This window comes from Dendrobates tinctorius, unplaced genomic scaffold, assembly GCF_039654945.1.
Source record: "Dendrobates tinctorius isolate UK_male_01 unplaced genomic scaffold, ASM3965494v1 ptg000073l, whole genome shotgun sequence".
In the NCBI taxonomy this organism is placed as follows: domain Eukaryota; kingdom Metazoa; phylum Chordata; class Amphibia; order Anura; family Dendrobatidae; genus Dendrobates; species Dendrobates tinctorius.
This window is the reverse complement of record NW_027361741.1, coordinates 37,475,461-37,890,883: the sequence shown is the minus strand read 5'-3', so window position 1 is coordinate 37,890,883 and position 415,423 is coordinate 37,475,461. Positions and strand designations below refer to the sequence as shown.

At 45.4% G+C, this 415,423-nt stretch overlaps 4 protein-coding genes across 10 annotated transcripts; 1 reads left to right on the top strand and 3 right to left on the bottom strand.

The window, feature by feature from the left end:
- Window positions 1-9,599: 9,599 nt before the first annotated feature.
- LOC141096266 (serotransferrin-1-like) lies at window positions 9,600-197,079 on the bottom strand. Of its 4 annotated transcripts, XM_073582799.1 has the most exons (18): window positions 196,809-197,079; window positions 149,086-149,166; window positions 124,662-124,819; window positions 124,245-124,344; window positions 105,977-106,153; window positions 104,119-104,281; window positions 102,486-102,550; window positions 98,180-98,337; window positions 45,570-45,756; window positions 42,238-42,386; window positions 33,895-33,985; window positions 30,782-30,841; window positions 21,560-21,742; window positions 19,729-19,879; window positions 15,527-15,609; window positions 12,452-12,636; window positions 10,120-10,309; window positions 9,600-9,876 (listed from the first exon to the last, which is right to left on the bottom strand). In XM_073582799.1, the coding sequence occupies exons 3-18, from the start codon at window positions 124,674-124,676 to the stop codon at window positions 9,830-9,832; spliced, it is 2,004 nt and encodes a 667-aa protein (XP_073438900.1). In that variant the 5' UTR covers window positions 124,677-124,819; window positions 149,086-149,166; window positions 196,809-197,079; the 3' UTR covers window positions 9,600-9,829. The 4 variants fall into 4 exon arrangements, with proteins under 4 accessions (XP_073438900.1, XP_073438901.1, XP_073438899.1 ...); XM_073582800.1 differs by lacking the exons at window positions 124,662-124,819; window positions 196,809-197,079 and adding an exon at window positions 151,441-151,776; XM_073582798.1 differs by lacking the exons at window positions 149,086-149,166; window positions 196,809-197,079 and adding an exon at window positions 145,050-145,254.
- Window positions 197,080-197,181: 102 nt separating this feature from the next.
- Window positions 197,182-237,071, top strand: PISD (phosphatidylserine decarboxylase). 4 transcript variants are annotated; one of them, XM_073582805.1, is made up of 8 exons: window positions 197,182-197,324; window positions 197,446-197,504; window positions 197,579-197,754; window positions 223,086-223,322; window positions 233,115-233,247; window positions 233,533-233,667; window positions 234,572-234,732; window positions 236,273-237,071. In XM_073582805.1, exons 1-8 carry the CDS (start codon window positions 197,275-197,277, stop codon window positions 236,495-236,497), a joined length of 1,176 nt encoding a protein of 391 aa, XP_073438906.1. In that variant the 5' UTR covers window positions 197,182-197,274; the 3' UTR covers window positions 236,498-237,071. The 4 variants fall into 4 exon arrangements, with proteins under 4 accessions (XP_073438906.1, XP_073438907.1, XP_073438905.1 ...); XM_073582806.1 differs by lacking the exons at window positions 197,182-197,324; window positions 197,446-197,504 and adding an exon at window positions 219,941-220,106 and having other exon boundaries at window positions 197,619-197,754; XM_073582804.1 differs by lacking the exons at window positions 197,182-197,324; window positions 197,446-197,504; window positions 197,579-197,754 and adding exons at window positions 218,679-218,981; window positions 219,941-220,106.
- On the bottom strand, window positions 237,070-380,663 carry SFI1 (SFI1 centrin binding protein). Its single transcript, XM_073582807.1, has 32 exons — window positions 380,507-380,663; window positions 380,286-380,425; window positions 371,509-371,580; window positions 356,946-357,056; window positions 355,568-355,662; window positions 348,564-348,681; window positions 348,372-348,474; window positions 331,678-331,834; window positions 330,365-330,526; window positions 329,884-329,954; window positions 329,712-329,804; window positions 294,261-294,358; window positions 293,471-293,537; window positions 293,243-293,373; window positions 287,461-287,542; window positions 286,154-286,332; window positions 279,277-279,352; window positions 278,218-278,313; window positions 277,949-278,025; window positions 269,139-269,241; window positions 268,966-269,062; window positions 268,264-268,424; window positions 267,638-267,712; window positions 267,439-267,513; window positions 267,194-267,370; window positions 252,082-252,299; window positions 251,890-252,000; window positions 251,623-251,800; window positions 251,373-251,463; window positions 251,067-251,196; window positions 240,949-241,060; window positions 237,070-237,211 (listed from the first exon to the last, which is right to left on the bottom strand). Exons 1-32 carry the CDS (start codon window positions 380,633-380,635, stop codon window positions 237,083-237,085), a joined length of 3,714 nt encoding a protein of 1,237 aa, XP_073438908.1. The 5' UTR covers window positions 380,636-380,663; the 3' UTR covers window positions 237,070-237,082.
- On the bottom strand, window positions 309,323-319,168 carry LOC141096265 (uncharacterized). The gene is made up of 2 exons (XM_073582797.1): window positions 310,036-319,168; window positions 309,323-309,964 (listed from the first exon to the last, which is right to left on the bottom strand). Exon 1 carries the CDS (start codon window positions 312,937-312,939, stop codon window positions 311,935-311,937), a length of 1,005 nt encoding a protein of 334 aa, XP_073438898.1. The 5' UTR covers window positions 312,940-319,168; the 3' UTR covers window positions 309,323-309,964; window positions 310,036-311,934.
- Window positions 380,664-415,423: the final 34,760 nt, after the last annotated feature.

Below are 415,423 nucleotides of genomic sequence, written 5' to 3'. Positions count from 1 at the left end.
CCAGAAGAAAGCATACAATGTCCAGCTGTATAGAAAGGGAATGGCACTCGCCAGTCTTAAAAATCCAAACTTTATTACGACATGAAAGTCTTCAGCAGGGGAGCAATGTGAACAAAGAACGGAAGACACTTCATCGTGATCATCGCACAATCAAGAAGTATGTAACTGATTCCCAGCACACACGTGTGCGTGCTGATAAGGAAAAATTGAGGACTCTATCCAACAGGCAATTGCGTCAGGTTAAAAGAGCAGCTGCAAAAATGCCTTGTCATAGCAGCAGACAAGTTTTTGAAGCTGCTGGTGCCTCCAACGTCCCCCGAACAACAAGATGCAGGGTCCTTCAGAGGTTTGCAGCTGTGCGTAAGCCATCCTGTCGACCACCTCTATCCACTGCACACAAGCAGAAACCGCTCCAGTGGGCCAAACGATACATGAAGACTGACTTCCAAACTGTTTTGTTCACCGATGAGTGCCGTGCAACGCTCGATGGTCCAGATGGATGGTGTGGAGGATGGCTGGTTAATGGACACCCCATGAAAACACGGCTAAGGCGCCAGCAAGGAGGAGGTGGAGTAATGTTTTGGGCTGGAATCATGGGGAGAGAGATTGTCGGCCCCTTTAGGATCCCTGAAGGGGTAAAGATGAACTCCATAATCTATGTGGAGTTTCTAAAACAGCACTTACTGCCATGGTTCAAGAGGAAGAACCATGCTTTCCGCAGCAAGATCATTTTCCAGGTCACCACCTGACAGCACCCTGGAGGATGTCCTTCTCATCCGTAGTGGGACAGGAAACCACGAGAGTTTAAAAGGATCCTCCCCCTACCATCCCTCAGTGTTTTTCCTGTCCCACTGCGGATAGGAACGACGAGAGGAATATCCGACCGTTCCATGCAGATGGTCAGGGTCTGGGGGCCCAGCCTTTTCCCTTCCTACCTGGAGAGATCTGCAGCTGACACCCGACAGAGGGTCCCTCAGCTATTCCGTCGTAGCGCTGCTCCCGGATGTAGAGTCACTTCCTCCTGACAGGGGCTCTCGACTCTGGATGCCACCACCGCCTCTGGGAGCCCACTGACCCCACAAGCGGCTCACCGACAGTGGCCACGCCTTGCCCCGGAGAACTCGGGAGTCGCCATGCCCGGAGTCAGAGGCATGCAGCAACAGGCGCGCGACATAGACCGAGGGCGCCACAGCAGTCGCCCCCATCCAGACGCGCAGGCCAGTGCGCGCATCACAGAAGGGGCGTGTTATTTCCGGCAGGAGCAGGGCGCGTGTTGCGGGCCGGGGGGGCGCGTCATCAGCGGGGACGCGTTACTTCCGGTCGCGTCATTGGCCCGGGGACGCGTCACTTCCGGTCGTGTCGCCGAAAAAGCCCGCTGACAGTGACCGCCCAGTACCACAAACCGCAGCGGCATAGGCCCACCAGGGAAGTGGGCAGGTGTCCGTAGGAACGGATCAACAGCGCAGCAAGGTGGTACGCAGGCTCTGCTCCGGGGGGCCAGGGAGGAGACCCGTCACCACTTACAGGTCTGTGTCTCCACAGTGGCCAACAGACAGCGGCGATCTCCACCATTACCAATGGAGGACCAGGCTAAGACGGAGACGTGAGCAGAGAGCCAGGGTCATGTGAGTAACCTCTGAAGAGGTCACTGCAGAGCCCATAATGATAGACCCCACAGAACCCGTATTTTATATGTTCTAGGGGGGAGCCTCCACCTCTGAGAGAAAGGACCCTAAGCGGAAGGATAAGAAGTGTCCGGTTTGCTCTAAGAAACTAAAGGACACGTGGCAAAAGACCCTCTGTGGCGCATGTGCAAAGCGTATAGTGGGGGAGGAGCAGGCTACTTTCATGTCTAACATGAGCACGATAATCAGGAAGTACAGGCCTCGGTATCCGGTCTAGCCACTTCTCAGACCCCGCAGGCGAATCCCCAGTTATCCAGGAAGAGACAGAGGGAATCGGATACATCGTCTGAAGACATTCTGTCCGAGTCAGACGCAGAGGAGGAGATCAGAGAGCACCCGGAAAGGGGAAGGAAATATCTGTTTTCGTCTGGGGATACAGACGAACTATTGGGGGCGGTACGGCAAACTATGCAGATCGAGGAACCCCCTCCTTCCCTCTCAATTCAGGACGAAATGTTTGGAGGGTTGCGCTCCCAGATTTCAATGGTCTTCCCAGTAAATACCCACATACGGGCAATGATACTGGAGGAATGGGAGGCAGAAAAAAGGTTAACTATCCCTAGAGACTTTAGGTTGCGTCTGCTGTTTGACCCGGAAGAGGTCAAAGTCTGGGAGGAGGTCCCCAAGATAGACATCCCCGTAGCAAAGGTGTCAAAGAAGACGGCAATTCCGTTCGAGGATTCTTCAAGTTTGAAGGAACCCCAAAATCGGAAGGCAGATGGGCTCTTAAAAAGGGCCTGGGAAAGCTCAGCAGTGGTCATAAAAACGAATATAGCTGCAACATCAGTAGCACGCTCCATGCATCTATGGATAGTGTCATGATCTGAAGTGGATCTGACAGTTTTAAAAGCACAGTGAACTTTTTTTCCTTTTGGCAAGTTGCCAAAGTGACTTGACTGTCCCCGGTGGTGGTTAGTGGTATCGCACCTTAGGTTTCAGTTTAAAGTTCACTGTAATTTTGAGTCAGGTGTGGGGCTCTATAAATGAGTCTCAGGGTGTGCAATCACTGCTGGTGATATTGATTCATTGATTCTGAGTTTGTGAGAGCCTGGTGGCAGGATGGAGCTGAGGAGGAGTCCTGCGCAGCTTAGCCAGGGGGGATGTGTGTCAGCTATGGTGTCTGGACGAAGGGCTGGCATGGCGTGGTGGGGTCGCAGTGATGGTGTCAGCAGGAAGTGTCTGCATGGACTGGTGGAGTGGCGACTATGGAGAGTGGCACTCACCATGTGGAACTTGGCTGCTGAGCTGGACTCAAGCATGCTTGACTTCGTGGCAGAAGCTGAACTCATCTTTGGGACTCTGTTACTAATCAGCAGCAACTGGTGGTGGACTCTGCTCCAAGGCTGCACTATGGTGAAGGATCCTGTTATGGTGATGGATCCGGGTGGAGGAGAAGACGCACGCAGGTGGAGGGCTCTGTTGCAGGAGCATAAGCACAGAGCATAAGGCTAAGTGGTGTCCCCCTGTATTGTCTCTTTCCCTCATGTGTGTTATTAGTGCAGTGGTGTGATTAGTTTCCGCACCGACCTACTCCCTAGTGAGGGTTTAGGGTCAGGGCGAGCAAGGGTTTAAGGTTCGCGTGCGGCGTCAGGTGCAGAGCCTGTATAGGGAACGTAAGGAGTGCAGGGACACTGGCACAGGGGAGCTCAGGAGGTCTCCACTCCCCTATTCCCTATCGCAGGGCCCACCATTGTTAATGTTTCCCAGGTTCCCCCTTATTATTTAAATTCGCCGTACTGGAGGCGGGGTTTCCAGAATGTATTTATAACGTGTAATACCTAAATTCGCCAGGTGGAGGCGGCGTATCCATCTACACGTATTATTATTTAAATTCGCCCCACTGGAGGCGCTGTATCCTGGGTCACGTGTGTTATGGGTTCACCTTGCGGTAACCGCTGCGTCCAGACACACGTGACCGTGACAGATAGATGACCTGGAGGAGCATCTGTCTGATAGAACCCTGAGGGAAACCATTCTGAAGTCCCTCCCTTTACTTAAGTTAGCTACAGGGTTTTTGGCCGACGCCTCGGCAGAATCGGATAGGTTCACGGCCAGGAGCCAGGCCTTGTCCAACACAGCCAGAAGGGCTATCTGGCTTAAAAGTTGGGGGGGCGACATGCAATCAAAAAATAAACTGTGCTCAATTCCCTTCTCTGGGGGCAGGGTCTTCGGGTCCGTGCTCGATGACATCCTGGAAAAAGCATCAGATGAAAAAAAGGGGTTCCCTGATGAGAAGCGTAAGAGATACCAGCCCTTTCGTAGACCCCGTTACAACCAAAGAACGGACTACAGGGGGAAGGGCAAGTCGGGTCGATGGAGCTACCCCAAAGGAGGCGAGGGTAGAAATAGGAACAGAGAACATATTTTCCGGCCCTGGGTCCAGCTCCCGAAAAAAATGACGCCACCAGAGTAGGGGGGCGATTTCTCAAGTTTGCGGGAGAATGGCAGAAAATTACCGCCAGCCCCTGGGTACTACAGGTCATTTCTCAGGGGTACAAGATAGAATTCAACTCCCTGCCCCCGAACGGTTTTTAGTCACCAATTCGCATCTCATTTCCGCTTCCCCCATGTGGTTGGACATTCAGGATCTCCTACTCATGGGAGCAATTACTCCGGTTCCCACCCAGGAAGAAAGCAGAGGACACTACTCAAGCCTCTTCGCAATAAAAAAAACCCTCGGGGGAAAACAGAACCATAATAAACCTCAAACCCCTAAACAAATGGGTAACATACAGACGCTTCAAAATGGTATCAATAAGATCTACGATTCCACTCCTGGGGAAGGGGGCAGTAATGTGCACGTTAGATCTAGAAAAACGCGTATTATCATGTCCCTATCCACCCGGATCACCAAAAGTACCTCAGATTCGCGGTCGAAAGGGACGGCACAATTTACCATTATCAGTTTCCCTGCGTACCCTTCGGCCTTGCGTCAGCCCCGAGAGTCTTCACAAAGATAATGACAGAGGTAGTAGCCTACTTAAGGGACCGGAACATCTTGGTGGTCCCGTATCTAGACGACTTCCTAATTATAGCCGATTCGGAAGCCCAGCTCAGGACCGACTGTCAGTCCTTGATCTCCACGCTGCAGAGTTTAGGATGGATCGTAAATTGGTCAAAGTCAGATCTTGTACCCAAGCCCAAAATAAAATTCTTGGGGGTCATGCTAGACTCAGAAAGAAGAATGTCTTATCTACCAACCGAAAAGCAGACCATGATGCCGAAGAAGATCCGGCAATTCTCAAAGAATCAGGTATCGATCAGGGACGCAATGAGAGTCCTGGGGCTGATGACTTCATGCATTTCCTGTGTCAGATGGAGTCAGTTCCACTCCCGCGACCTGCAACACACAGTCCTAGCGTCCTGGGACAGAAGCCAGAGCTCACTGGACAGCAAGATACTGTTGACCCCCCGAGCCAGAAGATCGCTATTGTGGTGGACCATTCCAAGAAACCTAAAGAGGGGTGTCTCATGGGTTCAGTCTCCGGAGGTTGTAGTAACAACGGACGCGAGTCTGTTCGGCTGGGGCGGACATGTCGCAGGGAGGTACTACCAGGGGCGATGTAGTCCGGAGAACAGCAACAGGTCCTCCAACGTCAGAGAATTACATGCAGTCTGGAAAGTACTGCTCGTCGCCGGGTCTCACGTGAAGAACAAACACGTCAAAATTATGTCAGACAATACTACAGCAGTGGCCTTTCTCCGACACCAGGGCGGACCAAGACACCCAACACTTCAGTGCTTAGCGGATCAGATTTTCAAATGGGCAGAAAAGGAGGTCCTCTCAATCTCGGCCGTGCATTTGGAGGGCTCCCGGAACCAGATCGCAGACTTCCTCAGCAGGAAAAGGATAACTGCGACAGATTGGGAGCTCAACGAAGAAGTGTTCAGCAGCCTGTGCGATCGTTGGGGACAACCGACAATAGACCTGTTCGCCGACAAATGGAATGCAAAGCTCAGGACCTTCTACTCCCTGAACCCCCTGGGAGATCCGGCGGGAATAGATGCCCTATCACAATCCTGGAGCAGGAGCCTGTTGTACGCCTTCCCGCCCCTAGCCCTCATTTCACGGGTCCTCAGAAAAATCTGCGAGGACAGAGCCAGGGTCATACTGGTGGTTCCCTACTGGCCAAGAAGAAGTTGGTTTCCCCAACTCAGGAAATTAGCGGACGAGGAACCATTCTCCTGCCAAGAAGAGAAGACCTCCTACATCAGGGCCCGGTCCTACATCAAAGACCGGAGGCTTTCCAGTTGTCAGCCTGGATCCTAAACGGCAGGTCCTAAGAGCAAGGGGTCTATCGGACGAAGTCATTTCTACCTTACTAGCCAGTAGGAAACCCGTGACCGCTGCGATATATAACAAGATCTGGAAGAAGTTCTGCAGCTTTTGTGGAGAGGCGACAGTCGGAACTGACCAGCCCAACATCCCGAAGATACTTGATTTCTTGCAGGAAGGGTTCAGAAAGGGCCTTAGGCCCAGCACTCTGAGAGTGCAGATAGAGCTGTGTCATAGAACACGCTGTTGTGAGTTCATTTTCCCCTCCGTCACTGAGGCCTGGTGAACTCCCTATTCTAGTGAAGGAAGGTAGTAAGCCTGATTATCAGACACCTGGGACTAATGAAGACGATTGGCTGAGTGGAGTCACTGACTGGATTTAAGGCAGCCTACGCCCTTTCTGCCCTGCGGGTGATTTCTCTGTGGACTCTTGGACACCAGTCTGATTCCTGCTCTCCTAAAGCTAAGTTTTCTGTTTTGCCTTTTTGCATCTAAGATTTGTTTTTGTTTTTCTTGCTTTTTGGATTCTGCCACTCCCTGCTGGAGTGTGCAGTGTTCCGTGAGCTCTGTCTTCTGAAGGTACCTGAGTGCTGATTTAGTTTTTGAAGCTTAGTTGCTTCAGGGCCATTTTTATATCAGCTTGTTGGCTTTTGTCTCTGATAGGGTTTTGGCAGATTGCAGACAGCAGCCTTCCTATCCGTTCCTATCTAGGTAGTTTTTGGGCCCCGTCTTTGCTCAGCCTGTCTTTCTGTCTGTGTAAGTGTTTTCATCTTGCTTCACCGTCATTATATGTGGGGGGCTGCCTATTGCTTTGGGGTCTGCTCTGGGGCAGTTAGATTTCCCCTTTCCTTCTTTAGGCCTATGTATCTCTCCGGCTGTGATCGAGGGGTCTAGGTCATCGTAGGAACCCCCCACGGCTACAGCTAGTTGTGTTGATAGGTTCAGGGGTCTGCAGTCTGATAGTTGCCAACTTCTCTGGTTTTCAGGACTTAGCTAGCATTTCTGTTTTTGCCTCCTACGGGGACTCAATCATAACAACACGCTCAAGGCTGTTATCATCACACCCATGGGTAGCACGGTTCTCGAGAGTGGTGAAAAGGCTTAAACCCCTAATTAGGAAGAGCATACCACCCTGGGACCTTAACCTAGTCCTCAATACGCTATGCAAACAGCCATATCAGATAGGGGCAGAGATAAATATCGGTAATCTCTCTCAAAACAGCCTTTCTAGTGGCAGTCACCTCAGCCAAAAGGTTAGGAGAACTGCAGGCCTTATCAACCCAAGATCCCTATTTACAGGTGTTTAGTGACCGTTTAGTTCTAAGACTCGACCCGGCTTTCCTGCCCAAAGTTATCTCAAACTCTAACATGAACCAGGAAGTAGTACTCCCTTCCTTTTTCCAGTCTCCCAAGAATAGCAGGGAAAAGACCTACCATAATTTGGACGTAAGGGAAACTGGACTCAGGTACCTGGACGCAACCAGACCATGGAGGCAGGATAGCAACCTCTTCGTCCAATACAGAGGCCCCAACAAGGGGAAGAAGGTGTCAAAATCAACAATAGCAAGGTGGATTAGATCCACTATTAGCATAGCATACAGATCACAGGGTCAGATTCCCCCGGGGAACCTTAGAGCCCACTCAACCAGGGCCATGGCCGCTTCATGGGCAGAAAGGGGGGAAGCCTCGGCAGAACAGATCTGCAGGGCAGCGTCTTGGACCAGTCTTAGTACTTTCTCCAAGCGCCCTAGGACCAATATACTTTGGTACTACTCCAGGGTGCTGTCAGGTGGTGACCTGGAAAACGGTAATTAGACCTACCGGTAATTGTGTTTCCAGGAATCCATCCTGACAGCACTGTTAGATCCCTCCCGATAATACTTTCCATACAACTGTGATGTAACATGTGTATTAAGAATGTTGTTTAAATAAAGTCTATATTTGGATCCATCCAGAGGTGTTACTTTGTGAAATCACTGAGGGATGGTAGGGGGAGGATCCTTTTAAAGTCTCGTGGTTTCCTGTCCCACTATGGATGAGAAGGACGTCCTCCAGGGTGCTGTCAGGATGGATTCCTGGAAACACAATCACCGGTAGGTCTAATTACCGTTTTCATGCATGATAATGCACCGTCTCATGCTGCAAATAACACATCTGCATCTCTGGCTGCTATGGGCATAAAAGAGGACAAACTTATGGTGTGGCCACCATCTTCCCCTGACCTCAACCCCATTGAGAACCTCTGGAGCATCATCAAAAGGAGTGTCTATGATGGCGGGAGGCAGTTCACATCTAAGCAACAGCTCTGGGAGGGTATTCTGTCCACATGCAAAACAATTGAAGCACAAACCATCCAAAAACTGACAAATTCAATGGACGAGAGAGTTCAGAAGCTTCTTTCCAACAAGGGGTCCTATGTGCAAATGTAACATCACCTAGAATAAAGTTTTGACTTGAAAACGGTTTGATTTCATTTCGTAATAAGCTGATAATGCTTATAATTTCACAATTGACCATTTTTTGTTCAAAATAAAAAGGTTGAAAACTCTGCTGTGCATTATAATTTGGAACATGCATTTTGAGTGTTTCTTATTTTTAAAAATATACTGTTTTCATAGGCAGTTTGTTCAAAAACATTGCAATTATACTAGAATATTAGATGACTGGAAAATAACAATGACTGCAATTCATATAGGTAATTTAGAGAAAATATTTTTTGCATAATAATTTGGAACACCGTGTAATATAATATACTGCAATAGCCTTAAGTGTGATATTTTGCCCATACAAGCCTCCATAATGCCATCTGTACTACAGAATTTTTAGCTACATAATAGAAGTAGACATGGAAGATTAGAAAATGGTACATTCAAAATTAATATACATGTATTTAGTAAGCAATTCTATAAAAACCTGTTGCAGAAAAGCCTGTGAGGTGCACTTTAGGCAAGGGCTATGTGGCGACTTTAGCCACATCGAAAAAATTGCGACACCTACACACAGCTGTGAGAAGCAAGCCACAAAAAAATTAGACCTGGTTGGATTTGTTTTAAGACTTCCTTGACTTAATATTGTAGCCCATTCACTTGTATAATGCTGCAATGTAGCAGCAGCATAGAGCGAACTTCGGCCATATGAAAGCTGTTGCGGCCAAAGTAGTCATGAATTCCTACCCTTACACTTGCATGTTTTCACGCTCCTTATAAGTTGCAGCATAATAAGGTGGTGTGATCACACTACATTTCTAACTACAATGGACCAATGGGGGAAAAAACAGTCAATGCGACAATCCTTTATAGTACATATAGTGCAGATGCCCAATGCTGGTACATGGATATATATAAAATGCAAGACATGAAAAAGAGCAGATGGTTCATCCAACTGAGACTCTCTGGATGCCTTGTAATTTAGCGGAAAATTCAAAAAGCCCTACTGTTCAACAGACGGCACATTTTTATGTATTTGATAGAACAGAGCAAACTGAGCCGGCGCAAGGCTTAGCTGGTAGTGTAGCTGACATACGAGAAGTCACCCACATCAATCACACGGCGGGGTGTAATTGCCGTTCACGAGGGTGCATCAAGCATGGTCCAGAGATGGCTGTCGGCCTGCTTGGTGCCGAATGGTATACAAGGTCAGACAAGTTTAAAGCTTTATTTTAGAGGTAAGTGGGGCCACAGGTATAAAAAGGTTGAAGGGAAAGTAAAAGGAGACACAATGTGAATGCAGCTGGTTTAGATTAGGAAAATCTTATGACAGGTTGCATCTTAAACCTATCTAGTTTAAGATTGTGCTGTCTATAAACTGGCCAACTTTAGTCTTTTTTTTTGTCTTTTTTTTTTCTGTAAATGTGTATACGATATAGAAGTTACTTCTTCTCTGTGCAGATGTCAGAAGTGCAGAAATCTAAGATGCCTAAAAGAAAAATAAATTAATAAATACTGTAGATAGTAAGATGAAATATTTGCAGATTTAATTTGTAATATAAAAAACAAATAAAAGAGTAACGAAGAAAGATGAATAAAGGCACTGAGTAGTATACTTCTGATGAACAAAAACATACTAAAATTTATACTCTGCTGGCTATTCTAATTAAAGTTTATGAAATGTTGTAAACTAAATCTGAGAATAGATTTACATAAATAGAATATTTAATACCTGCATGTGTACATTCAAATACAGAGTCTGCAAGCTGCGTGAAGCTGTCTCCTAGTATGTCTTGAAGTCCATAGTGCCCAGTTGGGAGAAGGCAAGCCGTTGAATCTTTGAATAGTAGATCACCCTCTCCATATTTCTGCACTGATCTGAAGAGATGAAACATGGAGTCTTTGCTTGATCCTAAATGTTCCTAAGAATGAGATTAAACATATATCAACACTAAAATTCCCAATAGTGAGCAAATGGAAACTTGCACTATTTCAGACATTGGTTGAAGGCCTCCTTCACAAGTCCATGTTTCCAGTACATCCATTTTTTTCACGGTTACCACCCACACCCATCATAACCTATGGTGCAATGCACATGTCCGTTTTTTTCCAGCAGCACGAATGACAAGGGCCAATACAAGTCTATGGGTCCATGAAAAACCCGTACAGCACACGGATGGCATCTGTGTGTACTCCCGTGGCTGTACGTGTTTAGCATTGCAAAGTATAGGAGAAGCTTTGTAATATAGTTCCTTTATGCATACTGGAAAAACACTAATGGTAAAAACAGACATGGCTGACACACTGATCCAAAACACTGATGACACCGGTACCGTTTAAGGAAACCTTAAATTTTTGTGTCTGCTAGAACAGTACTCCTAGCACTTAGAGTAAAGACCAAATACAGTGCTGAGAAAAGCTAAGTACATTCTTTGAAGTTTATGGTTCTACATATATGGACATAAAATAAAAAAACTTTGTCTTCAGATGAACAATAACACAAACCAATTATACTGTGTCGTTATTCAACAAAAATTAAACCAAAATGCAGAAGCAGTGGATGAGAAATTAAGTGAAGCCCATAAATCAGTAGGCTGTGGAATCATTTTTATCAGAAATAACTTAAGTCATTTGTTTTCTATATGACGTTGTAAATCTCATCATTCTGGACAAATTTATCACACTTTTTTGTGTGTGCTTTGGGATCCTTGTCTAATAACATAGCTCCTTTCAAAGTTTTAGCTTTTTAATGCATTGCTTCACATTTGACACTAGAATACACTGGTATATTGAGAGTTCATGGCTGACTCAATAGCTACAAGGTGCACAGGTCCTGTGACTGCAAAACAAACCCAAATCATCACCACTGGACCACCATTCTTGACAGCTGGTATGAGCTCTTTGTCTTGCTATGCTGTGTTTTGGCTTTTGCCAAATGTGGCCAGGCCTCTCCACTTTGGTCTCATCTGTTCAAAGGACATTGTTCCCGATTTCTTGTGTTTTATTCAGATGCAACTTTACAAACTTTGTGTTCGCATGTTCTTTTTCTTTTTATAAAGAGGCTTTCTTCTGGAAACCCTTCCAAACAAGCCATACTTGTTCAGTCTTTTTCTAATTGTATTGTCATGAACTTGACCATTTATTATACTGAGGCCTTTAGAGTTTGAGCTGCAGCTCTTGGGTCTTTTTCAATTTCTCTTATCATTGCACAGTCTAATCTTGGGGTAAATTTGCTGGGACGTCACTGTAGAATCTTGAACTCCAAATGTTTGCAAATGGCCTTAAGATTGGGGTGGTCTGAAGCTAACACTGATTTAATCCTAATCTAATTGCTTTTCTAATATACTTTAAAAATTCCCTACCATTCTCTCTCTACTCTAACTGCTTTATTTTTACCAACTTCCTGTTTCAGGACATATCCTTTGAGAATCCCCAGTGCATGCTGAGGTACTCAAATGAGACGTCATCAACCTCTATCCCCATCCTGAAACAGTGTCATCAGTGACATCTATTTCAGGAGCAAGGCTAGGCCATGCTGTACTGAGCATGCATCGGTTGTCAATTCTGACGTATACACTGTAGGATCTTGTCACTGCAATATTCTACTTTTTTTTTTCCTTAAATGACAGTGTAATATGTTAGTTAATGCAAAGTTGCATTTACCTAATTTTATTATCTTCTAAGGACAGATGTTTTTATAGATTTATTATGTACTTATATGTAAAACTATAGGATTTAAAGAGGGTGTACTTAGTTCTTGTTATGACTCTACCTGTTCAGTCAAATATTTTTTCCCTAGCATTCCCTCCAGCAAAGAATGAACTTCAGCTCGACTAAACAGGCGCACACTATTTCTCTGGTAGGAAGGAGATAAGTGCCTACACCATACTTCTGTTGAAGCTCATCCGATGGTGATGTGGTGAGCTAGTGGTCCTCACAGACATGATTGAATTTATTAGCTCTTTAACATTTGCATAATCTGCCTACAACATACTCCTGTTCGGCTTTAATTAGCTGCTTTTACCGCTCCAGTTCTTTGCTTCATCTTGAGCCACCGTACTTACCTGTGATTTCATTAAGAACTCATAAATCTTAGCAGTGATTATAGGACGTGTCATCACTATACTTGGTGGGATCACGCCCAGATTGCAGCGTTTGAATTCTGTTAATGGAACCTTTTCACCATTTGGACACAAAAGTTCAAATTCTGAGAGAGTTAAATCATGAGCCCAACCAGAGCGCCGAAGATCTGTGAAGAAACATCGAGTACATAAGCAATCACAAATAACAACAAGCCATAGTTTCTACCAATGCCTCTAGCTACTGACCTTTGCTGCACATTCAAGAAATTTGTGAGATGCCTAAGCCAAATACAGTCATATGTAAAAGTTTGGGCACCCCTATTAATGTTAACCTTTTTTCTTTATAACAATTTTGTTTTTTGCAACAGCTATTTCAGTTTCATATATCTAATAACTGATGGACTCCGTTATATTTCTGGATTCAAATGAGGTTTATTGTACTAACAGAAAATGTGCAATCTTCATTTAAACAAAATTTGTCCGGTGCAAAAGTATGGGCACCCTTATCATTTTCTTGATTTGAACACTCCTAACTACTTTTTACTGACTTCCTGAAGCACTAAATTGGTTTTGTAACCTCTTTGAGCTTTGAACTTCATAGCCAGGTGTATCAAATCATGAGAAAAGGTATTTAAGGTGGCCACTTGCAAGTAGTTCTCCTATTTGATTCTCCTATGAAGAGTGGCATCATGGGCTCCTCAAAACAACTCTCAAATGATCTGAAAACAAAGATTATTCAACATAGCTTTTCAGGGGAAGGATACAAAAAGTTGTCTCAGAGATTTAACCTGTCAGTTTCCACTGTGAGGAACATAGTAAGGAAATGGAAGAACACAGGTACAGTTCTTGTTAAGCCCAGAAGTGGCAGGCCAAGAAAAATATCAGAAAGGCAGAGAAGAATGGTGAGAACAGTCAAGGACAATCCACAGACCACCTCCAAAGACCTGCAGCATCATCTTGCTGCAGATGGTGTCACTGTGCATCGGTCAACAATACAGCGCACTTTGCACAAGGAGAAGCTGTATGGGAGACTGATGCGAAAGAAGCCGTTTCTGCAAGCACGCCACAAACAGAGTCGCCTAAGGTATGCAAAAGCACATTTGGACAAGCCAGTTACATTTTGGAAGAAGGTTCTGTGGACTGATGAAACAAAGATTGAGTTGTTTGGTCATACAAAAAGGCGTTATGCATGGAGGCTAAAAAACACAGCATTCCAAGAAAAACACTTGCTACCCACATTAAAATTTGGTGGAGGTTCCATCATGCTTTGGGGCTGTGTGGCCAATGCCGGCATCGGGAATCTTGTTAAAGTTGAGGGTCGCATGGATTCAACTCAGTATCAGCAGATTCTTGACAATAATGTGCAAGAATCAGTGACGAAGTTGAAGTTACGCAGGGGATGGATATTTCAGCAAGACAATGATCCAAAACACCGCTCCAAATCTACTCAGGCATTCATGTAGAGGAACAATTACAATGTTCTGGAATGGCCATCCCAGTCCCCACACCTGAACATCATTGAACATCTGTGGGATGATTTGAAGCGGGCTGTCCATGCTCGGCGACCATCAAACTTAACTGAACTGGAATTGTTTTGTAAACGGGAATGGTCACAAATACCTTCATCCAGGATCCAGGAATCATTAATAGCTACAGGAAGCGACTAGAGGCTGTTATTTTTGCAAAAGGAGGATCTACAAAATAGTAATGTCACTTTTATGTTGAGGTGCCCATACTTTTGCACCGGACAAATTTTGTTTAAATGCAGATTGCACATTTTCTGTTAGTACAATAAACCTCATTTGAATCCAGAAATATAACTGAGTCCATCAGTTATTAGATATATGAAACTGAAATAGCTGTTGCAAAAACCAAAATTGTTATAAAGAAAAAAGGTTAATATTAATAGGGGTGCCCAAACTTTTACATATGACTGTAATACTGTACTGATACTAATAAATATATAGATTTTTTTTCTCAAATAAAATGCAAAGTATTAAAAGTAAAATAGAAGCTACAAGTACATTTTCATCCCGTGCCCCACCCAACCCAGACACTTGATGGATTTTAATATGACAGGGACGTGCGAAAGGAGCTTTAACACATAACAATTCTTCTTGTTATTAGTTATAAAACCCTACCTTGCTATTAAAGGGAATCGGTCCAAGTTTTTACTATTTAATCTGAGAGCCGTGTAATGTAGACAGAACCTCCCTGCCCTTTGCATTCAAAGACTGTGTGCCAGTGTACCTAGAAGAATTGATGCTGTTTTGAAGAAAAAGTGGTCACACCAACTGTATATGTGGTTTAGATTTCAATTTTGTTGATTCACTTTGCACTTGGTTCATTAAAAATAAACTATTAACATTTCTATTTGAGAAAGCTTTCCTACGTTGCAGCACAGTATTGTATATCCGATTGAAGTTGGGATTCATAGATTGTTAGAGTAAAAGGCCACTAAATGTTGCTGTTGAGCAACAGTGAGAAAAGCTACAGAGGAGAGTTATCAAGGAGATTAAAAAAAAAGAAACGAAAAGTTGGAGGGAGAACCTGAGTGAGAGTCACAGAGAAGTCCACTCCAGAAACTCATCATGAGGCTCTCAATTGTAAGAGAGGTAGAGCCAATTGCGTGTGATGGTTGTAGTCTGCACATTGTGTTTTTCATTATTCGTGTACCAAGGACAGGTGCCCCTACACCTCTGAGAAGTCTAACCTTCGGTGTTTCCAGGCTTGTCAACAGTTTGCTTAGTCGCTAAATATATAAATGAGATAAGAGCCTGAGTATGTCTAGGAATCCCATGGATCTTCTTGTCCAGTAGGCCTTCCCAAGGATTTTTAGTCAAGCCGTCACAGGTAACAGATAAAACAAGAGTTTAGATCCCATATCTAGAGCTAACAATGTACCTTACGGCATAGCTAACAACTATGGTGCATATTACCCAGAGCTTAACAATCTCGCAAAAATGGGGGGGAGGGGGCGGAAAACTAATTTATCTTGTTTTAGATACTCTGTACAGAAGAAAACAGTTACATGATAAACTCGTAATAGTTTCTTACGTTCTATGTTATCCAACAGTGATTGATGCTCCAAAAATGCAACATCTCCATAACTGCGTCCACCTCTGTCTCCAACCAAACACCTAAAATTTGAACAGGAACATTTACAATCATGTTCAGTTTATCTTATCTATAGATATCGACTAGCTGAAAATATGTGTAAATAGTGTACAGTGTGTCTCCCTGGAGTAAATGCTCCCTGTGTATGATTCTGATATGCAATACTTGCACACAATCACTATAAATAGGCAGGAAAAGTATAGTTCTACTGCATTAAGCAATGATGAAGACTCTCCTGAACTCTTACGTTAGAAGTAGACCCAATCCAGTGGCTAGTCTGTGGTCGGTTGGGCATTTGTCTCCTCTGATTGTTTTCCAATACCAAAGAGTGCATGCGAGATGTAATGAGCACAATTTCAGCACAATTTCTCCTAAAAAAAAGTACAATGCTGTGCACCAAAGTTGTTATGGGTCTCTATTAACAGTGTGCACATTTTTTGTTCCAAAATATTGTTTTCTGGACACCACAGGCAGCACTGAACAGCTGGTGCTTTCTGGTAAAACATGCGTCCCATTTATTATGGGAAAATGCCTTCTTCCAGGCTTCATGCAGCTGTAAAGGAGGAGTATACGATATAGAAGACAGTGGTGCACAGTCTAGGACAGCTTAGGGGTCCTGCTGGCTCACGGCATCTGCTCTACAATAGCTGATGCTTTTTTATCTGACTGGATGCAGCTCTACAGTATGAATAAAGGTTGGGACAGGGAGAAAGGGAGAGGGGATGTGCAGGCAGTCTTGGACTGTTGGACAGAGCAGAGAGAACAGGAGCTCATGTCGCTGAATATCTGCAACATTTAGATATCCACCACCTTCCACACGTGAGAAAGTCAGCTATTCTGCACAAAGGTGAATGTATGCAGCACGCATACTTAACCACCATTTTCTTTATTCTCTATGGGACTGGTAAAGAACTTTCAGTACATTGTTTAGCGATCTCTCACAGTGCCAAATAGAGTTAATGGAGCAACGGTCGAGCAAGTGCACTATGGCTTAATAAATGGAGGACAGTAGTCTCCTGCTTTAGCAATTGTTAGTTGTTGGTCCTGCTCCACTTATCTTGAAACTTACACATATTCTGTGGATATATTTATTTTATTTTAGTCGCTTATATTATAACACTAAATAGGTATTCCCATGTATAAGATCCTCTCAGAATATGTACTAGGTGTAATAATAATATTAGCAAATACCGTCAATTAAAAGTGTAGTATAGTTCTTCTGATTTGCTATGTCGCTTTCCCCATGTACAGGGCATTGCAGTAGCTTGGGTAACAATGGTTACAAGCACTTATAAAGTGACAGTTAGTTGTTAGTAGTCATAATCAGGGCCAGAGTAGGCTGGGGCCCTGAGCAGGCAGGGGGGCCTACTCGCCATCGGGGACACTGGTACACTATGGGGGCCTGTGCCAGTGCCAGCGCCCGTGACTGGGCCCCCCCTGCCTGCTCAGGGTCCGGGCACTTGCAATAGTAACCTCTCCCTGCTCCACCGCTGTGGCGTCTTCTGACTGGGACGTTCAGGTCAGAGGGTGCGATGACGTCACGTCTGTGCACCCTCTGCCTGATCAGTCACATTGCAGAGATCTGGAAGACGCCGACGCTGAGGAGTCCGGAGCAGAGCAGCAGCCAGCGAAGAGAGGTGAGTATTTCATTTTTATTTATTTTTTCTATGTTTGGAGCATTATATATGGGGCCCATCATACACTGGAGCATCAAATATGGAGTATCCTGCAGCATTATATATGGGTCTCATCATACACTGGAGCACATACATGGGGTCTATTATATATGGAGCATTATACACTGGAGCATCATATACTGGGCCCATTATATATGGAGCATTATATGGGCACATCATACACTGGAGCATCATATACGGGGCCCATTATACAGTATATGGAGCATTATATGAGCCTCATCATGGAGCATCATATGGGGTGTTAGGAGTCGGATTTCTGCGTTTACTCCGCAAGGATCCAGACCCTCACATTCTGCAGTCTCCTGCTGTTTATCTACTGCAGAGGAGATTGCAGAGGAGATTGCCTTGCAGCAAATCTCTCCTGAGGCTAAGTCCTTCTGTCCTCCTACTAAGCATGCTCATGGGACGATCTCCCATTGGAGATCGGGAGTCATGTGCTCAGGTCCCGCTCCAGAACTCATTGGTCCATCTCAGAGATCTGGAGGCTTGCGGAAGGTCCCGGCTGCTATAAAAGACGCGCATGGCAGAACAGCTAGTATAGACTTACTTGCTGCTGTGTGTATGAGGACGGATGTATGATTCTGGTGAATGACTCATTATAAACCCCTTCCCTCTGATATTACGTATGTGCTTAGGGACTGAGTTTAGAATCAGCGCCAGCGCTCCTCTGCTGCAACATCCACAGCTGCTAGTGTCCGACATTGCGCTTGCGTCATAACTTTGTCGTTTGGCGGCAGTGTCCACGCCACGCTGCAGTAGCAGCTCTCCTTAGCGTCCACAGCTGCGACGCCGCACACACGGTAGGTCTAGACGGACGTAGTGCCGCCATCTTGGGCTACTCATGTGACCTGATACCGTTTGTGTATTTATACTGAGTACTGTGACTTCAACAGGCTCAGTCTTTGTATTTGTGTTTATTTGGCATCTCTGTGACTTAACAGTGATTGCTCTGCACACCTGGGTGACGTTTAACCCTGTGCGCATTACCGCCATATTGCTCCTGCCACCACTTAGCAGCGGTTATATCACCTACCGCACTTTATTATTATTTTTATTTAGTGCGTTCCGCTGTTCCTAACATTGGGCACATTATATATGGAGCATCTTAAGGGGCCCATAATATATGGCACATTATATGGGGCCCATTATACACTGCTCAAAAAATAAAGGGAACACTAAACAATACAAAGTATTGTTTAGTGTTCCCTTTATTTTTTTGAGCAGTATATATAAATTTATATATTTACAATAGATATCACTCATGTAATATAAGTAAGAAGTAAGTCAAATCTTTGGCATTGTACTATACCTATCGTTTTCTGCCGTATCTGTGCATCATTAATTGTGGTATGTGTTAAAGGAGCCCTCTGAGACTCTTTCGCCCGGGACTCATGAAAACCTGGAGCTGGCCCAGGTCATAATCATGGATAACTAAGGCTGGTTTCACATTAGCATTTTTTTTTTGCACAGTGCGTCCATGCACATGCGTCATGCGTACCTATGTTTAGCATGGGGGGCGCATGGTCTTGCATTTGCACGCGTTCGCATGCGTTTTCGTACGCATGCGTTTTTTCAAGGTGTGCACCTAGGCGCGCCGGACGCAACCTGTTGCATTTTTTGGTCCACCGAAAGTCTTAAAAAAAACGCATGCGCATGGAATGCGACAAAATAACGCATTAGTCTATGGGAACGCAGACGTGCGCATGGACATGTGTTTGTCTGCGTTTTAGTGCGCATGCGCTTTTGGCGTAAAAATGTGTAGACACTGGTTTTCACACCTAGAGAACGAATGCGCATAAAAAACAACGCATGATGCGTTTTTTGCATGCGTTTCTATTGCTCACGAAGCGCTGCGTAAAAAAACGCTAATGTGAAAGTAGCCTAAGCTACTTCAATGCCCTGCACATGGAGTTATCGGGATAACTATACTACATTTCTAATTGGAGATATTTGGTAATATTGTTATTATTACACCTACTACAGATTGGGATAGGATCTTGGAGATCGGAATACCCCTTTAATGTCTACAACGCTTTATCAACATCATCATATAGAAAACCCTTTAAAACATCTTGGCATAAATAAATCTAGGGATTCATGATGCTAATGGATCCTAGTGACTTCCCCATCCCTGTCGATGCCGGAGAATATTTTACGCTGCATGGTCTCATTCTCTTGGGGAGAAGTATTTTATAAAGCTTTATGGAATTTGTTTGGCACCAGTGTGAACAGAAGAAGAATGAGCTGGGTAGAAAGGCAAAATGAGCAATTGTAAGTACACATTGCTGAATAATATGATGACTGCAATATATTAAGAGGATAAAAACTTTGACGGGAGTAGTGCTTCTTTAAGAAAATAAAACTATGGTACAGAGGTGCATAAATTATTTGTCTCTTGGAAGTCATTTTAGGTACATACGGTACATTATATGTATCAAGACTCACCTTAGGGCCCCCATATTGCCATAATAACGTTCATCGTGATTGGCTGCACATCTTCCATAGACGCGGTCACCCTCCTCCCATCCCACACACACCTTGCATAGACCATGGTCTCCACCAGGCATGCACCCCTTCCAGAAAAATTTTTCATAAGCTATAGATAAACAAAAAAATCAAACAAATAAAAACAATGATTTGAAGAAAAAAAATACTTTCAAGTACATAATTAAACTAGTTTTTACTATTTTAAAACAACGGGAAAGATTACTATGATTGAAGTTTAGGCACAGTAAAATCCTTTATTCCATCAATGCCTGCGGTTTCATCATATACAGTTCGTATATGGTGACATTTCACAGCCCAAAGTGTAAACCGCGTCATTTCTACTCTGCATTGTCTTATCAGAAGCAGGTAAAGGTATAACGTAATGCATCATTACTGGCTGGGATGGTAGGATGTGACATCACATATATCTGCTGCAGATGCCATGGAGCCGTTCTTTGTAGATGGTTCACGCCTGATCATCTCTTACATTACAAGTCAGAAGATTTTAACAATGCGGTTTTATAAACTGGGATATCCATCTATCACTAGTATCCACAAATAGTCATATTTCTATGGCTAAATCAGGTAATCCCTCATCTCTACAAAAGATTATCAAAAACAGGGCACAGCACCCTATCAGCAGATCCTCCGTTTTTCTAAGACTATAAAACATAGTATTAAGTATTCATAAAAACATTATTTACATTGCTGTATAAAGGGTCATATAATTAGATAACATTGTGCAGTGTTTGCTAGTGTTGTTTATTCTGCTATATGGGCAAAGTGTTATACGCCCTGTGGTTAAGCTTGCCTGGGAAACTGATTTAAAACATTCACTCTGCATGCACTAGAGGTGCCCCCCCCCAATATGTTTCACCACATATGCAGAGTCTTCAGGGGGACAGGACTCTATCATGAATCAATTCCTTTTCCAGACAAGTTTACCTCTCTAGCATCTATAGATCTCAATAAGAAGAGTGCAGTAAACCTCCTGATGAAAGTGGTTGAGTTTTCTGCATAGAACTTTGCATAGTTTCATAGGTTCAAAAAAGCCCTAGGTCCATCAAATTCAACCTTTCTCCACCAATTATACATTTTTTTTTTTTTTACTAAATTATCTATAACCCACAATGTTATGTGTATTGAGGAAAGCATCTAGCTCTTTTTTTAAAAGCTGTTATTGTGTCTGCCATTACTATTTCTTGGGTGTCCCACATTCTGACTGCTCTAACTGTAAAGAACCCTTTCCTACATAGCTGCCGAAATAACTTGTCTCGATGGATAGATCGCAGTGATGGGAGCTGCTCTGCTACGTACAAAACCCCGAGACAGAAGGAGGTCATCTTCAAATGATTTAGCACCGGGTTCCGAGTTAAACTTGAGGAGCACTCCGGGAGAGAGGCGGCTGGGTTTCCCGACCACTCCACGGTATGCGGGCCATGGAGCGTTACTTGTCGGAGGCTCCCTTGCTGGGATGGGCTCCTCGGCACCACGGTATCGTCACGTTTAGGGGGGATTCTGACCTAGAGGCGTTCAGTCATAATCCCACAGATGGTAGCTTCCCCATATTGGCTCCTCAGCCAAAGACACGCACCAAATATCTGAACCTGCAGTTCCTCTCGTCCTGAGCAGGATTGCTATTATGACAACACATCATCATTAGGGTAAAACTGACCTGTCTCACAATGGTCTAACTTTCCAGATTACATTTTTTTTGCTTTGTCAAAATGGCACTAAATAAAGACACATATACATGTACCCAATTTATGACACTTTAATGTTCTACTACCTGAATTAATGTCACAATCCCACGTTTCATTTACAGGTGCCCGAACAGTGTATCTTGAGAGCAGGAGCCACCCTGCTGGACTGTACAAGCTGCCATGGCAGGAGCGACGACCTCCCAGATCAAGAAGGGTCACAGCTTTCATACTTTTTTTACTGACAGCCACTGTGTAGAGAGGAGGGAACCCTAAAGAGATATTTACAATGTGAGTTGCCAAGTTTGAAAATCTGTAGTTAACTGTAAGATTCCCTGCCTGCTAGAAACTATTGCATCCAAGTTACAAAGTTTAGAATAGTTATAATCAGCTGCCATCCATTTATAGAATCCATTATAATCCATAATACCCATCATACCTGTAGGATCAATATTTTTTCTTTTACGGCCTTATGGCTGTGCCAGGTTTATCTTTTCTACCACATTAAATAGGTCAGCATTATGCAATGTTCTGCCTGGTTAAAAGCAACAAAACCTCTTTTAAACAGAAGTAACGCAAATGTGAACAAAGCCTAACACTTAAGAAAACTTTATAATTAAGGACACAATTATAACCAATTGTTAACAGACACTATAGTTTCTTTAAGAAAAAAAAGGAAGTAACGGCACACCGTGAAAAAATGAATAAAATCCAAAAAACTTTATTTGGGCATGAAAGCCGTGATTAAAGCATGTTGAACCTGACGCGTTTCAGGTGCAAAAAGGCACCCTTAATCATAGGACATACAACTAAAATGACAAACAGAGTATATATAAAAAGATGTAGAACCAATCAGAAATGTTATCTCATTAGTGACATATGCACCTGGTGTGAAAGTTAAATACTGCAATAAAACAAACAATAATATTAATAAATATAGAAAAGATCAGTTATTGAGTTCATTCCTTTAGGATGTTTGGTGTCTTATTTGGATATCCAAAAAGCTTCCCTTGTGGTAAGTTTTGCTTATTTCCACCCCGTATGGGATTGTGAATTTTTTCGAAGGCAAAAAATGCAAAGTGTGTAGTATCCCCCTGATGAACATTTACAAAATGCTTAGAAGCACCAGAATAAGCTGCATTTTTATTTCCATTGTTGGCTAAATGTCCAGCTATTTGCTTTTTTATCTTTCATATAGTGCACCCAATATATAGTATGTTACACGCCAGACAATAAATGCAATATACTACGTATTGTGTATCGCAATTCATGAAGGATTTAGTAGTGTGACAATAACCAGAGAAAGATCTAATTGTTTTGGTTTTATCCATTGCATAAATGCATACATTGCACCGATTACCGGCACACTTGTAAAAGCCAGTTGTAGATAACCAAGATTTGGGGCTTGAATGTTGAGAAAATAAGCTAGGAGAAAGTGCATTATCTAAACTAAATCCTCTTCTTGCTACATATCTGCAGCCATTGCTAATAATATGGCGTAGCTTATCATCTTGATTTCTTGATTAATGACAGATATTTTTGCACATTTTTTTTATTAAATGGAATTGGGGACTATATGGGGTGCAAAATGTAACTACAGAATATAAATTGGTAGAAATCATAGGTTTATCTGGAGTAATAAATCTGGGTTGTTTGGAAACCTTATTAAAAGCTAGCCTGATGTCATGACGACTATAACCCCTGTAAGGTAGCGCTCACTGAGTGCGTTGGGGAACACTCACTTGGCAGTGGATTCACGGCACACAGGAACACTTTCCGTTTAAACAGTCTATGTGGTTTATTATACAGCATAAACCATATAAGGCAACACAAGGCTAACAGTCTTGTATCCGACAGATGAATTCTTAATGTCTATAGTAGAGCTTCGCTCTCTCAGTTCTGTGGCCATACAGGCTGTGCCACGTCCAGAAAACAGGCTCTATAGCCTCAACACAGTTATTTTCCCCTGTTCAGGGTTACCTATTAGGAGCTCCTGCTTCAGACGCCGACTCTTGGTTAGTCCTTTTCTCTCAGGGAAGCGGCCGCACTGGGATCACCGTTCCGGACAGTGCCTTATTCACTAGGCCACCTCACGGTTCCAGACCCACAGCCGGACAGTGGCTACCCTAAAAGCAGGCCGTCACAGACTCTGCTCACACACGTGGCCTGTCCGGGTGCTGTTCAGGGATCCGACCCTTACTCCCAGGGTCTCCCAACACACCGGCCTCACCAGGCCCAAAGTCTCCATGTGCTCTTCAGGGAGGTAGCACACCTTCCAACACATAGGCTTTCCAGGACCTTCCACATGAACCAATCAGGTCCATGCACTCCCCTATGTGACCAGACCTCAGGCACATTATATGGTACATAACCACACCCGCAGGTGAGGTATGGATCACATGGTTATGACCTCATTGCAGGCCCTTTTAACAAACCCAGCCATACACACACAGGCTTTACTTTGGGCATTTCAGACACACGCCCCTGGGTGGGTTTGTAGGTGACTGGTCCCACCGATCTCACCAAGTCACCTGGAAGCAGCCCATTGTAAAACAGAAGAAACCATCAGCAGTATATCTGCTGATTAACATATATTCCAGCTTCCATCACAGGGGACCCACCCCTGTGATACATATCGGCCATTTATAATCCTGCTGATCACCATTTTCCCTATTACAATGAAGGAACGCCTGCATGCATGTCCCATACAGCGCCCCCTAGCTGTCACAGGGGTCACTGCATCACACCCCTATCATATCAACATTTAGTAACAATTTGGCTTTCTTGCGAAAAAATGTCCTGGTCAGAACATAATTGTTTCACCCTGCTAAACTCACAAAGGGTAATAGCTTTAATAGTATGTTTGGGGTGGGACGAAGAAGATAGAAGTAAAGAATTACTGGAGTTGTTTTTTCCATGTACAGAGGTGTGTATTTTATGCGCGATGGAATTACCTTTGAGGAGAATATCCAAGAAAGGTACATGTTCACCAAAGCCACTAATGGTAAATGATAAATTTAAATTATTAGAGTTCAAATATACAAAAAATTCAGCCAAATGAGATCGAGAACTTTGCCAAATAAAGATCAGATCGTCCACATATCTGCCGTACCGTAAAATGTGGTCGGAAAATGGATTGGAATCTGCTAAAAGAAATAGTTCCTCCCACCACGCCATATAAAGTATAGCGAGGGAGGGAGAGAACTTCGAGCGCATCGGGGCACTGAGAATTTGCAAAAAAAAAAATCGTGGTTACTTACCGATAACGGTATTTGTCTGATCCCATGACGGCACCACGGAGAGAGAGGGATCCGCCCTCAGGGACAGAAAACCTACAGATGAAAAAGGCGGTACCTCTCTCCCACATCAGTTGGTTTACAGAGCATTACACAGAACTTTCAGCTGCAACTCAAATGGTTATAAAAAATCCAAAATTAATCAAATTACTCAACTTAAGCTTAATAGAGGCACCGTGTGGCTAAGTATTAAAGCTAACTAACTCATTCTAATGTGCACACCTGTGTGTGTGAAAGGGAGGGGATGTACGGGTGCCGTCATGGGATCAGAGAAATACCGTTATCGGTAAGTAACTACGATTTTCTCTTTCCCCCATGATGGCACCACGGAGAGAATTACAAAGATTGCACATCTAGGGAGGGACCACCGCCTCCAGAACCCTTTTCCCAAAGGTGAGATCTGAAGAGGAGGTCAAGTCTAGACGGTAATGTCTGAAAAATGTAGAGGGGGAAGACCAAGTGGCAGCTCTACATATCTGGTCTATTGAAGCGTCAGCTTTCTCCGCCCAGGATGATGCCACTGCCCTGGTTGAATGGGCCATTACGTCCTCCGGGATGGCCGCCCCGCAGGAGGAGTAGGATAGGGTGATGGCCTCTCTTATCCACCTCGCCAGTGTGGCCTTCGATGCTTTTTGACCCTTTTGAGGACCCAGAAAACAGACAAACAGAGACCTATCCTTCCTAAACTACCTCGTGGTTGTCAAATATTGGACCAGGCATCTTTTTACGTCTAAAGTGTGTAATACCTCTTCTCTTTTGTTTCTGGGATTGGTACAGAAGGAGGGTAGGGAGATTTCCTGGGTCCTATAAAACTGAGAAGACACCTTGGGGAGATATGCTGGGTCGGTTCTAAGAATTACCCTATCATCCAGAACTTGCGTGAAGGGTGAGTGGGCAGACAAGGCTTGTATATCACTAATGCGGCGGGCAGAAGTTAATGCTACGAGGAGGGATGTTTTAAGGGACAATATTTTTAAGGGAACCTCCGCTAGGGGTTCAAAGGGAGATTTGGTTAGTGCATTTAGCACTAGGTTTAGATCCCGAGGGGGGGGGGTGCGTAGGGGGATCGGCCTAGATCTACTTGAGGCTCTAATGAATCTCATAAGCCATCTATTTTTGGATAGGTCATAGTTATACAAAGCTCCCAAGGCCGCTACCTGTACTTTTAAGGTGCTGGTAGCTAACCCTTGTTCCAACCCCCTCTGTAAGAATTCCAGAATCTTGTCTACAGGGATTTCGCCCTTTGGGTTGGAGCCTGACACTGACATGAATTTCTTCCACACTTTGCCATATGCTTTAGTGGTTACTGGCTTTCTGCTTTGTGGTAGCGTGGTTACCAAGTTTGACAAGAAGCCCTTGTTACTTTGGAGCTCCCTCTCAAAAGCCAAGCTGTCATGTGTAGGTTTTTTATGTGGGGATGATACACCAGTCCCTGGGATAGTAGGTATGGAGTTTCTGGTAGAACCCAGGGATCTGTTACGTTCATCCTTCTCAGCCAGGAGAACCATTTTCTCCGTGGCCAGAAGGGCGCTATTGCCACTACCTTCGCCTTGTCTCCCCGTATTTTCCTCAGTACTAAGGGGATGAGAGATATTGGGGGGAAGGCGTAGGCCACATGATAATCCCAGGGTATCGTGAAAGCGTCTAGAGCTACTGGGCCCCCCCGGGGATCGATTGAGCAGAAGGTTTCCAACTTCCGATTCTGGCTGTTCGCAAATAAGTCTATTTCTGGCCGGCCCCAGAGTATCACAATCTGGTTGAAGACTAACTGGTTTAGTTCCCACTCCCCCTGCTTTAGACGTGTCCTGCTTAAAAAATCCGCCGTTCGATTTTCTGAACCCTTTATGTGAAGGGCTGTCAGGGATTCTAGATTGTGTTCTGCCAGGTGGAAGATGGACTTTGTTACCTCCATCAGTGGATGAGATCTGATGTCCCCCTGGTGGTTTAGATATGCTACCACTACCTAGTTGTCTGAAAAAACCCTCGTGTGATGGGAACGAAGAGAATCTAGAAAATGAATGAGAGCTAGTTTTACTGCCAGCAGCTCCTTCATATTTGAGGAAGCGGACTCTCTTCCCTGGTCCCAGGGCCCTTGTACCACCTGGTTGTCTAGATGTGCACCCCACCCCCAGGGGCTTGCGTCCGTAGTTAGGATCTTTGTCGCAGGTAATGCCCAAGGAACCCCCTTGGCTAGGTTGGCCAGAACTGTCCACCATGTTAAGGAATGTATTGTCTCTGGTGAGATGTTTAATTGCATGTCTAAATTCCCGTGTAGGGAAACGTCTGCGTCTAATATTTCCCACTGTAAGTTTCGAGTGTGGCTCTGTGCCCACTGAACTGCTAGCATGCAGGCTGTCATCGACCCCACTAGTGACATAGCCTTTCTCAGGGTAGTGTTTGGGGAGGCTATCATTTGTGACGCCATTTGTGTCATTTTTTGCACCTTCGCCTGTGGAAGATAACATTTCTGTTCGATTGAGTCCAGTGTTATCCCCAAGTACTCTTGCACCTGACTTGGTACGAGCCTGGACTTGGGCAAGTTCAGCATCCACCCTAGACTTAGTAGAGACCTCATGACCATGTCCAATTGTTGTTTGCAGTGGTGAAAGGTGACCCCCTATTATTAAGAGATCGTCCAGGTATGGGACTATCAGAATGTTTTGCTCTCTTATGTGGGCCATTAGCTCCGACATTACCTTTGTAAATACCCTTGGAGCAATGGTTAGCCCGAAGGGAAGGGCTCTGAACTGATAATGTTTTATCTCCCCCTGGATTGTCACCGCCACCCTGAGGTATTTCCTGTGGTTTCTGTGAATAGGCACATGGTAATATGCGTCTCTTAAGTCTAATACGGCCATGAAGCAAGCTGCAGGAAGCATTTTTATACAAGATTTTATTGTCTCCATTTTGAAGTGCTGAATTTCTAGGAATTTGTTCAGCCTTTTTAGATTTATGATCGCCCTGTACGATCTGTCTGACTTCTTGCGAAGGAAGAGAGGGGAGTAGAAGCCTTTGCCCCTGTCTTGGTAGGGGACTTCTTGTAACACGTTTTTCTCTCGTAGATTCGTTATTTCTTGTTGTAGAGCTAGCTGCTCGTGTGATGTCCTTTGGGGAGTTATCACAAAAGAATCGTTTGGGAGGGTGATGAATTTTAACCTCAGACCTTGTTTTATTATATCTAGTATCCATGAACTCGCGGATATTTTTTCCCAGGCCTGGAGAAAGTAGGATAATCTTCCTCCGACCCGGGGAGTACCTTCATTGTGGCTTCTTGTTGTCGGGGGGTTTGTTAAACATAAAGCCTTTATTCTTGTTCCTTCTATCCTCTCATCCTTCTTTGTTCCCTTTTGGGGGCTTCCGCCGCATAAACCTTCTGTTCCGAAAAGGTTGTTTGTATGACTGGCTGGGGAACCCGGGAAAGGATTTCTTCTTGTCCCCGGCCTTGTCTAAGATGTCGTCCAGTGTTGGGCCAAATAAGAATTCCCCCTCGCACGGGATTGCGCACAACTTGGCTTTTGTCTGCAAATCACCCGGCCAGCATTTCAGCCATAAGGCGCGTCTTGCGGCATTTGAAAAGGCCGCTGTCCTGGCTGCCAGTATGGTTGAGTCTACCGACGCATCCGCCAGAAACGCTGCTGCTCCCTTCATTACCGAAACTGATCTCTGTATCGTTTCTCTTGGCACTTTCCCCTTTATCTGAGAATCTAAATGGTCCAGCCAGACCATCATGGCACGTGCTGTACATGTGGCTGCTATGGCTGGCTTTAGCCCCCCTCCTGCTGCTTCCCAAGCGTTTTTAAGAAAGTTTCAGCTTTCTTATCCATTGGGTCCTTCCGGGTGCCCATGTCTTCGAAGGGCAGGGCAAATTTTTTAGAAGCTTTAGCAACCGTTACATCTAATTTAGGTGCTTTGCTCCATAAGGAGCAGGCCAGGTCGTCAAAGGGGTATTTTCTCTTTGGTGTTAGGAGGACTTTTTTGTCCGGCTTTTTCCACTCTCACTTGATGAGGGAGTGGATTTTCTCATTAATCGGGAAAGCCCTCCGTTTTTTTTGCTCTAGCCCTCCGAACATTATATCTTGGGCCGTTTTCTTAGGGCGTTCGTCTACCAGTCCCATAGTTGTCCTCACAGCTTTCACTAGGGCGTCTGTTTCCTCAATGGGAAAGCAGCTGCGTCCCCCTTCTGAGGATGATGAAGAGGACTGGGAGGATGATGAATCACTTGAGTCAGATAGTTCACTTCCCGACTCACTGACGCTCGACTCTGGGGACCTATGCCTGGACCGGCGGTTTTTCTTTGAGGTTCTAGCACCCTTAAGGGTGTCTTCGACCTGGGTTTTTATTAACGTTTTGAGGTCTAAAGCAAACCTCGGGGATTCCTCCTGTATTGTTTGTTCTATGCAAGCCGCACAGAGCTTTTTCTCCCACGCAGGGGGTAGCTCCTCCGTGCATATAGCACATACCATGTTTTTAGATTTGGTAGTGCATTTACGCCCCTGAAAAGAAAAATTAATAGTCGCAAATTAGCGAGCGGGCATTCACGGAGATCACTCACCCTCCTGTGGAACGAACGATACCGTCTCAGGCGTAGAGATTATCTCCACTGCTGAGTCCACTTCTGGCTGTGCCGCCATGGTGGAGCTTTGGCTGCGCCATGATCCTGCATGACCGCTGCTGGGAAGAGTCGCGTAAGCGCTGGCGCGATTCCTGCGTTTGCTGTGGTCCCTGCTTCTGGGACCGCCGCCGTGTCTTCTTCTCCCTCTGTGGTTTCCCACTCATGGTGACCGCTTCCTTCTCTTTCAGCGTGCTTTTTAAAGCCTCATTTTTTTTTCCAAAATTTTTTTTTTTTTTTTTTTAATTTCGCGCTGCCGCCCCCTTCCCAGGGATCCCTGCGCCACGCCGGAAGTCCCGCGTGTGCGCCCCCGCGATACCACCCAGCGGTGCACCGCACCTCCCTTATTTAAGCGAGTTGTAATGGCGCGTGCGCGCCCGTCCTACCGGCGTATTGCGCGCTCGGCGCCGGTCTCTTGCGCCCTCACGGCGCTGTACTCGTGGCTGGTGGCGGCCGCCGCCGCCCTTGTCTGCACTGCCGCCCTGCCTGCTTCGCGGCTCCTAGAGGCCACGCCGCCTCCCTGCTCCAAGGTATGGCAGGCTCTGACCTGTGCATGCTACCTTGTGGTTCGGCAGCGCTCTCCTGTAGTGACCGCCGTCACTATACTGCAGGAGGTAGCCCGTCTGTTTTTTTTTTTCCCCCTTTTTTGGGATCGGCAGACTTCGAGGTTTCTTCACTGCCTCTCCCCACTCACCATCAAGGCCCACCAACCGCGGTGGTGGTGCTTCGGGGGGGAGCCTGTTCGAGGCCTCGACCCAGCCGAGGCAGGGAGCCCCGCTGCCTATCACCGGTCTGGATCGGTCCCCAGAATCCTGCGACGTCTTGTCAGGTACGTGCTGTAGGTTCCCCGTCAGGAACAGGAACCCAACTGATGTGGGAGAGAGGTACCGCCTTTTTCATCTGTAGGTTTCCTGTCCCTGAGGGCGGATCCCTCTCTCTCCGTGGTGCCGTCATGGGGGAAAGAGAAAAACAAAAAATAAGAGATTAGTGCACAAGAAAATGAAATGAAAAAACCCAGCAAGTAACCTAATTTAAATAATATGTGCAAAAATTTTGCACCATCAAAAACTCTCCAAATGCTCATCGTGGGAACGTAGCCTAAGGCCGGGGTCACACTTGCGAGAAACTCGCACGAGTCTCGCGTCTCAATACCCGGCACTGCCGCCGGCACTCGGACTGGATCGCTCAGCTGCATAGAAATACATGCAGCCGACGCCGGTCCCGAGTGCCGACGGCAGTGCCGGATATTGAGACGCAAGACTCGTGCGAGTTTCTCTCAAGTGTGACCCCGGCCTAAAGGTGACCAGCTCAGTCTAGGTGTGCTTGCTACATAGGATCTAACATGTGTTGAGGTCTAATAGTATATTTTGATCAATATTTATCATATTATCATTACTATTTCATACCTCTCTCTATCAGACCCTGCAGTAGCTCTTTAGGATCTCCAAGACAGTCAGAATGATCACCTATGGGAATACAACAAAAAGATTGTTTCAGATGGTGGATTTTTTAAAGGGATTACTTTAGATAGAAGCTTGGTTCCTAAAACTCTTCTCTTTAGGGTTGATTCACAGATTCACAAATGCAGTTTTTGATCCCGGAAAGTGAAACTGAGTAAAAAATGTGAGAGTTCATACTAAAGAAAAAAAAAGTATAACTATCAATTGTATTCAGTCATTCTTTTGTTTGAAAAGCTATGAGAAAAACACAATACAGCATGCACACAAAATCACATAGGAGGAGCTTAACAAAGGTGGTGAAAATTGGCATGCATTCCATTCGTCAGATTTATTATACCTTTTGAATATTTTTTTCTTCTTGTTGCTCCTTACTAGTGATTTTTAAAAACTGAGTAGAAAATGAGGCATGGCTCAGAGAAAAGCGAATGTGGATTAAAATTTTGTACAAAAATGGCGATATAAAGTAACGAACAAACAGCTGTCTGAGGAGAAGAAAGGTATTTAACAGTTTCAATACAAAGGTGGGTAGGGAATGGTAGGGAATTTTTAATGCAAGCACATTAGAAATTTCATCATATAGATAGGGATTTAGATAAAAAATTTCTTTGACCTTCGGACCACCCCTTTAACCCCTTTACGACCAGAGGTATTTCTGTTTTTGAGTTTTTGTTTTTTGCTCCCCTTATTCCCAAAGCCATAACTTTTTTATTTTTTGGTCAATATGGCCATGTGAGGGCTTGTTTTTTGTGGGACAAGTTGTATTTTTGAACAATACCATTGGTTTTAATATATCATGTTCTGTAAAACGGGAAAAAAAATCCAAGTGCGGTAAAATTGCAAAAAAAAGTGCAATTCCATCAGTTTTGTTTTGTTTTTTACCATGTTCACTAATTGCTCTGACCTGCCATTATGATTCTCCAGGTCATTACGACTTTATAAACACCAAACTCGTATAAGTTCTTTTTTATTTAAGTGGTGGAAAAAAAAAATCCCAAATTTTGTTTAAAAAATGGCGCCATTTTCTGAGACCTGTAGAGACTCCATTTTTCATGATCTCGGGTTGGGTGAGGGCTTATTTTTTTGCACGCCAAGTTGACGTTCTTATTGATACCATATTGGGCTAGATACGATCTTTTGATCACCCGTTATTGCATTTTATTGCAATGTAGCAGCGACCAAAAAAACGTAATTCTGAAGTTTTGAATTTTTTTCTCATTACGCGGTTTAGCGATCAGGTTAATTCTTTTTTCATTCTGATAGATCAGGCGATTCTGAACGCGGCAATATACATGTATATTTGATTTTTTAAATTTTTTTTATTGTTTCATTTTGAATGGGTTGAAAGGGGGGTGATTTGAACTTTTACATTTTTCATAGTTTTTTATATTTTTAAAAACTTTTTTTTTACTTTTTGCATTCTTCAATATTCTTCATGGGAGACTAGAAGCTGCAATACTTTGATCGCCTCTGCTGCACACAGGCGATGATCAAATCGCGTGTGTGTAGCAGAATTGCTCACTTGCTATGAGCGCCGACCACGGGGCAGTGCTCATAGCAATCCAGCAATGACAACCATAGAGGTCTGCTTCACATTATCATGTGGGATCACCGAAGGGCGGGATTTACAACGCGCTTCCGGTAAGCACGAGTTAAATGCCACTGTCAGAAATTGACAGCAGCACCTTACTAGATAACAGCCGCGGGTGGATCGCGATTCCATCCGTGGCTGTTGCAGGCACATGGGGCACAGAGGGAGTACAACTTCAGCATACTATTATGCCCAATGTCGGAAAGGGGAAATGGACTAGGATTTCACAATATTGTGCAACATTGTTTACTATGAAAATGGCTTATAAGTTGGAGTGAGCGAACCCGAATTGGAAAATTCGGGGTTTGTATGAAAGTTTGGGGTTCATACCGGATTTCTAGTGTCTGGTTCAGGACCCCAAATACTGACTACTTACTGTATATCCAGTTTCCTGTTCAAGTCCGGAAGTCTAACAAAGCTTGTTGAAAGGCTGCAACGCAGCCAATCAACAAGCTTCAAGGCTGTAGGCACTTCCGACTTTATCACAATCATGTCAAGTAATGGCATGGCTGTGACTGGCAGGCGAAGCACGTGAACCGGCCTGACATTAGAAAAAAAAATGACATGCAGTCCCTTTCATTCTTAAAACCAGACGAGCTGTGAGCTGGTATTTTTAGACTAGGAAGGGGCAATATCTGTGCAGCTTCCCAGCTTATTAATATCAACCTGCAGCTGTCTGATTTGCCTTAGCTGGTTATTGTATATAGGGGGATGCTAAAAAAACTGTGTGGTTCCCCCTATTTTTAATAACCAACTAAAGCAAAGCAGACTTAAAACAGCAGCCCTCAGCTGCACCAGAAATGACGCATCCGTTAGATGAACCAATTCTGACTCTTAGCCTTGGCTCTTCCTGATTGCCCTAGTGCGGTGGAAATCAGTGTAATTGTTTATAGGGCTGATGTCAGCTTTGTAATGGATAGGCGTCTATCAAACGCCCCATTTCTAGCCCAGTAGGTTTAAAAAGAAAATATACACACAAAGTAAAAAAAAATGTATTTGAATAAAGACTCTCCTACACATTCCCTAGGTTACCCATTTATTAATTTTAAAAAATTATCGGCAGATCCAATGACAATCACATCAGTAACAACCATGAACTATGACCGCGAGAACGAGACTCCAGAGGTTATGGTCATTTCTCACAGGTGATGATGTTGCGCCCTTGAGAAATTACTGCAAGTAACCTCTACAATCTCATTGTAGAGGTCACATCAGCGCTGTGAGGCAGGACTGTTCTGGTACCCAAACCAAACTTTTTTATAAAGTTTGGCTGAACCTGAAGGACCATTATGAGAAGATTTTCAAACATTATAGATTATACAGTATGTTATTAACATTTTTGCAGCATAATGTTACCTTCTAAAGCTTTTTAAAGTACAGTATATACTATGTGAACAATATTATAGTAAGGTAAAGGTAACACTGACCTTCATAGAATATAGGTGTGTAGTATATAATGCATTAACCTCACCCCAGTATTCCACTACAGCTGGTTGTAGTCCACACCTTCCAGCAATGTATGCATGAGTGGCATCTAATGTAACGGCATCTGCCTCATTACTCTAATAAAAAAAAAAAAACAACACAGAATAAACATTTTTATTTAGAGGATCTGCCCCAAGATACAACTATACAAAAAAAAAGAACACAAAACAAACATTACATAGATCTCTTAGACCTGATGAGACTGGGGGATGAATTTACAATTGTTTTTTTTAAATTCGTTTATTGAACCATAGACAGGGTATACAGTAAGCAAACTGACAACGATGAAAATACCATATAACACATATACATTCCACAGAGCATTAATGTCAAACAGTGTATGTATACCAGTTGTGTATAGAATAAAACATACTGTCAATTGCCTTATAATAGTCTGTGTGTTATTATTCAAATAATAAAGCCTGCCAAACCTCTAAACCATTACTACTACTACTACAAAACAACTATTTGCAGCCTATGTCTATATAATTAGCTCTTTATGATGCGATATCTCCGTCCTACAGCGTGAGATGAGAGGAATTCCACCCCTCCCATATCTTCTCAAATTTACTCGGGCACCCTCTGTTTTGGTACAGCGTACGCTCGTATGGTGTAATCGAATTCACCAATTCTATCCAGGCCCTAAGGGAGGGATCCGAACCCCCCATCCGCCGCAGTGCTAGCATCTTCCGTGCCATGAACAATGTCTCCCGTAAGAAAATCCCCGTATAATGTCCCCATGTCTCATCATCCCACACCCCAAACAGACAAACCAATGACTTAAGGGGAACAGGAATCTGTACCAGGGAGGTTAATAATGACGTCACCTCTTTCCAATAATGTGCTATAATTGGACATTGCCAAATCATGTGAATAAAATCTGCATCTGATGTATGACATCTCAGACACTCCGAAGATTGGAAACGGCCCATCTTATAAAGTCGAGTCGGAGTCAAATATGATTGGTTTATAATATAAAGTTGTATCATTCTATTGTTGATTGACGGAGACACCTTAGTTGGTGACTCTAGGATTTCCTCCCACTCCTCTCCCCGTGTATTAGGGATGAGTCTTTCCCATTTCCCCCTAACCAAGCATATGGCAGATTCCGTCCCCACCACCTAGCATGTGTGTATACAGAGAGGAGATGAGACCCTGGGGACCTTGTGACTTAAGAATGCCTATCAAGGGTAGAGACTAAATAGCATTATTCATACCGACATATCTCATTTGCGATTGAAAGGCTGATCTTAATTGCAAATATCAGAAGAATTGCGACCTCGGGACATCAAACCTAGCTTGTAATTGTTCAAAAGATAATAGTGTACCACATTCATATATATCCCCTATCGTAGAGACATTGCACTGAGGCCAGAATTCAGCAGATGGGTGGGCAAGCAGTGTCGGAAAATAACTATTATTCCATAAGGGCATTTCAGCTATGATATCACTAAATCCAACCACCCTATTAATCTGTGTTCACACTAATCTTGCCAGACGAAGCATGGGTAGCAGACGTGGGACTTTTACTTTCTCCAATTCCAAAAACCCGAGTGGGCAATCAGCATGTGCGGCATGAAGCAGATGGCTCTCAGAGTTAGGAAGATGATTACCAGTCATCCACTTATTTATAGCTCTGGCCTGTCCCGCCAGATAATACAGAAAAAAATCCGGTAGTGCTACCCCCCCCCCCTTTTTTTGGCCTTTGTAGATAGCTTGAGCTTTGGCCTGGTTTTCCCCCATATAAAAGACGTAATCTGGGAATTTAAATTAGAGAAGAAAGACTTAGGTACCACCACAGCACTATGTTGGAGAAAATAGCTGATCTTAGGGAGTAGTATCATTTTAATTAAATTAATGCGCCCAGCTACAGACAGTGGGAGTTTGCTCCAGATCGCAAATTTGACTTTAACCATCTCTAGTAATGGATATATATTAAGTTGCAGATCAAGAGTGCCGGATTGAGAAATATGAACACCCAGATATTTAAAATGTGGTACAATAGGCAGCAAGGAGAGAGTCCCAAGTCGGGGCATGAGAAAGAGGCATCAGAGCAGACTTCTCCCAATTTATATACAGGCCGGAGTATCTACTGAATTCGTTTATAGTGGCAATCACCCCCGTCAGCGTCTCCTCCGCCCTATCCATAAATATTACCATGTCATCAGCATACAGGCCTATGGTATCCACCCGATCTGCTATCTCTATACCCATAATATTAGGGGAAGTTCTCATGCGAATTGCCAAAGCCTCTATTGCAAGAGCAAAGAGGGCCGGGGAGAGGGGACACCCCTGACGAGTCCCCCTGTGCAGAGAAAAGGACTCGGAAGTGGAACCATTTACAATGACACGGGCCTTAGGTTTCATATACAATGTATTAACCCATTTTAAAAACCTATCCCCAAAACCATATTTCTGCAAGCATGCGTGGAGGAAAGGCAACTCAGGGGAGTCAAAGGCCTTGGCTGCATCCAACGACGCCAATACCCACCTATTGTCCGGCATCAGGGAACTATATTGGACCACCGATTGAACCCGTCTAATATTAATGGACGTACTTTTACCAGGCATAAAGCCAGTCTGGTTAGGATGTATAAGATCCAAAATAATTGAATTTAGCCTAGTAGCCAAAATCTTAGTAAAAAATTTGTAATCCACATTTACTAAAGATATGGGGCGATAAGATCCACAGTCCAGAGGGTTTTTCCCTTCTTTCTTAAGCACTATTATATTAGCTTCATAGAAGGACTCCGGCATGACCCCCCCCCCCCAGATCCCCCGGAACACCGACAACAAAAGTGGCTCCAAAATCTCCCGGTATTTCCTGTACAGCTCAATAGGAAACCCATCCGGCCCAGGGACTTTCCCAGAGGCCATATCCCTCATGGCATCTTGTATCTCTTCCAAAGTGAACTCAGCATCCATAAAGGCCCGCTGAGAAGCACTCAATGTGGGAAACGTTATATCTGATAGTCTAGACACCCCTGGATACCAATATTATTTTTCGAACTGTACTGTACAGTGAGCTATAATAATCATGGAATCATCCCATTATTTCTTCCATCGAGGGCACCAATGTACCATCTGAGCTGCGGATCTGTAATATTGTGTTAGTTGTATTATGCTGCCGCACCAGATAGGCCAGAAATTTACTAGACTGGTTTCCTAGTTCAAAGTAGGACTGGCGAGTAAAAAATAATTTAAGTTTGGACTTGGAGTCTATATGTTGAGTATATAATCTTTGGACAGTCAACCACTCCACTCTATTCCCACTAGTTTGATTGGATATGTAAGCGGCCTCTGAATCTTTCAATCGTTGCTCTATTTCGTCATCCTCCCCCGACGTCACCCGTTTGATGTAGGAGATCGTAAAAGATAGGCAGCCCCTCAAGTACGCCTTAAGGGTGTCCCAAAATAAATTAACATTCCAGGGTCCGGGGTGGGAGGACACGAAGACATGTAATTGGTCAGTTGTTCTGTCAGGTGACTTGATCAATTTCAGCCAGAAAGGGTTTAATTTCCATGTTATCCTACCACCTGGCGGGCCATGCCTGAGTTTAAGAATGATTGGGCAATGATCTGAAATCCCTCAACCTCCATGTTCAATACTATCCACCCACATTGCCAGACCACTAGATCCAAAAATGTAATCTATACGGGATAAGGAACACCTAGTGGAGGAATGGCAAGTATACTCTCTTGTCTCTGGGTGACGCGTTCTCCATAGGTCTAACCATCCACTACCTTCTATAAACTGTGATAATTAGGATGTAGCTACTGTCGGGGTCCCACCCTGTGTTCCATCAACCAGTCTCAATCTGTCGAGGCGATTATTCATCACCAAATTAAAGTCCCCCATACAAATGACATCTGCGTCTGGGTAATTGAAAGCAAAACTAAGTGCTTTCTGGAAAATTGACGTACTCGCTGGAGGGGGATTCTAAACACACAGAATAACATATTTCCTAGAGTTTATCAGTGCATATACAAATATGAAACGTTCTTCAGAGTCTCTCCGGGCCTCCCATCTAACGTCCTTGTGAATTAGTAATGAGACCCCCCTGGAGTAGCTGGTGTGAAATGCGTGTATAGACCACTGAACCTACGGTTTTTGTACACTCCGAGCTGTATCTCTGGTCAAGTGTGTCTCGACCAGAGCCACAATGTGAGGATGATAGTGCCTGATCTGTGAAAATACTTTAACCTTTCTTTGGGGGGTCTTGATACCCCTCACATTCCATGTCATGCATATTAATTCAGAACCCATCTCCACTTATCTGGGCATGTTGCGGATCAGCGCCTAAGTAGAACTCAGAGACATCACATGAATAGCAAGACTTCCATTGGCTGAAACTTCTGCCTAAGTAACACTTAAAGCTAAAACTAAAGCTTTTGAAAAAAAGAAAACAAAATATAAATCTAGCAACATAGGAGCAAAGTCCCGCGCCCCTATCAAAAAACAAACAAGGGGATACCATCACTGAACGCAGTGTCCGGTATTGTAGATATCTGGGTGCCCGCCAGGAGAGCTCCGATTAGGCCTGCAATGAAAGGATCCAGATGAAAGTAGACACTCTAGGATTCCTTTGCAGGAGATCCTCTATGGGACCGCAGCCACTCGGTAGCCTCCGCTGGATCTGTGAAAAACACGGAGGAACCCCCGTGGACAACCCGAAGCCGAGCCGGATAGATCATGGAGTATACAATGTTCCTTTCCCTGAGCCGCTTCTTGATGTCGATGAATTGCGCACGTTGCTTCTGGAGTTCCATGGAGAAATCCGGGAAGATTGAGATCACGGCGTTGTTGAACTTGATAGGACTCTTTTGTCGTGCGAGGCGTAGAATGGTGTCTCTATCTTTACAGTTGAGGAGACATGCCAGGAAGGGTCTAGGTGGGGCTCCCGGAGGCAAAGGCTTGGTGGGAACCCTGTGGGCTCTCTCAACGGCGAACACCGAGGAGAATTCATCTCCCAGAGAGGTCTTAAGCCAGCCTTCTAAGAATTGCTCAGGGTGCTGACCTTCAGAGCGTTCAGGCAGACCAATGACACGGATGTTATTCCGCCGCATTCTGTTTTCTAGGTCGTCTGCTTTTTGCCTCCAGGCGTTCATAGATCCCGCTACCTTGGTTAACTTAGCCTCCATTGGCGTAATGGTGTCTTCCACCTGGGACACCCTTGTCTCCACCTCTGTGATATGCCCCCTCATGGCCTGCATATCATGACAGAGTCTCCCCACCTCAGTGTAGACATCCTCTATTTTCTCCATCAGAGATGTCCTAGTGAGGGAGATAAACGGGCATCTGAACAGCTCATGCAGGCTAAGGGTAATTTCTTCCTGTTCGATCTCCTCTCCACCCCCTGAGGGACGATTTTTATGCTGAGATTGTGAGGGGGCATTTCGTAGAGTACGTGCACTCTCAGAAGGGTCGGGTCTGACAAACTCCTTCAATTTTTCTGTTGCCGTCGATCCTTTAGATCAGTTCATGATTAAGAACCGTGAAATTCCCCTGGTATAGCTGGAGTTATACAGTCCAGAAATCTTCCCGTTGCAGTTACATATACACAGTAGGGACCACACTCATTAATTACAGCCTGGGAGCAGAGTTTGTGTAAATGAAGACAGAATGTCACCAAGGCTCCTATGGCAGGGGGGAGTGGGAGGGACATCCACCCCCAGAGACAGCAGCAATGGGAGGGGGAGCAGGTTCCCCACTGTAATGGCACTAGGAGGCCAGCGGTTCAGCTTAGAGAGAGGGAATTATGCAGGGCCCGTCTTTCAGGGCACTCACCGCACTCCTCTCAGATCTTGCAGGATATAGGTCGCTGTCCCTGCAACGCTGTAAACTGGACGCCGCGCTCCCTCTGATAGAGCGCGCATCCAAGATGGCCGCCGCTCCCCACGGGCCCCGCCGTCCACCCCCGTCTTCCAAGGCTCCCGCTCACCGGAGCCGTCCTGTGCCTCTCCTCAGAGCTCCTGGGGGGTCCCGACACCAGCGGGCACCATGCGCTGCCAAGTCCTGAGCTTAATACAGGCGGTAAGTGCAGGATATGTGGAGGATAAGTAGGAGCTCCCGCAGCATGCGTCCTTCCCTCACCACTACATAGCCACACCCCCATGAATTTACAATTGTATCTAGTTTGTATTGCAAAAATCTGGTGACAGGTCCCCTTCAATGCTTTTATAGTGCTTAAAAAAATAAAATGAAAGTCTATGTACCATCTGTAAAAAGAAAAGGTTTTAATTGTTTTTTTTTTGTAGGTGTTCCATCTCAGTATGCTATCGCCTAACTTGCTGACTGCTCAGGGTCCAACCACTTGGACCTCCCAAGAAAACTGATGTAGGGATTCTGAAATGCCCCACTACAACGGAGCAGAGGCCAGCTACATCAGGCAGCCCCAAAAACAATGAATGGAAAACAAAAAGTATTTTCAAAAGGAAGACTGCACATCAAAAATGAGAATTATTATGAAAAAAGTGAACAAATAGAACACAGTGATTAGAAACAATTAAAAAAAACAAAGGTGTGTATAATAACATATCTCAGCCCAAGATAATATGCAAGAATAGGCTACATCCTCAAACCAAAATAATGAGCACAGATATGAAGTTGGAACATACAAAAATAAAAAACAATAATAATAATAGTGCAATACAATTAACAAAAATGAATAATGTTTGTTTAATAAATAGAATGTTTCAGAGCTTAAATGGGATGAGAGGATAACAGTAAAAAACGATAGAGGGGTGTAGCAGCAACAATGATATTAGTCAAAATAGAAAAAAAATGCATGATAGAAAAATATATGCTTGGCTAAATTTGCTTTTTTATTTTCGAATTAACAGTACTAACTACTAACACCGATGTAAATATTTTCCATGATATTACGTGTTCACAGTATGTGGACATTCTTCAAGGAACCTTTCACGTTGAACAATGCTATCAACCTGGATATACAGGTATATGGTTATTAGTCAGTCCATTATACTGTATGGAGGACTAAGTGGGGACCATTATACTGTATGGAGGACTATGTGGGGCTCATTATACTATATGGAAGGCTATGTGGGGTCCATTATACTGTATTGAGGAATATGTGGGACCATTATACTGTATGGAGGACTATGTGGATCCGATTATACTGTATGGAGGACTATGTGGGGCCTACTATACTGTATGGAAAGCTATTTGATGTCCATTATACTATATGGAGACTATGTTGTGCCATTATTATGTATGAAGGTCTATATGGGGTCCATTATACTGTATGGAGAACTATGTGGGGCTCACACTGTATGAAATGCAAAGTGGGGTCTATTATTCTATATGGAGGACTATGTGTGGTCCATTATACTGTATGGAGGACTATATGGCCCTCACACTGTATGAAATGCAAAATGGGGTCCATTATACTGTATTCAGAACTATGTGGGGTCCATTATACTGTATGGAAGGTAATGTGGGGCCCATTATATTATATGGAAGTCAATGTGGCATCCATAATACTTTTGGATGACTATCCATTATACTATATAGAAGGTTATGTGGGGGCCATTTTAATATTTAGAGTTCTGTGTGAGGGCAATTCTAATATTTGGAGGGCTATGTGACTGCCATTATGCTATATGTAGAGCTACGTGGGAGTTTTTATACTTTAGGGAGGGGGCATTATATTGTTTGGAGGGCTATGTGGGAGTCATTATACTGTTTGCAGGGCTATGTGGGGGCTATTATACTATTTGGAGGGCAATTTGGAGGCCATTATACTGTATGCAAGCAATTATGCAGTGTGAAAGTTTGTGTTTAAAGCTATGTGGGGGCCATTTTGCTGTTCTGAGGGCCAGTGGGGGCCATTATACTGTGTGGATAGTTTTGTTGAGGCCATCATACTGCGTGGAAACCAATATACTGTATGGAAGGTTGTGGGGGGGGGGGTCACAGTTTGGACATCATACTATTTGGGGTCACTAACCATAATTTGTCGAGCGGTAGAGGGGTGGTACAGTAAGGCTATCATACTGTGCATGAGTAGGGTACTCTGGAGGAATTCACTGTGGGGTTATCATACTATGTTTGGGGGTCACCTTTGTTGGTATTATACTTTATAAGGGCAATTAAATGGAAATCTAGGAGCTTCAATGGGAGGAAAATTACTTTGTAAGGGCTACAAAGTTGTGAGTTGTGCTCTCCTGTTACCCCATCAAATATATATTCTTTTTTTTTTGGGGGGGGGGGGTGGCGCCCAATAAGAACTTTTGCTATGGGGCCCCATGATTTCTATGTATGCCCCTGCCTGGAGGGAGGGACACTTTGTGTATTTAGTATGTATACCTTAATCATTTCAATACATCCAGATAGAGATGTTGCTTGGACACAAACCAAAGGGTCCGATCTTACGCTAAGTGCCCAGTCTTCACACTTCCTCAGCTCAGCTGAACTAATACAACACCAACGGATAACACTGTGATCCAGAGAGATACCTGACATAGAGATGTGTACAGTTAAGGGCCTGCATGGAAAGTATTTCCAAAATTCATTTTAACCAATTTTTGGTTTCTTTAAACTGGTCTAATTAATGCAATGTACAGTTGTGTGAAAAAGTGTTTGCCCCTTCCTCATTTTCTTTTCTTTTGCATGTTTGTCATACCTAAATGTTTCAGCTCATCAAATAAATTTAAATATTAGACAAAGACAACACAAGTAATCACAAAATGCAGTTTTTAAATGAGGGTCTTTATTATTAAGGGAAAAATAAATCCAAACTTACAGGGCCCTGTGTGAAAAAGTGATTGCCCCATAAGCCTAATAATTGGTTGGGCCAATTTTAGCAGCAATAACTGCAATCAAGCATTTGTGATAACTGGCAATGTGTCTTTTACAACGCTCTGGAGGAACTTTGGCCCACTCATATTTGCAGAATTGTTGTAATTCAGCCACATTGAAGGATTTCCGTGCATGAACCGCCTTTTTAATGTCATGCCACAGCATCTCAACTGGATTAAGATCAGGACTTTTACTAGGCCACTCTAAAGTCTGAACTTAATTTTGTTTTTCTTAAGCCATTCGGAGGTGGACTTGCTGGTGTGTTTTGGATCATTGTCCTGGTGCATAACCCAGGTGCGCTTCAGCTTGAACAAATGGCCAGGATTTTTTGGTAGACAGCAGAATTCATTGTTTCATTTACCACAGCAAGTCTTCCAGGTCCTGAAGCAGCAAAACAACCCCAGACCATCACACTACTTCCACTATATTTTACTGTTGGTATGATGTTCCTTTTCTGAAATGTTGTGTTACTTCTACAGCAGATGTAATGGGATATATAACTTCCAACAAGTTAAACTTTTGTCTCGTCAGTCCACAGAGTATTCTCCCAAAAGTCTTGGGGATCATCAAGATGCTTTCTGGAAAATCTGAGATGAGCCTTTATGTTCTTATTGCTCAGCAGTGGTTTTTGTCTTAGAACTCTGCCATGCAGGACATTTTTGCCCAGTCTCTTTCTTATAGTGGAGTCATGATCACAGACCTTAACTGAGGCAAGTGAGGTCTGCAGTTCTTTGGATGTTGTTGTGGGGTCTTTTGTGACCTATTGGATGAGTTGTTGCTGCACTCTTGGGGTAATTTTGCCATTTCTGTGAAGGTTCAGCACAGTTTGATGTTTTTGCCTTTGTGGATAATGGCTTTCACTGTGATTAGCTGGAGTCCTAAAGCTTTAGAAATGGTTTTATAACCTTTTCCAGACTGATAAATCTTAATTACTTTGTTTCTTATTATTTCCAGAATTTCTTTGGAACGTGGCTTGATGTCTAGCTTTTGAGGTCCTTTGGTCTACTTCACTTTGTCAGGCGGGTCCTTTTTAAGTGATTTTATTAAATGATAACAGGTGTAGTAGCAATCAGTCCTGAGTGTTGCTAGGAAATTTGAACTCAGCTTCCCAAAGATGTGATAAACCACAGATGAATTATACTTCAAGGGGGAAGGGTAATCAATTGTTCATGCTGGGCCCTGTTTAATATTCAAATATGTCTGGTGATCTGAAACATTTAAGTGTGAGAAACATGCAAAAGAATGGCAAATCGGGAAGAGGGTAGACACTTTTTCACACAACTGTATTTTATTATCACAATGTCTAGTTAAATATCTTTATGGTGATAAAAACTTTTGGGCCACAAATTCACTTGCAACCATCCTAGTGCAGACCGTCTGACCATGGTCAGTGCATATGCCTACGCTACACAGCCAAGATTACCGTTAACTGCTACAGGATGGTGGGGAAGGAAACAGTAGGTTGGTGGGTTGCAGCAATTCCGGTGTTGGTTGAGGCGATATCACCGGTAGTGGTGAGAGAGAAGGAGGTAGCGGGGTCATTGCAGGCTGTAGGCTTTCTTGAAGAGGTGGGTTTTCAGGTTCTGTCTGAAGGATCCAAATGTGGTTGACAGTCGGACTTGTTGGGGCAAAGAATTCCAGAGAATAGGGGCTATTCGGAGAAGTCTTGGAGGCGGTTGGGTGAGGAGTAAATAAGTGTGGAGGAGAGGAGGAGGTCTTGGGAGGACCGGAGATTATGTGAGGGAAGGTATCGGGAGACTAGTTCAGAGACATATGGGGGAGACAGGTTATAGATGGCCTTGTAGGTCAGTATTAGTAATTTGAACTGGATACGCTGAGGTAATGGGAGCCAGTGAAGAGATTTGCAGAGGGGAGAAGCGGAGGAGTAGCGAGAAGAGAGATGAATTAGTCGGGCGGCAGAGTTAAGGATGGACTGGATAGGTGCGAGGGTGTTAGCAGGGACACCACAGAAAAGGATGTTGCAGTAGTTGAGGCGGGAGATGAGGGCATGCACAAGTATTTTAGTAGATTGAGGGTTGAGGAAAGGACGGATTCTGGAAATATTTTTGTGCTGGAGGCGACAGGAGGTAGAAAGAGCTTGGATGTGCGGTTTGAAGGACAGGGCAAAGTCAAAGGTTACTCCGACGCAGCGGACTTCCGGTACTGGGGAAAGTGTGATGTCATTAATTGTTATAGCTAGGTCGGGTAAGGAAGATCTGTGAGATGGAGAAAAAATGATGAGTTCAAATTTGTCCACATTGAGCTTGAGGAAGCGAGAGGAGAAGAAGGAGGATATGTCTGATAGACACTCTGGGATTCTGGACAGCAGAGAGGTGATGTCTGGGCCAGAGAGGTAGATCTGAGTGTCATCAGCATAAAGGTGGTAGTTGAATCTGTGGGACTTTATGAGTTGCCCCAGACCAAGTGTATAGATTAAGAGTAGGGGTCCTAAAACAGAGCCTTGGGGGACTCCAACAGAGAGAGGATGGGATGAGGAGGTGGTGTGGGAGTGGGAGACGCTGAATGTGCGATTGGAAAGGTATGAGGAGATCCAGGATAGGGCAAGGCCTTTGATGCCGAAGGAGGAGAGGATCTGTAGTAGGAGGCAGTGGTCAACTGTGTCGAATGCAGAGGACAGGTCTAGAAGCAGGAGTATAGAGTATTGTCCAATTGATTTGGCTGTAAGTAGGTCGTTAGTAATTTTGGTCAGGGCTGTGTCAGTGGAGTGAGCACCTTTTGGTTTGGCATATCTAACTAATAGCAAATCTAAAGATATTTTCATCTTTACTATGACTGAAAAGGTTTAGTGGATTAGTGGGTACTTGTCCCTTAAATCTTACCTTCATGTCCCAGTTCCTTAAGGAGTGCCACATAGTCCAGGCCCAATATGTCTGTCATATCTGCATCATCTGTTAAAACCTGCAGCCTTTGTGTAGTGTCATGAAATAGAAGATTTTGCCCCCCAAAGCTGTCTGATGTAAAGAGAGACATACGGCTCTTGTGTTTCCCACTTTTACCAAAAAAATTCTGTGAGGAGAAAAAAATTTGATTAGCACACTTAAATTGATTCTAGAAATATTTTTATTCCACTTACATATATAATGTAAAGGCCAAATTTATACTGCAGCCATGTCTAGAGGATGCATGCAATCAGTGATTTTGAAAGTTTGAGAACAGAGTGAACTAGTTTCAATAAACTTGTGAACTGGAGGCCATTGCCCATGAGGAATGCATTGGCTAACATTCCTTAGCAACATTGCTAGAAGCTGGTGTCTAGATATGCATCATGTTTGCCACAGGTCATAACAGCCAAAGGTGGTCTACTAAGTACTGAAGACATTTGTCATAAGAGAGCTAAAGAACTCTGAGGCTGCAGAAGTCATTAAAGTGGCATTTTGTGTTGGAGTTGGAGAAACTAATTGTTATGTTAGTTATTCTGAGGTATTTATCCCCTTTCCGACAAGTGCCGTAATAATACCCACATGTCGGAATCCTTCTGCTGAGATTGCACCTTTCCGGGCACATGACAGCTGATCTATACAGCTGACATATGCACGCAACTGTTAACTAATTAAATGCCGCTGTCAATCTCTGACAGCGGCATTTAACTCGCGCTTACAGGAAGCGCATCACTGGCTCCACCCATCAGTGACCCATCACATGATCGTGGGTCACCAATGGGTTGGCATGACAACCAGAGGTCTGCAGAAGACATCTGTGGTTGTCATTACCAGATGGCCATGAGCGCTGCCCCGTGGTTAGCGCTCATAGCAAGTGTGAATTTCTGCTACACACAGGCGATCTTATCATCTCCTGTGTGTATCAGAGGTAATCAAAGTACTGCAGCTTTTAGTCTTCCATGGAGACTATAGAAGCATGCAAAAAGTAAAAAAAAAGTTTATAAAAATCACTCCCTCAAGATGGCTGGACCATCATTGTAAATACACACCTGTACTTTGTATCTCCCTCACCTCATTGTAGATTGTAAGCTCTCACGAGCAGGGTCCGTCTTATTTTGCTTTAATTATTGCATTGTTAACGTTGTTACTTATGACTTGTGTTTTGAAACTGTTAAACTGTAAAGCGCTGCAGAATATGTTGGCGCTATATAAATAAAGATTATTATTATTAAAAAAATATAAAAGTTCAAATCACCCCCCTTTCGCCCCATTCAAAATAAAACAATTTAAAAAAAAACAAATTTAGGCTGTGTGCCCACGTTTCGTTTTTTTAAGTGTGTTTGATGCATTTTTGGGGGTCAAACCGCATCAAAAACGCTTAAAAGAAGCATCACATTCATTTTAATACATTTTGGCCTTTTTGTGCCAATGGATGCGTTTTTTACCGCGTTTTTTTAGCGGTAAAAAATGCAGCATGTTCATTAATTTCCGCTTAGGTCCGCGTTATTGGCTATTTCCTAAAACACATCAAAAACAAGCGTTTTTTGTGCAAAAAAAGCGCAAAAATCGCAGAAAAAAACGCATTTTCTGGGAAGGAGACACGTTTCCTGAGCGTTTAAAAATGCTACTGTGGGTACATAGCCTTACACATATTTTATATTGCAGAGTTCAGAATCGCCAGATCTATCAATATAAAAAAAATTAACCCAATCGCTAAACAGCTTAACAAGAAAAAAGTTCAAAACGCCAGAATTACGTATTTTTGTTTGCTGCTACATTAAAATAAAATGCAATAATGGGCGATCATAACATTGTATCTACACCAAAATGGTATCAATAAAAACGTCAGCTCATCGTGCAAAAAATAAACCCCCACACATCCCCAGATCACAAAAAATTGAGAGGCTACAGGTCTTGGAAAATTGTAACTTTTTTTCTTACATATTTGGCTTATTTTTCACCACTTAAATAAAAAAGAACCTAGACATGTTTGGTGTCTGTGAACTTGTATTGACCTAGAGAATCATGCTGGCAGGTCTGTTTTAGCATTTAATGAACATGGTAAAAAAAAAAAAAAAAACAACTGTGGAGTAGCACTTTTTTGCAATTCTTTTCCCCATTTTCCAGTACACGATATGTTAAAACGAATGCTGTGGTTCAAAAGTAAGACTTGTCCCACAAAAAACAAGCCCTCGCATGGCCAAATTGACAAGAAAATAAAAAAGTTATGACTCTGGGAAGAAGGGGAGCAAAAATGAAAACACAAAAACAGAAAATGACCCTGGGGTTAAGGGGTTAACCGGATAAAGATAATATATATTAAATTTACAACATGTGGTCACAGCGGGTGTATGAAGCTGGCTCATAAACTGAACCTACACCATATCAGACAGATGCCTGACAACAGTATTTAAATTGCACGTTCAATAGTATGCGCGTGCACCATTCGCTCCCTGCAATGCGATCATGGGTAACTGCCACCTTGGTCTTTCTGTGAAGCACGGTCTGTGACTTACTTCAAAGGAAATTTGCAGGTTTTTTAGTATATAGAAAAAGTAAGCAAAAGATCACAGGTGCAAGCCCTCTAAGGTGTCTAAAAAAATAAAGTAAAAATAAACTAATATATGAAAGTTTAAATCACCTCCCTTTTACCATTTAAAAAATAGAGAAATATAAAATAAAAATATTTGGTATCATCGCGTCTGTAAAAGTATAATCTATCAAGATGTACAATTATTTTAACCATATGTCAAAAAGAAATAGAGTTGAAATGCATATAATTTCAGTCATTGCTCTACCAACAAAAAAATACAATAAAAAAATATTAAAACATTATGTACGCTAAAGTTGTATCAATAAAAATGTGAGCTCAATGAGTAAAAACAAGCTTTAACACAACTCCATTTGCAGAAAAATACAAAAGCTACAGGTCTCAGAAAATTTCAACACAAGTCAAATTATTTTTGACTATTAAAATTGAAAACAAAAGTACCAGTTTGGTATCATAATACTTGTACTGACCTGAAGAATCATGCTGCCAGGTAATTTTTTCAAGATATCGAATGCAAAAAAAAAAAAAAAAAAAAAGAGAGGTAGGTACATAAATAGTTAAATTGCTTTTCTTTGACCATTTTATCATTCTTGTAATTTTTTTTTTTACTATTTTCAGTTCATTTTATAGCAAGTTGAATGGTGTGGTTAAAAACTACAACTCATCCCTGAAAAAAACTAGTCAGTAAAAATTTTTATTTCAAGCATGTAATGCTCGTTCAAATTCACCTGTGGCAAGTAACAAGTGTGAGCAACATGAAAATCACACCTGAAATAAGATAAAAAGTTGACTCGATCTTTGCATTGTGTCTATGCGTGTCATACTAAGCATGGAGAACAGGAAGAGAACTGACTTGACAACTAAAACTGTTGAATAATATCAACAATCTCAATGTTGTGCAATGTAATCAAGAGGTTTACAACCAATGGCACTGTAGTTGATCTCCCTGGATGTGGACGGCAGAGAGAAATTGAAAGGTTGCAATGCAGGACAGTCCACATGGTGCATAAGCGGCCCAATCAAGATCCAAAAGAAATTCAAGATGTCTTGTCGGTTCAGGGAGCATCAGTGTCAGCGAGAACTATCTATTGACATTTGAGAGAAATGAAACACTATGGCAGTAGACCCAGGAGGAGTTTACTGCTGACATAAAAAAGCTGGACTGCAGTTCTCTAAAAAGTACATGAGTAAGCCAAAATCCTTCTGGGAAAGGGTCTTGTGAACAGATGAGACCAAGATAGAACTTTTTGGTAAAGCACATCATTCTAGTGTTTACAGAAATTGGAATGAGGCCTACAAAGAGAAGAACACCGTACCTACATTCAAATATAGGTGGAGGTTCAAATATATTTTGGGGTTGCTTTGCTGCATCAGGCACTGGGTGCCTTGACTGTGTTCAAGGCATTAAGAAATCTGGATTTTGGGTCACAATGCAGTGTCCAATGTCAGAAAGCTGCGTTTGAGTCCTTGACCATGGGTCTTCAAGCAGGACAATGACCCCAAACATACTTCAAGAAGCATCCAGAAATGGGTGGAAACAAAGCTCTGGAGAGTTCTGAAGTGGCCAGCAATGAGTCTGGATCTGATATTGAACACTGGTGGAGAGATCTTAAAATTGCTGTTGGGAGAAGGAACCCTTCAAATATGAGAGACCTGGAGCAGTTTGCAAAAGAAGAATGGTCCAAAATTCAGTGTAAGAAGCTTGTTCATGGTTGCAGTTCTGTATTCCAAAAGGTGTGGAGCCAAATATTGAGTTGAGGGTGCTAACAATTTTGTCCTGCCCATTTTTGTGAGAAAATATGTTAAATTTTCCTTTTTTTCTCTTTTTTTTGTGTTGTTCCAGTACACACAAAGCAATAATAATTTTTACATGGCATTTGGGTGAAATTTCAGGATGATCCTAGAATGTCCTCTAACCTTTTCAGGTGAACTTAATGTGACCTTCTCTAAACTATTGAATACACATACATGTCCAAATATTCAATGTATCACTACTTTTTGAACAACTTTCTGTTCTCTAACAAGAAACCTGATGGCAAAATTCACCACAGGTGTTTGATTCAGGAATCACCCCATACATTTTGGAGTTCAATTAGAATTGATATACCCGTATTTTTCGCTTTATAAGACGCTCGGGATTATAAGATGCACCACAAATTTTGAGGAGAAAAATATGAAAAAAAATATTTTTAATAAAATGGTGGTGCTTCTTATAATCCTTGCATCTTATTGCTTACCGTTGGTGGCTGCGGTGTAGCGGGGTCCCAGGCTCGCTGCTGGAGGAGGCAGGAGTGGAGTGATGCTGCAGGCCGCATTCAGGGATGAGGGGGGGCTCCAATGTGTGCCGTTGCTGTGGGGGTTTTGTGCTGCTGCAGGGTCTTGTGCTGCTGCCGGGTTTCTCCGGGTGTCCGGCAGTTGCTGGCCGGTGCTGCGTGTCCGGCGCTACCCGGGGCTCTGCTGACATTGTGCGACAGGCCAGAGCCCCGGCATTTCCGTGGTTTGCCTGTGTGTGCGGTGGTTCCGGTAAAAAATGGCCGCTGGCGCTTGCGCAGATGGGATCTCGGGACCCAGCTCTAGGTCATTTTTTACTGGAACCACCGCACACACAGGGGAATCATGGAAATGCCGGGGCTCTGGCCTGTCGCACAATGTCGGCAGAGCCCCAGGCAGCAACGGACACACCCGCAGCACCGCTGGGCACCGGAGACACCCGCAGCACCGGCCAGCAACCGCCGGACACCCCCCAGTTCATGGCCTATGGTAAGGCATGTATGCTTTGTAAGACGCACCCCCATTTTCCCCCCAAGTTTTGGGGAAAATAGTGCATCTTACAAAGCGAAAAATACGGTATAAACGGTCTTCCTCATCATGTTGGTCACATTTTGACATCATGAGACCAAAACGACAACTAACAATGATCAACAGTACGTCGTCATTGCAAGGCTTCAGGCAAGATGCTTTCAGATGGAAATGACCACTGAGCTTAGCGTGATATCAGCAGGTTGCAACAGAGATACAGAGAGACTGTGAGACTGGAAGAGTCACAGAAAGACAGAAGTGGATATCCTTTGGCCACATTTTACACTTATAACCTCTTCATTATGATCAATACCCTTCGTAACCGGATAATGAATGCCACACAGATCCAGGCACATTTAAGGGAGGTGAGAGGCACCCAAGTGTCACAACAGACCATTTTAAACCGCTTACATCAGCGTGGTCTGCGTGCTAGAGGACCTGCAAGGGTGCCTGATCACAGTACAAGGCATAGGCGTCATTAACGCTAGAGCAGGGACCATAGGGCGTCAGTGGAGTTCACTGATGAAAGTTGATTTATGTTGAGCAGAAATGATGGCCGCTAACTATGATGGAGACATTAAGGAGAGTGCTATGCATCAGCCACTGTTGTCACCAGATGAGCCTTTGGTGGTGATTGTGCTACAGTGTGGGCAGATGTCTGGTCAATACAGAACTGCCTCACACATTTGTGAATGGCACAGCAGCAAGTCCACAATACTTGAATAACATCATTATTCCAGTAATTGTGTTTCTGCTTAAACAACACAGGCCTAATTTCATCTTCATGTACGACAATGCCCCAACTCATTGGGGTCACATCATTAGGGAACGGCTGCTGGAGACTTGGGTACCTCAAATGGAGTGGCCAGCAGTTTCTCAACTCCTGAATCCCATAGAAAACCTATGCTGTAATTGATGCTCAAGACCACATGACAAGTTATTCAGACATTGACATTTTTTGAAGGGTATACCCACCACTGTTGCTGGCTTTTGTTTCAATAAACTGTTTCAGATGAGGAAATCACCATTGCATGCTTCTACTTAAATGCCCTCCTTTTATAACATATCACTATGAACTTTTTACGTTTTCCATAAATTTTACCCAAAAGCCAAATATCAATGACTTTTTGTGAGTAGAGTATGTGTATTGTAACATTTCAGACTGTCTGTGGACGAGGATTACTCACGTTGCCGGTCTTGGAGGTAAAATACTGGCACACTCAGGGTTAAAATGAGACCATTTGGTTTATTTGCTCCATAAACCTCACAGCAACAAAACATGGTTTCCAGCCTTCACAGCAGTCGAAAGCAACATAAACAGTCCTTAGCTGGGCTTTTTTCCCTCAGGCCCTGTGCACACACAGGCCACGGCAATGTCCAGCCCGGAGGCTCCCTCTTGAGCCATACATACAGGAAGGCTTCTCCTTCTTCCGCACAGAGTCCACTCTGTAGTGTCCCACCTGGACACATGGAAGTCTGTCCACACTCTGACAGACTCCCTTACACTCACTGCCCATGTGATAAACACAGCCTCCATTATGTGGGTTGTAACCACACCCACAGGTGAGGTATGGATCACATGGGCTGGTCACATGGGCATGACCTCCCGGCAGGTCCTGAAACTCCTGCAGGTCCTGAAGGAAAACAGGGGTACACTCAACACCCTCACCCAGAGGTGAGGCAATATGGGTAGCCAGACCCTCCCATCTCTCATAGCTACCTGCAACCCGGACCCAGTGTACTAAATGACATCTTTAGTGCTCATGTACACTAGAGACTTAATACTCCGGATTGCATCGCAGGGAGCATCCATCCATGTGACATATACCTTCCATTAACCACGCGACCACCCGTCAAACCACAGTATATACATACAGTTGTGCTCAAAAATTAACATACCCTGGCAGAATTGTTGCTTTCTTGGGCTTTTTCCAGAGAATATAAATTATAACACCAAAACTTTTTCTCCACTCATGGTTAGTGATTGGGTGAAGCCATTTATTGTCAAACTCAAACTAGTGTTTTCTCTTTTTAAATCATAATGGCAATCCAAAACATCCAAATGACCCTGATCAAAAGTTTACATACCCCATTTCTTAATACCGTGTATTGCCCACTCTAACATCAATGACAGCTTGAAGTCTTTTTTGGTAGTTGTGGATCAAGTTCATCATTTTCTGAGATGGTAAAGTTGCCCACTCTTCTTGGAAAAAACCTCCAGTTCTTGTAAATTCCTGGGCTGTCTAACATGGCCTTTTTTGGCATAATGGCAAAACAAAAGATACGGTAAAGCAGAGTCCTTATATCTGCGGGATTCGCCTGCTCAGAACACCTGGAGCTACCGTCTGGAGACTTTCCTATCCAAACACACAAAGGAGTAAGAAAACATGTAGCTAGACATTTACCTTCTCAACCACACCCTTGAGGTGTAGATATGGTAAGTAGTCATTCTGCCCATCTCTAACATCTACTCACAAAAACCCAAACCCTTATAATGGCTGGTTAACCCTCAGCACATAGCATGCTGGAGAGAAACTTATGGGCTTCCTCATCACGGAAGATAGATCTTCGTTACACATATCTCCGGTCACATACAGCGTCACACCCTGTCACATACATACACCAAGGTTATTATATACATATAATATTATAATGTACATACAGTCATGGTTGAAAGTGTTGGCACCCTTGAACTTGTTCCAGAAAATGAAGTGTTTCTCCCTGAAAATTATTGCAATTACACGTGTTTATTTCCTTTGTGTGTATTGGAATAACACAAAAAAAACAGAGAAAAAAAGCAAATTGGACATAATTTCTCACAATACCCCCAAAATGGGCTGGACAAAATTGTTGACACCCTCAGCTTAATAATTAGTTGCATACCCTTTGGACTAAATAACTGCAATCAATTTCTTCCTTTAATCATCAATAAGCTTCTTATACCTCTCAACTGGAATTTCAGACCACACTTCTTTTGCAAACTGATCCAGGTCACACATATTTGAAGGGTGCCTTCTCCTAACAGTAATTTCAAGATCTCTCCACAGGTGTTCAATGGACTTTAGATCCAGTCTCATTGCTTCAGAACTTCAGAACTCCCCAGCTCTTTTTTCCATCCATTTCTGGGTGCTTCTTTAAGTATGTTTGGGATAATTGTTCTGCTGAAAGATTTATGACCTAGGATGCAAACCCAGCTTTCTGACACTGGGTACTACATTGCGAACCAAAGCCCTTTGGTAATTTTCAGATTTCATGATGCCTTGCACACAATCAATATGAACATAAGGATGAGTGACCTCATGGAGATCAACATCCAACACTGCGGAGACACCATCACATGTTTCTCAACGCAGTGATCTAGAGCAATGCCCCCATCCCTTATGGGAAATATGCAAAAGCATGTAAATCAACAGCCGCGGAGACACCATCACATGTTTCTCAACGCAAGCAATGACTAGCCAGGTCTTTCCCCGGGAAGGAACAACCACGGGAAGGGCAGTCTCCAATGAAGGAAACCACCTATGCCAAAACATGGTATCCATCCACAGACAGCTGTTTCGGGGTATTGCCCCTCATCAGTGTGGAGTAGGAAACTGGCTAGTAGGAGCAATGCCTAGTGAAAGGCTATGAACATAAGGATGAGTGACCTCATGGAGATCAACATCCAACACTGCGGAGACACCATCACATGTTTCTCAACGCAGTGATCTAGAGCAATGCCCCCATCCCTTATGGGAAATATGCAAAAGCATGTAAATCAACAGCCGCGGAGACACCATCACATGTTTCTCAACGCAAGCAATGACTAGCCAGGTCTTTCCCCGGGAAGGAACAACCACGGGAAGGGCAGTCTCCAATGAAGGAAACCACCTATGCCAAAACATGGTATCCATCCACAGACAGCTGTTTCGGGGTATTGCCCCTCATCAGTGTGGAGTAGGAAACTGGCTAGTAGGAGCAATGCCTAGTGAAAGGCTATGAACATAAGGATGAGTGACCTCATGGAGATCAACATCCAACACTGCGGAGACACCATCACATGTTTCTCAATGCAGTGATCTAGAGCAATGCCCCCATCCCTTATGGGAAATATGCAAAAGCATGTAAATCAACAGCCGCGGAGACACCATCACATGTTTCTCAACGCAAGCAATGACTAGCCAGGTCTTTCCCCGGGAAGGAACAACCACGGGAAGGGCAGTCTCCAATGAAGGAAACCACCTATGCCAAAACATGGTATCCATCCACAGACAGCTGTTTCGGGGTATTGCCCCTCATCAGTGTGGAGTAGGAAACTGGCTAGTAGGAGCAATGCCTAGTGAAAGGCTATGAACATAAGGATGAGTGACCTCATGGAGATCAACATCCAACACTGCGGAGACACCATCACATGTTTCTCAACGCAGTGATCTAGAGCAATGCCCCCATCCCTTATGGGAAATATGCAAAAGCATGTAAATCAACAGCCGCGGAGACACCATCACATGTTTCTCAACGCAAGCAATGACTAGCCAGGTCTTTCCCCGGGAAGGAACAACCACGGGAAGGGCAGTCTCCAATGAAGGAAACCACCTATGCCAAAACATGGTATCCATCCACAGACAGCTGTTTCGGGGTATTGGCTAGTAGGAGCAATGCCTAGTGAAAGGCTATGAACATAAGGATGAGTGACCTCCTACTAGCCAGTTTCCTACTCCACACTGATGAGGGGCAATACCCCGAAACAGCTGTCTGTGGATGGATACCATGTTTTGGCATAGGTGGTTTCCTTCATTGGAGACTGCCCTTCCCGTGGTTGTTCCTTCCCGGGGAAAGACCTGGCTAGTCATTGCTTGCGTTGAGAAACATGTGATGGTGTCTCCGCGGCTGTTGATTTACATGCTTTTGCATATTTCCCATAAGGGATGGGGGCATTGCTCTAGATCACTGCGTTGAGAAACATGTGATGGTGTCTCCGCAGTGTTGGATGTTGATCTCCATGAGGTCACTCATCCTTATGTTCATAGCCTTTCACTAGGCATTGCTCCTACTAGCCAGTTTCCTACTCCACACTGATGAGGGGCAATACCCCGAAACAGCTGTCTGTGGATGGATACCATGTTTTGGCATAGGTGGTTTCCTTCATTGGAGACTGCCCTTCCCGTGGTTGTTCCTTCCCGGGGAAAGACCTGGCTAGTCATTGCTTGCGTTGAGAAACATGTGATGGTGTCTCCGCGGCTGTTGATTTACATGCTTTTGCATATTTCCCATAAGGGATGGGGGCATTGCTCTAGATCACTGCGTTGAGAAACATGTGATGGTGTCTCCGCAGTGTTGGATGTTGATCTCCATGAGGTCACTCATCCTTATGTTCATAGCCTTTCACTAGGCATTGCTCCTACTAGCCAGTTTCCTACTCCACACTGATGAGGGGCAATACCCCGAAACAGCTGTCTGTGGATGGATACCATGTTTTGGCATAGGTGGTTTCCTTCATTGGAGACTTCCCTTCCCGTGGTTGTTCCTTCCCGGGGAAAGACCTGGCTAGTCATTGCTTGCGTTGAGAAACATGTGATGGTGTCTCCGCGGCTGTTGATTTACATGCTTTTGCATATTTCCCATAAGGGATGGGGGCATTGCTCTAGATCACTGCGTTGAGAAACATGTGATGGTGTCTCCGCAGTGTTGGATGTTGATCTCCATGAGGTCACTCATCCTTATGTTCATAGCCTTTCACTAGGCATTGCTCCTACTAGCCAGTTTCCTACTCCACACTGATGAGGGGCAATACCCCGAAACAGCTGTCTGTGGATGGATACCATGTTTTGGCATAGGTGGTTTCCTTCATTGGAGACTGCCCTTCCCGTGGTTGTTCCTTCCCGGGGAAAGACCTGGCTAGTCATTGCTTGCGTTGAGAAACATGTGATGGTGTCTCCGCGGCTGTTGATTTACATGCTTTTGCATATTTCCCATAAGGGATGGGGGCATTGCTCTAGATCACTGCGTTGAGAAACATGTGATGGTGTCTCCGCAGTGTTGGATGTTGATCTCCATGAGGTCACTCATCCTTATGTTCATAGCCTTTCACTAGGCATTGCTCCTACTAGCCAGTTTCCTACTCCACACTGATGAGGGGCAATACCCCGAAACAGCTGTCTGTGGATGGATACCATGTTTTGGCATAGGTGGTTTCCTTCATTGGAGACTGCCCTTCCCGTGGTTGTTCCTTCCCGGGGAAAGACCTGGCTAGTCATTGCTTGCGTTGAGAAACATGTGATGGTGTCTCCGCGGCTGTTGATTTACATGCTTTTGCATATTTCCCATAAGGGATGGGGGCATTGCTCTAGATCACTGCGTTGAGAAACATGTGATGGTGTCTCCGCAGTGTTGGATGTTGATCTCCATGAGGTCACTCATCCTTATGTTCATAGCCTTTCACTAGGCATTGCTCCTACTAGCCAGTTTCCTACTCCACACTGATGAGGGGCAATACCCCGAAACAGCTGTCTGTGGATGGATACCATGTTTTGGCATAGGTGGTTTCCTTCATTGGAGACTGCCCTTCCCGTGGTTGTTCCTTCCCGGGGAAAGACCTGGCTAGTCATTGCTTGCGTTGAGAAACATGTGATGGTGTCTCCGCGGCTGTTGCACACAATCAAGGCACACAGTGCCAGAAGCAGAAAAATAACACCAAAACATCTTTGAGCCTCCACCATATTTGACTGTTGGTACTGTGTTCTATTCTTTGTAGGCCTCATTCTGTTTTCGGTGAACAGTAGAATGATGTGCTTTATCAAACAGTTCTATCTTAGTCTCATTTGTCCATAAGACACTTTCCCGGAAGGATTTTTACTTACTTATTTACATTTTATAAAACTTGAGTCTAGCTTTTTTTATGCCTCTGTGTCAGCAGTGAGGTCCTCCTGAGTATCCTGCCATAGCGTTTCATTTTATTCAAATGTCGATGGATAGGTCGCATTGAGACTTATGCACCCTGAGCCTGCAGAACAGCTTGAATTTCTTGATCTTGATTGGGGCTGCTTGTTCACCTTCAAGACTATCCTGTGCTGCAGCCTTTCATCAATTTTCTTCTGCCTTCCACGGCCAGGAAGATTAGGTACAGTGCCATTAGTTGTAAATTTCTTGATTATGTTGTGCACCGTGGACAAAGGTATATCAAGATCTTTGATGATCAACATGGACTTGGAACCTTGAAATTGTTGATGTTTTTAAACAATTTTGGTTCTCAAGTCCTCAAACAGTTCTCTACACCGTTTTCTGTTTCCCATGCTTAGTGTGGTACACATAGAAGCACAACGCAAAAATGTTGTCAACTTCTCCTTTTTTATCTGGTTTCAGGTGTGATTTTCATATTGCCCACGCTTGAAATAAAGTTGTTTCTGCAATTTTGGAAAGGTGGCAATAATTTTCTCTGTCTCATTGTTGTGGTTTTGTGTGAAATTATGTCCAATTTGCCTTGTTGCTGTTTTTTTTGTGTGTTCTAATACATACAAAAGAAATAAACATGTGTATATCAAAACATGTGTAATTACAATAATTGTTCTGGAACAATTTCAAGGGTGCCAATACTTTTGGCCATGACTGTTGTGACAAAGTCACTGGCAAACTGCTGGAGGGGAGATGTGTTTCACGGAGGCCACTAGCTTCAGTAATTTGCATCCAGAAGTTTTCCTTCAGCACATTATGTGTTGAGCGGAGTTAATCGACCATTTTAAGGGCTGTTTTTTTGTGAACAACCATAGAGCGGGTGGAAGGTTGTCCACCTTATCTCCACCCCAGGGTGTGATCTGGGGCTTAAACAGTCGGCCTCCAGAGGCATTCAGGGTTTGGTAGGCCTGGAGAGTGGAGCTTCTGATCTATGTCTCCTGTTAAGTAAAGCTAAACCTCTGGATGCTGATTTTCTCTTGAGCAGACGAATCCCTGCAAATGTATGGACTGTGATATACAATTTTGTTTTGTTTTCCTGTTTTGCCATAAGAGCTGTGTTTCTTTCTACTTCACAGTGTTTTAAGCCGCATGTACAGTTGTGGCCAAAAGTATTGACACCCCTACAACTCTGTCAGATAATACTCAGTTTCTTCCTGAAAATGATTGCAAACACAAATTCTTTGGTATTATTATCTTCATTTAATTTGTCTTAAATGAAAAAACACAAAAAGAATTGTCCTAAAGCCAAATTGGATATAATTCCACACCAAACATAAAAAAGAGGGTGGACAAAAGTATTGGCACTGTTCGAAAAATCATGTGATGCTTCTCTAATTTGTGTAATTAACAGCACCTGTAACTTACCTGTGGCACCTAACAGGTGTTGGCAATAACTAAATCACACTTGCAGCCAGTTGACATGGATTAAAGTTGACTCATCCTCTGTCCTGTGTCCTTGTGTGTACCACATTGAGCATGGAGAAAAGAAAGAAGACCAAAGAACTGTCTGAGGACTTGAGAAACCAAATTGTGAGGAAGCATGAGCAATCTCAAGGCTACAAGTCCATCTCCAAAGACCTGAATGTTCCTGTGTCTACCGTGCACAGTGTCATCAAGAAGTTTAAAGCCCATGGCACTGTGGCTAACCTCCCTAGATGTGGACGGAAAATAAAAATTGACAAGAGATTTCAATGCAAGATTGTGCGAATGTTGGATAAAGAACCTCGACTAACATCCAAACAAGTTCAAGCTGCCCTGCAGTCCGAGGGTACAACAGTGTCAACCCGTACTATCCGTCGGCGTCTGAATGAAAAGGGACTGTATGGTAGGAGACCCAGGAAGACCCCACTTCTTACCCCGAGACATAAAAAAGCCAGGCTGGAGTTTGCCAAAACTTACCTGAAAAAGCCTAAAACATTTTGGAAGAATGTTCTCTGGTCAGATGAGATAAAAGTAGAGCTTTTTGGGCAAAGGCATCACCATAGAGTTTACAGGAGAAAAAAAGAGGCATTCAAAAAAAAGAACACGGTCCCTACAGTCAAACATGGCGGAGGTTCCCTGATGTTTTGGGGTTGCTTTGCTGCCTCTGGCACTGAACTGCTTGACCGTGTGCATGGCATTATGAAGTCAGAAGACTACCAACAAATTTTGCAGCATAATGTAGGGCCCAGTGTGAGAAAGCTGGGTCTCCCTCAGAGGTCATGGGTCTTCCAGCAGGACAATGACCCAAAACACACTTGAAAAAGCACTAGAAAATGGTTTGAGAGAAAGCACTGGAGACTTCTAAGGTGGCCAGCAATGAGTCCAGACCAGACCTGAATCCCATAGAACACCTGTGGAGAGATCTAAAAATGGCAGTTTGGAGAAGGCACCCTTCAAATATCAGGGACCTGGAGCAGTTTGCCAAAGAAGAATGGGCTAAAATTCCAGCAGAGCATTGTAAGAAACTCATTGATGGTTACTGGAAGCTGTTGGTCCCAGTTATTTTGACTAAAGGTTAGGCTGAGGGTGCCAATACTTTTGTCTGGCCCATTTTTGGAGTTTTGTGTGAAATGATCAATGTTTTGCTTTTTGCTTCATTCTCTTTTGTGTTTTTTCATTTAAGACAAATTAAATGAAGATAATAATACCAAAGAATTTGTGCTTACAATCATTTTCAGGAAGAAACTGAGTATTATCTGACAGAATTGCAGGTGTGTCAATACTTTTAGCCACAACTGTACATAATAAACCCGTGAAGGACTTAAAGACACAGCGTCCTTGTGCCTACCTCTGTATACAACTGTATGTACTAGGTAAAGGCAGCCATAAGTCAGGACACGACAACAGACAGCATAGTGGAGCTTATCAAGCACCTGGTCCAGGTCCAACAACAACAGCAGCATCAACAGTAGCAGCAGCAAGTAAGTCAACAGCAACAGCTGGTGTAACAAGAAACAAATAAACTATTGGTGCAGCAGCTCCAACAGCAGCAGTGACAGCAACAGGAGGTGCTTAAGTGGCAGATGGAACTCCTAACAGAGGTAATTCTTGGGAGGCTAGCAGTCCCTTCCCCAACTCCAGGTGATGACTCGTACTCCCAGAAAAAAGTAAAAGGAGCCATGCAAAAGGTGACCCCAAGGGATGATGTGGAGGCATTTTTGACAGTTTTGTCAAAAATGTCAAACATGTCGCAGAGCAGGAGAAGCTGCCCCCCAGAGCACTGGGGAGAGGTGCTGACCCCCTAGCTAACTAGTGAGCCCCAAAAAGCTTATTATAACCTGACATTACAGGATGCACAGAAGTATGCCATACAAAAAACTGAAAATTTGGCACACATGGGAGTAACTATGTCTGTCAGAGCACAAAGCATTCACTATTGGGCACATTATGGTGACAAACCCCCTCACTCTCAAATGTTTGACTTCCTGTACTTGTACAGAAATGGTTGCAGCCGGAGTCCTCCACTCCAGCCCAGATGATCAAGCAGGTTGTCATGGACAGATTTATTCACTCCCTCCCTTGGCCGATGCAGACCTGGGTTGCCCAAGGAATACGGACGACCTGGTTGGCTTCATAGAAAGGTATCAAGTGGTTAAGAGATCCCTAAGGAAGCCAGGGGTGGTGAATCCCCATATTGGGGTACGCAGCGGGAGCATGAGTCCTGAAAGAGGGGTGGTAGAGTCACCACTGGGGAAGTCCGAGATCCCAAGGGGTAGTTGAGAGATTGCCAAGGGCCATTGGTAAATACATGCACTGCTGGAGATGTCACAGTCTGTGACACATAGCCACCCATTGTCCTATGTCCTCCGAGCAGATGGACTGCAGTCTAGGGACTGCTCATACTTTGCTTATGCCGCCTGCAGTGTGGACTATCAGCCCAGTGAGTTGCTGCAGTCATGTTCCGTGACAATAATTGGTGTACTGGTGTCGGGACTCTTGGATGTTTGGTGACCCTAGTTAGAGCCACACTCACCCACCAGTTAATCCCAGCGAAACACGTGCTTGTCCACTGTATCCAAGGGGACACCAAGGACTACCCTGTTGCCAGAGCGACTATAAAAACAAACCGTGGCACTGATTCCCATGAGGTCGGGGTAGTCAAAGACTTGCTACATTCAGTGATAATCAGGTGGGATGAATCCCCCCATTGCAGTCAGAGCAGGTTGCGTTCCCCCTGTGTGTCCTTACTGGCAACGAGGATGAGATAGTGACCCATAACAATGAGATTCCTGAGTTGTGGGTTTCTGGGGGGAATATTGGAACTGCTTAAATGGAGGAAATTACATTAAAATGGGCACGGGACAATGTGACTATGATAAATGGGGTTACCCAAGAGTCGGGGGCCGACACCAGGATTCCTTATTTCGCTGTTAATGAGAATTTGCTTTATTGGGTCACTAAACAAAGAGGGGAAGTATTAGAGTCCTGGGACCCTATAGGTGTAGGGTACTAGACCTGGCCCAATCTCATATCTTGGGGGGCTTCTGGGCATAGACAAAACCCAAGAGCGGGTCCTTCAAAGGTTCTACTGTCCTGGGTGCAGCTGGGAGATTGTTAATTATTGTTGATCCTGTCCTACCTGTCAGTTAACTGCTCCTGTTTCCCACTTCCGAAATCCCCTAGTTTTGTTACCCATTATAGAGGTCCCATTTTACAGGATTGCCATGGACCTCATAGAGCCCCTAGTTAAATCTGCTAGAGGCCACCAATACATCTTGGTGATAATGGACTATGAAACACGGTACCCGGAGGTGGTAACACTGAAGAACTCCTCAGCCAGGAGTATAGGCCAAGAGCTAGTCCATATTTTCTCCTGGACCGGCGTGCCAAGGGAGATTCTGAGACACCAAGGAATGCTGTTCATGTCCAAGGTAATGAGAGAATTATGTATGGCTCTCGAGATTGCCCAACTGTCACGATCCCGCTGCTGACACCGGTATGTCATGGACGGAGGGATGCAATGCACTGCCGACACGGCTATCACAGGCACGGGGGCTTATCTTAGTTATCCCACCGCTGGCACCATGTGATAAAAAACCAGCAAGCTAGGCTTGCCCTAACAATTTATCGCAGGGGGGTTATTTTGGTTGTCCCACCACTGCCCACAATACTTCACGAAACTTTTCAGTTCCACTTTGGAACTTGCAGCTCTCCGGCGCCCCCCTTACCCTCAGGTCAGTCAGGGAACTACACCTGGGATAATTGGTCACCGGCCGGCTGCTTCAATGAGGTCTGGACACCCAGCACGCTGCAGAGAGGGAATTATAAAATGCTCTGGCCGCAGCCACCCAATTAGCTTATAAAATCCCTTCCCTCACTCTCAGCAGTATTCAGGGCCCAGATCACACTTTGCTGCCACCAGCTCCAGAGTTTCTCTGATTAAGTTATAAGCTTAATAGAGGGGTTGGAAGCCAACCCAATTCAGTAGCAATTATCTTAAAGGCATGTGTTCGTTTTAGCATGAAGACAGACTAATAAAGTTAGAATTTATTCCCCAAAAGGGGGCAGTGATTACACAGATAAAAGATGTTACAAGGTTGAGACATTAGGTATGTACAATACAAATATACAATAAATGGAATGGGGCGTGGCATGGCCGGCGAGGAGTGAGGACGTGTCCTGGAGAGCTCCCGCTCCGGCACCAGGAACCAACACAATAGGGGACTTACCCTGATGTCCAGCACCCCAATGTCCACAAGGAGAAGCCAGGGGAGTGTGCCTACAGGCTCCGCCGCACTCGAGAAAGCTCCCCACAACATTTCCCGCTACTTCGCGGGAACGGGGAAGCAGAAGGCTGCAGGTGCAGGCGCCATGTTGGAAGCGGCGTGCAGAGGACAATCAGCCCTGCCGTCGGCGGGGAGTAAGGTACCGAAGGTGGGTGTTATGAATGAGTCACCGTAGGAGGCAAAAGCAGAAATACAAGCTAAGTCCAGAAAACCAGAGAAGTTGGCAACTATCAGATTGCAGACCCCTGAACCTATCAACACAACTAGCAGTAGCCGTGGGGGGTTCCTACGATGCCCTAGACCCCTCGATCACAGCCGGAGAATTACATAGGCCTAAAGAAAGAAAGGGGAAATCTAAACTGCCCCAGAGCAGACCCCAAAGCAATAGGCAGCCCCCAACATATAATGACGGTGAAGCAAGATGAAAATACTAACACAGACAGAAAGATAGATTGAGCAAAGACGGGGCCCAAAACTACCTAGATAGGAAAGGACAGGAAGGCTGCTGTCTGCAATCTGCCAAAACCCTATCAAAGACATAAGCCAACAAGCTGATATGAAAAAGGCCCTGAAGCAGCTAGGCTTCAAAAACTAAATCAGCACTCAGGTATTTTCAGAAGACAGAGCTAAATGAATTCAGCACACCCCAGCAGGAAATGGCAGAATTCCAGAAAAACAAAGCAAAACAAAGTCAAAGCACCAAAGCAAAAGGCCGAGCAGCAAACTTAGCTTTAGAGGAGCAGGAATTCACAACAGTGGGGGGAGCAGAGCGGTGGGAGAGAAGACATTGGGGGGACCTCCCGGGATCCAGTGGGGCAACTTTGATGAAGGTGAAAGGAGCGGGGCAGTCTTTTAATAGCGGTAACAGTGCTGAGCCCCTGGAAACACGCGCCTTACAGGAAGACCCCGCAGACAGGCCGAAGAGACCTCACACTGCTGTATCTAATGTAGGCCTGGGGGAGGCCACCCTGACACACTCGGCGCCATCCTCCCAGGGGAATGATACTAATTCTCCTGACAGCAACCTTACCACCACAGGAGACAATATAATCCAGGAGGGGGCAGACCCCAAGCTGAGAGGGCAGCTTAATCAATCCGTCATAATAAATGCCTATCAAGATGACTTACCGTCTGGTACCCCTCCCCCACCTACTCCTCAAATAATCACGTCCATAACATCACAATGTGGGCCTGAGGCCCCTCTCCCGGCAGGACAACCTGTAGCACCCATGGGAGTTGACTTCACGCTACTGTATAATAAGATAAAAGACATCCCGACGAAACACGACATGGAACAATATATTGCTCGCTTGGAATCTTCTTACAAAGCGGAACTTTCTATACTTAAGGACAACATCCAACAATGCGGAAAGAAGGTTGAATCTCATGATCAGCTCCTGACTTCCCTGAATGACAGAGTAGAGGCTCAAGAAGCTGCCGTGGCTGCCCAGGCTAGACAGCTGCAGACCCTGGCAGAGATGCTGGACGATTCTGAAAACAGGGGACGCAGGAATAACATAAGAGTACGGGGATTGCCTGAAACTATCCCTCCTCAGGAGTTAAAAACCACCTTGAGAGGCATCTTCAATTCGGTATTGGATAGACCCCAAGATACCCCACTGGAGTTAGATCGTGCTCTTAGGGCTCTGGGCCCGCGCCCTATTGATCAAGACCCACCGAGAGACGTGATCTATCGGGTCTATAAGTACCAACTTAAAGACGCAGCCATGGGAGCGGCCAGGAGAGTAGGACCCATTAAGCGCTTGGATACCCGTATACAGCTCCTACCAGATCTATCCAGATGGACTTTGCAGAGACGTAGAGCCCTTCGCCCACTCTTGGAGGAGCTGTGACAAAAAGATCTTCCCTATACCTGTGGGTTTCCATTCTGCCTCTGCCTCTGGGTTCAGAAGAGGGGCAGAGTACATCGCCTGAGCCACCCCAGTGGAATCCCAGCATTTTCAGGCGCCCTGGATCTACATGAGGTGGACGTCCCCGACTGGCCACCCCTACCGTCCTCTTACAGAATGGACGACCCTCGTGGAGGACAACATCCTCAACAACAGCGCCGACCCGGAGGGCGGCCCAATAGACGTGGGCGGGCACATCCGGGAGAAGGAGAAAATGACTGATGGCAGAGTTTTGTGATCTAGGGGAGATTTTCCGCATGGGTGGATGGGGGTTGGAGTCGAGGGATCAGCTTTATTTGCAATGAGGAACGGAGGGTTCAATCAGATGATGTGATCGGTCAAATTTCTTTTCCTTTCCTCTTCTTTCCTCTCCCCCCTCCCCTTGCCTCCTCCCGCTCACTCTTAGATAGCTGTGTCTTCGTAATGAATACTTCCAGATACCTAGATGATTCGCCGACTTATGGGGCTCCATTTAACGGAAGGCATGATTTTCAGAAGTTTATGGTGATCTAGATTTAATGGTCGTGAATCGTGATGTCTTTAACATGTTCGGTTTTAACGGTACTGAAGCTGAATATGAGGCGTGATATGCCGACGACTCATGGGTTTGTTAGAAATGGTTTATATAACCTTAAGGGGTTGGATTCCTTGTTTCAGGGGCAAGTGAAGGTTATTTCATTATAAGGTTGGGGACCGGGGGAGACGGGTCTCCATTTCTCTTCTTGCCGCACATTTACCCCCCTTGGAGGTGCTGTCCTGCCATTGAGGCGTACAGCAATTAGTACATACCTCCACCCGGTTTCACGTTGTCTGTGGGTGTTTGCTTCATCACACCCGCTTTGTTAATTATTGTTACCTTCTGCTTTTTCACTTCCTAACTCTTTGTTTATTCTCTGTATCTAACCTATCCCCATCCCACTAACCTTCCCCCTCCCCTACAGAGGGCGCTGGACCCCGGATCGGACCCATCCTTGTGGAGAAGGCTTGATTTTGTGACGTTTTAGGTAAGAGCTACGTCGGAGAGTGGACCCTCTGGATCGCGGATCCGGAGCCCCTGGGCCGAGCACTCCAGGTGAAGACCGACCCCTATACAGGGATCGTTTGGGGCAGGACCACAGGGGACGGAAGCGCGACAGCCGGAACCAAGAGGGACGGCTCCACGGACAAATAAGGACTAGGGAGGAGGTTGGCTTAGATACTGGCCCGGGACTGACGGACAGAGGAATGAGACACAGGGCAAGGCTGTGAGACAGAGCGTGGACAAGAGGAACTACAGAGGCATGTAACACAGGGCACGGCAGGGAGGCAGAGCATGGACAAGAGGAACTACAGAGGCATCAAACTCATATATTAAATCCCTAAAACGATACTTTATTGTTTAAAAACCACAAATGTGGTACACACCAGAAAAAATGTGACAGAAAATGAAAAAATAAAAAAATAAGTGTTCAAAAATTAGCCCACACTAGGGTAACCCCTATGAGTCCCTATTTGTTTACTGAGCTGTACCCTGCCTGGCTGCGGAGGTTGGCACCCTATGAGTTTGATTTGAGAACCCTTTAAGGATTATATTTCAGATTGAACTACAGAGGCATGTAACACAGGGCACGGCAGGGAGGCAGGGCATGGACAAGGGGAACTACAGAGGACTGTAACACAGGGCACGGCAGGGAGACAGAGCATGGACTAGAGGAACTACAGAGGACTGTAGCGGCCAGAGGGTGCAGGAGACTACACGATCATCAGGCGTCCTCCTGAAGTATCCTAGCACCCGGAAGTGCGTCCCCCTGTCCTGCCCCTCAGCGCCGCCCACCGCTGGAGGGAGAGAGCGGGAGGGGGCGCGCGTGCGACAGGGAGCGGGTACCAGGATCTGCAGTGAGGAGGAACTCAGGACGGGCGCGCGCCTGGACGGGGGCGCGTAGGTAAGGAGACGCTGCGGCGTGCGTTACTGCTGGAGGGGCATCGGCGGGCATAGCCGCCGATGTCACAGATTTATTCAATCCCAGACTGCAAACGCGATGCCTGGTGGGACTGCCACACAGAAGATTATATTGGGCTCCTTAAATGTGAGGGGCTTTAATACACCACAGAAACGGTCGCATATCCTATATGGTATGCACAAGAAAAAAGTTAATGTATTGATATTACAAGAGACACATTTTAAGATTGGACATGTTCCTAATATACCCGATCGCTATTACACGTCTTGGTTCCACAGCGCCAACCCGGACTCACGGTCCCGAGGTGTTTCCATTTCACTCCACAAATCCCTCCAACATACTATACTGGACACACTGGTTGATACGGAAGGGAGGTATGTGATCTTGAAGATCCAGATTTTTTCAACAACATATACTATAGCTGGTTGGTATGCTCCCGGCCGGGATCAAATTCGAGCTGTTAGGTCTTTTTTGAAAACTGTGGCCGATTTCGCTGAAGGGGTTGTTATACTAGGGGGAGACTTCAATTTGACTCTTAATCCGAAGTTGGACTCGACGGCGGCAAGGTCTTACCTCTCTCTTCGACAGATGGCCTCTTTAAAAAGAGACCTTCATGACTTACACCTCACCGATGTTTGGAGGCTCCTTAACCCCAGAACAAAGGATTATACGCTCTTCTCCGCGCCACATAACTCATATGGCAGAATAGATTTCTTTCTTCTTAGTCACTGCGCGTTGGCTTGGAATCCGAAACCATCTATTGGAAGTTTCCTATAGTCGGATCATGCCCCAATTTTTCTGGACATTAGCCCCCCTGATTCGGAAACGCGACAGTGGACGTGGAGACTGAACAATAATCTTTTAAAAGACCCCACGTGTGGCTGACGTTAAAACTACCATAGTGACATTTTTACAAGATCACGCACATGATGACACCGCTATGCTTATCAAATGGGAAACTCTTAAATGTGTCCTTAGAGGGGTACTTATTAACATGGTTCACGTTTGAAACAATTGAAAAACAAGGAAATTAGGGATCTTACAGAAAAAATATTAACTCTGGAGACGAACCATAAGAATGACTTACAAGCAGAGACGCAGACGGACCTGATCAAATGTAGGGACGACCTGAAATCCCTGTTAAATGAGAAGTCCCATATTCATAGAAATCGTTTTAAAAGTCTTTTATATGGCCAAGCTAATAAATATGGACGTATGCTAGCTAGATTTTTACATCCACGTTGTCAGACCACATACATACCATCCCTTCAGAAGCATCGTGGTCAGGTAACGTCGAACCCAACCGAAATCCTAGACTTAATGAGGCGCTATTACCATGCATTGTACAATATTAAGGGAGGTGACCCCTCTCAGCTGCCTCTAGACCCCCAACCACAAATTGAGTTGTACATACATGATACCGCACTCCCGACATTGACTACAGATCTAACAGAACCACTAGAAACTGATTTCACAACGGAGGAGATTGATGAGGTCATTCGGAACACTCCAGCTGGTAAGAGCCCGGGACCGGACGGTTTTTCCCCTCATTTCTACAAGACATTTCGAGCGCAACTTAACCCCATTATGACACAGGTCTTTAACTCCATCGCAGGCGATGCCCGATTTGTCCCACAATCCTTTGAAGCCTTTATCACAGTGATACCGAAATTGGGAAGGGATCCTATGGTAGTAACTAATTATCGCCCAATATCACTCATTAATGTAGATGTGAAACTCTATGCAAAAATTTTGGCTAACCGATTAGCTCCCCTTCTGCCTTTGGTTGTGCACTCGGATCAGGTGGGGTTTGTATGGGGGAGGGAGGCGAGGGACGGGATAAATAAGACCCTCATTCTGACTGCACATGCCAAATCAAAACATAAACCGATGGCGCTGCTGTCAATCGACGCGGAGAAAGCCTTTGACCGGGTACACTGGGGATTATGTTCTCGGCCCTACGGCAAAAGGCCTGGGGAGCTGCTTCCTACAAAAGATTGCGGCTCTATACTCCAGCCCCTCGGCGAGAGTTAGGGTCAATGGCGCATTGTCAGATCCTATAGCTATCGGGAACAGCACACGACAGGGATTGCCCTCTATCGCCCCTTTTATACATGGTGATCATGGAACATTTGGCGGTAGCAATTAGGGGGAATCACAGTGTACACGGCCTATGGGTGGATCAAGTTCATTATAAAGTCTCTCTTTATGCGGATGACCTCCTACTGTATGTAACTCAACCACACATTTCCCTTCCGTCGCTGATGGTGGAATTCAAAAAATATGGTGCAGTCAGTAATTTTAAAATTAATTTTCAGAAAACCGAAGCCCTTAATATATCCTTGGGACCAGAAGAACTACGAGAATAACAGAGAATTTCCCTTTTCGGTGGAAAAGTGGAGCTATCCAATATTTGGGCGTTCAAATTCCTATCGACATGACTGACCTTTACAAACTTAACTATTTGCCCCTTCTGGAGTCGACCCTGAAGCGTTTGAGGGAATACGGACGAAAGAATATTACATGGTGTGGTAGGATGAACTATTTTAAGATGGATGTCCTTCCCAGGTTTTTGTATTTGTTTCAGGTGGTCCCGATTATACCGCCGAGGGCATTCTTCCAGACCATCAGATCCGCATTGATTCGATTTGTTTGGCAGACTTCTAGGCCCCGTTTAAAATATACCAGTCTGACTACGCCGAAATCCAAGGAGGGCGCAGGCCTCCCTGACTTAGAACTTTACCACAGGGCCTCCATACTAGCGCGCCTATTTGACTGGCAGTATGGTTACTGCTCTAAACAATGGGTTCAACTGGAACAGACATCCTTTGACATTCCCTTGTGACACCTTCCTTGGATCCGATGCTATGATCTTACTACAGGCGGTTCTGAGGGATCCACGGGCTTTTTGGCACAAGAGATATTATGACTCTGGAAGCGTGTAAAAATTAAGAAGAAATTGATTAGTGTCCTGAATCCGTTGACATCAATTTTTGGCAACCCGGACTTTCATCCGGGTCGCCTCAGGGATCGTTTTTTGGGCTGGCACATTAGCTCTGACTTACGTCTGGGACAGGTACTGGTGGGAGGAGATATTCCATCTTTGGAGACTCTACAAGAACAGTCTCCCAGTGGGGGGCTCTCCTGGATGGAATATAATCAGCTGAAGTCCTTTGTCCAGAGACATATAGGGGGCCGCCCTTCTCCCCCCATGACAAGAATGGAAAATTTATTGCAGCAACAGGATCCTCCTTCTCATCTGATTTCTCTCCTATATAAGGAGTTTCATATTAAGGACTCAGAGGAGATTCCGAGTTACATTCGGGCATGGGAGGATGAGATGGGCTGTAGATTCTCGGTAGAGGATCTTAACAAAGCTTACCTATTCACACACAAAATGTCCCCGGCCGGGGGCGCACAGGAGAAAAATTTTAAAATACTAACCAGATGGTATCTGTCCCCCGTTAGATTGAAGTCTATTTTTCCGTCTGTGGAGGACACTTGTTGGTGGTGTGGAACCGAGAGAGGCACACTATACCACATATGGTGGCCGTGCTCCGCTATACAACCCTTTTGGAAGAAGGTGTTCTCGGCTTATCAAAAAATTACTGGAGATGTTGTTCTCCCTTCCCCACAAGTTGCCATCCTCTCGATTCTCCCGGGCTCCATATCAGCCCAGAAACGGAGCCTTCTCAGGTTTTGTGTCACTGCAGCACGTATGGTAATCCCACGCTATTGGCGAGTGGCATCAACGCCAACAATGGCGGAGTGGGTGTGACGGCCAGGAAGGTACGTCCAAGAGTGGACCCTCTGGGTCGCGGCGCTGGAGCTCCCGGGGGCGAGCGCGCCAGGTGGTGCCGACCCCTATACAGGGGCCGTTAGGGGCAGACCCTCAGAAGACAGATGCCGCGACTGCTAGAACCAAGAGGGGCGGCTCAAAGGACTGAGTGAGAGGTACAGGACTGAGGATAGAATGCAGAATGGAGTAAGAAGTGCAGGTCAAAGTATGGGACGGAGACATGGAGTACAGGACTGGGCACTGGAGTACAGGACTGGGCACTGGAGTACAGGACGGAGATACGGAGTACAGGACTGGGCACTGGAGTACAGGACTGGGCACTGGAGTACAGGATGGAGATATGGAGTACAGGACTGGGCACTGGAGTACAGGACTGGGCACTGGAGTACAGGACGGAGATACGGAGTACAGGACAGGGCAACGGAGTACAGGACGGAGATACGGAGTACAGGACAGAGACACGGAGTACAGGACTGGGCACTGGAATACAGGACTGGACACTGGCGTACAGGACGGAGATACGGAGTACAGGACGGAGACAGGGAGGAAAGGACTACAGAGCAGAGCACGGAGTGCAGGACAGCAAACGAGCACCGGACTGAAGCAAGGCAAGGAATAGGAGGAAGTTACAGGAAGAACTCCTGCAACCTGGCCAGAGCACCGCAGGCAAGGCACACGATAATCAGGCGTCTCCACCATGTTGGAGACGCCTGATATACCCCAAGCTGTGACCTGATAGGAGGACAGAACCTTAGGGCGGGGGGCGCTGCAGAGTTAAGAACCCTGCATGGCGCGCGCCCACGGCCTAAGGCGCCTGCGCGTGAGGACCACACTCCGGGGGGGACGAGCGTAGGGAGGAGACCAGCACAGCGCGGCGAGATGGGGGCAGGTGAGTACAGGCGGCGGCGGGCCCCACCGCTGCAGGCACGGCGGCGGCCACCGCCGCCGACGTGACAGTGGGTGTCGGAATTTGGAGGAGCTGATGGCTGAGATGGAGGGGGACAGCACCCGCCTAATTCGCATCTGGCGTCCCTGGATCTTGTTTAAAGAAACTGCTGGGCTGTCTCAATTGGTTGAGGAGGCTTCTTAGGGGCCGGTTCGGGAGTTTGGTGCCCGTCTTCCCTCCCCCCCCTCCCTTCCCTTCCCCTTTCTCCTCCTTTATTACTCCTAAATGTTCCATTCTAATTTCTTTTTTGTGTTCTTTCCCCTTTCTCTCTCATATTAACCTTTCTTTCTCTATGATATACCCTGCTGATACATGTGTAATGCACTATGAATGATTACCTTTGTTAAGATACCTACCCATCTATGTTGCTAAGAAATCGGATACTGGGGGACGAAGGTTTACTCTCCAGTCTGTTCCATGTTATATAAGCACAATGTCTGACGTAGCCTATATGGCTGGGTTAACCAATACTTAGTGACAACTACCCGGTTAGAACTGCTCAGTGACGATGTGTTTGTGTCTGCTCAATCTATGTCCCAATGGAAGCTACGAGACTTTATCTTAGCAGTCGTGCCGGATTGATTTATTAGTGATTGTTTATACTGTGATATCGCTCAGATGGGTGTATAACTTTCATCATCTTGTATGCTTTCTTTGCCCACTTGATCTTTCAATAAAAGTAGATTCAACATAAAATAAATGGAATTAACATAGAGATCAACACTTACAGTTGCTTAATGGTCTTTAGGCTAACCATGTGGGGAGGTGGGGCCACATGTCGCCCTGCATCTGGGGTCCTTTGGGCATCAAACCTCCAGCTCGAATGACCAATTTTAGGGAGGGAATACCTTATAGCTTTGGGTTTGTGACATCACGAAAGGGGCCATCTGGTATGTTCCTCCCCTGCTCTAGGAGTTACAATTCTGACTACAAAACTTATAATGACTATATGTCGCAGAGGGTACCTCGTATAAACACGCACATGGTATCATTCTCTTTAGCCTGTCGAAGACAATAGTTAAAGACTAAACATGCAGTAATTATGTCACACCATTTAGGAGAATTCCAGTTCTCGGTTTCTGTGGGTGCTGGAACCATGAAAATTATGGGCCAGAATGCTGGTTTCATGTCCTCTGCGGATATGTGATTTTTATATCTCTGTCGTGTATCGTTTTTACGATCCAGTCTCTTTAATATTACCCATACTTATATCCAGCAGCATGGTGCTTCAAACAAAGACATTCTTTCCCCTTAGCTTAATTAACATTCCTTAGCTGGAGAGGAGAGAGATGCTGGCACAGGAAATGCCTGGTGTCCTGTTACAGATGCAGCCACAGAGCGTGTGTGTGGGGGGGAAAGAATTAGGGGGTTGTAGCTACGTGACAGGCAGAAGTCTCAGAGAATGGAAGATTCTGGAAGGTTCCAGAAGTCATATCTTACTTATCATTACACTTCCCCCTTTTAGAGTGCGCTATGGAGGCATAACCTGTCGGTAATCCGCCATGCGCATCTCAGCGGGTTCGCCCCGGCGGGACAACCCATCTGCATTTCCATGCTCGCTGCCCTTTTTGTGTTGTACGGTAAAGTCGTACTGCTGGAGGACAAGGCTCCAGCGTAGCAACCTTCCGTTGGTTCCAGACACAGAGGGTTGTGGTCGGTTACCACCGTGAAGGTGCGCCAGTACAGGTAGGGCTGCGAACGCTGCAGTGCCCACACCATGGCCAGGCACTCCTTCTCGATGGTGGTACAATACGGGGTGCTCCTGTTTCCCCGAGTCGACCTGGCTGAGCACCGCACCGAGGCCAAACTCGCTGGTGTCGGTATGTACCAGGAACGGGCGGCTATTGTCTACTGCTTTCAGCACTGGAGAGCTGCACAGGGCTGTTTTCATAGCTCGGAAGGCCGCCTCACAGTCATCTGTCCAGTTGACTGTTTGGGGCAGATTCCGCTTGGTGAGGTCCGTCAGGGGTTTTTCAAGGGCACTATAGTCCTGTACGAACCACCTACAGTTGTGGCCAAAAGTATTGACACCCCTGCAATTCTGTCAGATAATACACCGTTTCTTCTTGAAAATGATTGCAAACACAAATTCTTTGGTATTATTATCTTCATTTAATTTGTCTTAAATGAAAAAGCACAAAAAGAATTGTCCTAAAGCCAAATTGGATATAATTCCACACCAAACATAAAAAAGAGGGTGGACAAAAGTATTGGCACTGTTCGAAAAATCATGTGATGCTTCTCTAATTTGTGTAATTAACAGCACCTGTAACTTACCTGTGGCACCTAACAGGTATTGGTAATAACTAAATCACACTTGCAGCCAGTTGACATGGATTAAAGTTGACTCAACCTCTGTCCTGTGTCCTTGTGTGTACCACATTGAGCATGGAGAAAAGAAAGAAGACCAAAGAACTGTCTGAGGACAAATTGTGAGGAAGCATGAGCAATCTCAAGGCTACAAGTCCATCTCCAAAGACCTGAATGTTCCTGTGTCTACTGTGCGCAGTGTCATCAAGAAGTTTAAAGCCCATGGCACTGTGGCTAACCTCCCTAGATGTGGACGGAAAATAAAAATTGACAAGAGATTTCAACGCAAGATTGTGCGGATGTTGGATAAAGAACCTCAACTAACATCCAAACAAGTTCAAGCTGCCCTGCAGTCCGAGGGTACAACAGTGTCAACCCGTACTATCTGTCGGCGTCTGAATGAATAGGGACTGTATGGTAGGAGATCCAGGAAGACCCCACTTCTTACCCCGAGACATAAAAAAGCCAGGCTGGAGTTTGCCAAAACTTACCTGAAAAAGCCTAAAATGTTTTGGAAGAATGTTATCTGGTCAGATGAGACAAAAGTAGAGCTTTTTGGGCAAAGGCATCAACATAGAGTTTACAGGAGAAAAAAAGAGGCATTCAAAGAAAAGAACACGGTCCCTACAGTCAAACATGGCGGAGGTTCCCTGATGTTTTGGGGTTGATTTGCTGCCTCTGGCACTGGACTGCTTGACCGTGTGCATGGCATTATGCAGTCTGACGACTACCAACAAATTTTGCAGCATAATGTAGGGCGCAGTGTGAGAAAGCTGGGTCTCCCTCAGAGGTCATGGATCTTCCAGCAGGACAATGACCCAAAACACACTTCAAAAAGCACTAGAAAATGGTTTGAGAGATAGCACTGGAGACTTCTAAGGTGGCCAGCAATGAGTCCAGACCTGAATCCCATAGAACACCTGTGGAGAGATTTAAAAAATGGCAGTTTGGAGAAGGCACCCTTCAAATATCAGGGACCTGGAGCAGTTTGCCAAAGAAGAATGGTCTAAAATTCCAGCAGAGCAATGTAAGAAACTCATTGATGGTTACCGGAAGCGGTTGGTCGCAGTTATTTTGGCTAAAGGTTATGCAACCAAGTATTAGGCTGAGGGTGCCAATACTTTTGTCTGGCCCATTTTTGGAGTTTTGAGTGAAATGATCAATGTTTTGCTTTTTGCTTCTTTCTCTTTTGTGTTTTTTCATTTAAGACACATTAAATGAAGATAATAATACCAAAGAATTTGTGTTTGCAATCATTTTCAGGAAGAAACTGAGTATTATCTGACAGAATTGTAGGGGTGTCAATACTTTTGGCCACAACTGTATAGTAGCCTGCAGTGCCTAAGAAGGACATCACCTGTTTCTTGGTCCTGGGGGTGGGCCAGAACATGATTGCGTCCACTTTCTCTGGCTCCAAACTCATAGAACCCCACCTACCCAGTGCCCCAGGTAGTGGACCTCCTCATGCCCATCTGGCACTTTCCCGGCTTGATGGTCAGGCCTGCCTGGTGAAGACGCTTGAGCACCTCCTGGAGGTGCTGAAGGTGTTCCTCCCAGGTGGAACTGAAGATGGCAATGTCATCCAGGTACGCCACAGCATACTCCTCCAGTCCCCGGAGCAGGCGGTTGACCATCCGCTGGAAAGTGGCAGGGGCATTTTAAGTACAGTCCAAAGGGGGTGATAAAGACGGATCTCTCCTGCGCCTCAGGGGAATCTGCCAGTATCCCCGACTCAGATCCATGATGGACATGTATTTTGCTTTCGCCAACTGCTCAAGCAGATCCTCGATGAGCGGCATTGGGTGTGCATCAGAGGTTGTGATTGCATTGAGCCCCCTGTAGTCCACGCAGAACCGGTTGGTCCGATCCTTTTTAGGCACGAGGACTACAGGCGAGGTCCACGCGCTTTTTGACCATTGAATCACCCCCAGCTGTAACATCTCATTGATCTCTTGGCACATGATCTGTTGCACCTCCTCAGAGATCCGATAAGGTGTTCGCCGTAGTGGGGCATGATTCCTGGTTTCCACCTCATGAATCGCTAACTCCTTCCTCCCAGGTCAGTTGGTGAACACGGCACGGAAGGGTTCCAGGGTGTCCAACAACTGCGACCACTGGGGTACAGTTAAGGAGGCACTTACCTCCATGTCCTCAATCTTACTTATCATTACACCAACTCAAGACATCTATGTACCAACTATAGGCGGATGACTTCGTGAAAAGGTTCAGACCTTGAAATCCATGTTTAAGAAGGTTGTAGAGAAGGATGACCGGGACTGTGACTGCCTACTACTGTACCTACTGTTCTCCATTAGAGAAGTCACACAGGCCTCTACAGGGTTCTCGTCGTTCGATCTGCTATACGAACGGCACCCTCGGGGACTTCTGGACATTGCCAAGGAGACATGGGAAGCGGAGGTAACACCCCACCGAAGCATCACCGAAAATGTGGTGCAGATGCAGGACAGGTTCTTGAGGGTGATGCCGATTGGAAGAGAGCCTCAAGAGGCCCAGGCAAAGGTCTACAAATCGGTTGGCGAGACTGAGACAGTTTAGCCCTGGAGACCGGGTGTTGGCGTTGATCCCCAATGGTGGAAAGTAAGTTACTGCCAAGTTGGAAGGGCCATACAAAGTAATCCAAAAGTTGAGTAACGTCAACTACAAGGTCCACTATCCAGGGAGAAGCAAGTCGTATACTTTCAGTATACCAGGGGTATACGGGTGCTTTCAGTATACCAGGGTGCTGTTCGGACTGCAGGAAGCCCCAGCTACCCCAGCTACCTTCCTGAGGGCAATGGACCGGATCTTAGCCTCTCACAAAAGTATACCACAGCTTATCTGGACGACATTGTGATCTTCAGCTTGCATTGGGGAAGTCACCTGTAAAAGGTCCAGGGTTTACCAAATAGCCAAAAAAGTGCACCATGAGGAAAGAAGAGACAAAATACTTGGGCTACATTGTCAAGGGAGACAAAATAAAGCTGCAAATAGATAATAGATAAGGTGGAGGCAATCCAAAAGTGTCCGCAATCGGGCTCCAGAAAGCAGGTTAGGAGTTTCTGGGAATCGGCGATTTATCCCTAATTTCGACATGCTAGCCACCCTGCTGAATGATCTTCTCAAGGATACAAAGACGTCGATGGCAAACGATCCTCTGAAGCAGAGATGGCATTCCATGAGTTGAAGCTTGCCCTATGCAAACAGCCGATCTTGGTCGCACCTGACTTCACTAAGGAGTCCAGGGTCCAGGCGAACGCCTCAGAGCTGTGTTGTCCCAGGAAATAGATGGTGAAGATCATCCGGTTCCTTTACCAGAGTAGGAAACTCTTCTCCTGTGAAAAGAACTATGCCATCATAGAGAAAGATTGCTTACCCATCAAGTGGGCAATTGAGACCCTGAGATATTACCTATTAGGATGGAAGTTCAGGCTAGTGTCAGATCATGCGCCCTTGAGATGGATTAGTGAAAAGAAGGGGAAGAATACACGGGTGACTAGGTGGTTTCTAGCACTCCAGCACTTGAGTTTTCCTGTGGAGCACAGGCCCGGAAAGCTACATGGTAATGCAGATGCCCTGTCCAGACTTCCCTGTTTAGCGAGTGAAGGTGCCAAAGCCCCAGGTGTTGTGAGCTCATTTTCGGGTTTGCCTCTGGCTTCTGGTGAGGGTTATGGAGCTGGCTGTGCTGACAGAAGAGTAGTGAGTTCTCTATCTGGACTCCCTCTGTTGGTGAAGGGAGGTAATGACGCTGATCTAAATGGCAGAGACCGGCCACCTGAGGAGGAGGACTGCGATTGGACATCAGGAGTTTCTGATTGGATTTAAGGCAGCCGACTCCCTAGTTTCTTGCTGGTGATTTTTCCTGACTGTGGCTCCTGGTTTCCAGTTTGGTTCCTGCCTTCCTAAAGCTAAGTTTTCTCTGCTATTGTTCATATGAGTTTTTGTCTGGTTTACTTAGTTTTTGTGTTCAGCCAGCCCTGGCTGGGACTGGGCTGAATCCCCATTTTGTCTCTGATCAGTTGATCTCTTTTGCTCTGTCTTCAGAATATACCTGAGTGCTGATATAGTGATTTGAAGTCTAGCGACTTCAGGGACTTTTTCTATCAGACGTGTTGGACATTCTTTTTGGCAGGGTTTTTTGCGTGATTGCAGACAGCAGCTTTTCTTTCCTGTCCTTTCTAATTAGCGAGGGCCCCATCGTTTGCTCAGCCTATCTTTCTACCTGTGTCTGTGTTTTCATCTTGTTTCACCGACAATACATGTTGGGGGCTGTCTATTGCTTTGGGGTCTGCTCTGGGGCAGTTTCCCTTTCTTTCTTTAGGCTTATTTAGTTCTCCGGCCGTGACGAGGCGTCTAGGACCACCGTAGGCACGCTCCACGGCTACTGCTAGTTGTTGTGGATAGGATCAGGGGTCTGCAATCCGCTAGTTACCAACCTCTCCGGTTTTCTGGGCTTATCTTGCTTTTTGTATTTTCCTCCTCGGTGACTCATTCATAACAGAATCACCAGCCATACCGCAGATTCTAGGGTACTCAATAGCAGGAGAGAATTGTAAAAAAAAAAAAAAAAAAAAAAAGTGTCAGATTTTTTTTTTTTATATGTATATTTTCTCCTCTTTTTCTCTGGGGCCGTAGGAGGATTTTTTTTTTCTCTTTTTTTTTCTTTTTCTCCTTGATGGAGATTAAGCAATTGTCTGACCGTGTGGAGCAGCTCGCTGCTGAAGTGCGGGGAATTTCCGCCTATCTCACTCATTCACATGCTGTTGAACCAAGGATCCCTGCTCCTGATGTGTTTTCTGGGGATCGGTCTAAAATTTGAATTTTAAGAATAATTGTAAATTATTTCTTGCCTTGAAGCCTAACTCACCGGGGAGCTCTGCGCAGCAGGTTAAAATAGTCATCTCCTTGCTGCGCGGCGATCCCCAGGATTGGCGTTTTCTTTGACACCTGAAGATCCTGTTTTGACTAATGTGGATGCATTTTTTCAAGACTTGGGGTTGTTATATGATGAACCTAATGCTATTGATCAAGCTGAGAGAGCCCTATTGGCATTGAACCAGGGTCAGGATCCTGCAGAGTTGTTCTGTCAAAAATTCCAAAAGTGGGTGGTCCTTACTACATGAAATGATAGTGAATTGGCAGCTCTCTTTCGGAAGGGTTTGTCTGAGACTTTAAAAGATACTATGGTGGGATTTCCTGTTCCCTCTGGTCTTGACGATTCTATGTCATTAGCCATTCAAGTTGATCGGCGTTTAAGTGAACGCAAGACTACACGGGAGGCGCTGCCACATTTTGAACAAATGTCTGAACCTATGCAATGTGATGGAGTTTTGTCTAGGGCGCAACGTCAGGAGTTAGAAGGCGTAATAAGCTGTGTTTTTTCTGTGGAGAGGCCTCTCATGTTATTTCTGACTGCCCTAAACGAGAGAAACGTTTTGCACACACATTTGCTGTGGGTGGTGTACAACCTAAGTTTCTTTTGGCAATTACTCTGATCTGCTCCTTATCCACATTTTCCGCGAAGGCTTTTGTGGATTCAGGAGCGGCCTTGAATCTATTGGACTTGGATTTTGCTAAACATTGTGGTTTTCCTATGACACCTCTGTGGATGCCTATTCCTTTGAGGGGTATTGATGCTACTCCTTTGGCGAAGAATAAACCTCAGTTTTGGACCCAGGTGATAATGCGGGTCGCCCCAGACCACCAAGAAAATTGCAGATTTTTGGTGTTGCATAATTTACATGATACCATTGTTCTGGGTTTTCCCTGGTAGCAAATCCATAATCCGGTTTTGGATTGGAAATCTGTGTCTGTGGTGAGTTGGGGTTGTCGGTGTGCTCTTGGCGACACTCCTGTTTTCTCCACCTCTCCCCAGTCGCATGATGTTCCTGACTATTTGGCTGATTTTTATGATGTATTTAGTGAGAGCAAGTCTGCGTCTTTGCCTCCTCATAGGAGTTATGACTGCAATTGAGTTGAGACCTGGGTGTAAATTTCCCAAGGGTCGACTTTTCAATTTATCTGTACCCGAACACGAGGCTATGCGATCTTATATTAAGGAGTCGTTGGAGAAGGGTCATATTAGACAATCCTCTTCGCCCTTAGGTGCTGGGTTTTTTTTCGTGGCCAAGAAAGATGGTTCATTAAGGCCTTGTATTGACTATCGTTCCCTCAACAAAATTACGGTTGAATTTCAGTATCCGTTACCCCTGATTTCTGATTTATTCTCCAGAGTTAAAGGTGCTTGCTGGTTTACTAAGCTTGACTTCAGGGGGGCGTATAATCTTATTCGCATCAAGCATGGGGATGAATGGAAGACGGCGTTTAATACTCCAGAGGGACATTTTGAGTACCTGGTGATGCCTTTTGGGCTCACTAATGCCCCTTCTGTCTTCCAATCCTTCATGAATGATATTTTCCGGGACTTTATGGATAAGTTTTTGATCATCTATCTGGATGATATTTTGATCTTTTCCAGGGATTGGGATTCTCATGTGGAACATGTTCGGACTGTGTTCCGGATTTTGAGGGAGAATTCCTTGTATGTTAAGGGATCGAAGTGCCTTTTTGGTGTACAGAGGATTTCATTTTTAGGATTTATTTTGTCTCCGTCAACTATTGAAATGGACCCGGCCAAGGTACAGGTCATTTATGATTGGGTTCAACCCACTTCTTTGAAGGCTCTCCAGAAGTTTTTGGGTTTTGCTAATTTTTATTGTAAATTTATAGCTAATTTTTCTGGTATTGCTAAACCACTGACTGATTTAACTAAGAAGGGTGCTGATGTCCTGAATTGGTCTTCAGAGGCTGTTTCGGCCTTTCAGGAGCTGAAGCGGAGGTTCACTTCTGCTCCGGTTTTGCGGCAACCTGATGTCTCACTTCCTTTTCAGGTGAAGGTAGACGCTTCAGAGATTGGTGCAGGAGCTGTTTGTCCCAAAAAGATCTGGTGACGTCTAAAATGAATCCCTGTGCCTTCTTTTCCCGAAAGTTCTCCCCATCTGAACGCAACAATGATGTGAGGAATCGGGAAGTGTTAGCCATGAAATGGGCATTTGAGGAGTGGAGACATTGGTTGGAGGGAGCTAGACATCAAGTTGTGGTCCTCACTGACCACAAGAATTTGATTTACCTTGAGTCGGCCAAACGCTTGAATCCTAGACAGGCTAGGTGGGCCTTGTTTTTTACGCGTTTTGATTTTGTGGTCTCCTTTCTTCCAGGTACTAAGAATGTTAAGGCAGATGCCCTTTCTAGGAGTTTCTTTGCTGATTCTCCTATTGCGACCAAGCCTACTACCATCCTAGGTGAGGGGGTAGTTCTTTCTGCCATCTCGCCCGATTTGAGACGTGCTATGGAAGAATTCCAGGAGGACAAACCTGAGCTTTGTCCTATGGGAAAATTGTATGTTCCTGACCAGTGGAGGAAGAGAGTGATGTCTGAAGTTCATTGCTCCGCATTGGCTGGTCATCCAGGTATTTTTGGTACCAGAGATTTGGGGAGTCGGTCTTTTTGGTGGCCCGCCTTATCTCGTGATGTCAGGAATTTTGTGCAGTCCTGTGGGACTTGTTCCCGGGCTAAATCCTGTTCTCGCTATAGTGGGTTGTTGATGCCCTTGCCGGTGCCTAAGAGGCCATGGACCCATATTTCAATGGATTTTATTTCTGATATTCCTGTTTTTCAGAGAATGACTGTTATCTGGGTGATTTGTGATAGATTCTCTAAGATGGTCCATCTTGTACCACTCCCAAAGTTGCCATCTTCCTCAGAATTGGTACTCTTATTTTTACAACAGGTGGTTCGGTTGCATGGGATTCCTGAGAACATTGTATCGGACAGAGGAGTTCAGTTTGTTTCCAGATTCTGGAAAGCCTTTTGTTCCAAGCTGGGAATTCAGTTGTCCTTCTCCTCTGCGTTTCACCCTCAGACCAATGGGCAGACGGAGAGAACAAACCAGACTTTGGAGTCCTATTTGAGATGTTTTATATCTGCTGATCAGGATAATTGGGTTTCATTTTTGCCCTTGGCCGAATTCGCTTTAAATAATAGAGTTAGTTCTGCCACCTTGATGTTGCCCTTTTTCTGTAACTTTGGGTTTCATCCTCGATTTTCTTCAGGGCAAGTGGAATCTTCAGCCTGCCCAGGTGTTGACATTGTGGTAGAGAGAATGCAGTAGATTTGGGACCAAGTAGTGGATAAGTTGTCTCTCTCCCAGGAAAAGGACCAGCGGTTTTCTAACCGGCATAGGACCATTGGTCCCCGGTTTAAAGTGGGTGATATGGTTTGGTTGTCATCAAAGAATATCTCTATGAAGGTGGCTTCTCCAAAGTTCAAGCCAAGATTTATTGGACCTTACAAGATTTTGGAGATTCTTAATCCGGTTTCTTTTCGATTGGCTCTTCCTGTTACGTTTAAGATCCATAACGTGTTTCATAAGTCGCTGTTGAAGAGAAATGTTGAGCCAGTAGTTCCTATGGCTGCACCTCCTAACCCTGTGTTGGTTGAAGGTAATGTGGAATATGAGGTAGAGAAAATACTGGATTCTCGTCTGGCTAGACGGAGACTCCAGTAATTGGTCAAGTGGAAGGGTTATGGCCAGGAGGACAATTCTTGGGTCTCTGCCTCGGATATTCATGCCGATAGATTGGTTCGTGCTTTTCATCGGGTCCATCCTGATCGGCCCGGTGGCGTGGATGAGGGTTCGGTGACCCCTCCTCAAAGGAGGGTACTGTTGTGAGCTCATTTTCGGGATTGCCTCTGGCTTCTGGTGAGGGTTATGGAGCTGGCTGTGCTGACAGAGTAGTAAGTTCTCTATCTGGACTCCCTCTGTTGGTGAAGGGAGGTAATGAAGCTGATCTAAATGGCAGAGACCGGCCACCTGAGGAGGAGGACTGCGATTGGACATCAGGAGTTTCTGATTGGATTTAAGGCAGCCGACTCCCTAGTTTCTTGCTGGTGATTTTTCCTGACTGTGGCTCCTGATTTTCAGTTTGGTTCCTGCCTTCCTAAAGCTAAGTTGTCTCTGCTATTGTTCATATGAGTTTTTGTCTGGTTTACTTTGTTTTTGTGTTCAGCCAGCCCTGGCTGGGACTGGTCTGAATCCCCACTTTGTCTCTGATCAGTTGATCTCTTTTGCTCTGTCTTCAGAATATACCTGAGTGCTGATATAGTGATTTGAAGTCTAGCGACTTCAGGGCCTTTTCTATCAGACGTGTTGGACATTCTTTTTGGCAGGGTTTTTTGCGTGATTGCAGACAGCAGCTTTTCTTTCCTGTCCTTTCTAATTAGCGAGGGCCCCATCGTTTGCTCAGCCTATCTTTCTACCTGTGTCTGTGTTTTCATCTTGTTTCACCAACAATACATGTTGGGGGCTGTCTATTGCTTTGGGGTCTGCTCTGGGGCAGTTTCCCTTTCTTTCTTTAGGCTTATTTAGTTCTCCGGCCGTGACGAGGCGTCTAGGACCACCGTAGGCACGCTCCACGGCTACTGCTAGTTGTTGTGGATAGGATCAGGGGTCTGCAATCCGCTAGTTACCAACCTCTCCGGTTTTCAGGGCTTAGCTTGCTTTTTGTTTTTTCCTCATCGGTGACTCATTCATAACACCCAGGCTTTTGGTGGGGGGAGGGGGTATATGTGACAAAGTCACTGGCAAAGTGCTGGAGGGGATATGTGTTTCACGGAGGCTATTAGATTCAGTGATTTGAACACAGAAGTTTCCTCCAGCACATTATGTGTGGAGAAGGGTTACTCAGCCATTTTACGGGATGGGTTTTGTGGACAGACAACTTTAGAAAGGGAGGGAGGTTGTCCACATTTATCTCCACCCCAGGGTGTGATCTGGGGCTTAAATAGTCAGCCTCCATAGGTATTTAGTGTTTGGTAGGCCTGGAGAGTGAAGCTCCAGGTCTTTGTGTTCTGTTATGGAAAGATGAACCTTAGGTTGCTCATTTTCATCTTAGAGGCTGAATCTCCGCAGATGTATGGACTGTCATATACCATTTTGTTTTGTTTTAATGTTTTGTCAAAAGAGCCGTGATTATTTTTAAGTCACCATAGTTTATGCTGCATGTACATAATAAACCCGTGAAGGACTTAAAGAGACTTCCTTCTTGTGCATACCTCTGTGTACAGCTGAGCGAGCCGATCTACCACACTGTATATACACTAGGATTATTCAACCTCATTGCAAATTAGGTTTATTAGCAAAATTTACAAACTTTCTACTGCTTGAAATAAATCTTACAAGGGCAATGTATATAAAGTACACTGCTTCAAAAAAAATAAAGAGAACACATACACAACACAAAGTAACTCCAAGTCAATCACACTTCTGTGAAATCAACTTATCCAGTTATGAAGCATTGATTGTGAATCAGTTTCTCCTGATGTTGTGCAAATGGAAGTCAATAGGTAGAAATTATTGGCAATTAGCAAGACAACCCCTATGAAGGAGTAGTTCTGCAGGTGGTGACCACTAGAGTTGAGCGACTTTGGTCGGATCGGGTTTCGTGAAACCCGAATGAAACAAAATTTGAGTCGGATGAAACTGGTCCGACTAGGTCAAAAAAAAGTCGGAGTTTTGTCCGAAACCCAACCCCAATGCAAGTCAATGGGGAATAAAAGTCAGCATTGAGTGGATGAATGTCATCCGCTCAATGCCGACTTTTAGTTCCCATTGACTTGCATTGGGGTTGGGTTTCGGACGAAACTTCAACTTTTTTTTTGCCCTAGTCAGACCAGTTTCATCCAACTCAAATTTTGTTACAATCGGGTTTCACGAAACCGATCCGACCAAAGTCGCTCAACTCTAGTGACCACCTTTAACGGCGGTAGTTAAGGGTACTTAAACCACAGCGCAGTGAATTCACGGCGCTGTAGAAAAAGTGTATATCGCCCCCCAGAGTTGGATTTCCTCCGGGGTCTCAGCTGCCTGGGATAGCCGAGACCCCAGAGAACATGATTCGGGTCGGATTTTACCGACCCCGGTTTTGCAATCGCCGTTATTAACCGTATAACGGCAACCGCAAAAAAAAAGTCTGATGTGTCATTTAATTTCTCTCTCCTCTGATGTGATCGCAAAAACCGTGATAAACCATATCACAGTGATCAAAATTAAAAAATAGTAAATAAACCCCCCTTTATTACGCCCTTAGTAAGGGAAAAATAATGAAATAAAGAAAATATATTTATTTTCATTTTTCTATTAGGGTTGGAATTAGGGTTAGGGTTGGGATTAGGATTAGGGCTGGAATTAGGATTAGGGCTGGAATTAGGATTAGGGCTGGAATTAGGATTAGGGCTGGAATTAGGATTAGGGTTGGAATTAGGGTTAGGATTGTAATTAGTGTTAGGGTTGGAATTAGGGTTGGAATTAGGGTTAGGGATGGAATTAGGGATAGGGGTGTGTTGGGGTTAAGTTTGTGGTTAGGGTTACGGTTAGGGTTGGGATTAGGGTTAGGGTTGTGGTTAGGGTTGGCATTAGGGTTAGGAGTGTGTTGGTGTTAGGGTTGTGGTTAAGGCTATGGTTAGGGTTGGGATTAGGGTTAGGGGTGTGTTGGGGTTAGGATTGTGGTTAGGGTTGGGATTAGGGTTATGAGTGTGTTAGGGTTAGGTTTGTAGTTAGCGATATGGTTAGGGTTGGGATTAGGATTATGGGTGTGTTGGGGTTAGGATTGAGGGATTTCCACTATTTAGGCACATCAGGGGGTCTCCAAACGCGACATGGTGCCATCATTGATTCCAGTCAATTTTGTGTTCAAAAAGTCAAACGGTGCTCCCTCCCTTCTGAGCTCCGATGTTTGCCCAAACAGTGGTTTACCCCAATATATGGGGTATCGGCGTACTCAAGACAAATTGCACAACAACTTTTGTGGTCCAATTTCTCCTGTTACCCTTGTGAAAGTAAAAATTTTGGGGTGAAAACATCATTTTTGAGGAAAAAATAAGATTCAGCGCTACTTCCCTTCCAAGCTCTGCCATGCGCCCAAACAGTAGTTCCCCCCCACATATGGGGTATCAACGTACTCAGGACAAACTGCACAACAACTTTTGTGGTCCAATTTCTCCTGTCACCCTTGTGAAAATAAAAAATAGCAGGCTGAAAAATAATTTTTGAGGAAAAAAATGATTTTTTATTTTCACGGCTCTACGTTATAAACTTCTGTGAAGCACTTGGGGGTTCAAAGTGCTCACCACACATCTAGATAAGCTCCTTGGGGGGTCTAGTTTCCAAAATGGGGTCACTTGTAAGGGGTTTCTACTGTTTATGCACAACAGGGGCTCTGCAAACGCAACATGATGTTCGCAGACCATTCCATCAAAGTCTGCATTCCAAAACGGCGCTCCTTCCCTTCCGAGCTCAGCCATGCGCCCAAACAGTTGTCCCCCCACATATGGGGTATCAGCGTACTCAGGACAAACTGCACAACAACTTTTGAGGTCCAATTTCTCCTGTTACCCTTGTGAAAATAAAAAATAGCGGGCTAAAAAATAATTTTTGAGGAAAAAAAATGATTTTTTATTTTCACGGCTCTGCGTTATAAACTTCTGGGAAGCACTTGGGGGTTCAAAGTGCTCACCACACATCTAGATAAGTTCCTTAAGGAGTCTAATTTCCAAAATGGTGTCACTTGTGGGAGGTTTTCACTGTTTAGGCACATCAGGGGCTCTCCAAACGTGACATGGCGTCTGATCTCAATTGCAGCCAATTCTGCATTGAAAAAGTCAAACGACGCTCCTTCTCTTCTGAGCTCTGCCATGTGCCCAAACAGTGGTTTCCCCCCACAAATGGGGTATTGGCGTACTCAGGAGAAATTGCACAACAAATTGTGTGGTTCATTTTCTCTTTTTACACTTGTGAAAATAAAAAAAAATTGGTTCTGAAATAAAATGTTTGTAAAAAAAAGTTAACTGTTAATTTTTTCCTTCCACATTGCTTCAGTTCCTGTGAAGCACGTAAAGGGTTAATAAACTTCTTGAATGCGGTTTTGAGCAACTTGAGGGGTGCATCTTTTAGAATGGTGTCACTTTTGGGTATTTTCTGTCATATTGACCCCTCAAAGTGACTTTCCAAAATTGTGCTGACGTAAAGTAGACATGTGTGAAATGTTATTTATTAACTATTTTGTGTGACATCTCTCTCTGATTTAAGGGCATAAAAATTAAAAGTTTGAAAATTGCGAAATTTTAAATTTTTTTGCCATATTTCCATTTTTTTCATAAATAAATGCAGGTCATATAGAAGAAATTTTACCATTAACATGAAGTAAAATATGTCGCAAAAAAACCAGTCTCAGAATCAGCGGGATCCATTAAAGCGTTCCAGAGTTATAACCTCATAAAGTGACAGTGGTCAGAATTGTAAAAATTGGCCTGGTCATTAAGCTGCAAATTGGTTCTGTCACTAAGTGGCTATGAAGGAGTAGTTCTGCAGGTGGTGACCACAGACCATTTCTCTATTCTCATCCTCTTTGGCTTTTGTTTTGGTCACTGTTGCATTTTGTGATTGCTCTTATGTCTAGAGGTACAGTACAGTAGCATGAGGCAGTGCGTACAACTCAGAAGTTGCTCAGGTAGTGCAGCTCATTCAGGATGGCACATCAATGCAAGCTGTTGCGAGAAGGGTAGCTGTGTCCAGAGTATGGAGCAGATACCAGGAGACACGCCAGTACACCAGGAGACATGAAAGGGACTGCAGGAGGGCAACAGGCCATCAGCAGTATCCTTTGTGCAAGGAGGAACAGGAGGAGCAGTGCCAGAGCCCTGCAAAATGACCTCCAGCAGGCCACTAACATTCATGTATTTGCTCAAACTGTCAGAAACAGACTTCATGTGGGTGGTATGAGAGCCCAACGTCCACAAGTGAGTGTTGTGCTTATAGCCCAACACCACGCAGGGTGTTTGGCATTTGCCAGAGAACCCCAAGATTGGCAGATTCGACATTTTCATTTTTAATTATTACACATAACTTAATTTATGGTCATCTATGGTTTGATTTCTTTTGGGAACCATTATTGGTGTCTTTGGCAGTGTGGAAAAGATCCATCCTCCATTTTATCATCTCTCTGTATACTTCCTTGGATCTGTAGCAGCCGGTTAATTGATCCCACAACCCTGCCAGGTGAGCACATCACTGCACCTACTGTTCTCCATCCTCTATCCAGATAAGACCCTATTTTGTGCTATTGATTTCCAGCTTTTTTTTTTGATAATAATGAAAAATGACATAGGGAGAAAGTATAGAACACATGAAGACAGAGAGGGGTGCAAAATGCCATGGAAAGTCATGGCACTAGATGAAATCTATCAGTAATTAGAAAACAATCTTGCCACTTATTGAAAAATAATATCAGCTGGTTCAGCTGATGGCCTATAAAAAGGTGCCTTATTACAAAGGTGCACAGAAGAAACATCTCATGATGTGTAAAAGCAGTGAGTTTTCTCAAGACCTTCGCAAACCTTATTGTTGCAAAACATACTGAGGGAATTGGTTACAGAAAACAGTTCTAAACTACTGAAGGTTCCAGTGAATACTGTTAGGGCCATAATCTGGAATAACATAATTTCACTATAATCCAGCCATGATCAGGTGCTTCCCACAAGATTTCAGACAGAAGGGTGAAAAGAATTATCAGAAGAGTTGTCCAAGAGCCAAGGACTACCTGTAGAGGGCTACAGAAAGACCTGTAATAAGCAAGTAAAATTGATTGAAAGACAACTATAAGTAGGGTACTCAACCTTCATGGCATATGTACACACTCACCTCCACTCACTCCATTGCTGAACAAAAAGCATGTTCAAGCGTGTTTAAAGTTTTCTCAACTAAATTTAGTGAGACATGTGAAATATTCGGGGAATACAGTCTGGTCAGATGAGACCAAAGCAGAACTCTTTAGATGAGATGCTATTATACACATCAAGTTTAAAGGCCAAAAGGCACTGTATATCACCCCCAAAACACCATACCAACAGTTAAGTTTGGAGGTGGGAACATCATGGCGTGGGGCTGTTTTTCAGCATACAGCACTGGCAAACTTAATATAACTGAAGGAAGGATGAATGGACAAATGTACCAAGACATTCTTGATAAAAATCTGCAGCCATATACCAGGATGATGAAGATGAAACAAAGGTGGACATTTCAGAAGAAAATGATCCCAAACACAGAGCCAAGGAAGCTCTCAATTGGTTTCATAGAAAGAAAATAAAGCTGTTAGAATGGCCCAGCCTATCACCTGACCTGAATTCAATAGAAAATGTATAGAAGGAACTAAAGCTCAGAGTTCATAGAAGTAACCCACAGAACCTTCAGGATTGAAGAATGGGCCAAAATCACACCTGAGCAATGCATGCAACTTGTTTCTCCATACAGGAGGCATGTTGAAGCTGTCATCACCAACAAAAGCTTTTGTGTGAAGTAATAAATAAGTTTCAGTAAGCCTGTTCAATAGTTTTTCCCTGTGTCATTTCTCATTATTACACATAATTTATGGACATCTATTGTTTGATTTCTTTGCCTGTGTGGATTGGATGGGTTGTTACCGACATCTGGTGAGAAAGGGAACTACCATTACAGACACTGTATAAAAAGCACAATTATAATACCAATATTTCACATTATCTATCTATCTATCTATCTGTCTATCTATCTATATACAGTTGTGGCCAAAAGTATTGACACCCCTGCAATTTTGTCAGATAATACACAGTTTCTTCCTGAAAATGATTGCAATCACATATTCTTTGGTATTATTATCTTCATTTAATTTGTCTTAAATGAAAAAACACAAAAGAGAATGAAGCAAAAAGCAAAACATTGATCATTTCACACAAAACTCCAAAAATGGGCCACACAAAAGTATTGGCACCCTCAGCCTAATACTTGGTTGCACAACCTTTAGCCAAAATAACTGCGACCAACCGCTTCCGTTAACCATCAATGAGTTTCTTACAATGCTCTGCTGGAAATTTAGACCATTCATCTTTGGCAAACTGATCCAGGTCCCTGATATCAGAAGGGTGCCTTCTCCAAACTGCCATTTTTAGATCTCTCCACAGGTGTTCTATGGGATTCAGGTCTGGACTCATTGCTGACCACCTTAGAAGTCTCCAGTGCTTTCTCTCAAACCATTTTCTAGTGCTTTTTGAAGTGTGTTTTGGGTCATTGTCCTGCTGGAAGACCCATGACCTCTGAGGGAGACCCAGCTTTCTCACACTGGGCCCTACATTATGCTGCAAAATTTGTTGGTAGTCTTCTGACTTCATAATGCCATGCACACGGTCAAGCAGTTCAGTGCCAGAGGCAGCAAAGCAACCCCAAAACATCAGGGAACCTCCGCCATGTTTGACTGTAGGGACCGTGTTCTTTTCTTTGAATGCCTCTTTTTTTCTCCTGTAAACTCTATGGTGATGCCTTTGCCCAAAAAGCTCTACTTTTGTCTCATCTGACCAGAGAACATTCTTCCAAAACGTTTTAGGCTTTTTCATGTAAGTTTTGGCAAACTCCAGCCTGGCTTTTTTATGTCTCGGGGTAAGAAGTGGGGTCTTCCTGGGTCTCCTACCATACAGTCCCTTTTCATTCAGACGCCGACGGATAGTACGGGTTGACACTGTTGTACCCTCGGACTGCAGGGCAGCTTGAACTTGTTTGGATGTTAGTCGAGGTTCTTTATCCAACATCCGCACAATCTTGCATTGAAATCTCTTGTCAATTTTTATTTTCCGCCCACATCTAGGGAGGTTAGCCACAGTGCCATGGGCTTTAAACTTCTTGATGACACTGCGCACGGTAGACACAGGAACATTCAGGTCTTTGGAGATAGACTTGTAGCCTTGAGATTGTTCATGCTTCCTCACAATTTGGTTTCTCAAGTCCTCAGACAGTTCTTTGGTCTTCTTTCTTTTCTCCATGCTCAATGTGGTACACACAAGGACACAGGACAGAGGATGAGTCAACTTTAATCCATGTCAACTGGCTGCAAGTGTGATTTAGTTATTGCCAACACCTGTTAGGTGCCACAGGTAAGTTACAGGTGCTGTTAATTACACCAATTAGAGAAGCATCACATGATTTTTCGAACAGTGCCAATACTTTTGTCCACCCTCTTTTTTATGTTTGGTGTGGAATTATATCCAATTTGGCTTTAGGACAATTCTTTTTGTGTTTTTTCATTTAAGACAAATTAAATGAAGATAATAATAACAAAGAATTTGTGTTTGCAATAATTTTCAGGAAGAAACTGAGTATTATCTGACAAAATTGCAGGGGTGTCAATACTTTTGGCCACAACTGTGTGTATATATATATATATATATATATATATATAAATGAGTGTATGTGTGTGTGTGTGTATATATATGTGTGTGTATCAGCCACGCCCACGCCACATAGCCCCACCCAAACACTAAGCATCTTTCATTTCACCAGAGCTGTTTAAAAGAAGCTGAGCTGTGATTGATTGCTATGAGCAACAGTTTTTCCACTCCACAACACCTCAGCAGACACTGACCGGGTGGGAGAAATTTACCATCCCCGGGAACATAAGCTCCCTGCCTGTGTTGCCCATAGCAACCAATCATTATGCATCTTACATTTCACCAGAGCTGTTTAAAAGATGAAAGCTGAGCTGTGATTGGTTGCTATAAGCAACAGCCCTTAGCAACCAATCACTAGGCATCTTTCACACAGGATAGAATTAGATACACGGCTCAGCAGACAGTATCATACAGGATAGGATTAGATACACGGCTCAGCAGACAGTATCACACAGTACAGGATTAGATACACGGCCCAGCAGACTGTATCACACAGGACAGGATTAGATACACGGCTCAGCAGACAGTAACACACAGGATAGCATTAGATACACGGCTCAGCAGACAGTATCACACAGGATAGGATTATATACACAGGTCAACAGACAGTAAGGCCGGAGTAACCCTAGAGAGGAATACGGACGAGTGCTATGCGAGAAAAAAATCGTGTAGCACTCGGACCAATGTTAACCTATGGGGCAGCTCCCATCATGCGTTTTTTTCTCGTCCGTAATATACGAGCGGGTGAAATCGCAGCATGCTGCGATTTGCACCGTATTACGCCCAAGACATATATTTTACGCCAATGCAAGTCTAAGAGTGCGAGAAAAAAACGGATTACACACGGACCATACGTGTGATTTGCAAGAAATACACACCAGCGTCCTTTAGAAAAGCCGGCAATTCAGGTCCCAATACTGTAAAATCACACTGACAGGTTAATAAAGAATAGATAGAATATATGTATACACATAGTATAGGTATATATATATATGCTATTGACACATATATATACTGCTCAAAAAAATAAAGGGAACACTCAAATAACACATCCTAGATCTGAATGAATGAAATATTCTCATTGAATACTTTGTTCTGTACAAAGTTGAATGTGCTGACAACAAAATCACACAAAAATCATCAATGGAAATCAAATTTATTAACCAATGGAGGCCTGGATTTGAAGTCACACACAAAATTAAAGTGGAATGTAATGTCCTTAAAACAAATCAAATTGAGGCTCAGTATTGTGTGGGGCCTCCACGTGCCTGTACAGTGGGGAAAAAAAGTATTTAGTCAGTCAGCAATAGTGCAAGTTCCACCACTTAAAAAGATGAGAGGCGTCTGTAATTTACATCATAGGTAGACCTCAACTATGGGAGACAAACTGAGAAAAAAAAATCCAGAAAATCACATTGTCTGTTTTTTTTTTTCATTTTATTTGCATATTATGGTGGAAAATAAGTATTTGGTCAGAAACAAAATTTCATCTCAATACTTTGTGATATATCCTTTGTTGGCAATGACAGAGGTCAAACGTTTTCTGTAAGTCTTCACAAGGTTGCCACACACTGTTGTTGGTATGTTGGCCCATTCCTCCATGCAGATCTCCTCTAGAGCAGTGATGTTTTTGGCTTTTTGCTTGGCAACACGGACTTTCAACTCCCTCCAAAGGTTTTCTATAGGGTTGAGATCTGGAGACTGGCTAGGCCACTCTAGGACCTTGAAATGCTTCTTACGAAGCCACTCCTTCGTTGCCCTGGCGGTGTGCTTTGGATCATTGTCATGTTGAAAGACCCAGCCACGTTTCATCTTCAATGCCCTTGCTGATGGAAGGAGGTTTGCACTCAAAATCTCACGATACATGGCCCCATTCATTCTTTCATGTACCCGGATCAGTCGTCCTGGCCCCATTGCAGAGAAACAGCCCCAAAGCATGATGTTTCCACCAACATGCTTTACAGTAGGTATGGTGTTTGATGGATGCAACTCAGTATTCTTTTTCCTCCAAACACGACAAGTTGTGTTTTTACCAAACAGTTCCAGTTTGGTTTCATCAGACCATAGGACATTCTCCCAAAACTCCTCTGGATCATCCAAATGCTCTCTAGCAAACTTCAGACGGGCCCGGACATGTACAGGCTTAAGCAGTGGGACACGTCTGGCACTGCAGGATCTGAGTCCATGGTGGGGTAGTGTGTTACTTATGGTAGGCCTTGTTACATTGGTCCCAGCTCTCTGCAGTTCATTCACTAGGTCCCCCCGCGTGGTTCTGGGATTTTTGCTCACCGTTCTTGTGATCATTCTGACCCCACGGGGTGGGATTTTGCGTGGAGCACCAGATCGAGGGAGATTATCAGTGGTCTTATATGTCTTCCATTTTCTAATTATTGCTCCCACAGTTGATTTCTTCACTCCAAGCTGGTTGGCTATTGCAGATTCAGTCTTCCCAGCCTGCTGCAGGGCTACAATTTTGTTTCTGGTGTCCTTTGACAGCTCTTTGGTCTTCACCATAGTGGAGTTTGGAGTCAGACTGTTTGGGGGTGTGCACAGGTGTCTTTTTATACTGATAACAAGTTTAAACAGGTGCCATTACTACAGGTAATGAGTGGAGGAAAGAGGAGACTCTTAAAGAAGAAGTTACAGGTCTGTGAGAGCCAGAAATCTTGATTGCTTGTTTCTGACCAAATACTTATTTTCCACCATAATATGCAAATAAAATGAAAAAAAAACAGACAATGTGATTTTCTGGATTTTTTTTTCTCAGTTTGTCTCCCATAGTTGAGGTCTACCTATGATGTAAATTACAGACGCCTCTCATCTTTTTAAGTGGTGGAACTTGCACTATTGCTGACTGACTAAATACTTTTTTTCCCCACTGTATGACCTCCCTACTGTACAATGCCTGGGCATGCTCCTGATGAGGTGGCAGATGGTCTCCTCTCAGACCTGGACTAAAGCATCTGCCAACTCCTGGACAGTCTGTGGTGCAATGTGACGTTGGTGGATGGAGTGAGACATGATGTCCCAGATGTGCTCAATCGGATTCAGGTCTGGGGAACGGGCGGGCCAGTCCATAGCTTCAATGCCTTCATCTTGCAGGAACTGCTGACACACTCCAGCCACATGAGGTCTGGCATTGTCCTGCATTAGGAGGAACCCAGGGCCAACTGCACCAGGATATGGTCTCACAAGGGGTCTGAGGATCTCATCTCGGTACCTAATGGCAGTCAGGCTACCTCTGGCGAGCACATGGAGGGATGTGCAGCCCTCCAAAGAAATGCCACCCCACACCATTACTGACCCACTGCCAAACCGGTCATGCTGAAAGATGCTGCAGGCAGCAGATCGCTCTCCACAGCATCTCCAGACTCTGTCACGTCTGTCACATGTGCTTAGTGTGAACCTGCTTTCATCTGTGAACAGCACAGGGCGCCAGTGGCGAATTTGCCAATTCTGGTATTCTGTGGCAAATGCCAAGCATCCTGCACGGTGTTGGGCTGTCAGCAGAACCCTCATCTGTAGACGTCGGGCCCTCAGACCATCCTCATGGAATCGGTTTCTGGAGGTCATTTTGCAGGGCTCTGGCAGTGCTCCTCCTGTTCCTCCTTGCACAAAGGTGGAGGATAGTGGTCCCGCTGCTGGGTTGTTGCCCTCCTACGGCCCCCTCCACGTCTCCTGGTGTACTGGCCTGTCTCCTGGTAGCGCCTCCTGCCTTTAGACACGACACTGACAGACACAGCAAACCTTCTTGCCACAGCTCGCATTGATGTGCCATCCTGGATGAGCTGCACTACCTGAGCCACTTCTGTGTGTTGTAGAGTCCGTCTCATGCTACCACGAGTGTGAAGGCACAGCCAACATTCAAAAGTGACCAAAACATCAGCCAGAAAGCATTGGTACTGAGATGTGGTCAGTGGTCCCCACCTGCAGAACCACTCCTTTATTGAGTATGTCTTGATAATTGCCAATAAATTCCATCTGTTGTCTATTCCATTCGCACAACAGCATGTGAATTTGATTGTCAATCAGTGTTGCCTCCTAAGTGGACAGTTTTATTTTCACAGAAGTTTGATTAACTTGGAGTTATATTCTGTTGTTTAAGTGTTCCTTTTATTTTTTTGAGCAGTGTGTGTGTATATATATATATATATATAGTAGAATCGTTTAAATTTCAGTTGACACATGGTTTACATATAGTAAACCATTTCATTTCATTTAGATTTATATATGTATTTGACTAATCATTAGATTAGTGTATGTGTGTAAAATTTTGGACATGTAGGTGTTAAATTAACGAGTACATTCGTTGAAAAATATTGCGTGGGCTCCCGTGCAATCTTCTCCGCCAGAGAAGGAAAGCCAGTGACAGAGGGCAGATATTAATAGCCTATGGAGGGACCATGGTTATTGCCCCCCCATGGCTACAAACATCTGCCCCCAGCCACCCCAGAAAAGGCGCATCTGTAAGATGCACCTTTCCTGGCACTTAGGGTCCCGTTTCACTTAGCAACGCACCAGCGATCCCGACAACGATACGACCTGGTAGGGATCGCTGGTGCATCGCTAAATGATTGCTAGTAAGCTGCCAAACAGGCAGATATCTTCAGTGACGCAGTAACGATCCAGCGATCAAACACAGTGATGCATGCTGGCCAGTGGGACGCAGACGACGAAAAAATGGCCCAGGACATTCCTGCACGATCAGCGATTTCCAGCAGGTGGGCCGGTCGCTGCTGCGTCACATGTAGCGAGATCGCAGGCGAGACCGCTGTTGTGTCACAAAATCGGTGACGCATTAGCGATCTCGCTATGTGAGACAGGGGTTTTAGCCTCTCTATTCCCACTGCTTTTAGCGGTGACATATGGGTTAATAAGGGGCTAATATCATCATGCAATTGAAAGGTGACATTAAGCCGGGTTAATAATGTAGAGTTATCAATAAGACACCTATCTATTATTAATCCAATAGTATTAAAGGGTAAAAAAATACACACAGACATTAATTAGAAAATATTTTAATGAAATAATGACACACAGTTTTTGACCAAGTTTATCACACAGCCAATCCAACTGAAGCCATCGTTCTCCTGTAATAAATAATTTTTTTATTTTTTTTTTAAAAAGCAGCAATATTCATACCTCTCCGCCGTTCAGTCACGTCCCCCTGCTGCAATCCATCTGAAGGGGTTAAATAGTTTACAAGCGGGAGCGGTGCTAATGCTACCGGCCCGGCAGTAAACTACGGAGGAATTAAGGAAAACCTGTCTGCGCAGGTGCCCTGGATGACAGAAGATGAACTGATTAGCGTGGGAAAGTTTCTTTGCATTGTACAGTCCATATGAGGATCTGGCTTTCTGTATCATGGCCCAGCACTCATCCTAGGCAGGTGCAGGTGCTGCTGTACTCTTTGCGCTTGTTAGATTTTGCATTTCAGCCAGAGCTCACACCTATGCTTGTACTTCATGGTATTTCGGATACCTACTGTGTTTTCTTTAAACTGCATAAGATTATACCCACACAATTTTTATGTGGCTTTTGAAGTTGATTAGTGTTCAAATCCACATGAAAAAAAAGACTTAATTTTTTTATGACTCAATAGTACACATGAAAATAAGGAATTTAATTATGTTATATTAGATAAATCTGCTTCTTTCTCTGCCTGAACTGATCTTTTATTTTCAAAATTTTTAAATTCACAGTTAAAATCTGTCTTTGGAGAATGCAGACTTTTCCATTACTGAGAGAGGAGATGACTCATAAAATTTATGGGGAACTGTAACAGACATCTGTAACTGCCTCTAGCTCCTCCTTCCCTCATAGAATTTTGAAAGCAGCAACTGTCATTTCCTACCCAGGTAATGGGAAAGTCTGTCTTCACTGAAAACAGATTTTACCCATGATTACCCAAATCGCATACTTGCAGTCACGCACCCGCTGCTCTCAGTGCCGGCACAGGAGAGTCCTCAAAGCCCGCAGTGCTCACGATGTGAGCAGCCTATCGCCGTATAACCCCTTTAAGAATGCCATTAGCCTAACAGACTGCGAACTGATGTTTTTTTTACATGACAGACAATGCTATCAAAGGGTAAGTTTACATGTAGTATGTGTCTAGCTTTCTACTCTTAACAACATGGTTAATGACATAAACAGTGGGTAGAAAGTTAGGATGATGAAGGACGTGAGGCTAGAATAATAAAAAAAAAAAATAGTGATTAAAAAAAATTTCTTTAATTATAAACTACATTTTAAAACTAGTTCTGCTTTTAGTATGAATAGGAAATTTTCAATTTTATACTTTCAATTTTATACTGTACATGTGCAAATAGTCAACTTAACATATTGTGGATGTTTACCTGGATTACAGTAAGAAATCTTTTAGTTATTCTTTTCATGTGACCTCTGGTGACAATTGCTTTGCTAGGGCCCTGACCCAAATTGCAGGTCCTATAGGATTTTAGACTAGCCGTGGATCCATCTGGACACAAGAGCACAAACTGATCCATTTCTGCATCTGAAAAAAAAAATGTAAAAAGATAAATGTTGAGATTACCATATGTGATAGTTCATGGAAAGATATATGTTTTTGATATACCAGGATCACATCTTGCATTAGTTTAATGCCACATCTTATAATTGCATAATATATTTTACTGGGGTTCCATGTTTATAATTAACATAGACATATAAGTGACAACTGTTATCTACAGTGGCATGGAAAAGTTTGGGCACCCCTGGTCAAAATTACTGTTATTATGAAAAGATCTCTAAAAGTCCTAAAGCTAAAGATGACACATTTCTTTTGCATATTAGGCAAAAAAAATTATATATATATATATATATATATATATATATATATATATAGATAGATATATATATATATACAGTATATATATACTGTATATATATTGAGGTAGCACTGTCATTCAAGTAGGGGATACTCGCTCAGCAGCCACAAAATCAGATCCGGCACAAGTTTTCCATAAAATCATAACAGTCCATGCGGTTTATTCAGCCTCATAAACCATCACAGCAACAGAAAACAGCATATAATCAGCATAGCGTCCATTACAGAGTTTCCCTCTGTTATCCTGTAGTCATATAAGTTATGCACTGTTCAATGCGCAGGCTTCCTAGCCCCAAGTTATCTCACCTTGTCAGGGTTTCCTCATGCTGCTTCACCATGCTGCACACGTTCATTCCCTCCAGGGAACTAACAGGCACACGTCGCCATTACTCACAGCCACTTCCCAGGCTGTTAGCCAGGAAGCCCCATCTCAGTGGGACCTTCCACACTGGACCAACCGGGTCCCAGCATTCACCACATGTGACCTACCCTGGCCACCTTATACGGTCCGTAGTCACGCCCACCGGGTCACATGGCTATGACCTCATCACAGGTCCTTGAACCATTCACACTCTTATCACAACTTTCTCGAACACACCCCCTGGGTGGGTTTGTAGGTTACTGGGACCACCTGTCTCCCCAGTTACCTGGAGACTTCTCCCTGACACATTGAAACAACACCTCAGCAATATCATTGCTGACCGACACACACACACATAAGTCTCCTTCTCAAGGCCACCCACCTTGAGATACATAACGGTCCTTCAGGATTCTGCCACTCATCCTTTCTCTTGGGACATCCACACAGCGCCCCCTAGTGGACACAGTGGTCACTACACCACAATATATATATATATATATATATATATATATATATACACTCACTGGCCACTTTATTAGGTACACCTGTCCAACTGTGTGTTAAGACTTAATTTCTAATCAGCCAATCACATGGCAGCAACTCAGTGCATTTAGGCATGTAGACATGGTCAAGACAATCTCCTGCAGTTCAAACCGAGCATCAGTATGGGGAAGAAAGGTGATTTGAGTGCCTTTGAACGTGGCATGATTGTTGGTGCCAGAAGGGCTGGTCTGAGTATTTCAGAAACTGCTGATCTACTGGGATTTTCACGCACAACCATCTCTAGGGTTTACAGAGAATGGTCCGAAAAAGAAAAAAAATCCAGTGAGCGGCAGTTCTGTGGCCGGAAATGCCTTGTTGATGCCAGAGGTCAGAGGAGAATGGGCATACTGGTTCGAGCTGATAGAAAGGCAACAGTGACTCAAATTGCCACCCGTTACAACCAAGGTAGGCAGAAGAGCATCTCTGAACGCACAGTGCGTCGAACTTTGAGGCAGATGGGCTACAGCAGCAGAAGACCACACTGGGTACCACTCCTCTCAGCTAAGAACAGGCATCTGATGGCTACTTTCAGCAGGATAATGCGCCATGTCATAAAGCTCGAATCATCTCAGATTGGTTTCTTGAACATGACAATGAGTTCACTGTACTCAAATGGCCTCCTCAGTCACCAGATCTCAATCCAATAGAGCATCTTTGGGATGTGGTGGAACGGGAGATTCGCATCAGGGATGTGCAGCCGACAAATCTGCGCCAACTGTGTGATGCCATCATGTCAATATGGTCCAAAATCTCTGAGAAATGCTTCCAGCACCTTGTTGAATCTCTGCCACGAAGAATTGAGGCAGTTCTGAAGGCAAAAGGGGGTCCTACCCGTTACTAGCATGGTGTACCTAATAAAGTGGCCAGTGAGTGTATATATATAATATATATATATATATATATGGGGAAATAAGTATTTGATACCTTGCTGATTTTGTAAGTTTGCCCAGTGACAAAGAAACGAACAGTCTATAATTTTAAGGGTAGGTTAATTTTAACATTGAGTGATAGAGTATCAAAAATAAAATCCAGAAAATCACATTGTATAAATTATATAAATTTATTTGCATTTTGCAGTGAGAAATAAGCATTTGATCACTCTGGCAAACAAGACTTATTACTTGGTGGCAAAACACATAGATTAAAATGGTACTGTACAACGCAGCAGATTCTACTGCGGACCCGCAGGGCCAGAAACGCTGCGGATCCGCAGCAAAATCCGCAGCGTGTGCACACACCCTTAGGGTGTGTGCACACTTTGCGGATTCTGCTGTGGATCTGCAGCGGAATTGGCCCTGCGGATACGCAGCAGAAATTGTACAGTACCCTTTTAGTCTATGGGAAATGAAATCCGCAGTGCACGCGGTGCAGAATTTTCCGTGCGGATTTGCTGCAGTTTCAAATCCGCAGCATGTCAATTCTTTGTGCGGATTCCGCTGTGGTTTGGCACCTGCTCCATTGCAGGTGTCAAACCGCAGGGGAAACCCGCAGGCTAAACTGCAGAAAATCTGCAAAAGACCTGCGGCTTTACCTACGGATTTAGACAAATCTGCGCGGAAAATTCCGCAGCAGAATCTGCAACGTTTGTACACAGCCTTAAGGGGAATCTGGCACCTATTTTTAGCCCTATTAGCTGCCGGCACCGCCATCAGGGGCTTCTCTACAGCATTCTGATACAAATACAAAGGAAATGTCATAATTAACTTTAAGCCATTTAGAGATCATTTCATCTTCAATTTGCTTTACTGTTCAAAATAACAGTAATTTTGACGAGGCATGCCCAAACTTTTACATGCCACTGCAAGTATTACTCAACTGTCCTGGCTCCAGTGCCAGGCTTTGCTTCCTACTTCCGCAATGGCCGACTCCATATGTGATATTGTACATTGGGTTTATTATGGTAACTAAGAAAGAATGTCTGATGTCATCTTCCAAAGAGTTTAAACGCTGGCTCAGGTAGCTACATACCTTTTAAGTATTCAGGTAGCAATTGCATGCGCTAGCACATGTTTTCAAGGTTTTTAGCTGCACTCCTCATTTGGTTCTGCTATAGTCAGATGCTCAACTGCTCCTGATTATCATGCACGGGTGCAGCTCTGCTACTACAAGGTACCTGATTGTCTATTCAGCTCTTCTGTTCTTTATTGCTATCCAGACTCCCAGCTCTGCTACTAAAGGTGCCTGATTGTCTATTCAGCACTGCTGTTTCTGAGTGGTGTATGCACACCCAGCTCTTCTACTTCAAGTGCCTGATTTTTTATTTAGCTCTGCTGTTACTGAGTGCTACCCACTCATCCAGCTCTGCTACAACATGGTGCCTCATTGTCTTCTCCCTCTGCTTGAAACAAAGAACTGTCGCACACTGAAGTTTGCTGCATCAAGGTACTGAATCTGCCTGCCTACTAATCTTTTCTAATTGAAGGTGCTACTCACACACTCGAACCTGCTACATTATGGGACCTGTCTGCTTATTCATCTTTAAAGATTTTACACGCAGTATACACAAATACACTCATTTCAGCTGCATCAAGCACCCCAACAGTCTCATACAGAGACAATGGTTCTTTTTAGTTCAGTACAAGCTATCAGGTGTTCTCACTGGGGTTGACATTCCACTGTGAACTAGCACTCACAATTGCTGTGACTCCAGCAGTGGTCTTTCTGCCTACACTACACGCGGACACAACACACAGCCATTGTCAGTCCAGCCTCTGGTTGTGTGAACATCTCCCCTTCTGAATGCTTTGATAAGCTCCTTTTCATCAGCTGTCCATGGCTTCCTGTTTCATTGACCATGATGTTCACACATACAGTATGCAGCATAGACCAGCCATGATAGAGAACAGAAGTATCAAGATGTTGCACAATAAATAGACTTGATTGTGTAATTGTATTATGGCCTAGAACTTACCAGTTGCACTAAGTATAGTCAGATGATCCATGAATGCTACGTCTCCTGCACCACTCTTTAGACATCTATAGAGAGGAGAAATAATTGAGAAACACTAAGTAAAAACTGAAATGAGTGCTGAGATATTGCTGCTCTGACTTTGCAAATATAGGAGTTTTCTGACATTTAGTACCCATTCCTGTAGGACAGATACAAAATTAAGCATTTTGAAGAACAGATGTGTATCGAACGCTCCTTCTATTGTAGCTTTCAGGCAAAAGTCGAATGATGAAGGCTGATTTGTGTCCTTTTTCTGCTGATGCCCCATATATTAATCAGATAGTTATATTCTTCTACCGCACTTCCCTGATGTATGGGACGTCATAGGATGTAATGTACAACCGTGTAGTGCAATACACTGGTGGCTGTTTGACATTTTGGGACTTTTTTTCTTTAATTTGAAGTCTAGGAGAACCCCTTGATCTTTTGCCATGTTGATGCTGTCATTCAGAGTTCTTCTTGGAGCCTGTATGTTTGTCATTAAAATAGTGCTGACCTTGATGGAATCTCAATGAACTCCATTTTAAATTGGAGTGATACATTAGGTGGAAGGGATATCTGTCACATGCTGAATCTGGCACAAATGAAATCTATAAATTAATGTGCCATACAGGACACCATTCATTGTAAGACCAGCCCTGGTGACAGTGATATGGCCGTTAGTTTGCTATCAACTTTCGGTAGTAATGATCTGTCTATAGTGCCAGTTCATCAATACTATGACTGCCATAATGCTCAGCGAATTATTAAATAGACTAGAGATTTGTGCTGCTGATCTTTGCTTAGCTCACAGAACATTGCCTGGATTGTGGGACTGTGTATGGAGAAGTTTGCTGTCTTTGATTGTAAAACAAGAGTCATTTTATTCACTGGCAGCAAACAAACATTTTGAAAATTATAACACAAAAGAAGTTTCATAACAAGCTTTAAGACAATTTTCTGCAAGGGAAAAAAAGTGCAAATATTCGTACTTCCCCGACACATTTCTAAAAGTGACAGGACTTATGGCGGGATGGTAGGCTTCCAGCAGTCTAACTGATTTACTATGATATAGGACAGAAATTAGAGTCAACTACATATAATAAAAATCTAAGCTCTAAGCAGAATAGATTTAATTTTTTCCCACATCTTACACCAGATTGTACAGTATGTAAGTCTGGAATATGAAACATTAATATTAGTAAGCTCTTATCAAAGTCTAATAGCTGCAGAATGCTAATTTATACAGGTTCTAAGTTTTAAAAATCAGTTTTAAATTGCTAATTTTGCTTTGACAATTGAAAATGTTTTATACAAACCTCTCTTCTTTTGGTTTTTTTTCTGACCATTTCAAAATAATTATTATTGTAGCCAACACACAGATTCATAATTGTCCCAACACGACAAATTAGCATCTGTCTACAGTAGAGGTGGTAACTTGCACCACTGGGTATACCCTAAATGTGCTCAAGAATGGGGTTCTGAAATGACCTCTTAGAAAAGTGGTGGCAGCATATGCATGCCATTGCTCTATTAATTGGAATTTCTTCATTTGAATACTGATATAGAATTAGATTCTACAATATCTGTAAAATATTTACTTAATAATACATACCTGAAAGCGCCCTCAGAGTTCGAAAATGGCTCACTGCTGCTTGTTTCACAGAAGTGATTTTTTTCTCGAACATAAGATTTTGGTCCTTGGCATAATTCACACAGATTTGGAGAAAAGACTCCAATTCCAGGAATGCAACTTGCGTTGAAGTATGTGCTGACAACTAAAATTAGATATGCAAATATTATCCATGTAATAAAACCAAAAGATATACAGTGGGGCAAAAAAGTATTTAGTCAGTCAGCAATAGTGCAAGTTCCACCACTTAAAAAGATGAGAGGCGTCTGTAATTTACATCATAGGTAGACCTCAACTATGGGAGACAAACTGAGAAAAATAAATCCAGAAAATCACATTGTCTGTTTTTTTTTTCATTTTATTTGCATATTATGGTGGAAAATAAGTATTTGGTCAGAAACAAAATTTCATCTCAATACTTTGTGATATATCCTTTGTTGGCAATGACAGAGGTCAAACGTTTTCTGTAAGTCTTCACAAGGTTGCCACACACTGTTGTTGGTATGTTGGCCCATTCCTCCATGCAGATCTCCTCTAGAGCAGTGATGTTTTTGGCTTTTCGCTTGGCAACACGGACTTTCAACTCCCTCCAAAGGTTTTCTATAGGGTTGAGATCTGGAGACTGGCTAGGCCACTCCAGGACCTTGAAATGCTTCTTACGAAGCCACTCCTTTGTTGCCCTGGCGGTGTGCTTTGGATCATTGTCATGTTGAAAGACCCAGCCACGTTTCATATTCAATGCCCTTGCTGATGGCAGGAGGTTTGTACTCAAAATCTCACGATACATGGCCCCATTCATTCTTTCATGTACCCGGATCAGTCGTCCTGGCCCCTTTGCAGAGAAACAGCCCCAAAGCATGTTTCCACCACCATGCTTTACAGTAGGTATGGTGTTTGATGGATGCAACTCAGTATTCTTTTTCCTCCAAACATGACAAGTTGTGTTTCTACCAAACAGTTCCAGTTTGGTTTCATCAGACCATAGGACATTCTCCCAAAACTCCTCTGGATCATCCAAATGCTCTCTAGCAAACTTCAGACGGGCCCGGACATGTACAGGCTTAAGCAGTGGGACACGTCTGGCACTGCAGGATCTGAGTCCATGTTGGCGTAGTGTGTTACTTATGGTAGGCCTTGTTACATTGGTCCCAGCTCTCTGCAGTTCATTCACTAGGTCCTCCCGCGTGGTTCTGGGATTTTTGCTCACCGTTCTTGTGATCATTCTGACCCCACGGGGTGGGATTTTGCGTGGAGCACCAGATCGAGGGAGATTCAGTGGTCTTGTATGTCTTCCATTTTCTAATTATTGCTCCCACAGTTGATTTCTTCACTCCAAGCTGGTTGGCTATTGCAGATTCAGTCTTCCCAGCCTGGTGCAGGGCTACAATTTTGTTTCTGGTGTCCTTTGACAGCTCTTTGGTCTTCACCATAGTGGAGTTTGGAGTCAGACTGTTTGAGGGTGTGCACAGGTGTCTTTTTATACTGATAACAAGTTTAAACAGGTGCCATTACTACAGGTAATGAGTGGAGGAAAGAGGAGACTCTTAAAGAAGAAGTTACAGGTCTGTGAGAGCCAGAAATCTTGATTGCTTGTTTCTGACCAAATACTTATTTTCCACCATAATATGCAAATAAAATGAAAAAAAAACAGACAATGTGATTTTCTGGATTTTTTTTTCTCAGTTTGTCTCCCATAGTTGAGGTCTACCTATGATGTAAATTACAGACACCTCCTCTCATCTTTTTAAGTGGTGGAACTTGCACTATTGCTGACTGACTAAATACTTTTTTGCCCCACTGTATATTCGGAGACAGACAATTCAATTAATTGTATTCTTACCTTTATTCAAAGGTTGTTCTTCATCCCAATACAATAGGTTCTTAGAAAGAAGGAATCCTAATGGTATATTCCATCCAGTTGTCCACTTGGCTCCGTTGTGGCAAGAGCGGGTCCCTCTTAGGTTACGAATATTTAGAGTACCATGGCGAGCAACAGCTACAGCAAACACACAGCTCCCTAGACAGGAAAAAATAACTGTTGGATCTGCACTTTCCAGAGCTGTTGAATCTCTTTTTCCCCATGTCTTTTATTTCTACATTATGTTATTTCAAATCTATAAGTTTTGTTATATTTATATGTCAAATAATGCTGATATTTTGACTGCATGTTTTACCCAAAGTTTGTTAAAGAGGTCGTCCACTACTTTTTTCATTGTTGACCTATCCTTAGGATTGGTAACCAATGTCTGATTGGTCAGGGTCCAACACCTGGCACCCCCGTCAATCAGATGTTCTTGGTGTCGTCAGCGGCCACTGCTGGCTGGAACGGATCGACTGTGGGGCTACTTCGTCTTCTGATAGTGGCGACGGCAGGGTACTACAGATCCGCCGCCTATTGAAATCAATACTATGGACCGCAACATTTTGTATCTTTAAAGGCACATGAAGTTGAACTGTTATGTAGGCATGTCTAGAAAGGGAAAACCTTAGGTCTAGAATAGGTCTGGTAGTAACTAATTTAAGATGCAGATTTTAACTGACACTATTGACTCAAGTAAGGGGAAAAAAAAAGGAAAGCGGCATCTCCTGGGACCTGCAAGGAATAGACAAGACAGGTACAGCTAGAATAAAACCGTTTATTCCACTGTGTTTCAAGTACGGTCCAGCCTCTACATTAGGTGTATACAAGCCATAGATCACAATCAGCCTGTACACAAGCAGGTGGTGCAGGGCAAGCGTCAGCACCTGGCGCACCCTGGCGAGTGCCGGGGCCCTGAGTAGGTGGGGTGGCCCACTCACCGTTGGGGACACCAGCGCACTATGGGGGTCTGGTGCCAGCACCTGCAAGTGGGCCCCCTGCCTGCTAGGGTGCCGATACTTGCAGTACTTACCTCTTCCCGTTCCTCCGCTGCGGTGTCTTCCACATCTGCTGTGATGTTTTGAGTAAGAGGGCGCCATAACTTCACTAATGAGCGCTCTCTGCTCTGAGTAGTTACACAGATCAGAGACCCGGAAGACGGCGATGCTGAGTAGTTCTAAGCAGAGCAGCGCACAGCAAGCAGAGGTGAGTATTTTATTTTTTTTATCTTTTTTCATGTTTGGGGCATTGTATGGGGCCCAGCATATAGTGCAGCATAATAGGGGGCCCATTATGTATGGAGCAATATATTGGCCCCATCATATACTGGAGCATCCTATGGGGCCCATTATATATGGAGCAATATATTGTCAGGATCCTGACAGCGCCGGTGTGCAGCCTCCGCTGAGCAGGGACTCACCCGCACTGTAGGGGGCCCGGGGTCAGGTACAGCTGGAAAGTATAGATGCACTGGACCTGTGGACGCTGAAGTTAGCAAGCAGTCACAGGACCTACGGTCATGTGACTGCAAGGGGGCGGGGCTTAGCGTCCTGCTTTCAGAGATGGCAGGACACTATACAAAAACTCAGAGTCAGGCAAAACGGAGGTCATACACAGTACGGGCAAGCGAGGTACAGGAGGGATATACAGATGGGAGGTCAGACAAAGCCAAAGGTCATACACAGTACGGGCAAGCGCGGTACAGGAGGGATATTCAGGAGGGAGGTCAGACAAAGCCAAGGGTCATACACAGCACAGGCAAAGCAGGTACAGAGTCAGCAAACCAGAGACGCAAACTGTAACAGAGCAGTGTCAGAATACCAGGCAGACGGACAATGATTGGCGTGACGCACGGACAGAGCAGGGTCGGGCACACTCAGATAGGAGACTAAGCGACAGGGGACGGCTCTCCCCTGAAGCTATAAAAACGCTCCCCAGATCCACAGAGAGGCTCTCAGAGTTAACTCCTTCACCTACCCAAAACACACCATGACAGTACCCCTCCTTCAACGGCAGGCCTCCGGACCACCAGGTCTCTCAGGATACAGAGCATGGTAAGCTCTAACCAGGCGATCAGCGTGCACGAACCTGGCTTGTACCCACGATCGGTCCTCCGGACCGTACCCCTTCCAATGTACAAGATATTGCAAGGAACCGCGTACCGAGACTGTACAATGTTTTGCACTTCGAACTCCATATGACCGTCTACCAACACTGGAGTTGGTATGCAACCAGGATCCTCTACCACCGAGCCTACTGGTTTGAGTAGAGACCTATGGAACACATTATGAAGTTTCAAGGATGCAGGGAGAAGTAAACGATATGCCACTGGGTTGATTACCTCGGTTATTACATAAGGGCCAATGAATTTAGGTCTGTTGTGAGTTCATTTTCCCCTTCACTACTGAGGCCTGAGGAACTCCCTCTTCTGGTAAAGAAAGGTAGTGAGCCTGATTATCAAACACCTGAGTCTGATGATGATGACTGGCTGAGTGGAGTCACTGACTGGATATAAGGCTGCCGACGCCCTTCTGCCCTGCGGGTGATTTCTCTGTGGGATCCTTGGAGACCAGTCTGAATTCCTGCTCCTCTAAAGCTAAGTTTTCTGCTCGGCTTTTTGCATTTGTGCTTAGACTTTGTTTTGCTTTCTAGGGCATCGTAGGAACCCCCCACGGCTACTGCTAGTTGAGTTGATAGGTTCAGGGTTCTGCAATCTGATAGTTGCCAACTTCTCTGGTTTTCTGGACGTAGCTTCTATTTTTGTGTCTGCCTCCTAAGGTGACTCAATCATAACAGAATCACCCGCCATACCGCAGATCCTAGGGTACTGAATAGCAGGAAAGAATTGTGTAAAAAAAAAAAAAAAAAGAAAAAGGTGTGTATATTTTTTCCTCTATATCTCTGAGGCCGTAGGGGGAATTTTTTTTTTTTTCTCTCAATGGAGATAAAGCAATTGTCTGATCGTGTGGAGCAGCTCGCTGCGGAAGTGCGGGGAATTTCCGCCTACCTTGCTCATTCACATGCTGCTGAACCAAAGATTCCTACACCTGATGTATTTTTTGGGGATCGGTCTAAATTTTTGAATTTCAAAAATAATTGTAAATTATTTTTTGCCTTGAAGCCTAACTCGTCAGGGAGCTCCGCGCAGCAGGTTAAAATTGTCATCTCTTTGCTGCGTGGCGATCCCCAGGATTGGGCGTTTTCTTTGAAACCAGATGATCCTATTCTGACTAATGTGAACGCATTTTTTCAGGCCTTGGGGTTGTTGTATGACGAACCTAATGCCATTGATCAGGCTGAAAAGACCCTGCTGGCATTGAACCAGGGTCGTGATTCTGCAGAATTGTACTGTCAAAAATTCCGAAAGTGGGCAGTACTTACTACCTGGAATGATAATGCCTTGGCTGCTCTCTTTCGGAAGGGGTTGTCAAAAGCCGTAAAAGATACTATGGTGGGATTTCCTGTTCCCTCTGGTCTTGACGATTCTATGTCATTAGCCATTCAGGTTGATCGGCGTTTGCGCGAACGCAAAGCTGCACGAGAGGTGTTGCCACCTGTTGAACAAATGTCTGAACCTATGCAATGTGATAGAGTTTTGTCCAGAGAGCAGCGTCAGGAGTTCAGAAGGCGTAATAAGTTGTGTTTTTTCTGTGGAGATGCCTCGCATATTATTTCTGTCTGTCCTAAACGAGAGAAACGCTTTGCACACACGTTTTCTGTTGGTGGTGTTCAACCTAAGTTTCTTCTGGCTATTACTCTGATCTGCTCCCTGTCCACATTTTCCGCCAAGGCTTTTGTGGATTTGGGAGCAGCCCTAAACCTAATGGACTTGGATTTTGCTAAACGTTGTGGATTTCCGATGACACCTCTGCAGACGCCTATCCCTTTGAGGGGGATTGATGCTACTCCTTTGGCTAAAAATAAACCTCAGTTTTGGACCCAGGTGGTAATGCGGGTCGCCCCAGACCATCAAGAAAATTGCAGATTTTTGGTGTTGCATAATCTGCATGATACTATTGTTCTGGGGTTTCCCTGGTTACAAATTCATAATCCAGTTTTGGATTGGAAATCTGTGTCTGTGGTGAGTTGGGGTTGTCGGTGTGCCTTTAGTGAGGCTCCGGTGTTTTCCACCTCTCCTCAGTCGCATGATGTTCCTGATTATTTGGCGGACTTTTATGATGTATTTAGTGAGAATGAGTCTGCGTCTCTGCCTCCTCATAGGAGTTATGACTGTGCAATTGAACTGAGCCCGGGGTGTAAATTTCCCAAGGGTCGGCTCTTCAATTTATCTGTACCCGAGCACGAGGCTATGCGATCCTATATTAAGGAGGCGTTGGAGAAGGGTCATATTAGACCATCCTCGTCACCCTTAGGTGCCGGGTTTTTTTTTGTAGCCAAAAAGGATGGATCATTAAGACCTTGTATTGATTATCGTGCCCTCAACAAAATTACTGTTAAATATCAGTATCTGTTACCCCTGATTTCTGATCTATTCTCCAGAGTTAAAGGTGCTTGCTGGTTTACCAAGCTTGACCTCAGGGGGCGTATAATCTTATTCGCATTAAGCATGGGGATGAATGGAAGATGGCGTTTAATACTCCGGAGGAACATTTTGAGTACCTGGTGATGCCTTTTGGGCTCACTAATGCCCCTTCTGTCTTCCAGTGCTTCATGAAAGATATTTTCCGAGATTTTGTCGATAAATTTTTGATTATCTATCTGGATGATATTTTGATCTTCTCCAAGGATTGGGATTCTCATGTGGAACATATTCGGACTGTGTTCCGGATCTTGAGGGAGAATTCCCTGTATGTCAAAGAATCTAAATGCCTTTTTGGAGTACAGAGGATTTCTTTTTTGTGATTTATTTTGTCCCCGTCAACTATTGAAATGGACCCGGCCAAGGTACAGGCCATTTACGATTGGGTTCAGCCCACTTCTTTGAAGGCCCTCCAGAAGTTTTTGGGTTTTGCTAATTTTTATCGGAAATTTATAGCAAAATTTTCTAGTATTGCCAAGCCATTGACTGATTTGACTAAGAAGGGTGCTGATGTGTTAAATTGGTCTCCGGAGGCTGTTTCTTCCTTTCAGGAGCTAAAGCGAAGATTCACCTCCGCCCCGGTTTTGCGGCAACCTGATGTCTCACTTCCGTTCCAGGTAGAGGTGGATGCTTCTGAGATTGGTGCAGGAGCTGTTTTGTCCCAAAAGGATCCTGTAACATCTAAAATGAATCCCTGTGCTTTCTTTTCCCGAAAGTTCTCTCCATCTGAACGTAACTATGATGTGGGGAATCGGGAACTGTTGGCCATGAAATGAGCATTTGAGGAGTGGAGACATTGGTTGGAGGGAGCTAAGCATCAAGTCGTGGTCCTCACTGACCACAAGAATTTGATTTACCTAGAGTCGGCTAAGCGCTTGAACCCTAGACAGGCTAGGTGGGCCTTGTTTTTTACACGTTTTGATTTTGTGGTTTCTTTTCTTCCTGGAACTAAGAATGTCAAGGCAGACGCCCTCTCTAGGAGCTTCTTTGCTGATTCTCCTGTGGTGACCAAGCCTGCTACCATCTTAGGCGAAGGGGTAGTTCTTTCTGCCTTCTCGCCCGATTTGAGACGTGCTCTGGAAGGGTTCCAGGAGGACAAACCTGAGCGTTGTCCCAGTGGAAAGTTGTATGTTCCTGACCAGTGGAAGAAGAGAGTGATGTCTGAAGTTCATTGCTCTGCTTTGGCTGGTCATCCAGGTATTTTTGGTACTAGAGATCTGGTGAGTCGGTCTTTTTGGTGGCCCTCCTTGTCTCGTGATGTCAGGAATTTTGTGCAGTCCTGTGGGACGTGCTCCCGGTCTAAATCGTGTTCTCGCTCTAGTGGGTTGTTGATGTCTTTGCCTGTCCCCAAGAGGCCATGGACCCATATTTCGATGGATTTCATCTCTGATATGCCTGTCTCTCAAAGGATGACTGTTATTTGGGTGATTTGTGATAGGTTCTCTAAGATGGTTCATCTTGTACCACTTCCTAAGTTGGCGTCTTCCTCTGAGTTGGTGCCCCTGTTTTTACAACAGGTGGTTCGCTTGCACGGGATTCCTGAGAACATTGTATCTGACAGAGGAGTCCAGTTTGTGTCTAGATTTTGGAGAACTTTCTGTTCCAAGCTGGGAATTCAGTTGTCCTTCTCCTCTGCTTTTCACCCTCAGACCAATGGGCAGACAGAGAGAACAAACCAGACCTTGGAGTCATATTTGAGATGTTTTATTTCTGCTGATCAGGATGATTGGGTTTCATTTTTGCCCTTGGCCGAATTTGCTTTAAATAATAGAGCTAGTTCTGCCACTTTGATGTCACCTTTTTTTTGTAACTTTGGGTTTCATCCTCAATTTTCTTCAGGGCAGGTGGAGCCCTCTGCCTGCACAGTTGTTGACACTGTGGTGGAGAGAATGCACCAGATCTGGGACCAAGTGGTGGGTAAGTTATCTCTCTCCCAGGAAAAGGCCCAGCGGTTTTCCAACCGACATAGGACCATTGGTCCCCAGTTTAAGGTTGGTGATATGGTGTGGTTATCATCAAAAAATATTGCTATGAAGGTGGCTTCTCCTAAGTTTAAGCCTAGATTTATTGGACCTTACAAGATTTTGGAGATTATTAATCCGGTCTCTTTTCGTTTGGCTCTTCCTGTCACATTTAAAATCCATAATGTGTTCCATAAATCTTTGTTGAAGAGGTTTGTTGAACCTGTTGTTCCGGGGGTGGCACCTCCAGACCCTGTATTGGTTGAAGGTAACATGGAATATGAGGTAGAGAAAGTACTGGATTCCCGTCTGGCTAGACGGAGACTCCAGTATTTGGTTAAGTGGAAGGGTTATGGTCAGGAGGATAATTCCTGGGTCTCTGCCTCTGATATTCATGCCAAAAGATTGGTGCGTGCCTTTCATCGGGCTCACCCTGATGGCGTGGTTGAGGGTTCGGTGACCCCTCCTCAAGGGGGAGGTACTGTTGTGAGTTCATTTTCCCCTTCACTACTGAGGCCCGAGGAACTCCCTCTTCTGGTAAAGAAAGGTAGTGAGCCTGATTATCAAACACCTGAGTCTGATGATGATGACTGGCTGAGTGGAGTCACTGACTGGATATAAGGCTGCCGACGCCCTTCTGCCCTGCGGGTGATTTCTCTGTGGGATCCTTGGAGACCAGTCTGAATTCCTGCTCCTCTAAAGCTAAGTTTTCTGCTCGGCTTTTTGCATTTGTGCTTAGACTTTGTTTTGCTTTGTTTTTCTGGATTTCTGCCATTCCCTGCTGGGGTGTGCTGAATTCCTTTAGCTCTGTCTTCTGAAAATACCTGATTGCTGATTCAGTTTTTGAAGCCTAGCTGCTTCAGGGTCTTTTTCATATCAGCTTGTTGGCTTATGTCTTTGATAGGGTTTTGGCAGATTGCAGACAGCAACCTTCCTTTCCTGTACTGTTTAGCTAGCTTGGGCCCCATCGTTTGCTCAGCCTATCTTTCTATCTGTGTGAGTGTTTTTTCATCTTGCTTCACCGTCATTATATGTTGGGGGCTGCCTTTTACTTTGGGGTCTGCTCTGGGGCAGTTTAGATTTCCTTTTCTGTCTTTAGGCTATTTAGCGCTCCGGCTGTGATCGAGGGGTCTAGGGCATCGTAGGAACCCCCCACGGCTACTGCTAGTTGTGTTGATAGGTTAAGGGGTCTGCAATCTGATAGTTGCCAATTTCTCTGGTTTTCTGGACGTAGCTTCTATTTTTGTGTCTGCCTCCTACGGTGACTCAATCATAACATAGGTCCCAGCTTGGCGGAAGGTAATTTTAAGGTTATGTTTCACGTAGAAAGCCATACCTTATCCCCACACTGTAGTGTCAGACCCGGATCCCTCTTATTGTCAGCAAAACGTTTATATTTCTCTTGTGCTCTGGAAATGTTCGTCCGAACCTTAGGCCATAAATCACTTATCCTGCTGACTGAGTCTTCCGCCCCTGGACAGCTTGAATCCAGCCGTGAGAACTCACCAAAGTGAGGGTTCAATCCATAATTAATAAAAAATGGTGACCTACCCTTGGATTGGTTTATTTGACTGTTAAAGGCGAACTCCGCCAATGGTAAGGCCTCGCACCAGTTGTCCTGTAACGTGGAAGTTAAACACTGGAGGATCTGTTCCAATGACTGATTGGTGCGTTCTGTCTGTCCATTGCTCTCTGGGTGGTAAGCTGAGGAGAAAGACAGAGATATCCCCAACTTCCCACAGAAAGCCTGCCAAAACTTAGCCACAAATTGTGTCCCTCTGTCCGAGACAATGTTAGTAGGTACCCCAGGGAGGCGAACAATTTGAGAAAGGAAGTGTCGAGATAGAACTTCTGCAGACGGTAATTTAGTCATGGGTACAAAATGTGCCATCTTAGAGAATCTATCCACAATTACCCAAATTACCGTATTACCCCGAGAAGGAGGGAGGTTAGTGATGAAGTCCATGGACAAATGAGTCCAAGGCCTTCTTGGAATTGGAAAAGGCACCAATTCCCTGGCCGGCCAGCAATGAGAGCTCTTTGAACGTGCGAAAACCCCACACGCAGCGACATGTTTCTTAATCTCCCCTGACATACATTGCCACCAGAAGACTCTTTTAATCGCCTCACCTGTGGCAGCAATACCTGGATGAGCGCCCAGTTTATAGTCATGAAACTCTCACAGGAGATCAGAATGCAAGTGTTGCGGGACAAACAATTTTTTAGCGGGTTTGGACCTTGGAGCTAAAGATTGAGCCTCCATAATCTCCTGCTCGAGTTCCAATGACAGTGCAGGTAAAACTACCCCAGGTTGAAGAATGGATGACGGAGGATCAGGGGCAGACAATGGTTCAAAACTGCGTGATAATGCGTCTGCTTTCACATTTTTAGATCCTGGACGGAACGTAATCGAGAATTGAAATCGGGAAAAAAAGTGACCAACGGGCCTGTCTGGGGGTCAATCTTTTAGCAGTTTTGATATATTCCAGATTTTTGTGATCAGTGATGACCGTAATCGGATGTTCTGCCCCTTCCAAAAAATGTCTCCATTCTTCAAATGCCAGCTTAAGTGCCAGAAGCTCTCTATTCCCAACATCGTAGTTTCTCTCTGCTGGAGAAAATTTTTGGAAAAATAAGCACAAGGTCTAAGGTTAGTCAGGGTAGCTGGCCCTGGAGACAACACAAGAGGCGTCAACCTCCACAACAAATGGCAAGGACGGATCTGGTTGCACAAGTATTGGAGCAGACATAAAACAATATTTTAAAACCAGAAAGGACTGTTTCGCCGAGGGGGACCAATTTTTGATATCAGCCCCTTTGCATGTGAGATCGGTGAGAAGTTTCACAATCTGTGAGAAGCCCTTGATAAATCTACGGTAAGGCTGTGTGCACACGCTGCGGATTTTGCTGCGGTTCCGCAGCGGTTTTGGCCGCTGCGGACCCGCAGCAGTTTTTGCTGCGGTGTACAGTACAATGATTCCCTATGGGAATCAAAAACCGCAGTGCAGACGGTGCGGAATTTTCCGCGCGGATTATCTGCGGTTTTCAATCCGCAGAAAGAATTGACATGTCAATTCTTTCTGCGGATTCTCCTGCGGTTTGCCATCTCCTCCATTGAGGAGATGAAAAACCGCAGGGCAAAACCGCAGAGCAATCCGCAGGTAAAACCGCAGGTCTTTTGACCTGCGGTTTCACCTGCGGATTGTACAAAATCCGCGCGGATGAATCCGCACCTTTTCCGCAGCGTGTGCACACAGCCTAATAGTTTGCGAATCCTTTCATGTCCTGAGGTTGGACCCACTCCACAATGGCTTGCACTTTCTTGGGATACATCCGAAACCCCTGTGGCGAGATTATGAGTCCCAAGAACGTTAGCTCATGGACGAAAAAAGTACATTTTTCAGGTTTAACTAATAATTGGTTTTCCCTGAGTCTTTGAAGTACCGTTTTGACATGGAACAAATGAGACTCTTTGTCAGTCGAGTAAATCAGAATATCATCCAAGTAAATAAGATAATCCTTTAATCGTCCCACCATGGGGACTCAGAATGACAACGAAGCGGCCGATGAGGTCCGCAAACACCACATTAATGAAATTTTGAAAGACCGCTGGTGCATTAGTGAGGCCAAACTGCATCACTAAATTTTCAAACAATCCCTCTGATGTGAGAAAGGCAGTTTTCCATTCGCCCCCTTCTTTAATTCTTATCAAATTATAAGCCCCTCTGAGATCCAATTTGGAGAACCATTTTGCCCCCGAAAGTTGGTTACACAAATCTGGAATCAGGGGTAAGGGGTACTTCTTCCTGACAATAATCTTGTTGAGTTCTCTGAAGTCGAGGCAGGGGCGCAGGCCACCATCTTTCTTTTTAACAAAGAAAAACCCTGCTTCTACCGGAGAAACTGAGGGTCTCATTTGCCCTTTTTGGAGACTTTCTGTTATGTATTCCTTCATTGCCAGACGCTCAGGTCCTGACAAATTAAATAAATGGGCTTTAGGCAATTTGGCCCCAGGGATTAAGTCTATAGTGTAGTCAAATGACCTATGTGGGGGTAATGCCTCGGCCTCGCTTTCGGAGAACACGCCCTCGAAGTCCTTGAGGTACTCCGGAATATCCTCTGTTATGAATGGGTCACCAAGGAGAAAAAAGCAAAACAAGCTAAGCCACAGAAAACCAGAGTGGTTGGTAACTATGCATATTGCAGATCCCTGATCTTACCACACAACTAGCAGTAGCCGTGGAGCGTGCCAACGATGAACCTAGACGCCTCGTCACGGCCGGAGAACTACATAAGCCTAAAGCAAGAAAAAGGAAAACTAACTGCCCCAGAGCAGACTCCAAAGGAATAGATAGCCCCCACACATGTATTGACGGTGAAACAAGATGAAGGCACAAACACAGGCAGGAAAATAGGCTGAGCAAATGATGGTGCCCAAACTAACTAGACAGGAAAGGAAAGGGAAGACACTGTCTGCAACCTGCAAAAAACCCTACAAAAATAATGTCCAACACATCTGATAGCAAAATTAACCCTGAAGTCACTAGACCTGTCCCACTATATCAGCATTCTGAAATATTCTGAGACAGAGCAAAAAGAGACCGAACTAGTAAGGGACAAAAAGCCAATTGTCAAAATACTGATAAATAAGAGTGGAAATTCAGCTCAGCCCCCAGCCGGGGCTGGCAGACCACACAAAAAACTGAATAGACCAACAAAATCAAGTGTGAACATTAGCAGAAAAACTTAGCTTTAGATGACTGGAACAGAGCTGAAAACCAAGAGCTGACAAGCCAGAAGGAATCACCAGCAACTGAATAGGGCGTCAGCTGTCTTAAATCCAATCTGAGAATCCTGAGATCCAATCATCATCCTCATTCTCAGGTGGCAGATATCCACTGATCAAACCAGCCGCACCACCTCCCGTCACCACCAGAGGGAGTCCAGAAGGGGAACTCACAACTGGTGAACCAGAGAATGAACTCACAACAATCCTCCAGGCAAACAGAAGACTCACAGGTAGGTTTTGCAGGTGTAACACAGAACACAGGTTTATAGGCACAGTCAATACATTTAGGACCCCACTTAACAATTTCTCTTTTCTCCCAATCAATAACTGGCTTGTGCCGTTGAAGCCACGGCATGCCCAATACCAGCCCTTCGGGCAGGTTGTCCATGACAAAACATTTCATCTCCTCAACATGGGAGGAACCAACATGCAAAATAAAACTGTTAGTAACATGTAATGAATCCCCCGAACGGGTGAGAGGGGAAGAGTCAATGGCCATGATTTTAAGAGGGGTCTCCAACCCGCTAAAAATTGTTTGTCCCGCAACACTTGCGTTCTGATCTCCTGCGAGACTTTCATGACTCTAAACTGGGCGCTCATCCAGGTATTGCTGCCACAGGTGAGGCGATTAAAAGAGTCTTCTGGTTGCCATGTATGTCAGGGGAGATTAAGAAACATGTCGCTGCATGTGGGGTTTGCGCACGTTCAAAGAGCTCTCATTGCCGGCCGGCCAGGGAACTGGTGCCTTTACCAATTCCAAGAAGGCCTTGGACTCATTTGTCCATGGACTTCATCACTAACCTCCCTCCTTCTCGGGGTAATACGGTAATTTGGGTAATTGTGGATAGATTCTCTAAGATGGCACATTTTGTACCCATGACTAAATTACCGTCTGCAGAAGTTCTATCTCGACACTTCCTTTCTCAAATTGTTCGCCTCCATGGGGTACCTACTAACATTGTCTAGGACAGGGGGACACAATTTGTGGCTAAGTTTTGGCAGGCTTTCTGTAGGAAGTTGGGGATATCTCTGTCTTTCTCCTCAGCTTACCACCCAGCGAGCAATGGACAGACGGAACGCACCAATCAGTCATTGGAACAGATCCTCCGGAGTTTAACTTCTACGTTACAGGACGACTGGGGCAAGGCCTTACCATTGGCGGGGTTCGCCTTTAACAGTTGATTAAACCAGTCCACGGGTAGGTCACAATTTTTTATTAATTATGGATTGAACCCTCACTTTGGTGAGTTCTCACGGCTGGATTCAAGCTGTCCAGGGGCGGAAGACTAAATCAGCAGGATAAGTGACAGGGGACGGCTCTCCCCTGAAGCTATAAAAACCCTCCCCAGATCCACAGAAAGGCTCTCAGAGTTAACTCCTTCACCACCTACCCAAAACACACCATGACATATATGGGGCACATTATGTATGGAGCATTATATGGGGCTCATTATTTTTGGAGCATTAGATGGGGCCCATCATATACTGGAGCAATATATGGGGCCCATTATGTTTTGAGCATTATAAGAGGTCCATTATATATGGAAAAATATATGGGGCCCATCATATACTGTATGGAGCAATATATGGGGCTCATTATTTTGAATGGAACAATATATGGGGTCCATTATTCTGTATGGAGCAATATATGGGGTCCATTATACTGTATGAAGCAAGATATGGGGTCCATTATTCTGTATGGAGCAATATATGGGGCTCATTATACTGTAGGGAACATTATATGGGGTCCATCATTCTGAATGGAGCATTATATTGGGTTCATTATTCTGTATGGAGCAATATATGAGACTCATTCTGTAGGGAGCTATATATGAGGTCCATTATTCTGTATGGAGCAATGTATGGGGCCCATTATACTGTATAGAGCAATATATGGGGCCCATTATTTTGTATGGAACATTATATGGGGTTCATTATACTTTGTGGACAATTATATGGGGTTTATTATTCTGTATGGAGCAATATATGGGACTCATTAATCTGTATAGAGCACTATGTGGTGCCCATAATACTGTATGGAGCAATATATAGGGTTCATAATACTATATGGAGCACTATGTGATGCTCATAATACTATATGGAGCATTATATGGGGCTCATTATACTATATGGAGCACTATGTGGTTCCCATAATACTGTATGGAGCAATATATGGGGCCCATAATACTGTATGGAGGACTATACTGTCCTGTTTCCGAGCTATTGTAGAATTTACAATATATATCACTCCTGTAATATAAGAAGTGAGTGAAATATTTGTTATTGTACTATACTTATATTTCTCTGCCGTATCTGTTCATCATGAATTGTGGTATGTGTTAAAGGAGCCCACTGAGACTCCTTCACCCAGGGCCCACGAAAACCTGGAGCCGGCCTGAGGTGGTGACCTCACAATACATATAAAATTTGATTGGTCACTCAATTATTACAAATTGAATTAGCAAATAAAATCTGTATATTGTTCACAGAATTCAAACATTTCAAATACAATGGATTAACTGTTACCCTACCAATGACACAAAAATTAAAGAGAAAACAAATATATAAACATTTCTTACACTCCTCAGTATTTTTATTTCAGTACATTTTTTATAATTTATTTATTTTCTCTTTAATTTGTGTGTAATTGGTGGGGTAACAGTTAATCTATCGTATTTGAAATGTCAGAATTCTGTGAAGAATATACAGATTTTATTTGCTAATTCAATTTGTAATAATTGAGTGACCAATCAAATTTCATATGTACTGTGATGTCACCACCTGCCTGTATAAAGGCTGATGGTTATCTATGGCCTGTATACACCCGATGAAGAGGCCGGACCGTCCTTGAAACGCATAGTGGTGTGGGAGGAACGGCCCCCGTCAAGTGTCCGGGCCGGACCCAGAGGAGCCGTCATCTGGGTTCCGGGGGAAACTGTTCCAGGGGGACAGGATTCGAGGACGGACTGTTGTGACTGACAGGTGGGCTGGGGGAGGGACCGGTATAAAGTAGGCGGGGAATCCCCCAGACGATGAGTCAGCAGACCGAGACAGGGAGAGCAGGAGAGCGTGGGAGCGTCTGCCAGCTAGAGCGGCTGACCAGCGCCAGGGAGGACGCCGACTGAAGACTCCAGGGGACGGTATCCAGAGAGCCGTCCAAGACTTGTTGCCCCTGTCCAGACTGCGGCCACTGCAGCCCCAGCACAGCTCGCGGCCGCTGTCGCCACCCCTCTGCCCACGGCTGCGGCCTACCCACGGTTGCCCGCGGCCGCTTCCCCTGAGCCCGTGACTGCAGCCTGTTCCCTGCCACCCGCGGCCGCCCTGGTTTCACCAGTGGCCGCGGCCAGCACCGCGCCGTCGGCGGCCACGACTGTCACGCTCCGGTCCGCAGCAGGAGCTGGGCCCCTCTTGATCGCGGACTCTCCGTCGCAGCCGTTAGCTGCGCAGATGGCCTGTCACACGCCTCTATACACCGATGCCGCCTGGCCATGTCCGGGCGCTGCGGCCCATCCGTCCAAGGACTCCGCCGGGGCCTGTGGGGCTCCCGTGTCCTCAGCGCGCCGGAGAGCGCGAAGACTGCGTCACCACCTCAGCAACTGGGCCCAGCAACTCTTTTGCCGAAAGACCACCAGCCCGAACGGCGAGTGACTTAAGGACCCGTAGTCGGCCAAACCACGGCCCTATAGTGACCGGCCATTGCCGGGAGTAGTCGTGTGCTGCGTTATTGTCTTTGCTTGTTTAGAGCCCCTGCGTGGGCAACCTGTGTTACCCCTGTTTCAGTGATCAGGCCGTGACTGAGGAAAGTCCCCTCAAGTCCCATAAACGTATTCTTAAAAAGGCACCGTAGTTGTCTCGTGACTCGACACTGCATCCTGCGCACCTGCTGGTACTACAGTGGAATAAAAGGTTTTATCATACCTGGACCTGGCCCCTTTTTACTTTTTTTCACTCATCCAGCTCCGTGCTTTCAGCAGTGGGAGCCTACTGCTTTTGGAGCAGCATTCGGGGGAGTTCGGACGTTCATTCCAGTGTTGTGCATGGTGAGCACCACTCACATTATTCTAATTCGCTTGGTTGATTGTTAGTTCAAAACAACATGTGTTTTCAGCATCGAGTACAAAGTCACTTTTCTTTTTTGGCAGCAGAAAATGCATAATATAAATTTATACATTATCAACTCTGTCATTTGGTATGATATCTATTTCTAAATAACTCCAGTCTTTCAAAAGCATTTTTTTTTTAGATATTTTCAGGTACGTTTAACTTATTGTCGGTCAGTGTCTCTGCTCTCCTGCTAAGTCTACGGAAGTGCGTGTCTGCACAGGAATCACCCACACCCAGGGTCCAGGGCCAGCTCCAGGTTTTTGTGGGCCCCGGGCGAAAGAGTCTCAGTCTCAGTGGACCCTTTTAACACATACCATGATTAATGATGCACAGATACCGCATTGAAATATAGGTGTACAACAACGGGCCCAGCCTGCCCCCTCATCCTTCACAGGCATGCACACACAATACATTCACATGATTACGTGCTGCACCTCATGGCTCACTAATGTTATGTACTGTAATGTGATGTGTTTGTCATGTCCCGTATACTGTATAGGCATAGGGATAGATTAGGATATAGAATAGGACCGTAGGGGGAATAGAATAGTGGGGGCATCATAGAGATAGGGAATAGCTTATATTAGGAGTGTTAGTTAGGTACAGTTAGCATAGGGGTTTGTCAGTAGGGAGGAGTTAAAATAGAGAAGGGCAGAGCATAGGGATATAGTCAGGACACTTTCTGATTAGCGGGCAGAAGCCCAGGCAGCCTTGCCCAGGGCAAGGTTTAAGGAGTAGTGAAAGAGACAGTTTTTCCGCTGTGGGGATAGACCTGCTACGGCAGGAAGGGGCCCCAGACTGAGAATTGTAAAGTCGGGCACCAGCTGAGAAGGACCATCCCAAGGAAGATCCGGGGTCTACGACCGGGGCAGGAATAGCTGAGATGGCATTCTTGGCACCTTTCCCTATTGGAACCGGATGAGGGGCTGGCAGGGAGCTGGTGACTCTGAAGTCACGGATGAGACAGAGGTAAGGCAGGGATAATTGATTTAGAGATGATCTGCAAAGAGTAGTGGACCAAAATTTCTCCTGACATGTAAGCAAACCTCATCATCAACTGCAAAAAAAGTCTGACTGCTGTGCTTGCCAACAAGGGTTTTGCCACCAAGTATTAAGTCTTGTTTGCCAGAGTGATCAAATACTTGCTTCTCACTGCAAAATGCAAATACATTTTTGATATTCTATCTCTCAATGTTAAAATTAATCTACCCTTAAAATTACAGACTGTTCATGTCTCTCTCAGTGGGCAAACTTACAAAATTAACAAGGGATCAGATACTTATTTCCCCAACTGTATTTGAAGACAAATTCACACAAAAAAAATCTATTTATATAATTGCCTTGTAATGTTTTAATTTCCTGTTCTGTCCAGATGTCACCGTATCCCAGAATTCCAAGCGGCGGAAGTTCACCGACTGCCGTATTGGGACACACACACACTCTGTATGAACATCACACACACTCACACTCACAGTTCATTTCAAAAATTGTCTGTATCTGACCACGTACGGAGCATACCATATCTCCTGGGCAGGGGAGGAAGCAAAAGACAATACTGACATTACAGCAGGGGATCACAGAGGATTCATTTTGTGAGGTAAAATATTTCACTGACTGTTTTAAACAATATTTTACCTCACAAAATGTATCCTCTGCGATATCCTGCTGTAATGTCAGTATTGTCCTTTGCTTCCTCCCCTGCCCAAGAGCTATAGTATGTTCTGTTCACGGTGAGACACAGGGGTGAGAGGAACAGAGCACACGGGGGAGACAGCTCAAATGGGACAGCACATAAGCGGAGAACACAGCACAGGAAAGAGAGAGACAGCAGACAAGGGGGATAGCACATGGGGTAGACAGGTCAAAGAATAGAGCACAGATGGGAGAAGTCAGCACATGGGGAAAGAGAGAGTGGATAGGTGGGTGAGCACATGGGGGGGGATTCTCAACGCTGCAGAGCCTGCCCCCATCGTGACATTACTGCCCTCCCGTAGCGATAGCATCGGGCCTCCATCTAGTAAACAGACATAAATATATACAGTCATCCACACTGACATACATAGATATACATATCATACATGCATACACACTGACATACATAGATATACACATCATACATGCATACACATCATACATGCACATACACATACATACAGACACATTTTAAATATTTTTTAATATGGGGAAGCAGGAAATAAGCTTCGCTCACTTACCCCTGGCTTGTCTCCCGTCCAGCTCCTCTGGCATGTGGCTGGGCATGGCGTGCTGCTTGATTGCTGTAACTTAAACAGACATGGCTGCGCGCAGTGCACTGTGTGGCTGTGTCTGCTAGTAATGATGTGGCTGAGCCTTTAATTCTGCTTGTGTGTCAGCCCGGCCACGTCATTACTAGCAGACACAGCCGCACAGTGCACTACGCGCAGACATGTCTGTTGAAGTGATGGCTCAAACACCACCGGCAGCCCTGCAAAGCACAGCTGCTGCGGGAGCGGCCCGGGCCCTAATGGCAAGTGGGCCCCCCTTTTACCAGGACCCCAGCACTTGCCCGAGTGCGCCAGATGCTGACGCCGGCCCTGCCATGGTCTGTCTGCAAGTCGGAAGCTTGCTCAAGCCCATACCTCAGTCTGGATGATTTTTTCACAGTGGTGACTATACTGCAAAGTTATTTCTGTTACTAGTACATATATATACTGAATGAAATATTTTTTGGATAAATTACGAAGAAAAACAACTTATGACATTTTCTGTTTTGTATGATCTAATTCTAAATAACTCCAGTCTTTCAAAAAAATTTTTTTATATATTTTCAGTTAATATTAAGTTATCAAATACACATCTCTGTGATCAACTGGATACCTTCAGTATGTTCTTCCTTTGCAACCACTTCAAGGTCAAAAAGGCTGACTGCAGTATAAACATCACCCGAATCTAGGGACACCGCATCTGCCTTATTTCCCTAGAAGAAAAAACATGACCATATAAGAGACCATCGAGATTAAAAAAAATAATCATGGTTGGGAACATTTAGACAAACAATCTGTAAAGGTTCTATAAAAAGCAGCACATGAACCAAAATTACAAAAAATATGTGTTTATGATCATTTAGCCATTGTTTCAAATTGTGGATGTTACAGTACACACAGTGGCAAATATTGCCTCAGCTCTACTAAAGGATATTCTGGGTACTGTGTACAAACTAACATAGCACTATAGCCTGTTTGCTTCAATTTTAGTTGAGGGTTTGAATGTACTATGAGGTTAGAATCCTCTCACCCTAATTTTGGTCATGCAGTCCTGGGTATTGTGAGCTCGGACACAGGCTACTCGAGAGAATGGGTCACTTGAAGACAACAAATTTTGAAGAGTCCGGGCCAGATAAGAACATTTTCTTTGTTCAGCATCAGATAGTGTACACCAGCGAAACTTCTTCCCTTGAAAATGAAAAGTTTTGAAGCAAAAGAACAGAAAATCAATAAAATATATTATGCCTAGAAACTGAAGCTTGTGTTGGAGCAGGAGCAACGGCATCATAAGGTTACTTTTTTTTCCTTATGTAGTTCCATGACAAAAAAATGCTACTCGGGCAACTCCTTTAGGGTAGCAATCACACAAATTTTTTTATGTGATTTCTGGAATCAAAGCCACGAGTGGATCTCAAAAGAGGGAATACTATATTAAAGGAAAGACATGCTTCACTTTTTTATCTCCTTCTGTATGTTGTAAAAAAAATGCCTCAAAAATGTTTTGATTTCAGTCTAAGGCTTCTTTTACACTTACCGTGTTTTTGCGGGCCGTTGTTGGGGCCCCAATAGATTTCTATGGGGCCACAAAATCGGCCTGCAAAAATTCCACGGTGCGTATTTGTGGCCGTGAAAAAAGATGGAGCCTTCTCAATCTTTTTCATGGCGTATGGACACAGCCCCCAATGAAAATCAATGGGGCCGCAAAAACAAAAGGAAGTTTGTTTTTGCGGTGCACCGTCACTTACGGTTTTGCGGAACGCGTTTTTTTTTCCAATACTATTTCCATAGTATTGGAAAAATGAAAAACGGCGATCCGCAAGTTTTTTGTAGTCCGTTATTGCGGCAGACCGCCTTTTTTGCGGCGATACAACCTGCAAAAACGGGCCGCAATAACGGGCCGCAAAAAAAACCGTAAGTGTAAAAGTAGCCTAAATCACGATTCATTTAAATCAGCAGAACATTTATTTACCAACCTCTCTCTTTTTTTTTTTTTACACCTGTTACACTTGTTCAAGCTACTGTATAAAGACTACTCATTCTAACCACCGGTCCCATGTCATACATGTACAGACTGGATGAGTAGAGTAGCGGCTGCTCTTATACGCAGCTCTCCATTCCGGCTCATATAGGAGATACAGTTGAGAAAAAAAGTATTTAGTCAGCCACCAATTGTGCAAGTTCTCCAACTTAAAAAGATTAAAGCGGCCTGTAATTGACATTATAGGTAGACCACAACTATGAGAGTCAAAATGACAAAAAAAAAATCCAGAAAATCACCTTGTCTGATTTGGCAAGATATATTTTGCAAATTATGGTGGAAAATAAGTATTTGGTCACCTAAAACCATGCAAGACTACTGGCTTTCACCTTCCTGCAACTTCTTCTTTAAGAGGCTCCTCTGTCCTCCACTCATTACCTGTAGTAATGGCACCTGTTTGAACTTGTTTTCAGTATAAAAGACAACCAGGGCCGGATTATAGGAGGGGCAGGCGGGGCTTCAGCCCCGGGGCCCCCACCACAAGAGCTTCTAAGGGGGCCCCCACCACTGGGCAGCGACCGCCAACGCAGCGCGAGGATAAATATTAGACGCCGTCAGTGAATAGCAGGAACGGAGCGGCCGGCAAGGGTCCGTCCTGCTTCCTGCCCGGAGGCCGCGCTTCCTGTTTTCACACGTCATCATTCAGCGGCCGCTGCTGTGTGAGGGAGGAAGCGCTGGCGATGCTGCGGAGGACAGGTGAGAGGAGAGAGGTGGTGTCTTGTGTGTGTATGTATGTGTGTATCAGTGTATGTATGTATGTATGTATGTATGTCTGTGTCTGTGTATATCTGTGTGTATGATGGAGCAGGCAGAGGCAGTGATGGGACATGGGAGTGATGGTCTAGAAGGCAGTGATGGGGTGAAGGAGCAGGCAATGATGGGGGTGATGGAGCAGGCAGTGATGGGGCCGGGTGATGGAGCAGGCAGTGATGGGGTGATGGAGCAGGCAGTGATGGGGTGATGGAGCAGACAATGATGGGGGTGATGGAGAAGGCAGTGATGGGGTGATGGAGCAGGCAATGATGGGGGTGATGGAGCAGGCAGTGATGGGGTGATGGAGCAGACAATGATGGGGGTGATGGAGAAGGCAGTGATGGGGTGATGGAGCAGGCAATGAGGGGAGTGATGGGGGTGATGGAGCAGGCAATGATGGGGTGATGGAGCAGACAATTATGGGAGTGATGGAGCAGGCAGTGATGGGGTGATGGAGCAGACAATGATGGGAGTTATGGGGTGATGGAGCAGGCAATGATGGGAGTGATGGGGGAAGGCAATGATGGGGTGATGGAGAACGCAGTGATGGGGTGATGGAGAAGGCAATGATGGGAGTGATGGGGTGATGGAGCAGGCAATTATGGGGTGATGGAGCAGACAATGATGGGGTGATGGAGCAGACAATGATGGGGGTGATGGAGCAGGCAATGATGGGGTGATGGAGCAGGCAATGATGGGGTGATGGAGCAGGCAATGATGGGCGTGGAGGAGCAGCAATGATGGGAGTGATGGGGGAAGGCAGTGATGGGGTGATGGAGAACGCAGTGATGGGGTGATGGAGAAGGCAATGATGGGAGTGATGGCGTGATGGAGCAGGCAATGATGGGGGTGATGGAGCAGACAATGATGGGAGGGATGGGGTGATGGAGCTGGCAATGATGGGAGTGATGGGGAGAAAGCAGTGATGGGGTGATGGAGAAGGCAGTGATGGGGAGAAGACAATGATGGGGTGATGGTCGAGAGGGCAATGATGGGGTGGTGGGTGAGAATGCAATGATGGTGGTGGTGGAAATGTGGCAGACCAAGAGGATAAGATTAGATTGTACATCTAAGTGCTACAGTTCGCGCTCTACTGTTATGGCTAAAATGTTAATGATATGGGGGCCCCCACCAGATTTTCTGCCCAGGGGCCCCCACCAACCTTAATCCAGCCCTGAAGACAACTATCCACAACTTCAAATAGTCACTCTCCAAACTCCACTATGGTGAAGACCAAAGAGCTGTCGAAGGACACCAGAAATAAAATTGTAGCCCTGCACCAGGCTGGGAAGAATGAATCTGCAATAGGCAAGCAGCTTGGTGTGATGAAATCAACTGTGGGAGCAATAATAAGAAAATGGAAGACATACAAGACCTCTGATAAACTCCCTCGATCTGGGACTCCATGCAAGATCTCACCCCATGGGTCAAAATGATCACAAGAACAGTGAGCAAAAACCCCAGAACCATACGGGGTGAACAACCTGCATAGAGCTGGGACCACCGTAACAAACAGCTACCATCAGTAACCACTATGCCACCAGGGACTCAGATCCTGCAGTGAAAGACGTGTCTCCCTGCTTAAGCCAGTACATGTCCGGGCCCGTCTGAAGTTTGCTAGAGAGCATTTGGATTATCCAGAAGAGTATTGTGAGAATGTCATTTGGTCTTATGAAACCAAAGTAGAACTGTTTGGTAGAAACAAAACACGTTGTGTTTAGAGGAGACAGAATGCTGAGTTGTATCCAAAGAATACCATACTTACTGTGAAGCATGGGGACAGCAACATCATGCTCTGGGGCTGTTTCTCTGCAAAGGGATCAGGACAACTGATCTGTGTACATGAAAGAATGAATGGGGCCATTTATCATAAGATTGTGAGTGCAAACTTCCTTCCATCAACAAGGGCATTGAAGATGAAACGTGGATGGGTCTTTCAACATGATAATTATCCCAAGCACACCACCAGGGCAACAAAGGAGTGGCTTCCCAAGAAGGATATGAAGGTCCTGGAGTGGTCTAGCCAAGTCTCCAGATCTCACCCTCCTAGAAAACCTTTGGAGGGATTTGAAAATCCGTGTAGCCCAGCGACAGGCCAAAAATATCGCTGCTCTAGAGATCTGCATGGAGGAATGGGCCAACATACCACCAACAGTGTGTGCCAACCTTGTGAAGACTTACAGAAAACGTTTGACCTCTGTCTTTGCCAACAAAGGACATATAACAAAATATTGAGATGAACTTTTGTTAATAACCAAATACTTATTTTCCACCATAATTTAAAAAATAAATCTTACCAAATCAGACAAGGTGATTTTCTGAATTTGTTTTCTCATTTTGACTCTCATAGTTGTGGTCTACCTATAATGTCAATTACAGGCCTCTCTCATCTTTTTAAGTGGGAGAACTTGCACAATTGGTGGCTGAGTAAATACTTTCCCCACTCTAGTTGGATTACTGTAAAGTAGAGATAGGCAAAGTACGGCCTACGGGCAACATGCGGATCTCTGATAGTTCCCATGGACCGCACCATTCCCGTACCTGTCGCCCGCTTCCCAATTTCGCCACTATCCACATCCTCAGGATGCAAACAGCATTGAATACATTGGTGGAGGATGGAACCGCCGGCTCCTTCTTCCACCGATCAGTATGTGAGACAGCAATGACATCATTACATTGCGTCTGATGCAAAGAGACTCAGTGCACCAGAACGCCGGTTGTACAGGAGCAAGGTGAGTGTGTTGTTTTTTTCATACTGTATGTGTATGGGATGTTTTCTTGAATATAGCAGGCTAAGATGATGGTTCATACTGTATTTAGGGGACTATGTGATGGCTTATCCTTTATAGGAGGTTTTGTGGGGCTCATACTGTATATAGGGGGATATGGGCTATGTTGTGGCTCATACTGTATTTAGGAGGTTATGTAGGGGCTCATATTGTATACTGTATATAGGAGGTTATGTGGGGGCTCACACTTTATGTGGGGGCTCATACTGTATATAGTAGGCTATGTAGGGGCTCATACTATATATTGAAGGCTATGTACTGTAAATTAGGGGCAATGTGGGTGCTGTGAAGAGGAGCATACTGTATATAGAAGGCTATGTGGTGGCTTACACTGTATATAGGAGGCTATGTGAGCCTTATATTGTATATAGGTGGCTATATGAGGACTTATATACAGTATATGGGGGCTGTTTGCAGGCTCATACGGTATACAAGGCAATGTCAGCATCTCTCATGTGGTCCCTTGGGAAAATTAATTGCCCTCCCCTGTTATAAGGGATATCCATATGCTCTAATAGGATATAAGTAAAGTGATTCTCTATGTTAGATAACCCATATAAAAATTAATGTAATTATAAAGAACTAGCTGAAGAGCCCGGCGCTGCCTGGGCAAAGTAACTAACTGTGGTTAGTTATAGCAAATTATAATTATCCTCCATTCCATAGTCCCGTGCCCATATACCCATCATACATATCCATGATCCCATAGGCCCGTGCCCATATACCCATCATACATATCCTCCATCCCATAGTCGAGTGCCCATATACCCATCACACATCCTCCATCCCATAGTCCCATGCCCATATACCCATCACACATCCTCCATCCCATAGTCCCATGCCCATATACCCATCATACATATTCGCCATCCCATAGTCGAATGCCCATATACCCATCACACATCCTTCATCTCATAGTCCCATGCCCATATACCCATCATACATATCCTCCATCCCATAGTCCCGTGCCCATATACCCATCATACATATCCGCCATCCCATAGTCCCGTGCCCATATACCCGTCATACATATCCTCCATCCCATAGTCCAGTGCCCATATACCCATCACACATCCTCCATCCCATAGTCCCGTGCCCATATACCCATCATACATATCCTCCATCCCATAGTCCAGTGCCCATATATCCATCACACATCCTCCATCCCATAGTCAACCATTATGACATCATAATGAGCGGCGGGGCTTGCAACCTATGATGACATCAGCGTCGCCATGGCAACCATTATGACATCATAATGAGGGGCGGGGCTTGATACACACACTTTTTCCCCATTATGTAGATAGGGGCAAAATTGTTTGGTGAATTGGAACGCGCGGGGTTAAAATTTTGCCTCACAACATAGCCTAGGAAGCGCTCGGGGTCCTGACGTGTGACTGTGCCAAATTTTGTGGCTGTAGCTGCGACAGTGCGGATGCCAATCCCGGACATACACACATACATACATACATACATACATACATACACACACTTGAACTTTATATATTAGATTTGTCAGATGATTTCTGCCTAATATTCAATAACAGTGCTGGGTAGGGGACTTATAGCATACCTGTTGTTTCAATCATTTTTCAGAATATGCTGTTGTGTGTGTATATACATGAGAATAGAAAAAATGGGTTAGTGGGAACCACAATAAAATAGATAAAATAAATAGATAAAATAGGGGTAGTCTGTGTAAAAAAGGCAATATGGAGGGAAAAAAGTTACACAGAAAAAAAAGTGCACACCCAAAAATAGATAATATAATGAAGAAAAAAATTCTATATATAACAAATTAGTGGTGTTGTAGGGCAGCATGGTCATGACATAGACAGAAACAGCCCATAGAAAGGAAACGTGGGGCTTTTATTTACAGCTAAAATGCAGCTAATAATAAAGCAACTGAAAAACAACAAACACTTGCCAGACTAGGTACTAACTAATACACCATACCTCTGACAAACGCTACCATGGACGTGTGCGGGGCTTGGCTATCCAGCAACTCAGTGTTTATCACATTTATGCGCCATGCATATCCTCACAAATACACCATATAAGTCCAGAGGCTTTGTCCCTCTGAAGCTTGTCCTTCAGCGTTTTCTGTGTCTGTAATATGATGACTTCTTTTAGCTTAGCTGGCCAAGCCTTCAATACTACCTTTACTGGAGCAGGAGTGGGAGTGATCCTAGTCTTCACTCCATTAAAAACTGGTCCGGAACTAACATTAATACAACGACTCAGCACCTAAGCTGCTGCATCAACTCGTACTACACAACTTTTAATATCTCGCCCAGCTTAACTTTCTGGGAGAGATATACACTCCGCCCAGTATCCTTCCTGTCGGTCACTTATATGTCCGCCCACCCTCTTCTCCAGACTTGAGGTCTGGGCATTTTGGGCCATCGTACAATGAATTCTTGATAATGCATTGGCATTCCCCTGTGATTTCTCTGGTCTAGGTTCTATGAAGAAATTCAAATTCTGCAGCGAGAGACACCACATTGTCACCCTAGTGTTTTTTTTTCCTTAATGTCACGAGGCAGTAGTGGGAAAACAGGAGACATGGAACCTGGGCCCCTGAACTGCCCCTCAGGCTAAGAAGGTGCCCTAACTTTCCTTAACTTGGGGGTACACTTGATGGTAGTGAGGCCCAAGTCCCCGACCTGTCTCTATCTCCTGTTTAGCCCTGAGCTAAAAAAAACCCCAACCCCCTCCCCAGGAGGTGAGACGGGAAAAACGTGTACTGCACCAAATAACAAACAAGGAAACATACGACAGACACCTAAGGTTAAAATAAACTAAAAAACAAGACTTAGCTTCTCTCTGCTGCTAATGCTCCGAGCAGCAGAGTAAAGCACCAGAACAACGGGATAGCTGGAGCTCTGCTATGAATGGGTCACCGAGGAGGATAGCAGGCCCAGGCTAAGCCACAGAAAACCAGAGAGGTTGGTAACTAAGCGGATTGCAGACCCCTGATCCTGTCAACACAACTAGCAGTAGCCGTGGAGCGTACCTATGATGATCCTAGATGCCTCGGCACAGCCGGAGAGCCAACTAAGCCTAAAGCAAGAAAGGTGAAATCTAAACTGCCCCGGAGCAGACCCCAAAGCAATAGATAGCGCCCAAACATACATTGTCGGTGAGACAAGATGAAAACACAAACGCAGGCAGAAAAATAGACTGAGCAAACGATTGGGCCCACACTGACTATACAGGACAGGAAAGGAAAGACACTGTCTACATTAACGTAAAAAACCCTGCAAAAAGTCCAACACGTCTGATGCACAAAAAACACTGAAGTCACACAACTTCGCCCGCACTATATCAGCACTCTGGTATATTCTGAAAGCAAAGCAAAAAGAGACCAATATAACGGGGGACAAAACAAACTGGCACATGCAGTAACCTATGGGCGGTGATTCAGCAAAGCCCCAGCCAGAGCTGGCTGACCCGCACAAAGCAGAGATAAACAAAACCAGATCAAATGCAAACAGAATAGCAAATGAACCACTTAGCTGAACATGCAGGGAAAGCGCAGGAGACATCAGACCTCAGGAGGCACAGGAAGAAAATCACCAGCAGGGATAGAGGGAGTCAGCTGTCTTAAATCCCAATCAGAAACCCCAGATCTCCAATCGTCTTCCTCATTATCAGGTGGCAAGCCTCTGTCAATCAGATCAGCTCCACTACCTCCAGTAACCACCAGAGGGAGCCCAGAAAGAGAACTCGCAACCGCTCTGTCAATCTGACCAGCTCCACCACCTTCAGCAATCACCAGAGGGAAGCCAGAGAGAGAATTCACAACAGAGCTCCACTGCAACACAGCCTGCTCCTGAGTCCAGCTTGGTTGGTCTCCAAATGAATAATATCACCAACAGTGAGTGCAGCAACTGATGACCCTTTATAGGAAGGAGAGAGTGGTCACACATGCTGACTGATTAAACATGAAGTAACACCATCAGCCACCGGGGGGGAAACCCAGCAGCAAACTCACTAAACTTGTAGTAACACCAGTGGCCACCGGGGGCAAAAACTCATATTAACCCCCGAGGGCCAGAAAGGAAAAAGGTTTATATAAGAGAGTCCAGACTCTGACACAGATCCAAAAATGGATTGTGACACTTATTATGTTTTATCTACATCAGTGGGGCATGATCTGACACAAGCTTAAATCTCCAATCCAAGAAGTAATACTTCAAAGATTCTAGTTCCCACTTTACATCTAAGCATTCACGCTCTATGATGGCATTATTTTTTTCCGCATGAGCCAACTTCCTTCTCAAATACAGAACTGGGTGTTCTTCTCCATTTATAGTTTGAGACAAGATGGCTCCCAAACCTGTTTCCTAGGCGTCTGTCTGAACCAAGAACTCCTTTTAAAATTCGGTGTAATTAACACGGGTGCTCACACAGCGCTGACATAAGACACTGAAAGGCTTGTTCCGCTTCGGTAGACCATGACACCATTACGGATTTCCCTCCTCTTTTCAGGTCAGTCAACACTGCTGCCCTTGAGGCAAAATTTGGTATGAAGCTGACGATCCCTAAAAAAGCTTGTACTTGTTTCTTAGTTACTGGCCTAGGCCAATTCTGTATGGCCTCAAATTTATTAATTTGAGGTTTGATCAAGCCATTGCCAATAGCAAATCCAAAGGTACTTGACCTCCTCTAGTCCTAAGGCACATTTTTCCAGATTTATTGTGAGACCTGCCCCACTGATCACATTTAGTATGGCACTTCAAACAGATGGCTTCCCCAGTCGGCACTGAAGACAACCACATAATCTAGGTAGGCTGCTGCGTAACTATTATGTGGCCTCAAAATTAAATCCATCAATCTCTGAAAGGTTGCAGGAGCTTTAGGTAGACCAAATGGCATATTCTTGTATTGGTACAAACCCTCTGGGGTGGAAAAAGCCATTTTTTCCTTGGACCTAATAACCCTTGGTAAGATCCAGAGTCGTTATGTATCTGGCATTACCAAGTTTATCACTTAATTAATCTATCCTGGGCAATGGATATGCATCAAATTTAGAGATTTCATTTAATTTACGAAAATCATTGAAAAATCTCCAGGTACTGTTTGTTTGGGAATCATCACAACCAGAATAGACCACTCACTTCGGCACTCTTCAGTCACTCCCAGCTCCAACATACAATTGACTTCAGTCATGATTGCTTTTCAGCATGCCTCTTTTATACTATAGGGCTTAAGGTTTATTTTCTTATCCTTTTCAGTAACTATCATATTTGTTATTATTAGATGGTTTTCCCAGGCAGGTCAGAGAACTTTTCTTTGTTCCTCTAGAGGAATTGTTGGGCTTCCTGTCGTTGGGCCATCAAAAAGGTATCCCCTAATTTCACCGCTGGAACTGGTTTTGATGACATACTACGCTTAAGACTTACATCGCCCAATGATTCCCTGTCTTTCCATGTAGATTCACAAGATATACAGTAGCTGGTACGGTTTACGCCTTCGCGGTTGATGTACCTTATAATCTATTTCTCACATCTTCTCTACTACCTCATAAGGACCCTGCCACTTCGCCGAAAACTTGCTTTCAACTGTCGGCACTAAGACCAAGACTCTATCTCCTGAGTTGAAGTTCCTGATTTTGGATGCTCTGTTATACACTTGTCTCTGGCCTCTTGGGTCCACTGCATATGCTCTCTGACAATAGGTAAAACATTTTCGATTTGGTCCTGCATCTGCACTACATGTTCAATAATACTTTTTTATGGGGTGGCCTCAGCTTCCCCTGTTTCTTTCACTATGCCCAACAGACCTCTTGGGTGCCTCCCATACACTAACTTGTAAGACGAGAAACCTGTAGAAGTCTGCAGTACTACTCTCACAGAGAAAATTAAATATGGCAAAAGATAATCCAAATAGCGTCCATCTTTTTCCACTACCCTTTTTAACATGCGCTTAACGTCTTATTGAACCTCTCGACTAGGCCATCCATTTGTGGATCCTTCATTACCTTTGACATGAAGTGTTTGTCTTGGACTGTAAGGATTTCCTTTGAAATCCCCATCCGAGAGAACATAAAAAAATAAATCACGGGCGAAAGTTTTGGAAGCGGTATTTCTTAGGGGAACCATTTCAGGATGGCGTGTGGCATAATCTACTACGACAAGGATATACTGGTGCCCCCGAGCTGATTTTACAATTGTTCCCACCAGATCCATCCCAATCCTCTCAAAGGGTATTTCAATGATGGGGAAGGGTACTAGCGGACTGCGAAAATGGGTCACGGATGCAGTTACAGTATTTGTCATATGGGGCAGGACAATAATCCTCAATCTCCCTGTATATCCCTATCCATAAAAACCTACAGAGAATCCTCTCCTAGGTCTCTTTGGTCCCCAAGTGTTCCCCTAGAACATGACTATGAGCCATCTCAAGAACCCTGCACTGATAGGCCTTAAGCACCAGTAATTGCGTAACGATTTCCAGGTCTTTCTTGATCACTATATACAAGCGCTCATTATTTGTAGCAAAGTGGGGAAACCATTGGTCAGCTCCTGGATATTGGGAAATGCCACTGACGACGACATTCTTCCTTGCATAACTAAGGGTGTCATCCTTCAATTGAGCCGTCCCAAACTTATCTAGTAGTGTTTCCTCTACCTCCAGTAGCACTGGGGAGTCAGCGAGAAATTTGTTTTCTCCAGTGAAGATCTGCAATGGAGATTTCTCACCCTCCTTCCTTGGGCTGGTACTCAGACTACCTTCCACTTCCGTACCTTTCCCCCACAACTTCCAGAAAAAGTGAAAACTGAGGCCCCAAATTAGGTTATGCATAAGCGCTTTTACCATACCCACTTTGTAGTTCACTATCCCATAAGATGTCTCTACTTTTATGAGGGCCACAGGATACATTCTGCTGTCACCATGGATACACATCATACTTTTGAATCTGTCGGGTATATGACCCCCAGGTATGAGGCTGTCATGTACTAGTGTCACGAGACTACCTGAGTCTAGTAGAGAGGTGATAAGGACAACCATTCAGTCTGATTTTACAAACTTGTGGCTCAGTGTCTAGTCCATTTGCAGCCACAAGGGAGGGAGCTGCAAACAGGGACTGGTGTGGGCTGGGCCTAATGGGCACTGCAAAAGCATGGGAATTAGAGATATCTATAATGAATACAAAAGGGACATACTGTATATGCAAATAATAATATAATATCTGGTATAGACCCAATGCATGTTGCAACCAGGTAAACTCCTGGTATTGAACATTTATTTTTTACCGGTTTTACAGGGTATTTATATACATACACAATGGTGTAAAAAGTGTTTGCCCTCTTCCTGATATTTCCTACATTTTTTTTTTTTAATTCAAGTTTTTTATTTTTGTATTTACAAAGTACAAGAACATACAATACAAATAGTACAGGGGGTAAAATATAGTGATTTCCTATTCTTTTGCATGTTTGTCACAGTTGAATGTTTCAGATTACCAAACAAATTTAAATACAGTGGGGGAAAAAGGTATTTAGTCAGCCACCAATTGTGCAAGTTCTCCCACTTAAAAAGATGAGAGGTCTGTAATTGACATCATAGGTAGACCACAACTATGAGAGTCAAAATGAGTAAACAAATTCAGAAAATCACCTTGTCTAATTTGGCAAGATTTATTTTGCAAATTATGGTGGAAAATAAGTATTTGGTCATTATCAAAAATTCATGTCAATATTTTGTTATACTGTATATCGTTTGTTGGCAATGACAGAGGTCAAACTTTTTTTGCAAGCCTTCAAAAGATTGGCACACACTGTTGGTGGTATGTTGGCCCCTTCCTCCATGCAGCTCTCCTCTAGAGCAGTGATGTTTTGAGCCTGTTGCTGGACAACACAGACTTTCAAATCCCTCCAAAGGTTTTCTATGGGGTTGAGATCTGGAGACTGGCTAGGCCACCCCAGAACCTTCTAACGAACCACTCCTTCGTTTCCCTGGCGGTGTGCTTGGGATCATTATCATGCTGAAAAACTCATCCACGTTTCATCTTAAATGCCCTTGCTGATAGATGGAGGTTTGCACTCAAAATCTCACAATACATTGCCCCATTCATTCTTTCATGTATACGGATCAGTCGTCCTGGTCCCTTTGCAAAGAAACAGCCCCAAAGCATGATGTTGCCACCCCCATGCTTCTCAGTAGATATGGTGACATTCTCCAATTACTCTTCTGGAGAATCCAAATGCTCTCTAGCAGACTTCAGACGGGACCTGAAATGTACTGGCTTAAGCAGGGGGACACGACTGGCAATGCAGGATCTGAGTCGTTGGCGGCGTAGTGTGTTACTTATGGTACATTTGTTACAGTGGTCCCAGTTCTATGCAGGTCATTCACTAGGTCCACCCGTGTGGTTCTGGGATTTTTGCTCACCGTTCTTGTGATCATTTTGACCCCACAGGGTGAGATCTTGCGTGGAGACCCAGATCAAGGGAGATTATCAGTGGTCTTGTATGTCTTCCATTTTCTTATTATTGCTCCCACAGTTGATTTCATCACACCAAGCGGCTTGCATATTGCAGATTCATTCTTCCCAGCCTGGTGTGGGGGCTACAATTTTGCTTCTCGTGTCCTTTGACAGCTCTTTGGTCTTCACCATAGTGGAGTTTGGAGTGTGACTGTTTGAGGTTGTGGACAGGTGTCTTTTATACTGATAAGTTCAAACAGGTGCCGTTACTACAGGTAATGAGTGGAGGACAGAGGAGCCTCTTAAAGAAGAAGTTACAGGTATGTGAGAGCCAGAAATCTTGCATGTTTTTAGGTGACCAAATACTTATTTTCTACCACAGTTTGCAAAATAAATCTTACCAAATCAGACAAGGTGATTTTTTGGACTTTTCTCATTTCGACTCTCATATTACTATTATTATTATTTATTTATATAGCACCATTAATTCCATGGTTCTGTACATGAGAAGGGGTTACATACAAAGTTATAGATATTGTTTACAGTAAACAAATTTACAATGACAGACTGGTACAGAAGGGAGAGGACCCATTCCTTGCGGACTTGCATTCTACGGGATGATGGGGAAGAGACAGAAGATCGGGGGTGCAGCAACTCTGGTGGTAGTGAGGCAGCAGCTCAGGTGGTGGTGAGGCGGCAGAATAGTTATTGCAGGCTTTGAGCTTTCCTGAAGAGATGGGTTTTCAGGTTCCGTCTGAAGGATCCGAGGGTGGTGAATAATCGGACGCGTTGAGGCGTGGAATTCCAGAGGATGGGGGATATTCAGGAGAAATCTTGGAGGCAGTTGTGTGAGGATTGAATAAGTTTGGAGAGTAGGAGGTCTTGGGTCTATCATACTTGTGGTCTACCTATGATGTCAATTACAGACCTCTCTCATCTTTTTAAGTGGGAGAACTTGCACAATTGGTGGATGACTAAATACTTTTTTTCCCAGTGTGTATGGTTTCTGAGACTCGTAACTTTGTGTGCTTGTTTTTTTCTCCGCTAAGCTGATGTTTATATTGATACCATTTTGAGCTACATATGACATATTGATCCTTTTTATTGTTTTTTTAGTGCGTTGACCGAGAAACTTTAATTCTGGAGTTTATATTTTTACTTCAAGACATTTAACATATGTTTTAAATAATTTTATATTTTCACAAACCGGTCTTTTTAGGACACGACAATACCACTTTTTTTTTATTATTTCTTTATTTTTAATTAATTATTGGGATAAAATGCAGATAATTCAAAGTGTTACATTTTTTAATTTTAATATTTTTATTAAACTTTTTTTATTTTTACTTTATTTTTTTAATCTGTGTTTTAATTATGTGTCTTCAACTATGCAAGCTTATATCTGGTAACCAGCTCTTTCAATCTCTGCTCTGAATCAACTCCTGTGTTTCTCCACTCCATTCAATGTCAGCAAGCAGTTAATCCTGAATGCTTTATATGTGTCTTCAACTATGCAAGCTTATATCTGGTAACCAGCTCTTTCAATCTCTGCTCTGAAACAACTCCTGTGTTTCTCCACTCCATTCAATGTCAGCAAGCAGTTAATCCTGAAGGCTTTATATGTGTAAATATGCAAGCTTATATCTGGTATATAGTTATTTCAACTTACTCTGCTTGTCCCCTTATGTTGTGAGGTCAAGAAACTTTTCAAAGTGCTTTATGATCCATGTAGTGCTGGACATCTGTTTATCTGACCATAACATTTATTGGGTCCTGCTGTCTCAATTTAGTTTGATTAAAGAGAAGAGAGAGAGCAAAAAAAAAAAAATCGAAGCCTTAGCCTCCTATATATTCAGACATAGCTTGGGGGAGCATTTATGCAGGGGGCACTTACGCACATGTAATCGAAGTACATGTATCAAAGTACGAGGCAGTTATAACATGGCAATTAGACAGGGCAGGAGACAGGTAAGACATTTACATACGTCTACTCCCTATACATTTGGAGTGCAACAAATATATACCAAATGCATTTGTGTAATTTATATCCTGGCCGCTGCATTCACACACATCCACCGCCCTGGCATTAACTATCTACACTCCATCCATATCGGCCCCTCACTCCTTTCCTCTCCTATGTATAGCACTCATGCTCTTTTCACATTGTTAAATTGCACAGATCCAGTCAGTCCCACCATTCAACATAAGAGACGCTCTCACACATCACTTAACTATCTGCTCACTCTTTCTATCCTCCTTCTCCTAGTTGCAGGAGACATTGCTCCCAACCCTGGTCCCCCATGTTACAGAAAGTCAAACCCCCCAACTGCTACACTCAGAAACCACTCTAATCTTATTAATATTCCCTGCATACCATCTGTCTCTCTTAATTGTGCACTTTGGAATTCTCGCTCAGTGTGTAACAAGCTCTCCTTCATTCATTACTTTTTCCTTTCTAATTCTCTTAACCTCCTGGCTCTTACTGAAACCTGGATCCAGCAGACACTACCGCTGCTGCTGCTCTTTCATACGGGGGACTACACTTCTCTCATACCCCAAGATCAGACAATAGAGCAGGTGGAGGCGTTGGTCTGCTCCTATCACCAAAAGGTACCTTTCAGGTTATCCCTCAACTACCCTCACTAGTCTTCCCTTCTTTTGAGGTCCATGCCGTCAGACTCTACACCCCCTTCTCCATGCGAGTGGTGGTGGTGTATCGTCCTCCCGGCCGTTGTCAACAGTTCCCGGATCATTTTGCCACTTGGCTTCCACAATTTCTCTCCTGTGACATCCCTACCCTCATCATGGGAGATTTCAACATCCCCATTGCTCTTCCCCTCTCCCCATCTGCTACTCACCTTTCATCTCTAACCTCTTCGTTTGGCCTTTCGCAGCTTACTAATTCTCCAACGCATGAAGACGGAAACTCCCTCGACTTGGTCTTCTCTAGGCTTTGTGCAGTGGATGATTTTGCAAACTCCCCTCTCCCGCGCTCTGATCACAAACTTCTTTCATTCTCTATCAAGAACTGCCAGGCTGCTCAGGTCACCCCCACTGTCCATACTTATAGAAACATACAGGCCATTAACACCCAGAAACTTATGAAGAACTTGCAGTCTTCATTGGCCCCTATCTCCTCCCTCTCCTGTCCTGATTCTGCATTGAAGCATTACAATGAAACACTTCAAAGTGCCCTGGATGAATTTGCACTCCCTATAAATAGAACACCACAACACAGACGGCGACAACCCTGGCACACCCTGCAAACATGTTTTCTGCAGCGGTGCTCCAGGTGCGCCGAATGTCTGTGGAGAAAATCCAATCTACACAAAGATTTCATCCATTATAAGTTTATGCTTAGAACATACAACACTGCCCTTCACCTCTCCAAACAAACCTATTTCAACACCCTCATCACCTCACTGTCCAATAACCCTAAACGTCTCTTTGACACTTTTCATTCTCTACTCAACCCAAGAGTACAGGCCCCAACCACGGAGCTCCGAGCTGATGATCTGGCCAATTACTTCAAAGAAAAAACTGACCAGATCCGACAGGAAATTATCTCCCAATCACCTCATACCATGCACTGTCCTCCCTCCCCCACTGCATCTAGCTCACTCTCTGATTTTGAACCAGTCACAGAAGAAGTAAGCAGGCTCCTTGCATCTTCTCGCCCAACCAGTTGCACCAGTGACCCATTTCCGTCACATCTCCTCCAGTCCCTTTCCCCTGCTGTCACCCCTCACCTAACTAAAATATTTAACCTCTCTCTTCTGGTATCTTTCCCTCCTCATTTAAGCATGCCATCATACATCCACTACTTAAAAAACCATCCCTCGACCAAAACTGTGCCGCTAAATATAGACCTGTCGCTAATCTTCCCTTCATCTCTAAACTCCTGGAATGCCTGGTCCACTCCCATCTTATCCGCTATCTCTTTGATAACTCTCTTCTCGACCCTTTCCAATCTGCTTTCCGCTCTTTGCACTCTACTGAAACTGCCCTCACTAAAGTCTCTAATGATCTACTAACAGCTAAATCAAATGGTCATTACTCCATGCTAATTCTCTTGGATCTCTCTGCAGCATTCGACATTGTGGATCATCAGCGCCTTCTCACTATGCTCCGTTCCATTGGCCTCAAGGACACCGTTCTCTCCTGGTTCTCCTCCTAGCTCTCTGACCTCTCCTTTACTGTATCTTTTGCCGCTTCCTCCTCCTCTCTCCTTCCCCTTACTGTTGGGGTTCCTTAAGGATCAGTCCTAGGCCCCCTCCTCTTCTCTTTGTACACTGCCTCTATTGGTCAAACAATCAGTAGATTTGGTTTCCAGTACCATCTCTATGCTGACGACACCCAATTATACGCTTCTTCTCCTGACTTCACGCCAGCATTTCTAGAAAACACCGGCAATTGTCTAAACGCTGTGTCTAACATCATGTCTTCACTATATCTGAAACTGAACCTGTCAAAGACTGAACTCCTGGTGTTTCCACCCGCTACTAATGTACCTATACCCGACATTGCCATTTCCGTGTATGGTTCCACTATTACTCCCCAGCAACATGCCCGCTGTCTTGGGGTCATACTTTACTCCGAGCTTTCCTTTGCCCCCACATTCGAACACTGGCTCGCTCTTGTCATCTGCACCTCAAAAACATTTCTAGAATTCGACCTTTTCTTACTTTTGACTCCGCAAAAACTCTTACTGTTTCTCTTATTCATTCTCGTCTCGACTATTGTAACTCTCTTCTAATCGGTCTCCCTCTTACCAAACTCTCCCCTCTCCAATCTGTCTTGAATGCTGCAGCCAGGATCATATTCCTCACCAATTGTTACACCGATGCCTCTACCTTGTGCCAGTCATTACACTGGCTACCCATCCACTCCAGAATTCAGTATAAACTTATTACCCTCACCCACAAAGCCCTCCATGGCTCAGCACCACCCTACATCTCATCCCTTGTTTCAGTATACCACCCTACCCACGCCCTCCGTTCTGCTGATGACCTGAGGTTAGCATCCTCAATAATCAGAACCTCCCACTCCCGTTTCCAAGACTTTACACGTGCTGCGCCAATTCTTTGGAATGCACTTCCCAGTTCAATACGATTAGTCCCCAATCCCCACAATTTTAAGCGTGCCCTGAAAACGTATTTATTCAGACTGGCCTACCGCCTCAACACATTAACCTAATCTATCCCTGGGTGGCACAGTAAAAAGTTTTACCATAACCAGGTTCCCCGCATCATGTTCCCACATGCTTTATGCATCCATTAGCCCTTTGTGTCTGTACTGTTACACACTTAACATTATGGCTGGTCCAAACAATCAGGGCAATTGTTACCACCCACATTTCGTGTCTACCTCTTTCCTCATAGACTGTAAGCTTGCGAGCAGGGCCCTCATTCCTCTTGGTATTTGTTATAATCTATGTGATTATTGTTGTGCTGTAATGTCTACTGTCTGTACAAATCCCCTCTGAACCTCTGAAATGTAAAGTGCTGCGGAATATGTCAGCGCTATAGAAATAAAATTTATTATTATTATTTTATTAATCTTTCTTGTGGACTTGAACCTTAGAATATTTAATTACTTATACTGTATAAGGCAATATTATATTACAGTATTGAATTATATAGGGAAACTATGGTTCTCCTTTGGAGCTCAGCCCGTAGCTGAGCTTTTTTACAGGATCAAGATGGCAGTTACAGTGGCCTGTAAACAGGCCCCTGATCTGCAATCTTGTGGAGTCGATGGAAACCGGTGACCAGTGCTGACATAATTAAAACGCTGCTGTCAGAAATTGACAGTAGCATTTAAGCGGCTAAACTACAGCTATTGGAGCTCGTTCCAGCCTCTTTAGTTAGAGGCAGAGGACAGCTATGTGATGCACCTGGCATCTGTTTGGTATGAAGCAGGCTCAGCTCATGGGCCTGCTGCATACATTCCTTATTGAACTATGATGAAAATGTATGTCATAGGTCATCAAGGGTTTAAAGGGAACCTGCCAGGAGCTTTAAGATCATCTAATAACACAGCTGGGTAGGATAGCATAACACAAGTACAAACATTTATTGGAAACAAATGGATATTCCATCGCTGGGAAAATAAACTTTGAATCTTTATGTGAATGAGACTGCAAATGCTGGATGTAGCAGTTTAGAGGTTATAGCAGCGCAAAAAAGAGATGCCAATGAAACACATTGGTGTGGTGTATGGGGTCATAATGAAGATAATCTATGCATCAGCCCACTCTTGGTAGACTTGCAGCCCCATTCGCATAAAAGGTTACAAATATTATTTTCTTATCAATTCAGTTGTGGCCAGGATGGTATTTTTGAACTTGTCTTTTACTATCTTACCCAGCCACGTAATTGGTTTACTGATCTTAAAGCTACTGACAGGTTTACTTTAAATGTTGAAATTGAGACATGAGTTCCTTCAGATTTGAGATGTTGAATAGCACTTGGTGTAAAGCTGATATATCCATGAAAATAAAATACATCATGACAGAACTCCACCAAAGAACTTCACAGTAAGTTATTTGGCTCCACCAAGTGTGGCGGTATCTCTGCTATAATGATTATTGAACAGTGTCTCCGATATATATTAGTACAATACAATGGTATTTATGGGTATAGTCTCAGATAGTATTATTTATATGTACAGTATAGCAGTAATATTTCCGTGGACACTGAACCAGGGTCTTGCAAATCTTTTACTCAACTCTAGTGTCCAATATATAGTAGTAATGCTGAAAATGAACAAAATTTTAGAATAGAATGTGGTTCCTAACAAAATCATTTTCTAGAGTGGGATTAGTGTTCCTAATGTGACACTAAACCTAGGAGCTTTAGGTTACACCTTTGAACAGACATATGAATCCATCCATGTAAGCACTGCAGAACCAGAATTCAAAAAGTATAACATTACGGAACACATTTCTATCAGTTTATCAATTTGCTTCAGTGATAGATGAGATGACTGCTGTCAAGTACAATCTAAATCTTTCGTTTTGGATGATAATAGTCAAATGTCTTTGTTCAACTAGTGAATTAGTGAAATGTATGTTAAAGAACAGCATGTGGCACTCAAAACCACATACGGCGGAAATAGTATTTTTATTACTGTCTCGTAGCTGCTCTGGGCATATGTACAGCATTATATGTTCATTATTAAGACTGTTCTGCTTATATGTTCTGACTGTATGTATGAGGTCTTATTATTGCACCGCTTTGCTTTCTTTTAACAGAAGCAGAGAAAAAGTGAGTAGTAAAGTGAATGTGTTTACTGAAGCCAGCTTCCGGCCTGTGTCGTGCCTGTTTCTGTAATCCAGTGCAGTTCGGCAGTTTGCAGACACTTGTACACACTTGTCAAGTAATGTGCTAATTTCTTACCCACCTGAAGCCATGTAGTGAAGCATGGCAGAGAGGAAAAACACACGCAGAAAATCTATCGGATGCATGTTTGTGGAGATATCTGCTCACGTGCTGCTCTGCTGATGAGAGGTACTGGAAGTCCATCACAGGATAAGGGAGGGGAATGAAAGAGGGAGATAGAGACAAGGCTGCACATGGAACACATTAATAACATATGTATTACCCTATGGCCATTTCTAGCCTGATGTCCTACAGCCAACATAACAGTGTAATATTCCAGGGGAAATCAGGGTCATTTAGTACATATTTTTTTCTTCTCACAAAGCTTAATGGTCAGAGTCCCCTTTCCCATTATGCCACTGGTTCCCAAGCTATCGCAAACACCATGAACCCTTCATCCTTGGCTGTTTGATCATGTAATATGACCCAGGACCTATATGAGAGGTGCCACCAAGGGCAAACACAATATTTTTGAAGCAAGGTTTCTAAATGTATTGATTCTACAAATGAGGCAACAAAGCTATTTCTGTGGAATTGCAGATTTTTAGGGATTATCTTTACTCCTGGAGGTCTTTAGCGTTTTATGCATGGGATTTTCTTTTCACTATGTCATAGAGAAAAATGTATAAATGTATAAATGATTCATAGTGGCAGCTAGTGTTACTTTTTTGTGATTGTGGAGCTGGCAGTGACCGTACCAGGGTATATATATTCCGTGCATTGGAATCGGAGGTGTATATACCATTCACTTACTTTGAGTTTCCCAATGACTGCTTCCTAGTGGAAGCAGCCATGGCCTCTCTATCACTTGTCACTCAATTGCTTCATTGTCCTGAGGATTGGAAGCAGTCGAGTAACAAAGTGTGATAATAGCAGTGTGATCTGCACGACCCCCCACGGCTGTTATCTTTGACACACCAGGTATGACTATAAAGCCTGTGGATATATCCACCTAACCCTTGAAGTTGTTATAGACTGTGATGCAGACTGGCATTTCTTTATCTGAGGTAGTACTGAGTTCTCTGTCACTTTTTTGTCTGTATGCAAAGTAAGTGTTAGGACTGGAGTAGTACGGAAGGACTGGAGCAGGATGGAACAGGAACACCGGAGGCAGGACTGGAGTAGGACAGCAGAGTACAGCAGGGGACACGGATAGCAGGCCTGAGAAGCTGCTGCAGGGAGCACACGAGAACGGGACTGTGAGACTGCAGAGAGCACACGAAGAAGCGAGGCCCAGTCTGCTAGGAAACACAACGATCAGGCGCCTCCATCAGGGGGAAGCGGCCTGATATGCCCCTGTCTGGTCTGCCATTGGTCAGGAGGTGCTTCCGGGTCAGGGCATAGCCGGAGCACAAGAAGCAGAAGGGAGGCGCGGTAGCGGCCTATGGCGCATGCGCATTGCATGCAAAGACGCTGTCGGCCGCGCGCCTGTCAGAGGTGACCGCCGTGGCTGTTGGGCTGGGAGGGGCTGCGGCGTGGGAGCAATAGCCGGGTGAGTATGCAGAGATGGCGTGGTTGCAGAGGCCGGGTGAGTATGTCGGAACGGCGTGACAGTAAGCATGTCCTTGCAGTCATTATGTTTGATTACAAAGAGGTTTCCACTCCAAACACTGCTTGATTCCCCTCTCCCCATTCACTGTTTTACTAGCTTCTGTAATACACTTCATTTGCTTTGGGAAAACGTTCCACAACAACAATGTGGTATATAGATACTTGTCACTGCTGTAACATCAAGCTTGACCCAATGCAAAAACTCCAATAAGGCCCATAAATATCAAAGGGTCCTTAAGGCTATGGGCCCACGTAGCATTTTAAAACGCACACTAAAAACCGGACTCCTTGCCAGGAATCGCGATTCTGTTTGCGATTTTGCCGCGATTTTCTCAAGCACCCTCCAAGCGATTTGAAGCATCGCTTGGAAAGTGATTGACAGGTCGGTCACACTCATCAAACATAGTGTTTGACAAGTGTGAGCAGCTTTTTACTATTGAGGCCGCCTATGCGGCATCAATAGTAAAAGATAAAATGTTAAAAATGATAAAAAAATAAAAAATCGGGGTATATTTACCTTCCGACTTCCCGCGCTGCCATCCCGGGCCACAGGGTTCCCACTAATACCTTGCGAGACCTGTGATGACATTGGTCTTGCGTTACTATAGCGATCTCGCGAGATCGCTAGAGTCACGCGAGACTACGTCATCACAGGACCTTGCCGCAAGGCATTACTGGGAACGCTTAGGCCGGGAATGCAGCGCGGGACATCGGAAGGTAAATATACCCCGATTTTTTATTTTTTATTCTTTTTTTTACAGGGGTTTGGTACCCATGGCCTGGAGGACAGTCTCCTCTCCTCCACACCGTGGGTACCAACCGCACATGAGATGCTTTACTTCCCGCAAGGTGGGCATAGCCACATGCGGGAAGTAAGCGATTCTCATGCATTCCTATGGGTGCGGAATCGCGGCAATTCTTTGCGATTCCGCACAAAAGAATGACCATGCTGCGATTTTTTTCCGCGATGCGTTTCCGTCGCGGAAAAAAGCGCAGCATTAGCACAGCATGTGCGGAATGCCATAGAAATGCATGGGGGGCGTTTTGTACACGATTTTTAAACGTTTTCGCGCCGAAAATCGCAGCAAAAACGCTTAAAAATCGCATCATGGGCACATAGCCTAAATGTTTCAGTCTTAGATAAATCCAAGGCATATTTGGGCCCTCTAGACCACTGTGCCTGGGAGCAACTGCAACTCCTGAACCCACTATAATTCTGCCACTGGAGCTTGGACAAGAGAACACTGGTTTAATAGCCATCAGTATATAACTATCCCTTATTCATTAACCCCTTAACACAACATCATATACAAAATATAAATAGGGGGTTTCCACTTTACTAGTAGAACAAAAGCACTGGAAAAGTAACATGGCAGCTAAAAACTTATTCAGCACAATCTGTACTACCAAATCCAAATGCCCCTCTTTTTGCTGAACCCCACAGTGTGCTTAAACTTCTATTAGCGTCCATATTTACGGCATTACTGTAGCAATAAAAAAAAACTTAATTTGCAAGGTGCAATCACTACAAAAGCACAAGATGGGCACAATGAATGGGCACTAAACTGGCATAATTGCGATTTTCACTTTGCAGCATCCGATACATGCTTTTTCCTGTAGAATACTCATGAAACCAAAGTAGTTTCTGCATTTATAGATGAATTTATTGAGGGGTGTAATTTCCAAAATGTGGTCACTTTTGGGGATTTTCTACTGTTTTGACACTTTAAGGGCTCTGTAAATGGCACTCACAATTTTTTTTAAAACAACATATGCGTTTTAGAAGTCAGATAGTGCTCTTTCTCCTCCGAGCCCTGAACTTGAGGGCAAAGAGTAGTTTTTGACCACATACAGAGTATCAATGCTTTCAGGAGAAATTGCATAGCAAATTGTGCGATCCGGTTTTACCCATTACCCCTTGTGAAAGTGAAAAATGTTCAGCTACTATAACATTTAGTAAGAAAAATATATATTTTTAATTATACAGACCAATGTTATAAAATTCAGTGAGGCACATGTGAGTGTAAAATACTTAATACATCCCTAGATAAACTCCTTGATTGGTATAGTTTCCAAAATGGGGCCACTTATAAGTGATTTTCCATAATTGCACTCCAAAAGTCCAATAGCATGCCTTCCCTTCTAAGCACCACCAAAAGACCAAAATGTGGTATCTAGCCACTCATGTGGGTATCACTGTTTTCAGAAGAAATTGCATATCAAGTTTTGTGTCCACGTTCTCCTATTACCTCTTTTGACAATGAAAAACTTGAGGGTAAAGTAACATTTAGTGGAGAAAAACTAAATTTTAAACTTTCACTTCTCAAATGTATTAATTTCTGAGAAGCAACTGTGAGTCAAAATGCTCACCACACACCTAGATGATTTTTTTTAGAAATTTATCTTAAAAAATGTGGTCACTTGTTGGAGGTTGTCGTATTTCAAAGATTTTGCATCCCCCCTTCTCCCCATACAGTCAATAAGAAAAATTCTGCCCAGTTACAAACCATTTGCTAGCTCCTTTTGAAGCTTCCATGTTTGACACCTCTCGGTATTTTTCCACGAGACCTCCCTGTGGTTCTGAGTTCCTGCAATAAGAGTAGGCAGATGTCATCTCCTTTGTGTAGAGACAGTATGTGGACATAGCGTTGGTAGTTATTTTACTGACATTATACTGTAGCTTCCCTTACAATTTTATATACTTCCTTCACACTTAGTAAAAGAGATGTTCATAGTTCAGTGTTTTACTTTATTGGAAATACAACACTGGTTTCTTACATTCCCCCCAAAAAACAAACAATTCATTCTGACTAGAATGATGCACCATAACAATGCAGTAATTCGTCGAGATGACAAAAGCCGCAGATGATATTACATTATAATTCCACCAAAGTGGCAGTTGATCAACTAATGGCTAAGTACACAAGCAAACGCAAAACCAATTGGTGGCCAATGGTTTTATTTTATAACATTATTGATGTATCTGCCTACAATACATTTGTTTTATGGCATTAAATAAACCCTGACTGGAACAACAATAACCTGTATAAACAAAGACTCTTTCTGGAAAAATTCTGAAAGACACTTGTTATGCCATCTAATTTAGGAAGAAAAGTAAACCCTTAAGTGTAAAGCCCATGTGAATTAATTCTATGCAGAATGTAAGAATGCCTCAATATAGTAATAACTGAATCTGTACAACCTTTTTTTCTAAAGAAAATAAAGCAAACTAAAGTTAAAATTTTCATTTATCATTTGTTTTTGAAGAACCATGTTCACATACAGTTAAAGAACGCTAATCTAACAAATCCAAAATCTGTTAATCAAAACTAACAGACTATTGACTCGAATAGTACAAGTGTATAGCCAATATGAACAGAACAGCAGGGTTAAATCCTATCCAGCAGGCTTACTGGAACAGAGGATGTGATGACACAGCGTTTATTCTTAATTATGCCAGATGTATTGTTCAGTATGTCATTGGACATGCGTCATTGTTCATAGGAGCCCTTACGTTGACCCATATTCTATGTTAATCTGTGGAATGCCTGCTGATCACATATTGCATCACCCCCCTGCTGCTTGCTAGTCTACAGACCTTGAAGGACAATAATGCAGGTTAATTGAACAATCAAAAAATGAGGGATTACCTCCCCACACCTTCCCCCAATCCTCTGGTAGAGTGCCTTGAATGAGAGCTGTGGAATATAAAAAATGGAGGCTTCCTCTAACTACAAGGAGAGACTTTACAGGATAAGCCCATGGCTTCATCTGGTGGAATACAGATCTGCTCCACTGCCCATTACGGAACTCACAAAGATATTTGGAGAACCTCAGTTGGGACTGTACTATATGTTGTTGCTAGCTGTAGCTGAACACATGTGCCACTGTCGTGATATCCGTTGTCTGAAAGAGAATAGACTGTGACTGCAAACTATGCTGGCAGGAGATACAAAAGCCAATCAATAGTTGAGAGACAGTGGGTATCACCTAGTACTGGGGCAGTGAAACTACCGATCCTAGGTTGGTATGTTGTGGACTGGAGGCATCTCATTGTGGCCATCTACCTGGACTTGCTGTAAGATTGTGGACTGAAGAAATAAAACTAAATGCATCGTTAACCTGCTCAAGTGATTAATACAACTTACAGCCTTAGAGGAAACAGGGAGAAGATGAAGTTATATTCTCACTGCAGCCGCTTGCTTCTAGTCATCTGGGTGGCTCAGGGAGCCACAGTGCCTTGTGAAAGTATTTGGCCTCCTGGAACTTTTCAACCTTTTCCCACATATCATGCTTCAAACATAAAGATACCAAATGTAAATTTTTGGTGAAGAATCAACAAGTGGGACACAATTGTGAAGTTGAACAATATTTATTGGTTATTTTAAATTTTTGTGGGGGGCATGGCGTGGCTGAGCTTGAGACAAGACATGTTTACCAGGTGCTCCTGCTGAAGCTAAAGGATTATAAAGAGGGAAGTGACCCCTTGGCTATAAATTGAGCACCAATAGTGTCCAGAACCCATCCTGCTCCTCCAGAAGCTTAAAATTGTACAAGAGGGAAAAGCGGCTGCCCGGATTTGAGAGCTGGCCAAGTCCCAGGTGCCAGTGAAAAGAGAACAGACGCTATCTTCATACAGTGAGCTGCTGTGGAGGAAAGACATCCAGCATCACAGAGGTACCGTTTGAGGAGACTGTTGGACACTTTCCCTCCCCATCCCTGTTGAGTGGCCGCACTTCCCCCTCACTAGTTGTCTGAGAGGCCCGGGCACCAGAGACTCTGCAGCCTGACTGTGTCTCCTCGCACCCCTCCCCCACCTCCTCACATGTGCTGACAGCCGCTGGCCAGCACTCATTACATACCTCTGCTGGGGAGCTTGGTGAATTCATCTCCTGCTCCTGACTTCCCTGGCTGCAGGCCTGCCTGTCACCAGGATCTGAAGCTACCCGAGGGAGACCCGGGGACATTGGTGACATTCTGGACTCTTTTTCCGGCCCCTGGCCGGCGCCATATTGCAGGGAGAGGCAACGCTGGGGGCTGAAGCTGGGAGCACAGCACAAACCGGCCCTGTGAGATAAAATTGCACCCAGAGTTGTGGCTGAGGAGGGGGGGAGACGGGAGGGAGGGGAAGGAGGGAGAGAAAATATACAATAAAAATATAATCCACTGAAAACATCAAAAAACAGGGTCTGGGTCTGAAGGAGGAGAAAGGAGGAGGAGAAGAAGGAAAGAGAGGAGGGGAGAGAAACAGCCATAAAGGCGAAGGAGACTGGGGAAGAAAGGGGACATTATATGTCCTGAAGAGTTAACCCTCAGGTTTTTTTTCCCTCTGAGTGTTTTTTTTCTCAAGCTAGAGGTCCCAGAATAGCAGAAATAAAGATTCAGGACACTCTCTTTAGAATCAGACTCATTGCTGAGATAATAGTGACACCAAGTGGTCACTTTGAAGATCAGCATCCATCTATCTCAAAATAAAGGACGAACCTAACTACTTGCGCATCCCTTAAAAATGTGACTACCTTCATGAAAATCTATACGGGGGGAATGTGAATGACGCTAAAATAGCTACCCGATATCGCTGAATTTCAACGTCTAAAGATGGTCAAGATTGGTAGATCCACACCAGTTTCTTCTGGATCTAAAGTTTCTCTAACTCAAGTAGATATGAATAAATTCCTTAATAAAAAACAAACTAAATCCACCGCGACTAAATCCAAGCCTCTAGTGCCCATGGATCAGCACTCTCAAGGCGACTCTGAATCAGATATAGTAAGCAATATGGAGAACAATGGTAGCATGGGAGACCAACCTGTCTCTAGATCCTTCATAAAGAGGATACTTATTAAATTTCTTGAACCGTTGGTCAAAGACTTATCCGTCATTAAGCAAGAAATCTCACAAATAGGCCACAGGGTGGATACGCTCGAGTCATCCAATTCTACCATAATCCAGCAAACCAATGAGGCTATAGCTTGCTCACAGAGCCAAGGAGAACATATCAACAAAATATATTCTATCCTTGAGGATCATGAGAATAGAGAAAGAAGGAATAACTTGCGGATAAAGGGCATCCCTGAATCAGTAGCGGCTGAAGCGCTGTCCGCAACCTTGATTGAAATATTTTCTAAACTTCTGTCTCAAGATGACCCCTCACAATTTGAGATAGTAAGGGCACATAGGTCATTAAAACCAAGACCCAAAATGGGAGACCCTCCACGGGATGTAATTTGCCGTTTTTTGTATTATCGTACTAAGGATTTAATAATAAGGCGTTCAAGGGAAGCAGAAAATATAACATTTGAGGATTCCCCAATCTTGATCTTTCAGGACCTAGCAGCATCGACATTAAATAAGAGACGTCTTCTAAAACCCTTTACTGAGGCTTTGCGCCATAACCAATACCGCTGGTTGTACCCATTTGGCATCGCAATAACTTCCAAGGACAAACGCATCCAGGCCAGGAACTCGGCGGAAATCCAAGAGGCGTGCAAAAAGCTGGGGATAGTTCTGGAAAAGTATCCGGATATATAGGTATACCATCCAGTTCCTTCACTGCATCCTCTGTCCCGGCTCGAGCCTTGGAATCTGGTCCAATCAGCAAAGTCCACTCGAAACCGGCGTAAAGCAGCAAAGCCAAAATCTATCCGGATGAAGAAAACTGACGAGCTGATGGCCTAAGACAAGGACATGTCCATGACATGGGAACTGCCTGTCGGATATGGCCGATCAGCAACGATAGAGTCATCTGGAGGCTGCTTAGTTTGACTTTATTGTATACCTGTGCTTTCTTTTTGTGTTCTAATTTTCGTTTCAGGTAGAAAGGTCAAACTGCGGCATCAATCGATATCTATGGCGGATTTCATGGACCTCATGTGTGAGTAGAGCACTACTCAGAACAGTTTATTGTTGCTTCCTTTCTCGGGGGAGCCTGCTCGATCCACTTTGATATATCTTGACTGTGAGTGAGGGGGCAGGCATTGCTCCAAGAGATAGGAAAGAGATGATTATATATGAGGCCTGTGATACTGGCGTCATCATAATCACTGTTAATTGTCTCAAATCAACATGGTTTATGTTACTGTTATTTGCACTGGCATTGACCAGTACACTACCCCAGTTAAAGTAAATTTAATACCACTATACTCCAATTACCCCTTGTTATTGTCCTCCCCTGGTTGGTCCTGTGAGGTCACACTGCAGAACAAAGGTCCGCACACTCACTTCAATTTATATGGAAGCTAATCAAAGTACACTAAAATTAGCAAGCTTTAACACGCATGGCTTAAATTCACCTATCCCAACAGCACAGACACTGAATTGGTTGAAAAAAGAAAATTTTAATATTCTTCTTTTACAAGAAACGCACTTTCAAATTGAGAAACTTCCCTCTTTTGATAATTCATATTACAACCCGTGGTACCACGCCACTTCCCCCCAGAAGAGTTCTAGAGGGGTGTCAATTGCATTTGACAAGAATACTTCTTTTTTACTATCTGACTCACTGGCTGATCCAGAGGAGAGATATATTTTTATAAAAGGCCTACTGGCAGGAACCTTGGTCACTATTGGCAACTTATACGCCCCCAACAAAAAACAAATCAAATGGATTACATCCAAACTAAATCAATTCCGCTCCTTCTTAGAGGGCATACCACTTCTTGGAGGGGACCTTAATATACCTCTAGACCCAATCTTGGCTTCGTCCACAAAAAAATGTCAGATTTCATACCAAAACATTATCAGGATAAAGAAATCCCTGCATAGTCTTTCATTAATAGATGTGTGGCGACATATGCACCCTAATGACCTTGACTACACTTTTTTCTCCCATCCCCATAATTCCTACCACAGAATCGATTATATTTTCCTACCAAGATCTTTGTTGCCGAACCTATTTAAAGCAGAAATTCTTCCCTCAGTACACTCTGACCACTCGATAGTTGCAGTATGGTTTTCAACTTCAAAACCCCATTCCGGGTATCGCTCATGGAGGCTAAATGATTCAATTCTAACCTCAGACACTAACAAACAACGAATCAGAAACATTCTAACAGACTATTTTAAGAATAATGTTTCTCCAGAGGTGAGCTTTCCAATGATATGGGAGGCTCACAAAGCAGTGGTCAGAGGGGAACTAATTTCTATAGCTTCTCACCTCAACAAACAGTGCAAAAAGGCAATACAAGATCTTTATGAAGAGATAGTTAATTTAGAAAAACAACATAAAAGAACCTTACTGCGTCAGAATCTGGAGGCACTGACAGCCAAGCGCTTACAACTAAAGGATCTGCTAAATAAGCAGTCCGCAAAGCAGTACATTAGTTGGAGAAATCGTATGTATGTACATGGCGATAAGGCCTCTAGACTTATGATGTCATTAATCAAAGTTAGACAAGCTAAGACTTTTATTCACTCCCTGAAAACCTCCAGTGGCAGTAAAACATCTGACATTGGCCAAATTTCACAGGAATTCTTAAAATATTATTCAAGCCTTTACAATTTGAAACCTGATGAATCTGACGCGGACAGGTTACAAAAACAAGCAGAAATCCAGTCCTTTTTAGCTAGCCTTAATCTCCCCAAACTTACATCAGAACAATAAAAATTCCTCACTAGGCCCTTCACCCGGGGGGAGGTCCGATCTACTCTTTCGAACAGTCCCTCAGGGAAGGCCCCCGGCCCCGATGGATTTCCTGCTATCTATTATAAAACCTTTTCTGAGGCCCTAGAACCTCACTTACTTAATCTTTGTAATGAAATACTCCAAGGTAACTCCTTCCCTCCCCAATCCCTGGAAGCTCATATTTCTCTAATCTACAAGGAAGGCAAGGACCCAGAACTTTGTAGTAACTACAGACCCATTTCCTTACTGAATGTGGATCTAAAAATCTATGCTAGTATGCTCGTGAGGCGCATTGCGGAGTATTTACCTAAACTGATCTCCCCAGATCAGACCGGCTTCATTAGAGGTAGAGAGGGCAAGGAAAATGCATGGAGAGCTCTATATTTGATGCAATATTCTGATTTCCATAAGATACCCTTGGTGCTACTAGGAACAGACACCGAAAAAAGCATTCGACAGAGTGGATTTGACCTTCTTGCAAGAAATGCTCCTTAGCTTTAATTTTCCCCCTCTGCTGGTAGCGGCAATATTGCAAATGTATTCTCACCCCACAGCAAGAATTAAACTTAATAACTCCCTTACCAACTCATTTGAGATTCATAATGGAACAAGGCAGGGATGCCCTCTCTCGCCGTTATTATTCATAATGGTGATGCAGCCACTTATCAAAGCTATAAATTTGTGCAAAGACATAGAGGGCGTGTCCATACGGGGTTTAACGCATAAAACCATGGCCTTTGCTGACGATTGATTAGTCACTATGACTTGTCCCCACAGAGGCATACCAGCCCTTATGCGGATTCTGGACAGATACGGCTCTTTGTCTAATTTCAAAATTAACCCATCTAAATCCGAAGCACTGGGCATACATATACCTGCTAGCACTATAAATGATTTTAAGTCACAATTCCCCTTCCACTGGCCGGGCAATTATATAAAGTATCTAGGTATCAAAATGAGTCCGTCCTTTAAAGACTTATTCAATTTAAATTATAAACCGCTTCTTAGTTTAGTTGCAGACCAGACTAAAAGATGGAGGGCCCCATACTTATCTTAGATGGGCAGAAAAAACCTGATCAAGAGCATCCTCATGCCTAAATTAATCTATCTATTTCAGATGCTGCCTATAGATTTACTCAGGTTGTTCCTAGCCCAGATCAATTGTTCTATCTTTAAGTATATTTGGAATAAACATAGGCCGAGACTTAACTCACATACACTCTCATTGCCCAGAGGGAAAGGTGGCTTGGGAGCCCTTAATATCCGCACTTACTATTTGGCTGCTGTCCTATCAAGGACTGTCGAATGGGTCAGGAAGACTGGAGAGAAACCCTTGCTCAATATTGAAGAGCAGATGGCTCCGACTCAATTGCGCTCTGTTATCCTCTCTCCTGCAGCGACACCTAAAATTACCTTCCCGAATCTCCTTACTAGGGCGGCGATTAAATGCTGGAAGCCAGTGGCATTTTATTTAGCGCCGACCCCCTCGCCGCTTGCTAAGGTTTCGGATGTCATGGCAGTGGGATTGGTGAAACCTACATAAACAGATAAATCACCTCTATTGGATCAGTTATATAAAGAGGGGACTATTATACCCTTTCAAGATATGAAAGCACTACCCACAATGTCTAATTATACCTTCTTACATTATGAATCTTTAAGGAAGTCGCTACGCAAAGCCATGATAAAGGGCGACATTACACGACCTTTAATGACTTTTCAAACACAGTGCTCCCAAACAAAAACCCCGAAAAAAGTGCTCTCCGCCCTCTATAATATGTTGCTTGTACAGCAAGTTTCTCAAAAAAGAGTCTTTGTGCAGAGATGGGAAAGAGAGTTAGGTCACTCTTTTTCTGACTCCCAAACTAACCTAATATATAAATTTTCATATGGCCCTTCACACTGTGTGAGAGCTCAAGAAAATAGCTATAAAATATTGACTCACTGGTATACAACACTCCTCATGTTGCACAAATGGCTTCCCACCTTCTCAGACTTGTGTTGGAGATGCGAGAAGGACAGAGGGTCATATCTACATATCTGGTGGTCCTGTCACACCATACAAAGATTTTGGAACACGGTATCCCAGGTTTTGAATGAGGTAGTACGTACCCATATAAAATTCACACCGGAAGATGTTTTCCTCAATCTTCCAAATTGTTCCAAATAATAAAGCCATATCTAAACTGGCCTCCTTCATACTTTCAGCTTGCAAGCTCCTCCTACCTACATTTTGGCATACGTCTAATATTCCAAGCTTGAGCCAGTTATTAGCTAAAATTGATACAGGAAAGATGTATATCTTTGTACCGTGTTAGCCAGTGGATAGAAAAATATTCAGGATTGAGAGTCCTCAGTAGTTGATACCTTTTAATGGCTAACTGAAAAGATGGTAATACATTGCAAGCTTTCGAGACTACTCAGGTCTCTTCATCAGGCTAGACTAATACAAAATCTGAAGTCACATATTTATGCACAATACAGCCTAGAAAAAATGCAATAGATAAGACAAGTGACGTGAAGCAGAACTATCAATATGGGAGAGGGAGAAACATAAATATAAACATTGGACCAGTTCATAGATAAGGAGTCTGGATGTTTTATGGTCCTCTGATTGGGGTCTAGTTCTGTGTTACCCCGCAAGGTTTTAAAAGGAAAATCCTTAATTGATGTAAAAAGACATAAATCCATGCGACACATTCATTCCAGCACTGAGAGTGTCAAAGTTCGTCATAAATTTGTACTCCCAAACTCGTCTCTCTCTCTGCGGGGCAACACAGAACTAGACCCCAATCAGAGGACCATAAAACATCCAGACTCCTTATCTATGAACTGGTCCAATGTTTATATTTATGTTTCTCCCTCTCCCATATTGATAGTTCTGCTTCACGTCACTTGTCTTATCTATTGCATTTTTTCTAGGCTGTATTGTGCATAAATATGTGACTTCAGATTTTGTATTAGTCTAGCCTGATGAAGAGACCTGAGTAGTCTCGAAAGCTTGCAATGTATTACCATCTTTTCAGTTAGCCATTAAAAGGTATCAACTACTGAGGACTCTCAATCCTGAATATTTTTCTAGCTAAAATTGACCAACTGTATCATTCTGAAGAATTGGTAGCACTTTCTACACATAGCTTTTCTGCCTTCTCGCATGTCTGGACTCCTTGGGTGTCGTACAGAAAATCAGAAAAATTCATTTCTATGATTACGCCTGACCCTACATCTTGAATCTTAGACTTGAGCAGCGTGTCTACGGACCTCCCACCAACCTTCCCCACCCCTCGACTCCCTACCATCCCCCCCATCTGTTCTATTGGTACACTCCTGTGGGTTTTTTTTCACCCCTTTCTTTAGGCCCTGATTTGGTTCCTACTAAGTCAATTGTTTCATCAGAAGGTTTATTATTGAACATCAGGGCACCTGTTCTGTTCCAAATGTATGTTTATGTGTTAATAACAAGTAAGAATTTATTGTTCTTCATGGTAACGATGTTCTGACGGCGAAGTGGGTGTTTACATCCTCGAAGATTGGGTCAATCTTCAGCTTTTTCTTTACCATTCTTGAGAACGGCACGGTCCTCTGAACACTGTATTGTTTACTTGTGCTGTATTACGCCTGCATTGTTGGGTTTACTGCATTGCTGTCATGTTACCAATAATTTTCAATAAATAAAACATTGAAAACAAAACAAATTTTAAATTTTTGTGGAAATTCAAAAACTGAAAAGTGGGGCGTGCAATATTATTCTGCCCCTTTACTTTCAATGCAACAAACTCACTCCAGAAGTTCATTATGGATCTCTGAATGATCAAATGTTGTCCTAAATGATGATAAATATATTCCACCTGTGTGTAATCAAGTCTCTGTATAAATTCACCTGCTCTGTGATAATCTCAGGGATCTGCTTGAAGCACAGAGAGCATCATGAAGACCAAGGAACACAACTGGCAGGTCCGTGATACTGTTGTGGAGAAATTTAAAGCCGGATTTGAATACAAAATGATTTCCAAAAGTTTAAACTTCCCAAGGAGCACTGTGCAAGCGATCATATTAAAATGGAAGGAGTATCAAACCACTGCAAATCTACCAAGACCCGGCTGTCCCTCTAAACTTTCATCTCAAACAAGGAGAAGACGGATCAGAGATGCAGCCAAGAGGCCCATGATCACGCTGCATAAACTGCAGAGATCTACAGCTGAGGTGGGACAGTCTGTCCATAGGACAACAATCAAGTCGTACACTGCACAAATCTGGCCTTTATAGAAGTGTGGCAAGAAGAAAGCCATTTCTCAAAGATATCCATAAAAAGTGTTGTTTAAAGTTTGCAATAAGCCACCTGGGAGACACACCAAACATGTGGAAAAAGGTGCTCTGGTCAGAAGAAACCAAAATCGAACTTTTTGGCAACAATGCCAAACGATATGTTTGGCGTAAAGGCAACACAGCTCATCACCCTGAACACACCATCCCCTCTGTCAAACGTAATGATGGCAGCATCATGGTTTGGGCCTGCTTTTCTTCAGCAGGGACAGGGAAGATGGTTAAAATTGATGGGAAGATGGATGGAGCCAAATACAGGTCCATTCTTGAAGAAAACCCGTTGGAGTCTGCAAAAGACCTGAGACTGGGACGGAGATTTGTCTTCCAACAAAACAATGATCCCAAACACAAAGCAAAATCTACAATAGAATGGTTCACAAATAAACATATCCAGGTGTTAGAATGGCCAAGTCAAAGTCCAGACCTGAATCCAATCGAGAATCTGTGGAAAGAGCTGTAAACTACTGTTCACAAACGATCTCCATCAAACCTCACTGAGCTCGAGCTGTTTACCAAGGAAGAATGGGCAGGAATTTCAGTCTCTCGATGTACAAAACTGATAGAGACATACCCCAAGCGACTTGCAGCTGTAATCGCAGCAAAAGGTGGCGCAACAAAGTATTAAGTTAAAGGGGCCAAATAATATTGCACGCCCCACTTTTCAGTTTTTGAATTTCCACAAAAATTTAAAATCTAATATATAAAGCTCAAGTGTGTTTATGTACAGTGGGGCAAAAAAGTATTTAGTCAGTCAGCAATAGTGCAAGTTCCACCACTTAAAAAGATGAGAGGCGTCTGTAATTTACATCATAGGTAGACCTCAACTATGGGAGACAAACTGAGAAAAAAAAATCCAGAAAATCACATTGTCTGTTTTTTTTTCCTTTTATTTGCATATTATGGTGGAAAATAAGTATTTGGTCAGAAACAAGCAATCAAGATTTCTGGCTCTCACAGACCTGTAACTTCTTCTTTAAGAGTCTCCTCTTTCCTCCACTCATTACCTGTAGTAATGGCACCTGTTTAAACTTGTTATCAGTATAAAAAGACACCTGTGCACACCCTCAAACAGTCTGACTCCAAACTCCACTATGGTGAAGACCAAAGAGCTGTCAAAGGACACCAGAAACAAAATTGTAGCCCTGCACCAGGCTGGGAAGACTGAATCTGCAATAGCCAACCAGCTTGGAGTGAAGAAATCAACTGTGGGAGCAATAATTAGAAAATGGAAGACATACAAGACCACTGATAATCTCCCTCGATCTGGTGCTCCACGCAAAATCCCACCCCGTGGGGTCAGAATGATCACAAGAACGGTGAGCAAAAATCCCAGAACCACGCGGGAGGACCTAGTGAATGAACTGCAGAGAGCTGGGACCAATGTAACAAGGCCTACCATAAGTAACACACTACGCCACCATGGACTCAGATCCTGCAGTGCCAGACGTGTCCCACTGCTTAAGCCTGTACATGTCCGGGCCCGTCTGAAGTTTGCTAGAGAGCATTTGGATGATCCAGAGGAGTTTTGGGAGAATGTCCTATGGTCTGATGAAACCAAACTGGAACTGTTTGGTAGAAACACAACTTGTCGTGTTTGGAGGAAAAAGAATACTGAGTTGCATCCATCAAACACCATACCTACTGTAAAGCATGGTGGTGGAAACATCATGCTTTGGGGCTGTTTCTCTGCAAAGGGGCCAGGACGACTGATCCGGGTACATGAAAGAATGAATGGGGCCATGTATCGTGAGATTTTGAGTGCAAACCTCCTTCCATCAGCAAGGGCATTGATGATGAAACGTGGCTGGGTCTTTCAACATGACAATGATCCAAAGCACACCGCCAGGGCAACGAAGGAGTGGCTTCGTAAGAAGCATTTCAAGGTCCTGGAGTGGCCTAGCCAGTCTCCAGATCTCAACCCTATAGAAAACCTTTGGAGGGAGTTGAAAGTCCGTGTTGCCAAGCGAAAAGCCAAAAACATCACTGCTCTAGAGGAGATCTGCATGGAGGAATGGGCCAACATACCAACAACAGTGTGTGGCAACCTTGTGAAGACTTACAGAAAACGTTTGACCTCTGTCATTGCCAACAAAGGATATATCACAAAGTATTGAGATGAAATTTTGTTTCTGACCAAATACTTATTTTCCACCATAATATGCAAATAAAATGAAAAAAAACAGACAATGTGATTTTCTGGATTTTTTTTTCTCAGTTTGTCTCCCATAGTTGAGGTCTACCTATGATGTAAATTACAGACGCCTCTCATCTTTTTAAGTGGTGGAACTTGCACTATTGCTGACTGACTAAATACTTTTTTGCCCCACTGTATGTATGTATGTGTGTATGTCCGGGATTGGCATCCGCACTGTCACAGCTACAGCCACAAAATTTGGTACAGTCACACGTCTGGACCCCGAGAGTGTCCTAGGCTATGTTGTGAGGCGAAATTTTAACCCCGCGCGTTCCAATTCACCAAACAATTTTGCCCCTATCTACATAATGGGGAAAAAGTGTGTGTGTGTCAAGCCCCGCCCCTCATTATGATGTCATAATGGTTGCCATGGCGACGCTGATGTCATCATAGGTTGCAAGCCCCGCCGCTCATTATGATGTCATAATGGTTGACTATGGGATGGAGGATGTATGATGGGTATATGGGCACTGGACTATGGGATGGAGGATATGTATGACGGGTATATGGGCACGGGACTATGGGATGGAGGACTTGTGATGGGTATATGGGCACTGGACTATGGGATGGAGGATATGTATGATGGGTATATGGGCACGGGACTATGGGATGGCGGATATGTATGATGGATATATGGGCACGGGACTATGGGATGGAGGATATGTATGATGGGTATATGGGCATGGGACTATGAGATGAAGGATGTGTGATGGATATATGGGCACTCGACTATGGGATGGCGAATTTGTATGATGGGTATATGGGCATTGGACTATGGGATGATGTGTGATGGGTATATGGGCATGGGACTATGGGATGGAGGATGTGTGATGGGTATATGGGCACTCGACTATGGGATGGAGGCTATGTATGATGGGTATGTGGGCACGGGCCTATGGGATTGTGCATATGTATGATGGGTATATGAGCACGGGACTATGGGATGGAGGATAATTATAATTTGCTATAACTAACCACAGTTAGTTACTATGCCCGGGCAGCGCCGGGCTCTTCAGCTAGCAACCAATAAATTTTGTTCAACTTCACAATTGTGTCCCACTTGTTGTTGATTCTTCATCAAAAATTTACATTTGGTATCTTTATGTTTGAAGCATGATATGAGGGGAAAGGTTGAAAAGTTCCAGGGGGCCGGATACTTTCACGAGGCACTGTATTACAGTCTTCACTCACTACACCATAAGCACCGTAATCACTCCCCAGGACTTTGATTGACAGCTTGATATGCACACAACTGTGATGCTGAGTCACTTTACACGGACAAGTCATGAGTTGGCGAAGTAAAGGAGTCAAAAGTCATAAGCCAGAAGGGAACGTAATAAACATAGGGGTGAGACAAAGGCATAGTAAGGTCATAATTTGGGGTCAGGATTCCAAGAAGGACAAAGGGACTAGGCAAATGGATGGACAAAGGCAAATCCAACGTCAGGCAACAAAGAGCAGACTATAAAGACTCAGAGCAAACACACACCACTTGAGTTAAGCTACAGCTACGCTGGCCAGACTCAAGGAAGGAGACAAGACCTCCTCATCACAACAGCAGAACATTATAAGGCAGTGGCAGCAGCAGAATGTTGCGAGACAGTGGCAGAACATCAGGAGGAAACTGCAGAATGTCAGTGGGAGTGTGAGCACCTGCAACAAATGCTTCAGTTCCAACTCCAGCTCCAGGCCCCAGCCAGTCCTCTGCTCAGCTGAAGCAACTGTGGAGGACTTTCCCCTGCTGGACAAAGGAGGGGATTTGGACACTTTCTTGCAGTCATTTGAAAATAATTGCCATTAATATCATCTGCTTGAGGACCAGTGAGTCTGGTTCTTAACCGCTTGCCTCAGGGGTAGGGCCCTGGAAATCTTTGGGTACCTCACTAGCGAGACCACCCTGAGCTATGAGGACATCAAGCAGCCTCTGGTGTGGCAGTACAACTTGACTCCTGAGACGTCCCGGAAAAGCTCTGGAGTATGCAGCGGGGTCCTGCCGACAGCTGGACTGATCACATGCGGGCCCTACTGAGAGCAGCTGACCAGTGGACCACGGGATTGGGGCTCATCAACATCCAGCAGCTGAAGGAGCTCATTGAATCTGAGCAGTTTTTGTAGAACTGCCCAGAGGACCTCCAGCAGTACCTCCATGACCGTAAGCCAAATGAAATCTCTGCAGAAGCGACAACTGCCTATGGGTATTTTAATAGGACTCCAGAGGACAAGAAGACTGCCAGTTGAAGAGGGAGTAAGATGAACATGGTGCATACTGTCCCTGCCCCCAAGCGGGCACCTTCCAATGATTCCCTTTCCACGTTGGTGGTGGAAGTCTGACTAGGTCAACTCTGCAAATAGCCGGGACTTTTCAAAGCCATGTGTCCCCAGCCCCAGAAGGGCCCCTCCTTGTACCATAAACTGTCCACTGTTTTGTGTGTGGGTGGGGGTGGTGGAAGGTCCCTTGACAACCTTCAGACTGTCATCATAAATCAAGCCATGGCCATGGGACTATGAGACACCTGTGCTGAGATGATTCTTGTGTGGCCTGAGCTGGTGCCAACATAGGATTTGGTATCCGTGAAAAACCCTTATTGTCTCTGGGATTGGAGGAGTTGAACCGGGGCTGCCTGTCACCAAGGTGTATTTGGACTGGGGCGCCGGGATAGGAGTGTGAGAGGTGGGGGTAACCTTGAGTATCACTGCGAGTGTTTTGCTTGCAACAGACCTCGGGTGGCTGGTGTCCCAGTATGTGGCCATTGAACCTTCAATGTCTGATCCTCCAGACAACTACATAATGTTCACCCCTGTTCATGTAAATGTGATTAACATGCCTACTGATGGGGATGTGGGGGTGGGTGATGTACTCTGATCTCCTCCTCCCGAGGTGAGATGGACAATCAAGCAAGCTGTAGTAAAGCCTTAGAATGTGGCAAGCCGGCACGCTGGAACCAGTTGTCCTGTGAGGTTGTCACGAAAGGGACAGCAGGGGTAGACAGCTGCGTAGGGGAAGCATGCAATTGAGGGTGGGGCTCTCCCAGGAGAGGAAGTGCTCCCAGGTAAGGCCTCATTGCAGGGTTCCTGCACGACTGGGATGTTACAGAGCCAGGTTAATCAGTCTGGACCGGTGACTTGCTCACAAGAAGAGTAAAAGAGGGCACTAGCCGCAGTTGTAGCGTCCGTGCAGTGAGAGCGCCAGGCCCCACGGGCCCCTTGGGGGTCCGACGGCTGACATCCTTCCTACCAAGTGGCTGCCAGGTCAGACGGAAGCCAGGACACAAATTCAGGGGAAATGACAGAAGATGTGGCAGTCTCGTCTATTCTGGCAACGTCCAGTCAGGGGTTTCAGGCGGCATTGGAAACTGATGACAGCCTGAAAGCTCTCAAGTAGCAGGCAGCACAGCCTCCCTCGGACTCAGACCTCGAGTGGGTGGTCTGGGACCAAGAACGACTGTACCGGGTAATGGCCTAGCAGGGTTCACCGGAGGTGTGGCCCAGGGACCAACAGTTGGTGGTATCCTATCCGTTCAGGGCGGAGTTGTGGATTGCGCATGAGATTCCAATGGCTGGACATCTAGGGATCGCGAAGGCAAAGGCCAGGCTAGCCCAGCATTTCTACTGGCCAAGGACGGTGGGCCAATGTGGCTGCCTACTGCCGTTTGTGCAACACCTGTCAGAGAGTGGGGAAGGTGGGGTGGTGCCCCAAAGCCCCACTGGTAACTCTGCCCATTATTGAAGAGCCTGTCAGGAGTGTGGTTGTGGATTTGGTTGGCCCGATGGACACTCTTGGCAGCTCCGGGAAACACTTCGTACTGACTGTAGTAGACTATGCCACCTGGTAGCCCTAGCCTTGTCGTCCAGTCGGGCCAAAAAGGTGGCCACCGACTTACTGGAGATTTTCTCCCGAGTGGATTTTCCCCAGGAAATGCTCAGCGACTGCGGGACCCAGTCCATGTCACAGCTGATGGATTCCCTCTGTAAGCAGATCCCGATACATCTGGTGACCAACCTGTACCACCCACAGATTAACGGCCTGTGTGAACTGTGTGAACTTTTCAATGACATCCTGAAGTAAATGCATAAGATGTTGATCGATTCCCACAGGTGCAGCTGGGAGCGGTATTTCCCATACCGCAGGTTTGCCTACCGGGAGGTTCCACAGACCTCACCATGTTTTCCCCCTTTAAGCTCCTGTACAGGCGACATGGTGGAGGTCCCTGGCTCTGGTGAGAGAGGTCTGGGAAGGAGATTAAGTCACCCCAGGAATGTCAGTCATTGAATATATTGTGTGCTTCCATGACAAGATGCAGGCCTTGGTGCACCTGGTGCACGATATTATGAAGCGAACCCAGGCCGAGCAGAAGGCATGGTACAACCAGAATGCTTGTAAGAGGGACCTACCTGGTTGGTCAAAAGGTGTGGGTACTGGTCCCCGTACCCCAGGACAAGCTTCAGGCAGCCTGAGAGGGCCTGTATCTTATGCACCAGCAGCTCAGCTGTGGTCACCCTGGACCACACCTAGAAAAGGCAGAAGGCCTTCCATGTGAACATGATGAAGACACATAATGAGGGAGGCTTGCGCCCTCTCCGTATGCAACCTGGCAGAAGAAGGAAAGGTGAAGACCCTCCTGAATATGGTCGACCAGGCTAGGATGGGACCATCGAGGATGTGCAAGTTTGTCACTAGCTCTTGTCAGACCAACGGTCCCAGCTGTGGGCAACTCTACACCCCTTCTGTGATTTGTTCAGCAATGAGCCTGGAAGGACAGAGTTTGCTGTTATGAATGGGTCACCGAGGAGGATAGCAGGCCCAGGCTAAGCCACAGAAAACCAGAGAGGCTGGTAACTAAGTGGATGCAGACCCCTGATCCTGTCCACACAACTAGCAGTAGTCGTGGAGCGTACCGACGATGATCCTAGATGCCTGGGCACAGCCGGAGAGCTAACTAAACCTAAAGCAAGAAAGGGGAAATCTAAACTGCCCCGGAGCAGACCCCAAAGGAATAGATAGCCCTCAAACATATACTGTCGGTGAGACAAGATGAAAACACAAACGCAGGCAGGAAAATAGACTGAGCAAACGATGGGGCCCACACTGACTAGACAGGACAGGAAAGACACTGTCTGCAATCACACAAAAAACCCTGCAAAAAGTCCAACATGTCTGATGCACAAAAACACTGAAGTTGCACGACTTCGCCCCCACTATATCAGCACTCTGGTATATTCTGAAAGCAAACCAAAAAGAGACCAATATAAAAGGGGACAAAACAAACTGGCGCATGCAGTAACATATGGGCGGTGATTCAGTACAGCCCCAGCCGGAGCTAGCTGACCCGCACAAAGCAGAGATAAACAAAACCAGATCAAATGCAAACAGAATAGCAAGTGAACCACTTAGCTGAACATGCAGGGAAAGAGCAGGAGACATCAGACTTCAGGAGGCACAGGAAAAAAATCACCAGCAGGGATAGAGGGAGTCAGCTGTCTTAAATCCCAATCAGAAACCCCAGATCTCCAATCGTCTTCCTCATTATCAGGTCGCAAGCCTCTGTCAATCAGATCAGCTCCACTACTTCCAGTAACCACCAGAGGGAGCACAGAAAGAGAACTCTCAATCTGACCAGCTCCACTATCTTCAGTAATTGTCAGGATCCTGTCAGTGCCGGCGTGCAGCCTCCGCTGAGCAGGGACTCACCCGCACTGTAGGGGTACCGGGGTCAGGTACAGCCAGAAAGTACCAATACACAGGACCTGTGGACGCTGAAGTTAGCAAGCAGACACAGGACCTACGATCATGTGACTAAGGGGGCAGGGCTTAGCGTCCTGCTTAGTGAGATGGCAAGACACCATACAGGATTACTCAGAGTCAGGCAAAACGGGGTTCATACACAGAGATAGCAGTAACGTACCAGGAATGAGACAGAACGGATAGTCAGGGCCAAGCAGAAGTCAAAACCAAACGGACATAGAAGGTACCAAGCAGAATCCAAAACAATATCCAGAGCACAGACCGAGTCATACATAGATAATCAAGCAACCAGAACATAGCACAAACACACTCAGGGGACACCACACTATGCCAAGGGCAAGAGTATAACTGACAGGGATGGGAGCGTCCTGAGGCTATAAGAAGCCTCTCCGAGAACCAGGGAGAGGCCACAATCATAGCCCCAGTTGTGCAGGTAAGCCTACACTGGGATCACAACCTTTAACCCCAGAAATGCCAGTCATCACCACTGGTTCCAGACATTAACCCCACGTGTGCGAGTCAAACCCGCACTGAGATCATGACAGTACCCCCCTCTCAACGGGGGGCCTCTGGACCCCCAGGCTTGCCTGGGTACTTTGCATGGAAAGCCCGCACCAGGCGATCAGCATGAATCAACCGGGCCGGTATCCAGGACCTGTCTTCCGGTCCATACCCCTTCCAATGAACCAGGTACGGTACCGACCGCCGTTCCAACCTGGAATCTACGATATGACCAACCTCGTACTCCACCTGCCCCTCGACCAAAACAGGAGGAGCAGCAGACTCGGAGTCTCCCCGAACTGCTTCAAAAGGTTTCAGTAGAGATTTGTGGAAGACGTTAGGGATCTTAAAAGAGGGTGGAAGGCACAGCCTATACGCCACTGGATTGATTTTTTCCACAATCTTGTATGGGCCAATGAATTTGGGCCCCAACTTGGCTGAAGGAGCCTTCAACTTAATGTTTCGCGTGGAGAGCCAAACCTTGTCTCCAACCTGAAACATGGGCCCTGGTGTTCGTTTCCTCTCCGCGAAAAACTTATACCTGCCCTGAGACCTAGATATACTCTGCTGAACTTCTGCCCATGTATTCTGTAATCGCTGAACAGAGCCCTCAGCCCCGGGACACCCCGAGTCCAGACGAGAAAACTCACCAAAATGAGGACTGAACCCATAATTGATCAAAAAAGGAGTCATACCCGTGGATTGACTCACCCGACTATTGAAGACAAATTTAGCCAACGGCAGTGCATCGCACTAGTCATTCTGTCTAGCAAAGGTTAGACACCTGAGGATCTGTTCCAGGGACTGGTTAGTGCGCTCCGTCTGACCATTGCTCTCAGGATGGTATGCAGACGAAAAGGACAGAGACATCCCTAATTTTTTGCAGAAAGCATGCCAAAACTTAGCCACAAACTGCACACCACGATCAGACACCACATTCAGGGGTACCCCATGGAACCGGATCACAAGCTGCACAAACAACCTGGACAACATCTCAGCTGACGGTAGTGCGGACAGGGGTACAAAATGAGCCTGCTTAGAAAACCTGTCCACCACTACCCATACCATTGTATTACCCTTAGATGGAGGGAGATTGGTAACAAAATCCATGGATAAGTGTGTCCATGGTCTTTCGGGCACTGCCAAGGGCATCAGCTCCCCTGCCGGCCGGCTATGAGAGCTTTTAGAACGAGCGCAGACCCCACAACCAGCAATTAATTTTTTTATGTCCGAACCAAGGGTAGGCCACCAAAAGATCCTAGCCAGACGTGTGGCTGAAATACCAGGGTGAGCACTCAGCTTGGATTCATGGAACTCCTGCAAGAGTTTCAGGCAAAGTTGCTATGGGACAAACAACTTCCCCTCCGGCTTGGCCACCGGGGCCCGCGACTGGGCCCCCTGAATCTCCCGTTCCAGTTCAGATGAGACCTCTGCTATCACAACCCCAGGGTGAAGAATGGAGGACGGTGGCTCAGGGGGCGACACCGGCTGAAAACTGCGCGATAAGGCGTCAGCCTTGACATTCTTAGACCCTGGACGAAATGTAATCGTAAACTGAAAACAGGAAAAAAAAGTGACCAACGGGCCTGTCTGGGTGTTAGTCTTTTAGCAGACTCAATGTATGACAAATTTTTGTGATCCGTGATCACCGTAACTGGGTGACTGGCCCTCCTCCAAAAAGTGCCTCCATTCTTCAAAAGCCAATTTGACCGCAAGAAGCTCTCTATTGCCTACGTCGTAATTTCTTTCCGCAGCAGAGAACTTCTTGGAAAAAAAAGCACATGGCCTGAGGTTGGTTAGAGTGGCAGGCCCTTGGGACAACACTGCCCCCACCCCCACCTCAGAGGCGTCCACTTCCACGACGAATGGTTTGGACACATCAGGCTGTACTAACACAGGAGCAGACATAAAGCTTCTTTTCAGGGTCGCAAAGGCCTCTTTTGCGAGCGAGGACCAGTTTCTCACATCCGCACCTTTACAAGTAAGATCTGTGAGTGGTTTGACCACCTGTGAAAACCCCCGAATAAATTTGCGGTAATAATTGGCGAACCCCAAGAAGCGCTGAAGACCCTTAAGGTCTCGGGGTTGCACCCAATCCGCAATGGCCTGCACCTTCTTGGGGTCCAGGCGAAAACCCTCACAGGACACAATTAATCCCAAAAAAGACAATTCTTGAACAAAAAACACACATTTCTCCAATTTGGCATACGGATGATTTTCCCTCAGTCTTTGGAGAACGGTTCGTACATGATTCAGATGAGATTGACTGTCGTGTGAGTATATCAAAATATCGTCTAAGTAAATGACAACAAAACGGAGATCCGAGAATACCACGTTGATGAAATTCTGAAATATGGCTGGGGCATTGGTAAGACCAAACGGCATGACTAACTTTTCAAACAGTCCCTCGGTCGTGAGGAACGCGGTTTTCCATTCATCCCCCTCCCGGACCCTTATCAAATTATATGCCCCCTGAAGATCCAGTTTGGAGAACCATTTTGCCCCTGAAAGTTGGTTACACAAATCGGGAATCAACGGAAGGGGGTACGTATTTCGTACAGTAATCTTGTTCAGCTCACGAAAATCGAGGCAGGGACGTAAACCACCATCTTTTTTCTTAACAAAAAAAACCCCCTGCCGCCACAGGTGAGACTGAGGGACGTATGTGTCCTTTGCGAAGACTCTCAGCAATGTAATCTTTCATGGCCAAGCGCTCAGGGCCAGATAAATTAAACAGACGGGCTTTAGGCAATTTAGCCCCCGGGACTAACTCGATAGCGCAGTCAAAGGGTCTATGTGGTGGCAACGTCTCGGCCTCGCTTTCAGAGAACACATAGAATCATAGAATCGTAGAGTTGGAAGGGACCTCCTGGGCCATCTGGTCCAACCCCCTGCTCAAAGCAGGATTCGCTAAGTCATCCCAGTCAGATGTCTGTCCAGCCTCTGTTTGAAGACTTCCATTGAAGGAGAACTCACCACTTCTCGTGGCAGCTTGTTCCACTCATTGATCACTCTAACTGTCAAAAAGTTTTTTCTAATATCTAATCTGTGTCTCCTCCCATTCAGTTTCATCCCATTGCTTCTAGTCTTTCCTTGTGCAAATGAGAATAAAGTTGATCCTTCTACAATGTGACAGCCCTTTAGATATTTGTAGACAGCTATTAAGTTTCCTCTCAGTCTTCTCTTTTGCAAACTAAACATTCCCAAATCCTGCAACCTTTCCTCATAAGACAGGGTTTGCAGACCGGTCACCATTCTGGTCGCTCTTTTCTGAACTTGCTCCAGTTTGTTGATGTCTTTTTTAAAATGTGGTGCCCAAAACTGGACACAATATTCCAGATGAGGTCTGACCAAAGAGGAGTAGAGGGAAATAATGACTTCACGTGATCTAGACTGTATGCTTCTGTTAATACATCCTAGAATTGCATTTGCCTTTTTTGCTGCTGCATCACACTGTTGACTCATATTCAGTCTGTGATCTATTAGTATACCCAAGTCTTTTTCACATGTGCTGTTGCTTAGCCCTATTCCTCCCATTCTGTATATGCTTTTTTCATTTTTATTGCCCAGATGTAGTACTTTGCATTTTTCCCTGTTAAAAACCATTCTGTTAGTTGCTGCCCACTTCTCCAGTTTATTTATATCTTTTTGAATCCTCTCTCTCTTCTCTAGTATTAGCTATCCCTCCTAGCTTTGTGTCATCAGCAAATTTAATCAGTTTACCCGCAATTCCTTCATCTAAATCATTGATAAAGATGTTGAACAATACAGGGCCCAGGACAGAGCCCTGTGGTACCCCACTTGAGACATTCTTCCAACTGGATGTGCAGCCATTTACGACCACTCTTTGGGTCCGATCACTAAGCCAGTTATGAATCCACCTAACAGTTGCCTTGTCCATTCCATACTTAGTCATTTTTTCAATAAGGATTGTATGAGATACTTTGTCAGATGCTTTGCTGAAGTCAAGATATACTATATCTACAGCATTTCCTTGATCCACCCAATCAGTGATTCCGTCATAGAAGGAAATTAAGTTAGTCTGACATGACTTATTAGTTACAAACCCATGCTGACTCTGTTTAATCACTTCATTCTTATCCAGGTACTGACATACATGTTGTTTAATAATTTGTTCAAAGATCTTTCCTGGTATAGAAGTCAGACTCACCGGCCTATAGTTGCCTGGGTCCACCTTCTTCCCCTTTTTGAAGATAGGAACAACATTTGCTCTTCTCCAGTCTTCTGGGACTTCTCCTGTTCTCCAAGAATTTTCAAAGATTATGGAGAGGGGTTCAAAAATTTCTTCTGCTATCTCCTTCAGTACTCTGGGGTGTAATTCATCTGGACCTGGAGACTTGAATTCATTTAGGTTAGCTAAGTGTTTCCTCGATATCCTTCTGTTTATAGATATCCTGGATTCTTCTATACCCTTAATAGGACAGTGAAGAATAGTTGATGTTACGTTTCCTTTCTGAGAGAAAACAGATGCAAAATAGGAATTTAAAAGTTCGGCCTTCTCAACATCCTGTCTTACCATTTCATCATTTTCATCCTGTAAAAATCCTATAGCATATTTGACTTTTCTTTTACTTTTGACATATCCCCAAAAACCTTTATTATTGCTTTTGACATCTCTTGCAAGCCTCAATTCATTTTCAGCTTTAGATAATCTGATTTGTGCCCTGCAGGTTCTGCAGACAGCATTATATTCATCTTTAGATATGCCTCCCTCTTTCCATTTTATCAACATTTTTTTCTTCCTTTTTAGCATGTGCTTAAGTTCTGTGTTCATCCATCCTGGTTTCCTTAAATGCTTCCTATTCTTCCCTCTTTTCGGAATTGTTAACAATTGTGCTTTGAGAATTTCATTTTTCAAGATTTCCCATCCTTCCTGGACATTTTTGTCTTTAAGGATATCCAGCCATTGGATCCCTCCAATTCTCTTTCTGAATCCCTTAAAATCTGCCTTTCTGAAATCTAACCTTGACGTCTGAGTCTTCACAGGTCTTCCTCCACTAGTTATCCAAAATTCTAAAATAGCATGGTCGCTACCTCCTAGGGTCCCAGCCACTTTTACCTCCTCAACCATTTCCTCCCTGTTTATAAGGATTAGATCCAAGGTAGCAGTTCCCCTTGTTTTCTCCCCTACCTTTTGGAAGATAATGTTGTCAGCAAGAGAGGATAAGAATTTCCTTGACCTGTTAGTTTTGCCTGAGAGAGATTCCCAACAAATGTCTGGATAGTTGAAATCTCCCATGACAACTATGTCATATTTTTTGGAGAACTTGGCCATTTGATGCATAAAGAGTTCATCCATATCTTCAGCTTGCACAGGCGGCCTGTAGTAAATGCCTACAATGGTGTCCTTTCCATTGTTCTGTCCTTGTATTCTTACCCAAACAGTTTCCACAGAACTCCCAGTCTCTGAAGCTTCAATCTCTGTGCAGATATACGCGTTTCTAACATACAATGCAACACCTCCTCCTCGTTTATCAAGTCTGTTTCTTGCAAATAAGTTGTATCCTTCTAGTCTTGTATTCCAATCATGTGTATCGTCCCACCAAGTTTCAGTGATTCCAATGACATCATATTTCTTTTCCTGTGTTAGTAGTTCCAATTCTCCTTGTTTGTTGCCCATGCTTTGTGCATTAGTATAGAAACATTTTAGTTTGTGATTGGTTTCTCTTTCTCCAATTTTTTTATTAATTAGATTCTTTTGTCTTTGTTATTCCTTTCCACTTCTAATAGCAGAGTTCTCAATAGCATTTGTCAGGTGTATGGCTTTTTTTGGTCTTTTGCTTCCCTTCCCACGTTGTTCTAGTTTAAAGCTCTCCTTACAAGTGTAGCAAGGCGACTTCCAAATACTTGTTTTCCAGTCTTCGTAAGGTGCACCCCATCTCTAGCAAGCAGTCCATCGTAAAGGTAATTCACTCCGTGATCCATGAATCCAAATCGTTGCTGACGGCACCATCGACGTAGCCAGTTGTTCACCTGCAGAATCTTATTCCACCTCCTTGTTCCATGGCCATCCACTGGGAGGATGGAAGAGAAGACCACCTGCGCTCCCAGTTCTTTCACTTTCTTGCCTAAGTCTTCAAAGTCTCTGCAGATGGTTTCCAGGTCGTTTCTTGCGGTGTCATTTGTCCCCACATGTAGTAGCAGGAATGGGTAGTCATCTGTAGGTCTGAAGAATCCTGATATCCTGTCAGACACATCTTTAATTTTTGCACCTGGAAGACAGCACATTTCTCTTGAAGTTATATCCGGTCTGCAGATAGCGGCCTCTGTTCCTCTCAACAGGGAATCCCCCATGACCACCACTCTCCGTTTCTTCTTCACAACATTTTTCTTTCTCCATCCAGGAGGACTCTGAAGGCGTACAAGGTTGCTGTTTGTGGGCAAAGTCTTATCCTGATGTATTTCTTTATCGTTTTCCTGCGTGAGAGCCTGGTACTGGTTCCTGAGCAGTATGGGTGCTTGCTGACTGCCTCCTGATCCTCCTGCTTCTCTGGGTCACATGCTTCCATTCCTCTGTTTGTTCAGGTGCACTTCGAATTTCTTCTCTTTCTGTAACATGAAGAGATAATTCTGCTCTGTCCAAGAACTCTTCACCTTCCTTAATGATCTTCAACGTAGCTAACCTCTCTTCGAGATTTTGCAACTTTTCCTCCAACAGGGACACAAGCTTGCATTTGTGGCATGTGAAGTTTGGCTTTTCCACTGGTAAGTCTGTGAACATGTAGCAAGAAATGCAGCTCACCAAATGGCTCCTGGCCTCTTCCATCTTGAGATTTCTTAAAAACGATGAAAGATGAGCCAAAATTGGGAATATGCACTGGGAATATGCAAATGATCTCCTCAAGACTCTTCTCCTTCGAATTCTTTCAGGTACTCCGGAATACCTTCCAGCTCGACAGATGACACAGATACAGATTTAACAGGTTCAACCAATAGTGCAGACTTATCACATAACATTGAATCATTAAACCCCCACTGAACAATCTCCCCCGTTTTCCAGTTAATGACTGGGTTATGGCGTTGTAACCAGGGCATGCCCAACACCAATCCTGCTGGTAGATTGTCCAGAACCAAACAACTAAGGTTTTCCACATAGGTAGCACCCACTTTGAGTGAAAACAAGTCAGACATAAAGAGAATTCCCTCTTTAGTGAGGGGGGAGGAGTCAATGGCCACCACTTCGATCAGAACCTTAAGTCTAACTGTCCCTATCTTACAGCGTGTGACCAATTGGGAGTCAATGAGATTGATGGATGATCCGCAGTCCACGAAAGCTGTAGAGGGAAAACAACAATCGTCCACTAACAGTTCCACATGAAGCAACACCTTAGAAAACGAGGAAAAGGGTACCTGAGGGTCTGAGTAGTCTCCCCGCTGACTACCCAGACCTAGTCGTTTCCCGTTGACCGGGTTGAGGATGGACAATCAGGACACTCCCTTTTCCAATGTCCCATTTTACCACAGTAGAAGCATAACTGCTTTTCTCTCCGGCGTTGTCTCTCCTTTTCCTTCAGGGAGAGAGCCCCTACGTCCATGGGTACAGAAACAGTCTCTTTTCCACTAGGGAACAATGGAGTCTCCGCCTGCATCACCCCCCTGGCCCGCAGCCTGCGGTCCATCCGGGCGGCCTGGGTCATGGCATCCTCGAGAGAGTTAGGTGGGGGATGTAATGCCAAGGCATCCTGTAACCGCTCGGACAAGCCTCTGCGAAAGAGTCCTCGGAGTGCGTCGTCGTCCCAAGAGACCTCTGCGGCCCAGCGGCAGAATTCTGCGCAAAACCACTGAGCCGAGTGTTTCCCCTAACAGACACTCATCACCATGTCCTCTGCCAATCGCACTCGGTCCGGCTCATCATATATGTGCCCGAGGGCCTCAAAAAACGCATTCACAGACACTCTCTCAGGGGCAGTGGGAGGAAGGGAGAAAGCCCAAGCTTGTGGGGACCCTCTTAACAGAGACATAATGACCCCAAACTTCTGACTTTCGTCTCCAGAGGAACGTGGCCTCAAACTAAAGAAGAGTTTGCACCCCCATGAAGACCCTGATTCCTTTTTGTTCCCAGAAAATAAATCAGGCAGTTTAACAGGTGGTTCTGGGGACACCAAAACAACATCACTCGCCCCAGCCCCCAGAGACCCAGCAGCTAAAGCCCGCTGCACTCTCTCAGAAACCTGCTGCTGAGAACGAGCCAGAGCTTGCTGCTCCAGAGATAAACCCTGAAACATCTGACTCAGTTTTTTCATTTGCTCAGCAAGAGATTGTATGGGATCCATATTTCTCAGCAGAGAAAAAAAAACACAAAAAAACCCCAAAAACTTAATGGTCAGTTATAATGTCAGGATCCTGTCAGCGCCGGCGTGCAGCCACCGCTGAGCAGGGACTAACCCGCACTGTAGGGGTACCGGGGTCAGGTACAGCCAGAAAGTACCGATACACAGGACCTGTGGATGCTGAAGTTAGCAAGCAGACACAGGACCTACGATCATGTGACTAAGGGGGCGGGGCTTAGGGTCCTGCTTAGTGAGATGGCAAGACACCATACAGGATTACTCAGAGTCTGGCAAAACGGGGTTCATACACAGAGATAGCAGTAACGTACCAGGGATGAGACAGAACGGATAGTCAGGGTCAAGCAGAAGTCAAAACCAAATGGACATAGAAGGTACCAAGCAGAATCCAAAACAATATCCAGAGCACAGAACGAGTCATACACAGATAATCAAGCAACCAGAACACAGCACAAACACACTCAGGGGTCACCACACTATGCCAAGGGCAAGAGTATAACTGACAGAGATGGGAGCGTCCTGAGGCTATAAGAAGCCTCTCCCAGAACCAGGGAGAGGCCACAATCATAGCCCCAGGTGTGCAGGTAAGCCTGCACCGGGATCACAACCTTTAACCCCAGAAATGCCAGTCATCAGCACTGGTTCCAGACATTAACCCAACGTGTGCGAGTCAAACCCGCACTGAGATCATGACAGTAATCACCAGAGGGAAGCCAGAGAGAGAATTCACAACAGTACCCCCCCTTGAGGAGGGATCACCGAACCCTCATCCACGCCACCAGGCTGGTCAGAATGGGCCCGGTGAAAAGCACGAACCAACCTTTCGGCATGAATGTCAGAAGCAGAGACCCAAGAATTATCCTCCTGGCCATAACCCTTCCATTTGACCAGGTACTGGAGTCTCCGTCTAGCCAAACGAGAATCCAATATTTTCTCTACCTCATACTCCAAATTACCTTTAACCAATACAGGGTCAGGAGGCGCCGCCATGGGAACTACTGGCTCTACAAACCTCTTCAACAAGGATTTATGGAACATGTTATGAATCTTAAAAGTAACTGTAAGAGCCAAACGGAAAGAAACGGGATTAAGGATTTCCAAAATCTTATAAGGTCCAATGAATCTTGGCTTGAATTTTGGAGACGCAACCTTCATAGGAATATTCTTTGAAGACAACCAAACCATATCACCCACTTTAAAACGGGGACCAATGGTCCTATGCCGGTTGGAAAACTGTTGGGCCTTTTCCTAAGAGTGGGACAACTTATCCACCACTTGATCCCAAATCTGCTGCATTCTCTCTACCACAGAATCCACACTTGGGCAGACCGAAGATTCCACCTGCCCTGAAGAAAATCGAGGATGAATCCCAAAGTTACAGAAAAAGGGCGACATCAAAGTGGCAGAACTAGCCCTATTGTTTAGCACAAATTCAGCCAAGGGCAAAAATGAGATCCAGTCATCCTGATCAGCAGATATGAAACATCTCAAATAGGATACCAAAGTCTGATTTGTTCTCTCAGTCTGCCCATTGGTCTTAGGATGAAATGCAGAGGAGAAAGATAACTGAATTCCCAGTTTGGAACAAAAAGCTCTCCAAAATCTGGAAACAAACTGCACTCCTCTGTCCGACACAATGTTCTCAGGAATCCCGTGCAACCGAACCACCTATTGTAAAAACAAGGGCACCAACTCAGAAGAAGATGGCAACTTTGGGAGAGGTACAAGATGGACCATCTTAGAAAATCTATCACAGATCACCCAGATAACAGTCATTCTCTGAGAGACAGGAAGATCAGAAATAAAATCCATTGAGATATGAGTCCATGGCCTCCTGGACACCGGCAGGGGCATCAACAACCCACTAGAACGAGAACAGGGCTTGGACCGAGAATAATTCCCACAGGACTGCACAAAATTCCTGACATCACGAGATAAGGCAGACGACCAAAAAGACCGACTCACCAAATCTCTGGTACTAAAAATACCTGAATGACCAGCCAACGCGGAGCAATGAATTTCAGACATTACTCTTTTCCTCCACGGGTCAGGGACATACAATTTTCCCATAGGGCAACGTTCAGGTTTGTCCTTCTGAAATTCCTCTAGGGCACGTCTCAAATCGGGTGAGATGACGGAAAGAACTACACCCTCATTTAGAATGGTAGTAGGCTCGGTCACATCAAGAGAATCCGCAAAGAAACTTCTAGAAAGGGTGTCCGCCTTAACTTTCTTAGTGCCCGGAAGAAAAGAGACCACAAAATTAAAATGTGTGAAAAACAAGGCCCACCTAGCCTGTCTAGGATTCAAGCGTTTGGCTGATTCAAGATAAATCAAATTCTTGTGATCGGTGAGGACCACAACTTGATGTCTAGCTCCCTCCAACCAATGTCTCCACTCTTCAAATGCCCATTTCATGGCCAACAATTCCTGATTCCCCACGTCATAGTTACATTTAGATAGGGAGAATTTTCGAGAAAAGAAGGCACTTCATCTTAGAAGTCACCGGATCTCTTTGAGACAAAACGGCTCCTGCACAAATCTCAGAAGTATCTACCTCCACCTGAAATAGGAGTGAGGTATCAGGTTGCCGTAGAACCGGAGCAGAAGTGACTCTCCGCTTAAGCTCCTGAAATGCCAAAACTGCCTCTGGAGACCAATTCACCACATCAGCACCCTTTTTGGTCAATTCAGTCAGTGGTTTAACAATACCAGAAAAATTACTTATAAATTTACGGTAGAAATGAGCAAAACCCAAAAACTTCTGGAGAGCCTTCAAAGAAGTGGGCTGAACCCAATCATAAAAGGCCTGTATCTTGGCTGGGTCCATCTCAATAGCAGACGGGGACAAAATGAATCCCAAAAATGAAATCCTCTGTACACCAAAGAGGCACTTCGATCCCTTAACATACAGAGAATTTTCCCTCAAAATCCGGAACACAGTCCGGACATGTTTCACACGAGAATCCCAATCACTGGAAAAGATCAAAATATCATCCAGATAAATGATCAAAAACTTATCCACAAAGTCCCGGAAAATATTGTTCATAAAAGACTGGAAGACAGAAGGGGCATTAGTGAGCCCAAAAGGCATCACCAGGTACTCAAAATGTCCCTCCGGAGTATTAAACGCTGTCTTCCATTCATCCCCGTGCTTGATGCGAATAAGATTATACGCCCCCCTGAAGTCAAGCTTGGTAAACCAAAAGGCACTTTTAACTCTGGAAAATAAATCAGAAATCAGGGGTAACGGGTACTGATATTTAACAGTGATTTTGTTAAGGGAACGATAGTCAATACATGGCCTTAATGAACCATCTTTCTTGGCCACAAAAAAACCCAAAAAAACAGCACCTAAAGGTGAAGAGGATGGTCTAATATGACCCTTCTCCAACGACTCCTTGATATAAGATCGTATAGCATCATGTTCGGGTACCTTGTGTTTGTTTGCTCAGTCCCCTGCTGTATTAGCCTGTTGCTAGCCGCCAGTTCACACCTGAGTGCTGATATAGTGGGGGCGAAGTTTGTGCAAACCTCAGTATTTTTGTACATCAGTCGTGTTGGAATTGATAGGGTTTTTGCGTGATTGCAGACAGTGCCTTTTCTGTCCTGTCCTATCTAGTCAGTGTGGGCCCCATCATTTGCTCAGTCTATTTTCTGTCTGTGTTTGTGCTTCATCTAGTCTCACTGACAATATATGTTTGGGGGCTGTCTATTCCTTTGGGGATCTGCTCCGAGGCACTTAAGATTTCAGCTTTCTGTCTTTAGGCTTAGTTAGTCCTCCGGCTGTGATGAAGCGTCTAGGGCAACATAGGAACGCTCCACGGCTACTGCTAGTTGTGTTGTTAAGATCAGGGGTCTGCAATCCGCTGAGCGACCAACCTCTCTGGTGTTCTGGTGGCATAGCCTATTGCGCTCTCCTCCTCGGTGACCCACTCATAACACCCAAGGCTTGAAAAAATGCATCCACATTAGCCAGAATAGGATCTCCGGGTATCAAAGAAAAGGCCCAATCCTAGGGATCGCCGTGTAGCAGGGAGATGACAATTTTAACCTGCTGCACAGAGCTCCCCGATGAGTTAAGTTTCAAAGCAAAAAATAATTTACAATTATTCTTAAAATTCAAAAATTTAGACCGATCCCCAGAAAACACATCAGGAGTAGGGATTTTTGGTTCAACAGCAGATGATTGAGCGAGATAGGCAGAAATTCCCCGTACTTTAGCAGCGAGCTGCTCAACACGATCAGACAATTGCTTAGTCTCCATTTAGACAAAAAATATCCTCCTACAGCCCCAGAAAAAAAAAAGAGGAACAAATATATGAAAAAAAAATTCTGACACTTTTTTTTTTTTTTAATTCTTTCCTTCTTTAGAGTACCCTAGAGTCTACAGTTAGGCTGGTGATTCTGTTATGAATGGGTCACCGAGGAGGATAGCAGGCCCAGGCTAAGCCACAGAAAACCAGAGAGGTTGGTATCTAAGCGGATGCAGACCCCTGATCCTGTCCACACAACTAGCAGTAGCCGTGGAGCGTACCTACGATGATCCTAGACGCCTCGGCACAGCCAGTGAGCTAACTAAGCCTAAAGCAAGAAAGGGGAAATCTAAACTGCCTCGGAGCAGACCCCAAAGGAATAGATAGCCCCCAAACATATACTGTCGGTGAGACATGATGAAAACACAAACGCAGGCAGAAAAATAGACTGAGCAAACGATGGGTCCAGTGTCAGGCAGCTGCTACAAAGGCAAATAAAATAATGGGATGCATTAAAAGAGGCATAGATGCTCATGAGGAGAACATAATTTTACCTCTATATAAGTCACTAGTGCGACCACACTTAGAATACTGTGTACAGTTCTGGTCTCCGGTGTATAAGAAAGACATAGCTGAACTGGAGCGGGTGCAGAGAAGAGCGACCAAGGTTATTAGGGAACTAGGGGGTCTGCAATACCAAGATAGGTTATTACACTTGGGGTTATTTAGTTTGGAGAATCGAAGGCTTAAGGGTGATCTTATTACAATGTATAAATATATGCGGGGACAATACCAAGACCTTTCTAATGATCTTTTTACTCTTAGACCTGTGACGGGGACAAGGGGGCATCCTCTACGTCTGGAGGAAAGAAGGTTTAAGCATACTCACAAACGGGGATTCTTTACTGTAAGAGCAGTGAGACTATGGAACTCTCTGCCATATGATGTTGTAATGAGTGATTCCCTACTAAAATTTAAGAAGGGACTGGATGCCTTTCTTGAAAAGTATAATATTACAGGGTATATACACTAGTTTCCTTAATATTGCGTTGATCCAGGGAGCTAGTCTGATTGCCGTATGTGGAGTCGGGAAGGAATTTTTTTCCCCAATGAGAAGCTTACTGTTTGCCACATGGGTTTTTTTTGCCTTCCTCTGGATCAACATGTTAGGGCAAGTTAGGATAGGATATGGGTTGAACTATATGGACTTAAAGTCTCCCTTCAACCTTAATAACTATGTTACTATGTTACACTGACAAGACAGGACAGGAAAGGAAAGACACTGTCTGCAATCACGCAAAAAAACCTGCAAAAAGTCCAACATGTCTGATGCACAAAAACACTGAAGTCGCATGACTTCGCCCCAACTATATCAGCACTATGGTATATTCTGAAAGCAAAGCAAAAAGAGACCAATATAAAAGGGGACAAAACAAACTGGCACATGCAGTAACATATGGGCGGTGATTCAGCACAGCCCCAGCCGGAGCTAGCTGACCCGCACAAAGCAGAGAAAAACAAAACCAGATCAAATGCAAACAGAATAGCAAATGAACCACTTAGCTGAACATGCAGGGAAAGAGCAGGAGACATCAGACCTCAGGAGGCACAGGAAGAAAATCACCAGCAGGGATAGAGGGAGTCAGCTGTACCTAAACATGTGAAGGCTATGTTGGTGATCTGGGCCTCGGCGGTTTGGAAAAGTATTCTGCATCGGTGGTTGAACCCTGTTGCTCCACCAAAATCTCTAATTTTATCAAAGATTCTTTTCCTATTTAAAATGGATTGGTTAGATACATTAACAAACAAGGAAAAGTTAACGGGGAAATTTTTCAATACTTGGTCATTGTTCATCTCAACACTTGATATAGAGATTAAGAACAGGCTCAAAGCTCAATTTTGGAAATACACAGTGGTATTTGTTACGGTGCATTAGTGGACACACTCCAATTCCATAATTGATCTTGGGCAAACAGTAATGTACACAGGGAAGGGGAGGTGGGGGGGTTGGAGGGAGCGAGTTGGGAGGGATGGGAAAGTTGGGAGGGATGAAAGTATTATAAAAAGGCTAAGGATATTAACAGAGATTTGTTTTGATATATGGAAATATTTAATGATGATTACATATGTCATGTGCATTATAATTCTGTATTTTTCTGTTGAAATGCAATAAAAATAGTTTGAAAAAAAAAGAATTTGTATCCTATTCGGTATGGGATTATAAAACCCCAGTCTGTTGTGCAGCTGTAACAGGACACCTAGCTCAGCAAGGAGTCAAGCCTCAAAAGGTAAGGGAGAAAACAAGGGGAACTGCTACCTTGGATCTAATCCTTATAAACAGGGAGGAAATGGTTGAGGAGGTAAAAGTGGCTGGGACCCTAGGAGGTAGCGACCATGCTATTTTAGAATTTTGGATAACTAGAGGCGGAAGACCTGTGAAGACTCAGACGTCAAGGTTAGATTTCAGAAAGGCAGATTTTAAGGGATTCAGAAAGAGAATTGGAGGGATCCAATGGCTGGATATCCTTAAAGACAAAAATGTCCAGGAAGGATGGGAAATCTTGAAAAATGAAATACTCAAAGCACAGTTGTTAACAATTCCGAAAAGAGGGAAGAATAGGAAGCATTTAAGGAAACCAGGATGGATGAACACAGAACTTAAGCACATGCTAAAAAGGAAGAAAAAAATGTTTATAAAATGGAAAGAGGGAGGCATATCTAAAGAAGAATATAATGCTGTCTGCAGAACCTGCAGGGCACAAATCAGATTAACTTAAGCTGAAAATGAACTGAGGCTTGCAAGAGATGTCAAAAGCAATAATAAAGGATTTTGGGGATATGTCAAAAGTAAAAGAAAAGTCAAAGATGCCTTAGGATTTTTACAGGATGAAAATGATGAAATGGTAAGACAGGATGTTGAGAAGGCTGAACTTTTAAATTCCTATTTTGCATCTGTTTTCTCTCAGAAAGGAAATGCAACATCAACTGTTATTCACTGTCCTATTAAGGGAATAGAAGAATCCAGGATATCTATAAACAGAAAGATAGTGAGGAAACACTTAGCTAACCTAAATGAATTCAAGTCTCCAGGTCCAGATGAATTACACCCCAGAGTACCGAAGGAGATAGCAGAAGAAATTTTTGAACCCCTCTCCATAATCTTTGAAAATTCTTGGAGAACAGGAGAAGTGCCAGAAGACTGGAGAAGAGCAAATGTTGTTCCTATCTTCAAAAAGGGGAAGAAGGTGGACCCAGGCAACTATAGGCCGGTGAGTCTGACTTCTATACCAGGAAAGATCTTTGAACAAATTATTAAACAACATGTATGTCAATACCTGGATAAGAATGAAGTGATTAAACAGAGTCAGCATGGGTTTGTAACTAATAAGTCATGTCAGACTAACTTAATTTCCTTCTATGACGGTATCACTGATTGGGTGGATCAAGGAAATGCTGTAGATATAGTATATCTTGACTTCAGCAAAGCATTTGACAAAGTCTCTCATACAATCCTTATTGAAAAAATGACTAAGTATGGAATGGACAAGGCAACTGTTAGGTGGATTCATAACTGGCTTAGTGATCGGACCCAAAGAGTGGTCGTAAATGGCTGCACATCCAGTTGGAAGAATGTCTCAAGTGGGGTACCACAGGGCTCTGTCCTGGGCCCTGTATTGTTCAACATCTTTATCAACGATTTAGATGAAGGAATTGAGGGTAAACTGATTAAATTTGCTGATGACACAAAGCTAGGAGGGATAGCTAATACTAGAGAAGAGAGAGAGAGGATTCAAAAAGATATAAATAAACTGGAGAAGTGGGCAGCAACTAACAGAATGGTTTTTAACAGGGAGAAATGCAAAGTACTACATCTGGGCAATAAAAATGAAAAAAGCATATATAGAATGGGAGGAATAGGGCTAAGTGACAGCACATGTGAAAAAGACTTGGGTATACTAATAGATCACAGACTGAATATGAGTCAACAGTGTGATGCAGCAGCAAAAAAGGCAAATGCAATTCTAGGATGTATTAACGGAAGCATACAGTCTAGATCACGTGAAGTCATTATTTCCCTCTACTCCTCTTTGGTCAGACCTCATCTGGAATATTGTGTCCAGTTTTGGGCACCACATTTTAAAAAAGACATCAACAAACTGGAGCAAGTTCAGAAAAGAGCGACCAGAATGGTGACCGGTCTGCAAACCCTGTCTTATGAGGAAAGGTTGCAGGATTTGGGAATGTTTAGTTTGCAAAAGAGAAGACTGAGAGGAGACTTAATAGCTGTCTACAAATATCTAAAGGGCTGTCACATTGTAGAAGGATCAACTTTATTCTCATTTGCACAAGGAAAGACTAGAAGCAATGGGATGAAACTGAATGGGAGGAGACACAGATTAGATATTAGAAAAAACTTTTTGACAGTTAGAGTGATCAATGAGTGGAACAGGCTGCCACGAGAAGTGGTGAGTTCTCCTTCAATGGAAGTCTTCAAACAGAGGCTGGACAGACATCTGACTGGGATGATTTAGCGAATCCTGCTTTGAGCAGGGGGTTGGACCAGATGGCCCAGGAGGTCCCTTCCAACTCTACGATTCTATGATTCTATACCATGCTGGGGGGGGCTATATACCATGCTGGGCTGTATCATACCATGCTGGGGGGGCTATATGCCATGCTGGAGTGGTCTATATACCATGCTGGGCTGTACTATACCATGATGGGGGGGCTATATACGATGCTGGGCTGTATTATATCATGCTGGGGGGGCTATATACCAAGCTGGGCTGTATTATACCATGCTGGGGGGCTATATACCATGCTGGGCTGTATTATACTATGCTGGGGGAGGCTATATACCATGCTGGGCTGTATTATACCATGCTGGGCTGTATTATACCATGCTGGGGGGGCTATACCATGCTGGGGGGGCTATATACCATGCTGGGCTGTATTATACCATGCTGGGGGGGCTATATACCATGCTGGGCCATATTATTATACCATGCTGGGGGGGCTATATACCATGCTGGGCTGTATTACACCATGCTGGGGGGGCTATATACCATGCTGGGCTGTATTATACCATGCTGGGGGGGCTATATACCATGCTGGGCTGTATTATACCATGCTGGGGGGCTATATACCATGCTGGGCTGTATTATATCATGCTGGGGGGGCTATATACCATGCTGGGCTGTATTATACCATGCTGGGGGGGCTATATACCATGCTGGGCCATATTATACCATGCTGGGGGGGCTATATACCATGCTGGGCTGTATTATACCATGCTGGGGGAGGCTATATACCATGCTGGGCTGTATTATACCATGCTGGGCTGTATTATACCATGCTGGGGGGGCTATATACCATGCTGGGCTGTATTATACCATGCTGGGGGGGGCTATATACCATGCTGGGCTGTATTATACCATGCTGGGGGGCTATATACCATACTGGGCTGTATTATACCATGCTGGGGGGCTATATACCATGCTTGGCTGTATTAAACCATGCTGGGGGGGCTATATACCATGCTGGGCTGTATTATACCATGCTGGGGGGCTATATACTATGCTGGGCTGTATTATACCATGCTGGGGGAGGGCTATATACCATGCTGGGCTGTATTATACCATGCTGGGTGGGACTGTATACCATGCTGGACTGTATTATACCATGCTGGGCTGTATTATACCATTCTGGGGGGCTATATACCATGCTGGGCTGTAATATACCATGGTGGGCTATATACCATTGTGGGCTGTATACCATGGTGGGCTGGGCTATATACCATGTGGTGCTGGGCTATATACTATGCGGATGTGTTATATACCTTGGGGGGTACATTTTACATTATATTCTATAAGGGGAGCCTGTGTTATATAATATGGGGGGGCTACATTATATTCTATGGGGAGGTGGGCTGTATTATATTCTATTTGGGGCTACATTATATTCTATAGGGGGGCTGTATTATATTTATTATATTCTATGGGGGCTGCATTATACTATATGAGGAGGGCTACATTGTATTCTATGGAGGGGCTGTATTATACTATATAAGGGGCTGAATTATATCCTATGAGGGGGTTGCCATATATTCTATGGAGGGGCTGCTTTATACTATATGGGGGGAATCCATTATATTCTATGGGGGGGTTACATTATCATTATGTTCTATACAGATATTATATCCAGCCCTGCATAGCCTCAATATTAGATAACAACAAATAACAAATAACTTTGTTGCCCTAAGAAGGGTTGGGGGGCCCAAAAATTTCTTGTACAGGGGCCCACTACAGTCTGTGTCCGCCCCTGCCTGAAGTGCATACAGTGCCGTACTGGCAGACAACACTAACCAGCCTAGACTCAGGACTAGAAAGCGCACTCTAATGGTACAGAAGTGCGCACGGCGCCGCTCTGACAGGCGCTGCAGTGAATGCGGTACAGTGGTACCTTAAAGCTTGGCGCACGCACACTGGCGCTAGCATGTGTGAGGAGCAGGGAAAACTGCGGCGCTAGGCAGTGTCACAACTCTGCGCTGACTGCAAACTCTAACCCTACCAACATGCGTATCAAAGGGAAGGGGTTTCATAATAAGTCAGTCAGCGTTTCACAAGCATCCATCAACACACACACCTCTACAAATACTGTGTATACTAGCACATGGCCGAGTGGCCATGCGAACCTTTTATAGCAGCGTCCTTCTGGGACCTTCCTGATAGTCCAATCCGAGGTGGAGAAGGACCTGAGCATGTGACCTCCGATCTCCAATGAGATCGTCCCACGGGCATGCTCAGTAGACCGAAAGGAGGACTTAGTCCCTGGAGTAGCTCGCTGCTTACCAGCATGCGTTGCTATAGCTGGACCAGAGGTGGCAGCAGCAACCAAACCCACAGTGCTAGTCTGAGCAGAGCGCCGGAATCGACGAGTCTGCTGAGCAGCCTCCTCTGCGACCGGAGAGGAATGGGAGGCCGCCGAAGGCAAGGCTCGGGATTCCTGCTGTGCAGCGACAGGAACTCGACGCCTAACATTACCTCCCCTCCTAGGGCCCCCTCCTCTCTGAGCCTCGCTACACTCAAATGCCGCAACGAGAAGAGGAGCGCGGATGTTCTCCACTGGCTCCCAGGTCCGAGCCTCTGGACCATGACCCTTCCAGTCCACCAAATAAAACTTTTTTCCACGTACCAGCCTACATCCCATAATGGCATTAACCTCAAACTCGTCCGAGGACAGGTCTGATGTCCCAGCAGATGACTCGGAGAACCAGGACATGTGGACAGGCTTAAGGAGGGACACGTGGAAGGTGTCAGTGATAGCTAAGTGTGGTGGAAGGGTCAGACAGCAGACCACAGGGTTGATCTGCTCAAGGACTTTGAAGGGTGTGAATTTAGTGGACTCAACCCGCAGCCTGTTACGGGCGGAGAACCACACTAAGTCTCCAGGAGCAAAAGTCGGAGCGAGGCGCCGGTGTGTGTCGGCGGAGACCCTCATTCTCTCCTAGGAGGCCCGGATGGCATCCTGAGTGCAATCCCAAATGCCACGTGCCTCCACTGCCTAGTCTGCCACCCTGGAATCGGTGGACGACACAGGCATAGGGACAGGGACGCGTGGATGCTGGCCATAATTGAGGAATGGGGTCTGACCAGTGGAATCGGCCACAGCGTTGTTTAAAGCAAACTCCGCCCACAGTAGCAAGGATGCCCAGTCATCCTGCCTGGCTGTGACAAAATGTTGTAGGTATGTGACCAGAGGCTGGTTGTCTCTCTACCAACCTGTTCGTCTCGGGATGATAGGCCGAGAGATTTAGCTCAATACTGAGCAGATTACAAAGCTCTCTTCAGAACCGAGACGCAAACTAGGGACCCCGGTCACAGACTATCTTGTCTGGCATGCCATGCAAGTGAAAGACATGCTTAACGAACAATGTCGCCAAGCCCCGTACAGAAGGTAACCGCGAGAGTGGCACCAGGTGCACCATCTTGGAGAAATGGTCGGTGACAACCCAGATAACTGTGCTGCCACTGGACTTGGGTAGACCCACCACGAAGTCCATGCCGACCATTTCCCAGGGCCTGTCTGCCACCGACAGGGGGTAAAGTAACCCAGTGGGCCTTTGCCGAGAAGACCTGTTCTGGGTGCAGGAGACACATGCCCGAATGTAGTCTCCAACGTCCCGGGCCATATGCAGCCACCAATATGTCCTCGCCAGTAGCTCAGAGGTCCGCCGCTTCGTCCCAAAGTGTTCACCCACCCTGGAAGAGTGAGCCCAAGAGAGGACCTCCGGTCGTAGACGGGCAGGGACAGATGTATTGCCCGGAGGTACTGACTCAAGGGCGACCGGAGCCACGGTCCTCAGGCTCTTGGACGGGACGATCAGCCTCCTCCTCCTCCTCCAATGACACCAGGGAGCGGGAGAGAGCATCGGCCTGGACGTTGTTCTCACTGGAGAGAAAATGGAGGGTTAAATGGAACTGGGAGAAGAACAAAGACCATCTGGCCTGGCGAGAATTTAGCCGCTGGGCTATCTGCAAATACACCAAGTTCTTGTGGTCGGTGAACACCTTGAAAGGATGGCGAGCCCCCTCCAGGAGGTGTCTCCACTCTCAGAAGGCCAACTTCATCACTAGCAACTCCCTGTTCCTGATGGAATAATTCCTCTCCGCCGGTGTGAAGGTCTTAGAGAAAAAGAAGCATGGGTGCTTCTGACCTTGCGTGTCCTTCTGGAACAGGACCGCTCCAGCACTGACGGAAGAGGCATCTACCTCCAAAATGAAGGGTTTATCTACATCGGGATGATGTAGAATGGGAGCGCTAGCGAAGTGGGAATAGTGGGACTAGACAGGTTCTGACCACAACTTGGGATTTGCACCCTTCTTGGTGAGGGCCACCAAAGTCGAGAAGTGGGGGATGAATTGGCGATAATAATTTATGAACCCCATAAAGCGCTGCACTGCTTTGAGAAAATGGGGCTCCTGCCAATCCATCACCGCCTGTAGTTTGGCAGGATCCATGGCCAATCCCTGGGTGGAGATGATATAGCCCAGGAAAGGCAAGCACTCCTGCTCAAACACACACTTCTCCAACTTGGCGTACAGGTAGTTCACCCGTAGGAGGTCGAAAACTTTGCAAACATCCCTCCGGTGGGAGTCAATATCTGGAGAGTAGATGAGGATATCATCCAGATAGACTACTACTGAGGTGGTGAGCATACCCCGGAAGATGTCGTTCACAAAGTCTTGGAAGATGGCTGGAGCATTACAGAGCCCAAAGCGCATCACCAGGTATTCATAGTGCCCGTCCCTGGTGTTAAAAGCCATCTTCCATTCGTCCCCCTCACGGATGCTAATCAGGTTGTAAGCCCCCCGCAGATCAAGTTTAGTAAACACCCTCGCTCCCCGTAGCCTATCAAACAGTTCCGATATCAGGGGTAGAGGATACTTATTCTTAACGGTGATAGCGTTAAGACCCCTGTAATCGATGCAGGGACGTAGTTCTCCATTATTCTTCTGGACGAAGAAGAATCCCGCCCCCGCTGGTGACACCGACTTCCTAATGAATCCCCTTGCCAGATTCTCCCTGATATACTGAGACATGGCCTCTGTCTCCGGGAGAGATAGGGGATAGATTCGACCCCGGGGAGGCTCAGCACCAGGCAAGAGGTCAATAGGACAGTCGTAGGGGCGATGAGGTGGAAGGGTCTCCGCCGCCTTTTGGAGAACACATCTGCATACTGTCGATAGTATTTGGGGAGAGAGGAGAGATCTGCGGGGACTTCAGTGGAGGCAAACTGAACGCACTCCCTCTGACACCTACCGTCACAGGATTTACTCCACCCAAGAATTCTCCCCGAGGACCACTCTATATGGGGAGAGTGATGATGCAACCAGGGGACCCCTAAGAGGACCTGGTTCGATACCCTCGGGCATGACAAGGAGAGATAGCGTCTCCTGATGGGAAGGAGACAGCGAGAGTATCAGCCGGGTGGTCTGGTGGATGATCTGAGAGGGTAGTGTCGCTCCATTTACCACTCTGATGGTAACTGGCTGAGGTAGTAAAACCAGAGGAATTGCGTGCCATTGGGCGAAGGCAGATGACATGAAATTGCCCTCCGCCCCAGAGTCCATGCAAACCTCCACCGTCAGAGTGGAAGAGCCAAAGTAAAGCGTCCCCTCAAAGGACAGCTTGGAGGAAAACGTTGCTGTATCTAGTAGGCCTCCTCCAACAGCCACTAGAGGCGAGCGTTTTCCTGGCCGCTGTGGGCACCTGTTGGCAGGGTGACCAGACTGCCGGCAAATGTGACAGACCAAGGGTGCTCGCGCAGACCGGGACCTGGATCCCGCACAAGAATTCCCCATGGCCTCTTGGAGCTCGGACGCCCGATTGGGAGGTTCCGGAGGTTTAGCAAAACTGGGTGCCAACCTAAACCTACACTGGGACCGCTCCAACCTTTTCTGTGGCGGGAATCTCCCTGGTGGCCAGGGCGTCCTTTACATGGTCAGCCAGACCTCTCCAGAACAAGGGTCTTATCTGACCACTCCAGTTCTGAAGCCAGCGTCCGGAACTGGATGGCATAATAGCTGACCAGAGACGAGCCCTGCGATAATGCCAGCAGCTGGAGCGCGGTATCATGGTGTTAGGCGTCAGGTTTCTGCATCTGCTCTGCAGGAATCCAGAGCCTCACATTCTGCGGTCTCCTGCTGTCTATCTACCGCAGAGGAGATTGCTTTGCAGCAGATCGCTCCAGAGACTAAGTCCTTCTGTTCTCCTACTGGGTATGCTCATTGCTCCAGATCTCATTGGTCCATTTCGGAGATCTGGAAGCTTCCGGCTATAAAAAGCGCGCATGACCGGTTGGCCATGCGCTAGTGTAGTCTCTAGTTCCTACTGTGTGAATGATGATGGAGGTATGAACCTGTGAATGACTCATTAAGATCCCCTCCCTCTGATATTATGAATGTGTACAGGGACTTAGATTAGAGCCAGCGCGTGGCAAGCCTCAAGCCACTACACCATCATCCACAGTGCTAGCATCCGACATTGTGCCTGCTTCTTTGCTTTGTCAACTAACGGCAGTGTCCTACACCACGCTGCAGTTGCAGCCCTCCTTGGCGTCCGCAGTAGCAACGCCGCACGGTAGGTCTAGACGGACGCTGCTCCTCTGCCTTGGTTCCCGCTCCTGTGACCAGATACCATGTGTGCATTTACCTGAGGCCTGTGACACTTACAGGCTCAGCTTTTTGTATGTTTGTTACAGAGCCTCTGTGAGTTAACAGAGTCCGCTTTGCGCACTTCGGGTGAAGTTGAACCTGTGCGCATTATACCGCCATATAGCACGTCTGCCATTACTCAGAAGCAGTTATAACACCTTCTGCACGGTGGAACGCACTTTATTATTTTATTTAGTGTGTTCCGCCGTTCCTAACACATGGGTGACACGCGGTCCCAAAAAGACCTGCTTCAGAGTGCCCAAGAACTGCGAGGCACGCTGCATCACATGATCACCACGCTCCCACAGCAGTGTGGACCACTCCAAAGCCCTGCCCGACAAGAGGGAAATAACAAATCCCACATTAGCCCGCTCGGAGGGGAATCGTACCGCCAGCAGCTCCAGCTGTATGCTACACTGGCTCACGAAACCCCTACAAGAAGCACTATCGCCCGAGAATGTCTCAGCAATGGGAGGCGGGACAAAGTCGGGGCAGGGATGGCACGGACACAAGGGAGACAGCCTCTGTGGCTACCTGAACAGCGACTGCAGTAACATCCACAGCTGAGGCTGAGTGCTCGAGAGCTGCCAACCTGCCCTCCAGCTCCTGAATGTACCGCTGCAGTCGCTGTTCGTCCGCCATTACTAGCCAGACCTTGGTGCTATTATAATGTTAGGGTTGCGGATCGCACTAAATATAAAACATAAGTGCGATCGCAACCCGGGGTCCACCGTGCAGAGATGGAAAACTGCTGCTCAGTAATGATGGAGTACTAACAAAACACCGGCGGGTTAACCGCTGACCCGGTGTGTACGGTAGCGAACTCTGTTGCTTCACAGAGCTGCTGTAACAAATGCCGGAACCTGTTAATGTCACAGGACTCGGCGGGGTGAGCGCTAGTGTACAGTCTCAGGACTCAGCCCTAAAGACGCTGGGTTAGAGTCCTTTTAGACCACTAGCAGTTGGCGCCGCAACTGCAGTGCCAGGTAGAAGCTAAACTAACAGAAACCGCACTGAAGTGCATACAGTGCCGTACTGGCGGACACCACTAACCAGCCTAGACTCAGGACTGGAAAGCGCACTCTAATGGTACAGAAGTGCGCACGGCGCTGCTCTGGCAGGTGCTGCAGTAAATACGGTACAGTGGTGCCTTAAAGCTTGACGCACACTGGTGCTAGCATGTGTGAGGAGCAGGGAGCACTGTGGCGCTAGGCAGTGTCACAACTCAGCACTGACTGTAAACTCTAACCCTACCAACATGCCTATCAAAGGGAAGGGGTTTCATAATAAGTCAGTCAGCATTTCACAAGCATTAATCAACACACACACATCTACCAAATACTGTGTATACTAGCACATGGCCAAGCGGACATGCGAACCTTTAATAGCAGCGTCCTTCCAGGACCTTCCTGATGGTCCAATCCGAGCTGGAGCAGGACCTGAGCATGTGACCTTCGATCTCCAATGAGAGATCGTCCCACAGGCATGCTCAGTAGACCGAAAGGAGGACTTAGTCCCTGGAGTAGCTCTCTGTTGACCAGCATGCGTTGCTATAGCTGGACCAGAGGTGGCAGCAGCAACCAAACCCACAGTGCTAGTCTGAGCAGAGCGCTGGGATCGAAGAGTCTGCTGAGCAGCCTCCTTTGTGGCTGGAGAGGAATGGGAGACCGCCAAAGGCAAGGCTTGGGATTCCTGCTGTGCAGCGACAGGAACCCGACGCCTAACAGTTATGGTGGACGATTGGGCTGAGGATAGGTGGCAAGGAATGTCCTCCTGGCCACCACAAGACATTCTTGAGGTGTAGGATCTTGCTGTGATGACCAGAGAGGGTATGGTGTGAATCAGACCACACTCTTTTCTCAGTATCTAGGTGGGAAGACAGAGTGAGTGGTTACACTCTATTGCCAGTTGTCATAAGTGGAATCTGAAATAAAAAAGGAAAATATTAATAAAACCCAACAAAGCCCTCAGGTTCAAATGGGTATGGGAGCAAACCCATGTCTGCCTCCTAACACTAAGCTAAAACTGATTAGTCAAAAGGATTGATGTTCCAGCTCCATAAAATTTCTTATTTTATTCTGATACAGGAAAGATGTATATCTTTGCACCGTGTTAGCCAGTAGATAGAAAAATATTCAGGATTGAGAGTCCTCAGTAGGTATCAACTACTGAGGACTCTCAATCCTGAATATTTTTTTATTTTATTCTGAATATTTTAAAACATAGTGAGAAGGCAGAAAAAATCCTCCATAATAAAGGAATGCGTATGGGAGCGCTGGTAATACAGCAATGTGTTTCAATCACAGGTGGATCTTTATCATAGCTATGCTATGATAAAGACCCACCTGTGATTGAAACGTGTTGCTCTATTACCAGCGCTCCTGTGCGCATTCCTTTACTATGGAGGATTTCTTCGGCCTTTTCACTATGTTTTAAAATATTCAGAATAAAGTAAGAAGTTTTATGGAGCTGGAACATCAATCCTTTTAATTTTTCTATTGTCTTCACGTTTGGTCTGAGCGGAGTTCCGAGCACCTGTGGCAGATGGTGAGCTGGCTTGGGCTCTAGCCCATTGTTTTTACATTTATTAAAACTGATTAGCTTTGTGTCAGTTGATGGGTGTACTGAGGAGGCTCTATCTTTTTCTCCTTGTGGCAGCAACATACTCTCATTGTCCCCTGAGAACCCAATGAAGTGATAGAGAAAAAAACAACAATAAAACAAAATTAAAAATACACATATGATATTTGGTTGTGCAGAATTATGTTTTTTGGTTGCCACAACATTGCAATAAGAGGCTATCAAAACATTGCATTTACTACAAAGTTGTATCAACAAATTTTTTTTATTGTTAGCCAATAACACATTGTTTTCAAGGTTTTGACTGGAGCTACTGGTTGGATAGAGTTTAGATCACATCTGCAGCTGGACAGTGTCATTTTTCACCCAGTGAGAGTCATTCATGAAGTACAGGCGACTCACAACGTTCACCTTAGGCCTGTTTCACACTTCAGTTGTTTGTGTCAGTTAAAATCCGCCAAAATGGCGGAAAGCGGATCCGTTGCAAAACTGATGTGAACGGATGCCACTGGACCGTTTTTTTTAACGGATCCGATGAATGAAGAATTTTAAAGGAAACGTAGCCCGGGAGGGGGGAGAGAGAGAGAGAATTTTTTCCGTCCGCCAGAAATGATTTCAGGGTTAAATTTCCGGCTGTCTTCCTTCGTCCGGGCATGCGCACTCTAAAATGCGGATCCTGCAGGAAAAAAAACGTTGCATGGTCCGTCCGGGCATGTTGGCGGACGCAAACATTTTGGCGGATCCGCAAAAAAACGGATCCAACGGATGGCCATCTGTCAAGATCCGCCGGTAATGCAACTCAATGGGGACAAAAACGGATCCGCCAAAAAAATGGCGGGTCCGTTTTTTTTTTTAAAACGGCGGATTTTGACTGATGGTCAAAAACGGAAGTGTGAAACAGGCCTAAAGGATATGGCTCATCGTGCCAACTAGCACAAGAAGGATCGATCATGACCAGACGGTATAGGTGAACAGTGGAATGAACTGTATCTACTGTGGTAGATCGGCTCACTCAGCTGTACACGGAGGTAGACACAAGAACACTGTCTCTTTAAGGCCGGGGTCAAACTTGCGAGAAACTTAGACGAGTCTTGCACGTCAATACCCGGCACTCAGATCGGAGCGTTCAGCTGCACGTTTCTTGCAAGTCTGACCCCGGCCTAAGAATGTCCTTAGTTTATTAAGGCCCCGTAACACACAGCGATATTGCCAGTGAGATCGCTGATTTTGTGACGCCACAGAGATCTCGCCAGCGACATTGCTGTGTGACATGGATCAGTGACCGGCCCCCCTGCCGGGTATCACTGATCGCGCTTGAACGTCCTGGGCCGTTTTTTGTTCGTTGGTCTCCCGCTGGCCAGCGCGCATCGCTGCGTGTGGCAGCGAGAGATCAGCGACGCTGGTTTCCAATGTAAACAGCGGGTATCTAAGAGCCGCGCGGCTCTTGGTTACCCGCTGTTTACTTTGGAAACCAGCTTGCTCGCTGGTCCTGATCGCTGGAGGGGCTGTCTATGTGACAACTCACCAGCGATCATCCTATGTCCCAGCGATCCCATCCATGTTGGATCGTTGGTGGGATCGCTGGGACATCGTTATGTGTAACGGGGCCTTTAGGTGCAGCAGAAACCAAGGTGAAGGTAGAAAAAAACAAAAAATCCGCTCAAAAAACGCTTAAAAGAAGCTTCCCATTCATTTTAGTGCATTTTGCACTTTTTGTGCATATTGATGCGCTTTTTTCCACGAAAAAAACGCTTCGTGGTAAAAAAAACCGCAGCATGCTAATTAACTTCGCGGAAAATTCCGCATTTCTACCTATTTTCTATGTGTCTGGGGACGCACGGCAAAAAAACATGCGTTTTCTGGGAAGGAGTCCGGTTTTTATTCAGAAATTTTCTGCATACGTGTGCACATAGCCTAAGGGTGTGTGCACATGCTGCGGATTCTGCTGCGGAGCCGCAGCGGATTTGGCCCTGCGGATCTGCAGCAGAATCTGCTGCGTTGTACAGTACCATTATAACCCATGGAAAATGGAAACCGCAGTGCACACGGTGTGGAAGTTTCCACGCGATTTTTGCTGCGGTTTCCAATCCGCAGAAACAATTGACATGTCACTTCTTTTCTGCGGATTCCGCTGCGGTTTACAATCTCCTCCATTGTAGAGGTGATAAACCGCAGGGGAAAACCACAGCCTAATCCGCAGATAAACTGCAAGTCTTCTGACCTGCGGATTTTGCAAAATCCGTGCGGATCAATCCACACCAGAATCCGCAACGTGTGCACACAGTCTTAAATTGTTACATGTCTCCAAAAAATGGAGATGCAAACTTTTTTTTGTTATAAACTTCTGAATTTAAAAAAAAAAGTGAGTTTGGTATCGCCGTAATCGCACTTCCCTGTAGAATCATACTGCCGGGTCAAGTGTAGAAAGGGAACGGACAAAATAAAAGCAAAACTCAAAAAACAAAAGCGGAATTACATTTCTCACCTCATTACATCCTACGGTGAAACGAATGGGGTCATTCAAGAGGTAACATCGCCCTGCAGCCAAAAATATCCTCACGTGGCTATAGTGGTGGAAAACTAAAAAAAAAAAAAAGTTATGGCTTTTGAAAGCATATTATGAAAAAGCAAAAGTGAAAAAACAAATCATTGCCCTGGCGTGAAGGGGTTAATATAGAAACTGCCCTGAGCCAGCACGTTATGTAATGTGCACACAGCAGTCAGAGCGATGAAGACACACACGTAGAAGATGGTTTATCCCCCCCCACCAGGGTGCCGATAGCGCCACCTCCTGACATAACCACATGCTGACTTTGGTCTCCGGTAATATGGCGCGTCTGCTCTGCTTTTGTCCTGGTTTTTGAGAACGGAAGTAACTTAAGGCACGTGATTGGCTGCCAGCTTAGTGACGTTTTCTGCCTTAGCCCCGCCCCCTTAGTGTATGAACAAAGATGGCGCTGTGCATATGGAGGGCGTGCGGCTGTCAGCACAGACTCAATAGGTGCGTTGCATTAATATAGCAGCGGAGGGCAGGTGGAGGGTCCGCCCGTGGGAGCAGAAGGACCATCAACCATAAAGAGGCCTGTGGTTATTGTGTCTGTAATGTTTGCCTTTGCTTTCAGCTTCCTGAAGGCAGGACGCCTTACTCAGAGCAGTGTTCCCAGGAGGAGCCTCCACTCCAGTGAGTACTCCCAGCACTGTGCGCGCCTCAGTGTCTCCATGGTGTCCTCATCTCATGTGTTCTGCATTGTGTAGATGGGAGAAGACTCCATGCTGCGTCGGCTGCGGTGGGCGCCAGGGTCAGACCGCTGTACTTGTTGCTGGGGACAGGCGGAGGCTACGCTGGCTACAGGCAGTACGAGGGTTACAAGGACCGGCAGCTGCAGAACCTCGGCCTAGAGGTTCCCCCCAAAGTCGCATACACCTGGGAGGTGAGTACCGGTAACGGCTTATTACTGTGCCATCACATGATGGTGGTGGTCTCTGTGGGCAGGGAAATAAGGTGATGTACACACTGCTTTTTTTTTTTTCTTGTTCTTCACTTAAGTTGCACTTTGTTTATGGCTTTTTTTTCTTATTCTGTATCCCAGCATGGTCAGTGTGGCCTTCTGCATTGTTTTTGTTTTCTCCCATAGACCTCCATGGTTTTTATTGGTAAAAAAAAAAAAATGCACCTATTAATAATTGCTTTTGACATTACTGGAGATGGGAAGACCCCTGGATGTTTGGGTTCGGACGAACAGCTTAAAAACAAGTTTGGGTACCAGAACAGTGCCCGGACCATGTTCACTTGAATGGGGGGCCCAAACATCCAGTGGTTGCCATGTGCATGACAGCACGGCAAACACTGCTTCTGATCGGCGGTAAAATCATTACCGCCAAACAGACAGCCTCTGTTCCCACGCTGTCAGATGACAGCGTAAGCCCGCAGCTGTGATCGGAGGTAAAACCTCCGGTTACTGGTGTCAGCTGATGAGACTACTGCTCTCATCATCCTATGCCTGCTGCTGCTAATGACAAAGAGCGCAGGAGGTGGATGAGAGTACTCATCTGCGCTCTAAATAAATAATTAAACAAGGAAAAAAAACAGCGTGGGCCCCTCCTGTGTTTTTTGATAACCAGCTGGGGGTTACAAGCCTCAGCTGTCAGCATTAGCAAGGAGCGTTATCAAGTATAGGGGGTCCCCATTCTGATTTTTATTTTTTTTAATTAAAAAAAAAACGACTTGGGTTCCCGTACATTTTTGACAACCAACCATGCTAAAGCATTCAGCTGGTATTCTCAGGCTGGTAAGGGGCCATTGATATTGCCTCCCCCAGTCTAAAAATAGCATCCCAGAAAAAGCCAATTATGGCGCTTTGTCTGACTCTTCCCAGTTACCCTTGGGCGGTGGCATGTGGGTTGATGTCACCTTTGTATTTCTGGCGACATCAAGCCCTTGGATTAGTAATGGAGAGGCTTCTATAAAATACCTATCCATTACTAATTTAGTTGTATGGTAAATAAACACACAGCCAGAATAAAGTATTTTACTTGAAGTAAAACAAAACCACACTTTTTTTTTTATTTAAAAATAACACTCATTTATAATCGCCTAATGCCCATTCCACTGAATCCCGCTTCTCCTGTAATAAAACAAAAAATAAAAAACAACAATATCCCTCACCTGTCCGTCGTTCTGTCCTACACCGTAATCTATGTCTGGGGAATAATAGTTTTCTTATTCAAAATCTTATTTTATAATGCACAACAAAAACAAACACATCAACAGGTTCAAACTAACACACCATAGGGAATAGTAACTACTGAAAAGAGAATTGTGTAGATTAATAATATTCAACCTGAATGGTGCCAAGATGTAACCATCCAGGCTGAGAACCACTGGTGAATGTGCTGCTGCGAGTGCAGTATCGGTGACTAGCGATGACCTCATCAAGGTTACCACTGGTCATTGAGGCTGCGTTCCCAGCCGGGCCCCTGAACTGGGGGGAGCTCGGAGAGATCACCGCTAACACAGGGAGAAAGTCTCTCGGTGCATCGCTGAGCTCAGAGTGTTCACTGTGAAAAAATTCTTTACATTTAAATAAATAATTTTAATGACTTGGGTTCCCTTGTTTTTTTGATAACCAGCCAGGCAAAACACACATTTGGGGGCTTCAACCCTCAGCTGGCAGCGTTAGCAAAGCTTGCTAATAACCAGCCAAGCTAAAGCAGACGGCTCTGGGCTGGTATTCTCAGGCTGGTACAGGGCCGTTGATATTGCTGCCCCCCCAGCCTAAAAACGGCCGCCTAGAAAAGGCTCATCTATTAGATGAACCAATCTTGGTACTTTCCCGACTCTTCCCACTTGCCCTGTAGTGGTGGCAAGTGGGGTTCATATTTGTGGGGATGATGTTACCCTTGTATTGTCCGGTGACACAGATTAGTGATGGAGAGGTGTCTACAAGACACCTTTCCGTTACTAATACTATAGTTATATTGTAAAGAAACACATAGCAAGAATAAAGTCCTTTAATTGAAGGAATGACAGACTCCTTTAATGTTTCTAATTTAAACCTTATCCACATCATCGCCCATTCCTTTTAAGCCATGATCTCCTGGAATTTGACAAAAATAAAAAGCAATCATATCCCTCATCTGTCCGTCGTTCTGTCCCACACCGTAATCCATGTCGGGGAGAATAAACCGTTTTCAACCTGGACGTTGCCAAGATACAACCATCCAGGCTGAGAACTGCTGGGAAAATGAGCTGCTCTGAGCGCAGCATCAGTGACCAGCAGTGATGTCATCGAAGTTACCACAGGTCACTGAGGCTGCGTTCCCTGCTGGGCCCCTGAACTGCAGTGGCTACCTCTGTGAGATCCCTGCTAGCAGTGTGAAAAAGTCTAAGGGTGTGTGCAGATGCTGCGGAATCCGCTGCGGATTAATCCGCACGGATTTTGCAAAAACCGCAGATAAACCGCAGGTCAAAAGACCTGCGGATTATCTGCGGTTTGGTCCTGCGGATTCACCATCTCCACAATGGTGGACATAGGAACCCGCTGCGGATTGTCACTTCTTTCTGCGGTTTCAAAACCGCAGCAAATCCGCGCGGATCTTTCTGCAACGTCTACACAGCGGTTTTTTTTTTTTACCATTCATTTGAATGGTACTGTACACCGCAGCTAAAACTGCTGCGGGTCCGCAGCGGCCAAAACCGCTACGTGTGCACATACCCTAACAGTTCACCGCAGTTCACTGTGAGAAATTTCTCCTGGAGAACTGCAGTGAATTCACCCCTCTGCACTGTGAGGCTTTTTCTCACTGTGCTAGCAGGGATTTAGCAGCAGCTCATTCATCGGTGGTTCTCAGCCTGGATGCTCGTATCTTGGCACCATCCATGTTGAATAGATGTGCCTTTTCTGGGCTGCTGCAGGCTGCTATTTTTAGGTTGGGAGGGCCAATATCCATGGTCCCTAACCAGCCTGAGAGTACCAGGGCACCCCCAGCTATGTGCTTCAGCTTGGTTGCTTGTCAAAAATGGGGTGGGGGACCGCACATTTTTAATTTTTTTTTTTTTTTTTTATTTATTTATTTAAATAATTAAAAATAGGAATGGAGACCCTTCTATTCTTGATAACCAGCCTTGCTGAGTGTTACAGCCCCCAAGCTGTGAGTTTTGCCTGGTTAGTTATCAAAAATACAGGGGGACCCACTTCAGGTTTTTTTGTTTTTTTCTTCAATTATTTAAAGCGCAGGCAGTGGCTGATGAATACTCCCATCATCCTCTCACTGTGATTAGTGGCAGCAGGCATAGGCTGATGGAAACATTAGTCCCATCAGCCCTCACCAGTGACCGGAAGTAAATATTATACCTCCAATTGCAGCTGTCATTTGACAGCGTGGAAACTGCGGCTGTCTGACCGGCGGTAATGATTTTGCCGCGCTGTTATGCACATGACAGTGCAACAAACACCCGGTGTTCACGGGGCCGAACCCAAACGGTAACACAGACCTCCTGGTGAAGTCCATGTTGAGTGTCGGTGCCCGAACAGTAGGTGTTCGGTACGGACGCCGAACTTTACTGTTTGGGTTCACTCATCTCTAGACATTACCACTCAGCTGATTCTAAGAGAAATCTATAAATTACATGCATGTCCTGTAATGTTAAAAGCGCACCTGACTAAAACCGGTACCAAAAAAATCCACAGGAATGTAACACAACACACCAGAGAATAAGGGTAAGTTCACACTAGGCGTTTTTTTCAGGGTTTTTTGTTGCGTTTTTGATGTTTGTGTTTTGGTTTTTTTTTTTGTTTTTTTTTTTTTGCTGCGGTTTTGCAAGCTAGATTTATCTCTTGTGCATATTGATAAAGTTTAGTTTTGAACAAAAAAAATAGTCCTATTTCACAGAATCGGGTTTTTACACAAAAAAACACAGCAAAACCTGATGTCTGCATTTTTTTTTCACCACCCATTCATGTCAAGGGATGAAAAACGCTGAACGAAGTCCAAAAAACTATGCAAAGCACAAAATACTGATAACAAAAAACCCAATGTGTGTGCATGAGATTTCTGAAAGCCTCATAGACTTCGTTGGTACTGTAAAAAGTAGCTGAAAATTTAAATAAAGCGCTGCAGGCGTTCTCCAGGCGTTTATTAATGAACTCTCCTTAGAATAGGTCAGTAATATCAGATGGTGGTGGCCCGACAAGATAATTAGCTGATGTACGGTGCCTGGTAGCGCCTGCTACTCATAAGAGTTATGTTGTTCAGCTTCATTCAATGTTTACATTTGGCCACCACCAAAGCTTATGATTGAGCCTGGTGTTGCATCCCTGCATGTTTTGTGGCTGTCAAACAGGCATGAGACATGCAGCCGCGGGATTTCTAACATATTCGAGCATGCTGAAGACACTCTGTTAGCACCTGAGCATGCTCCGATAACACCTTGTAACAGCACGATCGCTCATCACTACTCATCAATTTATATCCAGAGAACCTGTTTAAAGCAACTCTCCAGTCCCCATACAGGGTGTACCGTAGACGGCCAATGTTTGCTTGCACATATTTGGTGCCCTCCTTTTAGCCTTTGCAGTCAACTACTTTAATCACAACTTTCTTATCAAGTCTTGGTCTCCTCATGCTTCACCTTGCCATTTGTGTGTTTTCTGCATGTGCCTGCTCTAGGAATTTGCTGTTTATTGCATTTTGTTGCCTTTTGTTTTGAAGAATTTACCCTCTTTCTTGATGTGGATTTGATGCAGCATGTTTTAAACTTTTTTTCTTTTTTTTTTTTTGAGAAAAATGATGAGATTCTGCACTTATATGTAAAATTGCAATTGCTCCTCATAGAAGCTTAGGGGAGATGGGGATGCACCATAACGCAAACATTTCCGCAGTATGTTTAAACGCATAGTAGGCATGGGTTTTTATGAAATGATATCCACAGTGCTAATAGATTATGTGAATTATCCACACATAAAATACCGCAATTGTGATCCTTGTGAGCATGGCCTTACGTAGTCACTTTCAAAGCATTGTGTCAGAGGGCAGCCTGTTCATCTGGTTGTCGTCTTGCTGGCAGGAAAATGGATCTCCAGGACCGAACAAAGGCAGCAGCTTTCAAAAGGATAACACGGTGGGCTGCACGGTGGCTCAGTGGATAGCACTGCAACCTTGCAGCGATGGAGTTCTGGGTTCCAATCCCACCAAGGACAACATCTGCATGGAGTGTGTATATTCTCCCCGTGTTTGCGTGGGTTTCCTTCGGGTTCTCCGGTTTCCTCCCACATTCCAAAGACATACGGATAGGGAATTTAGATTGAGCCCAATCGGGGACAGCGATGATAATGTGTGCAAACTGTTAAGCGCTGCAGAAGATTATTATTATAACACTGGTTACTTGTACCATACAGGGTGTATAATAGAAATTTTTAATTGGGTAAGGGGTTGCTTCAAACATTAAAGCCCCCGTTACACACTGCGATATCGCTGTAAAGTCACCGATTTTGTGACGTTGCAGCAATATTGCTAGCGATATCGCTGCATGTGATACTTACCTCCGACCGCCTCCCCCGCTGGTTATCGCTGATCGCACGAGAAGCTCCTGGATCATTCCTCGTCGTCAGCTTCCTGCTGGGCTTCCTGTGGCGCCGACGAGCGACGCATGGAGCCGGGCGGGAGGACGCAGGATCGCCTGGTGTGACAGGTAAGTAGCGATCCCCATCCCCAGCGATGTCGCTGGTGAGATCTGCCTGTGTGGCAGCTCACTAGCGACCACCTAGCGATGCACCAGCGATCCTGACCCGCGTCATATCGCTGGTCGGGATCGCTGGTGAGTCGCTAGGTGTAACGGTACCCTAAGGGCGGAGTCTTATAGGCGATCAGTGTTGATCTGCAGGGGTGTAACAGCATATTTTGCATCCCATTTCTTTTTATACTGTAACAGATTGGTTGCACTTCCTGTATTTTAAACAATGTAAATCTTTTATTAGGTAACAAGTACAAAAACCTACAGAAGACAAAGCATTCTAATTGTGCCAGAACCGGTTTCCTGTGCCAAAATTTGGCACTGAAATAAAACAATATGACCGGCATGATAACTAATAAATAGTGATGAGCGATCGTGCTCAGATAAGGTTTTATCTGAGCGTGCATGTGTTGTGGCTGTTGAACAGCCACTGGACATGCAGTCGCGGGAACTCCAACATATTATTGGAGCACGCTGAAGACACTCTGTTAGCCCCCGCAGATGATCAGATAACACCTTATCCGAGCATGTTTGCTCATTGCTACTAATAAAGCCATGTAAATGTGGTGGCTATCTGAGATGGATATAAATGGACACCACCCCTAAAGTGATGTCAGTATTCGGTGAAGGTGCATTGTACATGTACATACCATAAATATTGCAGTATCTAAAGAATGTATAAAAGAGGATAAACAATAACGATGTACAATAAAGTACCATTTGCAGCGTCACCAGGTATATTGGCTCATAGAAAAAGCATATGGGAATGAGGTTCCCCCAAAAAAGTGCACAAAAAATCATCAAAATAATAGTATAAATAACTTTTTTAGCTCATCATGTAAAAAATGTTTAAAATGGCTGTAAAAACCAGTTGTGTTCACAAACTTAAGAATTTTTTTATTAATCAATGTGTAATTATTTTTCTGAAGAATCCTGTTGCCTATTATGTTACACTGCACAATGAATGCTGTAAGGTGAAAATAAAATATAATAGTGGATATGCCCCCCCAAGACTATTCCGCCGGATTCTGCCTGAACAAGCGCTACAAAACTTCTGCAAAAAAATCTGTGCACATGTTCTGCCTGTATGTCACTTGAAGCAGTTGAAAGGCGTGACATTCGTTCTTCAGTGGCTTCATTTGGAAGCACAAAGGCCAAAGCAAATACACAAGTGGTGCTGAAAAGACACTTCAGGAAAATGATTGCCAGTGTTTTCACCTTGGGATAACTCAGTGGGTCAGTCTTAAGGGCACTGTGGGAACAGTATGTTAAAGGGACTCTTATCAACAGGATTGTGCACAATAACCTACAGACAGTGTCAGGTCAGCGCCGTTATAATGATTAAAATATTTTGGTTAATGAAATCCTTCTTGTGGTTGTTTAATCTGTATTTGTAGTTTTCAGTTAATGATATGCTCGTGCTTCGGGGCGGGCCTGTGGGGGTCTTCATGTGGTGCTCTGATTACATATACATCTGTATGTCTTATGACAGGTTACTGATTCTCTCAGTGACCTGCCCCCTATTTTGCATACTGCATGGAATATTGTGTGGTTAGGAAAAAAAAAAAATTACATTAAGCAAAATTACGCCTTCCCAATAGTGTGTATCTCATATGTATCGCATTATGCATATAGTATGGTAAAAGGAAAAAAGTAACTTCCTCAAAATGGTGCTGGCGGCGTATGCGCCGCAGCACCTATCACGTTCCAGTAGATGCTACTGTGCCAGCGGTGCCATTTTCGCTGCAGCCATTTTTTTTTTTTCCAGCAAAATGGCGCATGCGCAGTAGCATTTTAAAAACTATACTTTGAATCACTGCACCCCTACAAACTTTGAAATCATCTAGGGGTGCAGTGATCATATTGACACTACATGTATGCAGGTAGGGCAGACATTCAGGAGAGCATGATAATCATTAGTGGGGGATGAAGTTGTCTCACTATCTGTGCAGTGTCCTTAATGTATCCTTTTCTTGTTGCAAATTTTTGACAGGGGAACCCCTGTTACATCAATCCCTGCTCCCTAGAGGCCTGGGAAGGCCTCAGGGAAATCTAAAAGATGCCCCATGTGCAGCATAAATTTGCCTGAAGCTTATGGAAAGCAGTTATGCGAAGGCTGCATCACTAAGATCATTAGAGATTAACAACCAACATTCCTATCAGAGATAATGTCCATGATTTGAGAGGAGTTTCAGGCCTCTATCTCCAGCCTCGCTCCTCCACAGACTTCCCCCAACTAGGGCCACGGGCTAAGAGACCAAAATGGGAGATGGACTTAATTTCAGCGGAGGAGCTACGATCCGTAAGATCGCCCCCCTTCGTGCGGTCAGAAATGCTATGCAGGTAGAGGAAGCTCTAAAGCCGCAGTCAATCCAGATTGAAATGTTTGGAGGTCTGAGATCCCCCAAAGCATAGGGTGGTTAATGTGAATAACCATATCCGTGCAATGATTCTGGAAGAATGGGAAGATGTGGGGAAAAAAGGCTGGTCATACCTCGTGATTTCAGGATTCATTTACCGTTCGAGCCTGAGGACATGAAAATTTGTGAAGAAATGCCCAAGATTGCTGTACAAGTTGCTAAAGTGGCTAAGAAGACATCAATTCCGTTTGAAGACTCTTCAAGCCTCAGGGAGCCAATAGACAGTAAGGCTGACTGCCTTCTTAAAAGATCCTGGGAGGCATCAGCGGCGATAATGAAAACTAACATGGCCGCTACCTCAGTGGCCAGATCCATGGGTTTGTGGATCGGGCAGCTTTAGGAGCACTAAAGCAACAAGACATCTAGGGAGGACATCTTAGCTTCGCTCCCGTTAATGAAATTAGCCATAGTTTTTATGGTGGATGCATTCGCAAAATCAGAGTTGCAGCTAGGAATAATTGCTTATCTAATGCAGCCTGTCGAGCCATTTGAAAGAAGACCTAGTTAGAGGATAACAATCCAAAAACAAACTTTGTTCCATTCCCTTTTCCGGGTTGACAGTATTTGGTCCAGTTTTAGATGAGATAGAGAAGGCCTCAGATGAAAAAGATAGAGACTGGAAATTTCAAATTTCAGCCCTTTCAGAGATCTTGTTCTTCCCAGAGACAGGACTATAAGGGGAAACAGGAAGTTGGGTAGGTGGAGCTACCCCAAAGGGCTTAGAGCTCCCCTTTTTGGCTCAAGTTCAGGCCCAAGGAGACCGACGCCAATCACGTAGGAAGGCGGCTCTGGCAGTTTGCAGGAAATTGGCAAGACATTTCCCAGGTCCAGTAGACATTAAAGACCATTTCAGAGGGGTTTATAAAAAATAATTTACACGGCTGGCGCCCCAAAAATTTGTAATAAATCCTCACCCTCTAACAGCCAGTTCACCTATGTGGTCAGACATAAAAGAACTAGTAAAATCAGGAGTAATAGTACCGGTTCCCCAGATAGAGGAAGGCCGCGGTCACTACTCTGGCCTCTTCATCAGAAAACTCTCATGTGAATCCCGCACTATAATAAGCTTAAAGCCATTAAATTACTGGGTAAAATACAAAACATTCAGGATGGAGTCTATAAAAACAACAATCCTTCTAATAAACAAGAATGCAGTTATGTGCACATTAGACCTAAAAAGCGCATATTATCATGTACCAATACACCCCTTCTGTCAGAAATTCCTAGTTTGCAGCAGAATTTCAAAACCAGAACTGACATTTACAATTTCAGTGTTTTCCATTTGGTCTGGTCTCAGCCCCCTTTGGGTCTTTATGAAATTAGGCTACGATCTCTCAGATAATCATCTTAGGATGGGCATAGTTATAGTCCCCTACCTAGACGACTTCTTGCTGGTGGCCAACTCAGTAGAAGAACTTGAGTCCATGCAAATATTACGATTTAAATACCAAAAAAGCTAGGCTCTATTTTGAATCTAGAGAAGTCGGACTTGGTGCCAGAAACCATGAAGATATTCCTGGGAGTTCTGTTAGACTCCCAGTTGAGAACTTCTTTTTTTACTGGCAGGAAGATGGAGAACAATAAGGAACAGAATTCAGCTGTTTTTAAGAAGCTTGATCTTCGTTCTGGTTGGCAATGAAGATTCTAGGCATTTTAATATCTCGCATCCTCGTTGTCCGCTGGAGCCAATTTCTTTTGCGGGATCTTCAAAGGGCTATTCTATCTTCCTGGGACAGGCGGCAAATAACCCTTGACCGGGAAATGTACTTATCCCTGGCGGTAAGAAAATCTCTGGTCTGGTGGATCATCCCCAAAAACCTCCAATTGGGCATGCCATGGATTTCTTTTCCCTGTGTGACATTTACCATGGATGCAAGCATGGAGTGATGGGGAGCCCATCTGGGGGAAAATTTTTCCAGGGGGTTTGGCTTCCAGAGATCCAGACCCAGTCTTCAAATTACAGGGAGCTTTACGCGGTATGACTGATCCGACCATTGCGGGAAGACCGACACACAAAGATCATGTGGGAAAAACATAACAGCTATATCTTTTTTACGCCACCAGGGAGGCCTAAGACATCGTTCTCTTAAGGAGTTGGCCTCTAGAATCTTTGCTTGGACAGGACAGTTTTTTCAATCTCCCCATTTCATGTGGAAGGATTTACTTCCTGAACCCGATGGACAACCCCGACTGAATCGATGCCTTAAATCAAGTTTAGAGCAGGACTTAGGGTTGATCAAATAGCTTCGGATAACTGCTTATCCGACTAGTTGTAGCGCTTCCCGAATAGCTGCATCGGTAACCCGGATACCTGGAGCACTCCCAATAATCAGCTGTTCGGCTGTGTGATAGTCACAACACATGCATGGGGAGAGGCTGTTTGTTTGGGCTCTCCAGGCATGTGTTATGACTGTCACACAGCTGCGGCGCCAAACAGCTGATTATTGGGAGCGCTTCAGGTATCCATCCGGGTTACCGATGCAGCTATTCGGGAAGCGCTATAACTATTCGGATAAGCAGTTATCTGAAGCTATTCAACCCTAGCAGAACTGTATCATATACCTTTGCTCCAGTGGCCTTAGGCTGGTTTTACACTTGCGTTTTTTTTTCCCCTATACTTTAACATGGGTGCGAATACATATGCGCACGCGTCTTTTTTGCAGTGTGCGCTAGGGCGCACAAAAATGCATCCTGTTGCATTTTTTTGTGCGTCCGAGTTGCCCCCAAAAAACGCATGTGCACGCAATGCGTTTTTTTTTACAGCAAAACACCCATTAAAGTCTATGGGTGCGCATACGTAAAAAAAGCATGCGTCTTAAAAAAAAAAAATGCAAAAAAACGCACAAACGCATGATGCGGTTTTTTTTTCATGCGTTTGTGTGCGCACAAAACACGCAGCAAAAAAACACAAGTGTGAAAATAGCCTCAATCCCGAGGGTTCTAAGGAAGATTCAGGAAGATCAGGCAGAGGTGCTCCTGATAGTTCCCTTTTGGTCAAAAAGAAGTTGATTCCCTCTATTAAAAATCATGGCCCTAGAGGAACCAGTCCAAGAAAGCAGAAAGCCAGTTACTTTGACAATTTATTAAAAAAAAAGATTGTTTGGACTGGAGTATGGCAGTTCCTACGTAGACACCTCCCAAATGGATGTCTCTAAAATACTAGATTTTCTATAGGCCAGGTTTAATAAGAGTCTACGGCCAAACACAATAAAAAGGTCCAAATATCATCTTTGAGCATTTTCTTTGACCATCCCCTAGCCTCCCACCCGTGGGTGGCCAGATTTACTAGGGCAATACACAGGCTAACGCCCACTATAAGAAGATTAAATGGAACGTGTCACCAGGTTCTGTAAAGCTGTAAATAAATCCCCGATCCAATCTGCAAGAGAAGAAAAATGTTTTATTATACTCACCCGAGGGGTGGTCCGGTCCGATGGATATTGCAGGTCCTGGTCCAGCGCCTCCCATCTTCTTGCGATACCGCCCTCCTGCCTGATTCATGGCTCCCTGGCATTGCGCTCCTGTGCAGGCGTACTTATCTGCCCTGTTGAGGGCAGAGAAGTACTACAGTGCACAGGCGCTGGGCCTCTCTAACCTTTCCTGGCGTCTGCGCACTGCAGTGCTTTCTTCTACCCTCAATAGGGCAGAGAAGTACGCCTGCGTAGAAGCGTGATGCCGGGGAGCCATGAAGCAAGCAAGAGCGTGGTATCGCAAGAAGATGGGAGGCATCGGATCGGGCCACCTCCCTTCCCCGGATGACTATACTAAAACTTATTTTTCTTCTCTTGCAGGTCGGATCGGGGGCTTATCCTACAGCATTATAGAATTCTTTAGATAATCCCTGAAAGACGGTGGCCGTAACTCGTATCTGCCAAACCTGATAACAGGTTCGCTTTAATGCCCCTGTGGGACTTATATTTAGTCTTTAATTCCCTATGTAAACTCCCCTATGTTGCCTGCAGAGGACATAAGCATTTGAAAACAGACGTTTGAAACAGCATTTTTATTAGCCATCACCTCCGCCTAAATAGTAGGGAAGATAAAAGCCTCATCGGTCCAGGATCCGCATCTTCAGATCCTGTAGGAATAATCCTTAGATTCGATACAGCTTTTTTCCCCAAAGTAGTCTGCCCAGAACATAAATGAGGAAGTAGCCTTACCCTCCTTTTATAAACACCCTAGGAACCAAAAAGAGCACCTCTTCCATTTCTTGTAAGACAGGCTGTCATTAGATGCATAGGGGCAACACTGGATTGGAGACAGGATACCAACCTATTCGTTCAATACGGGGGGCAGGAATGGGGGGGAAGCTTCCAAACCCACTATAGTAAGGTGGATCAAGTCTACAATATCTATAAAGTACAGGTCAGAGAAGATTCCCCCTCCGATGAACCTAAAAGCCCACTCAACTAGAGCAATCTCCACCTCCTGGGCTGAAAGAGCAGGTGCCTTGGCAGAACAAATTTGCAGGGAAGCGACTTGGGCTAGCATGAATACTTTTTGTAAACATTATAGATTGACTGTATTGTCTGACCAACAAACTGCTTTTGGAAGGAAGGATCTCCAGGCAGAAGTCCCACCCTAGAATGTAGTACTTTAGCATTCTCCATGATGCTCTCAGGAGGGACATCCTGGCAAATGGGGATTAGGCAGAATGAACAAAGAACAGCAATTCAGGATTTTTTTTTTTTTTTGTTGCCGTTCCACGTTTGGCAAAATTGATAAGGTAGTTTTATTGTTTGGGTCAGTACGATTACAGTGATACCCCATTTATATAGGTTTTTTTTTTTTTTTAATGTTTTGGTGCTGTTACACAAACTATTTTATAGAATAAATTATTTTTACATCGCTTTATTCTGAGAGCTATAACTTTTTTTTTTTATTTTTGCGCTTATGGAGCTGTATGGTGGCTTGTTCTATGCAGGACAAGATGATATTTCCAGCGGTACAATGTTTATTTGTATTTGTCTTTTTGACTGGCTTTTATTATACTTTTTGTAAGGGGTTATGATAGTGGGACCGTTTCATAGGTCGGCTCGTTCCAGACGTGGTGATAACAAATGTGTACTTTTATTGTTTTTCATAAAAATATTTACTTATGGATAATAAATATATATATATATATATATATATATATATATATATATATATATATATACTTTTTTTTTTTTTTTTTTTTTACAATTTTTTTTTTTTTTTTTTTTTAACTTTTGCAGGAGCATCCCTATGCTATGCAAACTGTCAGCGCTGCACTGACAGACAAAGTTGCTTCATCATGATCAAGCAACTTTGCTAGCTGTGGTGACATGACGACATCCGGCCCTTGCGATGACGTCATGGGGTCTCCAATCTACAGGCAGAGGGGCTGTCTTCCCTCTGCCTGCTCATGAAACCCTGCAGTCAAGTTCGATTGCAGCATTTAGGGAGTTAAAGTGCCACGAGTGGAGCAGGACCGCTCCTGGCAGTGAGTGCCGAGTGTTGGCTGTCAGCGCAAAATCACCGGGATGTATGCATATATCCCAGGTCAATAAGTACCAGGTCACAGAGACGTATGGCTACGTCTCAGGTGGTAAAGAGGTTAATTATAAATGTTTTATATTAATTGTATCACTTAATATTAATTGGTATGAGCCCCCTATATGCAGTGTGAGCCTCTACACAGTCCCCCCTATATACAGTGTGAGTCCTCACAGCCTCCCAGTATTCAAGCATACATCCCATATACATTTATTTTTAGAGCACCGTTGATTCCATAAGGGGTTACGTACAAAATGCAAATTTAAATTACAGTGAACAAACTAACAATGACAGCCTGGTAGCGAAAATAAGTCTACTGAAAAAAAAAAACCAAAAACGTACACCCATTCCCCTGGTGCTCTGCTCCTGTCTTGTTTCCATTGACTCTCTGCACAGCCGGCGTGATGTAGTGACGTCATTGCTGTCATCTGCTGTCTCAGTCGCACACGCTGATAGGCTTCCCCCAATGTATTCACTGCTATGTGCATCCTAAGGATGCAGAAAGAGTTGATATCGGGAATCAGGCAGCAGTGTGCAAGGAGCTGCTTGTGGGCCACTGTGTTCAGTCCTTCAGCTGTCTGTCAGGCACTGTGGCTGCATTTTAGGGTAAAGTGCTTAAAAAATTATAATTGAAAAACTCCATTAAAAAAAAGCCCAAAAAAATGGTTTTCACACTCAAAACATTGCACAGTTCGACAGTCTCTTTGGATGCACAGTGGGCATGTTATGAAATCACATTTATTTTGTTTGAACTGATTAATGCAGCAGATTTTCTACACAAACATTTTGCATGAAAAAACGCGTATCTGAAAATCCAAAGTGTATTTCCAAATACCATTATGGGGAATCTGTCGCCTTAAAAAACAAAAAACTAATTTTCTTCCTTTTATCGTCTGTTTATACCCTATTTAGCACCACACCTATATACAGTTCGGTCCATATATGTTTGGACAGAGACAACATTTTTCTAATTTTGGTTCTAGACATTACCACAATGAATTTTAAACAAAACAATTCAGATGCAGTTGAAGTTCAGACTTTCAGCTTTCAATTGAGGGTATCCACATTAAAATTGGATGAAGGGTTTAGGCGTTTCAGCTCCTTAACATGTGCCACCCTATTTTTAAAGGGACCAAAAGTAATTGGACAGATTAAATAATTGTAAATAAAATGTTCATTTCTAGTACTTGGTTGAAAACCCTTTGTTGGCAATGACTGCCTGAAGTCTTGAACTCATGGACATCACCAGACGATGTGTTTCCTCCTTTGTGATGCTCTGACAGGCCTTCACTGCGGTGGTTTTCAGTTGCTGTTTGTGGGCCTTTCTGTCTGAAGTTTAGTCTTTAACAAGTGAAATGCATGCTCAATTGGGTTGAGATCAGGTGACTGACTTGGCCATTCAAGAATATTCCACTTCTTTGCTTTAATAAACTCCTGGGTTGCTTTGGCTTTATGTTTTGGGTCATTGTCCATCTGTAGTATGAAACGACGACCAGTCAGTTTGGCTGGATCTGAGCACACAGTATGGCTCTGAATACCTCAGAATTCATTCGGCTGCCTCTGTCCTGTGTCACATCATCCATAAACACTAGTGACCCAGTGCCACTGGCAGCCATGCATGCCCAAGCCATCACACTGCATCCGCCGTGTTTTACAGATGATGTGGTATGCTTTGGATCATGAGCTGTACCACGCCTTCGCCATACTTTTATCTTTCCATCATTCTGGTAGAGGTTGATCTTGGTTTCATCTGTCCAAAGAATGTTCTTCCAGAACTGTGCTGGCTTTTTTAGCTGTGTTTTTTTAGCAAAGTCCAGTCTAGCCTTTTTATTCTTGATGATTGAGTGGCTTGCACTGTGCAGTGAACCCTCTGTATTTACTTTCATACAGTCTTCTCTTTATGGTAGATTTGGATATTGATACGCCTACCTCCTGGAGAGTGTTGTTCACTTGGTTGCAGGGTGGATAAAAATCAATGTTGTTTTTTTTTAAAAAAGCCAAAAAATCGGATTTTTTTTTATTTAAATCGGATTTTGTTCAATAAACTGCTTTTTGAGGAAAATATTTTACCATCCAAAGGTTCTTCCATCATGAGATAAAGCCAAGTTGTTTAACTCAGTAGAATAAAGGCTGTATATGTGTAACATTCACAATGCCATGCTCTTCCAGAGGTTTCTGTAGGATTAGTGGGCAGTTTCTCTCCTATATTATCACAGACGCTCGCTTTACTTACGCAGTTCTCAAAACTGAATTTGACTCCGCAGAGGTCCCAGCCTCTTCTTCATGGCAAAAATGTTACAACATGAACAGAGTTGAGAAAAAGACCTTAATCCTATTGTTCTACAAACCTATGAATGCAGAATCAACCCCTTCAGTGCCAAGTCCAAGAAGTTAGACAATATGTTTCTGATTGTTTGGAGTGGAATAGATCTGCACAACACAAGAAGAATGTGAATCTAAGTGTGAGGAGGAGGAAGGGCAAGCAGACAAGAAAATGAAAGTGAAACTTTGAGCACAATACTGCAGCATAGCCACAGACAGACAAGTCTGGATCTGTTTGTGTGTACGATCTGAGGTTTATTATATTCTTTCCTTATAATGGCAGCAGGCCGTAAAAGAGACCCAGTTTGGGAATATTTTAATGAAGCTCCTTCGCCTATCGGTAAGGCAGGCATGCGTGCAAAATGCAAACGATGCAACAAAGAGATGCAAGGCCTGGTGGCGCGAATGAGGCAACATCATGAGAAGTGCGGTGATGAAGATGACCAAAGAAACACTTCTGAACAGGCAGGATCTTCAGGTTGGTAAACATTTTTATTGAATCCTATTTCTAAAGACTGAACTGTCATGTGTGAGAAAAATTATATTTCTTATTATTACTGCATGTTACTGTCATTTGGTACAGTTATGAAGAAAAACAAATATTCCTTTTGGGGCAGGGGCAGTGATGTGTTGTGTACAATAAGCAGAAATTGTATAAACAATAAAATAACAGCATTGACTTTTTTTGTTTAGGGGAATTCATGGATTCTGGAAACTATCCACCTCCAAGATCACCATCATCCTGTTCTACAGTTTCATAGTTATCCATCCAGGATAGTGCTTCATTAGCAGCAGCAGCAGCATCATCATCAGACACCCACAGCCACATATCACCATCACCCAAAAGGAAGAAAAAACCTTTACCTCCTGGAACCACCATAGATAGGTTTGTGATAAGAACTAGCAGATTAGAAAAAGAGTTGATTGATGAAAAAATTGCCCAGTTTATTTATGCAACGAACTCTTCTTTCCATCTGACTGAGAACCCACATTTCATTAATATGGTTCAGTCACTGAGACCAGGATACAGTCCACCCAGCAGAGCTGATGTTGCAGGGAAACTGCTGGATCAAGTGTATGACAGAGAAATGGAGCAATGTGCAACAGCTCAGGAGGGTAAAATTGTTAACCTAAGTATTGATGGGTGGAGTAATGTCCACAATGATCCTATTGTATGTGCTTGTATAACAACAGAAGAAGGTAAAGTCTTCCTTGCACAAACAACTGATACGTGAGGAAATGCACACACAGCAGAATACTTACAAGAAGTGGCAGTAAAAGCTATAACGACATGTGGACAAAAATTCAAATGTCTAGTACGCGGTTTGGTCACTGACAATGCTGCAAACGTATCCAAGATGAGAAGAGATTTAGAAGAGCAGGGAGGGAATACAAAGCTGCTAATAACATATGGTTGCAGTGCTCATTTGCTGCACCTCTTAGCCAAAGACTTAAGTGTTCCAGAAATAAAGGCTAATGTTGTTGAAATTGCTAAATACTTCCGTAATAATCATTTTGCTGCAGCAGCTCTGAAAAGGATGGGTGGAACCAAGCTAACGCTCCCACAAGATGTTAGATGGAACTCTGTGGTGGACTGTTTTGAGCAGTATATCTATCAAAAACTGGCCTATTCTGATGACACTTTGTGAAGAAAATCGAGATAAAATAGATGGCACTGTCACGGCCAAAATCCTCAACATTGGGCTTAAGAGAAATGTTGAACATATGCTGAGCTTCCTGAAACCCATCTCTAAAGCTTTAAACAAAATACAGAAAAATAGCTGTTTTATTGCGGATGCTGTTGAAATTTGGAAGGAACTGAGTGAACACTTAAAAACAGAACTACACATGGACAGAATTAAATTACAAGCAGTAAACAAACGAATGGGACAAGCACTGACTCCAGCTCATTTTTTGGCAAATATTGTCAATATCCAATATCAGGGTCAAAACCTAAGTGCTGAGGAAAAGGAGTTAGCTATGACATGGGTATCCAGCTATCATCCATCTTTAATGCCAACTATAATAAACTTCAGAGCTAAGGGGGAACCATTCAAGAAATAGATGTTTGCTGAAGATATTTTAAGGAAGGTCACACCAGTAAACTGGTGGAAGTCACTTAAGCGCTTGGATTTAGAGACTGTTCAAGTAATGATTTCATTTTTAACAGCAGTAGCTTCTTCTGCAGGCGTTGAAAGAATATTCTCTTCCTTTGGACTCATTCATTCTAAATTGAGAAATCGGTTGGGACCCAATAAAGCAGGAAAGCTTGTTTTTCTTTTCCAGATTATGAATAGCAACAAAGAAGAAGAAGATGAGGACAAGTGAGCTACAGAGGACAGCAGGGACAGTAGTATTTAAGTTTTTCATGTGTCGGCTGGGCTGACAGTCTAAGTTTCTTAAAATATATATATATATTTTGTTTAGTTAACAAACATGGATGTTTGTTTAAGCAAATAACTTATGCTGTAATGTTATTATTGTTTCAGTTGAATAAATCTATTTAAATTGTTATTAAGGTCAGGATTATTTTTCTCCTTCCTAAGTACAACAGAACAGTGGTGTCCAAATATGAATGATTAACCCATTAAACTGGGGAGAAAAAAGTGATATAAAAAGTGATTCTAAAAATCTTCATCTACTTGCATGTTAAAGTAGCAAGAACTAGTTTAGGTAGAAACTTTGATTTAAATCACTGATTTAAATCAAGCCTTACTGACTAGTGATTTAAATCGTGATTTAAATCAGTTAGATTTAAATCAGTTAAATTTAAATCAAATCCACCCTGCTTGGTTGGCTGTTGTGAAGGGGTTTCTCTTCACCATGGAGATTATTCTGCGATCATCCACCGCTGTTGTCTTCCGTGGGCGAGACTTTCATTGTGTACAGTTACTGATTTAGGATTTCATGATGGTTGGCTAAAAGTACAATGATGCATCACTCTGCAGCCATGTGCGCCGGGGCATTCGCTGGTATTGTGCCTGGATCTAAGTAGTGGAAAATCTAAGATGTTGGGAGTTCATTGTGCATATTGTACCATTAGTGACCGCTGTTGACGCCAATTCTTTAAATGTGATTTTGAGATCAGTTGTTCAGTGCATGATGTGGTGGGTAGATATCAGGTTATTCATAAGGGTCTAGATGTCTATAAATGATTTGATATTCATCGCCTATCAACTTCTGCTGCAGATTTTCACCTTGTTTTTGAGGCCGCAAAGTGAATCTTCTCAATGTGATATCCTAGGTAGAGGGTCTAAGAATCTCTTCTTGACTATACATATTAAGACCCCCATACGTATTACATAAGTCAGCCAAACATTCGCTGTCAATACTGGGGCTTTCTGCTGCCTGACGATTCTGCTCTCACCATAGACAACATGGATGTCGTTTCTGCGTATGGGGCAGTTGGGAGAGATGGCAGTCAGCCACCTGTAGTTTGCATTCACATGATGCTGTTTTTCAACAGTGTACCTTTTGTAAGTATATTGGCTTAAATTACATGCATTTTCAAGGTATGCTTGTAGATTTCATTTATTGTATTTATGAAAGGCATGGAGGAAACTTTTTCAGATACCTTGTCTTTGCTCGCAAAGAAGTGCATTAATGAAATCTAATATGGTAAATGTAGAATTTCTTTGTGTGAAATATGTTCTTAAAGAGAATCTGTCAATAGGATCGACCCTCATAATCTGTCTATTTGAGCATGTATGTCATAGAAAGATGACTTATTTAAGAGAATATTTGCTTAAAGGGAATCTGTCACCTCATCTTTCCCCTATGAGATGCGGCCACCTCCATCAGGGGCTTATCTACAGCATTCTGTAATGCTGTAGATAAGCCCCCGATGTAACCTGAAAGATAAGAAAAACAAGTTATATTATACTCACCCGGGGGGGGGGCGGTCCGGTCCGATGGGTGTCCTGGTCCGGTGCCTCCCATCTTCTAGCGATGACGTCCTCTTCCTTGCTTCCTATTGCGCTTTTGCGCAGGTGTAATTCTCTGCCCTGTTGAGGGCAGAGCAAAGTACTGCAGTGCGCAGGCTTCGGGAAATGTCAGAGAGGTCCTGCGCCCTGCAGTACTTTACTCTTGCCCTCAACAGGGCAGAGAATTACGCCTGCGCAGAAGCAAGGAAGAGGACGTCATCGCTAGAAGATGGGAGGCGCCGGACCTGGACCTGCGACACCCATCTGACCAGACTTCCCCCAGGGTGAGTATAATCTAACTCGTTGCCCCTGATGGCGGTGGCCGCATCTCATAGGGGAAAAATGAGGTGACAGATTCCCTTTAAAATGTAAGAGAGCTGGTGACATTTATTGGCCGGACACTGATCTTCCTCAGGAGGGCAAGGTACATAAAAGGGGGTGTTGCCATTGTGAGAAATGTAGTGATTGACAGTCTTTCCTGATCCACGTATCTCACATTCTTATTGACCCCTTTTATTTAAAATAAACTCTGGAGACAGATTCACAGATTTTATTCTACTTTCTAAGACTGCTTAGGAGAGTTGCTCATACTAGTAGATTCCCTTTAACAACCAGCCTGTCCTACAGTAAGTGGTTTGTGGTGGAACAAAAACCTAGGATACCTATTTCCAGTATTACACAGGTGAATTTAAGGGAAAATTTAGAGAGCCCCTTTTAAGTCTTTTAAATAAGACGTTTATTTGTAATGTGATTCATGGTTAGGAATCCTTCTACACATAAAATAGGAGTGGAATAAGTTCTTTTTATTAGCTTGCCCTTTGACCTATGCTTGTTCGCAGTGTGATGTGTGCAGCACTCGTCCTGTAGAGCAGACACTGTAAAGGGGAGAGCGGAACTCCCATCTAAGGAGGAGCGAAAGGTAGAAACCTGCTTATTGCAGAGTATTAATCTGTCGTCACATCCTGCTCCAGAATAGGAGGATGAAAGACCGGCGGCCTGAGCCCTGATGATGTGCCTGTCACAGAGGGGCCAGCGTGCTCCGATCTTGCACCCAAGGAGATGGTGAGATGCCGGAAACCTCTAGTAAATCCTCTACCCTCCAGATGTAACCTGCGCAAAGTGAAGCTTCATGTTCGCAGGACGCGAGCAGCCAGTGCCACTAACCCTACTAGGGAAGAACAAGCTGACACATCAGAATCAGCAAAATTGGACAATAGCTCCTCATCCAGACGGGCGCGCTTCAGGTACCCTCCGTTTGTGGGTCAGTTGAAATGGGGAAGGACAAGTTGAAGAATGGCTAAGCTTTTGTTTGGCCTAATTAGGCAAAAGCTCCTTATGTATTCAGTGGAGTGAGGGGGAGGGAGAGAATGATGCTACTGTGTGGCCAGTCGGCCAGAAAAGCTGCTGGCTCAGCATTGTGCACTGTGAATGAGAGACCAGGACTGAGGAATGTGTCTCTGGAAAGGATGGATGGGCAAAGAGGCAGCAAGGCAGGGATTGGTCCATGGTTGTCTGCAGTGAAAGGGGGGAGTGAGAGGCGGCCTTGGTTACTGGGTACCTCATCTTCGAGTTGCCGGCAATGTATAACATCTTGGGCTGAGCCTCTGTACGCTCTGGTGACTCTGAGAAGGTTTGTTACTTTTTTCTTATTGTCGAACCTCTACAAAGAACTCCAAAACCAGGACTTGCTGTCCTTTTGTTTTTCACTTGCAAATATTAAGGTTGTTTTCAGAGGGTTGTGATTTGTAGACTTCTTGCCTTTTTAGCTTCTCTGTGACTGGAGTGGTATTGGTATGGTCTGGAAAGAGCAGCGGAAATGTGCTTGGCATGGGGATAATAAAAAGCCATGAATAATTAAATGAGTCGTCTGTATCAAGAGAACAATGCTTAGAAACACTAACATGGTAAAAGGCCCACAGCACATGCAAGGGTTTAACTCCAATTGCTCCTACAATTTAGTGTTTATTCTTAAGCAGCTGGAGAATTATTCTCCCTTTTGCTTGTTTGGTTTCTCCTGATTAGGCCTGATCTGCAGATGTTGCAGTTCTCTTTTCAGTGCTGGTTATACATGGTATCTGTTAATCTGATCTATATATTGGGCATTGTGAAATCTGCTGATAGCCAAGACTGTTGGGTTCATACTGGGTAGAAGCCATCCCTAGACCGTTGCACTATCTTCTGACACTTGTATCTGATCTCACAGGTTGCAGTTCCCTCAGCTGGCGCTCAGACGGAGGTTGGGGCAGCTGACCTGCATGTCTAGGTCGGCACTGAAATTACGTTCCTGGCCTCTCACAATCCTTTATTACCTCTTACCGTTTGCTGCACTTAGGCCCTTGGCAAGAGTTGGATGGCGACCTACCAGCAGGGTAAGTGTCCTGCCCATTGCCATTTCCGCACTTCTTTTTTTTTTTTCTCCATCATAAGTTATGTAGTTTTAAATATAGCCTATTCGTTCTATGATATAAAGTCATATTACAGTAACATATTGCGTCTGTGTGACAGTAGTACTGGGATTTCTGAACGCAATAAAGCACGTTTATGACTACAGTGATGACTTAATTCTCAGCATAAATGGGAAATTTGCATGATATGATTTAAACAGTATTCATATTGGCCATATTTTAGTCCCCAATCCCCACAATTTTAAGCGTGTCCTGAAAACGCATTTATTCAGACTGGCCTATCGCCTCAACACATTAACCTAACCTATCCCTGTGTGGCAGAGCCAAAAGTTTTACCATAACCAGGTTCCCAGCATCATGTTCCCACATGCTTTATGCATCCATTAGCCCTCTGTGTCTGTACTGTTACACACTTAACATTATGGCTGGTCCATACAATCAGGGCAACTGTTACCACCCACCTTTCGTGTCTACCTCTTTCCTCATAGACTGTAAGCTTGCGAGCAGGGCCCTCACTCCTCTTGGTATTTGTTATAATCTACTGTATGTGATTATTGTTATGCTGTAATGTCTATTGTCTGTACAAATCCCCTCTGAAATGTAAAGTGCTGTGGAATATGTCGGCGCTATAAAAATAAATTTTATTATTATTTTAGCTGCCATTTATGGTTTCAGTATGTTGTCCCTAGCTCAATGACTGAGTTCACTAATATAACTGGATTTAGTGTAGGAGATGGGCAGTGCTGAGAACAGCAGATTGGGGCTGAATTTCCAGTGTTCTTTGTCTAGTCATCAGGAGTAAATGCCAGCTCCATGTTTGTTGGTGTGGGGCTGCTCATTTGGTTGATGGTTTGCAGTTTTGAGACAGACAAAATAGTTATGGCAGGTGAATGCAGTGAGCTATACAAATTTCTCTTGAATTTTTTTTTTTTTATTTTTTTTTTAGAATTTTGTTTTTCCAAATCTGTATGGAGAAATATATATATATATATATATATATATATATATATATATATATATATATATATATATATATATATATATAATAAAAAAAAAAATTTGATTCACACAGATCCTGAGTGGAAATAATGGGGTTAATCTTCTTGATAACTGCAATAATCTGTGGCACATTATCCCAGTTGATTGTTACCTTTGGATGTTCTGGAGGAGGGTGAGGCTTTGGCTGGGATTATTTGGTTCTCCGATTTGCTCTTCTCATGCACAGCAATCAGCTGAGGTGTCATGAGATGTGACATGAGAACTAATGACAGCCCATTCTGGCCTGCTTACAAAAAAAAAAAAAAAAAGAAAAAGTGCGCGTGCGTATAACAATTATACAAGTCTGGAAGGGGTTCGTAATGGCCAGGGACTGCAGAGTTTTCATGTTCTGAGCATTAATTGTGTATGGAAGGATTAAAGGCCTAAAGCTGGTCATGCATTCGCTTGGCCATGATTATTCCTAACAACCATTCTTTCCTATACACATGTATGCCTTGCCGAGCGTGCATGTGTATTCAGTGGGGAGAGAGAAGTAAGCTGCTGCCAGACAATTGTCTAGAAGTTTCTCCATTGAAAACAAAACAACCAAGTGTTAAAATCCAATTTGCCTCACTTCCTCTGGAGGCTCTCATGTACTTTAATGGTCACTTTGATGGACTGATGGGTCTCGGTCTCATAATCTGTCTCATAGGTAATTTTGTAACTTGAACAAAAGGTGTTTTTTTTTTTTTTTTTTTTTTTTTTTGTTTGTTTTGGTTTTTTTTTAACAATCTCGCAAAATATACTTTTTTTTTCAAATGTTTTCCGTTCTTTAGCTCGAGAGGTCTATACAAATTACAGTATGTATCACTTGTTCATGTGGAAGGTACTCTAATGTAACTTTCTCAATTGCTCAAGTTAAAACCTTACAGTATGTAAGTACACCATGAAACACTAACATGTAATTCTGTTTGATAGCCAACTCACATAAAGCTATGACATCTTGTACTGCTCCCGTGTATAATAGTGTGTATATGGTACTTTATTAAATGTATAGGCCCTGCTCACAGATTTACTGTTTTTATTTTTTTTCCCTCAATTACAGTTATAACAATGAATTTTCCTTAAATGTATGAATTTGTGTACTCATTATATTCCTAAGGCCAGGGTCACACTGCGTTTTAGGCAGTCCATTAACGTCGCCATTGAGCCCCATTGTCGGGCGCATTGCGACGCATGGTGTAAAGCCGTCCGTGATGTGCCGTCATTCGCTGACGGAGCCTCGGACGCGGCCTGCAGCGTTTGAGGCTCCGTCACCGCTAGCACAGATGATTCACCTGCGCTAGCGGGTATAGCATAACGCGATCGCATTATGCTATACCATTAGCAGCCCGTCAACGCTATGCATTGAACGGGCTGCTTAAACGTAATGTGAACCTAGCCTAAGAGTCTGTTTAGCTGCCTGTAGATAAGGGTGTTTTCCCATTGCGTTTAGTACCCGCTTGGTTACCCTGTTGGAGCATACATCCAACCTCCCTGCAAAACTGTTTTTTGGTGCTGACAGGGCCATAGGCTATAATAGTGATGGTAGAGCTTTCTGCCTTGCATCATTTTCAATCGTATACACCTACTGGAGGCGGACACTATGGTGTAGTAGGAGTACATGCTCGAAAATGATGCACGGCAAAGTGCACATTCGCTCTGATGGCACCATTATAGCCTATGGCCCTTTCGGGACATATGCATCCCAGTTTGCTGGGTGGTTTGGACGTATACCCCCAATCCCTCCTAAACACAATGTGAAAGCAACCTAAGGCTCCCTATTCATTCAATAGACATAATGGATAACCACGTCTCTGAAGCTCCAACTGCACTCTGTATTGATTCATTAGAATTAATGCACTTTCTATCCAATCCATAGCAGGCCTATTGTTAATTGTAAAACATTTTATTTTCCTTCTACAGGTTGCCATCTACAAATCTGTGCCAACCAGATTGCTCTCACGTGCTTGGGGTCGTCTGAATCAGGTGGAATTGCCAACATGGCTGAGGAAACCGGTTTACAGTCTGTATATATGGACTTTTGGTGTGAACATGAAAGAGGCAGCAGTGGAAGATTTGCATCATTACCGAAATCTCAGCGAATTCTTTCGTAGGAAACTAAAGCCACAGGCACGACCTGTATGTGACTCCCATAGTGTGGTACGTGGAAGATTATTTGCTAAGCCTAGAATACACTGATGATTGCAGAACATGACACTAGGAAAGTGTAGTCAGCTTATTTTGAGGACTGATAGTATCCATGCACTTAAGATAACTGTTGGTTTTCCTCCCCAACTACAAGCTAGGTTTCCATGTGTTATCATTGTGAAGTGACAAATAAGCCAGTTGCATAGCTCTACTGGGAGCAAAGAATCTATTCGTTGATATCTGAAATGTCTGATTCTCCAATTCCAGAAAAGGAAGGAACACGCAGTAGTTGACTGGTCCTACACAAATTGTGGGCGCTGGTTTAACCTTCATTTAATCGGCACTTTAAAAGGGCTGCAGCATTGTAGAAAAAATCTAAACTCATTTGGCGTTGATCAGAGACTTCTGATTTTGGAAACCTGACAACACAGTTTAAAGCAAAGTCACTCCTATATAATTTGTTTCTGGTCTTAAAGGGATTCTACAAGAAGTGTATCAAGGTGGCTGCTGTCACTTTATTTCAGGCTGCATCTTGTCATATGGATGAACCAATGCCGATATGACCAGTGATCCTCTGGGTTCTGCTGTAAACTCTCATTCTGAAAACACTTGTGCATTCTAACAGTTTACAGAGCACAGACTTGCTGAGAAGAGCAGCTTTCCTCTCCCCCCAACCCCTCCTGTTCCATGTCCTATTGTAGACCTGTCAGCTTGAGTGACTAGATAAGGTTTTTCTCATTCATGATGCTGCTCCTTAGCCTGGCAGGAACTTGCACCACAATATAGTAATTCAGAGACATATAGCACTAGCAGCATTCCTTAAAGGGGTTGTCCGGTCCAATTTAATAAGTAAGCAGTCACTCTTCGCCAGTTTCCAAGCTGGGACGGTATTTGAGTTATACATATTCTTGGCCAGTGGGCGCAGGTTCACTCCACACACTTGTATAGAGCCGAGGCAACGCACCATATAATGACGAGGCCGGCCACTGGACGTGACCCACTAGTGTATGGAGAGCGAGTCTGCGCTCACTGGCCTGGAGTTTTTGTAACTCGAACATGCCCCCTCCGTTCCTGGATCTGAAACCGGTGAATCCCCGCAGTGAGCTCACACACTTGATTTAGACTGGACAACCCGATTAAGGCTGCAACCCATCTTTATGCAAGCATAGGACAGGTTACAGCTTGAAATATGCAAAGCAGTTTATCGTGGAGATTCCCTTTATTGGTAATGATTAGTTAGTGAACATGGTTGTTTTGGGCAGCAACGCCATTAATAAAAATTCTTTTGTATAGCATGGATGGTGTGTGTGTGTATAATAGAGGGATTTTTGGTACTCGACGTAAATCTTTCTTGGAGCTTTTATTGGGGGACACGGGTAACCATGGGGTGTGTGCTGCTGTCGCAAGGAGGCTGACACTAGGCAAAAAAAAAAAAAATAGCTCCTCAGCAGTATACACACATCGACTGGCACAAAGCTTGTCACTTAGTGTAAAAACAGTAGGAGAGGCACCCAAAACTCAACATATGTACCAACCCAACAACGACACATGGGCCCAAAAGAGGTACATTGAGGGGGCAGCACCCTCCCTAACTGTTTGTACCTCTTTTGGGCCTATATGTCGTTGTTGGGTTGGTACATATGTTGAGTTTTGGGTGCCTCTCCTACTGTTTTTACACTAAGTGACAAGCTTTGTGCCAGTCGATGTGTGTATACTGCTGAGGAGCTATTTTTCTTTTTTTTTTGCCTAGTGTCAGCCTCCTTGCGACAGCAGCACACACCACATGGTTACCCGTGTCCCCCAATAAAAGCTCCAAGAAAGATTTTACAGTGAGTACCAAAAATCCCTCTCTTTATCGCTTCATTGGGGGACACAGGTAAGACAGACTTAGGTCAGTCGGTGCGTAATCGCCGCCTGCAGCACCATCCTACCCAGGGGTGTGAACCCTGTAAAACCTTGCAAAGGTGGCAAAGATGACCAGGTCGCGGCCATACAAACTTGTAAAGCTGAGGCCTGGTGACGAACTGCCCAGAAAGCTCCCACGACCCGGGTGAAGTGAACCTATACCCCCAGAGGAGGCTGTTTGTCCTAAACGTGTTATGCCTCCAATATTGCTGAACTAATCTAATGGGCAATAGTGGAAGCCCCTTACAACGACCTTCAGAGATGACAAATAGGGCACCAGAGTGGTGAAAGGAAGTAGACCTTGAAAGGTAGACTCGGATAGCTCTGACCAGATTCAACTTGTGTCGGGACTTCTCCAAGTGATGGACCGGAGAGGGACATGGAGAAGGAAGAACAATTTCTTCATTAATGTGAAATAAAGAGACCACCTTAGGCAAGAAGGAAGGAACGGGTTTGAGAATCACCTTGTCCACATGCAGAATCGGAAACGAAGAACGGCAGGATAATGCTGCTAACTCACTCTCCTGATGGATGTAAAGGCAACCTTTCATGACAGGAGAAAAAACGGAATGTCTTGAAAGGGCTCAAAAGGAGCACGTTGGAGTGCACCAGGAACAAGATTAAGATCCCATGGATCTATCTGAGGACGATAAGGAGGTGCCAGGTGGGCGACTGCTTGAAGAAGTCTTTACCTGGGAACGAGAAGCCAGATTTCATTGGAAAAGAATTGACAGAGCTGAAAATTGACCCTTAAGGGTACAGAGAGACCAGAGTCAAGACCCACTTGTAGAAAACCCAGGATGGAAGGAAGGGAAAAAGACATAGGGACCAAATTGTTGTCCTCACTCCTCCAAAAGAAGGCTTTCCAGTATCTGTGGTAAATATACGAAGATGTTGGTTTTCTTGCCCTAATCATGTTCTGAAAGACCTGATTGGGGGGGGGGGGGGGAAACCAGGCTCCCTCAGGACTGCGGCCTTAACAACCATGCCGTTAAACTCTGACACTGTGAACTCTGGAACAGGGGGGGACCTTGTGAGAGAAGTTCTGCATGGTCTGGAAGCCTCCAGGGAGCATCCATGAGCATGTTCACCAGCTCAGAGTACCCCATGCCCTTCTTGGACAGTCTGGCGCTACCAGGATTATGGGAATCCCCTCCGCCTTTATCTTTTTCATGACTCTCGCAATCAAGGGAAGAGTCGGAAAAAGATAAGGCAGCTGGAATTGAGACCATGGGATTACTAGAGCATCGAAGCTGATGGCTAGCAGATCACAGGACCTAGCTATGAACTGAGGAACCTTGTAGTTCATCCAAGACGCCATCAGGCCGACGTCAGGTATACCCAATCTGTCATATTTGATTGAAAATGGCAGAGTTGAGAGACCACACGCCTGATGCGAGATTCTGACAACTCAGAAAATCGGCTGCCCAATTTTCCATGCCCCGGAATGTGCACGGCTGATATGGTGGGAACGTGACTCTCCGACCATCGCAGAATCATTGTTACCTCTGCCATAACCTTTTTGCTGCGAGTCCCGCCTTGATGGTTTATGTAAGCCATGGCAGTGGCGTTGTACGACTGTATGTGGACCGGCTGGCCTGCGAGAATAGTCTGCCAGTAGCGAAGGGCAAAGAAAATTGCTGTAATCTCCAAGAGATTGATGGGAAGAGCGGCTTCTTGGGAGTTCCAGTGACCCTGCGCTGTGTGACAAAGAATAACTGCTCCCCAACCGAGGAGACTGGCGTCGGTGGTGATAACCTGCCACCGTAGAGGGAGAAAGGTCTTTCCGCTCAGGACTGAGGCGAATAGTGTCCACCAAGTCAGGGACTGCCTCACCTTGAGAGGTAGAAGACTGGGCCGGTCCAGGGAGGCAGTTCTCTTGTCCTAAGTGGGCCAGCTGAAGGGGAATGGGTATGGAACTGGGCAAAAGGCACATCTTCCATGGCAGCAATCATCTTCCCCCAGAACTCTCATGCAGGACCGACCGTAGGGGGGGAGAGGAACTGGTTGTTTTAGAGCACGGATCCCCTGGTTGAGGGAGGAAAACTTTTCCCTTGAAAGGAAGACACGGGCTTGGACCGTATCAAACCTCATGCCCAGAAACACCAGGTGCTGTGCAGGGGTCAGGGAGGACTTCTCCCTATTGACTATCCAGCCGAGACGAGCCAGAGTATCCAAGGAAATCTGAAGACTCTGGTTGCGGGACGGCCCCTTGATCAGAAGATCGTCCAAGTAAAGGTACTGTCACACTTAGCGATGCACCAGCGATCCCGACCACGATATGACGCGTGGTCGCTAGTGAGCTGCCACACAGGCAGATCTCACCAGCGACATCGCAGGGGTTGGGGGTCGCTACTTACCTGTCTCACTAGGCGATCCTTACATCCTCCCGCCCGGCTCCACGCTTGTCTCTCCACAGGAAGCTGACGACGAGAAACTGTCCTGGACGTTGTCGCGCGATCAGCGATAATCAGTGGGGGAGCGGGTCGTAGGTAAGTATCACACACAGCGATATCGCTAGCAATATCGCTATGACGTCACAAGTTATAGTGATATTTCTAGCGATATCACTAAGTGTGACAGGACCTTAAGGGATTATGAGAATTCCCTTGCAACGAAGGGTGGCCATGACCTTCCTGAATACTCTGGGGCAGAGGCCAGGCCGAAGGGAAGAGCTGTGAACTGATAGTGGTTTTCCTGGATCGCAAACCGTAGGAATTTCTGATGGTGAACACAAACCGGGATGTGAAGTTAAGTATCCTGAATGTCTACAGAGCAAAGAAATACCCCCGGTTCCATAGAGGCGATTACCGAAAGTAGTGACTCCATCCTGAAATGACAGATCCAAATACATCATAACACACTGCGGGGCGGGATCTGGGGCCTCTGCAACACGCAGGCGCAATAGCCTGATGTCGGTTCTCTGGCACCGTGCACTGCGCATGCCGGAGAACTCTTGTCACAGCGGATGTGCCGACATTCAAAACAGGAGGGGGCAGCGACGCACAGGGGCATCATGATGGACTGATGGTGGGCGGTGCCCAGACACAAGACAAGGAAGGGGCATGATGGGCGGCTGATACAGGGGGACACACCATACCTATGGGACACATTACAGGTATGAGGAGCGATTTATAAAAGTCGATATTTCAGCGCTACTAGGTCAGAAACAGAAGAGCCACCTTCACAGAATGCAGGGGGGTGTGACAGGTTCCCTTTAAGAGACACACTGTCCGGCAAAGACCAGACTGTCTTGGAAGACAGGTGGACCCATTAGTTTCTCACATTAGGGGACTCTGTCAATCTACCAACGAGGTCTGTGCTAAAGGGATAAAGAATGTCTCTAGCTTCTTCCTTCCTGGGAAGTGCTTCTCGGGGTGTTACCAGTGTTTAGACATAATCGCTTCAAATTCCCTGTGACTGGGAAAAGTCCAGGAAGGACGTTTTTACCCGTTTGAAGGTAACTGAATGCTCCTGAGCAGGTGCTAGGTTAATAGTTTGTGCTAGGTTAATAGTTTGTGTAATTGCCAAGATGAGGCTGTTGACCATATCCTGCATTTTTGAGACCTGGTCCATATCAGACTCAGCCTGGGAATCCACATCTGACCCAAAAGCCACCACCGAGGAGGGGGCATGGGGAGAGGAATGCATCCTGGAGGATGCAGAGGGACCCGGAGAACTGGAGGAGGAACTGGAAAGAGCCCACTTCCTTGACTTTATACCTGATCTGTCCCTGCGAAGGTCCTGATCAGTTGCATTCGAATCACTGTGAGAGGCGTTTGGAGCACTGGTGGCGGTAGACTAGTGAGGATGTCGCACCTGGACCAGGGACTGGGATACTTTAGTCAGGGCAGAGTCCGACTGTGACTTGGCAACAGCTCACAATGAAGTGAAGGGTGTGCTCCCATCCCGGATGAGAGTGGGCTCATGTGGGGAAGACATGGTAGAATGGCTGCAGTACTGGCAGACGGAAGAACGCTGACCTGAAGACCACTTTCTTTTGCAGAGGGCACAGTAAGCTTAGAGGGGCAGAGAGAAGCCTCTCTAGGGTTGGACATAAGTTGACCCTTGGTAATACTGCTGAGAAGGGCAATATATGTGGACAGAAGAAGAGAGGGCTGAGTCTACCCGATGTCAGGGACGATCAGCAGATGACGGTGTGGCTGCTGTGTCCCCCTGTGGCAGAGGTCCGCAGGTTAGAAGAGGTCTGAAGTCAAGGGCGCAGGAAGGATGCAGATAAAAGCAGTACCTCAGGTAGGATTACAATCTGATGAGGCACAAGTTCAAATATAGCATCACAGCAAGTGTGATACACTGCGGTGGGTGAGACTGAATGCCGGCCGGTGAGAAACTGAAAGTACCCCTCCTATTGGCTGAGTCGCGGGGGGCATGTACAGGCAGCGACAGGGAGCTCCTTGATAGGAGCATAAGCGTTCTAACGGTGACATCACTGAGACTCTGTTCCTAGCCAGGATGAACTGCGGTGACCTCGCTGAGATCCCCGCTAGTACCGTGAGAGTCGCACAGTGCAGAGGCGAGTTCACCGCAGTGAAATTCTCCCGGTGAACTCGCCTCTGCACCGTGCGACTTTCTTATGGTACTAGCTGGGATCTCACCAGAGCCTCAGTGAAGTCACCGCTAGTCAAGAGTCTGTGCTTCCAGCTGTTCATTCACCAGTGGTTTTCAGCCTGGACTGTCTCATCTTGTCACTGTCCAGGTTGAAAACTATCCCTCAGACATGGATTACAGCGTGGGACAGAACGACTGACAGGTATGGTATATTGTTTTTTTTTATTTTTTGGTTTATTACAGGAGAACAAGTGCTTTGAGGTCATAAGTATGGTTTAATTGAGATTATTAAAGGAGTCTGTGTCATTCTTTCAATTATAGGACTTTTATTCTGGCTTTATTTACTATACAACTATAGGATTAGTAATGGATAGGTGTCTTATTGACACATCTCTATTACTAAGCCATTGGCTTGATGTTCGCTGACACTACAAAGGTGACATCAACCCTACAAATATTAACCCCACAAATATTAACCCCACTTGCCACCGCTACAGGGCAAGTGGGGAAGAGCCGGGCAAAGCGCCAAAATTGGCACATCTAATAGATGTGCCTTTTCTGGGCAGCTGTGGGCTGCTGTTTTTAGGCTGGGGGGGCTATATCAATGGCCCCCACCCAGCTGTGAGCTTTAGCAAGGCTGGTTGTAAAAAAAAAATGGGGAGGGGGGGGGCACGCCGTTCTGTAAAGTTTAATTAAAAGAAAAAACTTGGGGACCCCTCTATTCTTGATAACTAACCTTGCTGAAGCTGACAGTTGCAGCCCCCAGCTTTGAGTTCTGCCTGGTTGGTTCAAGAAAATAGGGGGAATCCACACCGAGTTTTTCATTAATTTATTTTGTTATATTGCAGGCGGCGGCTGAGTAATACCCCAATTATCCGCTCCTGCTGTCACTGTCATTAGCGGCAGCAGGTGTCGGATGATGGGAGTAGTAGTCCCAAAAGCCCCCACCTGCTGTCACCGTTCTGACTTTAATATAACTCCTCATTCTCTTCTGCTCGCGCCGATCGCCGGCAGAGCAGGAGAGAATGATGAGAGTCTTCAGCACGCGCCGCCGGGAACAGCGGTTTTTCCCAAGCGGCCGTCCATGTGGTACTGATGCGGCACACGGACGGCATCCGTTTGCGGTATGTGTTTACATGGACCCATTGACTTTTATTGGTCCGTGTGATCCGTGCGGTGGCACTAAAAGGACGTGTGGGTCAATTGGACACACGGTCCGTGAAAAAAGATATGTGCCTTAGGCCTCTTTCACACATCTGTGTCTCCAGTACGTGTGGTGACAGTTTTCCTATATACCGGAGACACTGACACACGTAGACCTTCAGATGAATGGGTCTGTGCACATGACAGTGTTTCCACGGACCGTGTGTCTGTTTTTTTTACACTCAGCACGGACGACAAAACGTCCCGCACCCGTAGAACACACGATGTCCAGCGTGTGACACGCATCGGGGAAGAAGCACTGACGGCAGGTGCTGAAGACTCTTTTGTCATTCTCCCCTGCTCGATTGGCGCGAGCAGAGGAGAATGATGAGTTATATTAAAGTCAGAACGATGACAGCAGGTGAGTGCTTTTGGGACTCATACTCCCATCATCTAACACCTGCTGCAGTGACAGCAGGAGCGGATGATCAGGGTATTCCTCAGCCGGCGCCTGTGATATAACGAAATAAACGAATGAAAAACCCGGTCTGGGTCCCCCTTATTTTCTCGAACCAACCAGGCAAAACTAACAGCTGGGGGCTGCAACCCTAAGCTGTCAGCTTCAGCAAAGTTGGTTATCAGGATGTGGATGGATGACTTCACAGCCGATCAGAAGCGCTACGCCGGTGTTTCCCACGCTGTCTCACAGCTTGGGAAACACCGGCTTTTAATATTGCAATTTCGGCGATCGTGAACCGACCATTGAAATTTTTGCTTATCTCCACTGCTGAGGAGCTATTTTTCCTTTTTTTTGCTTAGTCTGTCTCCTAGCGACAGCAGCACACACCCCATGGATACCTGTGTCCCCCCCAATGAAGCGATGTTGTACACACACAATTATAGATTTTACTGTAAGTCTGAAGACTCTTTGCATTAGTAAAAGGCCTGGAATTTTGGGGTCTTGTTTTATTTGTCCTTAGGTTGCTGACATACATTGGATCCTAATGATCTGACATGTATGGCATACCTGATCCTTTGTTTTGTTGTGAGATAACACACAGTAGTGTCTCTCCCTACCCTGTTAAACAGGCATGCTCAAATGTTTCTTCAACAAATGGCTTAATAAAGGCTGATATGGTCAAAACCCCTTGCATTTTAAAGGGAATCTGTCAGCAGGTTCTTACTATATGAGAGCAGCATGATCTTAGGGTGGAAACCCTGATTCCAGTAATGTCATAAAACACTGATTTTATTGAACCTATCAGATGATCACTACATGACTAGTTGTCTAGTGTAATGTCGTCCTGATCTGTATAACTCCACCATCACTGATGGGCAGGTTTCTGCTTCGGCCTCTTTGACAGGTCAATGTTGTGTGCCAAAACCAGCACTAACAAAAGAAAATGCTCCATGTGTGAATCGATATAACAATCTCATTGAGAAGATGTGAGTAGTGCTCACCCCAGGTGGTTTGTGCTAACCATGCTCAACACCGGAGTCAGCATGAAATCTGGCCCAAACTGACCGCAGGCTCACGATGCTCCGTGAGCTAAACTGTATGAAGGAAAGAAAAAGGAGCTGTATCATCCGGGGGGCTGCAAGGAGGAGATGAGCTAGATCCAAGTAAAACAATTGCTTTATTCAACTATGTGTTTCAGGGACTGCCCATCCCCTTCATAAGGTACAATCTTGAAAAGGACAGATCTTTCCTGAAGCAAACTACTTTGAACGATGCCTCAGTGTATTCAGAAAGTTGCTAATCAGTGGTGTGAATGGCATTATACAGAGCTCAGCATTCAGAGAAATGTTCTGCAGCAGATGAGGGTTTTTATCAAAACTGCACCAAGAAGACCTGTAACGTACATCGCAGGAATCCGGGTCTCTGTCCTTACATCATACCACTCTCAGATGGGGAAAAGCAAAAACTTTGTGACAAATTCCCTATAACATTGGTAGAGAGAAATAAAGATTATTACTATTATTTGGTACCCTGGAGATTTTTATAGGCAGGCTCAGTTTAGTGTGCATGTTTATGGAGAGCCAGCTTTAGAAGTGACAACTTAGTCTTACAGACTGGCAAGCGCCCCATTATGGTTGTGCTCTGTAATTATACCTACCTTTTTTTGGTGAGGCAAATTTAAATAAATTTGAGTAAAATTTATTTAAATCTTATTTGATCCTTTTCAGATCAGCCCATCTGATGGAAAAATTCTGCACTTTGGTCGAGTGAAAAACTGTGAAGTGGAGCAGGTTAAGGGGGTAACCTATTCACTGGAATCCTTCTTAGGACCCCAGACCTGGACGGAGAATCTATCCATGAGTAAGAGCAGCATGGGTACTACCAAGAATAGTGGTTGGGAAAACTATGCAGTCCAATTGCATTTTTTTATGGACCGTAAAATGTAATAAAGCTTAAGTCAAATTAGTTTTTGGATTCATTACATGCATGCTTCACCTGCAGGATTTCTCTCTAGATTAAATGCATATGCCGTGTAATCTGATAATGTTTAAACTATGGTAAATTGCAAAGATCATAGGTGTACAATAGAAATATACTCATCTCATACGAAAGATTATTTTTGCTAATGGGAAATATTTCCTCTAGCGTCATTCCAGGACCAGCTAGTAACAAAGGAAGGCAATGAGTTGTACCACTGTGTCATTTACCTGGCTCCTGGTGACTATCACTGCTTTCACTCACCAACAGACTGGAATGTGTATCACAGACGGCATTTTCCAGGTACCCTACTCTTTCTAAGTGGTCTTATGATGTTTAGCCAAGTGTACATTTGAGACGTGCAATGTTCCAACAAATTACTGAATGACACATGTATATATTTTTCTGCACACCACCCCGAGGTCTAAGATCTAGCTCCATAGTGAACCCACGGAGCATTTTACTACCATATTTAGCTGTTCAGTTTTCATGCTGTGTGCCTAGCATCTAAATCCGTTAAAAAAAAAAAAAAAAAAAATTTGAAGACTTCAGTACCTCAAACTGATCTGGGGCCAAATCATGGGCAAGTTTATATTGATATTAGTAATGACTATTTTAGACCACGATCACAACAGTCAATGATTGTGTGGTTGGAAAACCTAATAAATTTCATAACAATTGAGCTATTTCAGCAATGCAATATAAGGGTGGTTTCACATTAGCACTTTTTAAGCGCACGCACGGCCGGGGGTAGCTCCGCCCCCGAGCCGGCTCTCTGCCCGGCGTGCCCGCCCCTTGCTTGTAGCGCCGCCTCCTAGCGCACAGCGGCGCCTGCGATCGGCGCACCCTATCTTTAGCATAGGGTGCGCAGATCGTGCGCAGGCCGTGCTCTAGCTGCGCTTTGACCTGCGCTGCGCACTTTTGACGGTGCACCGTGCGTGCCAAAATCAAACTTTAAGGATTTTGGCATGCACGGCGCACCGTCAAAAGCGCGCAGCGCAGCTAGCGCACGATCTGCGCACCCTATGCTAAAGATAGGGTGCGCCGATCGCAGGCGCCGCTGTCCGCTAGGAGGCGGCGCTACAAGCAAGGGGCGGGCACGCCGGGCAGAGAGCCGGCTCGGGGGCGGAGCTACCCCCGGCCGTGCGTGCACTTAAAAAGCGCTAATGTGAAACCAGCCTAAGTAACTAACTCATTGATTCCATAGGATCCCTCATGTCTGTGAACCCTGGAGTTGCTCGATGGATAAAAGAGTTATTCTGCTACAATGAACGTGTAGTCCTCACAGGAGGATGGAAACATGGATTCTTCTCACTCACTGCCGTCGGTGCTACCAATGTTGGCTCTATACGCATATACTTTGACAGGGTAAGTGAATTCTGTTCACTAAAAGAATTGCATTTCTAATCAAAGTAAATGAATACATTTAAGAAACTAAAAGTGGGCACAGTCAGTATTTTCTCCAAGGTCCATCCTCAAAATTTCTTGGATGTATTTTAGGATACTCGAAAACTTCCCTATCTAAACCTATAGTCGTGATCAACATTTTGAGACTGACACAAATTTTGGTTTTCTTCTTCAGTGTTCATAGATCGTGTAGTCAGATGTTTCTATGGTTACTGAAGTACAATTATAAGAATTTCATAAGTTTTTACACTTCTACTGACAGATGCATCAAGTTTATGCAAAGACTCAATATTTACAGTATTGACTTATTTTATTTTTCAAGACTTCTGCAATTTTGCCTGGCAGCTGGATATCCTCTTCTGGGCCAAAACATGAAAACCAAAAATTTAAAGGGAATCTGTCACTGGAAGTTGCTGCCGGTAATGACAGTGACAGTAGGAGCGGATAATTGGGGTATTCCTCAGCCGCCACCTGCGATATAACAAAATAAATTAATGAAAAACTTGTCGTGGGTTGCTCCTATTTTCTTGACTCAACCAGGCAAAACTCACAGCTGGGGGCACAGAAGTATTTAGCTGTGTTCCAGGACATAGTGTACCGGCGCAGTAATGATTTTTGGCTTTGCCCGCAGTTGCGCAAAGCATACTGTGCGTGCACGAACGGGGGCCACGGATGGCGTGGAGAAAAAAGAAGAAACTGCCCATCGGACAGGACCCAGGCCACTTACAGAGGCCTGCAACTTCCGGTGACAGATTCCCTTTAAGTCTCAACTTCTGGTCACTACTGTAGATTGCTTATAAATTTACATAGGTCTAGGCAGAATTTTTTTTTGTAACATCTTTTGTTTACACTTTCCCTCTTTATTTCTCTTATCTACGGTTGTGTTTATTAACTAATGTAAAGTGGGCAGATGCAGGTCTTTTTCTTCTATCTATAAATTGGAATACAATTTGATATATCAGTTTGGTATTAAATGGTGTGTGAATTGATCTGATACCAGTGAGGAAAACAAGAATTAGTTGTATCCTCACGTGCCTAAAACAGACTTTTGACCCATTGGTTTTCGTTTGCTGTGCATTTAGCTAGCGAAAAACATCATTTCTGATAGATGTTTTTTTCTTCTTTGATTTCAAGGCTGTCATTTTAGATAACTGTATATATAGTATGTGGCCTAGTTTTGGAGCCTATTAAAGGGATGCAGATATATCATTCTTCATGAGACTTTCCTAACTAGAGCACTTGATAGATTTTCTCATTTTGTTACTAACACTGCAGCTCAAATTTTTATTAAACATTTGATGTCAGTTTGTGCCTTTGGGTTAAACCAACAGCAGAACTTTGTCTAAATGGGCCTTTTCACGCCCCAAAAATCTTTCGTGTATGGCCACCTTATAGAAACGTCTACAACTATGGGTTCTGTAGGTCAAGAACTGACATGTACCTAATCTGTACAAATGTCATTTATTGGAATTTAAATTGACTTACTTTTCTTTGATATTAGGATTTACAGACTAACAGCCCACGTTACAGCAAAGGATCTCATAATGATATGAGTTATGTAACGAACAATAACCAGGACGGTATTGCAATGAGAAAAGGCGAACAGCTAGGAGAATTCAACCTTGGGTCTACCATCGTACTCATTTTTGAAGCACCAAAGGATTTTAGATTTAACCTGAAGGCTGGACAGAAAATCCACTTTGGAGAGGCAGTGGGCTCTCTATAGGAAGATGGGCTTCTTTGCTTCCTGAGGAAAGGCCAGAGGCTGTTCAAAGGTGCTGGTGTCAGAGAGGCTCACTTCCAGGTCTCTCAGCAAGTTGGAATCATGTGAACGTGTCAGCCCGACGGCAGTCATTAAGATTCAGACCATCCGCTATGCCTACTGCCTCCCACACCAGACTATTCCTACTCACTTCACACTTATTTTCCACTCCTTCCCCCATGTCCATGATGTATGGTTTCATGGAATTGAGCTGGAGAAATGATCACCCAGCAGTGAGGAATTTAATTGGTGGTTGCAGAAATCATGTTTTCCTGAATGAAACCCCCATTGATACACTGCTGCCCTCAGGGAAGCGCTAACAAGTTCAGGAAGGTCTAGCTTCCCTGTGAGAGGATGGTACCTGGTGGAATGGTGTAGGGTAATAGAGAGTGCTGGCCCATTGGTCAGTGCAGGAGTGTCAGTTCTGCCAAAGGGAGCTGGAGCTTATTACTTTTATATTTCTAAACAAAGGGGATGATCTTGCTAATACATTAACTCATTTAATAGCATACATTTTGAAATAAAACAATTGCAAATACTATGACTTATTCATTTATTTACATCTTCAGGAGATAAATCCATGGATGCAGCAATCTCCTGAATACGACTGACATAGGCTTGAACGTTCACCTTCTCCACACTCAGCTTCTGTTCACGATTTTTTATCTGTTCTTCCAGCTGTAAAAGAGTTTCATATTCACAATGGTTGAAAAAAATTCAGAGAAAATTGAATGAAACCATGTTCTTTGATCCCTGACTTGGATCCTAAAAACAGACATGTATTTCAACTTGTTTTAAAGTCTACAAGGAAACCTCCCCCCAAAAAAGGCACCAGACAATCGTATACATGAAAAACGTGTCTAAATAGGCCTAAAAGTGATCATTCTCTCCGAACAAGAAATTTTTACCTAACCCTTTTTATTCGTCAATTTTTATTTGGCTAAAGCTACAGCGTCACAGGACATTAGGATCTAGTGAATGTTGGTGTATTTGAAAATATTCCAGATGCTTGATTCTGTTACAGCTGTGATTGTGCTGTAAAACAGCCAAAGACACTTGCGATTTGTAAGTCATATGATAGCAAGTCAGATAAGTAAGGGTCACACATTTTGCCATGTAGCCACAGCCAGTAGGTGTTTGAGACACTAAAGTCTGAGATGGTGCCAATCCGGTGCTAAGGATTCTTCTTGCAAATAGTGGTAAATGTGGTACGGTTGAACGAACCCTTGGGGGTTGCTGATGGTATTAGAACTAACAGAATTAGTAAATTGTATGCGTGACCTGGAATAATGGTTAACACCATTAAAAGAAACTCAAAGTAAAACAGAATCATTACATAATGAGGAAGCCTTTTACAAAAGAGCTAAACAAAACTTCCACAAGAGAAAAGTGATAGTTGCCTTTGCAAGTTTTTTTTTTTTTTTAACCCTTGTGACAATTTAAGGCAAGCACCAAATCAGCAAAATAGTGCTGTTAAACCGATACTGTCAAGTTGGGGTGTGAAATCCTGCTATCTATATTTGCATGTGGCGCTTCCAAAGACAAGTCCAGCAATATCTTTTACATGGCCAGTCGGTTCCTAAATTACTTATAAATCAGTGACTAACTAGGCTCAAGAACTGTGTCATGTAAGAAGGGAGAGCGAGCTCACCAGATCTGCTGTTAGGAGAATCGCAGTGGATACATCGCACAGAGTCGCAGCTGCAGAAGCCACAGGAATAAGAAGAATCCTCCAGCGATGAAGGGAGGCAAGTATGAAAACTTTATTTATTGGCATGTTAAGATTACAGCAACTTCATATCACACTAGGCTCTTTAGCCAAAACACGTAGGTTATGTGTGATATGAGGTTGCTGTAATCTCTTTAACGTGCTAATAAATGTGAAGTTTTAATACTTGACTCGCTTCAATCGATGGAGGATTCTTTTTCCAAGAACTCTTTGTAGATCTGAAGCTTCGTTCACCCCAGCTCTACTCTCTGCCCAGCATTGCTTCCTGCTGGTTGATAGCTCTTGGGCCTGAAGACTGGCTTTGTACATGTATTGCTGGAATTGCCTTAGAAAGAGCTACATGTGCATATAAATAATTTTCAGGGTGAAATCTTGATGACAAACTCACTTTAACATTGAAAACAAATGTAATGAAGGGAGTTTGTCAGCCTGATGTAACATGAGATAAGCACATTGCCTTATCCAGGATATGGCCCCTATAAAATCCTCAACTATAAGCCAGATTCACGCAATCATATACAAAAAATTGTTTCATCTAGAAAAAATTTTTTTTTTACCATTTACAGCAGGAGTGAATTAAAAAGGACTTAACAGTTTCCTATATTAAAGGCCTGCATGCTACCTGTAAATCTCATGCTGTACAGTGGCTTGGGTATGGAGTTTTTTTTTATATATATATTTTGCACACTCAGACATGAATAGGCGAAACTAGACCACCCCCCCCCCCCCAAGGAACTTATCTAGGTACATGTAAAATCAGTGGGTGGAACCGTGCACTGGGCTTCTTGGTGTGCTTTCACACTGCGTTCTGGCACCCAGTCATTGGTCCCGTCAGGGCTAATGTCCAAACCCACTGCAAAACGGGATTTGGGGGTATGCACTATAATGGTGCCAACTAGTGATGAGTGAGTATACTCGTTGCTCGGGTGTCCTCTGAGTATTTTGCCGTGTTTGGAGATTTAGTTTTCATCGCCTCAGCTGCATGACTTATGGCTGCTGGACAGCCTGAATACATGTGGGGATTCCCTAACAAACAGGCATTCCTACATGTATTCAGGCTGTCCAGCAGCCACAAATCATGCAGCTTTTCGATGACAAACAATCTCCGAGCACGCCAAAATACTCGGAGGCCACCCGAGCAACGAGAATACTAGTGCCAACCTAGTGAACGTGTGCTCTGTCGTGCATAGTTTTTGGGCGTTTACGCCTACTGGAGGCGGACACTCAGACGTAGTAGACTGCGTTTGGGGTTTCCATCTACAGTCGGTGTATACGCAAAAGAATTATTCACGACCGCGCACATGTTTGCTTTGTCGGTGCATACTCCTGCATCCCGTTTTGAGTGCATCCCGTTTTGAGGGAGGAGGAGAGATTTCGGGTGTAAGTCCCAACAGGACAAAAATGAGTGCCAGAACGCTGTGGGAAAGCACCCTAAGCCACAACAGAGTGCACCGATAATGAGCTTAAACTTCAGTTTCTGAAAAACGAAAACAGCAATTGGGATTCTAAGGATGAATTTTTGGGAGGCTCTATTACCTACAAGGCTATGTGCGTAATTTAGACTGTCACTTAGCTGGCAAACTCCCTTTCAATGTATAAGTGTTTTTTTTTTTTTTTTTTACTAATTTTATTGTTGAGTGTTTACAGCTTCACATTTCCTAGAATTTTTTTCCACTGTTTTCTAAGCAGCTCAGCTTGTAAAAGGTCTGGAAAGAAGTGCTCACAAAACCCTCAAAAGAATTGTCCTATTTATTTCTATGAAAAAAAGTTGTTCATAATTTCAAACTAGTGTCTTTTAAACACTTCAGGCTTTCAAAATTAGCTTGTCCATTCTTCTGATGTTTTCCACTAAGAAGAAGCTCTATACTTTACAATAGAAGTCAATGGGAAGGCATATTTTTGAGCATTTTCACGCTTTGGGGACTTTTTTTCTTCTCTTACTTAAATGCATTTATTTTTGGTTCAAAATGGGTACTGTTTGCCATCTACAGCACTTTATGCTGCCCTGGCTATTGTTGGTTGCAAAATGGGTTAAATGAGAATCAATCAGTGAGCTCATTCTGACTTCCAATGGGAGAGATTCTGTCTCATTTTTAGCTGATTTATAACTGCAGACCACATCAGAGTTGTATGTGGAGGAAAACAGAGCCTCAAATACATGCATTGGAGTAAAAAAAAAAAAAGGGTCCGATATACACCAATAAGATGCTAAAAAAATATTACAATAAGCAGAAAAATCAAGGTAATTCCTGAAGCATCTTGAGCTTGGAAAACTGTCTTTTTTGAGGGCTGTAAAAAGACGAAATGTGAACATATCCTAACGGTCTTATGCCAGAAATGTGCCAATGTTCAAGTTGTCAGTACTTCACTTTTTACAAATGCAACATTACCTAAAAATAAGTCTTTCCCCCTTGCCAACCAGAGAAAAGACTACAACACAAACATAACATGTGGATAAACCCCGAATAGTCTACAGAAGGTATGTGCCACTTGATCTTTGCACTGTAATGGACCTTTCCTTATAGAATGATGCTGAGTTATCGGCTAGAATAGTGAACTTTCGCTTTTTTTTTTTTTTTTTTTTATATCTTGCGACCTTGGTATAACTGGGCTGGGACTGTGCTACAGAGCATTAAAGTAAAACCTTTAAACGATCATATGATAATAGAAACATTTTGGATTCTACCTGTTGCAGTTCTTGCTTGACTTCCTGGGCTGTCATTTGTTCATCTGAATCCACAATAAGGCCTACAACATCCAACCATCCTCTTAACACCAAAGCATGCTTGTGCCAGGTTCTTAAGAATAAAAAAAATAAAAATTAAAGAATGGTAAAATAAAAAAATATATATATTGGTCACCCTTTACCCCCAAGGGTGGTTTGCACATTAATGCCCGGGCCAATTTTTACAAGTCTGACTCTGTCCCTTTACGAGGTAATAACTCTGGAACGCTTCAACGGATCTTGGCGATTGAGAATATTTTTTCGGGACACCTTGTACTTCACGGTGGCGGTTAAAATTTTTCGATGTAACGTGCGTTTGTGTGAAAAACGGAAATTTGGCAAAAATTTTGCAATTTTAAAACTTTGAATTTTTATGTCCTTAAATCAGAGAAATATGTGACACAAAATAGTTCACAAATAAGAATCAATATAGATATGTACACCGGCGCTCCTTCTGGTATAAACTAAAGCTGCAGGTGCTTAGACAGCCTCTGTGCTAATGGCTGGCAGAAAAACCAAAATGACATTAAAGCACCACGCTGAAGCTACTGTGTAAACCAGAATGCCCAATTTAAATATCAAAAGAACAATGGATAAAAAGGTCAGAGTTATAACATGCAGCTGAGTAAAGGAAAACATTCGCCTACCTTGAAGTAAATATGTGATCCAGCATGGAAATAGCTCTTATGTGGATAAAAAACCAATGCAAGGTCAGCTTCTGGGTTGCTAACCCACAAGGTATTCCCCAGGAGTGACTGCAGCAGGAGGATCCTACACGCTGGAACAGGGAGATGTGATCCGGCTAGTGCACAAGTACTAGCGTGGAATCACAGCGGCATGTGAGATCGCAAAGGTGCAACCAAGGTAGAGGGAGAGTGGGATGATAAATAGCAGAAAGAGGGGGATGGGGGAAGCTGCAGCTAGAGTTGTCACAGCACAGGCGGCGCCCAGACACGGGACAGGCATGATGGACGGCGGGGAGGCGGCTGATACAGGGGGACACACCCTACTTATGGGATGCATTACATGTATGAGGACCTATTTATAAAAGTCAATATTTCAGCGTTACTAGGGGTCAGAAACAGAAGAGCCACCTTCACAGAATGCAGCCTTAGTGCTGCTGAAGGTGGCTCTTTTACTTAACACCCTGGGGGGGGGGGGTGACAGGTTCCCTTTAAATGCCCGCTGTCAGTTTAACAGCGGCATTTAAGTACTTAATAGGCGTTGGCGGATCGCGAGTCTGTTTGCGCCTATTGCGGGCACATGTCAGCTGTTAAAAACTGATGTCATGTCGAGGCTTTAAGGGTGGGCTAACTGCCGAAGCCCACCTCAATGCCAGCTTAAGTACTATTCTGGCAGCTGGCAGTAAGGGGTTAAGAAACAACAGTTTATAGTCTACATTATGACCTCCGAGACACTACATACATGTGCATCAATGGCAGTAGCAAAAAGCAATTGTTCAGAAGTGTTTTTTCAGACGACTTTCATTTATAATCCGTGTCAGATACTTTTCGAAGAAGATTCCAGCAATAGTCAGCCAGCATGGACGTACTCCACTTTCCCTGGTAACTTTTCTCCATCATAGCAATGTTTTGGTGAAATCTTTCACCGTGTTCATTGCTAACGGCACCAAGATTGGCTGGAAAAAAGTCTAAGTGAGAATGTAGAAAATGCATTTTTAGTGACATTGCAATTCATCAAATGATATGCTGTGAGCATGTTGTCCACGAGTTGTTCAAAGTTTGGTGCCCTGCTGTTGCCAAGAAAGTTGAAGGTCACATCTTTAAAGGCTCTCCATGCCACTTGTTCAGCACCTTGCAAAAGACCATCAAAGCTACTCTCATTCATTATATCTCTGATCCATGGGCCAACAAAAATACCTTTAATCTTTGCATCACTTATTTTTGGAAATTTCTGTCGCAATAAGAAAAGGTTTCCGATTCTTTGTTCATTGCTTTGAAAAAATTCTTCATAAGCCCAAGTTTAATATGCAAAGGAGGGTGAAATATCTTTGCTGGATCAACGAGAGGATTATGTTTAACATTCTTCTGTCCAGCAACCAGGTTTTTGCGGAGTGGCCAGTCCTTTCTGAAACCACCATGGTTACTTACCGGTAGCCGGTTTTTCCGGAACCCATGACCGCACACCTGAGAGGGGGATCCCCCCCACCAGGACAGGAACCTACTGAGACATAAGGGGCGGCACCTCTCCCCCGCTTCAGTTAGGTTACAGAGCATTGAGAGGACTTCCCGGTTAGTTACATGTTTAATCCAACACCACATCACTCAAAAGCACCCTATTAACGTGCACACCCATACTGTGAAAAGGGGGGGAATATACGGGTGCTGTCATGGGTTCCGAAAAAAACGGCTACCGGTAAGTAACCATGGTGGTTTTCCCTTCACACATGACAGCACACCTGAGAGATTTTTGGAGACTACGAAACACCTTAGGGAGGGACCACCGCTTGCAGCACCCTTCTACCAAAGGTTAAGTCAGCAGAAGAGGATAGATTTAATCTATAGTGCTTAAAGAAGGTTGAGGGTGAGAGGCCCAGGTAGCGGCCTTACAAATCTGTTCAATCGATACCTCTGCCTTCTCAGCCCAGGAGGTCGCCATGGCTCTGGTGGAATGAGCCTTGATGCCGTCAGGAATCGGGATACCACTAATGGCCTCCCTAATCCATCTAGCAATAGTCCCTTTCGAAACCCCATAGCCTTTCCTGGGACCCTGAAAAGCTACGAATAGGAACTGAGACCTCCTCCATTGGCTAGTGACAGATATGTATTCTAATAGAGCTCTCTTAACATCCAAACTATGGAATTTCCCCCCCCCCCCAATTTTTTGGATTCTCGCAGAAGGACGGGAGGACAATCTCCTGACCCCGATGGAAATCTGATGCTACCTTAGGCAGATAACCGGGGTCTGTTCTTAACACCACCCTATCTTGAAAGACCTGTGTATAAGGTGGATTTACTGAGAGCCTGTAAGTCGCTTATTCTGCGGGCCGATGTAAGGGCCACTAAAATCGTCTTTAGGGGTAGCTGGTGTAGCGGCTCATACGGTTCCTTTGTAAGGGCCTCTAGTACTAAGTTTAAATCCCATAGGGCTATTCTGGGTGTTGGGATAGGCCTAGCTCTATGGCAGGATTTAATGAATCTGGCTACCCATCTATTTGATGCCAAGTTGCAGTTGTAGAGCACCCCCAGCGCAGACACCTGAACTTTAAGCGTGTTCACCACTAACCCCAGCTGCAACCCCGATTGCAAAAACTCCAGGATGGCACTAATCGGGGGTTCTTTTTCTAATGGCTTACCTAGGAACTTATTCCATGTTCTGCCGTAGATGTTAGTCGTCACCGGTTTTCTACTCTTTAACAGGGTGGCCACCAAACCTGGGAGAACCCTCTATCCATTAAAAGCGACCTTTCAAATTCCACGCCGTCAGATGGAATCCTTTGACCGTGGAATATTGGGCCTTGAGCCAGTAGGTCCGGGACTTCTGGCAGAACCCATTGATCGGAGAGGGACATTCTTTGTAGTAGAGAAAACCAAGGCCTTTTTGGCCAAAATGGGGCTATTAGTATCACCCTGGCTTGATCGTTTCTGATCTTCCTGACCACTGTTGGGATCAGAGCCACTGGAGGGAACGCATAAGCTAGCCTGAAGTTCCACTGAATGTGCAATGAGTCCACTGCCCATGGCTTTTCCCTTGGGTCTAGAGAGCAAAACCTGTTTGCCTGTTGGCAAAGAGGTCTATTACTGGTTTCCCCCAAAGCTGCATTATTTTTTGAAAAATGGACCGATTTAGCGCCCATTCTCCTTGCCTCAGGGTATTGCGACTCAGAAAATCTGCCTCTGTTTTCTGCCCCTTTTATGTGTAAGGCTGTCAAGGAGTGTAGGTGTTGCTCTGCACTGCTCAGAATGTCGCTCGCCGCTTTCATTAGGGAGTGTGATCTTGTCCCTCCTTGGTGGTTGATGTACACCAGTTACCTTGTTGTCCGACATGATGCGTACACTGCGACCCTTGAGTAGCGGAATGAAGTGACTTAGGGCCTTGCTCACTGCCCACAGTTCTCTTAGGTTGGAAGATGCCTCCATTTCTTGAGGTGTCCAGGAGCCCTTGCCTACGAGGCCCATTAGGTGTGCCCCCCACCCCGAGGAGCTTGCATCTGTTACATCTGTCGCCTGTCTGTCCCAAGGTATTCCTGAGGTCAGATTTGTACCATCCAGCCACCAGTTGAGCGAGTCTCTGGTTTTTAAAGGAAAGCTCCAGCTTTCCTTCCAAATGCCCTCTTAGTGATCTTTGTGCTGATAATATCTCCCCCTGGAGTTGTCGGGTGTGAAATTGAGCCCACCTGACCGCCGGAATACAGGAGGTTAGGGTACCTAGAAGGGACATCGCCCTTCTCAATGTCATACATGGTTGATTTCGCGCCGCCAAGGCCAGATTCTGTACCTTCTCCATCTTGGACTCTGGGAGCAGACACGCCTGCCTTTCTGAGTCTAGTGTAAATCCCAGGAAGGCCTGTTTTTTAAGGGGTTGTAATCTCGATTTTTTGAAATTGATTATCCACCCTAACTCTTGCAAGGTGTCGGTCACCCGGCTCAACTGTGCCGTGCAGTGGTCCTCTGAGCTGCCCACTATAAGGAAATCGTCCAAGTATGGTATTATGACCGAATCGTGAATCCGGAGAAAGGCTGTCACCTCCGCTATGACCTTGGTGAAAACTCTCGGGGCTATGGATATGCCAAATGGAAGAGCTCTGAATTGGAATTGCAGCAGTACGCCTTGGATATAAAGCGCTACCCTCAAGTATTTTTGGTAATCCGGATGGATAGGAATGTGTTAAAATGCATCCTTTAAATCGACTACGGCCATAAAACAATCTTGATGTAGTAGCTTTATGGCCGCAGCCACTGACTCCATCTTGAAGGTCTGGTTTCTTATCCACCGATTGAGCTGTCTGAGATTTATAATCGTCCTGAATGATTGATCCGGTTTCTTTATCAGAAAAAGGGGTGAATAGAACCCCCTTCCTTCCTGTGTGTTTGGGACCTCGTGAAGTACCCGCTTGTCTATCAGGCTCAGGATCTCCGCTTCTAAGGCCAACTGTTCTTTGGTCACCTTCCTGATGGGTGTAATGACAACCACGAGTTTTGGCTGGTAAATAAAGGTGATTCTCAGGCCTTCTATTAAGATGCCCAGGATCCAGGTATTGGAGATGATCTTTTCCCAGGCTTGGAAAAAGAGTGCCAATCTTCCCCCCCACTGAAATACTGGCGTCATTGGGGTGATTTCTTTGAGGTGGAGGTGCCTCCACCAAACATAAATCCCAACTCTTTTTTCCTTTTATCCTCCCATCTCCTTCTGTCGGCCGGAGGACGCCCCCTATTGAATCTTCCCCTCCGAAAGGGCTGTCTTCTCTGTTCCGCCGGGAACCTGGGGAAGCCTTTTTTCCTATTGCTTGCCTTCTCCAGGATATCGTCCAAGTTCTTGCCGACCATCGCAGGGGAGAGAGCACAATTTAGCTTTAGACTGTAGGTCACCCGGGCAGCCCTTAAGCCATAAAGCGCGTCTGGCAGCATTTGATAGTCCCGCTGCCCTAGCTGTCAACCTCATAGAGTCCGCCGAGGTATCTGCCAAAAAAGCTGCTGCACCGTGCAAGAGATACATATCTGCTAATATCTTCTCTCTTGGGACCTTTGATGCTAGCTTCTCTTCTAACTGCTGCAGCCAGATCATGAGGGAGCGTGCCGTGCAGGAGCCTGCTATAGCCGGCTTCAGTCCTCCTGCTGTCGCTTCCCACGCGTGCCTCAAATATGAGTCCGCCTTTTTGTCCAGCGGGTCTCTGAGAACCCCTGAGTCTTCCAAGGGCAGGGCCGATTTTTTTGAAGACTTGGATACTGCTGCATCTATTTTTGGGACTTTGTCCCAAATCTCTGCATCCTTGTGCTCAAAAGGGGTATCGTCTCTTAGAGGTGGACGGAAGGGCCCCAGATTTTTCGGGTTTCCTCCACTCTCTCTCAATGAGCGCCTGGATCTTCTCGTTCACTGGAAAGGTCCGTTTTTTCCTCTCTTGAAGCCACCCAAACATGACATCCTCTAGGGTTTTAGCCACCCTCTCTTCCTGTAGGCCCATTGTGGTTCTAATGGCCTTTAGGAGAGCATCTGTGTCTTCTACCGGGAAACATGGCTTACCCCCTGTGTCACTGTCTGAGGACGCCTGTTCCGCCTGAGACGAGGCTGATGAGGAATCTGAGGGAGAACTAGGGGGATTCTTCCTGCTTTTCTTCCCTTTTTTCAATAGGGTCTTAATTGAACCCTCCATTTCTGACCTGAGGGAGGATATCAAATTGGCTGCAAAACTAGGCGCTTCCTCCGCCATGGTCCGCTGAATGCAAGGGGCGCAGAGATCTTTCTGCCAGTCTCTTGATAGGGGAGTTTTACATATAGCACAGTCCCTATCATTCCTCTTGCTTCCTGCTTTTTTGGGCTTTACCGGGTAAAGCATACAACAGAGAAACCCTATTAACATAAATGCTAGCATTCACGGAGATCACTCACTACCCGTAATCAAGGGTACCGGACTCGGAGGCTGCGTCGGAGCACGTAACCTGTGCTCTCTGGACCTTGAAGATTCTCCCGATCTGCGGCTGGGGCGGCTGCTGCTTGAGCGGCTTCCATGTTTGCCTGAGGGTTGTGAGGGAGGCAGAAACAGCGATCTCTCCTGCTCTGACTCCATTTTCCACCATCTGCCCTGCCGCTGATCCTTAATTATATGCAGCCTCTGCCGGTGGTGTCTCCTCCCCTCCCCCCTGCGACCGCCGGCCGACCGCTTCAGAAAAGCCAGCCGGCGTCGCACTCGGCGCCATGACACAGTCGCCCTGTGCTGACGTCAGCCGGCGCACCCATAATCCATAGCGCCACTGATGTCAGCGGCCGGAAGAAGCCTGCGTCTCTCCCCGAGATGCGGCGCTCGCAAGGAGAGGGCGGCGCGGTGGGGGCTCCCCGGAACCACCGGGATCCCACCCGCGCCTACACAAACCAGGAGCCCAGAGGAACACCGGGGACTGTGCTTCCAGGACCCGACGGCTGGCGCTACAGGTAAGTTACCTGCTCTTCTCGCGCCGGGACGGGCCTGGATCCCTTTCTTTTTCTCATCTTTTCCTTCGCCCATGACAGGCACCGCCACAGTGGGATTCCTTCCAGGACAGGAACCCAACTGAAGCGGGGGAGAGGTGCCGCCCCTTATGTCTCAGTAGGTTCCTGTCCTGGCGGGGCGGATCCCTCTCAGGTGTGCTGTCATGGGTGAAGGGAAAATAGTGTATTTCTCGTGCACGACTGTCTCACTCACAAATAAAACAACAATACTTGGTATATCCAAGCTGCAGTCCAAGAAGCGTGCGACAACTTTTAGATCACCACATATGTTCCAGTTATAATTTCTATAATTAATGTGGGTCAACAGTAAGTCCATATTCTCATACATTTCTTTCATGTGTACAGCATGTCTAATAGGTATAGAAGTATAGATATTTCCGTTGTGTAGTAAAACAGCCTTCAGACTTAAAACTGACGAGTCGCCATTCCATCGGGTCATGTTCGCATCCAAGAGCGCCAAACAACTCCAAGATGTCATTGCAAAAGGTTAAACTGTTGACATGGTTGAATAATTAAGTTCTTCTTGACGACTGTGAAAAACAAACTCTTGTTCCTGGTAATAAGAGATTCTGTTCTTGTAGCCTTGATACCAATAATTCTGCCTGCCTCTTTGACAATTTCAAATCTCTGACCAAGTCACTCAGATTAGCTTGACTGAACAGATGTGGACTAGATGTAGAAGGCTCAAAGTCTGAGTTTCATTTTCCACTGACATTGTTAGTTCATCTTCGTCGTCCTCCATTGTCCATACTTTGTGCGGCGAATATACTGTTTCAGAAAAAGTTCATATGAGTTTTTAGAATTATAACAGAATATTATAATGTTTAGTATCATTTCTCAAAAACCTTACATGATAGGAAAAATCTGAAGTCATTTCTGAAATGAACATGAAAAAAATCTATCAGGAACACTCAAAATTGTCCAAGGGACAAAACCTTTGTAACCAAGTGAAAGAGAGGGTCCGGCACTGCTCCTTAACCCCAAAGCAGTTCCGTGACTGCACTCTAAATCACACACCTGGACCGTACGCCATAATACCATCAGAACGGGTGCTCAATCCAATGAAGAACATGAAATCAGATTATGTAGAAAAGATAAGAAAGGATGGCACTCACCGTTCTATTGTGAAAATTCTTTATTGGTTAAAAGGCATTGGCTGTACATTCCTCCCGAGCCAATGCCTTTTAACCAATAAAGAATTTTCACAATAGAACGGTGAGTGCCATCCTTTCTTATCTTTTCTACAAAATCTTTGTAACACAGTGTTATCGGTATAATGCAGGAATTTGTGGATGGCTTCAAAACTTGTCCAGACCATGACCATTCGGAACAGCGGAGTGTTGTTTAAAACTTCAACACTCCAATATTGCCAAAGTTCTGGCTTCCTCTGGATCCCCATGTGAAGGACCAGGCCCCAAAACTGCATCATTTCAACTGCGTCTACAGGAGACCAGTTAAAAAATGATGAACCAGGGTTTTGTGCCAAAAATTGATGAGCATACAAATTAGTTTGGCCCACCATGAGGTTAACAAATTCCTCAGAAAGACTTTGAAAAAGTATAGTGTATAAGATTTACAGAAACTTTTCCCACAAAAATATTTAGCAGAATGATTGGCTACTCCAGCTCTATACATCATGACTGCAGGTCAGATGCCATTTTCAACTTTAAAGCTTTCCCTTTAAACTTGAAAAGTGGCACTTAGAGAGGTCACACAACTGACTGGCACTTTTGTCCATACAATGGCTGCTGGTGGAGGAGCATGTGAGGCGGACCTATCCATCAGCCTCCTTCAATTATAAAAAGTGTTGTGAGTGTAATACAGGAGCAGAACTGCTTCCAAAATCAGATGTGAAACCCTGACAAAGATGTATGGTTTAGGTTTCATATACACATTTTATAGGCACTACGTGATAGCCAGTCAAAGCATCATCAAACAAGTCATAGCAATTGTCAGTGAGGTTCCACAAGCATAGTTCTTTAACAATCTCAAATAGTCAGCCATGCTGTACTAGTTTCAGGCTAGGTGGTCACTGTTGGAACTCCTCCACCAATCTCACAAAGAAGCGTTTCTGTAAATGCTGAGAGTCTCACCATTGGAACCTCAACAACCATACAATTGATCACCTAATCCTAGAGCAGCTGTATTAGGGATCACTCACACCAGCGTATGCATATGCACAATTTTTTTTCACTGACAATCTGCCAGTAAAAAAATAGCAGCATGCTGCCATTTTACTTTCAAATCGTATGTCACTCAACCATTTAAGTCCATGGGTGCACAGAAAACATCAGATTGCACACGGATGACCCCAGAGTGCAGTCCAATTTCCACGTACTCGCAAAATGGAGAAATGTTGTTCATCATCTCCTCACAGGGTGAGAGAATCGGATCTCACTATGCTGACACTGGGCTCAAGCTCTGATGAAAGTGTGATAAAGTGTAATTTGCATAATCGGCCTGATTCTTTCAGCTGAGAGAATTTATGCCGTCTGACCGTAGTCTTATAATGAAAATGACTAAGAGCATGCACTTTTGTTTCATATACTTAAGCGTCTGACTTCACGTGTTCTCTAAAAACGTGCACTAAGGCCGTGTAAACCCTATATTTCAGAAGTATACATGGGGAACATTCATAGATGTACGGTATATCCTCATTCTGTCATCCTGTACCACTGTGTATAGCCGTACCATGGCAAGAGTCAGGCATTGTCCACAATGACAAAAATAAAACCATATACTGACATACTTCTTCATGGTGACCCAGTATATAGGAAAGTGCAATCTAAAAGGAATGAACAGCTGCCCTAAAAATAAGAAGCCAACATGCCATATCTTAGATGCACTTAGTGAAAGGGTGCTGTCCTTTAAGTGTTACATAATGCATCCATGTGAGCACGGTAATGATAACAAACCTTAGTTCTTGCTTCTCGTGCTGGTACTGCTGAAGAATATACTGAATTTCAGAAAGTTCCTGTTGTAGGGAGGTTGTCTTTGTTACTTGTGTTCTCAGTATATCTCTGTTCTCTTGCAGATCTGCATTTTCTAAAATAGCATTATGTCATTGAAGTCATATAAGCTTGTCATACCTTATCCATGCTAAATAATACATTTTTTAAAGAAAATTTTAGAATTATGCAATTTATTGGCCATTAATATTTATGAAACCATACGATTTTACGAATAAGTTAGCATTGAGCTAATCCTACATCTGATTTTACCTATAGAGGGAGGGTTTAGTACTCTTGTGCCATGTAAAAAGTCATTTGGTGACAGCAGACGGCTGGAATAATCTGTAAACATCGGCGTTTTCTGTTGAGGAAAGGAAGCAAAAAAAAAAAAAAAAAAAAAAAAAAAAAAAAATCGATATCTTACCCATGTGAAATTTCTAGTAAATCAGGAGGCCAAAGCTATACTGTGAACACTAAAGACTACAATATATGACATTGAATCACTTAAGCATCTACTCACAGTGTCTGCCTGCTCCCCAACCACTGGCATAAACCAAGGAGATGGTATTAATGGTTTCTCTGGTGGTGCCTGGTGTGAACTAGTGACTTGAGCGGCTGCAGGAGGTTTCATTCCCAATTCAGGTGAACCATCCATACACGGGGAGTGTTTCTCGCTATTATTTCTTGTGCTGGAATCACTAAAAAAAGGTAAATGATTTGTAGAAAGATTTTCTATTTAATTGTTTAAGTTCTGCATCAGAATATAAGTCACTTAGTAACTTCTCACACTGTGTTTCCTGCTTCAACAATCGCTGATCCAAGGAGACCCTCTCTTTCCAAGGATTGCAATAAGAAATCTGGAGTCCGAGGCTTCAGACGGTCTTTCCGTAAACCAGGTCTAGAAGCAGAATATACATTTAGCAGCTAAATTATACATAACAAATAAGAGAATGACTTCAGCTATTCATATCTTTCTTACATTGTGCTCAGGGTGGGTTCACCACCAGAAAGGGGTATAGTGCCAACTTTAGTAACAAGATCAACTTGTGTGCAGTGAAGGTCTTCCTGGGATCGCATGTCAGTAGTTGGGAATTGAAAAGTCACTTTTTTCTGTGGGGGAATTTGTGGATTCTTGAAAACTTTCTCCTTCCAGATCATTGCACAGCGACGTACTGCCATATTCTGAATGTGCACCTCCTATATCAAAAAACAAATAACATGATATTAATATAGATATTAAAATATTATGGATCCAGTGATATTTTCCGCAGTAGTAGGATGTCTAAGGGGATATATATAGACAACTTCTGAACATTAAAGTAGCCCCATTGTGATTTTTTTATTCTTTGACAAGTCCCCCAGTACACAGAATAGTGATCTAAGTTATTATCACATTATTTCTTGCTTTATATCCATCTCTAAATTGATGATATTCTTCTCTTCATTTAGGTCATATCATCACATGGTGAGTCTCCTTAGGAAGTATATGGTTTTATGTTCTCTAAAGAGGGACCCCAATCTGAGAATAGCCAGAACATCATTTAAGCTGGAACTCCATGGATGGGACCATATAAGTTCTCCATTGGAGGTACAGGAACTCCCATCACAGTTACTGTTGATGATTACACAGCTCTAGTCACACAATTTAATGAAGCCGATGACAGATCAGCGTCCCCAACTGTAGACTCATAATATATAACCTTATTTAGGAGAATATAGAGGGAAAGATATAGTACCGGCTCTAGCTGTCCACGTGATGTTATGCTAATGCATCTTGAGAGCGCATAGAGGTATTAAATGCAGACTTGAAATGTGGAAATCATGACAGTGTGTAAAGGAGCCTCTGAACCTCAGGTCATGTACATTATATTTATTAGGCTAAGTGCAGACGTACTTTTTGGCCCTGCGGATTTTTCCGCGCAGAATTGAAGAAATCCGCAGGTCAAATGACCTGCATTTTTCCTGCGGATTTCTTCCTTTATAATCCCGTTCTTCCAAGAGCCATTAAACTTTTATTTTTTTCGCCGTAATAGCTATATGAAGTCTTGTTTTTGACAGAACAATTTATACTTTAGAAAAACACCACATATGTTATTATGCGAATTACGGTAAAATGGGAAAAAAAAATTTCCACGTGCTATAAAATTGAGGAACAATTAATTTTTTGGGTTTTGTTATGTCGTTCATTTAACAGGTTAACAGTAATAGGTGGAGCTCGACTCCACCTTCATCTGTTAGTAGCAAATGATGGCTGAATAACACAGCCATTATCGGCTTTGAGTAGTGTGGGCTCATCCCCTGAGCCTGCTTCATATACCCACTCCCGACAAGCAGTCATCATTAACGACTTAAAGACAATATCATTATTCCATGAATTTATTAAAGAGAACCTATCAAATCAGTATAAAGTAAAATGAAACAAAAACATGCAACATTTCTTAAATATATATATATATATATATATACACATATATATATATATATATATATATATATATATATATATATATATATTTTTTTTTAGGAAAACTTAAGCAGTTGTGTCTAGTTTAATGATGAAAGCTCTGGCCCATTTAGAAAGGGAGACTGAACTAGTGTTCTCCACTGTTTCACTACTCTGACACTGGTGTGAGACTTCCTGCTTTGGAGGGGAGACGGACCACTGGGGGGAGTCAGGAAGTATGCAGCATGTAAACATGGGGGATTTGATCTGTTGCCTTAGTTCATTTTAGATGCAGTTATATAGGAAAAAATGTAAGATGAATTCCTGTACATTATGGAACGGGAGGAGGAGGCTGGAAAGTAAGTCTCACATGCAGTGGCACAATCATGTTCATTTCATCATCTGTTTTTTTTTAAACTCGTTTTATTGAAGACTGTACAACATAATGAGGTTACATCATAGAATAAAATAACAAATATTTCTCATTGCCCATTGACACTGTCCGGCAAATTTAACCTTGCCCTTAACATACCATCAGTCTAATATATTAACCAGAAGCATAAGACACCAAACATTACATACTTTAATCATGATAGTCCCCTCCTCATCATCTGGGGACTATTGTAAAGGTACTGTCACACTTAGCGATGTACCAGCGATCCCGACCAGCGATATGACGCGGTCAGGATCGCTGGTACATCGCTAAGTGGTCGCTAGTGAGCTGCCACATAGGCAGATCTCACCAGCGACATCGCTGGGGACGGACGGGGGTCACTACTTACCTGTCACACCAGGCGATCCTGCGTCCTCCCGCCCGGCTCCACGCGTCGCTCGTCTCTCCACAGGAAGCGCCGCAGGAAGCTGAAGACGAGAAACAGTTCAGCCTGTTCTCGCGCGATCAGCGATAACCAGCGGGGGAGCCGGTCGTAGGTAAGTATCAGACACAGCGATATCGCTAGCAATATCGCTATAACGTCACAAGTTATAGCGATATTGCTAGCGATATCTCTTAGTGTGACATGCCCTTAAGTCAAGAGGAATTAAACCAAAGCTTCCATACCTTATCAAATTTTTGAGGACAATGTCTATTTTTATATACCACCCTATCATAGGAATGTGCAGTATTTATCATATTGACCCAGTGTGAAATTCGTGGGGATCTTCTATCCATCTAATTCTATCTCATGGTGATAGCCTTGTTAGATAAAAACAATGTTTCCCTCAGAACAGTGCGAGGATAGTGTGGACAGGTCTCCTCAAAGATTCCTAATAAACACACCTTAGGGCGGCGTGGTACAGGGGATTGTATGATCTGAATGAGGATAGCTATGTCATCTTTCTAAAAGTCTGCAAAAGTTGGGCGATACCACATCAGGTGTGTAAAATCTGCCATCTCTTTCCCACACCTATGGCAATTTGCAGTGGAAGATCTACCCATTTTACATAACCTGCTAGTTGTCAGGTAGCATTTATGGATTATATACATTTGGATTAGCTTGTTGTTAATTGCCGGTGAAACATATTGTGGTGCGGTGAAGGCCTCGCTCCAATCCTCATTTTATAGGGAGGGTATTACCACTCGCCATTTGGCCTAAACCAATAAAGAGGAGCATTTCCTGCTTAGTAACCGGGTGTATAAAAAGGAAATCAGGGATAATGAGGATATTAAATTATTTCCAATGTTTGGGAATTGGGTATTTAGCAGGGCTGTGGAGCCGGTAAGCCAAACCTGCGACTCCGACTCCCACATATATTGCTTATATTTAAGTGAAAAATGTATTGTAGTACAATATGAACATCAGACATTTAATCATTTTTATGATCCAATAATCAAGATATTTAGATAGAACATAATATATATTTATTGGAATACAATTTTAGAACACAAAAAACTGTAATAAATTGTAAATATGTAATACACTATGTAATATCGATTACATATATACAGTACAGACCAAAAGTTTGAACACACCTTCTTAAAGAGTTTTCTTTATTTTCATGACTATGAAAATTGTAGATTCACTCTGAAGGCATCAAAACTATGAATTAGCACATGTGGAATTATATAATTAACAAAAAAGTGTGAAACAACTGAAAATATGTCTTATATTCTAGGTTCTTCAAAGTAGCCACCTTTTGCTTTGACTTCTGCTTTGCACACTCTTGGCATTCTCTTGATGAGCTTCAAGAGGTCTGTACTGTATGTGTGTGGGTATATATAAATATATACAGTGGGGAAAAAAAGTATTTAGTCAGTCAGCAATAGTGCAAGTTCCACCACTTAAAAAGATGAGAGGCGTCTGTAATTTACATCATAGGTAGACCTCAACTATGGGAGACAAACTGAGAAAAAAAAATCCAGAAAATCACATTGTCTGGTTTTTTTTCATTTTATTTGCATATTATGGTGGAAAATAAGTATTTGGTCAGAAACAAAATTTCATCTCAATACTTTGTGATATATCCTTTGTTGGCAATCACAGAGGTCAAACGTTTTCTGTAAGTCTTCACAAGGTTGCCACACACTGTTGTTGGTATGTTGGCCCATTCCTCCATGCAGATCTCCTCTAGAGCAGTGATGTTTTTGGCTTTTCGCTTGGCAACACGGACTTTCAACTCCCTCCAAAGGTTTTCTATAGGGTTGAGATCTGGAGACTGGCTAGGCCACTCCAGGACCTTGAAATGCTTCTTACGAAGCCACTCCTTCGTTGCCCTGGCGGTGTGCTTTGGATCATTGTCATGTTGAAAGACCCAGCCACGTTTCATCTTCAATGCCCTTGCTGATGGAAGGAGGTTTGCACTCAAAATCTCACGATACATGGCCCCATTCATTCTTTCATGTACCCGGATCAGTCGTCCTGGCCCCTTTGCAGAGAAACAGCCCCAAAGCATGATGTTTCCACCGCCATGTTTTACAGTAGGTATGGTGTTTGATGGATGCAACTCAGTATTCTTTTTCCTCCAAACACGACAAGTTGTGTTTCTACCAAACAGTTCCAGTTTGGTTTCATCAGACCATAGGACATTCTCCCAAAACTCCTCTGGATCATCCAAATGCTCTCTAGCAAACTTCAGACGGGCCCGGACATGTACAGGCTTAAGCAGTGGGACACGTCTGGCACTGCAGGATCTGAGTCCATGGTGGCGTAGTGTGTTACTTATGGTAGGCCTTGTTACATTGGTCCCAGCTCTCTGCAGTTCATTCACTAGGTCCCCCCGCGTGGTTCTGGGATTTTTGCTCATCGTTCTTGTGATCATTCTGACCCCACGGGGTGGGATTTTGCGTGGAGCACCAGATCGAGGGAGATTATCAGTGGTCTTGTATGTCTTCCATTTTCTAATTATTGCTCCCACAGTTGATTTCTTCACTCCAAGCTGGTTGGCTATTGCAGATTCAGTCTTCCCAGCCTGGTGCAGGGCTACAATTTTGTTTCTGGTGTCCTTTGACAGCTCTTTGGTCTTCACCATAGTGGAGTTTGGAGTCAGACTGTTTGAGGGTGTGCACAGGTGTCTTTTTATACTGATAACAAGTTTAAACAGGTGCCATTACTACAGGTAATGAGTGGAGGAAAGAGGAGACTCTTAAAGAAGAAGTTACAGGTCTGTGAGAGCCAGAAATCTTGATTGCTTGTTTCTGACCAAATACTTATTTTCCACCATAATATGCAAATAAAATAAAAAAAAAACAGACAATGTGATTTTCTGGATTTTTTTTTCTCAGTTTGTCTCCCATAGTTGAGGTCTACCTATGATGTAAATTACAGACGCCTCTCATCTTTTTAAGTGGTGGAGCTTGCACTATTGCTGAGTGACTAAATACTTTTTTTCCCCACTGTATATATATACAGTGGGGCAAAAAAGTATTTAGTCAGTCAGCAATAGTGCAAGTTCCACCACTTAAAAAGATGAGAGGCGTCTGTAATTTACATCATAGGTAAACCTCAACTATGGGAGACAAACTGAGAAAAAAAAAATCCAGAAAATCACATTATCTGTTTTTTTTTCCATTTTATTTGCATATTATGGTGGAAAATAAGTATTTGGTCAGAAACAAAATTTCATCTCAATACTTTGTGATATATCCTTTGTTGGCAATGACAGAGGTCAAACGTTTTCTGTAAGTCTTCACAAGGTTGCCACACACTGTTGTTGGTATGTTGGCCCATTCCTCCATGCAGATCTCCTCTAGAGCAGTGATGTTTTTGGCTTTTAGCTTGGCAACACGGACTTTCAACTCCCTCCAAAGGTTTTCTATAGGGTTGAGATCTGGAGACTGGCTAGGCCACTCCAGGACCTTGAAATGCTTCTTACGAAGCCACTCCTTCGTTGCCCTGGCGGTGTGCTTTGGATCATTGTCATGTTGAAAGACCCAGCCATGTTTCATCTTCAATGCCCTTGCTGATGGAAGGAGGTTTTCACTCAAAATCTCACGATACATGGCCCCATTCATTCTTTCATGTACCCGGATCAGTCGTCCTGGCCCCTTTGCAGAGAAACAGCCCCAAAGCATGATGTTTCCACCACCATGCTTTACAGTAGGTATGGTGTTTGATGGATGCAACTCAGTATTCTTTTTCCTCCAAACACGACAAGTTGTGTTTCTACCAAACAGTTCCAGTTTGGTTTCATCAGACCATAGGACATTCTCCCAAAACTCCTCTGGATCATCCAAATGCTCTCTAGCAAACTTCAGACGGGCCCGGACATGTACAGGCTTAAGCAGTGGGACACGTCTGGCACTGCAGGATCTGAGTCCATGGTGGCGTAGTGTGTTACTTATGGTAGGCCTTGTTACATTGGTCCCAGCTCTCTGCAGTTCATTCACTAGGTCCCCCTGCGTGGTTCTGGGATTTTTGCTCACCGTTCTTGTGATCATTCTGACCCCACGGGGTGGGATTTTGCGTGGAGCACCAGATCGAGGGAGATTATCAGTGGTCTTGTATGTCTTCCATTTTCTAATTATTGCTCCCACAGTTGATTTCTTCACTCCAAGCTGGTTGGCTATTGCAGATTCAGTCTTCCCAGCCTGGTGCAGGGCTACAATTTTGTTTCTGGTGTCCTTTGACAGCTCTTTGGTCTTCACCATAGTGGAGTTTGGAGTCAGACTGTTTGAGGGTGTGCACAGGTGTCTTTTTATACTGATAACAAGTTTAAACAGGTGCCATTACTACAGGTAATGAGTGGAGGACAGAGGAGACTCTTAAAGAAGAAGTTACAGGTCTGTGAGAGCCAGAAATCTTGATTGCTTGTTTCTGACCAAATACTTATTTTCCACCATAATATGCAAATAAAATGAAAAAAAAACAGACAATGTGATTTTCTGGATTTTTTTTTCTCAGTTTGTCTCCCATAGTTGAGGTCTACCTATGATGTAAATTACAGACGCCTCTCATCTTTTTAAGTGGTGGAACTTGCACTATTGCTGACTGACTAAATACTTTTTTGCCCCACTGTATATATATATATATTTCTTTTGTGGGGAATAGATAGCTCAGCTGGGATCTTTGCTTTGGCACAAGCGTGTGGCTATGAAGTCACTTCAGCAGACTAGCAATTTCCACATGGATATGGACACGGCATATTTATTGTGCACACTTGTTACTCAATGTTACACATGCCAAACATGAAATAAAACATCTAAGGCCGTCTGGCCACTAACTAACAGTAGCAGGCTAACTACAAAATAAACCTATATAACAGCAAACAAGTCCATGTAATCTTACTGTGTCATATCCCAGCTCAGCAGATGAGATATAATCAGGAGGAGCTGGGATCTCTCAGTCTATCAGCTGGACCGGTCAGGAGACCAAAACCTGGATTGAATAAATGGAGGGGAACTACCAGTCCTTTCCATGCTGATCACTAAGGAAACCAGGACTGGATTACAGTGAAATAAACTGGCTTCATCATCAGTACAGGGAGACATATGAAATGAAACGGGGAGAAATATACCTGTTTTCTAGTACCTCTCCCCTTGGCACCTCACACACCCCCCTCCTCTGTTCGAGCCCGTGGGGTCGGACACGACGAGTCACCAAGCAGTGCATTCTAGACAACGCATCTGCATTTCTGTGCGCTGTGCCCGCCCTGTGCTCAACGGAAAATTTAAACCCTTGTAATGCTAAGAACTAGCGTGTCACCCGCGCATTGCCTTCTTTTGCCCGGGACATCCACGTTAGGGGCGAATGGTCCGTCACTAGTCTAAACTGGCGACCTAGTAAATAATAGCGCAAGGTGCACAGGGCCCATTTCACAGCCAGGGCTTCCCGCTCAACTACACTGTAGTTCTTTTCTGCTCTCGTAAGCTTTCTGCTTAGATAGGCCACTGGGTGTTCTTCGCCATTTACTTCTTGAGACAAAACCGCGCCGAGGCCCACCCCAGAGGCGTCCGTTTGGACAATAAACTCCCGTTTAAAGTCTGGCGCAACCAACACTGGTTGGTCACAGAGGACTGTTTTCAATCGCTGAAAGGCCTCCTCTGCTTCTGCATTCCACTTTATTGTGACAGATTTCGACCCCTTAGTAAGATCTGTGAGAGGAGCTGCGATGGTCGCAAAATGTTTGATGAACCGCCTATAATAACCAACGATCCCTAAAAAAGCTCCAACCTGTTTTTTGGTTACCGGTCGTGGCCAATTTTGAATAGCGTCCACTTTATTGGCTTGAGGCTTCACGACGCCTCTCCCTATGCTATATCCCAGATAGCGAGCCTCTTCCAATCCCAACGTACATTTCTTAGGATTGGCAGTCAACCCAGCTGTTTTTAGGGAGTCTAAGACGGCTTGTACTTTTGACAAATGCGTGTCCCAGTCATCGCTAAAGATAATGATGTCGTCCAAGTACGCGGATGCATACTGGCCATGGGGTTTTAGGACAATATCCATTAGACGTTGGAAGGTGGCTGCGGCACCATGCAACCCAAATGGCATATCCCGGTACTGGAATAATCCCTGGGGAGTAACAAAGGCAGTTTTCTCTTTGGCTGATTCCGTGAGGGGAATCTGCCAATAACCTTTTGTTAAGTCAATAGTGGATATGTACCTGGCCGAACCCAGTCTCTCTATCAGTTCATCGACTCTTGGCATCGGGTAGGCATCGAATTTCGATACTTCATTTACTTTCCGAAAATCGTTACAAAATCGGATTGTCCCATCGGGTTTGGGCACCAGTACAATAGGGCTAGCCCAATCACTCCGGGACTCCTCAATGACCCCGAGCTCTAACATCTTCTTCATTTCCCGGGCAATGGCTTGTCTCCGAGCCTCTGGAATTCGATATGGTTTTAGCCGTACCCGCGCCTGTGGATCAGTAACAATGTCATGTTTAATTAGGTGAGTCCGGCCAGGAAGTTCCGAGAAAATATCTGCGTTCCTCTGTATTAACTCCCTGGTCTCTCGTTTTTGGCTTTCGGATAGCGTGTCTGCAATACCCACTTCTGGCGGAGCTACCTGGGGGTCCTTCACCTTTGAAGGTGGTGCCCCTCGAGGCCCATCCTCAAGGGCAGCTCCTGCCACCAGACACTCCCTGTCCCGCCAGGCCTTAAGCAAGTTTATGTGATATATTTGTTCGGGCTTTCTCTTGTCTGGTTGGTGTATCTTATAATTTACTTCACCTATTCGTTCCAGCACTTCGTATGGTCCCTGCCATTTCGCAAGAAATTTATTCTCTACGGTAGGCACCAATACCAACACCCTGTCTCCGGGTTGAAAGACTCGTGTTTTTGCCGCTCGGTTGTATACCGTGCTTTGGGCATGTTGTGCGCGCTCTAAACACTCTTTAACTATTGGCATAACTGCTGCAATTCGGTCCTGCATAAGTGTTATGTGTTCAATTACACTGCGATAAGGAGTCACCTCTTGTTCCCAAGTCTCCTTGGCAATATCTAACAGGCCTCTAGGACATCGCCCATAAACCAACTCAAAAGGTGAAAAGCCTGTGGAGGATTGGGGTACCTCACGTATAGCGAACTGGAGGTATGGTAGTAGGGCATCCCAATCTCTCCCGTCCTTATCCACCACCCTTTTCAACATTCCCTTTAAGGTTTTGTTAAAGCGCTCCACCAAACCGTCAGTCTGAGGGTGATATACTGAGGTACGCAAATGGGAGATTTTTAGTAGTTTACATAAATCCTTAAGTATACGAGACATAAAGGGGGTCCCTTGATCCTTAAGTATCTCTTTCGGAATGCCGGTGCGGGAAAACATATTAACCAGCTCTTTTGAAATTGATTTCGCATTGGCATTCCGCAAGGGCACTGCTTCGGGATAACGCGTGGCGTAATCCAATACTACCAAAATGTACTGATGACCCCTGGCAGATTTAACTAATGGACCGACTATATCAATTCCTATCCTCTCGAAGGGCACCTCTATTATTGGTAAGGGCACTAAGAGGCTTCTAAAATGTGACATAGGTGCGGTCAATTGACACGTAGGACATGACCGACAGTACTGGGTCACGTCTCCCACTAGACCCGGCCAAAAGAAACGTTGCAGAATACGGTGTTTTGTCTTTTCTACCGCCAGGTGTCCTCCCAAGGGATGTTTATGTGCCAACTCCAAAACTACCTGGCGAAAGGACTTAGGTACCACTAGTTGTTCTACCACCACCCCTCGCACCTTGTCTATGTGATACAACATATCCTGCTGCACCGCCACGTGTGGGAACTCGTTTTGAGCCCCTGGGTACAATGGTCTTCCATCGGAGACCTTTATGTTTTCCCACGCCCTTGCTAGAGTAGGATCCTGGTGCTGAGCGGTCCCGAACTTACCACGGGCCACCTCAAGATCAGGCATTTCTAAAACATCCTCTAGCTGGTCTGCCTCGCCTGCATACACAGCCAGAGGAGAGTCCACAGATTCTAGTACTTCCTCTGAGATGGGTTCTCCGTCGTCTTGCTGCAATGGTTCAGGGGCTAGCTCCGGAGTACCGTCTTCAACTAGAGGGTTCATGCCACTTTTGAAGTTCCACAAGTCCCAAAATAAGGGAAAGTCTCTCCCCAGGATTACACTGTGTCCCATAGACTTTATGACTGCCGCCTGATGTCTTTTGGTCCCTACTGGCGTGGCAAGAGTAACCCAGGCAGTGGGGTAGTTCTTAGTATCCCCATGGATGCAACTAATGCCCACGGTTAAGTTCGTTAGGGCGCTAGAGTCCACCAAACTGGCATGTACCAAAGTTACTTGACTGCCGGAATCCAAGACAGCATTCACACTATAACCGTCAACCTCGACGTGGCACACGTGTTGTTCATTTCCCGTGAGGGTCTCCGCCACACAGACTGACTGCACATATAACGAAAGACGCCTCGTAGCTTTACAGTCCATTGGCTCTGTAGTCATTGGGCAGTTAGCTGCTACATGGCCAAGCCCGCGACATCGCCAACATTGTATAGGCCCTTGTCTCCTCGATGGAGATCCCAGACGAGGTCTGCTGGCTTGATGTGAGCCTGTACCACCTCCATAGTCCTTTGTAGGTCTGCTACCCTTCATTGTGACGTTCTCTTCTTTTGAAGATGAAGTAGGTTTCGCAGGACTCTCCAGCGATTTCTTGGGGAGCCAGTGGGGTGCTAACCTCCCTTGGAGTAGGCTTTCAGAAGCATTGTAGCGTTCGACCATATTCACCAACTGGTCAGCGGTAGTTGAGTCACCCTGTCCAACCCACCTCTGGATCTTAGCGGGTAAGGACCGCAGGTACTTGTCTAGAACAACACGCTCCACCATCTGCGCGGACGTCAAAGCCTCTGGTTGTAGCCATTTTTTTACTAGATGGATGAGATCATGCATTTGTGAGCGGGCTGGCTGATGCTCCACAAAATTCCATAAATGCACCCTCTGTGCGCGTACATACTTGTTTACTCCCAGCCTTGCTAGGATTTCGCCTTTGAGTTTGATATAGTCCATAGCATCCGCTCCACTCAGATCGTAATAGGCCTTTTGTGGATCTCCGCTTAGAAATGGAGCAACTACCTCAGCCCATCTGTCCAGTGGTAAGTGCTCACGTTCTGCAATACGTTCAAACACGGTGAGGTATGCTTCCACATCATCGTCTGCGGTCATTTTAAGCAAAGTCTTCTGTACGGCTTTCTGCACACTAGCAGCGCTTTGTGCACGGTCTCCCTCATCTCGGGGTTGCCGAACCAAGGCCTGTTTTATAGCCTCCAACTGCTCTTGCTGCATCTGGTGTTGCTGCTCCAGAGCCTTCTGGAAGCAAGTATTAGTCTGCTGTTGCTGCACATTTGCTTGCAATAACTGCTTCACTAGTTCCTCCATATTACTGGACTCTTGGCTCTTCAAAAGCGCAGAAGCTTTCAGCCAGGACATACACAGCGTTTTCTCTGCAGTCACAGTCCAGCAGCCACAAGTGCCCGCATTCGAAACACCATTTGTGGGGAATAGATAGCTCAGCTGGGATCTTTGCTTTGGCACAAGCGTGTGGCTATGAAGTCACTTCAGCAGACTAGCAATTTCCACATGGATATGGACACGGCATATTTATTGTGCACACTTGTTACTCAATGTTACACATGCCAAACATGAAATAAAACATCTAAGGCCGTCTGGCCACTAACTAACAGTAGCAGGCTAACTACAAAATAAACCTATATAACAGCAAACAAGTCCATGTAATCTTACTGTGGAAGCTCCAAGCTCAGCAGATGAGATAGACTGAGAGATCCCAGCTCCTCCTGATTATATCAGCTGGACCGGTCAGGAGACCAAAACCTGGATTGAATAAGGAGGAGAGGGAACTACCAGTCCTTTCCATGCTGATCACTAGGGAAACCAGGACTGGATTACAGTGAAATAAACTGGCTTCATCATCAGTACAGGGAGACATATGAAATGAAACGGGGAGAAATATACCTGTTTTCTAGTACCTCTCCCCTTGGCACCTCACACAATATATATATATATATATATATATATATATATATATATATATATATATATACACATACATACATACACTATGACTTCTCAGCTAAGAAAAAGCCTAGATCCTCAGGCTACATTCACACCATGGGCGTAGCCAGGATCAAACCTAGGGGGGGGGGCAGAACCTCATACTGCACACCTCAGCTGCTGCAGAACCTCGTACTGCACACCCCTACACTAGAAAATAAAGCCTGCAACTTAAGATGTGGTGATGAATGCAGTCTATTTATTGCAACTATCAATTGATGTTGATGTGTTACTGAAGACGAGCAATGCCTGTCCTGGGCATCCTTATATAGGACATTTCATAAGTTTCCCAAATTCCTATGAAAAAATATTCAGCACATTCTGCATTGAATTACTGTACCCAATTTATTAAATATTTTAGGAGTCGGAGTCGGTCCATTTTAGACCGACTCCACCAAAATGAGCACTGACTCAGACTCCATGACTCCGACTCCATAGCCCTGGTGTTTAAGACATTCCTTAGTTGAAAATACCTAAAGAAAGCCTGTCTGGAGACTTCTCCTTCCAAAGTGTTGACTCCTAAGTTCAACCAAAACGGAGCATCTTGGGAATGTAGCAATTCGGGATGAGCACTGTTGTGTCATAAGGGGGACTCAGCTACTGTGTCCTTGAATTGAAAAATCTTTTGGTGGCTCTCCTCACTTGAACCGCAAGACTGTAAGTTGGCAAGAAGGAGCGCAAAGTATTGCTTTGGTGCCTCCAAGACCCCTCACAGACTCTGAAAACTCAAAAAGTTTGCAAGGTGGTGTTCAGAATTAGGCAAATGATTATCTGCTGTCCAGTGTGGTAGAAAGTCGGCCAGCTAAGTAGTATAAGAAGAAGCCTGGAAATGCCGCAACTACCTCATCCCTGGACCTGTGAAGAGTGGTCCATTTCTGTTTGTGTCAGTTTGAGCCCCATACGAAGGGTGCTAAATGGGAGTTGATCATGGCAAAGACCTTTTGTGCAACTTTGGAGGCTGAGTGGTCCAGAACATATAGGAATTTAGGAAAGACTCATTTTCATTGATTCTCCCGGTTAACTGACAGAGCGAAGACCCCCCACATACTAAATTTTCTCGTACAGGTATGAAAAAAGAGGAGATCTATTTAAATCACAGAGATGCGTGTGATTTCTTCTATGTGTATACCTAGATATTAAAAGTGGGATAATATACATAGCCTGCAGAATTCATTCCCTACTTTCCATCCCACAGTGCTTAGGCTAGTTTCACACTAGCGTTCGGCAGGGCTGCAGATGGCAGCCTTCTTCCTCCGTTAAGCTCCTCCCACTGCTGTACCTCTTCCTTTAGCTTCGCCTACGTCTGCATGCGTACTGCGTACCCTATCTTTAACATTGGGCACGCAGGCCATGCGGATGTATGCTGATGCCTCAGCATGTGTCGTTTTGATGCTGCGCTGAACTGCGTCGAACGCAACATGTTGCATTGTTGCGGTCGGCGCAGCGTCAAAACGACGCATTCGTAGGCATCCGCATGGCCTGTGTACCCAATGTTAAAGATAGGGTACGCAGGACGCATACAGACGTAGGCAAAGCTAAAGGAAGAGGTACAGCAATGGGCGGGGCTTAACAGAGGAAGAAGGCTGCCCATCCGCAGCCCTGCCAAACGCTAGTGTGAAACTAGTCTTAGAGGTAACAACATGGATTTCAGCCAGTTTATCTTTGGACTGGAGAACCGGACAAAATCAAATCAGATCCATTACCAAAAGGTAGTGTAACTCTTGGTCTGGCCATAAACAAGATAAAATAATCTGCATATAACCCCAAGTGATCCTTACGAGAACCCACTTTAATCCCTTGGAACCATGCAGTCTGACAGATCCTGACAGCAAGTGGTTCCATGGTAATGACAAACAAAAGGGGTGACAGAGGGTGTCCCTGTCTGGTCCCTCTCCCCAAGGGAAATAACAAGGACATAAAACCATTAATCAGGACCTTGGCTTTCGGAGATCGATACAAGACTGCAATCCATCTTCTGGAGTATGGTCCAAACCCAAAATTGTAAAAGAGCCTTCTCAAGAAAGGCCTACTCAACTGAATCAAATACCTTTGCACCATCCACAGATGCCAAGGTCCAATCTTTCTGTCCTTTACAACCCAATTGTCATTTCATGATCTTTGTCTTCTGCTTCAATGATGTCCTGTACATACTTCCACACAAGTAATGGCCTCCCCTATCTAAACAGTTAACACCTCATGCCTCTTTTACCTATTCAACCTTTCATCTGTCCTCCATTACTAGAGTTGATGTGTATCACACAGTGACACATTTTGCAATTTTGGTAAGGTAACAGATTTGTGTCTCAGTAACAAAACTGCATTTTAAGTGAAGACGGGAGTACCTACATCACTACTTAATACCATGCAATATAATGGCAAACAGGCTGCTGTAAATAAAATGCCTAGTAGAGGGGAATGGAATTATGGGATTTGTATTTACCATATTACCATTGGTAATTCCACCTGTAGCCAGCATCAAAACAATATTGCACAAAGCTGATAATGGAAATTAAGTACTTGTGAGCTATTTTGGCATCATTAGGTGAGCATGAAAACAAAAAAGTTTTGGTACCATGTTAGCCAATTGAAAAGAGATTGTACTCAGTGAGAGAAACTGGGTGAGAATTCAGACACATACACGGACTTTGTAGTCGATGCAAGGACACCATGATATTTCTACCAACCTTCAGCTTATTCTGGGTAGACTGCTGAGATCTGAAATGCTTCATTTCTGACATGAAATGCAAAATTCTAGTGACTCCTTCTCTCAGGAGGTCAGTGCGATATACTTCAACTGCCATGGCTAGTCGCTGTTTTTTTCTCCGACACTCATGAAGATATGCCAGCCAGTAGTCAAACGCCTAAAAAAATAATGCTATTAGTCTATTATAAGCATGGTTTATTTATTTCTGTTTGAAGACAAAAATACCTTTCCCTGTAGGTTGAAAGACCAGTGCCATAGAGCTTGTACAGTCTGCTTATCCTGCTGCCTTTTCTCCAACAGCTATAATATAAATGTAAAGTATCAGGCATGTTTCCAAGTACAGCACACATAATGCTGACAAGAGCATGAAAAGCAACCCATGTGCTGCAAGAAAATGTAAGATCGGTAAATTTATGCACTTTACCATCTGGTGCCATTTCCTCCAGTGATACAGGCATAGCCGGTGATGAGAAAAGACCATCTGCTGCCTCTGAAGAAGCTGTGTGGGCAAAATAATATAATCTATGAAAGTATTTTTTGCAAGCTTTGGAACATCAATGCATCCATGTCAATAATATTGAAAATGTAAAATTACAATAGTACAGATGTCCAGTAAACCATAATGTTATGTTCTTATCGGTAGTCCTTAATGAAAAGTAATATTTTATAATAAATCTTCCCAATAAAAGATAGGTCATTTTTCACAGCCACTTAAAGCAAAATTTTGAATAATTATAGTGTCTTTATTTAAAAAAAAGGCAGCTAAAAACAAAAGGATAATATGAAATGTACACCATTTTAGTGTTTACTGTGTGGTCTTGTGAAAGTCCACATAATATTGCAGTTTTGTGCTAGAAATAAGTAATGTCCTAGGTTATCAGATGTTGGATGAATTAAATTCTGAAATGCTATCCTAGGTTTCCACTTATTTTCACAAGTTAGCACAGATGCTACATTGAAGCGTTTGTTATTTACAACTGTGACAAACTTTCTTCCTTGTCCTATGCGATTCTGAAGGATGACTGTAACATAATGCATTATACGACTCACCTTTTTTCTTAAACATAAAGCATAGTACACTTTCCAGTTTTTGACACAAATCGTCAATAATCTTCTTTTGTGATGCTTTGCAGCTATCTCCATCTTCACCCCTTCTCTCTTTGAAATCTGACTCCGTCCTCTCCAGTACAAAAACATGCGGCAAAGTTTTCCTGAAGTATGGGATGCAGTAGATTAACTGAAAGCGAATAGACTAGAGCAGTGGTTCTCAACCTTTCTAATGCCGTGACCCCGCAATACAGTTCTTCAGGTTGCGGTGACCCCACACCAAAAAATAATTTTGGTGGCTACTTTGTCTCGCTGGCTCTCCGCCTCCTAGGCTTCTGTATTCCGGCGCTTGCTGCATCCGCCCACTGATGATGTCAGCAAGCGCCGAACACAAGTAATGCGCTGCTATGGACTGTGGAGCGTTCCCCCCCGCCCCTTAGGCCCCGGACGGATGATGCAATCATGTCTGTGCATGTGCGCAGGCATTCAATTTGGAATGCGCGTCCATAACGGGGTGCGTTCTAGCTGAATAGCGCTGCTGCAGACAGTAGCACGACTTCTCAGCGGCTAAAGCTATCGGAAATATGGATTTTCCGATGGCTTTAGGCGACCCCTGTGTTTTGGTCGTTCGACCCCCGGCGGGGTCGCGACCCACAGGTTGGGAACCGCTGGACTACAGCTTTATAAGCTTGTTCCAATTCTTACCTTTCTGCAGACATTCAATTGCCACATTTACTTCTTGGGAGGTTTGTTCTCGACCACATGCTCGATGATATGCAGCCTCTCTCCATGACTGCAAAACCTGTTGAAGAATAAATTAGTCAATGGCATTGAACAAACAGATAGATAATAGACCTTGGGCATGAGAATATACATACCTGTCTCAGGACCATATTCCTATAGTGATGTTTAGCAATGTCCGTCTGCATTCTTTCCCCGATTTGAGCAGTTGCTTGATTCCTCCAAGTGCTTAGTGCAGCTCTAAATATGCAAATATATTCATGTGAAAGACAACTTTGTTTTGTATCTCTCAAAAGGGGGTTGTCCAGGTTTTGGATACAAGTCTATATGTGACAGCAGATTTCTGAATCTTCACAGAGCACACAACGTACGCGGTCAAAATTCTCCGCTGTCGGCGTCAAGACAGGGCTGTCATATGACCACAAGTATGTGATCAGCATACATGTCATTTGCTGACTAGACCTGCTCAGCTCAATTCACCTGAGCAAGGCCACTCACGGCTATTTGCAATGTGGCTGGAAGTATGCAAATTACGTACTTGCAGTCACGTTATCGCCCGCTCTCGTCGTCAGCTTCAGATAATGATGACAGTGTGTGGTGCGCTACACGCACTGTGAGGATTCGGAAGTCAGCAATAACATACAGGAACTGCAGACTTTCATTCCAAACCTGGACTACCCCTTCAATACAATTCTAACTTTATATAGGTTAAATTATATACACAAATTTAACTCACATTCAATTCTACTCCAGTTCAGTTTTTTAGTTTTTTCTCACATAGAACATGCAGCTAGCAGGCCATAACTCTGTTAGTTTCAAAACAAACAATGAAGGCACTGAAAAAAGCCCAACAACCCGAGTATATTAAACCAAGTAATATTTATTATCATATAAAATGTGAACAACATTAAAATTAAACCACAATGTTGCTAAGAGGGGATCAATATTCAAAAGTCCAAAATTGGACATAATCGTAATTGAGACCCTGTAGTTTAGATTGAGACTATAGCAATTATAATAAATTTGCATAAATCGGGCATAATATGTATATAGTACATTCAAATGTTATATATATATATATATATATATATATATATATATATATATATAGAAAAAATAGGGATTTTTGTGTACTCACCGTAAAATCCTTTTCTCCGAGCCACTCATTGGGGGACACAGACCATGGGTGTTATGCTGCTGCCACAAGGTGGCTGATGCTAAGTTTATACAAAAAAAGTTAGCTCCTCCTCTGCAGTATACACCCTCATGCTAGTTCCAAGAGAACAAGTTCAGTGCAAAAGCAGTAGGAGATCATATACATCATATCAGAGTACAACACATCAAACTCAAGAAAACAAGAATAAGCCAAAAGTCTAACACATGGTGGGTGCTGTGTTCCCCAATGAGTGGCTCGGAGAAAAGGATTTTACGGTGAGTACACAAAAATCCCTATTTATCCTTCGCCTCATTGGGGGACACAGACCATGGGATGTCCCAATGCAGTCCATGGGTGGGGAACAACAAAAGAGATCGAACCCCATGTACCAACTGACTAAAGATGCGCGACCGCCGCTTGCAGAATACGCCTGCCAAGGTCCGCATGTGCAGAAGACTTAATGTGAATAATGTTGTGCTTCAAGAATATGTGCAGGCTGGACCAAGTCGTAGCCTTGCAGACCTGTTCTGCTGGCCTGATGCCGAATGGCTCAAGAAGCACCCACCAACTGAGTAGAGTGTACACTAAACCCCGCTGGGATAGGCTTGCCTCTGATGCGGTAGGACTCCTGAATAGCTGAGCGAATTCATTTGGCTATTATGGCCCTGAAGTGGCTAAACCTTTCCTGACCCTCAGGAAGCACGAATAGGGCGTCCGACTTACGGAAGGGTGCCGTCCTCGAGATGTACCTTCTGAGAGCCCTCACTACACCCAGGGTGTGAAGCGCTCCTTCCACCCGATGTACTAGTGCTGGACAAAAAGAGGGAAGGACAATGTCGTTGTTAAGGTGGAAAGACAAAAATGCCTTGGGCAAAAAGAATGGAGACGGTCTGAGGACCACCTTGTCCTGGTGGAAAATAAGGAAAAGAGCTCGACAGGACAGAGCGGCTAGCTCCGAAACTTGCCTGATAGACGTCACTGTGACAAGAAATGTGACTTACCAAGACAGAACTGTCAGCGAGACGTCCTGCAACGGTTCGAAAGGTGTCTCCTGAAGAGCACCCAGGACCAAGTTAAGGTTCCAGGCCTCTAACGGCATTCTATAGGGGGACGACATGGGAGACTCACTGAATGAAATTCCTCACTTGCAGTTTGGAAGCAATCCTGCGCTAGAATAAAATGGATAAGACCGAGATCTGGCCTTTGAGGGAGCTGAGCACCCAACCTGATTGCAGACCAGTCTAGAGAATTCAAAAATGGAGGGAACAGAGAAGATACGAGGAAGAACTCCGTGGTCCCTGCACAATGTGAAAAAGGTTTTCAGGTGCGGTGATAGATGTGAACTGATGCAGGCTTCCGAGCGCTAATCTTGCTGGAAAAAAACCTGATGAGAGAAACCAGCTTGAATTAGAACCCAGGTTTTAACGGCACAAGACCCCAAATCAGACCTTGGCAGAGCGGATCAGGATGATCCGGCAGTCGCCAGGGGAGATTGGCGACGATCCGCACTAACTCTGCATACCACGCCCGGCATGGCCAATTTAGGGCGTGGTAAAGCAAGCGAGGGAAACACGCACGGAAGACGAAACTGATGCCACGGAGTAACCAGTGCCTCCACCCCGATGGACTTTGGATACCGAGACCGAGCTATGGAGTTGGGTACTTTGGTGTTCAATCTTGAAGCCATCAGATCCACATCTGGAGACCTGCAGATGAAGTTCCCACGATCCCGAGGTGAGACCTTAATGGCTGAGAAAATCTGCTGCCAAGTTTCCCATGCCTGAGATGTGCACTGCTGAAAAAACCGAGTGGTTTCTCTGCCCATTGGAGAATGTGGGTTACCTCGCGCATGGCCGCCCTGCTACGAGTACCCCTGTGATGATTCATATATGCGACAGCCATGGCTTTGTCCGATTGAATTCGGATGGGGTGACCCACCAGGAGATAATGGAAACTGCTGCAGAGCTAGCCTGATCGCTCGGATTTCCCGGACATTGATCGGGAGGCTCGACTCCCGAGTTGACCAGCGCCCCTGAGTAGTGTAGTGACGAAAGACTGCTACCACGCCAAGGAGACTGGCGTCGGTAGTCACCACTAGCCATTGAACCGGGAGAAAGGATTTTCCCTTGGAAATGAGAAGACCTTGCCTGACCCGCCGGGGCAAGCGGCACTGGCGGTCGAGGGAGAACGGGTTCCTGTCCCAAGCCGCCAGAAGAGGATGTGTCAGGGGATGAAGACGCAGCTGAGAGAAGGAGACCGCTTCCATTGTTGCCACCATTTTTCCCAGTGCCCTCATGGCAAACCGGATGGAATGACGGGATAAGTGGCAAAGGGTGCGGGCTCCTTGTTGAAGGGCTAGGACCTTGTCTGGAGGGAGAATCACCAACCCTCGGTGGTGTTGAGGATCATTCCTAAAAGGGATATCTGCTGGGCTGACGGCTATGAGAAATACCACCTTCCAGGACAACAAAGACATGGGAGCTTCCTGGAGGGGTTCAAAGGGTGAATCTGTCAAGGCTTCCAAGACCAAATTAAGATCTCATGGAGCCACTGGGGATCTGTAAGGAGGAGCTGTATGCGCCACCCCTTGCAGAAAGGTCTTAACCTGTAAGCGGGAGGCCAAATTTCTTTGAAAAAGAAGAGAGAGAGCAGATACCTGGCCTTTCAAAGAACTTAGGGCCAGACCGGCATCTAACCCTGCCTGGAGAAAAGCTAGGACAGATGGTAGGGAACAGGGCATAGGTGTGATGTGATTAGACTCACACCAGCCAAAATAGGCCTTCCGGGCTCAATAGTAGACCCTGGAAGAGGATGGCTTCCTAGTCTGGATCATTACATTAATGACTCGGTCCGAAAATCCCGCTGCTCTCAGTATTGTGGTTTCAACGGCCATGCCGTCAAATTGAGCAACGGAGAATTTGTGTGGTGAAACGGCCCCTGAACGAGGAGATGTGGTCTGTCGGGGAGTCTCAACGGGGTGCCTGCGAGAAGATTGATAATTTCTGCGAACCAGGCCCTCCTGAGCCAGTATAGGGCAATCAATATGACCAGCACCCCTTCCGCCTTGATCTTCTTTAGCAGTCTGGGCAGGAGAGGAAGGGTAGGGAACAGGTAAGGGAGTCTGAACTGTGTCCAGGGAATGACCAGCGCGTCAACCCCTATTGCTAGAGGATCACGGTATCTTGAGACAAACTGTTGGACCCTTCTGTTCTGTCGTGACGCCAGAAGGTCCATGTCTGGAGTCCCCCATAGCCGGCATATCTGACGGAACATGTCCTGATGTAAGGACCATTCTCCTGCCGAGAGCCCCTCCCGACTGAGGAAGTCGGCGTCCGTGTTGTCTGTGCCGGGAATATAAACTGCCGAAATTGCCGGAATTGCGGTTTCCGCCCAGCTGAGGATTCTGGATACCTCGGCCAGTGCCCGGGGACTCCTGGTTCCCACTTTGGTGATTGATGTATGCCACCGCTGTGGCATTGTCTGTTTGAATCCGGACTGACTGGTTGTTGATGTATATTTCCCAATATAGGAGTGCTAGAAAGACCGCCCTCAGTTCTAGAATATTGATTGATAGTGAGGATTCTCACCTTGACCATCGTCCCTGGACCGTCAGGTGATGGAATACCGCACCCCAGCCCAGGAGACTGGCATCTGTAGCTACCACCTGCCAGTGGACAGGGGGAAAAGGCCGTCCCAGATGAACAAGGGGGGAGGTCAGCCACCACTTGAGGGACTCCCTGGTCTGAATGGAAGGGAGAAAGGGGCGATCCAGCGAAGAGATGGACCTGTCCCACTGAAGGAGGATGTTCCTCTGCTGTGTCCTGGAACGGAACAGGGCAAAGGGTATTGCCTCTGAGGCTGCCACCATCCTCCTCAGGACTCTCATGGCAGCGCAAAAGGATAGAAGTCGGAATTTTAACAGAGAGCGAATGCGCTGCTGGAGAGTAATCCACTTTCTTTCTGGAAGAACGGGTCTGAGAACTACCTTGTCCTGATGGAGAATCAGGAACGGAGAAGACAAGACAATGCCGCTAACTCAGAAACTCTCCTGATGGACGTACTGGCAACTAAGAAGGCCACTTTCCACTACAGGAGAGAAGACGGAATGTTTTAAATAGGCTCAAAAGGAGCACATTGGAGTACACCAAGAACAAGATTAAGATCCCATGGATCTATTGGAGGACGATAAGGAAGTGCCAGGGTGGTGCCTCCTTGAAGAAAAGTCATTTCTTGTAAATGAGAAGCCAGATTTTGTTGGAAAAGAATCGACAGAGCGGAAACTTGACCCTTAAGGGTACTGAGTGGTAGACCAGGGTCAAGACCTGCCTGAAGAAGGAACAAAGGGAAAAGACATCGGGACCAAATTGTTGTCCTCACTTCACCTAAAGAAGGCCTTCCAGTATCTGTAGTAGATATGCGAGGGTGCTGGTTTTCTTCCCCTAATCATGGTCTGAAAGACCTGATGGGGAAAAAAACAGTCTCCCTCAGGACTGCAGCCTTAACGGCCATGCCGTTAAACTCAGAGACTGAACTCTGGTGGAAGAGGGGGCCTTGCGAGAGAAGATCTGGATGGTCTGGAAGCCTCCAGGGAGCGTCCATGAGCATGTTCACCAGCTCCGTGTACTAGGCCCTTCTTGGCCAGTCTGGAGCCACCAGAATTACGGGAATTTCTGCCGCCTTTATCTTTCTCATGACTCTCGGAATCAAGGTGAGAGGCGGAAAACGATAAGACAGCTGGAATTGGGACCACAGGATCACTACAGCATCGAAACTGATGGCTAGCTGATCCCAGGACCTGGCTATGAACCGAGGAACCTTGCAGTTCATCCCAGACACCATCAGATCGATGTCCAGTGTGCCACATATTTCTGGCATATTTGGTTGAAAACAGCGGGATTGAGAGACCACTCGCCTGTTGCGAGACCCTGATGAATTAGGAAATTGGCTCCCCAATTTTCCACCCCCGGAATGTGCACGGCTAATATGGCGGGAACGTGAAGCTTCGCCCATTGCAGAAACCCTTGTTACCTCTGCCATCATCTGTTTGCGTCGAATGCATCCTTTATGGTTTATGTAAGCCACAGCAGTGGCGTTGTTCGATTGTATGCAGACCGGCTGGCCTGCAAGGAGGGACTGCCAGAGGCGAAGGGCAAAGAAAATTGCCCTGTTCTCCAAAAGATTGATGGGGAGAGAGGCTTCTTGGGAGTTCCGAGGAGACTGGCGTTGGTGGTGATGACCTGCCATCAGAGAGGGAGGAAGGGTGTCCACCAGGTCAGGGATTGCCTCACCTTGAGGGGCAGAAGCACGGGCCGGTCCAGGGAGATGGTCCTCTTGTCCCAGGCAGACAAGAGGGCCAGCTGAAGAGGACGGGTATGAAACTGGGCAAAAGGCACAGCTTCCATGGCAGCAATCATCTTCCCCAGAACTATCATGCAGGATCATAGGGGGAGAGGCGTTGGACGCTTTAGAATGAGATCCCCTGGCACAGAGAGAGAGAAACTTTTCCTTTGGAATGAAGAGACAGGCTTGGGCCGTGTCGAAACTTATGCCCAGAAACAACAGGTGCTGAGCTGGGGTCAGGGAGGACTTTTCTTTGTTGACAATCCAGCCAAGACAGACCAGAGTGTCCAAGGTGATCCGAAGACTGACGTCACAGTCTCGGCGGGACGGCTCCTTGATCAGAAGATCGTCCAAGTAAAGGACTATAAGAATCCCCTTGGAACGGAGAATGGCCATGACCGTTGCCATGACCTTCGTGAATACTCTGAGGGCAGAGACCAGGCCGTGAACTGATAGTGGTCCTCCTGGATCGGAAACCGTAGGAATCTCTGATGCTGAACACAAACAGCAATGTGAAGATAAGCAATCTGAACATCTACAGAGCAAAGAAATTCTCCAAGTTCCATGGAGGCGATTACTGAACGTAGGGACTCCATCCTGAAATGACGGATCCGAACGGAACGGTTCAGTCACTTGAGGTCCAAAATCAGATGGAGCAATCCGTCTTTCTTCGGGACCACGAAAACAATCACCGTGAGGTGTTTGGAGCACTGGTGGCGGTAGACTAGTGAGGATGTACGCTCCAGGACCTGGACCAGGGACTGGGATACTTTTGTTTGGTCGGAGACCGACTGTGACATAGTAACAGCCTACAAAGGAGGGAGGGGTGTGGTCTCATCCTGGGTGGTAGGGGGCTCCTGTGGGGCAGACATGGTAGAAGGGCTGCAGTACTGGCAGACGGGAGAAGGCTGACCTGAAGACCACTTTCTTTTGCAGACGGCACAGACGTAATGAATCAGAGTAGGCTTAGAGGGGCAAAAAGAAGCCTCTGCAGGGTTGGGCTTTGGCAATACTGCTGAGAAGGGCTATATAAGGGAACAGAGAAAGGAGAGAGGGCAGAGCCTACCACCTGATGTCACTGACGGTCAGCAGATGGCTGTGAAGTTAGCCATGTTCCCCTGTGGCATATGTCCGCAGGCTAAATGCAGGTCCGATGCCGAGGGCGCAGAAGATGTGCAGCAAAAACGGTGTCTCAGACAGGATTAAATCTGCTGAGGCACAAGAACCAATAAGCATCGGCTGAGCGGTATTACAAAAAACACGATGCAGAGCGGTGGGCGTGACTGAAAAAGCTGGACGGTGAAAAAGTAAGCTTCTGATTAGCTGACATGCCGGGGGAGCGTGAACAGCCAGGAAGATAAGCCGGCCGGTGGCAACAGAAAGCGCCCCACCGACTGGTTAAATCGCCGACGGCGTTACCGGCAGGGAGAAGGAGCTCCGTGATAGGAGCAAAAGTGAGCCCAGGATATGCATGCAAAAGCGGGGGGGGGCATGGCCAGGTCATAAGAGGATAATCTCTGACCCAACGAGACCTGCTATTGGTGGAAAAAGAGAGCGCAATTCAAACGCATGGTGGAGAGTGGCAGAGGAAGTTAGGAGGAGGTGCGTCCAGGAATAAAGGGGGGTCTGGGACCGGCCATAGGAGAAATGGCTGCAGATGTGAGGGGAATATTGTATTAAAGCCACTCTGTCCCATGTCTGAATAGGAAGAAAAAACTGCTGCTGTGGGGGGGGGGGGGGGTGGCATACATACCTGCAAGGTGGGTCCACGGTTCTCCTTCACTGATGAGGATGTTCTCAGATGAATGAGGGTCCTGGTATGATATATCCTCCTTCCTGCGTCATCTCCAGATGGTGCAGAAGACAGTGTCAACCCCTTACAAGAAGGGGGAAACCACCGCTGGTACCACTGTCTTCCTCCCAGCCTTCTCTGAGGAGATGGGTGGGTAGAGGAAAAGGCTAGGACTAGCCACCGGGAATCACCCTGGAGACCTGTAAGGGTGACAGGGGATAAGGTCCTGCCTTCGGGTCTGAGAGTGGGTGATGTGGGTGACACCACACTGCTCTCTCAATCGCCTAGGTGCGGGAAAACAGGGTGAGAATTTACACCCTGTTACCCTAAGGACAAAGAATCTGAAAGACAAAGAGAAAAGATTAATAAAACACAACAAGAAACCTGAAAAGGAAAAAAATTTGGATCTGGGATCAGATCCAGGTCTGCCTCCTACAGACATTAAGCTTAAACTGAGGTACTTGGTGCCTGTCAGTGGGTGTATACTGCTGGGGAGGAGCTATTTTCCTTTTTTTGTCTAGTGTCAGCCTCCTAGCGACAGCAGCATACATCCATGGTTACCTGTGTCCCCCCAATAAAGCGATAAAGAAATACATTATTATAAAATATCCGATGATTAATTGTAAATTCTTTGCTGTAAGAAGATGGTGTGTCCTTACCGAAGGATCTGTTCTTTGTGCTGCCTCTCTTTGGTAGCCACTACTAGCAAAACATTCTGGATTTTCCTATGATAATGCTGAAGAGAAAAAAATACATTGTACAACTCAATAGTCTAAAATGACCCATAATATTTTTAAAGAAACTTACAGATGTACATACACTACTACGATTTATACTAACATTCTTTTAAGTTTCAGTGCTAATATTGGTTTCAAAATAGAGCCCAAGAGGAAAAGACTTCAAAATATGTAATGTTTCCATACTGTACCTTCCATGCTTCCAGTAGTCTTCTGAGCAGCCACTGCTGATGGTGTACATCTGCACAAAGCAGCATCTGCCGTTCGTGTCGTCTGTAATCCACAAACTACCTCCAGAGAAAAACATGCTGTAGTTACCGTAATCACTATTATTAAATTGTACAATAAGCAGAGTTTGTTTCAATAGTGCAAAAACATTTCTAAATCAACTTCTATTGCTTTCAAATCTGATGCCACATTCATTTTAATCATTAATTTAGGATGGGGTTCCAGCAATAAGTCCTTTAGATAGCTAGCTTTAGAGATAATTGTTGGTTGGTCTAATGCCTTTTACGGGAAAGCACCCAATCCTGGCTATACCTTCCTTTACTGTCAAAGCCATGTTCATAGGGTTTGTTAATTATCTAGTATATGAAGGGCCACTAATTGTAACATCGGAAAAGAAGCTAAAAGAGCTACAAAATCAAATTGTGTCTTTATGTTGGAGACCATTAGCCGGCAAAAGAAGTTATGCAAGCCAACAGTCTAATATGTATGGGGGCATTGACCGACTGACTGTCTGGAGAGATATCGATTGCGCATGTCCAAATTCAGACTGCCAAATCACATTGTTCTCTTACAGATAAGCCACCAGCTGACACGACAGGAGAGCACTCAACAGAACGAGTGCTCCTGCATAAGGGAAAATCAGATGAGATGACGATGTTTTGTTTTTTTGCAAATTATTTCTTCTACCCCCCCCCCCACCCCCCAAAAAAAATAATGAAAAAAACCCCTGACAATTATGAGGGTTATTTACTCTGTAAATCAACGTCCAACTCTTTAAAAGGTTTTGCCACATGACTAAGCCAGTTCAAAGTCCCTTTCAAAAGAAAGCCCAGCAGTTTAACAGTTCCTATACCTTGTCACTGCAGAGCAGGGTATCATTTGGCTAGGTGAGAGTCCTGCAACATAAGTTTTAAGGAGCACTGTCTATCCTGATGGAGAATGCTGATGTACAGAGTCCTACATGTAACCCTAGTTAATTTAGTTTGAAATAAAGTTGATATAATTACTGTAAACTATCTCACCAGTCTCCAATGATTCCAAGCATTCCTTTTGCAAAGCTGTTGGTGATGACATAAAGCCAATTCTTCTCTGGATCGCCTGCCACGAAAAGAAAAAAAATGACGATATTTTGGCAATTAGTACATATGGACACATCATGCAAACATGCATATGGCAGGCTTCCTACATAAGTAAATGTAGGGGGTCACAGAGATGAACAATTGCAAGCCTATCCATTACATGCGCTATACAATAATAAACGTCACTTTCAGTACTTGGACATAAAAGCCAGGTGCCTTATGAACAGACATCCCCAATCGTTAAGTAATAGGACTAAAATGAGAGAATTTGCAGAACTCTAATTGAAACTAGTCATCCCAGTTAATCAATTTTGCATGCACCAAATTCATTAGAAGACCTGTGCACCTTATAGGAGAATGAATTTTTCACTGTATACTGCAATACTATTGTATTCCAGTATAAAGCTTAAGCGATCATACTATCGCAGGATCAAGTCCACCAAGGGGGCTAAAAAATAAATTAGAAAAAAAACCTTTAAAAATCTGGAAAAGAAAGCAAAAAATAAATAATTTGAATCAACTTCCTTTCATCCCAATTAAAAAAAGTAGTTATAACAATAAAAAAAATTGTCATAGCTGTGTCTATAACAGTACTATCTATCAAAATAAAACATTAACACAAATCGATAAGAGCTGTAAACAAAAAAAAACAAAACATTGAAATGCCAGAATTGCGGTTTTTCTATTGCGACCATGAAAAATGACGTGCAATCGGAATGATCAAATCACTGTATGTACCCCAACATGAGAGCAATAAAACATTAGCTCATCATTGAGGATCAGAGAGGATCCCTTGGACTACGGTGGACAAGCATGGGAGTTTTATCTTTAACAAATTGTTGAAATAGGGTAATTGTTAGGGACTGGGTTTAACAAAAAAAAAAAAAAAAAAAAAATTTCTGTGTGTTTATTAATACATAAAAATGACAAGCATGACTAGCATATTAGCTTATTACAGCCCATAAGCCTCCACCAGTTTTGTTTTGGATCTGAAAAGAGGGATTTTTGGTTCTTACCGTAAAATCTCTTTCTTGAAGCCTTCATTGGGGGACACAAGTTACCATGGGTGTATGCTGCTGCTGCTAGAAGGCTGACACAATGCAAAACGAGAAAATTAGCTCTTCCCCGGTAGTATACACCCACCGACAGGCACCAAGTACCTCAGTTGGTGTAACAAGCAGTAGGAGAAGCAACAATAACTCTGAAAATATGTACCAACCCAACAAGGGACTCGTAGGCCCAACACGGTACAACTTAAACAGGGAGGGTGCTGTGTCCCCCAATGAAGGCTTCAAGAAAGATTTTACGGTAAGAACCAAAAATCCCTCTTTCTTTATCGCCTCATTGGGGGACACAGGTTACCATGGGACGTCCCAAAGCAGTCCCAAGCGTGGGAAGAGAGCTTAGGGGAACGTGAAGACAGGACTTAGGTCGGCCGGTGTGCTACCGATGCCTGCAGAACCTTCCTACCTAAGCCTGCATCAGACGAGGCCTGGGTATGAACCTTGTAGAACCTTGCAAAGGTGTGCGAGGACGACCAGGTCGCAGCCCTGCAAAGTTGTAAAGCCTAAGCCTGGTGTCGGACAGCCCAAGAAGCACCTACAGCCCGGGTGGAGTGGGCTCTCACTCCCGGAGGGGGCCGTTTTTCCTGAACGCGGTAAGCTTCCAGGATAGTAGAACGAACCCAGCGAGAGATAGTGGACTTGGATGCCGGGAATCCTTTCCGACAACCTTCAGGGATGACAAGCAGGGAATCGGATTGACGAATGAAGCGGTCCTGGCCAGATAGACCCGCATGGATCTCACCACATCCAGCTTGTGGAGCGACTTTTCCAGCGGGTGAACAGGCGAAGGACAAAAGGAGGGGAGGACGATGTCCTCATTGATGTGGAAGGAAGATATCACCTTGGGAAGGAAGGAGGGAACGGGCCTGAGAATGACCTTATCCTGATGAAGGATTAGGTACGGCGAACGACAGGATAAAGCCGCTAGCTCAGAAACTCTCCTAATGGATGTAATGGCAATCAGAAAAATCACCTTCCATGAGAGAAGGGAAAGAGGAATGTCCTGGATAGGCTCAAAAGGCGCACTTTGGAGAGCGCCGAGAACGAGATTAAGATCCCACGGATCTATCGGAGAATGGTGAGGAGGGACAACATGGGCAACTCCCTGGATAAAAGGTCTTGACTTGAGGCAAGAATTGCCAGAGCTGAAACCTGGTCTTTGAGAGTACTGAGGGACAGGCCTGCATCTAGGCCGGATTGAAGGAAACCAAGCATGGATGGAATAGAGAACGACATTGGAAACACATTGTTGTCGTTGCACCAACGGAAAAAGGCCTTCTAGTACCTATAGTAAATGCGGGAGGAGACTGGTTTTCTAGCTCTAATCATGGTCTGAATGACCTGGTTGGAAAAACCTGATTGTCTTAGAATCGCGGCCTCAACAGCCATGCCGTTAACCTCAGAGACTGAGAACTCTGGTAGTAAAGGGGGCCTTGTGAGAAGATCCGGACGGTCTGGAAGTCTCCAGGGGACGTCCGAAAGCATGCTTACCAGCTCCGCATACCAAGGACGTCTTGGCTAGTCTGGAGCTACCAGAATTACTGGGATGCCTTCTGATTTTATTTTCTTGACCACGCTTGGAAGCAAGGCCAGTGGAGAAAACAAGTAAGGGAGTAGGAACTGAAGCCACGGGATTACCAGAGCATCGCAACCGACGGCCAGAGGGTCCCTGGACCTGGCTACGAAGCGGGGAACTTTGTGGTTCATCCGAGACGCATGAGGTCGACGTCTGGAATGCCCCAACGCTGGCATATCTGATTGAAGACTGTGTGGTGGAGAGACGGCTGCCCAATTTTCCACCCCTGGAATGCGGAGATTGCCGGAACGTAACGCTCTGCCCAATGTAGAATCTTTGCTACTTCTGCCATTACTTGTTTGCTGTGAGTACCGCCCTGGTGGTTTATGTACGCCACAGCCGTGGCGTTGTCTGACTGGATTCGGACTGGTTTGTCTGCGAGAAGAGGCTACCAGCTGAGGAGAGCAAGGAAGATCGCTCTGATTTCCAGCAGGTTGATGGGGAGCAGAGACTCTTGGGCGTTCCATCGCCCTTGGGCGGTCTACCGCTGGAAAACCGCTCCCCACCCGAGAAGACTGGCATCGGTTGTGATGACTTGCCACTAAAGAGGAAGAAAGGACCTCCCTTGCAGGACTGACGAAGGCATTGTCCACCATGTTAGGGATTGCCTCACTCTGGGAGGCAGGAGTATGGGGCGGTCCAGGGAGACTGAAGTCTTGTCCCAGACCGAAAGGAGGGACAGCTGAAGGGGACGAGTGTGGAATTGGGCAAAGCGGACGGCCTCCATGGAGGCTATCATCTTCCCCAGGACCCTCATGCAGAACCAAAGGGGAACTGGGACTGTCCGCTTCAGGGATCGCATTCCTTTGCAGAGAGCTGAAAATTTGTCCCTCGGAAGGAACACCCAGGCCAGGTTCGTGTCAAACTCCATGCCCAGGAATGTCAGACGCTGAGTTGGGAGCAGGTTGGACTTCTCACTGTTGATTATCCAACCGAGACGTGTGAGAGTATCCAGGGTAATCTGAAGACTCCGAAGGCAGTCTCGGCGGGACGAGCCCTTGATCAACAGATCGTCCTGGTAAGGGATTATGAGGATCCCCATGGAGCGAAGAATGGCCATGACAGCTGCCATGACCTTTGTTAAGACCCGAGGAGCCGAGGCTAGGCCAAAGGAGAGGGCCGTGAATTGGTAGTGATCCTCCTGAATCGAAACCTCTGATATTGCAAACAAACAGGGATGTGGAGGTAGGCATCCTGTATGTCTACAGAGCAGAGAAACTCCCCGGGCTCCATTGAAGCCATTACCGAGCGAAGGGACTCCATCTTGAAGTGGAGGATCCTCACATGGCGATTGAGTAGTTTGAGGTCCAAGATTGGACGAAGCAAGCCGTCTTTTTTCGGGACTACGAAGAGATTTGAGTAGAACCCCGAAAACCGTTCGTTTGGAGGAACAGGAACAATTACTCCGGTGGATAGGAGGGAAGAGACGGCCTGGAGGAACCCTGGGGTGAGGGATGGTTGTTTGGGAGGATGAGACAGAAAGAAGCGTCTCTTTGGGAGAGAAGAAAATTCGATTTTGTAGCCGGATGTGATGATTTCCCTGACCCATACGTTGTTGACAACAGACAGCCACGCGTCTTTGAAAGTAGAAAGCCTGCCTCACACCCTGGAAGAACTTCCAGGTGGGGGTGACACGTCAATTGGAGGAAAATCTACCGGTGCGGGATCCTGAGGGCTTGGAGGGTCGGCTCTTTGCTCTTCAGCGGGGTGCGGGTTTATACAATGGTTTTCTCCGTTCCCCGAAGGTAGAGGGCCGGTCCTGCTGGGAGGAATTTTCCGAGGAAGGAAAGGGGCGAAAGGACCTAAACTGATGAGGAGCTTTTCTGTTGAAAAACCGTCTCGGCCAAGACTGAGAAAGGGAGGCACTTTTACCTCCGGTGGCATCAGAAATTATCTGATCCAGCCTGCCTGTCCGTTGAATCCTTAAGTGATGCGCCGTCTGGAAGGGATAGGACCGTTTTTGAGGAAAGACTAGAGACTGGTGGGTCCACCTCGGGAGCTTTGGCCCATTTTGCGAGAAAGTCCGCATTAAAGGGATATAGCACGTCTAGGTGTGTGTGCGTCCAGGGAACCGCTTTTCAGGATGCTCCCAGTGTTTGGTTAACGTAGTCTCAAACTCCTTGTGATTAGGAAAGGTCCGGGAGGGAGGTTTCGCTCGTTTGAAGGGGACAGAGCATTCTCGTGGGGGCGTCTTGTCCTCCTTTATTTTAAGCGTTTGGATAATCGCTGATATGAGACTATCTACCATGTCCAGTGTTTTGGACATGTGGTCCGAATCTGAGTCAGACCCTGATTGGGAGTCTACGTCTGACCCAATGTCGTCCTCTGAAGAAGGGGACGGAGGCGAGGAGAGCAGCCTGGATGATGCGGAGGGGCCTTGTGAGCTGGAAGAAGAGCCAGGCAGGGCCCGCTTCCTGGAACTCCTACCCGGTCTGTCCCTCTGGAGGTCACGGTCAGGTGCGGACGACTCACCGTGAGAGGCGGTCGGAGCACAGGTGGCTGCAGATAGCTGAGGTAATCTTTCTAAGACCTGGACCAGGGACTGAGACACTTTAGTCAGGTCCGCGACCGACAGACATTGCAACAGCCCACTCTGGGGGCGGGGGGAGGAGCTCTCATCCCGGGGTTTGGTGTGCTCCTGAGGGGCAGACATAGCAGAAGGACTGCAGGACAGGCAGAAAGGTGACGACTGACCAGATGCCCACTTCTTTTTACAGTGCGCGCAGGCGTAGTGAGTAGCGGTGGGCCTAGAATAGGGAGTTCTTGCAGGGTCGGGCGTATGTGGAGTCTGCGGCAGTATAGCAGAACGTATCTGGTGAAAGTACTGCAGGGAGGGGAGTGAGTACTGCCGAGGGGAGCTAATTAGAGCCCCAGGAAAAGCAGAGCCTACCGTAGTCTTATGCCGTAGCATTATGCGCAGCAGAGCCGAGTAGATGTGTCCCCCAGAAGAGCTCCTTGCAAAGAGGAACCCAAGATTCCAGCAGAAGGACCTGAACGGTGGGCGGAGCTTAGTGACTGTGTGAGTGGGCGGAGCTTAGTGTCAGTGTCGTGTGAGTGGGCAAAGCTTAGCGGGCGTGCTACGCAAGTGGGTGGAGCTAAGCGGGGCGCGTTTAAGGGGAAGGAGGAAGATGCAAATTGAAAGCAACTCTGTGATAAAAAGATAAAAAGAAGAGCTTGCAGAGCGGGGGTGTGAGCTGATGATGCTGCCCGCCCGCAAACGAAAGTGAAAATAACAAACCGCCCAGAGACTGGCTTGCTGCCCCCCGATGCCCGTGACGCCGCTGATGACAGTAGGTACTGGCAGTAGCTGCGGGGGACCTTTGCTGAGCTCCTGGCTGTGGCCGGTGAACAAAGAATCAGGCGAGGCGCGCGCCTGGGAAAAGAAAGGGAAAAGAAAGGGCGCAATTTTTTTTTTTTTATAAAAGGAAGTGCGGGCATTGAGGGGTTAACAGCGGCGCCGATGGCTTCTATGTGAAGGAGCACGGGGCCGGTGGGGGCAGTCAGACCACTTACCTGACGCCCACATCTTGAACGCAAAGAGGATGACCACAGGGGCCCCACGAATAGGGGAAAGGCCGCTGGGAAGGAAGATCCTCTATACCCGCACTGCGTCTGAGCAGTGCAGAAGACGGTGTCAACCCCTTGCTAGAAGGGGGAAGGCCACCGCCCGTGACCACCGTCTTCCTCTCAGCCCTCTCCCGGGAGAGGGGTGAGGAGGGGAATTGGCTAGGACCAGCCACCTGACATCAGCCAGTAGCACCCGAATAGTGATAGGGAAAGGGTCCTGCCTGCGCTACTGAGAGGTGCGATGTGGGCGACACCACATTGCTCGCTCAGTCGCCTGATATGGGAAGGCAGGGAGAGAAATTACACCCTGTTTCCCAACGCTGTATCAGGAAAACAAATGGAAAAGATTAATAAAACAACTAAAACCTGTAAGGAAAAAAGGATAGTTAACTGCGGATCTGGGGAGATCCCGGTCCGCCTCCTACAGACACTAAGCACAAACTGAGGTACTTGGTGCCTGTCGTGGGTGTATACTGCCGGGGAGGAGCTAAATTTCTCGCTTTGCATAGTGTCAGCCTCCTAGCAGCAGCAGCATACACCCATGGTAACCTGTGTCCCCCAATGAGGCGATAAAGAAAACTATTACATTAGTAGTGAATGCCTATTCTCTTACTCTGCTTTTACATCCTCGATGTGTTTCCTCCACGCGTGGAATGCAACAAAGAGCTGTCTCCTGCAATAGTGATCTGACGCCAACATAATCCCGTCACGCTCAACATTTAGATCTGCTAAACAACGTTTCCTTTTCCACCAGCATTGCTCCAACAAACTTGCGTTGAAGTGCAGAATTGCCTAGAATTACAGATAGAACATTCAGTATCTAGGACAAGTCTGTTCATCAATATTCACCTCCCCACCGCTACTCTAAACCAGGACTAGATGTTATTTTGATGGAAATCCTGTTGAAAATAAAAATTAGTCTTTCAGTAAAACAGAGTAGAGAGCTGTACAGGCTAGTACATTATGAGATAATATATTTAGGGCTGATCTTCTAACGTGATGCTTTGGTTATTTTGTATGATTTCCTGATTGTTCGATATTACTTCTATATAGACACCCATACACATTAGATAGCTGTAAGGCCTCTTTCACACTTCCGTTTTTTACAATCAGTCACAATCCGCCAGGTTTTGAAAAAAACGGATCCGCAATTTTCTTTTGAGGATCCGTTTTTTTCCCCATTGACTTCCATTATTGGTGGATTGCCGTCCATTGCATCCGTTTTTTTTGCGGATCCGCCAAAAGTTCCTGTCCGTCACAATCCTCAATGATTTCAAAACGGAGCTTGCAACGTTTTTTTCTGTGGCGGATCCTCCAGACACTCATTTAACCCGAAATTCTCTCTCTCTCATTCATTCTCTCTCTCTCTCTCATTCATTCTCTCATTCTCTCTCTCTCTCATTCTCTCTCTCTCTCATTCTCTCTCTCTCTCATTCTCTCTCTCTCTCATTCTCTCTCTCTCTCAGGCTGCAATTCCTTTAAAATTCTTCATTTGTCGGATCCGTCAAAAAAACGGACAGGTGCCATCCGTTGTCATCAGTACTAAAACGGATCCGCCATCCCTCCTTTTGGCGGATTTTGACTGATGCAAAAAACTGAAGTGTGAAAGAGGCCTAATACACAGGTACGTCCAGCTAGGCCAAGCGAAACTGTGCGCTCTATGGGAGAGCCACTGCCAGGCTACTTTCATGGCATCTTATCTGAGGAAAGAACAAAAGGATTGGCCCTAAAATTCAGCAGGCCGGATCCTTTGCTCCTCTGTCATGATCTGTCGGTGAAGAGTCGGGGGCGATCCCCATGCACAATGGACTTCTGATCAATCACGCGCTACTGGTGGGTTCAATCAACTCTAGACCAGACTAATGTGTATGGGGGTCTTGACTAGTACATTTGTCTAGTGGAGATATCAGCTGTACCCACCAATCTCTCAGCTAAACGTGTCTCTTGCTGATGTTCCAGTTTCTTGCTCCAGGTCAGGAGAACCCTTCTCTGTACAGAAAAACTAAAGAAATGTAAAAAGCAATAAGATTAATGGGCATAAAAGGCGTTTCCCCATGTTAACCATTTGGGGCATATCCATAGGGCAGATGAGGGATGATATGTCAGGAAAAAAGAATCCTGTGATCATTGTTTGTCAATGCAACGTGGGCATTTTTTCCCATTTAAATCAATTAAGAGATGGAGGGCTTGCATATGGTTCTCTTCATTGCACACTATGAGTGTTACAAAAATAGAATTAGACTTACCGGTAATTCGGTTTCTAGGAACCTTCCACATCCTTCGGAGGATGTCTTCCCCGCCCTAATAGGGGACAGGAACACAAAGAGGTTAAATACCCCTCCCCTTCCTGCAACCACCCGCGTTTTCCTGGACACCAGTATGAAGTTACCACCAAAGTGCAGGAATCATCCAATAAGAATATCAGATAGGGAGGGAAATTAGTGCTGTCGTGGAAGGTTCCTAGAAACCGAATTACCGGCAAGTCTAATTCTATTTTCTACAGTCACCTTCCACGACAGCTACATCTTGAGTAATACCAACAGCTAATTTCTCTAGGGGGGGGATTACGGCCTGCAGCACTCGTCTGCCAAATGTTAAATCCCCATTGAAATTTAGCCTGTAACACATGGTGAACGTGTGGATGGACGACCAGATGGCGGTTCTGCATATCCGCTCTGACGAAGCATTCCCCCCTTTCTGCCCATGATGTTGCTATCGCATGGGTAGAATGTGCCCTCAGTGAGGCGGGTGGAGCCAGCTCCTGTGATGCGTAGGTCAGGCAGATAGACTGTGCGATCCAATTCGCGATCATGTTCTTTGATGCCTTCTTGCCCTTATTTCGTCCTGAGAACTGGATGAATAGATTCTGGTGAATCCGCTAGGGTTCACTCTATTGCCGGTAGACAGGACACTCTGCAAATGTCGAGAGTGTGGAAGGTCTCTTCCTTAGGGTTGGAAGAGCTTGGGCCGAATGAGGACAGTACAATGTCCTGATCCCTATGAAAGTTTGAGCAGAAAGGCGTAATCTAATCTCAAGATATTATCTGTAATGATTGCAAGGTAAGCTTCTTCAATTAACAGGGTCTGCAATTCTCCTATACGTCTAGCCGCAGTAATTGCGACTAAAGGTACTGTCACACTTAGCGATGTACCAGCGATCCCGACCAGCGATATGACGCTGTCAGGATCGCTGGTACATCGCTAAGTGGTCGCTAGTGAGCTGCCACACAGGCAGATCTCACCAGCGACATAGCAGGGGACGGGGATCGCTACTTACCTGTCAGACGCGGCGATCCTGCGTCCTCCCGCCCGGCTCCACGCGTCGCTCGTCGTCACAGCAGGAAGCGCTGCAGGAAGCTGACGACGAGAAACAGTCCTGAGCGTTCTCGCGCGATCAGCGATAACCAGCGGGAGAGCCGGTCGTAGGTAAGTATCACACACACAGATATCGCTAGCAATATCGCTATAACGTCACTAGTTATAGCGATATTGCTAGCGATATCTCTTAGTGTGACAGGCCCTTAAGAGGATGGTTAAAGGGTTAGGTTTCCATAGTCATGGAATCTAGAGGCTCAAATGGATCTTAGGTTAGGGTGTTGAGCACGGTGTTGAGATCCCAAGGAGGCCCCTGACTGCGGAGTTTAGGACGAATCCTGGCTGCCGAAGCCATAAAATCGTTTGATCCAGCAGTGGCTAGCCAGGTCAAGAGCACCAAAAAAAAAAAGGTGCCAAGAGCTGATATTTATACCTTTAGTGTGCTGGGGATTAGGCCCTGTTCTAGACCTTTTGTAAACGTCAAGGGTCTGTGCTGCACTGGGATGGAAGGGATCAGGGGTGCCTGGAGAACACCAGGGCGTAAACCTTTTCCCAGATCATGGCATAGATGGCCTTGGTTATTGGTTTTTGGCTTTCCTGAAGGGTTTGGATTACCCTATCCAAGAGCCATTTGGCTCTTAGGAATTCTCCTCAATAACCATGCTGCCAGGTTCCATTTGCCTACGTCCGGGTGTAGCAGAGGACTTTGGTGAAGGAGGTCGCCCTTTTTGGTGTAGAAGCCAGGGCCTTCCTGGGCCATGGCAAGTAGGGCACTGTACCAACTTCTTCCGGGCCACAGAGGGGCGATTAGTATTGTGGGAACTTGGTCCGTCTGGATTTCCTGAAATGCTTTTTGCCCACATCGGTATGGGTGGGCAGGCATATGCGAAGTGGGAATCCCATCACTGGGTGGAGGGCATCTATTCCTTGCACTCCGTCCATGTGGTTGAGGGAGACGAATACCCCTGTCTTCACATTTTGCCTGTTGGCGACTAGGTCCACCTCCGCCCCATCTTGAGGCTAGGGACAAGAATACCGTCTGGTCCAGGCGCCACTCCTCCGGATGAACGTCTTCTCGACTGAGGATATCTGGCTGGGTGTTGTCTGATCCTTTCAGACGCACTGACCAGGAGAAGATCCTTGCTGCCATTGCCTTCAGGCCGGCGTACTTTGTACCTTCTTGGATGGAGATAGGCCACTGTGGTCATGTTGTCCGAGTAGATGCAGATGTGGCGATTTTGGATTAGCGATGATGACGGTTTTTTAGCACTTTTCCTACCGCCTTCAGTTCTCTCAGATTTGAGGAACTGGTGCTGATGCTCGGCAGCCATCGCCCCTGAAAATAGGATCTTTCTACTACTGCGCCCCAGCCTCGTTGGCTGGCATCTGAGCGGAGTGTTTTCAGGGGAAGCTGAACCCGGCTGACTCCCTTCTGAAGATTTCGGTAGTTCAACTGCCACCTCAGGGCCGGTTTAACCTGACCAGGGAGGGGAATCCTTCCGGACAATGGAATTTGTCACCGCGTAGGCCAGGCAGATCCTGGAATGTAAAATCACGTGGCTCTGCAGAATTTGGGTGTGGGCCTGAGCCCAAGAAACCGCCTGGGTGCATGTGGTCAGAGATCCTAGAGCATACATTGACTCTGAGGGTCGGTGCACGCTGGTCCCTGAACTAGGTTCTTTTGTGGTCAAGGTCGACCTGACAAACCTTAGGTAGGAAGGATGTCTTTCCCCTTGAGTCCGAGAGAACTCCCAGAAGCTTCCTTCTCGTGGAGGGATATTCCAGGTTCGGTATCCAACCCAGGGATCTTAATATCCCCGGGGTCTTTCCTACGTCCATCCTCTGACATGAGATATATGGTACAGTGAGGAGGAAGTCGTCCAGATATGGGATAACTCCTATCCCCTGGCGCCGGATGAAAATCACTGCTTCCGCCATGATCTTGGAGAGATACATGGTCGGATGGATTGGCACATGGTAATATGCACCCTTCAGATCTACCGTTGCCATTACCCCCCTGATTGACTCCATTTTGAATTGCCTGTATCGGACCAATTCGTTTAATGGCTTCAGGTTAATGATGAATCGGTTTTTCTCTGATGGCTTCGTCACCAGGAAGGGACGTGCGTAATTGCCGTGTCCTTCTCCCGCTTTGGCACCCGCGCGTTCTACCGAAGCAGATCTCTTGGTAAGGAGCCCTGAAGGTGTGGAGGCTGTAGGGAGGCTACCCCTGAGCATTACGGGGAAGGACTCTCGAACCCAATTTTTAGTCCATCTTGTATGGTACGGTGGACCCACTGATTTGTGGAGATGGACTGCCAGCGGGTGAAAAAAGAGTGAGAGACGATCCCCAACCGTGCGTCATTGCTTATCTGGGGTCTGTGATGGTTAGGGACAAGGATGTTCCTGCCCTTGCCCCCCCTATACTCTTCCTGAGTATGTCAACAGGACCAGGGATTCCCAGCCAGTCTCTCATGCCGGTACTGGCCCAGCCTCAAGCTGCTTAGCGGCTGTGATCTGACGAGGGCATGTAAATTCAGCTTAGAACAGCTGTTGACAGAGGATTGGTCACGGGAGGGACAAAAAATCCGTCTCCTAGGATTTCTATGTTCCGGAAGAGATCCTTTTGTCCGAAGCCTTTTCCAGGATGTTACCCAGGACAGGCTTGAACACATAGTGGCCCTGGAAGGGGATGGCGCACCATTTGGAGACAAGTCACCTCCCTTAGGATTTTAACCAGGGCACTCCTCTAGAGGAGTTAGAAAGGACAGCCGCTTTTGCGGCTACCCGGACCTGACGAGAGCAGTCACGCTCAGCCTAGAAGAGCTGGTGCATTAAAGAATTACCAGAGACCTGCGAATTTACAGGCTGGTCTTCCGTCCTGGTCCCGGCCTGGTCTGAAGTTGTTTAGCGACCGCTAGCAGAAGCATCGGCTAGGAACCTCGTTGCTTTCTGCAGTAGGGGTAGGGAGTCAGGTATCTTGTTCCCTGAGGTGCACCGAGTCTGTGTGTAATCATAGAGACAGAGCATGTGGAAGCTATATTAGCTTCTAGCAGATTTGTAGAGGTGTCCCAGGACTTCCTTGATAAGCTCTCAAAAATTTATTTTTATTTCCTTTCTTGATCCATTGGATCTTTGAGCTGGGTGGAGTCCTCAAAGGGATAGGCTTTTTTTTTTTTTTTCTTCAGGGAGGCCTCCTTTTATGGAGGATCAGATTCTGTGCATTCTCGTGTACAGGAAAACACTGGTGGTTGCAGGAAGGGGAGGGGTATTTAACCTCTTTGTGTTCCTGTCCCCTATTAGGGCTGGGAAGACATCCTCCGATGTAGCTGTCGTGGAAGGTGACTGGAGAAAGGCTCTTTATGTAGCTCCAGCAAATGAGAGAGCTACGTGCAAGTGTGGCCAACTCTCCAGTGGATGTTAATGGGATATACAGTATATCTACTTTTAAAATGTCATACAAAAGCCACACGATCTCTTATAACTAATAGATGCAAGTCCCTTCAAATTATCTGCATGGCACCATTAACTTCCGTAGCACTTTATATAGTACAGTATCAGGGTAACAATGACAAACGGCAATGTTGTATAGAAAAATGAAATAATTTTCTACAATATTCATGTTATGAACCCTATCACGTACATAGTAACCAGACTAAAAGCAGTTAAAATAATTATATACGCTACTGGTAAACGTGTCTTTATAAGGTCAGACATAAAGGGGTTGTCCCCTTTTAGAAAATCTTCTTCCCTGGCTGCAGCAGGTTATAAAAAAACAAACAAACTGCACTTTAATTACCATCTCAGGATCCAGAGCCGAGTCTCTGACACTGTTACCAGAGTCCTGTATTGGCTGCGGCGCTGACGTTACATCAAAAGGCAATTAGAGAGCTCAACGGTTGGCTGTTGCGCTGTCAACATGACATTCGTGCCACAGGCAATAAAAGGGTTTATTTATTATAACAATCTGCAACCATGGACGAAGATTTCTGGAAACGGGACAACTCCTTTATCAAAAAAAACTCTTGCATTTCGTGTAAGGCTAAGTGCACACGTAGCAGATAATTTCTGCTTAAAAACCTGACTCCCTTCCCAGAAACCGCACGTTTTTTTCTGCGCGGTTTTTATGCGTTTTTTTTCCGCGCGTTTTCAAAACACAGAAAAATCCGCGAAATGAATGAGCATGCTGCGTTTTTTACCGCGATGCAAAATGCATAGAAATGAATGGGAGCTTATTTTTAGCGGTTTTATTGGAAAAAACGCTAAAAATACCGCTAAAAAGACGCTGTGTGTGAACACAGCCTAAAAGGGACATTATTTACCATTGCTCAGTTTATATACAAATATATTACAGATCAATAAATAACAGATTAGTGTGGAGTACTACCTGTAAAATTGTACAGCTTTATCTTCCATTTCTCTGCACTTTTGCTTTAAGTAGGTTTGTTCCCGCCAAGTCTGGAAGCTTTGAGGCAAAAGGCACCTAACATAATGGCTGTCGGCAACTGTAACAAGCACCTGTAAGGAAAGAATGACAACATTATCCACGAAATATTGTAACGCTATGAAAACTGGTTAAGTCTAGCGTGTAATGCACACAAACATTTGCATATACCTTTTTGATCTTACATTTCTGCTTGTACTCTACCCAGAAATTGAAACATTTCTGTAGTACCACGGATCTGAAATGGCAGAATTAAAGTATATTTTTCAGTCTGGGAGAACAAAACGTAGAGAGAGAAAAAGAAACTCAAATATCCTAAAAAAAAAAAAAAAAAAAAAAAAAAAAAACACCTAGAGCAACCCAAAAATATCTGCGACAAATGCAACCAACAATGTGACAGGATAAGGGCTCGTGCAGACACCTGCACTTGGTCCAACATCGGATCGCACCTGCACTAATGTTAGTCTATGGGGCCTTGCCCATGTCAAATTTTTTTCTTCACACAGTGTCTGCATGTCAGAGTTTGATCCGCTATGCGGATTGCATTCGGCCATACAAGTTAGTGAGCGTGTGGAAACCAGTGAACTGCACTTGGTTGACATCTGAGTGCAGTTCGATTTTCGCACACTGATACAATGGACAATTTGATCAGGGTGTCATTGGTATTATCGGCCAGATTCTCCCAGATGAGAGAATTCTATGGTATGAGCCCTAATAAAGGCTTCTAAGAAAAATAAGCTGGAGATTCCCATTAAACAATGTTTAATTGTAAATGTTTTACTATCCTACCATGCTGATATTTTAATGGATTTCAAATAAAGGAAATTATTTGATTGGAATCTACAGCTTTTTCTTCCTATGGATTGGTCTTGCCTGCATTAGCCAACAAGCTTGTGGTGGTGGAGTAACTGAATTGTTGAGCTGCGCCTGTTTGCCAGCTTGTAAATCTTTATCTGCATACCTGTAATGAGAATGTGCTGCCTTTGTAAGAGGTAAAAGTGTGTTTTCCTCTTTCTGCTCCATGCGACATTGCCAATCAGTCCAGAACTTGCAGAGCAGCTACAAAAAGACAATGGTGAATATAAAACTAACAGGTTGTGTATTCTGTAAGGAATTGCAAAAACTATCTACCTAAAATGTTACCAGCCATTTTTTGTAAGGCTCTTACCATATAGACAATAATTAACCCCGTCTGGGGTCGGCGCTCACAGCAAGTGAATATTTCTGCTACAGGCGATCTGATCATTGCCTGTATGTAGCAGAGCCGATCAAAAGTACTGCAGCTTATAGTCTCCCATGGAGACTATTGAAGCATGCAAAAAGTAAAAAAAAAAAAAAAAAAAAAAAAAGTTTTTAAAAATATTTAAAAAATAAAAAAATATAAAAGTTCAAATCACCCACCTTTCGGCCCATTAAAAATAAAACAATAATAAAAAAAAAATCAAATATACACATATTTGGTATCGCCGTGTTCAGAATCAATCTAAAACAGGGATTTTTGTGTACTCACCATAAAATCCTTTTCTCCGAGACACTCATTGGGGGACACAGGACCGTGGGTGTATGCTGCTGCCACTAGGGGGTTGACACTAAATGAATACAAGAAAAGTTAGCTCCTCCTCTGCAGTATAAATACACCACCCACTGGCTCCAGACCGAACCAGTTCAGTGACCATGCAGTAGGAGATTAACACCATCAACAATAGGGACAACATGTCAAACCAGAAAACAAATCACAGCCAACAGGCCAAAAGGATGGGTGCTGTGTCCCCCAATGAGTGGCTCGGAGATGAGGATTTTACGATGAATACACAAAAATCCCTGTTTCTCCTTCGCCACATTGGGTGACACAGGACGTGGAACATCCAAAAGCAGGTGAAACGAAGACACCACTTTTGGTAGGAAGGGCAGGGACGGCCTGAGGACCACTTTGTCTCGGTGAAAAGTCAGAAAGGGAGCTCAGCAGGACAGAGCAGCTAACTCCGAGACCCTTCTGATTGATGTTATCGCAACTAGGAAGGCGACCTTCCATGAGAGGTGGGAGAGAGAGTTCTCCTGCAACGGTTTGAAGGGAAATTCTTGTAGGACACCTAGGACCAGATTAAGGTCCCAGGCGTCTAAGGGCACTCTATAGGGAGGCACCACATCGGAGACTCCCTGAAAGAACATTCTCACCTGTGGTTTGGAAGAGATCTTATGCTGGAACAGGACGGACAAGGCCGAGATCTGCCATTTGAGGGAGCTCGGCGCTAAGCCCAAGACCGGACTGTAGGAATTCCAAAATCGTGGGAATGTTGAAAACCAGCGGAGGCCAACCTCTGCACCATTCAAAAAAGGTTTTCAAGGTCCGATGATAGATGCGCACCAACACCGGCTTCCGAGCATTGATCATGGTGGAAAGTACCTCACGGGAAAAACCCGCTTTGGTCAGGACCCAGGATTCAACGGCCAAGCCGTCAAACACAGTTCTGAGTTCTGGTGGGAAATTTGACCCTGAGAAAGCAGGTCCGGTCGATCTGGTAGTCGCCAAGCGGCATCTGCGACCGGCTGCACCAGTTCTGCGTACTACGCATGGCGTGGCCAGTCTGGAGCAACTAGGATCACCGGTATCCCCTTGCCTTGATTTTCCTGATGACTTTCGGAGGCAAAGGCAATGGGGGAAACAGGTAGGGAAGACGAAAGTGACTCCATGGAAGGACCAGCGTGTCCACCCCGATGGCTCTCAGGTCCCGGGACCGAGTCACAAACTCGGGCACCTTGGCATTGAATCAGGCAGCCATCAGGTCCACGTCAGGAGTTTCCCAACGATGACAGATCTGCTGGAAAATCTTCAAATGAAGAGACCACTCTCCCGAGGCCAGGCCTTTACGGCTGAGGAAGTCTGCGGCCAAGTATTCCGCGCCTGGGATGTGAACAGCCGAGATCACCGAGTGGTTCCTTTCAGCCCAGCGAAGGATGTGTTCCACCTCGTGCATTGCCACTTTGCTGCGAGTGCCCCCTTGATAATTGATATAAGCCACGGCCGTGGCATTGTCTGACTGAATTCGGATGGGGTGGCCTGCTAGGAGACGATGGAACCTACACAAGGACAGTCGAATCACTTGAATCTCCAGGACATTGACCGGAAGGCAGTGTGATGACGGAATACAGCTCTCCACCTGAGAAGGCTGGCGTCGGTAGTGACCACCAGCCAATGGACCGGGAGAAAGGACTTCATTTGGAGGAAGGAGGACCGAAGCGTCCACCACTGTAGTGTCTGCTTGACCTGGGGGGGGGGGGGGTCAGCCGAAACGGTCGATCGAGGGAAAAGGGGCTCTTGTCCCATGCATCCAAAAGTGCATGTTGTAGAGGACGTAGATGCAGCTGAGCAAATTGAATTGCTTCCATTGCGGCTACCATCTTCCCGAGGACCCTCATTCCAAAACGGATGGAACGAGGAGATGGATGACAAAGTGCCGCACCCATTGCTGAAGCGCTAAGACCTTGTACCGAAGGAGAATCACCAACCCTCGGAAGTGTCCAGGATCATGCCCCGGAAGGAAATCTGCTGAGCTGGAACGGGAGATTTGTTCAGGTTGATCAACCAGCCTAGCCGAGAAAGGGTATCCAATTCAACGTGGACGCACTCTGCGCAGGCTTAGATAGACGGCCCTTTGATCAGTAGGTCGTCTAGGTAAGGAAAGACGACCAAGCCACGAGAGTGTAGAATGGACGTGACGGCCGCCATGACCTTTGTGAACACCCTGGGAGTGGTGGCGAGGCCGAAGGGCAAGGCTGTGAACTGAAAATGTTCTCCGCGAACAACGAAGCGCAGGAACATTTGGTGAGGCGGAAAGATTGGGATGTGAAGATACGTATCCCGAATATCAATGGTGGCTAGGAACTACCCTTGCTCCATCGAGGAGATGACGGAACGTAGAGATTCCATTTTGAAATGCCATACTCTGACAAAATTTGTTTAGAAGCTTTAGGTCCAGGATGGGCCTGACTGTACCATCCTTTTTTGCAACCACAAACAGATTCGAATAGAAACCCTCAAACCTTTTGTTTTCCCGGAACCGGGGTAATGATTCCGTCTTGGCGGAGTGACTCAATGGCTTGGTAAAAAGATCGAGCTCTTGTTCCCGCCCGCTTTGGGGAGATTGGAAAGAACCGGGTTGGAGGGGGGGGGGCAAATTCTATTTTGTATTCGGAGGACACCCATCCCTGACCCATGAGCCAGACATGGCGAAACTGGAGTAGGCAGCCGCCTACTCTGCTGGTGTCTACCAGAGTAGAGAGACATTTAGCCGTGAGTGTTTGGGGCCTGGATCCCCTAGATCTGGCCTGCTTGGAGCGGGCCTTCCACGAGTGGTTGGGTTTCTTGGGTTTGCCCAACCCAGGTGAACTGGGAGTAGAGGACCACCCGTAATTGCTACGAAAGGACCGAATTTGTGTGTGCAGCTGTCGGCAGATAGGACGCCTAACCCTCTGCTGGGGAAGAGACTTACTCGTCCCGTCTGTAGCATCCGAGATAAGCTGGTCCAGCTCTTCTCCGAATAAGCGGCCGCTGTGATAAGGCAGAGAGGTTAAAGACTTTTTGGATGCAGAGTCCGCTCGCCAGTCCCTGAGCCATACTGTCCTTCTAATAGCTACTGCGTTAGAGGCTGCAAGCGCAGAGCAATTAGCCGCATCCTGGAGAGGTGTTTACCTAATAGTCACCGGCCAAAGAAATTTGATTGGCCAGTGGAGGTCAGATGAGAAGGGATATCTGGTCTCAAGAGATTTCTGACCAGCAAAGCGTTTATCTGGCTGCTCTCTATGCCGCCGAACTATGTCCTGGAACTCAGGGTAATTGGAAAACAACCTATGAGGACATTTGGTCCTTTTGAAGGACACCGAGTTATCTGTGTGGGAAGAAGTATGCTTTTCGTCGACCTGCAACGACTGGTTGACAGCCTCCGAGACTATCCACTGTAGCTTGATAACCTGGTGACTCTAGGTTGAGGGGCCCATCAGACTTGGATTCAGAGTCGTGTTCGCTATCAGTCTGTGGAGAGGGAGAAACGGAGCTAATGGACGCCGAGGCCCCGGAGGGCCTGTGGGACGATTAATGTACCCGCTTCCTAGATGCCTGTCTCTGCTTTAAACGAGAACGATCCCTGCAAGCCAATGGTTCCCCTGATGCAGGGGAATTCTCTGAGACAGGTGGATTAGTGCTCCTGCTCCCGGAGGGATCCTGAAGGGACTCAGTCGCCTCAGACAGAAAGCCATAGATTGTGATGAAGACGAAACCCACTCAGGGGGACTAGTCACAGTGGGATCGGTCAAGGTGGGTGGCTCCTGAGCGCATTTAGGGTCGCAGGCATCACAAAGCAGAGTATTGTGTCCCCTCGATAACGCAGTCTGACAAGAGGTGCAATGAGGAGAAAAACACTGTGCGTGTTTTGTTAGTCTTTTTGGAGGTTTTAGGTAGGGACATGCTGTACCCTTGCCATCTCCCAAATAAACTGCAGGGAAGGCTACGTGTGTGCAGCTGTAAAGTCAGCAGAGCACTTTGTGTGAAAAGGAGGGGGCCTGAGAGCAGTGTAGCAGAGCACTTACCCAGGTCCTGTGCCCCAGAGAAGCCTCGTCCCAATGCGGTGCAGCGTTGGTCTTATGTTCCTGTGAGGGCTGATTTTGGCCGCCGGGATCTATAGGGCTCTCTCGCAGTGTGCGAGAAGCAGCAAGGTGGGCGGGGTCACTGAGGAGCCGCCGCCCCCAATAAAAACTTACCGCTGGAGCCTGGAGGAGAGAGAAAAGCAGAGCTGCCACTCTGCATGCAGGTCAGGTCTCCAACAAGGACAGTGCAGGAACCCTCAATCCATCGTCCCCTTTGTGGGGGAGGTGGAGAGGGACAGTCCAGCTCCTTGCAGCACCGCTGTTCCATCAGTGGTGGTGCAGTGGGAGCAGCATGGACGCCATGGTGGCCTCTGTGTATTCTAAGGGTTCACTCCCCTAGGATGCTACAGGGCTGTAGCCTGGCTCAGAAGGGGGTACATGGAGGTGACACTCCATGTTCCCGTCTGTTGCTGGTGCGGGGAGATCGATCCCCTAAAGGAAACTGTCGTCCCTAGGATAGCTCAGGCTGGCTTGCGTTGAAGGGGAGGTGACACTCCCATTGCTCGCATGTTGTTGGTTGGGGGTTATCGGCCCCTTGAAAGGGCCCGTCGCCCGTATATTTCTCATAAAAAAGGATAAAAATTGAAAAAATTTAAGTAAAATAAAAAAAGTATGGTCTGAATAGCAGACCCCGTGTGTGCCTCCTACGGACACCAAGCATGAACTGGTTCAGTCTGGAGCCAGTGGGTGGTGTATACTGCAGAGGAGGAGCTAACTTTTCTTGTATTCACTTAAGTGTTAGCCTCCTAGTGGCAGCAGCATACACCCACTGTCCTGTGTCCCCCAATGTGGCGAAGGAAAAATAAAAGAATTAACCCGATCGTTACACGGCGTAACGAGAAAAAAAGTCAACACTCCAGAATTATGTTGTTTTCATCGCTGCAGCATTAAATTAAAATGCGATAACGGGAGATCAAAAGAACGTATCTGCACCAAAATGGTATCAATAAAAATGTCAGCTCGGCACACAAAAAAATGAGCCCTCACCTAACCTGAAATAACGTAAAATGGAGACACTATGGGTCTCGGAAAATGGCGAAATTTCTTTTTTTTTTTTCTTTCTTCTTTACAAACTTTGGAATTTTTTTCACCACTTAAATAAAGAAGAACCTCGACAGGTTTGGTGTCTATGAACTTATAATGAACTGGAGAATCATAATGGCAGGTCAGTTTAAGCATTTAGTGAACATGGTAAAAAAATAAATAAATAAAAAAACAACTGTGGGATTGCACTTTTTTTGCAATTTCACCGCACTTGGAATTAGTACAACGCGTCCCGCAAAAAACAATCCCTTCGCATATCCATTTTTACCCGATGGGCATGTAGAACAGCGAGCCTCTGGGACGCGCTTTGTAAATGCAGCTATCGCAGATTGATAATGGCATTTTACAGGCAAACAGCTACAGTGGGGAAAAAAAGTATTTGGTCAGCCACCAATTGTGGAAGTTCTCGCGCTTAAAAAAGATGAGAGACCTGTTTGAACTTATCATCAGTATAAAATACACCTGTCCACAATCTCACACAGTCACACTCCATACTCCAGTATGGTGAAGACCAAAGAGCTGTCGAAGGACACCAGAAACAAAATTGTAGCCCTGCACCAGCCTGGGAAGACGGAATCTGCAATACGCAAGGAGATTGGTGTGATGAAATCAACTGTGGCAGCAATAATAAGAAAATGGAAGACATACAAGACCACTGATAATCTCTCTTGATCGGAGGCTCCACGCAAGATCTCACCCCGTGAGGTCAAAATAATCACTAGAACGATGAGCAAAAATCCCAGAACCAGGACCTAGTGAATGACGTACGTAGAGTTGGGACCACCGTAGCAAAGGCTACTATCAATAACACACTATGCCGCCAGGGACTCAAATCCTGCAGTGCCAGACGTGTACCCCTGCTTAACCCCTTCATGACCCAGCCTATTTTGACCTTTATGACCTGGCCATTTTTTGCAATTCTGACCAGTGTCCCTTTATGAGGTAATAACTCAGGAACGCTTCAACGGATCTTAGCGATTCTGAGGTTGCTTTTTCGTGACATATTGGGCTTCATGTTAGTGGTAAATTTAGGTCAATAATTTATGCGTTTATTTGTGGAAAAATCAGAAATTTGGTGAAAATGTCGCATTTTTCAAATTTTGAATTTTATTCTGTTAAACCAGAGAGTTATGTGACACAAAATAGTTAATAAATAACATTTTCCACATGTCTACTTTACATCAGCACAATTTTGGAAACATTTTTTTTTTTTTTACGAAGTTATAAGGGTTAAAAGTTGACCAGTGATTTCTCATTTTCACAACAAAATTTACAAAACCAAATGTGAGGTGGTTCCTAAAAATAAAGTCAGTTTGAGGGGTCTATATGGCTGAAAATACCCAAAAGTGACACCATTCTAAAAAATGCACCCGCCAAGCTGATCAAAACCACATTCAAGAAGTTTATTAACCCTTCAGATGTTTCACAGCAGCAGAAGCAACATGGAAGGAAAAAAATGAACATTTAACTTTTTAGTCACAAAAATGATCTTTTAGCAACAATTTTTTTATTTTCCCAAAGGTAAAAGGAGAAAGTGGTCCCCAAAAGTTGTTGTCCAATTTGTCCTGAGTACGCTGAAACCTCATATGTGGGGAGAACCACTGTTTGGGCGCACGGCAGGACTCGGAAGGGAAGGAGCGCCATTTGACTTTTTGTCGCGTTTGGAGAGCCCCTGTGTGCCTAAACTTTGGAGCTCCCCCACAAGTGACCCCATTTTGGAAACTAGACCCCCCAAGGAACTTATGTAGATGCATAGTGAGGACTTTGAACCCCCAGGTGCTTCACAAATTGATCTGTAAAAAAAAAAGTACTTTTTTTCACAAATATTTTGTTTTAGCCTCAATTTTTTCATTTTCACATGGGCAACAGGATAAAATGATTCTAAAATTTGTTGGGCAATATCTACTGAGTACACCAATACCTCATATGTGGCCATAAACCACTATGTGGGCGCACGGCAGGGCACGGAAGGGAAGGAGCGCCATTTGACTTTTTGAATGGAAAATTAGCTCCAATCGTTAGCGGACACCATGTCACATACGGAGAGCCCCTGTGTGCCTAAACATTGGAGCTCCCCCACAAGTGACCCCATTTTGGAAACTAGACCCCCAAGGAACTTATCTAGATGTGTGTTGAGCACTTTGAACCCCCAAGTCTTTCACTAAAGTTTATAACGTAGAGGCCATGAAAATAAAACAATTTTTTTCCTCAAAAAATGATTTTTTAGCCCGCCATTTTTTTTATTTTCACAAGGGTAACAGGAGAAATTGGACCACAAAAGTTGTTCAGTTTGTACTGAGTACGCTGGTACCCCATATGTGGAGGGAACCACTGTTTGGGCACACGTCGGGGCTCGGAAGGGAAGTAGTGATTTTCTGAAATGCCGACTTGATGGAATGGTCTGCGGGCGTCATGTTATGTTTGCAGAGCCCCTGATGTACCTAAATAGTAGAAACCCCCCACGTGCCCCATTTTGGAAACTAGTCCGCCCAAGGAACTTATCTAGATGTGTGGTGAGCACTTTGAACCCCCAATTGCTTCACAGAAGTTTATAACGCAGAGCAGTGAAAATAAAAAATCTTTTTTTTTTTTTCCACAAAAATATTTTTTTACCCCCCAATTTTTTATTTTGTGCAATTTTTCCTGAGTATGCTGATGCCCCATATGTGGGGGGAAACCACTGTTTGGGCACACATTGGGGCTCAGAATGGAGGGAGCTCCGTTTGACTTTTTGAACGCAAAATTGGCTGGAATCAATGGTGGCGCCATGTCGCGTTTTGAGACCCCCTGATGTGCCTAAACAGTGTAAACTTCTCAATTCTAACTCCAACCTTAACCCCAACACACCCCTAACCATAACCCTAATCCCAACCCTAAACCCTACTTCCAACCCCAGCCCTACTTCCAACCCCAGCCCTACTTCCAACCCCAGCCCTACTTCCAACCCCAGCCCTACTTCCAACCCCAGCCCTACTTCCAACCCTAACCCTAATTCCAACCCTAACCCTAATTCCAACCTCAACTGTTGTGAATTCCCTTGCTCGAAGTTCTGAGCCGAAGCTCCCTCTCCTCCCTCTGGTGGTTACTGAGAGTAGTGAAGCTGGCCAGGTGGATGGAAGTTCTCCACCTGACGACAATAATTGGGAACCTGGGATTACTGACTGGGAGCATATAATTGAGCTGGCTGCTCTTGGAGGTTGCTGGTGATTTCCTCTGTGTGCATTTGGAGTTCTTTTGTCCCCTGCCTGATCTGCATGGTTCAGCTAAGTGATTCTTTTGCTAATCCTTTGCATCTAATCTGGTTGTGTCTTTTTTTTTGCTGTTTTGCTGCCAGCTTTCAACTTGCTCCCTGCTGGGGGCAGTGCTGGGCCCTGCTTCATATGTTGCAGCTTGTTCAGTCCCCTGTTATGTTGTATCTTTTGCTTTGCTGCCAGTTTATACCAGAGTGCTGATCTAGCGGGGGTGAGGTTGTGTGACCTCAGGTTTTTTGTATATCAGAAGTGTTGGACTTTTTCAGGGTTTTGTGCGTGATTGCAGACATTATCTTTTCTGTCCTGTCCTGTCTAGACAGCTTGGGCCCCACCATTTGCTCAATCTGTTCTCTGCCTGTGTTTGTGTCTCATCTTGTCTCACTGACAATATATGTTTGGGGGCTGTCTAGTCCTTTGGGGATCTGCTCCGGGGAAGTTTAGATTTCATCTGTCTTTAGGCTTAGTTAGTCCTCCGGCTGTGACGAAGCATATAGGGCATTGTAGGAACGCTCCACGGCTACTGCTAGTTGTGAGGATAGGATCGGGGGTCTCCAATCCGCTTAGGTACCAACCTCTCTGGTCTTCTGGTCACTTAGCCTGTTCCTGCCATCCTCCTCGGTGACCCATTCATAACACCCAACCCTAATTCCAACCCTAACCCTAATTCCAACCTTAACCCTGATTCCAACCCTAACCGAAAAATAAAAATATATTTTTTTTATTTCATTATTTTTCCCTAACTATGGGGGTGATAAAGGGGGGGTTTATTTACTATTTTTTTTTAGGGTCTATCACAGTGATCAAAATGAATCTGCCGGGTGCCGGCCGGCAGATTTCGGTGGGCGCACTGCGCATGCGCCCATTTTAGAGGATGGCGGCACCCATGGGAGAAGGCCCGAAGACGGAGGGACACCGGGACTTGGGAGGTACCGGGAGGAGGGGGGAAACAGACGGCGGGGGGAGCGGAGTGGAGCAAATACTGACGGCGGCGGCAGATTGCCGTCGTCAGTCGGTGGCAGATTGCACCCATCAGTCAGTGGCGGTCTCCAGCCATGGCCGATGATATTGCCATGGTTGTATTGTAAAATTTCACCAAGTTTCATTGGTGAAATATCACAATTTCTCTGATTGGCTTTTGAAAGTGAAACAGCCAATCAGCACGATTGTAGCCACGCGGGGGGGGGGGGGGGGGGGGTGGGCAAGTTCAGGTTCTCCTGTACCTGCGGGTCAGGTGACATTTCAGTGACCCTGGTCACTCGACCCGCAGGAACGCACTGCTGCGTCACAGGTCGGAATGGCACAGGTTTTCATGACGCCTACGCTGCATCACAGGTCGGGAAGAGGATAAGCCAGTACATGTCCGGGCCCATCTGAAGTTTGATAGAGAGCATGTGGATTATCCAGAAGAGTATTGGGAGAACTTCATATGGTCTGATGAAACCAAAGTAGAACTGTTTTGTAGATACAAAACTTGTCGTGTTTGGAGGAGACAGAATGCTGAGTTGCATCGAAAGAACACCATACCTACTGTGAAGAATGGGGGTGGCAACATCATGCTTTGGGGCCGTTTCTCTGCAAAGGGACCAAGACGACTAATCCGTGTACATGAAAGAATGAATGGGGCCATGTATCGTGAGATCTTGAGTGCAAATCTCCTTCCATCAGCAAGGGCATTGAAGATGAAACGTGGATGGGTGTTTCAGCATGATAATGATCCCAAGCACACCGCCAGGGCAACGAAGGAGTGGCTTCGTAAGAAGCATATCAAGGTCCTGGAATGGCCTAGCCAGTCTCCAGATATCAACCCCAAAGAAAACCTTTGGAGGGATTTGAAAGTCCGTGTTGCCAAGCGACAGGCCCAGAACATCACTGCTCTAGAGGAGATCTGCATGGAGGAATGGGTCAACATACCACCAACAGTGTGTGCCAACCTTGTGAAGACTAAGGCTAGTTTCACATTTGCGTTTCATGGCGCAGTGACGGCCTGTGCACAGCCGCCCCCTGCCGCGCCTCCGCCGGTAGCTCCGCCTATGGGCGTATGACGCTGCATGCGTCATGCGTCCCCTATCTTTATCACTGGGGACGCAGGCCGTGCGCAGCATGCGTTTTGGCGGCGCCTGCGTCCTTTTGACGCTGCGCTGAGAGCACCAAATTGCAACCTGTTGCGTTTGGCGCTGGTCGGCGCAGCGTCAAAAGGACGCATGCGCCGCCAAACGCATACTGCACACGGCCTGCGTCCCCAGTGATAAAGATAGGGGACGCATGACGCATGCAGCGTCATGCGCCTGTAGGCGGAGCTACCGGCGAAGGCGCGGCAGGGGGCAGGGCTTAGCGGCGGCCATGCGCAGGCTGTCGCTGCGCCCTGAAACGCAAATGTGAAACTAGCCTTACAGAAAACTTTTGACCTTTGTCATTGCCAACAAAGGATATATAACAAAATATTGAGATGAACTTTTTTTTTTCCAACATGTTTTATTGATTTAAAGAGCATTACAATAAAAAATAATCATACTTTTGTTAATAACCAAATACTTCTTTTCCACCATAATTTGCAAATTAAATCTTGCCAAATCAGACAAGATGATTTTCTTGATTTGTTTTCTCATTTTGACTCTCATAGTTGTGGTCTACCTATGATGTCAATTACAGGCCTCTCTCATCTACCCCTTCGTGACCAGGCCAATTTTTTAAATTCTTACCAATGTCACTTTATGTGTCATATGGTCATAACTCTGGAATGCTTCAACAAATTCCAGTGATTTTGAGACTGATTTTTCGTGGCACATTATAATTTATGATAATAGTACATTTAGATTGATATGTTTTGTGTTTATTTATAAAAAATATCAGAAACTTGACAAAAATGTAAAACAAATTGCAATTTTCAAACTTTGAATTAATATCCCTTTAATCCAGATAGTCATACCACAGAAATACATTAATAAATAACATTTCGCTCATGCCTGCTTTACATCAGCACCATTTTTAAAACGCGAGTTTATTTTGTTACCCTTTTAGGAGGTTTTACAAAGTAGCAGTAATTTTTCATTTTTTCAAGGAAATTTACATGATTCATTTTTTTGAGGGACCTATCCATGTTTGAAGTGACTTTGGGGGTGCTATATATTGGAAAACCCCAAACGTGACACCATTTTAAAAACCGCACCCCCTGACATATTGAAAACTGCTGTCAGGTAGTTTATTAACCCTTCAGGTGATTTTCAGGAATTAATGCAAAGTGGTATAGCCGGAATGAAAGACAGGAATTTGGATGCTTACCGTAAAATCTCTGTTTCTCAGAGTCTTCATTGGGGGACACAAACTGTGGGTGTGTGCTGCTGTCACTAGGAGGTTGACACTATGCATGAAAAAAATGTTAACTCCGCCTCCGCAGTATACACCCCTCCGACAGGCTGTAGGACAATCCGTTCGTGAAAAAGCAGTAGGAGGAGACATTATCATGCAAGTCAATCATATATCATCATTATCATTACAGATAACAAAATCATGGGAGGGCGCTGTGTCCCCCAATGAAGACTGAGAAACAGATTTTACGGTAAGGCTACTTTCACACATCAGGTTTTCGGCGTCAGGCGCGATCCGGCGTCGTGCCGGAATGCCGGATCCGGCAAATGTTTAGTAAAACCTGATGTGCCGGATCCGGTTTTCTGCCGGATCCGTCTTGTTCTTGACAGACAAAACCGGATCCGTCTCATCCGGTTCATCCGTTTTTCTATCCGTTTTTCGACGGATTACGCCGGATCTGGTTTTTAAAATTGACCCTTGTGGCCTTCCGAACGGGATTGGCTACTGGAAAACTATATATAGCATGTTCCTACAGCCCTTCTTTGACAGGTTGTAGAAAAGAAAGTGCAGGTTGGAGAGAAGAGCAAGTTACTGGCGAAGATGGATGTTGTCATTGGAAATATTACCACTAGAAGTTCTGTGACGGTTTCAGTAATGAGGGACAATTTTGCACTATACTTTATGTCACCTCAAGGCAGAGTACACTGGCAGGATGACAGAGTGTGAAAGATTTGTGCCCTAACCAAACTTGTGTACATTCTGGACCAACAGTATATACCTTTGCCAACCAAAGTTGGCTATCTTGTCATGGTCTTACTATTTTTAGCTTTAGGCCACAGGTGTGTACCTGGTTGTGTTTTATGCAAAGTATTTCACCTTTTAACAAAAGTTGTGTACATTGTTAGGAAATCACCAACAATAAACACAACTTTTCAGGTGAAATACTTTGCTTCAAACACAACCAGGAACACAACTGTGGCAAAAAGCTAAAATTTACCCACAGTTATATACCTGGTTTTGAATACCTTTTTACCTTTTAAATACCCTGTATTTAACCTTTTTTTTAAACATATTTCGCCGCAGAAAGAAATGACAGACAACCAGTGTAAACAATAATTTAACTTTTATTTAAAATATTTTTTTTTGTGTAAACTGTTTTTAAAGTTAAAAAAACTTTTTTAATAAAGGTTTGAAACCAACCAAATGGGCATTTTTATTACAAAAAAAACATTATAACTCAGTGTAGTGTGGGGTGGAAATACTGCTGGAGGGGCTGCGGGACACTTCGACAATGGGAGTGTGGAGAGAGGACTGGGATCGTGGTGGGGAAGGAACAGTTAGAGGTGATGGTGTGGAAAAAGCTACAGAATGGGTGGACATGTGGGAGGCAGAAGAGGTGGTGGGCGGTGGAGTGGAGGGTTGGGCAGGGACTGTAGGAGCAGATGATGTTGATGGAAAGTTGTACGGGGAAGGAGTTTGGTACGGGGAAGGAGTTTGGTACGGGGAAGGAGTTTGGCACGGGGAAGGAGTTTGGCACGGGGAAGGAGTTTGGCACGGGGAAGGAGTTTGGCACGGGGAAGGAGTTTGGCACGGGGAAGGAGTTTGGCACGGGGAAGGAGTTTGGCACGGGGAAGGAGTTTGGCACGGGGCAGGTTGCTGGTACTGGTGAGGTTGCTGGTATGTAATAGGAGGGGGAGGATGGAAAGTGGCTGGAGGGGGTGCAGATGTAATAGGAGGGGGAGGATGGAAAGTGGCTGGAGGGGGTGCAGGTGGAGGAACTACAGTGGTGGGAGGTGGAGGTTGGGAGGTAACCTGCTGTAGAGCACCGTGGCACGAATGCATTACATGCATCTGCTGGGTAGGAGATAGTGTTGCCATGCGCTCCACAACAGACCTGAAAAAGGTGTGGTTTGGCGAAGATCTTGCTTCTGAATGCATGGTTTGCAGAAGTGTCTTCACCTCCAGAATGCTGGAGTTGATCTGCTGAAAGCCTGCGGAGATTTGCTCTGACAAGACTTTTAGACAGTTCTGGAAAGATGCATTCAGATGCAAGAACTCTGGCGCATAACTCTTTTCCTGACCCCTCTGCCGCTGCCGCCCAGTACCCGCAGGTGTACTAGAGGTGGCAGGGGCAGAAGGGTGGGGTAAAGGGAAAGCGATCTCCTCACCAGCAGCTTCATGTAATGTAGGCGGCCACGATGCTCCTGTGCTGGTGGATGGGACAGATGGGTCGAATGTGTGGGAAGGCTGGGAAGGTGCAGATGTACCGGGGCGGTCGAAGTGTCCCTCGGTGCCGGTCTCCTCAGAGATCGCCTCAGAAGGGTCCAATCGTGCAGGCTCCCGAGTGCTGCTCACCGTGCTGTGGAATAAAGAGAAAAAAAAACAATTAAAATACTGACATGGTATGGCCCTGGCTGAAAAAAAAAAGTTACATCTAACATTTTTTTTCACATGTGGTGTGTAATATTTACCTTCTAGTGACCATTGTTTCCCGGAGGAACGACAGGGCTTGTGCGTACTTGTACTTGCTCCTGCGTCCTCCAGATCCACTCGGGGCCCGCATCTCTTTATTGAACTCCTTCTTGAAACGATCCCTCACAGACCGCCACCGATTCACAATTCTGTTCCCTGAAATGAGAAAGGAGTGGTTAGTATACAACATCAGTGTTTCACAAACTCCAGTCCTCATGGTCCCCAGGGGTCATGTTTTCAGGATTTCCATAGTAAATAGAAATCCTGAACACATGATCCGTGGGGACCACGAGGACTGGAGTTCGGGAAACACTGGTTTACATCAAGCAACCGGTACTGTATATACTTACGCTCTTTAATCTGGGCCCGAACATCGAGGTCCTCCCAGCGGCCCACAAGGAGCGAACAGATTTCCTCCCAGAGTCGTCGGGTAACGATAAGGTCAGCGTGGCGGCGGTCAGCCATATTCCAGAGCGGCTCCCTTTCTCTGACGAGATCGATGAGGTGGTCCACATCGAGTCCTCCATCCTCACCGTCAGAGTCGGGAGCACGCTGTGAAGGCTGTTAAAGAAAAAAAGACAAAAATAACATAATTAGCCTCCACAAAAGAAATGAAATAAAAAGTGCAAAAAAACAAAGCAAAAATATTTATACTTACACGCTGGTGACCGCCGCTTTGCTGTCGCCGACGACCCTGGGAGGCACTGCGAGGACCTCTTGGCCGAGCACCAGATTGGGAAGACTAGAGAAAAAAACAAAAAATGTTATGTCTTTGGATGTAGGCATTTGTTTGCTGTGTGTGGTCTGCAGAACATTGTTTTCTATGTGTTGTGTGTAGTGTGATGTTGTGTTTCTGCGTTTGATGCAAAAAACTTACCAATTGCGAGCCCACTCCAAGTGTCTGTCCACCCCTATCTTCTTCTTCTGGGAGCTCCTCTTCATCTTGTGAATCCTGTTTTGAAATAAAAGGCAATGAATAGACATATATTATAGAGATGATGGATTTTGGAAATAAAAACTTACCGTCAAACGCTGACGATGCGAGGGAGGGCTCCCAGAAGATGATGTGCTGTCTTCCTGGTGGCCACACTCCATGCCTGTGGGTGGTGTTCCAGCTGCTGCCATTGCTGCTGCTGCTGCTGCTGCTGCATCTATTGGGCGGCTGTTGAATAAAGAGAAACAAAGGGCCAATGAATATCTTGATATTCAATAGCCCTAGTTTGGAGGAATGGGGGATTTGATAATTACCGTCTCTCATCTGCTGCTGGCCTCCCCCCCCTCAGCATGTTCCATTTGCTGCTCCATTTGGGGTGGTGGTGCTGATGGTGCTGCAGTGGTCTCCTGCCTTCTCCTGCTGCGCTTGGTTGCTTTCTTGGGTGGCATGTTGGGTGTGGCTGTGGGTCCCACTGTCTTGCTTTTATATATGTCTTGTGGGCAGAGCTACTGAGCATGCTCAGACCAAAAAAACGGATCCGGCCACCGGATCCGGCGCATTGCGGCGCTCATAGGCTTTCATTGTGTGAAAAAGCCGGACGCGCCGGATCCGGCGTGTCCGGCTTTTTCGCCGGAGACAAAAAACGTTACAGTAGCCGTTTTTTCCAGACGCCGGATCGCGACACATTGCCGGATCCGGCGAAAACCGGATGAAACGCATGGCCATCCGGCGCGATCCGGCGCAAATGCAAGTCAATGGGGGGGAAACCGGATCCGGCATTGCATTTCGCCGGATCCGGTTTCTGTCAAAAGCGCCGGATCGCGCCTGACGGCGAAAACCTGATGTGTGAAAGAGGCCTAAGCAACCAAAATCCTGTTTTCTCTTTCGTCTCATTGGGGAGACACAGAAACCGTGGGACGTCCAAAAGCAGTCCCTGGGGTGGGAAAAGACAGAAACTTCCTTCAGGTCGGAGAACTCACCACTGTCGCCTGCAAGATTCTTCTGCCTAGGCTGGCGTCCAATGAATAGGTATGGACCTTATACAATCTTGAAAAGGTATGCACGGACGACCATGTGGCAGCCTTGCACAACTGCATGGCTGATGTCTTGTTTTGTACCGCCCATGAGGCGCCCACTGCCCGGGTTGAATGGGCCTTGACCCCACCAGGGGACACCCTGTCCTTCACCCGGTAGGCTTCCAGAATTGCCATTCTGATCCAGCGGGCAATTGTTGCCTTAGAGGCCGGTAGGCCTCTTATCACCCCATTGGGGATAACAAAGAGCAAGTCTGCCTTCCTGAAGGGAGCGGTCCTGGCCAGATAGACTCTTATCGCCCTGACCAGGTCTAGCTTATTCAAAGAACGCTCCAGAGGATGGGTTGGAGCGGGACAAAATGATGGAAGGATTATATCCTCGTTCAGGTGGAAGGCCGATACCACCTTGGGAAGGAGGCAGCAAAACAGCCTTGCCCTGGTGCATAATTAGGAATGGAGGGCGACAGGACAAAGCCGTTAATTCTGAAACCTGCCTAATAGAGGTGATGGCTACCAGAAATACCACCTTCCAGGACAACAAAGACATGGGAGCTTCCTGGAGGGGTTCGAAGGGTGAACCTGTCAAGGCTTCCAAGACCAAGTCAAGATCCCATGGAGCCACAGGGGATCTGTAAGGAGGGGCAGCATGTGCAGAAAAGTCCTAACCTGTAAGCGGGAGGCCAAATTTCTTTGAAAGAATAGAGAGCAGATACCTGGCCTTTCAAGGAACTTAGGGCCAGACCGCCATCTAACCCTGCCTGGAGAAAAGCTAGGACAGATGGCAGGGAACAGGGCATAGGTGTGATTTGATTAGACTCACACCAGCCAAAATAGGCCATGAAGGCTCGATAATAGACCCTGGAAGAGGATGGCCTCCTAGCCTGGATCATTGTATTAATGACTCTGAAACGATCAGAAAATCCCGGGATTAATGGTCCGAAAATCCTGCTGCTCTCAGTATCGTTTCAATGGCCATGCCGTCCAATTGAGCAACCGAGAATTCGGGTGGTAAAAGGGCCCCTGAGCCAGGAGATCTGGTCTGTCGGGGAGTCTCAAGGGGGTGCCTGCGAGAAGATTGATAATTTCTGCGAACCAGGCCCTCCTGGGCCAGTACGGGGCGATCAATATGACCGGCACCCCTTCCTCCTTGATCTTCTTTACCAGTCTGGGCAGGAGAGGAAGGGGAGGGAACAGGTAAGGGAGTCTGAACTGTGTCCAGGGAATGACCAGCGCGTCGACTCCTATTGTTAGAGGATCGCGGTATCTTGAGACAAACTGTTGGACCCTTCTGTTCTGTTGCGATGCCAGGACGTTCACATCTGGAGTCCCCCATAGCTGGCATATCTGACGGAACACGTCCTGGTGTAAGGACCATTCTCCTGTCGCAAGCCCCTCCCGACTGGGGTAGTCGGCGGCCGTGTTGTCTGTGCCGGGAATGAAAACTGCCGAAATTGCGGTTTCTGCCCAGTTGAAGATTCTGGATACCTTGGCCAGTGCCCTGGGACTTCTGGTTCCCCCTTGGTGATTGATGTATGCCACCGCCGTGGCATTATCCGTTTGAATCCGGACTTGCTGGTTGTTGAGGTATCTTTCCCAATGTAGAAGTGCCAGGAAGACCACCCTCAGTTCTAGAAAGTTGATTGATAGTGAGGATTCTTGCCTCGACCATCGTCCCTGGACCGTCAGGTGACGGAATACCTTACCCCAGCCCAGGGGACTGGCATCTGTAGAAACTACCTGCCAGTGGACAGGGGGAAAAGTCCATCCCAGATGAACGAGGGTGGAGGTCAGCCACCACTTGAGGGACTCCCTGGTCTGAATGGAAGGGAGGAAGGGGTGTTCCAGCAAAGAGATGGACCTGTCCCACTGAAGGAAGATATTCCTCTGTAGTATCCTGGAACGGAACAGGGCAAAGGGTATTGCTTCTGAAGCTGCCACAATCCTTCTCAGGACTCTCATGGCAGCGCGAAAGGATAGAAGCCGGAATTTCAACAGAGCGAATTCCCTGCCGGAGGGTAATCCACTTTCTTTCTGGGAGAAAGACCCTCGAGCGGCGGGTGTTGATTACCATTCCTAAGAATTCTAGGCGTTGAGTGGGCATTAGGTGAGATTTCTCCCTGTGTATGATCCAACCAAACCAGGACAGCGTGTTTAAAACTACCACTAGATATTCCTGGGCCTGAGCGAAGGAGGGCGACTTGTCGAGATATGGTACCAATATTATGCCTCTGACCCTTAATATAGCTACCATTGCTGCAATAATCTTTGTGAAAATTCTGGGGGCTGTTGCCAGCCCAAATGGCAGGACCACAAACTGGAAATGCTGCTTTTGGATAGTAAAAGGAAGAAACATCTGATGTTCCTGAAAAATGGGGACGTGTAGATAGGCATCCCGGATGTCTACGGAAATAGGAATTCCTGATCCTCCATAGACGTAATTACCGACCGAATCGATTCCATCCTCAAATGGCGTAAGCGGACCCATCTTGTTTAGCCTTTTGAGGTCTAGTATGGGACGAACTGAGCCATCCTTTTTTGGTATCAAACAGGTTTGAGTAAAAGCAGGCAAAACGTTCCTGCTCGGGAACGGGGACCATTACTCCTGCGTTGAGGAGAGAGTCGATTGCCGCAGAAAACCTTGAGCCCTAGTAGCGTCCTTTGGTGGTTGCGATAGGAAGAAGCGATCTCGCAGAAGCACGTTTAAGTCTATCTTGCATCCTGTCGATAATACCCCCTTTACCCAGATATCCTCTACTGAACGCCGCCAGATATCTCTGAAGAGGAGAAGGCGGCCTAGTCTGGGAGAGGTACTGGAAAGGGAGTTGGACTCCCTGCTGGCATCAGGCTGAAGTGGCTCTGCCCGGCCCTGACCTGGTAGTTCTGCTGTTGGAACTGCGGGAATGCCATGAAGGGGTGGCCCGAAAGGATACCTTCCTCTTATCTCTCGGTGCTTGCGACCTCTGAGGGCCCTGAGCATAAGTGCCTGACGCTGGGGTACGGCGAAAGGGCTGAGCCCTATGTTTGAAAACATATCATTGAGGCTTGGCCTGAGGGAGAAGGCAGCGTGTACCCCCTTGCATCCTTAATGATTTGATCTAACATTGACCCAAAGAGCCGAATGCCCTGAAACGGCAGATTGGTCAGTGATTTCTCTGAAGACAAATCAGCCTGCCAAGCCTTTAGCCAGACGGCTACCACGTTATAAGATGCTTGAGCTGCGCAAGACGCGGCATCCAGGGCTGCTGATACCATATACTTCCCGGCATGGGAGATTTGATCTGAGAATTCCGCCAGTTCCGCTGGTTGTGCCCCGGCCATTATGCCCTGTCTAAGCTGTTTGGCCCATTTTGTAACAGACTTAGCTACCCAAGCTGAGGCGAAGGCTGGACACAATGTGGCGGCTGCTGCCTCAAAGGCGGATTTTGCCAGGGATTCTATTTTCCTATCATTGGGATCCTTTAGGGTTGCACCACTGGCGGGTGGGAGGACTGTATTGGTAGCGAGTCTGGACACTGGTGGATCCACCGAAGGGGAGGCGGTCCAGTTGGCGGTGAGATCTGGAGGAAAGGGATACGACTTCCCCTCTGAAATCGCCTGGTTGTGTTTTCCCTTTCCCTGGCCAACACTTCCTCAAAATCCTTGTGGGAGGTGAAAACCCTAGAGGGGGACCTATGACGATTAAATGAAAAAGCCAGATCATTAGGTTTGGATGTGGTGACCCCAATGTTAAAAGCTCTCATTGACTGAGTCAATGAGGCCCTGAACCATATCCTTGACCTGGGACTGTTCCGGCCCATACTCAGAACCCTCCTCTGAGTGTGTCTCCGATAATGCCTAGCCTGATTCCGGGTATGAGGACCAGGAGGAGACAGATGGCAAGAGGAATTCTGGCGGCGAGACGGAGTGATAAGGGGACCTGGATTGATGGTCCTGTCTAAACCTTTTACGGCCTCTAGAAGGCCCAAAAGGAGGCTCCTTTGGTGCTCCTGTGTCCACTGGAGCCTGAAGTGGCAATCTGTTAAGCGCCGTTACCAAGGTCTGTGATACCCTGGTAAGGTCGGCCACGGACTTGGATAAGGAAGAGGCCAATCCTGGACACTCACTGTCTCCCATGGCGATGGATGGCCCCTGGGCGGCAGGCAAGGTGCTTCCTCCTGCTCTAGGGGTAATGTGGGAGCTCTGACAGGCAAAACGGGGGGCTACACCTGCTCTCTATCGTAGGTGACACCGTACGTCTACTGCAATCTGAGCAGAGTGGCGAGGACTGACCTGAAGGAAGCCTGACATTGCATTTGGTACATACAAAATATTTGACCAAGGTCACTGAAGCGGATGAGGAGGAGGAGCAGGACTGCTCTCCCTTGGGCATACTGACAGGTTTTACCTGGTGCCGACCGTCGGGGGTAGAAAGCGGAGTGAGGGAGCAACCTGTAGTGCAGTTCTCACATACCCACGACCTGTGTGCCCGCCGCAGCTGCCATCAGAAGGCTGATGAGGGGGAGAGAGAGCGAGGTGAACAGCCCTGCCTAGAAACCTTATGAAATCCCCGCCCGGAAGCGGTGGGCGGGGCCCTGCTCTGGCCTCCTGGAGCACCAAGATGGCGCTGGTACAGGAAGAGGAAGCCGGGGGGCGGAGCCTGCTGGAAGCCAGAATCTAGCGTCGGCCTTGCTGGGCTCCTGCTGGAGCTCAGGGCCATAACACCGCCACAGGAGGAGGCTGGAACCGTGCTGCACCGCGTGCTTGAAAGTAAGCGTTGGCTCTTAACATAAGTATAGAGCCCTGGGCTGTAAGCCTGAGTGCTGATTACAGCGGTCACATTCAGCCAGAGCGGCAGGTAAGTGGGTTATACAACGCTGCATATCAGACCCATTTGCTGCTCTAACTGATATTTTGACAAATGCTAAGGAAATGGGACTCATCTCTTTGAATGAGTTTAAGTTTATGTTGCCTAATAAACCGATAATACCAACATTCTATGCACTGCCCAAGATACACAAGGGGCTTAATCCCTTAAAAGGTCGACCCATTGTGGCAGGCATAGAATCTCTAACACAGAATGTTGGTATTTACTTGGATAAGGTTTTGAGACCGTTTGCAACATCCCTCCCTTCTTTTGTATGAGATACATCGCACCTACTTAATCTGTTGGAGGGAATCTCAATTGAGGAGAATATAATTTTAGCGTCTATTGACGTGGAAGCACTCTATAGCAGCATTCGGTATGAGAGCCATTAACCATTTCCTTCAGTCTAGAGCAGTCGAATGTGGTGATCACAACATCTTGGTAGAGGAGCTTCTTTTATTTACCCTGAAACAGAATTACTTTCTTTTTGATGGAAAGTACTTCCACCAGCTCAGGGGTACAGCGATGGGGAGCCCTTGTGCCCCCACTTATGCTAATGTATTCCTGGGCTGGTGGGAGGAAACACTCATTTTTGGTGGTGAGGATATGTGGTGGAACTCCTATATTACTCTATGGGCCAGATATATCAACGATATTCTGGTCTGGCCCAGAGAGTGAGTTCCACCGTTTCATGGAGCGTATTAACATCCATGAGATTGGGTTGCGATTTACATCTGAGTGTCATAACAGGAGCATCAATTTTCTTGATTTGACTGTCACTAAAAAACAGAATGGCAATATTGAGGCCTATACATATCGAAAGCCGACCTCTACAAATAAGCTCCTTAAGTGGACAAGTCATCATCCAACCCCCCTAAAAAGGGGTATACCAAAGGGGCAGTTCCTCCGGATTAGGAGGAACTGCTCAGATTTGGATACTTTTAAGAACCAAGCTGACGATCTACATTATAGGTTCTGTGAGAATCATGTGGGAATAGTGGATGAGGGCAGGTATATCTCGCCCAGATTCCTTTCCTATGTGGCCTAGTCTGGTCAGTATCGCACCTGCTTACTAATGGATAATGGGAGGTGGATATAAAAGGATGCAAGGTGGTTGTGTGAGTGTCTCAGCCTGGGAACACAGAGAGCCTGTCTGTGTGAGAGACACACGTGAGTAGAAGCAGTGCCCACTGCAACTGTGGTTTGGCTGGACGGGAGAAGCCCGCCAGTTGGTAGTTAGGGTGTCCATTGTTTAGTTAGTGCCGGACAGGCAAGGATTTGTTTTATGTTTTATTTCCTTTTGCATTGCCTTCACCGTTAATAAACCTGACCCAGGGTCAGTTATACACGAATCCCAGCTCTGCGCCTGAGTTTCATGCTGAATGCACGTGACCTTTGACCCCAGCAAAGGCGATCCCGGAGTGTTTTATCACAGTTCAAAGCGAGGGGTTACCCAGACTACGTTCTGAGAAAATCCTATAAGGAGGCTTTATTTGTTGATAGATCCTCACTTCTGGGGGTTAAGGATAAAAGGGTTGAAAAAGATACAGTTAGGATGATAGGCACATTTGATGGCCAGGCTGAAAGAGTATCAAATTTTCAAAAAGCACTGGGGAATTCTCTTAGCTGATCCTGATCTGAAGGACTTTATTGCCCCTAAGCCAAGTATTACCTATAGGAGGGGTAGATCCCTTGGGGATCGTTTGGTCCATAGTTTTTATCAAAGACTAGAAAAGGAAGGCATTGGTTGGATCGAAAACCGCAAGGTTTTTTTAAATGCGGTAATTGCTCTAGATGTGGGGTCATTTCTAAAACATTCTGTAGCTCAGTGGATGCCAGGGTTTATTACATTAGAGATTTTGGCAATTGTAGGTCTTCTGGCATGGTTTATAAAGCAACGTGTACCTGCCCTCTTGATTATGTTGGGAAGACCATTAGGGAGCTCAAGGTAAGAATGGGTGAGCATTTGAATGACATTAGAAACAAAAGAGATACACCCATCGCCCGACATATGAATGATGTTCACGGTGGATCCCTTAAGGATATAACTTTTGGCATGACTGAGTTGGTCAGACCAAAACCCCGAGGGGGGGATTTAGACAAAATCATACAAAGAAGAGAAACAGAGTGGATATATAGGCTTCAATCTCTTTCCCCTAAAGGCCTTAACAAATGCTTATCATTCACTTGTTTCTTATAAGAGTCATTCTTATATTTTTTATTGTCAGTAATTTTGGTTTTCTTGTTCTTCTAAACTGAATTAGGTGTTTTTGAAAATGTCTAGTTAGCCTATTGCAAGGAGTGTGTTAAATTGTCGCACTAGTTCTATCATGAGCTATAGTATCATTATCTAATTGTATATTATTTTTTTATTATTTTTCTAGTTTTTAATCAAAGCTTACACAATCCTTTTGTGCTAAGAGTTTTGGTATTTGCTATTGCATGATCTTTTTCTGTTCATTGGGCCGGTCATGTAGGGACAAATCCCTTATATTTATACCTTTCGCATGCATATATGGGCATCATGAGTTAAGATATCTCTTTTAGGCTTGCTCTGTGTGAACTAGAATGTATTATGTCTGGGCGTGCGCGGTAAGTCGCGCCGTCTGCGCATACTGATGCTGGCGTGTTGTGTGAGGTCTTGATTTGGGACATGCGCCGTTGCCTCCTCTCCGGGCATATATAGTGGATCGAATACACGCGCTTGATGTAGGTCGCGCGCCTGCGCATACTGAGGCTGGCGCGCTGAGTTTGGGTCTCGGTTTGAGACATGCGCTGAAGGAACTGGAACACATCACTTCCGTTCATGCGCAGTGGATTTGACACGCACGCTGGCTGTGGATGGAACGCAGAGGGAACACATACCGCAAAAGCAATCAGTGATTGGTTATGTAAGCGAGCGGTTTCATTTCCTGTGACCGTGCTACTTGTGAGTAATGCTGATAGGGCACTCTGACACATTGTCTACATACATCATGGGGGTTATTTAAGTCTGCCCTCTTGAGACCGCCCCCATGCCTTTTTCATCATGGTATCTGGGGCATCATAGAGTTCATCCAGCATCTGTGGTACTAAAGTCTTAGGCCTCCTGATTAACCGTTACACCGGGGAAACGTGTCGAGGCGACTTCTTATGATAAGTATCCGCCATGTGGTGCATATTGTTTATGTTTTCATCTATTGGACTTTAAATGTCCAAAATAAGGTTATTTACTATCAGCACCGTTTTTTGGCGCATGTTTATTACTGCATGGGGTTATGCCTATCATTAATTGTGGCAATGTACGTTTAGTACTTCTTTTTGATCACATTTTCTTAATCTTTGTAAAGTGGTCTTTTCTGGGGTAGCATACACTCACTGGCCACTTTATTAGGTACACCTGTCCAACTGTGTGTTAAGACTTAATTTCTAATCAGCCAATCACATGGCGGCAACTCAGTGCATTTAGGCATGTAGACATGGTCAAGACAATCTCCTGCAGTTCAAACCGAGCATCAGTATGGGGAAGAAAGGTGATTTGAGTGCCTTTGAACGTGGCATGATTGTTGGTGCCAGAAGGGCTGGTCTGAGAATTTCAGAAACTGCTGATCTACTGGGATTTTCACGCACAACCATCTCTAGGGTTTACAGAGAATGGTCCGAAAAAGAAAAAAAATCCAGTGAGCGGCAGTTCTGTGGCCGGAAATGCCATGTTGATGCCAGAGGTCAGAGGAGAATGGGCAGACTGGTTCGAGCTGATAGAAAGGCAACAGTGACTCAAATTGCCACCCGTTACAACCAAGGTAGGCAGAAGAGCATCTCTGAACGCACAGTGCGTCGAACTTTGAGGCAGATGGGCTACAGCAGCAGAAGACCACACTGGGTACCACTCCTCTCAGCTAAGAACAGGAAACTGAGGCTACAATTTGCACAAGCTCATCGAAATTGGACAGTAGAAGATTGGAAAAACGTTGCCTGGTCTGATGAGTCTCGATTTCTGCTGCGACATTCGGATGGTAGGGTCAGAATTTGGCGTAAACAACATGAAAGCATGGATCCATCCTGCCTTGTATCAACGGTTCAGGCTGGTGGTGGTGGTGTCATGGTGTGGGGAATTTTTTCTGGGCACTCTTTGGGCCCCTTGGTACCAATTGAGCATCGTTGCAACGCCACAGCCTACCTGAGTATTGTTGCTGACCATGTCCATCCCTTTATGACCACAATGTACCCAACATCTGATGGCTACTTTCAGCAGGATAATGCGCCATGTCATAAAGCTCGAATCATCTCAGATTGGTTTCTTGAACATGACAATGAGTTTACTGTACTCAAATGGCCTCCTCAGTCACCAGATCTCAATCCAATAGAGCATCTTTGGGATGTGGTGGAACGGGAGATTCGCATCAGGGATGTGCAGCCGACAAATCTGCGCCAACTGTGTGATGCCATCATGTCAATATGGTCCAAAATCTCTGAGGAATGCTTCCAGCACCTTGTTGAATCTCTGCCACGAAGAATTGAGGCAGTTCTGAAGGCAAAAGGGGGTCCAACCCCTTACTAGCATGGTGTACCTAATAAAGTGGCCAGTGAGTGTATATTGCTTAGTACTTTTAGGCTAAATAGCCTTTTTCTATGCTAGCCCTTTATGTGGATATAATATGAAATGTTATCTTCTCCTATACAAAAGGTTTATTCTGCATATTTCCTTTATTTCCCTTCCTTCATCCCCTTTCTACTGAATATTGTTTTCCCACCTTTTCATCTAGGGTGGGATAGGGGAGATAGGGTGAGTCGACGTTGAGTGGGGGCGCCAAATAATCGTATCTTTTAGGGTGCCAACCTCCACGGTAAGGAAGGTGTGCAGATAGGTTATTGTAGTCTTTTTGTAGGGCTTTTTCATGGTCTTCTATTTTGTTTATTTTTGTGGACTTTGTTCCATTTTTTTCACGGGAATAGGTGTTTTTTTTTAATCTAAATTATCAATAAAGGTTTAGTTTTTAAGGGAATACATGTACACAAAAAATATACAACGCTGCAGCCTCTTAACTCCAGTTCACCCCGTAAAAGGGGTCGGTTATCTGCATGAAAAGATTGCTGTCCCAAACCTTATCTGCAGGGCATCTCTCTCGATCATCATGCTCTTGTGGGCGAGTGATGGGAGACGAAGGACAGGACCAGGAGCTGCTACCTGAACACGAGTCCTGTGTTAGGGGTTAGGGTCCTGCCCATGGGATGCCCATTGTAGGAGGAGGAGCGCCGAGAGATGGCTGCTCTGGCATGAGGTTCCTGAGTTTTTTAGTTTTTTACCCCGTTTAATTGTTAATTCTCCCTTTGGTTCACTCACCATTGCGTAGCTACAGGATTCGGCAGAGCTGGGAGTAGTGTGGAGACTGCGATCAGCTGGGACCGGTGTCTTTGTGTCCTCGTGGAGCTCCGTGCCTGGATTCAGCTGGGAGAGAGTGAAGCTGCTGGCTGCCTGCCTTGTACCCATTTCCAGCATGCAGATGATCCCAGGATAGGAAACCTGGTGGAGTGTGCGGTGCTGGAGTTGTTCTGGAGATCTTGTGGTCCACATGGAGCTGTAGGGCTACAGGATTCGGCAGAGCTGGGAGTAGTGTGGAGACTGCGACCAGCTGGGACCGGTGTCTTTCTGTCCTCGTGGAGCTCCGTGCCTGGTTTCAGCTGGGAGAGAGTGAAGCTGCTGGCTACCTGCCTTGTACCCATTTCCAGCATGCAGATGATCCCGGGATAGGAAAGCTGGTGGAGTGTGCGGTGCTGGAGATGTTCTGGAGATCTTGTGATCCAGGTGGAGCTGAAAGGGTGAGCTGGGCAGGTTTGGACTGACTGTTGGCGTGTCCCCTGATGTCCCTGTCTTGTTGCACCCATGCCCTCCCCCCCAGCAGTGCTGGGAGCACCCTTTATGGAAAGTTGTACATTTAACTCTGCTAAGCTGTGACTGTTCAGTCTTTATAGCTACAAGCTGAGTGTAGTCATGGCCACTGCACTCTGTAAACCTACTCTTATGATTTCAAGGGACGATTTATTATTCTGGAATCATCCGCAATTTCTCATGGACTCCCCTTCTTGGAGCATGATTGCTAATTCAACAATTGAGTACATAAAATCCATTACTTCTGTGAAACCTGTGGAGGTGTACTGCAAGAGAGGTAGGAGAGGAGGAGTCCTGGCACGCCTTCGGAGGAGAGGGTTCAGAACAGCTCTTCCTTCACTCCACTTGGCTAATGTCCGTTCCTTATCTAACAAAATGGAGGAACTGAACTTACTTTGTAACATGAGATCTGATATGGCCAATTCAGCTGCTCTTTGTTTTACTGAGACCTGGTTGAATGACACCATCCCTGATTGTAGTCTGGATCTACCTGGTTTTGTTATCTACAGAGCTGACCGTGATTGTGTAGCTTCAGGTAAACAAAGGGGGGGTGGGGTATGTCTCTACATCAACACTAGCTGGTGCTGTGATGTTAACATACTGGGAAAAGGTTGCTCTCCAGATCTAGAGTACCTTGCACTCAATTGTAGACCATTTTACGCTCCAAGAGTTTTCATCTATGGTTCTGGTTGCAGTATATATTCCCCCTCAAGCATCTGTTAAAGCTGCTATTGGTGAATTAGCATGCAAAATATCAGAATGGGAGAAAGGATATCCTGAAGCATTTGTGATCGTAATGGGGGACTTTAACAAAGGAAAACTCAACCTGGATCTCCCCAAATTTACTCAACATATAAACTGCTTCACGAGAGAGAACAATACGCTTGATCACTGCTATACTGTCTTAAAAGGGGCCTACAGGGCAGTGAGGAGAGCAGCAGTGGGCTTTTCAGATCATTGTCTAATTCATTTAATTCCAGCCTACAGGCAAAGGTTGAAAACATCCAAACCTACAGTTTATACAAAGAAGACATGGTCTGAGGAGGCAAAATTGCAACTGCAAGCATGCTTTGAATGCACGGACTGGGAGGTATTCCAGGAAACATGCTCGGGTGTGGATGAATGGGTTTGATGCAGTGTCCTCATATATCCGTTTTTGTGAAGACACGTTTATTCCATCCAAATCTGTCCACTTTCGGGGAAACAACAAGCCGTGGTTTACAAATAAAGTCAGGTTGATCCGTAAGAGAAAAGAGGAGGCTTATAAAGCAGGCGATATTACTGAATTCAAGAAACTTAGGAACTCGCTATCTAAAGAGATCAAGTTAGCCAAACACGAGTATGCAAAGATTCTGGAGGAAAGGTTCTCATCAAAAGATACTAGATCTGCATGGAGAGGATTAAAAGAGGTCACCAATTATAAAAGCCACCCCACTATAGTGAACCCCAGCAGAAGTCTGGCAGCAGAGTTAAATGAATTCTACTGCAGATTTGAGGCAAGCTCTACACACAGTGGCTATTCATCTCTAAGCTCCTCAGTCTGTTCATATAAAGATCATTCATTGTGCAACACCCAAGTAGTGATCTCCGAGGCAGAAGTGATACGCATCCTGAAGGGACTTAAGGTCAAAAAGGCACCTGGCCCTGATGGTGTATCTCCAATGTGTCTGAAAGTATGTGCTACCCAGCTTGCCCCTATACTGACAAATATATACAATGTGTCACTGAAAGAGTGCGTTGTACCTCAGTGTTGGAAAAATTCCACAATTATCCCTGTCCCCAAGAAAGTGGGATCCTCTGAGTTGAACGACTATAGACCAGTAGCACTCACATCTGTAGCTATGAAAGTCTTCGAAAGAATTATGATGTCCCACCTGATAAAATTCACGCAGAAGCTATGGGACCCGCTTCAGTTTGCCTATAAGGAGAATCGTTCGGCAAACGACACTGTCAATCTGGCACTGAAGTACATTTTGGATCATACAGATGAGCGGCACTCATATGTCCGGATTCTTTTCATGGACTTTAGCTCAGCGTTCAATACCATTGATCCGAATTTACTTCATAAGAAAATGGTAGCTCTTGGAGTCCCTCTCAACTTATGCTTGTGGATTTATAACTTCCTGACAGCCAGGATACAGAGTGTAAAAGTTGGACCATTCACTTCGGACACCTTGGTCACAAACATCGGGGCACCTCAGGGGTGTGTTTTGTCCCCGTTACTGTTTTCTCTCTATACGAATGATTGCATCTCTTCAGCAGACTCCGTAAAAATCTTGAAATTTGCCGATGATATGACACTGATTGGTCTCATCAGGGGAAATGCTGAAGACTTGTATCGGAGTGAGGTGGAAAGAATATGTGACTGGTGTAAAGCCAATAATCTTGTACTCAACACTAAAAAAAACTGCTGAGATGGTTGTGGATTTTAGGAAAGATCAACATGAGATACTTCCAATCTACATCCATGACGAAGTGGTTCTTAGGGTCACAGAGACCAAATTCCTTGGTGTTATCATCTCTCATGATCTTAAATGGGGGAAAAACGTGGATGCTGTTATAAGAAAAGCACAACAGAGGATGTTCTTCCTGCGTCAGCTGAAAAGATATGGTTTGTCTAAGAATCTGCTGATCTTATTCTTTAATGCTGTCATCAGATCTGTGATTTGTTCCTCTCTGATAGTCTGGTATGGGGGGAGCCACTGCGCATGACAAACTCCGCTTACAAAGGACTTTCAGAACAGCAGAGAGAATTATAGGCTCCCCCCTGCCTAAAATCCAGGATCTTTATGATAAGAGTATTCGATCCCACGCATTGAAAATTTCATCCGATCCCTCTCACCCGGGACACTCCTCATTCCAACTACTCCCTTCAGGACGTCGCTTCAGAGTCCCCAAATGCAGTACCAACCGCCATATGAACAGCTTCTATCCACTCTCTGTTCAACAATTAAATCGTCATGTGTAGACTATATACTGTATCTGTCTTGTTAGATGTTACTTGTTGTATCTGTTGTTATATATTATGCTGCCTCTTTGCCACAAAGAATTCCTTGTATATATGTAATATGTACTTGGCGATAATAAATTTGATTGATTTGATTTGGATTCATGAGGATACAGGGTGGCAGTACATGCCGTACAGATGCAGCAGCTCTACTCTGTATCCCTCCATGGTTACCGGAAAAGCAACGACGCACATTGAGGTAGGCATGTGTCTGCGAGAGACCCCTGTCCACCTCCTGTTGACACTAAGCAAAACTGATTGTCCTACAGCTTGTCGGAGGGGTGTATACTGTGGAGGCGGAGTTAACTTTTTTTCATGCATAGTGTCAACCTCCTAGTGACAGCAGCACACACCCACGGTTTCTGTCCCCCCCAGTGAGACGAAAGAGAAAAGCGTTTGTTTACCACCTAAATGTCACTAACTTCTGAACTGACCGCTAGAGCCGGGATACTCTAAGGCCGCTGTTTGGCCATGAACAGCTATGGCAAACATCAGGACCACACAATCATGATCTTGGTGTATCAATTGGATTAAAGTGCAAGCCCCCACAATCTATTAACCATTTATTTGATGTAGTCACTTTTGACAGCAGCAACTAAGGTGTTAAACAGATATCGACAGTGCCAACACCGATCATTTGTGATACAGGAAGTTGTCAGATATAGTGGACTGCCGAAAGCTGCTGGATTGTCACCTGTATAGGGATGATATTCTCTTATATCTCAGGTCAGTAAAAAGACGTATTGGCTGTCATGAAGGAGTTATTAAGAGAGAGAACTTGCATACTTGGTGGCTGACTAAATACTTTTTTTTGGCCAACTGTATAGGTGGAGCTCCAATCCACATGATGCTGCTGGAGGTACATGATGGTTGAGAAATGCATCCAACAACTGACAGCAAAGATGCAAAGTCAGTTCCTGAGCCCTCATCAAATTCAGGGAGCTGCCATACGATGTAACTATAGGTCATATGTCAGTAAAGCGTTAACAAACTATTCAAATTTTCAGAAGTTATAAGCATTCATCTTGCATGTGATACTTATGACCTATTAGGATAGGTCATTAACCCCTTCACGACCAATGACGCCACATAGGCGTCATGAAACCTGGTTCAAATCTGACCAGTGACGCCTATGTGGCGTCATGACTTTAAAGCTCCCCTGCGGGTCGGGTGACCTAGGTCACTGAAAGGTCACCCGACCCGCAGATACAGGGGGCTTTGTAATTCACCACAGGGGGCGTGGCTTCGCCCCCACGTGGCTACGATCGCTCTGATTGGCTGTTAAAAGTGAAACAGCCAATCAGAGCGATAGTAATATTTCATCAATGAAAATTGATGAAATATTACAATCCAGCCATGTCTGACGCTGCTGTAGCATCGGACATGGCTGGAGACACCGATTCCACCCCCCCCACCGGCGATCGCCCCCCCGCAACTGAATGACAGCGGCGATCTGCCGCCGCTGTCATCATCTGCCCCCCTCCCATTCCCTCTGCTCCCCGCCAGCCTCCAATCCCCCCTCACCCCCCCCGGTACCTCCTGAGTCCCCCCGTCCCTCCCGGTGTTCCTCGGGTCCGGATGATGGGCGCCGCCATCTTGGAAAATGGCGGGCGCATGCGCAGTGCGCCCGCCCGGATCTGCCGGCTGCAGATTCCATTCTTTCATTTTGATCACTCTCACAGTGATCAAAATGAAAGAAAAAGTAAATAAACCCCCCCGATTATCACCCCCATAGGTAGGCAGAACTAATAAAATAAAGAAAATATTTTTATTTTTCCATTAGGGTTAGGGTTGGAAAGAGGGTTAGGGTTGGAAAGAGGGTTAGGGTTGGAAAGAGGGTTAGGGTTGGAAAGAGGGTTAGGGTTGGAAAGAGGGTTAGGGTTGTGGTTAGGGTTATGGTTAGAGTTGGGATTAGGGTTAGGGGTATGTTGGGGTTAGGGTTGGAGTTAGGGTTAGGGTTGGAATTAGGGTTAGGGATGTGTTGGGGTTAGGGCTGGAGTTAGAATTGAGGGGTTTCCACTGTTTAGGCACATCAGGGGTCTCCAAACGCGACATGGTGCAACCATTGATTCCAGCCAATTTTGCATTCAAAAAGTTAAACGGTGCTCCCTCCCTTCCAAGCCCCGTCCGTGTGCCCAAACAGTGGTTTACCCCAACATATGGGGTATCAGCGTACTCAAGAAAAATTGCACAACAACTTTGGGGGTCTTATTTCTCCTGGTACCCTTGGGAAAATAAAAAAAATTGGGGGCTAAAAAAATATTTTTGTGGAAAATTTTTATTTTTTTTATTTTCACGTCTCTGCGTTATAAACTTCTGTGAAGCACTTGGCGGTCCAAAGTGCTCACCAGGCATCTAGATAAGTTACTTGGGAGGTCTAGTTTCCAAAATGGGGTCACTTGTGGGGGGTTTCTATTGTTTAGGCACATCAGGGGCTCTGCAAACGTAATGACGACCGCAGACCATTCCATCAAAGTCTGCATTTCAAAACGCCACTACTTCCATTCCGAGCCCTTACGTGTGCCCAAACAATAGTTCCCCCCCATATATGGGGCACCAGCGTACTCAGGACAAACTGTACAGCAACTTTTGGGGTCCAATTTATCCTGCTACCCTTGTGAAAAAAAAAAATTGCTGGCTAAAAATCATTTTTTTGAGGAAAAAAAATATTTTTTATTTTAACGTCTCTGCGTTATAAACTTCTGTGAAGCACTTGGGGGTTCAAGGTGCTCACCACACATCTAGATAAGTTCCTTGGGGGGTCTAGTTTCCAAAATGGGGTCACTTGTGGGGGGGTTCCACAGTTTAGGTACATCAGGGGTTCTGCAAATGTAACATGATGCCCGCAGACCATTCCATCAAAGTCAGCATTTCATAATGTCACTACTTCCCTTCCGAGCCCCGACGTGTACCCAAACAGTGGTCCCCACCCACATATGAGGTATCAGTGTACTCAGGACAAACTGGACAACAACTTTTGGGGTCCAATTTATCCTGCTACCCCTGTGAAAAAAAAATTGCTGGCTAAAAATCATTTTTTTTTTTTGAGGAAAAAAAATATTTTTTATTTTCACGGCTCTGCGTTATAAACTTCTGTGAAGCGCTTGGGGGTTCAAGGTGCTCACCGCACATCTAGATAAGTTCCTTTGGGGGTCTAGTCTCCAAAATGGGGTCACTTGTGGGGGGGTTCCACAGTTTAGGTACATCAGGGGCTCTGCAAATGTAACATGATGCCCGCAGACCATTCCATCAAAGTCAGCATTTCAAAATGTCACTACTTCCCTTCCGAGCCGCGACGTGTGCCCAAACAGTGGTTCCCCCCCACATGTGGGGTACCAGCGTACTCAGGACAAACTGGACAACAAATTTTGGGGTCTAATTTATCCTGGTACCCTTGTGAAAATAAAAAATTTTGAGGAAAAAAAATTTTTTTTTATTTTCACGGCTCTGCGTCATAAACTTTTGTGAAGCAATTGAGGGTTCAAGGTGCTCACCACACATCTAGATAAGTTCCTTAGGGGGTCTAGTTTCCAAAATGGGGTCATGTGTGGGGAGCTCCAATGTTTAGGCACACAGGGGCTCTCCAAACACGACATGGTGTCCGCTAACAATTGGAAGTAATTTGCATTTCAAAAAATCAAATGGCGCTCCTTCCCTTCTGAGCCCTGCCGTGTGCCCAAACAGTGGTTCCCCCCCACATATGGGGTACCAGCGTACTTAGGACAAACTGGACAACAAGATTTGTGGTCCAATTTCTCCTGTTAGCCTTGTGAAAATTAAAAATAGTGTGCTAAAAATCATTTTTGAGGAAAAAAAATTATTTTTTATTTTCACTGCTCTGTGTTATAAACTTTTGTGAAGCACTTGGGGGTTCAAAGTGCTCCCTACACATCTAGATAAGTTCCTTAGGGGGTCTAGTTTCCAAAATGGGGTCACTTCTGGGGGAGCTCCAATGTTTAGGCACACAGGGGCTCTCCAAATGCGACATGGTGTCCGATAACGATTGGAGCTAATTTTCCATTCAAAAAGTCAAAGGCGCTCCTTCCCTTCTGAGCTGTGCCGTGCGCCCAAACAGTGGTTTATGACCACATATGAGGTATCGTTGCACTCAGCAGAAATTACCCAACAAATTTTAGGATCCATTTTATCCTGTTACCCATGTGAAAATGAAAAAATTGATGCTAAAAGAAAATTTGTCGGAAAAATTAAAATGTTCATTTTTTCTTTCCACATTGCTTTAGTTCCTGTGAAACACCAGAAGGGTTAATAATCTTCTTGAATGTAGTTTTGAGTAGCTTGAGGGGTGCAGTTTTTAGAATGGTGTAACTTTTGGGTATTTTCTGCCATATAGACCCCTCAAAGTGACTTCAAATGTGAGGTGGTCCCTAAAAAAAATGGTTTTGTAAATTTTATTGTAAAAATGAGAAATCGCTGGTCAAATTTTAACCCTTATAACTTCCTAACAAAAAAATATTTTGTTTCCAAAATTGTGCTGATGTAATGTAGACATGTGGGAAATGTTATTTAGTAACTATTTTGTGTCACATAACTCTCAGGTTTAACAGAATAAAAATTCAAAATTTGAAAATTACAAAATTTTCTAAGTTTTCGCCAAATTTCTGATTTTTTGACAAATAAACGCAAAAATTATCAACCTAAATTTACCACTAACATGAAGCCCAATATGTCACGAAAAAATCTCAGAATCGCTAGGATCCGTTGAAGCGTTCCTGAGTTATTACCTCATAAAGGGACACTGGTCAGAATTGCAAAAAATGGCCTGGTCATTAAGGTCAAAATAGGCTTGGTCATGAAGGGGTTAATATTAGATCAGTGGGGGTTTGACAACCCCTCCAATAAATAACTAGCAGCTGACCTGCCATACCTGGCAGCAACTCCGTCCCCACATATTGAACAGAGTTGTGCACTTACCTAACTCAGGGATAGTTAATCAAGATCATACGCCTACAGGACCCCTTCGAATCATTAAAGGAGTTGTTTTTTTTACTTACTGAACAGTTGTAGTGATGGGAAGCCTGTAGCTTTTTGTGCTGTTTAAACTGTACCAAGAAGATATTCTTCTTAAACGCATGACAGCCAGACTTCTGCAAAAATAGAAATTCTTAAGTAGTAGCTACTTGAATCATCAATTAATATGCACCATGCTTTATAAGACAATATTACCAAGAGGTGGTATCTGTAATGGTCCTTGGCTACGTTTTGTAAATTGGCTTCTTCTGAGCCGAGTTGCATGTCTATGGCACAGTTAAGGGGACTTCAGATGGAAACCAATGTAAAGATAATAATTATATAAAACATAATATAAGCACGCATTACTAATAAAATCAGCCATATATTCAAGTCGTGGCAAGCCTCAGCTTTGCAAGATTTGTCCTTCCCATTAAGCTTTGTAAAATGTGTTCAGATAATACACAGATATAAATAAATAGTATACAGCTGTGAGATACAAAACGCCTGTAAAGAAATACATTACAGAAATGGTATCAAGCAGGTAATCAAGATACATAAATACCCCAATTTTCCATTTTTAAGTATTGAAATTTTACATGTGAAACAGCATTAATCAGTATCACATATGTAACTGCAGAAATACATGAAGCTGCTTTTACTACACTATTGTAGAGCACATTAACAGAAAGGATTCAGTGTCTCCAGTGGTTAAACACTCTTCGAAGAATAAAGTGACGTGCCAAAGATTCACAGCATTCCTGTTTTGCTTGCATTCTCCTGACTTTCTCCATTTCAAGGGACCACAACGAGAAATATCGGTGAATGAGATGTTCACGATGCAAGCACATGGCTAGTGCTTCAAAATTAGATAGAATTGACATAATTAACATGATTAATGCATGCACCTTATATAAATATAGAAGGCCAAAATAAACTGCAAGATAAATTTATCAAAATCAGAAAAAATAAATATAAAACTCAAAGCTATCCCCAAATGTACAGATCCAATGTTGCTGGCATGTGCTAGCCTAAAGAAGTCCTTTCACCAATTTTTGTGTGTTGAGCTGGACATGCGATACAATAGCGGCTGCAGAGCAAAATAAAAGTTTTTTTTTTTAGGCAGCACAATCCAGATGATAGGACCTGTGTGACCCTGATGACATCATCACAGGTCCTTATGCAGTTCTATGTTGCTGCCTGCTTATGATTGGTCAGTGTCACACAGGATGCAGAAGCAACCCCCCCCCAGGAAAAACTATCTGATAACACCCACTTGGACTTCAAGAGGTATTCCCATCTCAAAAATGCAATCTCAAAATGTTGTAGGTGTAATATTAGCAAATGACTCCAATTAAAAAAATTTGTATAATTTTTCAGATTTGCTATGTCACTTACCTCATTTATGGCATTGCAGTAGTTTAGGTATCCATGGTCATGACCAGTAAGAGCTAAGTAACTCTAACTATATGAGTGGTCGGAACCATACCTAAGCTAATGCAATGCCCTACATGAGGTAAGCTACATAGCGAATCTGAAGAACTATACTAATTTTCTAATTAGAGGTATTTGCTAATATTAATATTATTACACCTTCCAGATATTAGGATAGGATCTTGGAGATGGGAATACTCATTTAACTAAAGTTAACTCATAGGTGCCAAAACTTTGATTGGAAATATCTTTCACTAACGGAGAGGGGATATTAAAAGGAATCAAAAAAGTTCTATTCCACTCTGCAGCCACGATTATGTCATGTGTCAAGATCAACCTGAAAAATTTGGTAAATGGCCTTCGTTAAGTTAGGCAAATATTTGCTCAAAACATGGGTTCTTCCGTACGAGAACAAACTAAACAACTAAAGGAAATGTAATTTGCCATTTAAAAGTATAATTTAGGTATCCATTTATGGGATGACATTTACTATTGATATTTTTTTTTATCTATTCCCGGTGAACCCCTTTAAGAAAAATGAAGTGACTTAACACATGAAATTGTGGCCATTCTTACCATGCTGCCGCTTCTTTTGCTGACGATAATGTAGGTACAGCAGCCAAGCTCGAACTGCTTCCTGCAGTTTACAGAACCGATGATGTTCAATTGCCTTCTCCTCTTTCACCTTGTCTTCCTCAATAAGCAAATGCATCTCTTTCCATTGAAGCCAAGCCTTTAAAAGACATAATGTGACCATGACTCGAAAGAGGTTGGGAAACTACAAGTAAAATAACTTACACTTTTAACATAAGGCAGAACATACAGTGAGTGTGAAAAATTGTTTGCCCCCTTTCTGGTTTCTAATTCCTTTGCATGTTTGTCACACCTAAATGTTTCAGATGACCAAACAAATTTAAATTTTAGAGAACGATAACACAAAATGCAGTTTTTAAATGAATGTATTTACTAATAAGGAAAAAGACATCCAAACCTACAGGCCCCTGAAAAAATGATTGACCCTCCCCTTCAAAACATAAATTAAGCGTGGTTTATCACATCTTTGGGAAGCGGCGTTCAAATTCCCAAGCCACACCCAGGCCTAATTACCGCCACACCTGTTCTCAAGAAATCACTTACATAGGACCTCCCTGGCAAAGTGAAGTAGACCAAAAGATACTCAAAAGGTAGGCATCACGCTGCGACCCAAAGAAATTGTGGAACAAATAAGAAACAAAGTAATTGAGATCTATCAGTCTGGAAAATGTTATAAAGCCATTTCAATAGCTTTGGGACTCCAGCGATCCAAAGTTAGAGCTATTATCCACAAAAGGCAAAAACAAGGAAAAGTGGTGGCTGGCCTACCAAAATTAGCCCAAGATCTCACAAAAGATCCCACAACAACATCCAAAGAACTGCAGGTCTCACTTGTCTCATTTAAGGTCAGTTTTCATGACTCCAACATAAGAAAAAGACTGGGCAAAAATCGCCTGCATGGCGAAAACATCTGCTGTGCAATAAGAACACAAATGCTTGTCTCAGTTTTGCCAGAAAACATCTTGATGATCCACAAGACTTTTGGGAGAATACTTTGTGGACTGATGACACAAAAGTTGAACTTTTTGGGAGGTGTATGTCCCATTACAAATGGCGTGGAAGTAACACAGCATTTCAGAAAAGGAATATCATACCAACAGTAAAATATGGTGGATTGGTATAGGGCGCTTTTTTTTTTTTTTTTTTTGTAACTCTGATGATTTTTATTCAGCAAAAAAAAATTAACAATTACAACATATACCAAATAGCATACAATTAGGCATTTTGAAAATTATATTCCTTTTTGAAATTTATGTTAAACACCCTCCCCCCCCCACCTCTTTGTAGACAGCAATCACGTTGTACTCCTTCCTGTGGGTACCCAAATACAAACATTGCAATACACACTTATGGGTGGCACGGTGGCTCAGTGGTTAGCGCTGCAGCCTTGCAGCGCTGGGGTCCTGGGTTCGAATCCCACCAAGGACAACATCTGCAAGGATGTATGTTCTCCCCGTGTTTGCGTGGGTTTCCTCCGGGCACTCCGGTTTCCTCCCACATTCCAAAGACATACTGATAGGGAATTTAGATTGTGAGCCCCATCGGTGACAGTGACGATGATGTGTGCAAACTGTAAAGCGCTGCGGAATTTGTTAGCGCTATATAAAAATAAAGATTATTATTATTAATACCAGAATGTACAGCTAAAATAGGGATCTAGGATTCTTTAGACAATCTCTAGTATAACTCAAATGTCTATATACCCCCCTTTACATTAACCTCAACCATGATGCCCAAATTTGTTCGAACTTTTTTTTTACAGCATTCCATCTCCAATAAATACTTTCTTCCATACAAACTGTATAATCCACTTGCTGAATGAATTCTTTTCTAGAGGGTGGCTCGGCCCTGATCCAACACCTTGCAAATAACTTTCTGGCCACGAATAAGCAGCCTAGCCACAGCCACCCTCCTTGAATTATTCATTCCAATTTCTTCAACATACCCCAACACACATACTAACGGAGTCCTAGGCACTACACATTCATACCTCCCTTCAATCAGTCTAATCACCACAACCCAAAAAGCTTGTAGTCTCAGACATTCCCACAACATATGCAAAATGCCCGAACCCTCACTCATACATCTCGGACATTCAGAAGTTCTTCTCAACCCAACCCTGTGAAGAAACTCAGGTGACTTGTAAGTTCTGTGAATGATATACAATTGCGGCAACCGCCCGGGCCCACATAATGACAATTTCAGAACATTTGTCTTAAATGAAAAAACACAAGAGAATGAAGCAAAAAGCAAAACATTGATCATTTCACACAAAACTCCAAAAATGGGCCAGACAAAAGTATTAGCACCCTCAGCCTAATACTTGGTTGCACAACCTTTAGCCAAAATAACTGCTTCCGGTAACCATCAATGAGTTTCTTACAATGCTCTGCTGGAATTTTAGACCATTCTTCTTTGGCAAACTGCTCCAGGTTCCTGATATTTGAAGGGTGCCTTCTCCAAACTGCCATTTTTAGATCTCTCCACAGGTGTTCTAAGGTGGCCAGCAATGAGTCCAGACCTGAATCCCATAGAAGTCTCCAGCGCTTTCTCTCAAACCATTTTCTAGTGCTTTTTGAAGTGTGTTTTGGGTCATTGTCCTGCTGGAAGACCCATGACCTCTGAGGGAGACCCAGATTTCTCACACTGGGCCCTACATTATGCTGCAAAATTTGTTGGTAGTCTTCAGACTTCATAAAGCCATGCACACGGTCAAGCAGTCCAGTGCCAGAGGCAGCAAAGCAACCCCAAAACATCAGGGAACCTCCACCATGTTTGACTGTAGGGACCGTGTTCTTTTCTTTGAATGCCTCTTTTTTCTCCTGTAAACTCTATGTTGATGCCTTTGCCCAAAAAGCTCTACTTTTGTCTCATCTGTCCAGAGAACATTCTTCCAAAACGTTTTAGGCTTTTTCAGGTAAGTTTTGGCAAACTCCAGCCTGGCTTTTTTATGTCTCGGGGTAAGAAGTGGGGTCTTCCTGGGTCTCCTACCATACAGTCCCTTTTCATTCAGACGCCGACGGACAGTACGGGTTGACACTGTTGTACCCTCGGACTGCAGGGCAGCTTGAACTTGTTTGGATGTTAGTCGAGGTTCTTTATCCAACATCCGCACAATCTTGCGTTGAAATCTCTTGTCAATTTTTCTTTTCCGTCCACATCTAGGGAGGTTAGCCACAGTGCCATGGGCTTTAAACTTCTTGATGACACTGCGCACGGTAGACACAGGAACATTCTGGTCTTTGGAGATGGACTTCTAGCCTTGAGATTGCTCATGCTTCCTCACAATTTGGTTTCTCAAGTCCTCGGACAGTTCTTTGGTCTTCTTTCTTTTCTCCATGCTCAATGTGGTACACACAAGGACACAGGACAGAGGTTGAGTCAACTTTAATCCATATCAACTGGCTGCAAGTGTGATTTAGTTATTGCCAACACCTGTTAGGTGCCACAGGTAAGTTACAGATGCTGTTAATTAAACAAATTAGAGAAGCATCACATGATTTTTCGAACAGTGCCAATACTTTTGTTCACGCTCTTTTTTTTTTTTCCAAAATCATTTTTATTAAATTTTCAAGTTTTTCATACAGTTGAACATTTCTGTAAACTTACATATTATCTCACAGATAAAGGCAGTATGTGATCGAATCCCCATAATAACAAACCCCCCAAAATAATGAAGAAATTAAAATCATGTTTACGCGCAGCCCAGGTCCCCCCTCCTCATTTCAGGCATGTGTTCATTCACATAGTTTCAGACCTTCAGATTCCCCAACGTTCCCCCTATGCTCTCGAGTAAATACCAGTTCGAGTGTATAAATGGGTTCATTACCTCTATCCTTTCATCTTTTGTCATTTTGTTCTCAATAAACCTCCTCCATTTTCCCAAGAATTTAGCTGTTTCCCTGTCTTTGTTTCTTATCGCCTCTCTTTTATCAATGTCCAATGCTTTTTTAAGGCCCAGTATCATATCTTTTCCGTCTGGGAGTGTCTGCGTTAGCCAGTTCCTCAGGATTAATCGTTTGGCCAGTAATGCTATGACATGAAATAATTTAGGAACACTCTCTTCCCTCCCTCTATTTCCCATATGGTGCAGTATCCAACATATGGGTTCAAGTTTCACCTTAACCCCACAAATTTCCTCGGTGAGCCTCTGTACCATCGCCCAAAAATTCTGTGTATATTGACAGTGCCACATCCCCTGGATCATGTCAGTTCTCTCTTTCTGACATTTAGGGCATTTCACTCTTCTGTTTGGGCAATTTGCTGAAGGAGGAATGTTAAAACCAAGCACTAGGCTGTGCGTAATTCGAAATTGGCTGTCTCTCCATTTTTCGGAGATGTTGTGTTTCCTTACTCTTCCCCAGCCCTCCAAGACACATTCCATCACATCCTCTGAGTGTAATTCTCGAGTCCAACAGCTACACATTTTGTCTGACCCTGATGGTAACAGGATTTCCCTTGCATAACTATATATTTTTGAGATATTCACATCCTGTATGTCCCATTTGGTCATTGTGTCAAATTCGTTAGTCCCTATTTCTTTGGTCACCTCCCGAAGTTTTCCCATAATGTGAAATTTCACTTGGTTATATTGGAGGATTTGAGACTCTTTGATACTGAATTTCTCTATTACTTCTGCCCCCTTCAACCACCTGCCTTCCGCCTCATGTAACAGGTCACCCACGTTTCTCACGCCCTTCCTCTTCCACTCCTCAAACAAAGCATTCTCACGTCCTAACTTGAAATCTGTGTGTGCCCATATGTTCAGGTGTTTGGAAATTGACCAAGACAATTTGAATTTCTTCCTCACCGCCTTCCAGGTCATGAGCGTGTCTCTAAAAATCAATGAGTGTTTGACTTCGCTCGGCACCCCACTCAAGGAAGCGTGCAGTAGCGAAACTTTATCTCACGGTTTGCACAGTTGGGATTCCAGAGCGTTATCTGAATAGCTCGATGTGCCCTTTATCCAATCAATTATATGGCGTGTCAGACAAGTCAAATTATAACCACGCGCATGGGGTAGACCTACCCCCCCTCTATCTTTATGACCCATCAGTATTCTGGCTCGTAGTCTCGGCTTTTTGCCCCCCCAAATAAACTTTGAGAAAGCCCTGTTAATTCTGTTACAATCTACATGTTTGATCAGAAGGGGTATGGTTTGCATGGGATATAACAGTCTGGCAAAACTCACCATTTTCAAGAGATGGCATCTCCCCAAGAACGACAGCGGTAGCCCTTTCCACCTCTCCAATTCTTTTTCAATTTTGTCTATGAGGCGTCCATAATTCAGCGCATATACCTGACCTGGGGATCTCCCAATTTGTATGCCCAAATACTTTAGTGAGGATTTCATTATCGGGATCCCTACTCTCTTCCCTGACTTTCTTTCCCTTCCCTTAACATCAATATTTCACATTTTGCCCTGTTCACCCTCTTTTTTATGTTTGGTGTGGAATTATATCCAATTTGGCTTTAGGACAATTCTTTTTGTGTTTTTTCATTTAAGAAATTAAATGAAGATAATAATACCAAAGAATTTGTGTTTGCAATCATTTTCAGGAAGAAACTGAGTATTATCTGACAGAATTGCAGGGGTGTCAATACTTTTGGCCACAACTGTAGCAGGTCCTCATAGATCGTGGAAATAACCCCTCTTGTGGTCCCGTCCATACAAATGTAGTCTAACACTATCTTTCTGCACCCTTACCACTTACTCGTCTCTGCTGCCTATAGGCACGCTGGACCCTCATATATTAACCCCTTCGCACCCGAGCCTGTTTTTGCCTTCGTGACCGGGCCAATTTTTTCAATTCTGACCAGTGTCACTTTATGAGGTCATAACTCTAGAACGCTTCAACGGATCCTGCTGATTCTGACATTGTTTTCTCGTGACATATTGTACTTCATGATGGTGGTAAAAAATTTTAGATATGATCTGCACTTATTTGTTCAAAAAATCAAAATTTGGCAAAAATTTAGAAAATTTTGCAATTTTCAAACTTTTAATTTTTATGCCCTTAAATCAGAGAGTGATATCGCACAAAATAGTTAATAAATAACATTTCCCACATGTCTACTTTACATCTGCACAATTTTGGAAACAATTTTTTTTTTTTTAGGAAGTTATAAGGGTTAAAAGTTGACCAGCGATTTCTCATTTTTACAACAAAATTTGCAACACCATTTTTTTTAGGGACCACCTCACATTTGAAGTGAGTTTGGGGGGTCAATATGACAGAAAATACCCAAAATTGACACCATTCTAAAAACTGCACCTCTCAATGTACTCAAAACCACATTCAAGAAGTTTATTAACCCTTCAGGTGCTTCACATGAATGAATGGAATATGGAAGGAAAAAATAAACATTTAACTTTTTTTCACAAACATTTTACTTCAAAACCATTTTTTTTTATTTTCACAAGTGTAAAAAGAGAAAATGAACCACTAAATTTTTTGTGCAATTTCTCCCGAATACGCCAATACCCCGTATGTGGGGCTAAACCACTGTTTGAGCACACGGCAGAGCTCAGAACAGAAGGAGTGCCGTTTGACTTTTTCAATGCAGAATTGGCTGGAATTGAGATCGGATGCCATGTCGCATTTGGAGAGCCCCTGATGTACCTAAACAGTGGAAACCCCCCACAAGTGACCCCATTTTGGAAATTAGACCCCCCCAAGGGACTTATCTAGATGTGTGCTGAGCACTTTGAACCCCCAAGTGTTTCACTAAAGTTTATAATGTAGAGCCGTGAAAATAAAAAAAAATCATTTTTTTTCCACAAAAATGATCTTTTAGCCCCCAATTTTTATTTTCACAAGGGTAACAGGAGAAATTGGACCCTAAGAGTTGTTGTCCAATTTGTCCTGAGTATGCTGGTACGCCATATGTTGGAGAAAACTACTGTTTGGGCACACGGTGGGGCTCGGAAGGGAAGTAGTGACGTTCTGAAATGCAGACTTTGATGGAATGGTCTGTGGGTGTCATGTCGCGTTTGCAGAGCCCCTGATGTACCTAAACAGTGGAAACCCCACACAAGTGACCCCATTTTGGAAACTAGACCCCCCAAGGAACTTATATAGATGTGTGGTGAGCACTTTGAACCCCCAAGTGTTTCAGTAAAGTTTATAATGTAGAGGCGTGAAAATAAAAAAATCATTTTTTTTCCACAAAAATGATCTTTTAGCCCCCAATTTTTATTTTCACAATGGTAACGGGAGAAATTGGACCGTAAGAGTTGTTGTCCAATTTGTCCTGAGTACGCTGGTACCCCATATGTGGGAGAAAACTACTGTTTGGGCACACGGTGGGGCTCGGAAGGGAAGTAGTGACGTTCTGAAATGCAGACTTTGATGGAATGGTCTGCGGGCGTCATATTGCATTTACAGAGCCCCTGATGTACCTAAACAGTGGAAACCCCCAATTCTAATTCCAACCCTAACCCCAACACACAACTAACCCTAATCTCAGCCCTAACCATAACCCTAACCACAAACCTAACACCAACACACCCATAACCTTAATCCCAGCCCTAGCATTTTTTTTTTTTACTTTTTTTTTTATTTTTGTCACAAGATCGCTGCACTGCGATCTGACTCATAGTAACGCCACTTCACCTCTGATCATCTGTCAGTGTGAGATCAGAGGAGAAGCAGCGTTACTATGTGACAAGATCGCTGCCTGGCACATAATAACGCGACTTCTCCTCTGATCTCACAATGACAGATGATCAGAGGTGAAGCAGCGTTACTGTGTGATAAGATCGCTGCCTGGCACAGCTGTGCCAGGCAGCGATCAGCTGTGCCAGGCAGCGATCTAGTCACACAATAACGCTGCTTCACCTCTGATCAGCTGTCAGTGTTAGATCAGAGGGAGAAGCCGCGTTACAATGAGGGAGATCGCCGGGAAACAAGCAGCTTTCCCAGCGATCGCTCCCATTGGCTGCTGTGACGCTGACGTCATCGGGACCTGAACCAATCAGGTCTCGATGACGTCGGGGGTCCCAGCATGCATTGCGCACCGGGATCCCCGCGTTGGAAGGTATGTGGGGGTCCCAGGGGGCACAAAACCGCCGACAGTAGATAAACGTCGGCGCTGCACAAAGCCCAGCAAGCGCCAACGTTTATCTACTGTGGGCGGTCTTGAAGAGGTTAAGAAACCGGTCTGTATCTGGCACCTGAAATTCTTCTTGCAAGGATTCAAACCACTTCAACTCCTGATTCATAAGTATCTGACATATAGCATATCTCCCTACGTGACCAAGCCCTTTGTTCCCCCAGTTTATAAAATTCACCCAAATTCTCATTCAACCAAATGGGAGTATAAATAGTCATTGCAGAGATCTCTCTAATCTTTTTGATCTAAAACCCCAAATATTCCATCCAAATTACTTGGATTTGTCTAGCCATATTGTATGAAAAACTATTAGGGTCTGTGCACACGGTGCGGTTTCTACTGCGGATCTGCAGCAGAACTGTACAGTACCATTATAGCCTCTGTAAAAAAAACCCCACTGTGCACATGCTGCGGATTTTTCCGCGCAGTTTTTGTGCGGGAAAAAAAAAGCATGTCACGTCTTTTGTGCGGTTTTGCTGCAGTTTTCCACCTGCTCCATTCTACAAAACCGCAGGTGGAAAACAGCAGTGGAAAACCGCACAAAAACGGCATTAAAACCGCAAATAAAAGGAAGAAATCCGCATGAAAATGCAGGTCATTTGACCTGCGGATTTAGTAAAAATCCGTGCGGAAAAATCCGCGGGAGGACCCGCACCGTGTGCACATAGCCTTACGACGGACATTAGTACCCAAAAGAGCTCCAGTTCACGCAGTCTACCCTCCCTCCTCCATTCACCACCCCCATTTCCCTCCCTGCCCCCCAACACTCCCCCCAAACATTCCCCCCATCAATCTTATACTCCCAACTCCAGACCCCTTTTCACCCTCCCAGAGATAGCGTCTGAGAGTGGGTAAAAGAGCCTACCCCAGCCCCCTACACTATCCTTTACAGTTACCCACACTAAAAACCGCTCTCTTATATAGACTATAAAATAAATTAACAGTCACTACACCCCTCCTCCCCCTCCCGCCTTTAGTAAACAGTTCAAAACAAACAAACAATCTTCATAGTAAGCTGCAATAACTTGCCGCAGCGCCATCGTCCAACAGGTGACAGTCCAGAATACCAGTCCAAAAAATGATATGTTCCTGAACAGGAAAAACATTCAGGACTGACACTCCTCAGCCAGCTCCCAAGTCCCGCAAACGTTTGTTGTTACATTCGATCCATTCCGTGACTTCCTCCGGGGACTGAAAAAAATGCACTTTCTCAAAGGCAACCACCCTTAGCTTGGCAGGATATAGCATAGAGTATGTGATGCCGAAGCCTCTCAGTCTCTTTTTAACTTCTCCAAACCCCATTCTTAATTTCTGAACTGCTGTAGAATAATCAGAATAGATGGAGATGTTCTGACCATCAATCATCATGTCTTTAGCACTCCTGGCTCCCCTTACAACGATGTCTCTGTCACGATATTTCAAGATCTTTGCCAAAATGGTGCGAGGAGCTGCGCCGGGAGGCAGGGGTCTCATTGGAACTATATGGGCTTTTTCTACCACAAATACTTTAGAGAGTACATTATCGCAAATTTTTTGGGGTAGCCAATTCTCTATGAACTCAGTAGGATTAGGGCCCTCAGCTTTTTCCGGAACTCCCACTATCGTATATTGTTCCTCCACAAGCGGTTCTCCAGATCATCATTTTTGGCAGTAACCTCTGCCAATTGTTTGCCACATTGTTTCTGGGCCTTCATCAGTTTAACTATTCGATCCTCTGCAGTACTAACCCTCTCCTCCACCTCCCTGGCATCTGCTTTTTGCATAGCAGCCCTCATGCTCAGCATCTCAGATTGAATGCCATGCACCTGCTGAGTTAATGTGGTAAGAGTCGCTTAGCAAAAATTTACTACAGCAAAAACACCCTTTATAGTGGGCTCAGTGATAGCTGAGGCATCTTTATCTCCTGAACCGCCAGCTCCTTCACTCCCATGTGGGCATTCAGACACACCACTATTTCCCACCATGGTCTCATCCTGGACCTGCTCTTGGTCTTCCTCCTCTTCTGCCCCTGCCTCCAACTCCCCCTGTTCAAGCAGAGACCGCTCCTCCACATCCATCCACGCAAATCTTTCAAGGCGGGCCGCCGCCGCCATCCTCCTGGCACAGGCTGCATTTTCCTTCTCTGCGTCCTCCATCGCCTCGGCTCCATCTTGAAACCTGCCGCCCTCAGCGGTGCCGGCATCCCGCTGCCTCCTTCGGGTCATCGCTGCATCCCCCACACATCCCCTTACACCCTCGGGGTCCAGGGGTATTCCACTGGCTGGCTCCGGTGTTCAGCGGCTCAGCAACGTTGCGGCCTCAGCTCACAAGCCATTTAGCAGGCAGGAGAGCTCTGAGCTGCGTCCGTTCACATTGCTGACTAGGCCACGCCCTAGGGCGCTTTTAATGATTCAGGATGTGAAAGATTTCCTGTGGTAAATGGAATCATGAATCCTGTTATCTACCAAAAAAAATCCTGAAGGAGATTGTCTGGCTATCTGTTCATGACCTCAAGCTGAAGCACAAAGGGTTATGCAGCAGGACAATGATTCAAAACACACCAGCAAGTCCACCTTTGGATGGATTAAGAAAAGCAAAACATGGATTTTTGTGATAACTCACCATAAAATCCTTTTCTCCGAGAAGCTCATTGGGGGACACAGATACTGTGGGTGTATGCTTCTGCCGCTAGGAGGCTGACACTAAGTGAAAAAAAGGTTAGCTCCTCCTCCGCTGTATACACCCTCGCCCCTATTGCGGGCGGAAATCAGTTTGGTGCCAAAGCAGTAGGAGGACAACAAAATCAGCCTTAATACAGGTATAACATGTCCAAAGAAAACACCACCCTTATATCAAATAAGTAAATTTAAACAAAACAAGAGCCAACTGGCTAATAGGGTGGGTGCGTGTCCGTCTGACGAAAGGGTGCAGCTGACGAAAGGGTGCAGTCCGCGACACGTACCTCCGGAGGGCTCTTACCAGGTCTAATGTGTGAAAATCCTTTTCCACACGGTGCACCGGTGCTGGACAAAATTAAGGCAAAACAACATCTTAATTAATGTGAAAAAAGGACACGGCTTTCGGCAGAAAAGGAGGGGCTGGTCTGAGGACCACCCTATCCTTATGGAAAGTGAGGAACGGAGCTCGGCAGGATAGGGCCGCCAGCTCTGAAACACGCCTGATGGAAGTGATGGCCACTAGGAACACCACTTTCCAGGAAAGGTACCTCAAAGAGATATCCTGAAGCGGTTCAAATGGAGCTTCCTGCAGAACACTTAGGACCATGTTAAGGTCCCAGGCGTCCATAGGCGCCTTATAGGGAGGTACCAAGTGGGAGACTCCCTGAATGAAAGTCTTCACTTGCAAAATGGTAGCAATTCTGCGCTGGAACAGGAAGGATAAGGCCGATATTTGTCTCCTGAGGGAACTTGGGACAAGGCCCGAGTCTAAGCCCGACTGGAGAAAAGCCAAGATGTTGGGGATTGAGAATCTCAGCGGAGAAACACTGCGGCGTTGACAACAAAGAACACCTTCCAGGTGTGGTGGTAAATTCGTGCTGAAGCATGCTTCCAGGCGACCACCTCGCTCCCGAACCCTGCCTGGGTCAGAATCCAAGCTTCAACGGCCATGCCGTCAAACACAGGGTCCCCGAGTTCGGGTGGCAAATCGGCCCTTGAGACAGTAGATCTGGGTGCTCTGGCAGGCGCCAAGGAACGTCGGCGAGCAGCTGCATTAGATTTGCGTACCATGCTCGACGGGACCAGTCTGGGGCCAGCAGAATCGCTGGCACCCCTCCTGTCTTGATCTTTTTGATGACTCTCGGAAGTAGTGGCAGTGGGGGAAATGGATATGGGAGGAAAAACTGGTTCCATGGCAGAACCAACGCGTCCACCGCGAATGCCTGCGGGTCCCTGGCCCGAGCGACATATGTGGGCACCTAGGCATTCACTCTGGAAGCCATCAGGTCCATATCCGGAGCGCCCCACAGTTGACAAATCTGCTGAAAAACTTCGGGATGTGGACAGCCAAAAATCACCGAGTGGTTTGCTTCGGCCCCCTGAAGAACGCGCCCCACCTCACGCATGGTTGCTCTGCTGCGGGTGCCCTCCTGGTGATTTATGTAAGCCACCGCCGTGGTGTTGTCCGATTGAATCCAGACAGGGCGGCCTGCTAGAAAGTGATGAAACTTCCGCAGAGCCAGCCGAATTGCTCGTATCTCCAATAAGTTGATCGGGAGGTGTGCCTCCTGTGGTGACCACTGTCCCTGGGTTGTGTGGTGGCAAAACATCGCTCCCCAGCTGAGGAGACTGGCGTCGGTGGTCATTACCAGCCAATGATCTGGGGGGGAAAGCTTTCCCCTGGGCCAGAGAGGAACTGGTTATCCACCATCCAAGCAACTGCCTGACTTGAGAGGACAGGAGCGTGAAAGGATTCTTGTCCCAGGCTGACAAGAGGGCGCGCTGCAGGGGGTGAAGATGGAACTGGGCGAAAGGTATCGCTTCCATTGCTGCCACCATTTTCCCTAGAATCCTCATCCCGGACCGGATGGTATGAGGGACTGGTTGGCGAAGTTGTTCAGAAGCTTCAGGTCCAAAACAGGCCAGACAGACCCATCCTTTTTGGGAACCACAAGAAGGTTGGAATAGAACCCCTGAGCTTTCGTGTTTCAGCCATTGTGCTGGAGCGACTTGATGGCTCCCAATAGAGCCCTTGCCTGGGTATCCACCCTGGGAAGCCAGGAAAGAATATATAACATATGCGCCTTAGCTCTTTTCCTGATATGCTGTACCTGTCAGGCATCCGCCGGGGGAAGGCACTCTTTGCTTCGATTAGCGTAGCCTCTCTGTGGCTAGGGGGCAGCACTTACCCCAGTCCTCTCCTGTGTCTTCTTCAGCATACGAGGCGTCGCCTTATCTGCGCGCCAGCACTGTGGGCAGGCCCCCGGACGGTACTTCCTTTTGCGTCCTAGCTTCGGCCTGAAGCCGGGGCCTAAATTTTTTCAGCGTCCGCCCAGGCTATGGGGGGGCAGGACGGCCATGACACCGGGAGCGGGGACTTCCGGCCGCCGCCTAGCGCTGGCTGAAGCCGTGGCCTCAATTTTTATTATCTGCCCGGAGGGGGGGGTCAGGTAGAGGGGGGGGGGGCATATGAAACAGGGACGGTGCAGGCACCCTAACTCCATCTAACCCCTTCAAGGGGTGAGGAGAGGGACCGTCCGCCGCCTTGCCCCACCGCAGTCTTAGCATTGGTGGGGCAGTGGGGGCCGCACGGACTACGCTTGTGCCTCTGTGCAGCCTGGAGTTTCAATACCCTCGGGTGGACAGGGCTAAGTCCGGCATCATATCCCATGGTGCCGAAGAGGATACGTGGAGGCACACTCGCACGTGCTCACCCGTTGTTGGTTTGGGGAGATCGGACCCTTTCAATAGGGTCCGTCGCCCGTATCTCACCTCCGTGGTCTGACAATATCCCATGTTGCGGGAGAGGATACGTGGAGGGACACTCGCACGTGCTCGCCCGTTGCTGGTTTGGGGATATCGGACCCTTTCAATAGGATCCGTCGCCCTTATCTCATCTTCATTTGAAAAAAGGGAACATCCGGATAAAAAAAAATCCCCGTTGCGGGAGAGGATACGTGGAGGGACACTCGCACGTGCTCGCCCGTTGTTGGTTTGGGGAGATCGGACCCTTTCAATTGGGTCAGTCGCCCGTCTTATCTTCATGGGGAAAAAGAAAAGAAAAAAAAAAATGGTCAGTCTTGAGACAGACCGACGTGTGCCTCCAACAGACACTAAGCAAAAACTGATTTCCACCCGCAATAGGGGCGAGGGTGTATACAGCGGAGGAGGAGCTAACCTTTTTTTCACTTAGTGTCAGCCTCCTAGCGGCAGAAGCATACACCCACAGTATCTGTGTCCTCCAATGAGGCGAAGGAGAAATTAAGACTTTGGTAGTAGCCTAGTCAAAGCCCTGACCTTAATTCGACTGAAATGCTGTGGCAGGACCTTAAAAAAAGCGGTTCATGCTCGGAAACCCTACAAAGTGACTGAATTCCAACAATTCTGCAAAGATGAGTGGGCCAAAATTCCTCCAATGCATTGTAAAAGTTTCATTGCGTAAAAGTCTCAATGCCAGTTAATGCAGTTGATGCTGCTAAGTGTAGCCCAACCAGTTATTAGGTTTAGGGGCAATCACTTTTTCACATAGGGCTCTGTAGGTTTAGAATTCTTTTTCCCTTAAAAATAAAATACCTTAATTTAAAAACTATATTTTGTGTTTGTTTATATTATCTTTGATTAATATTTAAATTTGTTTGGTGATATGAAAGATTTGTGTGTGACAAACATGCACTTTCACATCACTGTATGTTGCAACATTATGATCAGCAAAGTTGGTCCTATAACTTAACTTTTATTTTATAGCATACATAATAAATTCAAGACAAACAAGATATTTCTTTAGTGCTAGAGTCAAACACTTTTCATGCTTTAAGTAATGATGACATAAGTTCCCATGCACATACAGTTTTGTGCAAATTAATTGGGACAAAGCAAAAAAACACATTTTTGAATAATAAAATGTTATAATGCACTGTTATGTACTAATTTTAGTAAGAAATATGTCCTCCTTTAGAGAATGAGATTTTCAATGCGTTTTGGCATTGATTCTATCAAGTTTCTGCAGAAATTCTTCATCATGGGACCACACTTGTATGGCACTGTTTATCATGCGTTCTTTGGCTGTACAGTCCATTTTGCCACGGCGTCTCTTCACAATGCTCCACAAATTTTCTATAGGATTTAAGTCTGGTGAATTGCCAGGCCAGTCCAGCACTTTTATTTATTTTCTTCTAGGAATTTCGTCACACACTTGGAATTGTGGCATGGAGCCAAATCTTGTTGAAATGTCCCTTCAAATTTACGCATGAATGGCACAATAAAACGTTTTAAATCGACTATGTATTTGAATGAATTCATCATACCATCGACAGGAAATAAGCTCCATGTACCATCATCTGTATAAAAAAAAAAAAAAAAAAAAGCCCCAAAACATTTGTTTGAGGGCGTTTTACAGTTTGTTGAATATGATCAGCTTGCAATGTGGTAAGGTTTCTCCTTGTGGAGAGTGACCTACCAGCTCTGGCTTGTCAAGGTAAGGAGGCTTATTCGCCGTGCAATGCTCCTCTGGGAAAATAATATGCAAATTACCTCTTCAGAGAGGAAGAGGACATGAACTCTATAGCACCACCTGTTGGTAGTAGCGATCCTACAAGTCACAATCAATCCTTTAACGAGTCTTGTAATATGACAGGATAAAAGCCAAATCAGAATCTCAATTTGCAGACACAGTGTTTCGGGCTATTGGCCCTCGTCAGTGCAACGTATGAGAACTAAAGAGGCAATTTGCATATTATTTTCCCAGAGGAGCATTGCACGGCGAATAAGCCTCCTTACCTTGACAAGCCAGAGCTGGTATGTCACTCTCCACAAGGAGAAACCTTACCCCTTAGACCTCAGTCCTGAGCCTCTGACCTAGCCAAATCAGTTCTCATACTTTGCACTGACAAGGCCCAATAGCCCGAAACACCGTGTCTGCAAATTGAGATTCTGGTTTGGCTTTTATCCTAAGTCATATTGCAAGACTCGTTAAAGGGTTGATTGTGACTTGTAGGATTGCTACTACCAACAGGTGGCGCTAAAAAGTTCAAGTCCTCTTGCTCTCTGAAGAGGCAATATGCAGTTCGCAATGGTTCATTTTTGCTTCTCCTAACAACACTTGAACAAAAAGATGGGTTTCATCACTGAAAATTACCTTTTTCCACTGGCTAGTTGTCCAAGATTTATATTTTTTTGCCCATGCGAGTCGTTTTGCCTTCATTGGAGATGTCAGAAGTTGTTTCTTTTCTTGCTTTGTTGCCCTCCGACTAACTTCCAGAAGCAGGCGCCGTACAGTCAAATTGCTAATATCAATACCTGCAGCAAACAAGTCTCTTTGGAGGTCTTTACTTGTTTTTCTTGCATTAATGTTACTATTTCTGATAAGTGGTTTATCAGTTCTTGGTGTCATTTTCCTTTTTCTTCCACATTTCCCTTTTCGTTTTGGAGAAAACGATCCAGTTTCATTGTGTCTGCGAATTATTCTTGAAATGGTAGATTTTCCAATACCAACGGTGGAAGCGATTTCGCTTACAGTCAGACTTGTATGTTCATTAAGAGTAATAATTCTAGACCTCTTACGTGGAGTAACATCCATTTTTACAGCCACGAATCACACTGAGAGAAAAAGTACACTACACCACTCCTCACAGAAACAAGCTCTCAACTGTAGCTGAGGGGGCAGCTAGCTGTCATTTTCTGACTAAAACCAGTCAAATCACATTTTGTTACTCAAGGTTATACACACACCTGTTCAAAGCAGTTAAAACTGGTTTGAATCACTGACTGGTAACTAACTTACAATTTTACTTAAAAAAAAATGCTTTGTCCCAATTAATTTGCACAGCACTGTAGGTGTGTAGCTCTCTCAATCACTCTAAAGAAATGGTCTATATATAAAAATGGTACAAGCTCTGACATACATACCCTCATCTGGAGACTCAAAGCCCAATGATTTAAAGCCTGTGTTTCCAATCGAGAATTTATTTTCTTCTCTTGTATCCGCTTCACCCAAACATGCCAAGTGTTACTGAAACAGGTTAGAAAGCCTATAAACCATAAAGTTGTAAAACATAAAAATAATAAAACATGTAAGATATTCATTTAATATCCTCTTACCACATGACCCTGTATTCTCTGACCTCCACAGCTGTAGATCGCATGTGATTTTTCGTCCTACGCATTTGGATATATATTACCCAGTGATGCAAGGCAAGGCACATGATACGCTTTTGGGCTGTAAGAGGGATAAAACGGAAAAAGTCAATCTGTTTTCACTGACTTGTCAGAAGACTATAGAACACTTATTTTGGCATACATACATTACAAAAATTGCAAATAGAGTAAGAAATGTTATACTAAGAATGTGAAGATATAGCCATAAAGCAGTGGACAACACTGCCCTATCAACATTATAGGAAAAAATAAGAGGAACAGCGCAAGGTGTATATCTGTATCACTTAATACAAGCAAGAACTAAGGCAAAAAAAAAAAAAAAATAGTATAGCATCACAAAGACTATGTTTAGTAGAATGTACCAGTCATGTCTCCAAGTTGCAGATGTGACTGCATCAGTCTGCTGCTTCACAGGTTCATTCATCTGGCACACAGGTCAACTACTTATTGTATGTGCTACAATGATACTTCAGCACGGACCATTGCCTTATATTGCTAGGTGTGCAGTGCGTAGTGTACACGGATAGCACACTGACTGAATACAATCAAAGTCAGACCTTGTCCCACTCTATTACAGGGCATGCTATACAGAAGCTGCTGGGTTCATTAAAGTACAGCACATGCATGGAACTCTATTACTGCATTTCTCTACTGGTATTAATCAGTTCTGGATTAGCAGTGCCCCATTCTAATGAATAGGTCTGGTACTAATCGCATCCTGATGATGAAATAAGTGGCACTAGCCAACGCCTTTAAAAAAGTCACAATATTAAAGGCTTACATTTCTTTTAATCCACCCCCCCCCCCCCCAATTCTCTGAAAGAACACTAACTGCCAGAACAATTTTCATACTTTTAACAAATAAAACTTAAAATAATAATATTTGAAAGTTAGACTCCTGGCACCATAGGAAGGTTATAATGAGTACAGTCTGGGCTATCATCTGGGGCACAAGGGCCAGATTAATGTTTCATGCGCCACCGTTGGTGGCACACATCTTTGGGCCCTGAGCTTTCCTGGCGGTGCTACAAAATGACAGCGAAGCTGTCCGGGTGAGCTACCGTCGCCGCCGTGATGATGTCGTCGTACCAGCATGTACGCGGTGGCCACAAGAAGGACTTCAGCCCCGGGGACAGAAACAGGGCAACAGGAGCAAGGCGAGTGTTTTTCTTTTTTAAAATATGTGTATTGGATGTGTGCCTTTATATAGAAGGCTATGTGGGGGATCACACTAATTATATGGAGCTATGTAGAGGTTCATCCTGTATATGGGGAGCTATGTGAGGGCTCATACTGTATATAAGTACTCAAAAAAAAATTAAATAATGAACGTTCTTCCAAACAAATATATCTAAAACAGAAAATGGAAGCGTTTAACTAAAATATAATAAATCTTTATTGAAAATCAATAATTAAAATCCATAGAAAGGATTGTTCATAAGGAGAAAGTGATTTCAAAGTGCCACATCAGTCCAGGTAGCATACGGATTAACAGGATAAATATACAGAAATAGTAAAATCAACATGAGACCAAAAATGAGCAAAGTTTGCACACCCCAGATAAATATACCATAAATTCTGCAGTGGGTGTATACAATGTTAGGTGCCAAATCAGCTACATGTAATCTATTTTAGATCAAATATAACGTATCAGTGCAATTGGAATCATACACATGATGATATGGGGATTGGATTAGATGGTAATCAAGTATGATGGAAAGTAGGTAGTGCAACAATACAAATGAAAAGGAAAAATACTTACATGTGGTATAAAATATTAAACACAAGTGTGTATTTTACATTCCACTAATGAGGTGAAAAAGTTCTCTCTCCTTTCTCTTTCATTATTCCAACACAGATCAGGCACTTTGCCTCATCATTATTGCACGGCCTACAGACCTCCATTCCTACTTCCTTCGAGAGACTGTGCAAGAATAGTTCAACAACAAGAGGCTTAATATCTAGCATTTACAATATTCTACAGGCTCCAGACACAGATTCCCTAACTAGACACTATTATATGCTCAAGTGGAAGGAATATCTGGGTAAAACACTAACAGTGGTAGAATGGAGAAATGTTTGGGCCAAAGCAGCTAAGACTGCATCTTGTCTTTCATACAAAGAAAATCAGCACAAAGTTTTTCATCTTTGGTACCACACCTGAATTTTTACATAGAATGGACCCATTTATTCCTGCCCTTTGCTGGCAGTGCGCCCTATCTAGAAGTTCTATTTTTCAAAGTTTATGGGACTGCCCTTTGATTAAACCATTGTGGGTGGAAGTCCAACTCCTCACTAAGCAAGTTTTCGGAGTAGAAGTCCCTCTGGATCCTCAGCTCTTTCTATTAAATATTTCCCTTAGTCCATATTTAAGAGATCCATTAGATTGCTTTGACATATGTTAACAGCAGCTCACTGTTTGATTGCCACTGGAAGCAAACCTCTCCACCTTCCCAACTAGATCTATAGTCTCGCCTCAAGGATACCAGGAATTTTGAATACCGGGCAGCCCTTTGTAGAGAGATTTAACCTTATTTGGTCTCCTTATGGGCCATGTTAAATATGTGACCTCTATGGGATGGATATGAATAGGTCACAACATTCTATATCACCCCCCCCCCCCCCCCTTTTCCTTTTGTCGGAGTCTGTGTGTTTGTTCGTTCGCGAGCTTTTACACTTTACATACAGTACTTGAAAATGTTTAACCCCTTAGTGACAGAGCCAAATTTTAAAAATCTGACCAGTGTCACTTTATGTGGTAATAACTCTGGAACACTTTGAAAAAATCCAGTTATTTTGAGAATGTTTTTTCGTGACGCATTATACTTTATGATCATGGTAAATTTAGGTTCACATGTTTGGTGTTTATTTATAAAAATATCAGAAATTTGACAAATATGTAAAAAAAATTAGCAATTTTCAAACTTTGAATGATTATCCCTTTAATTCAGATTGTAATACCACACAAAAACACTAATAAATAATATTTCCCACATGTCTGCTCTACATCAGCACCATTTGAAATATGTTATTTTACTTTAGCATTTTAGGAGGTTGAAACATGAAGCAGTAATTTTTCATTTTTTCATGGAAATTTACAAAATAATTTTTTTAGGGACCTCACCAGGTTTGAAGTGACTTTTGAGGTCGTATATATTGGGAAAAATCCCAAAAGTGATAACATTTTAAAAACAGCACCCCTTGACTTATTGAAAACTGCTGTCAGGTAGTTTATTAACCCTTCAGGTGCCTTTCAGGAATTAATACAAAATGGCATAATAGGAATGAAAAAGTTGATTTTTACCACCTAAATGTTGCAGATTTTTGAACAGGTCAGTGTAGCCGGCAGACTGTAAGGACGCTATTTACTCATGAATTGCCATGGCAAACATCAGGACCACACAATCATGATCTCAGAGTGCCAAATGGGATAAAGAGGGAGAAGCCACACTCTTTAAAACATTTATATGATACAGTCATATGTTAAAGTTTGGGCACCCCTATTAATGTTAACCTTTTTTCTTTATAACAATTTTGGTTTTTGTAACAGCTATTTCCGTTTCATATATCTAATAACTAATGGACTCAGTTATATTTCTGGATTCAAATGAGGTTTATTGTACTAACAGAAAATGTGCAATCTGCATTTAAACAAAATTTGACCGATGCAAATGTATGGGCACCCTTATCATTTTCTTGATTTGAACACTCCTAACTACTTTTTACTGACTTCCTGAAGCACTAAATTGGTTTTGTAACCTCATTGAGCTTTGAACTTCATAACCAGGTGTATCAAATCATGAGAAAAGGTATTTAAGGTGGCCACTTGCAAGTAGTTCTCCTATTTGATTCTCCTATGAAGAGTGGCATCATGGGCTCCTCAAAACAACTCTCAAATGATCTGAAAACAAAGATTATTCAACATAGCTTTTCAGGGGAAGGATACAAAAAGTTGTCTCAGAGATTTAACCTGTCAGTTTCCACTGTGAGGAACATAGTAAGGAAATGGAAGAACACAGGTACAGTTCTTGTTAAGCCCAGAAGTGGCAGGCCAAGAAAAATATCAGAAAGGCAGAGAAGAAGAATGGTGAGAACAGTCAAGGACAATCCACAGGCCACCTCCAAAGACCTGCAGCAGACCTGCAGCATCATCTTGCTGCAGATGGTGTCACTGTGCATCGGTCAACAATACAGCGCACTTTGCACAAGGAGAAGCTGTATGGGAGAGTGATACGAAAGAAGCCGTTTCTGCAAGCACGCCACAAACAGAGTCGCCTGAGCACATTTGGACAAGCCAGTTACATTTTGGAAGAAGGTCCTGTGGACTGATGAAACAAAGATTGAGTTGTTTGGTCATACAAAAAGGCGTTATGCATGGAGGCTAAAAAACACAGCATTCCAAGAAAAACACTTGCTACCCACAGTAAAATTTGGTGGAGGTTCCATCATGCTTTGGGGCTGTGTGGCCAATGCCGGCACCGGGAATCTTGTTAAAGTTGAGGGTCGCATGGATTCAACTCAGTATCAGCAGATTCTTGACAATAATGTGCAAGAATCAGTGACGAAGTTGAAGTTACGCAGGGGATGGATATTTCAGCAAGACAATGATCCAAAACACCGCTCCAAATCTACTCAGGCATTCATGCAGAGGAACAATTACAATGTTCTGGAATGGCCATCCCAGTCCCCAGACCTGAATATCATTGAACTTCTGTGGGATGATTTGAAGCGGGCTGTCCATGCTCGGCGACCATCAAACTTAACTGAACTGGAATTGTTTTGTAAACAGGAATCGTCACAAATACCTTCATCCAGGAACTCATTAATAGCTACAGGAAGCGACTAGAGGCTGTTATTTTTGCAAAAGGAGGATCTACGAAATATTAATGTCACTTTTATGTTGAGGTGCCCATACTTTTGCACCGGTCAAATTTTGTTAAAATGCAGATTGCACATTTTCTGTTAGTACAATAAACCTCATTTGAATCCAGAAGCATAACTGAGTCCATCAGTTATTAGATATATGAAACTGAAATAGCTGTTGCAAAAACCAAAATTGTTATAAAGAAAAAAGGTTAACATTATTAGGGGTGCCCAAATTTTAACATATGACTGTATAGTCACTATTGACAGCAGCATTTAAGGGGTTAAACAGATATGAATGGTGACAACATTTATCGAAACCTCCGATCCTCACAAGATCTCCTTCTGTACTCCCCTCTTATCTCCTCTTCCCACAATCGCATACAAAACTTCTCCCGCGCATCCCCCCTACTCTGAAATTCTCTACCACAACATATCAGACTCTCGCCTACCATAGAAACCTTCAAAAAGAACCTGAAGACCTACCTCTTCCGACAAGCCTACAACCTGCAGTAACCACCGATCCACCAAATCGCTGCACGACCAGCTCTACCCTTGCCTACTGTATCCTCACCCATCCCTTGTAGATTGTGAGCCCTCGCGGGCAGGGTCCTCTCTCATCCTGTACCAGTCGTGACTTTATTGTCTAAGATTACTGTACTTGTATGTATTATGTATACCCCTCCTCACATGTAAAGCGCCATGGAATAAATGGCGCTATAATAATAAATAATAATATATTCCAAAATATTTGATTTTATAAACTATTGGAATATTTAAGAAACTATCTGACCCAGGGTTATCAATCCTCTCTAAAGGCAACAAAGTAGAGTTTGAACAATTTATAGTCAATCCTGAGAAAGTCCCAAAAGTTTTCTGAATTTACATTTTAATTGGCAGTGAATTAGTCATCTTGTTAACAAATAATAAAAGGTTGGCCACATAGAAAGTGACTCATTCTTCTTTATTCCCATATTTAAAACTCTCCACCCCGGGGCGTTGTCTAATCATACAGGGTAGGGGCTCAATTGCTAGGATAAAAAGTGGATGAGACAATGAGCAGCCCATCTCGTTCCTCTGTATAGCTCTAAATTCTCAGAGATATCGCCATTCACTCTTATTTTAGCAGTTGGAGCTCTGTATACTAACATAACCCATTTAATAAAGTTAGGGCCAAACCTCATTTTCTTTAGCACCACCCAAATTTAACCCACTCCGTGCTATCAAAAGTCTTAGCGGCATCTAAGGATAAAATAGCATCTCCTTAATCTTTAGTTTCGATTAAGCGGGTTTTACACTAAGCGATATCACTAGCAATATCGCTAAAACGTCACTGGTTTTGTGACGTTATAGCGATATTGCTAGCGATATCGCTATGTGTGATACTTACCAGCGACCGGCTCCCCCGCTGTCCATCGCTGATCGCGCGAGAATGTCCGGCTCCATTTCTCGTCGGGCGCTTCCTGCTGGGCTTCCTGCTGTGACGTCCAGCGAAGCGTGGAGGCGGGCGGGAGGACGCAGGATCGCTGTGTGTGAATGGTAAGTATCGTGCGCTGCGTCGCTGCTGCATCGCTGTGAGGTCTTTCTGTATGAAAGCTCACTAGCGATCATTTAGCGATGCACCAGCGATCCTGACCGGGTCGGATCGCTGGTTGGATCGCTGGTGCATCGCTAAATGTAAAAGGGCCTTTAGAGGGACAGATCTTATCTGATTGCTATGGGGGTAAAATTTCCTTTCATCATGTCACTTTCAGCCCCCTCCCCATACACACAGATGAGGGAGATAACATTTAATTTCATGCTGCTCTAGGACTTCAAATGACTGTTGGACTTGAATTGTATACCAAGTTTTCTGTATTCTTTGCAAGATTCTGGGTGTTACGATGAGTTGCTCAGAATTCGGAAAAGGTTGTTGCTGTTATTTTTCTCTTAGCAGCAGCGTCACACATAAGGCTGTGTGATAATACTGCTAATTTCCATTAAATTAAATGGATGAGAAAGGAACTGTTTCTGGAAGTTAATAGGCATGTTTATTTTTTCCCTGCCACTACTGATCTTGCACAGTGTCTTTGTGGGATACTTACCAAACTGGTCGGCAATAAGATGCTTTTGTTTCGTTTGCTTCTGTGCCATCACAAAGGTCCTCCAAGCCTTGAAACACATTGTGTAGAGAGTGTACCTGGAGGAGTCACAAGCAATTTCACTTATATATTGCTCCAGAAAGGATACAGAAGTAGATAATCTCAGTATGAGGCCAAACCAAAACTTCTGCAGTGCAATAAAAACTTTGATGTGATAAAACCAAAACTAATGTGCAAGTCCAAAAGTTTCCCCAGTTAAAGTAGCCGGACATACGGAGATTACAGTAGCTAAATGGCAGCACTGCTTGTTTGTGCAGTTGGACGTAGCATCTTTCTCACCAGAACTATATTGGAGGGACACTTTTTTTTTTTATACATTACAAATTTAAAGAAGTATTCCTATCTCATACATTTATTGCAAATTCACAGAATATGGAATAAATGTACAGTAGATGTAGGTCATCCAAATGGGACCTGTATCTATCTGGGGAACAGAGTCCTAGCACATGCTGATGTTAGTGGACCTGTAATCAAATTTCCCATCCAGCATCTGCAATCCCATGCTGTCCTGTCTGTATACTCTCTTTTGTTTCCTCACCTACCCATGAGATGTGGTATAATCAGACCACGTTCCTGCATTAAGCCCCCGTCACACATAGCGATCTCGCTAGCGAGATCGCTGCCGAGTCACAAGTTTTGTGACGCAACAGCGATCTCACCAGCGAGACCGCTGTGTGTGACACTTACCAGCGACCGGCCCCCCTGCCGGGTATCGCTGATCGTTCTGGAATGGCCAGGACATTTTTTTTTTTTTTAATCGCTGGTCTCCCGCTGGCCAGCACACATCGCTGCGTGTGACAGGCAGGAGACCAGCGATCAGCGAGCTGGCAACTAAGGTAAGCATCGGGTTTCTAAGCGGCGCGCAGATGTCGGGATCGCTGGTGCGTTGCTGTGTGTGACGGGGCCCTTACAGCCTTTACATAGCAGAGGCACAATTATAAGATTATCTCAGCACAGGAACATGTTTTTTAACACATCCAATAGTGGAACTTATTATTCCAAGATCTATTAATATAAATGTACTTTGTTCATGGGAATGCCCATTTAAGCAAAAATTAAAGAATATATTGATAATTCGTTTGCCTCAATAGCAATATAGATGTGATTTATATTGTTTTAAGTGATGCTAATAAAAAACACTAACACATTGGTGAAGGAGAAATATGGAATGAACATGTAATATATCACTTGCTCCCCTTAAGAAGTAGCCAGAAAAACGCTGCTGTTAGATCAACCTCATGGTAAAACATACATTATATGTAATGATTGTATCCTAATATTTTTCAGCATAGCTTATCATTTTCATTCTTCCTTCCTTTACCTGTAATGGCATTCAGCGCGGACATTAAGCCTCCACTCCTTACACAATGTCCACCACTCCTCCATCCACTGAGAAAAGCAGTAACGTAGTAGTTGAAAGGAATAATGGCGTCTATAGAATGTGTTTGCATTCATTAAAAAAAGAAAGAAAACATGTTAGTAACAGTTTATTAAATAAAATCCTACTGAATATAGTTTGGCTTAAAAGCTATGGACGTCTTTGACGTAGAAAAAAAAACAACATTTCTCACAAATATGTTGCTACCTGTAATTAAAAAAGTGCACCAAGTTTCAGTCTGTATTGTTTATTTCTTTGTTCACTTTCAGAACCCTTATCACCATATATTCATTTTGCAGCCTAATTCTAATTATATGAAGAAACACCATATGCACTACTAGAAAGGTGCCCAAGTAGGTTCCCACAACTGCACGTGATCAATATCACGGGGGATACCACGTCACTGCAGGACACTTAAGCGAACTTTACTTCACCACAGGTGAGCCTCTCCTCCTCCTAACTCCAAGATATATGGTCATCACATATCTGAAAATACCTTTTATACCGCTCTGCTTGTCCCACAGGCCTGAATGTCTATGTAAGGCTAGTTTCACACTAGCGTTTCACTCACCTGCGTCAGTCTGCGCACGGCCGCCGCTAAGCTCCACCCCCGGCAGCTCCGCCTATGGGCACATGACGCTGCATGCGACCTGCGTACCCTATCTTTAGCATTGGGTCCGCAGGCCGTGCGCAGGAATGCGTTTGCCGGCGCATGCGTCCTTTTGACGGTGCGCCGAGCACACCAAGATGCAACACGGTGCATTTAGCGCAGGTTGGCGCACTGTCAAAAGTACGCATGCGCCGGCAAACACATACCTGCACACGGACTGTGTACCCAATGCTAAAGATAGGGTACGCAGGTCGCATGCAGCGTCATGCGCCCATAGGCGGAGCGGCCGGGAGGAGGTGCGGCCGGGGGCTTAGCTTAGCGGCGGCCGTGCGCAGACCAACGCAGGTCAGTGAAAAGCTAGTGTGAAACTAGCCTAACTCCCCGTACTGCGTGTGTCCACACTGATCACGTGCATTTAAAGCGGTATGCTTCTTTTTTTACCACATTAACTGTTTCTAAACCGGTCACTGCCTTTATGACCTCATCATAGGTATATGGCTTCTTTCTGGATATACTGCATTTAGACCAGATTTCTTCTATTCACTGCAGTCTGGTAGGTCTCCCCTCATTTCCTCTTGTATCATTTTGCTTAATGGTATTATTCCATTGATATTTACCTTACCATGGATGGTTTATTCCTGATTAGCGATTGGTGCATTTAATATTGTTCTCCTCTGCACTGCCTCCAATGAGTTTACCCCATTTCATGATATTTGTACTTTTTTGAGCTTATTGTATATACTTTTTTTGTTTATTTTCTATTTATTGATTATGTAAATTAATTTCTTTTTTACTTGTAGTAACTGATGAAGGCCGAATTAAGGCCAAAACGTTTTCTTTGAATTTTTTGACTGCATTAAAATTAAAAAAAATCCTCAAAAGTTGAGCGCCAAGTTTTCTTTCTTACCTAATTCTAATTATAGACTTTAATTCTGGCAGGGTGGCAAATATCCCACCTAGGGTAAGTTCACACTAGGTGTTTTGGATGGGTTTTCTTATGTTTATGCTGCATTCTTAGCAGAAAAAAATCATCATGTAAGTCGTCAAATATTCATTACACGTAATAAATCATGGGAGGGCGCTATGTCCCCCAATGAAGAGTCTGAGAAAAAATTTTTACGGTAAGCAACCAAACTACTGTTTTCTCTTTCGTCTCACGGGGGGGACACAGGAACCGTGGGACGTCCAAAAGCAGTCCCTGGGGTGGGAAAAGACAGAAACTTCCTTCAGGTCAGAGAACTCACCACTGCCGCCTGCAAGATTCTCGCTGGCGTCCGCTGAAGCATAGGTATGGACCTTATACAATCTTGAAAAGGTATGCACGGACGACCATGTGGCAGCCTTGCACAACTGCATGGCCGATGCCCTGTTGTGTACCGCCCAGGAGGCGCCCACCGCCCGGGATGAATGGGCCTTGACCCCAGCAGGGGACACCCTGTCCTTTACCCGGTAGGCTTCCAGAATTGCCATTCTGATCCAGCGGGCAATTGTTGCCTTAGAGGCCGGCAGGCCTCTTCTCACCCCATTGGGGATAACAAAGAGCGAGTCCGCCTTCCTGAAAGGAGCGGTCCTGGCCAGATACAGTTGTGGCCAAAAGTATTGCCACCCCTGCAATTTTGTCAGATAATACACAGTTTCTTCCTGAAAATGATTGCAATCACAAATTCTTTGGTATTATTATCTTCATTTAATTTGTCTTAAATGAAAAAACACAAGAGAATGAAGCAAAAAGCAAAACATTGATCATTTCACACAAAACTCCAAAAATGGGCCAGACAAAAGTATTGACACCCTCAGCCTAATACTTGGTTGCACAAACTTTAGCCAAAATAACTGCGACCAACCGCTTCCGGTAACCATCAATGAGTTTCTTACAATGCTCTGCTGGAATTTTAGACCATTCTTCTTTGGCAAACTGCTCCAGGTCCCTGATATTAGAAGGGTGCCTTCTCCAAACTACCATTTTTAGATCTCTCCACAAGTGTTCTATGGGATTCAGGTCTGGACTCATTGCTGGCCACCTTAGAAGTCTCCAGTGCTTTCTCTCAAACCACTTTCTAGTGCTTTTTGAAGTGTGTTTTGGGTCATTGTCCTGCTGGAAGGCCCATGACCTCTGAGGGAGACACAGCTTTCTCACACTGGGCCCTACAGTATGCTGCAAAATTTGCTGGTAGTCTTCAGACTTCATAATGCCATGCACACGGTCAAGCAGTCCAGTCCTAGAGGCAGCAAAACAAACCCCAAAACATCAGGGAACCTCCGCCATATTTGACTGTAGGGACCGTGTTTTTTCCTTTGAATGGCTTTTTTCCTCCTGTAAACTCTATGTTGATGCCTTTGCCCAAAAAGCTCTACTTTTGTCTCATCTGACCAGAGAACATTCCAAAACAATTTAGGCTTTTTCAGGTAAATTTTGGAAAACTCCAGCCTGACTTTTTTATGTCTCGGGGTAAGAAGTGGGGTCTTCCTGGGTCTCCTACCATAAAGTCCCTTTTCATTCAGATGCCGACGGATAGTACAAGTTGACACTGTTGTACCCTCGGACTGCAGGGCAGCTTGAACTTGTTTGGATGTTAGTCGAGGTTCTTTATCCAACATCCGCACAATCTTGCGTTGAAATCTCTTGTCAATTTTTCTTTTCCGTCCACATCTAGGGAGGTTAGCCACAGTGCCATGGGCTTTAAACTTCTTGATGACACTGCGCACGGTAGACACAGGAACATTCAGGTCTTTGGAGATGGACTTGTAACCTTGAGATTGCTCATGCTTCCTCACAATTTGGTTTCTCAAGTCCTCAGACAGTTCTTTGGTCTTCTTTCTTTTCTCCATGCTCAATGTGGTACACACAAGGACACAGGACAGAGGTTGAGTCAACTTTAATCCATGTCAACTGGCTGCAAGTGTGATTTAGTTATTGCCAACACCTGTTAGGTGCCACAGGTAAGTTACAGGTGCTGTTAATTACACAAATTAGAGAAGCATCACATAATTTTTCGAACAGTGCCAATACTTTTGTCCACCCTCTTTTGTGTTTGGTGTGGAATTATATCCAATTTGGCTTTAGGACAATTCTTTTTGTGTTTTTTCATTTAAGACAAATTAAATGAAGATAATAACAAAGAATTTGTGTTTGCAATAATTTTCAGGAAGAAACTGAGTATTATCTGACAAAATTGCAAGGGTGTCAATACTTTTGGCCACAACTGTAGATCCTTATCGCCCTGACCAGGTCTAGCTTATTCAAAGAACGCTACAGAGGATGGGTTGGAGCGGGACAAAATGACGGATGGATTATATCCTCATTCAGGTGGAAGGCCAATACCACCTTGGGAAGAAAGTTAGGAGGAGGCCGCAAAACAACCTTGTCCTGGTGCATAATTAGGAATGGAGGACGACAGGACAATGCCGCTAATTCTGAAACCCGCCTAATAGAGGTGATGGCTACGAGAAATACCACCTTCAAGGGCAACAAAGACATGGGAGCTTCCTGTAGGGGTTAAAAGGGTGAATCTGTCAAGGCTTCCAAGACCGAGTTAAGATCCCATGGAGCCACAGGGGATCTGTAAGGAGGGGCAGCATGTGCCACTCCTTGCAGAAAGATCTTAACCTGTAAGCCGTAGGCCAAATTCTTTTGAAAAGAATAGAGATAGCAGATACCTGGCCTTTCAAGGAACTTAGCTCCAGACCGCCATCTAACCCTGCCTGGAGAAAAGCTAGGACAGATGGCAGGGAACAGGGCATAGGTGTGATTTGATTAGACTCACAGCAGCCAAAATAGGCCTTCCAGGCTCGATAATAGACCCTGGAAGAGGAAGGCTTCCTAGCCTGGATCATTGTATTAATGACTCGGTCTGAAAATCCTGCTGCTCTCAGTATTGTGGTTTCAACGGCCAAGCCGTCAAATTGAGCAACCGAGAATTCGGGTGGTAAAACGGCCCCTGAGCCAGGAGATCTGGTCTGTCGGGGAGTCTCCAGGGGGTACCTGTGAGAAGATTGATAAATTCTGCAAACCAGGCCCTCCTGGGCCAGTACGGGGCGACCAATATGACCGGCAACCCTTCCGCCTTGATCTTCTTTAGCAGCCTGGGCAGGAGAGGAAGGGGAGGGAACAGGTAAGGGAGACAGAAATGTGTCCAGGGAATGACCAGCGCGTCGACCCCTATTGCTAGAGGATCGCAGTATTTTGATTCAAACTGTTGGACCCTTCTGTTCTGTCGCGATGCCAGGAGGTCCACATCTGGAGTCCCCCATAGCTGGTCTATCTGACGGAACACGTCCTGGTGTAAGGACCATTCCCCTGCCGCTAGCCCCTCCCGACTGAGGAAGTCGGCGGCCATGTTGTCTGTGCCGGGAACGTAAACTGCCGAAATTGCAGTTTCTGCCCAGTTAAAGATTCTGGATACCTCGGCCAGCGACCGGGGACTTCTGGTTGCCCCTTGGTGATTGATGTTTGCCACCGCCGTGGCGTTGTCCGTTTGAATCCAGACTGGCTGGTTGTTGAGGTATCTTTCCCAATGTATAAGTGCTAGAAAGACCACCCTCAGTTCTAGAATGTTGATTGATAGAGAGGATTCTTGCCTCGACCATTGTCCCTGGACAGTCAGGTGGCGGAATACTGCACCCCAGCCCAGGAGACTGGCATCTGTAGTTACTACCTGCCAGTGGACAGGGGGAAAAGGCAGTCCCAGATGAACAAGGGGGGAGGTCAGCCACCACTTGAGGGACTCCCTGGTCTGAATGGAGGGGAGGAAGGGGCGATCCAGCGAAGAGATGGACCTGTCCCACTGAAGGAGGACGTTCCTCTGCAGTATCCTGGAATGAAACAGGGCAAAGGGTATCGCCTCTGAAGCTGCCACCATTCTTCCCGACTGTCATGGCAGCGCAAAAGGATAGAAGCCGGAATTTCAACAGAGCGCAAATTCCCTGCTGGAGAGTAATCCACTTTCTTTCTGGGAGAAAGACCCTTGAGCGGCGGGTGTCGATTACCTTTCCTAAGAATTCTAGGCGTTGTGTTGGCGTTAGGTGGGATTTCTCCCTGTTTATGATCCAACCAAACCGGGAGAGCGTGTTTAAATCTAACTACCGCTAGATTTTCCTGGGCCTGAGCGAAGGAGGGCACCTTGACGAGAATATCGTCGAGATATGGTACCAATATTATGCCTCTGACCCTTAATATAACTACCATCGCTGCCATAATCTTTGTAAAATTTCTGGGGGCTGTTGCCAGCCCAAATGGCAGGGCCACAAACTGGAAATGCTGCTTTTGGACAGCAAAACGCAGACACCTCTGATGTCCCTGAAAAATGGGAATGTGTAGATAGGAATTCCTGATCCTCTATAGACATAATTACCGACCGAATCGATTCCATCCTGAAATGGCGTAAGCGGACCCATCAGTTTAGCCTTTTGAGGTCTAGTATGGGATGAACTGACCCATCCTTTTCTGGTATCACAAACAGGTCTGAGTAAAAGCCGGTAAAACATTCCCGCTCGGGAACGGGGACGATTAATCCTGCACGGAGGAGAGAGTCGATTGCCGCAAAAAAACCTAGAGCCATAGCAGCGTCTTTTGGTGGCTGTGATAGAAAAATGATAATTACTTAGCAGTAATTTGATTTTCCAGAGCCATGACAGCACCGCACATGAGAGATGGTATCCGCGCCCAGGAACAGGAAACCTGTAGCAGAGATAAAAGAAGGGGGCGGCGCCTCTCTCCTCAGTTTGTTTCAGAGTATGCAAGGTAACCGCCTTATTAGTTGACATGTATTGTTTACGTCACTCTTACCACGTTCTTTTGATATATTATCTATTATATATTTCTATATATATTTTCCCCATATATACATATACATTATTTGTGCACCACACAACCATCACCAAGATAGGACGGGAACAATGCAGTGCTGTCATGGCTCTGGAAAATCAAATTACCAGTAAGTAATTATCATTTTTTCCCTTCCCCATGACAGCACCGCACATGAGAGGAAAGATAGCAGAGGCTTCTAGGGTGGGACAACAGCAGATAACACTTCTCCCCAAAGGCAAGATTTGAGAGCCCTAGGTCTAGCCTATAGTGTTGGAAGAAAGTGGATGCTGAAGACCATACTGCTGCTTTACAAATCTGTTCTACAGATGCATTTGCCCTTTCAGCCCAGGATGTGGCTATGGCTCTTGTGGAGTGAGCTGTTACACCCAGTGGGGGTGTCTGACCTGAGGAAGAGTAAAACAGTGAAATAGTCATACGTAGCCATCGTGCAATGGTTGATTTTGAAGCTTTTTTCCTCTCTTTTTTTTTTTTTTCTCTTTCTCCCCTTCTCCTCCTTTCCCAGTATGATTACTCTGTCATCCCGAAAGGTAGCATATGGCGGTTTTACAGTGATAGCTTTCAGATACGTCAAGCTGAAGTCAGGGCACCAGGAGTACCGCTTACAACGTTAATGCCTTTACCGAAGTGTAAGTAATAGGCTCGAAAGGAGATGATGGGGCATTTAATACTAAATTTAGATCCCAGGGAGCTACTTTAGTGAGTAATTTTGAGGGTCTGCTTGTGAAGGAGGTTCGAATGAACCTATAGACCCAAGGGTGATTGGCAAGTTTTTTGTCCAACAACGCACCCAGGGCAGATACTTGCACTTTTAGGGTGCTCGTGGACAACCCTCTTTCTAGCCCTTTTTGGAGGAATTCCAGGATCTTTTTTATTGGAACTTCCTGGCTCATTTGGTTAACTGTCAGTCTGAGAACTCCAGGAACCTTTCCAAAATTTTTTGGTACTTGACTGAGGTTACTTTTTTCCTGCTAATGGTCACCAAGGGCCTGAAAATCTCTTCATGCAGTGAGATGGAGTCTGTGCAATTAAGGATGTAGTACTGGGCCCTGGTGACTAGATTCGGGATATCCAGGAGGATCCATGGGTTCGAGATAGACATGCATCAGAGTCATGTGAACTATGCTCTTTTTGGCCAGAAGGCGCGATAAGGATTACTCGTGCTTTGTCTTCTAGAATCTTTTCCAGGAATATTGGAATTAACGGAATAGGGGGAAATGCACAAGCTAGGCAAGATTCCCAGCGGTGTAGCAGTGCATCTGGGTGTTCTCTTGGGTTTAGAGAGTAGAACCTGTTTATTTTCCGATTCTTTCTTGTGGAAAATAGACTCACTTCTGGTGTGCCACATACGGCATGGACTCTCCCAAATGTCTCCAGATTTAGGGCCCACGCCCCCTGGTGTAACACATGCCGGCCTAAGAAGTCGGCCAGATGATTGACTGTCCCTTTCAAATGTGTCCCGGTCAGGAACAGAAGATTGTTTTCCGTCTACATGAATAATTTTTTTTATTTTTTTGCTTCTGCCATCAGAAATGTTGGCCATGTATCCCCTTGTCGGTTTATGTAATCTGTTATGTAATAATATATATATATATATAGATTATTATTATGTAGGCTATGGCTGTACTATTGTCCGATAAAATTTCAACATGTTTGCCTTGGATTTCTTCTTTTACCTGAAGAAATGCCCACTTTACAGCTGCCAGTTCTTTTAAACTGGAGGATGCTGTTCTTATTGAGGGTTCCCATTGGCCCTGTAGAATCCGGTCCGCTAGGTGTGCTCCCCAACATATCGGACTTGTGTCCGTGGTTAGCACCACCGGATTCTGAGCAGACCACCATTTTAACGAGTTGTGAACTTGTGGCGAGAAGACTATCTCCTGATTCAAACTGCAAGGGTATTTTCCCTGCTCGGTCAAGATGTGCCATTGTAATTTAATTTTTTTTTTTTTTTTTTTTTTTTTTTTTTAGGTTTACCATCCAGCCTAACCTGGTTAATATCTCCAATACTTTTGCGACTGCCTCTCCACAATTCTCTTGTTGTTCCCCACGACGAGGACATCGTCCAAATAGGGTACTAGCAGTATGTTTTCTTTTCTCACACGGAACGTCATTTCTGAGATGATCTTTGTGAATATGCGAGGGGCCCATGACACCCCGAAGGGAAGGCATTGATATTGAAGGTGAGTGGGGACCTGAGCAATCTCCACTCCCCCTTAGGTATTGCAGATGTTCTCCTTTAAATGCATGACCCCGAACCTGTGAGCGCTGGCTTGTCTCCAATTCGGGTCCCAGCCCAGGCTCAAGCTGCTTAGCGGCTGCCACCTGACAAATGCACTCACGCGCAGCCTAGAATAGCCGGTGGCCCATATTGGCACATGGTAGTAAGCATTGGTTAGATCCACTACTGCCCTGCAGCAGCCCGGCCCGAGTAACCTTACCACTTGTAGGGTGCTCGCCGATTTTAAAGTTTCCATTTTGAAGCTATCCGCACGGATAACAGATCAATGCTCTCATGTTGAATATTGTTCTCAATGGACTGTCTGGCTTTGGCGTGAGGAACAGGGTGCGGTAGAATCCATTTCCATTTGGTGCTGTGGTACTTTTATCAGTACTTACTTTTGTATGAGGAGCTAAACCTCCTCTATCATGGCCTGGTTCTTTTTGTCACATGTGTCATTTTTATTCACTACGGCGGGGGCTGCGCAGACCTCCCGATAATGGCTTGGTTATTCAATTTGAGGCAGGTAATGCCGCCTCTGGTGTCTAAGTCTTTCCCCCCCCACCGAAATTTGGAGCCTAAAGAAGATGGGTGGTGGGAATCCTTTTTTTTTTTTTTTTTTTTTTCCCCCGCTTTTCCCAAAAATTCGTCTGACACCTTCCTGAAGAGGTATTGTCCCTCACACGGGACTGCACGGAGCTTGAACTTCGCCTGGAAATCTGCGGCCCAATTTTTTTCCATAGTGCTCTGCAACCCGAATTTGAAGGGGCGCATGCACATTGGACGGAGTCGGTGGCGGCACGTCGGACGGAGTCAACCGTGTCATCTGCCAGGAATCGTGCCGCTTTCTGTAGGGAAGGTATTGCTTCTAGCAGCCTTTCCCTTGGGCATTTATTTGCTTATCGAGTTCCTCTAATCACTTTGCCATAGCATGTGCTGTGCAAGTGGTGGGTAACCCCGGTTTAAATGACCATACTGGCGCCTCTCAAGCAGATTTTTAGAAAAGCATTAGCTTTTTTTTTTGTTTTTCAGGGATCTTTTATGGCACCCATGTCTTCAAATGGCAGCACTATTCCTCTGGAGGTACTGGCGATGGCAGCATCCAGTGTAGGAGCTTTTTTTTTTCTTTTTTAAAATTTTCACATACTTCTTTATCAAACGGGTATTTACTTTTAAGTGTTTGTGGCAGAAGTGGGATCTGAACCCACGCCTCCAGGGGAGATTGCGACCTGAATGCAGCGCCTTAGAACGCTCGTCCATCCTGACTGTGGGAAGGGAACCTTGCGTTCCTTTCTAAATTACTAAACATGAAATCCTGTACTGTCTGCGGCTCCCTAGGCGTTTCAATCCCTATAGTAAACCTGACAGCTTGCCGATATCTTTGGACAGAAATAAAGGTGACCTCCTTCCTCGTCTGAGGAGTCCAGGTCTGAGTCATCAGAGGCTACTCTCCCAGCTGTTCCTCTGAGTCCTCCCGTTTGAATCTCTGTAGGGGGTAGGGTTGAGGTAGGTTTGACAGAGCAGAGCGCAGTGTGCTGCTCTGTTTTTTCCCCATCCCGGATAATAGTTTTTATATTCTGCAGTAGGGATGGTTTTTTTTTGTTTGTTTTTTTTTTTTTTTTTTAAACATGACCCGTGATTTCCAGCTAGTCTCCCATTCTGGTCCGGGCCCAGTCTCAAGCTGCTTAGCGGCCACCCAGCTTTACTTAGCAGCTGACATCTGATGAGAGCATTCATGCTAGGGAACACATAACAGAGGGCATCATTACTCACACATTTTTGCCTTACAAAGGCACTCACCCATACCCCCTGGGTACTACGGTAGCCTCCGGGTCTTCCTCTGTTTGCACTTCAGTTGCGGGGTCCGCCATGCTTTACCAGCTTCTGCCGCCGCCTGCGCCTTGTTTCATTATAATGGGGGAGCGGTGTGCGCGCTCCTGGATCAACTCCCTCCCGTAAGTGTCCAGTACACCGGCTACCCCCGGCGTGTGACGTCACTTCCAGTGCGACCGGAAGCCGTCCCCTATTCAGTCGGCGCCAGCGTCGTGATGGGCACGCCTCCTCCCGGCCCAGCCTCCAGACAGGAACGGCCACCGGGGAGTCCAGCAGGGGGAATGCGCGCGGCACTGACAGCCCCCCCACCCCCCTGGCTGGGATTACAGGCGCGCGCCACCATGCCCAGCTGTCTTTCCCCCCATTCGGACCTCGGCCTCCAGACCGGACTTCATCAGGGGGGATCCCCCTGGAGGTATGAGACCTGCCACAGGCACCTGCAGGAACAGGAAACCAAACTGAGGAGAGAGGCGCCGCCCCCTTCTTTTATCTCTGCTACAGGTTTCCTGTTCCTGGGGGAGGATACCATCTCATGTGCGGTGCTGTCATGGGGAAGGGAAAAGAAGCGATCTCGCGGAAGCAAGTTGAAGTCTATCTTGCATTTGTTGATACTGCCTCCTTTACCCAGATATCCTCTACTGAATTCTGCCAGACATCTCTGAAGAGGAGAAGGCGGCTTCCTAGTCTGGGAGAGCTACTGGGAAGGAAGTTGGACTCCCTGCTGGCGTCAGGCTGAAGTGGGTCTGCCCGGCCCTGAACTGGTAGATCTGCTGTTGGAACTGCGGGAATGCCATGATGGGGTGGCCCAAAATGATACCTTCCTCCTATCTCTCGGTGCTTCCGACCTCTGAGGGCCCTGAGTATAAGTGCCTGTCGCTGGGGTACGACGAAAGAGCTGAAAGGGCTGAGCCCTACGTTTGAAAACATATCGACGAGGTTTGGCCTGAGGGAGAAGGGAGCTTGTACCACCCGTTGCATCCTTAATGATTTGATCTAACATTGACCCAAAGAGTCGGGCACCCTGAAAAGGCAGATTGGTCAGTGATTTCTTTGAGGACAAATCAGCCTGCCAAGCCTTTAGCCAGACCGTCCGCCGGACGGCTACCATGTTACTGGATGCTTGAGCTGCACAAGACACAGCATCCAGGGCTGCTGATACTATATACCTCCCGGCATGAGAGATTTGATCTGCGAACTCAGCAAGTTCGCTGGTGGTGCTCCGGCCAATATGCCCTGTCTAAGGCTAGTTTCACACTAGCGCTTTTGAGCGCAGCGACGGCCTGCGCACGGCCGCCGCTAAGCCCCGCCCCCTGCCGCGCCTCCGACGGTAGCACCCCCTACAGGCGCATGACGCTGCATGCGTCCCCTATCTTTATCACTGGGGGCACAGGCCGTGCGCAGTATGCGTTTGGCGGCGCATGCGTCCTTTTGACGGTGCGCCGACCTGCGCCAAACGCAACCTGCTGCAGTTTGGTTGCGCTCGGCGCACCGTCAAAAAAGCGCATGCGCCGCCAAACGCATACTGCGCACGGCCTGCGCCCCCAGTGACAAAGATAGGGGACGCAGGACGCATGCAGCGTCATGCGCCAGTAGGCGGAGCTACCGGCGGAGGCGCGGCAGGGGCGGGGCTTAGCGGCGGCCGTGCACAGGCCGTCGCTGCGCTCAAAAGCGCTAGTGTGAAACTAGCCTAAGCTGTTTGGCCCATTCTGTAACAGACTTAGCTACCCAGGCTGAGGCGAAGGCTGGACACAATGTAGCGGCTGCTGCGTCAAAGGCGGATTTTGCCAGGGATTCTATCCTCCTATCATTGGGATCTTTTAGACTGGTGGGTCCACCGAAGGGGAGGCGGTCCAGTTGGCAGTGAGATCTGGAGGGAAGGGATATAGAATCCCAAAACGATTCCCTCTCTGAAACCGCCTGGTTGGGTTTTTCCTTTCCCTGGCCAACACTTGCTCAAAATCCTTGTGGGAGGCGAAGACCCTAGAGGGGGACATATGACGCTTAAATGAAAAAACGTGATCATTAGGTTTTGATGTGGTGCCCCCAATGTTAAAAGTCTCATTGACTGCGGCAATGAGGCCCTGATTCATATCCCTGACCTGGGACTGTTCTGGCCCGTACTCAGAACCCTCCTCTTAGTGTGTCTCTGATAATGCCTAGCCTGATTCCGGGGATGAGGACCGGGAGGAGGCAGACGGCCAGAGGAATTCTGGCGGTGAGATGGAGTGAGAAGGGGACCTCGGTTGGTGGTCCTGTCTAAACCTTTTATGGCATCTAGAAGGTCAAAAAGGAGGCTCCTTTGGTGCTCCTGTGTCCACTGGAGTCTGAAGTGGCAATCTGTTAAGCACCGTTACCAAGGTCTGTGATACCTTGGTAAGGTCGGCCACGGACTTAGATAAGGAAGAGGCCCATCCTGGACACTCGCTGTCTCCCGTGGCGATGGATGGCCCCCCTGGGCAGCAGGCAAGGCGGCTTCCTCCTGCTCCAGGAGTAATGTGGGAGCTCTGACCGGCAAAGCGGGGGGGCTGCACCTGCTCTCTAGCATAGGGGACACCGTAGTTCTGCTGCAATCTGAGCAGAGTGGCGAGGACTGACCTGAAGGAAGCCTGACATTGCATTTGGTACATACAAAATATTTGACCAAGGTCACTGAAGCGGATGAGGAGGAGGAGCGGCACTGCTCTCACTTGGGCATACTGACAGGTTTTACCTGGTGCTGTCCGTCGGGGAGAGAGAGGGAATGAGGGAGCAACCTGTAGTGCAGTACTCACATAGCCACGACCTGTGTTTCGCTGCCGCCCGAAGGCTGATGAGAGAGAGAGAGAGAGAGGTGAACAGCCCTACCGCTGCCAGTGCCTAGAAGCCTTATGAAATCCCCGCCCAGAAGTGGTGGGCGGGGCCCTTCTCTGACCTCCTGGAGCACCAAGATGGCGCTGGAACAGAAAGAGGAAGCCGGGGGCAGAGCCTGCCGGGAGCTGGAATCTGGCGTCGGCCGTGCTGGGCTCCTGCTGGAGCCCAGGGCCATAACGCTGCCACGGGAGGAGGCTGGAACTGCGCTGCACCGCGTGCTTGAAAGTAAGTGTTGGCTCTTAAACTAAGTATAGAGCCATGGGCTGCAAGCCCGAGTGCTGAGTACAGCAGTCACATTCAGCCAGAGCAGATCATACAACGCTGTAGCCTCTTACCTCCAGTTCACCCGGTAACAGGGGTCGGTTTACCTGCATGAAAAGATTGCTGCCCCATACCTTTTTTGCAGGGCGTCTCTCTCGATCATCAGGCTCTGGTGGGCGAGTGATGGGAGACGAAGGTCAGGACCAGGAGCTGCCACCTGAACACAAGTCCTGTGTTAGGGGTTAGGGTCCTGCCCATGGGATTCATGACGATACGGGGTGGCAGTACACGCCGTACTTATAATCCCGGTGTGGGAATACAGATGTAGCATATCTACTTTGTATCCCTCCATGGTTACCTGAAAAAGAACGACGCACATTGAGGTAGGCATGGGTCTGCGAGAGACCTCTGTCCACCTCCTGCTGACACTAAGCAAAAACTGATTGTCCTACAGCTGGTCGGAGGGGTGTATACTGCGGAAGCGGAGTTAACATTTTTTTCATGCATAGTGTCAACCTCATAGTGACAGCAGCACACACCCACGGTTCCTGTGTCCCCAAATGAGACGAAAGAGAAAAATGCCTAATGTGAACTTAGTGTGAATTTTTTTTTTTTTTTGGCCTGAGCATTTTCCTAATTATAATTGTTCATTCTGCAGTGTACGAACATAGCCTCACACACAAAGCAGATTGTTTATATCATTCTCAGGTATTTTGTAGAAAAATAATTGTGATGGGGGATGAAAAACACTTCCACAACCTATAATATGTGACAATGCCTAATCATTGGCTGCAGAACTTATATTTAGCAAAGGTAGTTTACCAGCCGTTTGGGTTACCCATAGAGAATTTTCGTGAACATGCACTATACCTTGTCTGCACAGACTAAAAAGCTTAAGTAACTTTACCTTGCAGTGGATGGAAGGACCCTTCCAAAAGTTTTCCTTATCCAGAGGTATAGGAACTTTCTGGCCAGATGCCTACAGATAATGAAGTATTTGGTTAGAAAATTGGAATAAGTACACTTCTTTCGAGCAATATGGCCTTCCAAAATGACAGATTAGTGAAAGAGTCTATTTAGAATCACGGCTTCTTCCCAGCAAGTGGCTGTCCTTTTTTAACCAATTCCCAAGTGGTAGGGGTCCAGACACTGCACCGACTTCTCTTGACATCACTACCTTATTGCTTCCGCAATCTAGCAGCATCAGATTGCGTCAGAGAGCAGAGAACCATGAGCTGAAGACACAAAGTAGTTCATCATTGCTTCTGTATATCTAGCTATATATGGGCTGATTTGCATGTCAGCATTTCACATACGAGTGCTATTCGATTTTTGCATGGACAGAGAATATAAGCATTGGTAATGTCAAAAACATCATTGGACTCAGCGATCATGTGTCTGCCCAGTATAGCAGAGCTGCTGGGCTCTGCCAGTAACTTATCATAGAAGACATGGCCATACTAACCTGAAGAATTAATCCATCAAGTTATTATAACTCAAAAGTCAACAATAAACAAAAATAATCTTCAAAGTTACTTTTTCTATTTTCCAGTCACAAAAATATATATAAATCACACAGTAGTTCATATGAAACCCTAAAGAGTACTGAAAATTAAAACTAATTTTCCTGCATAAAGCTGAGCCTCACACAGCCATGTTAGTGGAAAAAAAAGATGGCTGCTATAGATGAAAGTGGCTGGAGAAAAAAAATTTAAAGCCTGTTGATTTATCAGTTCAAACAAAATTGCTAGACTCCCACAAAAATATTTTTCTAAATGTGTAAGATTCAGAAAAATAAAAAAAGTCATTAGCAGCTTTTAAAGGACCCGAAAAGGCTGCATAGCAGCAACACCAACACATTGCAGCATTTGGAGTCAGAACATGGGATCTCGCTGTTTAGGCTGAACAAATACTGCCTGCAGCATTACAGCAGCAGTTACCGATCAGTAACATTAGAGAAGGTAACAAGTAAGCGCTGTGTGCAGCATTACAGAAGCAGTTACCCATCAGTAACATTAGAGAAGGTAACAAGTAAGCGCTGCGTGCAGCATTACAGCAGCAGTTACCGATCAGTAAGATTAGAGAAGGTAACAAGTAAGCGCTGTGTGTAGCATTACAGCAGCAGTTACCCATCAGTAACATTAGAGAAGGTAACAAGTAAGCGCTGTGTGTAGCATTACAGCAGCAGTTACCCATCAGTAACATTAGAGAAGGTAACAAGTAAGCACTGCGTGCAGCATTACAGCAGCAGTTACCCATCAGTAACATTAGAGAAGGTAACAAGTAAGCGCTGTGTGTAGCATTACAGCAGCAGTTACCCATCAGTAACATTAGAGAAGGTAACAAGTAAGCGCTGTGTGTAGCATTACAGCAGCAGTTACCGATCAGTAACATTAGAGAAGGTAATAAGTAAGCGCTGCGTGCAGCATTACAGCAGCAGTTACCCATCAGTAACATTAAAGACAAGTAAGCGCTGCGTGTAGCATTACAGCAGCAGTTACCCATCAGTAACATTAGAGAAGGTAACAAGTAAGCGCTGCGTGTAGCATTACAGCAGCAGTTACCCATCAGTAACATTAGAGAAGGTAACAAGTAAGCGCTGCGTGTAGCATTACAGCAGCAGTTAACCATCAGTAACATTAGAGAAGGTAACAAGTAAGCGCTGCGTGTAGCATTACAGCAGCAGTTACTCATCAGTAACATTAGAGAAGGTAACAAGTAAGCGCTGTGTGTAGCATTACAGCAGCAGTTACCGATCAGTAACATTAGAGAAGGTAACAAGTAAGCGCTGCGTGTAGCATTACAGCAGCAGTTACCGATCAGTAACATTAGAGAAGGTAACAAGTTAGCGCTGCGTGTAGCATTACAGCAGCAGTTACCCATCAGTAACATTAGAGAAGGTAACAAGTAAGCGCTGCGTGTAGCATTACAGCAGCAGTTACCGATCAGTAACATTAGAGAAGGTAACAAGTTAGCGCTGCGTGTAGCATTACAGCAGCAGTTACCCATCAGTAACATTAGAGAAGGTAACAAGTAAGCGCTGCGTGTAGCATTACAGCAGCAGTTACCGATCAGTAACATTAGAGAAGGTAACAAGTAAGCGCTGCGTGCAGCATTACAGCAGCAGTTAACCATCAGTAAGATTAGAGAAGGTAACAAGTAAGCGCTGCGTGCAGCATTATAGCAGCAGTTACCGATCAGTAACATTAGAAAAGATAACAAGTAAGCGCCGCGTGTAGCATTACAGCAGCAGTTACCCATCAGTAATATTAGAGAAGGTAACAAGTAAGCGCTGCGTGTAGCATTACAGCAGCAGTTACCCATCAGTAACATTAGAGAAGGTAACAAGTAAGCGCCGCGTGTAGCATTACAGCAGCAGTTACCCATCAGTAATATTAGAGAAGGTAACAAGTAAGCGCTGTGTGTAGCATTACAGCAGCAGTTACCCATCAGTAACATTAGAGAAGGTAACAAGTAAGCGCTGTGTGTAGCATTACAGCAGCAGTTACCCATCAGTAACATTAGAGAAGGTAACAAGTAAGCGCTGTGTGTAGCATTACAGCAGCAGTTACCCATCAGTAACATTAGAGAAGGTAACAAGTAAGCGCTGTGTGCAGTATTACAGCAGCAGTTACCCATCAGTAACATTAGAGAAGGTAACAAGTAAGCGCTGCGTGTAGCATTACATCAGCAGTTACCGATCAGTAACATTAGAGAAGGTAACAAGTAAGCGCTGCGTGAAGCATTAGAGCAGCAGTTACCGATCAGTAACATTAGAGAAGGTAACAAGTAAGCGCTGCGTGTAGGATTACAGCAGCAGTTAACCATCAGTAACATTAGAGAAGGTAACAAGTAAGCGCTGCGTGTAGCATTACAGCAGCAGTTACCCATCAGTAACATTAGAGAAGGTAACAAGTAAGCGCTGCGTGAAGCAATACAGCAGCAGTTACCCATCAGTAACATTAGAGAAGGTAACAAGTAAGCGCTGCGTGAAGCATTACAGCAGCAGTTACCCATCAGTAACATTAGAGAAGGTAACAAGTAAGCGCTGTGTGTAGCATTACAGCAGCACTTACCCATCAGTAACATTAGAGAAGGTAACAAGTAAGCGCTGTGCGCAGTATTACAGCAGCAGTTACCCATCAGTAACATTAGAGAAGGTAACAAGTAAGCGCTGCGTGTAGCATTACAGCAGCAGTTACCGATCAGTAACATTAGAGAAGGTAACAAGTAAGCGCTGTGTGCAGCATTACAGCAGCAGTTACCGATGAATAATATTAGAGATGGTAACAAGTAAGCGCTGTGTGCAGCATTACAGCAGCAGTTACCGATCAGTAACATTAGAGAAGGTAACAAGTAAGCGCTGTGTGCAGCATTACAGCAGCAGTTACCGATGAATAATATTAGAGATGGTAACAAGTAAGCGCTCTGTGCAGCATTACAGAAGCAGTTACCGATGAGTAACATTAGAGAAGGTAACAAGTAAGCGCTGTGTGTAGCATTACAGCAGCAGTTACCCATCAGTAACATTAGAGAAGGTAACAAGTAAGCGCTGTGTGTAGCATTACAGCAGCAGTTACCCATCAGTAACATTAGAGAAGGTAACAAGTAAGCGCTGTGTGCAGCATTACAGCAGCAGTTACCGATCAGTAACATTAGAGAAGGTAACAAGTAAGCGCTGTGTGTAGCATTACAGCAGCAGTTACCCATCAGTAACATTAGAGAAGGTAACAAGTAAGCGCTGTGTGTAGCATTACAGCAGCAGTTACCCATCAGTAAGATTAGAGAAGGTAACAAGTAAGCGCTGTGTGTAGCATTACAGCAGCAGTTACCGATCAGTAACATTAGAGAAGGTAACACGTAAGCGCTGTGTGTAGCATTACAGCAGCATTTACCCATCAGTAACATTAGAGAAGGTAACAAGTAAGCGCTGTGTGTAGCATTACAGCAGCAGTTACCCATCAGTAACATTAGAGAAGGTAACAAGTAAGCGCTGCGTGTAGCATTACAGCAGCAGTTACCAATCAATAATATTAGAGAAGATAATAAGTAAGCGCTGCATGCAGCATTACAGCAGCAGTTACCCATCAGTAACATTAGAGAAGGTAACAAGTAAGCGCTGCGTGTAGCATTACAGCAGCAGTTACCGATGAGTAACATTAGAGAAGGCAACAAGTAAGCGCTGCGTGAAGCATTACAGCAGCAGTTACCCATCAGTAACATTAGAGAAGGTAACAAGTAAGCGCTGCGTGTAGCATTACAGCAGCAGTTACCCATCAGTAACATTAGAGAAGGTAACAAGTAAGCGCTGCATGTAGCATTACAGCAGCAGTTACCCATCAGTAACATTAGAGAAGGTAACAAGTAAGCGCTGCGTGCAGCATTACAGCAGCAGTTACCCATCAGTAACATTAGAGAAGGTAACAAGTAAGCGCTGTGTGTAGCATTACAGCAGCAGTTACCCATCAGTAACATTAGAGAAGGTAACAAGTAAGCGCTGCGTGTAGTATTACAGCAGCAGTTACCCATCAGTAACATTAGAGAAGGTAACAAGTAAGCGCTGCGTGTAGCATTACAGCAGCAGTTACCCATCAGTAACATTAGAGAAGGTAACAAGTAAGCGCTGTGTGTAGCATTACAGCAGCAGTTACCCATCAGTAACATTAGAGAAGGTAACAAGTAAGCGCTGCGTGTAGCATTACAGCAGCAGTTACCCATCAGTAACATTAGAGAAGGTAACAAGTAAGCGCTGCATGTAGCATTACAGCAGCAGTTACCCATCAGTAACATTAGAGAAGGTAACAAGTAAGCGCTGCGTGCAGCATTACAGCAGCAGTTACCCATCAGTAACATTAGAGAAGGTAACAAGTAAGCGCTGTGTGTAGCATTACAGCAGCAGTTACCCATCAGTAACATTAGAGAAGGTAACAAGTAAGCGCTGCGTGTAGTATTACAGCAGCAGTTACCCATCAGTAACATTAGAGAAGGTAACAAGTAAGCGCTGCGTGTAGCATTACAGCAGCAGTTACCGATCAGTAACATTAGAGAAGGTAACAAATAAGCGCTGTGTGTAGCATTACAGCAGCAGTTACCCATCAGTAACATTAGAGAAGGTAACAAGTAAGCGCTGTGTGTAGCATTACAGATTAACTTTTAATTAAATTATAGCTTAAAAACTCAGCAGAGCAGCAAGAGCCCAAATCCAAACCTAACACCTACTATCAGGATACTACAAACCACAGAAAAGCAGTCCCAATCTTTCGTAAGAATGCTAACGTATCTGATTAGTGATGCTAGGACTAAATAAGTCAAGTGTCACAGTGCAATAAAGTGAATTAAAAATGAAGAAACTGTAAGGCTATGTGCAAACGTGCGGAATTTTCCGCAGCAATTCCGCAACTCCCTGCCGCGACAAATACGCATGCATAATTCCCGCGTAAAACTAGCGTTTTGCAAGCGTAATTAGCTTGCAGAATATTAGTGTCTTCCAAGTGATCTGTAGCATCGCTTGGAAAATTGATTGACACATAGTGTTTGACAAGTGTGAACAACTTTTTACTATTGAGGCTGCCTATGCAGCATCAGTAGTAAAAGATATAATGTTAAAAATAATTAAAAAAAAAAAAAAAAAAAAAAATCGCGTTATTCTCACCTTTCGGCGTCCCCCGCAGCTTCACCAGGCCTCAGCAATGCTCCCGGCAAGTCCCGTTCCCAGCGATGCCTTGCGACAATGACCCCAGATGACGTAGCATCTCGCGAGACCGCTACGACATCACAGGTCATTGTCGCAAGGCATCGCTGGGAACGGGAGTTGACGGGAGCATGGCTGAGGCCTGGGAACGCTGCGGTGGACGCCGGAAGGTGAGAATTTCCCGATTTTTTATTTTAATTCTTTTTTTTTTTTTTTTTAACAGGGATATGGTACCCAGGGCCTGGAACACAGTCTCCTCTCATCCAGACCCTGGGTACCATCCGCACATTTTCCGCTTACTTTGCGCATGGTGGGCTTAGCCACATGCGTTAAGTATGCGGATCAATGTATTCCTGTGTGTGCGGAATCGCCGCGATTCCACAAAAAGAATGAGCATGCTGCGTATTTTTCCGCGATGCGATTCCGCCGTGGAAAAATACGCAGCATTAGCACAACATGTGCGGAATGCCATCGAATTCAATGGGTTGCTTATTGTATGCGTTTTCGTGGCGAAAAAACGCGGCAAAAACGCATAAAATCTGCGGGAATTCCGGACGTGTGCACATAGCCTGAATCTCTCTCAATTTAAATGCAGACTGTTTAACGGGTCATGTCATGTCCATACGGGTATAAGGATACTTCATTCTGCCCTGTCGTGTCCTTTGCAGTTGATCCTGCCCTAACAAGGGCAGAACCCAAGTGTAGCGAATATCCCAAAAAGAGGGAACAGTTTTGATAAAAATCACTGTTTTGTCTGCTGCAGATCTACCTGCTGCCATATAGTCCTCCATATTCATGAGCTCTGTATAACCCCGCACCCTCTACTGATTGGCAGATTTCCAAGTACACTCTGCCAGCTTTCTGCATATGCAGAGCACACTCAGAAAGTTGCCAATTAGTGATTCAAGATGGATTATACAGAGCTCATGCATATGGACGACTACACAGCAGCAGGTTTACTAGTCCTTTAGTGATAATCTCCTGCTGGTAAAAAAAAAGTGATTAAAAATACAAAAAAAAAAAAAAAAACTTTGCAGCAAGCAGCCCAATAAGTGACACGTTGCAGGAATCAGGGACTCTGTCCATACTTCATGTTGCCCGGCAAAAGCTATCTAATTCTTAGGATATCAGATCATTGGGGTCAGAATCAGTCTGCCACTTACACCTCTGCATGTAAATGGTGGCCGGAGCCGAAACAGCACTCTTGTGTTCACGATGTAGCATCTGCTGCTGGGAATTCTAAGTTCCCATTCACTTAAATAGAAGATGAGCCATAATTTTCGGCCATTGCCAAGAGAATAAGCTGAGCTGCAGTTCTCAGCAGAGGCTGCTATATAGTGATCACAGCCATGCAGCTTTGGCTCCAGTCATATCCAGAGGTGATAACAGTAGAAATGTTAAAGGGAATCTGTCACCCCTTTTATGAGATATCATTCAATTGTGTGTCACATAAGGATTCTCTTCGTACTTTTGCTTCCCCCTGACCCCGCACCTTTCATGCATAAATACCTTCTTTATATCGGTTCAGATGTATGTAAACTGCCACGGTCCGGTCCGGTGGGCGGGGCTTATTCACCTGCTCCCCCCCCCTGTCTTGCTCTACGCATTTCTTCTTGTGTAGAGCAAGACAGGGAGGGGGGGGAGCAGGTGAATAAGCCCCGCCCAGCGGACCGGACAGCAGCAGTTTACATACATCTGAACTGATATAAAAAAGGTATTTATGCATGAAAGGTGCGTTGTCAGGGGGAAGCAAAAGTACGAAGAGAATCCTTATGTGACACACAATTGAATGATATCATTATATGATATCTCAAAAAAGGGGTGACAGCTTCCCTTTAAGTGTAGGATCCAAAAACTGCCATTTACCTGCAGATATAGTAATAATCTGCAGGTAGTGTTTAAGGCTACATACCCACGATCCGGCAGTAGCAGCGTTTTGGAAACAGTGTATTTTGGCTGCAGTATATTCACACAGGTAAATCTGCATGTGTTTTCAATACATTCTATTGTGCAAATTGCACTGCCTGTCAGTTTCCACAGGTGATCCGCAGGTGCACATAGATGAACAGTGGACATGGGATCTCTAGAAATCCCATCCACTGTGCTGTAACATCTGGCCGCTGCATTTTTGACGTTACATAAATATGCAGCATCAAAACCTTAGCAAATCCTGAATGTGGGAATGTACCCTAAATCATGTCTTGCAAACTTAATGGAGCAGGGGCTACAGGGAGAAAATGGAGGTATATGCTCTCTGTAGCTGCTCACTTCAAATCATATGCAGCGTCACAGAGTCGGCCCCCTCTGCGGCGCCAGTCACGGCCCCCTCTGCGGCGCCAGTCACGGCCCCCTCTGCGGCGCCAGTGTGCAGCGAAGGCTGTCAATCTGCAGGGGAGTGATTGCAGCTGCACTCACAGTGTAGACAGCAGTGATAGTAACAACCTCTGCATCGTCCCGATGACTAGAAGCGAGCAGAGAATATAAATTCATTTCCTCCTGTAGCTGCTGCTCCAGTCGGCCACACGTGACTGACATGTTATTTAATGTGGATTACCACTACATCTGTAGGAATTTTACGATTTTTGGAGGTTCTCTTTAAACTCTATTCACATGTACATCGTGATTACGAAAACGACAGCACCTAACAATCAGCCACTGTCATCAGGGAAGCAATGAAAGAGACCGGACAACACACGGCTGGCAGATCCGCCTATGCGGCAGCCAAACGATCCCAATGAAGGAACCACCTCAGTTTACGTTAGAAATAATTTGTTTGCTAGATTTGGGAAAACAAAACCATGTTAAGGCGCTGTTCACATTACACTTAGACGCCCACTTCTACACATGGACAGATGCTGTACAGCAGGGATCAGCAGCCTGAAGAACTCCAGCTACTGTGAAACTACAACTCCCAGGATGCAATGTAGTATGCCACAAGCAGTCAGTGAATGCTGGGAGTTGTAGTTCCCCACAGCTGGTAAGTGCCGGCGTACCTGATGCGCAGTTCCTTCAGCCTCCCGCCACGGTTCCAGGTGTAGTTCACTCGGTAAGGTCCTGGACGGCGGCTCTTAGCCTGCCTCATGTTTGCTGGGACTTTGGGAGGCAGTTTGCCTGTGGCAGCCTTATGTGCCTTCTGCCTAGAAGAAGCAACCATTATGTAATGACAGCGAGCAGACACCAGTCTCCGCACTCAACCCCTATAACGGCGTCATACCGGTCTCAGCGGACGCTCCATCTTGCAGCTCCGGGCACCGCCACAACCGCGCTCCACTTCCCGCTCGTTGTCAGGACGCCTGTGATTCCTGAATGCAGCACAGCGCCATCTGCTGACACAGGGCGGCATGACGTGAGACTGCAGGCAGAATGGGCAGGATCCGATCTTCAGTTTTTTGACGTCGGTCAAAAACCGCCGTTTTGCAAAAAAAAAAGGATCTCCCTCTCTCGTCCTATTGCTTTAAATTTCATTCATTGGTGGCTCAAACGGATCCGTTTTTTTACTCCTTGGCGGATTTCCACTGACGTAAAAAAAATGAAGTGCACAATCTGGGACTCTTGTAAATGATCACATTCTGGATGTCTGCACCCACCACAAGGGGGAGCTTGTTGCAGACATGGTCATCTATGGCCACCAGCTGCCTATGGGCACATGCAGAGACATTACTGCCAGAACAATGTTATTTTAGTGGTGAAAAAAACTCTGAAAAAAAAAGTTTTCTAAGGCTGAGTGCAGACGGACTTTTTGGTCCTGCGGATTTTTCCGCACAGAATTGAAGAAATCCAGCAGGTCAAATGACCTGCATTTTTCCTGCGGATTTCTTCCATTTTTCATGCGGTTTTCTTGCGGTTTTTGTGCGGTTTTCCCCCTGCGGATTTGGTGACAGGGGAGATGGAAAACCGCACAAAAGTAGTAACATGCTGCGGATTTTGTACCGCAGGAAAACCGCGCGGAAAAATCCGCAGCGTCTGCACAGCGTTTTTTTTCATTGCTTTAAATGCTACAGTACATCACAATGCGGATATGCAACGTTTCTACGCGGTAATATCCGCTGCGGAACCGCTGGATATCTGCATCGTGTGCACATGGCCTGAGACTCTGAACTTTATTTTTCCCTCCATGGAGCCAAGTGAGGCCTTGTTTTTTGCCTGCCGAGCAAATGTTTTTATTGGTACCATTTTGGGTCACATATGATCTTTTGATTGATTTGTATTGTACTTTTTTATTAAGTTTGATGATGGAAAAGTGGCAATTCTGGGGTTTTGATTGATACTTTTTGGCAAAAAGAGGATTTTTTTTCTCCATGTTGTCATCTGTCTGTAATTGTATGTCTGCTTTGTACATCTTTGTTGCATCGGTTTTTTATATGAACAACTAAGGCCTCTTTCACACATCAGTTTTTTGCCATCAGTCACAATCCGTCGAAACTTGAAAAAAACAGATCCGGCGACTAATGCCTCTGGATCTGTTTTTACTCATAGACTTGTATTAGCGACGGATTGCGACAGATGGCCACACGTTTCATCCGTCGGTCAGAAATTCTTTGTCGGCCGGAACAACGGACATAGGAGCGTTTTTGTCTAAGTCAAAAAATTGGACAGCTGCGCAGCTCCCTAAATACGGTATGAGCCCCCATATGGCCTTCTATATAAAGTGCTAGCCACAATATAGCTTCCTATAGACCGTGTGAACCCACACATAAACTCCTATATACAGTGTGAGTCTGCACATTGCTTCCTATATACAGTATGAGGCCACATATAGGCTCCTATATATAGTATGAGTCTCCACATCGCTTCCTATATACAGTATGAGCCTGCACATCGCTTCCTATATACAGTATAAGGCCGCATATAGGCTCCTATATACAGTATGAGCCTGCACATAGCCTCCTATATACAGTATGAGCCTGCACATAGCCTCCTATATACAGTATAAGGCCGCATATAGGCTCCTATATACAGTATGAGCCTGCACATAGCCTCCTATATACAGTATAAGGCTGCATATAGGCTCCTATATACAGTATGAGCCTGCACATAGCCTACTATATACAGTATGAGCCTGCACATAGCCTCCTATATACAGTATAAGGCCGCATATAGCCTCCTATATACAGTATAAGGCCGCATATAGCCTGCTATATACAGTATGAGCCTGCACATCGCTTCCTATATACAGTAGGAGCCTCCACATCGCTTCCTATATACAGTAGGAGCCTCCACATCGCTTCCTATATACAGTAGGAGCCTCCACATAGCTCCCTTTATATAGTATGAGTCCCCATATACCCTCCTATATATAGTATGAGCCCCCATATACAGTATGAGCCTGCACATCGCTTCCTATATACAGTATGAGTCTGCATATACCCTCCTATCTACAGTATCAGCCTGCACATAGCCTCCTATATACAGTATGAGCCTGCACATAGCCTCCTATATACAGTATGAGCCCACACATTGCTTCCTATATACAGTATGAGGCCACATATAACCTCCTATATACAGTATGAGCCTGCACATAGCCTCCTATATACAGTATGAGCCTGCACATCACTTCCTATATACAGTATGAGCCTGCACATAGCTCCCTTTATATAGTATGAGCCCCCACATAGCCTCCTATATACAGTATGAGCCTGCACATAGCTCCCTTTATACAGTATGAGCCCGCACATAGCCTCCTATATACAGTATGAGCCTGCACATCGCTTCCTATATACAGTATGAGTCCACACATAGCCTCCTATATACAGTATGAGTCCACATATACCCTCCTGTATACAGTATGAGCCCCCATATAGTTAGGCATCGGATTCCTGACGCTGCACAGCTGGAATCCAGAGCCAGACATCCGGTGGTCCCCCATTGCGCTCCGACCGCTCGGACTCCTGCTCAGCAATCTCGGCGAGCCAGGCATTCTGCTCAGACTCGTCCTGTGAGCCTGGATGTTGCTGCCACCTCTGGTGCAGCAATGGTAGCGCAACCTGCCCTGCAGGGAACCGCTCCAGAGGCTAAGTCCTCGTGCCATGCTACTTTGCATGCCCGCAACTTGTCCTCTCAGTGGAGAGCAGGGGTCACATATCCAGGTCCTGCGTCGGATCTGATTGGTTCTTCCCAGGTTACTGGAAGGTCCCGGAAGCGCATGGCTATAAAAAGCCCGCATGGCGGCTCGGCCATGCGCTAGTGTCAGACCTACTATTCTATGTGTGAATGGTGATGGATGCATGTTCTGGTGGCTGACTTATTATGAAACCCCTACCCTCTGATATTACGAGTGGTGACCGAGTGTGTATAGTCAGCTCCAGGTAGTGGCTAGCTATTTGCCACTGTGCTACCACACCTAGCACTAGCGACTGTCGGTGTCCGCCCTGTCGACACCGCCGTCTAGCGGCGATAGTTACCGCCGCGCCTGCGCTTAGCAGTTCTGCCGCGCTGCGCTTAGCAGTCCACTGGCGTTCGCGGTTGTGACGCCACCCGCTGGTTTCCTTGTGCGTTTAACAAGGCCAGCGTTTCTGTATTTATTTGTTTAAGGTTCTCTGTACGTGAACTGAGCCTGCCTTTAGCCGCTCGGTTGACGTTAACCCGAGCGCACTACTTCACTCATTGGAGTATCTGCCATTGTTCAGCAGAGGTCTTGTCATCTACCGCACGGTGGACCCCAGGCGGCGAACGCACCTTGTATTATTTTTATTAGGTGCGTTCCGCCGTCCATAACATTACACTAGCGCCAGGGTCTGGCTGGTAATGGCAGACCTGCAGTGCTACATCCGGCAGCTGGAGAGCAGGTTGGCGGCTATCGAGAGCGCCAACTCAGCTGCGAATGCTGCGCTAGCTGCTGCCCAGACAGTCGCAGAGGCTGTCTCACGGGTGCCCGCAATCTCGCCCACGCCGACAATCTCTTGCCTCCCGCTCTCTGACAAGTTTTCGGGTGACAGCGCCACCTGTAGAGGATTCGTCAGCCAGTGCTCTATTCAGCTGGAGTTGCTGGCTGCACGGTTCCCTACAGAGCGGGCTAAGGTGGGGTTTATTGTCTCCTTGTTGTCTGGCCGGGCATAATGGTGGGCCACGCCACTGTGGGAACGTGGTGATCCCGTGGTTCAGGGTCCTGCCCAGTTCCTTGCGGCCCTGAAGCAGGTCTTTTTGGGACCACGGATCACGCACAATACCTCACTCCAACTACTATCCCTAACACAGGGCTCACTCTCGGTTAGCCACTATGCGGTCCGGTTCCGGACACTGGCTTCCGAGATAGAGTGGCCGGATAAAGCATTAGTCCCGGTGTTTTGGAGTGGGTTAGCTGAGCACGTGAAAGATGCTTTAGCCACTAGAGAAGTTCCAACAAGTCTGGAGGAATTGATTGCAGTTTCCACCCGCATTGACCTCCGGTTTACGGAGCGCGGGTTGGAACGTGCACAATCCAGATGAAGGGTTAATTTGGCTCCCACATTCTCCGAGCCGCTAATTTATCCAGCTCAGGAGCTTTCGCCCTCCGAACCTATGGAGGTGTCTCGCACCGGCTCTAAGCCACGGCCGATGCGAAGCTCGGTACGTTGTTATCAGTGCCGCCAGTTTGGTCACCCGGCCAGCACGTGTCCTCTGCGGGCGAAAAAACGTCCACGACTAGTGGCCGTAGGTGGTGGGCAGTCCAATATGAAACCCTTCTCATCCAAACCGGTATTCCGGGGTATCTTAGACAGTGGGTCTTCCACCTGGGAGGCAGAGGTTACTGTGGATTCTGGGACCGAGGGGAATTTTATGTCCTCTATCTTCGCCCAGAAACACGCTATTCCCCTGGTATTATTACCACAGCCTCTGACCATCAGGGTGGTTAACGGTGCCCCGTTACCCTCTCAGGTGACCCATCAGACCGCTCCACTCGGGCTCTCTATCTCACCCTCTCATCGTGAGATTCTGTCTCTGCTCATTCTGCCAGATGGCATCAATCAGGTGCTTCTGGGAGTTCCCTGGCTCCGTTGCCATTCCCCTCACATTGATTGGGCTTCGGGGAATATACTGGCATGGAGCAAGGACTGTGAGGGAAGGTGCCTGAGGGGCAGTGTTCAGGTGGCTTCCACTGAAGTGCCTGCGGATCTCTCCGTGCTCCCCAAGCCCTACCACCAGTACGTGGACGTCTTCTCTAAGAAGTCTGCGGAGACGCTCCTGCCGCACCGTTCCTATGATTGCCCGATTGATCTCCTGCCAGGCACAGAACCTCCCCGAGGCTGTGTGTATCCGTTATCACTCCCTGAGACAGAGGCTATGTCTCAATATATCCTGGAGAACCTGGCTAGGGGTTTTATCAGAAAATCGGTGTCACCGGCTGGTGCAGGGTGGTTCTTCGTACAGAAGAAGAACGGAGAGTTACGTTCCTGCATTGACTACAGAGGTCTCAATGCTATCACAGTTAAAAACAAATACCCTCTACCGTTGATCTCTGAGTTATTTGACAGGTTGCGGGGGGCTCGGATCTTTACAAAATTAGATCTGCGGGGGGCATACAACCTGATCCGCATTCGCGAAGGAGACGAATGGAAGACAGCTTTTAATACCAGGGATGGCCATTACGAATACCTGGTTATGCCCTTTGGCCTTTGTAATGCGCCAGCTGTCTTCCAAGATTTTGTCAACGATGTCTTTCGCGACATGCTTTCTACATCGGTGGTGGTCTATCTGGATGACATTCTCATCTTTTCGCCAGATTTGGCCACCCACCGGAGAGACGTCTGCAGGGTCTTCGAACGTCTGCGGGCGAACTCTCTATTTGCCAAGCTGGAGAAGTGTCAGTTTGAGCAGGAGTCCTTGCCATTCCTGGGCTATATCATCTCGGCCCAGGGGCCGGCCATGGATCCTGCCAAACTACAAGCGGTAATGGACTGGCAGGAACCCCATTCCCTCAAAGCGGTGCAGCGCTTTTTGGGGTTCGTGAATTACTACCGCCAGTTTATACCACACTTTTCCACACTGGTGGCTCCTTTGGTTGCTCTCTCCAAGAAAGGAGCTAACCCCAATGCTTGGTCGGAACAGGTCTCCAAGGCTTTCTCGGCTATAAAATCGCATTTTGCCGGCGCTCCCATATTACATCGTCCCGATGTGAATAAACCGTTTATTCTGGAGGTAGATGCCTCTTCCGTCGGTGCAGGAGCAGTCCTTTTCCAGAAGGACGCTCAAGGTCAGAAGCATCCATGTTTCTTCTTCTCAAAGACCTTCTCACCGGCTGAGAAGAATTACTCCATCGGTGACAGGGAGCTACTAGCCTTGAAGTTGGCCTTTTCAGAGTAGAGACATCTCCTGGAGGGGGCTCGGTTTCCCTTCCAGGTATACACAGACCATAAAAATCTGGTCTATTTGCAGACGGCCCAGCGCCTGAACTCCTGTCAGGCTAGGTGGTCACTTTTCTTTTCTCGCTTCCGCTTCACCCTGCACTATCTCTCAGGAGAAAAGAACGTCCGTGCGGATGCTCTCTCCCGCTCGGTGGTTTCAGCGGAGGAAGGAGAGGCTGAGCCTCGGTTAATTCTCCCGCCGGAGAGTTTTACGACCGTGGCTCCAGTCGCTCTCGAGTCAGTGCCACCAGGCAAGACCTTGGTGCCTCCTCAGCTACGGCCGGAGGTCCTCGCCTGGGCACATGCCTCCAGGGTGGGTGGTCATTTTGGCAATAAACGGACCACCGAACTCCTGGCAAGGTCATATTGGTGGCCACATATGGCTCGAGATGTTAAGGAGTACGTGCAAGCATGTGTCTCGTGTGCTCGGAACAGACCCTCTAGACAGAGGCCGGCGGGGCTGTTGTATCCCCTGCCAGTGGCGGATAGACCTTGGGAGATGGTTGGCATGGACTTCGTGGTTGGCCTGCCCAAGTCTGGTGGCAGTACAGTCATCTAGGTGGTCACCGACCATTTTTCCAAAATGGTGCATTTGGTGCCACTCGCACGGCTGCCTTCCGCTCGTAGTCTTGCCACTTTGTTCATAAAGCACGTATTCCGGTTACATGGTATGCCGTACAAAATCGTGAGTGACCGAGGCCCCCAGTTCGCGTCTCGGTTTTGGAGGGAGCTCTGCAGCTTACTTAGCATCGAGCTCAATCTGTCCTCCGCTTACCATCCCGAGACGAACGGCTTGGTCGAGAGAGCCAATCAGACCTTGGTCACCTACCTACGGCATTTTGTCTCTGCCAGACAGGATGACTGGGCATCCTTGCTACCTTGGGCTGAATTTGCCTTAAACAACGCAGTGGCTGATTCCACGGGTCAGACGCCTTTTCTCCTAAATTACGGCCAACATCCTCGCGTCCCTGTCCCGATGCCAGTGTCCTCCGCTGACTCCAGGGTGGCAGACTGGGCAGTGGAGGCACGGGACATTTGGGACCGCACTCAGGATGCTATCCGTGCCTCTAAGGAAAGGATGAGGGCGTCCGCCGACACGCATCGGCGACCCGCTCCAAGCTTCTCCCCTGGCGACATGGTGTGGCTCTCCACCCGAAATATCAAACTACGGGTCGAGTCCCCCAAGTTCGCGCCGCGATATATTGGACCATTAAAGGTCCTTGAGCGACTTAGCTCGGTGGTCTACCACCTGGCTTTTCCTCCACATTTAGCCATTTCAGATGTGTTCCGTGTGTCCCTCCTCAAACCAGTTCACATGGCCCGGTTTTCCGAGTCATCGGCCGGGTCGTCAGACTTGTCATCTGACGAGTTTGAGGTTAATGCCATCGTGGGGCGTAGGTTTGTGCGTGGCAAAAAGTTCTACTTGGTGGATTGGAAGGGTCACGGCCCCGAGGCTCGGACCTGGTGGAAAACATCCACGCACCGCTCCTGATCGTGGCCTTTGAGTGCAGTGAGGCGCAGAGGGGAGGGGGCCTTAGGAGGGGGGTAATGTTAGGCGTTGGATTCCTGACGCTGCACAGCGGGAATCCAGAGCCAGACATCCGGTGGTCCCCCATTCCGCTCCGACTCCTGCTCAGCAATCTCGGCGAGCCAGGCATTCTGCTCAGACTCGTCCTGTGAGCCTGGATGTTGCTGCCACCTCTGGTGCAGCAATGGTAGCGCAACTTGCCCTGCAGGGAACCGCTCCAGAGGCTAAGTCCTCGTGCCGTGCTACTGGGCATGCCCGCAACTTGTCCTCTCAGTGGAGAGCAGGGGTCACATGTCCAGGTCCTGCGTCGGATCTGATTGGTTCTTCCCAGGTTACTGGAAGGTCCCGGAAGCGCATGGCTATAAAAAGCCCGCATGGCGGCTCGGCCATGCGCTAGTGTCAGACCTACTATGCTATGTGTGAATGGTGATGGATGCATGTTCTGGTGGCTGACTTATTATGAAACCCCTACCCTCTGATATTACGAGTGGTGACCGAGTGTGTATAGTCAGCTCCAGGTAGTGGCTAGCTATTTGCCACTGTGCTACTGCACCTAGCACTAGCGCCCGTCGGTGTCCGCCATGTCGGCACCATCGTCTAGCGGCGATAGTTACCGCCGCGCCTGCGCTTAGCAGTCCACTGGCGTTTGCGGTTGCGACGCCACCCGCTGGTTTCCTTGTGCGTTTAACAAGGCCAGCGTTGCTGTATTTATTTGTTTAAGGTTCTCTGTGCGTGAACAGAGCCTGCCTTAGCCGCTCGGGTGACGGTAACCCGAGCGCACTACTTCACTCATTGGAGTATCTGCCGTTGTCCAGCAGCGGTCTTGTCATCTACCGCACGGTGGACCCCGGGCGGCGAACGCACCTTATATTATTTTTATTAGGTGCGTTCCGCCGTCCATAACACATATAGCCTCCTATATACAATGTGATCCCCTGTTGCCTCATATTTACAGTGTGAGCCCATATATAGCCTCCTATATACAGTATGAACCTGCAAATAGCCTTCTATATTTAGTATAAGCCCGCACATAGCCTCCAGTATACAAAGTAAACCCCAATATAGCTTCCTAAATATGGTATGAGCCCCCATATAGCCTCCTATATACAATGTAAGCCACTATGTAGCCTCCTATAGACCATGTGAACCCACACATATGCTTCTATATACAGTATGAGCCCATGCAATCTTGCAGAAAGTAGAAAGGCAGCACTCAGCGATTCCTTTAAAGTTAAAAGTCCTTTACTTTAACCAATATGGAAATCCGTTCAGCGGTGTAGCAGCGTGTAAAGGAAGAGATGCGTGGAGACAGGTGGACCATGTGAACCCATTTATAGCCTCCTTTGTGCAATATGAGTCTGCCTATAGCCTCCTATATACAGCGTCCGCCTCCACATAACCTCCTATATGTACGAACCTCTAAATACAGTGTGAGCCCTTATGAAGCCACCTGTATAGATTGTGAGCCCCCATATAGCATGCTCTATACAGTATCAACCCACACATAGCCTCCTGTTTAGAGTATGAGCCTCCATATAGCATGTGAACCCTCATATATCCTCCTATATACAGTATGACTCACACATAGCCTCCTATATACAATGTGAGTCCTCATGTAACCTCCTATGTACAGTATGTGCCCGCACATAGCCTCCTATATACAGTGCGTGCCCTCTTATAGCGTCCTATATATAACTGCAATGACCTCTGTATAATTCATTCACTATGGGACTGCTCTGTATTAAGGGAATTATTGTGCGTTTTACACATCAAATCTGTAGATGCGATCACTAAATCAGACTTTGGTTAGGGCAACTTTAACCCCTTTACCCCCAAGGGTGGTTTGCACGTTCATGACCGGACCAATTTTTACAATTCTGACCACTGTCCCTTTATGAGGTAATAACTCTGAAACGCTTCCATGGATCCCACTGATTCTGAGATTGTTTTATTGTGACATATTGTACTACATGCTAGTGGTAAAATTTCATTCAAATAACTTGCGTTTATTTGTGAAAAAAAGGAAATTTGGCGAAAATTTTGAAAACTTTGCAATTTTCCAACTTTGAATTTTTATGCCCTTAAATCCCAGAGATGTGGCACACAAAAAAATTAATAAATAACATTTCACATATGTTTACTTTACATCAGCACAATTTTGGAACCAAAATTTTTTTTTGTTAGGAAGTTATAAGGGTTGAAATTTGACCAGCAATTTCTCATTTTTGCAACACCATTTTATTTTTACGGACCACATCACATTTGAAGCCACTTTGAGGGGTCTATATGATAGAAAATCCCAAAAAGTGACACCATTCTAAAAACTGCACCACTCAAGGTGCTCAAAACCCTATTCAATAAGTTTATTAACCCTTCAGCTGCTTCACAGGAATTTTTTGAATGTTTAAAAACAAAAACTTACTTCATGTCCAATTTTTTTTTTATTTTACCAAGGGTAACAGGAGAAATTGGACTGCAAAAGTTATTGTGCAATTTGTCCTGAGTAGACTGATACCTGATATGTGGGGGGGAACCACTGTTTCGGCGCATGGCAGAGCTCAGAAGGGAAGGAGCGCCGTTTGACTTTTTCAATACAAAATTGGGTGGAATTCAGATCGGATGCCATGTCACGTTTGGCGAGCCCCTGACGTACCTAAACAGTGAAAACCCCCACAAATAACCCCATTTTGGAAACTAGACCCCCCAAGGAACTTATCTAGATATGTGGTGAGAATTTTGAACCCACTAGGGCTTCACAGAAGTTTATAACGAACAGCCGTACAATTAAAAAATCATATTTTTTCCACAAAAATGATCTTTTCACCCTCAATTTTTATTTTTCCAAGGGTAACAGGACCCCAAAAGTTATTGTGCAATTTGTCCTGAGTACGCTGATACCCCATATGTGGGGGTAAACCACTATTTGGGCGCATGGCAGAGCTCGGAAGGGAAGCAGCGCCATTTGACTTTTTTTGGCTGGAATTGGGATTGGACGCCATGCCGCATTTGGAAAGCCCCTGATGTGCCTAAACAGTGGAAAACCCCCACAAATGACACCATTTTGGAAACTAGACCCCCCCAAGGAACTTATCTAGATGTGTGGTGAGCACTTTGAACCCCCAAGGGCTTCACAGAAGTTTATAACGCCCGGGCGTGAAAATAAAAAAATCATATTTTTTCCACAAACATGATCTTTTAGTCCCCAATTTCTTTATTTACCCAATGGTAACAGGAGAAATTGGACCCCAAAAGTTGTTGTCCAATTTGTCCTGAGTACGCTGATACCCCATATCTGGGAGAAAACTACTGTATGGGGATACGTCGGGGCTCGGAAGGGAAGTAGTGACGTTTTGGTACCCGGTCGGAGCTGCAGTGGACCACCCTCATTGCATCTACTCTCATCACCAGCCTGGTGCTCCCTTTGAAGCCGTCTACCTGACTCTGTCTACAAGTTTATTTTGCAGGCTTCTAGAGAAAGGCACAATGCCAGTCATTCAAGGGCTAATTCTTTTGAACACTAGGTGGGACTTTCTAGCCAATGAAACCACAGTATAAAACACCTGTGGTAACTATGGCAACTGTGCTGATGTCATAAACACATGTATCAATAATACAGGAGAAGATTCCAGAACCACAAGTCATTCAGCCGTAGGAGGAGCCGTACTTGATGTGTCTGGAGACCTGGAGCTTCATCTCTCCACAATGGGAGGAAGGGGACACCGCCTAGCCAGCCAGATCAGCCATAGCGCCTAGCCAGCCAGATCAGCCATACCGCCTAGCCAGCCAGATCAGCCATACCGCCTAGCCAGCCAGATCAATGGGGTGACAGATGTTGCAGCCAGATCTCCCTCACGTCCGGTACTTGCCGCCTTCACCATTATATGGACGGCCTGGAGAGGTCGCATTAGGCTTCTCCATAACAAATATGATACAATGTGCAAATTCTGGCACAATTTGATGTTACATGTTGGCATTAACCTTCTAAGCCCAAGGGAAGGGCAGTCCTACAGCCATGGTTCCCTAGAGGTTTCCACCACAGGGGGTTTTTCCTCTCCTGAGTGCTGAAGGATGATTCTTCGTGAGTCGGGAGTTCTGCCATTTTCAGTGTCTTTTTCATAGTAATTGGCTGATTCTAAATTTCAGACACTGAATGAAATAATAATTATGAAATTTGGAATAAAATTCGGTCGATTTAACATCCAATAAAAGTGTTTTGTGCGTTTCTTTCACAATCTTGGGTTGGTGGGATTTTTTGGGGATCAGGATCCAGCATCTATGATCAAGCCATGAAGCCAGATATGGAGTCGGAGCAATTTAACCCTGCGCTGGAAGACAGGACGGATGTAACAGCAGCGGTTGTGCCCGCCGCCGTTTTCCTAGCACCGGGTCCCCCCGCGGCTGTTTCTTACCAGGCCCGTCGCATGCCGCCGCCTCCTCCTCTCTCCGGCTCACGCGCGCCTCCCTCCTCCTCCTGCTCACGCGCGCCCCGCCTCCCTGGTCTCCCGACAGCTGCTGGCCCGCACATTCGCATTAGGTCGCGGGCGCGCGGCCGTCGGGTTGTTTAACCCTGCGGTGGGCGGCGGCCGATTAGCGGTCAGCCAATCGCCTGCCAGCAGGGGATATATCAGGTGTCTCCCATAAGGGGAGGACGCCTGATTATTGTGTGTGTCTACCTGCTCTAATTTGGCCGCCTATAGCTTGTCTATAGGTCTTCCCTATGTCTTGTGCTTTTCCTAGTCCCAGTCTCGCTGTCTCTGCCACTGGTTGTTGTCCTGTCTTCCTGCCCGTCCTCTGTCCTGTCTGGTCCGGGTCCCACTGCCTACGTTCCCCGGTTCCCCGTCTCTGTTCCATCCTCCAGTGTTTGCTCAGTTCCCTGTCCTGTACTCCTGCCCACTGCCTGTCAGTCGTCCGCGTTGCCTTCTCACTTCCTGCAAGGAGTCTCGTTCCTTGGTAATCCTCTCCAGCCTGTAGTCATTCCACTCCCTCGAGCCGCCCCTTTTGGTTCCAGCTGTCGCGGTGTCTGACCCCCCGCGGGCCTGCCCCTAACGGTCCCTATATAGGGGTCGGTTCCACCTGGTGCACTCATCCCGGGGGCCTCAGTTCCGCGACCCAAAGGGTCCACTCTCGGACGCTGCCAAAACCCCTGTAGCGTCACGGTCCATATCCCTGAAGCGTCACAACGGAGCAGAGATGACAAAGTGTTACTGCACAATTAGCACAAGTTCACACTCTTCCTTACATTCAGATAATGGGGGGTGGTGGACGGTACATAAACCATTTAATGATTTGATGCTCAGAGATCATTGGACACACCATGTAATTTTCCAGAGATCCTCGTTTGGTACTCTATAACCATTCTATAACCATTTACATTTTAATGTCAGTTTTGCTTTATTTCCTGGAATTCCCTTAATTACAGCCTTTTCATTTAGTCTCTATTCTGTCCTCTCCATTCCCTAGAGCCTGAACTGGGCGAATCAACCTGTGTTTTTTTCAATGACACTTTATACAAGATCAATTTCTATTTTCTTTCTATCATGGATCATACCTCACTTACTGCTGAAAACTGACATTGTGCCCCAGTCATATTTACTGCAAGCATCGACTCTTGTGCATTCAATACTGTAAGTTTTGTAATGATATCGGTCTCATAGTTGCACTAATCTTCCTGTAACATGTACAAAACAAGTATAGAACGAGATTGGATGTTAATAATACACATTATTATGACCACAATTCTTTACACACTCACTAGTTCCATGGACTTTGGATGGGACAACACGGCACATGAATGACCAATGTTTGATCCATTCGAACACTTTACCCCAAACTTCACCGGTGCTAGAGGTGTGACAGCCAGAAATCCGATATTTAGCCTCGATGCTGTGAATATCGGACAATCCCTTTAACTGAATAGTAAAATGCAAGCAGTAGGCTAGGTAAATTTTAAGTGAATATACAATTTCTATAGAATTATGGTACAGTCAGGGCTGAAAGTGTTGGCACCCTTGAAATTGTTCAAGAAAATGTTTTCCTCCCAGAAAATTATTGTAATTACACGTTTTGTTATAGATATGTTTATTTCCTTTGTGTATTGGAACTTCCCAAAAACCAGAGGAAAAAAAGGCAAATTGGCTGGAGAAGTCCCTGGAGAATCTCACTGCTGAGCAGCATGCATTGCCATAGCTGTGCCAGAGGTGGCAGCAGCAAGCAAACCCATGGAGCTGGTCTGGGCAGAGCGCTGGGACCGACAAGTTTGCTGAGCAACCTCCTCTGTGGCTGGAGAGGAATGGGAGACCGCCGGAAGCAAGGCTCGGGATTCCCGCTGTGCAGCGACAGGAACCCGCTGCCTAACACAAATAATGATGAATTTTGAGGGTGGGGGAGTAAATGATGTATTGAATGTGGGGGAGAGCTGTTGATAATGAATAGAGGGTGGGAGAGAAAGGCATGACAATTAATTGGGGAGGAAGGGGCATGTAAATATAATGAATTGGGGTAAGGGTTAGAGTGGGAGGTACATAGTGGGGGGAGTTGAGGATAAAGTCACTGATAATTAATTGGTGGAAAGAGTACAGGGGCTAATTAATTTGTATATTAAATGGCACAGTAGCGGATTATAATTTACTAGATGGAGGCCCGATGCGAGGGCACAGTGCTCTGCACGCGGGATTTCCGTTACAAACAGAGATATACTCACCTTCCGACGGCCCCCGATCTCCTCTCCACGCTCCCGGCATCTTCTGATCCCAGTAATGCTTAGCGCGAAGGATCGGAGATGACGTCACTCTCGTAGTTCGAATGCCGCGCCAAATCTCGGCCGGACTGCGCCTGTCGCTGATTGGTTGCGTCCGGCTGGGTGCGACCAATCAGCGACACGGGATTTCTGTTACAGACAGAATTAGACGATTATATAGTATATATTCGGAATGGTGGGTTGCATATTAAACAATTATGTACTGATTGTGGGCGCACGTCTGTATTCAGATGTGTAGTGTAGGAGAAAGGAAAAAAGTGGGGAATGTACTCTGGATGTTATTTTATGCAGACACAATTCCTGGCTAAAAGAAGTGATGGTGGTCTGCGCTGGATTAAAAAGAAAATCAAAGATGAAGGACTTCAGCTAGAGACATTACTGGTGAGTCAGTGTGTTACCTGTACACTGACACTATATACAGAGCTCCTGTGTATAATGTCACTGGTGATCCCTGTATTACCTGTACACTGACACTATACACTGTGTACAGAGCTCCTGTGTATAATGTCACTAGTGATCACTTTATTATCTGTACAATATACACAGAGCTCCTGTGTGTAATGTAATTAGTGGTCACTGTATTACCTGTACACTGACATTGTATACTATGTACAGAGATCCTGTGTATAATGTCACAGGTGATCCCTGTATTTCCTGTACACTGACACTATTTACAGAGCTCCTGTGTATAATGTCACTGGTGATCACTGTACTACCTGTACATTGACACTACAGAGCTCCTGTGTATATTGTCACCGGTGATCACTATATTACCTGTACACTGACACTATATACAGAGCTCCTGTGTATATATAACGGGGGGGGGGGAGTTGCTTCCTCTGCTCCGTGTCCGGAACCATTGAGCAGCACAGCAGGTTCCCTGGGGGACAGACAAAAGGTCTCAGACAGGAAGGAAGCCGGGCAGAGAGCGGGAAAAGCGCGCAAGCAGCCGCGAACCGGGGAAGAGAGAGAACTCCCATTCTGAAGGCAGATACCGGGGGACTGCACAGAAAGACTGCAGCTCATGACTACGTGGAGCCGGAGTCTGCAATGACAGTTGAGCTGTGTCCTGACCCCGTGCAGAGACTGTGGCCCGTGCTGAGACTGTACCCTGTGTAGAGACTGTGGCCCGTGCAGATACAGTGGCCCGTGCAGAGACAGTGCCCCATGCAAAGACAGTGACCCGCACAGAGACAGTGACCCCCACGCAAAGCCCCGGTGCCCGTGGTGTTAGTGCAGAGCCCCTGATTCCTGTGGAGAGACTCGATTGCAGCCGGAGCTTCGCTTCCCCAGGAGAGACTGTAGTGTTGGAGCGAAGGACTCAGAGCAGGGGGGACCCCGTTTGCCTCGTATCCCTTCTGACTCCCGCAGTAACCCCTAAGACCCCGCCTGGGGATTGTTAAAGACCATAGAGTTCAGAGAGACTTTGGACGACAAGTGCCGCTGTTGTTCGGCGCCAACAAGGGAGAAGTTCGACCCTTCAAGCAAGTCCCCTTCAGACTGATAAGTTCTTTCCCAGAAAATACCATTTAATACTGTTTAATTCTGTTTATGCTGTTTGCCTGTTTGAGAACTTGTTTTCACATTACCAATGATCGCACTGGTATATTGCCAGTGTTAATCCCTGTAAATAAACCCCCCTTTAACTGTTGGTCTGTTTGTTCCGTGGTGACATACCCAACACCTGCACTTTATTACAAACAGATGCCCGCTTAGTGCTATGTCCTTCAGGTTAGGGAAACAACCAAATTCCAGGCAGATAGAGAACACCTTTTCCAGAACTCCCTGTCAGTATATGCCTTCCCTGGCCATCTCACAGTGCTGATTTCTACTATTCTGTCCAAGCACCGCACAGTGTCCCAGGCCAGCTGCTGCGGATCCTGTCAGATGTGCCCAAAGCGTTTCCTTGATCCTATCTGGCTGCCTTTCCAGAGAAGATAACTGTGGTAGTTGGCTGTGGCCCCTAAAGTTGCCACATCTGTTGGCTTGCTAGCTTCTGCGACCTGGTTTTCTCCCACCTGACGTCCGTCAGCGTGGAACGAGCCCCATGGGGAGCACTCTCTCCACCCATGAATCTGTTAAACCCTTTCCCACTTCAGGGAGCTTCCTTCAGTCCGCACCAGCAGCCCCTCAGACCATGCTGCACAATTCTATCTCTTGCCTCCTTCCCCAAAGGCAGGGGTGAGGAACCATCTCTTTCTGCCAAGGGCCATTTAGATAGTCAAGATATTCAAGCCATCCTTTGGGGGGCCAGACAAATTGTGTGCTAACTCCGCCCACAAAGTAAGTTTTGTCACTGGCACTGGTGTCAGGATGTAATCTTTCATTGTACACTCCTCAGCATGCAGAAGTGAACGCGACATGCGTGTGCTTACAGAGCAAGAAGAATTTAATGGACCGGTGGCCAGCAAAACACAGCTGCCAGACCAAGCACTGTCGTCCCAAGGAATCTGCCCTGGGGGCCAAAGAAAAGGTCATTGAGGGCCGTAAATGGCCCTTGGGCATGAGGTTCCCCACCCCTGCCCTAAGGGAAGGTTGCCTATGCACGTCTTTCCCCTTTTTCCCCTATGGGAAGACTGTGTCCTGACTTCCCTTCTATTCTCCTGCTCTCACTCTCTAGCTTCACCCACCGTCTACACCCTTTCCTAGCCAACAGGGATGTGAAGCACATCACCTGCTGTTGTGGTGTGTGGTGGATGCAGTGTTGTGTCAGAGCCAGGTCAGGTGTCTCTCTTTTACCTGAAAGATGGGATACTACACCTCTGGTTGAGGTGCAGTACCTCTGTGGCAACTGGACTCTCAGGGGTGCCACATTTGTGTGTGTGTTTGTGTATGCAGGCATCGTCCGATGGGACTACAAGTCTCATCGGGCTATGCCAGCTACAGTGACAGCGATTGACACATTTGCCAATGATGGGACAGTAGTAGTCCCATCATCCGACTAATGTGTTGAATGTAAAAAAAAAAAACCATACACACATATATAGTTCATACTTACCATAATCTGCTAATCCCCGAAGCCATCAATCACCTGAAAAAAATTAAAATAATAAGCCAAAACTATACTCCCTGTGTCCGACGTAATCCAATTAATACGATTGTCCCACCACGATCTCCAGTGGAGAGCTGTTACATCAGCTGATGCGATCGCTCTCCAGGGGCTCCAGTGATACAATGACGGAGATAATACTCAGCATTGTATCACTCCGCCACCGACAGGTCACCTGAGTTCAGCTGTCACTTTGCTGCACTACAACGTGAGAATTTTCTCACTCTGTAGTGCTGTAAAGCGAGAGGCTTATCTCCGATGACACATTGCTGGAGGGTTATATCCGGTCAGAGTGTCATCGGAGGCCTATAGAGAGGTCACATCTGCTGATGTGACAGCTCTACAGGGGAGATCTTCTTGGGACAATCGTTATTAATGCGATTCCGTCGGACAGGGAGTATATTGTTGGTTTGTTTTTTTATTTTTTTTTGCAGGTGATTAATGTCTTCGAATGGATAGGCGTGTAATAAAAATTATGAAAAAGTGTGTTGTGTTTTATTTAATTAAAATACTTTATTCTTCTGTGTGTGTTTTTTAACCCTTTATTAATATAAGATTAATAATGGATAGGCGTCTTATTGACGCCTCGCCATTATTAACTGGGCTTAATGTAACCTTACAATAGCAAGGTGACATTAAACCCTTATTACCCCATATGCCACCGCTACACGGCAGTGGGAAGAGTGGTGCTAAGTGCCAGAATTGGCTCATCTTTAGAGATGCGCCATTTCTGGGGCGGCTGCGGGCTGGTATTTGTAGCTGGGGAGGTCAATATCCATGGCCCCTTTCCAGGCTGTGAATATTAACCCGCAGCTGTCTGCGTAGCCTTTCAGGCTTTAAAATATAGGGGGACCCCATGTCATTTTTTGGGGGGTCCCCCTATTTTAATATCCAGTAAAAGCTGTGCAGACAACCTCGGGCACTGTATGGGCTGCCCGGGACATGCATGCAGGCATTCTCTTTGTTGTGATGGGAAAATCATGAGCGGCAGGATTACAAATGGCCGATATGTATCACAGGGGTGGGTGCCCTGTGATGGAAGCTGGAATATGTATTAATCAGCAGAGATATACTGCCTGTCATTTTACCTGCGGTTTCACCTGCGATTCCGAAGATACAAATCCGCAGACAAATCCGCAGCGTGTGCACAAAGCCTAAGAGGTAACCCCAGACAGGGGGAAATAACTGTTGGTGCTTGTGAGGTTCTATGAACGTTAATGAACTGTTTGGCGTGCAGTCGCCCACAGTCACTGGACAGACAGGTCCAGCGTGTTTAGGGACTGCAAGGAAAAGCCATAACCTGTAAATGTTCTGGACTATGTGTTAAGCCTGGGAAGTGTAACATGGCCTACGGCGGTTTATGATGCTTGAATAAACCAAAATGGACTGTTTATGTGAAAAAACCTGTGCCTGACCCTATTAATCTGCTGCCAAGTGAGTGTCCCCCAACACTAACAATAAGCGCTACCTTACATATGGTGGAGAATGCTAAGGGCACTTTTGTAACCTTGTTGCTAGGTGCAACGGACAAGGTCTACAAACTCGGTTGCTAAGGGCAACAGTCCAGGAGGCAAATGTGAGGTGTTTTGCTGTGACTCGGTGGGGTCATGAAGATTTTCTTTTTTCTTCCAAGTCAGCTTGCGGTGGCTCAGTGGGGTCACGAAGGTGAGAAGCGCCTGACTGTAACTCAGCGGGGTTACGAAGGTTGCTGTGAATCGGGGGGTCCACGAAGACGGCGCAGCGGAAGTGTGTATGGACTTGTGGCAGCGGAAGCTGAAGTTGCAGCAAGAGGTTCTGCAGCAGCAGGAGCTGCAGTGACACCATCTGCTGCTTGTGAGCGGCAGCCGGAGGTGTCGGTGGTTTGTGGCTACAGCAGGAGCTGTGGCGGAGCCAGCAGGAGCTGGTGGGGTGTCATAAAAAGACATCAGAGGTTCAGACTGTGCAACCTCTTAAAGGGCCAGTACCAGTCCCAGCAAGACATTGGGTCTGTGTGAACTTGGACCTGAGAATGCCGTGGGGGAGTCCACGGAGTGTACCCCGCAGAGGGGTGGTGTCCCAAAAAAGGGGGCGGTAACCCTAACAGGGATGATTGCCCAAAAGGTGGTGGAGTCCCAAAAGGGGGTGGTAACCCATACAGGGATGATTGCCACAAAGGGGGTGGAATCCCACAAGGGGGTGGTATCCCACAATGGAGTGATTGCCCGAAAGGGGGAGGTAATCCAAATTGGGGTGGTGGCAAAAAAAGAGGCGGCAGCGAAGGCGCCATTGGACTGTAGCTGGGAGCAACGAAGTTCCTGTTGTGCAGGCCCCTGCTATACTGTGGATAGCTCGGTCAGTGACACTACAGTTCCCCTTTTGGCTGGATGGAGAACGGGTGATGGGATTGTTAGACCCAGGGAGTCGGGTGTCTGAGCTGAGGACCCCTCCTGGACGTTCTGTGTCGCCTGGGACAGGGACGAGAGTGAATGGCTTTGGTGGGGACGATAAAGAACCTTTGACAGCATACCTCTACATTGACACGACTGAGGGTTCCACGTATCATGAAGTGACTGGTGTACTATGGTAATAGGGCGGGACTTAGAAGCCCTGTGAGACTGGTGGACAAAAGGAAAAGTGTCTGTAGAAATACTGTGTGTGGGAGGTAATGGTGTGGAAAGTGCGCCCCCTAAAGTTGACATTCCTAAGTTAGGCATGACAAAAGGAAATGGTGGACGGGCCCAACTTAGTGACATGATGGTAGCAGCCATGCCCGAAAGTATGACCAGAGAGAAGGGTGCGTCGGCCCAACTTACGGACATGAGGTCACTTGACGTGTAGCACAGGGTGACTGATAGTGATGTGGTAATTAAAAATAGTGAAGCTGACACCCGAACAGAGAGCGACTTGAGCGTTTACCATACTGTGGGGTGTGACACAGGTACCGGGCATGACTGTAATATGTTAATGCCATTAGCAACCACTAGGGCGGAGGACAATATTGTACAGACTGAAACTCGGACCCAGTGTAATGACAGTGCTCCACAAGGTGAAGGCAGGATGACGCTGGTAGTCATACCAGAAGGTGTGACCGTTGAAGACGAGGAAACTCCAGGAGTGGGGGCCAACACCGTTAGAAATGGGGACCGCTGTTTACAGGATGACCGATCGGGTGGTGGAGACTCCCATTCAGACGGTGACAACAGTGGAAAGGAGTGCAGTAAGACTGACTCAGGTCTAAGTGACACGTATTCCTCCCGTTGCCAGAGACGTAAAGGGCAAAAAGGGGCTGAACAAGTGGTACCCTTTGAAAATATAATTAAAGAAGTAATGGTGCGACACGTGATGGCCAAAAGAGAACAGGACCATGAGATAGAGCTGCTAAAAGAGACAGTGAAAGAACATGTCGAACGAGAAAGGGTCCTGAGACAAACGGCTGAGCACAGAGTGGATGAGTTGGAGAAGGAAGTCTCTGAGCTCAGAGGTCATTTGTCAACGTGGCAAAGTGTGAATAAGACCCTAAGGGAAGATGTGGAAGTCACAGAGAAGAGGGTGGCTGTCCTGAAGGAGATGCATCTACAATGTCTCTGCACGATACAGATAATCTTGTTGGTAAATATGAAAGCCGCTCGATGCCTGGAGCTGGCGAGGGAAGCTCAAAGTCGGCTGGGCTTTGTGGAAGACATAATTCTGGTACCCAGATATCTGGTGGGGAAAGTCATTGGAAGACATGGAAAGGTGATGCAGGAGATGGTGAATGGATCCGGTGTGAAGAGAGTGAGGATCCCACCTGATGGTGAAGGCCAGGTACAGTTGTGGCCAAAAGTATTGACACCCCTGCAATTTTGTCAGATAATACTCAGTTTCTTCCTGAAAATGATTGCAATCACAAATTCTTTGGTATTATTATCTTCATTTAATTTGTCTTAAATGAAAAAACACAAAAGAGAATGAAGCAAAAAGCAAAACATTGATAATTTCACACAAAACTCCAAAAATGGGCAAGACAAAAGTATTGGCACCCTCAGCCTAATACTTGGTTGCACAACCTTTTGCCAAAATAACTGCGACCAACCGCTTCCGGTAACCATCAATGAGTTTCTTACAATGCTCTGCTGGAATTTTAGACCATTCTTCTTTGGCAAACTGCTCCAGGTCCCTGATATTTGAAGGGTGTCTTCTCCAAACTGCCATTTTTAGATCTCTCCACAGGTGTTCTATGGGATTCAGGTCTGGACTCATTGCCTTGCTGGCCACCTTAGAAGTCTCCAGTGCTTTCTCTCAAACCATTTTCTAGTGCTTTTTGAAGTGTGTTTTGGGTCATTGTCCTGCTGGAAGACCCATGACCTCTGAGGAAGACCCAGCTTTCTCACACTAGGCCCTACATTATGCTGCAAAATTTGTTGGTAGTCTTCAGACTTCATAATGCCATGCACATGGTCATGCAGTCCAGTGCTAGAGGCAGCAAAGCAACCCCAAAACATCAGGGAACCTCCGCCATGTTTGACTGTAGGGACCGTGTTTTTTTCTTTGAATGCCTCTTTTTTTCTCCGTAAACTCTATGTTGATGCCTTTGCCCCAAAAGCTCTACTTTTGTCTCATCTGACCAGAGAACATTCTTCCAAAACGTTTTAGGCTTTTTCAGGTAAGTTTCGGCAAACTCCAGCCTGGCTTTTTTATTATCACGCATACCCTTATCTGCAGGAGGGTAGCGTGACCGGTCAGCGGTCCCGACGTAGGAACTTGGACCACGGGGCTGTCAGCAACACAAACTGAAATATCGCAGGACCTGTGGAGGGGGTGGAGCGCTTGTAGAAGCACTCAGAAGCTGTAGGACCTAGCACCACGTGACCTGTGATGTCAGAGGGGGCGGAGCTTATCGCAGGGACGCTGAAATGACAGGCAGAGGGCTCAGAAAGCCAGGAGTTTACACAGTAGCGATGGTCGGGCAAGCCAGAAGTCATACACAGGAGAATCAATGCGGTACAGAGTCAGGAAGAACAAGAATGGTCAGGGAAGCAGGAGGTCAGGCACGGGTCAGGCTGCACAGTACAAAATCAGAAAGTCAGAGAGTAGTCTTGGGAAGCCAGAGATCAGAAACACGTGTCAGGCTGCACGGTACAAAATCAGAAAGCCAAGAGACAGAAACCAAAATCCAGACCAGGTCATACACACAACAAACACGGAAAACAGGCGAGAGGCACTTAGCAAAGGCAGGGTCGGACACACTCAGGTATGAAGTATAAACGACAGGGAAGGTTGCTTGCCTGTGGCCATAAATACCCTCCCTGAGACCGAAGAGAGGCTCCAAGCATTAACCCTTCGCTTGTCAGACCAAAATTCCAGATACCATGACATTAACCCTTTGCTTGTCAGACTAAAATTCCAGATACCATGACAGTACCCCTCCCTCAACGGGGGGCCTCCGGACCCCCAGGTCTTCCTGGGTATCGAGCATGATATGCCCTGACCAGACGATCTGCGTGTACTGATCTGGCCGGTACCCAGGAACGATCCTCCGGGCCATACCCTTTCCAATGGACGAGGTACTGCAAAGAGCCACGAACCCATCGAGATTGCACAATTTTTTGCACCTCGAACTCCATGTGGCCGTCCACCGATATCGGCGGTGGTAGAGGAGTACGTTCCTCTCTTACTGAACCTACAGGCTTAAGCAAGGACCTATGAAAAACGTTGTGCACCTTCAGGGAGGATGGGAGACGTAGCCGATAAGTTACCGGATTAATCACCTCCGTTATGACGTAGGGACCAATAAATTTGGGACCCAACTTTGCTGATGGCAATTTTAACGTTATATTCCGTGTTGAGAGCCACACCTTGTCCCCACACTGCAAGTCCTGACCCGGACCCCTCTTTCTATCAGCAAAACGTTTGTACCTTCCCTGAGCCTTTTCAATACTTGCGCGAACCCTTGACCATAACCCACTGATCTGCCTAACCGAATCCTCTACCCCTGGACAATTTGAGTTCAACCGCGAAAACTCACCAAAATGAGGGTTCAATCCAAGATTAACAAAAAAAGGTGACCTACCGGTGGACTGGTTAATTCAGTTATTAAAGGTGAACTCCGCCAATGGTAATGCATCACACCAGTCGTCTTGCAGTGTTGAAGTCAAACATCGAAGGATTTGTTCCAAAGACTGGTTGGTGCGCTCCGTTTGGCCATTACTCTCCGGGTGGTAGGCTGAGGAAAAAGACAAACATATCCCCAACTTCCTACAGAACGCTCGCCAAAATTTCGCTATAAATTGTGCCCCTCTATCCGAAACGATATTGATAGGTACCCCATGGAGACGTATGATTTGGGAAAGGCAGTGTTTAGAAAGGACCTCGGCAGACGGTAGTTTCGACATGGGTACGAAATGTGCCATTTTTGAAAACCTATCTACTACTACCCAAATGACGGTATTACCCTTGGAGGGGGGGAGGTTGGTAATGAAATCCATGGACAAATGGGTCCATGGTCTTTCTGGAATTGGCAGCGGTACCAATTCCCCGGCCGGCCGGCAATGAGAGCTCTTAGAACGGGCACACACCCCACAGGCCATGACATACCCCTTAATTTCTGAACCCATTGATGGCCACCAAAACATTCTCTTTACCGCCTCACAAGTGGCCGTAATACCTGGGTGGGCCCCCAACTTAGAATCATGAAACTCTCGTAAGAGCTTGGACCGTAGGACCTGTGGTACAAACAATTTATTAGGCGGCTTGGCCCTTGGAGCTAAAGATTGAGCCCCCACAATCTCCCGCTCCAACTTTGACGAAAGCTCGGCTATCACCACCCCGGGTTGAAGAATGGACGAGGGAGGATCGGGGGCAGAAAGAGGTTTGAAACTTCGTGACAATGCGTCCGCCTTCACGTTCTTAGAACCAGGCCGGAAAGTTATGGAGAACTGGAACCGGGAAAAAAAAAAAGTGACCATCGAGCCTGTCTGGGAGTCAACCTTTTTGCTGTGTTAATGTACTCCAAATTTTTATGGTCAGTGATAACCGTAATTGGATGTTCTGCCCCCTCCAAAAAATGCCTCCATTCTTCAAACGCTAGTTTTATAGCCAAGAGCTCTCTGTTCCCCACATCATAATTTCTCTCTGCCGGAGAGAACTTCTTGGAAAAAAAAGCACAGGGTCTGAGATTAGTTAATGTAGCTGAACCTTGAGACAAAACAGCCCCCACCCCCACTTCGGACGCATCCACCTCTACCACAAACGGCTGTGACGGATTAGGCTGCACCAGAACTGGCACGGACATAAAGCAATTCTTCAGACTCACAAACGCTTGTTTGGCCGGAAGGGACCAATTTTTTGTATCGGCCCCCTTACATGTGAGATCGGTAATAGGTTTCACTATCTGAGAAAAACCCTTGATAAACCTCCTGTCACGGGGGCTTAGTTCAACTAAGGCTGTAATTCCCGGGCCCCTGTGATGTCCCTATAACTAGGGAAAACCCTGTCTGACCCTCAACCCAGGGTTTTTGCTTAAGGTGCAAATGCCTGAGCCTCCAACCTTTCCTTATCTCCTGCTCAGCCCTGCACTTAACCCTCCACCCTCCACCCAGTGAGGAGTCACACCACCAAAGCTCCCACACAAATAATGACAGACAGGGAGAACTTAAACTGCACTGCGCCGCACACACACAGGAATATACAGTAATGTGAACAGGGCACAACTAAACACAAATATGGGAAGGAGAAAGGATAACGACGGATCATACGACACCAGATACGAATCTCTCTCTCTCTGCAACACCTCCACTCCAGACCGGAACCACTTGGTATGAAACACAAGCTATAATCGGCGACGCCCATATGCCAGTATGACTATTTAAAGACCGTGGGCGTGACTAACCTTCCAACCTGGTCTCCAGCAGGATTAACCCCCGAGAGCCTGAAGATCAAGCCGGCGCCACTGAGGCTATAGTGGCTGGAGGTGGAACTACCTCTGCCTGCCGGACGCTGTGGTGTGAACAGCGTCCGACATGACAGTACCCCGTCTTCTACGAGGGACCCCAGGGCCCTCAAGACTCATAGGACCCGGCTTGTCCGGATGACGACGGTGAAAAGAACTGACCAGCCGATCCGCATGTATGTCTGAGGCTGGAACCCAAGACCTCTCCTCCGGACCATACCCCCGCCAGTGCACCAAATACTGAAGAGTACGGCGTACTACTCGAGAGTCCACTACCTTGGCGACCTCGAACTCTAAATCGCCATCCACCATGACTGGAGGTGGCATCGGCGTCGTGTCCACCAAGCCTACCACCTTTTTCAATAAAGCCCTGTGAAAAACGTTATGTATTCTGTACACCGCAGGAAGTTCCAACCGATAAGCCACTGGGTTAATGATGGCAGAAATCCTAAAAGGCCCAATAAACCTTGGACCCAGTTTTAAAGATGGGATTTTGACTTTTATGTTCTTCGTAGCTAACCACACCCATTCACCCACACACAGGTCCGGACCTGGCACGCGTCTACTGTCAGCCACCCGTTTGTACCTGGCACTCATGCTCAACAAACGCTGTTTCACCCGCCTCCAGACTGATGACAATTGGGCTCCTAGCTGATCCTCCTCCGGGACACCCCCGGAGTTACCCTGACGTAAGGTACAAAACTGAGGATGTTGACCGTACACACAAAAGAATGGAGACTCTCCTGATGACTCTTGGCAGTGATTATTTAACGCGAATTCGGCCAGAGGAAGGAAAGTAGACCACTCCTCCTGGTTGTCGGACACAAAGCATCGTAAATACTGTTCTAGATTTTGGTTCATGCGCTCAGTTTGTCCATTAGACTGTGGATGAAACGCCGATGAATGTGACAACTTGATCCCCAACCTTGAGCAAAAAGCTTTCCAAAACCTCGCCACAAATTGCGTACCCCTATCAGATACTATGTCAGACGGTACTCCGTGGAGTCTGACCACCTCCTTCACAAATACCTGAGCCAACGTCTTAGCATTGGGCAAAGAAGACAACGCCACAAAATGCGCCATCTTTGAAAAACGGTCAACCACCACAAGGATGACCGTGTTCCCTGCCGAGGCTGGCAAGTCAGTGATAAAATCCATGGAGATTTCTGTCCATGGCCTATTGGGTACCCCCAGAGGCTGTAGCGTGCCAGCAGGACGGGTTCGGGGTGACTTAGCCCTAGCGCACGTGATGCAAGCTGCCACGTACGAGACCACGTCCTGCCGGATTTTGGGCCACCAGAAACGACGCGATACCAGCTCTAAGGTGCCCTTCACCCCTGGGTGACCAGCCAGTACCGAATCGTGGTGTTCCTTCAACACCTTAAGCCGAAGATGCAGGGGTACAAATGATTTGTTGGCGGGAAGACCTGGTGGTACCTCCTCTTGGGCCTCGGCAATCTCCGCCTCTACCTCAGTCGTGAGAGCCGAGACCACTACCCCTTTCTGGAGGATGGGTACCGGCTCTTCCCGAGGTTCTCCCCCCGGAAAACACCTAGACAAAGCATCCGCCTTGGTGTTTTTAGCCCTGGGACGGTACGTCACAAGAAAATTGAAACGAGTAAAAAACAATGCCCAGCGAGCCTGCCTAGGAGACAGACGCTTGGCCGACTCCAGGTAGAGCAGATTCTTATGGTCGGTGATAACTGTGACCTGGTGAGCCGCCCCCTCCAAGAAGTGTCGCCATTCCTCAAAAGCCAGTTTGATGGCCAACAACTCCCTGTTGCCGATATCATAATTCCGTTCGGCCGGCGACAGCTTCTTGGAGAAGTAGGCGCATGGATGCATCTCGCTCAAGGACGAGCCTTGAGACAGTACTGCCCCCACTCCCACCTCCGACGCATCAACCTCTACCACAAAAGGTTTAGACACGTCTGGTTGCACCAGAATGGGGGCTGAAGCAAAACTATTCTTCAGACGCTCAAATGCACGTATAGCCACCTCAGGCCAGATCGGCACCCTTTTTTGTCATGTCCGTGAGCGGTTTGGCGACAGTCGAAAAGTGTTTTATAAATTACCTATAATAATTCGCAAACCCAAGGAACCGCTGGAGTGCTTTCAGACTCTCCGGCCTCTCCCATTGCAGCACCGCTTGCACCTTAGCGGTGTCCATTTTAAAACCGGCTGCGGACACAATATATCCCAAAAAGGGCAACTCCTGGACAAAAAATAAACATTTTTCCAGCTTAGCATAGAGCTGGTTCTCCCGGAGCAACTGTAATACCTGCCTAACATGCTCCAAATGAGTGTCCCGATCGCTAGAATAAATGAGGATATCATCCAGGTATACAATCACAAATCTCCCCAGGACATGAGCAAATACATCATTAATAAAATGTTGGAAAACGGCAGGCGCGGTGGTCAACCCAAACGGCATAACCAGACTCTCAAAATGACCCTCAGGAGTGTTAAACGCCGTCTTCCACTCATCCCCCTGACGGACCCTTATGAGGTTATACGCCCCCCTGAGGTCCAGCTTGGAAAACCATTTCGCCCCCGCTACCTGGTTGAACAAATCCGGGATCAACGGCATTGGGTAGGGATCACGGATAGTAATCTGGTTTAACTCTCGGAAATCCAGACACTGGCGTAACCCCCCATCTTTCTTCTTAATGAAGAAAAACCCCGCGGCTACAGGCGAGGACGAAGGCCGGATGTGACCTTTGCTCAGACTCTCCGCGATGTAGTCTTTCAGAGCTTGTCTCTCAGGACCAGAAATATTAAACATCCTGGCCTTAGGTAATTTGGCCCCGGGTTTTAACCTAATCGCACAGTCATAGGCTCTATGTGGAGGCAGTTCTGAGCAACCCTTCTCAGAGAAAACATCCGCGAAATCCTGCAAAGCCTCTGGCAGGCTGGGCGTCACGGCGGACACACATGTGGCCAAGCAATTGTCTTGGCAGAAACCACTCCATTGTACTATGTCCTGAGTTTTCCAATCAATTACCGGGTTGTGCCTGGACAGCCATGGAAAACCCAGGACCATTTGAGCTGGGAGATTACGGAGGACCCTACATGTAACCGACTCAGAATGTAGGACCCCAATGTGGAGTTTCACCTCTGCCACAAACTCAGTAATCTCCCCTTGAGGGAGGGGAACAGCATTAATGGTCACCACCTGTATGGGGTGAGGAAGTTTTTCGATCTTAAACCCGGCGGTGTGTGCAAACTCCTCATCTATGAGATTGGTGGCGGAACCGCTATCCACAAACACTGATATAGGTAGCTCTCTGCCGGCGATAATAACCTTGGCAGGGAGCATACATTGAGATACCATCATGGAGGATATGCATACGCTCAGTTGGGTCTCCTCCATACCCTCTGAGCTTAACAGTTTTCCGCCGGTGTGACCCTCTTGGGTAGTACCGGGCAAACGTTAACATAATGACCTCCTTTACCACAGTAGAAACATGCTCCGGGCTTCCGGAATCCCGGAGCGCGAGGCTGAACCTGTGCCACGCCAGCAATCTGCATAGGTTCAGGGGACTCATCTACTTCAACCACACCTGCACCTCTGTTTTCCCCCAGAGGTAGCGTCTCCTGTGCCCCATGACGAAAACGGCGATCAATACGTATCACCAAACTCATAGCAGACTCCAATGATGCCGGAGTCTCATACATCAGGAGGGCTTGTTTCACCCTCCCTGATACCCCATGAATAAACTGGCTCCGCAGTGCTGGGTAATTCCACTGTGTGTCTACAGCCCAGCGGCGAAATTCCGAACAATAGTCTTCTGCCAAGCGCTCCCCCTGGCGGAGGGCGCGGATTTTAGATTCCGCTAGAGCCAGTCGGTCAGGGTCATCGTAAATGAGCCCGAGGGCAGAAAAAACATTATCGACCGAATGAAATGTAGCAGAGTCAGCTGGTAAGGAAAATGCCCATGCTTGGGGGTCACCACTGAGTAATGACAACACCAGCCCTACTCGCTGGGCCTCATTACCTGAGGATATTGGCCGCATGCGGAAGTATAATTTGCAGGCCTCCCGAAATACAACAAATTTGCTGCGATCGCCTGAAAATCGTTCTGGCAGTGGAAACTTCGGCTCTGCACCGATACCTGCAGATGCCGTTTGCACCTTTGCTACTACCAGGCCCTGCTGCTGAACTGCCCCTTTCAACTCGGAGACCTGTAAGGACAGCGCCGCCAACTGGCGGGTTATGGAATCTAATGGATCCATGGACTCCTGAAAAAATGTGGGCCGATTATAATGTCACGGGGGCTTAGTTCAACTAAGGCTGTAATTCCCGGGCCCCTGTGATGTCCCTATAACTATGGAAAACCCTGTCTGACCCTCAACCCAGGGTTTTTGCTGAAGGTGCAAATGCCTGAGCCTCCGACCTTTCCTTATCTCCTGCTCAGCCCTGCACTTAACCCTCCACCCTCCACCCAGTGAGGAGTCACACCACCAAAGCTCCCACACAAATAATGACAGACAGGGAGAACTTAAACTGCACTGCGCCGCACACACACAGGAATATATAGTAATGTGAACAGCGCACAACTAAACACAAATATGGGAAGGAGAAAGGATAACGACGGATCATACGACACCAGATACGAATCTCTCTCTCTCTGCAACACCTCCACTCCAGACCGGAACCACTTGGTATGAAACACAAGCTATAATCGGCGACGCCCATATGCCAGTATGACTATTTAAAGACCGTGGGCGTGACTAACCTTCCAACCTGGTCTCCAGCAGGATTAACCCCTGAGAGCCTGAAGATCAAGCCGGCGCCACTGAGGCTATAGTGGCTGGAGGTGGAACTACCTCTGCCTGCCGGACGCTGTGGTGTGAACAGCGTCCGACATGACACCTCCGATAATAATTTGCGAAACCCAGAAAACGCTGCAGGCCCTTCAGGTCCTGGGGTTGGACCCAATCCGCAATGGCCTGCACCTTTTTGGGATCCATACGAAACCCCTGTGGGGAAATGATCAGCCCTAGAAAAGTTAACTCCTGCACAAAAAAGGTACACTTTTCTAATTTAACAAACAATTGGTTCTCCCTGAGTCTCTGGAGAACAATCTTAACATGAGATAGGTGAGACTGCTCGTCTGTGGAGAAAACCAAGATATCATCTAAATAAATGACAACAAAGCGGCCAATCAGGTCTGCAAAAATCACATTAATAAAATTCTGAAAAACGGCTGGTGCGTTGGCGAGACCGAACGGCATCACCAGATTCTCAAACAACCCTTCAGTAGTTAGAAATGCTGTTTTCCATTCATCCCCCTCTTTAATCCTGATAAGATTATAAGCCCCCCTAAGGTCTAGTTTGGAGAACCATTTTGCTCCCGAGAGCTGATTGCACAGATCGGGAATCAGCGGTAAGGGATAAGCATTTTTAACAGTGATTTTATTGAGTTCCCGAAAGTCGAGGCAGGGACGCAGGCCACCATCTTTCTTTTTAACAAAAAAGAACCCCGCTGCTATTGGAGAGACCGACGGTCTGATATGCCCTTTACGGAGACTTTCCTTTATATACTCTTTCATTGCCAAGCGTTCAGGCCCAGACAAATTAAACAGACGGGCTTTGGGTAATTTGGCCCCTGGGACTAAATCAATGTTACAATCAAAAGGCCTATGTGGGGGTAATGCCTCGGCCTCGCTTTCGGAGAACACATCCTCGAAGTCTTTCAGGCACTCCGGAATGCCCTCCAGACACACAGAAGACTCCAAGACAGTATTTGCAGGGGAAACACAACACACAGCTTTATAGGAACAGTCATCACATTTCAGACCCCATTTAACAATTACCCCCCTTTCCCAGTCAATTACTGGGTTGTGCCGCTGAAGCCACGGCATCCCCAACACCAGCCCTTCAGGTAGATTATCCATAATGAAACATTTCATCTCCTCCGCATGAGAGGAGCCAACCTGTAACACAAAGGTATTGGTGGCATAACGAATCCCCGAACGGGTGAGAGGGGAGGAGTCAATTGCCACAATTTTCAACGGGGTCTCTAACCTGACTGTCCCTATCTTGGCCCTGGAAACGGTGCTGGCACTGACCAGGTTTAGAGAGGAACCGCAGTCCACTTCAACATCAAGCAACAGCTTGGGGCATGAGGAAAAAGGTACCTGCGGGTCTGGGCAGCCTCCTCGATCACTACCCAGACCTAGTAGTTTCCCGACGGCTGGGAAGACGAGGGACAGGATGGACAGTCTCTCCTCCAATGTCCTGCTTCTCCACAATAAAAGCACAGCTGTTTATCGTGCCGGCGTCTCCTCTCTTTCTCTCTGATGGATGTGGCACCAATCTCCATGGGGATTGCACTGGCCCCAACTTCCTTGCTCCCAGTGAACAGAGGGGACTCAGATTGCATCACCCCTCTGGCCCTTAACCGTCGATCCATCCGAACTGCCTGTGTCATGGCATCTTCCAGGGTATCAGGAGGCGGATGCAGAGCTAGGGCGTCCTGAAGGCGTTCCGCTAAGCCCCTACGGAATAGACCGCGGAGAGCCGCATCGTCCCAGGTGACTTCCGCTGCCCACCGCCGAAACTCAGAACAATACCACTCTGCAGAGTGCCGACCATGACGTGCGCTCATTACCATGTCTTCCGCCAGGCGTACTCTATCAGGCTCATCATAGATACGGCCCAAGGCCTCAAAAAACGCATCCACAGTCATACGTTCTGGTGCTGTGGGTGCTAGCGAAAATGCCCAGGCTTGTGGGGCACCTCGCAACAGGGAGATAACTACCCCCACCCTCTGAAATTCTCCCCCGGATGAACGAGGTCTCAGGGAGAAAAATAATTGACACCCCTCCCGGAACGCTCTGAACTCCTTTTTGTCTCCAGAAAAGGAGTCAGGCAGTTTAACCGGGGATTCAGGGGACGTAAGGGATACATCCCTACTCTCGGAAGACATAGCCCCTTGCATAGTATTAACCAGCTGCTGCTGGGTATGAGCCATACTGCGCTGTTCAACACTCATCTTCTGGAACATTTGAGAGAGCTGCTTCACTTGCTCTGACAATGCCTGCATCGGGTCCATGACTGCAGCAGACCCACCACACACTCACACACAGGTAGTAACAGAAGGATGAGTGGGGGGAGGAAAAAGTAATAAGGTCGTTTATAATATCACGCTTACCCTTATCTGCAGGAGGGTAGCGCGACCGGTCAGCGGTCCCAACGTAGGAACTTGGACCACGGGGCTGTCAGCAACACAAACTGAAATATCGCAGGACCTGTGGAGGGGGCGGAGCGCTTGTAGAAGCACTCAGAAGCTGTAGGACCTAGCACCACGTGACCTGTGACGTCAGAGGGGGCGGAGCTTATTGCAGGGACGCTGAAATGACAGGCAGAGGGCTCAGAAAGCCAGGAGTTTACACAGTAGCGATGGTCGGGCAAGCCAGAAGTCATACACAGGAGAATCATTGCAGTACAGAGTCAGGAAGAACAAGAATGGTCAGGGAAGCAGGAGGTCAGGCACGGGTCAGGCTGCACAGTACAAAATCAGAAAGTCAGAGAGTAGTCTTGGGAAGCCAGAGATCAGAAACATGGGTCGGGCTGCACGGTACAAAATCAGAAAGCCAAGAGACAGAAACCAAAATCCAGACCAGGTCATACACACAACAAACACGGAAAACAGGCGAGAGGCACTTAGCAAAGGCAGGGTCGGACACACTCAGGTATGAAGTATAAACGACAGGCAAGGTTGCTCGCCTGTGGCCATAAATACCCTCCCTGAGACCGAAGAGAGGCTCCAAGCATTAACCCTTCGCTTGTCAGACCAAAATTCCAGATACCATGACATTAACCCTTTGCTTGTCAGACTAAAATTCCAGCTACCATGACATTTATGTCTCGGGGTAAGAAGTGGGGTCTTCCTGGGTCTCCTACCATACAGTCCCTTTTCATTCAGACGCCGACGGATAGTACGGGTTGACACTGTTGTACCCTCGGACTGCAGGGCAGTTTGAACTTGTTTGGATGTTAGTCGAGGTTCTTTATCCAACATCCGCACAATCTTGCGTTGAAATCTCTTGTCGATTTTTCTTTTCCGTCCACATCTAGGGAGGTTAGCCACAGTGTCATGGGCTTTAAACTTCTTGATGACACTGCGCACGGTAGACACAGGAACATTCAGGTCTTTGGAGATGGACTTGTAGCCTTGAGATTGCTCATGCTTCCTCACAATTTGGTTTCTCAAGTCCTCAGACAGTTCTTTGGTCTTCTTTCTTTTCTCCATGCTCAATGTGGTACACACAAGGACAGGACAGAGGTTGAGTCAACTTTAATCCATGTCAACTGGCTGCAAGTGTGATTTAGTTATTGCCAACATCTGCTAGGTGCCACAGGTAAGTTACAGGTGCTGTTAATTACACAAATTAGAGAAGCATCACATGATTTTTCGAACAGTGCAAATACTTTTGTCCACCCTCTTTGTTATGTTTGGTGTGGAATTATATCCAATTTGGCTTTAGAACTATTCTTTTTGTGTTTTTTCATTTAAGACAAATTAAATGAAGATAATAATACCAAAGAATTTGTGTTTGCAATCATTTTCAGGAAGAAACTGAGTATTATCTGACAAAATAGCAGGGGTGTCAATACTTTTGGCCACAACTGTATGTTGTGAGTTCATTTTCCCCTTCACCATTGAGGTCTGATGAACTCCCTCTTCTGGTGAAGGAAGGTAGTGAGGCTGATTACCAAGCACCTGAGCATGATGATGATGACTGGGTGACTGGAATTGCTGACTGGATATAAGGCTATGTGCACATGCTGCGGATTCCGCTGCGTTTTTTTCCGCGCGGAAACGCAGGTAAAACCACAGGTAAAGTGACCTGCGGTTTTGCTGCGTTTTGGCCTGCGGTTTCACACCTCTACTATGTTAAAGGTGTGAAACCGCAGCAGAATCTGCAGAAATAATTGACATGCTGCAGAAAAAAAACCGCAGCAAAACCGCGCGGAAAAAACCGCAGCGTGAGCACTGCGGTTTTGAAAACCCATAGGCTAACATGGTAAAGTACTATGTCTGCGCAACTGCTGCGGTTCCGCAGGGCCGGAACCGCAGCAAAAACCGCAGCGTGTGCACATAGCCTAAGGCAGCTGACGCCCTTCTGCCTTGCTGGTGATTTCTCAGAGGGATTCTAGGAGACCAATCTGATTCCTGCTCCTCAAAAGCTAAGTTTTCTGCTCTGCTTTTTGCATTTGTGTTTTGGTTTTGTTTGCCTTGTTTTTCTGGATTTCTGCCATTCCCTGCTGGGGTGAGCTGAATTCCTTTTTGCTCTGTCTTCATAAAATACCTGAGTACTGATATAGTCTTTTTGAAGCCTAGCGTCTTCAGGGCTTTTTTCCCTATCAGTCTGTTGGCTCTTGTTTTGATAGGGTTTTGGCGGATTGCAGACAGCAGCTTTTCTATCCTGTCCTATTTAGTTAGCTTGGGCCCCATCATTTGCTCAGCCTATCTTTCTATCTGTGTGAGTGTTTTTTCATCTTGCTTCACCGTCATTATATGTTGGGGGCTGCCTATTGCTTTGGGGTCTGCTCTGGGGC

Bases quoted from the DNA above. Each gene is read 5' to 3' on its own strand.
- LOC141096265 (XM_073582797.1), bottom strand. From the start codon at position 312,939: ATGAGAGTCCTGAGAAGGATTGTGGCAGCTTCAGAAGCAATACCCTTT.
- PISD (XM_073582803.1), top strand. From the start codon at position 219,105: ATGATGCTACTGTGTGGCCAGTCGGCCAGAAAAGCTGCTGGCTCAGCA. The intron at 233,248-233,532 runs GTAAGAGCAGCA...TATTTCCTCTAG, and splicing joins GACGGAGAATCTATCCATGA to CGTCATTCCAGGACCAGCTA. The intron at 234,733-236,272 runs GTAAGTGAATTC...CTTTGATATTAG, and splicing joins TACGCATATACTTTGACAGG to GATTTACAGACTAACAGCCC.
- LOC141096266 (XM_073582798.1), bottom strand. From the start codon at position 145,113: ATGCATCCGATAGATTTTCTGCGTGTGTTTTTCCTCTCTGCCATGCTT. The intron at 106,154-124,244 runs GTATCCAGTTGA...TTTCCTGTCTAG, and splicing joins AAAGGAAGAACATACTGAAG to GGAGCTGTGTGTTTGCTGTA. The intron at 10,310-12,451 runs GTAAGTACGGTG...TCTCATTCTTAG, and splicing joins AGTTCTTAATGAAATCACAG to GAACATTTAGGATCAAGCAA.
- SFI1 (XM_073582807.1), bottom strand. From the start codon at position 380,635: ATGCCGCCCTGTGTCAGCAGATGGCGCTGTGCTGCATTCAGGAATCAC. The intron at 267,713-268,263 runs GTGAGTCGTATA...TTGCCCACACAG, and splicing joins CTTTATGTTTAAGAAAAAAG to CTTCTTCAGAGGCAGCAGAT. The intron at 267,514-267,637 runs GTAAAGTGCATA...TTTATATTATAG, and splicing joins GGAGGAAATGGCACCAGATG to CTGTTGGAGAAAAGGCAGCA.